The sequence below is a fragment of the Rhinopithecus roxellana genome, chromosome 13 (assembly GCF_007565055.1).
Source record: "Rhinopithecus roxellana isolate Shanxi Qingling chromosome 13, ASM756505v1, whole genome shotgun sequence".
In the NCBI taxonomy this organism is placed as follows: Eukaryota; Metazoa; Chordata; class Mammalia; order Primates; family Cercopithecidae; genus Rhinopithecus; species Rhinopithecus roxellana.
The window spans coordinates 28,127,975-28,635,512 of NC_044561.1; the positions used below are offsets into that span (position 1 = coordinate 28,127,975).

General features: G+C 53.9%; 8 protein-coding genes, 1 long non-coding RNA gene and 3 pseudogenes across 22 annotated transcripts; 8 read left to right on the plus strand and 4 right to left on the minus strand.

Moving 5' to 3' along the window:
- Nucleotides 1-742: 742 nt before the first annotated feature.
- CERK (ceramide kinase) lies at nt 743-56,243 on the plus strand. Of its 3 annotated transcripts, XM_030914102.1 has the most exons (14): nt 743-1,349; nt 17,798-17,911; nt 18,612-18,734; nt 26,373-26,498; nt 28,863-28,926; nt 32,373-32,518; nt 38,944-39,018; nt 41,172-41,324; nt 45,674-45,779; nt 47,477-47,553; nt 48,282-48,470; nt 48,709-48,914; nt 50,213-50,421; nt 53,429-56,243. In XM_030914102.1, exons 1-14 carry the CDS (start codon nt 1,208-1,210, stop codon nt 53,499-53,501), a joined length of 1,803 nt encoding a protein of 600 aa, XP_030769962.1. In that variant the 5' UTR covers nt 743-1,207; the 3' UTR covers nt 53,502-56,243. The 3 variants fall into 3 exon arrangements, with proteins under 3 accessions (XP_030769962.1, XP_030769963.1, XP_030769964.1); XM_030914103.1 differs by lacking the exon at nt 48,282-48,470 and having other exon boundaries at nt 751-1,349; XM_030914104.1 differs by lacking the exons at nt 743-1,349; nt 17,798-17,911; nt 18,612-18,734 and adding an exon at nt 28,615-28,763.
- On the plus strand, nt 54,006-56,243 carry LOC104663648 (annotated as a pseudogene). The gene has a single exon (XR_748166.2). The product of XR_748166.2 is annotated as an uncharacterized LOC104663648 (transcript).
- Nucleotides 56,244-57,907: 1,664 nt separating this feature from the next.
- Nucleotides 57,908-160,245, minus strand: GRAMD4 (GRAM domain containing 4). 8 transcript variants are annotated; one of them, XR_004052717.1, is made up of 20 exons: nt 160,091-160,245; nt 113,185-113,395; nt 103,094-103,214; nt 83,453-83,573; nt 80,307-80,368; nt 78,596-78,728; nt 77,910-77,935; nt 77,656-77,747; nt 76,064-76,155; nt 74,920-74,968; nt 73,587-73,658; nt 72,946-72,989; nt 72,770-72,879; nt 68,182-68,336; nt 67,375-67,519; nt 66,448-66,541; nt 65,022-65,106; nt 63,943-64,011; nt 62,606-63,470; nt 57,908-59,183 (listed from the first exon to the last, which is right to left on the minus strand). XR_004052717.1 is itself a non-coding variant. In XM_030915137.1 (20 exons), exons 3-20 carry the CDS (start codon nt 113,344-113,346, stop codon nt 63,366-63,368), a joined length of 1,737 nt encoding a protein of 578 aa, XP_030770997.1. In that variant the 5' UTR covers nt 113,347-113,395; nt 148,645-148,737; nt 149,633-149,731; the 3' UTR covers nt 60,878-63,365. The 8 variants fall into 8 exon arrangements, 7 of the variants coding, with proteins under 7 accessions (XP_030770997.1, XP_030770996.1, XP_030770995.1 ...); XM_030915137.1 differs by lacking the exons at nt 57,908-59,183; nt 160,091-160,245 and adding exons at nt 148,645-148,737; nt 149,633-149,731 and having other exon boundaries at nt 60,878-63,470; XM_030915136.1 differs by lacking the exon at nt 57,908-59,183 and having other exon boundaries at nt 60,878-63,009.
- A 38,943-nt stretch (nt 160,246-199,188) lies between these two features.
- On the plus strand, nt 199,189-385,719 carry CELSR1 (cadherin EGF LAG seven-pass G-type receptor 1). Its single transcript, XM_030914895.1, is given in 37 exon segments — nt 199,189-203,056; nt 277,171-277,226; nt 277,228-277,515; nt 277,517-277,811; nt 302,579-302,801; nt 306,332-306,447; nt 309,486-309,574; nt 333,090-333,247; nt 334,829-334,992; nt 335,503-335,628; nt 336,207-336,373; nt 344,781-344,966; nt 346,050-346,163; nt 346,888-347,062; nt 347,967-348,108; nt 350,429-350,549; nt 352,920-353,103; nt 353,452-353,553; nt 354,263-354,357; nt 355,536-355,745; nt 358,451-358,634; nt 360,067-360,210; nt 362,372-362,576; nt 363,442-363,609; nt 365,674-365,800; nt 369,454-369,654; nt 374,119-374,293; nt 377,115-377,227; nt 377,674-377,753; nt 379,446-379,572; nt 380,156-380,281; nt 380,791-380,885; nt 381,218-381,321; nt 381,526-381,675; nt 382,214-382,438; nt 382,693-382,948; nt 383,678-385,719. Coding segments are annotated over 37 exon segments (9,063 nt in total). The 5' UTR covers nt 199,189-199,509; the 3' UTR covers nt 383,703-385,719.
- On the plus strand, nt 258,967-259,383 carry LOC104663938 (annotated as a pseudogene).
- Nucleotides 385,720-389,522: 3,803 nt separating the features above from the next.
- On the minus strand, nt 389,523-411,445 carry TRMU (tRNA 5-methylaminomethyl-2-thiouridylate methyltransferase). 3 transcript variants are annotated; one of them, XM_010365585.2, is made up of 11 exons: nt 410,921-411,445; nt 408,799-408,964; nt 403,310-403,416; nt 400,176-400,298; nt 396,392-396,564; nt 394,754-394,807; nt 394,598-394,664; nt 393,068-393,168; nt 391,441-391,585; nt 390,998-391,080; nt 389,523-390,011 (listed from the first exon to the last, which is right to left on the minus strand). In XM_010365585.2, exons 1-11 carry the CDS (start codon nt 411,000-411,002, stop codon nt 389,847-389,849), a joined length of 1,266 nt encoding a protein of 421 aa, XP_010363887.2. In that variant the 5' UTR covers nt 411,003-411,445; the 3' UTR covers nt 389,523-389,846. The 3 variants fall into 3 exon arrangements, 2 of the variants coding, with proteins under 2 accessions (XP_010363887.2, XP_010364135.2); XM_010365833.2 differs by having other exon boundaries at nt 396,392-396,505; nt 410,921-411,062; XR_004052677.1 differs by having other exon boundaries at nt 389,887-390,011; nt 390,235-391,080.
- Nucleotides 411,446-416,500: 5,055 nt separating this feature from the next.
- GTSE1 (G2 and S-phase expressed 1) lies at nt 416,501-448,654 on the minus strand. The gene is made up of 12 exons (XM_010366217.2): nt 448,529-448,654; nt 447,981-448,080; nt 443,081-443,138; nt 442,345-442,969; nt 438,892-439,056; nt 437,183-437,306; nt 434,773-435,153; nt 427,297-427,369; nt 423,559-423,777; nt 418,438-418,636; nt 417,746-417,955; nt 416,501-417,267 (listed from the first exon to the last, which is right to left on the minus strand). Exons 2-12 carry the CDS (start codon nt 448,057-448,059, stop codon nt 417,184-417,186), a joined length of 2,217 nt encoding a protein of 738 aa, XP_010364519.1. The 5' UTR covers nt 448,060-448,080; nt 448,529-448,654; the 3' UTR covers nt 416,501-417,183.
- On the plus strand, nt 420,786-420,877 carry LOC115893122 (annotated as a pseudogene).
- On the plus strand, nt 425,875-426,158 carry LOC115892767 (40S ribosomal protein S27-like). The gene has a single exon (XM_030914830.1). It carries the CDS (start codon nt 425,892-425,894, stop codon nt 426,141-426,143), a length of 252 nt encoding a protein of 83 aa, XP_030770690.1. The 5' UTR covers nt 425,875-425,891; the 3' UTR covers nt 426,144-426,158.
- An 86-nt stretch (nt 448,655-448,740) lies between the features above and the next one.
- LOC115892768 lies at nt 448,741-450,340 on the plus strand. Its single transcript, XR_004052673.1, has 2 exons — nt 448,741-449,325; nt 449,414-450,340. It is a non-coding gene; the product is annotated as an uncharacterized LOC115892768 (long non-coding RNA).
- An 817-nt stretch (nt 450,341-451,157) lies between these two features.
- On the minus strand, nt 451,158-481,959 carry TTC38 (tetratricopeptide repeat domain 38). Of its 2 annotated transcripts, none has more exons than XM_010366314.2 (14): nt 481,859-481,959; nt 481,340-481,417; nt 477,809-477,890; nt 476,105-476,276; nt 474,439-474,612; nt 471,413-471,488; nt 468,403-468,522; nt 465,786-465,845; nt 464,546-464,584; nt 462,688-462,769; nt 461,267-461,432; nt 460,276-460,435; nt 459,938-460,011; nt 451,158-452,345 (listed from the first exon to the last, which is right to left on the minus strand). In XM_010366314.2, the coding sequence occupies exons 1-14, from the start codon at nt 481,889-481,891 to the stop codon at nt 452,252-452,254; spliced, it is 1,410 nt and encodes a 469-aa protein (XP_010364616.1). In that variant the 5' UTR covers nt 481,892-481,959; the 3' UTR covers nt 451,158-452,251. The 2 variants fall into 2 exon arrangements, with proteins under 2 accessions (XP_010364616.1, XP_030770691.1); XM_030914831.1 differs by having other exon boundaries at nt 459,938-460,046.
- A 13,330-nt stretch (nt 481,960-495,289) lies between these two features.
- PKDREJ (polycystin family receptor for egg jelly) lies at nt 495,290-503,041 on the plus strand. Its single transcript, XM_010366434.2, has one exon. The coding sequence runs from the start codon at nt 495,382-495,384 to the stop codon at nt 502,135-502,137; it is 6,756 nt and encodes a 2,251-aa protein (XP_010364736.2). The 5' UTR covers nt 495,290-495,381; the 3' UTR covers nt 502,138-503,041.
- The last annotated feature ends 4,497 nt before the right edge of the window (nt 503,042-507,538 follow it).

A 507,538-nucleotide genomic window follows, 5' to 3' on the forward strand; every position in this document is an offset into this window, starting at 1 on the left:
ATGGCTGCTTCCTGCCCTATAGACAGTCATAAGGAGCTGGCAGGATAAGACCTGTACATGCAGCCACCTGGTGCCAGACACAGCAGCAAGGCCACCTGGACCTGGCCCACCCCACCTCTGTCTGCAGCAGCAGGGCTGGGCAGGGGAGCTGAGGGGAGGGGCAGGCCTCAGACCTCAGTGTCAGAACCAGACCTCAGTGTGAGCCTAGGCTCTGCCACACTGGAGCCCCGTGCTCTTGGGCAAGTGACTTAATCTCTGTGAGCACAGTCTTCACTGATAAATGAGGGAGGGATGTGCCCTCTGAACCAGGTTGTGGCTGCTTCCTATGGGGCTGTGTTAGGCACTGTGGGCACAGAGACTGGGGCTTGCATGAAGGGGCAGTGTGCTCTGAAGGCAGGGCTGGAGTCCCTGCAGGCTGGTGATTCCTTCAGCTGGGGAGTCAAGGGGGCCTTCCTGGAAAGGGGGTGAATTGGGGCCACAGGGGCCATGTCTCCCCAAGTCTGGGACCCAGGCTCCAGTTCGTAGGGCCAGCTCAGGGGCGGGTGCTCAGCTGTCTGCTCTGTGGCTTCAGGCCCCAGAGAGTTCAAAGGGCCAGCGCCCCCGCCCCCTAGGAAGACCTCCGCCCCCTGAAAGGCTTCCCTGACTGCCGGGGCCCAGCTGCAGGTCCCCTCCCAGGCCGGCAGGAGGCCAGGCTCGAAGAGGGCACCCGCCGCCCAAGGTCGCGCCGCCCGTGGCGCCCCCATCCAGGCCCGCCCTGCGCCCGATCGCCAGGATTGCATTTCCGCGCCGCCGGGACCCCGCCTGATCCGCGGCCCGCGCGGAAGGCGCCACTGAGTCCCGGCCGCGGGAGCGCCAGACTCAGCACCCAGCACCCGCCGGCGACGAGAGGAGAGAAAGGCAGCCGCCTCCCGGCCCCAGCGCCCTGGCTGCGGCCCGCCCCATCTCGGCGCCCTCCTCCGCCCCCTTCTCCCCTTCTCGGGTACCCCCCGCCTCTGCCCCGGCTCCCGGCCCCTCCTCTACCCACCCCTCCTCCTCGCCCCCGCCCCGCCTCGCCCGGCCCCTCCGCGGTCCCCGCCGCCCGCGTACGGGGTGACGCAGCGCCGCCTCCCGCCGCCTGCCGCCGGGGCCACTGCAGGGGCCGCTAAACGGTCCGGCGCCCCTCGGCGTCCGCGCGCCCCCCGCCTGGCGGACAAGCCCGCCGGCGGCGATGGGGGCGACGGGGACGGCGGAGCCGCTGCACTCAGTGCTGTGGGTGAAGCAGCAGCGCTGCGCGGTGAGCCTGGAGCCCGCGCGGGCGGTACTGCGCTGGTGGCGGAGCCCGGGGCCCGGAGCCGGCGCCCCCGGCGCGGGTGAGTGTCGCCGCCGCCCGGGTTCGACCGGACCGGGCCAGGGAGCGGGGGCGGCGTGGGGGACCCGGCTAGCGGGACCGGGTGCGGGGAGCGGGCGACCGTGTTGAGGCTGGGGGCCCTGGGAGCGCAGGCGCCGGGGAGGGTCGGGGCTGGCGGGAGGGAGGCCGGGGCCAGGGTCCGGCTGGGCGCTACCGTCTGCTCCGGGAACCGGAGGACAAAGCGCCGCGCAGTGGAGGGGAGGCCGGCGCCCCATCCCCGCGGGGAGGTGGGACCTGGGGCGCGTTCACGGGGTCGTGGCCCCCGGTGCGGTCTGTCCGCAGGGCATCTCTGTACAGGACGGACTGTGGATGGATCCTGAGGGGGGTGCCAGGCGCTCCCCACCCCGCGCATTGCAGTTTAATCCAAGAACAGATGCTTTTTTTAAGCAGGGATCCGAAACCTGAGAGGCGCCCTTGCAGGATGAGGACTTCCTGTTAAGTTAAAGAAAGAGCCCCTGACCTTCTGTGGGGTGTGCTCCCTACTCGGGATGGGGGAATTGATTTCGGTGCCACGAGTTGACCACTTGCCCCGCAGAGGCCCTCCAGATGAGGAGAAGAGTGACTTTGGTAAACATGGAGGACGCACAGCCCACCCTGGAGGGCCGCGGTGCAGCGGCAGGACGGCCTCCTCAAGGCTCTAGGGCAGAGCTGTCTGGTGGCAGAGAGGTTGGCAGAGGCTTATAAAGAGGTGCCCTTCTGCACTCCGGGGCAGCGGGAGGATTGCAGCAGTTCAGGTCTGGACAGTGAGAAGGGGGAGGTGTTGGCGGCACAGGAGACCCAGGCTGGGTGGTAGCGGTGTGTTCCATTTCATTCATGCCCTCTTTGGCAAATGTTTATTGTATGCCTGCTAGGGACGGACGGGGGCCAGCATGTGTGACACAGTCGCTGCTGCAGCAGAGCTTTTTTCCTTAAAGGGAGAGACAGGGCGCACAGAGACAAGTGTCTGATGGAGTTGGGCACTGAAGACAGAGCTTGCAGGGTAGGGGGCAGGGTTGTCCAGGTGGGGCAGGTCACTGTGTGGTAGCTGGTGGTCTCAGCAGTCCTCACTCACACGGTGGCTTTGACCAGTGACCTGGAGAGACTGAGGGTTCTGCATTCCAGGGACAGATCCATCCAGGCAGAAAGAGCGGCGAGTGTAAGGCCCTGAGACCACCAGGAGGCCAGTGTCACAGGAGTGAAGGGAGATGGGGGAGGGAGAGTGGGGCCCAGGTCTCCTGAAGCCTTACAGGCTGAGAGGGCGACTTGCTTTTCACAGTGAGTGGAGTGGGAGCCCCTGGAGGGCCTTATCCAACTTAGCATTTCCAGGGATCTCATGTCCTCTGCGTGGAGGACCCAGAAGAGGGATGGGTCCTGCAATGGGGAGGCTTTGGCCCAGTGCAGATGGGAGATGGTGGTGGTCAGGGTTGGATGTGGAGGGACTGAGTACGGGAAGGAGGTCTGTTGGAGCTGCTGTTTGCTAGAAGAGAGAGCCCTGCAGGAGGACAGAGGGTTTGTTTTTGTTTTTGTTGTTTTTCTTTTTCTTTTTCTTTTTTTTTTTTTTTTGAGACGGAGCGTTGCTCTGTTGCCCAGACTGGAGTTCAGTGGCGCGATGTTGGCTCACAGCAACCTCTGCCTGCCGGGTTCAAGCAATTCTCCCTGCCTCAGCCTCAGAGTAGCTGGGATTACAGGAGCCTGCCACCATGCCTGGCTAATTTTTGTATTTTTAGTAGAGACGGCGTTTCACCATGTTGGCCAGGCTGGTCTCAAACTCCTGACCTCAGGTGATCCGCCCACCTCGGCCTCCCAAAGTGCTGGGATTACAGGTGTGAGCCACGGTGCCCAGGCTTTTTTCTTTTTAATTATTGGGGTGAGTGTGGTGGAAGCCAGGATTCACGGTGGATGTGCAGAGCTGGGGTGACACCGTTAGACCTTGTGCGCAGTCAAGGTCAGGAGTTCTGGGCGGTTTCTGGTGCTGAGCTGTGAGGATCTGCGGGTTGGGTGCTGGTGGGGACAGAGCTGAACGTTAGGTGGGGCCAAGGTCGAGGGGTGGTCTCAGACCCATGACCAACACTTGGTTTCCAGCCCTGGGGTCACCTGTCTGTGGCTGGGCATCCGAGACTTGACTTTTCTAAGGTCTTTCTCATGTCTCCTTTGGGAGAAATGTCACACCTCAAATATTACCTACCAGGGCCCACACACAAGGAGAACAGATGCCTGGCCTGGGCCCAAAGGGTTTGTGCTTTGTTGTAAATCCCTAGGCTTCAGGAAGATGACTGCCTTCCCAAGGGCTTCCTAAGTGCGGGCCCTGGGCTTCAAACCGGATGGGTTCCTGAGTGGCAGCTGCTCCCATCCTAGGGATGAAGGGGCTGATCTGCAGGGACTGGAAGTGACTGGCCCAATCCTGTGCTTGTAGCCACTGGGCTGTAAGGCCTCCCACGGGCTCCAGCGGCCGAGGAGACACCAGATCCCACCTTACAGGGTGTCTGTGTGGGAGGTCAGTCATCACTGCTTTCTGCCTTGGCGTCCCTGGCCAGCTCCCATTATGGCTTCTAGTTGCCTGGGTCAGGGCTTGATGCAGTGCAGCATCTGCTTTTGTCCAGCGTGCTGGGGTTTGCCTCTCGGCATGCTTATTGCTTCACTCTCTTTTTTTTTTTTTTTTTTTGAGACGGAGTCTCGCTCTGTCGCCCAGGCTGGAGTGCAGTGGCCGGATCTCCGCTCACTGCAAGCTCCGCCTCCCAGGTTCACGCCATTCCCCTGCCTCAGCCTCCCGAGTAGCTGGGACTACAGGCGCCCACCACCTCGCCTGGCTAGTTTTTTGTATTTTTTAGTAGAGACAGGGTTTCACTGGGTTATCCAGGATGGTCTTGATCTCCTGACCTCGTGATCCGCCCGTCTCGGCCTCCCAAAGCCAAGGCATTTTTGTGCAGGTTCATCCTGAGCTGCCTGACTGGCCTGCTGGGAGCTTGGTCCCTCTTGGAGAGGGAGGGCCCTGGTTGGTGGGGCCATGGTTGGTGGGGCCCTGGCTGGTGGCCCTGGCTGGTGGCCCTGGCTGGTGGGCTCCCTCCGGGAAGCAGCCTGCCCTCTCCACCCAGGAGTGCTCTCCCACGTGATGGAAAAATCTCAGCAAGTTGGGAAACGCTAAGTTGTGAATGAGTTCGGAAATACAGCCACATTGTCTCTTGGTTTTTTCTCATAACTTTACAGTCCTCAGAAGGAATCAGGCCCAGGTTCGATTCTTATATGCTTGAGGTCAGTAGGGCCATAGTAGGGCAGAAGAATGTGAACCAGCTCACAGGATACTTAATTTGGTCAGCAAGGTGGCATTGCCCAGCCCTTGCCACTCCCCCAGGTGTATCTGGGCACACTGGGATTGACTAGGTTAAGGAATGATGAGAGGTGGAGAATTGTTCTAAAACTGGCCCTAGGAGACCTGTGAGATGAGGCAGGAACAGCCCTGGAGCTCCAGGTGACTAATGGGCTAAGGACAAAGGCAAGGCCACTGTGTGTGCCCTGCTGGGGTGGCCACTTAGTTATTCCGACTCCTTTGTTTTCTCTGTAGCATCACCCCTGTTTCAAATGTGGACAGTAGGAGTGGGAATTGACTGGGCCCAGAGGCAGTGATGTACAGAGGGAGCTGGCTTTGAACCCAGGCACATGCACTTTCCTCTGTGGATCATCATGCTGGGACAGTGACTGACCTGTACAGGAGCAAAGACAAGGACTAGCAATTCGGATCGCTGCAGCTTCCTGGGCCAGCACCTCACCCAGGCACCTGAGGAAGCCGCGACAGCCGTCCCCTGGGCCACCAGCCTGGTGGGAAGTAGGGCAGGACAAAAACAGGAACTGGAAGTGGGTCATGCTCGTTGAACTGGAAACACTGCGTTGATATCTGGGTTATTTCCCCTGGCTGTCGCAAAACACACTTAGATAAACGCTGGGCCTGGGAAGAGTGTGTGTGTGTGTGTGTGTGTGTTGGTGGGTGAGGGGGCTGCTGCCCAGGCTCTACCTTTGTGGGAGGATCCTCCCCTTCCTTGCACTAACCCCACTTGGGATGTCCCAGGCTGGTGGTGAACTCACTGGGCAGGTCAGTGCTGTCGTGTCCTCAGCACACCCTGCAAAGTGCCTGGCAAAACATAGGCATGCCACAGATACTTTAAAATTTTTTTTTCCCACTTACAAAAGTAAGTCATGTTGATTTAATAATATCTACAAAACACAGAAAAGCATACACAAAAAGTCATTCTTCAACTTAGATGTGATTAATATTTGGTATTTGTGTATATGTAAATAAATATGCATGAAAGAAAAGTTGAGAAAACATACTGCAGAGTGTTTTCCACGCTACTAATTCCCCTCCGAAAACATGATTTTAAAAAATTGACTTTATCAAGGTCTAATTTGCTGCAATAAAACTCAGACATTTTAAGGCACATAGTTGGATAAATTTTGATAATTGTGTGCACCTGTGTAAACATCACCCGGATAGCAGCAGCCCAGAACCTTCTCCTGGGCCCTGGACTGCTTTCTCGCCAGGGACGGGTGCGATGCTAATAGAGTTTCATATAAATGGAATCATGCCATGTGCACTTCTTTGTGCCCGGCTGCTTTATCTCATTTTTTTTTTTTTTTTTAAGATTCATCATGTCAGCAGTTCCATCTTTCTGGTTACTAGTCGTATTGCATTGTGTGGGTACACTAGTGTATCCGTTTACCTGCTGATGGGCTTCTGGACAGTTTCCAGTCCATTCACCTTGACTATGTGGACAAAGACACCCTGATCCTTTGGGGGCTATGCTTTTGCTCCTCTTGGATGCGTATTTAAGAGTAGAAAGGTGAATCATAGGAAAATATGTATATATATATGTATGTATGTATGTATTTTTGAGTGTATATAATATATTTTATTATATTTTTGGAGTCTTCTTCTGTTCACCAGGCTGGAGTGAAGTGGCGAGATCTCAGCTCACTGCAACCTCCACCTCCTGGATTCAAGTGATTCTCCTGCCTTAGCCTCCTGAGTAGCTGGGATTACGGGCACCTGCCACCACGCCTGGCTAATTTTTGTATTTTTAGTACAGACAGGGTTTCACCACGTTGGCCAGGCTGGTCTCAAACTCCTGACCTCAGATGATCTGCCTGCCTCGGACTCCCCAAGTGCTCGGATTACAGGCGTGAGCCACTGCACCCAGCTGTGAATTCTTACAAGAAAATAGAGGACACTTTATAATATTGGAATGGGAAAAGGCTCTCCTAACCAAGATGAAATCTAGAAAGAATAAAGAAAAAGCTGGATTATTTGACTCAATAATTTTAAAATGTCTTTTGTAAGATATCATAAATTTTTTAAAAAATGATGGGGGCCGGGTGCTGTGGCTCACACCTGCAATCCCAGCACTTTGAGAGGCTAAGGTGGGCAGATTACTTGAGGTCAGGAGTTCGTGACCAACCTGGCCAACATGGTGAAACCCCATCTCTACTAAAAATACAAAAATTAGCTGGGTGTGTTGGCATGCGCCTGTAATCCCAGCCACTCAGGAGGCTGAGGCAGAAGAATCGCTTGAACCCGGGAGGCGGAGGTTGCAGTGAGCTGAGATTGTGTCACGGTACTCCAGTCTGGCAACAGAGCGAGACTCCATCTCAAATAATAATAACAATAATAATAATAACATAAAAATTAAAAATGATGGGGTACTATTTGCAACAAATAGGATAGAGAAAGGGTTAACTTTTTTTTTTTTTTTGAGATGGAGTCTCACTCTGTCACCCAGGCTGGAGTGCAGTGGTGGCAATCTCGGCTCACTTCAAGCTCCGCCTCCCAGGTTCACGCCATTCTCCTGGAAGTACAGGCGCAGCTGGAAGTACAGGCGCCCACCACACCTGGCTAATTTTTTGTGTTTTTTTGTGTTTTGTTTTGTTTTGTTTTGTTTTCTGTTTTGTTTTGTTTTGTTTTTTGAGACGGAGTCTTCCTCTGTCACCTGCGCTGGAGTGCAGGGGCGTGATCTCGGCTCACGCCTGTAATCCCAGCACTTTGGGAGGCGTGAGCCACCGCACCTGGCCATCAATTTTTATATCAGTTTAAAATGTTTAAAAAATGTTAACCCAGCCAGGAGTGGTGGCTCATGCCTGTAATCCCAGCACTTTGGGAGGCCAAGGCGGGCGGATTACAAGGTCAGGAGATAGAGACCATCCTGGCTAACACGGTGAAACCCTGTCTCGGCCTTACAAAATAATGTTCCAAATATCCAGGAAATAACCCACAATTACATTATTTTGTAAGGCCGAGTCCTGTTAATGTTTTTTGGAGGCTGGGTGTTGCGCATGCCTGTAGTCCCAGCTACTCAGGAGGCTGAGGCAGGAGGAGCATTTGACGCCAGGAATTCAAGGTTACAGTGTTCCATGATTGCACCACTGCACTCCATCCTGAGTGACAGAGCAAGACCCTGTCTCTTAAAAAAATAAATAAATAAATAATAAAGTCCTTTGGACAATTTTTCTATTTAATTACATTAATTTATTAATTTATTTACAGTCTCACTGTTTCGCAGGCCGGAGTGCAGTGGCTCAGTTTCGGCTCACTACAGCCTCAACCTCTTGGGTGCAGGCCGTCCTCCTACCTCAGCCTCTCAAGTAGTTGGGACTACAGGCATGTACTGTCATTCTGGCTAATTTTTAAAATTTATTTTGTAGAGACAGGGCCTCACTATGTTGTCCAGGTTGGTCTCAATCTTCTGGCCTCAAGCAGTCTTCCTGCTTCAGCCTCCCAAAGTGCTGGACTTACAGGCATGAGACACCAGACCTAGCCAATGTTTATTTTCAAAAGCAGGTACTCAGTCTGGCTAGGCACAGATGGCAGGTCTGTCTCACGTGGCGAGGGAGGTGGGCCCTGGCTGCCCAGCCTCCGAGGCCCTGGCTGCCCTGGTTTGGTCCCTCAGGAGCGAGGCTGGACTCATCTGGTCATTCTCAGAGGCAAGTATTCCTGCTCCAGCCCCCTCTGCTCTGAGCGCCCCTCTGCCCCCAGCACACCCTAGCTCCTCTGGGACAGGGCCTGCACCCACCCTGCTGCCCCATAGCTCAGACATCCCCGAGGCCAGAGCTGGAGGTAAACCTGGCTCCCAGCCGTTGACTCTGCACGCCAGCCTCTCCAACCAGCAGGCCTGCCTCTGTGGATCTCTGGTGTCCTCGGTTCATTGCCTGTTTCTTCTGTCTTGTCCAGAGTTTTTAGTTGTAGTGGGTAGGAGAGACAGGCAGTCGGGCTTGCTTCATCCTGGCCAGAACCAGACGTCTGAATGCTGCTTTCCATTTAGGCCCATGTGTGCTGTGCCCTGCGGTGCTGTGGGCGTCACACCCAATGGGATCCTCACAGCCCTCTGAGACGCCCCTTGTTGTCTTCTTGGAGGTGGAGACGTGGGACTTAGAGCTCAGCTCACAGGTGGGGAGTGGGGACTCAGAGCGAGGCTGCTCCAGAATCTGGGGTGAGCTCCCTCTTCAAAGGCGGGGACTCTGGGATCTAAGTAGCCCCCATGGTCTTTCATAGCAAGGTGCACGGCGGGAGGAGCAGGGTTCCTGGAGCAAAAATCAGTCCAGTTCCCATGACAAAGTTCCCTGAGGCACTGTATGGTCCCTGGAACCCTCGGACCCCCCCGTCTCGTCCCTAGGATGGGAGGCGGACGCAGGTTTCCTGCGGCCTGACAGTGGGCGTGGAGTGGGGACGGCGGGTGTTCCGTGTTGAGACGCCACCTGGTCGGGCGTGGAGTGGGGACGGCGGGTGTTCCGTGTTGAGACGCCACCTGGTCGGGCGTGGAGTGGGGACGGCGGGTGTTCCGTGTTGAGACGCCACCTGGTCGGGCGTGGAGTGGGGACGGCGGGTGTTCCGTGTTGAGACGCCACCTGGTCGGGCGTGGAGTGGGGACGGCGGGTGTTCCGTGTTGAGACGCCACCTGGTCAGGCGTGGAGTGGGGACGGCGGGTGTTCTGTGTTGAGAGGCCACCTGGTACGGACTTCAGTTCTGCGGGTGTCATCTGAGCAGGTCTAGGATTAGCTGGTTCATTTCCTGAACCCACAGACGGGCTGCCCAGGTGTGTGATTCGGACCTGCCCTCCAGAACCCTCCTGGCTTAACAGGAAAAATACAGTCCTGTGTGTTGGCTGCCACGTGGGCTGTGCAGGTGACATGCCCGTCCCCATGCCACAGTCCTGTTTCCTGAGAGGAATGATTTGGCATCTTCGGGTCCAGGCCTCTTGTGCATGCCAACGGAGCATCCATGCTAAGGAGTGGCAGGGCTGGCAGGGCCGGGGGGCGGGGGTTGGGGCATGCACAGGACATTCAGAAGCCCTTGGACCTTGGGTGGTCACTGGGTGGTCCTGTGGGGTGCTGACCAGGCCCCTGCCTGAGAGTGGGGCAGGCGGACCACAGCACCTTCAGGCTGGTATCAGGGGACGTTAGGACGGGGAAGGATTTCTGGGGTGGGTTCCACAGGGAGTGGACACTGTTTACTTGAGTTGTGTCCCTAGAACTAAAAAGGCTGGGCACAGTGGCTCATGCCTGTAATCCCAACACTTTGGGAGGCTGAGCGGGTGGATCGCTTGAGCTCAGGAGTTAGAGAGACCAACCAGGGTAACATAGAGAGACCCTATCTCTCCAAAAAAAAAAAAAAAAGATAGCTGGGCATGGTGGCACACACCTGTGGTCCCAACTACTTGTGAGGCTGAGGTGGGAGGATTGCATGAGCCTGGGAGGTTGAGGCTGCAGTGATATGAGACTGCACCCATGTACTCCAGCCTGGGTGACAGAGCAAGACCTGTCTTAAAAAAAAAAGAGAGAGAGAGAGACATTGGTGGCTACTAATGGTGTGCTGACAAGGGTCAAAGGTCACATTTTATGGCATGAAATGTGACGGGAGGCCACTGTGCATGGCTCAGTTTGATCCAGGAACTTTTAGTGTAAGCAGTAAGTTATAATTGGCAGGTACCTTATCCCAGCATCATGAACTTTGGGGGCTTGCTATGAGATTTTCTTTATCATCCGCATGGTCAGAATAACCATGGCTCAGCCTCACTGGGTTGCAGAGCAGAGGTCTTTGGGCTAAATTTGCCACGTATTTTTTTCTTTGTTTGATTTGCATGGTGAGTTTTTCTTTTCCTTTTAAAATTGTAACTAATGTTCTACAATCAGAAGGTTTCCCATAAAAATCCAAACTTGGGCACATCCCTGTGTGACAGCAGCACCTGCAGCGGAGACAAGGGCTGGGGACACAGACGTGCAATCGTGTCTGGATAAGTCGCAGCTCAGGGCTGACCCACCACATGGGTTCTGGCTTCTCCCACCTTCAGTCTGTGTATCAGACCCATCAAGGGCTGTGTTGGGGTAGACGTAGTGGGCGGGGAGGGAAGGGGGACAGTTTGACCACACTCTGAGTTTGCTGCACGTGGGATTTCTGGACTCTCCCTGGCAGTGGTGGTCAGGGCTGGTTTTTGGTCTTCCTTGGCATAGGCAAGCACTCACCTTGAATTTTTATTGAAGATCAGATGTTCACACGGCTCGTGTTTATTGAGTGGCGGGTTGCCAGGGAAATGCGTTTGCGTTGCGTGTAATTGCAGGGGAATCAGGCCACCCGGATCTCCTGGGTGTTCTTCCTCTGGGGTGACCCTTACTGCTTGGACCCTAAGTGGGCCGGGCATGCGGAGGTCAGTGTGGCCTGTGCCACTTCTCCTGGACCTTAGCATCCCCTGCACTGTGTGTGGGTATGATCCACAGACTTCCACACTGGACTGGGCACTGCTCCAGTGAGCACAGTGGGCAGCGGCCTGCTCTCTCACCCACTTCCTTCTGCCGGCTCTCACGTGGCAGCTTGCTTTAGTGGAGAGTCCCAGGGACAGCTGCGCCCTTGGCTGTGAACTTGCTTTTGTCTCATTGCATATCCCCGAGAGGCGAAAGCCATCTGGGGCCTCCCGTCGACTGCGTGAGGTCTGGAGTGGCGTATTCCACTACCTTGCCCCTGCCCTGCCATGAGCATGCTCACACATGTGTACCCATGTCACTGGCAGACACTCAGTGCTCCTGTGACACACGGGAAACCTGTGCGCCCTCCTGCTGGACGGGAGGCCACTGTGCATGGCTCAGTTTGATCCAGGAACTTCTAGTGTCAAAACTGATTGACAGCAGGCACTGTTTTCATCTGTGAGTCACCAGCGTGAAATAAATTTGATTTTAGTGGATCACTACAAGCACTAAAAAACACAGAGAACAGAATGGAAAAAGAAGCAACTGGAAACCAGCGTGCTCTCAGCTGCCCCTAGCAGGCATCCCCCGGGCTGTGGCAAATGCTGCAGCGGTCTGCAGAGAGGGAGCCAGCAAACACGTGAGCCGCCCAAGAACCAGGAGGCCAGGCTCACTCGCTGACGTGGCATTTGATTTCTCTGGAATGTGATGGCCATTTGATCATTACCTTTATTGGAGAGCTCGCTGCATGTCAGTATGGTCACCGTGGTGTCTCATGGGCAGGAGAATTTATCTCTGTCAGCAAAAGAATATGAAGGTGCCCCAAATTCCCACCTTCCGCCCTTTGCAAGATGTTCCCACAGCGTCTGTCCAGCCGGATCAGGTGTGTTTTCTCCCGCGGGTGCTGTGGCGTGTCCACACACTACATGCTGTGCGGGGATGCCGCTTGGAGCCGGTACATTGAGACTCACCCTCGGAGGGCAGTTCCTTCTGCTTCTGGAGAACCGTCTGCATTCTCCTGTGTGCCAGCCCTCGGTGGCCCCACTGCCGTCCGCATGACCTGCCCTCAGATGAGCAGGCGACAGCTCTCCACCCGGCGGACGCTGGCGAGCATTTCCTGAGCCCCCGCAGGGAGCTGCTCTCCGTTTGTTCAGATTCTTGGCCTGGTTCTTTGTTTCCTAATTAGAAATGAGAGTTTTGAAGACTCGGGTGTAATGCCCGGGACACACCGAGGTGAGGAGAGCGGGAGAAGGGGTGAGTGCTGCCCGGCCGGAGGCGTCGTACTGTGGAGTCCTCCGCTTAACACAGGGACAACGGCCTGAAGGAGGCAGAGCCTCCATCTCGAGCCCAGCCTTTTTTTGTTTTGTTTTGTTTTTGAGACGGAGTCTCGCTCTGTCGCCCAGGCTGGAGTGCAGTGGTGCGATCTCGGCTCACTGCAAGCTCTGCCTCCTGGATTCATGCCATTCTCCTGCCTCAGCCTCCCGAGTAGCTGGGACTACAAGTGCCCGCTGCCACGCCTGGCTAATTTTTTGTATATTTTTAGTAGAAACGGGGTTTCGCCGTGGTAGCCAGGATGGTCTCGATCTTCTGACCTCGTGATCTGCCCACCTCAGCCTCCCAAAGTGTTGGATTACAGGCGTGAGCCACCCCGCCCAGCCGAGCCCAGCCTTTTTGACAAGAAAGGAAGCCATCATTTATCAGACATTTTTGTGCTTGAAACTTTTTCACCCTTTATCTTACTACAGTTTCTTTTTTTTTTTTTTTTTTTTTTTTTTTTTTTTTTTTTTTTGAGACGGAGTCTCACTCTGTCGCCCGGGCTGTAGTGCAGTAGGCGGATCTCAGCTCACTGCAAGCTCTGCCTCCTGGGTTTACGCCATTCTCCTGCCTCAGCCTCCCGAGTAGCTGGGACTACAGGCGCCCGCCACCACGCCCGGCTAGTTTTTGTTTTTGTGTTTTTTTTAGTAGAGACGGGGTTTCACCGTGTTAGCCAGGATGGTCTTGTGATCCACCTCGTGATCCACCCGTCTCGGCCTCCCAATTTACTACAGATTCTAAAACCCCTGTGGGGTTCATCATTCCACCCCCTTTACAGCCATGCTCCAGGCTTAGCCGCTTACCCGCAGTAAGACAGCAGCCGCATGCAGGCCAAAGCCACGCCAAGTCCAGCCACTCGTCGCCGCCTGGGGAATGTGTTCCCACCCTGGCCGCACCACTTCAGGTCTCCTGAGTCAGCAAGGAAGCCCTTGTCCTGAGCCGTACCCAGTGCAGTTGACCCCCAAACAACATGGGAGTCAGTGCCCCAGCCCCGTGCAGTTGAAAACTTTTGACTCCCCAGCACTTAACTACTAACAGCCTACTGTTGACTGGATGCCTTGCGATAACATAAATAGCCGATGAACACATATTTCCTATGTGGCCTGAATTATATGCTGTATTATTACAATAAAGTAAGCTAGAGAAAAGAAAACGTGGTTAAGAAAACCCTAAGGAAGAGAAAATATGTTTACTATCCGGCAAGTGGAAGTGGATCGTTACAAAGGTCTCCATCCTGGTGGTCTTCATGTTGAGTGGGCTGAGGAGGAAGAGAAGAGGAGGGATCGGTCATGCTGTCTCAGGGGTGGTGGAGGCGGACGAGATGGAGGAGGTGGAAGGGGAGGCAAGAGAGGCAGCTGAGCTCAGTGCCACTTTTATTGAAAAATCCAGCTGGGCGCGGTGGCTCATGCTTGTAATCCCAGCACTTTGGGAGGCCGAGGCGGGCGGATCACCTGAGATCAGAAGTTCGAGACCATCCTGGCCAACATGGTGAAACCCCCATCTCTACTGAGAGTACAAAAGTTAGCTGGGTGTGGTGGCAGGCTCCTATAATCCCAGCTACTCAGGAGGCTGAGGCAGGAGAATCGCTTGAAACCAGGAAGCGGAAGTTGCAGTGAGCCGAGATCACGCCACTGCACTCCAGCCTGGGCGACAAGAGCAAGACTCCGTCTCAAAAAAAAAAAAAAAAGAGAAATGAAAACTCCCCACGTCAGTGGACCCTCGAAGGTTAAGCCCATGTTGTTCAGAGGTCAGCTATATTCTTCTTTTTTTTTTTTTTTTCCTGAGACTGAGTCTCACTCTGTTGCCCAGGCCGGAATGCACTGGTGTAATCTCGGCTCACTGCAACCTCTGCCTCCTGGGTTCAAGCAAGTAATGCCTCAGGCTCCGAGCCTCCGGGGTAGCTGGGATTACGGGAACACACCACCATACCTGGCTAACTTTTGTATTTTTAGTAGAGATGGGGTTTCACCACGTTGGCCAGGCTGGTCTCGAACTCCTGACCTCAAGTGATCCGTCTGCCTCGGCCTCCCAAAGTGCTGGGATTACAGGCGTGAGCCACAGTGTCCACCCTGTGTTCTTATTCTTGACATTCCTCAAGCTGTGCAGACAAGATTGAATTTTATTCCTCTATTAACTTTCCTGTCCCTTTTTAGAGACAATAATTCCATTTATTAATCTGTGTAAAAGGAACGTGTGTAAACGAATGACCCCCGCTGGCATCTGTTTCTTTTTCTCACACCAGAGGAGCAGGCACACCTTGCTGCAGGTCCAGTGTGGCAGAAGGTACCTGGACTCACCCCACAGTGTCCTTGGTTCAGTCTCTTGTCCTGTCCTGAACACTTGTAGTTATTCAGTCATACTCAAGTGGGATCATCATCACTCCACCCAGAGTGGCCACCCTCTCACAGCCGCTCGCCCTCTCCCTCCCAGCAGCCTCTGCCTCTTCCCAGCTCCTGCCCCTGCATCGCCTTCCTCCACCCACAGGGAATCCTCTGAACCCTGACCCTGACGTTGACACTGGCCCCGCCCCCGGGCCTGCGTCACTCCTTCCGGCAGGACCTGTGTGGACCACCTGGCCTCATGCTGGCACCCCTGGCACGGCATGGCCTGCAGCCTGGTCCGCATGGCAAGTCCCTTCCTGGGCTCTTGGAGTCTGTGGGACTGAATGTGCAAGGCTGAAAGTTAGTAACCTGTGGACTCAGGTGACTGTCCTGGAGTCACTCGTAACTTACTGTGCTATCTGTTGTGCAGTTTCCTAAACCAGTCCATCAGATGTTGGAGAACTGACCTGACTGCTGATTCTCAGACCATGGCTTGTTCCCACTGCCTGTCACCGCTTCTTATCAGACAGCCATGGTTGTGGTTATCCACAGGCACTAGCAGGTCCCGAAGCCTGTGCTCAGCGGTCCAGGAAGATCGCAGTGTGCATTGTCATATCCATAGGTGGTGAATTCCTGACTCACTGTCTGTGTCATTGAACCCTGCCCCGAGCGTGGCCCGTGCTGGGTCCCGGAGCTGCAGAGGCCTGGCATTAGCTCGGTCTCATAGGACGAGGATGCCATGGCGTCAGGTGCACTCACAGGGTTTCAGTGCCATGGTCACGTCCCTGCACGACTGGGGGGGCAAGGCCAGCACCTCAAGAAATAGGGGGTGGTTAAGGAGGCGAGCCGTGCCAGACGAGAAGAGCCACATTCGAAGGCTGGTGGCGGAGACAGGGAAGCTGATTCACGTGCGGGTGTCTGAGATGCCCTGAGATCCCGCGTGGCTGCCCTGTATGGACGCCAACCCGCAGAGCGGAGAGGGGCCTGGAGCATCAGGGGTCAGGGTTCTAAGGGAGAGGAGAATAAGAAATGGGTGGAAATTGTGTTCTAGAGTCACAGCCTCGAGGGCAAGATGGGAAGCCAGGACCTGGTGTGGTAGTTCATGTCTGTAATCCCAGCACTTTGGGAGGCTGAGGTAGGCGGATCATCTGAGATCAGGAGTTCGAGACCAGCCTGGCTAACATGGCGAAACCCCGTCTCTACTAAAAATACAAAAATTAACAGGGCGTGGTGGTGGGCACCTGTAATCCCAGCTACTTGGGAGGCTGAGGAGGGAGAATCACTTGAACTAGGAGGTGGAGGTTGCAGTGAGCCGAGATTGCGCCACTGCATTCCAGCCTGGGCAGCAAGAGCAAAACTCCATCTCAAAAAAAAAAAAGGTGGGAGGCCAGGAGGGAGGCCCAGGTGGGGTGCACTGGAGGGTGGGGTCCCTAAGAGTCTCTCTGGACCCCACATTCTATACCCAGGAGCAGGATGCACACGGACACCTCCTGGGACCTTGAAACCTCCATTCTCCAGCCGGACTTCTTCCTCTGTAACCCTCTCCCCAGCAAGTCTGCTCCCCTGGGGCTGGCTTCACTTCAGAGGGAATCAGGAGGTCCCACTACTGACTTTTCAAGGGTTTCTGCCGTGGTCAAAGGCCCAGTTCAGTCACTACCCTCTTAGATTCCTAGAACTTAATTTCCATGGGCAGCAACTTTAAAAATGATGCAAAATTACTACAAATGTTATAGCATTTCTTTTTGCATTTAGCTACAGCAAAAATATAGTATTTTAGCTATATTGCAGGTTTTATAGCCAACCTAGGGAGCTAACCACAAATTATAACGTTCTTCTGTATAAAAATATATCATACATGCCTAATAGTAATTCCAGAATAAGCTTTTAGAAGCCAGCTTGCTCAAACTTGGCTTTGCTGTCTTCAATCCCATGCTCTCCTGGACAAGTTCTTTCAGGCCTTGGACTTCAGTTAGCCGTCACCTCCCATGGCTCTGCTCCCAGCCCAGAACTTTCTTTGATGTGCAGGCCTGTAATTGCAGCTGCCCACCAGATGAACATGCCCCAGGTGGCTTCGGTGGAATTGGCCCTTCCTGGTTCCCAGGGTGGAGCATGTCCGGTACTGTCATCCCCTGGGTCCCTGGAAGTCCCCCCGCACTCCAGTCCCGCCACACTTGGGCGCGGCCTCACTTGCACGCTCCGTGGTTCCAGCTGTCCCGGGTCCTGCCACGTGTCTCCCTCCCACTTGGATTTCCGAACCAGACACAGTCCTGCAGACAGAGGCCATGTCTTGAGCATGTTTCCCCAAATTTAAGATGGTAGCTGGCCCAGAATGGTCAGCATTGGCTGCTTGAATGGCTGAGCAAGTTGTGTGAAAAATCGCAGTCTCCATCTGGTGACTCGGCTGAATAAAACATCACGCCGTCTGGTAACATTGAGCTGCCCGCAGTTATTTAGCTCTGAGTTTAAAAGTGACCTATAACCATCCTTTTTATTTTTTGATTAAAAAAAAATTTTTTTTTTGAGACAGAGTCTCGCTCTGTCGCCCAGGCTGGAGTGCAGTGGCTACATCTCAGCTCACTGCAAGCTCCGCCTCCCGGGTTTACGCCATTCTCCTGCCTCAGCCTCCCGAGTAGCTGGGACTACAGGCGCCCACCACCTCGCCCGGCTAGTTTTTTGTATTTTTTAGTAGAGACGGGGTTTCACCGTGTTAGCCAGGATGGTCTCGATTTCCTGACCTCGTGGTCCACCTGCCTCGGCCTCCCAAAGTGCTGGGATTACAGGCTTGAGCCACCGCGCCCAGCCAAAAATTTTTTTTTTTAGTATTTGGAAATGGGGCCTTGCGCTGTTGCTGGGACTGGAGTGCAGTGGCACCATCACAGCTCACTGAACTCCTGAGCTCAAGCGATCCTCCCTCCTCAGCCTCCCAAAGTACTGGGATTACAGGTGCACACCACCATACCCAACCTGAATATCTAATGAGAATATTAAAGCAGAATATTCTCAGCTTCTTAGAGTTGGACTGATTTTACCTGTGTTGATTCTGTTGAATTTATTGACAGAAGGATGTGGTGTTTTACAGATGCCTGCTCTGTGCCTGTATCTGAGATCATCGCTGTTGAGGAAACAGACGTTCACGGGAAACATCACAGCAGTGGAAAATGGCAGAAAATGGAAAAGCCTTATGCTTTTACAGGTGAGAGAGCCTAAATGTCTTCTCCCAGTCTTCGTTAATTCTATGTAGATTACATGAGAGGGAACTTTTTTGTTACTAGTTTAACAAGCTCAATGCGTTGGTTTATCTTTATGAAATCTTCCTATTATTTTTTTTCCCAAATGCTACCTTTAGTTAATGTTTTAGTTAATGGTCATTTTTCCCGTATTTTTATTTATTTATTTATATTTTGAGATGGAGTTTCGCTCTTGTTGCCCAAGCTGAAGTGCAATGGTGTGGTCTCGGCTCACTGCAATCTCCACTTCTTGGGTTCAAGCGATTCTCCTCCCTCAGCCTCCTGAGTAGCTGGAATTACAGGCGCCTACCACCAGACCTGGCTAATTTTTTGTATTTTAAGTAGAGACGGGGTTTCACCATGTTGGCCAGGCTGGTCTTGAACTCCTGACTCAGTTGATCTGCCCACCTCAGCCTCCCAAAGTGCTGGGATTACAGGTGTGAGTCATCACATCGGCCCTTTTCCCTTATGTGACTTAAAAGGTTTGAAAGATAGGATGTTTTTTCTAATACACCTTGGAAGTTACTAACTCATTAGACGGTAAGAGAACCCCTGGGGAATTTCAGTTAGGAACCTATAATTAGCTGCATTTGGTGCATATTCACTTGAGGTTTTGTCAGGGACGCTGCAAACCTTGCACTAATGAGCGTGTTTGCTTCTGTGCAGTTCACTGTGTAAAGAGAGCACGACGGCACCGCTGGAAGTGGGCGCAGGTGACTTTCTGGTGCCCAGAGGAGCAGCTGTGTCACTTGTGGCTGCAGACCCTGCGGGAGATGCTGGAGAAGCTGAGTACGTGTGTGTTTGGACTGAGAGGCAGGATGGCCGTGGTGGCACGTGCGTGCCTGATTGGGTGATCTTCCGGACGTGTCTCCCCCTTTCATGGCCATACTTCAGGTGGACATGATGAGTCAGGCTGACTTAATTTCTCATTAGCTGACGAGCCCAGTGAGTGCAAAGGGCATGGGCTCCACAGCCTGGAACCTGGCATAGAGTCCAGCCCCCTGCTCACTAGCCAAGAGGCCTGGGTGCGGGTCACTTACCCTTCTGAGCCTCAGTTCCTCTTTCTGGAAGTGAGGATGGTAATAGCTTTAACATTCGAGGTGAATGTGAGAATTAAACTGGACCCATGGGGGAATACAACTCATATCTGTCTGGGATGTGTCCATATCTTTTTTTTCTCTTTTCTTTTCTTTTTCAAGATGGAGTCTTACTCTGTTGCTTAGGCTGGAGTACAGTGGCGTGACCTCAGCTCGCTCCAACCTCCACCTCCTGGGTTCAAGTGATTCTTCTGCCTCAGCCTCCCGCATAGCTGGGACTACAGGCACGCGCCACCATGCCTGGCTAATTTTTGTAGTTTTAGTAAAGACGGGGTTTCGCCAAGTTGGCCAGGCTGGTCTTGAACTCCTGACCTCGAGTGATCTGCCCACCTTGGCCCCCCAGAGTGCTGGGATTACAGGCACGAGCTACCATGCCCAGCCAGGGATGTGTCCACATCTGAAATGTAGTAGGAGCCTGGAGCCTGGTGGGTTATTGCATGCTGAGTAACAAGACTTTGTCACCCTTAAAAAGTAGTAGGATGAGTAGAGACATAATCTGTACACCAAACCCCCATGACATGCACTTTACCTATATAACAAACCTGCACATGTACTCGTGAACTTAAAAGTTTAAAAAGAGGAACATATGGTTCACACACACACACACACACGCAAAGTGGTAGGTGTTCATTCATTTTGTATTCATAACACTATTTCATGTTGTTTGCTTATAACCTTAATACACACTTTTTTTTGAGACAGGGTCTCGCTCTGTTGCCCAGGCTGGAGTGCAGTGGTATGATCTTAGCTCACTGCAACCTCCACCTTCCAGGCTCAAGTGATCCTCCCACCTCAGCCTCCTGAGTAGCTGGGACTACAGGTGTGTGCCACCACGCCTGGCTAATTTTTTTGTATTTTTTTGTAGAGACAGGGTTTTGCCGTATTGTTCCGTCTGATTACATACTCCTGGGCTCAAGCGATCTTCCCACCTCAGCCTCCCAAAGTGCTGGGATTACAGGTGTGAGGCCCAGCCAATACAGCCTATACTGAGTCTTGACAACTCAGTATAGGCTTCACCCGTAGAATAGAAATGGCATGTATTTAGGTTAGTTTTATGTATCTTTGAATGAATTTAGCATCTACATCAAGAAAGTGAATTTCAGTTTATTAAAAGGAGGCATTCCCATATATCCACTTCAGAGCAGCATCCTTGCTTGAAAGAACCCTCCTCTTGATTACAACTGGGGCGGGAGGACCTGTGTTTCCACACTTCCCTGTTTAATCCTGGAGGACTTGGCCTCCACCACCTGCTGTCGTGACAAGCGCATCCTGACCATCCTCACATCTCAAACCACCACAAGCCCTGTTCCTGTGCGTGTCGTTGCACACTAGGCTGTTCAGAAAAGCGCGTCCATTTCTCCCGCCTTCCCCTCCTCTTTTTGTCTCTTGACTCCCCTCTTTCTGTCCGTCCTGCTTTCTCTTTCCCTTTCCTCCCATCAAACCTGTTTTCATAAGACTTTGGGTGATTGGATTCCAGACCTGATCCTACAGGTGCAGACTCCAAGAGAAAGTTCTCTGAACCCTGCCTTCCACTGGAGAATGTTCATTTTCATCTTTATAATTGTGCATTTGGTATAGTCTACTTGTATCTAAAAATTGTATGTGATTCTATTGTTTCAGCTATTCTGCAGTTTTAACTTCTAACCCTGTTATCTGTTTCAGTGGGTTTTTTTCTTTGTTTTGTTTTTGTTTTTTGAGACGTTCTCACTCCGTCTTCCAGGCTGGAGTGCAGTGGTGCAATCTCGGCTCACTGCAAACTCCTCCCAGGTTCAAGCAATTCTCCTGCCTGAGCCTCCTAAGTAGCTGAGATTATAGGCGCCCACTACCACACCTGGCTAATTTTTATATTTGTTGTAGAGATAGAGTTTCACCACGTTGGCCGGGCTGGTTTCCAACCTCTGACCTCAAGTGATCCGCCTACTTCGGCCTCCCAAAGTGCTGGAATTTCAGGCTGTTTCAGTGTTTGATTATCATGTCGCAGACACAGAGGATCTCACTCTGAGTGTGCGCTGGGTGAATTTTCTTGCTGAGCACACTTGTGTAACCAGCACCCAGATAAAGGAGCAGAATATTGCCAGCTCCAGGGTCCCCCACCGTGCCCCTCTGGTCATGACTCCCCAAAGGGGAACCACTGCCACAACTTCTAAACAACTAAGTTCATTGTTGTACTTGATAGAAATCAGATCATACGGTATGAACCCTTTTGTGCCTGGCTCTTGGCTCAACGTGACACTTGTGAAGTTTTCCACGCTGTTTTCCACCATGGTGGCGAGTGTTAGTACTGTTGTGTAAGTTTTCCACGCTGTTGCGTGGGGCTGCCGTTTGTTCATTCTCTAGGCTGTATGGTATTCCGTGATGTGAATGTTACGGCCATTTATTCACCCATGGTACTGCGGCTGGTCATCTGGACAGCTTCCTGATGCAGGCTGTCATGAACAGTAGCATTGTGAACATTCTAGAGCATGTCTTTTGCACCCATTTGCATTTCTCCTGGGTGCATACCTGGGAATGGAGTTGCTGGGTTGCATGAGTTTTTTGCATGTGTTGACTTCAGCAGACGCTGCCAGCCTGCATTCCACCCTCAGGGTGCGGGAGTTCTGGTTGCCCCACATCTTAGCCACACCTTTACATCTTAGCTGTGGTGGGGAGTGTTAGTAGTCTTGCACTGTGGTTGTAGTTTGCATTCCCTAATGGTTAATTAGAAACACATTCATTTGTTCATGGGCCATTCGGATATCCCTTTTTGTGAGGTTCTGTTCAAGTCTTTTGTGCATTTTTCCATTTGGTTGTATCTTTTTCTTTCTTTCTTTTTTCTTTTTTTTTTAGACAGAGTCTTGCTTTGTTGCCCAGGCTGGAGTGCAGTTGCGCGATCCTGGCTCACTGCAACCTCTGCCTCCTGGGTTCAAGCGATCCTCAGCCTCCTGAGTAGCTGGGACTACAGGCCACAGGCGTGCACCACCACGCCTGGCTAGTTTTTTGTATTTTTTAGTAGAGACAGGGTTTCACCATGTTGGCCAGGCTGGTCTTGAACTCCTGGCCTCAAGTGATCCACTTGCCTTGGCCTCCCAAAGTGCTGGGATTATAGGCGTGAACCACTATGCCTGGCTGGTTGTATCTTTTTCTTAATGATGTATAGAAACTGTTTACATATTGTGGATCTGAATCTTTTATTGAATTTATGAATTACATAAATTTATGTAATTCATAAGAATTACCCATTCTGTAACTTGCCTTTCAATCTCGTATTTTTTTTTTTTTTTTTTTTTTTAAGAAATAGAGTCTTGGTTGGGTATGGTGGCTCATGCCTGTAATCCTAGCACTTTGGGAGGCTGCAGCGGGTGGATCACCTGAGGTCAAGAGTTCAGGACCAGCCTGGCCAACATGATGAAACCCCATTTCTACTAAAAATACAAAACTGAGCCAGGCACATGCCTGCCATCCCAGCCACTCCAGAGGCTGAAGCAGGAGAATCACTTGAACCCTGGGGGCGGAGGTTGCAGTGAGCTGAGATCATGCCACTTCCCTCCAGCCAGGGTGAAAGAGCAAACGTCTGTCTCAAAAGAAAAAAAAAAGGGGGAGATGAGGTCTTGTTCTGTCACCCAGGCCAGAGTGCAATGGCATGATCACGGTTCACTGCAGCTTTGAACTCCTGAACTCAAGCAATGCTTCTGCCTCAGCCTCCCAAGTAGCTGGGACTACAGGCGCACGTCACCATGCCTGGCTAATTTTTTGAAAGTGTTTTCATAGATCTGGGGTCTTGCTGTGTTGCCAGGCTGGTCTCAAACTCCTAGGTTCAAGGAGTCTTCCCACCTCAGCCTCCCAAAGCATTGACATTACCAGGGTGAGCTACTATGCTCGGCCTATTTGTATGATTTCAAAAACTTTCTGGTAAGCTTGTGTCCTACTGAAGACATCTTTGTCTACTCCAAAGTCATGAAGACGTTGTATTCTCCGAGCTGTATTGTTTTCCGCTTCACATTTAGATCTACATAACCCATTTGGAATTCATCTTTCTGTACAGTGTGAGGTGAGCAGTCAAGGTTCATTTTCCTCTTCCTTTTTATGTATTCATTTTTTCAAGACAGGGTCTCACTCCGTCACCCAGGCTAGAGTGCAGCCGTGCGATCATAGCTCACTCTGGCCTTGAAATACTGGGCTCAAGCGATCCTCCTGCCTCAGCCTCCCAAGTAGCTGGGACTACAGGCACGAACCACTGTGCCCAACCTAGTATTTTCATTAAATATATACATCTGCTTGACCCTGTAGCATTTATGGGAAAGTCTCCTTTTTCCCTACTGCACTGTTGTTGTTTTTTTTATTGTTTGTGTATAGAAATGTGATTGAATTGTGTATTTCACCTTGCATTCAATGACCTTGCAAAGTTCACTTATGGGTGCTAATAGTTTGATGATTATTTTAAATTTTTGTCAAACACAATCATGTCAGCTGTGCATAATAACAGTTCTGTTTCTTCCATTTTAATTCTTCTCTCTTTTATTTCTTTTCCTTACGTTTTTGCCCTGGCTTGGACCAACACAGGGGTGCTAGCAGCATCCTTGTCTCAGTTCTGATCTCAGGGGAAGGGTTTTAGTGCTTCACCATTAATAATGATGTTTCTTAGGTTTTTAATAGATTTTAAAAATCAGATTAAGACAGAATTTCCTTTTAATCCAACTTTTCTGAGAGTTTTGTTTTTTTTAAGTGGAGAATAGGTATTTAATTTGATAAATGTCTTTTCTGCATCAATTGAGATGATTGTATGACTTTCTTCCAGTTAATTTGTTGAGTTATATTAATTTCTCATTATTGCATTCCTGGAGTAAACAAACCTCTCTTGGTTGTGATATAGTACTCTGTTTATGTATCACTGGATTTGACTTGTGGATATTGTGTTTAGTTTCTGCACGTAGGTTCAGGGGAGGGATGTCTGAATGTGAGCCCCCTTCTGATAACATCCTTGTCTGGTTTTGTTCCCAAGGCCACAGTGGCACCATACAAAGAGTTCATATATGTTTGTTCTTTTCTGTTCTCTGGAAGAGTTCCTATAATCTTGAGTCTATTTTTTCCTTAAATGTTTGGAAGAATTCAGTTGTGAAATCATCGGGGTGTGGAGTTTTCTTCATGGGAAGTTGTCATTAATAGCTTCGGTGTCTTTATTAGCTGTCAGACTATTCAGATTTTCTTTCTTCTGGTATTTCTGACAAATTTTGCTTTTTGAGAAGTTTAACCATTTCATCCAAATTCGTGAGTTTATTGACATGAACTTAGTAGTAAATTCTTTCATTTTCTTTGTAATATTGGTAGAATCTGGAGTGATGTCTCACTCTGTAACCCAGGCTGGAATGCAATGTCACGACCATAGCTCACTGCAGCCTCAACCTCCCAGGGTCAAGTGATTTTCCCACCTCAGCCTCCAAAGTAGCTAGAACTACAAGTGCACACCACCACACCCAGCTAATTTATTTATTTATTTATTTTTATTATTATTATTTTTTGACTTGGAGTCTCACTCACTCTGTCACCCAGACTGGAGTGCAATGGCGTAATCTTGGCTCACTGCAACCTCCACTTCCTGGGTTCAAGTGATTCTCCTGCTTCAGCCTCCTGAGCAGCTGGGATTATAGGCGCTTGCCACCATTTCTGGCTAATTTTTGTATTATTAGTAGAGACAGGGTTTTACCATGTTGCCCAGGCCGGTCTCAAACTCTAGACCTCAAGTGGTCCGCCTACCTCGCCCTTCCAAAGTGCTGGGATTAGAGGCGTGAGCCACTGAGCCTAGCCTAATTTTTTTGATTGTTTGTCGAGACAGGATCTCACTGTATTGCCCTGGCTGGTCTTGAACTCCTGTGCTCATATGATCCTCCTGCCTTGGCCTCCCAAAATGTTGGGATTACAGGCGTCAGCCACTGTGCCTGGCCAGAATCCTGAGTGTCAGTCGGTGACTTCTGAAAGACACAAAGCTTTGTAACTCGAACCCATCCAGGCCGCTGTCCCGCCAGAAGTGTTCTCATGCTGTTTCCCAGTCAGGTAGGGAGCCCAGGCTGGTGTCGCCTTGTGGTTGTGATTGTGGTTGCTTTGCCTTCTCTCGAACTTCACGTGCGTGGGACTGTGTGACGTGTGCTCCGGGGTGGAAGGCTTCAGTCTCTCTGCGTACTGTTTTCACATTGAGTCATGTTGGTCGCGCCCCAGTAGTTTGCTTATTTCATGACTGAAAGATGTTCCATGAATGTGTGGACTGTATCTCGTTGATCTTTTCTTTAGGTGATGGGCGTTTGGGCTGTTCCCACTGCTTGGCTGTTGTGTAGAGTGCTGTGATGAACATTTGTGTCTGGGTTTTTTTGTTTTGTTTTATTTTGTTTTTTTTGAGACAGAGTCTCGCTCTGTCACCCAGGCTGGAGTGCAGTGGCATGATCTCAGCTCACTGCCAGCTCCGCCTCCCAGGTTCATGCCATTCTCCTGCCTTAGCCTCCCAAGTAGCTGGGACTACAGGTGCCCGCCACCACGCCCGGCTAAATTTTTGGATTTCTTTTTAGTAGAGATGGGGTTTCACCATGTTAGCCAGGATGATCTCGATCTCCTGACCTCGTGACCCGCCCGCGTTGGCCTCCCAAAGTGCTGGGATTACAGGCGTGAGCCACCGCACCTGGCCCTGTATCTGAGTTTTTGTATGGACTTAGGTTTTCAGTTTTCTTGGGCAGATACTGTCTTGTTGCTTGTATTGATTTGTTAGTTAAATGTGTTCTTTTAAGTAGCAGAGTTACATGAACCCACCAAAACAGAAATGTGGGTTCTGAGAAATGTGGGGGTGACTGAGGAAACCCAAGCATGGGAGTTTGGTGGGGTCCCTGGAGAGACGGAAATGAGGTCATTGGCTTCTGTCCTTCCATCTCCACGAGCATCTCCCTGTGTGGCTTCTTCTTTCCATGCCCGCCTGTCTGCTTCTCCTCAGACTCTTCCCGACGTCTCCTTCCTTCTTCCTGCTGTCCGCACACTCGCCTCCTTCACCTGCAGAAGAACGGGGCTGCCACCCCCAGCATGTACACCCGACAGCACCCTTCAGAGCAGGGAGAGTCCTTCTCAGTCGGAATTCTGAGTTCTGGGCCTTTCATGGTGTCCGACACAGCCTTTGCCCAGTTGGACAAGCTGTTAATTCTCTTGTTTCACAGATCAGGAAACTCTTTGTCGTTGTTCTTTCACATTTAAAAATACTTTCCTGCGGATAATACTAAGCAGAACCCTAAAACCCCCCTGGTTTGATTTTGTCCAGTAGCAGAGCTCTTCATTTTGATCTTGTGATTTTCATTGCTGTTTACATGTTGTTGTCTTGCAGCATCCAGACCAAAGCATTTACTGGTATTTATCAACCCGTTTGGAGGAAAAGGTCAAGGCAAGCGGATATATGAAAGAAAAGTGGCACCACTGTTCACCTTAGCCTCCATCACAACTGACATCATCGGTAAGGTACAAATTCTGTGTTAACTATGTAGAAGTAAGTTTGAAAAATGATTCAAGTATAGTCACTAGAAAAGTTTGTTTTTTCTAGACGGTGTCTCACTGTGTTGCCCAAGCTGGAGTGCAGTGGAGCAATCGTGGCTCACTGTAACCTCAGCCTCCCTGGCTCAGACAGTCCTCCTGCTTCAGCCTCCCAAGTAGCTGGGACCACACCATGTGCCAGCATGCCTGGCTAATTTTTGTATTTTTTGTACAGGTGGGGTTTTGCCATATTGCTCAGGCTGATCTCGAACCCCTGGGCTCAAGCGGTCTTACCCACCTCAGCCTCCCAAAGTGCTGGGATTATAGGCATGAGCCACTGTGCCCCAGCCCAAGATTTTTATCCTGTAAGATTATTTTAAACAAAATAGAACTTTTTTTTTACATACCAGAATGGGAAGAATGCAAAGTAAATAACTTAGTATTTTCCAGCCAAGTCTCGGTGTAGAAGGCATCAAGAAAAACACTGAGACGATAAAAGGGCAACAAGTATAGTCAGAAAATTATCAAAAGAGGAGACGCAAAGGATTAATAAGTCTTAGAAATAATCTCACCAATAAATGACATTCAGACGAGATCGGGCGCGTTCAGGGTGGTATGGCCATAGACATAAATGACATTCAGAATGCATAATACAGTACCACAGTGCAAGTGCTGGATGTGGAAAGGCGGGGAGAGACCGTGTTTTGTGAAACGATGTTAAAAAGTCCCTTGGTGGCCGGGCGCGGTGGCTCAAGCCTGTAATCCCAGCACTTTGGGAGGCCGAGACGGGCGGATCACGAGGTCAGGAGATCGAGACCATCCTGGCTAACACGGTGAAACCCCATCTCTACCAAAAATACAAAAACTAGCCGGGCGAGGTGGCGGGCGCCTGTAGTCCCAGCTACTCAGGAGGCTGAGGCAGGAGAATGGCGTAAACCCAGGAGGCGGAGCTTGCAGTGAGCTGAGATCTGGCCACTGCACTCCAGTCCGGGTGACAGAGCGAGACTCCGCCTCAAAAAAAAAAAAAAAAAAAAAAGTCCCTTGGTAATGTGGGTTGAGAGCCTGAAAAATGAGAGCATTTTTGCCCAGTATTTTATGTTTTCTAAATCTCTCCTAGGACACAGTCAAGTTCACAGAGATGGATGCACACAACAGCCCATTGCACTCTTTGTATTATAGCAAAGCGTTGGAAACAACTTATTCATTTTTATTTTTGTTTTTAGATGGAATCTCACTCTGTTGCCCAGGCTGGACAGGCTAGAGTGCAGTGCCATGATCTCGGCTCACTGCAACCTCCACCTCCCAGGTTGAAGCAATTCTCCTGCCTCAGCTTCCCGAGTAGCTGGGATTACAGGCATGCGCCACCACACCCGGCTAATTTTTTTCATTTTTAGTAGTGATGGGGTTTCACCAGTGTTAGCCAGGATGGTCTCAATCTCCTGACCTCGTGATCCGCCCGTCTCGGTCTCCCCAAGTGCTGGGATGACAGGCATGAGCCACTGTGCCTGGCAATGTAGCGTTTCTAAAGGGTCTTTACAAGGGATTTTTTTTTTTTTTTTTTTTTTTGAGATGGAGTCTCACTGTGTCGCCCAGGCTGGAAAGCAGTGGCGCGGTCTCGACTCACTGCAAGCTCTGCCTCCCAGGTTCACGCCATTCTCCTGCCTCAGCCTCTCGAGTAGCTGGGACTACAGGCGGCCGCCACCACACCCGGCTAATTTTTTTTGTATTTTTAGTAGAGACGGGGTTTCACCGTGTTAGCCAGGATGGTCTCGATCTCCTGACCTCGTGATCCGCCCGTCTCGGCCTCGCAAAGTGCTAGGATGACAGGCTTGAGTCACCATGCACGGCCTACAAGGGATTTTTAATGATAGCAAGGTGATTGGGATATAACAGGAAAACAAGGGTACAAAACTGTGTGTGCAGTAGAATCGCAATTGAAGTTTACATCGGGTATAGAGACTAACATCTTACTACATTTTGGTATAGAGTACAATTTTGAAAGTTGTAAAATAAGGAACTAGTATAATAAGGAAACTTGTATAATAAGGAAAAATTATAAAACAGATGTAATCTCTTTAAAAGAAATTATTATTTGCCAGCAATTAAATGCCAGGAATGTTGCATCTCATCCGGCAGACTGTGGCCCAAGAGAGGGCCATATTCGTGTTCCCTGAGGTCAGCTTGATCCCGTCCCATAAGAGCCACGTAGGATTGAAGAAGGAATTTTATCTGGGACACCCACCTGAAGGTGTTACAGGAACTCATTTTAAAAGAATGGATGATTTGCCTTTTACAAGAGGACTCCCACATGTGAATATAAACTGCGTGACGTAATTTTTCCCCACAGTTACTGAACATGCTAATCAAGCCAAGGAGACACTGTATGAGATTAACATAGATAAATACGATGGGTGAGTAAGTCGTCTTGTCTTTCATCGGGATTGAGTCCATTGTTAATGAAAAAGGTTCTGCCCACCTCTCTTAGTTTTGAGAGCTCCCTTTCCTAAGTCTGCGCCCCACCCCCATCCCTACGCCCACAACCAATTGTAAAAGTAAACATGCTTCTTACAGAAAGGCCAGAAAGAAAAGGCAGCAAAGTGCAGAGTCACACGCTCCTCCCTGGCTGGGCTGGGCGAGAATGGTTGTTTGCTGGTTCTGTTTCCGTTCAGTCTTTCACAAGACGTGCTTATGCGGCGCTGTGTAGACAGAGAAGCCAGTCAACAAAGCACGTTATCAAGAAAGTTTAGATGCTGTCGTTTTTACAGTTTGGGATTCTTCTTTTCCCCAAAAGTCCCAAACATTTCCCAGAGGTACTATTTTTAATGCCCATATCATGGCCCATTATGTGGGCATGCCATATTTATTTAGCCTCTCACTTGTAGATGTTTAGGCTCTTTCCAATTTTTGCTCTTAGAATAGGATAGCATTCTTGTACATAAATCTCTCTGCATACATCTACATTTTTAAAGGTAAATTCCTAGAAATGAAATTAGTCATAGGAGATTAACATTTTAAAATCTCTGCTGTGTACTGCCATATTGCTTTCGAAAGAGATTCTATTAACTTCATTCTTTTTTTTTTCTTTTTTGAGGCGGAGTTTCGCTCTTGTTGCCCAGGCTGGAGTGCAGTGGTGTGACCTCGGCTCGCTGCAGCTTCCACCTCCCAAGTTCAAACGATTCTCCTGCCTCAACCTCCGGAGTAGCGGGGATTACAGGCGCCCACCACCATTCCCAGCTAATTTTTGTGTTTTTAGTAGAGACAGGATTTCGCCCTGTTGGCCAGGCTGGTCTCAAACTTCTGACCTCAGGGGATCCACCCGACCTGCCTCGGCCTCCCAAAGTGCTGGGATGACAGGCACGAGCCACTGTGCCCGGCCAGCTTACATTCTGTCTTATAGTACATTATTTACTATCTTTGTCAACATGTTTGGTATTATCAGTATAAAATTTCTCTGCTGATTTGACATGTGCAAGTCTCTAATCTTTTCAGGAATGTGTTTATTGTCTAGCTGGCTTCTTGGAATTGATTTTTATGTCTTTGGCCCATTTTCTTGTGTTGGCCATAATTTTAGTCATTTGTTCTTTTATCCAACAAATATTAGGCATTTCATATGTACATTCATATTTTTGCAAATATTTTGGCTAGTTTTGAAACTGTCTTTTAATTTTGCTTATGGCATTAATTCTTGCCAGTAGAAGTTTTCAAATTCATGTATTCAAGTCTGTCCAGCTCTTTTTATGCTGTTCTTTACGCTTAAAATTGCACTCTTCCTCTTGAGTCGAGCTCTTCCCCTGCGGTTAACGGCCTTGTCATTGGTTGGCTTCTTGTTTTCTTCTCTCTGTTCCATCTGGAATCTGTGAGCAATGTGTTATCGATTGCAGCGAGTATTTATTGAAATCATTATTCGTTCCACAAACATTATCGGGTGTCCGCCAGGTCCCAGCACTCTGCTGGTGCTGAGGTTAGAAAGGGAAATGAAAGGAGCCCCTGCCCCCAGGTGCTGACAGGGATACCCCTTTGCCCCACTCCTGATACGGGAGTGTTCTGTTCAATGAGCTCCAGGAAGCAGGCGGCTCTACCACACACGTCTCCCCAACTCCACCCGACAGCGGCTCCTCCATGCACTTCCCCCGGACCAACTCCACCCGACGATGGCTCCTCTAAGCACGTCCCCCCACCCACTCCACCTGACGGCAGCTACTCCACGCACCTCCCCCCACCCACTCCACCCGACAGCAGCTCCTCCACGCACTTCCCCCCCAACCAACTCTGCCGATGGCAGCTCCTCCACACACCTCCCCCCAACTCCACCCGACAGCAGCTTGGCAGGAAGACAGTCGTCTTTACTTTTCAGCAGAGATGGGGCTGGTACCTTATTGAACCCACCCTAGCCAAGGGATCAGCCAGTCATGCCGTGGGCCTCGCCTCCTGAGGGCACGCCTCCTCCCTAAACCCAGGGACATGCCCTGCAGGAGGCCGGGAGGCCTGGCCGGTGAGGGCTGCTCTTCCTGCGGCTGAGCTGCCTGTCTGAGTGATCTGTGAACGCACAGGGGCTACACTGCATCTTCAAGGATGCCCTGTCCTCGAAACCACAGCCCCACTGGGAAGGCAGCCCCAGCGCAAGGTGTAGGCTACGGGGAAGGGCAAGGAGCCTTCCCACAGGAGCGGGGCCCGAAGCAGGTGGCCTGCGTGGTGGGTGGTGGGCAGAGATCCCAGCCCTAGAGACTGGGCACGCCCGCACAGCCAGACCCACTGGGGAATGGGCAGGCACCTTGATGCTGTCATGTTTGAGGGAGGACTCTCAGGCTGCACCCCCAGTCGACTCACGCTGTTCGTCTACGGGCAGCCCTTCCACATGCAACCCTCTCTTCCCGGGTGGTGGGAGCTCTTAGGTTGCTGTAGGCTACGGAGATGTCCAGGAAACCTGAGCCCTGTCCTCTGCCTTCCCTCTGGGCTGCAGTGACATGTCTGTCTCCATGCCGGCACCTCTCATTCTGCCGCCTCGGTGTTGGTTCCCTGTGGGGTCACCCTCAGCATAGGACAGCACACCCTAAAACCTGCACCTCTTATTCTGCCACCTCGGTGTTGGTTTCCTGTGGGTCACCCTCAGCATAGGACAGCACACCCTAAAACCTGCACCTCTCTTTCTGCCATCTCAGTGTTGGTTCCATGAGGGTCACCCCCAGCATAGGACATCATGCCCTAAGACCAACCCATCCTTTCTCCCTTCAGCACTGCCCCCTTTCTCCATCTCCTCTCCTTAGGTTGTCTCGTGACCCATTTTGTCCAGCATTTATTCTGTCCCCTCTGCTCTTGCCTTGGGTCCTCAAGACCACCCACACGGCTGGTGATTTGCTGCCTGAGCTAGAGTCGTGCTCTCGGCTGAGATTTCTGACAGGACACAGCAAGGCTGCACAGCGGGCTCAGCAAAGGAGAAACATCTCCGTGCAGGTTGCTGTGCCTCTCCTGCAGCGCGGGTCGCCTGGAGTGTACCCTCTCTGCTCCCACAAATGCAGCAGCACAGGCCTGCGGTTCCTGCCCCTCAGACTTGAGTCCTGAGACCCACAGTGCAGTGTTTTTGATGCGGTACAGGCATTCTCTGCCTGGCAACCTGAATTCCAGACTCACAGAAGGAAAGCCAGTATTTGCCATAAATCTTGTTATTTGTACACGTGGTCTAGGCCAACTGGTACGGAGGCATGACCTTATCACTTAGGGACATTTCAGGAGCCACGGTCCCAGACATCTGCCAAGGGCCAGGCACGCAGGCTGCCCCTCCTGAAGCTGGATGCCCGGGCCTGCTGTGCTCAGAGGGCCGCACCTACAGGAGCCCTGACCAGCTGTGTTCCTCCTGCAGCATCGTCTGTGTCGGCGGAGACGGCATGTTCAGCGAGGTGCTGCACGGTCTGATTGGGAGGACACAGAGGAGCGCCGGGGTCGACCAGAACCACCCCCGGGCCGTGCTGGTCCCCAGCAGCCTCCGGATTGGAATCATCCCTGCGGGTATGGAGCTGGCCTGCGTTCTCTGTTCTCTTCATTCCCGTCCTTAGGAATTGTTCTGCACAAGCAGCCACCTCGGACACTTAATAACCCAATTATACCAGTGTAGTTCGTACAGATTTCCTACCATTAGGGCCACTCTTGGGGTGACATCATTGAGAGTATGACCCCAATGAAATAGACACTTGTGGAAAGTTGCCTGACTCCCCCGAAGGCTGCTTCTCGCAAGGCAGGAGAATCCTGCCGCCGGGGGCGCATCCTGGAGTGGGGAAGCCCCCGGTGCCCAGAGCAGGTAGGTAGGTTGGCAGGGGTGCGTTCTGGAAGAAGTGACTTCTGGACCTGAAGGAACTGGGAGTTAGGGGTGGGTGTGGGCAGAAGGAGTCAGACTGGGGAGTTGGGAGGAGACTGAGCACGAAAGGTGGGGGCAGAACCAAGGGCAGGTGCTGGTGAAGCCTGGGAGCAGCTGGGCTGTGTCCTGAAGTGCTGGTTTGGCTTGGTCCATTCAACATCCTTCTGGGAAGCACATCCTTCTGTGATTGTTCTTTGAAAAATCATGGTGTTAAGCTAAGTCGAGGTGAGGGCCTGAGTGTGGTGAGTCGCAGGCTTTGCGAATGACCTGCCAGGGGACGAGGTGCCTCTGTCCTCTCTGGCCTTGTGTCTGGCCCCGAGGGTGGCGGCACAGTGCATACTTTCAGTCTGGTTACAGCTCTGGGACGTGAGCACCGCAGTCACTCCCATTTTATGAATGAAAACAGGAGGCCCTGGGGGTGAGGTCACAAGGTCACCAGATGGGAGCAAGAGTTGGAGGCTTAGAGCCTACTTTGCTGCAAAGCAAGGGAAAGGCCAGCCCTCACGAGGGACAGAGTCCCCGAGCCACCTTCTCTGTGGGTGCTGCTCTCAACTCTAACCTGCCTCCGACAGGTGACATTGTGGGCCAGTGTTTACCTGAAGGAGTCATCCTTTAAACTTAAGCGGTTACTCCTTCTTGATGACAGAGCGTGTGAGTAATGGTGTGAGGCAAAGTGTTGCCCATAGATGGTGATACTGCGGATGTTTTCAATATCAAGACTCATTTTTAGGGGGATTTGTGTTAGCATAATATCTCATGAATTGCTAATAATTGTTAGCAACAAGTTGACGAAGGTCACGGTTTTAAACATACAGGAAAGGATGATTGTCTGGTGAGGACCCCTTCCCTTTGGCTTTTGGGGAAGGTGGGATGCGGTTATTTATAGAGAGGAATTTTTCGTAATATCGCCTGATGAGTTTTAGGAGAATGCCGCTCGCCTGAGAAGAGTCCTGTCTGATAAGAACAGCCCGGCTCCTGGCTGGGAGACACGAAGGGGAGAAATCGTTCTTTAGAAATAGCTCAATACATAGGAGGCTGAGGCAGGAGAATCGCTTGAACCCGAGAGGCGGAGGTTGCAATGAACCAAGATCGTGCCACTGCACTCCAGCCTGGGTGACAGACCTAGACTCTGTCTCAAAAAAAAGAAATAGCTCAATAGAGAAAAAGCTCTCAGCACCCCTTCTCATAGCAAGTCTCTCAGTTAAACCAAAGCATTATAGAAATGTCCCGCTGGATCTCGGCGGAGCCTCTGCTGGATTTCGTCGCATCCTTCTCAGGCCTCCTGTGTGCCACTGACCTCGGTTCCTGCCAGGCAGTAAGGAGTAGGGAGAGCAGAAGAGCTGGCCAGAGCGGACGGCTCGGGAGGGCTCCTGGGCCCTGGCTGATGTCTGTCTTCCCCGAAGGCGGGGCGCTTGCTTTCAGTGGTGTGTCCTCAGTGGGGCACCCAGCCCTGGCACCGAGAGGCTCTCTTAGATGTCTGTTGAAAGACTGAGGCCGGACGCGGTGGTTCAAGCCTGTAATCCCAGCACTTTGGGAGGCCAAGACGGGCGGATCACGAGGTCAGGAGATCGAGACCATCCTGGCTAACACTGTGAAACCCCATCTCTACTAAAAAATACAAAAATCTAGCCGGGCGAGGTGGCGGGCGCCTGTAGTCCCAGCTACTCGGGAGGCTGAGGCAGGAGAATGGCGTGAACCTGGGAGGCGGAGCTTGCAGTGAGCTGAGATCCGGCCACTGCACTCCAGCCCTGGCGACAGAGCGAGACTCTGTCTCAAAAAAAAAAAAAAGACTGAGCACAGCTGTGTCAGGTTGAGCTCTATATTCACACACACGCTCCAGGCTCCCGGGCCCTGAAGGTGCAGAGATCGCTGCTTGTCTTTTTGTTTGAGACTGGGTCTCACTCTGTCACCTAGTTTGGAGTGCACTGGCATGATCGTGGCTCACTGCAGCCTAGACTGCCCCAGGCTCAAGTGATTCTCTTGCCTCAGCCTCCCAAGTAGCCGGGACCACAGGTGTACACCACCACACTCGGCTCATTTTTTTTCACATTTTTGTAGAGATAGGGTTTCGCCATGTTGCCCAGGCTGGTTTCCAACTCCTGGACTCAAATGATCCACCAGCCTCTGCCTCCCAAAGTGCTGGGATTACAGGCGTGAGCCACCATGCCTGGCCAGTCACCGCTTGTCTTGCTGGCTGGTTCCAGTTCTCTGTGTTTGTTTGTGTGTTTGTTTGTTTGTTTGAGTCAGTCTCACCCTGTCACCCCGGCTGGAGTGCAGTGGGGCGAACTCGGCTCACTGCAACCTCTGCCTCCTGGGCTTAAGCGATTCTCCTGCCTCAGCCTCCTGAGTAGCTGAGACTACAAGTGTGTGCCACCATGCCTGGCTAATTTTGTATATTTAGTAGAGACAGGGTTTTGCTATATTGGCCAGGGTGGTCTCAAACTCCTGACCTCAAGTGATCTGCCTGCCTTGGCCTCCCAAGGTGCTGGGATTACAGGCATGAGCCACTGCACCCAGCCCGTTCCGATTCTTTGAATGACCCAGACAACCAAAGTTGGCGGCCTTGCACTGTGTCTCCCTAAGGCCACACGTGCCTGAGTGAGATCAAGGCTCTGTCTCCTGCCATCTTCACCCCAGACCCTCACTCCCATCCTTCTTTCCGTACTCTCTCTGCATCTTCCACCCTCATGAAGGACCCTGGCCCCTTCACATGTGTGGCTCTCAGAGACTCCAGCTCATGATTTCCTTGTGGACATCCCTTCACGTGGAGTCTCTGGGCCCACTTAATTCTCCCATGAAGGCCACCCATGGGGCTGGGAGGGGAGTTTCCCCGAGCCTGACGCAGCCTGGAGGTTTGTCTGTGGTGTAACTTTTATCCCATCTGGTAGGCTGAGTATGCCACCTTATTCACTGTCTTTATTTACTCTCTTTATTTGTCTTTCTGTCATTATGCCTGAGGCCACGCTGTTTTCACAGGTCCTCTTGCTGTTTGCACTGTGTGCTTTTGTAAACTTCCTTTCCCTTGCTTGCTTCCACGGGGAAGCAGGAGGGCATTGTCACTTTTTTTTTTTTTTCTTTTTGAGCTAGAGTCTTACTCTTTTACCCAGGCTGGAGTGCAGTGGCATGATCTCAGCTCACGGCAACCTCCGCCTCCCAGGTTCAAGCAATTCTTCTGCCTCAGCCTCCCCAGTAGCTGCGATTACAGGCGCCTGCCGTTGTGCCCGGCTAATTTTTATATTTTTAGTAGAGACAGGGCTTCACCACGTTGGCCAGGCTAGTCGTGAACTCCTGACCTCGTGATCGGCCCACATTGGCCTCCCAAAGAGCTGGAATTACAGGCGTGAGCCACCGCGCCCGGCCTGTCACTTTCTAATTGACCATAACATTGTTCATATGTTATTTACCCTTCATTGGTTTTTGTGTCTTACAACTCTTTTCCAGATTAGGTTTTGGTCTTTTAACTTTGTATGTGGTGCACTCTGGATTCCGTGAATTCTGTTTTTCTGCATTCTCATCTATGCTGTATGGTTCTTACCTTGTTTGCAAGAAACCTGTCTTTGGTCACCATTTGCCAGTGGCAGCACTAAGCCCTAAAACCCTCAGCTCTTAAAATCCAAAACGACCTCAGGAGCTGAGACCTGCAGCTCAGGAGTGCTCGTGGGGATGCAGGCTGCACTCCACCATGGTCAGGGTGGAGGTACTGCTGTTTGCCCTGCCCTGTGGTCAGGGTGGGGGTACTGCTGTGTGCCCTGCCCTCCTCTAGACCTTGGCTGTGGCCTCTGCCCCAGGAGAGGATGGCAGGCACTCTACCAAATGTGGGCATAAAAGCCTTTCCCAGGGTGGGTGCACAGTGTAGCAAACGCCACTAGGGGGAGGGTCTCTTTGTGGCCCCTTTCCATGGGTGCCCAGGAGGCCTTTCTGAGAGGTGACAGGTGAGGGGCCTAGGCCTGGAGTCAGCTGGTGCAGAGGACAGCAGGTGGGAGGAGCTGGGGGTGTTCGGGACAAGGAAGCCAGTGTGGCTGGGGGTGGCGGGGGACGGGCATCCCCGAGGGAGATGCCGAGTTCCACTCTGCCATGCAGCAGGAGGTCTTGGAGGCGGTGGTTCAGCAGCGGGTGACATCTGACTCTGCTCTGATACTGCTCTCTGCATTTGGTCCTAAGAGCACGTGGGCCCTGGTGAGAATGCTGGTGGCTTGGATGGCAGGGGGGTCTAAGTCTCTGGGGTGTAGCTGGTGGGGGACTGTGTGGAGTCTCTGAGCCGCAGCATCGCCTTGAGTGGAGGAGTAAGGATGAGGGAGGCACCCAAGGGTGTAACGGTCGCCATGGCAACCCGAAGACTAGCCTGGGGGCACAAGAGTTGTGAGACCTGACAACCACAGACCCTGTGGGGGAGGCCGCCTGGACGTGCACGGCCAGTGGTGGCAGCAGGTACCTGAACTCACTCATGCTCCAGGGTTCCAGCCCCTAGAAGGTGCAGAGGTCACTGCTTGTCTTGCTGGCTGGGGGCAGGAGGGGCAGGTGGGGGTTGGGGTCCTGGGATCTAGAGGGTGTTGAGCTGCCTCTGGGACAGATGTCACTGGAGCATCTGAAGGGCATGGCTCCAACTGCTTTGCGAACTGATCTAGCATGTTCTATCTTCCAAGTCTCTTCCACATACGTATTAATATAGGTGCATTAGCACATCTGTAGGAAGAAGAGACCGCCATTCATTCGGTCCTGTTAACCTGTGACTGCATCTGCTGCTCGTAACTTCAGCCAGCATTGCCTGCTAATGACCTGAGGCACAGAGAGGCTCAAGGAGATGATGCGCGTGTGCTGGGAGCAACCTCTCTGGAGCCCGGTCCTTCCCGTGTGAATGGGAGCATGTGGTTAGTTGTTACTCGGGTGGCAGCAGTGCTGGCCGGGTGGATGAGGAACTGCCGTACTCAGCTGTGTGGGGAATGCTGAGGGCCAGCGTAGCTACTCCCACAGGCGTGGGTGGTCATTGTGAATGCAGATCATTCTTTTGAGCTTGGTCCTCAGAGGGAAGGCCATGTGATCAGCTGGGGCAGCTGCAACTTGCCTTTCATCTGAGCCAGTGAAGCCCAGGATAAAAAGACGCGTAAGCCGCAGCCAGCCCTGTCCACGGTGAACGTCAGACTGAAGGAGGGACCCGAGCTGCCTGTCCTAGGATTAAGATCTCAAGTGATGGCCGTATGTGACCGTCGCCACATCCAGCCACTTCAAAAGTTTACGAGGGCCAGGTGCAGTGGGTGGCTCACGCCTGTAATCCCAGCACTTTGGGAGGCCAAGGCAGGCGGATCACAAGGTCAAGAGTTTGAGACCAGCCTGGCCATCATGGTGAAACCCCGTCTCTAATAAGAATACAAAAATTATCCGGGCGTGGTGGTGGGCGCCTGTAGTCCCAGCTCCTCAGGAGGCTGAGGCAGGAGAATTGCTTGAACCTGGGAGGCGGAGGTTGCAGTGAGCCAAGATTGCACCACTGTACTCCAGCCTGGGCCACAGAGTGACTCTGTCTCGAAAAAAAAAAAAAAAAGTTATGCCTATAATCTTAAACGTTCATTTATACTTTTTGTTTGTTTGTTTACTTTTTGGCTCCTTTTTTTTGAGACAAAGTCTCACTCTGTCGCCCAGGCTGGAGTGCAGTGGTGTGATCTTGACTCACTGCAACCTTCGCCTCCCAAGATCAAACAATTCTCCTGCCTCAGCCTCCCGAGGAGCTGGGATTACAGATGCATGCTACCACGCCTGGCTAATTTTTGCATTTTTAGTAGAGTCAGAGTTTCACTATGTTGGCCAGGCTGGTCTCGATCTCCTGACCTCAAGTCATCCGCCCACCTCGGCCTCTCAAAGTGCTGGGATTACAGGCGTGAGCCACCGCCCAGCCCAATCTCAATATTCTTGAGGAATCAACGCTAGTATTTTCCACATTCATTTTGTAGGTAAATTCTATTTATTCGTTAGTGTTGACTCTAGGGCCATGGAAGGAATGGAGTGAGGTACCACTCACTGAATTGGGAGGCGATTACAATTCTCAGTTATTCTGATGATATTCAAGACCTTCTTTTTCCCTTTACAGGGTCAACAGACTGCGTGTGTTACTCCACGGTGGGCACCAGCGATGCAGAAACCTCAGCATTGCACATTGTTGTTGGTAAGCCCCTCCTCTGCACGTGCGCACGGTGGCAGCCGGGCCTCCTGTGCCCCAGGCCTGTCCCCGTCGCGTGTTCCAGCCGCTGCCGTCCTGTGCTGGAACGTGGGTCATGCTGTGTCCCCTGCTCTGCTCGCTGCGCTGTGATCCCACTCAGCACCCAGCTCTGAGGCCACCTTGTCAGGACGGCCATCCTGGGGGCAGGCCCAGTGTGGGCCGAGTTCTTTCCCACAGAATCCACCGCATGTGCGATGCCCTCACTCAGCTCACCTGACTCTTGCTCAGTTCCTCTTCCAGAGGCTGCTGCCCTGAGGCTCGGAAGCCGCCCACATCCTGCAGTGGTGCCCATGGCAGTGGGCATGGGCAGCTGTGCCTGGGCTGCCAGATGTGGAACACATGCCTTTGTGAGGCCTGGAGGGTTCAGTCCAGGATGCAGAGCCCTGGTGAGGAAGAGCAAAAGGGGCTTCCCATGGCACTCACCACTCAGGCGGGCTCTGGCAGGACAGATCTTTAGTGCCCTTGCCTGTTCCTCATCCCAGTAGACAGGGTTACTGTATCTCACCTGAAGTCACAGAAATTGTGTATTTTAAAATAGCCAGTTAGATTTTTTTTTTTTTTTTTTTTTTTTTGGTGAGACGGAGTTTCCCAGTTGTCACCCAGGCTGGAGTGCAATGGCGCTATCTTGGCTCACTGCACCTTCTGCTTCCCAGGTTCAAGCAATTCTCCTGCGTCAGCCTCTCGAGTAGCTGGGATTACAGGCTCCCACCACCACATTCAGCTCATTTTGTACTTTTAGTAGGGATGGGGTTTCGCCATATTGGTCAGGCTGGTCTCGAACTCCTGACCTCAGGTGATCCACCCACCTCGGCCTTCCAAAGTGCTGGGATTACAGGCGTGAGCCTGTAATCAGAATTTTTTTTTCTTTGAGACAGGGTCTTACTCTGTCACCCAGGCTGGAGTACAGTGGCATGATTTTGACTCACTGCAGCCTCGACCTCCAGAACTCAAGCGATCCTCCCACCTCAGTCTCCTAAGTAGCTGGGGTGACAGAAGTGCATTACTACACCTGGCTAATTTTTGTGGTTTTTTGTAGAGACGGGTTCTCCCTGTGTCTCAAACTCCTGGGGTCAAGTGAGCCTCTCACCTCGGCCTCCCAAAGTGCTGGGATTATAGGCGTGAGTCACTGTGCCCGGCCTACTTCTGATTTTACGTTTTATTTTATTCTATTTTACTTTATTTTACTTTGAGACAGAGTTTCGCTCTTGTTGCCCAGGCTAGAGTGCAGTGGCGTGATCTTGGCTCACTGCAACCTCTACCTCCCGGGTTCAAGCGATTCTCCTGCCTCAGCCTCCCAAGTAGCTGGGACCACAGGCGCCTGCCAGCACGCCCAGCTCGTTTTGTATTTTTAGTAGAGACAGGGTTTCACCATGTTGGCCAGGCTGGTCTCGAACTCCTGACCTCAGGTGATCCACCCACCTCAGTCTCCCAAAGTACTAGGATTACAGGCGCGAGCCACCGCACCTGGCCTATTTTATTTATTTTTTGACACAGAGTCTCACTCCGTGGCCCAGGCTGGAGTGCAGTGGTGTGATCTCGGCTCACTGCAACCTCCGCCTCCCAGGTTCAAGTGATTCTCCTGCCTCAGCCTCCCCACTAGCTGGGATTACAGGCACAAGCCACCATGCCTGGCTAATTTTTGTATTTTTAGTAGAGACAAGGTTTCACCATTTTGGCCAGGCTGGTCTGGAACTCCTGACCTCAGGTGATCCACCCACCTCGGCCTCCCCAAGTGCTGGGATTACGGGTGTGAACCACTGCGCTTGGCTTGATTTTGTGTTTTAAAATGCCATGTGCTTTTTCTTCATCCTCAAACCACCATCCTTTCAGTTAATGACATTTCATGAGCCTCATGGATATGCTCCTGTTCAGTCCCCACAGGACAGCTCCCCAAGCCTGTTTTAGAAATTTGAGTGAAGTTCAGCCATTTGAATAAAAAATATGGCATCCAACACCCCAAGAGAGAGAATCCCTGCATTGAATGCCTTGTGTTTGCGTCACACTTTTTAAACATAACTCCCATGTTTGCAAAGTGCTATTGAAGGGGATGGAGTGGATGGGGCGGGGCTGTCTTCCCTCACGGCTGTTCTCTCCCGCAGGGGACTCGCTGGCCATGGATGTGTCCTCCGTCCACCACAACAGCACACTCCTCCGCTACTCCGTGTCCCTGCTGGGCTACGGCTTCTACGGGGACATCATCAAGGACAGTGAGAAGAAACGATGGTTGGGTCTTGCCAGATACGACTTTTCAGGTAACTCAGAATAATGCAGACTCGCCCCCCACTGGTCGTGCCTCCACTGCCTTCACAGATGTTACCTGACTGAATCCACGAAGCACCGTCAGAGGTGGGCCCCCACCTGCTTATAGACGGGAAGCTCAGGGCCTCGTGAACTGTGCCGTGGCCAGAACGTGGCGGGGTCTGGACTGGAACCTGGATTGCTCTGAACCAGATCCTGCCTACTGGACCCAAGCATAAGCCACAGAATAGACACCATGACAGACGCAGTTCACTCCAGAACCCCAGGTGCTGGCACCCCGCGATGCCAGGCCACCGGCCTCTCACATCTGGTAGGCAGGTGACAGAGGCCCCCCCACACAGGTCAAGTGGAAGTGTTAACTGGAAAAAAATAGTTTATTAAATATATTTTTAAAATTTTTTGAGACACGGCCTCCCTCTGTCACTCCCGCTGGAGTGCAGTGGCATGATCACGCTTCACTGCAGCCTTAATCTCCCGGGCTTAAGCGATTCTCCCACCTCAGCCTCCCGAGTAGTTGGGACTACAGGCACACGCCACCTTGACCAGCTAATTTTTTTTTTTTTTTTTTTTGTATATTTTTGTAGAGACAGGGTTTTGCCCTCTTGTCCAGGCTGGTCTCAAACTCCTGAGCTCAAGCAATCTGTCCACCTCGGCCTCCCAAAGTGCTGGGATTATAACCGTGAGCCACCACGCCCGACCTGGAAAACAATAGTTTTTTTTGTTTTTTTTTTGTTTTTTTTTTTTTTTTTTTTTTGAGGCGGAGTCTCGCTCTGTCGCCTGGGCTGGAGTACTGTGGCCGGATCTCAGCTCACTGCAAGCTCCGCCTCCCGGGTTCACGCCATTCTCCTGCCTCAGCCTCCCGAGAAGCTGGGACTACAGGCGCCCACCACCTCACCCGGCTAGTTTTTTGTATTTTTTAGTAGAGACGGGGTTTCACCGTGTTAGCCAGGATGGTCTCGATCTCCTGACCTCGTGATCCGCCCGTCTCGGCCTCCCAAAGTGCTGGGATTACAGGCTTGAGCCACCGCGCCCGGCCAAAAACAATAGTTTTATAATCACTCTGAGCTTATTAGTCAAAGTGGCAAGAACTTTGTGCAGAAATTCAGCCTGGGATGTCTGCAGAAGCTTGTCCGTAACTTCAGGCGCAAGTATCCTTTACTTCATTCCATGAGGTTTCGTGGTTTTGTTGGAGTTACACCGTAGCTAGCCATGTAAGTGAAATACACTCACTCAGCACGTATTTACTGAGCCCCTGCTTTATGCCGGGCCTGGTTTTTGATGCAGGGACGTGTCCATGAAAAAACCAGGCAAGATTCTGCCTTCCTACGGCTAGGCCGCGGCGGGCACAGAGAAGGACGAGCGTGAGCGAATGCCGCACCGCGCTCCCCAAAGCCCAAAAGCTTTCATTCTGCACAGTGCTCTTCTCGCCCCAGCAGGTACTCCTGCGTCGCTGAGAAAACAGGCACAGAGAGGTTGCCCTTACCCTGCCTCACTCTTCCTTGAGCCCAGGGGTCCTCAGACTGTGGTGGGCACCAGCATCCTCTGGAGGGCTTGGAAGAACCCAGGCTGCAGGGAAGAACCCAGAGCATCCAACATGGCAGGTCTGGGTGGGCCTCGGAACCCACAGGTCCCCCAGGCTCCCGGCGCTGCTGCTGGGGCCTCGGGCCAGATGGTGGTAACCTGTTGCCCAACCACAGAGCTTAGAATGAACCAGAAATGAAGGCTGGTTCGAGCTCAGACACAAGAGTTGCAGTCTGCACGCATCAGGCAGTGGATGCAACATCAGCAGCTTTTAAATGCTGGAAAAGGAGAACTTTAAAAATACATGGAATTGGCCAGGGGCAGTGGCACACGCCTGTAATCCCAGCACTTTGGGAGGTTGAGGCAGGTGGATCACCTGAGGTCAGGAGTTCAAGACCAGCCTGGCCAACATGGTGAAACCCCGTCTCTACTAAAAATACAAAACAAGCCAGGCATGGTGGTGCGCGCCTATAGTCCCAGCTCCTCGGGGCTGAGGCAGGAGAATCGCTTGAACCCGGGAGGCAGAGGCTGCAGTGAGCCGAGATCGTGCCACTATACTTTAGCCTGGGCAACAGAGCGAGACTCTGTCTCAGAAAAAAGGAAAGTAGAATTTTAGCCTGGGTGACATGGGGAGACCCCCATCTCCACAGAAATTAAAAACAGAATTAGCCGGGCACCCCAGTTACTCAGGATGCTGAGGCAGGAGGAGCCCTTGAGCACAGATGGTGGAGGCTGCAGTGAGCAGAGATGGAGCCACTACACTCCAGCTGAGGCGACAGAGCCAGACTCAGTCTCAAAAGAAAAGAAAAAAAGAAAAGAGAAGAGAAAAGAAAAGAAGAATATGTAGACCGTGAGGTGTGCCATTCTCGCTGCCCAGTCGACTTTCCCGGCTCTTTGCAGTTCGCTTTCAGATACATCTGTATCAAATTAAATCGAGTAATTCCTAATACTGAAATCTTAACCCTTTTCTTATGAGAGAAAGAAATAGTAATTTGGCAAACTTTACAAAGCTTAAAAAGATCTAACGAAATTAAAAAACTAGTGTGGCTTGAAAATTAAAACCTAGGAAATGGAAAAGTTAGGTATTTATCTAAGGCTTGTTAACAAAGGGAATACTGAGAAAATTAGAGAAGCCGTGAGGATTTTAGGAAGCAGTTTGGGTTGTGCCATTCGCCCAACTGCCCTTTGTTGAGCCCAGTGTGGCTCTGCCCAGCAAGGCCTCTGAGACGCCCCCTCCCTGTCCCTGCCTGCTGGGGTGGGGTGGCAGGCAGCCCCCTGCATGCCTGGCCCTCCCTTGGCCCTCAGCCCATCGCCGCAGACAGTGGCTGCAGCTCTGTCCCTCCCACCAGGATGAGAGCCCCAAGGCAGGAGGTGCCTTCCGGGTCTCGGGATCCCCGTCCTGGCCACAGGGCCTGAGATGCTTTCAAGAAGATGGGTTTGGGTTCGGTGGCTGTGAGGCAGAAAGCGTCCGGCTGTTCTGGGGCAGTACAGAGGGCACTGAAGGAGAATGAGCGTGTGGAAGTGACGCATTCTGGTGAGCCAAGTGGAGTTTTAGGTGCCGGAAGGACATCTGGGGACCCATCTGGGGGCAGACAGAAACCGGGACGTCAGAAGTCAGTGAGGCGCCACCCTGGAGGCTGCATGTGGGTGATGAGGCAGCTGCCCCCCAGCTCCCTGCACTTGAGCGGGGAGCTGGCTTGGAAGGTTGCTGACCGGTGGGTCGGCCTCCTCCCGGGACCGTGGACACGATGTCCTCGTGGGACCCCCATGGGAGGAGCAGGGAGAGAGGCCAGAGCCACCATGCAGGGAGGCGGAGCTGCAGCCTGGAAGGGCCCACCTACTGAGTGCGTTCCAGGCACCTGGCCCATGCCAGGTCCAAGACCCACAGGCAGGGCTGTCCTGGGGACAGTTGGGAGCTGAGTTTCAGGCACACAGATGTCCTGGGAGCCAGACCGCTCTTGCCGGCAGCTTCCCCCACCCTGGACGGTGAACACTGGCTGCGGGCTTGCCGTCTGCAGGCAGGGATGTGTGGGGAGGATGGAGGCCTCTGTGTGTCGGGGTAAGGTTGGGGGCGGGCTCCCTGCAGGCTGTCACTGCCAGATGTCATACAGGGCAGCACCAGCCCCAGCATCAGACACGGAGGAATGATGTCGCCCTGAGACACTCAGGACATGGCCTGGTTCCTGGTGTGGCCTACGGCACCCCAGGGCCCCCCTCCTGCCTCCTGCCCAGTCCCTGCTATCCTGCTGGGTGGTGTTTCCCGGACAGCCCCGGGTGCCAGGCTGCAGGCAGCCCATAGACAGCACACACATTTGCCTGGAGGGCAGCCCCAGACTTTGGGTGGCAGCGGCCCTGGCCTCTGTCCTGAGCTCTTTAGGACGTCACAGGGGCTGTGGTTGACCCCAGTGGGGGCCACGCCGTGGGGCAGGTGGGTGCATCGCCAACCCTCATGAAGGGGTGGAGGGGATGACCCTGAGCCACTGGAGCCCACAGGCCACGTCATCGAGGCTACGCAGGGTGGCTGATGGCAAAGGCCCCGCTTTGCTGGCGTTGACAGTGGCCAGAGCCCTGACTGTCCCAGCATCAGTGGGTGTCAGAAGGCACCAGCACCATGACTAGACGTGCTGTTGTCCTGCGGGAGGGTAGAGATCCTGCCACTGCCCTCAATGGTGACATTGCCTGAAGCAGGCCTGGCCTCTCCCTCCCGCAGACAGTTTAGGCAGATGCACTCTCAGCAACGTTTCTGACACTGCCCAGCACAGCACCCTAACCAAGCAGTGACCCTTGTGGATGTTCTGTCTTCGCTGCACTCTGTTTCCAGGTTTGAAGACCTTTCTCTCCCACCACTGCTATGAAGGGACCGTGTCCTTCCTCCCTGCACAACACACGGTGGGATCTCCCAGGGATGGGAAACCCTGCCGGGCAGGGTAAGTACATTTTTTTGTGTGTTTCTCTTGCAAATGACAGGAAATAAAGCAGAACGATTAGGAAGATGAATGCGGAAGTATTTTCCAAATGTGGTGGAGGGTGCTGGATGCAGCGTGCCCAGAGACACGATGCCTATTGATGCCCATGATGGCCTAGGCGTGCGTGGGCCTTGCTGTCCCCATCTCTGTCCTCATGGCCTGCGCAGGCAGCCTCTTCTGTGCCAGGGATACGGACTCTGGGGGAGGGTCCCACACCCACTGTTGGAGTGGGGGCCGAGCACAGGGTCTGCCCCTGCTGGGGTTCCCTTTGCACCCTGTGGGGGCCTGATGGAGGAAAAATGCAGGCAGGAAAGGATGGCAGATGCCTTGTCGGTGACCGTGCGCGTGCAGGGCGCTGGTGGCAGGACTGTTGGTAGAGCTGGCTGGAGTGTGTGCTCTCAGCAGCGACCCTCCTGTCCGCACCCCTGGCTGAGACCCTCACCCGTGTTAGCCCCGTGCTCCAAGGCAGGAGCCCACTCTACAGTAAGCAGAGCCCCCGCCAGCCACGCCCTCAACCCCACAGGAAGGCAGAGGACCCTCAGCAAGAAGGCTTGGGCTGGCAACAAGGGCTGGTGCCAGGGGTTGGGGGGCAGAGCCAGGGCAGCCGCCCAGGGAGAGGCGATGCAAAGGGAAAGAGGCGTCCCGCCAGGGAGGGGAGGCTGAGTGGAGTCAACCACAGCTGAGAACGCTGTGCTCTCCTGGTTTGGCCAGTACAGGCTCTGCAATGGTGTATACATGAATGAACAAGCAGTGACTCCTCGGTGGTGTATCCCCGCCCCCCACCCCCACACAGTGTACTCAGTAATATCCAACCCGTGTAAATAGAACCTTAAATAAATCTAAACGTCGTTGCCCCAGGCCGCATGACCTCACTAGTGGCGCCATGGAGGGCGCCTGAATGGTCATCCTGTCTCTGCTCTGCCTGGGGCTGAGGACACGGGGCTGTGGAGACAGCTGCGCCTTTGTGAAGGACACTCACTTTGTCCTTTCCCTTTAAGTCATGCAGACTTCAGAACCTCCTTCTCCTAGCTCCTTTCCTTTTTTAAGTGAAGAATTTGAGACCGTAAAATGAGAATATTTAGAGGCAGATGCTGTTTGCGTCACTGCATTCAAGAACTCGGCGGCTGATAGCGATTTCCACCCGTGCACACACTTGTCCTGCTTGACAGCGTGAAGCCAGCAGCCCCCCAAGACCAGCAGGATGTGCCAGGCGAATGACTAAGTTCTAAGCCGATGGTTCTGAGTTATTTGCTTGTTATTGACTGGAACAGATAAGCCCTGTATGATTTGTTATCTGACAGGAAATGAGTCCTCATCCCAGGAGTCCGCAGGAGGAACCAGTGCCTTGGTCGTTTCTCCCAGCCAGGCTATGTTAGCTGCAGGGCCAGGCAGACACAGTCTCTGGGTGGCACCTCAGCGTCCTCATGCTGTGCTTCTCCTCATGTCCAAACCTTTTAGAGAAGGACATGTTGAATGTGTCATTTTAAAAGTAGGTCTCATTCTGAAACCTCTAATATGCCAAAAAATATTTTTAGTTAAGCCTTTGAAATGGAACTTTTTTGTATGTGTAAAGAATGTAAATACATCTGTATGTGTCAAGCATACGCATTGCACCTGCAGCTCCATATTTAAAAGGTGATGATATTCTTGTCTTTCAGATGCTTTGTTTGCAGGCAAAGCAGGCAGCAGCTGGAGGAGGAGCAGAAGAAAGCGCTGTACGGTTTGGAAGCTGCGGGTAATTCCTAAGACACAGGCTCAGTGTTGTCACTGTGTGTGCTGGAGTGTTGGTTTCTGTCCTCTCTCAAGGCACTGCCTCTTCTCCCCGCCCACCTTTGCTTTTCCTTTTTCCTGTCTGGCACCAGGAATCCATTTCTCCGTAGCCCCAGGCATCATCAGGTCACTGCCACTTGCTGTGTGCGACTGTGTAGGCAGCAGGCTTTGTGAAAGGCCCCGTTGCCCTTTCTGAATTGCTGTAGTGGTGCTAAGTCTGGACTCCTGTCCTGGGTGCTCTAGAATGTGGGGCAGCAGACTTCCCATTGAGGGCTTGCTGGTGACCACCTCAGGCCCTGGCAACCACACAGTCTCTGTCCAGCAGAGGCACCCTAGGCAGTGGACAGTGAGTGGGTGTGGCCATCTGCCAATGAAACTTTATTTATGGACACTGAAATTTAAGTTTCATAGAATTTCCACATGTCACAAAATACTATTCTTTTGATTTTTTTCTCTTTCTCTCTTTTTTTTTTTGGATGGAGTTTCACTCTTGTCGCCCAGGCTAGAGTGCAGGGGCACAATCTCAGCTCACTGCAACCTCCACTTCCCGAGTTCAAGCCATTCTCCTGCCTCAGCCTCCCTAGTAGCTGGGACTACAGGCACGCGCCACCACGCCCGGCTAAATTTTTGTATTTTTAGTAGAGACGGGTTTTCACCATGTTGGCCATGCTGGTCTCTAACTCCTGACTGCAGGTGATCCACCCACCTCAGCCTCCCGAAGTGCTGGGATGACAGGCGTGGCCACCGCGCCAGACCTTTTTCAACTATTTAGAAACGTGAAGAGCATTCTTAGCGCTCAGGCCACACACAGACGGGCGGCGGCCGAATGTGACGCACAGCCGTGGTTTGCTGACCCTTGTTCTAAATTGTCCAAGTCACCAAGTAAGGAGAGGGACAACAGTCCTGTCTTCCGGGAGGTGACCCGTGGGGTACCCCTTCCTGTGGGGAGCGGGCAGTTCCGTGGTGGGTGTTTTTGGTGTTGAGCTGAAGAGGCGGTTGCATGAAGTGTCTGCTCAATGCGTGACCAGGTGAGAGCCCGGATGGCCTCTCACCATCCCAGTGCAGGACGCTGCCTGGTGCCACTGGAACGGTGACGTCTCCATGGTTCTTTCTGCTTCAGAGGACGTGGAGGAGTGGCAGGTCGTCTGTGGGAAGTTTCTGGCCATCAACGCCACAAACATGTCCTGTGCTTGTCGCCGGAGCCCTGGGGGCCTCTCCCCAGCTGCCCACTTGGGAGACGGGTCTTCTGACCTGATCCTCATCCGGAAATGCTCCAGGTTCAATTTTCTGAGATTTCTCATCAGGCACACCAACCAGCAGGACCAGGTACGTGGGGTGCTTTTGCGTGGAACCTCCATTGGCGAGTAATGTATGTTCCGGCAATCCCTGGTTTATGTGTTGTAGGAATTCATTATTTAATTCAAGGGAAGGAAGGGCAATTTTTTTTTTTTATTTCACAAACTTTAAACTCCTGGTTACAACGACTCCTTGTAAAATTTCATTTAAAAAGATAAATTTTTGAGGCCAGGTGCGGTGGCTCACGCCTGTCATCCCAGCACTTTGGGAGGTTGAGGCAGGTGGATCACCTGAGGTCAGGAGTTTGAAACCATCCTGGGTAACATGGTGAAACCCATCTCTACTAAAAATACAAAAATGAGCCGGGTGTGGTGGCGCACGCCTGTAATCCCAGCTACTCGGGAGGCTGAAGCATGAGAATCGCTTGAACTCAGGAGGTGGAGGCTACAGTGAGCTGAGATTGCACCACTGCCCTCCAGCCTGGGTGACTGAGATTCCATCTCATACACACACACACACACACACACACACATATACACACACATATATACGCACATATGTACACACACATATACATATATACATACATATATATACATATATACACACACACATATATTTGAGCACAGAAACTAAGGGGTATGAATGTTTATAATACAACTTCTTGTCTGTTGTTTCTCTTCCTGTTAAAAACAGAACAAAGCGATACAGTAAAGATGTAAGTGGCCCTTGAAGGCCACTTAAAATAGACTCTTTAGGTTCCCAGAAATGGGTTCTGTTCGGGACCTCCTGCCACACCTTTCTGTAGCCCGCACAGAGGAAGACCTAAGTCTAGTCATGTTGGGAGAAGCAGAACTTTTGGCCACAGTCTCCAAATTTAGTCACATTTCTTTTTTTACTTAAGTTCTATTTAAGATCTAGTCTAATGCTATTTTTATGTGGCTTTTTAAGTAGTGCTTGTTAAAAAGAGAATACAAAATTCTATAAATCACTGCTAATTAACTATCAGAATTCTGTTAAAAGCGTTTGTCATTGTAGATAAGCTGTGGTTTCTAAAAGCATTAGAAGTCATTTTGACAAGTGCCGGGGAAGGTGGGCGCCGGGGAAGGTGGGCGCCGGGGAAGGTGGGTGCCAGGTTTCCCTTCATCTCTGAGCCGTCAGGTCACCCAGAAAGGGAACCCCAGGGGCCCGCACAAGCGGCTGCATCCTCCAAGAAGGGCCGTGTGTGCACCAAGGCCCGAGAGAACTCGCTGTTGGCCTGGGGTTTTCTGCTGCCCCACCCGGATGACGTTTAGAGCTGAATCATCCCTCTCACTGTTTCTTGGTAGTTTGACTTCACTTTTGTTGAAGTTTATCGTGTCAAGAAATTCCAGTTTACATCGAAGCACGTGGAGGACGAGGACAGTGACCTCAAGGAGGGGGGGAAGAAGCGCTTTGGGCACATCTGCAGCAGCCACCCCTCCTGCTGCTGTGCCGTCTCCAACAGCTCCTGGAACTGCGACGGGGAGGTGCTGCACAGCCCCGCCATTGAGGTCAGGTGCGTGCAGGAGTCCTCCAGCCACCAGCAGCCCCGTGAGCCCTGAGGTGTCTGTCACAGGCTGCCCCACCCGGGGTGGGGGGTTCCCCGGGACTTTATAACACAAAACGTAAGAATGTTTTGTAAATGATTTTTCTTTTCCTACGTCAAATATCAAATGAGATGTCATTACCCACGTTCCGGAAAGCTGCCAGGGCGCCGAGTCCGCAGCGCTTTGTTTTGCAGATAATTTTCATGGGTGTTTGAAGCCCCTCCGTTTCATCTTTTCCTCTTCCACACCCTGTGCTCCAGGCTGGGACTGGCTCTTTGCCCTGGCATTCTCTCTCTTCTCCTGAATAATTCAAAAGGTGGGAGGCCGAGGTGGGCAGATCACTTGAGATCAGGAGTTCAAAACCAGCCTGGCCAACATGGTGAAACCCCGTCTCTACTAAAAATACAAAAAAAAAAAAAATTAGCCGGATGTGATGGTGCGCGCCTGTAGTCCCAGCTACTCGGGAGGCTGAGGCAGGAGAATCGCTTGAACCCAGGAGGCAGAGGTTGCAGTGAGCTGAGACCCTGCCATTGCACTCCAGCCTGGGTGAGAGAGCTCCCTCACTCAAAGCTGGCCTGAGCCCCACTCCTGGACAGGGGCTGCGGTAAACCCTATGTGTCCCTCACTCAAAGCTGGCCCTGAGCCCCACTCAGGGCCACAAGGGCTACAGTGGGGGCCCTCAAAAAAATTTAAAAAGGCAAACAAAGGAAACTGCCTTTACGGGCAGTCCTTTGTCCACTGAATCCACCAGGGAACCGTTAGCCTAAAGGGCCACGGTCAGTCACCAAGTGCACGTGCTCTGTCCATGAAGGGGCAGGAGGCAGCAGGGCTGGGAAGGTCACCCCGAGGATGGGAAGGAGGGGAGGAGCCCCAGAGGGATGCCGTGTGCTGGAGGCCACGCAGCCTGGGGGAGGCAGGTGTGGCCAGACACGGATGTTCAGTCTCCCTGGGGCAGGTGCCACGCCCCTCCTCTGGCTGGCTGGGCGGAGGGTGAGAAGCCGTGTCCTCCTCACACCCACTGGGACCCACTGTATTTGGAAATCTGTAATATATCACATTACCAGATGAAATTTGAGTGCAAAGAAAATTGTTTCTCCGTGGAAAGACAGTAACAAGCAAGCTGATTTTTTCAAAAGGCCATTGAATTAGGTGTGGGCGTGCAAATTACATGAGACTGGGGTACTGTACAGCTCTAGGCGGATTCTGAACTGTTGGCAGATGTTGGTAAGAGCTCGGTCTCCTTCAAGAAAGCCCAGCTGGACACTTGTTAACAGAGTGTGGCTCGCGTGAGAACGATGGCAGGCTGGTCAGCAGGCCCATGCTCGTCTGCACCGAAAGCTGGGTGTCAGATGGCCCTTGGGTGCTTTAAGTCACAGCATGTAAGAGGATGCAGGCATCTCTGTGGACAGCTCCCCACTTTCAGTGACTCCCCAGCCAGCCAGCTGCGGCTCTAAGAAAGCTTCTCCCATTCGCATCCAAACAAACCTAAGGGAGAAGGAGGCCTCTGCCCCTCCCCAGGCCCAGGTCCGCGCGCCCCCTTTCTTTCTGGCAGGGTGGCGATGGCAGGAGGCCGTCGGAAAGTCCCAGGAACACCCACCACCCTAGGCAGCCATGCACAGGGACTTTCCTCTGTCAACTCATTTTACAAGTTTAGGAAGTGGAATTATTTTTAATATTGGTATATGTATTTGTTAAAGAAATAATTTGAAAATTAGGACAGGCATTCTTGAAATACGTCCTGTCTATCTCGATAAATATTGTTATGCCTTGAGCAGCACGCCACTTTTAAAAATATAATTTGTGTATGTGTGAGCTCAGCTCCATGGAAACAGCCTGTCATTTATTTATTTATTTTTATTTTTTTGAGACAAGAGTTTTGCTCTTGTTGCCAAAGCTGGAGTGCAGTGGCGAGGTCTCAGCTCACTGCAACCTCCACCTCCCAGGTTCAAGCAATTCTCCTGCCTCAGCCTCCCAAGTAGCTGGGATTACAGGCGCCCGCCACCACACCCGGCTAATTTTTATATTTTTAGTAGAGACAGGGTTTCACCATGGTGGCCAGGCTGGTCTCAAACTCCTGACCTCAGGTGATCTGCCCGCCTGGACCTCCCAAAGTGCTGGGATTACAGGCATGAGCCACCACGCCCTGCCCCAGCCTGTCACTTAATGAAGGGGTTTAGGTTACTGAAATATGTCTGAGGAGGCTGTGATATCATTAATAAAAGAAATAAACAGAGCTGTCCTGTGTGGGAAGATGGAACTCACCCAAGGACTCACTGTGGCCACTGAGCCCCTGGGCAGGGGACCTCCAGGGACCCCCGACTGGCTTCTCAAGCCCAAAGGCTCTTGCTGGCGTTGGGCCACCTGTCTTTCTTAACTGACCATTCCTCATACATCTCGTACACACACGGAGTTGCCCCACACAGACTCCTCACACACCCTGCACGCTCAGAACTGTGGAGGAAGTGGAGGTGGGTGGGTGGGTAGAGTGGGCACACACTGGAGCGGGCGCTCTGCTTTCCATGGGGGCGCTGGAGTCCAAGTCAGGTCTACTAACGCCCAGATTTCCCACCTGGCCACCGGCACCCCTGTACAAACTCGGCATCCTGGGAGTCTAAGTGAATTACTGAACTCCCAGGACCCGTCATTGTGGGCTAGACTCCCGCAGCCCACGGTAACGTCTGACCGTTCCATGGGGGGTGGGCCCCCACTGCACCCCTTGTCCAGGAGTGGGGCTCAGGCTAGCTTTGAGTGAGGGACACATGTGGTCCAGGAGTGGGGCTCAGGCCAGCTTTGAGTGAGGGACACATGTGGTCCAGGAGTGGGGCTCAGGCCAGCTTTGAGTGAGGGATACATGTGGTCCAGGAGTGGGGCTCAGGCCAGCTTTGAGTGAGGGACACATGTGGTCCAGGAGTGGGGCTCAGGCCAGCTTTGAGTGAGGGACACCTGGGGTTTACACGTGGCCGCTTGTCTCTGCAGAGTCCACTGCCAGCTGGTTCGACTCTTTGCACGAGGAATTGAAGAGAATCTGAAGCCCGACTTGCATAGCTGAGAAGCTGGCGTTCTGCTCTCGAACTGGGAAAGTGTGGAAACTATTTAAGAGAATTATTACAGACCAATTATGTTGATATATACATTTAAATGTAGAAATTTATTTTTGATAGTTAAATCTTGATTTTAGAAAAAAACCCTTTTGTCAACAATTTTGTGTACATATTTGGCATTTTCAGTTCTGCACGCATCTGCGGGTTGCAGCCCGTGCCAGTTACTCTCAGCGGATGCAGCTGCTGACTTGGGGGCACTGGCCTCTTAGGTTTTAACAATGTCAACAGTGTAGTTTAGAAAATGGCCCGTGAGTGGCTCTGTTGCAATAATTTTAGGGACATTATATGATTTCCACGCAGGTCACACCATCTGGGCCTGAGGTAGCAGTGGGTCACTTTGATCCACTTTGCGGGACTTATTCTGTAATGGTTTGTGGCCAAGTTTTGGGAAGTGGTTGATTCTCTTTGCCTTCATTTCACCTTCCTCTTAGTTTACGGTTAGGACATCGCTGCTTGATCCTTACAATACTGTGCAACTGCAATGCAAAGTGGCCCTGCTTCAGGTGATCCGCGGGAGGGGCCTCCACACCAGCGCCGGGAAGGCTGCTGGGGCCTCCACACCTGCCTCATCACGGCGGCATGGCTAAGACAATCCAGCTGGGAGCACAACCTTGGCGTCTGTTCTGGGAGCACAGATGATACGCTCTGGAAGCTGGCAGTGTGTAAAGTACTGGCAAGATTGTTACTGTTAAAATGTCAAATACCCATGCTTCATATCATCGCGAAGCGCTTAACACAGCCGGCCTTGGGGGGCAGTCAGGACGAAGCTGGCCGTCCGTGGAGGAGGGGCCGTTCCTGGACTCCGGCGGGATTCCTCTGATGCAGGCCCTGAAGTCTGTACACGTGGTCCAGATTTGTTCTTGTCTTTCCTTCACGCTGAGTTCTCTATATTTATTGAACATCTTGTCTTTTTAAGCCGGAATAGTGTAAACTGCCTCGGATGTCTGTCTTTTGTCTCAAAGCCTTGATAGGTTGCGGGTTTCCTCTGAAGCGTGAGGGCTCCGGCGACCAGAGGATTCTTCCTGGAAGGCATTCCCGCCCCACTCCCCGGGGCACCCCTCGATTGTGTGCTACGTCCTTGTTTAGTGTGTATCCATGCCTGTGTAGATGATGTCTGTAACTTAGTTTTGTTTGAAATGTGAGAATATGCGGCTTAAACTTTGATCTGTAAGGAGCGGGGCCGTGGCCGTTGGGAGCACGCTATAGACACCGTTCCTCATGCTGCCGGCTGGGTTTTGCAGAGGTTCCCTTAGTGATTTCACATTTCACAGGCAGCATCCATTTTCAGAATGTTGTGGCATTGATTTATATTTTGAAGCATACAGGAAACTTCTCATTTCCTCGTTCAGCCCCACCCAGGTCAGGTGAAAGGGCAGCTTTAATGGTGATTTTTATGGACCGTATTATCAGAGATCACTGTGCAAGCCGAATGGTTTAATAATGAATGGTTGAATGAGAAATCTGGGTGTAAAGAGTAAATATGCCCTGGCTCTTTCTACCAATGTTTGCTCCTGGTTGGAAGGAAACCAAAGATTTAAGACGGGCTACTCTTCCAGACTGGCTGTGCCTGCCTGTGCCCAGCAGCCTGTGCCGCCGGCAGTGTGCCTGGTGTCACGCCAGGAGGCTGTGGCTGCTGTGGGCCCTCTGGAATTATGCTCCTCACAAAGTTTCCCCAAAAGGTTCTTCTGAGCCTTTACTGTCCCTGGTAAATGTTTCCTGGCCGGGCACGGTGGCTCACACCTGTAATCCCAGCACTTTGGGAGGCCGAGGCAGGTGGATCACCTAAAGTCAGGAGTTCGAGACCAGCCTGGCCAACATGGTGACACCCCGTCTCTACTAAAAATACAAAACTTAGCAGGATATGTTGGCGCATGCCTGTAATCCCGGCTACTAGGGACACTGAGGCAGGAGAATCGCTTGAACCCAGGAGGTGGAGGTTGCAGTGAGCCAAGATTAAGCCACTGCACTCCAGCCTGGGCAACGGAGTGAGACTCCATCCCAAAAAAAAAAAGTTTCCCATACACTGGCCTGCCCTAAAACCCACTAACAATTTTAGCAAAACAGTCCAGGCCAAAGAGGAAGCGTTTTATGTTTGATAAGAAACCCAGCCATTCCGTATGGCCGGTTCCTGAGTGGCTTTGGTGATATTCGCCAGCCACCTGCTGACATTCAGAATCTCAGACCTCGGGACTGCTGTTGCGGTACCGTGTGTCTGACACCCGCCAAGAGCCCTTTGCTGTCTGCGCACAGGATAGGGTGACTGCCCAGACATTCCCGCTTGATAGGCTCTGATTTCTGGGGAGCCTTTCAGATGCAGCAGACATACAACACCTGTACTTTGGAGTTTTAAGGAAAAAAAAAATCAGAAGTGCTGGTTAGATAGTGAAAACTTAGGATAACTTAGGAAGGTTAGTTTTAGCTTCCTTTGTGGCTCCCTGGTGCAAAACAATTAGCAGTTACGCAATGGACCTGATTCTAGTTTATTCTAATTAAGAAGTGAGGCCGGGCCAAGCCTGCCGCCGAGGGCAGGGCTTGACTTTGTTCCTGAATATACAATCCTGAGTAAGTGCGAAAGTCTGAGTGAAATGATGGCCTCATTCTCTTTCCAATCTTGCTGGTTTCAAGATTAGAAAATGGCATTATTTGATCTGAACTGTTTGAGAAGACACAAATAAAGTTCCTTGTGCAGACTTGGCCTGCTTGCTTTCCTTTACACATACCTGTTATTTTCAAAGCAGAGTATTTTTCATGAAAGCACACACAATTTAAAGAACAAGAATAAAATCAACCAAGGTGTCACCACCGCCTATGCCAGGAAACTGAACGCCGCCCCAAAGCTTTCTGTGCCCTGCTCTGGAGTCCCCCGCCCCTCCTCGGAGGGCGCTCCCATTTCACACTAAGCCTTCCTGCCTCTGTCCGTGGCTGTATCCCCAACAGCAAGTTTAGTTTTGCAGGTTTGGCTCTTTAGCCAAAGGAAACGTGTTGTCTTCTGTAACTTACTTCTTTCACTCCACGTTTATTGTTTGTTTATTTATTTATTTATTTTTTGAGACGGAGTCTCGCTCTGTCGCCCGGGCTAGAGTGCAGTGGCGTGAACTCAGCTCACTGCAAGCTCCGCCTCCCGGGTTCACGCCATTCTCCTGCCTCAGCCTCCCGAGTAGCTGGGATTACAGGCGCCTGCCACCTCGCCCGGCTAGTTTTTTTGTATTTTTTAGTAGAGACGGGGTTTCACCGTGTTAGCCAGGATGGTCTCGATCTCCTGACCTCGTGATCCGCCCACCTCGGCCTCCCAAAGTTCTGGGATTACAGGCGTGCGCCACCGTGCCTGGCCCTCTCCACATGTTTGAGAGGGCATTTGCATTTGTATTTGAGGACCTTTGAAAAGACATTTGCATTGTGAAACTAACTTTTCCAGTCCACGAACATGACATTATTTCCATTTATATAGATCCTCATTCATGTCTTTCAATTATTTTATAGTTTTTCCATGAAAGTCTTTAAATTTTTAGATTTATTCCTAAAACTTGTTTTTCATTTTTGTAAACAACGTCTTGTTCAGTTGCTCAGGCTGGAGTGCAGTGGCATGATCACGGCTCACTGTAACCTCAGTCTCTCGGACTGAAGCGATCCCACCTCAGCCTCCTGAGTAGCTGGGACTACAGATGTGCAACACCATGCCTGGCTATTTTTTTTTTAATTTTTTCTAGAGACGGGGTCTCACTCTGTTGCCCAGACTGGTCTCGAATTCCTGGGCTCAAGCAATCCTCCTGCCTCAGCCTTCGAAACTGCTGGCATTACAGGAGTGAGCTACTGCGCCCAGCCAAAAGTTCATATTTTGAGACTTTTTTTTTTTTTTCATTAATGTTTTGTAGAGGCAGGGTCTCACCATGTTGCCCAGCCTGGTCTCAAACTCCTGGCCTCAAGAGATCCTCCCGTCTTGGCCTCCAAAGCACTGGGATTACAGGTGTGAGCCACCACACCTGGCCTTTGAGGCTATGTTAAAATATGTTTTGCACAGAAATGCAATTTTTTATTTGTTTGTTTGTTTTGAGATGGAGTCTCGCCCTGTCACCCAGGCTGGAGTGCAATGGTGCGATCTCAGCTCACTGCAACCTCCGCCTCTGGGGTTCAAGCGATTATCCTGCCTCAGCCTCCCGAGTAGCTGGCATTATAGGTGCGTGCCACCACACCCAGCTAGTTTTTTGTATCTTCAGTAGAGATGGGGTTTCCCCATGTTGTCCAAGCTGGTCTCAAACTTCTGACCTCATGATCTGCCCGCCACAATTGTTTTTTATGTGTTGGGTTATATCCAGAAACCTTGCCTCCCGTCAACCTAAAGTGACATCAGAGAGCGCTCCTAAGAAAGAGTTTATTCAGGAACAGCAAAGGGATTGCAGTCGGGATATGCATGCTACGCCGGTAGGCATTTTGGGGGGTGTTCGGGATAAAGGCGACACTTTAAAAGGCAAAGAAAAAGTCCACGTAAGCTGCTCTAGAACAAAGTTCACAGGTCGCAGCAGCTCCTGGCAGGAGGCAGTACTGTTCACTGCGGAAGTGGCCGTCGCTGGGTGGGCGCCCTCGTCGCAGTCCCGAGGGTCCTGGGGTGAGTTGTGCTACAGGCAGGCCTGCGAGAGCTTCTTCACGGCCTCCCCTGACTCATTTTGTACCAGCAACTTCCACACTCCTATTATGATAATTTACCTGGGAATTTGGGGGTCTTCTGTCATCATATCATTTACAAATAGTAACAGCCGAGTGTCTTCTTTACAATCGTGCATGGTCCAGCTATTTCCCCTCGCTTGCGATGCCAGCCGTGACATCTGGTACCGAGTTAAACAGAGATGATGGCAGGGGCCTGGGCCAGCTTCTGTCTGAGGGAGTGGGTCAGCTGTCCATCACTGCCTCTTGGCTCCAGCCCCACCCCAGCTGCCCCTCTGTGATCCCAAGTGTCTCCCTTCCAGCTGACGTGGACCCGAGGGCCCCTGGAGGATGACAGAGCTGGGCTTCCCGGTTCCAGGGGTTTTGAGGGCAGATTTCGGATTTCAGTGGCGCCGGGTGGCTGCAGCGGACAGTCCTTTCCCGGGTGACTTTCCCAGCTCACGCCCATACATGACGGGGTCTTGGGGTCCTTCCTTGGCTGTGCCCTTAGTCTGTGGCTCCTGTAGTCTCTGGCCAACCCTGTCCTCCAACCGCTGCTGGAGCTCATAAGCCCATGGAGTGCTGCCTCCTGGCGTTCCGCAGGGCGAGCAGAATGGACCACAACCCTGGCTTGCCAGCGTTGCTCACTTTGGTCCACGTGTGGTCCTTTCGGATTGGTTTATTCATTCATTCATTACATTCATCCACTAACTATTTAAAAACACAGAGCAAGTACCTATGAAGAGAACCCCTGGTTCAATAATAAAATCATTAACAATTTCATTCCCCTCTGGACTCTCCCTGATGCACCCCCACCCTGGGTTACCCCTCTTCTGATTGGCAGCCAGAGTGCCAGCTTCTGCTGGAAGCTCTGCAGCACCCTGTCACCCCAGAATAAAAGTCCTAGAGAGCACCAGGCCTGCCCCACAGGTTTGTGACCTTTCCTTCGTTCCACAGCCCCTCTGGTAGCCAGGTAGAGCCGAGAGATGAGCCTGAGCAATGTAAAACGCATGCATTAAAACACGTAGGATTGCCAAGGAAACCAACCGTACTGAAATAGTTATCACAATCACCCGTGAATGGCGACAGAGGTATATATGGGCACCTTTATTGACATTAAATGATGAAATATGTGCAGAACAGGCAAGCTGTCGGTTTTAGGCACAGAGTCTGTGGGCCGAGGGTGGGTGGTCTCCCACAAGGTTGGCCTTCCTGAGCACTCAGAAGCCCCTGGGAGGCCCCTCCGCCTCCTCCATGGCCCAGCTCCCGTGACACCTGCCATGGGCCCGCACTGCCCCGTCTGCATGGAGGGGTCAGTGTGGGCTGCCGACGGGTTAGGTAGGTCTGAGCCTTGTTCCGAGTTAGAAGTGCGGGGAGGCCCTGTTGCAAAGAGGACAGAGGGGTGGGTGGAAGGGGTCGGTGGGTTCCACAGCATGGATGTGTTCTTGGGAAGAATGTCAGGGTGTGTTTGGCAGGTTCCTAGCCCATCACTGCTGTGTCTCAGCACCAAGGACAGGGCCTGCTATGCAAGGCTGGCTGGCTGGGTGGGTAAATGGGTGGGTGGGTGGATGGATGGATGGATGGACGGATGGATGGATGAATAGGTGAGTGGGTGGATACATGGATGAACGAGTGGGTGGGTGGATGGATGGATGGATGGGTGGGTGGATGAGTGGATGGATGGATGGATGGATGGATGGATGGATGGATGGATGGATGGGTGGGTGGATGAATGCATGGGTGGATGGACTGATGGGTGGGTAGGTGGATGGATGAATGAATGGATGGATGAATGGGTGGATGGATGGATGGATGGATGGATGGATGGATGGATGGATGAATAGGTGGGTGGGTGGATACATGGATGAACGAGTGGGTGGGTGGATGGATGGATGAATGGACAGACAGACGGATGGATGGATGGACGGACAGATGGATGGATCAGTGGATGAATGGATGGCTCAGTGGCTGGCTGGCTATGTCAATGGAGTATGCATATGTCCTACTTTCTGAAGCTGTGCCCCTTAGGGTGGCGTGGCCCACTAGACCTGGTTTCCTCCTGGCTCCAGCTCCCTCGCTGTGTAACCTGGGGAGGTCTCTGCCTCCTAGGGGGCTCCTGTGGGCTTGAGGTGCAGGAGGCTAGGCAGCACCAGGTGCACCTGACACAGGCCTATGCCCAACTCCAGGGGTTTCAAAAGCCAGACAGGTCCTTGTACCCTTCTGTGTCTGGTATCAGCATCTGGATGCACCAAGCCCCAAGTGTTGCTGGAAACCCCTCTGTCCAGGAGCCCCAGGAAGCCAGGACACCGCAGTGGAGAGGGGCCAAAGCCCACACGCACCCTGACCCCAAGGCACTGCCTGCCTCCCCCTCCCCCACTTCGTCCTGTGCCAGCCCTGGGTACCCTCCCTGCAGGCCGCGTCCCTCGCCACCTGGCCTCCTGTCTTCTGGAACTCAGGCCCTGCCTCCTGCTCCCAGCCTCCAATGCCCACATCCAACAGGACTGCTTCTCAGCCCCACCTCACCCCACAGACGTCACTCAGGCTGCATCAGTACCCGAACGCCCTGCCGCCAGCAGCCGTGGGGCCCCAGGGAGCAGCGGGCACTGAGGGCCTGGGGTTGGTGGCCTAGGTGGCTCAGGCCACCGGCAATGCGTGTGGCCCTGCCAAGGAGGCAGACAGCCCTGAGCCTTAGCACAAAGCATTTTAGGTTTATTTAAATAAAAATTATAATTTATACAAGGCTTTTTCTTTAAACAAACAAAGTTTTCTTAAAAAAATGTTACAGGATAATTTTTTTCATCAGTTCTTAATACAGTACAATCCTTTTGTTGAACAAAAGTCACACTGGCAATGATTATTTACAGATCCAAAATAGACTCAGGCTTCAGACATAAAAAATTTAACATTCATCTAGTTCAGGGATTAGTCATAGAAATTAAACATCTGCCCAGATGTACACAATTTGGTAAAAACTACAGCTTCTCTCCATGGGGAGCCCGGAGCCTGTGCCGGTCTGCGCTCCCGAGGACTTCCAGGAAGGACCTGTGCTGGCAGCGGAGCCAACTGGTGGCCCTCCCCCTCCCCCCGCTCCCCGAACGCGGCCCTCCCTGGGGGGCTGCGGCCACACCTGGCATGTGGTCAGTTTTCATCTCCCTTTCTCCACAAAAGGGACTCGAACTAAACCACCCGACTCTGGTAAAGAAGCCTCATCTGCCCCAGGGACCCCTCCCGCTGTGTTTGGGGACCGAATCCCAGCACCTGAGAAGAGGCGCTCACTGGCCCCGAGGCCCCAGACCCACCCTTGGGGACGGCCGGGCCCTGGGGAGAGAGGGGTGACCATGGTCTGTGGGCATGGCCTCTGCAGCCGTCCCTGGGGTGGGTCGGTGCCCACCCTGTGTTGCCCCAGGCGCTGAGGGGGGGTTCACTGGGGCGTGTCCCCCGCCCCTGGTGCACCAAGACAGCTGGTCCCCTACAGGGCCAGACCCCCGGCTCAGAGCAGGTTCTGCCCCATTTGGGAAAGGCCGCCGTGCAGTCATCCTGCCGCCGACATCCACGCGGCCCACAGCCAAGAGGGCTCCACTCCACCGCCTGGGATAGGATATGTGCTTAATCTGGTGATCGCCGTGGCTCCCCCAAAAGCACCCCCGGCACCAGCGTGTGACCCTGCAGCCCCTCGTGAAGGGGGTGAAACCAGCCCGTGCCGCCAGATCCCTCACCCACACCAGCAAATGAGGATCAGAGCAAAGGTAAAAATTACACCTGAAAAATGATACAAAAATAAGAAAAACAGCTTGCTCTCTGTAAAAAATATAATCTTCTGTTTCTTCAAAAAACAACAATCTCAGCAACACCCAAGGGACTCAGGACAAGCTGAGGGAGCTGAGGGATCTGCCCCAGCAGACGCACAGGCCCGCGGGGCAGCCACCTCCTCCAGGAGGCCCAGGCCGCCTTTCCCTCCCTTCGTCCAGTGCAGGCGGCCCCAGCAAACCAGGCCTGCGGGTGCTCCCTCCACAAATGCCACCTTGTTCCCGGGAAGCCCAGACTTCCCTGGGGCGGGGCAGGGGCTGGGAGGGTCTGTGCCCGGACTGGCACTTGCTAGGCACGCAGGGGAGGGAACACTGTCACATGTCGGCTGCAGGCAGTGCAGGCCCGAGCCTCTCGGCTCGGCTCACGGTTGTTCCCTGAAGCACAGCGGCTGCCACAGAGCCTCTGGCATGGCCCAAAAGCGGCTGCAGCCTGGGCCACCATGGACCCAGAACACTCCTGCCCACTCCCTTCCCCAACCAACCCAGGCAACTGCAGCCTAGAGACCACTTGCCAGACACGCCACAGTGCTCAGAGCACCTCCAACGCCCTTCACAGATGTTCTCCTGGGCCTTCCAAAGAGCAAGGTATGAGAAAGATGTGCTTTTACCTGCACCATCCCGTGCCCTTACTGGTCACAGACGACGGACCTCCTGGCTGGCGTGTCAGGCTGAGAGCGGCAGGCGGGCCCTTACAGACGCGGTGCTGAGCGCCCTGGAGGCCGGCAAGGACGGCACCACCAAAGACACTGAGGGGAAGTGCGGGGTGGGCCCTTCTCACCCTCGCTGCTCCCGTGGAGCACAGGCAGGGACAGGGACAGGCTCCCGGCTCCAGCCCCGCGCCGACAAATGCCTCAAGAGGGCCTCATGTAAGAGGAAGGAGGACTGCCAGGCCTGCTTCTCGGTGGTTGGTGAAAGGTCCCCATGTCCCTCCTTGTTGACATCTTCCTGTCCCCAGGAGGAAGGGCCCCGCACTCTTCAGCTATGGCTTTGGTGGTGGATGAGCTTCCGGCCTCTGGAGAGCGGGACACAAGGTTGCGAGAGGTTTCTCTGTCCAGGCTGGCACGGAGAAGGGCGGGGCCCGGGGTCCTGTGCGTCCTCTCCACGGGCCCCCGAGGGCCTCTGCCCCCTCCCCGTCTGCAGGTGGCCCTCAGAGGCGCCTGACGCGCCCTGTGGGAGAGACGCGCCCCCAGCCCTGTGAGCCCCGGCCCCTTCGTGGTCGATAAAATGCAGAGGCCAACACAATAGAACCGCAGGTCCAGGAGAATTATTGCAAAAGCTCATGAGGATGTCCAATTGCTTCCACTACCAAATCGTTAAAAAAAAAAAAAAAAAAAAAAAAATTCCAGCAACGTCCCAGGCAAGTCAATACTAGCTGTCCCCGCCAGACGCTGCCGCTGAGGTGATCTTGATGTACTGGCTGAGAATGGTCTCAAAGGCCTCATCCCTGTGCACCATGGCACCAAACACGAGCGGCTGGCAGGGAAGAAATGCCACCAATGAGCATGGCACAGCCAGACTGGCGCCAGGACCAGGACCAAGACGAAGTCCAAGACCAGCCCCAGGCCAGCACACAGTCACTTGGGTCTGGGTGCAAAAGACAGGTGTCCCCCCACTACCCGGAGCCAGGCTCCAGCCTTCAGGGGAACAGAGCCAAGAGACAGGAGAGCCAGGCTTCAGCCCCGTGCCTCTCTCCTCCCGAGTCTCTGAGGCAGGGGCCGCCCATGCCCAGCATCCCTGTCTGTCCCATGACTCGATGGCCCCAGCAAGATTTCCAACTCAATCTGGACGCAGCCCCAGGCTCTGGCTGCTGCGAGGGAGGGGGTGGCTTTCTGACCCCGCTGCCCAAACGAACCTCTGGCTGTCTGCCCCACGCTGGTCCCAGGGTTGCTCAGAGCCAGGCCCCTGGGCCCACACTGACCCCGGGCGGCCCCCGCCCGGCACTTACTTTCTGAGTGGATGGCGTTGACACGGCGATCCCCATGCCTGAGCCCGGGAGGACAGATAGGACCTTGTACTGAAAGGGCAAGCATGGCTGTCACCACAGGCCTCCGCAGGCCCAGGGCATCCTCCTCCACTGTGCATACAGGCGGCAGGGCCCACGGGCACCCAGGACTTCCAAGCAACAGAGGATAAGGACCTGTGGGCACCTCCTCACTTTGTGAGCCAGACACCAGACCTGGAAAGGGTCCGTCCCACCCCATCCCAGACCGCCAGGCAGCTGGCCTGAGGAAGGTCGGAGACAAGCAGGCCCGAGGAGGCTGATGGTGGGCACTGGGCCCCAGAACTTGCTCTCAGGGCCTGGCACCAGAGGGCCATCTGTCAGCACTGCCAAACCCAACAGGCAGGCTGAGAGGACCCCAGCCCTGAACTCACCCCTTCTGGTCACCTGACTGCACACTTTTTTCCAGAGCCGGATGGGAGAGACCACCCACAGCTGCCATGGGGCGAGAGTGCCCCCGTGCCGGTGCAGACACGCCCAGGACGCTCGGAGCTAGGAGGGAGCTGCGGGCCCTGACCACCCTGGCCGAATGTGCCTGCCAGTCCCTCACTGAGCCTCCCCTGTCCCAGAGAACAAGGCACCACAGGCACCTGTGGCCACGCCCACCTGCTCATTCCATGTGACAGTCAAATGCTGAGAAAACGCCCAGAGCGGGTGCGACCATCTGAGCTCTCACCTGAAAACCTGTGTCCGAGGCACGAGCTCAGGGCCCCTGTGCTTTTCCTTGTGAGGAGGGTCCCAGATAACGGGGCGGGGGGAACACAGTAGCCAGAGCAGGGCGTGGGCGCCTGACCTCATGGGCTCCAACCCAGCCCCTCCACTTTGAGACACAGGTCCAGGCAAGCGGACCCAGGCAGGTGCTGTCCCACAGGACGCGGGGACTCAAGTCAAGGACACGGACCATGGCCGGCCAGCGTGGCCACGGTGTCCAGATGCTGACAGAGGCTGGCAGAGGTCTACATGGAAAGCCTCGCCAGCCTCTGTCAGGTGATGAAGAAAACACGGGGGTGGGTGGGTTCACCAACCTTCTGGATGTCCGTGATGTCCACCAGCTTGATGACTTTGTTCCTCTTTGAGGACCCAGATTTGGAGCTTTCGAAGCACAAGTAACTGGAAGGGAAACAGACAGAGGCGTCGCCTGGCTCTTGAGCCAGAGCGTGCTCCCACCAGGTGGGGGTCTCCCGCAGCTGCCCCTCAGCCCCCAGTGGGATGAACAGAGATGCTCCCTTCCCACCAGACACAGCACGTGTGACACACACGGCCACCACTCTGTGTGAGACACTCGTGGCCACTGGTCTGTGTGAGACACTCATGGCCACCGCTCTGAGACACGGCCACCGTTCTGTGTGAGACACTCAAGGCCACCACTCTATGAGACACTCATGGCCACCGCTCTGTGTGACACACTCGTGGCCACCGCTCTGTGAGACATGGCCACCGCTCTGTGTGAGACACTCGTGGCCACCGCTCTGTGTGAGACACTCACGGCCACTGCTCTGTGTGAGACACTCGTGGCCACCGCTCTGTGAGACACTCACGGCCACTGCTCTGTGTGACACACTCGTGGCCACCGCTCTGTGAGACACGGCCACTGCTCTGTGTGACACACTCGTGGCCACCGCTCTGTGAGACACGGCCACCACTCTGTGTGAGACACTCGTGGCCACCGCTCTGTGTGAGACACTCACGGCCACTGCTCTGAGACACTCGTGGCCACCGCTCTGTGAGACACTCACGGCCACTGCTCTGTGTGACACACTCGTGGCCACCGCTCTGTGAGACACTCACGGCCACTGCTCTGTGTAAAACCTAAGACTGCCGTTCCCAGGATGCTAGGAATGAGATTCCCATTCCCCTGGGATTCCCAGCGAGCGACACAGGCGTCCCGGAGTCCTAGCTGGGAGTGTCCAGGTCACCTCCTCTGCAAGAAGCAGAGGGGAGGCGGGGCCTTGGCCACTGCTACAGGTGTGGGGGACGGGGTGGCCGAGGGCCAGGCAAGACCAAGAGTAGACCCCATCCCCAGGCCAGCTCTCGCACTCCCACATCTGGGGTTTCGGGGGTTTGGAGTGTAGCAAGAGAAGAGTCAAAGTCCTCTTCTGGCTACTGTGTCGCAGACAGAAACACTGATCCAGGGCCTCAGTACTAGCTAGGGGCCTCGGTCCCCTCCTTGGATGACTCTGCCCCTGTTCCCCATGAACTGCTTGGGCCCCAGAGGAGACAGCATCCCTGGCGGCCTGAGGGAGGACAGCAGTGCGGCACAGGCCGCGTCCGGCTTGGAGGCAACACTTTTCCCCTGGGAGCCCAGACAGTCAGCAAGAGCGGAGCATGGGAGAGGCCAGGGCCGCCACTCGGGAAAACCTGCACTGGGCCAGCCGCGCCATCCCAGGGCCCAGGCAACCCCTCCTGTGCCCCCTCCCCTGCAGCCACACAGGGCCCCGCGGCCGCACTCACTTCTCCGTGACGTAGAGCACCCCGTTCCTGATGTAGTCCGTGGGCATCTTCCGGTCCCTGTTGATCAGGCAGCAGCGCCAGCCGTTCTCGCACACTAATGGGAGAAGGCCTGCCCGTCACGCTTTCCACTGGAAATAGCCAGCCTCTGACCTGACGCTGGGACCCGGGAGTCCCGACTCTCAGATCCTGACATCCACCCACTGCGCTCACATCACACCCACCGCGAGAGGAAGGCATGCTGGCAAGAGTGAGGTGGCCCCGGAGGGTGGAAAACAGATGTTTCCTCTTCACCAGGCACTGGCAGCGTTTTTAAAGTGAAAGCAGCCAGGCAGAGCAGGGAGCAACAGAAGTGACAGTGTGGCCAGGACGCCACCTCCACGAAGACTGGCAGGGCCAGGGCTTAGCAGAGGACGAAACTCAGTTCTCCACAGCTGCCTCTGCAGCCACTCAGCACACACCTTGGGCTGCCCGGTTTAGTTTAACAGGAATTCCCTTTGGGAAGGCTGACCTGTCCCCAGGAAGGGTGACATATCCCCAGGCTCCTGAGTCACCTCTCCCTTGGTGGCTCTTGTTTCTCCAGACACGATGGAACCAGGGGCAGATCCCCTGCCAGCGCCCCGCAGGCCCTGACGCCTCACCCTGGAGTCTGTCCCCAGCGGGCCACCTGCATGCCTGCTCTCAGGGGAGTGCTACAGTGTGGGTGGCTCTCCCCACAGACACGCCCTTCTCCTCTGGAGCCCACAGAGTCCTCATGACCCCCGGCTCCTGTACTGCCTCCTGGCGTCCTGGGGCAGTGAGATGTGAACGCCGTCCTGAGGGCTCCTCTGGCCTGTCATAGGGCAACCCCCTCCTGGACCCACAGCACCCCCAACGGGCCTTCCGTCTGTGCCTGTGCTGGGCCCGGCCTCAGGCTCACGGCACACACACCCGCCAGCGGCCGCTCGTTTTCTGTCAGGTTGAAGATTTCGTGGAAATTGCCCTTCTTGGTGCTGTGGAAGCGGCCGGCGTCCTCCTCTTTACCCAGGCCGGCCGGCGCGCTGGGCACATAGCTCCGTGATGAGGTCGTCTGCAGCTGCCAATGGCAAACGGCGTCAAGGTCAGGCCCACTGCCCACGCCCGCAGCACCCAGAGGCGCTGGCCGCACGCACAACCCCCCACAAGCTGGAATCCGAATTCGGGAAGACATTCCCCAGGCCCCTTCTGGCCCAGCACGCTCCTTCCAGGCAGGGCCACCTCACCTCGGCGGGGAGAGCCCAGCAACCCTCCCGAATCATCTGGAACACCGGGAGGAGAGCACCGAGGCCCACTCATTCCCCATGGTCCTGGCTGGGACACTGTGCGGGACATCTGGAGGGCCTGTGACTGAATGAATATGGCCCAGTGCCAGCCTGTGGCTCCAAGGGGGCCCTTCTCCAGCTGCCTGGCCTCAGTGCCAGAGCCTCACCTGTCAGGGAGGGCAGGGGCCGCGCCCCCATGGAGGGGCCACTCCCAGGCCCGCTGGCTCTCAGTCGTCATGGCCAGTCCCCAAGTGTTGCCTTGGGCTTGGGAGGGGCTGGATGGGCCTCAGAAACCGCAGTGGTAATGGGAAAAAAAAACCCTCACATTTTAAGAACTCCATAAAATTGAATAAACAGCCTCTAAATGAGCCAGAGGTGAACACAGCACTGTGGGCCTGGGGATACCCGGCTTCGTGGCCCCCCATCCCCCTACCCCGCAGCTGGGGGCCGGGCTCACCCTGCGCGAGACGGCAGCACTGGAGCGCTCCTTGAGCTGCGGGTCGGTGGGGAGGCTCCTCCAGATGATATAGGGCGTGTCGTACTTGGCCCGCAGCCTCGGGCAGCGTTTAAAGATGAAATCGATGAGGAAGAACTTGATACCAGCATAGAGTCCTGAGAGCAGGGGACACAGGCTGTTCAACAGAGCCCTGAGGGCAGGGGACACAGGCTGTTCAACATCGAGCCCTGAGGGCGGGGGACACAGCCCGCTCCATCTAGAGCCCTGCAGCTGTGCCAGTCTACTCAGGGTGATGGTTCCACCACCTCCCACCTCCCAGATTGGCACCCTCTGCTCTGAGCCTGGATGTGAGAGTCCAGCTCCTCGCTCAGTCCTCACCCTGGACGCCCCCAGCCTCACTCCCCTGGGGCCCCATCCAGCTGCAGCCTCAAACACAAGCAAGAGCTGCGCCATGCACGTTCAGACCTACGGCCAGCCTTCCCCTGCACTGCACACACCTTCCCGCCCCAGAATCACGCAACGACTATGCCCCTCCCCAGTGGGCTCCTCCCCACCTTCCGCTTGGCACTGAAGGGCACCATCACCTGCCCAGCAGTTCAGGGAATGTTCCCAGCATCCCTTCAAGGCCCTCCCTGACCCCCGTCCTGCCCACCTGCAAACTGGTGGTTCTGCCCTCCGAACAGGCCAGATCCACTAAAGACTCACTTAAGACCTACTCAGGGTGATGGTCCAGCACCTCGCATCTCCTAGATTGGCACCCTTCACCCTGAGTCTGGATGTGAGAGTCCAGCGGCTCGCTCAGTCCTCACCCTGGACGCCCCCAGCCTCGCTCCCCTCGGGCCCATTCCAGCTGCAGTCTCCACCCCAGTCAAGGGCCCCACTGCCAGCGCCCCACCCGCTCCCACTAAGACCCCTCAGCTCTGCTAGGACCCCCCCATCCCATGCCCCTCACTTCTCTCTCCAACTCTGCCCAGCTCCGGGCAGTTCTCAACCCACCTAAAACACTTCAGGACTGTGCCTCCTCTGCCCCAATTCCCCACACCAGGCACCCAATCTGAGGTCCCTCCATGGCAATCCCTCCCAAACCCCCCTCCCACCTGCCCTCCTTCACCTGGGTGCCCCCCCAGGCCCAGCCCAGCCCTGCTCAGACCGCCTCCCACAACCACCTGCTCAAATGGCTCCCAGCCACGCCCTCACAGGCTCCCCTCCACCAGCTCCATTTTCTTTCTGGCACTGTCACCTGACACAATCACGGTCAGTCCCCCTACAAAGCATGACCTCAGAAGAGCAGGGCCTGGCTGCGCCCCAGGACCCCACCCGGCAACAGACGCAGGGATGGGAGGTGGGGCCGGTCCCCACACACCTCCTAACGCACCCCTCTGGGCAGCGAAAGCTGTCAGGAGTTCCGGTCTCTGCAGGTGCCCCTCCCAGTGCTGAGGGCTGTCTCGCTGCCCACAGTGCCCGGCCCACCAGACCAGACCAGACGTGGCAGGCCCTCCCTGCAAGGGCCCCAGGGTCAGGGTTCCATGTACTAGCTGTGCCAAAAGGGGACTGAATAAAAGCAGGGGCCCCAGGGTCAGAGTTCCATGTACTAGCTGTGCCAAAAGGGGATTGATTAAAAGGTGCCTTGTTTCGTTTTTTGCCTTTGTAGGACATTTTCACATAAATTCATCAATCAAGTCAGACTTTTTGACCCCAATTCTCAACTTGTTGATTCTTTTTTTTGAGACGGAGTCTTTGTTCTGTTGCCCAGGCTGGAGTGCAGTGGCTCGATCTCAGCTCACTGCAACCTCTTGGGTTCAAGCGATTCTCCTGCCCCAGTCTCTCAAGTAGCTGGGCGCCTACCACCACACCTGGCTAAAAATTTTGTATTTTTGGTCGAGACGGGGTTTCACCATGTTGGCCGAGCTGGTCTCGAATTCTTGACCTCAAGTGATTCACCCGCCTCGGCCTCCCAAAGTGCTGGGACTACAGGCATGAGCCACCGTGGCCGGACAACTTGTTGATTCTTGAAAGATGCTAGGTGTAGGGGGGGCAGGGCCAGGACCACCCTCTTGGCTGACTGGCCTGAGCTCCCCGGTCTCCCTCCACGTGGTGCCCGACCCGTGAGGGACAGCTCAGCTCAAGAGAGCCCAAGTCCCAGCTGGGGCCATCCTTGCTTGGGGCAGGCAGCCTCTGCCCCTCTAAGCTGAGGTCTCTTGTCAGCACTGCAAAAGTACACGTGGGCACTGAGGAGCCAGGAATGCCACCTTGGTCCACATCTGGCAGGGTCAGCACTGCCCAGTGGCAGTGGTGATCTCAGTGTGGTTGCAAGAACCCAAACCACACTGGTTGTCACAAAAAAGGAAAGTAGGGGCCGGGTGGGGTGGCCCACGCCTGTAATCCCAACACTATGGGAGGCCAAGGCGGGCGGATCACGAGGTCAGAGGTTCGAGACCAGCCTGGCCAACATGGTGAAACCATTAAAAATACAAAAATTAGCTGAGTGTGGTGGTGCGCCCCTATAATCCCAGCTACTCCTGAGGCTGAGGCAGGAGAATCACTTAAACTCCAGGGACAGAGGTTGTAGTGAGCCGAGATCGTGCCACTGCACTCCAGCCGGGTGAGACAGAGTGAGACTCCATCTCGGAAAAAAAAGGACAGCAAGGCAAATCCAGGACACCAAGACCCAGGTGCACACCCCAGGCTCCCCGTGGAGGGCAGCCTGCCCCAGAGCTGCCCAGGGCTCCAAGTGCACTGCAGCTCTGGAGCCTCGGCACCTGGACCCAGGCCCAGGGATCTAACAGGAGGTCACGGCGGTCACCTACCCACTCATGAGCCTGGAGTCCTGGGTGCTAGCCAGAGGGGCTCCAGGGCATTGTCGGGGGAAGGGTCTGATCAAATCTGGCTCTGCCCACTCCTGGTGATGCCACGTGATGGCCACAGTGAGCTGCCGCTGGAGAGCTCAGCCCTGCTGCGTCCAGAAGCCTGTCCTCCCACCAGCAGTTACGCTGGGTCAGGGCTAGGGTCAGGCTGGCATTACGGCAAAGGCATTCAGAAAAGCGGCAGAGGAGCGGCACGGGGGCGGCGGGGGAGCGGCACGGAGGCGGCAGGGGCGGCGGGGGCATCTCCTCTTCCACACAGACACAGTCCCCCACTGCTCCTCTAAGTGGCATGCCAAGCCCAGACTGCTGAGGGACCAGGGTCTGACTCCCAACTCCAGCACGGAGCTCTCCCCACCCCTGGCTTTGCAGCTCCCACAACCGCGCAGACTGTCCTGCTTGGGCCCACCTGCCCCCTCAAGAACAGGACCCTGGCGGCCTCGCTCCCACATGCCAGTGTGCGGCCCATGTCAGACACTGGATCGCTGTTATTGAGGAAAACAGAGGGAAGGGAAAGGGAAGAGGAAGGGAAAGGGAAGGGAAGAGGAAGGGGTAGGGAAGGGGTAGGGGTAGGGGAAGGGGAGGGGAAGGGAAGGGAAGGGGAAGGGGAAGGGGAAGGGGAAGGGGAAGAGGAAGGGAAGGGAAGGGAAGGGAAGGGAAGGGAAGGGAAGGGAAGGGAAGGGAAGGGAAGGGAAGGGAAGGGAAGGGAAGGGAAGGGAAGGGAAAGGAAGGGAAGGGAGACCAGGCACAGTGTCTCACGCCTATAATCCCAGCACTTTGGGAGGCCGAGGTGGGCAGATCGCCTGAGGTCAGGAGTTCAAGACCAGCCTGGCCAATAAGGTGAAACCCCGTTTCTACTAAAAATACAAAAAAAATTAGCTGGGTGTGGTGGCAGGCGCCTATAGTCCCAGCTACTTGGGAGGCTGAGGCAGGAGAATCACTTGAACCCAGGAGGCAGAGGTTGCAGTGAGCCAAGATCGTGCCACTGCACTCCAGCCTGGGCAACAGAGCGACACTCTGTCTCAAAAAAAAAAAAAAAAGAAAAGAAAAGAAAAGAAAAAAAAAGAGAAACAGAAAGAGAAAAGAGGGAAGCAAGAAAAAAAAAAAGAGAAAGGAGGGAAGAAAGCACACTGGGCAGCAGTGGACGGGTGCCTCCCGGGGTGAGGAGGGGCCGCCACACCCCACCCACCTCCCGGCATAGCCTGGTCCTCGCCACCAGCTGCCCTCCTTCCCCACAGCCAGCTCTGCAGATGAGTGTTTTAGTGGATGAGATGAGTGTTTTGGTGGATGTGACCCTTGGCTTCATGTGATGTTACCAAACTCATCAGCTACAACCAACCTCCCCGCACATCAAACCAGGCTCTCAGCCTCCCCGACTGTCACCCCTGAGCCCACAGGCGCCCCCCAGAGATGTGTCCTGTCCAGGGCAACTCCCTGACACCCCCAGGGCCTGCTATCCTGGGTCTTGGGTCTTCCAACTCCTCCCACTTGGCAGGAGACACGGGGGCCTTGGAATCGCAGAGTTTCTTGATTTAAGAAACAATCACCGTGTCCCTCGATCTCGGATGGGCTTCACTTCTCCCAAATTGAAACGTTTGTGACAAAAAGCAGAGGAAGGATCACCAGGTGAGTTTAACAGTTCTTGCAGACACCTGGCAGACACTGGTGGCACACAGACACTTGTGTCCCCCCTCCTGAAGCTACAGGCCACAGGTACATCTCCTTACCCACGGTGAGCCCCACCAGGCGGTAAGGGAAGAAGCAGGAGGCCAGGAAGGCAGCCCAGAGCGCCACATACAGCTTCTGTGTGATCTCCGGCTGGACCCACATGAACAAGCTGGAAGGAGAGGGGAGGCTCAGGCCGGGCGGGCGCTGCCGGGCCGGGGTGGGGGGCGGGACTTACTTCTTGATCTTCTCCAGGATGTCAGCCATCTTGCCGAAAAGGTTCTGCGTGAAGGAGAAACAGCGATTACAGCAGCCACCGTGCCTGGGCTGTCAGTCACACTGCGACGCCAGGAGGGCCTCCAGGTTGGGCAGCCCTGAGGTCACCCAGAGCCCTGTGGTCCTGCCCAGCTGCTCCGAGGCCGGGGAAGGCGCAGCTCTGGTCTAGGGCAGAGGTGACCATGCTCACAGCAACAGCAGACCCAGGCCTGAATCCTTCCCAGGGGCACTCAACCCTGGCCAGGGACTCCCCTAGGGGGATGGAGGGGGGCTCCACCTAGACCCTGGCCCACCATCTGCAGAGGCTGAATCAGGAGGCCCCTTCCCCACCCACCAGAGCTGCTGTAATGACCAACCAAGGGCAGGGTGACTACAGGTCAGCTGACAGCAGGCAAACCGGGCCTGCAGTGTCACGCACAGCCCTCCCTGGGCAGCAGCTGAGGCCGGCAGAGACACACCCCTGGCCAGCATAGGCACATCCCTGGCCAGCACAGAGACACCCCTGGCTGGTGCAGAGACACCCCTGGACGGTGCAGAGACACCCCTGGCTGGCGCCCATGGCCAACACAGACACACACCCCTGGCTGGTGCCCGTGGCAGTACCTGGGCTTTCTGAGCAACATCCAGCACCAGCTGGAACTTCTCAGACACAGTCAGGTCTTCCTTTGGAGGTTCCTTCAGTCAAAGGGGAAAGAGAATTTTCCACTGAAATTTAACAGTTCAGAAAAACTACTGACAAAACAGTGTGGAGCCCTCCCAGCCCCAGGGACTCTGCTGTCCCCACACAGCCAGAGGGGATGGGACATCCCTTAGGGACCCGGCACCAGGAGGACACCCCTCTGGGCTGATGGTGACATCTCACCCTGTGCCCCTCACTCTGGGCGCACAACAGGAGTGGGGCAGAGCTGCCCCTGCAATGGCTGAGCAGAGGCTCTGCCTCACAGTTCACCTTCACAGCTGTCCTCCCTCACTTACAGGCAGGGAAACTGAGGCCCAGCCAATGGGAGCCCTGGTCCCGCTTGTCTCCCATTCATTAAGAGCCTCCTAAGGTTTCCCGGGTCCCAGTGCTGGGCGAGCAACAGCCCGCCTCCTCCAGGCACTTCTCCTGACCCCTGCTGCTCCATGTAAGAAACAGGCACTGAGATATCCAACTAGGCCCATGGAGGCGCCGAGGCCTCCCTTCTGCCCATGCCCAGTGGTCTTGCCCCATGGGCCGAGGTCTCCCTCTAGAGCAAACTTCTGTAAAGGCCAGGTAGTAAATACTTTTGGCTTCCAGGGCCATGTGGTCTGTCGGCTACTCGACCGTCGTGCAGAAGCAGCCGCAGCAGTGTGTAAATGAATGGGTGTGTCTATGGCCAATAAAACTTTATTTACAAAGTTAGGCAGTGGGCCAGAGGTGGGTGTTTTGTTGTCGTTGTTTTGTTTTGTTGAGACAGAGCCTTGCTCTGTCGCCCAGGCAGGAGTGCAGTGGCGGGATCTCGGCTCGCTGCAAGCTCCGAGAGGCAGCCTCTTGCATCTCAGATGGGAACAGGTCCGCTTGTCCAGCCCACTGTTCACCGCCCTACCTGGGGAGGTTGTGGGGGCTACAGCAGCCCCTCAATGTCCCCCACCCCTGCCACATCACATCCTAGCTGGGAAGCCTCAGCTGGGACAGGCCAGGGCCAGGCAGTCTGCTTCTTGCACAGCCAAGCCTGGCCTAGCAAGTGGGGCCGGGCATGCACCCTCCCAGGGCTTGGGGCTAGGGAGGGGCTGGCGTCCTCCTCCCCTCCTCTTTGGGGTTGGCCTCCTCCTCCCCTCCTCTTCAGGGCCAGGGCAGGGCTCCCGGGGGATGATCACATGGCCTCATCCAGAGGCTTCCCCGGGAGGTGCCCACAGGCTGAGAGGCCTGGTGTGATGGAGACGGTCGGAGGAGACTGTGCGCCCTCCAGGGACTTACCATGGGCTCAGACACTTCCGGCACGATGCTCCACTGTATCCGCCAGCCCCTGGTGAACAAAAAACACACACACCTTTATGACAGTGCCACCTGAGTCAGGGGATGGCATCGAATCGCCAGCCCTACACGCCCAGCTGGACTTGGAGGGGGCCCTTCTTTGTCTTTCTAGGTCCTTCTTTGCTGCCTAATGGAGAGAAAAGGGCCCCCAGAAGCCCCTGCTGTAAGAGCAGACAACTCCTATCAGCCTCACCAACCCCTGCCTTAGGGCCCTTCTGGGCAGAGGGGACATATTTAATAGTGGCCAGAGGTGTCGGGAAGGGCGGCCCTTCAACATCCACCAGCCAAAGGGGTCCCGCCCCAATGCTGAGTGCCAATGACACCTTCCAGAGTATTTAAGCGATTTCTACAAAAAACGTTTTCAAATGAGCCAACTGGGGCAGGCACAGAGAACCATCTGGAAACACTGCTGCATAAAAGTGCAAACGTTTGAATGGCCAAGTCAAAGAACGGAATCGCAGCTGCTCCCTCAGCCCCAGCACAAGGCTGAAGTTCACTCCTGGGGGTAACCGTAGGCTAAGAAGGAACCAGGAGTGCCAGGACTAGGGGTCTGCCCCAGGGCGTGGGCTTCCCAGAGCCCCCTTCAGCCTCCACAGGGAGGGAGTGCTCAGAGGGGGTAGAAGGAGTGATGTGAGGGCCCTGACTCAGGCTGGGGCTAACGTGTCGGTCACACGGGCGGGCTGCCTGCAGGCGACTGTTTAACTCATTCCCAGTCCAGCTCCTCCCCAGCAGGCTCATCTCCAACAGGCAGGAACCTTCTGGGCTGTGGAGCCTTGCTTGCTTCGCCCACCCACCCACTGAGGTTGCGAAGGCGTCCCCTGCAATGCTCAGGTAGGTGCAGGAACGGCTTTGGCTCTGCTGACCGCCCACGGAAAGAGGTGCTGGGGGATTTGGGAACTTCCCACCACCATCTCTAGCAAACCAGGGAGCCACCCTGTCTGGGGGTCTCTCTAGCCTGTCAGGGGCCACCCCTGAAACGTCAGTGCATGACATACCCAGCTGGGGTCACGGTTGTGTGAGACGCAGGGAGACAGCACAGCCACACACGTAGTGGGATAAAGCGGCCACGACAAACCAGCTCACCTACCTGGCGATGAGGTAATTGAGGGATAACCTCAGAATTGCTAGAAATAAGAACAGCGGGATGGCCCAGCCATGCCACACGGCATTCATGTACACCTGCGGGTGAGAGATGGGACGTCAGACCTCCTGACGGCTTGGATCAGGACAAGCCCCATCCCTCCCACCTCCCGCAACCAGGCGGCCCCAGTGGGGAGACCAGACCACCCCCCCGGCTCTCCAGACACTCAGGGACGAGGGCACGTCTGATGGGGAAGCCGGAGGAAGGGCTGCTTCCCTAGTTTAAGAGCTGCCAGCGGAAGCGAGGAGCCACCCAGGGAGAAGCGTGTCCTGGGGACAGAAGAGGGTGGCTGATTCCACACGGGGATCCCGCTCGCCCCGATGTGGCTCCCACGCTCCAGACTTGGGGCATCACCAGGACTCAGCCTGGCTGGGCAAGGCGGCCAAGCACTGCTGAGGGCGAGCCAGGTGCATGCCCAGGGCCACCTTCATGCCAGGCACTATCTGTACCCAGTACAGAGCCCGGAACAAAGAGCAGATGTGCAGACAGGGCAAAGGACGGAGGTGAGGCCTGGAAGGCAGGTCCAAAGCTTGGGCTCATCTCTTAGTGACAACAGACACGGCACAGGGGTGTGTGGGACCCCGGGCAGCAAAGGCCTCCCGTCGCAAAGTATTTGTGAGGGGTGGCAGGAGAAGAGGCCTTCCAGGGCCAGGGTGGAGCCAGTGGCCCCAGCATCCAGCCTTCATCTGTGAGTGTACAAAGTGCCCATGTCCCAGGTGGGCGGTAAGTGCCTGGGGCAGGCACAGGGCCATGGACTTCAGGGACTTTCCCAGAGAGCCTGCCCCAGGCTGAGGCCATCTGGGGACCTCTCCCAAGGGGCCCGCTCGGCAGCGCAGTGCTGCCTTCGGGAGCCCTGGACAGTGCCAGGCTGTGGAGGCCTCCTCTCTGGCCTGGAGGCCCCAGCAAGCGGGTGGGCTGCCTGCATATCCTCCTTGTGCTGGAGGCACAGCCTCCACCCCGGGTCAGGGGCATCCCCCGGAGGACCAAGTACTGAGACACAGGTGGCAAGTCTCTGCAGGGCAGGCGGCAGCCGCTGCAGGGCAGTTCCAGGCAGGGTGGCTGGGCCCCTTTCCCCAAGACCCCGGCAATGAGGGCCCCGGCGTCCTCCAATCCCTCAGGACTCATGGCTCACAGGGGACGGGGCTGGGCCCCTTGCGCTGCTGTGCCCTTGTGAGGTGCCCCTGGCCCCAGCAACAAGTACTCTGGACCTCAGCAGTGTGGCCACTGCACCGCATGGTGAGTGCCAAGAGGCCTTTCCCGAGGGCACCCTGGGGCACGAGGCTGCACCACAGCCTTGTCCAGGGAGCTGTGCAGGCTAGTCCCGGGCCACGCCCATCGTCTTTGATCCTTGAAGCCACCCCCTGGCTGGCGCCGGCATCACTGAACCCACTTTACAGAAGGAGAAATGAGCATGTCCCTGGGGCCCGAAGAAGTGCCACCTGGGGGCTATCTCCCACCCCAGAAGGTGCCTGATCACGTGATGAATGCTGGCACGCACGTCCCACCCACCCTGCTCGGCCACTGGAGGACCCACTCACGGTGAAGGCGATGGCAGACGTGTAGACGGAGTACCAGTCGGATAAGGCAGAGAGGTTCTTCACAAAGTTAGTGACAGGCTTGGCACCACGCTCTGGGGACAGAGCAGACCGCAGTGGTCAGCACTGTGGGCAGGAGGCCCCTTAACCGCATCTCCCTGGAGAGTCAGTTTGGCTCAGAATCCCAGAGTCCCCACTGCCATGGGCCCCACCCACACTGGGCACCGTGGGTGCCACACAGAGCCGCGGGTACTCACTGAGCCGTCTCATATTCTCAGTTAACCTAAGAGAGAAGGGGAGAGATGGGAGCCCAGGGTTAACGCATCCACCGGCTCTGCAGTCCCCACTGCCCAGTTCCGCTGGCTCTGCAGGGGCCAAGGAGGGCATCTCAACAGCCTGGGGCCCCTTGAGTGCACAGAACGGCCCTGCACAGTGGCTCAGCACAGCAGGGGGCACCGGGATGGCCCTCAGTGCCACTCCCCAAGTTAGGAAGGTGGGGGCGACTCGCCAACAAAATCATCCCCTCGTCTCCTGCCTGTATCCCCAGAACAGAAGTCCTCAAGGGCAGGGCCTTCGCTGGCCTCGCTCCGTCGGGATCCCCAGGGCCCATGGCAGCGCCTGACGGGGAGCCAAGGTTTACTGAAAGGACTCAAGAGCCAAGGAAGGCCCCAGGCAGTGGGCTGAGCCCCCCGAGTGCCCATATAACTGTCACAAGTGACAGCTGAGAGCAGAGTGGGCGCACGCAGCTCTGCTGCCCGAGCGGGCCTCGAGAGCCCCTGCCAGGCGTGGCCTCCAGAAGACGGGACACAGTGGAGCCTCCAGCTGCTCTGCCTCACGGACAGCTTCGGCCCATGGTGATAAAGGCTGGCCCACCCGCTGAAGCCTCAGCCCAGGGACTGGGGCCCCTAATGCACAGGCAGCCCCAGGCTCGGCGAACCCCTACCTGCGGGCGCTCAGGGGTTCCTCCGTCTCTACGGTGTTCTCCTCGGGCTGGAACCGGAAGTCCTCCACGTACTCCCCGAACCGCTCGTAGAACCACTTCTGCAGGCGCGAGGACAGCCCCTGGCTCCGGCGCTCTGCAGGGGGCAGGGGCCTGGTGAGGGCACGGCAGGGCTGCACAGCCTGTTCTGGGGTCGGTCCTGGGATCTCAGGGCAGGCAGGGGCCTCACTGCAAGGGCGCGGCCAGCAGGGGCACAAGGAATGCTCGGGGGTGGGGCAGGGAAATGAAGGGGCCCTGTACAAGGGACTCTGAAGGGCTCAGTCCTCTGAAGACACAAGTGCAAACCAACCGGCACAGAGCAGAGCTGCCCCGGCCATGAAGACCTCAGTGCGGGCTCTCTCTGCTTTCCATGCCCTGTCCCCAGCTCTCTGCCTGCCCCGGGCTCTCATCAGAGGGAAGCCCGTCCATCCAGGCTGCTCGGCCCACCTCAGCGGTCTGCATCAAACCCCCTTTCTACCTCCAGGTTGTCAGAAAGTAGCTGGAGGGGTCACTGCCCCAGCCCTGCCTATCCTGGGCATCAGCCAATGGATGGCAAGGCAGGAGGCTGTTCTGGGCTGGGGGTGCCCGGCGAGCGCAGCCAGCCCAGGGTGAGCGCATGGTGATGTTGTGCTGATGACCAGCACTGTTTGCAAAAAGCTAAGACCTCTAAAAAGCAGCCTCCATCGTGGAAAACCAGAAGAATCCCTCGGAACAGGGGTTCAGGGGTACAGGCCAGTCCCTCCCTTCAGAAGGCCAGTGAGGAGCCACCTGCAGTGGGTGTTGCCTTGCCACAGTTTTGGGCCCTGGGACCAGAGGGCCTGTGGTCACCATATCCGGGGGCTGCGGGCTCAGGGCAGAGGTTCAAGAGCCACAGGCCAAGGGGGCTGAGGTCTGTGCACCCCAAGGCCACCCAGGCAGGGAGGATGCAGAAGCTACGGCTTCTTCCAACCCCCACTGCAGCCTGGCAGAGATTTTAAGGGGAGGGTCCAGGCGAGATCAGCACACTCGTCCCAGCCGTCAGCGAACCGGCCCAGCTGTATTCCCGTGGACTTTATTTATGGACTGAAATTTCAGGTTTACATAATGTTCTCATGTGACGAAATGAAACCATTTAAATCTGTGAAGACAGGCGGGGGCTGGAGTTTGCTGACCCCCAGGTACAGGGAACTGTGCCAGCTGCCTGCAGGGTGTGGGGCAAGATAAAGAACAGGCACTGAGGGATGGAGGACGAGGAGCGAGAAAAAAGGGCACGTGGCCCCTCACTCCCCACTCGCAGCCAACCATGGCCCCACTGCCCACTTGGTCCCCTTCGGGGAGGCACCAGGGCAGCAGCAGTGACCAGTGCGGCTCTCACATCACTGTTCCGTGGGGCAAGGCTGAAACAGAGAACGAGCGTATTCCCCGAAGAACACATAATCACGCTTTAGTTGAGTGACTAGAAATTTGCCATGATGACTATGGTGACTCACCACTTGGCCTCAGAGACACTAACCCAGTTCTGACAGGAGGAGATTCCCGGATGCCAGCAGGTGCCTGGGCATAGAACCAGCACCTGCCTGCCCGCCCGCCCGCCTGCTAGGGGTACCTGCTCCATTGTTAACCTGGGCCTGCAGAACCATCAGGTGACGCGCACGCACCTGCCCGCCCGCCTGTCCACCTGCCCACCAGGGTGTACCTGCTCCATTGCTGGCCTGGGCCTGCCCTTTTGGGGGCTGCTGAGCCGTCTGCTCCTCGGTTCTTAAAAAGCAGGGGGAGAAGAGACAAGAGGTCTGTTAGTTCCAAACTCCATGCCAAGTCAGGCATCCCCCACGGTTCTCGCGGCCATGTACTGCACAGGAGGGCTCAGGGACAGCGGGACTCTCTGCGGAATCCCCACCGCTCAAATGCTGGTTCCGAGCGTACACAGGCAAGCGCAGAGCTGCCTTCCTAACAGGCACACGTTCTGTTTTTAAACAACCAAACAATGGTTCTCACCACTCTTTCCTATTCATTTTAGCACACTTGTTTCTTTCTTCATCATTAAGCTCAGAATACTCTCCTATCACCAACCTGCCTGCTAATGAAAAGATACTGGTCGACACACATGTAATTATCAGGTACCATGCTAGGCAACAGGCTGGGTGCCGCCTGTCAGCAGCCTGTGCCCAGCTCCCAGCTCAGCCTACTCCAGCGACCTGCCTGGTCTGGGCAGAGTCACTAGACGGCCACTAGGGTCTGCTTCCGTCCCACACCCAGCCCCTGAAGCCAAGGCCCATGAGCAGGTGCAGCACAGAACGGGGTCAAGTGCTGTGTGGTCGCCCCTAACCTTCCTAACTCGGGCTCTTGGGGAGCGGGAGTGGGGAGGGAGGAAGCTGGGGGAGGAGTAAACCCTGAGAAGAGAACAGAGGGCGGAGCACAGGGCAGGGCCAGGTAAGCGGCAGGCAGGAAGCAGACGGCGAGGTTTTCAGTGGGCTTTGGACCCACAATGGAGAGAACCTCTGCCCACCAACAAGTAGCCTTAAACCAAGGTGACTTTCTGAGAATTTTCTTAAAAACCAATATAGAGGTTTGCATAAACAGAATTGCTGTGCTTTAACCCTGCAGTTTCAGAGGGTGTGGTGTGTGTGTTTGTGCAGTGTGTGCGCACATGTGTCTGTGTGTTTGTCGTGTGCCCTCACACACCTACCCACCCTGGACAGACCACAGCCACCCAGACCCACCCCAGATCTGTACCAGGATGACAAGGAAAGAGGAGGTCACTCTGGGACTGCTCTTCCTTCACCCCTCCTCCTCCAGGCTTCCAGAAGGTTCCTAAGCACCGCCCCCATGTAAAGCAGGGGAGGGCCCTTAATGCTCTCAGGACCTTCAGCTTCCACTTCCTGGGTCACAGCCTGGATGTTCCCTTACTGCCCGCTCCCCACCCATTCCCAAGGCAGAGACTGTGTGAGATGGGGCTCCCTGAGTCCTCACAGCGGACCCAGGCTGTGCACACCGGCCACCAAGGGGCTTTGGTAAAAGAGGAGGACCAGATCCCAGAGTGGGGCTGGCGGGGGTGAGAGGACAGGAAACAGAACACAGGGAGCAGGGCCACAGGGACAGCCTCAGGCCACCTTAGCCACCTGGGAGAAGCAGCGTCCCGTGGGGGGGATGGCACTGTGGCCAAATGCCTAGGGACCGCACCTGGCCCTGGGACCCCTCAGCGTGGCAGGTCAGGTCTCTGTCGCACCTCTACATAATTAAATGTAATTTAAGCTTTGGGCTTCTGTGGATTTTCACAGCAGGTTCAGCATCAGGTAAAGCGCCTGCTGAGGCCCATGCACCCATTTCTGGCCAGGGCGGAATAGGAAAGTGAGGCCTCTCCCTCCCCCACACTAGCTGGATGCCCCCACGTGAGCCCCCCAGGGCACTCCACAAGGTCATGGTGACCTGCAGAAGGCAGGCAAGGAAGAAGTGGGAGCCAGCCCAGCAGACCCCCCGGCTTCCCACACACTAAACCTGAGGATGCTGAAGGGAGCCGCTTCCTCAGGGCTGGCTAAGCAGCGACACGTGGAGGCCTCACAATGACACACGGCCCCTGGAGGGCCCGGAGCGGGCAGTCCGTGCTCAGCTGGGGTGTCCCAGAGACGCCATGTGCATCCCTAACTGGTGAGAGCCACCCATGTGGGTCATGGGGGCCATGGACAAAGGTGTGGCCAGTGGTGGTGGGAAGCTGGAGGAGGGGGCTGTGGGGGAGGCTGAGATGGGAGACCCGGTGGGAGGCTGAGTGGGAAAGCTAAGGGGGAGGCTGAGTGAGTGGAGGCTGGAGGGAGGCTGAAAGTGGAGGCTGGGTAGCACCTGAGTGGGGAGGCTGAGCAAGTGGAGTCTGAGGAGCAAGGCTAAAGATGATGCTGGAAGGGAGGCTGAGCGGAAACAGGGTGGAGACCGAGGGGGGAGGCTGAGGGAGTGGAGGCTGAGAGGGAGGCCGAAGCAGGAGGCTGCTGGAGTGGAGGCTGAGCGGGAGGCCTGGGAGCCAGAGGTGAGGCCTGAGCTCCTTGGCCTCATCCACCAGGCACCAGTTTGAACGTGTGCAGGACACAGAGCCTCGTGGTGTTAGTGAGACAGGAGGGGACTGGCTTTGTAACTTGCGCTGGGGTCCTGAATGACCTGTTTCCTGCTGGCGGCACTGTGAGGCACAGGGCAGGGTGAGGGAGGAGGCTGTGATCACTCAGGGCCCCGCATGGGACCCACAGCCAAGAGCAAAGACGTCAGCTGCAGACACGCCCTCTAGGAGCCAGGGCGGCACTGGCACCCAGGACATGATCCTGCCGGGATGGGGGCGGGGGCCACAGGGCACCCTGAGGGGCTGCAGTGCGGCTGGGGCAGATAGGGCGGATGGGAACACACACAGGCAGTGCTGGGAGGGCAGGTCCTGGGAAGATCCTAAGAGGCCGGGCCGGCCCTCAGGATGGGGCACTGGGTGGACGCACAGAACGGGGTCACCTGCAGGCCACGATCAGGGCCACATGGTGGCTCTGGGGCTCTGCAGGTCCCATCCCAAGCCTCTCTTCAGTCGGCCTGGCCCCAGGCCTGAGGGCTGGCAGGAACACCTGCGCCAAGATCTCCCTTTTCCAGACTGCCAGAGGCACAGGAAGATGCCACGTTCCCAGGACCACGGCTCATGCAGGCATAGGCAGGACCTGTACCTGGGCAGTCGGAGCCGGGCCCACCCTCACCCTCAGGCCTCTCCAGGGCCAAGAACGATGCAGCCAAGACGCTATGGGTGCAGCAGAGGCCGGCGGGGCAGGTGGGGTGGGGGGTTGGGGCAGCCGCACACAGGCCAGGGCCCCGAGGAAGGCAGTGTACCTGGCCTTCAGCACCTCCTGCACCTTCTGCTCCAGCTCCATCCGCCGCTGCCGCTCCCGGTCCAGCTCCTGCCGCAGCATCTCCGCGTTGGTTTCTTCTCGCAGCTTCCGGAGCTCTTCCTCTGTGGGAAGAGAACGGCCAGGTGACCATCGCTCATGTCCCCGTGGCCCTCTGACTGTGGGATGCTGGGGCAGGGGTGCCTGACTCAGAAACAGCAGAAAGGTCTCTGTTCCATAAGCAGACCCGAGCACCTGACCTTCCTCCAGGGTACAGGGTGCTCACACAGCGGGACACACATGGTCCCCATCCGGTCCCTCCTCCTGGGCAGGAGCTATTAAGGGGGCTCCTCTTGCATGACTAGGGCCAGAATGAAGCAGGGATGTGAATTTCTTCACTATGTTCATAACAGTGCAACACAGAACACAAAAGTCACTTCACCGAGCACCGCCACGCTGAGGACACCTGCGGAGAGGACACTGACCGCACCCGGCCAGCCCACCACACCCACCCAGTGCCTCCACGCGCTGGGCGAGGTTCTGGGACGCATCGGTGGCAGAGCAAAGGCCCTGGGCCAGCAGGGACAGCCCACAGCTCAAGCTGGCCAGGGGGCCTCAGAAGAGCACAGGGCAGGCTGGACACAGGGCTGCTCTGGGAAAGCCTCGGGAGAACGTGAGGTCTGAGCTAAGACCTGGAGGGAACACAGTAAGGCCACAGACTCTGGGAAAGAGCATCCAGGCAGAGGGAGGAGGCGGGGTCAGAGACTGGAAGACCGAGGATGGAAGGGGCCAGGAGCCAGAGAGGGCAGGCAGCCTCTGGGAGTCAGGACACTTCCACCAATTGAAGATAGGGGACAGGGGACTCGGCCTCTCTCACACTTCCCCTGCCCCATCCCTGCCTCCTCCTCCTCAAACCAACAGTGCTGGGTCACCTAAGGGCAAGCCTGAGGCCCTCGCTTCTCCCCCACTGCCCTCCCAGGGCCTGGCACAGGCTCCACGCATGAAAGAAGAGAGCAATAGACCAATGAGAGCAGAGAGCCGGCACCTGTGGACACCCCCAGGTCCTTAGTCCTTCCCAGAGGCCTGGGCCACTGACTGGACCCTGCCCAGATGCTCCCCTCCCCAGCCCACCCACCCTCCTCTGTGTGGTGTCCCCTGCCCAGCCCAACCCTGTCCCCTTGACAGGCTCAGGCAAGGTCACGGGTAAGCCCAGGTGGAACAACGCTGGTTGACGGGGCAGCAGTGGCTTGCAGAACCCAGCTGAGGGTCACCTAAGTGCTGTCTGTACCCAGAAGGCTGCCCTGGCTGTGGCCTATGGTGGCTGAGGGTCCAGATTGGTCAGCCTTGACTTCAACTGCACAGATCACACCAACCATGGGGTGGACACGCTGAGACCTTATAAAATGGCAGCGGCAGCAGGAGAAGAGCATTTGCTGGAGTCCCACAAGATATTCCGGAGACAAAGGAACGTGGCCAGTGAATTCACCCAGGTTCGTGGGCAGGGCCAGCAGCCAGACCCCACCAGTGTGAGGCAGGAACCCTTGGGGGTCTGGCCAGCAGTCAAGGTTTGAAAGCAGGTTTCCAAGCCTGGAAGCTTCTTTCTGGGTAGGGTGGGGAGATGTTCAGAGTGACCCCAGTAGCTTCCTTTCCTGTCCTAGATAGCTCACCACATGACTTGGGGCCACAGGGCCATACCTAAGACTCTAACATTGAGGCCAAGGGCAGTAAGACAGCCTCAGGCCCCAGTCCCAGGCCAATGTCCAGGAGTAGCCATGCAGAAACAGCAGGGGGCGGTGCCCAGGCAGGCAGCAGCTGCAGATGGACTGGGGTCAGTAAACCCAGAAGCCAAAGGTCAGCACACCTTCCTGCCCGGCAGCCACAGGCTCATGGTACCCAAGAGGGAAGAGACAGGCGCCAGCATCTCATCAGCTCCACCCCCACTGGGGATGCTGGTGGCTCGGTGGACGCTGTTACTAACCAGTGAGACAGTATTCGGATTTGCCAAGGGCCAGGATCCATTTGTTCACTGTGGGTGTCTGGAGCTCTGCCTCGCTCCCCTGCCTTCTGGGATCGGCTCTTCTCCAAGCATGGTTTCAGGGTCCTTCAGCATCCTGGACTCCCGAGAGCCCCCCACCAGGGCAGCCGAGCTGGCCTGGAGAAGACCCTCCCCGTGGAAGGTGGGGTGGGGGGCACTGGGCCTGTCCCTGCCGGCTGCCTGGTCTCATCAGGCTGGTTCGCTTCAGAGCTCACCCTCCCCGCCCTGCCTCCGTTCTGTGGAGAAGCGTCTGGCCCTGGCACAGCTACTTTTCTCCGCGGACAGAGGTCCCCAACCCACTGACATGGCCAGGTTCCACCACCTGGCAGAGCATTAGCTGAAGCCGGTGCCTCCCCAGGGCTCGGGACAGGCTGCAAGGTACCAAGTGTCCAGTCCGGGGGCTGAGCAAAGGCAGGGTCAGAATGGAGGCAGGTGGCCTCTGCCCAGGGCCTTGGGAGGCTTCCGGGTCACAATCAGGGGCAGGGTCCAGCCCGGCCTGAGGTTCCAGTTCAGAGCAGCAGGAAGGAGGCGGCAGGAGCAGCAGGCCCTGACCCGGGGCTGTGAGGGGCACGTCTCCAGGGCTGAGGGAGCTGTACCCAAGCCCTCCCTGGGCGGCCGGCTGGAACAGCAGGCCCTGACCCGGGGCTGTGAGGGGCATGTCTCCAGGGCTGAGGGAGCTGTACCCAAGCCCTCCCTGGGCAGCCGGCAGGAGCAGCAGGCCCTGACCCGGGGCTGTGAGGGGCACGTCTCCAGGGCTGAGGGAGCTGTACCCAAGCCCTCCCTGGGCGGCCAGCTGGCTCCTTTACAGCAGAGGGGAGCAGTGCCAGCCACACTCAGGCGGGAGCCCTTCACCCCCACACGTCTGGGGTTCTTTCTTCCAAGATCCCAGATCCATCCGCTCTGCTGGTCTCTCAGCTGCCCCAGCCCCATCCCCAAGTTCTTAACTGGCCTCCCAGCTCCTCGCACACCCTCCCATCTGGCTCCAAGCTGAGGTCCGAGGCTGCTTTTAAAGCACAAGCCAGAACTTGTTGCTTTCCCGCTTAGAACTCACCGGGCTGGCAACGAATCCAACTTCCCAGCTTGAAGCTCCCTCCCGAGGCCCCCACCCACCCACTCCCAGCCTCAGCGCCCTCCACACCACCCCTCATCTTTGCTTTTTGGGCTCAAGCCACAGAGACTTGCTTTTAGGTCCCCAAATGTCCAGAAAATATTCAGATTTACCCAGGGTAGGGCCTGCCCCAGGACCTTTGCATGTGCTGGCCCTGGTCCCGAGGAAGCTTCTCTTCCACCCTCCGGGGTAAGGTGTCCCTCAGCCTCAGTCCTGACCCCAGTACCACTTCCCCAGGGGAATTCCCCAATAGCCCCCCCATCTAGTGTAGCCTTCTGTCATTTTCCTTCACGGGTCCTGCTCTTTCCTCTTGGGGACAACGTGAGTCCCACTCTGGGTGCTAGGTGGGGATTCCCAGAGATGACACACAACCTCCTGGTAACGTGCAACGTTTCCAGCCCTCCATTACTTGTAGGCCTCCTGACTTGTGCCCAACGCACTCCACAGATTCTGGAGAAGGGACCACCGCGGTGTCACCATCTGTTCCAGCCCCAAGACCCAGCCTAGCCCAAGGAGAAGCCAGCAAGATGTGGGGAAGGGAGAGTGGCTGGGAGGGGATCTTGGCCGGTTCTCACATAGCGTGTCTAGCAGGGAGGGCAGATGTGCTGACCAGCAGGCCGTGCACAGAGTGGAGGCAGCCGGGGACTTAGGCATTTGGGGTCACAGCCCTAACGTGGTGATGAGTCCACAAACCCCACCCCCTGCAGGGACCTCCACCCAGTCCCTTGCCAACCTTGCAAGGGGCTTGCCAGCCCTCCGCCCTCCCGGCACCACTTGAGGGCCAGCTCTTGCACGCTTTCGTCAGAAATACTCAGGTAATCGTTACATGCCGGATTCTGCCACAGCGCCGGGACACCACCATGAACAGAGGGGACACCACCCTGCCCTGAGAGGGTGGCCTGGGTGGGTCCCCAAGAGCAGCATGGAGCAGGTGAACCCACGGCGTGGGCCCGCCTGGCCCTGGAGCCCTTGGTGGGCAGGTCCATGCCCCGAGGCAAGAGGAGCCTGGGGACCCTTCCTCCGAGAGGGTCACATGCCCACCGACAGCCAGGAGAGCCTGGGCATCTCAGCCCACCTGAGATGGACGCTGCCCTCCCACCCCACCCCCAGCCACCTCCAAGGGATCCAATTCTCAGCCTCCTGGCCCCTCTTCTGATGTGCCTAGCATACAGTAGGGGCTTAATCAAGTCTCATTGGATGAGCAAAGGAAAGAACTGAGTGCCCCATCAGCCGGTGTTTCTCCCCAAAGGGAGCGTCCGCCTGGCTCAGTCCCGAATTCGGAGCCAGCTGCGGAGGGTTCAGCGACAGCCACGGGGCGTTTTCATCTCGTGCCTCTGTCTTCATGTTGTGGCAGTGACTCTTACCGCGTGGGAACACAGAGGTGAGACAAGTCACACTGGGCAGTCTTGCTCCCAGCGGGGCTCTTGGGTGGAGCAGGCCAAGGTAGGAAGGCTCGGATACTTTCCCGGGTTAACTCCTAGCACCCACACGTCGCCTCCTCTGATCTTGGCCCTGTCAAGGTCAAGGCAGCCCATATGTCTCTCCACCCATAGGTCAGCCCCTCCCTGCACGGGTAACAGGAAACCACATTTTCCTAAATGGGGCTCCCCTCTACACCCCTTTCCGGAATCACTAAGCTGTGAAAGGGTAGCAGCCAGCCAGGTTCCACCACGCGGCAGAGCACTGGCCAAAGGTAGCCAGTCCCAGCCCAGGGATGGATGTGGATGGATGCGGACACGGGTCCCTCCTGGAGCCTGGGATGCAGCGTCGTGCCTGCCTGTGTGAAAAGGCACACTCACAAGCCTGGGTTCAGAGGTCAAAGGGGCCTCAGGCAGCCGCCCCTCTTTCCACCCTGGACCTCCTGGGGTCAGGCTCTCTGAAGAGCACAAACAAATGTGAATGCCAGAGCCCTGCCATCCACGCTGCTCAGAGCCCAGAGGACGCCTGGCTCCCAGGTCGGCCAGCGGCACGGTCCCCTCAGCCTGGCAGACAGGGCTCCTCGGACAGCCTGTCCCAGCTTCCGGAAGAGCCACGAGGCTTCCCACCTTTGCCCAGTGTCATTCCTGACAGTACAAAGACAGCTAAGTAAACAAAACCGGCCAGAGCATCTGACCGTTGATCTCCTATCTCCGAGTACACGGCTCCCTGCAAGGCCAAGCTGCTGTCTCTCCAGAGACTGAAATGATGATCACACGCCCCACGACTCCATCTCACAGGCCGGCCTCCCGCCCAGGAGCGACACATTCAGGTCAATTGCAGTGTGCCGAGCACAGCTGTATCTTTCCACAGGACAAAAGCGATGCAAATTCCCCATCATCAATTTTTCTTTCTCTTCCCCGAGTAAGAAAAGAAACAGGAGGGCCAATTTCCTGCCCAGAGCAAACGACTGAGCTGGTATTCACGTGGCAGACTCCTCTCGTCCAGCCCCGGCCCCCATCCAGGCCCCGAAAACCTGTGGCTGCTGCCAAGGCTCTGGGTTCCCTCGGCTTCCGGAGTCGGCCTCCTCAAGCTGCTCACAGACACCAAGGACGCCGGGCTGCCCCACCCACAGGCCTCCCTGCCCCGCAGGTCAGGGCTGAGGTGTCCTGCAGGGTAGGGGTGGGAGCAAGGCCACACACAGGGCAGGCCACGGAGCCCCTTGGTGACCTTTGCATTTGTGTCCATGGCTCGCCACCAACACAGCGGCTTAAAACAACACAAATGTATTCTCTTATAGTTCTGGAGTCAGAAGTCCAACCTGGGTCTCCCTGGGCTGAGGTCACGACGTGGGCAGGGCTATTCCTTCTGGAGGCTCCTGGTAGGGGGAGACCCATTTCCTGCCCTTCCAGCTTCCTGAGGCCCCGGTGCTCCTTGGCTGGTGGCCCCCAGGGAGCAATGACATCAGTGTGACCTCTGACCCTACTCTCACACGGCCTCCTCTGACCTTCCTGCCGCCTCCTTCTCAGAACCTCTGTGGTGACTGTGCCCCCCCGGATAATCCAGAACCATCTCCACCAAAGGTCTGCAACTCAATAGTCCAGAACCATCTCTGCCAAAGGTCTGCAACTCGTCCACATCTACAAAGTCCCTTCTGCCAGGGGAGACCACATTCATAGGCTGGGGGGACATGGTCACTCTGTGGGGCCATGATTGTGCCAACCATCCTCTCCCTTGAGATGATCATGTCAGGTAAAGGAACCAAGTGCCTCGGCAGGCTGAGCGAATCCTCATCCCTCCACCCGGCCCGGCGTGGACTTTCCTGCCCCTGGTAGTCCTTGGGTCTCAAAACCACTGGAAGCCCTCCTTTGGTGGGTCCAGGAGCCCTCCAGGAGTACGGGGTCCCTGGTGGCCCCAGCTCTATCTCTCTCCTTCCCACTTCCAGCTGTGCCCCCAAAGGCACCTGAAGCAGGATTCCCCGGTGCCACCACCGAGACGGCCCCACCAGAAAACCGCACACTGAGCCTCTCTAAAGCTCCACAGTGAACCGCAGGGATGGAGGGGATGTTCCAGAGTCACCCATGCGGCCCAGAAATGCACGACCTGCCACAGCGCATCCTAATGGCAGCACCGGGCACCTTCTCTCCCAAGACCCCCTGCACTTGTCTCAGGCACAGACATGTGCAAGACATGTGTGAGTGTCCAGGCGGCAGCCATACACGCCACACAGGGATGGGAGGCTGCCCGGGTGCACCCGGATGCATGTGATATCACACCTGCCGGGGCCAAGTCACAGGTGGAGACCCGGGGGTAGGAGCCGTGGCCCGCGACATCAGACCAGAAAGTCACGGCCCTGCAGGAGCAGAGGAGCTACCACATCAGAGGCCACGGCTTGTGCGGATCCCGTGGCACTGTTTCCAGCCCAGTGAGCTGTGCCTCTTCCAGGGTCGAGTGCCGGCCGAAATGGGCTGAGTGCACAACGGACCTGGTCACAGCAGCCACCGAATGGCAAGGAACCCAGTGGGAGGCCAGGGACCCAAAATGCCTGGCCAAGGAGTGAGTTGGACCCCTAGAACCTAAGTCCCAAGGGAGCACCTGAAACGAGCAATCTGTGCCTGCCTCGTGAGTTCTCATCCAGGGGTCTGCTCCCCCAATGCCCAGGAAGGCACGTTGGCCGTCTCACTGTCAGGAAAGAAAGTGAGGCAGCCCAAGTGCATGGCACATGAGGAAACCAGCATGGCTACCCAGTGGGCCAGGGCCTGCTCCCACTCCAACCTATCACAAGAACCATTGGGCAGCAAAATATGTCGGGGTGGAGGGGAAGATGGAAGGAGGCCCAGGGGACACTCTGTGTGCCTACAAGGACCCTCAGACCCACAGGCGTCTTGCAGTCGGGGGTCAAGCTCTAGCACAAGGTTTAGAGATGCTCACGAGGAAGAGTGGCTCTGGTCCTGCAGGCAGCCCCACCCACTCCAGATAGCACCAGCCACCACTCTCCAAGGAATGAAGCAGATCAGGCACAGACTAGGAGCCCCCGGGACAGGACAAGAGCCTGGCGTGGCAACACATTGCACATACAAATCACCCCACAGAGGCTAAAGGAAGCCCCGGGACAGCCAGGCTGGTTGTGCACCCACCCACTCCAGCCTTCACACCTCCCCAGCGTCTGGGAGAAGGGCAGGGATGACCACCTCACCGGTCACTCCGGGGCACCCCCCACAACGTTCTCTGATGAGTGAACAGCCACCCTGATTTGAGGGGAGGCAAAGGAGATGCGTCGGCTCAGGCCTACGCACGCCCAGACGGTGAGGCCGAGGCCCGGCCTCCACCCAGCCTCGACGCCCAGCCCACAGGGAAGTTACTGGGAGGAAGAAAAGCAGCTCTGCGGCTATTTTTAAACCTGTAAAAGTAGATCTCTCAGGCAGGAGTCCTCTTGGCACACGACTGATTCAACAGGCCTTGCCTCACCCAAAAATAAAAATCAAGTGATAATCTTTAAATAAAACTCCTTCCCACCAGACCAGGGGCGCGAACTCAGGATCCACCCAAAAAGCTGCTCCTGGCCAGGCAGAGGCCTGTACCCCCAGAGGCCCGCACCCCCAGAGGCCTGCACCCCTAGAGGCCCGCACCCCCAGAGGCCTGCACCCCCAGAGGTCCCACCTGGCCACCTCCCCTGGACTTTCACCTGAACTCTCCCAGCCCAATTCAGCCCTCCCGCCATCACCGCAGGATCTTTCTAAAAGACAGGCATTCCCTCCATCGAATTACCCAGCTGCAAGTCACACTGCGGAGTCCAGAATACAGCTTCAGCTACAGTCGCCACACAGGCAGCCCCTTCAACCCCTTCCTCCCGTGGCCCTACCTGCTCAGGGAAAACAGAAAATTCCAAGAAATGCCTTGCTTTTATGGTCAAGTTTTGCCTGCATTTTCTCCCTAACATTTATTTATTGCGGTGTCATTTACTGCTATGTGCAGAGGTAATGTTTACTGAACAATCAACTGTCAACACCGTCTTGGTCAGTACCTAGGAAGAAGCAACCTTCCAAGCACATCACACCCTAATGTCGTAGGCTGCTACGCGCAGAGCTGGCCGACCACCGCTTTAGGTACATTTCAGGACACCAATGCAGGATCTAGGGTGGACAAATAATGCACTGACATTTTTACCATGTCAACTAAGAAGAACCAGGATCCCAGCCAGGGTTTTCACCTGGAGAGCTGGTTTTCAGAAACCGATGCCTAGCTCTCCCTGTGAGAGGCACGTGGCATCTGACAGCCTGTGGGCTGGACTCTGGGGCTCCGGCCCAGCACAGAGCCAGGAGAGGCGTGTGCTTGACAGCACGTGCCATCCCTCGCCCCCGCAACCTCCCTTTCCAACCAAGCACTTGGCACCCAGCAGCCAAGCCCTCCGGGCCCCCAGTCCCTTCCCACAGCAACAGGCTCTCTGCCAAGCACCTGCTCCCTGCTGAGTGTGGGCTAGGGGCAATCAGGGACACTCCCCAACTCCACTTCCAGCTGGTGACTCTAGGCCCCAAGGCACTAGGAAGCAAAGGTGGCACAGATAAAACCGTGCCTGGGACCAAACACCAGACAGAATGGGAGGAAGGAGGTACATCCGGAGCTCTGGGAGGTGGCCAGTGAGGCCTTAAAGTATGTGCAAAAGGGCATGCCTAGCGGAGGAAACAGCGTATTAGTTAATTTGTCTACCTATCCATCCATCCATCCATGCATCCATCTACTCATCTGTCTGCTCATTCACCCATCCATCCATTCATCCATCATTTACCCACCCATTACCTAATCTACCCATTTGTTTGCCTTCTCATTGATGCATCCATCCATCCAATCACCCATCCATCCACCCACATGTCCATCCATCCACATATCCACTCACCCACCCATCTAACCATCCCTTCTCCCATTCACCCACCCATATATCTATCTACTCACCCATCCATCCATTCATCCATCCATCCACTTACCCATTCATCCATCTATCCACTCACTTGTCTGTTCATCCACCCATCCATCCATCCATCCACGATTTATCCACCCATTTACCTCATCTACCTATTTGTTTGCCTACTCACTGATCCATCCATCCATCCACTCACCCATCCATCCATCTACATGTCCACTCTTCCATCCATTCATCCATCCACCCATCCATCTATCCAGCAATGCATCCATCCACCCATCCACCCACCTGTCTACCCATCTACCTATCCACTCACCCACAGCCATCCATCCATCCATATGTACATACACGCAGATGTGGGCTGAGCATCCAATAGCTGTCAGGCTCTGGGCTCAAGCCTTTGGAAGTCACAGATAAGGCAGCAGCTACCTTTACTCCCTCCCACATGAGTCTAGGTGGTAGATGAATGTGACAAATAAGGGTCTCCTTACAGAGCTGGGACACTAGGACACACCAGGTGCTGCACCAGTACTCTGCATGTGCCACTAGAGAGCCTGTCTCTGCTATGCAGCCTCATCTACAGATGAGGTGCAGAGGACGGGAAGGCTTGCTGGCCTGGGGAGTGTCTCACCCACTGCACACAGGACCTCGGCTGTGAGGCCAGGGAGCTGGGATGTGTTCATCAGGGCAGGATGCAGTTGACTAGAGAGGTCACAGAGGTGGGCAGTGGTTCCTGACTTAACACTTCCCATGGAATTCAACACAGGCATCATCCAAAACACCTGTCAGATGACGATGCTGAACCCAGGACCTGCAGCCATCGCAAAACACACAGGCAGGCGTGTTCAGGCTCCCTCTCTGACTTCACCCCAGCCCCTGGGGGCAGCAGGGAGGAGGCCCCCCGCTGGCAGGATCAGGGGTTTCTCCTCTGAGGTGTGAGCTCCAGGGACGGGGCCGGGAACTCAGTGTGGCGGGTCAGCTCACCCCGTACTCAAAGATCTGTCCTGGGCAACGAAGGATCCCAGGGCCGAACATCCACAATGTGTAATTAAAAAGCAGGCGGGTGTTCATGGGGCAATGCAAGTGATGGAGAAACACGGATTGGGGGCCAACTTCGTTTTTTCCTAGGGAAATTCCATATAATACAGACACGTCGCTGTCTCAGTGCCACCTGTCTTCATCTTCTGCCTGTCTGCTCCCTTCTGTAGGTCTGGGTCAGCCGCTCACAGTCATCACTTATTAAACAGGTCACTCTAGAGCAGACCAGACCAACCGGGTGTCTGGCCCTGGAAGTCTGATACGGTGTGGCTGTGTCCCCACCCAAATCTCATCTTGAATTCCCGCATATTGTGGGGGGGACCCGGTGGGAGGTAATTAAAACACAGGGGCAGGTCTCTCCTGTGCTGTTCTTGTGATCGTGAAGGAGTCTCATGAGATCTGACGGTTTTATAAGGAGGAGTTTCCCTGCACAAGCTCTCTCTTTGTCTGCTGCCATCCGGGTAAGATGTGACTTGCTCCTCCTTGCCTTTCACCATGATTGTGAGGCCTCCCCAGCCATGTGGAACTGTAAGTCCATGAAACCTCTTTTGTTTGTAAAGTGCCCAGTCTCAGGTATGTCTTTATCAGCAGCGTGAAAACAGACTAATGCAGAGTTTATCTTTTCACCACTGGAGAAACCGTAAAAGCGGAGTTTAAAAGGCCTGAGTCAAGAACCACACCCACAGGCCCAGGTCCGAAGAGGCAAGTCCAGAGACTTCGAGTCAACCCCACACCTAAGCCTGTCTCCATCTGCCTTCAAAAGGACACCCTCACCAGCAGGCAGCTGGCAGCTCCCCAGACCCCTCTGCTTGCAGAAGACTTCAATGGTAAGGAAGGTGTTCCTCACTCTGAATCACCCAGGACAGCCACCTAGAAACTTCCCTTCTCCTCCAGGACCCCTCCATTAAAGCTATGCATTCAGAGGAAGCCCTGCAGGCCTCAGGAAGCAGATGGCTGGCCCCTCCTGCCAGCTTCTTCGAGAAGACCTCCCATGGCCTAAGGGCCGGCCACCCTGATCCCTGTATGTGACAGCAGGAAAGGGAGCTTCCAGGAGCATCAGGGGCTCAGGAGGAAAAGGCACCTTCTCCCCAAGTCCCACTCTTGGGGAACCACTGCCACTGCCTGTCTGAGTGCATCTGTCAGGAATCCACCCGTGTCTGGCGCTATGAGGGTACCCATGCCCAGAGATGGGGCGTGGTAGCCTAGGGGAGCACCCTCCAGCTCAGCCAGGAGGCATCTGCAGCCCTCCCCAGCAACACAGGAAGAAGAAAGGCAGTCACGAGGCCCCCCACACAGTCTAGCAACCGGCAAGCCTCCAGGAGGAGGAGCTCCCTGGCCCCGCGGGTCCTCAGAAGCACGTCCCCCCCAAAATCCAAATTCCGCATCACATTGCCCTTGGGTAGAGGCTGTGTGTGCACCTTACAGCCCTGGGGAATCTCACCTCCCAGAGCCTGCGCGCGGCAGGTGACAAGTGACCAACAGATGCACACGCGTGCACGGCAACCGCTGCTCAAAAAGCACTAGCAACCGAAATGCATTTGGGGCTACATAAAAATGCATGATGCTTTTAATTTATTTATGTGCTTCTTTAACAAATTTAGGCTCCTGCCTTCAGCCATGAGCCAAAATCCATTTCAACTTCACAGTCTTCATCCTGTGTCATTTTCTTGAAGGAAAATGTACTCTTCAGGATGTAATCATCAGAGAAGGCTGCGGCATACTTGGGCCATTTCCTCTCCTCCGTGAGGAATAATACCCTGCTTTCTGAGAGAAGGTACTAATGGAGTGGAATTTTAACACTGACCACTTAGCTGTTTTACAGGTGGGGGAGCTGAGGCCCCAAACGGGTAAATGTTCACAGCCACCTGCTAACCAGTGCCTGAGTCAAGAACTAGAATTGGGTCCTGACTCCTAACACAGCTCTCTACGCCAGCACTCCCTCCTACAGGTCAGGAGAGGCAGGGATAGCCACAGCAGCACACAGATGTTGGCTTAGTGACAACCAAAATACGCCTGTGGGTCCCCAGATTACATAATGTCCTTTCTTACATTCTATATCCTTCTGGGGACTAAGATGGGTGTGAGAATGGGACAGGGCACAGGTTCTGCTGGGCAAACTCCAACTAATCTGCAATTAATCCCTCCATTCACCAAGCTCCCACTATACCCAAGACATCATGCTTGGGGTATAAAAACAAGCTCATCCCGTATCCTCCAGGTGCAGACAGCCCGCTAAGAACTACCTGCAACTACTAACATCCTGTACTCCTGGAGACAGTACAGCTGTCCATCAACAGGGAATAAGCAAGGCCAGGAACAGTGGCTCACACCTGTAATAAACTTTGAGAGGCTGAGGCGGATGGATGGCTTGAGTCCAGGAGTTCAAGATCAGCCTGGGCAACATGGTGAAGCCCCGTCTCCACACACATACACACAAAAAGCCAGGTGCGGTGGCATGTGCCTACAGTCCTTGCTACTCAGAAGGCTGAGGTGGGAGGATTGCTTGAGCCTGGGAGGACGAGGCTGCAGTGAGCCAGGATAGTGCTACTGCACTCCAGCCTGAGTGACAGAATGAGCCTGTCTCAAAAATAAAACAAAGTAAAAAAAAAAAAAAAAAAAAAAAAAAAACAGGGAACAAGTAGACAAGTGGATGAAGCCACGCCACAGTCACACTGTGGACATAAATGTAACCCGGAACAGGGACAGGTGTAACCTGGAACAGGGACAGGTAGAACACAGAGCAGGGACAGGTGTAACCCGAGACAGGGACAGGTGTAACATGGGACAGGTGTAACCCAGAAAAGGGATGCGTGTAACCCAGGACAGGGACAAGTGTAACCCAGGACAGGGACAAGTGTGACCCAGAACCAGACCACGTGTAACCCGGGATAGGGACAGGTGTAACATGGGACAGGTGTAACCCAGAAAAGGGATGGGTATAACATGGAACAGGGACAGATGTAACATGGAACAGGGACAGGTGCGACTGGGGACAGGGACAGGTATAACACGGAACAGGTGTGACTGGGGACAGGGACAGGTGTAACTGGGGACAGGGGCAGGTGTAACATGGAACAGGGACAGGTGTAACCTGGAACAGGGACAGGTGTAACATGGAACAGGGGCAGGTGTAACCTGGAACAGGAGCAGGTGTAACACGGAACAGGGACAGGTGTAACACGGAACAGGGGCAGGTGTAACCTGGAACAGGGACAAGTGTAACCCGGAACAGGGACAGATGTAACATGGAACAGAAACAGGTGTAACCTGGAACAGGGGCAGGTCCAGAACAGGGACAGATATAACATGGAACAGGGACAGCTGTAACACGGAACAGGGGCAGGTGTAACCTGGAACAGGGATTATCTCTGTGTACCATTTTGGAGTGACCTACAGGATATAATGTGAGTGTGCAGAAAGTGTGAGCACCCTAACACTTATCTAAGCAGGAAGGTAAGAATCAATATAGATGCTCATGCTTATAAAAAATTTCAGTTGGAAGAATACAGTGTAAAATTAGAAGGAAACTGGTTATCTACGAAGAAAGGAAATGGGGGCGGGGTGCAAGAAGAGAAACTCGACTTCTCTGAATATACCTTGACTTTGGAACCATGGAAACGATTTTAGATAGCTGTACGAATAAATTTAATTTAAAAAAGAATTCTCTACATCATGCATCATGGGACAAAATGGCATCATGTACCCGCCGATGTGACATAAGGACACACCATCATGTCTGTGGCACCCGGACACAATCGCATGAACTGAGTCTCTTCATGAGGAAACAGGGCCAACCCAAATTGAGGACAGCCTGCAAAATAACTGACCTGTTCTCTTCAAAAATGTCAATATCAGGAAACAAAGAAAGAACTGCTCCAGGTGAAAGGAGACAAAAGAGGCATGAAACTATCGCAACTCAGAACTGTCTTTTGCTACAAAGGACATTACTAGACAATAGTGAGGTAGGAATAAGATCTCAGCCAGATAATAGCATTGTATCAGTGTTAATTTCGTGATTTTGATAACTGACCTGCAGAGTGAGACTCCGTCTCAAAAAAAAAAAAAAAGTCCGATGAGGTTAAACAGGCACTTAGGAGTCCTAGATGTGAATTCCCATAGAATTATCTGTATGAAATCCTAAGGCCCATGCCCTGTCCACTGAGAAGGTCCAGACAACAGGTCACCAGCGGCCATCAATGCCCTAGGATCCCCATGGAGTGTGTCAACATCTGCTGCCACCAAAAGGAACCAGGGCTTTATTTCAGAAATGGTCAATTCCAGGACTGGTGATGAGCCTGGGGTATCTGGTCACACCAAAAAGCAAGGAATCACTCAGACAACTGAGTTGTGTCAAAAGGACTCTCAGAAGCCAACTGAAAGAGGCCCAGAAGCAGAACCATTTGAGCATTAATCAGATACGAATCAGAATTATCAAAACACGCCAAATATGTTTACATTCACTGTCCCATGAGAATCCCAAAAACCCCAGGAGAGCCCAACACCCTCACTGGTGGCTGTTCTCAGAAGAGAATGCAACTCATTATTCTGAAAACTGGAAAACGAGGGGGGACTCCAACCATGCACTCCGCCCCTCGTCTATGAACTACTCCTCGGCGGAGCCAAACGGCAGACAAAGGCAAGTTTGTTTTCAGAAATGTGTCAGCTAACAAATGGAAAGGGAATGGCGGAAGTAGAAAATGACCATTCTGCAACCTCTAATGAAATGATGGCTCTGAGCAATAATCATCAAAGCTGTGACACTGAACAGAGACCGCCTCATGGAAGCACACAGCACCACCACCAGAGGGATCGTCCCCGGAGGGTCACCCAACCCCGTCGCGACCGGGAAGCACAGGGTATGGACCATGTTAGGCCACCTTCAGCAGAGTCCACAGCAGAGACTGTCCAGCAGGTGACCTGGTCTACCAAGGACAAAAAGTGTGATGCGAGAACCTGCAGGGTCAAGACTGGAGAGAGACACCACCAAGCACAACACACCAACCTCATCTGACTCTTCATTCAGAGAGAGCTGCAAAGCAATCTGAGACCTCATCAGGGAAATTTATTTATTTCCTTCCTTCCTTCCTTCCTTCCTTCCTTCCTTCCTTCCTTCCTTCCTTCCTATTTATTTATTTATTTATTTAGAAATGGGGTCAGATGCAGTGGCTCACGCCTGTAATTCTGACACTTTGGGAGGCCAAGGCAGGTGGATCACCTGAGGTCAACAGTTCGAGACCAGCCCGGCCAACACGGTGAAACCCCGTCTCCATTAAAAATACAAAAATTACCCAGGCATGGTGGCGGGCGCCTGTAATCCCAGCTACTCAGGAGGCTGAGGCCAGAGAATCGCCTGAACCTGGCAGGCAGAGGCTACAGTGAGCCGAGATCGCACCACTGCACTCCGAACTGAGTGACAGTGAGACTCCATCTCTAAATAAATAAATAAATAATATAATAAAATAAAATAAAAATATTAAGAGATGGGGTCTCACTCTGTCATCCAGGCTGGAGTGCAACGGCTCATTCCCTATCAGGGAAATTTGAGCCTAAGTTGGACAGCTGATGGTATTAACGAAAAGCTGTTTGCTTTTTTCAGTTGTGATATTAGACTTGTGGCTTTTGTTTTTAAAACACATTGAGCTACCCACTGAAATATTTACAGCTGAAATGAGAGGATGCTGGCTGGGATTTGCTCCAAAACATCAGCAGGAGGGGGAGGGGACGGGGAGCGCGTAGTGGGCAGGGAGAGGGCGTGTCAGGGAAGCTGCCTGGTCTGGAATCTTGCTGCGGCTAATGGTGGGTTTCAACCAGGGAGGCCCATGACACTCTGCTCCATTTCTGGATACATTTGAAATTTTCTGTAATTAAAAAAGAATCCCTGTGCTCACCACCCCACAGGCTGTCAGAGTTGAACCCAACACTTTTACTTCATGAGCTACCAAGGGGTAAAAGAAGATGCTCCTTTGGCAAATGCTGAGGACACAGTCACAAGTGCTGGTCCATGGACGCCAGCAGCTCTGTTCGTGACAGGTAGCCCTGTGGGTTCTGCTGTCTCCATTTTGCAACTTTGTATCAACAAAGTCTCAAAGTGAATGTGCGTGGACAGGCGTCCCTCCATCCCTCCACCCCACATGCCAGCTCGCCCCTTCTCCTGGAGCTTCCCGGGCCCCAGCAGAGGGTCCCTGTTGATGCTCACAGATCCTTCCTCTGCGCCAAGAGCACCTGCTCCCTGAAAGTGAAACGTCGACCCCCTGCCCCGTGACTGAAAAACCACCAATATTCAACCCCTTTGACTCACAGAAAGGCAGTTCGCCAGGTTCAGCGGACAAGGCAGCCTCTGGGGGTTAACGACTTAACTAGGGTCTGCCGAGCGATGCTCTCCGGGCCACACAGCACACCCTCCATGCACAGGCCCTGCTGGACAGTCAACCAAGGGCCAGCTCCCTGCTGCCACCACCCAGGGGGAGCCCGGCTTCTCCATTCTCAGAGTTCCATCAACTCCAGCAGAGCCACCACTGCAAACTGGCGAGGCTGCAGGCGGCAGGTCGCCAGGATGGTCATCGGGAGGACCGAACCCTGTCAGCAGCCCACGGGGCCCAGCCCCTCTCTGCCCAGGCTGGCTCTATACAACCTAAGACTCGTGAGTAGACTGAGTCACTCCACGGCACAGCCACAACCTGTCACCAGAGCTGTCCTCAGAACGACCAATGTCCAGTCCTCAGGGGCCTGAAAAAGCTGTCAAGAGTACAGATGGACATACACATGTGCACACACATGGTTAATACTGCCGCACATGGGCATGCACACGCACACACGGTTAATACTGCCGCACACGGGCATGCACACGCACACACGGTTAATACCACCACACATGGACATACACATGTGCACACACACGGTTAATACTGCCACACATGGGCATGCACACGCACACACGGTTAATACTGCCGCACACGGGCACACACATTCACACATGGTTAACCACAACTGTACACGGGCATGCGCGCGTGCACACACAGGGTTAACCACAACTGTACACAGGCCCATGCACACACACACAGGATTAACCACCGCTGCACATGTGCACACAGACACAGGGTTTACTGCTGCACATGCACACACAGAGTTAACTACCACAGCACATGCACACACAAGGTTAACCACTGCCACACACGCGCACACACACACAGGGTTAAATACCGCCACACATGCACACGCACACACAGGGTTAAATACTGCCGCACACGCACACACAGGGTTAACTACTGCTGTACATGCACACACAGGGTTAACCACTGCCACACACGCGCACACACACACAGCGTTAAATACCACCACACACGCACATACAGGGTTAAATACTGCCACACACGCACACACAGCGTTAACTACTGCTGCACACGCACACACAGGGTTAACCACTGCCACACACGCACACACACACACAGGGTTAAATACCGCCACACACGCACATACAGGGTTAAATACCGCCACACACGCACACACAGGGTTAACTACTGCTGCACACGCACACACAGGGTTAACCACTGCCACACATGCGCACACACACACAGGGTTAAATACCGCCACACACGCACACACAGGGTTAACTACTGCACACACGTGCACACACACACAGGGTTAACCACCGCCGCACATGGGCACACACACACACAGGGTTAACTATCACTGCACACGCGCGCATAGGGTTAACTACCACTGCACACGTGCACACAGGGTTAATCACTGCCACACATGTGCATGCACGCACAGGGTTAACCACCACTGCACACACGCACATGCACGCACACACGCACATGCACGCACACATAGGGTTAACTACCACTGTCTGTATACATACGGTTAACTACTACCATGGTTAACTACTCATACACACGCATACGCCGAGTTAACCACTGCTGTACATAGAGACACACATACACACACACTCATGCACACACCATTAACCATGGCCACGCAAACACGAGCACACAGAGCTCATTCCACCGTCTAAGCACACACACGGTCCAGTGCCATACACACACAGGCTCACTATCATGCTCTGGCCTGTTGCCAGGTGAACCCACAAGGCCCTGTGGACCGACCTTGACATGACAGCACTGGTAACCACGGACGGGGCACCCAGACGACAGCCCTTCTGGCAAAGGCACCGACTGTCTGGTCTAGAGCATGGAAGAGACCCTTGCTGGGCACGACACCCACACAGGAGTGACCTACCCCCTCGGGTCCTAAGCCCCTGCCTCTCACAATTGGGGGCTCCATGTGGTTTACAAGTGACCGGCTCTGGACACACAGGAGCGTAATAACAAGAATTCCACCATAGTGTCAGCTGTGAAAACCACACACAGCAGGGTAGCTGGCAGGAACTTTGGGACTCATCTGCCTGGCGCTGTCTTACTGGTAAGTGGCCCCTTACTAGTGAGATGTCACCTCATGGCAGGGTGACTTCAGTGAATCCTCTGTGCCTCAGTTTCCACATCTGGACAACAGGGAGGACACAGGTGGGGAGAAAGGCTCAAGAGCGATACATCAAGTGGGGCCCAGCCTGCGAGCCCCTCCTATAAGAATCTCTGCCATTCTCACTGCTGCAGAGCCCAAAGCCCAGCAAGCCGGGCACGCCTAGCCAAGGCCAGGGGACACGAGAGCCCACTGCCCACCTCCCTCCTGGACACACAAACCAACCAGAACAAACGCAAGATTTCAGAATCCTTCCAAAAGCTCTGAAAAAGTCTGAGCTACCCATTGGGAATGCAAGGGACCAGTTCACTGAAATAATTACAATTTTCTCAGAACATTTCACTCCTCTTCCCCTGAGACTCTCCTTTACCCCACGGGGGAAAGGCCCCCATGCCCCCAGCCCCTGCAGAGCAACCTTGAGTGCCAGCTTAGCAGGGCCACAAGGGAGGCTCAAACGCAGGGGCCGAGGCTGTGCCGGGACCACACAGCCCAAAGAGCCACGCCAGAGCCACAGCTGCCCAGGGCTCTTGTCCAGCAATGGAGCCAGCACGGGTCTCCATCAGACCCAGCTCCTGGGCAAGACAACATCCCTCATCTCAGCCACCCCTGACCCAGCGTGTCCCATCCCCTCCAAGCGCTTTCTGGTACTCACGTAAGAAGTGTTTTTCCAGTAAGGCAATTTCCAGGTGACCTTTGATCTCATTTAGTCGATCAAACTCTGTCCGGTTAAAGTCCTGGACTCCTGTGGCCATGATGAGGGTCCCTGGACCAGCCTAGAAGAAAAACACCAAAAGCTCAGAGTGGCCACCTGTGGCACCCTGGGTCTGTACCACTCGGTTCCCCCAGAGGTGCCCGGGACCCCAGGATGGCAGCAGTGGCATGGGAAAGGGACCAGCAGCTGCAGTCTCTGGACATGGGGATGACGCAACAGTCAGATGGGGCGATGGAGCCCCCAGCATAAGACCCGTGTCTGTCCACCCAGCCGACTCTGCTGGGGGCAGGGATAGCTCAGACAATGTGGATGTCCTCAGAGCCCTTGTAAGGCTGACTTTAAGAAACATCTTAAAAATGTAAACTGGAGGAGTGGTGCTTCGTCTCTTGATGGTAGTGATTCTGATCTCCTAGGGCTGCAGACAGAAGAAAATCCTGGAACTGTGCTGGCCCCGTGTGTCCAGCTGGCCATGCCAGAGCCAGGCCCTCACATCTGAGTGAAGGCTGGGGGTGCCTCCAAGAGCCACATCGAGTAGATCGGAGAGACTGGCCCCCGGGCAGAAGGGTCTGCTGGAACCGAGGTGAGCAACTCCAAACAGTGGCCTTGTCATCCTGTCTGCTCCACGAAAACCGCACCTCGCAGCCCCAGCGAGCCACAGCAAACTCCAAACAGCGGCCTTGTCGTCCTGTCTGCTCCACGAAAACCCCAGCTCACAGCCCCAGTGAGCCAGGACAGGCTCGAGTTACAGGCCACCGCTGCCGGATTCCTGGAGCCCAGGGGCTGGGCACAGGCGGCTGCTCCACATCCTGCTGATGGGACAGAAAGCAGGGACCACGCCCGGCACAGCCAGGCCTGCCTGGGCCCCACACTGGATGCCACACAGTCACCCTCCATGTTGCATCCTGCCAGGGACCTGGTGAGAGACAGCACACGAGTGAGTGCCCCACCACAGGACGGCAGGGACCCGATTTCTCCACCTGGGTCCCCAGACCTCCTCCTCCAGAGCCAGGTAATGGACGTGAGGCTTTGACGGGGCCGCCCGGAGCAGCACTGCAGTGGCTCCTTACACATGTATCACCCACGCTGTGGCCATAGCCCAGGAAGAAGGCGCTGGCTTCAGAAACCAGCAGCTTCTGGGTGGGGCACTCTGGTTGTGGCTGCCCTGTTCTGGGTGCCCGACCTCCCACACTTTCAGCTACTCGGCTGCTGGGCAAGAGTTCCCAGGGGGTGAGCAGAGGCAGGGTGATTCTATCTGTCCTGCCCTCTGGAGGGACCCTGTGGGTGCTGCTTGGGGTCTATCCCAGCACTGACAGATGAGGAACATGGGACGCCTGTTCCGGGAGGCCAGCAGAGCCCAGGTGCTGGGAGCTGGGATCCCCCAAGCACCCGTCCAGGAGAGAAACTCTAAAAGAGTCCCGAGGAGGTCACACAAACCCACCTGTGCTCCAGCTGACGCAGCAGCGGACATGGGTCTGGGGCTCCAAGCTGACCTGGGAAGCTCACGACGCAGGTGCCAACAGACTAGGACCCCAGCTGGGGCCCCAGGACAGACACCAGGGGCTAAACATCCCCATGAAGGTGGCTCTGACATTGGCAGCCTGGAAAAGGTTCACCTCAGTGGGCAGGGGCCTGGGTGCCCCCACACGCAGCCAGGAGGAGGCACATTGCAAAGCCTGCAGCCAGACCCCCTGCACTGCCCTGGGCGGTTTCTCTCCAGTCCTCACCTTTCAGACACAGACCCTGGTGTGTTTCAGACAGAATGAGAACATGCCTAGGACCTGCTCCAGAGTCATCCAGTGGCCGGGGGCGGGGCCAGGGAGAACACGGCTCCCCAGGACAGGAGTGGCCGGGGGGGGCAGGGAGGACACGGCTCCCCAGGACAGGAGTGGCCGGGGGGGGCAGGGAGGACACGGCTCCCCAGGACAGGAGTGGCCGGGGTGGTACCAACCATGAAGGGACAAAGGACGCTTGGGCTCCCAGCCGCTGCTCTCTAGTTCAAGTGTGTGGGATGTTTTGAATGTTTTCTATTATGATTTCTCTCTTTTTTGGGGGGGGGGACAGTGAAGTCTCACTCTGTCACCCAGGCTGGAGTGCAGTGACGTGATCTCGGTTCACTGCAACCTCCACCTCCCAGATTCAAGCGATTCTCCTGCCTCAGCCTCCCAAGTAGCTGGGATTACAGGCGCCTGCCACTATACCCGGTTAATTTTATTTTGTATTTTTGGTAGAGACGGGGTTTCACCATGTTGCCCAGGCTGGTCTTGAACTCCTAGCCTCAGGTGATCCACCTGCCTTGGCCTCCCAAAGTGCTGGGATTTCAGGTGTGAGTCACTGTGCCCAGCCCATTATGAATATTTTTAAAGATCTTAAACACAGAAACTGCGGGCCACGCGCTACGTGCTTGCCCCGACCCACTTGCCCCCACGTGCCTCGGGCAGTTCCGGGACCCCTGACCGAGGACCGAGGACCAGGCTGGCACCTGGCGCCTGCCTTTGCCCCTTCTCCTGCCATTCGTCCACCCTCGCTCCTGCACAGCTGGGCACACCCTCTGCCCCTTCGCTGAGTCTGCCTTGGACTGGCTTTTGGACATGCACACCTACGGCTTCCTCTCCTCTGTCTCCCCTTCCTTAGGTTTCTTATCGACGTAGCTTCCAGAAGTTTCTCGCCATTTTCCTTGCATTTGAGTCAAACCTAGCCACCCTGCCCCCAGCAGTTGCAAGGCAAGGTCAGAGACAGGAACGTGCCTGTCGCAAGAAGGAGGTCACAAACTCTGAGCTGAAATGAGACCCAGCAGCCGGAAACCTCTGCAGCCTCGCTCCCCACCGAGGGAACCCCCACACTCCCCCTGCCCTCGGCAGGGCCCACCTTCAAGAGACATTTTCCAAATACTCTGCTTACTCTTTCTGCTGACAACGCCTCCCTGCAGGTGCAGAGGACAGGTGTGTGCCTGGGGCCAGCGGGCCTATTCCCCCTCAACTGTGCTGAGAACATGGGCACCCAAGGGTGAGCCTGGCCAGAGGGTGGCCCAGGAGTAACGTGGCCCATGCAGGATGATGGAGGCCTGGCCTGGGAGACCTCAGTGCTTATCATGAATTTTCTAACCAGGAAGGTGGCCTAAACAACCACCAAGGACCCCAGGTCCCAGCCCCACGCTGAGGACAGAAAACACCCCCTGTACAGCCGGGACCCCCGGAGCCCACCCAGCCCGCCTCCTGCCCACACCCCATGGACACCCTGCTCGGAACCAGGGGTGGCCTTTCCCATAACGGATTCCTCCTGGGATTCTCTCAGGTGATGCTGGAGAGAGAGGACTCCTTTCCTCTTGGTGACAAGGCAGGCTGGGGTCCCCAGGAAGCCAGTGGCCTTGGCCTCCTCCACCTGGGGACTCCTGTTGGCAGCAGTGGCAAGGACATCGACCCGTGGAGAAAGCAGAGCCGGCCAGAGCCCCCAGCTGCTGGGCTCCCGGGCCAGGAGCAGCCTTCATCACGCAGCCCCTGAAACAGCCCCACGCAGCCAGCCCTTCCCTAGGAGAGACGTGAGCAAAGGCTGCCTGGAAGTCAGGGACGAAGACAGGGCGGGCATCCATGTCGCCTCATCCAAGTCCCCACCTTCACTAGATGGGGGGCTCCCCAGGGAGGGCAGGACAGGGAGCCATACTTTAAACAGCTCTACTGCCACGGGAAACGTCCCAGCGCCCCAACTCCAAACAGTACCCACCTGGGACAAGGAGGACAGACAATGCTGGCACTGGGGGCAGGGGAGGAAGGCCCACGGGCGGGCAGAGGGATGGAACCAGAGTAGCTGGGGCCCCCTGGCTTCTGAGGAGCCTGGGCTGTGGCACGCTTTCAGGGAGGCCTGGGGAAAACAGTTGGACCATGCCACCCTTTTCTAGCACGTCAGCCTGGGCAGGGCTGCTTCCCGGAGGCTGAGGAGTTGGAGAGGAGCTTGGAGGCTCCCATCTGCCTCTGCCCACTCAGCCCTGCAAATAAGTGTGCTCTTCCCTCCCCATCCCCATCCCCATCCCCATCCCCACCGGGTGGGGGACTGTGTGGGGCTCCACAACGGACATGTGGCAAGGGGCCAGAGGCCTGCGTGAAAAAGCTCTGCCCAGTGCAGAGGCGGAAAATTCAGCTCTGCCACGCCCAGCACCCTCCCCAGCAAGCACAGGCAGCGTTGTGCGGGTGACCTGGCTCCATCCACATGCACCAACCCTGTCTCCAACAGCTGCTCCAGGTCCACGAAGGCTGGGCCCCATGGTCTCCACCCAGTCCTGGGATTCCGCAGCCCAGCTGGGAGCCACCTGGACACCAGGGTGGTGAGGACTGGCTCTGTGGGACTCACCAATGGACAAGGGGCCCACTATCGGGACACAAGGCCCTGGGGTGCTGCCCTGAAATGCTGGGGTCTGAATCCTTCTGCAAGCCCTGTGGGGCCCTCCAGCTGATCCCTTCTCAGACCTCCAGAGGAGCCACCCTGAGCTGGAGTCAGAGGCCTGGACTCGGAACCCCAAGGGTGCAGGACACCAAGGCTGTGGCGCTGACACCATAAAACCAGAGTGCCGGGCCCGGCCATTTCTCAATTCTTCGGCTTTTCTGGAACTGTTTTCTCCAACTGTTGCCTCAACTGAAACCTGCAGCCCTCTCAAGATGGGGCATGGGTCTTCTGGGGACGTCTCCCATCTCCTGCCTCCTGGTCGGGGGTCACCCCAGACGCTGCCCCAGCCCTAAGCGTGCCCACCTCCTCCTCGCCACCTCTCCTTCCAGCCAGCACTGGCCACACAGTCACCCGTCTCTTCCGCCTTTACCTCCCCTTCCCAGCCCAGCCTCGTGGGCCCCCCAGGCCCATCCAGGGCCCCTCCAACCTTCCCCGCCGAAGCAGGTCTGGGTTCTACTCTCAGCCGCTTTGTCCCAGGACACAAACAGCCCACAACAAAAGGAAGCAGGAATGAAGGTGAGCACACCTGGAGGACATGGTGCTCGGTGACAGCAGCCAGAGACAAAAAGACACGGGCTGTGAGGTTCCACCCATCCCCAGTCCCCAGGAGTCACAATCAGAGACAGGAGGCAGAATGCAGGCTGGCAGACTGCCAGGGTGGGGCAGGGAGGAATTCCCCCCAGGGAGCTGGCGTGTGACAAGTCCTGGGCCTCAGTCTGGAATGAGGAAAGGTTCTGGAGGTGGAGGTGGAGGTGGAGGTGGAGGTGGAGGTGGTGATGGCAGCACAACAGAGGGTATGTGCTCCATGCCCCTGAACTACATGCTGACAGTGAAAACGAAAACGGTGCATTCTAAGCTTTGTATGTTACCACAACAAATAAAAAGAATGAAGCCTACATGTGTGCAAAGATGACCAACTTCCTGCATAAAAAAAGCCATGCAACCTACAGACTCGGCACTGCCGTCTCGCCCCTCAGGGCGGTGGAGAGAAAAGCCTGAGAACACCACGGAGGCCGGGGTGGGGGCACACGGCCCTCGTGGGGCTATGGAGGGTACACTGCAGAGGCCGGGGTGGGGGCACACGGCCCTCGTGGGGCTATGGAGGGTACACTGCAGAGGCCGGGGTGGGGGCACACGGCCCTCGTGGGGCTATGGAGGGTACACTGCAGAGGCCGAGGTGGGGGCACATGGCCATCAAGGGGGCTATGGAGTGCACACCACGGAGGACAGGGTGGGGGCACATAGCCCTCATGGGGTTATGGAGGGCACGCTGCGGAGGCCGGGGTGGGGGCACACAGCCCTCATGGGGCTCTGGAGCATACACCACGGAGGCACACGACCCTCACGGGGCTATGGAGTGTACACCGCACAGCTGCCAGGACCACCACACAGGCACACTCGGTCCAGCACTTCCACCAAGGGTGTCGCAGCCCACATGGGCACCAGGCTGCCAGGAGTGATGGACGCTAAGAGCCACAAGCACCTGCGATCCCTGAGTGGGGACAGATGAGCTGAAGAGACAACATCCCAGGGTGAAATCCTGAGCCGCTGCCAAGAGTGAGGCTGTTTGGGGCCCCCCACGGAAGAGCTCCTGGAGCATTGGGAGAGGCGGTCAGAGCACCCCAGGCTGCAGGGCGGGCTCCTGTCTGAACCTGCCCCTCCAGGGAAACCCTCAGACCCTACCGGTGGGCACAGAGGATGGCACAGCTGCACGGGAGAATACGGTGGATCATGGGAAAGGGAAACCTCGGGTCTCTGCATGGCCCAGCGAGACCGTATGGAAACACGTGCACACAAAAACTCGATCACAGGCGTTCAGCCTTAATCATCACAGTCCAAGAGTGGGAACCGCCCAGGTGCCCACAACAGATCAATGAATAAAGACAACAGGCAGGGCATGGTGGCTCATGCCTGTAATCCCAGCACTTTAGGAGGCCGAGGCGGGTGGATTGCCTGAGCTCAGGAGTTCAAGATCAGCCTGGGCAACATGGCGAAATCCCATCTCTACTAAAAATACAAAATATTAGCTGGATGTGGTGGTGTGTGCCTGTAGTCTCAGCTACTTGGGAGGCTGAGGCACGAGAATCGCTTGAACCTGGGAGGTGGAGGTTGCAGTGAGCCGAGATCACACCACTGCACTCCAGCCTGAGCAACAGAGACTGTCTCAAAAAAAAAAAAAAAAAAGAAAAAAAAGAAAAAGAAAATGTGGCCTGACCATATGACAAAACAGGTTAAGCCATAAAAAAAACAGGCGGCACCAATGCACACTGCAGCATGGATGAACCTCAAGTCCCTTATGCAAGCAAAGGAGAGTCACCCGAGGCCACGTGTTATCTGAGATGTCCCAAATGGGCAAATCCACAGACAGAAAGCAGGCTGGCGGCTGGCGGGGCTGGGGGCCGAGGGAAATGGGAGTGACTGCTGAAGGAATGGGGTCTCTCTCAGGTGCTAAAAACCTTCTAAAACTGTAGTAATTTAGGTCGCACAGCATTGTGAATACACTACTAATAGAAATTCCTGAATCGCACACTTTTAGTGGGTGAACTGTATACTGGGTGGGAACATCTCGATCAAGCTGTTATAAAACCAACCCCCAAGGTCTCTGTGCCTGAGCCCAGATCTCAGGATGTTTCTGGGAGGCTGCATGTCTGAAGAAGGCTGATGAGAGGGGGCTCGGAAGGAGCAGGGCAATGCTGCACAGCCCCCCACCCGGGGAGCCTCGTGAGCCTGGCCGGGAGCAGCGTCTACATGCTACAGGAATGAGGCCTCGCAAAGGAGCCCTGGAACCGGGAGGAGGGTTTAGCGAATCAATATTTCACGGTCATTAATAATTACAGCTCCCTGCAAGCTAACCACAAGCAAGATGCCAGCCACGCACGTTTCACTTAGTATCTCACTGAATCCTTAGAGCAGGCCTGGGGGTGGACGAGACTGCCGTCCTCCTTAAAAGCTGAGGACACCGAGGCTCAGGTCCAGGTTAAACAGCTAAGGGGCTCAGCCTGGTCTCTGCAGTCAGTGCCTGACCTCCATTCAGCACGATGCCCCAAGCAAGGCCCTGCTCGCCCACACTGGGAATCTCCTGGGATTCCGGACGTCCGAGTCCCTGCGGTGGTTTCTCCCTGCAGCCCCTCATAGCCTTGAGGAAGGGGAGCCCCAGTCCACAGGTTGACCTTGCCCTGGCCTCTGCAGCATTTGACCCTCCTCGGCGGGCTCCCTCTCAACTCAACATGCCCCCTCAAGCCCCCTTATGCCTCATGGACCACCACCTGCCCACCAGAGCTGGTCGAGACCACAGCCTGCCTCTCCTGTGACCCCAGCAACTCCACCAGCACCATACCCTCTGCCACCCCCCGGAGTCACATTCTCCAAGCTACTCCCTAGACAATCACCCTGGAACAGCCAGTTCTGACAGTGACCCTCCCCTGCAGGGGCTCCCTGGTGCCCCCCAAATCCAGATATTCTGCCCCAGGTGAAGACCCTCACAATCCTGCAGCCCTACCTCCTGCTGATCCAACCAGACCAACACCTGCAACCCTGCACCTGCCCCCTCACTCCAGCCCTCCAGCTCACCCACCATGGCATGTCCAGGACCACGGCAACCCCAGGGAAAGGCTCTCCCCCGATAACAGCCTTGGCAAGCAAAGCCATCCAAACACAGGACACTAAATCACAGTCCCAGAATAAACACCCACGAGCTCTCCTAATTCCTCACCTCAACAGGCGCCCCAGGGCTGGACCGATGTTCCCCTGATAGCCACAGAAGCCAGGCCTGGTCCTGGAGGCACTGAGCCTCCAGAGTCACCTCCTGCGCAAACCTCGCCTTCCACCAACACCAAAGCCCCGACCTGCCACACAGCACAAGGCCCCAGCACTGGTATCAGAACCTTCCGGCAGCCCAGTCCCACTATGCCAGCAGCTCTATGCAGAGACCACCCCTGGCAGGAGGCCCTTGGCCAGGCTGGTTGTTGGACCATCCCAGGGAGGGGCAGCACCAGGTGCCAGTTCCCATGTTCTTCCATGACAGCAGCTGTGACCTGCACCAAAACGCCATGGGCAGGTACTGCTGGACTGTGTGGCCTGCCAAGGCCTCGTGGCTGGTCAACGGCTGGGGAGGATCCCCGGAGGCCAGGCCCTGGAGACCCTCTGCACCACCCACTCCTCCCATGCCAGCCCCATCCGCCCCTCAGACACCACGCACACACTCAGTCCGTCTCTGACCAGCCTGGGCAGGACACAAATCTGCCTGAGTCCACACTTGGCCCGGCCAGAGGACAGAGATGAAACCCCAGCCCACACCAGGGGATGAGGACAGGTACTCACAGGGTCCCTCAGGCGGGAGGGCTGCTACCTAGACAGCACCTGGAGCAGGAAAGACCGACGGCGGATAGGGAGCTGGGGAAACAGCCCCACTCCGGCCTTTGCGTGGGATCCCTGTCACCCCTCCCTGTTGAGCTTGGAACCATGTGTGTGTGGGGAGGGAGATTTTTGTTTCCGAGACACCCACCACTCAGCACAAAGACCACCATCGGAGAATCGTGGCCCACACCCTCCGTGCCAGCCCCAGCCAGAGGCGGATAAACACAGCTCTCTGGTGAGAGCAGGCCCCTGCCGTTCTGCCACATAACCCGCACAAGGGCAGACACCCCGCCAGGGTCACGGTCCACTCCCAGGACCATCCACGACCTTTGCCTGGGGACGGCCAATCCCGCAGGCTGGGCGCTCCGTGCTCTGTGGTGACGCCCCAGGAAGCCAAGCGGCCCCCTCTGCCTGATTGGGCAGCGTCGAGAGAGCAGCAGCAGCGGTAAATTATTAATTCCTGCTGAGAGCAACGCACAGTCACTGTCCTGCTATAAAGCATTAGCAACGCGAGGAGCCAGGGGAGGCCAGTGCTCCCAAGCCACACCGGGATAAGACCTGGCTCAGGGGATGGGAGAGGAAACCAGCTGGACATGGTGGGTGCACACTGGGAGGTGCTAGAGGCCATGCTGGGCCAGAGGAGGGGCCGCAGGGAACCCAGCCCACCATGCTATGGGACCCGCCCCGCCCCCCACCAAATGCAAGTTTCCGCAAGGCAGGGCCTGATCCCACCTGGCTCCCACCCAGGCCCCAGGGCCTAACTGAGGTGCTCCATGGGTATTTGCTGTCCCCCCAGCTGGCCACAGGCCCAGCCCTGACTCCGCGTGGCTGACGAGGGCCCAGGCTGGGCTCAGCCAGCTTTGGGGGCTGGAACGTGCACCTCGGCTTGACCAGAAGACAAGCCAGGCACCAGCGGCTTCCAGACAGTGCGCGCCCTGCTCCGTCTGCATGTCAGGCTTCTGCGCCACACGTGTGTGAAAAATCTGCCACCCACCCAGAAAAGCCAGTGAGGAAACCAGTCCAGTCGCTGGTCAGACCTGGGCACACAGAAGGCTGGGCCTGGCAGCACCCCGGCCCCAAAGGTCTGCAGGGTCGGGGGCAGGTGAGATGGAGAGTCAGGCCCAGTCCGTCTCTGACCAGCATGGGCAGGACACGAATCTGCCTGAGTTCACGCGCGGCCCGGCCACAGAGGATGGGGACAACACCCCAGCCCACACCAGGGAACGAGGACAGGTACTCACAGGGTCCCTCAGCTCCTCGCTGTCCCGGGGCGAGGTCCGCGGCACCTTCAGGGGGATCTCGTCGCTGCATTCGGTGTCCGAGGCATTTGGAGACTCCGCTAGATCGAGGAAGTCATCTCTCTTGTGACCTCTGAACCTGATTTTGTCCAACCTCCTTAGCATGTTCAGCACTGAGCTCCTCTGCTTCACCCTAACATGACGCTCGGGCTCCCTGCAAGAGAGGGGCATGGTCACTCTCCGCTCACCACCGTCCCTCTCACACACACCTCCAAGCCCCACGACCCAGCTCCCACATGCAGGGCACGACTAGTCCAGCTTTCCAAAGAAAACCCCCACCCAGAGACCCCCGCCCTGCACCCACCAGGTGGGGTCCTTGGCCACCCCACCCAGCCCAGCCTGGTCAGCACTGAGCTGCGTCCTTGCCTCCCACCAAGTAAGACCTCCGGCTTCCAGCAGGCAGAAGGAAGCCAGGGTTCTCAGCCTGGCTCAGCGGGGTGGTGTGCAGGCACAAGGGAAGAATGCTGCTCTGGAACTGGGAAGGAGGGCCAGCCATGCTGAAAAGTTGCCTAACAAACCATCAAGAACGTGGTTAACGCGACAGCCACACACACCACCAGGATGACAGCCACACACACCGCCAGGACGGCAGCCGCGCCTGGAAACCAGCAGATGCGTGTGCTAGGGATGCCTGGGTTGACTCTCTGCTGGACCGAGGGGACCTGGCCTCATGTCCCTCCCACCTGCTGCACCTGGCCCCAGCTCCCAGGACTCTGCCCACACTGCTTCCTCTGCCTAAAGCATGTTCCTATTCGCCACGCAACCAGGTTTGTACTCTGAGACACATTCCGATCGCACCACCTCCCAGAAGCCCTCCCAGAGACAGCAGCCTCAGGCACCCGCAGCCAGCTGTGCCTCCTGCCCCAGCCCCCATGCCTGCCTCCCACTCCAATCAACACAAAGGCCAGGTCACACTGAGGTGCGAGTCACTGTGCTGCATGAGGACACCTGTAATTCACACACAGGGTGCCAAAGGGCGGCTATGCCATGGGATGTTGCTCCCCAAATCGCTGCCCCAACTGGCCAGCAACACCAAGGCACCCCCTAAAACCTGGGGGCCAGGATCAGTGGCCCACAGGAGGGGCCAGCTAGGCAGGCAGAGGACGGCACGCAGCTCCACGGCCTGGATGCCTCTCCCAAAACCCCGTCCCCAACTTGTGCAAGACGCCTGGGTCCCCGTGGGAGGACTGCTCTGCGCACGCCTGGGCTGAAAGCCTGTCCTGCCACTGACCAGTTTTCTGAGCTGAAATTTTTGCCTCTGAAAAGGGAACGATACCAGTAAGGCAAAGGTATCCGGCAATTCAAGAAGACAGGGCGACTGGGCCAGGCGCCAGGAGAGAGGGGCAGGGAGTGATCCCTGGCGGGGGTATTTCCCGAACTTCCTGCTTGGGGTGGGCAGCATGGCAGGGAAGCACTGACAGCAGGGTCAGGTCCAGCCCCGATGTGCCCGCCCTGCCTCCCAAGCCTCCTCCGCTCTACTTGGCATCACAGTTTGTGGCAAGAAGTCTCACTAACAGTGAGGACCGAAGACGTAGAACGCACCAGAATCTGCTCTGAGCCACAGAGCCGCGGAGGCTCCCAGCATGTGAGGGGAAGGGAAGCACTTCTGGGATGCTTGAGTATCCCTGCTGCAAAACCCACAGGACACAGGCTCTACAGGGAACTGTCCTGTTGCCCAGTGCCCCTTGGAAGCTGGGAGGACCCCAGGAGGGGGCTGTGGGTGACGGGGAGGTAGCAACCGCTTCTCATAGCCTGGGTTGGGGGGGCAAAAGTCAGCCATTTGGAAAAATTTCCAATATAGGAGCTACAAATTGCAGAAGGACTAAAGGTTCAGTAAACTTAAAAACACACAAACCAAAAGAAAAGAGAACAGCTGGGCGCAGTGGCTCATGCCTGTCATCACAGTACTTTTGGAGGCTGAGGTAGGTGGATCACGAGGTCAGGAGATCGAGACCATCTGGCCAATATGGTGAAACCCCGTGTCTGCTAAAAATACAAACATTAGCCAGGCGTGGTGGTGGGCGCCTGTAGTCCCAGCTACTCAGGAGGCTGAGGCAGAGGGATTGCTTGAACCCAGGAGGTGGAGGCTGCAGTGAGCCAAGATCGCACCATTGTACTCCAGCCTGGGCAACACAGTGAGACTCCGTCACAAAAACAAAAAAGAAAAAAGAAAAGGAACTTAATAGCTATCAAATCCCTAGAGAGAAGAAGATGGTAGTCTACACTAAGAGACTGAGAAAAAAGCCACAAAGTAAAAAAGTCTAGCAGGCAACCAGACAAAAGTAAAAAGCTCTCATTTGTAAAAAAGTAAAAAATTTCAAAATATGCTATAAAACAAGGAATATAGGTAGCAAATATGATAGATGAAGGATTAATATCCATGTTACAGGACTGCTTGACTAGGCCAGGTGCAGTGGCTCGCACCTGTAATCCCAGCATTTTGTGAGGCCGAGGCGAGTGGATCACTTGAGGTCAGGAGTTCGAAACCAGCCTGGTCAACATGGTGAAACCCCGTCTCTGCTAGAAATACAAAAATTAGGCCGGGCGCGGTGGCTCAAGCCTGTAATCCCAGCACTTTGGGAGGCCGAGGCGGGCAGATCACGAGGTCAGGAGATCGAGACCATCCTGGCTAACACGGTGAAACCCCGTCTCTACTAAAAAAATACAAAAAAAATTAGCCGGGCGAGATGGTGGGCGCCTGTAGTCCTAGCTACTTGGGAGGCTGAGGCGAGAGTATGGCGTAAACCTGGGAGGCGGAGCTTGCAGTGAGCTGAGATCCACCCACTGCACTCCAGCCTGGGCGACAGAGCGAGACTCCGTCTCAAAAAAAAAAAAAAAAAAAAAGAAATACAAAAATTAGCTAGGCGAGGTGATGTGCGCCTATAATCCCAGCTACTCAGGAGGATGAGACAGGAGAATGGCTTGAACCCAGGAGGTGGAGGTTGCAGTGAGCCGAGATCGCGCCACTGTGCTCCAGCCTGGGTGACAGAGCAAGACTCCATTAAAAAAAAGGGGGGGGCAGCCTGACAATGTAGTCAATGTAGGAAAAATGACAAGACCATCTCCTAATGTGTGAAAACCTTCAAGCTCACTAGAAAGGAAACTGGACCGGTGATGGCTCACGCCTGTAATCCCAGCACTTTGGGAGGCCGAGATGGGCGGATCATGAGGTCAGGTGATCGAGATCATCCTGGTTAACACAGCAAAACCCTGTCTCTACTAAAAATACAAAAAAATTAGTTGGGCCTGGTGGTGGGCGCCTGTAGTCCCAGCTACTGGGGAGGCTGAGGCAGGAGAATTGCTTGAACCTGGGAGGCGGAGCTTGCAGTGAGGAAAGATCGTGCCACTGCACTCCAGCCTGGGCGACAGAGTAAGACTCTGTCTCAAAAAAAAAAAAAAAAAGAAAGGAAACTAAAGCTAACCTGGGCTGCAGAATGTGACAGAGCAAGCACACAGACGCCCCCTGAACCGGCGACTCCGCAGATCAGTACCGGACCAAGCTCGAGAAGCGGAGGCCTGGCGGGGGAAGCGCGTCACACACCATCCATCAAGACCAGCAGGGCAGGGGGTCCTGGAACACCCTGGCAGACCCACACAGGACCCCGTCCTTGTGAAGGGACGAAGGTAACTAAAAACGGGACCCTCCTGTGGCCGCTGTTACAGCAAACAGGTGTGTGAAGAGACTGGGGCGCTATGGGGCCAGGCGTCAGGAGTATGGGCTTATGGTGGTCGTTAACAATTCTCTCTCCAAATCTCCTAAAATGCCCATTACTTCTTTTCCCACAATATTTTTAAATTATGGTAAAACACACATAAAATATATCTTACCAACTTCACCAGTTTTTGTTTTTGTTTTTTTTTTTTTTTTAGAGACAGAGTCTCGCTCTGTCGCCCAGGCTGGAGTGCAGTGGCACGATCTCGGCTCACTGTAAGCTCCGCCTCCCGGGTTCATGCCATTCTCCTGCCTCAGCCTCCTGAGCAGCTGGGACCACAGGCGCCTGCCACCACTCCCGGCTAATTTTTTGTATTTAGTAGAGACGGAGTTTCACCGTGTTAGCCAGAATGGTCTTGATTTCCTGACCTCGTGATCCACCCGCCTCAGCCTCCCAAAGTGCTGGGATTACAGGCGTGAGCCACCGCGCCCGGCCCAACTTCACCAGTTTTTAGTGTGCAGTTCCGTGGCATAAATTCCATCTGTCATGCTGCGCAGCTGCCTCCAGACTCATCTTGTCTAACTGAAACTCTGCTCACTGAACAGGAACTCCCATGCCCTCCCCAAGTCCCTGGTAACCACCATTTTTACTGCTTTTTAATGTTTAAAAGGGAAGGATGAACATGCCAGGGGAAATGTAACAATGTAAAACTTACTTCCTTCCATTTTCAAAAAGCCCGGTGAGTCCCCCTCCTGGGAGCACAGCTGAGAGGGAGGAGGAGGGGGCAACCTGGGCGCTGGGGCCCGCAGGCCCTGGGTAAGGCACCAAGCTAGCCTCCACCCAAGGAAAACGGGGGCCACGCTCGGACACGCACAGAGCTCTTGGCTGCCTGCAGAGCTCTGGGCAGAGGACGGCCCCCTTGTCTGGGAGGCTCTAATTCCAGCCTTCCCAATCACCTCAGGCAAGCAAATGAGGCACTGAGAGAGGGGACAAAAGCCCTGAGTGTCCCGCCTGTCACCATCAGAATGCAATGCGTGTCCGGCTACTCTTCAGTCCGCTCTCCCAAACCTAGGATCCTCCGGCTGGATGGCTCACAGCAGCCCTTGGGGAGGGCATCCACACATTAGGGTCCTAGAGGACTCTGCCTCTCAGACCCACTGACCTCACCACCCTCCTCACCCAACTCCCTGGGTCCACCAAAAGACAGACTTTTCAAGCTTCAGTCAGTTAAGAATCAAACTCCATGTCATGACACATGTCACGACACACCACCAGGGACAGGCCTTCCAGCCTACACCACCAGGGATGGGCCCTCCATGACACACCGCCAGGGATGGGCCCAGGCTACGCTTCCAGCCTGCGCCTGTGCCGGGCTGGGGGTGTCCTCCACAGCCACACAGGAAGCCCCTGCACTGTGCTGAAGAGTGCTCCACTCTACACCAGGGTGACTTCATCTCAATGACATCTGCAAAGAGCCATTTCCAAGTAAGGTTGGGTCCAAAGGTACCAGGGGGACATGAATTTTGGGGGAGGATACTGTTACCCAGCACACCCCCAACTTACAGATGCAGAAACCAAGGCCTGTCTACACACTGACCATAACTCCAGGCTGCAGGCTGCACCTCAGGCCACACCCGGGTCTCCCCATGCTGCCCACCTGCATCTCACCTGCACCTTTCATCCCGCGCGCTGCAACTGCACATCCCCCACCAGACGGCCCCTGCCCTCCCTACTTCCAGCTGCCCATCCCCACCCCCTCCACAGTCCCTGGAGGAAGCCCAGCTCCTCAGCCTGCAGCCCAGCCACTCTCCCCAGAACCGGCCACTCCACCTGCACCTACAGGCCCACCCCCGGCAGCCCAGGGCCCCTGCGACTCTGAGCCATGCGGCCCTCTCAGACTGGCCTTCTTTCCCCTCGTCCTATATCAGGTTCTGAGAGGCTCCTTCTCTTGCCGCCCCCTTGACGACGCCAGGTTCTCAGGAGGCCTCCGCCCTTCCTCACTGGACCCTCCACCCCGGGCTGCGCAGGTGCTCTCCCAGTGGGTCTGGCCTGCACCGGCCTTGGGAGAGGGCCTGCACCGGCCTTGGGAGAGAGCCTGCCTTTCAAGATCGAGATGGCTCCGAAGAGCACACAGTACCCGGGACCACTGCCCCAGAGAGTAGCAGCTTTTCCCAGGGCTGGGTCTTCCACTAAGATGAGACCTACCATGTCCCCCGGCCCCTGCCCCCTGCCCCCTGCCCCTACCTCCATCCGTCTCAGATACATCCAGAAACACTCTTGCACTGTGGCTCCTCCAGATCCTGGCCCAGAACCAGGATGTACTGTGAGGACCAGGAACCAGAGCCTCCAAGCCGCCTAACACCAGCAGGCACAGAGAGGGTAGTGCCTGCTGCCCTGGAGCCTGAAGGACCCCAATCCTGTGCACCAGAGCAGAGCAGCAGGGCTCCCCATGGCTGTCCAGGTTCTCCCAGGATCCCCCAGGCTCAGGGCAGTGTCCGGCCAGGCTCCTGGACCTCTCTGCAAGCAGGACAGAATTGGGCCAGCCAGCCCTGGGACACAAAAGCATGCTGCTCTGGAAACCGCTGAATTGCTTCTGGGCACACAAAGGCGACAGTGTCTAGGGAACACTGGACTTGGAAACCGCAAAGGACTTTATTTCCCCCTCCCCAGCCCAACATAGAAAAAAAAAAAAAGTGGTTCCTGGTCTCTGGCGCTTGCCCTGAGCTGCGTCTCCCTCACACCATCTCCCCTGCTAAAGCTCCTCTCCGAGTTCTGGGTCCCTGGATCACAGTGACCTCCACATCAGGGCCCAGCTGCCAGCGCGCCCTTCATCCCCTTATTATCTGGCGGCTGTCCCGCTGATCCCGGGATAAACAGCATCCGCTTTCCCACAGCCGCCAGCCCTCCTAAGCAATGTCCCTGAAGGACTCGCAGATGTTGAACAAAACAGGCACACCACCCCCGCCCCCACTGCATGGGCTCCAGCCCCCGCCTGGCCCTCCTTCAAGTCTCAGTCCCCTAGGGAAGGTAGCCCCTAAACCTCACTGTCAGAAAAGCCTGGGATGGAGGTTAGACCAGCAGCTGGATAGTCAACCTGGACGGTTGGAGAGGATGTGAGGATGAGGCAGCCGGCAGATGCCAAGGCTTTGCAGAGTGAACAGGAGGACCGGGGACGGGGGCCAGCAAAGAAGGCCTGGTTCTACCAATACCCCAACGCCAGCCAGGCACTGGGACTCAGGCCTGCAATCCCAGCACTTTGAGAGGCTCAGGTGGGCAACACAGTGGCACAAAAAGTGAAATAAGGACACCGGCCAGCGCAGTGGTGCGTGTCTATAGTCCCAGTTGCTCAGAAGGCTGAGGCAGGAGGATCGCCTGGGAACCTGGGAGTTTGAGGCTGCGGTGAACCACGATCGTACCACTGCACTCCAGCCTGGGTGAGAGCCAGACCTTGTCTCTAAGAACAAAACAGAAACATCCACCCCAGTGTCCCCATGCTTACAGCCACACACTTGCACCTCCCTAACTCCTGATGCAAAGAGAGGCCCAAGGACCCAAGCGCACACGCGGCTCCCTGGGCCCCTCCGGGGTCCTGAGACTGCAGATCCTGCGCTTCCGGCCCCTGCCCGGCCTCGGCCACTGGGGTTCCAACATCAGCCTCAAGTGGTCAGCTGACATCGGGTGACGTGTGCTGCCCCAAACTCAAGGCTTGCCCATGAGGCTCATCCCTCCCTGGATTCAGGCCTCAGTCCTGCCCGCTGGGCACAATCAGGCAGCCTCGAATGCTGACATACATATCTGGGTGTTCAGCTGCTCTCAACCCTCTGCCCCCTGACCTGGCCTCCCTGCAGGCTCCGAGCTGGATAGCTCACCAGTATCTCAACTACGCCACACCTGGCACAGGCTCGGGTCTCAAGGGGCACTCTGATTGGATGGCACCGTGTTCACCAGCTGCCAGGTGAAACCCTCAAGAGCCCTTGACAGCCTCTTCCTCACTTCACTGCCAACCTGCAGCGCGTGCCGGCCGCCCACCTCCAGACAGGGCTGCACATCTGTCCACCTCTCCCCATCCCTCCAGCCTGGTCCAGGCAGCCGCGTGCCTCTCATCTCCCGACCACCCCAGCCTGGTCCAGGCAGCCACGTGCCTCTCATCTCCCGACCACCCCAGCCTGGTCCAGGCAGCCGTGTGCCTCCTGAAGCCTTCTCCACACGGCAAACATGGTGACGCCTTCAAAGGGGAAATCAGCCCCTGCAGCACCCCTGCCAAACCTCTCCAGGGGCTTCCGTGCACCCGGGTCCATGTGGCTGCTCCACCGACACCCTCATCAGCCCTGGCTCCTCGAGGCTTGGCTGCAGCTCTGCTGAGCCCCTGTGGAACCCTCCGACCTCCGCCTCTGTCCCCACTGCAGGGCCGGACATGTTTGACTCTGACCCCATTCCCCAGGCACTGCCCGCTGTCACTCCACCCTCCTGTTTGGTTTGACGTGGGGTCCTTGGAGTGTCCTGATGGCTTCCTTGTTGAGCGCTTGTGACTCCAGCCCTGCTTGGTTGGAACCCGCCTGGTGCTCCCCCAGGGCAGGGGCTGTGTCTGGCTAAGCCTCCGGGAGCTCGGTTCTGCCGGGGATGCTCAGGTGGACTCGAGCTGCAGGTGCCCGAGTCTCCCTCTGCAGAGCTTGGCACGTGGTGGGCAGTGACAGACACTTGTTCAGAGAGTGAGGGACCGACGCACGAAGGCGGCCCAGATGCCACAGCTGGGGGGTCCCACCAGCCTGGGCCCCCAGTCACCAGCTAAAGCTCAGCTTCTTTCCTCTGCCAGAGGCTTCAAGAGAAAGGGACACCCATGGACTCTGCCTTGGGCGCTGCCAAAGCACAGCATCCCCGAACACATAAAAACTTTGACTCTAAGCCTTCAGTGATCTGGGATGTTTCTCCAGGAAGAAACTTGAATTCCTTCCTTTGGGGCCGGGCGCGGTGGCTCAAGCCTGTAATCCCAGCACTTTGGGAGGCCGAGACGGGCGGATCACGAGGTCAGGAGATCGAGACCATCCTGGCTAACACGGTGAAACCCCGTCTCTACTAAAAATACAAAAAAAAACTAGCCGGGCGAGGTGGCGGCGCCTGTAGTCCCAGCTACTCGGGAGGCTGAGGCAGGAGAATGGCGTGAACCCGGGAGGCGGAGCTTGCAGTGAGCTGAGATCCGGCCACTGCACTCCAGCCTGGGTGACAGAGCGAGACTCCGTCTCAAAAAAAAAAAAAAAAAAGAATTCCTTCCTTTGGCAAAATATCTTCAGACTTGAGTCATACGAGGGTCAGGCTGGAACCCCGTGTGGGGAGCTGAGCCTTCTGCACTGTGACAGGAAAGCCACCCGGGGAGCCAGGGAGCAGGCCCAAGGCTAAGCACACCCTGGGGTGCTAATGCCAGCACAGTGTATGGCCTGCTCTGGGGCCCCTTGCCAGCGTGACCCAGGAGACATAGTCAGGAAGACTGGGAGGGCTAGGAGAGGACTACGTGAGCCTCCACTTCCTCCTCTGTGCGATGGGATCCTGCCTAGGCTTGGGGAGGAAGGAGCTGGTTAATGCTTGAGGACCCAACACAGGGGAACCTATACACACAGGAGAACCCACATGCACAAGGGAACCTACATGCACAGGGGAACCTACACGCAGGGGAACCTACACACACAGGAGAACCCACACGCACAAGGGAACCTACACGTACAGGGGAACCTACAGACAGGGGAGCCTACGTGCACAGGGGAACCTACACACGGGGGAACCTACACACACAGGGGAATCCACACACAGGGGAACCTACACGCACAAAAGAACCTACACACAGGGGAACCTACAAACACAGGGGAACCCACACACAGGGGAACCTACACGCACAGGGGAACCTACACGCACAAGGGAACCTACAAGCACAGGGGAACCCACACACAGGGAACCTACACACAGGGGAACCTACACGCACAGGGGAACCTACACACGGGGGAACCTACAAACACAGGGGAACCTACACGCACAGGGGAACCTACACACCGGGGAACCTACACGCACAGGGGAACCTACACACGGGGGAACCTACACACGGGGGAACCTACACGCACGGGGAACCTACACGCACAGGGGAACCTACACACGGGGGAACCTACACGCACAGGGGAACCTACACGCACAAGGGAACCTACACACGGGGGAACCTACACGCACAAGGGAACCTACATGCACAGGGGAACCTACAGGCACAGGGGAACCTACACATGGGGGAACCTACACGCACAGGGGAACCTACACGCACAAGGGAACCTACACACAGGGGAACCTACATGCACAGGGGAACCTACATGCACAGGGGAACCTACACACGGGTGAACCTACATGCACAGGGGAACCTACACACGGGGGACCCTTCCCACGGGGGAACCTACACGCACAGGCACATGCCCCATGTTGACTACCTGCGGCACGTATCTGCAAATAATCATGAAATGTGCGCTACTCATAAAGTGTAAATTCTGGACAGACAACTGACTCTCACAGAATGCTTTCATGAATTTGTGCTGAAATCTTATCTCCACGGTTGGCCCCTGGCAGCCACCGCCAATGAGCACCACACGGATGCTGGCTGGTATTTCTGTTTCCGTTTACAAACCACAACAAAGGTGGAAAGGAGACATGCAGGGGAATGTCACCTATTAGTCTACGACACAGGAAATGTCCTTGCTGAACGAGGTAGCTGCTTTCCAACGGCAGCATATTTTCACAAGGCTTTTACGCCATTCATAATGAATGGTTACAGGTATCACACAATTTTTAGCTTCATCTGCACGTTAACACTTTCCTCATCACTCTGGCAAGTCTAGACAACCAACACAAGGAGAAGCAAGGCCCTGAGCGGCGGCAGCGCCCCGCCCTTGGTGCACACACTCCCGCCCTACCAGCGGCCATCATCGCCCAGAGTTTCCGCCACGCACGCGGCAGGCCCAGGGAACCTCGGCAGCACACGCAATAGTAAAATGCAATCAAATAATTCAGAAGCGATGGGGTTTGAGTATTCAATGCCTTTGCTTTCAACATAATTAATCTAACTGCAAGTTTATATACTTTCATTATTAATGGCCAACTCACAGAATTCCTGAAAACCCAGCAATCAGCTCCTGGGAACTTGTGTGAGCTGCCTCTAGATCCCTCCTCTCACACTGCTGCGGCCGCGGCCCTGATGGCCATGAGGGCACAGGGCTCTGTGAATAGCCGCAGCCTCCCCTCACCCACCTCCCTCCCAGCAGGCTTGGGACAGATGCGTGAAATAGAAGGTGAGGTCTAAATGCAAAATGAGAGTTCCTGAGAGGCCCCAAGGGGTCAAAGAGCCTGGGAAGCAGGAAGCAGCAAGTCGGGCACGCCGCCTCCGAGGCAGGAGGGGGTGTGTATGGCAGCACTGAAGCCTCGGGGTGGGGTGGGTCCATCTCTGACTCAGGGCCAGCAGACTGCCCTCTAGCCCCATCCTGGCACCCTGCCCTCCACACCATGGAGGCCCCTCCCTGGCCTCCAGGATGCTGCCCAAGCGATGCCCTCTGTCCGAGACGGCCTTCCCAGCCATTGGGTAACCCGCCACCCAGCCCAAGTCACTCTCTACTTTCAGTCACATCAACCTGCCTGGGGAACCCACAGCCACCACATACCACAGCGACAGCGGCTCGGGGACACAGGGAACACTCGCCTGTGCGGGGCTGGGGGTTGCCTCCTGGCCCTCTGTGCCTCCAGCACCGGCTGGGGTTGATCCACATCTGCTCCAGTCGCCTGAAGTACCACCGGGGCTGGAGAGCCTGGAGGAGTGGGCACGTGTCCCACTATCCAATGGATCATCTCAAGCACAGTCATGCAGTGGGTCACGGCAGCCGGAAGCCAGGCCCAAGCTGGCCACAGCTGTATGACCTCAGACAGGGGCCCCTGCTCAGGGCTGTTAGAGGACGACTTGAAACAGTGCCGGAAGGATTCAGCAACCTGCCCAGCCAGCAGCAATAACAACAGCAAAATCACAGCCCTACTCCAAAAAAGTGTTCCACAAATGCTGCTCTCACGCCCCACACATCACCACTGCGTAACCACGGGCGCTGGGGAGGCAGCGCTGTCTTGTGGGTGTGGGAGCCAGGGCAAGAAGTTCTGAGACCATCCCAAGACCCCGCTAGTCACTACGAGCTCCCGAGCAGGGACCTAAGCCCGGAGTCCACGGGCGGGGCAGGAAGGGCCTGTGGGTGAGCAGGGGCTGTGCGCAGCCACAAGAGAGGACCACGGCACCCAGAACACAAACAGCGGTTCAGCCTGAGGGCCCCGGGAAGCAGGAGACCGCGTCAGGGAAGGCGCAGCAGCCTTCGGCCGCCCATTGGCCACCACGGCTTGTCCTTGCCCCAGCTGTAGACAAAGCAGGCCCACACCCTCTGCTCCCATCCCTGCATCAGCCCCAAAGGATTGAGAGTAAGGTTCCTTGCGCCAGGCTGCCCAGGTCAAGCCAGTCCTAACCCTCAGTTTCCAGGTCTTTAGGTGGAAGTTAGCAGGGGCCTTTGAGCACAGGTGTGAGCTCAGGAGACCCATCTTCAGGGGACCCGGGCCACAGTCCAGGCTTACACCAGCTTGGGCCTTAAGAGGAAGCCCCAGGCAGATGAGGGCTGGCAGCACCTGCTACAGGCTGTTCTCAGGACTCAGCACTGTGCCCTCACTTCCCCCAGACCTCCCACACACCCGAGCCTGCTCAATACCACCAACTCCTGACACCAAGGAGAAAGGGCCTTCCTCCAACAAGCCAAGGACATCATCCAAATCTAGGTCCGCAGCACAGCATCCATGGTGAGGAAAGCACAATAACAGTAACAATGACAACAGTACCATCAGCCAGCCTCCGTGGCTCACGCCTGAAAGCCCAGTACTCTGGGAGTCCAATGCAGGAGAATCGCTGAGCCCAGGAGTTCAAGACCAACCTGGACAATAAAGCAAGACCCCACCTCTACAAAAAATAAAAGATAAATTAGCCAGCTGTGGTGGTGTACACCTGTAGTCTCAGCTTCTCAGAAGGCTGAGGCAGGAGGGTCGCTTGAGCCACGAGTTCAAGGCTGCAATGAGCTACAACTGCACCACTGCACTCCAGCCTGGGCAACAGATCGAGACCCTGTCTCCTCTTCTTCGTCTTTTTCTTTTTTTTTTTTTTTTTTTTTCTTTTTGAGATGGAATCTCACTCTGTCTCCTAGGCTGGAGTGTGCAGTGGCGCGATCTTGGCTCACTGCAAGCTCCGCCTCCCGGGTTCATGCCATTCTCCTGCCTCAGCCTCCTGAGTAGCTGGGACTACAGGCACCCGCCGCTACGCCCGGCTAACTTTTTTTTTTTTTTTTTTTTGTATTTTTAGTAAAGATGGAGTTTCACCATGTTGACGAGGATGGTCTCGATCTCCTGACCTCGTGATCCGCCCACCTCGGCATCCCAAAGTGCTGGGATTATAGGCATGAGCCACCGCACCCGGCTGAGACCCTGTCTCTAAAAATAAATAAATAAGAATAATGCCACCAGTAGTTCCATCCACACCTCAGAAGGGCAGACTCTGCCCAGTAAGCCTTTCTCAGAGGGTACGAAGCAGGATGAAAGGACGAGAGTGACAAGCTCCCAGCAGTGTTCATCTCCCCCACGCCAGTCACAATGTTGAAAGGAAGAAGCATTTACTAAACCAACTGACAAACGGGTAAAGTGAGGTTCAGGGAGGCAGGGTGAGAGAGAAGTAGCACAACAGGAACACAAACTGACTCCACTGGGATCCACGGCCTGAGCTTGCTTGAACCCCAGGACAGCCCCAGAAGCAGCTCAGCACCAGTCACCCCACCCTCCCCAGCATATGCCTCTATTAATCCATCCATCACATCGTATGACAGCTCACAGGCCCCTCTGCCTAGAAGCCTGAATGGGGACCCTGGCAGAGTGACTGCACGGATGTTTATTTTTTACTTAATTTTTTTTTTTGAGATGGAGTTTCACTCTCGTTGCCCAGGCTGGAGTGCAATGGCGTGATCCTGGCTCACTGCAACCGCTTCCTCCCGGGTTCAAATGATTCTCCTGCCTCAGCCTCCCGAGTAGCTGGGACTACAGGCGCCTGCCACTACACCCGGCTAATTTTTTGTATTTTTAGTAGAGTCAAGGTTTCACCATGTTGGTCGGGCTGGTCTCGAACTCCTGACCTCAATTGATCCCCCCACCTCTGCCACCCAAAGTGCTGGGATTACAGGTGTGAGCCACCGCGCCCGGCCTGCACAGATGTTTATTTAAAGAAAACAAAGCTGGCAAGGAAACCTAAGTTTAGGCGTAGGTAGGCAAGCAAAAACCACTGTGTTGTAGAAGCAGATAAACTCAGCCACAGGAAACACATTGAGGGATGCGTTTCTAGTGGAAACATTCTTTTTCCAACTCTCTCCATCCCTCTTAGCAACCAGGGCTTGGGAATATCCAGCCAATGAGACGGCCGAAAGGAAGCCCCTTCTGGGTTCCCCGGATTCGCCTTCCTGCCACTGCCCTTGCCTAATTTCCCACAAGCCAAAAGCTATCTGAAAGCAAGCTGTTCCCCAGACGTGTTTCCGCATCAAAAGCTGCAACATCACGAAAGCACAGGGAGCAGCTCCTAGGCGAGGTTCAACAAGCCCCATCTGGGAGAGGCCGGGCGGTGAACGCCTTCAGCCCAGCAGGCCACACGGCCTCTATAACTTCCCGACTCTGCTGTGGTGCAAACAGGCACGGCTGTGTGCAAATCAGACCTCATTTACAAAACAGGCAGAAACTGGGCAGTGGGTGGTGTGTGGTCCATGGGCTGTCGCTGACCGTCTCTGTCTGGGGTCCACAGATGCCTGGCAGAACGAGAATGCTCACAGAAGCCCCCGTCCCCACTAACCCACGTCAGGGACAGGGCAGACCAGAAGGAACCGCAGCCCTCACCAGGCACGCAGGTGCTCCTTGAAGTGGCCCACGCATCACACATTCGTGCCTTGCCACCATCCAGTCCTCTTAAAGGAAGGGTGAGGAACGAGGTGTGGTCCCTGGCCAAGCCAGGGCAGCCTGGACAGTCTCCAAGTTCCTGGGGGCAGAAGAAGCTTGGTGAAGGATCCCACGTGCCACCATCCACCCTCTTATCCAACCTGGGCGGTAGCCCGGGGACTTCTCCGCACCGTCCCAGGTCCCACCCAAGGCAGAGGAGCCAGCAAGGAGGGCGCCACATTCATGGGTTCTGGAAGGCAAACCAACTCACAATAGCCACCAGTGTAGGCCCCGTCCACACCTAACAGCAACCGGGAGGCCCCTCCGGTTTCCGAGAGGTGCCTCTTACTGTCCAACGACAAACAACAACACAGTGAAGAAGACTGTGAAGCCAGCCCCAAGCACCGCCTCCTGCCTGGGGCACCATGGCCCTCCCCGTGGGGTGCTCTGCAGGCCCTGCTCTGCTGTTCCACGTCCCCAAAGCACTCCCACTCCACAGTGTGGGATCCAGTGTGTGCATGGGCCTCTCTGACCATCCGTGTGCCGTGTCCCTGAGGCCCAGCACATGGCCTGGCACCAAAGAACTAGCAGCAAATGAACGGGTGAGTCAGATGGATTTGAAAGAAGTTCCTGGGTCCCGGGGTAACTCTAGTACGGAAGTAAACCCAGGTGGCCTTCAATAGCTCCTCCAGTGAAAAGAGCCTTTGTGTACCTCCAAAACGCTACCTTCCCTTCTGTCAGCTTCTATTGTTTAAATGTGGCCCAGCTGAGGTCAAAGGGCTCCGCCAGGCCTACCAAGACTCTCTCACATAGACCAAGCCCTGGGATATGTACAAGCCCAACACAGGACTACCCCACACAGCAGGAAGCACACAGCCAGGAGGAGAGCCCAGGCTCCTGCTCGGAGGGCAACAGGTTCGCCTGAGGCCAAGCCGGCCCAGACAGGAACCAACGTCACTCAGCGGTCTGCAATATACCTGTGCTGCAAAACCCAAGGGCCAAGAAACAAAAATAAAAATGTTTTGGGCTTTTTGGTTTTTTTTTTTTTAGAGATAAGGTCTTATTCTTTCACCCAGGATGGAGTGCAATGGCACAATCCTAGGTCACTGTGGCCTCCCAACTCAGCTTCTGGGGTAGCTGGTACCACAGGCACGTGCCACTGCCCAGCTAATTTTTTTTTTTTTTTGTGATGGAGTCTCGCGCTGTGGCCCAGGCTGGAGTACAGTGGCACCATCTTGGCTCACTGCAAGCTCGGCCTCCCGGGTTCACGCCATTCTCCTGCCTCAGCCTCCTGAGTAGCTGGGACTATGGGTGCCGCCACCACACTTGGCTCATTTTTTGTATTTTTAGTAGAGATGGTTTCACCATGTTAGCCAGGATGGTCTTGATCTCCTGACATCATGATCTGCCCGCCTCAGCCTCCCAAAGTGCTGGGATTACAGGCATGAGCCACTGCGCCCAATCCTGCCCAGCTAATATTTTTAAAATTTTTAGTAAAGATGGAGTTTCACTATGTTACTCAGGCTGGTCTCAAACTCCTGATTTCAAGCTATCCTTTCAGCTCAGCCTCCCAAAGTGCTGGGATTATAGGCATGAACCACCACAGCTGGCCAAGAAAAAAAAATAATAATACACACACACACACATTTTGAGACAGAGTTTTGGTCTTGTCGCCCAGGCTGCAGTGCAGTGGTGCGATCTTGGCTCACTGCAACTTCCACCTCCCGGGTTCAAGCAATTCTTCTGCCTCCACCTCCCAAATAGCTGGGATTACAGGCACCCGCCACCACACACAGATAATTTTTGTATTTTTAGTAGAGACGGGGTTTCGCCATGTTGGCCAAACTGGTCTCCAACTCCCGACCTCAGGTGATCCACCCACCTCAGCCTTCCAAAGTACTAGAATTACAGGTGTGAGCCACCATGCCCGGCCCAAAATATTTTAGAAGCAAGATCAAAATCCGGCAAGGTCCACTTCACACCTATTGCCCAGGTAACCACCTGCCAGCTGGGGTGCTCTGATAGTCCAGTCTCACAGAAGAGTCTCCTGACAGGCCTGAGAGCACGGGCAGCCCTAATAGAAAACCAGAGAAGCATGTGTTTCCGCTGCAGGCTGCAGGCTGGATGGGCTTGCCAAGGGGCAGCTTGCCATCTAGTAGGGACTAGGGAATAAGAACAAGGAGCAGGCAGTGCACCTTAGAGCTGCAGTACTGCACGTCCAGGAACCACAATGACCAAGCCAGGCACCAAGTGTTTAATGAGCACCTACTGCGCGCCCGACAGGACCCTCAGTGCAAGGATACAGAGGAGGCGAGGCCAACAAACCCATGGAGCTGGAAGTGCTGCCCTAACTGTGGAGAAGACACCCCACGGCCCCTGGCGGGGCAGCCGGCACCAGCCCAGGAAGGTGCCCAGAGGAGCAGCCGTGGCATCGCAGGCTGAGGGCATGAAGGACGGGTCGCGGGCTGCAGAGGAAGGGCACTCTGGGACAAAGGAGCAGCACGTGCAAGGCGCTTTTGCCAAAACCAGAAAGGAGCTGGTGGGAGCAGAGAGGCTGTGGTAAGGCAGGTGGTCCCATTCCAAGCACAGCGTGGGGCACCCTGGCCAATGGCCTGGAAGAGGCCTGAAGTGGAAATACCAGTTAGGAAACCGTGGCCAGGCAGAGGAGAGAGGGCGGCGGCTGGAACTGGTGTGGGCAGCAGAGATGGGAGCCAAGCAGGCATGTCAGGATTCATCCAGGGAGGAGCAAGGGCAGAGAGTGTCGGGCGAATTCCCTGGCACCCCCATGTTAATGGTGGCCATAGCCACACTTTATAAGGAACAGTAACCTGCCCGGTGCCTCCTGGCCACACCTGACTCAATCCCTACACACCAGCCTGTGGAGGGCTGGTTCCTGGCTCCCCTACACCTATCTCCAGTCTGGCAGGTACTAAGAACCCATAACTATTGGTGACTATTATTATGATCCCTCCTTTTTCTTTTTTATTATACTTTAAGTTCTAGGGTACATGTGCACAACGTGCAGGTTTGTTACACATGTATACATATGCCATGTTGATTTGCTGCATCTATCAACTCGTCATTTACATTAGTCCCCCGGCTGGGGGACCAGGGGCACCGGGCTGTCGGAGTGAGGTGGGGTCAGCAGCAGAGCTCTGGACTCACTGGATTCTCAGGCAAATGCTCTGGCCTGGTTTCAGTGCCCACAGCTGGGGAAGGTAAACCACAGCCACATAGGGGGCCAGGGAAAACAGTGCAACAGCGCCTCAAAAAATTCAAAACAGAACTACCACATGACCCAGCAAACCCACTTCTGGGTATATATCCCAACAGCTGAAAGCAGGAACCCAAACAGATGCTTGCACACCCATGTCCACAGCAGCACCATTCACCCAAGCCAAAAGGTGGCAATAACCCAAGTGCCCGTCCAATCGGCCAATAAGCCCAAGCAAAGACGTGATGTCAGCCCCGGTCAATAAGCCCATGAAGAGATGCCCAGCCCCGGTCAACAAGCCCACGCAGAGATGCTCAGTGCTGGTCAGTAAGTCTATGCAGAGATGCTCAGCGCCGGCCATAAGCCCACGCAGAGATGTGATGTCAGCCCTGGTCAATAAGCCCATGAAGAGATGCTCAGCCCCAGTCAATAAGCCCACGCAGACATGCTCAGCCTCGGTCAATAAGCCCAGGCAGAGATGCTCAGCGCCAGTCAGTAAGTCCACGCAGAGATGTCAGCCCTGGTCAGTAAGCCCACGCAGAGATGCTCAGCACCGGTCAATAAGCCTACACAGACGTGCTCAGCCCCGGCCATAAGCCCATGTGGAGATGTTCAGCCCCAGTCATCACCAAGGGAAATGCAAACCAAACCATAAGAGGAGACCCCTTCACACCCATTAGGACGGCCATGATCAAAAACTCAGAAAACAACAAGTGTTGGCGAGGATGGGGAGAAACTGAACCTTTGTACACTGTTGGTGGGGTGTAAAATGGTGCCGCTGCTGTAGAACACAGTATGGAGGTTCCGCAAACTATGAAAAATAGAACTACCATATGATCCAGCAATCCCACTTCTGGGGATACTTAAAAGAACTAAAAGCAAGGTCTCCAAGAGATATTTGCACACGCAGAGGACAATATGACACCACAACCCGAGCGAACCCAGAGGACACTATGGCGCCAGAACCCGGGCGAACCCAGAGGACACTATGGCGCCAGAACCCGAGGGAACCCAGAGGACACTATGGCGCCAGAACCCGGGCAAACCCGGAGGACGCTATGGCGCCAGAAACTGGGAGAACCTACAGGATATTCTGCTTTGTGAAAGGAGGAAGTCATAAATAGACAGACACTGTGAGATTCCACTTATCTGCAGTCCCCAAAGGAGTGAAAGGCACAGAGACAGGAAGTGGACTGGGGGGTGTCAGGGGTGAAGAGAGGCTCTGGAGAGTCAGTGCTCCGTGGGTGTGGACTTTCGGTTGCAGAAGATCAAACGTTCCGGGGATGAATGGTAGTGACGGTTGCAGAACAGTGTGAGTGTGTTTAATGCCACTAAATGACACACTCAGAAATGGTTAAGATGGTACATTGTGTTTTGTCTATTTTACCACGATTTATACAGAGAGAGAGAGAAAACCAATTCTCTCTTTGAAAATCTACAAATTGAATGTAATTTCCCTCAAAAGAAAAACAACAGATTTTAGAAGAACCAAGACAATCTGGATCTAAGGTTTATAGGGAAAAATAAACAAGCCAAATAGCCAGGAAAATCCTGAAAAGCCAGATTGATGGGGGGAGGCCAGCCCGCCAGCCCTGCCACGCAAACGCAACGGGGCAGCAGCCATGTTCGAAGCATGTTAATGGTGCATGAACAGACAACAGAGCGACGAGAAGGTACAAAAACAGACTCAGACCCAGTCGTGATAAGAGGCATTTTAACAGGAGGGCATGAGATAAATCACTCCACCAACCACGTTGGGACATCTAGGAAGCTACCTAGAAAAAGAGAAGGCTGGCTCCATACCTCACACCTTCCCAAAATAAATTCAAATTAGACCAAAGATTTGAATGCAGAACAGGGAAAGCACGAATGTAGCAAAGGTGGCCCTGGAGGGGCACTCATAACCTTGGCACCGACAAGGTCTGTCCCAGCGAGACATGGAACACAATAAAAGAGAAGCTACATTATGTTAAAAACAAATGTTTGCAAGGCAAACACCTCCGTAAGCAGTCAGATATAAATGATAACGTGGGGAAAAAACGTTTCAACACACATCACGAAGGATTCATTTGCCTGCCATGGATAAACATTCCGATAGAGAAATGGACATAGACCAGGTATGGCGGCTCACGCCTGTCATCCCAGCACTTCGGTAGGCCAGGGCAGGCAGAGAGCGAGGTCAGGAGTTCGAGACCAGTCTGGCCAACATGGTGAAACCCCATCTCTACTAAAAATACAAAAAGTAGCCAGGCGTGGTGATGCGTGCCTGTAGGCCCAGCTACTCAGGAGGCTGAGGCAGAAGAATTGCTTGAACCAGGAGGTTGCAGTGAGTCGAGATTGCGCCACTGCACTCCAGCCTGGAAGACAGAGACTCTGTCTCAAAAAAAAAAACAAAAGAGAGAGAAAATGGATAAAAGATAAAGGAAAAACAAACAGCTCTTAAACATATGAAAAGATGATTAACCTTCACTTATAATGAGAGAAATACAATTTTTTTTTTTTGAGACAGAGTCTCGCTCTGTCACCCAGGCTGGAGTGCAGTGGTACGATCACAGCTAACCACAATCTCGATCTCCCAGGCTCAGTGATCCTCCTGTCTCAGCCTCCCGAGTTGCTGAGACTACAGGTGCACGCCACCATGCTCAGCTACTTTTTGTTCTTTTTGTGAAGACAGGGTTTTGCCATGTTACCTAGGCTGGTCCCGAACTCCTGGACAACAAGGTCTCCCAAAGTGTTGGGGTTACAGGTATCAGTCACCATGTCCAGCCGATAAATACAAACTAAATTGCTTTGAGAAACCACTTCCCCAAAAGACTGGCAAAGAGGCACAGCATGTGGGTGTGGGGTCAGGGGACACAGGCTCTGTCCTACGTGGAGTGGCATGGAGGGAAATTTTGCAATATCCAACGAAACGGCGCTTTAACTTCCAGAAAGCTTTCCTAGTCTCTCACACACACGATGGTGGCAGGGCAAGGCCATCTCCCAGCAGCATCGTTTTCATGACAGCAAAAAGGCTGGATCCACCCATGTGGGGACAGTCCACAGTGCAGCCCCACAGCCTAGCAAGGAGCGAGGACCCGTGTGCACCACCATGGAGAGTGCACCGCCGACGCAGTCCCTCGCCAGCACGTGCCTGGCCATGTGTCTATGGAAACAAGGAGGAGGAGAGGAGAAAAAAGACAAAGATGGAAGTATGCCCAAGAGCTGCCCAGGAAAGGCTGGCGTGGAAGCAGGACCGACAGAGGCCTCTGGAGGCAGGAACTGGAGGCTGAAGCCTTGACCCATGGTGAGTTTGGAATCCTGAAAGCATCAACTATTCTATAGTAAACTAAATTTTTTAACTTGAATAAAAGTTTTTTTTAGAGACAAGGTCTTACTCTGTCACCCAGGCTGGAGTGCAGTGGCATAATCACAGCTCACTGCAACCTTGAACTCCTGGGCTTAAGGAATCCTCCCACTTCAGTCACCCAAGTAGCCAGGGCTACAGGTGTGAGCCACCACGCTTGGCGAATTTTTTTTTTTTTTTTTCTGAGACAGAGTCTCGCTCTTATTGCCCAGGCTGGAGTGCAGTGGTGCGATCTCACCTCACTGTAACCTCCGCCTCCCAGGTTCAAGCGATTCTCCTGCCTCAGCCTCCTGAGTGGCTGAGATCACAGGCACGCACCACCATGCCTGGCTAATTTTTGTATTTTTAGTAGAGATGGGGTTTCACTGTGTTGGTCAGGCTGGTCTTGAACTCCTGACCTCAGGTGATCCCCCAACCTTGGCCTCCCAAAGTGCTGGGATTACAGGCGTGAACCACCACACCTGGTCTAATTTTTTAATTAAATTTAAATTTTTAATAAGAAAAATTAAAATAAAAACAAAACCCAAAACACCCTAATTCATATGGCAGAGAATCTTACCTAAGACCTAAACCAGAGGTTCTCAAAGTGTGGCCCAGGAACCCTAGGGATTCCTTTCGGGGGACCCACAAGATCAAAACTATTCCAGTGATAACCCGAAAATGCCTTTCCCACACTTGCCCCCTGGCAGCTGCGTGGCGTGACGCGGCGGCCAACAGGTCACAGAAGACAAGGCAAGCCAGCCGTCTCCTGACAAATGAGACCCCGAGGAGAGCTGCAAAATGTCGGCACCCCTCTTCGCTAATTCTTTTTTCAAGCAGTGATTTTTTTTTTTTTTTTTTTGAGACGGTGTCTCGCTCTGTAAGCCAAGCTGGAGTGCAGTGGTACAATCTCGGCTCACTGCAACCTCCACCTCCCAGATTCAAGTGATTCTCCTGCCTCAGCCTCCCGAGTAGCTGGGACTATAGGCACCTGCCACCACATCTGGCTAATTTTTGTATTTTTAGTAGAGACAGGGTTTCACCATATTGGCCAAGCTGGTCTTGAACTCCTGACCTTGTGATCCGCCCGCCTTGGCCTCCCAAAGTGCTGGGATTACAGGTGTGAGCCACTGCACCTGGCCCCAAGTAGTGATTTTTTTAAAAAGAAAAATATGCTATTTATGTTAACATGTAATAGATTTATAGTTGCATATTTCAGTAAATTAATAAATCTTTTCAAATGTCTTAGTTTTGACTTCTAATAGCGAGTAGCAATGAATACACCCCAGAGGCACAAAGACTCGCCAGTGTCCTCCATCACTTGAGGCTGTAAGGGGCTCCGGGACCTGGGCTTAGCACCTGAGTGTACAGGATGCACCTGCAGCCTTGCTCCACTGTCTCCTCCATGCCTGCCTGTGCACTGTCTGTGCTTCCCCCACTCAGCATTCCCGACCCTCTTTTGGTAAGGACCCTGCTCTCCACTGGAAATGACCCATCCCGTGGTGAGAGGCTGCCAGTCACATGCTCTGTCTCATCACGGGAATGAAGCCACAAGGGAAGTAGGAGGAGGTGTGGAGGGTGAAAAAGCACCATGTGAAAGGAGGGGGAGACCAGCGACCCAGCCAGAGCACCCCAAGCAGCTCCACACCGCAGGCCCCTGGCCCCAAGCTGGCAAAGCCCCCCTCTGCTTAAGCAAATCTGTGGGGGGGCCTTTCTATTTTGCATGCTCTCTCTGCTGGGGCTTTGGGAGACCCTCAGCAGTGGCCCACGTCCCACCACTGGAACAGGGTGACAGCTCCAGGTGACAGCTGCGGGCACTGGTCACAGGCAGGTGATTCTCTCACAGCAGGGCACAGGTGTCACCAGCCTTTAAAAGTCAAGGCATAAAACAGTTGATTCCCAAGACAGACACCTCGGGAAGAATACTTTTATGACTAAAAGACTCTTCCACTCTCCACAGGACCCTTTGACAAATAACCAGCAAGCTTCCTGGTGGCTTTAAGGTAAGATCAGATTCACAGTCATCGACTTTACAGACAATCCTATGGGGAGAAAGTGCCGCTGGTGGCAAGACACACATGAGATTCTCACTGACTCGTGACTAAGGAGTCCCCACGCGGGGAAAGCCTTCCGACGGTCACTTTTCTGCAAAAGCAGTCACACCTCACAACACGCCTTTGCTCCAGCGACAGCAAACATGGAACTGAACTCGTGGGCACGTGGGGCCATCGTGCTCCATGGTGCTGACTTGTGGAAACATTTCAATCTCCATCTTCCGGACAGAACCAAGATGCTCATTTCAGAGAATGGAGCTAATACATTAAATGCAGGTTGCTAGGTAATTTTTCACCAGGTAATTTTAATTCTCAAAAAAGTTAGTATCAGCCGGGCACGGTGGCTCACGCCTGTAATCCCAGCACTTTGGTAGGCCGAGGCGGGTGGGTCACCTGAGGTCAGGAGTTCGAGATCAGCCCAGCCAACAGGGTGAAATCCCATTTCTACTAGAAATACAACAACACAAAAATTAGCCCGGCGTGGTGGCAGGAGCCTGTAATCCCAGCTACTCAGGAGGCTGAGGCAGGAGAATCACTTGAACCTGGGAGGCAGAGGTTGCAGTGAGCCAAGATCATGACACTGTACTCTAGCCTGGGGGACAAGAGTAAGACTCTGTCTAAAAAAAAAGAAAAAAAAAAAATAGTATCTAAAAGCACAACTATGAAACGACCAGCTCAAGGCCTGAAGAGCCACAAGCCACCTGCCAATTGCGTAACTGACAACGCAAGCAATCTCACACACAGGCCCTGCCTGTGCCTAGGACGGCCCAACGGCAGAAATATCTGGGCCCCCCATTGGTCCCATCTGTTGACAAAGGTTCCAAAAATCTACTTCTTGTGTGCCAGGGATTCTGTCAAGGTCTTAGGATGTCCTGATCCAATCCTCCATCTCTGTCACTGCCTCTGTGTCAGACAGTTTCCTGGGACCCAATCCTCCTCTGGGGGTGCTGCACGGCACTGAGCTGGTGGGCACCAGAGGCCACCAGAAGAGCTCACAGCCCCACCACCCGCAACCCTGGCCCTCTGGGTGTGGGGCGGCTCCTGTCTCTCGCGTTACCCTTTTCCCTTGCATCTCCCCTCCTGGTTCCCCTTCTTTCAGCCCCAGCCTGAAACCCACCACGTAGCTGCTAAGGGTGCTCTCCAGACAAGGCCAGCTCCGCCCTTCCCCGCTGGCCCGCACGGGTTTGAGGACTTGACTTACAGCTTCAGCTCCTAGTTCTGATTTCAGATACGTTTGCCCCTCGAGGAGCCTGGAGCTGCACCACAGGCTCTGTCTGACCTCAGGGTCTCCCCACCTTCTCAACAAGCTCCTTCCCCCAAGCAGACCCCCACATACCTCAACTAACCAGAAGTTACCACCTAGACCCACGGGTGAGCTAGGAGCCGGCAGTCAGCAAATCACAGCAAATCAAGCCAGTAACCAACCAGCACTGCTTTTCTCCAAAGTGGGAGAGAAAGCAACTTAGGGGCCTCCAGGCCAGGACTCATCCTGGACAAGGTCTTACGGCTTGCACAATTAGAATCCTCTGGCAACAAACACCGAAGTGCAAATGACAAGTCCATCCACCCTTCCCTCTTGCTCTCCATTTCACAGACACTCCCTCACTCCACTTATCAGAGCAGCAAAAGACACCCAAACATGTCACTCGAATTCTCATTAAATTTTCACCAAAACAACGCCACCCGGCCAGGTGCAGTGGCTCACACCTGTAATCTTATCCCTTTGGGAGGCTGAGGTGGGCGGATCACTTGAGGCCACCAGTTTGAGACCAGCCTGGCCAACATGGAGAAACCCCATCTCTACTAAAAATACAAAGAATTAGCCAGGCGTGGTGGTATGCACCTGTAATCCCAGCTACTCAGGAGGCTGAGGCACAGCAATCACTTAAACCCAGGAGGTAGAGGTTGCAGTGAGCTGGGATTGTGCGACTGCACTCCAGCTTGGGCAACAGAGCAAGACTGTCTCAAGGCCACCAATGCCAAAACCTAATGGACTAAAAAACGCAACCAGAACATGCTACCTTGTACGGTGTTCTAAAGGCAAGTTCTACCAGCAGATAATGGGAAAAACAAAACAAAACCAAACCTACATGTCACCTAAACTTGCCCCGAGAAGGTAACTTGCAAATCAAACTGTACCTGTTTTTTTCCTAATTAAAACCATGCCTGAGGCCATTACAGGCTCACGCCTGTAATCCCAGCACTTTGGGAGGCTGAGACGGGCGGATCACGAGGCCAGGAGATCAAGACTATCCTGGCTAACACGGTGAAACCCCGTCTCTACTAAAAATACAAAAAATTAGCCGTGCACGGTGGCGGGCGCCTGTGGTCCCACCTGCTCGGGAGGCTGAGGTAGGAGAATGGCGGGAACCCGGGAGGCGGAGCTTGCAGTGAGCCAAGATGGCGCCACTGCACTCCAACCTGGGCGACAGAGCGAGACTCCATGTCAAAAAATAAAATAAAATAAAATAAATAAAACCATGCCAGAAAATCCCCTGAAACTTGAGCAAGAGAGACAGAAGGAGAGGGAACTACCACCCAATGAAGTTTCTCTGGATCTAAAGAAGATTCCAACTCACCACATCATCTCGTCCCCATACGCCTTTGGGGGCTTCATAGCATTTTCTCCTTGGGGAAATCTTACCTCCTAAATGTCAAACTTAAACAAACCCTCTTTAAAACAGCCTTGCTCAGCAGCATGCCTCCTGCCAGGAGGGACACAGGGCACTGAGCAGGAGCTGGTCTGTATGCCACCTCCAGGGCCCACACTTGGCACCTGCAAGGCTCCAGCAGCCAAGGAAACTTCTCACTCCTGCTGAGCCACTTTACAACCCTCCACGTCAAGGGACCCAAAGGTCTGGCTGCAGATTCCCAGGGGAGGGCAGGACTTATTGAAAGCAGGCGTGGAGACCTGGCTTAACCAGTCGAGCAGGTTGATGGATGGATGGACGCTGAGAAGGGTGGCTCCCGATTCCACCTGGAGGCAGCAGCTGAGCCAGCCCTGCAGCCATCCAAGCTCCGCAAAGGAGTGGAGGTCTCAGTGACAGGTGGAAAAAAGGCCCCAAGAGGACAAAAGAATGCTGCTTTTAAAGCCTAATCTCGGTGGGGCATGGTGGCTCACACCTGTAATCCCAGCACTTTGGGAAACTGAGGCCAGTGGATTACCTGAGGTCAGGAATTCAAGACCAGCTTGGCCAACATGGTGAAATCCCATCTGTACTAAAAATACAAAAATTAACTGGGGGCCGGGCGCAGTGGCTCAAGCCTGTAATCCCAGCACTTTGGGAGGCCGAGACGGGTGGATCACGAGGTCAGGAGATCGAGACCATCCTGGCTAACACGGTGAAACCCCATCTCTACTAAAAATACAAAAAACTAGCCGGGCGAGGTGGCGGGCGCCTGTAGTCCCAGCTACTCTGGAGGCTGAGGCCGGAGAATGGCATAAACCCGGGAGGCGGAGCTTGCAGTGAGCTGAGATCTGGCCACTGCACTCCAGCCCGGGCGACAGAGCAAGACTCCGTCTCAAAAAAACAACAACAACAAAAAAATTAACTGGGTGTGGTGGCATGCGCCTGTAGTCCCACGTACTCAGGAGGCTGAGGCAGGAGAATCATTTGAACTCGGGGGTGGAGACTGCAGTGAGCTGAGATTGTGAGATCGCGCCACTGCACTCCAGCCTGGGCAACAGAGCACATGAGACTTCGTCTCAAAAAAAGAAAAAAAGAAAAAAAAGGCTAATCTCTAAATTCCAAAAGGAAACATGATTCTATCAACTGGTTCAGCTGAGAAGAGAAAGACCACTCCAGCCCCTGCCAAGCACTCAACCACCCAGGAGGCACCGGCACCCACCCACAGAGGGTTGGTGACAAAGACTTCGGGCCTGTGGCCAGATGGCCCTGGAGTCCCTGCAGGACCCTGCAGAAAGGGCCGCCGGTGACATCTGTCATCCTGGCCACACTTATGTCTGTGGAAACTGATGGCTATCAGCCTCATAAATGTGATTTCACCAGGTGAGACTCCAGCCCCGGAAGGCACAAGCCAGCAGCCAGAGTCCCTATCCACGGGAAGCAGGGGGCTGGGCCCAGCTAGTCCTTGTCCTCATGGTCAATCCAGGCAGCAGAGAAACTGCGCCAGGCAGCCCTCTGACCTCCCATCACGGTGCTGATCCAGAACAATGCACAATGATTCCAACAATGTGTCCACAGAGTGAATTATGAGAAAGTGAACCCATCCTAATACACTGAAGCAACACTTCCAGCACAGAGAGCGTCCAGGGTCTGGCTGCCCGTCCCACCAGGATAGCAGATTCTTTCTCATCCTCTGCAAGCCCCTCGGCCAGCACCCACTCCTCAGCCTCCCTGGGTGAACTAGGAAGGTGGCCAGGGTACAGAAACAGCATTGGGTGTTAAGGCCAGGGACCTGGAGGACCTCGCTTAGTGGCTGGCTCTGAGACCTGGACAAGTCACGTAGCACCCTGGTACCTGTCAGACGGGGTGCCCACCTGCCCGTGCCATCACCTGCCCATGCCATCACCTGCCCGTGCCATCACCTGCCCATGCCATCACCTGCCCGTGCCATCACCTGCCCGTGCCATCACCTGCCCGTGCCATCACCCGCCTGTGTGACCTGAGCTTATGATTCTCTGGGTGTTTGAATCTTGGCCTCCTGACCGGCTGCAGGGGTCCCTGCGATGATTTGGTGGGGCAACTGGAAAGGGCTGTTCTGGTGGCTGTGGGGGGCGGGGTCAGGTGCTCAGACGGTTCAGGGCAGGAAGAGGGGACTCCCATGGGTGTGCCCAAAGCCAACCTCACCTAGGGCTGAGCTGCCTTGAGGGGAGCCTGTTTTTCTCTCAAAACGCGTAATCCTCTCACCTCTGCACCCCCGTGTCCCTACTAACCACCAGGCCCAGAACATCAGGGCACCACCTCCCCTTTCCAGACACAGGGCCAGGCCTATGGGCTGCAGGATGAGAGTCCTTTGGGTGGGGGACCTTTGTGGCATTACAGGGAGATTCACAACCCAGGAAAATAAAGTTGGAAGAGGCACTATGTCCAGGGGCAGCCAAGTTAAACAACAGTCCCGGCAGCCCATCTCCCCCACGTCCCCACCTGGATTGTTTCAGAACCCTGTGGCGTGGACACCTGCTGTGTCGCATGGTCTCTATCTGTAGTTAGCTCCCACACCCGCCCTGGGATTGAAAACGTGCCCCTGGCTGGGCATGGTGGCTCACGCCTGTAATCCCAGAACTCTGGGAGGCCAAGGAGGGCAGATCACGGGGTCAGGAGACCGAGACCATCCTGGCTAACACGGTGAAACCCCATCTCTACTAAAAATACAAAAAATTAGCCAGGCGTGGTGGCGGGCGCCTGTAGTCTCAGCTACTCAGGAAGCTGAGGCAGGAGAATGGCGTGAACCCATGAGGCGGAGCTTGCAGTGAGCTGAGATGGCACCACTGCATTCCAGCCTGGGTGACAGAGCGAGACTCCGTCTCAAAAAAAAAAAAAAAGAAAGAAAACGTGCCCCTCTTGGGCACCTGCCACTGACTTCACTTCCCCACCCTGCGTCTCCAGGGGAAGGGCACATTCTCCCCCGGACCACATGTGGGGCTGGGGTGCAGACCCAACTTCCCTACTGCTTTGCCTCGAGGCCAGACCACACAGTCCGTAGGAGTCAGGCACGGCAGGTACCTTGGTGACGGAGCACTGCACTCAGAGCAGCAGAAACAAATCTGGTGCAGTCAGAAGGCCCAGGTCCCGATGCACTGGTTACCAGCAGCAGACACAGGCATGGCAAACCACAGACAGCAAAAGAGTGCTGGCTGGGCCGGAGCCACTCCAAAGCGCTTCAGAACATGTGGGGCGCCCTTCCCGACTCCCGGCCCCAGCTCGCCATGCTGCCCCCTCCCCACTGGGCTTGCAGGGCACCAACCCTCCCCTCCCTCCTAGGAGATGCCAACTCGCCCGGGACCAGGACAGCCCCAGCCTCCATCTCCAGTCCGGCCCCCCTAGCTCCCCAGGGCAGGACAGATGCCAGGGCCAACTGTCCTGAAACCAAGCTCCGCTTTACCCCTGGACATCTCTGTACCCAAAGCCTCCTGAAACACCTGCCCCCCCACGACCAGAGGTCCCTCACCACCCACACAGGCAATGCTCCTTCCTCTACCAAGGGCCCCCCAGAAGGCCAGAAGCCTCCCCCTACCCCAGCCCTCCTCTGGCCGCTGCCCCCGCCACTGCACAAATGCCAAGGATCCCTGAGCACACCTGGCCCTTCACACCCGTGTGCTTGCATTCCTGCCCTGGCATAGAATGCTCTTTATCATCACCCACCCCAACCCCCCACCCGCCCACTTCCACCTTTCCTTCCACAAAAACAGGGGCAGGGAGGAAGGGCCTGCCAGGCAGGTATGGCCTGTGGGCAGAGCTACGGCAGGTGACAGTGTGGACTCAGGCAGGGAAGGGAGCGCACAGGACACACAGAGCTGGGGCAGGAGCCGGGCCTGGGGCAGCTGGGGAGGGGCTGGTGGGATGCTGGGTATCAAGGCTGGCTCTGCTTGATGGTTATCCCAGAGGTTCCCACTACCTTATTAAAAATAATGAAAATATGGCCGGGTGAGGTGGCTCACGCTTGTAATCCCAGAACTTTGGGAGGCCGAGGCGGGCGGATCACCTGAGGTCAGGAGTTCAAGACCAGTCTGGCCAACATGGTGAAACCCCGTCTCTACTAAAAAAAAATACAAAAATTAGCCCAGCGTGGAGATGCACACCTGTAATCCTAGCTACTCGGGAGGCTGAAGCAGGAGAATCACTTGAACCCAGGAGGCAGAGGCTGCAGTAAGCTGAGATCCCACCACTGCACTCCAGCCTGGATGACTGAGCGAGACTCCATCTTAAAATAATAAATAAAAATAATGAAAATAGACAAGAGAGGCGGATGCACAGACCCCCAACAGCAGCACAGACCCCAGGCCAAGGACGCATCCCATTCTATGCCCCGGAAGCCCAAATGATGACAAGGGGAAGAGGACTTGGCCCACAAGGCTCCTCCCTTAGAAGGCTGCCCCAACACTGAACGTCACTATGGGAAGGACACTGAACGTAGCGCTGGCCCACCCCTGCCCGCCCGCCAGGGGACTGCTGGTAGGCCCTGCGGCAGGAGTTGGGGGGTCCCACCTGCCCTCCCTGTGCGGCAGGCCCAGTGGAGAAGAGGCACTCAGAGACCACCTGCCAAATGGTCAAGAACAACGTCCCTTTCCCTGTCCAGCTGCAGAAACTGGGATGTCTCTCAGAGAGACTGCCTGCAACAAGGGCCACCCGCAAGGAATCTTCTGCTTAACGCGAGGCTCTGGGGAGAAGGAACCAGGCAGGGGAGAATCCCGTGATGGTTCATCAGGCCTCAAAATCAGAACTTACGACTTTTTAAACGTTTCAGAACGACTTACCTTTCTGCTACTGGTAAAGGGGAAAGGTCTGCAAATCAAATAACAGTAAACAAGGATTCGATGTTACTTAAGCAAACACGTTATTCTCAAGTATTTGAGAATGGTGTGGATAAAACCAATTCCTTTTATGTTTTTGTTCAAATGCTTTCTTTTTTGAAAGCCTGCATGGAGAGTTCTAATTTAGGTTATGTTGGTGAACAAAAATAATCACAATGTGGGGTTTGTATCTTCTAATTATACAGAATTTAGGACAAAATATTCATGTAAGTGATTCTGGAATACTTTATAAATAGGTCATATAGGCTCTTTTCATTGCCAAAATTCTTGAAACTCAGTGCAGCAGAGTCATTGTCTCCATGTGGAACTGAAAGCAAGGCAGGCAGCCAGCAGCCCCTCCACGATGCCGGCCACAAATCAGCCGACACCGGGGTTTTTAAAGCCCCTTGCGGAGCTGGTCACCACACAGGTGGGCCACAGAGTTCCGAGACTCTCGGGAGAGAAATCCTGCTTCTGCAGGCACAGAGGATGTGGTTCCTCCCTGATGCAGTCGGAACAGTGAAAACATTCAGGAGAGAAACTGAATCAAGCCCCTCCCAGCTGCGAATGACTGAGTTCACCACACAGCCACAGCAGGGCTTCCTCACCTTCCTCACCATGACTCAGTGCGAACAACTCACTTCATTCTTTCTTTTTTTTTTTTTTTCGAAACAGGGTCTCCTCCCTCTGTTTTCCCAGGCTGGCTCCAAACGCCTGGGCTCCATGGATCCTTCCTCCTTAGCCTCACAAGAAGCTGGGACCACAGGCACGCGCCACTGCACCCAGCTCTGCTGTTTTTAATCATACAATTAAGTAGTCAATTATTTAAAAATACACACTTGCGCAACTTAAAAGAACCACACTTATTTGTCAATTAAGTCAGCTGGGCTGGTGGCAGTGGCAGTGGGCCTCATTCCCTGGGGCACTCTGGGGGTGTAACCCTATGGGGACTGTGCCCCATCTGTGGCATGACCTAACCCGAGCCCCGGTGGCCCTGCTGAGCTGGGCCTCAGGATGGGGTCTCAACTCCGGTGACATCAACCAACTCTCCTGGAACGTGCCGTGATGCCCTTGACAAGTGTGGGGACCTGGGGGTGAGAGGGAGGGCCTTGCTGCATACAGCTTGCAGGCACAGGAGGGGACACACCAGTCCTGGGCTAGGCCCCAACGTCCCATTGATGCCATGGATGCTTTCTGACTGTCCCTGGGCACGGCTGGGCACAGCTAACTGAGGGGTGCGGGGGGTAGCCTTTCTGGGCTTTTTTTTTTTTTTTTTTTTTGAGACAGAGTCTTGCTCTATCACCCAGGCTGGAGTGCAGTGGCTTAATCTCAGCTCACTGCAACCTCCACCCCCCGAGTTCAAGCGATTCTCGTGCCTCAACCTCCGGAGTAGCTGGGATTACCGGTGCCCGCCACCACGCCCGGCTAATTTTTATTTTCATTAGAGATGAGGTTTTGCCATGTTGGCCAGGCTGGTCTCCAACTCCTGACCTCAGGTGATCCACCTGCCTCGGCCTCCCAAAGTGCTGGGATTCCAGGCGTGAGCCACTGCACCCGGCCCGGGGGTGGCCTTTCTGAGGGGTGCAACCTAGGACTTCAGCAATGTCTGTTGGCCTCTGCCTCACAGAGCTTCAGTAAATTAGTCCAAATGAATTCGGTAAATCTGTCCAAACCAACAAACCCCAATTTTCTGATGCAGCCGTAATGTAACTTTTTTGAGACAAGGTCTCACTCTGTCACCCAGGCTGGAGTGCAGGGGTGATCACAGCTCACTGTAGCCTCAATCTCCCAGGCTCAAGCGATCCTCCCACCTCAGCCTCCCAAGGAGCTGGGACTACGACATGCACCACCACACCCAGCTAATGTTTTTTATTTTTAGTAGAGATGGAGTCTCACTATGTTGCCCAGGCTGCTCTCAAACTCCTGAGCTCACGCAGTCCTCCCCCACTCAGCCTCCCAAAGTGCTGGGATTACAGGCATGAGCCTCACTGCACCCAGCCCTGTTAATTTCTGTTAAGTCCCTGATGAGAGAATTTAAGATAAAGAGAGATTTCACTATCACACACTGGACCCCGTGGCTGAGAGGGGAGCGGTTTCCCACCTTAGGCCATTCCAGGGCTCTTGCCTTCTCTGGCTGTTTTTCGGGGTGTGTTTTTTTTTCTTTCTTTTTTTTCTTTTGAGACAGAGTCTCGCTCTATCACCCAGGCTGCAGTTGGGTGGTGCCATCTTGGCTTACTGCAATCTCCGCCTCCCAGGTTCGTGCGATTCTCGACCCACAGCCTCCTGAGTAGCTGGGATGACAGCTGCCACCACCATGCTGCTAATTTTTGTATTTTTAGTAGAAACGGGGTTTCACCATGTTGGCCAGGCTGGTCTCGAACTCCTGACCACAGACAATCCACCTGCCTTGGCCTCCCAAAGTGTTGGGATTACAGGTGTGAGCCAGCACGCCTGGCCTCTGGCTGTTTTTAAAAACTAGTAATGTCCATCATCCTTAGCTGTCCTCAGACAACACTGTGGACTCTCCCCCAGTCTCTCTGAGCTCCTCCTCCTCTCACCCATCACGCCCTGGTGGGACCTCTGCTGCTCTCTCCCTCCCCTGTTGACACTCACCTGGGCCCAGCCCAGGTTTCTCCCCTCCCATTCCCCTCCACCAGGCCACCAAACCAGGCCAGTCACGAGCAACCGGCAGACACTAGCTGACCGAGCGTCCACAGCAGCAGCCCAGGCCTGGTCACACACACAGCGGCCCAGGTCACCTCCTCCCTGGGACAGAGCTCCTGGCCAACCCCACCCTCGGGGTTAGTGGAATGCTCACCCATCCCCGGCACCTTCTCAGCTTTCTACCAAGGATCGGCTGGAGGAAGGGCACCGGGAGAGGTACCCAGCACTCCTGAACCCCAGCCACCAGCCATCTTCCCCCAGCTTCCCAATCAAAACCTCCCACCAAGAGGAGTCAGGCCGAGGGCCATCCATGTGGCCCCAGAGCTGTCACGGCCAACTCCCAGCTCGGCCCCTCTGGATGCAGGAGGCATGCAGGGCACAGGGCTGTCCAGGCAGCCCAGCAGCTGGTGTAGATGTGGGGGCAGGGCTCTGGACCCCGCAAGGCCAAGGCTTTCCTGACTGTCAGGGCTCTGCTCACCCGGGCCAACAGTGGGCAGGAATCATCCAGACTCAGGGATCCCAACCAGGCCAGGACCCATCCTCTAAGGCTATCGTAGGAGTTACAGGAGACGACAGGTCCTCCCCACCAACACACGCCGCAGGAACTAGGCAGCAAGGAGGGCCAGGTGGGGAGCTGGCTGAAGGGGTAGGGAGAAAGCTGCAGAAAGGGTGTTGACAGGAGGCCTCTCTGAGGGGCTGAGGGAGGGGAGGCAGGCAGGCTGCTACAGAGCAGGGCGGGGGCCGGGGCCAAGGTCCAGGCAGCACAGCAGGCCTAAGGGTGCACACAAAGCAGGTGGGTCACTTAGAAACCTCAGGAGTGGGCTGGGCCGGAAGAGTTAAGGATCCACCCCATGAGGCAGATGAGTGATCTTCTAAAATACTTAAATGAAGCAAACAGAGTGAGACTGGGGGTAGCCACAGGGCATGGGCCCTGCAGGCAGAGCTGGGAACTCGCAGACACCCGCTTACTCATCTGCAGAGCAGGGGCAGCATCGGCCCTTCCAGGGTCACTGCAGGGGTGGCAGCCACCCCCCACATCCCCTGGCCCCAGCAGGTCTTCAGATAATAGGGCCACCCACTCACCTTCTCCCTGGGCAGCCCTCCCCAACCCCACAGACAGCCCAGCCCCACACTGGGCCATCTGCCCTTGGGCCACTGAGGCGCAGCCCTCACACCCAGCACTCCCCCGTATCAGAGCTGCCCCGACGACACCCAGGACTCCCCCCAGGATCCAGAGCTCCCTCTTTAACAAGGCTCCAAGGCTTTTGGGAAGGCAGCAGCAACCGGAGGGACAAGGACACTGGGCCAGGGTCTCCCAACTCCGAAAAGGTCCTCCCTGGAGCACCAGCAGGCTGGGGAGTGTCGCCCACCCAGGTCCCCCCGCCGCCCCTGCTTCTCCCATCGGTACTGACGGAGAACCTGCTGCGTACCCAGCCCTCTGCCCAGTGCCACAGTGACGAGCTGTGGTTGCACTGCCAGGGGCCAGCACTTTACACAGGACCTCTCAAATGTTTACAAGAACTTTGCTATCACCAACCTTACCGTGGGAGGGGGTGGGGGGACGCTGGCAGAGGCCGGGTCACCAGCCCCAGGCCCCACAGCTATGACAGGACCTGGGAAGAAAGGCTTCGGCTCCAGCCCAGCCTGGGCCACATCCAGGCTCTTCCCAGCCCGGACTGATGCCAGTGTCACATGCCCTCCCGAGACCTGCGTCAGGAGAGCCTGAAGACCCCGGGGATGGAGAGGCGAGGCTGGGGCTCCTGGATCAGGCCAGGGAAGGAGGACGGAGGAAAGGGTGGGCACCCCTCAGCTCCAGGAACACTGGTCACCCCTGCCCCCCAACCAGGAACATCTTCAGATCGCTCATGCTCCAAAGGCAGCTGATGGCTAAGACTGTGAGGGACCGGGGTGGGGCCTTTTGAAAGCTTAGAAGGTGGCTGGCCAGAGGCCACAGCTCCCCTTTTGCCCTCTAGAGTGGTTTGACCCACTTCGCAGATCCCAATACGAACGGCACTCACCCGGGGCGGGTGCTCCAACAAGCCAGCCGGGTCTGCCCCGCATCCGCAGAGCTCAGCAGGCCTGCCACCTCCCTGTCCTTGCTGTGGCGCTGCCTGGAGGGACGTAAGAGGGACAGGCAGACAGGGACGGAGTTGTGCTGACCTCAGCTCTGCCCCTGCTGCCCTACCGGCTCCTCAGCCATTGGGTTGTGGGGGACACTGGGCAGTCACCAGGGTTACTTGGCTTCTCCCACGCTCCTAGAGTCTGACAGCAGATGGGGTGGCTGGGGGTAAGCCCCCAGGGCCCTCCCAGCCTGAGTCACAGCTCTAGATGTCAGGTTTACAGAGAGACTCTGGGACAGAGCCCCTGAAGGCAGCTCCATGTGGCGCCATCAGGGCTGGGGCTGTCCCAGAGTCTCTCTCTAATCCTGACATCTAGAGCCAAGTAGATACCACCTACTCCCGCCCCGCCTGTGCCCCTCCTGACCAGGCCCTGGCCCCCTGAACCCTCAGGCCTTTTGCCATCCTGTGATGTCAGTGCATCTGCCCAGACAGGGAGAATCAGGAGCCCTGTACCATCTTCCTGCGGCCCTGACCCAACACCTAGGCTTCTGGCGCACACACCTGTTTCACTTCCTCTCCACCAAACATCTGCCACCTCCACTGCTGGGCAGGTCAGGCTCCAGGGGCCAGCAACGACCACCAGTCAATTCCACCTGTTTCAACCCTACCTCAGTCCGGTGCCTCTGGGTCCCTCCCTCCTGTGCTGGGGTTGGCTGAGTGTGCCTGCCTAGGCTCCTCCCACAGGACAGGACAGGACAGGACAGGACAGGACAGGACGGAGCCTCGCCCACTGACCCCCATCCAGCCCACTGGCCCTCTGCCCCGGCCTGGGCCGCCTGCCAGGCACGCTGCTGGGGGAGGCCCTCCCCCTCAAGCCTTTGTCAGACTCTGACTATGCCCCTAGTTGGAAGAGAAGGGCTACAGAAAGCAAGCAGTGGACACGAACCTGGGCACTGAAGCTGGAACAGGACCCCAAAGGGCCTCCACCTCCCACAGCTGATGGCCCGGTGTCCACCTCCCACAGCTGATGGCCCGGTGTCACTCCAGATGGCCGGGCTTTTGGAACAGTCTTCCCCTTCCCATCCCCACACACTTAAACCTGACAGTTTCACTTCTTGGGTGGAGAACTTGTGAAATGACTCACACACCTTGCTGCGGTCCAGCAGCGGTTGGGGACACAACGTCACCTTCTACTCTGGGGCCCCAGATCACTGGCTCATCACAGCCTAGCGGGCACACATGCTCCACAGACCATAGGGCCTCCAGTCTTGTGGGGTCCACTCCCGCTGTCAGTTGAGCATTCCCTCCGGGCAGGGCATAATCCACTTTGCCAGGGTTCTGTGGCAAACAAGAGCCATGAGGCACAGAGCGGGCTGAGAAAGCATGCAAGGAAGTACGCGATCATCAGCACGGGCTTTGTCCAGCACCATGGGCTAGTCACGGTCCGGTTCTTCCTGGGTGAGAGGCTGGGTTCTGGGACACTGACAGGGTGTGGGGGTTGCTTCAGACTTTTAAACGCCAAACTCCCCACCCAGGGGCCAAGGTCTACACACACCTTCCTACCTCTGCCCATCCAGGTCCAAGTGCCCCCGGAGCTGCAGGGCCTCAGCTCCCTCTTTATCAGCTGCAGGGCAGGAAGACAGAGGACCCTGTAGGCCGTCACTGCTCAGGCCAGGCTCACCCTAGGGCCGCTTTCCCCAGCAGACAGGTAGGGGTTCCCCCCAGCTCATGTCCCAGCAGGGGCAGCAGCCAGTTGCCCTGAGAAGCTGAGACCCCCCCAGCAATTCAGCCACGCCAGAGCTCTGGGTGCAGTGGGATACCTGGCTCCTTTGTCTGACCCCTGAAGGCCCTCATCTCTGTGCTATGGGGCTAGGCCTGCCTGTGACCCCCACGTTTCCCCAACTCTATGGAATGTGTCTAAGGAAGCAGGTGGAATTGGCCTGGCTCCCTCAGTCTGAGGCCTAGAGCAGAGCCTGGGGAGCCAGGGCTGCCCTGGGCTGGGGAGGGGAGGGGAAACAGAGGAGGGGACAGAGCTCCACTGGGCCAGCGTCACCCAGCAAATGCCTCTGACCATTGCACCAGACTGAGCCAGCCCACAAATCTCAACCTGGAAAGCAGGAAAGAACCAATGGGACCCAGCGAGTACAGGAGTAGGGCACGCAGGGCAGTGGGGAGGAGCCAGGGCGAGTAGGGAGACAAGGTCAGCGGGAAGGCAGGCGGCTGGCCCCAGGCAGGAGCATAGGCAGGCGAGTGGACCACCCCCTAAGCTGCATTCCCGGGAATACCAGCATCCCCCGCCCAGGGCAGCCCTGGCTCCTCGGGCTCTGCTCTAGGCCCCAGACTCAGGGAGCCAGGCCAATTCCACCTGCTTCCTTAGACACACTCCATAGGGTTGGGGAAATGTGGGGGTCACGGGCAGGCCTAGCCCCATAGCACAGAGATGAGGGCCTTCAGGGGGCGGACAGAGGAGCCAGGTATCCCACTGCACCCAACACGTGGCTGGAACCCCAGTCCTGGCCCCAAAAGAGCTGCAGGGACATGCTGGTTGGGTCTCCGGGAGCCCTGCACAGAGGCTGGCCTTTAACAAGCTGACCTGAGAGGCCGGTCCCAAGCCGTCCTCACTCCTATGTCCTCAAACTCCTGTGCCCCTCCCTCATTGCTCCAGGGAACCCTCCTTGTCGCTCCCTCCCCGGCAGAGGCTCTCTTTACCTTTCCACCTCGCAGAGGCTCCCTCCCACCACGTGTGCCCTGAAGGTAGAAGCATCACTCAGATGCCCAGGACAGGTGATAAGAAGCCAGAACTCCTCGTGGGACCACGAACACAAGGGTAAAAGTCTTGTATTCCAGGCAAGGGCCTTGGGGTGCTGCGACTGGAGGCTTCCTGGATCTAGGGCCGAAGTTGACCCAACATCAAGAAAACAAGACAGGCAGCTGGGCACGGTGGCTCATGCCTGCAATCCCAGCACTTTGGGAGGCCAAGTCAGGTGGATCACCTGAGGCCGGGAGTTTGAGACCAGCCTAACCAACATGGAGAAACCCCATCTCTACTAAAAATACAGAATTACCTGGGCGTTGTGGTGCGTGCCTATAATCCCAGCTACTTGGGAGGCTGAGGCAGGAGAATCACCTGAACCTGGCAGGTGGAGGTTGCAATAAGCTGCGATCGCACCATTGCACTCCAGCCTGGGTAACAAGAGCGAAACTCCATCTCAAAAAAAAAAAAAAGACAGGCTCCACTCAGATCCCAAAAATGCTGCCTGGAAAACACCACCGACAAACCAGCAGACGGGGAGTGACTGCCTGATTCTCTGTCTTCCCAAAACTTCTGCAAGAGACCGACGCAGTCCTGCATGAAAGACGCTTAACAGAAAGGCCAGCAAATGCGACTCTGTAGATCTTTTCAAAGGCCATCCCCTGCCAGGGTGGCAAGTTCAGAGGCGGAGAGGGGACAGACCTGGCCAGGATGGAGTCGGAGATTTGTCTGAGCTCTAAAGCATCCCGCCGGCAGCCTTTCTCCTCCTTGCCCGAGGAGGCCAGACTCCGGGATGCATTCTAAGTCAGTCCCACTTTCACGTCTCAAAGCAATGCCAAGCCAGTGCCTGTCCCTGCAGGGCCGGGCTGACTAAGCACAGCAGGGAAGTCCCTGGTTCTTCTGCAGCCTCCCTCCCCTCTTCCCTCTAAGTCATGGAACCAGGTTGGGGAGGCGGCGGCCCCTCCCCAGCCCCAGCCAGCCAGCTGTGCTGCGACAGCCAAGGGATAGGAAACTGTTTTCCAAGAGGTCCCACTAACAACTCCAGTCCCACTATGCAGCCACACCGGGATAAAGCAGATGGGTGGCAAGCGGTGGGAGTCTGGCTTCCTGCTGCTTGAATAGACACGAATGGATCAGCAAGAAAGGAGACGAGAAAGATCCACGCAGGAAACGGATCAGAGTTCATCAGCAGCGCGAACTCACGCTTCACTCAATACAGGTACAGGAGGCTACATGCGGACACAGGCAGAGGCATGTACATACCTGTGCGTCAGCTCACGCATGCTTTTCCTTGCTGTCAGCCGAGAGGGCCTAGAAGCAATGACACCCCAGTACTGACAAGTGCACCTGCTACCTGGATCCTGGTTTCCGATTTCCCCCTCCAACAAAAGGAACCCGGGCTCCCTGGAGAAGGAGCTGACTCTAAGCCTGGGCAGGGAATGGACAAGCTGAGCCTGGAGCATCTCGTAGGGCCAGAAAGTGAGGAAGGACTCACACCACCCACCGTGAAGGGGTACGTCCAGGGAGTCCGACAGCCAGCACTGGAACAAGTCAGCAAACAAAATAACGGCATTCCACAGAGACCCAGCGGATTAAATGAGTATCCACGAACCCACACGGATAAGTAAACAGCTGCATAAACTGATAAATGAGGAGAAGAGACAGACCCCCCTGCAGAAGAAGGCCACATCAGTGACACAGTCACTCCGCCCTCAAGGAGGCGGGCGTGACTCCTCAGACCTTAATTGTGGCTGGCTGTAGTGACCTCCTCCCAAAGGCAACAGTCCTGGAGGAAGGAAATCCAAGAACTGCTATGAAGATGCCTGAGAAGCACACCTCAGCCGAGTGGCCAAGCCAGCACCAGCAGCCGCGGGCCACATCGACGCTGTGCGCCTGGCGTGATTTGGTAAGAGGGCACCGCGCCTCTGCGGCCTTACTCCCGCTAAGCCGGCGCCCCAGTCTCACCACGAGAAACGCATCCAAATTCCAACAGAGGAATTCCAATTGTCCAAACAGACAAATTCCAATGGATGGAGATCCCACAACTTACCTACTATTTCTTAAGACTGTCAGAGTTATCAAAACTAAGAAAACTCTGAGAAGCCGTCACAGCAAAGAGGAGCTTACAGAGACACGACAGCTAGATGTCATCTGGGACCCGAGATGCAGTCTTGGAACAGAAAAAGGACATTAGGTAAAAGCTAATGAATCTGAACAAACTATGTACTTTGGCTACTGATAATGTATCAATATCAGTCCCTGGATGGTAAAAAACCTATCACACTAATGTGAGATGCTAATCACCAAACAAACTGCAATGGTTGGTAGGGATAATTTAGAAACTCTGGATTATCTCTGCAATTTTTCTTTTTTTTTTTTTTTGAGACGGAGTCTCGCTCTGTCACCCAGGCTGGAGTGCAGTGGCCAGATCTCAGCTCACTGCAAGCTCCGCCTCCCGGGTTCACGCCATTCTCCTGCCTCAGCCTCCCGAGTAGCTGGGACTACAGGCGCCGCCACCTCGCCCGGCTAGTTTTTTGTATTTTTAGTAGAGACGGGGTTTCACCGTGTTAGCCAGGATGGTTTCGATCTCCTGACCTCGTGATCCGCCCGTCTCGGCCTCCCAAAGTGCTGGGATTACAGGCTTGAGCCACCGCGCCCGGCCTGCAATTTTTCTATAAGTCTAAAACAGTTTTTAAAAAATAGAGTTGGCTGGGTGTGCGGTGGCTCACACCTATAATCCCAGCACTTTGGGAGGCCAAGGCAGGTGGATCACCTGAGATCGTGAATTTGAGACCAGCCTGACCAACATGGTGAAATCCCGTCTCTACTAAAAATACAAAATTAGCCAGGCATGGTGGTGCACGCCTGTAATCCCAGCTAGTCAGGAGGCTGAGGCAGGAGAATCACTTGAACCTGGGAGGCAGAGGTTGCAGTGAGTTGAGATCATGCCATTGCACTCCAGCCTGGGCAACAAGAGCGAAACTCCATCTCAAAAAAAAAAAAGAAGAGAGAGAGAAAGGTGGTGGCCAGGGGTGGGGAGGAAGGGTCCAGGGAGTGCCTAAAGTATCTAGAAGGCCCAGGTTCCTGTTTGGGTTTCGACTGCGGTGATGGTTGCACAATTTGCTGAATGTACTAAAAGTCCGTGAACTGTGCACTTTAAATGAGTGTGTTGTATGGTGCGTGAATTACACCTCAATAAAGATGCTGGCAAACACACCTCAGCCAGGTGGCCAAGGTCAACACCAAGAGTGGAGAACAAACAACTTCATTCCCAGCCTGGCCCCTGGCCCTACCTCACTCCACAGCCCAGCTCAGCCCCAAGCCAGGGTCCCAGGATACCAGGCACCATGAAGTACCACTCCAGGTCGCTGGACATGAGCAGAGACCCCTAACTTCAGGAGCCCACCTTCTAGAAGGGAAGCATGGTAAACAGTAGACAAACCAGAACCTCCAGAAGAGGAGAGCAGTGACAGCAGACGCATGGCTGGGGCATCCACAGGAGGCCTCCCTGGCGAGGGGACATGGAGCAGAGAGGTCCCAGGAATGGCCCGCAGGGGAACCGACCAAGAGAGGCTGAGTCACTTCCTGGGGACTCCTAACTGATGGCTGCCCAGCATTCAGCTTCTCCCACTACAGCTTCGCGGGAGTTTGGTAGCATGGGCTCCCGAGCAGAGTTTCTTGTCCCCCCTGTTCCCCAGGGACAAGTAACAATTCACGCAGCACAGAGCTTCACAGTTTTCCAGCACCCCCACGCTCTGCCTCTCAGACCTCACTTCACAGAGGGCACTGACTCAGCCACTACCAAGTGCATCCCAGAAGCCCTCGCTGCTCGACCACCCATGGCCTCCCCACCCAGCCCCACCCAGCCCCAGCCAAGGCCCTACCCAGCCCCAGCCAAGGCTCCAGCCTGTTCCTCAGCAGACCTGCTTCCTCTAGAGAAGTGGCAGCCAGGTCTCTCCACCCACCTGGGCCTCCCTGTGGGAGGCGGTGCAGACACAGCCACCTCAGGCCAGAGCCAGCTCTCAAGCTCTGGCTTCTATACCCTAGGCCAAGGCCCTCGTTTACAAGTGACCAAACTGAGGCCCAGAGAGGTTAGGTGTCTTGCCCAAGAACACACAGCAGCAAGATCAAGCATGCTCTCCACCCAATCCCTGTGCATATAGGGCTTGGGTTAAAAGCACCTCCCATCGGTCCAAACCCACCTCTACCACACAGCAACCTGTGGCCCTGGGCAAGTTGCTGAACAGTTCTGTGCCAGGGCTTCCTCCTGTGTGAAATGCAGCTAACAAGAGCACCTACTGCCAGTTGTTACGAAAATAAATCGTGTATGACGCTTAGAGGGCTATCTGGCCGCGAGGAGGACATGCTATCCACATGTTGCTATTTATTGCATGTTTGACAGCAAAGAGAGAAGTCTCATCACGACTTTAAGTTTATTGCTGATATTTCTCTCACAAAATCCCTCTTAGAAAAGGATTATTCGGAAGGCAGAAAGGCTGCAATGTTTATGAGCATAGCCTTCAGAGCAAATCCCAGCCCTGCTCGGGAACAAACTGGGGACTTAGGCAAGCTGCACTGCCTCCCCGTGCCTCAGTTTCCTCATCTGTAAAATGGGGTGAAGTTGTATGCTCTGAGGACTTTGTTGAGACAATTCGTGTAAAACACTCGGCGCAGGCCTGCTGTGCAGAATGAGTGATTTCTATTACTATTACGAATGTTTTCGATACTTCTTGCCTTTCCTGTGTAACCACAGGGGACTTGAATCACAGGGTTGAAACATAATCACAACCCTAGCTTACAACTCAAACGCCAAACAATCGGAACAGTAGCCCTGCAGAGGGGACTGTCATTAGTGGCGAATTACCAGCCCAAAGTGTCCGCCCAGGCCTCTGCCACATGCCGAGACACCAAAGGCAAAACAACAGGGCTTTCTCCAATTAGGGAAACACGCATTTTCTTTTCTCTCTTTTTTTTTTTTGAGATGTAGTTTCGCTCTTGTTGCCCAGGCTGGACTGCAATGGAGAGATCTCAGCTCACCACAACCTCCGCCTCCCAGGTTCAAGCAATTCTCCTGCCTCAGCCTCCAGAGTAGCTGGGATGACAGACATGTGTCAACACACCCGGCTAATTTTTTGTATTTTTAGTAAACGCAGGGGCTTCTCCATGTTGGTCAGGCTGGTCTCGAATTCCCGACCTCAGGTGATCCGCCCGCCTCAGACTCCCAAAGTGCTGGGATTACAGGTGGGAGCCACTGCGCCCGTCAAAACCCATATTCTCTTGCGCCATCTCCGTCTCTAAGAGAGTCTGAGTGACCTGCCTTTAAGTTCTCAAGTTAAACTATTACATTTCCCCAGCAGCCAAGGGCTCCAAGCAGGTGACAGGCTGGCCTGGGCCCCACCCGCTGGGCTGGGTTAGGCCTGTGACACTCTGTTCGCATAACTGTCCCCTTGGGAGATCCAGGCCTCCTCCCAGACCCCCCAGCCACACCTGATGGTGGAGGACTTGAACTTTTACTTCTTTACAAGCAGTATTTTCAGACCATTGCTGTGCCACCAAAAGCCAAAGAAAAGGCTTCTAAACCCACCATGGTGCCAAAGAGACCCCAAGCCAGCCTGCGGGATGCCCAAACCAGAGGACTTTGAAAGCACTGTGAGTGGTCCACTCGGCCTCGGAGGCGCCCAGCAGATGACCATCTCCAAGCCAGGCAAGAGATGCCGCTTCCCAGCGAGCACCTCTGCCTTCCGCCTGTTACTTACTAAGCCCGGCCACAGCTTCTCTCCCTCAATTCACTGCCAATTTCTGTCAGAGCAGGGATGCTCTGCCACACACCCCAACACTGTCCCTGCTGCCCCGGGCTTTCTGCAGAGACGGTCTCCTTTCCCCTAAAGAGGCCAGGCAGCAGCCTCTTGGGCCGCCTTGCAGGGGAGGAGGCAGGAACTTAGGCAAGGGGTGACCAGGCCACCCAGCCAGCTCCTGGCGTCTTCCCTCCCAGCCAGCACACACCCACACCAACAGGAGTTCCGTAAATACCCCCACTGTGGCCACTAGGCAAGGCAGGAGCCCCCAAACCTGACACACAGAGGCCCACATACGGGGAAGCCTCCCCAGCTCCCTGAGAAGGGGCAGCCTCCTAAAATGAGCCCCTGACCGGAGCCCCATCATGACAGGACTGGAGCCCCACTGTCAAACAACGCCCAGTAGATTTGGCTACCGGAGAGAAATACCCAAACAGAGAAACATGGGGAGCTGGAAGCAGGCTTCATGTGGCCCCCAGGGAGGGGAGGGGGTACACGGATGGCACAGTCACTAACACGGATCACACCACGGGACCATCGGGGCCCCAGGTTCTCCCATAAAAGGGTTGTCACCAGGAGCCATCAGGTGGGGTGCTGCTGTTTCTGTAACATCTATAACATTACTCTGACACTCTTTCCAAAGAGAAAACAGGCTTCAGGCTGGCAGCCCTCCCTGACAGCAAAGGCTCACTGGACTCCAAAAACACTTGGTTTTCATTGAGCCTGAACCACTGTTCTATTCCACAGCAGAAACGGTGATTCAGGAAAACCGGCTCTGATTCTCCTCCCTCGTTTTCTAGTTAGTGAAGGTGAAGCCCCAGACAGCAGAGAGCGAGGATTACCCGACGCCGACGCAGGGCTCCACAGATAAGAGGAGGGTACCAAGGGGAAGCCCTGGAAGGCCAGTGGCTTGGAGAGAGACCACCTGGTTCTTTCCCGGTGAAGGGTCCTCCACCTCCCTCAGCAGGAGACCCAGAACAAACAGCCTCCCAGGGCCATATGGAAGCACACCACAACTCTGACACTTTCCCGTGCAGTCTCCAGGAAATGGCTCTCCAGAGTGCAAGACAGATCACAGGACAGGCCCAACCTGCCCCCAGGCTGCACGGCTGGGACAGCCGCACTCCACACATCAGCCACAGGGGCAGCTGAGAAGAAAGAGCAACCGAGCAGAGAGCTGGTGGCCCACTGAGACCCCAGGAGCCTAACTTCCCAGGCTCCAGGACCAAGCTGCATCTCCCTGTGAGCCCAGCATTGTGAGGACTATGCGGCTTGGAGGTCCCTGCCCTGGGACCACAAAGTGCTGCAGACGGGTCCACACCGCCACCAAGGCAGGAGGAAGGCGAGACAGGCAGGGCCCCTTTCCTGGGCCAGGCAGGGGTCTTCGGAGGGGTCTGCAGCAGGAAGGAGGGTCAGGGTTACTGAGGTAACTCATCTGGGGAGTCCCAGCTAAGAAGAGGGGAACGTAGTTTCACCCTAGTACAGGGCAGGGGCAGCCACTGAACACGCTCCCTGGCCAGACTGTGTATCCCCAAATGGGCCGACACAAAAGTCAGGCAAACAGACCAGACTTCAGGCTCAGCCACAGCGCCCGGGACAGAGGCCATGACTGACCTCCTAAACCCATTCTGAACCCCAACCCAGGGCGAGCCCAGCCTGAGGGAGGCCCACGTCACCTCATTCAATCCTCTTACCTGCCCCTGCCCACTTGCTAGTGAGGAAACTGAGGTCCAGGAGGCTCACTACCTTGCCCAAGGTCACAGAGCAGGAGGGTGAGGGAGGCAAGTCCCAGACTCCTCTCTGGAGCACTGCCCTCGACTTCTGAGGCAACAGAGCCCTGACCCTGACCTCCCTCCCAGGCCCAGCCCCAAAGCCAGCACCAGGGCAGGGCTGCACTGGGCTGGGACTCAGGCACCTCCTTTTTGGCGTGTAGGAGAGACACCTCTGGATTTTCTCCCTAACCCACACAAGGCAGGCAAGAAGGGAACCCCCATACTGCAAAAAGGTCTCCCCCAAGCCGAACCTTTCCTACCTCAGGAGATGCAGGGTTGGCAACAGTCGAAAAAGTGGACTTGGTTCTGGGGGGTCACACTCAGGTCCCAGGCCCCGGGGCACTGCTGCACCTTCTGCCACACAGCCAACAGGGTAGGGGCACCAGCCCACCCAGCTGGGGACAAACTGGCTCTCCTCCCTCCCTTGTCCAGGGCCTGGCAGGGGTGCACGCCCTGCTCTGGACCTGTACTCAGGCCTGAGTTGCCACACTGCATCCCACGTTCTGGTAGGCGCACGGGCCTGGGCTCCAGCCAAGGTGGCAGCCCGCCCCAGCAGAGCCCCATGAACTCAACATCCCGAACAAAGAGAGAGGAGACAGCAGAAAGTGGGGTGCACGGAGGGGGCAAGCGCCCACAACTTTTTGGCGAGGTCGTCTGTAGGGAAGCAGGGGCTGGGGCGCCCTCCTCCTCTCCGGTCCCACCCGGGAGCGGGTCGGCAGGACGACATTGGCGGGCCCGGGCCGATCCCGTCCCCTCCAGTGGCCCAGCGTCAGTGACACCGGTCCGGCGACCCCCACCCCAGTCCGGGTCCCGCAACCCCAGGATGCCCTCATCTCCCCCGGCCGACGGGCAGAACCCGGACCTGCCGCCGCCGGTGCCCACGGGGGTCTGCCGTGACGCGCGGGACCCGGGGGCGTGTGCGGGGCGCGCCCGCGCAGGGCCCTGCTCGGAGGGTCTCAGGCTCGGCCCCGGCGGCGGCAGGGAGAGCACGGCCGAGTGCGCCGGGTAGCGGGCTGCCCGCCCAGAAGGGAGCGTGGCCGCGGGGCAACCAGGTCGGGATGGGTGGGTGTCCGCGCGCCGCTTACCCTGAGCGGAGATCGGGGCCAACTCTCATCCACCCGCCGCGGCGCCCCCCTCGCCGGCCGCCCGGCCGCGCTACACCTACCGCCCGCCCGGGAGCCCAGCGGCGCCGGGTAGCCGGGAGGAGGCGGCCCCGCGGGTCCCGGCCACGAGCGCGGAGGCGGCGGCGGCGCCAGGTCGCGCGCTCGCGTCCCGCTACGCGGAGTCTGCGCGCCCCCGGCCCCGTTGCGCAGCCGCCGCCCCGCCCCGCGCCGCGCCTTAAAGGGGCCGCGCCCCGCGCACCGCCCCCGCCCCGCGGCCGAGTCGGGGTCCGCGGGGGCGCGCCTGCCCTGGTGGGTCCGCGCGCGCGAGCTCGGTCACGAGGCGCTGCCTTTGTTTGGGTGGCCACGTGCGCCCCCCCGCTCGCACCCACGCGCACGCGCGGCCACCGCCGGCCACGGCCACGCCGTCCCCGCGCTTGCCACGGCGGACGCCACGGGCTCACCCGCGCACGAGCACGCACGCTGCTGTGGCCTCGCCCGAGCCCCGCGGGACCGCCCGCCGCTCCGGAGCTAGGTCAGGGACTGCGCTGCCACGGGAGACCCGCGTCCCGGGAGGAAGTGCCTTTCCCCGACCGCCACGCGGGGCCGGGCCTGGGCCTGTAGCCCGCGCTGGACAGGACGCAGTACGAACCCCGCTAAACTCGCGCCAGTACCTGGTGCGCCCACCCCAGGGTGCCCGGGGTGCTGTTTGTCCCCAGGATCCGGACCTCTGGGCCCACCCTTTCTCCGAATCTCACCCACACCCCTCCATCTCCCCAGGCACTACCTGCGGGGCAGAACATCCCTAGAGGGGACCCACTCTAAGCACACCTGTCTCCGGGTTCCGGACCCTCCAGAAGAAACCAGCCACCACGAGGCTTTAAGGCTGTCTAGCTCACAGGAGAGTGCTCAGTGAAGGGGCAGAGGGGATGGCCCTGCAGAACCCTAGGTTTAGGGGACCCGCTTTAGCGTCTTACCCAGGAGGATGGTTGCGGGGAGCTGGGGTGGGAGGGTGGAGGAGAACCATAGTGGAGAAAATACACAAGGCCTGGAGGCTGTTTTTGCCCAGCCCTCTCTGCCTCCCCCTCCCCAGGCTGGGTCCTCTGTGCTCTGCCCTGCCCTTCCTGTGTCTCTTGCCTGCCCCAGTGCCCTGCCCTCAACTCACTGACCTTGGGAGTCCTACAGGCATCTCCAACCTTTCAATCCAAAGACTCCAGACCTGGATCCGCCCTCCCCACTTCCTCAAAGGGCCCCAGCTCAAGTGAACCTGAAGCTCCTTGGGGCCAGATTCAGGGTCTCTCTTTGATCCTCCTCCAGGTCCAGCCCTGGTGGACCTGGGTTAGAGGCGGGCACTCAGGTGAGCTGTACTTTTCCAATGCTCAGGTTCCCGGCTGCAGAACTGCAGGACCCAGTGACTTCAGGGTAAAGGATCCAGCACTTCCGCAAGGCTGCCTGTGCAGCCTCGGAAGGCAGCATGGGGTGCAATGGCGCGCTGTCTGCAGGACCGTCTCTTCCTAGGATGGCGGAGATGACTAATTTGTGCCTAGAGCCCCCATCCAGCACAGGGCCTGACCGCCTGACTTCTCTGGCTCCCCCTCCCCGCTGCCCAAACCCTCCAGGCTTTCCTGCCTTATCTCTGTCCTCCAGGGAAACAGGACTTGTTTTTCCCAAACACAAGCTCTACTTTCCTGCCTCCGCTCCCTGCTCTGGTCATATCCTCCCAGGGGTACCTGCCCTACACTAACTCTACCCAGCCTCCCAGGCCTAGCTCCAGAGCTACCCACTCCAGGAAGCTCTCCTGAGCCAACCTGTTCAGAAATGATCCCAGACTCCCACCTGCCAAGGCTCTGGGGTAGGGCGGGGACCCTTAGGGCACCTCCTGCCTCAGCACCGAGACCATATTTTAATCATTTCCATTGTTGACTGTGCTCCTTCCTGCCTCCTCTCTCCCCCGACAGCCCAGGTGAGCTGCTCCTGGGAGCAAAGGCCCAGAGCTTTCCTGTGCGAGTCTCTCGCTGCTGTCCCCACATCTCAAGACCTTGGCCAGGCTATGTGTCATCGTCAGGGTCATTTTGTACACAAATGACTCAGTCAAGCCCCAAAGGCAACCTGTTTGTGCAGGTGCAGCAGTGGCAGTCTCTCTGCCAGCAGGACACCTGCTCCTCATCACTTCTCATCTCTGAACCTCTCTGCTTCTCCTTGTGGAGACAAAGCCTCCGTCCTCAGAGCAGCAATCCCAAAGAGAGACCCCCTCCGGCCCCGCACCCTTCCAGCAAGTCTCCTGGAAGGATTCTCATCAGCCCCACTTGGTCGTGTGTCACGTTTGAGCCAAGGGGACTGCAGGAGCGGAGGCAAGGGTGCTGTGACCAGCAGTGCCATCTGAACCACTGGGGCTGGGGCAGGCAGTGCCCCAACAGAAAAGGGGCTGCAGCAGACAGCATGGCGCAGAGCAAGCGCCCGAGGAATGTTCATTTCGTGAACAGCCAGGATTAGGAGTGAGCAGGCAGGAGCCGAAGGGAACCAGACGAGAGCGCCCAGCATGCCTAGCCCCTCATATCCAGCCCACACTCCAGACATTTGCTGGGTGCCCAGTCCCTGCTCGGTAGGGGTGCAAAACTGGTGCGGTGCAGAGAGTCAGACAGAGCCCCTGCCTGGTGGACAGGCATGGACCACACACCCCACAAAGGTCGACACTTGATATTGCGTGGTGCCCACCACCCTGCTCCGTGGCTCTTCACAGCCATCCTATTAGCCCATTTACAGAGCAGCATTTATGGCTGAATTGTGTCCCCCCAAAAATTCATCTGTTGAAGTCCTGACTCCCATACCTCCCAATGTGACTGCATTTGGAGATAGCGTCCTTAAAGAGGCGATGAAGGTAAATGAGGCCCTCAGGGTGGGCCCTAACCCAACAGCACATGTGTCCTCATAAAAGGAGAAGATGGGGACATGGACACACACAGAGGGGAGATCGCGTGAGGACACGGAGAGAAGGCAGCATCTACACTCCCAGGAGTGAGGCCTCAGGAGGAACCAGCCCTGCAGACGCATTGATCTCAGACTTTCAGCCTCTGGAAGAATGAGGAAATGAATCTCTGTTGTGTAAGTCGCCTGTCTGTGGTGTTGGTTACACCAGCTCTAGCAAACTCATACAAGGGCACAGGATCAGAGTGGCTGCCAGACCCTGAGGGTCACGTAGCTGGGGATGGCAAAGCCCACTCCCCCCTCCTTTGCTCAAAGCAGAACCGGACACAGGGATGGTGGGGCAGGACTGCCCCGAGTGGGCACGGCAGAGCCCTGAGCTTGATGGGTGCCGTGGGAAGGAGGCTTGGAGCCTGCTCACACCAGGGGCCAGTGGGGCCCTCAGACCCCTGCCTCCCGGCCTCAGAGCCTTGAGTGGAATCAGAGGCAAGGTGACAGGACTCAAGAGGAACCAATGACAAGTGGAAGCAGGGGTCTCCATATAGCCTGACACCCCCGCACCGTCCACTGGCTCTTCAAGGCCATCCTGTTACGTTTGTCTGTGGCCAAAAAAAGGCATGGAAATAAGTCGGTGAGTGGCAGGGGCGTGGCAGGGGCAGGCCAACCTGAGTTCACATCCCAGCCCCTCCTCACATTCTGAGATGGGACCTGGCACCAAGCAAGTGCACCTGGAAGGTTCGTACCTTGGCGTGTAGAATCCAGGCTGTCATTCCACACACACACACAACCACATATTTTATTACACGGGACGCCAAGGCACAGAGGGTTCAGGAACCTGCCTGGGGCCACCAAGGAGAGACAGGAAGAAAGCACTCCAAGCCCTGGGGTGCACAGACTCTGGGTTCCAGGCCATTCCCCACGTCACCTCGTCACCACCCCCGACAGATGGCAGCACCTGGCACCAAATGGCACTGGGAAGTGCCGGCGGTTGCTATTTTCATCCTGATTAGGGGAGAAGGGGTGGGGCCAGGGCTAGGGAGGAAGGCCCCTGGATCTGGAGTGGTGAGAGGTTTGGGCGAAGAGTCCCAGGCTGGGAGTCAGGGTTCCTGTAGGAGACCGAACAGAGCAGCAGCTGGTGGCTCTCAGCTCTGGCCCAGAGATGGCGGTGTCCCAGCCAGACAGCTGAGGGGCCAGTCCCACTCCTCAACAGTCAGGGCTCCCAGGAGGCGGCCTCACCCTTACCTTTGCTGGCACCACTCCTGGCACCGGCTTGCTGCCAGGAGTCGTGGGAAGGTGGTGCTTCCTTAACCCCTCCTGAGCTGACACCTGCCTCCCACCCCTGAAAATTCCAGGAGCTAAAAGAGTTTTCGCTCTCAGATGCATCTGAGTCCTTGTGCCCTGGCATGGGAGGGTCAGCGGGCAGTACACCCCCCAGTCTCCCCTGCTACAGGCATGTGGGAGACACCCCATAAGGGTCATGACTGGGAGAAGGGATCCAGGACAACCTCATCTTTTCTTTTTTTTTTTTTTTTTTTTTTTTTGAGACAAAATCTTGCTCTGTCACCGAAGCTGGAGTGCAGTGGCTCAATCTTGGCTCACTGCAACCTCTGCCTTTGAGCAATTCTCCTGCCTCAGCCTTCCCAGTAGCTGGGACCACAGGCATGTGCCGCCATGCCTGACTAATTTTTGTATTTTTAGTAAAGAGGGGGTTTCACCATATTGGGCAGGCTGGTCTTGAACTCCTGACCTCAGGTGATCCACCTGCCTCAGCCTCCCGAAGTGCTGGGATTACAGGCCTGAGCCACTGTGTCCAGCCAACCTCATCTTTTTTAGAGAATCGAACTGAGGCTGAGAGCACCCCAAGGACAAACTTATCCTGACCTTTCCTTGGTGCCAGGCCCTATGCTGTTGACATGTGGCAGGGAGGAACACTCAAGATGGTCTCTGGCCTCAGGGAGCTTCTTATCCAACAGAGAGACAGAGGCAGGCAGGCAATGAAGTCACAGTGTGGTCAATGATGAGACAGAGAGCCGCAGAAGGCTGGGGAGGGCTTCTTGGAGGTGGTGATACTCCAAGAGAGGCCAAGGAGTGACCAGAGGTTAACTAGGATAAGATAGTAGGAAGAGGATTCCAGGCAGAGGGAAGAGCATATGCAAAGGCCTGGTGGGAAGAGAGAGCTCCACTTGCTCTGTTTAGCTGGGAAAAGGACAGCCCATATCCCAGGGCAGGAAGGAGCCATGGCCGGGTTTCAAGCAGAAACAACAGGATCCCATCAGTGCTTCAGGTAGAGAAAGGCTTCTGGGTGTAGACTGGAGGCCTCTGGGTAATAAGCAGGTGGGAGGGGGTGCTATGCTTTGAATATTTGTGTTATATGTAAAATGTTTAGAAACAGAATGCTTGTTCCCTGGTGCTGCAAAGAACATAAAGCACTCAACAGAAATTTAATTATCTCAGCAAGGTCATTTTTACTTTGTGCAGAAAGGGTGCTCATTGCAGATGGAACAATGGCGAGAGCACACCTGAACAAAGGAGGGAAGCAATTTTTATCCTTTATGTAGTTTGTCCCTGCTCCTGTGTCCTGTCTCTATTGGCTGGAGCCAGATCTCACAATCTACACTACAACCCGATTGGCTAACAGTTTAAAACTTTTCGCCGGGCGCGGTGGCTCAAGCCTGTAATCCCAGCACTTTGGGAGGCCGAGACGGGCGGATCACGAGGTCAGGAGATCGAGACCATCCTGGCTAACACGGTGAAACCCCGTCGCTACTAAAAATACAAAAAACTAGCCGGGCGAGGTGGCGGCGCCTGTAGTCCCAGCTAATGTAGTCCCAGCTACTTGGGAGGCTGAGGCAGGAGAATGGCGTGAACCCGGGAGGCGGAGCTTGCAGTGAGCTGAGAACCGGCCACTGCACTCCAGCCTGGGGGACAGAGCGAGACTCCGTCTCAAAAAAAAAAAAAAAAAAAAAAAAAACTTTTCTAAAAAGGTAAAAGTAACGGCAAAACAAAGGCAAAGAGGAAGTTGCTTATGCTAAACAGGGAAGGCACATAGGCTGCAATCTGGAGCGCGCCCGTGAGCAGGTCCAGCACAAATATCTTGGTTAAGGTACAAGGACATAGAGTGTAGTACGTGCCTGTGAGCATGTTTAACATCATCTACATAGGATGGGGCTTAACAAAGACTTATTAGCACTTTGAAGGAAGTTTTCAGAGAAACTTATTTTTAATAAGTGATTTATTCTTTAACAAGAAGGGACACTTTGAAGAGGAACTTTTACTTTCTACTTTTGTCCCCTCCAAAATTCGTGTTGAAATTTAGTCCTCGGCCGGGTGAGGTGGCTCATGCCTGTAATCCTCATGCTTTGGGAGGCTGAGATGGGAGGATCGCTTGAGGCCAAGAGTTGAAGGCTGCAATGAGCCAAGATTGTGCCACTGCACTCCAGCCTGGGCAGCAGAGTGAGACCCTGTCTTAAAAAAAAAAAAAATTTATCTCCAACGTGGGGAGTATTGAGAGGTGGGGCCATAAAGAGGTGATTGGATCATGTGGGCTCTGCCCTCATAGATGGACTAATCCATTCATGGCTTAATGGATTCATGGGTTAAGGGATTAATGGGTTATCACGGTGGGGAACTGGTGGCTTAATAAGAAGGGGGAGAGACACTTGAGCTAGCACGATAGGTCTCTGAGGCCCCTTGCCGTGTGCTGCCCTCCGCTGCCTCAGGACTCTGCAGAGGCCTCCCACTCCCCAGCCAACAGGAAGGCCCTCCCCAGAGTTGCCCCTCGGCCTTGCACTTCTCAGCCTTCATAACTGTAATAAATAAATTCCTTTTCTTTATAAACTACTCAGTTTCAGGAATTCTGTTATAAGCAACAGAAAACCTACTGAGACGGGGATCTGAGCAGCTCTTACAAAGCCCTTCCCACCCCCGGAGATGTGGGGGTGTGTGGAAAGCAAGCCCCTCCCAAAGCCCTTCCCACTGCCAGAGATATGCGGGGTGAGAAGCAAGCCCCTCCTCACACTGTGGCTGTTGCTCCCGGGAGAAAGGCCATTCGTGGGCTGTGGCAGGGCAGGGTGAGGCCCTGAAGAGCAGCTGAGCTGGGGGAGGGAGCTGTGGGCGCAGGGCAGGCGGGCGTGGGCAGGCCAGGAGGGCCCTGGATTCTCTGCCTGCCACAGAGATCACACAACCCCCATGTGGGCAATGAGGGCTCCCCAGGAGCTGGCACACTGACCTCGGAACCCAGCTCTGGAGAGATGGAGAAGATTCAGGAACAGAGAAGGGAGCCCAGGGGCCCGGGACTGCTTGGGGCCTGGGCTCCGGGCCATGCCATGGAGCAGCACCCTGGATCCCCTTCCGTGAGAATGGCACTGGAACCTTCTAAGTAAGGCCCCAGGGCCAAACCCAGGCCTTTGGCAGAACCCAGTTTCCCAGGCTTTGGGATAAAGCACAGACCCCCTCTGCGAGGCCTGCACCATCAAGCCTGATGGACATCCAGCCTCAATCCCAGTGTTCCCTGCCAGGCTCTAAGCTAGGGGAGCACTGGTGCAGGCCCAACCCCACCCCAGTAAGCCCAGAATGTGGAACTGGGAGTTAAAGGAGATTTTGCCCGGGCTTCAGGGCTTCCTGTTGTTTTCCCTGTTGGGTTTTGGACTTACTTGGGACCAGCTGCTCTTTTCTTCTTGCCTATTTGTCCCTTTTGGCATGGAAATGCCTGTCCTATGCCTATCCCACCTCTGCACGTTGGAAGCACGAAGCCTGTGAATTTCACATGCTCGAAGCTGGAAAGGGATTTGCCTTGGAATGAATCACACCAGTAACAGCCAGATCAGATTCTCACAGGAGACTCTGGACTTTAAACTTTTGAGTTACTGCTGGAATGAAATAAGACTTTGGGGCCGGGCGCGGTGACTCAAGCCTGTAATCCCAGCACTTTGGGAGGCCGAGACGGGCGGATCACGAGGTCAGGAGATCGAGACCATCCTGGCTAACACGGTGAAACCCCGTGTCTACTAAAAAATACAAAAAAACTAGCCGGGCGTTGTGACGGGCGCCTGTAGTCCCAGCTACTCGGGAGGCTGAGGCAGGAGAATGGCGTGAACCCGGGAGGCGGAGCTTGCAGTGAGCTGAGATCTGGCCACTGCACTCCAGCCCTGGCGACAGAGCGAGACTCCGTCTCAAAAAAAAAAAAAAAAAAAAAAAAAAAAAGACTTCGGGAACATTGGGCTAGAATAAGTGTATTTTACATATGAAAAGGCATTAATTTGGGAGGCCAGGGACAGAATCCCATGGCTTGAATGTGTCCGCTGATGTTCCTGTGCTGGAAACTTAATCCCTGAGGGAACAGCGTTGAGAGGTGGGATCTTGAAGAGTTGATTAGGGCCTGGTGCAGTGGCTCGCGCCTGTAATCCCTTTAGGGGGCCAAGGTGGGTGGATCACCTGAGGAGTTCGAGATCAGGCTGACCAACATGGTGAAACCCCTGTCTCTACTAAAAATACAAAAAAGCGAGCCGGGTGTGGTGGCACGCACCTGTCATCCCAGCTACTCAGGTGGCTGAGGCAGGAGAATCACTTGAACTCGGGAAGTGGAGGTTGCAGTGAGCCAAGATTGCACCATTGCACTCCAGTCTGGGTGACAGAGCAAGACTCTGTCCCCCCTCTGCCAAAAAAAAAAGTTGATTAGGCCATGAGAGCTCTTCCCTCTTGAGTGGATTAACGCTGTTATCTCTGCAGTGAGTTAGTTATCATGGGAGTGAGTTAGTTACCATGGCAGTGGGTTCATTATCTTGGGAGTGGGTTAGTTATCTTGGGAGTGGGTCAGTTATCATGAGAGTGGGTTAGTTATCATGGGAGTGGGTTAGTTATCATGGGCATGGGTTATCTTGGGAGTGAGTTAGTTATCCTGAGAGAGGGTTAGTTATCATGAGAGTGGGTTAGTTATCATGGGTGTGGGTTAACTATCTTGGGAGTGGATTAGTTATCATGGATGTGGGTTATCTTGGGAGTGGGTTAGTCATCTTTGGAGCGGGTTAGTTATGGGAGTGGGTTAGTTATCATGAGAGACTGTTAGTTATTATGAGAGTGGGTTAGTTACCTGGGAGTGGGTTAGTTATCATGGGAGTGGGTTACTTATCATGCAAGTGGGTTATCTTGGGAGTGGGTTAGTTACAAGAGAAGGTTAGTTATCATGAGAGTGGGTTAGTTATCATGGGTGTGGGTTAACCATCTTGGGGTGGGTTAGTTATCATGAGAGTAGGTTAGTTATGGACGTGGGTTAGTTATCTTGGGAGTGGGTTAGTCATCTTTGAAGTGGGTTAGTTATGGAAGTGGGTTAGTTATCATGAGAGAAGGTTAGTTATTATGAGAGTGGATAAGTTACCTGGGAGTGGGTTAGTTATCATGGGAGTGGGTTATCATGGGAGTGGGTTAGTTATCATGCGAGTGGGTTAGTTATGGAAATGGGTTAGTTATCATAAGAGTGGGTTATGGGAGTGGGTTACTTATCATGGGAGTGGGTTAGTTATCTTGGGAGTGGGTTAGTTATCATGGGAGTGGGTTCATTATCATGGCAGTGGATTAGTTACCATGGGAGTGCGTTACTTATCATGGGAGGGGCTAGTTATCTTGGGAGTGGGTTAGTTATCATGGGTGTGAGTTAGTTAAGGGAGTGGATTGATTATCATAAGAGTGAGTTAGTTATCTTGGGAGTGGGTTAGTTATCATGGGAGAGGGTTAGTTATCATGGGTGTGGGTTAGTTATCTTGGGAGTGGGTTAGTTATGAGAGTGGGCTAGTTATCATGAGAGTGGGTTAGTTATCATGGGAGTGGGTTAGTTATCTTGGGAGTGGATTAGTTATGAGAGTGAGTTATCATGAGAGGGGTTAGTTATGGGAGTGGGTTAGTTATTTTGGGAATGGGTTAGTTATCATGGGCATGGGTTGTTATCTTGGGAGTGGGTTAGTTATCATAAGAGCGAGTTAGTTATCATGGGAGTGGGTTAGTTATCATGAGAGTGGGTTAGTTATGATGGGAGTGGGTTAGTTATCATGGGAGTGGGTTAGTTATCTTGGGAGTGGGTTAGTTATGAGAGTGGGTTAGTTATCTTGGGAATGGGTTAGTTATCATGAGAGTGGGTTAGTTATCTTAGGAGTGGGTTAGTTATCATGGGAGTGGGCTCATTATTACGGGAGTGGGTTAATTATCTTGGGAGTGGGTTAGTTATGGCAGTGGGTTAGTTATAGGCGTGGGTTAATTATCTTTGCAGTGGGTTAGTTATCATGAGAGTGGGTTAGTTATCTTGGGAGTGGGTTAGTTATCTTGGAAGTGGGTTCCTGATAAAAGACTGGGTTCAGTGCACACTCTCTTGCCCTTCTGCCTTCTTCCATGGGGTGTCACACAAAGAAGTCTCTCCCTAGATCCTGGCACCTTGCTATTGGACTTCCAGCCTCCAGAACTATGAGCCGAATAAACTTCCATTGTTTACAAAATACCCAGTCTCAGGTACTCTGTGATAACAGCACAAAATAGACTAAGACATCACCTAATGTACTTTATTTATTTATTAAGACGGAGTCTGGCTCTGTCCCCCAGGCTGGAGTGCAGTGGCGTGATCTTGGCTCACTGCAACCTCCACCTCCCAGGTTCAAGCGATTCTCCGGCCTCAGCCTCCCGAATAGCTGGGACTACAGGTGCGTGCCACCACGCCCGGCTAATTTTTGTATTTTTAGTAGAGACAGGATTTCACCATGTTGGCCAGGCTGGTCTCGAACTCCTAACCTCAAATGATCTGCCCACCTCGGTCTCCCAAAGTGCTGGGATTACAGGCGTCAGCCACTGCACCCGGCCACTAATGTACTTTAACAAACACAACAAAAAATAGATATAGTCTTGCCATGTTATCCAGGCTCGAATGCAGTGACTACTCATGGGTGCAATCATAGCTCACTGCAGCCTCGAACTCCTGGGCTCAAATGATCCTCCTGCCTCAGCCTCCCAAGTAGCTGGGACTACAGGTGTGTGCTAACACACCCAGCTACCTAATATGCTTTTGCTGTCTTAGATCCCATGCAGGATCCCACAGGACACGGAGTCATCGAGTCTCCTCAGGCTGCTCCTGGCTGTGAGAGTTTCTTAGGCTTTCCTTATGTTTGATGACCTGGACAGTTTAAGGAGGATTGGTCAGGAATTTTGTAGATGTCCCTTGATTGCAATGTCTGATGTTTTTCTCAGAGATAGACTGAGGTTTTGTGGAGGAAGATTGTAGAAGTAAGGGCCCTTCTCATCCCATCTTACAAGGCGATATGCCATCAACATGACTCCTCACTGCTGGTGTTGACCTTGGTCATCTGGCTGAGTTGTGCTTGTCAGTTTCTCCACTGCAGTGTTTCCCTTCCCATTCTGTATGTACAATTCGATGGAAGTCAGAGCCACCTTTGTCTATTAAAATTTTTTTCTTTTTTTTTAGATAGAGTCTCGCTCTATCACCCAGGCTGGAATGCAGTGGCTTGATCTCAGCTCACTGCAACCTCCACCTCCCAGGTTCAAGCGATTCTCCTGCCTCAGCCTCCCGAATAGCTGGGACTACAAGTGCTTGCCACCATGCCCGGCTAATTTTTGTATTTTTAATAGAGACAGGGTTTCACCGTGTTGGGCCAGGCTGGTCTTGATCTCCTGACCTCGTGATTCACCCGCCTCAGCCTCCTAAAGTGCTGCGGGCATGAGCCACCACGCCCAGCCTATACCGTTCCCGGCCTATATAGGCAGGATAATCGCTTGAACCCTGGAGGTGGAGGTTGCAGTGAGCTGAGATCTCACCACTGCAGTCCAGCCTGGGTGATAGAGCGATACTCTGTCTCAATAAATAAATAAAATTTTTATCTATATAAAACACCATGAAAAATTAATGTTATTCTATGCAGCCAATAGTTACTTAGATTTACCCACATATTTAAACATTTACTATCTTAGCCATTTTGAGGTAACATGAAGTACATTCTCATTGCTGGATGCTGATACAGTTTGGATGTTGTCCTCTTCAAATCTGAGGTTGAAATTTGATCCCCAGTGTTGGAGGTGGGGCCTGGTGGGAGGTGTTTGTATCATGAGGGTGGACCCCTCATGAATGGCTTGGTGCTTAACAGCGAGTTCTGCCTTTATTAGTTCCCGTGAAAGCTGGTTGTTAAGGACAGCCTGGCACCTCCTTCCCCCACTCCTCCCTCCTTCCTCTCTCCATGGGATGCCTGCTCCCTTTCCCCTTCTGCTATGAATGGAAGCTTCCTGAGGCCTCACCAGAAGCAAATGCTGGTGCCATGTTTCTTTGTAACAGCCTGAAGAACTCTGAGCCAAATAACCATCTTTTCTTTTCTTTTTGAGATGGAGTTTCGCTCTTGTCGCCCAGGCTGGCATGCAACGGCATGATCTCGGCTTACCGCAACCTCTGCCTTCCGGGTTCAAGTGATTCTCCTGCCTCAGCCTCCCGAGTAGCCGGGATTACAGGCATGCACCACCCAGCCTGGCTAATTTTGTATGTTTAGTAGAGACAGGGTTTCTCCATGTTGGTCAGACTGGTCTTGAACTCCTGACCTCAGGTGATCTGCCCGCCTCAGTCTCCCAAAGTGCTGGGATTACAGGTGTGAGCCACTGCGCCTGGCTACGATCTTTTCCTTATAAATTGTCCAACCTCTGGTATTCCTTTCTAGCAATGCAGCAAATTAAGACAGGCACCAGCCCCACCATCCATCTCCAGAACTGTCTTGGGCAGGACCTGTGGTCACCTCCACTGGCCTTTGTCATCAGCACCTACACGGTGGGCCTGGGATTGATGTCACTCTCTCCCTTTAGCTTCCCCTCTTGGAAGGAAAGGCATCAAGGGCGTGCCCCCCTCTCTGCTCAGGATCCTCCAGACAGCTGGCCTCCAGGTCATCTGCCCGAGGCTGACCTCCGGCCACCTGGCGTCCTGCTGTGCCCCCAGGTTCCTCCTCTGTGGTCAGATGGTTTTCACTTCTCTGGCCTGAGTCAGGGGCTGGTGGGTGGGGCAGTGGCTCGCACTGGGTTCACCTGTTAGAGTGCAGGGGTAGGGGTAGCTCCCCAGAAGGAGGGGCAACAAAGATGGACGACACACAGCAAAGCTGTGGGCGTGTCTGCCACAGGCCAGTGTCCCTGGATGCCTTGGGTGGGGTGGGGCTGAGGCAGGCAGCCTGGCAGGTCAGAATTTCTGAGGCCCTGGCCCTGGGCTTCTGTCCCTAGAGATGCAGTGAGCACAGGCCTTCCTAGAAGGGGGGCTGGCCCACCAGAAGCCCAGACCTGGCCCCTGCCACCAACTTGTCCTTCCTCAGCCCCTAGCTCCAGCCAGATCCCCAGAGATGAGTGACCCTGGTGACCTGCAAGGCTAGCCCCACCGTCCTTCATCTCCCTCCTCTCGCCCGGCCCAGCCTAGAGGAGAAGTGTGGTGTAAGCATAGCTGTGAACAGTCAGCTCCCCTGGGCTGAAGACCCAGAAATGCTGCTCCAGGGCCCACGCAGCCCTGGGCTGCCCCATGTGGCTTCCAGGGGCACAGCCCTCAGCACAGAAGGCTGTAGGTGTGGCCTGCAGCAGGGGGTGGAGGCTGGGAAGGGCTTGGGGGGTCCAGGGGATGGGTCAAGGCCTGTTCAGAGCCAGCCTGCAACCACCTGCTCCCCAGCCAGCCCTCGGGCCCTGCTCTGCAATAGGTTCAGTTGCCCTGTGTTTGCCTTCCTGGCCCCAACCCAGGTAGGAGGATCCTGGCACACCTGCTGGCTGCAGGCTGCCCTTCCTCCTCCTCGGGTGAAGAGATGCCCACTCTGAGCTGTGCAGCCGGGAGCCAGGGTGAGCTGAGCCCCCACCTGCTGCCCCAGGGGACCCTGCCACGTCTCTCTTAGCCTAACTTAGCTGTGCATCAACCTCCCACCTGCCCTGCATTGGCTGGCCCCTGGGCTCACTGGGGCCACCTTGTGGCTGCTCACGGCCTCAGCCCCACAAGTTGAGGCCTGATTTCCACACCAGCTGCATTTGTCCTCTGTGGACTTTTGTCCTCTGTGCCACCTTCATGGGTGGCACCTTCTAGAAGTACTTCTAAACCCCATGGGGGGCCAGGCACGCTGGCTCATGCATGTAATCCCAGCACTTTGGGAGACCGAGGCAGGCGGATCACCTGAGGTCAGGAGTTCGAGACCAGCCTGGCCAACATGGTGAAACTCCGTCTCTACTAAAAATACAAAAAATTAGCCGGGCGTGGTGGCTCATGCCTGTAATCCCAGCTACTCGGGAGGCTGAGGCAGGAGAATCACTTGAACTTGGGGGGTGGGAGGTTACAGTGAGCCGAGATCGCGCCACTGCACTCTAGCCTGGGCGACAGAGCGAGACTCGGTTCCCCCCCCAAAACAACTAAACCCTATGGGGGAAGATGCACGTTTTCGTTTATAGGCTCTTCCTGTTTCACATGAGGAGCATCGCAGGACGCATCTGTTCCGACACGAAGGGCACCAGGTCGCTGGGAGCAAAAAGAGGGATCCTGAGAGGCCGTCTGGGAAAGAGAGAACCGAAAGACAGTGACAGCAGTGACGATGGCTCACAACTCCTGTGTGCCGGGCACCATTCTGGGCACTTTATACGAACCCGTGAAGAGAGTGGCTGTCAGCATGAGAGGAGCTCTGGGGACACGAGATGGCTCGCAATGGGGCTCCTTCCTCTACCTCCCCACAAAGCCTTTGGTAGACTCCACGGCCTCATATGCCTTCAGATGAGTTTGTGTGGAAGTGGAGTGTGGGGCGTGCAGGCCTGAGAGCAGGGGCAAGGCCTGTCCCCTTGGGGTCACTTCACCCTCACAGGGATGCTGGAGCAGGCCTGGGATCCCCACATCACGTGGAGGGAATAACCAGGGCTCCCAGAGCTGGAGCACAGTGCCCAGGCTGTGGCCGCAGCATGACCCAGGCCTTCAGGGGGCATTTCTCCACCCACCATGGCCCTCCCAGCCCCCCTTGCTTTCCAAGGCCGGCCCAGAGCCCCAGGCCTCTCAAGTCTCCTACATCCCCAGTCCCCCAAGGTCCCAAAGATTTCCCAAGGTCGCTTAGGCCTCTGGAGGTCCCCCAAGGCTCCCCAGGCCCCCAAGGCCCAAAAGATCCTCCAGAGACCCCTCAAAGCCTTCCCAGGCCCCTCAACGATCCCAAGGCCCCCCAGGCCCCTTAGGCCTTCCTAAAGCCCCACAAGGTCTCCTAGGTCCTCCAAATTCCCAAGACTCCCCAAGGCCCTATGTGGCCCTCAAGACCCCCAGACCTCCCTGCATCCTCAGCCCTCCAGGAGACCCTGTCAGTAGCTGCCTCTTCTGGGATGGCCAGGCTGAAGTCCCCAGGGGAAATCCACCTGTTCAGCTCCTTACTTCCTGACACCAGCTATTGGTCCTGGGCTGACCTATGGTATGGTGCCTTGGGATCACATGACCACCAGGCATTGTCACATGGTGTCAAACATGGCTGCCTACAGCACCACCATAGGAGAGATGGAAGTGAGTTCTTCTGCAGCACCCCAGAGCCGGCCTGCAGTCATGGAGGTCTCCCCAGAGGCGTCCACGAAGCTGCCTGCCAACCTGGGTGCCCCAGGCATGGGCCCCATAAGCCTGCCCTAGGAGGAGAACAGTTTGTGTGACACAGGGAGCTGAGGCTGGGTCTGAATCTTTTTTTTTTTTTTTTTTTTTTTTTGAGACTGAGTCTTGCTCTGTCACCCAGGCTGGAGTGCAGTGGTGCAATCTCACCTCACTGCAACCTCCACCTCCCGGGTTCAAGCGATTCTCCTGCCTCAGCCTCCCTAGTAGCTGGGATTACAGGTGTGCACCATCACACCTGGCTAATTTTTGTATTTGTAGCAGAGATGGGGTTTCTCCATATTGGGCAGGCTGGTCTGAACTCCTGACCTCAGGTGATTCACCTACCTCAGCCTCTCAAAGTGCTGGGATTACAAGTGTGAGCCACCATGCCTGGCTGGGTTTGAATCTTTAACACTTCCCCTCTGCTCCTGGAGCCCCTCCCATAGCCAGCCCTTGCTCACCAGCGGGGGAACCAGCAGCCCCTTCCTCACCCCTACATACCCCTCCTGGGGGTTGGGGTCTCTCTCAGCAATACCAGTGCCATGACGCATCCCTCGTCCTCTCTGCTCCTTTCCCTCATCTGGAGGCCTAGGCCCAGTCATCCAGCCAGCCTCCACCCAGCTCCTCTCTCTGCACACAAAGACTGACCCCATCAAGCTGCACTCCCTGAAACACACCAACAAACCAGAAACTCAGCCTCCCCTTTGCCCACAGGATGCCCACGGGCAAAACTGTCACCAAGAGGAGGAAGGAGGGGCCCAAACCGGCTCTGTCTCTGTGGAGAAAGAGCCTGCCTGGGGCTGGACCCTGGTTGTGTGGCTTCAGGTATGAGTCCCTTCCCCTTCTTGGGCCCTAGTCCCCTCACTGCACACCTAGGGTGATAGCATGTCATGGCCCAGGGTTAAGAGCACAGACTGGAGAGGGACTCCCTGGGCTTGACTTCTGGCTCTGCTGCACACTGGCTGTGTGACTCTGAACAAGTAACCTAGCCTCTCTGTGCCTGAATTTCCTTGTCTGTTAATAGGGATCAAACAGAATATACCATTGAGGTCGTTAAGAGTCAGTAAATTAATGTTTATAAAGTATTTATTATTATTATTATTAAGTATTTTTACATAGAGTCTCACTCTGTCACCCAGACTGGAGTGCAGTGGTGCAATCTTGGCTCACTGCAACCTTTGCCTCTCGGATTCAAGTTGAGTCTCATGCGCCTTAGCCTACTGAGTAGCTAGGATTATGGGCCCTGCCACCACACCCGGCTGATTTTTTATGTTTTTGGTAGAGACAGGGTTTCACCATGTTGGCCAGGCTGATCTCAAACCCCTGACCTCAAGTCATCCGCATGCCTTGCCCTCCCAAAGTGCTGGGATTACAGGTATGAGCCACTGCGGCCAGCCAGGATTATTATGATTTGTTTCTTGCTGATTTGAGTTCCTTGTAGATTCTGGGTATTAGTCCTTTGTCAGATGCATAGTTTGCAAAGATTTTCTCCCATTCTCTAAGCTGTCTGTTTACTTCTGCTGTGTAGAAGCTTTCTAGTTTAAGTAGGTCCTGAATATTTACTTTTGTTTTTGTTACATTTGCCTTTGGAGCCTTCGTCATAAATATTTAGCCTAGGCCAATGTTCGTAAGAGTTTTTCCTAGCGTTCCTTCTAGAAGTTTTATGATTTCAGGACTTAGATTTAAGTATTTAACCCATTATGAATTAATTTTTGTATATGGTAAGAAATAGGGATCCAGTTCCATTCTTCTACATGTGGCTATCCAATTTTCCCAGCACCATTTATTGAATAGAATGTCATTTTCCCAGTTTATGTTTTTGTATACTTTGTGGAAGATCAGTTGGCTATAAGTATTTGGCTTTATTTCTGGATTCTCTATTCTGTTCTATTGGTCTATATATCTACCCTGATGCTAGTACATGATACCAGTAGACACTTTCTTGGTACTGTCTTGATTACTACATCCTTATAGTATAATTTGAAGTTGGGTAATGTGATGCCTCCAGATTTGTTTTTTGCTTAGGATTGGTTTGGCTATTCAGGTTCTTTTTTGATGCCATATGAATTTTAAGACTGCTTTTTCTAATTCTGTGAAGAATGACGTTGGTATTTTGGTTGGAATTGCGGTGACTCTGTAGATTGCTTTGGGTGGTATGGTCACTTTCAAAATATTGACTGTTCTAATCCATGAACATGGGATATATTTCCATGTGTTTTTGTCATCTATGATTTCTTTCAGCAGTGTTTTATAGTTCTCTTTGTGGAGATCTCTCACCTCCTTGATTAAGTATATTCCTAAGCATTTTACTTTTTGTGTCTAGGTACTGTAAAAGGGACTGAGTTAAAACTCCTGACCTCAGATGATCCATCTGCCTTGGCCTCCCAAAATACTAGGATTACAGGCATGGACCAACCTGATGAAACTCCATCTCTACTAAAAATACAAAAATTAGTCAGGCATGGTGGCAGGTGCCTATAATCCTAGCTACTCAGGAGGCAGAGGCAGGAGAACTGCTGACCCTGGGAGGCAGAGGATGTAGTGAGCCGAGATCGTGCCATTGCACTCCAGCCTGGGCAACAAGAGTGAGACTCCACCTCAAAGAAAAAAAAAAGGGGATTGAATTCTTGTGATTCTCAGCTTGATCATTGTTGGTGTGTGGCAATGCTACTGATTTGTATACATTGATTTTGTAACTTGAGACTTTACTGAATTTATTTATCAAATCCAGGAGTCTTTTGGAGATCAGTCATATCGTTGGCAAACAGAGATAGTTTAACTTCCTCTTTTCCAATTTGGATGCCCCTTCTTTTTTTCTCTGGCCTGATTTCTCTGGCTAGGACTACCAGGCGTTCCTGCCAGGTCCTCGCCAGGCCCTGAGTAGACAGTGATGAACCAAAGGAAAATACAACATACCTACAAGTAACCACATCCCACGGCAGCCTGGGGTCCTGGTTCAAAGGGTTCTTAGAGGCAGGATGGAACATTTATGCCTTGGGTGATCAGGGAAGGGTTCTTGAAGGAGAGGGCATTTAAGCTGGGCATGGGAGCCTGGGCTGGTAGTGACAGAGGCACAGCGCACAGAGACCCATGCAGCCCACTGATCAGCTGATTAATCTGCAAGAGACTGAACATGGGTGGGTGCCAAGTCAGCTGGCATCAAGAAGCTGAAACAACTTTATTATAGAGCTAAGAGCAGATTATTGAGCCCACTTGGTTTGGTGCCCTGCACATTGCACCTGCCTTGGCAACACGACCTAGGTATGGCCATGGCACTGGCCATGCTGGGGGCCAGGGAGGGACGGGATGGGCTGGTGACCTCCCGACACAGCTCCTCTCACAAACCTCAGTGGATCCTGAGGTTGGGGGTCCTGACACCGACATGACTCATGAAATAAGACCCTTGGAGGCTGGCCTTTCCCATCCTATGCAGTGCTTCTGAGTTGTACCCTCTTTAGGCCTCCTGTTCCTGCTAGACCCTGAGGCCCTCAGAAGCCCCTGCTGAGAGCTGACCTGGGAGCCCAGGGCCTGCCTGGGCAGAGACTGTGCCCAGGAGCCAGTGAGCTGCACTGACTCCTGGGAAGGCAACCAGCACCTGCACCAGCCTGCCCGGGCGCACCTCTTCCCTCCAGCTAACTCTGGTGCAGCTATCAAGACCCAGCCTGGCTATCACCTCCCATAAAAAGCCTCACTGACCCCTAGACTGGGCCAGGTCCTCCCATAGGGTCTCCAGCCTCGGGATCTCCCTCTGTTTCAGGGACAGAGCAAGGAGTTATACATAACAGAAAAAAAAACAGGTCAGACCAGCTCAAACAGAAAAGGAAATCTATTAACTTCTGTAACCATTACGTCCAGGGTATCTTCAGGAAACTTGGATCCAGGGCTCAAAGGGGGGCTTTCTTTATGTTGGTTCCATCTCATAGTGGTTCCAGACTAACATTCTCCCCTGTCAGCACCCCTGGGCGAACCAGAGATTTCCTCTGCCCAATGGTTCTAACAGAAGTTTCAGAACTGGACCTCATTGGCTGTGATTAACCTGGTCGAGGTCCCATGTCCATCCCTGAAGTGTGAAGGACTGGGGCTAGCTCTACCTGGGCAATGTGGCCTGAGAGCTGGGGAGGAGAAGCGGTATAGTTAGCAGTTGAAGGGGAAATGGAGTTGGCCAGGCAGTAGCATGGCTGTCCACCTCACTGTGGCTGGCTCTCCACCAGACTGCCTACTGCTCAGGCAGCGACAATGTTTAAGCCCCATCCGTGCCCTAGCATTGCCCTGCATAAGGCAGCACAGAGGAAGGGCTCTAGCAGAGCAGCTTTGGTTAGGTTCCTCAGGGCCTTGCACATGCTCTTCCCTCTACATAGAACAGCCCTGCACTGCACGCCCACCCATTGCCTCCACTTAGTACCACCTCGTCCAGGGATCTGGAATTCTAGGAATTCTGATTCGATGTACATTAGACTCACTCATTCTCTCTTCCCAGCCTTCTTACCTTTCTTTCATATTTTCTCTCTTCTCATCTTTCTGTGTTGCATCCTAGGAAATTTCTTCATATCTGTGCTCCAATTCATTGATTCTCTCTTCAACTGTTTAATTCATAGTTTCAACATTTGTATTTTTTCACTTGTAAAAGTATATTTGGTTCGTTTTCAAATCTCTCTGGCCTTTTTTTCTTCAATAGACTCTTTTGCCTTTTTGATCACCTTCCTTACTCCATTAAATCTTCCTTAATCAGCCAGGTGTGGTGGCTCATGCCTGTAATCCCAGCACTTTGGGAGGCCGAGGCAGGCAGATCACCTGAGGTTGGGAGTTTGAGACCAGCCTGACCAACATGGAGAAACCCCATCTCTGCTAAAAATACAAAATTAGCTGGGAGTGGTGGTGCATGCCTGTAATCCCAGCTACTTGGGAGGCTGAGGCAGGTGAATCACTTGAACCCAGGAGGCAGAGGTTGCAGTGAGCCAAGATCGTGCCATTGCACTCCAGCCTGGGCAACGAGAGCGAAACTCTGTCTCAAAAACAAACAAACAAAAACAAAAAACTTCCTTAATCTGCAGGCAGATTTAGCTGGAATTCTTTGATGGAATAAGGAAGATGATAAAAAGGAAAAAGTTGATAGATGAATAGACTTCATCTATTTCTTTTCTTTTTCCTCCCTCCCTCCCTCCCTTCCTTTTTTTTTTTTTTTGACAAGATCTTTCTTACTCTGTCACCCAGGCTAGAGTGCAGTGGCACTATCACAGCTCACTGCCGCCCAGACTTCCTGAGCTCAAGTGATCCTCCTACCTCAGCCTCCCAAGTAGCTGGGACTATAGGCATGCTCCACCACATCCACTAGTTTTTTTTTTTTTTTTTTTTTTTTGAGGCGGAGTCTCGCTCTGTTGCCCGGACTGGAGTGCAGTGGCCGGATCTCAGCTCACTGCAAGCTCCGCCTCCCGGGTTTACGCCATTCTCCTGCCTCAGCCTCCCGAGTAGCTGGGACTACAGGCGCCCGCCACCTCGCCCGGCTAGTTTTTTGTATTTTTAGTAGAGATGGGGTTTCACTGTGTTAGCCAGGATGGTCTCGATCTCCTGACCTCGTGATCCGCCCGTCTTGGCCTCCCAAAGTGCTGGGATTACAGGCTTGAGCCACCACGCCCGGCCCATCCACTAGTTTTTGCACATTTTTGTAGAGATGGGGTTTTGCCATGTTGCCCAGGCTAGTTATGAACTCCTGGGCTCAAGCAATCTGCCATGTCGGCCTCCCAAAGTGCTGGGATTACAGGCATGAGCCGCTGCACCCGGCTGGCACTTCATTTATTTCAAGCAGTTCTCAGAGGTCTAAATCTATTTGTTATTTCTATTGAGTCTCACCTTATGGTGACTTGTCTCCTTGGGTCTGATTGTGTGTGTGTGTGTGTGTGTGTGTGTGAGTTCGTATTTGGTTGTGCTTCATCTGTAGGAACCCTGAAGGCCTAAATTGGAATGCTTTCCTCCAGAAAGAATTTCTGATTGCTTCTACCAGTTTATCACTGACCAGAACAAATTTAATTTAATTTCTTGAGTAGGGATTTTCCTGTCTATGAGGATAGTGTAAATTTAACTTCAGCATTGCAGGAGAGCAAATGGTTGCAAATCCTCCAGGGACATTATTGTTCTTCTTAAATGTTTTCACCTGGAGCTCTGAAGCAGACACTCAGGTTTCCCAGAGGGATCCCTGTCCTGGCAGGCAGATTTGTTGGAAACACTCTCTCCTTAGTGGGGTAGCCAGCTCTGAGGGTCTCAAGTCAGTGTAGGAGTCTTAGGTTCACTCCCCCCATCCACCACTCTGCATTTGGCATTACCTAAGGAAAATGCTTGTTGCTCATCTCTGGTTCCAGATAGTTTGCTTTATTTATTGTTTCTTTCTTTTGTGGAAGGAGGGCTTCCTTGTGATCTTGGCAGTGCAATCATGTTATGTCTGTAGACATTTACTTGCAATCAGATAGCGGATGGCATTTTAGGGTATCTGGTCACTATGCTGCCAGAAGTCAAGTTGACTCAGCTCATTCTGGGAGTTACATCCTTGGCTGCCAACATGGCTCTCATCTTGCTCCAGGGTAGTAATTTGGAGAGAATCAGACTGTACATTTTCTGGGTAGGCCATGGAATGGGGCCTGGCCCCTGCTGCTTACTCCTCAGCTCTCATGCCTGTTTCCAGGCTTCGGGGCCCTGCAGCAGTCTCCCTTCCTGGTGACCTCAGAGGTTCCTCTGAGGGGAGCCAGTGAGATGCTGCGACTCAGTGCAGCTGGAATGCATAGCAGAAACAATGAAGGGGCACCTGTGTGTGTGTGTGTGTGTGTGTGTGTGTGTGTGTGTGTGTGTGTGTGCTGGGGTGCACTGGGGTGTGTTGAGGGTGTTGGTGGTGGGAAAAGCCCTAGAATTGTTCAAGCCAGTCATCTGGATTGGATGTTAACTAGAAAACTCCCAGATTTCCTCTCCATTTTAGGCACCACAGATACAACCTAATGGGATGCTTTGCACATGGCCAAAGTGAACAGAAACGTCTGAGTGCACCAGAAAGCAATCCCACAACCCCTCGGAGACAGGCCTAAGCTCTGCTCATCCTAAGGGCTCTCCAGCCCTCACATCCTCCTCCTCTCCTCTCAGGCACATTCAGACCCATGCTGTCCACATTCACTCATCCCCAGTCCAACCTTGATACCTTGTGTCCCTGGTTGGGGGATCTGTCTCCCTAGGAGATGCCGCCCCTCTGAAGGCAGCCCTGGAGTATTCACCCAGGAGTATTTATTGATCTTCCCTCTGTACCCGGCCCTCTGCTCAGTGCCACACAGTGGAAGGAGCTGGTCTTGGCCCTCTGGGGTCATCATTAGGGAGACAGTGATACAGGACAGTGACAGCTGTAATGCACAATGCAGTGGTTGTGGGAACAGAGGAGGAGCACCCTAGCCTGCCCAGAGGACAGGGAAGGTGTCAGAGGAGGCAGCATTTGAGCTGCGACTAGAACACCAAATCACACATTGCCAAATGTACAAACTGGGGATGGGGCAGGTGGGGGATGGGGGATGAGGCTGACTGGTGGGCAGGGCAGACTCGGAAAGGTCCAGAGATGAGGAGCTGCCCACGACTCTTCAAGAGGGGAGCAACCCTCTCAGATGTGTATTTGGAAGATAGATTACTGGGTTCTCTGAGACTGAACCCCACATTTCTGAAACCTTTATGGCTTCGTAAGAGGGAACTAAAGTATCGTTCTGAAGCTGTTCTTCATGATACCCAGGGTGAGGGTATCTGGCTTAGATTAGTGAGAATCACCCCCATTTGCAAAGTGCAGCAGAGTTCACGTAAATGATTTGCACAAGAACCCTTGACTGCTAAGTGGAGTGTACCAGCTACCGACTGCCGTGTAACAAACCACCCCACAACCTCATGCCTTGAAAAAACACTTTGTTATTATTTCTTAGGGTTCTGTGGGTTGGCTGGGCTCAGCTGGGTAGTTCTTCTGCTTGTGGTCTCTCATGCAACTGCTGTCAGATGGCAGCAGAACGCTGAAGATGACTTATCGCTCACCTCTCTGCACTCTCAATGTCCTCTGGGTAGCCTCTCTCCATCAGGCTGGTCAGACTTCCTAGGTGGCAGCAGTCTCCTGAGAATGCAAAGGCCAAAGCTGCTGGGTCTTGTTAAGGCTCGCTCAGGCCTGGAACTGGCACAGTGGCACTTCACTGCATTCTGTTAGTTAATGTGAGGGTTAGGGCCAATCCAGATGCTGTGTGGGAGGGGACTAAACAAGGGTGGAAACACCAGGAGGCATAGTTCCTTGGGGCCATATTTGGAGATTGGCTGCCACACAGCAAACCTTGCCTTCAGGCTCTGTCTATGCATCTTAATCACTATGACTCTTCTCCTCTGGAGAGGCCGTAGCCACAGCTGGGAGTCTCTGTTTGAGTTATGGTGAGACCCTGCTTCTCTGATAACTGCTCCTGCAGTCACATTTTTAGTATGCGATGCTCAGAGATAGTCCATGGGATGTCTGTATCAGTTTTCTATTGCTGTCTAACAAAACTCCCCCAAATGTAATAGCTTCAAACACAACCATTTATTCTTTCTCATGAGCCTCCAAGCCCATGGGGTGGCTCTGCTGATCTGAGATGGGCTCACTTCTGAGGTCACTAAGGGTTGGCAACATGGCTCTGCTATCTTAGCTGGGCTCACATTTCTGGGACCTCAGCTGGGACAGCTGCTCTCGGCTCCATGCCGTCTCTCATCCTGTAGCACAGGGCTCCCGCAGGGCACAAGAGTACTTAAGGCCTAGGTTCAGAACTGACATCACCTCCACCTCACTGTATGGTCAAAACAAATCATAAGGCCATCTGCCAGATGGCAGGGGTGGTGAAATAGCTCCCACCTTCCCATGAGCTGAAATGTTACCTCGCAGAAGGCATGAAGGCAGGAAGGAGTGGAGCCATTTGTACATCAGCTGCCATTGTGCCTGTGTCCATTTGAGAGGTGCCCTTCCCGGCAGCAGCCAGCCCATGCCAGGTAGCCAGGCTGGGTGAGCCAGGCCGGGCTGGGTTTCGGGCCCGGTGCAGCACTCGGTAGACACCTTTGTGTGTACTCTCATGACCCTGTCCGCAGCTGATGACGACCATGTGGCTGCTTCACACAGACCGGGCCAGCTTGGGAACTGGGAATTAGAAACAGGATTCTCGGCCAGGCGCGGCGGCTCAAGCCTGTAATCCCAGCACTTTGGGAGGCCGAGATGGGCGGATCACAAGGTCAGGAGTTCGAGACCATCCTGGCTAACATGGTGAAACCCCGTCTCTACTAAAAAATACAAAAAACTAGCCGGGCGAGGTGGCGGGCGCCTGTAGTCCCAGCTACTCGGGAGGCTGAGGCAGGAGAATGGCGGGAACCCGGGAGGCGGAGCTTGCAGTGAGCTGAGATCCGGCCACTGCACTCCAGCCTGGGCGACAGAGCGAGACTCCGTCTCAAAAAAAAAAAAAAAAAAAAAAAGAAACAGGATTCTCCTTCACCAGGAGCCGTTCATTTGAACTGGAGAGAGAGCTGAGCCCAGGAGCTCTGGCCGATGACAGGGTGCCTGGAGAAGCAGAGAAAGCAGCTCAGAGAGAGGAAGAAGAAGAAAGGCAGGGGCTGAGGGAGGCCATTTTGGGGGAGAGAGGGAGAAAGCTCCCCACGACCCCACAGGAGGACTGCCCTGGGTCTGGGGGGCTTCCAGGTGCTGGGCCCACCCTCGCCTGTCCTGGCCGTGTAGCATTTCCTCAGCTCTGCCCATCTAGTGGCATTATTGCTTTAAACTTGAGATGCTTCCTGGGCCATCAACTCTGTAGAGAGCCACAAAGCTCCTTTTGGGTCCATGTCAGAATTCTGCTCCTCAGATGGAGATGGCCTCATGGGCTGCTCCAGCACCAGCCTGTGCAATGCGGTCCGTGTGGCCAGAGAGCTAGAGGCTGGGGGTTTGGCATTCCTGGGACCCGGAAGCAGCTGGGAGACTGTCAGGGCCTGCAGGGGCATGGGAGTGGGGGTAGCAGATTGAGGGTCCAAGTTCTAGGGCAAGAGGCCAGGAGACCTATCCCTAGTCCCCCACCTGCCAATGCCAGCGGGAGCCAGGACAGCCGGACATGAGTCCTCCAGGGGACAGCAGGCTGGAGGATGAGGAGGCAGAGACTTAGGCTGGAGGCCCTGAGAACCCCTGTCACCAGGTGGCCACATAAGCCACATTGTCCCCTCAAGCACCCAGAAACTGGGGAGATGGCAGTGGAGAAGGGGAGGGACCTGGGGTGTGATGTCATGGGCTGGCCTCGTTTTTTTTTTTTTTTTGGACGGAGTCTCACTCTGTTGTCTAGGCTGGAGTGCAATGGCGTGATCTTGGCTCACTGCAAACTCTGCCTCCCAGGTTCAAGTGATTCTTCTGCCTCAGCCTCTGAGTAGCTGGGATTACAGGCACCTGCCACCACACCTGGAGAATTTTTGTATTTTTAGTAGAGACGGGGTTTCATCATGTTGACCAGGCTGGTCTCAAACTCCTGACCCTGTGATCCGCCCACCTCTGCCTCTTATTTGTTACTATGTCCACAGCCCATGCGGAAGTAGAGGGGAGATTCTGGTTTACGCTAAAGCCAAAGCTCTGTCCTGTTGGGCCATGACCAGGGCATTCACCAAACACCCCGTCAGCAGCCAGGCTCCCAACACCAGGGATGTCCGGCCTCTCTCTGGGGAGATCCCACATTCCCTGTAGTCCACCTCCCATCTAGAAGCTTCTGGAATCCCTCCCTCCTTTCCCAGGTCCGCCTTCCCCTCCGCAAGCCTCACCTCCAGTCCTCTCCTTGGAGATTCCGTCCCCACCTACAGCAGCCCACTCAGACGGACCCGGTGAGAAAGGCTGCCTGGCTCTGGGCCTGTCCCATGAGCCAGAACCTGACGCATGGACTGGCCCCGACTGCCCTGCTCCACGGTGAAGGCAGGTAGGACAGGGTAGGCCTCCCCACCCCTCCCCTCTGGCCTTTGCCTCACTGGCTGGAGAAGAGCCCCTCGCAGGAGGGAACAGCGTGGGAGATGGGGAGAAACCCGGCCTGAAGGAGTGGGTGCTGGTGCCTGCCCCACTGCTCTAATTCCTGCTGCTGTCCCCACATTGATCACAAAAGGACACGGTCATATTCACCTGACTGGGGTGCGGCAGCAGGGGCCTCTCGGAGCCCCTTCTCCATATGGGTTGGGGGGCCTCACCCGGCAGTATTGCCACAGTAAAGGAGCCGGGCGTCCACATTTACAGAGGCAGAAACAAAGAGATTCAACTCCCCTCATCACTGTGGGTGGGTGAGCAGGTCACAGTCAAAGGAGTGACTCGCAAATGTTGGAATTGCTGACTATGAGAAAGACAAGAACTCTCTTATCCCTGAGACTGGCAGCCTGGGGACAGTAGCCCCCTGCTCCACCAAAGCAGCTCCTGGGTGAGACTTTGGGGTGACCCACCTCTTGGCTGTCCAGAGTCACTGTGGGTGGGTTCTGGTGCCCTGTGTGTTGTTCTGGGCAGACATCCTTTCAGGATGGAAAGCCGCCTTTTCCCGTGTCCTCCGTGGGCATCTGGTTCTGTGCTCAGCTGGTCTTCTCCCCAACCCCTGCTCCTCCCCAGCCACCCATGCTCGCAGATGCACAGCTGACCTTGTCCCTCCACAGCTGAAAATCCCCAGTGCCTGCAGTACAAAGGCCAGACCCCTTAACCCACCCCTGCCTACCTCTGGCCTCATCTCCCACCCCCCGTCCACCCCTGCGATTTCACCCCTCAGTATTATTAAATTGCTTCTAGTCCCAAACCCTCCCCTGCCACACACACTCTGTCTGATTCCTCTAGGTCTTTGTATACGTTTTTCCCCTTGGCTGGAATTCCACATTCTTATCTGCCTGGTGAATCTTCAAAACCCAGTTACCCTGGACAGCTTTCACAGACAGCCCCCTTCACTGTCTGTCTAGCGTGACCTGTCCCTTGGTTTTGCTCCACAGTACTTGACCGAGTATGTGTGTACGTCTGTCTCCCCAGCACAGCAGACGGGACTGACCAAGGGCGGGCCACACATCTCAAAAATGAGGTGCCGAGTCCAGCACAGGGCTGGGCACAGGCAGGCCCCCAACAATGGAGCATGACCCAGATGAAATGAAGCAGCTTCCCCCCGTCTTGGCGGCCCCAGGAAGCATCTCTGAAGTGTGATGATTTGGGGGTCACAGTGGGTACCCTCAAAGGCCAGCCTCGGGAATGCTCCTGGCTTCCACTCGAACAAATCTCCCCCTTCTCCTCCCAGAACACCCTGGCCAGGTGTGACACTGATGGACCACTCACCCTCCTGCTGACTGTACAGCCCCTTCCTGGGCTCTGGCAGACCGTGAGCACTGCCTTCCCAGCAGAACCTGGCTTGACCCCAACATGGCAGACATTGTGATGTCAGCCCATGAAGAGAGAGCCATCTCAGACCGCTGACCTCCGCAACCAGCAGATAATCAGCGTCTTGTTTAAGACTAAGTTAACTTTAAGATTAAGTTTGTGTGGCCTGGCGCGGTGGCTCATACCTGTAATCCCGGCACTTTGGGAGGCCAAGGTGGGTGGATCACCTGAGGTCAGGAGTTCAAGACCAGCCTGACCAACATGGTGAAACCTCATCTCTACTAAAAACACAAAAATTAGCCGGGCATGGTGGCATATGCCTGTAATCCCAGCTACTCGGGAGGCTGAGGCAGGAGAATCGCTTGAACCTGGGAGGTGAAAGTTGCAGTGAGCTGAGATCATGCCACTGCACTCCAGCCTGGGTGAGAGAGTGAGACTGTCTCAAAAAAAAAAAAAAAAAAAAAAAAAAATTACTAACTTTGTAGGATTTTATTACATCAACCAGAGGGGAAGACTGAGGCCCAGAGAGGAAAACAGACTTGCCCAAGCTCCACCGGGACTCCTGACTCATTGCCCAGTGCTCCCTGCCTATCCTGCCTGACCTCCTCACATGACAGGCACAGAGGCCCCAGCTCACATGTCCACTGCTGATTCTGCAGAGGCAAAAGGTTGCAAAGAGCAAGCCAAGTCCATTTATCTGGGTGGGCGAGTGAGCAAATTCTGTGGTCAGCCCGTGTGCCCTGAATCATGCAAAAGAACCAATGAATCAATTTTAGCAGAAGTTAGAACTTGCAGGAATCAAATGCTCTGCCAATAGCTCCTCCTTGTCCCCTGCGTCCCCCGAAGCAGGTGGCGGTGTGCCACAATGTCAAACTGGATTGAGAGTTTGTTAGCTTTGTGAGAACCCAGAACACACACCGCCTGCATCCCCGAGGCCAGCTGGGTGGCTCTGGTCTATTTATAGTGTCCTCATCCATCTTCTTTTCTTTTGATCAGGGCAGGACCTGATCTCGGAGGAGCTGCAAATCTCGGCATGCTCGACAAATTCCAGCAGGGCATGAATCATGGGCTCCTGCCTCGTGAGGGCCCTCCACTGCCAATGGGACTGGTGGAGCTCCGGGGCTCGCCTGCTGCCCAGCTTGGAGCCAGAGCCAGGCCTGACGGAGTCCTCCCTGCACATTCCAGAGGAGCTCAAACTAGTTTTCCCTCCCGGGGATCTCACCTGACACTGCAAGGCAGAGTGCCCCATGAAGGGAGGGTTTCCTTCGCTTGCCTTTTTGCCCTGGCAAGCCTGGCAACCAGGAGTCCATGAGCACTGGTGCCTCCTCAGGGGTGGCACCTCTTTCTGGGAAGCCACACGAGTCTCGGACAGCTGTGCCCTTCCTGCTCCCCTCCAGCTGCCAGATGGCCAGAGTTCCCATGTGCCCTGGAATGTGGGACTCTCTTTGAGACGTCCACTTGGGGACCTGTCCTCAGGCCCTGGGGTCAGCACACAGGTGGCCAGTTTCTTTGGGCTCAGGGTCAGGCTTCCACTGGTGGGTAGAGGCAGCCCTTTGTCCCACGTCCTGCCCCAGCGTTTCTGAGTAGCGGGCTCCCTCCCCCATCCTCTTGGCAGCTGTCCCTCCCTGCTCCCTCCCGGTGACTACAGCCAAGCCAAGAGGCCTGTGCTCTGTTCCCCACACGTCCACGTAGAGCGGCTGGACACCGGTGTTGAGTGCTGTGGAGGTGGCTGGGGGGAGTGGACATTCCATTGTAATGATGGCAAAAATAGCCATGGTCTTTCAGCCACTGCTGAAACTGCTGGAGTCGGGCCCTTCCCAGGTATGATTTGCCCTCCCCGATGGTGCCTTTGTCTCCCAGATGTGCAGATGTGGAAGCCAAGGTCCTAGGGATCAGGGGAACCTCATGAGGGAGGAGGCAGGGGGCCAGGCCTGGCTTCTGAGCTCGGCAATCCCAGTGTTACGGTCTGTCTTTTAATGTTTAAAAAGAAGATACAATGATATAATTAGGATGCCGCAATCCCAGCACTTTGGGAGGCCAAGGCGGGCAGATCACTTGAGGTCAGGAGTTTGAGACCAGCCTGGCCAACATGGTGAAATCCTGTCTCTACTAAAAATACAATAAAATTAGCCGGGTGTGATCTCAGCTACTCAGGAGGCTGAGGCAGGAAGATCGCTTGAACCGGGGAGGCAGAAGTTGCTGCACTCCTGCCTGGGTGACAGAGCAAAATTCCGTCTCAAAAAACAAAACCAGGTCGGGCGCGGTGGCTCAAGCCTGTAATCCCAGCACTTTGGGAGGCCGAGGCAGGCGGATCACGAGGTCAGGAGATCGAGACCATCCTGGCTAACACGGTGAAACCCCGTCTCTACTAAAAATACAAAAAACTAGCCGGGCGAGGTGGCGGGCGCCTGTAGTCCCAGCTACTCGGGGAGGCTGAGGCAGGAGAATGGCATGAACCCGGGAGGCGGAGCTTGCAGTGAGCTGAGATCTGGCCACTGCACTCCAGCCCGGGCGACAGAGTGAGACTCTGTCTCAAAAAAAAAAAAAAAAAAAAAAAAAAAAAAAAAACCAAACAATAATAATAATTAGGATGCTGACACTGTCGCTACCTTTTCTGGGTCTCTCCCATTCCTGTAGAATTGTTCTTGCCCACAATCACCTGCCCATCTCTCTTGCACCCCAGAAAAGTTTTGCAAGTTGAGGAAGAGAAAAAAATAATCTGATATGTACTGTCTGTATTCTCCCATGACAATAATCTCTCTCTGCGGGGAGGGGTGTCCATGTGTCTGTGTCCACCATGGTATTGAATGAATATTGAACAAATGGCTGAATGTGCACGAAGGAAAGGAGATGGTGGGTGGTTCAAGTATGGTTCTTGCTTCCCCATTCCAGGCAGGACATAAGCGGGGGGCCAGGGAGGACAGGGCCAGGCTGGAAGAGTGTCATCAACTCATGGTTACTGGGGTGAGTGGCCCTCCTGTCCAGTCACAGCATCAGGGGGTGGGTGAAGGTGTTCGGAGGGGACAGAAAAGCAGGGGCCACTGGCTTCCCCCACCCCCCACTCTGCCAATCCTACCTCAGGGCAGTTTTTTTTTTTTTTTTGAGACAGAATCTCGCTCTGTCACCCAGGCTGGAGTGCAGTGGCTTGATCTTGGCTCACTGAAACCTCTGCCTCCCTGATTCAAGCAATTCTCTTGCCTCAGCTTCCTGAGTAGCAGGACTACAGGTGCGCACCACCATGCCCAGCTAATTTTTGTATTTTTAGTAGAGATGGGGGTTTCACCATGGTGGCCAGGTTGGTCTCGAACTCCTGACCTTAGGTCAGGAGTTCACCTACCTTGGTCTCCCAAAGTGCTGGGATTATGGGCATGAATTACCACACCCGGCCCCCAAGGTAACTTTAGTGCTCCTCCCTGTATCCAGCAGGGGCAGAGGAAAGTCCCCAGGGAAAGTCTTCTATGAGCCATTGATGACAGCATGGTTAGTAGTAGTTACAATGCCAAAATATAAAAAATAAAATAGAAAGATTTCGTGTGCAATTTTGCAGAGGGAATGTCTTGCCCTTTTTTCTCCACTCAAAAGGAAGGGAGGTTATTCAAAATAGTCAAAAAGTGGGAACAGTCCAAATCCCCACTGGCTGGTGAGAAGATAAACAAACTGTAGTGTATCCATAACGTTACTCGGCCTTCAAAAGGAAGGAAGCACTAATTTATGCTCCAATGTATTAAGCACTAATTTATGCAGGAACCATGAAACGTGGCGCTAAGAAAGAGGCCAGGCGCAAGAGGCCACAAAGTGTGTGATTCTGCTGACACAAACCACCCAGGACAGGCAAATCCATAGAGTCAGGAAGCCAGTTATCAGTTGCTGGGGGCTGCAGGGGATTGATGATGACTTGGGGGCTTCTTTTTGGGGTGATTCAATGTTTTGGAATTAGAGAGTGGTGATGACTGCACAACTCTGTGAATATACTAAAAGCATTGCATTGTACACTTTAAAGTGGGTAATTTTTAAGGCATGTGAAATGTGTCTCATTTTTTTTTTCTTTTTTTTTTTTTTTGAGGCGGAGTCTCGCACTGTCGCCCAGGCTGGAGTGCAGTGGCCGGATCTCGGCTCACTGCAAGCTCCGCTTCCCGGGTTCACGCCATTCTCCTGCCTCAGCCTCCCGAGTAGCTGGGACTAGAGGCGCCCGCCACCTCGCCCGGCTAGTTTTTTGTATTTTTTAGTAGAGACGGGGTTTCACTGTGTTAGCCAGGATGGTCTCGATCTCCTGACCTCGTGATCCGCCCGTCTCGGCCTCCCAAAGTGCTGGGATTACAGGCTTGAGCCACCGCGCCCGGCCTTTTTTTTTTCTTTTTAAATTTATTTTTTGGGCCAGGTGCAGTGGCTCATGCCTGTCATCCCAGCACTTTGGGAGGTCAAGGCGGGAGGATCACGAGGTCAAGAGATTGAGACCATCCTGGCCAACAGGGTGAAACTCCGTCTCCACTAAAAATACAAAAATGAGCTGGGCATGGTGGTGCACGCTTGTAGTCCCAGTCACTCAGGAGGCTGAGGCAGGAGAATCGCTTGAACCTGGGAGGTGGAGGTTGCAGTGAGCTGAGATTGCGCCATTGCACTCCAGTCTGGGGACAGGGTGGACTACGTCTCAAAAAAAAAAAAAAATTTTTTTTTTAGAGACGAGGTTTCATTATGTTACCCAGGCTGGTCCTGAACTCCTGGGCTCAAGTGATCCACCTACCTTGGCCTCCCAAAGTGTTGGGATTGCAGGCATGTGCCACCGTACCTGGCCCTTGCATCTTATTTTTATTTTTATTTGTTTTGAGACGGAGTCTCGCTCTGTGGCCCAGGCTGGAGTGCAGTGGCCGAATCTCAGCTCACTGCAAGCTCCACCTCCCGGGTTCACACCATTCTCCTGCCTCAGCCTTCTGAATAGCTGGGGCTACAGGCACCCGCCACCACGCCCGGCTAATGTTTTTGTATTTTTTAGTAGAGACAGCATTTCACCATGTTAGCCAGGATGGTCTTGATCTCCTGACCTCTTGATCCACCCGTCTCGGCCTCCCAACGTACTGGGATTATAGGCGTGAGCCACTGTGCCCGGCCTCATCTCATTTTTAAAAGAAGACCAAGAATGGTAGCACGTGCCTATAATCCCAGCTACAAGGCAGGCTAAGGCAGGAGAATCGCTTGAACCCGGGAAGCAGTAGTTGCAGGGAAATGTAATAGTTTAACTTGAGAACTTAAAGGTAGGTCACTCAGACTTCTTTTAGAGATGGAGATGGCACACGAAAATGCAGGTTTTGCTGATCGCAGTGGCTCATGCCTGTAATCCTAGTGCTTTGGGAGGCTGAGGCAGGTGGATCACCTGAGGTCAGGAGTTTGAGACTGGCCTGACCAATATGGAGACACACTGTCTCTACTAAAAATACAAAAAATTAGCTGGGCGGGATGGAGCATGCCTGTAATCTCAACTACTCAGGAGGCTGAGGCAGGAGAATCGCTTGAACTCGGGAGTTGGAGGTTGTGGTGAGCCAAGATCATACCATTGCACTCCAGCCTGGGTGACAAGAGTGAAACTCTGTCTCAAAAATAAATAAATAAGGCCCGGCATAGAGGCTTACGCCTGTAATCCCAGCACTCTAGGAAGGCAGAGGAGGGAAGATAGCTTGAGGTTGGGAGTTTGAGACCAGTCTGGGCAATGTAGCAAGACCCTGTCACTACAAACATTAAAAAGAAAAAGTTAGCCAAGCATAGTGGTATGTGCCTATAGTCCCAGCTACTCAGGAGGCTGAGGCAGGAGGATCACTTGGGCCCAGGGGTTTGAGGCTGCAGTGAGCTATGGTCACGCCACTGCCCTCCAGCCTGGGTGACAGAGTGAGCCCCAGTTTCAGGGAAATAAAAAGGGAGGGAGGTATGTAAAGAAGAACAGTAATCAAGTGAGACAACATTCCCCCGTGTCGGCTCCATGATAACGTTTATGTGCATCAGGTGTGGGGCCAGGAAACAAGCTGGACCACGACCATGATAGTAATAGTGTTAGGAGCAAGGATATCCAGCAGCGTGAACTCAGCAGGTGTGAACCCTCTTCCGGGAGCACTTGCATCCCCCTTCCCTGAGCCTGGAGTTAGCAGCCCTCCCAGTCACTGCCCCCAAATGCAGCTCCCGTGCCCTCCTGGGGCTTGTGTGCTCATCTGGGCCCTTCATTCTCGTTCCCTGGGACTAGATGGAGGTGCCGTGTGCGGGGGGAGCCCCACCTCCGTGCTGTGCATTCCTCCGTTTGCTGTGTGTCTTGCAGAGCTGGGCATCTTCACCCTGTAGAGAGTGAGGGGCTCGGGAGTCCCAGGAGCAGCGGACAGTATGACCAGTAGCCTATGTGGCCGGCCACTGCTCGGGGCCAGCAGCATCCTACGTGTGGGTGTGCGCACAGGGTTCACTCTCAGCATGGTAGCCACGGAGCCTGGGGCTCAGGCTGGTCTCTGCTCTGCTCAGGGACAGTGTGGTGGGCACCTGCACAGGGAGCCAGGCAGGCGCAGTGGGGTAGAGCCTGTGCTTGGCCACTAGGGGCCAGTGCAGCCCTGAGATGGGCCCAGCGGGCACAGGCAAGGTGGGTGAGCATGGGGCAAGGGCATGGCCACGGGACCCTGTTGTTCCTCCCCACCTAGGCTGCCCAGGGAGATGCAAGAGCAGCTCTGGACACAAGACCTGAGCCCATCGCCCTGAGCCCACAGCATTTCCAGGCAGGCTAGAGATTCGTCTCGGGCTTTCGTGCATGCCAGCTAACCTTCCTGGAGCTTTCCAGAACCTTCTCGGAGCTAAAGCCTCCCTGGAGCAGGTTGTTCAGGTGCTGGCATCTCAGGGAGCACCTGAGGGCACCGAGCTCCCAGGAGGAGCCTTCACAAGGGGGCCTGGGTAGCTGAACGCGACAGCCCACGGGCAAGAAATCCCAGCATTTGTATTAGACAAGTTCTGGCAACTTCCAAGCAGGAAAACATTTTTTCTTTGTAGTCATAACGTTATCCTGGCCTTCCAGGGAAGTGCTAGTACATAAGACGTGCTTGATTAGGGTCTAAATTCCCTGTAGCCCCTTGTCTCTATTAACTCTATGTCGAGGCTTCATTTTTGTTCTGTTTTAACTTTCACAATTTTCCATATATCAAACCCCACCAACTGTAAGGCACTCGGGGGGAGGCAGGGGGTGCAATGGGCCTGTTCCCAAGAAGCTTCCCCCTGAATTCCAAAAATAGGGCAAAATGGACCTTGGTCTGGACTCACTCGGTTTTTGCCTGTGGGTGATTTCTTGTGGCTCCTTGCTGTTTAACGACTGGCCCAGGAATTATTGTGTAAGGAGCAGATTCCAGAAGTCATGTAGCTTCTGGTTCCAGCCCCTGGCAAAAAGCATTTTGAAGAGCTTTCTACACTATGTACAACACTAGAAATCCATCGTGTCTGCCTTCTTTTTTTTTTTTTTTTCTAAATTATATTTTTGTTTTAAAAAATGCTCACTTCCCGTGAAACACCTCTGGGCAAGTGCAAAATACAAACATCAATTACAATCCACTGAGCCCAAGAAAGGCCGCAAGTAGCAATTCCAGGCACAGAAAACTGGTCAGTGGCTCTCAGGGTGACAGGTGCAAGAATGACCCAGTTCGCTGTTACTCAACTCCAAGCCCCCTCCCCACCCTGACAGTCATGAGTGGGCCACTGACCCCCAGAGATGGTGGGCACATGGGGGTCAGGGAGGAGAGACCCTGCTCCAAGCCAACCCCAAAGGGGAATGACATGAGCCGGGCAGCAACCTGTGGGAGCCACAGACTCAGGCAGTGGACAAGCCCACCACATAGGTAGCTGCCCTTTACAAAGCCCCACGTATATCCCTTCCGCTCTCCAGGAACCAGTTCCACTTTCTGCAAACACTGGGTGGACTGGATCAGTGCGCGAGTACGGACCCCTTGGGAAATCAGCTGAAAGCTGCCGCCCCTGCCTCTGCTCCAACACAGAGGTGTGACCACATTCAATTCACATAATGAAGACAGAGAGGAGGCAGCCTTGAACTCATGCTAGGAAACAGCAACTGTGATAGCAGTAAATGCTATTCCTGGCAGATCCACGCCTGAGCCAGGCCCTATGCCAACTGCTCCGTGCAGATTATCTTGTTAATCCTTCAGCAACGCTAGCAGTCTAGGACTATTGTGTCCAGTTAGAACGAGGAGTTAGGCCCTGGCGAAGGTCACACAACTAGTTAGTGGCAGAATTAAAGCTCAACCCCTTGAAGGTGCCAGTCATTCTAAACTTGTGATTTCTGATGTGGCCGGACCACTAGGCCATCTCAGCACAAGCTGCAGCCTCTGTCTTTTTAGTCTCTCTCCCCTCCCCACTTATTTAAAATTGTGGATTCTAGGCCGGGTGTGGTGGCTCATGCCTGTAATCCCAGCACTTTGGGAGGCTGAAGTGGGCAGATCACCTGAGGTCAGGAGTTCCAGACCAGCCTGGCCAACATGGTGAAACCCTGTCTCTACTAAAAATACACAAATTAGCCAGGACTGGTGGTGTGTGCCTATAATCCCAGCTACTCCACAGGCTGAGGCAGGAGAACTGCTTAAACCCAGGACCGGATGTTGCAGTAAGCCGAGATCATGCCACTGTCCTCCAAGCCTGGGTGAGAGAGCAAAACTCCATCTAAAAAATAAATAAAATAAAATAAAATAAAAACTGTGGACTCTAAATAGGGTGCGGTGGCTCATACCTAGCACTTTGAGAGGCTGAAGTGGGAGGATCTCTTGAGCCCAGAAGTTTGAGACCAACCTGGGCAACATAGCAAAACCCCATCTATATTTAAAAGTAAATAAAAATAAAACTGCGTACTCTAGATGCAGGCGTAGGGGAAAGTACACAAATCGTGTGTGGAGTTCAATGTATGATCATGAAGCCCACAATCCGGTAACCCTCAGGTCCAGAGGGGACGCCCCCGCCCCCCAGAGCCCTCCTGAATGTGCGCATAGTCACCTCATTGCTTTTCTTCATCTTTCCTATTTGTGCACACCCCTAAACCTTATGGTGGAGTTAGGCTTGCTGTCGGTCTAAGTGTGAATGGAATGATCTTTTGTCTTTGCTGGACGTCCTGTTAGTGAGATTCATCCATCCTCCCCTGTCCCTAGGACCTGGAAATGGTGCTGGGCAGTCCCTGTGGTTACCTCGCAGCCTGCAGGTGTCTTATTCCAGAAAAACAGGCCCACACCTGAACCCACTGGCTGCAGCTGAGTTTTGTTTATCTAAACCCAACCCACTCTGCTTAAAGCCTTATTGCAAAATATGCGCTCCTGGGGTTCTCTGGCTTTCCTGCTGCCTGGGTCCCCTTCAGGTCCGCCCAGCAGCCTTTTACTGGGAGGCTCCAGGCTCAGGGACCCGCCCTGCCTTCCTGTCCCAGAACTGTCCTTTCATCCTTCCCCGGACAATTCCAGTGGAAGGGTATATGGGGGGTGGGGAGGTCCTGGACCAGTCACATTAAGGGATGAACTTTTCTCCTTCCTCCTCTCCCTCCACACACACATTTCCCAACAGGACTCTCCAGTGGAAACCCCGAATTAAAAGGTTCCAAAGCAACTCCACCTTTTAGATCAATATAACCTCTTCAAAGCTTTGCTACTGGGAAGAAAATGCTCACGTTGGGCTTCAGCCCAAAGACATTGTTTCAGCAGCTTTGAGCGAAGTTGGCTGAGTGTGCGTGTGACACACACACAGACACATCGCTCCGGGGGAGAAACTCCTCCGGATCTCCACAGCCGCCCACGGTCCTCGTCGAGACTGGACTCATCTGAGCTCAGCTCAGAGATTTGGCTGCAGGATCCGACCCTCCCTTGCCAAAAAGACCCGATCTAGGGGTGACTGCGCATTACTTCCACCCCCACCGCTCCGACCGGCCCCAGGAGAAGCCCTTCTAGGAGAGGCGCCCCCCACCTACCATCCCCGACCACTAAGGGCTGCAATGGATTCCCGCGCCCCGAGTGCCACGGAGGGAGAGTGCGCGCCCTTCCCAGGCTCTGGTTGCACAGTCCCAAAGCCCCGCCCATGCGAGGGTCGCGAAGTCCTAAGCCTACACCCCCTCTATGGCTCTGCACCATCCGCAGGCAGGTGTACCCATTACGCAGACCTAAAGCTGCCCCCGGGCCCCCGTGGTTCCCCGCAGGAGGCAGGGGTGTGTGTGGCTTTTCTGAAAGCTCTAAGGTCTCTGCCCCCCGCCCCCCGCTGTCCTCTGTAGGAGGCTGAGCAGGGGCTGTGGCACAGCTCTAAATCCCTGCGGGTGCTTGCTAGCCCCAGGCGGTTTCCAGGGCCCCTGGTTCCCGCTCCCCCGCAACACGCTTCGGGAGGAGCCGGACGCTCTGGGACTCCGCTACGCGTCCGCGAACGCTCGGGCCGGGCCGCAAGCGGGAGATGAGCGCGCCTCCGTCGTCCTCTCCAAATCCCTTATGTCAACCGGGGTTTTCTTCTTTCATTTAAAAGTTGCGCTTTAAACCAAGTGGGACGCAGATCCGGTAGCTGCCTATTGGGTTTCAAAGTCCAGGGAGTTTTAGTTGGGGTGAAGCATTTTAGCCTCCGTGCGTCTTGGTGTAAAATGGGTAACCCCCTCGACAGCCTCCGCAGTCCTTAATGGGGGGGCTCCCTGGCCCCCTCGGCCCCAGTCCTCCGCCCCCGGGTCCTACCCGCGCAGCACTCTTCGCGGCGGCCTCAGTGGATCTTTCTGCCGGGGTGAGGAGCCATGCTCTGAGCCTCGGCCCCGGGCCTGAGGTGCAGAGCCACCGCCCCATGGGTAGCGGCCACAGGGAACCTCAGCCCCACCTTTCCCGGCCCTGTTCCCTCAGCCCCGCCCCCCCGGGAGGTTGGGTGGGGAGGCCTCCGGGGACTAGGCCCCCAGCCCCCGTCCTGGCCGCGCCCTCGCGTCTCCATAGCGATCCTCTCGGCGCTCACCTCCGAGCCGGCTCCCCCGCGGGCCGAACAATACGCGGCTGGGCCGGGGGCGGGGCGGGGCCGGGCCGGGGGCGGGGAGAGTGCGGGCGGAGGGGGCGCGGGCCAAGCGCACCGCCCAGGCAGCAGCCGGCCGCCGGGGTCTGCGCGGCGCGGAGCTGCCCAGCCCGCTCCGGGAACTCGGCCCCCGCCCCGCGCCGGGCCCGCCCCGCTTCCCACGCCCGTCCGGCCGAGCCCGCGCCGGAGCCACCTGGAGCTGCCTGGAGCCGCCGCCGCCGCCGCCGCAGGTTGATGCGCGGCGCCCTCCCGGGACGCGCGGAGGAGCCATCTTGAAACCAACTTCGCAAACTTTCGCAAAGTGCTCTCGAAGTGGAAGCTGCGGGGGAGGCCAGGCGCGCGGTCCCCACAGTCCCTGCCAGGGCCCCCGGGGAGGCGGGACGCGGACCGCCCCGAGGGCCGGGCGCCAGGCGCCCGCAAGCCGCTCCCCGGCCGCGCCGGGTGGATGCGGAGGCGCGCCGGGTGCATGGATTGTGTTTGGGCGCCCGGCTCGGGCTCGGGCTCCGGGCCATGGCGCCGCCGCCGCCCGTGCTGCCCATGCTGCTGCTCCTGGCCGCCGCCGCCGCCCTGCCGGCGCTGGGGCTGCGAGCGGCCGCCTGGGAGCCGCGCGTACCCGGAGGGGCCCGCGCCTTCGCCCTCGGGCCAGGCTGTACCTACGCGGTGGGAGCCGCGCGCACGTCCGGGGCGCCGCGGGAGCTGCTGGACGTGGGCCGCGATGGGCGGCTGGCAGGACGGCGGCGCGTCTCGGGCGCCGGGCCCCGGGGCTGCGTGCGCCTGGCTGGGCGCCCGCTGCCGCTGCAAGTCCGCTTGGCGGCCCGCGGTGTCCCGACGGCGCTGAGCCGCCGCCTGCGGGCGCGCGCGCACCATCCCGACTGCGGAGCCCGTGCCCGGCTCTGCGGGGCGTTCTGCGTCCCGGTCCACGGCGACGGCGCGGCCGCGCAGCATTCGGCGCTCGCAGGTCCGACCACCTTACCCGCCTGCAGCTGCCCGCCGCGCCCCGGGCCCCGCTGTCCCGGCCGCCCCATCTGCCTGCCGCCGGGCAGTTCGGTCCGCTTGCGTCTGCTGTGCGCCCTTTGGCGCGCGGCTGGCTCTGTACGGGTGGGACTGGCGCTGGAGGCAGCCACCGCGGGGACGCCCTCTGCGTCGCCATCCCCATCGCCGCCGCTGCCGCCGAACTTGCCCCAAGTTCGGGCGGGGCCGGCGCGACGGGCCCGGCGGGGCACGAGTGGCAGAGGGAGCCTGAAGTTCCCGATGCCCAACTACCAGGTGGCGTTGTTTGAGAACGAGCCGGCGGGCACCCTCATCCTCCAGCTGCACGCGCACTACACCATCGAGGGCGAGGAGGAGCGAGTGAGCTATTACATGGAGGGGCTGTTCGACGAGCGCTCCCGGGACTACTTCCGCATCGACTCCGCCACGGGTGCGGTGAGCACGGACAGCGTGCTGGACCGCGAGACCAAGGAGACGCACGTCCTCAGGGTGAAGGCCGTCGACTACAGCACGCCGCCGCGCTCGGCCACCACCTACATCACTGTCTTGGTCAAAGACACCAACGACCACAGCCCGGTCTTCGAGCAGTCGGAGTACCGCGAGCGCGTGCGGGAGAACCTGGAGGTGGGCTACGAGGTGCTGACCATCCGCGCCAGCGACCGCGACTCACCTGTCAACGCCAACGTGCGCTACCGTGTGCTGGGGGGCGCGTGGGACGTCTTCCAGCTCAACGAGAGCTCCGGCGTGGTGAGCACGAGGGCGGTGCTGGACCGGGAGGAGGCGGCCGAGTACCAGCTGCTGGTGGAGGCCAACGACCAGGGGCGCAACCCAGGCCCGCTCAGCGCCACGGCCACCGTGTACATCGAGGTGGAGGACGAGAACGACAACTACCCCCAGTTCAGTGAGCAGAACTACGTGGTCCAGGTGCCCGAGGACGTAGGGCTCAACACCGCTGTGCTGCGAGTGCAGGCCACGGACCGGGACCAGGGCCAGAACGCGGCCATTCACTACAGCATCCTCAGCGGGAACGTGGCCGGCCAGTTCTACCTGCACTCACTGAGCGGGATCCTGGATGTGATCAACCCCCTGGATTTTGAGGATGTCCAGAAGTACTCGCTGAGCATCAAGGCCCAGGATGGGGGCCGGCCCCCGCTCATCAATTCTTCCGGGGTGGTGTCTGTGCAGGTGCTGGATGTCAACGACAACGAGCCTATCTTTGTGAGCAGCCCATTCCAGGCCACGGTGCTGGAGAATGTGCCCCTGGGCTACCCCGTGGTGCACATTCAGGCGGTGGACGCGGACTCAGGGGAGAATGCCCGGCTGCACTATCGCCTGGTGGACACAGCCTCCGCCTTTCTGGGGGGCGGCAGTGCTGGGCCTAAGAACCCTGCCCCCACCCCTGACTTCCCCTTTCAGATCCACAACAGCTCCGGTTGGATCACAGTGTGTGCCGAGCTGGACCGCGAGGAGGTGGAGCACTACAGCTTCGGGGTGGAGGCGGTGGACCACGGCTCGCCCCCCATGAGCTCCTCCACCAGCGTGTCCATCACGGTGCTGGATGTGAATGACAACGACCCGGTGTTCACGCAGCCCACCTACGAGCTTCGTCTGAATGAGGATGCGGCTGTGGGGAGCAGCGTGCTGACCCTGCAGGCCCGCGACCGTGACGCTAACAGTGTGATTACCTACCAGCTCACGGGGGGCAACACCCGGAACCGCTTTGCACTCAGCAGCCAGAGAGGGGGAGGCCTCATCACACTCGCACTACCTCTGGACTACAAGCAGGAGCAGCAGTACGTGCTGGCAGTGACGGCCTCCGACGGCACACGGTCACACACTGCACATGTCCTAATCAATGTCACCGACGCCAACACCCACCGGCCCGTCTTTCAGAGCTCCCATTACACAGTGAGTGTCAGTGAGGACAGGCCTGTGGGCACCTCCATTGCTACCCTCAGTGCCAACGATGAGGACACAGGAGAGAATGCCCGCATCACCTATGTGATTCAGGACCCTGTTCCGCAGTTCCGCATCGACCCCGACAGTGGCACCATGTACACTATGATGGAGTTGGACTATGAGAACCAGGTCGCCTACACACTGACCATTATGGCCCAGGACAACGGCATCCCGCAGAAGTCAGACACCACCACCCTGGAGATCCTCATCCTCGATGCCAATGACAATGCGCCCCAGTTCCTGTGGGATTTCTACCAGGGTTCCATCTTTGAGGATGCTCCACCCTCAACCAGCATCCTCCAGGTCTCTGCCACGGACCGGGACTCAGGTCCCAATGGACGTCTGCTGTACACCTTCCAGGGTGGGGATGACGGCGATGGGGACTTCTACATCGAGCCCACGTCTGGTGTGATCCGCACCCAGCGCCGGCTGGACCGGGAGAATGTGGCGGTGTACAACCTTTGGGCTCTGGCTGTGGATCGGGGCAGTCCCACTCCCCTTAGCGCCTCGGTGGAAATCCAGGTGACCATCTTGGACATTAATGACAATGCCCCCATGTTTGAGAAGGACGAGCTGGAGCTGTTTGTTGAGGAGAACAACCCAGTGGGGTCGGTGGTGGCAAAGATCCGTGCTAACGACCCCGATGAAGGCCCCAATGCCCAGATCATGTATCAGATCGTGGAAGGGGACATGCGGCATTTCTTCCAGCTGGACCTGCTCAATGGGGACCTGCGTGCCATGGTGGAGCTGGACTTTGAGGTCCGGCGGGAGTATGTGCTGGTGGTGCAGGCCACATCGGCTCCGCTGGTGAGCCGAGCCACGGTCCACATCCTTCTCGTGGACCAGAATGACAACCCGCCCGTGCTGCCCGACTTCCAGATCCTCTTCAACAACTATGTCACCAACAAGTCCAACAACTTCCCCACCGGGGTGATCGGCCGCATCCCGGCCCATGACCCCGACGTGTCAGACAGCCTCAACTACACCTTCCTGCAGGGCAATGAGCTGCGCCTGTTGCTGTTGGACCCCGCCACGGGTGAGCTGCAGCTCAGCCGCGACCTGGACAACAACCGGCCGCTGGAGGCGCTCATGGAGGTGTCTGTGTCTGGTGAGTGGCCGTCGGGGTGGGAGGAGCGGCTCCGGATGGGCCTCCTGGAGAGCCTCAGGAACCCGCCAAGGGCCCCGCCTGGCATGCCGGGGCGCATTTGGGCCGGGCCCGGGCAGCTCTGCAAGGATTTGTTGCCGCTGGTTGGATGCTGGGGGTGAGCACCCCACCTAGGCCCAGCGAGGGGGAGAGGCACCACGCCGCTTCCGTCAGCATGCTGGGAGCAGGCCTGCAGTTCTCCAAGTTCAAGACCGGGGCTCAGCACCTTTCTCAGCAGGCTAGTGACTCCTGAGTACAGCTATTAAAATGTGGCCTCCAGGTGATCTGGGTCACAGGGTTTGCTTGAGGGTGCTCTTTCATCAGCCAGCCACAGGGGTCTCTGGGAAGATCAGAGGTCACTGCCCCTTCCATGTGCCAATTAAATCCAGGGTGGGACCGTTGGAAATTGTCAGATGGGTCCCTGAGTCACCCTATAATGCAGCCGGTGTTCCCTTGGTCTGGTTTTTCTGTCTCCTGCAGATAATAACAGTCGGCCTTACGTGTGTAGGGCTTTGTGCAAGCTCTTTGAAAAGCATAGCCTCATTTGATCTTGGCTTCTGCCCCTGAACGCGGGCTTGTAATTTGGGTGCTCTTGAAGAGGCCTGCCCAGTTAGTGGTGGAGCCAGTGTGGGAACCTTGCTCGCCTGCTCTGGGGCTGGAGGTGAACAGAAGGGAGGGGAAGCCTGGGCTCAGCTGTCGGAAGTTTGGCTGGTCCTCCACGCCTCTGACCCTGTGTGCCAGGGCTGGCCTGCGGGACTGGGGAGGTGTTGGAATTGGGAGACACAGAAGAGACAGAAGAACTTCGCGGGGGTTGGGGGAACAATAAAGGTCCCCTAGTGGCTCTTTGAGGTTTGCCTGACATCCAAGGATGCTGGTGCAGGCAGATGACCTTATTTGTAAACCCAAACTACTGCCAAGAAGACCTCAGATTGGCGGGCTGTTTGAGTCAGTGTTTCAGAGGAATTGTTTAAACAGTGAGTTATTAGGATACAACATTGCCACAGGAGCCCTGGAAGAATTAAAATGTTAACTTTGTGATTTGTTTCGTTTCTGAAGTTGGCTGTCATTCTGTAATATAGGAAGGGTTGGATAGCTAACAGCTTCCAGTTACAGTTGTTTGCTTATAAGATGTGAAACTTACAGATTCAGTTTTGATACGATACAAACTTTCAGCACAATTTTGGCAGTACAATCTATTTGTTGGTGGATATTTTAGGTTTTGTGAGACTGTGAAAATGTGTGGAGAATGTGGAATAGGCCCTTAAGGGCGAATTAACCGGGGCTATGGATATTCTTAGGAAGTTCTTCTTCTGTACCACTTTATCTGATAGATAAAGCGGGATGGGAAATTTGGCCTGTTTAAAAACGACTTGGCCCGATAATAGGGTTTAGATTTAACAAGGGACGAGATAGTGGGAACAGATCCATGCTGGGGGCAGGGATGTTTTATATGTCTGTGGTATCAGTAATGTGGGTACCCCCACTGTTAGCCAGACAGCAGGGTTTAGGATGGATTCCCTTCCAGGGAGGTTGGTTCCTGAGGGCTGTCTCACCTGGGGCGCACAGCTTGGACCACAGCTGAAGATGGGTTGGGGGCTCCATGCTATGTAGTCACTGTCTCAACCATCCAGTTATTGGCTCTGCTCTTTTGCAGACACGCTCATACTCTCGTGTAAATCACACACTGGGTCCTCATGCATCCACACCACGCCTCCCCCACCCACCCAACCGCCCCAACACACACCCAGATATGACAGTGGTTACCTTTGACTGGGTTCCAGCAAGTGGTTTTCTTTACTCTTTTATTTGCACTGTCATGTGTTTCCCTGGTAATTGGGAGCCGACTGGTGTCATGCTGCTGCTCATTTTACAGATGCAGACACTGAGGCCCAGGGGTGTTGAGAGACCTTCTCAGGGCTGCACAGCCAGTGGGCAGGGGCACTTGGTGTTAAACCACGATCTACAGAAAAAGCCCGCCCTTCACATTCCCCTCTCTTTCTTCGGAGAACATTTTTGACGAATTAGTTGCTGAACTGAATTACTCCAGGGTCAAATGGGTACTCTGCTTTAAAGTAGGCATACAACCGGGTGCCGTGGCTCACGCCTGTAATCCCAGCACTGTGGGAGGCCGAGGTGGGCGGATCACCTGAGGTCGGGAGTTCGAGACCAGCCTGGCCAACATGGTGAAACTCTGTCTCTACCAAAAATAGATAAATTAGACAGGTGTGGTGGTGAGCACCTGCAGTTCCAGCTGCTTGGGAGGCTGAGGCAGGAAAATCGCTTGGATCTGGGAGGCGGAGTTTGCAGTGAGCCGAGCTCCCACTGCTGCACTGTAGCCTGGGCGACAGAGTGAGATTGTCTCAAAATAAATAAACACATAAAAGGACGTGCGGAAATCTCAGACCGTTTGACTAGGATTTAATGCTCCAAATAAGCAAATCACTATTGACTAGAAGATCTATGGTTCCAGACGGCAAAGCACTGGGTAGAAAACAGACCAGACAGAAAGATCAGCCCTTGAATTAAGCGGAGGTTTTATTAAGGAACAATACAGGGAAGCGGTGGTTTCAAACTCATCCACTGTTTTCAGGTGAGTGTTGTTGGTTCCTTAGGATTTACAGCCATGCCCTAAAGCCTTTGATGCAGTATGACTGGCCTGGAAATGCTGTATGGAACAGGCCAGCCATCAACTGGGTTTAGTGGGAGCCATTCCAGGAAGGGCTGCCAGCTTTCCGCAGAGGAGCCCAGGAGGGATGGGCGCACTGAGGGCAGGGCCTGGGAAGGCACGCATGGTGGAGGCAGTTCATTTAGTCTGGCGTGGGGTTGAACACAATCACTGTGACTGTGACTAGATAGTCGTTGATGGTTTTATATAGCCCACCAAGAACGGAACATTTTTTGAAAATTTTTTGACGTCAGAATATAGTGAAATTCAAATAGCTGCCAGTTTTGAATGACAGCCAGCGATACAAGATGTTCATTTTTTGCGATGGTTTTTGAATGAGATTTTAAATTCTGTGATAGGGACTTTTTATTATGAGCTTGTATAAAAGCTGTGTTTGCATTTTTCAGAGCAATGTGGCTGATGAGCCAATGGACAACTCAAGCCTTGAGTATGCTTTGTGTTCTTTCTGGACAGTGGTCTTTCAGAAATATTGACATTCTTAATTTTATTTTTATTTTTATTTTTAATTAAAAAAACAATTTATATATAATGAATTATATACATTATAATGAATTATGTGTAAGTTATATACACAAACTTATGTGTGTGTATGTGTATATATGGGTGTGTGTGTATGAGACAGGGTCTTGCCCTGTTGCCCCAGCTGGAGTGCAGTGGGGCATGATCACGACTCATGTCAGCCTTGATCTCAGCTCATTCCACCACCACACCTGGCTGATTTTTTTTTTAAATTTGTAGTAGAGACAAGGGCTCACTATGTTATTCAGTCTGGTCTCCAGCTCTTGAGCTCAAGTGATCCATCTGCCTTGGCCTCCCAGAGTGCTGAAATTATAGGCATGAGCCACTGTGCCTGGCCAGGTGTATATATTTATGAGGTACGTGAGATATTTTGGCACCGGTATGCAATGTATAATGATCACATCATGGAGAATGGGGTCTCCACCCCCTCAAGCATTTATCCTTTGTATTATGAACAGTCCAGTTATACTCTTTTAGTTATTTTTGAATGTACAGTTAAATTATTATTGACTATAGTCTTGCTGTTGGGCTAAATACTAGGTCTTATTCTTTTTTTTTGAGACGGAGTCTTACTCTGTCTTCCAGCCAGGAGTGCAGTGGCATGATCTCGGCTCACTGCAACCTCTACCTCCGGGGTTCAAGTGATTCTCCTACCTCAGCCTTCTGAGTAGGTGGGATTACAGGTGCACACCACCACACCCAGCTCATTTTTGTATGTTTAGTAGAGACAACGTTTCACCATGTTGGCCAGGCTGGTCTCCAACTTCTGACCTCAAGTGATCTGCCTGCCTCGGCCTCCTAAAGTGCTGGGATTACAGGCGTGAGCCACCGTGCCCAGCCCAGGATCTCGTTCTTTTTTATAGTGGAATAGTACACCACGGTGTATATGTGCCACATTTCTTTTATCCAGTCATCTGTTGCCGGGCCGTGTTATTTCTAATTCACTTTGAGTGTGTGTCCGTGGGTACAGGGCTGTAGGCCTCTCGTTGCAGAATGAGGTGCTTGGGAGAAAGACGATGTCCCCGCCTCTCCCGCTGTGTGTGTTGTAGATCCATGGATGTGGGAAAGTGGCGTTTGTGGGTGAGAATGATTGGCGGATGAGTCATTCAGGCATGTCAGAAAATACTGAAACTCGGTGAAATAACAGGATTGAGTAACCTTCTTGCCATTGACTTTGGTGGGGAGTGGATGGTATAAAGTCGTCTAGGCTTGATAAGCTTCCCTAAGTGTTTGCCTGGTTAAATACAGGATATCGCAGTGACTCTTAGACGATTGCAAAGAAGGAAGTAGGGGCGGGCTGCTGTTCAGGCATTGTCTGGATGCACAGCATCGTGCTTTTCTGGAACTCACAGGGTAGAGAAGGATTGGACCTTTTATTTTTTGAGACAGAGTTTTGCTCTGTCTCCCAGGCTGGAGTGCAATGGCATGATTTGGCTCACTGCAACCTCCGCCTCCCGGGTTCAAGTGATTCTCCTGCCTCAGCTGCCTCGGCTTCCCAAGTACCTGGGATTACAGGCACCTGCCATCATGCTTGGGTAATTTTTGTATTTTTGTGGAGATGGGGTTTCACCGTGCTGGCCAGGCTGGTCTCCAACTCCTGACCTCAGGCGATCCGCCCGCCTCAGCCTCCCAAAATGCTGGGATTACAGGCGTGAGCCACCGCACCCAGCCTGGGTCGGACCATCTTAAATTGCTTCAGTGGCCAAGCAGGATTCTGCTAGTGTCACACCTTCCCAGGAGAGTTCAGTGCTTTTGGCAATGAGTTAACCGTTTCAGAGCTCTGATAAGTCTGCAGATAGTGGCTTGCTCACACCTTGAGAAACACTGCCTCAGAAATGAGGAGTGTGGATTCATTTATCGAACACCTGCTGTGTGCGAAAGCTTGGAGAGCCATTGCGATCATGACTTCTGCAGCTGGGTGGAGATGGACCATCGGATGAGCGAGGGGGCTGAGCTCAGGGGCAGGGTGGTGACGCCAGGTGCAGGCAAGGATGGGCTGGGACCCTTCTGTACCCCCCAGGCATGTGCAGTGTGTGCCGGGCAGGGAGACCAGGAGTGGGGGGGATCCCCTGGGTCGGGAGAGGGCTGACTGTGGAGGGTTTGGTGGGCCTCCTCGGGAGGATTTGGGCAAGAGCTGGGGCCCGTGTCCCAGCTGCTGGGCGGTGAGAGTGGAGGGGAGGGAAACTGGGAACATCATGCTTGCTCCAGCATGGGGGTGGCTGAGGAGGGATTTGCCAGCTTAGATGGTCAGACATATCCCAGCCGACATGCTGCATGTGCCAGGAACCCTCCCAGGCTCTGCTGGCCCCATCACTTGCAGTTGTCCCGCTGCCACCCTACGGCGTGCAAAGTACTGTTGCCACCTCCATCCCAGAGATGAGCAGACCGAGGACAGGGCTCCCAGGGCACCAGCTTGTGGTGGCAACAGCGGGATTTGAACCTGGACCAAGCAGCTCCTGAGGCATGTTCCGTGTCTGTGCCTTCCAGAAAAAACTGGCTCTGGGAAGATGAGAGTGAAACTGAGAGAGGCACGTTCCCTGAGCCAGAGTCCTTACTGGGAATCGACTCTGGGGAGAAGACATGAGGCCATTTTTGGCCCCGTGTGGCTGGGTGTCTTTGAGACTGTCCTGAAGTTGATTGTGTGTGCCAGTCCGGACTGGGGAGACCAGCTCAGATTATGGACACAGAAGTGAGGGCGCCGGCAGTTAGGAGGGGACCCAGGCCCAGTCTTGAGGAGCTATGGCCTGAGTAGCCTGCTGGGTGGGGAATGGTCTGCTTGGGAGCTGGAGCAGGAATAACCACGTGCAGGGGAGGTCCCACGGGTGAAGGCCCTGGAGGCTGAGGGAGGGTGAGGGTCTCTGAGGGGGTCATCCGTGATGGATGCCATCTGGCGGTTGGAGAGCCTGGGGACAGAGATGTGATGGGTTAGCCAAGGGCAGGTCCTTGGTGGCCTCTGTGAGATCTGAGTGGAGTGGTTTGGGGGTGCCTCTGAGGAGCAGATGACAAGGTCGCTGGCATGAGTGGGGTGGGAACGGGATCCAGCCTCAGAGGGAAGGCGGGGTGTCATGGGGACGGGGCCCGCACAAGGCCGAGCTAAAGGCCCAGCAGAATTGGCAGGTTACGGACAGCATCTAGCTGTCCTGCAACCTAGTGTGGGCACCGGCCCCTCGCAGGGGCATTGGGAGTGGGCAGTGTCAGGTCTTCCTCAGTGTCTCCCAAAGGGCTGCTGTGGCCAAGCTTCATAGATGGGTTTGCCAGGATAGTAACTTCTGCCTCAATCTCTGAGTCATCAGACCTGGAGGGGATGGAACAGCAAGAGGCAGATAGGAAAAGGGGGCCTGGGAGAATGCAAGGGGCCACAGCCCCATGGGACATGGACTCACCAGGGCAGGGCACCCCCTCAGCACCAGCTGCCTGGGGACAAGAGGTCTATGACTGGCCCCATGTACCAACCGGGGTGTTGAGAGACCATTTGTAAAAGTCCAGGTGAAGCAGCAGGCAGGTGAAACTCCGGGCGAGTTCCTGGAGCCCTGGGCAGGAGCCGGCAGGAGGGGTGGTGCTGGCCATGCCTGGAACGGGCCCATGTTGCTGGGCATGCCAGAACTCCATGCCGGCCCCAGTGTCACTGCTGACAGTCCCCTTGGGTTTGGGCTGGTGCCTATGCCTGCACATTTTGAAACCCGATAGCAGAACCTGTTTAGGAACGGGATAGGTGGGTAGATGGGGGCTGGGACCCCTGGCAGGGGCCACCTTAGCTGGGGTGTGGCCTGTGGCCTGGTGCCACGGGGCTCATCCCTGCCAGCACTTGGATACAAACAGAAGTAGATTTTATCGTGCGGGTGCAGCATGTAGAAAATAATCCTGAGTTTGGCGTGATTTCTTCAGTTCACAGCCTTGGGGGAAATCGTTTTCTAAGTTTTTTCTTCTTTTCCTGTAACCTGAACGCACAGGTTCATATAAATGCCCCAAATTCCCTAGAATGAAATTCCTGAATGCTGGGAGGGACTGTAGTAAACGACCCCCCGCCTTTTTTTTTTTGAGACGGAGTTTCACTCTTGTTGCCCAGGCTGGAGTGCAATGGCGCGATCTCAGCTCACTGCAACCTCTGTCCCCCGAGTTCAAGTGATTCTCCTGCCTGAGCCTCCTGAGTAGCTGAGATGACAGGCATGCGCCAACACGCCCAGCTAATTTTGTATTTTTGGTAGAGATGGGGTTTCTCCATGTTGATCAGGCTGGTCTTGAACTCCCGACCTCAGGTGATCCACCCGCTTTGGCCTCCCAAAGTGTTGGGATTATAGGCATGAGCCACCGTGGCTGGTCATAAACGACCCTTTTTAATTCAGCGACCCAGCCTTCCTCTTGCTTGTTTTGGGAGGAAATGCAGGCGGAAGTTCAAGCTGTGAGGGTCCAGAGGCCAGTCTTGCATTAGTGGCTGCTCCTCGTGGAGGCCCCTGGGCTTCCCTCTCGTGTGGCCTGTGAGCCTGGGGCCTGGTAGGAGGTGTGGATTGTTTCTGGAATGAGCCAGAGAGGACCCTCGGAGGGGTGACGGGAGGGGGCTGCCTGCCAGGTGGAGGGCCCGGTGCCTTTACTTGGGGTACAAAGGGAGCCACGCAGAAGCACGGACAGCCCCCAGGAGCCGTTTTCGGTTCCTCCCGTACGTGCTAAGGGACTTAGCCCCGGGTGAAGGGATGGGCGTTTTTCAGGAAAACACCAGTGGCTGAATTCTTACGCTTTTGCTTCAGGTAAGGACTTGTGGATATCTTAGCAATCAGGTCCCCTTTTTGGGCGTGAACATTCCATAGCTGGGAAAAGCCCCACACCAGCCTTTTAGTGGTGTCATCCCTCTAGCGCCTGTTCTCTTGTCCTGGATAAAGGCCAGGGGCTCTTAAAAAACAAACAAAACACACACACACACACACACAGCGGGGGTGGGGGCCACTTTCAAGGTCATTGTGTGAGGTAACACCTTTCCTTCCAGCCGCCCAACACACCAACTTCACCCCTTCCAGTTGTCATGGGAAATGTGCAGGGCACAGGGGGTGTCCCTCAGAGCTGCGGGCCTTGTCTGGGGGCTTGAGCGTGTCCCAGGCACAAGGGGCTGGCCTGTAAGAGGGGAATCAGGTAGGCAAGGAAGCTGGCCCTGCTCTGATTGAGAAGTGGGCGCGGGGCGAGAGCACTGTTCCTGGCCCTCCTGAGTCTGTGTGCTTCCCACCACCCCAGTGCCTGTTTGGGCTGTGCCTGCATCATCTCAGTGAGATATTACAGGATCCCCATGGTAAGGGCAGAGAAACTGAGGCTAGAGAGCTTGTAGCAGCAGGAAGAGCCAGGCGCAGACTCTGGGGTCTGAGTGCTCTAATCGTGGTATTGACTACCACCTTCGGTCCCCTCTGTCTGCCAGTGGTGAGGCCCTGGGACACAAAGTTGGGGATTTCTGAGGACGGAAGCTCAGTGCAAGTGGCTGCATTGCCTGAAACAGGATGGCTGAGAGTTGCCTGCACATGGTGCCTGATTGCAGGGGTGGGCGACGGTAGCAGCCTGCTACAGGATTGTGGGAGGGGCTAAGGCTGAAGAAGGGGCTCCTGGGAGCCTTCTCTGGGTCCCTGTGGGGTCTCTTGTGGTAGAGCTGTCACAAGAAGCTGTGGAGTGCAGGACTGGTGGACACCAGGTGCAGGGAGGCAGGCATGTCGCTGGTCAGAGCTGGAGGCTCTATTTGGGGAGCCTGGGGAGGGAGATACCAGATAAGGAGCCTGCTGGGAGCAGGGGCTGACGCAAGCCTGTTGAGGGGCCTTCCGGCGCAGAGAAGCGGGATTCTACTGGCCAGGGAGCTGCCTTTCTCCTGCCCTCTCTTTTTCCCTCCCTCCCTCCCTCCCTCCCTCAAACTGTCCATCCACCCATCAAGATTTTTCTTTCTTTTAATTTAATTAATTTATTTATTTGAGACAGAGTCGCTCTGGAACGCAGGCTGGAGGGCAGTCGTGCGATCTCAACTCACTGCAAACACAGCCAGCTGATTTTTGTATTTTTAGTAGAGACAGGGTTTCACCACTTTGGCCAGGCTGGTCTCGAACTCCTGACCTCAGCTGATCCGCCTGCCTTGGCCTCCCAAAGCGCTGGGATTACAGGCATGAGCCACTGCACCAGGCTAAGATTTTTCTTTCTTAAAAGTCTGTTTTTATTCTCAGTTTTGTATCGTCTTTTAAATATTTTTTAGGATTTTTTTTTTCGTATCTAATCTAAATGACACTTGGTTAAAGTAAACTAACAGCAACTAATTCAAATAAAATCACATGCCCTGTTAGCATTCGGAGATAAGAATGCTCTTGCAGGGCAATAACCATTTGTCAGTGAGTTGATTGTTGCAGGGCGGTTTTCATCATCAGAATGAAGTTGTTCAGCTGCCCTGCAGTTCCACCGTCGGCCAAGGCCCCAGCGGCTGTCCTGTGATGTGTGGTGATGCCCAGCATGCGATGCAGGCCTGCTGAGCGAGTGTTCTCCTGGCATTGGAGACGGCCTGAGATTTCACCAGAGGTGAGGCCTGGGCTGTGCCCCACTCGCTGCCCTGTGCAGATTACCTGACACTAGGTCAGCCTGGCCCCTCTGGACCTCAGAAGGTAGAAGGCCATTGCCTGGGGCCCGTTCCCTGCTGCCTCTCACCCTTCTGTAGATTAGGGATTGGAAAAGCAGAGATCCAGCCTGGAGATCTGACTGTGATTTGGGAAACCTCCCTTTTCTTTTCCATGTGTGTCACAAGGAAAAAATGAGATATTATCCCATTTAAAAACTGTTATAAAAGATTTGCAAATTATATATATGATGAGGCATTAATATCCGGACCATATAAAGAACTCCTACAATTTAGCAACAAGAAAACAATGGAATTAAAAAATGAGCAAAGGGCTGGGCGCGGTGGCTCAAGCCTGTAATCCCAGCACTTTGGGAGGCCGAGACGGGCGGATCACGAGGTCAGGAGATCGAGACCATCCTGGCTAACACGGTGAAACCCCGTCTCTACTAAAAAATACAAAAAACTAGCCGGGCGACGTGGCGGGCGCCTGTAGTCCCAGCTACTCGGGAGGCTGAGGCAGGAGAATGGCATAAACCCAGCAGGCGGAGCTTGCAGTGAGCTGAGATCGTGCCACTGCACTCCAGCCTGGGCGACAGAACGAGACTCCGTCTCAAAAAAAAAAAATGAGCAAAGAACTTGAGTAGACATTTCTTCCAAAGATACAAATGGCCAATAAGCACCAAAAAAGATGCTCAGCATCATTAGTCAACAGGGAAATTCAAATCAAAACCGCAGGCATGGGGACTCCAGCTTATAATCCTGGCACTTTCGGAATCTGAGGCAGGAGGATTGCTTGAGCCCAGGAATTGGCAATTTCTACCAAAAGAATATACAAAATATAAAAAAATTAGCTGGGCTTGGTAGCATGGGCCTCTAGTCTCAGCTACACAAGAGGCTGAGGTGGGAGGTTCTCCTCAGCCTGTGAGGTGGAGGTTGCAGTGAGCTGAGATTGCATCACTGCACTCCAGTCTGGGCAACAGAGTCAGACCCTGTCTCACACATACACGCTCTTGCAGGGAAATAACCATTTGCCAGTGAGTTGACTGACACACACACAAAAAAACCCCAAACCTGCAAGGAGATACTACTGCATACCCATTAGGATGACTGTGGTCAAAAAAAAACTCAGAAAACACGTGTTGAAGGATGCATGGAAACTGGAACGCTTTTGCTCTTTTGGCGGGGTATAAAATGGTGCAGCTGCTAGGGAACACAGTATGGAGGTTCTGCAAAATATGAAAAATAGAACTACCATATGCTCCAGCGATCCCACTTCTGGGTATAACCTAATTGAAAACAAGATCTTTATTTTTATTTTTGTTTTTGAGATGGAGTCTCACTCTGTTGCCCAGGCTGGAGTGCAATGGTGCGATCTCGGCTCACTGCAGCCTCCACCTCCTGGGTTTAAGCAATTCTCCTGCCTCTGCCTCCCAAGCAGCTGGGATTACAGGCGTGTGCCGCCACACCTGGCTAATTATTATATTTTTAGTAGAGACGGGGTTTCTCCATGTTGGCCAGGATGGTCCCAAATTTCTGACCTCAGGTGACCTGCCTGCCTCAAGCCTCCCAAAGTGTTGGGATTACAGGCGTGAGCCACCACGCCCAGCCTGGCTGAAAATAAGATCTTTAAAGAGGTATTTGTACACCCATGTTCATAGCAGTGTTACTCACAGTAACCAAAAGGTGGAAGCACCCCAGATGTCCGTGGACAGATGAATGGATAAGCAACATGTGTGGTTCATTTGCACGGTGGAATACTACTCAGCCTGGAAAAGGACAGAAGTTCTGACACTTGCTTCAATGTGGATGAACCTTGAGGATATTAGGACATTATGCTAAGTGAAATGAGCAAGATGCGAAAGCACAAATTCTGTATGATTCCACTGAGGTTCCTAGAGGAGTCAAATTCATAGAGACAGGAAGTGGGTGCCAGGGGGTGGCGAGGGGACAGGAGTTGGTGTTTAATGGCGACAGAGTTTCACTTTGGGAATGTGAAAGGCTCTGGAGATGGAGGGTGGTGATGGTTGTATAACAGTGTGAACGTACTTCATGCCCCTAAACTGTGGGTGCATTTAAAAATGGTTACAGTGGGCCAGGTACCGTGGCTCATGCCTGTAATCCCAGCACTTTGGGAGGCCGAGGCAGGTGGATCACATGAGGTCAGGAGCTCGAGATCAGCCTGGCCAACCTGGTGAAACCCTGTCTCTACTAAAAATACAAAAAATTAGCCGGGCCTGATGACGGGTGCCTGTAATCCCGGCTACTCGGGAGGCTGAGGTAGGAGAATTGCTTGAACTGGGGAGGTGGAGGTTGCAGTGAGCTGAGATCGTGCCATTTTACTCTAGCCTGGGTGACAAGAGCAAGACTGTGTCTCAAAAAAAAAAAAAAAAAAAAAAAAAGTGGTTACCGTGTTAAGTTCCGTGTTATGTACATTTTATTACAAGAAAAAAATGCTAGAAGAACTAACGCAAACTGTTGCAGACACTCAGGTGTGGGAGGTGTGGGAGCAGGTGCCTGTGTCTGTAGTTCGGGGTGTGATTTCCCTGAGAGCTTGAGCACTGAGCGGGTTCCTTTGGTCCTGTCCTGGGGGTTGAGGCCATCCAGAGCCTCCTGCCGGGCTTGGGGCTCTTCTTCCTTCTGTGCCTTTTCTTGTGCTCTCAGCCTGTGTCTTGCCATCATAAATGGCAATAGGGGGCTGGGTGCAGTGGCCCATGCCTGGAATCCTAGCACTTTAGGAAGCTGAGGCGCGTGGATCACCTGAGGTCAGGAGTTGGAGACCAGCCTGGCCAACCTGATGAAACCCCATCTCTACTAAAAAAATACAAAAATTAGCTGGGTGTGGTAGCGGGCACCTATAATCCCACCTACTCGGGTGGGTAAGGCAGGAGAATCGCTTGAACCCAGGAGGTGGAGGTTGCCGGGAGCCGAGATTACGCCATTGCACTCCAGCCTGGGTGACAAGAGCGAAACTCTGTCTCAAAAAAAAAAAAGCAATGGGGTAGGTACTGAAATACAAATCTTGCACCTGGTATGTGGATGAAATCTCTGGTTATTTGACTGCATATTGACAGCCACACACACGAACATGTTCCCTGTTTTAGGAGCCCTGAGTGCAAGGAAGGCTCCGTGTTTCTGGAGGCACCTCTGCAGGGTCCAGTGTTTCCTGGTTTTTCTGCAGGTTCTGGGACCTTGCATCTCAGGGGCATGGGAGGGGGTCCCTGGGTATGTGGGTGTCTCAGGCATCTCCCAGCCCCGCCCGGGAAGGGAGACCAGCTGGGCATTCAGGCCTGATGCCCAGCCTCCACCTGGTTCCACCAACTCGGACAAGAGGTGAGCTGTGGTGGGCAACTGAGACCGATGCTCCCCGGGCCAACCCAGGGACTCCCAAATCCTAGCCCTGTGCTCTGTGCGGCCCAGTGCTGGCCCTCAGCCCCCTCTCTTCATGACCAAGCCTTGGGTCCAAAACCACCAGTACACGTGCTGGTTCAAGTGTGTTTGTATCGGCATTTGGATACATTGAAGCAATTTGGCTGGATCTCTGTCCTTGTTTGTTTCTACGGAGGTGAAATTCACAGAAAGTGAAGTTAACGGCCGGGCGCGGTGGCTCAAGCCTGTAATCCCAGCACTTTGGGAGGCCGAGACGGGCGGATCACGAGGTCAGGAGATCGAGACCATCCTGGCTAATACGGTGAAACCCCGTCTCTACTAAAAAATACAAAAAAAAAACTAGCCGGGCGAGGTGGCGGGCGCCTGTAGTCCCAGCTACTCGGGAGGCTGAGGCAGGAAAATGGCGTGAACCCGGGAGGCGGAGCTTGCAGTGAGCTGAGAACCGGCCACTGCACTCCAGCCTGGGCGGCAGAGCAAGACTCCGTCTCAGAAAAAAAAAAAAAAAAAAAAAAGAAAGTGAAGTTAACCATTTTAATGTGAGCCATTTTGTGGCATTTAGAACATCACTGTGGTGTGCAACACCCCCACCCGTCCAGTTCCAAAACATTTTCATTCCCCCCAAAGGAAAGCCCATACCCTCTGGCAGCCCCAACCCGTGAGCTTCTGTTTTGCGTCTGTCTTCTCCCCGGCCAACGTCATGCTTTCCGAGTCATGCGCAGTGCAGCATGTGTCAGTATTTTCTTGTCTTTATGTTGGTGGTTTTTTTTGTTTGTTTGTTTTTAATTTTTTGATATGGAGTCTCACTCTGTCACCCAGGCTGGAACCTAGGAGGCGGAAGTTGCAGTGAGCCGAGGTCCTGCCATTACACTCTGGCCTGGGCAATAAGAGTGAAACTCTGTCTCAATTAAAAAAAAAAAAAAAAAAAAAAAAAAAGGGACACCGTGGGAAGTGTGTAGTAAACAGAATATGGGGACACAGGGGATGGTGGGTGCTTTCAGATGACAGCACGCCCTCCCTTTCCCTCTGGGTCTCGATGCCAAGTGCCATAGCCATGGGAGTCGCCTCTTCAATGCAGCCCTTGCTTCTAAGCATGGAAAATTCTAACGTGTCATCACAAGTTTTCCAATTCTTCAAAGAGAAGAGAATGGAAAATATGAAGGTTTATTGTTCTGTGAGACTTCCTGTCCATCCTGCACGTGGCCGTCAGAGGTCAGGGGTGTGTCTGTGTGTGCAGGACAGGAAGCTCAGGGGCACCTCACTGTGGACAGAGGTACCAAGAGAAGATCTGGCCTGGGGCGCCGGGACGGTGCATACCAGCCACTGTGGTTCTGCCCTCCAGACACCGCCTTGTGCCCTGTGGAAGATGACAAGTACCAGATGGAGTCTGTTTTGGGGGGAAACCAGGCCGGGATGACCCCGTAGGCAGGAAACCGGTTGCTTTGGTGTTGGACGGCCGTCTGAGTCTCCAGTTTGGCCTGGGAAACCCATTGCGTTTACGGCAGGAATTCTCCGTTCCCTCCTGTTTTTCCTGTGGCTCCTCGGCCCAGCATTTTTTGCCAGAGCAAAGGCGAAGCAGTGGGAAAATGGGCCAAGCCTCTTCACGGACCATACTTGCCCCTGGCAACTCCGTGCTCTGCAGCTGGGGAAACTGAGGCAGTGGGGGATGGGGAGGTGGTTTTTATACCTCTGGGGAATGATCCATTGGGGCGAGAACCTGCCCCAGCCAGAGCCAGACCCTCTGGATTCTGCTCCAGAGTCACGAGCCTCAGGAAGTGGATGAGCCCAGCTCATCCCTTATAGGTGATAAGGGTCCCCTTGCTTTAAAACACAAAAAGGACGTCCCATGGCTTTGCCAACTGTGACATGGGTTTTGGTGGGGTTCTGGGCATGGGTCAGTGGGGGTCAGCTGCAGTGGGAAACGGGGAGGGAGTGTGAGGGGACAGCCCTCGGCCGTCTGCCTTCCTGCCAGTCCCCACCCCACAGTTTCCTGCCTGGCCCAACACAGGGTGTTGCTTGTGTCCTGAGAGAGTTGTGTGCCTGGGTGAGAAGTGGAGGGAATGGATTTTGTGGTCCGTTGGGCTGGAGGAGCAACATAACATGAGCTGGTCGAGGAAATTACCCAGGAGGTGTCAAGGTGGCAGAAAATGAGCTTTGAAAAGCATCTGGCTGGGTGTGGTGGCTCATGCTTCTAATCCCAGCACTTTGGGAGTCTGAGGCAGGAGGCTTGCTTGAGGCCAGGAGTTCAAGACCAGCCTGGGCAACATGGCGAGACCCTGTCTCTACAAAAAGTAATTAATTAAAAAAAAAAACAAAACCAAAAACTGGTGTGGTGGCAAGTGCCTGTAGTCCCAGTGACTCAGGAGGCTGAGGCGGGAGGATCACTTGAGCCCGGAAGTTTGAGGCTGAGTGAGCCATGATCACACCATTGCACGCCAGCCTGGGCGACAGAGTGAGGCCCCGTCTCAATAAAATAAGTTAAAAGCGTGTTCTTTCCTTCTGTTTACTTACAAGACAGCACCTGCATCATCATTGTCAGAGGGTGCGACCTCCCCGGGCTCTCTTGGCAGGGTTGGCCTATTCTTCTAGGGAGGGTGACCTTGGTGCCATCAGCAGCTGGTGACAGGTTACCCCGATTCACACTGCCAGGATTTCTGATTTCTGAGGGAAGCCTTGGTTACCTTTTGTTCTGAATTGTGGTACAGTTCACTGAACCTGAAATTCACTGTCTGAGGCATACGATTTAGTGGCATTTAGTACATTCACATGTTGTGCAGCCATCACCACTGTTTATTGCAGAATGTTTTCGTCATCCTGAAACTGTATACTGCTTTCTTTTGTTGTTGAGACACAGTCTCACTCTGTCGCCCAGGCTGGAATGCAGTGGCACAATCTTGGCTCACTACAACCTCTACTTCCCGGGTTCAAGCGATTTTCTTGCCTCAGCCTCCTGAGTAGCTGGAATTACAGGTGTGCGCCACCATGCCTGGCTAATTTTTGTATTTTCAGTAGAGACAGGGTTTCGCCATGTTGGCCAGGCTGCTCTCGAACTCCTGACCTCAGGTGATCTACCTGCTTCGGCCTCCCAAAATGCTGAGATTACAGGTCTGAGCCACTGTGCCTGGACTGTTTTTTGTATTTTTAGTAGAGATGGGGTTTCACCATATTGGCCAGGCTGGCCTTGAACTCCTGACCTCGGGTGATCTGCCTGCCTCAGCCTCCCAAAGTGCTGGGATGACAGGCATGAGCCACTGCGTCTAGCCTGAAATTATACACTTATTTTTTTTATTTTTTATTTTTTTTGAGACAGAGTCTCACTCTGTCACCCAGGCTGGAGTGCAGTGGTGCAATCTCGGCTCACTGCAAGCTCCGCCTCCCGGGTTCACACCATTCTGCTGCCTCAGCCTCTCGAGTAGCTGGGACTACAGGCACCCGCCACCACGCCCGGTTAATTTGTTTGTATTTTTAGTAGAGACGGGGTTTCACCTTCTTAGCCAGGATGGTCTCGATCTCCTGACCTCGTGATCCGCCCGCCTTGTCCTCCGAAAGTGCTGGGATTACAGGTGTGAGCCACTGCACCTGTCCTGAAATTGTACACTTCTAAAAGAACATTTTAAAATCAGATGATATTATTCAAACAGAATATTCAATATCATTTTGGGTTTCTTGTATTGATTTTTGGAAAGGTACTGTCAACTCACAAGACTTATCTGTGTCACTGAATGGTGGTTGGTAGTTTTCAGTGGAGAGGTGCTGGCAGGGAGGGAGACACCTGGCAGTGTGAGGAAGGGACTGAGGGGCAGGCTGCAGCCCAGGGTCCAGTACCTGCCTGTCTGCATGGGGACAGAGTGGGGATTCTGCCCAGTGGTGGTTCCCAGTGGCTTCAGGGTCTTGCCTTAATCCTTTCCCTCCCACCTGTAGGCTGGGACTAAAGTCACCAACTGGCCCAGTTTGCCTGGGACTGAGGGGTTTTGGGACATGGGACTTTCAGTTATAAAATGGGAAAGTCCTGGCTAAACCAGGCCAAGTTGGTCACCTCGGTGTCACCCCTGACTGTCCCTCTCCCATGATGCCTCTCACATGGCCGCCCTGGACTGCCCCTGAGCCCTGGGCCTGTGCCACTTCCACTGGGGCCTGTGGTTGGAGCCCTGAGGTTCTCCTGCCTCTGGAGGGGGTGCTGTCTTATCCATGAGTGTCCTCAGCCGCACTGACCAGGTGGTATTTCAGTATTTATTTAGCCTGCACTCCTGGCTCCTGACTGCAGTTCTGCTCCCCACTCCCCACCCTAGTCTCCCTGCCTCCCAGAGCTTCAGCCACAGCCCTGATAGCACCTGCTGTCAGACACCTGGCCCAGCCATGCGTTATGTCCTGAGAGCTTCTTCTGGGTTACCTGGGACTGCTGGGACTTACTTGCTCGTGAGATAAATGCTGTGTGGTGGAATCGACCTCAGTGTGTGGCCCCTGTGGCCTCGCTGCTTCTGCTTTGAGGATGTTTGTTGTTCATCCTGCCATGTGCTTGCCAGGTCAGCTCTGTGTATACCCCACCGCCTTCCCCAGCAGCCATCCGAGTGATATGTCCTCCTGTGAGCTGCTGGTACTGTCACCACACTGCTGGCTGGCTGCACACACCTGTGTTCTTGGGAGGTACTGGGACCCCATCAAATTGTGAGTGTGTTTCCAGAGAAGCAGGATTTAATACTTGACACAGAAAAATCTCATGCTCTGAGATTTTCTCTACACTTCCCTGCTTTTAAAACAAGGAATTTTGGCTGGATGTGGTGGCTCACACCTGTAATTCCAGCACTTAGGGAGGCCGAGGCGGGCAGATCACGAGGTCAGGAGTTCGAGACTAGACTGGCCAATATGGTGAAATCCTGTCTCTACTAAAAATACAAAAATTAGCTGCGTGTGTTAGTGCATGCCTGTAGTCCCAGCTGCTCGGGAGGCTGAGGCAGGAGAATGGCTTGAACCCAGGAGGCGGAGGTTGCAGTGAACCAAGATCGTGCCACGGCACTCCAGCCTGGGGGACAGAGTGAGACTCCATCTCTAAAGAAAGAAAGAAAGAAAGAATTTTATTAATCAGATGAACCAGTCAGTGTCCAGTCAGGAAAACAGAAGCCACTCTAGGTATTTCAAGCAGAAAGGGATTTAATACAGGGAATTGGAGCTGGAGGCACAAAAGGGGCCATTGGTTCCCTGCTGCCTCCCACCCACTACAGGGGCCTACTGAGAACCCACCCTCCTCCGATCCCAGGCAACTCCTCCATGAGTCCTGTGCACCTCACCAGCATGACAGGACCCTGAGAGGCTGTTCTCACTTCTGTCCCACTGCCACTGCCCAGCGCAGCATGGGTTCCTCCCTCCTTCTCATGAGCACAAATGCCTCCCTCTGTTAAGACCCCACAGATCAGGGCTTCCAGCCCCCTGCTTTGCAAAGAAGGGCACTGAAGGGCAACAATGGGACTGAGTACCAAGATAGTGTCTGGTGTCATTAATAACATCTGTACTAACCTGTCTGCTCAACGTGGCAAGGTAAAAAGAAAGACCCTAAAATCTTACCACCCAGGAATAATCATTTTTTTTTTTTTTTCTTTTGAGGCAGTGTTTCACCCTGTCACCAGACTGGAGTGCAATGGTGCGATCTCAGCCCACTGCAACCTCTGCTTCCTGGTTTCAAGCGATTCTCCTGCCTCAGCCTCCTAAGTAGCTGGGTTATAGGTACGTGCCACCACGCCTGGCTAATTTTTGTATTTTTAGTAGAGATGGGGTTTCACCATGCTGGCCAGGCCGGTCTTGAACTCCTGACTTCATAATCTGCCCGCCTTGGCCTCCCAAGAGTGCTAGGATTACAGGCGTGAACCACCGGGCCCAGCCTAATAATTTTGAATGTAGACTATCTTACCAGATATTTTCGTGTACCTGCTGTGGTTTGAATGTGTCCCCTGAAGTTCATGTATTAGAACCTTAATCCCCAGTGCAACAGTGTTGGGAGGTGAGGCCTAATGAGAGGGGATTAGATCATCAAGCTCTGCCCTCACGAATGGATTAGTGCTGTTATCTTGGGAGCGAGCTTGTTATAAAGCAAATTTGGGGCTGGGTGAGGTGGCTCATGCCTGTAAGCCCAGAACTTTGGGAAGCCTATGTGGGCAGATCGCTTGAGGTCAGGAATTTGAGACCAGCCTGGCCAACATGGTGAAACCCTGTCTCTACAAAAAGTACAAAAATTAGCCAGGTGTGGTGGCACGTGCCTGTAATCCCGGCTACTCGGGAGGGTGAGGCAGGAGAATCACTTGAACCCGGGAGGCGGAGGTTGTGGTGAGCTGAGATCGTGCCACTGCACTCCAGCCTGGGCAACAAGAGCGAAATTCCATCTCAAAAAAAAAAGAGGGAATCTGTCCCCTCTTGCTGGCTTGTTCTCTTGCCCTTTGCCTTCTGCCTGGGGGTAATACACAAAGCCCTCACCAGCTCCTTGACCTTGGAGTTCCCAGCCTCCAGAACTGTAAAAAACTTCCTTCCTTCCTTCCTTCCTTCCTTCCTTCCTTCCTTCCTTCCTTCCTTCCTTCCTTCCTTCCTTCCTTCCTTCCTTCCTCCCTCCCTCCCTCCCTCCCTCCCTCCCTCCCTCCCTCCCTCCCTCCCTCCCTCCCTCCTTCCTGTTTTTTAAAAATAAGTTACCCAGTCTATGGTATTCTGTTATAGCACCACAAAATGAACTAAGACAGTGTGTATTCACATGTTCATTTTTCCAAAACATCACTGTAGAAACATGGTTTGATGACTTGCTATTTTCAGTAAACTCTATTGTAGGCATATTAATGAATATGTGGCTCCATTATCCTTTTGAGTGACTGGATAGCATGTTTCTGTATGAGTGTGCTGAGATTTATTTAACTGTGTGCTGGGGTCAGTATTTTCTTTTTTTTTTTTGGAATGGAGTCTCACTCTGTTGCCAGGCTGGAGTGCAGTGGCATGATCTTGGCTCACTGCAACCTCCACCTACCCTAGGCAGGGTTCAAGTGTTTCTCCTGCCTCAGCCTCCCAAGTAGCTGAGACTACAGGCACGCACCACTACACCCAGCTAATTTTTGTATTTTTAGTAGAGATGGGGTTTCACCATATTGGCCGGGATGGTCTTGATCTCCTGACCTTGTGATTTGCCCGCCTTGGCCTCCCAAGGTGCTGGGATTACAGGATTGAGCCACTGCGCCCAGCCGTATTTTCTTTTTCTTTTTTTTTCTCTTGAGACAGAATCTCGCTGTGTCACCCAGACTGGAGTGCAGTGGCGCGATCTTGGGTCACTGCAACCCCTGCCACCTGGGCTCAAGCAATTCTTCTGTCTCAGCTTTCTGAGTAGCTGGGACTGCAGTCACCTGTCACCACGCTCGGTGTAGCTGGTACTACAGGCATCCACCACCATGCCTGGCTAATTTTTGTATTTTTAGTAGAGATGGATTTGGCATGTTGGCCAAGCTGGTCTGGAACTCCTGACCTCAGGTCATCCACCTGTCTCAGCCTCCCAAAGTGCTGGGATTACAGGCATCAGCCACTGTGCCTGGCCCTTGGTTTTTCTTTTCTTTCTTTTCTTTCTTTTTTTTTTTTTTTTTGAGACAGTCTCGCACTGTCTCCTGGGCTGGAGTGCAGCAGTAGGATCTCAGCTCACTGCAACCTTTGCCTCCCGGGTTCAAGTGATTCTTCTGCCTCAGCCTCCTGAGTAGCTGGGATTACAGGTGTGTGCCACCACGTCCAGCTAATTTTTTGTATTTTTAGTAGAGATGGGGTTTCAATATGTTAGCCAGGCTGGTCTCAAACTCCTGACCTCATGATCTGTCTCAGCCTCCCAAAGTGCTGGGATTACAGGCGTGAGCCACCACACCTGGCTGATTTTTCTGGAGTAACATTCTAGGAGTGGACCAGAGGGTGGGTGGGACCATTCTGAAGGTTTTTCATTCCTCCTTCTTTTTTTTGAGACAGAGTCCCACTCTGTCACCAGGCTGGAGTGCAGCAGTGTGATCTTGGCTCACTGCAACCTCCGCCTCCTGGGTTCAAGCGAATCCACTGTCTCAGCCTCCCGAGTAGCTGGGACTACAGGCACGCGCCACCTTGCCCGGCTAATTTTTTGTGTTTTAGCAGGGTGGGGTTTCACCATGTTGGCCAGGGTGGGCTGAATCTCCTGACCTCGTGATTCACCTGCCTCGGCCTCCCAAAGTGCTGGGATTACAGACGTGAGCTACCACACCTGACTCATTCCTACTTTCTTAACCCCAGTTGACTGTGCTGTGGATGCTGGTCAGTGCTGGAGATCTGCAGGACGGGCGGAATGTCCTAGTGTATCCTCCTGCCGGGGCTGCCATCCTACACTGGCTGCTGGGAGCTTGTTACACAGATAGGAGACTGCCAGGCTGGGAAGGCCCCAGTGACTTAGTCATCCCCCAGCCCTCCAGCAGTACTTACAAAGCCTCAGCCTCTGTGCCTTTGAGTCCCCAGCCCTGAGCACTGTGTGACTGAGGCCCATCCTATTGGCTGTGTCCTCCACCTGCAGCCCCGGGTGCCCTGCAGCTTGTGCACACCCACTCTGCATCAGGCTCAGCCCTCCCAGAACTGACCTCACCATGGAGACACAGACTGTCATGCTTTCCTGTTTTCTGTCTAAAGCCTTCATAGAGTTTAAGGTGAGCTTCTTTCCCTTTATCCTGATGAAACATGCGCAAACCTTCCTACCTGGGGGTCATGTGACTTGGAGCATCCACTCACAAGCTGGCCATTGTGATATGCACTGAGACTGCTGGGCTGTGGTCCCAGCTGTGCTGCTGACGGCTGTGCAGCTCTCTCCAGGAGGGCCCAGGTCGGGGGCCACGTGCCTGGCTGTGGGCTGGGAGTGATGGGCAGGACCGTGAGGTACCAGAGTCTGGCCAGAGGGCTCATCCACGGGTGGAATGGCTCCTGCCACCCATGCTGTGTCCCATGAGTGTCCCCGGGGGGTTGGCTCTGCTGGGACCCTGAGGGGGGTCCATGCTGCCACACAGCCTTTTCTCAGCCCAGGCCGAAGCTGAAGGGGTGATGTCTAGAAGGGGCTGGCCAGAGCTAGGCTGGTTGCCAGGGCCCAAGAGGACTGGGGTTTGGACAGAGCCACTTTTGTGGGGAGGCGTGGAGTTTGGAGCAGATGCCAGCAGCAAAGAGCACGTCTGGGGTGCTCATCCCCCAGGCCTGAGGGCTGGATTGACAGCGGGTGTGGACAGGCATCCCTGAGGGTGGGGAGGGGTGGGAGCGCCAGAGCTTTTCCCGCAGTGGCTTGTGCTTGCTGACTTGGGAATGACTCAGCGAGGCAGGACAGGGCTGGGCAGTTCCTTCAGAAACACCCCTCTTATTCCAGAGCCCAGCCATGAGCCTCGGCCCTGCAGCCCTGCCTCCCTCCGAGGAGGGACTCTTCTCTTTGATGCTGGGAGGAGGGACCACAGAGTCTGGAGAGGTCTGGGGAGGTGCCGAGAGTGGCCGTTGCGTTATCCCTGACTTTCAGATGCTGTTGAGGTGTCCTCAGGCCACGTCCTTCATAGCCCCACTTCCCACCTCACCAGGACTGGTTCTGACTGACTGGCGGCCAGAGGTGTGTGGCCTTGGGCCTCCGGGGATCAGAGTGCGGGGTGGACCTCAGACTCCAGCCTCGACCTGGGTGGACTGTCGGGGCCTGGTTAAACGTCTGGGTGGAAGAGCTTTAGCATCACATAGACCCGCAGTTGAGGCGTGGCTTAAATAATCACCTTTCAGAAATGCCGGCCTCCTTGTGGGTAGTCTCGCACACGGGGTTTTTGACACTGTCATCCTGAGGGCTGGGTGGGATTCCCCTGGGGTTGGGACCCTCCTGGGTGGGAAAGAGCCACAGTCAAGGTTAGATGATTCTGACCTCAGAAACCTTTCCCCCGTGGGTGCTGGGATGTGAGAAAAGTGTAGACATGACAAGTAAAGAGCTGTGAAAAATTACAAATGAGGGCTGGGCGCCGTGGCTCACGCCTGTAATCCCAGCACTTTGGGAGGCCGAGATGGGTGGACCACGAGGTCAGGAGATCGAGACCATCCTGGCTAACACGGTGAAACCCCGTCTCTACTAAAAAAAAAATACAAAAAAACTAGCCGGGCGAGGTGGCAGGCGCCTGTAGTCCCAGTTACTCGGGAGGCTGAGGCAGGAGAATGGCGTGAACCCGGGAGGCGGAGCTTGCAGTGAGCTGAGATCCGGCCACTGCACTCCAGCCCGGGCGACAGAGCGAGACTCCGTCTCAAAAAAAAAAAAAAAAAGAATGTGTTGATAAACTTATCTATGGCTTTGAGCTTCTGGGCCATGTTCCAACCAGTATTTATTGGGAGGCTGTCTGCGCAGGTGACTGTTGGCTCTGGGGATGTAGTGGTGAACTAGACAGAAGTATTGCTGCCCATAGTAAGTGCACACTGCGGGGCTGTGACTCCTTTCCCTGGCGGATGAGATAAGGGTCAATTGTAACCGTCTACAGGCAGTGTCTCATTATGGTAAACCTAAAGGCCTCCCCAAATTGATCTTGGCTCCTAAGATTTTATAGTTGAGAATATTGCTTGAAATACTCAAGTCGCAACTTGAAGTGTGTTGGATTGCCTCCCTTTTAGTGTACATGTTTTTGTGTAACTGCATTGGACTTCTTGGTATGGTCAGGTATGTGGCCTGGTTTAAGTGTCCTATAAAACTCAGGACCCCATGTGGGGAATGCTTTTGAACTTGCATTTTTAATCCTCTTGCAGACTTAGAGACCGTGTTGCCTCACGTGATCATGAACGCTCTTCCCCGTGTTACCTGATAGTAGAGGAATAAAGGCAATAGTTGGATACCACCTTTCCTGGAGTGTTTCCTTCATGCGTTCTGGCTCACTGCAGCAGCGTCGAGCCCACATGGCCTGGTCCCCAGGTGTACTGTCCCCAGCCACGTGATTTTGAGAGGCACCTGTGATGGTGGTCGCGGGTTTGAATGTCGCCCCGGAAGTCACTCACTGGTTAAATGGCCTCCTGTTTCACTCCACTGGGGAGGGACGGATTCCCGTGTTAGGAGGGGGATTGCTGAGCACCTGACACTGGACAGATGAGGTCAGCAGCAGGGCATGAGTATCACAGAGGCACAGCCTGGAGGGCACCGCCTGCCATGCAGGGCCACACGGGGCAGCACTCAGGAGCAGAGGACAGCCAGGTGCTATGGGGGGCAGACCCAGTAGGAACAAGAGGGTGGGGGCCTCTGGTTCCTGCAGGGCCACATGGGTGGCTTGTCTGAATAATTCCTCTGGATGGCAGGGAATGGAAACCCGCTACCCTCTATAAGCAGGAACTACGCCTGATCCCCGTGATGAGAAGGGGTGACTGTGGAGAGATCTTATCTGAAGGAGCAGAGTGGGGTGGGGGACCTGTGGCGAGGCCATTTGAGGCCTCCTGGTTTCAGCAGATGTCAAGGCAATACATAGTATTGGGCCTTGACTTTTTTGTTTTTTTGAGATGGAGTCTCACTCTGTCGCCCAGGCTGGAGTGCGGTGGCGTGATCTCGGCTCACTGAAACCTCCACCTCCTGGGTTCAAGCAATTCTTGTGCCTCAGCCTTCTGAGTAGCTGGGATTACAGGTGTACATCACGACATCAGGCTAATTTTTTGTATTTTACCAGAGATGGGATTTCACCATGTTGGCCAGGATGGTCTCAATCTCCTGACCTCATGGGATCCACTTGCCTTGGCCTCCCAACGTGCTGGGATTACAGGCATGTGCCACCACACCTGGCCAGTATTGGGCCTTGATTTGGGGGCTGACATCTCAGTCCCTGAGTGCTTCTTGGTCCTCTTCTGTAAATCTGGAACACCTGCCCCTAGCTGTGAGCCCTCGAGGGCAGCACGCTTAGTAAGGGGTTGTGAGCACCGCCATCACTCTCACTGACTGCTGTGGTTGCCACACCCAGAGCGCCTGGCAGCATGGGGGCCACTGGGCTGGGATCTGGGGGCGGGCTCGGGGCACTTCAGGACCCCAGGACCTAAATGACTTGCTGCATTTCTTGGAGGCAGCGTGAAGGACATCCTGGCAGAATAGTAAGAGCTGACACCAGGAGGAAAGTAAGAGGTGACTGTCATGTCATCTGGGCAGGGGATGCTCTTACCTAGTCCCTGGGCTGAGCCATGAGCAGAGAGGCGGGGTCATTGTGTCTGATGACCCAGGGATGTTTACAGAGCTGGTGGCTCCTGTCAGTGGGAAAGGTGGCTTTTCCTGGGGCTGCCCCATACCGGGGGGCAGCCCCTTCCCTCCTCACCCTCTTACCCTTCGTCTGCCCCCTGCTCTCCCTGCCTTCCCCACTGTTGGCCTTCAGCGCATCACCCTGTGGGGTGTCTCATGATGCCTGCTGCCCCCGGGGGAGTGTGGCACTGGGGGAAACATGGCACTGGGGGGGAGTGTGGCACTGGGGGGGAGCGTGGCACTGGGGGGGAGCATGGCACGGGGGAGCGTGGCACGGGGGAGCGTGGCACTGGGGGGAGCGTGGCACTGGGGGAGTGTGGCACTGGGGGGAGCGTGGCACTGGGGGAAGTGTGGCACTGGGGGAGTGTGGCACTGGGGGAAGTGTGGCACTGGGGGGTAGTGTGGCACTGGGGGGGAGTGTTTCACTGGGGGGAGGGTGTCGGCTCTGTCAGCCCCACTGACTGCCCTGAGCTTCTCAAGTCCTGGGATCCACAGCTCTCTGAGCTTTGGGTGCCTGGCCCGAAGTCAAGGCATAGTCAGCGTTTGTTGAAGGAATGAACGACAGCATGCCAAAGAAACTCAGCACAGTCACGGTTGTGTTATGAAATAGAGCAGAAGGAAAGTGTACTCCATGCCACGCTCTGTTTTGGAGTGATGTTTGACACGTGTTGGTCCCGGTGGGGATTCCCGGCCGGGAGGTTGTGGTGGGGACCCTGGGCTGTGGTGAGCGGCCAGCTGTGTAGACTGGAAGAGCTGGGGGCACCGGGAGAGGCGGCTTTGCGTGTGGTCCTCAGGGAGTCTCCAGCTGTGCCCTTGTTGCCTGTGTTTTTTCTCTGTGTTAATCATATTTCTGTCCCACCTTTGGTGTCCGTCTTCTACGTAAAAACAAAACTGGAAAAACTGCCCAAGATCTATAACGGGAAGAAAACCAGCACTTTGTGTGTGTGGCATTTTTTCTTTTTTTGAAATGGAGTCTTGCTCTGCCACCCAGGCTGGAGTGTGATGGCGCGATCTCGGCTCACTGCAACCTCCACCTCCCGGGTTCAAGCGATTCTCCCCCCTCAGCCTCCTGGTAGCTGGGATGACAGGTGCCCACCACCATGCCCGGCTAATTTTTCTATTTTTAGTAGAGACAGGGTTTCGTCATGTTGGCCAGGCGGGTCTCGAGCTCCTGACCTCAGGTGATCCACCCGTCTCGGCCTCCCAAAGTGCTGGGATTGCAGGCGTGAGCCACCACGCCCAGCCAGCACTTTGTGTTTTTAAATCTTTAAAGCTTTATCAGGAGCGCTAGAAGTTGCTTTTTGGAATAGGAATCTTTTTGGTTTGTTCACAGAGATACGCACGCCCACTCTAGAACATTTTGGCTGTACCAAAAGGCATAAAGGAGAAAACACTCCGAAGCCAAGCCCAGGGGCTTTTTCTTTATGTCTTAATTTTTCTTCCCCTGTGCTCTGACTTTCTGGGCTGTGTGTGAGCCGAGATGGAGGCGGCTCTTGTCCCCCCAGCAGTTACCGCAGCACCTCTCCTGTTGGCAGGGGTTGTCATGGCGATGCGCCCTCCCTGAGCCAAGGGGGCACCTTGTGGGGCCCTTATGGGGCCCTTACATTGAAGAGCGGACCCTTTGTCCAGGGACAATGGGGCCCTGACGGGCTATTTGTGTGTCTGGCTCACTTTAATTCCCTCCAAGGGGAAGCCCGGAAAGGGGGTGCGTGCCGGCCTCCGTGGCATGAGCCAGCAACTAGATGTTTCCTTTCCTGAAAATGCTTGAGCCTGGATCCCTCGTTTTTAAGAAATCATTTTTGTTTTTTTTAATTTCACACCAGAAGACCGTAGCTGTTACGGCTTCACCTAAATGGGTCAGAGACAGACTCAGAGGGTGCCACATGGGCCATCCTCGTCTGCTGGATGCAGAGGGTTCAGAGCTAGCCCAGTTCACTGGTTTTCGAGCCAGCCTTCTGAGCATGTTCTTGTCTCCTGCCCTGGAAAGGGACATGGTCCGTCCCCCTGCACGGCCTCCAGCCCTGTGGCCAGATGCAGCATGAAGTCCCCAGCCTTGTCACCTGCACCCTGTGAGTGGAGCTGGGCGGGGGGCACTTCACGTCTCTCGTTCCTCACTGGATATCATCATGACGTCTTGGAGAAGGACCCACCTGTGTGCCGGGTCCCTGGGCTGAGCCCCTGCGTTGTGCATGGGTACTGCCCTGCCTCTGCTGCTACCCTGTTTACCCCACCAGCCACCCCCTCATCAGACCCCTCTTCCCAGTTCCCTGAGGCCAGCCATCCTCAGGAGCCCCACAGACCCTGCCACCTCACTCTTGTACTCACTACTTACCTGAGCTGACAGCAGGGTCTCCCCCCGCACCCCTGGCACTGCTAATGTTCAGGACGGGCAGGGCCTCTGACGGGACGTCCTGAGCACTGCCGGGTACAGAGCAGCGACCTGGCCTTTACCTACCACGTCATGGGAGCCAGTAGCACCCACCGTCCAGTTAAGATGACCCAAAATGTTTCAGACCTTGCCAGATGTCCCCTGGTCCCTCTCCCCCACTGAGACAACTGCCATGGAACTGGGCTGCCCTCTGGATGGCCAGTGGCGTGGACTCAGGGCTCCTTACACTGTGGTAGTGCAGTGACCAATGCCGACAGAACAGTAGCCTGTGGGTCTCGGGTAGAGAGGAGGCTGGCTTGGCCCAACCCTGCCCTGCTCAGTGGTTTGGGGTGCCCATCACCCCCTCTGTACCCCATCTCCTCATCTGTAGAAGGCCGTGATGAGAGCTGCCTTGCAGGTGTCATGGCACACAGGGTCATTGGAGCCCCCACTTTGCAGGTCTCACCCCCTCGTCCAGCCCCTGTGGTGCCTGTGTGCCTGGCCATCTTGGGGACTCCCTAGGACTTGGCCATGGGAGCAGAGAAGTGTCCTCACAGCACCCCAGCCCCTCGCTCAGTGCAGGCCCTGGGCACTGGAGGGGTGCCAGATACAGGGACAGGATGTCTAGGAGGTGTTGTGTTATGATGATGCCTTTAAAATCTAGCAGAGAAAACGGCTGAGTGCTGGGTTGTCCTGGCCAGGTGGAGGCCACTGGTTGGAAAGAGGTGAGGGTCGCAGCTATCCTGGAGCCTTACGGGAGCTCGGGGTTGCTTTGACCATGGTAGCTGCTGGCCTTGGCAGAGAGAACAGCAGGGTCTGACTGCATGGTGGTCCCTGGGGCTCAGTTTCCCAGGTTCACAGACACAGGGAGCGTCTCAGGGCCTCAGAGACCATTCTCCCGCGGCAGGCTTGTCTCAACAATCCCATGGGGATTGTGTTATTTATAAACTGTTTAACATATTCATTCTTAGAAATCTGACATTTCTAAATTCCAGCCAAACTGAGACTCACACAGCCTTGGAAGGCGACGAGCCATGGGGTGGGGGTGGCTGTGGAGAGGCCCCTCGCTGAGCCCTGGACGCCCCAGGCGGTGAGAGGGTGGGAGGCCACTGTGAAGGGGGCTGAGGGACAGCTGGAATTTGGCAAGTAAGTGAGGCTCTTTGGTAGGGAGGGGGCCCAGGCTGTGAGAAATGCCCAGCAACAATGGGCTCTGGCAGGAGGACAGAGAGGGGACAGCGAGGGGCCAGGGGGGCCCACAGGGTGGGGATGACGACCATGCAGAGGACCAGAGGACAGCCGGGGAAACAGGGAGGAAGCAGAGCCCATGTGCCCCTCCCATCCCACCCTCCACCCCCATCACCCCCACCTTCCTCCCGGGGCAGATCTTCCCACACACCTGCTGGGTGTGTGGACGAGCAGGGCCGGTTTCTGTCCTGTGGGGGCCAGTCAGCGCCCAGGGTCTGTTCACCTCTGTGGCCGTGGCAGGGCAGCGAGTGGCAAGAGTGGGTGGGAGGGGGTCAGTTGGTGTCCCAGGAGCCATGGGTGGGGGGGGGTCTGTGCCTGCAGGGCTGAGTCACAAAGGGACATGTACAGGCTGTGCTGGTTTATGGAAGGCCCATGGGCCAGGACCAGAGCCGGGCAGTGACGGTGACAGTGTTGCTGGCAGCCAGGGCTATTCCAGCGGCACCAAGCTGTCCCCAGCATGGTTATCCCACCTAGGAGCCTGCGGCCTGGGAATAGCCAGATGGGTGGCCTCGGCACAGGACAGCTGAGGTGGGGGGAGGTTGGGGCATGTGAGGAGGTGGCCATGCCCTTTCTCCATCCAGCCCCCCAGTGCCTCCTTTGAGTGCCCACTGTACTCTGGGCTGTGTTAGGTTCTGGGAGAGAGGCAGGCTCACTGGCTTCACAGTGCTCACCTGTAGTGGGGCCCCTGCCCCACAGAACAGGCTCCCCAGTACTCTAGGGGCCTGGCTCCGGGCAGCAGAGCCAGCCAGTTTCAGGGATGGGAGAGGGGGTTCAGACTGCAGCCTCTGAGCCCGGACTGCGGGCGAGGCAGGAGGAGGAGGTGGGTCACAGCGGGGACCCTGGGCTGAGGGGTGTTTGTGGCCTGGTGAGAGGTTGGGGAGGAGTGTTGGGGCTGGGTCTCCACTCACACCGCAGGCTGTTGGGGCCTGGGGCACACCCAGTAGAGCCCACCTGAGCCAGGGCAGGACAGAGGATGGGGAGGGAGGGAGGCGCTGGGGCAGCTGGAGTGTGCTCTGCTGCTCAGGGTGCTGTGGGGGTCGTCATGGGCACCCTGCCGCGGCTGCTGAAGGGGAGGCAGTGATGGTGGTCTTCTTGGAAGTCCAGCAGCTCCCTGGTCCCCCCCGACTTCAGCAGGCATTTGGCGCTGGACGGAGGCCCCCCAGCTCTGGCCTTTCACCTGTGGCCTCTGTGCTCTCTCTGGGGTGCTCGGGGCTGCTGCTCCGGTGGCTCCATTGGAATCGGTTTGTTTTTTATCTGTTTTATTTGTTTTTTATCTGTTTTATTTGTTTTTTTTTTTTTTTTGGAGACGCAGTTTCAGTCTTGTTGCCCAGGCTGGAGTGCAGTGGCGCAGTCTCAGCTCACTGCATCCTCCGCCTCCTGGGTTCAAGCGATTCTCCTACCTCAGCCTCCTGAGTAGCTGAGACAACAGGCACACGCCACCACGCCCGGCTAATTTTTGTATTTTTAGTAGAGACGGGTTTCCCCATGTTGGCCAGGCTCCTGACCTCAGGTGATCCGCCCCACCTCAGCCTCCCAAAGTGCTGGGATTACAAACATGAGCCGCCACGCCTGGCCTGGAATCGGTTTTTATGTGTTGGAATAGAGGACTTCCTGTGTGTGCAGGCTGTGTCCTGGCAGTGCGGGTGACAGACCATGGAGAAGACGCCCCCGGGCTTGACCTCAGCTTCCTGTTATTGGCCATCTTTCCAGAGAGATCTCAGCATCTGTCCACATTTGGATGGTGGCACAGAGATCTTAAAATTAGGACGTAACTCTCGATTCGGTTTGTCTCAGCGGCTGTGTGTCACTGCGGGTAGGGAGGGTGTGCCCTGAAAACTGTTCTAGAATTTAGATGTTGAAAGTCCTAGAAACATCACCCAGGCCGGGCGTGGTGGCTCAAGCCTGTAATCCCAGCACTTTGGGAGGCCGAGACGGGCGGATCACGAGGTCAGGAGATCGAGACCATCCTGGCTAACATGGTGAAACCCCGTCTCTACTAAAAAAATACAAAAACTAGCCGGGCGAGGTGGCGGGCGCCTGTAGTCCCAGCTACTCGGGAGGCTGAGGCAGGAGAATGGCGTAAACCCGGGAGGCAGAGCTTGCAGTGAGCTGAGATCCGGCCACTGCACTCCAGCCTGGGTAACAGAGCAAGACTCCGTCTCAAAAAAAAAAAAAAGTAAACATCACCCTAAGGAAGTGGTCTTGGAAATGGGTGACAATTCCAGGAGGTGAGACAGCTCTCTGGACTTGTGAGACTTGGGGGGCTGGGGCTGAGGGGGGCAGAAGGGAGACCTGGGGCAGGGCCAGGTGGGCTGGACTCTTGCTGGACTTTGATACATAAAGGGAGGCCTAGTCTGAGGCCTGCGGGGGTTGAGTCCAGGTCTGAGATCTGGGAAACTGAGGGGCTCAGGATGTCTGAGGAGGAAGGAGGGGCCTGCCCAACCCCCCACAGGGCCTGCGGGGCTCTGCTGCTCCCCCACACCAGGCACGGTGGAGGTGCCAGGCTTGGAGGGATCATGGCGAGTGCTCTGCACGTCCATCCGGAACCCAGCAGTCCGTCAATAGTTTCTTTCCTTTTCTTTTCTTTTTTTTTTTTTTTGACATAGTCTCAGTTGCCCAGGCTGGAGTGTAGTGCCGTGATCTCAGCTCACTGCAACCTCTTCCTCCTGGGTTCAAGTGATTCTCTTGCCTCAGCCTCCCGAGTAGCTGGGATTATAGGTGCCCGCCACTGTGCCTGGCTCATTTTTGTATTTTTGGTAGAGACAGGGTTTCACCACGTTGGCCAGGCTGGTCTTAAACTCCTGACCTCAAGTGATCCACCTGCCTTGGCCTCCCTAGGTGCTGGGATTACAGGTGTGAGCCACCGCGCCTGGCCAGCCATTCCTGTTTTCTCTGTGAATTGCCAGTCTACGGTTTCAGTTAGATTGCTTATCTTTTATCGATTTACATTTCTTTAACTATTTTGAATTTTTAACTTCCTGCAAGTATCTTTCATAATTTTGATTTTTTTTTTTTTTTTTTGAGACGGAGTCTTGCTCTGTGGCCCAGGCTGGAGTGCAGTGGCCGGATCTCAGCTCACTGCAAGCTCCGCCTCCCGGGTTTACGCCATTCTCCTGCCTCAGCCTCCCGAGTAGCTGGGACTACAGGCGCCCGCCACCTTGCCCGGCAATTTTTTTGTATTTTTTAGTAGAGACGGGTTTCACCATGTTAGCCAGGATGGTCTCGATCTCCTGACCTCGTGATCCTCCCGTCTCGGCCTCCCAAAGTGCTGGGATTACAAGCTTGAGCCACTGCGCCCGGCCTGAATTTTTTTTTAACTCAGTGATATCATTTTGCCATGTAGGTTTTAAATGTTTATGTTTTTCTTTTTCTTTTCTTGAGATAAGGTCTTGCTCTGTCACCCAGGCCAGAGTGCAGTGGTACTGTCATAGCTCACTGTAACCTCAAATCCTGGGCTGAAGCCATCCTCCTGCCTCAGCCTCCTAAGTAGCTGGGACTACAGATGCACATCGCCACACCTGGCTACTTTTTACATCTTTTAGTTTTTGTACGAGGTCTTGCTGTGTTGCCAGGGCTGGTCTCAAACTCCTGGCCTTAAGCAGTTCTCCCGCCTCAGCCTCCCAAAGTGCTAGAATCGCCCAGCCTTAAATATTTTTCATTGTGGGATCTCCGTCTTCTTCATTAGTGGCTTCTGTGTGCCGTTGGACAACTTGCTTAACTTCTTTGGGCCCCGTTTTCTGTTTTTTAAAATAGGGACAGTAATACTGACCCCGTAGGGTTGTGTGAGGCGTCATTGAAGGAACAGGCGGTGCAAGAAGTGCCTGGTCTGACCTCTGGCCTCTTGGCTTCCTCTTGCTGGGATGCAGTTGGTTGAGTTCATAGTGAATTTGGTTCTTTCTGTATCTCAGTAGTTTCCCGTGGTCACAGTAGGGACGGCTGTAGGGGCCTCCCCTGTGCCCTCACCACCACGAGGCATGACTGGGAGGGGAGATCGGTGCCCCCAGGTTGGGAACCAGAAGGAAGTACAAGTGGGCTCCCGTCTTGCGTGCTCAGCACCCTCTCAACTGCCCTGGTAGCGTCTGCCACGAAAGGGTCGCTGGAAGCAGATACTGAGTCTCCCAGCAAAGGGTCTGCTGCCCTCCTGGCTGGAGCGAGGCAGGTGGGATTGCTGGGGGCTGGCCTCTATTCCAAGGACTCCGAGTCTACTTGGTTCTTAGGTCCTGTCCCTGTCCTGGGATTATAGCTAAGCTGAGTCTTGTCCATCTGAGGCCATCTGAGGCCACTTACCTCATCAGGAGAGAGCCTTCCCTGACTGTTAAGGGACAAAGCTGCTGCAGAGGGTGGGCACGGAGAAGGGGGGATGTCCTGGAGTTGCCCTTGGAGTGGGCGCTTCCAACTCGAGCCTTTGATCTGCTCTGCAAGTACTCTGGCCTGGGGGGACCTGCTCCCAGGGTGCACACTCTTGTGCAGCTTGCTGTCTCCCGGGAATTATGTTAAAGTCAGCAGTGGCTGTACCACCTCTTACGGAGCGTGCTTCTTTAAAAACGCCTTGCTGCTGATTTTGGCCAGGGTAGTTTAATAGTTAAGGTTAAGGGGGAACAGTCAGAGAGAGGCAGGAGAGTGTGGGGCTGTGATCGTGGGGTTCATATGTCACTTGCCTGGTGACCTCAGGTTTGTCACTCAGCTTCTGAGAACCTCGATTTCCTCATGTGACAGCGAGGTGGTGAGACCAGTTTCACAGGGATTTGCAAAGCAGAGAACAAAGTATTGGCCATGCCACTGGGGCTTCGGAAGAGTCACCTTTGTCACTAGTGACTTTGATCACCAATTTATCAATAACGTCCGTCCCTCCCTCCATTCTTCCCTCCCTCCCTTTCTTCCTCCTTCCCTCCCTCTCCCTTCCTCCCCTCCCCCACCTTCCTCCCCTCCCCCTCCCTCCCCTCCCCCTCCCTCCTCCCACCTTCCTTCCCTCCCCCTCCTTCCCCTTTCCCTTGCCTTCCCTTTCTTTTCTTGAGATGAGGTCTCACTCTGTCACCCAGACTGGAGTGCAGTGGCACGATCATAGCTCACTGCAACCTTGACCTCCTAGGCTCAAGCGATCCTCCCACCTCAGCCTCCTGAGTAGCTGGGACTGCAGACTTGTGTGCCACTGTGCCCAGCTAATTTATTTTTTCTAGAGATGAGTTCTTGCTGCCTTGCGCAGACTGGTCTCAAAATCCTGGGCTCAAGGGATCCTCCTACTTTGGCCTCCCAAGGTGCTGGGGTTACAGACCTGAACCACCACGCCCAGCCGTTTTCTATACGGCAGTTTTCTGAGTAGTTTGTAAGAATGTAGTGAACCTCCTCTGCTCCTTCAGAATGAAGTGAGTCACATATCACTCCCTAGAGGGTACAGATCAGATGATTTTTCTTTGTTTTCTCTTCAAGACAAGGAAGCTCATGACTGTGCCAGAGGGGGAGATCTTTGGGATTTCTTTTTGGGGAATTACTCTTGGAGTTCATGGAAAGATCCATTCTGTTATTTCTTATCTGAGATGTCAATGTTGAAGGGAGTGATGTTTGGCATTTAGAGAAAACATAACATTTCAGGTCCTTGTTGCACTGACTGAAGGAAAAAGGGCACATCATTCAGTGTTTTGGTTCACAGCTTGTTTTCAGCTTTCAGGGCTGGATATTTGCTGTTTCTGTAGGTTCCTAGGAGATCCTGCTTCACAGGAAAGGTCTCCTATTGGCTTCTTTAAATGTCCGTTTAAAACTTTTCTTAGTGGGGACGGGCGCGGTGGCTCACGCCTGTCATCCCAGCACTCTGGGAGGCCAAGGTGGGCGGATCACCTGAGGTCAGGAGTTCGAGACCAGCATGGCCAACATGGTGAAACCCCGTCTCTACTAAAAATACAAAAGTTAGCCCAGTGTGGTGGTGTGTGCCTGTAATCCCAGCTACTTGGGAGAGGCTAAGGCAGGAGAATGGCTTGAACTGGGAGGCGGAAGTAACAGTGAGCTGAGATCACACCACTGCACTCCAGCCCAGGCAACAGAGCAAGACTCTGTCTCAAAAAAAAAAAAAAAAAAAAAAAAAATTAACCGGGCATGGTGGCAGTGCCTGTAATCCCAGCTACTTGGGAGGCCAAGGCAGGAGAATTGCTTGGACCTGGGAGGCAGAGGTTGCAGTGAGCCAAGATCGTGCCATTGCACTCTAACCTGGGTGACAGAGCAAGAGTCCGTCTCAAAATAAAATAAATAAATAAATAAATAAACAAACTTTTCTTAGTGGAAACATCTTATTTCAGATCTTTGGATCTTCGGAGGGGCGTTAGAAACAGGATTCTCAGCACTTGGCATGTAAATGGACAGATTTTCAAGTCCTGTCGACCATGCCTGCTCAAAAGGACAGCTCTGCCCGCAGATGGGGGATGTTCTGGGCCTGAGGGACGCAGTGTAGTGGCCTGACCTGCCGCTGGCCTCCTGGGCAGCTCCAGTGGTGGGGACACGATGGTGAGCTTCATTCTGACACTGCAGTCGGAGGCTCCCAGGTCACCCAGAAAACAGACCAGATAATTATAATAAAGTCAGAAAAATGGCATCTGACAAAAGGCCTGCGGAGTCATTGTTGTAAACTCCCCCAGAGATCAAAAAACACAGGTGTGGGCTAGCTCAGGCCTCTGTTCTTTTGTGACAAGTTATGAGTGTCATTTACGCCCCCTTTGGAAGCTCCCAGAGCTCCCAGTGGCCTTTGTGCTCGGAGCCCGTTCAACGCGCCCCAGTCATCTGAATAAGCCCAGAGCCCTGTCATTGTCCCCATGGTTGCCCATCAACCATTCGCCCTCCTGCACTGGCTGCCAGTTTCCATGGTTACCGCCACCGCTGTAAATGTGATCTCTGCACCGTGGGGGAGGGGCTGTCAGCGGCTGCATATAAAAGGTCATCTCCAGCAGGCGGTTAAAACCCAGGGCAGTGCTGAAAACCGGGCGCCAGGGTTTTGCCGCCGTTATGCCCCTTCCTTGAGTCCTGCAGACGCCGTGAGCCCGGCTTTCCTGCTGAGCCATGCTGGGAGGACCGGGGGCTGGGGTGGGATCAGAGCAGAGAGTCCGGACTCACAGAAAACAACCTGTTCGGGAAGATAAGCGGGAGAGGTTCCTGCTGAGCCCTGAGCCAGGCGTGGGGTGGAAATGGACGTTCAGGGTGGTGGGGGTGGCCGCTGGATGATGATGGTCACTCCTGGAGTCTGGTGTGTTCTGGAGGAGAGGAAGAGGCACTGTTCTAGTTTTCGGGAGGGGGGTTTGCAGATGGTGGAGGGGTTTTAAGTCTGACAGGTGAGAAGGATCCAGAAGAGGGCCATCCCGGGCCAGCACCTAATGGCTTGGGGTTCTGAGGGACGAGAGCTGAGGGTGCTGGGAGATGGTGCCCCAAGGGTGGGGACAGGAGCACACGGGAAGCTGCCTTGATATAGTTTGAGAAAATTCCCGCAAAATCTCCCATGGTGGGACAGATGGGGGTGTGAGTCATGTTCCATTTCTTGCTCTTGTGACGCAGTGGTGACCGTCCTTGGGACAAGTCTTTGCATACCTGTGCCAGGGCTTCCTGAAAATAGATAGATACGATTGGATGGATTTATCATGTTTAAAGCTTGATCACATTACCAAGTTGTCCAAAAAAAGTGCTTTGCTGATTGATATTCTCGCCACTGGCATCTAAGCCTGTTTGTCTATGTCCTCGCAGGCCTGATGTTATCCTTGTCTAAGATTTTTGCCAATCTGATGGGTATGAAGTAGCCTGTGATTTTCCCCTTCCTCTGATTCCTTGGCCGGGAAACTGCTTTTCAGATGTTGACTGGTTGTCTGTATTTCCTCTGTGGTCTGCCAATTCCTATCCTGTCTCACTTTTCCTCTGTGGTTTCTGTGTGGGGGTTAGCATTGCTGAGCCCAGGAGAGTAAAACTCTCCCATGTTTTACTTTTTTTTTTTTTTTTCCCACATTTGAGACAGAGTCTTACTCTATCACCCAGACTGGAATGCAGTGGCGCGATCTCGGCTCACTGCAACCTCCATCTTCCGGGCTCAAGCAATTTTCCTGTCTCAGTCTCCCGAATAGCTGGGATTACAGGTGTGTGCCACCATGCCCGGCTAATTTTTGTATTTTTAGTAGAGACGAGGTTTCACCGTGTTGGCCAGGCTGATCTTGAACTTCTGACCTCAGGTAATCCGCCCACCTCAGTCTCCCAAAGTGCTGGGATTACTGAGCCCAGGCCCATGTTTTACTTTAATGGTTTATAGGCTTATCTTCCCATCATGGGTTGTCTTTAATTTATTGAGTTAATTTTGGGGTAATAGTAGGGGACAGAGGCTTAGTTTTCCCAGTTGTCTCAATATCTTTTGTTTGAAGAGTCTCTTCCACCATCCCTGAAATGCCACCTTTATCATAAACCTCATTCCATAGCCACACAAGAGGGAGCGTCTGTCCCCTCTCTGTCCGTGTTTGTTCCAATCCCATACCACCGGACTCTCTGTTTTTTTTTTTTTTTTTGAGTCTCGCTCTGTCCCCAGGGTACAGTAGAGTGGCACAATCACAGCTCACTGCAACCTCCACCTCTCGGATTCAAGCGAGTCTCCTGCCTCAGCCTCCTGAGTACCTGGAATTACGGTCACCCCACCACCATGCCCGGCTAATATTTTGTATTTTTAGTAGAGGTGGAGTTTCACTATGTTGGCCATGCTAGTCTTGAACTCCTGACCTCAGGTGATCCACCTGCCTCGGCCTCCCAAAGTGCTGAGATTACAGGCATGAGCCACTGTGCCTGGCCTCACTGGACTATCTTTTTTTCTTTTCGAGACAGACTTTCGCTCTTGTTGCCCTGGCTGGAGTGCAATGGCACGATCTCGGCTCTTTGCAACCTCCACCTCCTGGGTTCAAGCAATTGTCCTGCCTCAGCCTCCCAAGTAGCTGGGACTACAGGCATGCGCCACCACACCCAGATAATTTTGTATTTTTGTTAGATATGGGGTTTCTCCATGTTGGTCAGGCTGGTCTCCAACTCCTGACCTCAGGCTGTACACCCACCTTGGCCTCCCAAAGTGCTGGGATTACAGGCATGAGCCACTGCACCTGGCCCCATCGGACTATCTTAATCACAGTTACATTCTAGCATATTCTGAGAGCCGGAGCACATTTTCTTCCATTGTTGTTTTACATAGTTTTCTTAAGTTATTCTAATGAGTACTGTCTTCTGTGTGAGCTCAATAAATACATTATGAAGGTCTGTTGAAGTAGAAAAGAAAACCCCATAGGAATTCTGGTAAGAATGACATTGTGTTTAAGGGTTACTTCATGTAGTAGATTGAACAGTGCACCCCACCCCAAAGGTGGGGGTCGATTGTGCAGAACATGTAACATGCGACTTATTTGGAAAAAGGGTCTTTGTAGATATAACTAAACTAAGGATTTTTGAGATGGGATCATCCTGGATTAGGGGCCCTAAATCCAATGGCAAGTCCTTCTAAAAGAAGAGAGGAGAAGACACAGACATAGAGCAAAGAGAATGTGTGAAGACCAGAGATTAGGATGATGTAGCCCCAACCCAAGGAACTCCTCTGGCTGCTACTAGAGGCCTGGGACAGATTCTCCCTGGGAAAGAGATTCTCCCTGCCAGACTTTGTATTAAGTCCCAGTATACAACATTGTAATGGAAGTCTCAGCCAATGCAGTAAGACAAGAAAAAGAATTGCTATAAACGTTGAAAAAGATGATATAACATTACCATTATTCACAGATGATATAGTTACATATAAAGAAAATCAAATAAAACATGCAAATAAAGAGTGAATAATAAGTGCTTTCAGCAGGATTGCTGGATACTCATAGTCAAGCGAGGCATAACCATGTTTCTGTCAAGGACGGGCTGCATATAGGATGGTGGTGTCATGTGATTGTAATGGAGATGAAAAATTCTTACTACCTTCTTACAGTCACAGCCATGGTAATGTTGTAGCGAAACACACTTACTCACGTGTTTGTGGTGATGCTGGTGTAAGCAAACCTGTGCTACCAGTCGTATAAAATTCTAGCACACATGGTTATGTATACTACATGATAGTTGATCATTATAATAAATGATTATGTTACTGGCCATTTACTGTGTATATTTACTGTACTAGACTCTTTATTATTTCAGTGTGTACTCCTTCTGCTTATGTTTTTAAAAAGTTAACTGTAAAACAGCCTCAGGCTGGACCTTCAGGTTTTCCAGAAGAAGGTATGAGTATTATAGATGGTGACAGCTCCCTGTGTGCTATTGCCTCAGAAGACTTCCCAGTGGGACAAGATGTGGAGGTGGAAGACAGTGATATTGATGATCCTGACCCTGCGTAGGCCTAGGCTAAGGTGTGTGTTTATGTCTTGGTTTTTAATACAAAGTAAAGAAAATTTAATAGATAAAAGCTCATAGAATAAGGATATAAAGAAAGAAAAAAATATACATTTTTTGAGATAGCGTTTTACTCTGTTACCCAGGCTGGAGTGCAGTGGCGTGATCTTGGCTCACTGTAATCTCCATCTCCTGGGCTCAAATGATTCTCCTGCCTCAGCCTCCTGAGTAGCTGGGATTACAGATGCCTGTCACCACACCCGGCTAGTTTTTGTATTTTTAGTAGAGACAGGGTTTCACCATGTTGGCCAGGCTGGACTCAAACTCCTGACCTCAGGTGATCCACCTGCCTCGCCTCCCAAAGTGCTGGGATTACAGGTGTGAGCCACTGTGCCTGGCCCAAGAAAATATTTTTGTACAATGTGCGTTTTAAGCTAAGTATTGTTACAAAAGAGTCAATTTTTTTTTTTTCCTGAAACAGAGTCTCATTCTGTTGCCCAGGCTGGAGTGCAGAGTGCAGTGGTGCCATCTTGGCTCAATGCAACCTCCACCTCCAGAGTTGAAGTGATTCTCTTGCCTCAGCCTCCCGAGTACCTAGGATTACAAGCATGCACCACCACGTCCAGCTAATTTTTATATTTTTAGTAGGGACAGGGTTTCACCATGTTGGTCAGGCTGGTCTTGAACTCCTGACCTCAGGTGATCCGCCCGCCTCGGCCTCCCAAAGTGCTGGGATTACAGGCATGAGTCACCATGCCCAGTCAATAAATTTTTTAAATTAAAAACTTTGTTAAGTAAAAATGTTATGGTAAGCTGAGGTTAATTCATTATCAAATAAAGAAAAAAATATGTATTTTTTGAGATGGAGTTTCACTCATGTTGCCCGAGCTGGAGTACAATGGCATGATCTCGGCTCACTGCAACCTCCGCCTCCCAGGTTCAAGCGATTCTCCTGCCTCAGCCTCCAAGTAGCTGGGACTGCAGGCGCCCACCACCATGCCCGGCTAAATGGGATTTCATCATGTTAGCCAGGCTGGTCTTGAACTCCTGACCTCAGGTGATCTACCTACCTCAGCCTCCCAAAGTGCTGGGATTACAGGCGTGAGCCACCACGCCCGGCCAAGAAAACTCTTCTGAATAAATGTCGTGCAGCCTGAGTGTTCGGTGTTGCGGAAGTCCACAGCAGTGGCCTGAGTGTTCAGTGTTGATGAAGTCTACGGGAGTGTACAGTCATGTGCTAGGCCTTCACAGTCACTCACCATCACCCGCTTACCCAGGGCAGCTTCCAGTCTTGAAAGCTTCATTCGTGGCAAGTACCCTATATAGGTGTACTGTTCTTAATTTTATACCGTGTTCTCACTGTGCCTTTTCTATATTTACATATGTTTAGATGTACAAATATTTACCATTGTGTTACAGTTGCTTGCAGTACTCAGTACAGTAACATGCTGTACAGGTGTGTAGCCTAGAAGCAGTCAGTTATACCACAACCTAGGTGTGTAGTGGGCTGTACCAGCAGGGTCTAAACCTAGAAGCAGTCGATTATACCACAGCCTAGGTGTGTAGTGGGCTGTACCAGCTGGGTCTAAACCTAGAAGCAGTCGGTTATACCACAGCTTAGGTGTGTAGTGGGCTGTACCAGCTGGATCTAAGCCTAGAAGCAGTCAGTTATACCACAGCCTAGGTGTGTAGTGGGCTGTACCAGCTGGGTCTAGCTGGGTTTGTCTAAGGACACTCTGTGATGTTCACCCAATGGTGAAGTCATCTAACAACGCATTTCTCAGGATGTTTTCCCCAGTCTTTAAGTGATGCATGATTGTACTATTTTTAAAAATGTGTTTCTGTGTGCTGGCAATAAATGAAAAGTGAAATATATAACCTACAATAGTATAAAAAGATAACATACCTAAGAATAAATCTAATGAAGGATGAGCAGAACACCATAAAATGTTACTCAGAGAGATTCAGGGCTGGGCACAGTGGCTCATGTCTGTAATCCCAATACTTTGGGGAGGCTGAGGCTGGTGGATCACTTGAGGTCAGTAGTTCAAGACCAGCCTGGCCAACATGGTGAAACCTCCGTCTCTACTAAAAATACAAAAATTAGCCAGGTATGGTGATATGTGCCTGTAATCCTGGCTACTCTGGAAGCTGAGGCACAAGAGTCGCTTGAGCCTGGGAGGCAGAGGTTGCAGTGAGCTTAGATCATACCGCTGCGTTCCAGCCTGGGCGACGGAATGAAACTACATCTCAAAAAAATAAAGTAAATTAAGAGGGACTTAAATAAATGGAGGGCTTAACCATGTTTATGGATTAGAAGACTCAGTGTTATAAAGATATCATTTCTCCCCAGATTGGTCTGTAGATTCAGTACAGTACTAATCAAATTGGTATGGAATCATTTAGAGGAAGTTGAAAAAAACTGGCAATCTGATTCTAAAATTTATCTGTAAATAAAATTGGCTGAGAATAGCGAAGGCCATTTTGAGGAAGAGCCGAGGTAGGAGGACTTGGTTGGCCGGATGTCAAGACTTGTTATAGAGCCGCTGTAACTAGGAGAGTGTGTCGTTAAGAGTGGCCAAGGAGGCCGGGCGCGCTGGCTCAAGCCTGTCATCCCAGCACTTTGGGAGGCCGAGGCGGGCGGATCGCGAGGTCAGGAGATCGAGACCATCCTGGCCTACACGGTGAAACCCCGTCTTTACTAAAAAAAAAAATAAGGCCGGGCGCGGTGGCTCAAGCCTGTCATCCCAGCACTTTGGGAGGCCGAGGCGGGCGGATCACGAGGTCAGGAGATCGAGACCATCCTGGCTAACACGGTGAAACCCCGTCTCTACTAAAAAATACAAAAAACTAGCCGGGCGAGGTGGCGGGCGCCTGTAGTCCCAGCTACTCGGGAGGCTGAGGCAGGAGAATGGCGTGAGCCCGGGAGGCGGAGCTTGCAGTGAGCTGAGATCCGGTCACCTGCACTCCAGCCTGGGCGACAGAGCGAGACTCCGTCTCAAAAAAAAAAAAAAAAGAGTGGCCAAGAACAGCCAGATAGGCCAGCAGAATGGAAGAGAGAGCTCAGAAAACAGATTCAACATATTTAACAGTGTAGCCAGTCAAGTCACAAGGAATAAAGAAATCAAAGAGCTGAACTGTCCTCCAGGAGGGTAGATTCTGGGTCTGCCTTTTTTTCTGAATGTTTCATTCTTAATATTCTTTTTTGACCTGTTTTCCAGTTTACTAGCTTTCTTAGCTGGGCACATTCTCATCTGTTGAGTTTTTCTTTTTGATTATTGTGTTATTTGGTTCTAGATGGACTCTGACCTGCCATGCTCTTTTCTGTGGTTACCTGGTTGCTAATTGTTCTAGTCTGTTCTGAGACATACCTGAGACTGGGTAATTTATAAAGAACAATGATTTCATTAACTCACAGTTCCACATGGTTGGGGAGGCCTCATAATCATGGTGAAAAGCAAAGGAGGAGCAAAGTCAGTCTTACATGGTGGCAGGCAAGAGAGAGCTTGTGCAAGGGAACTCCTCTCTGAAAACATCAGATCTCGCGAGACTTCTTCACTATCATGAGAATGGCACAGAAAAGACCTGCCCCCATAATTCAGTTACCTCCCACTGGGTCCCTGCCACGACATGTGGGAATCATAGGAGCTACAATTCAAGATGAGATTTGGGTGGGGACACAGCCAAACCATATCACTAATGAAATTTTAGTCTTTTTTTTTTTTTTTTTTTTTTTTGAGATGGAGTCTCGTTCTGTCCCCCAGGTTGGAGTGCAATGGCATGATGTTGGCTCACTGCAACCTCTGCCTCCCAGGTTCAAGCGATTCTCCTACCTCAGCCACCCAGGTAGCCACCACACCCAGCTAATTTTTGTGTTTTTAGTAGAGACGGGGTTTCACCATGTTTGGCAGGCTGGTCTTGGACTCCTGATCTCAGGTGATCCACCTGCCTCGGCCTCCCAAAGTGCTGGGATTACAGGCGTGAGCCACCCCAGGCCAAAATTTTCAATCTTATCTTTTATTTGTCTGAACATAGTGAGAGCAGCTCTGTGTTTTTATAATGTCTTTGTTTTTATAACTCTTCCGTGGTTTGTTTCCTGTTCTCGCAGTGTCTGTTGATTTTCATTCAGGTTGTCTTGTTGACTTGTATGCCTGGTTATTTTTTATGTACTGGACACTGCATTATCATAATTGTAGGAGGAACATGGGGCCTAGGATGCTGTCGTCTTCCTCTAGAGAGATTTGTGTTGGGTTCTGTCGGGTCAGAGCTCCTAGCTATCTGAGGTCACCATCATCTATCAGGAATTGACTGCTTGACCAGCAGTGGCTAGCAAATACCAGATCCAGCATGAGCTGTGGTCAGGGGTGCATCCATGCCTGGTCCTTGGTGGGTGCCCCTCCTGTGGGTGAGCCAGGGACATGGAAGTTCTGTGTGTACTGCTGCTCCTCACTCCTCACAAGAATGTGCTGTTTCTTAGCTGGTGGATGTAACCGTCATTGATCATGTTGCTTCCATGGGAAATGTGATCTGAGTTGCAGAATTTTACAACATGTTTGTGAATGGGAGCTTCCTGCAGGCTTGTTCTGGGGACGTGGATGCAGAATATTTGCTGAGTTACACGTATCGATAGCCTGTTAGCCAATGAAATAGCCTGTGGGCCTAGGAACTTTCCAGCCAAATAGGATCTTTTCTCTTCCTAACATACTTAGAAGAGATTTGCTAGGAGTGTTAGAGCCTGTGTCACTGTGTAGAATCAGAAAACAGAAATAGACTCACTGTGATGCCATCCATGACTTCCCCCCCTTTTTTTTTGAGACAGGAGGTCACTCTGCCACCCAGGCTGAAGTGCAGTGACGTGAGCATGGTTCACTGCAGCCTCGACCTCCAGTGCTTAAGTGATCCTCCCACCTCAGCCTTCCAAGTAGCTAGGACTACGGGTGTGCGCCACCACGCCTGGCTCATTATATTTATACTACTGTTTCACCATGTTGGCCAGGCTTGTCTTGAACTCCGACCTCAGGTGATCTGCCCTCCTTGGCCTCCCAAAGGATTGCAGGCGTGAGCCACCGTGCCCAGCTGGGTCACTGCTCCTTTCTATGGGGGCTCAGTGGCGCCTCCCCGACCCATGGAGCCCTGCACCCAATGGGTGAGGGCCCTGAACGGTGTTCGCTTGTGGTTCCTGCAGACACCTGGGCACCTAGATGTCAGAGATCACCTCCCTGCCCATTTGTCACCGTCCCTGAACAGGCACTGGGGACCAATAAACTTCTAGCAGAGCAGCCACCAGGACCTCACACTCCCTGTGGGCGAGAGAGAAACTCACAGAAAAGAGGTGAGGACAGTGCTTCACAGGCCCCCACTGGCTTCAAGCAGAGTTTGGCTTCCTCTAGCCGTTTTTGTTTTTATTTTTTGAGTTAGGGTCTTTTTCTGTTGCCCAGGCTGGAGTCCAGTGGTGCCATCATGGCTCACTGCAGCCTCCAACTCCTGGGCTCGACTGGTCTTCCTGCCTCAGCCTCCCAAGTAGCTGGGTCCACAAGTGTGAGCCAGCATGCCTGGCTAATTTTTTAACTTTTATTTTTTGTAGAAATAGGATCTGGCTATGTTGCCCAGGCTTGTCTGGAATTCCCAGCCTCAAGCGATCTTCCCATCTCGGTTTCCCAAAGCACTGGGATTATAGACACGTGCTTGGCTTAGTCTGTTCTCTTACATACTTTTTCTCTCCCAGAGAAATATTAAACGTTTTCCATGCTCTTTTTGTCTACCTTCTGATATTTTGTCCTGTTACCAAGAGCCTGTTTTATTTTTTGAGATGGAGAGTCACTGTCGCCCAGGCTGGAGTACAGTGGCGTGATCTTGGCTCATTGCAACCTCCACCTTCCTCCTGGGTTTTGGCTGGGCACGGTGGATCTTGCCTCAAGTGATTCTCCTGCCTCAGCCTCCCAAGTAGCTGGGATCACTTACACACCCAGCTAATTTTTGTTATTTTTAGTAGAGACGAGGTTTCACCATGTTGGGCAGACGAGTCTTGAACTCCTGACTTCAGGTGATCTGCCTGCCTCAGCCTCCCAAAGTGCTGGGTTTACAGGTATGAACCACTGCGCCTGGCCCCAAGAGCCTGTTTCTAATCTGGAAGAATATATATCCAGGTGAGAATAACACAAGTTATCAGTTTTTAAAATGAAGGGGTACATTTTTATGGAAAAGAAAAAGGAGGTAATTTTTGTCCCTGGTTGAAATTAGGCCAGAAAGACTTTGTGCTGGGAATTAAAGCAGGACAGTGTATCAGTGTGCCCCATGTTGTTAGCGTACATAGATAAGAAACACGTGACTGAGACCATTGAGGGCTGACATGTTTTAACGGAGAATTTTACAGTGAGACGTGGAACTTGCGTTTTGAAATGAGACTAGCCTGTGAATGTGGAGATCTTCTGTCTGGTAGCATCTGGCATGTTGGCTGGCTCCATCCCTGGAGGAATGACTGAGCCTGCAGACCTGCTGGAGCCTGGGAAGCAGCCCCGAGGGAACGTCCTGCTTCTGCTGTTGCAGGTCGCAGCACCCTGACCGTTGCCTTCTTGTGACAGTTGGTTCTTTGTGTGTCTTAGCTCAGCCTCGCCTAGCCTTTTGCTGGGCACATGTGAGGTACTGGTGAAACAGACATCACTTACCTGAAAATATTAAAAAGAATAGAGAGGTGGGGCATGGTGGCTCACGCTTGTAATCCCCGCACTTCGGGAGGCTGAGGCAGGTGGATCACCCGAGGTCAGGAGTTCGAGACCAGCCTGGCCAACATGGTGAAACCCCATCTCTACCAAAACTACAAAAATTAGCTGGGCATGGTGGCGCATGCCTGTAATCCCAGCTACCTGGGAGGCTGAGGCAGGAGAATTGCTTGAACCCGGGAGGTGGATGTTGCAGTAAGCTGAGATTGCGCCACTGCACTCCAGCCTGGGTGACAGAGCGAGACCCTGTCAAAAAAAAAAAAAAAAAAAAAAAGGGAAAGAATAGAGACTTTAAATGTATGTTTCCTTTCTGCTAGTTCACAAGAAAAACTTTTAAAAAGTTAGTTTCTGGCTAGATGTCTTTAGTACAGTGGCACTCACATGGGGCTGCTTTTCCCCCTAGGAGACATGTGGCCATGTCTGTAGATGTTTCGGTTGTCACAGTATGGAGGGCAGTGCTACTGGTGTCTGGTAGGTGGAGGTGCGGGGGATGCTCCTCCGTGCCCGGTGTGCATGGGACAGCCCCACACAGGAGAGAATGATCCCATACGCCATGTCCAAGGGCCCGGGGTGGAGAAGCTGCCTCAGGAGACCTGGCGAGCATGGATGTTGCGGGGCCCTCCCTGTGCGGGCGTCTCCTGACTCCCGAGGTGCTGAACTTGTAGGGGAACACAATCCCCTGCCTGTGGGTGCAGAGGCAGCCCTCAAGTGGCCTTGGGCAAGTCGCTGGACCTCCGGATCCTCTGAGGCCTGGTCTGTAGAGCAGGGAAAGTGACACCTGGCCATTGGGACTGCCTGGAGGATCAGGGTGCGGCACTTGCAGCAGCCCCAGGCCAGCTGGGTGCCTGATGGTGGGTGCGGTTGTTCACAAGAGTGGCAAAACCAGAAACTCACTCTGTGCCTCAGGACGGGTCACTGTGGTGGCTGCAGGAGTTGGTTTTGTAGATTTTTCTGGGATTTTTAAGTGTCTCTCCGCACCCAGCACCTTCCTAGGTCTGCAGCTGTGGCGCTCGCAGCCATGCCTGAGGGAGACTCTGCGATGCTCACTGTGCTTAGAACATTTCCCTCCCAGGTCCTGCTTGAAAAGTGGGTTTTGGTCGTCTCATCTCAACACTTTGGGAGGCCGAGGTGGATGGATCGCCTAAGGTCAGGAGTTCGAGACCAGCCTGACCAACGTGGTAAAACCCCGTCTCTACTAAAAATACAAAAATTAGCCGGATGAGTTGGTGGGCGCCTGTAGTCCCAGCTACTCAGGAGGCTGAGGGAGGAGAATTGGTGAACTCAGGAGGCGGAAGTTGGAGTGAGCCAAGATTGTGCCACTGCACTCCAGCCTCGGTGACAGAGCGAGACTGTCTCAAAAATAAAAATAAAGTAAAATAAAATAAAATAAAAATAAAACCTCTCCAGGTGACCCTGGGGAATCCCTCTCTTGGCTCCTGTCTCATGAGATGGAAATTAGAGGGCAGGACCCTGTGTGTCTGAGTGTGTCTTGTGGCTGGAGGAGACCAGGACCCACACACTCCAGGTCGATGTGCCATGTCAACATATGTGCACTTTGCCCTTGGGAACGCTGGCTCTCAGAGGGCGGCTCCCTGGGTCTCTGTGCAGCCCTGTGGGGTGGTCACGGTAGGTGTTTCCACTGCGGGGGTAGATGCTGAGATGGCCAGGAGGATGCTTTCTCACTAACCAGGCTGGGCAGCACATCCGGACCCGGGAGTTTACTGTCCTTGGAACCTGGAGGCCACAGAGTGCAAGAAAGATGGGCTTTTTTTTTTTTTTTTTGAGACGGAGTCTCGCTCTGTCGCCCAGGCTGGAGTGCAGTGGCCAGATCTCAGTTCACTGCAAGCTCCGCCTCCCGGTTTCCCTGCCATTCTCCTGCCTCAGCCTCCCGAGTAGCTGGGACTACAGGCGCCCGCCACCACGCCCGGCTAGTTTTTTGTATTTTTTTTAGTAGAGACGGGGTTTCACCGTGTTAGCCAGGATGGTCTCGATCTCCTGACCTCGTGAGCCGCCCGTCTTGGCCTCCCAAAGTGCTGGGATTACAGGCTTGAGCCACTGCACCCGGCCTGGGCTTTTTGTTTTTGGGAAGGAGTCTTGATCTGTCGCCAGGCTGGTGGTGACGGGTTAATAGTCAAAAGCACCCTCGTCAGAGAGCATGGCATCCACCTGCCCCGCTGAGCCAGCGGGAAGGTGCCCCAGGACAGTGACCGGGGGCAGTTTTGGTTGTGATGAGGGATTGGGGATGAGAGCAGCTGGCTGGCTTAGCATTGCAAGCAGAGGAAGCGCACTTCCCTCTCCCCAAGCCGGGTTCCAAACGGGAAATAATCATGCATTTGGAAGAGCTGAATTGCAGTTATTCTCTAGGTTAGTCTGGGTGACCAACAGGAAGGTGGCCCTGCCCTGCCGTGGGGTGTGGGTGCGTCTGGGGGTCTGAGCTGACATGTCCCTTCCTGCCACAGTGACCCCAACTGCTGCATGCTCAAAAGGGCAAGGCTGTGGTACGGGAGTGGTCACTGCTGTGCGATAGAAACTGATGCTTCTGGGGACTTTCCACTGTGGCGCCAGGGATACGTTTGTTCTTTTTGTGTCCCTCAGCCAGGCCTGTGTGACTTCTCTCTGGCCTGTGCCGAGTCCTGCCTTGATGGGGGTTCAAGCCATGTTCCCGCTGAACCATCCCACTGAGCTCACCGGCATGCATGCCTGGGTACATGCTTCATGGCACTATGGTGGCCTCCTGTGCCTCACTCGCTGGCTGTAGGCGAACAGGACAGCTGCGGGCTTAGGAGCAGGAAGGGCTCAGCTCCTTAGCGGGACTCTCATCCCCCAAGACCATCCCCCTGTCCCCAAGAGGGCGGGGCTTCCCATGTAGCACTGGCTCCGGGGACTATCCAGGGGGCACCTGTACCTCCCACTGTCATGAGTTTCAGTGAGACAATAGGATGAATGCCAGCCCTGAGCAGGTGCTGAGCACAGCTGCTTCCTGCTGTCACCCCACTGCTGTCCGCCTGCAGAGACCTCCCCTGAAACTGAGGTGCAGGGCAGGCTCCTCCCTGTGCCTCCATTGGCACTTGACACTCCTCCCCCATGCCCCCATCAGCTGGTCCTGTCAGCACCCCGGACACCCCTCCCCACACCCCCGTCAGCTGGGTGCCCCTCCCATATACCCCCAGTAACTGGACACCCCTCCCCCACCAGCTGGACACCCCTCCCATATATACCCCCATTAGCTGGACACCCCTCCCCACACCCCCATCAGCTGGACGCCCCTCCCCCACAACCTCATCGGCTGGATACCCCTCCCCCACAATCCCCAGTAGCACCCTGGACTCTCCTATTCCCAACCCCTTCAGAACCTTGGATACCCTTCCCTCTACTCCTGTCAGTATCCTGGACTCCGCGCCCCAGACACCCTCCGTCTGCACCCTGGATTCCCTTCACTCACACCCCCCACCTGCACCCTAGACTCCCCTCCCCCACACCTCCCACCTGCACTCTGGACTCCCCTCCCACGCACTCCCCACCTGCACCCTGGACTCCCCTCCCCCACACCCCCCACCTGCACCCTGGACTCCCCTCCCCTGCACTCCCCACCTGCACCCTGGACTCCCCTCCCCCGCACCCCCCCACCTGCACCCTGGACTCCCCTCCCCCATACCCCCACCTGTACCCTGGACTCCCCTCCCCCATACCCCCACCTGCACCCTGGACTCCCCTCCCCCACACCTCCCACCTGCACTCTGGACTCCCCTCCCCCACACCTCCCACCTGCACCCTGGACTCCCCTCCCACGCACTCCCCACCTGCACCCTGGACTCCCCTCCCCCACACCCCCCACCTGCACCCTGGACTCCCCTCCCCTGCACTCCCCACCTGCACCCTGGACTCCCCTCCCCCGCACCCCCCACCTGCACCCTGGACTCCCCTCCCCCATACCCCCACCTGCACCCTGGACTCCCCTCCCCCATACCCCCACCTGCACCCTGGACTCCCCTCCCCCACACCTCCCACCTGCACTCTGGACTCCCCTCCCCCGCACTCCCCACCTGTACTCTGGACTCCCCTCCCCCACACCCCCCACCTGCACCCTGGACTCCCCTCACCCACACCCCCCACCTGCACCCTGGACTCCCCTCCCCCACACCTCCCACCTGCACTCTGGACTCCCCTCCCCCGCACCCCCCACCTGCACCCTGGACTCCCCTCCCCCACACCCTCCACCAGCACCCTGGACTCCCCTCCCCCGCACCCCACACCTGCACCCTGGACTTCCCTCCCCTGCACCCCCCACCTGGACTCCCCTCCCCCATAGGGCTTACCATGCTAATTGGCCCCATTTGTCTTTTCCACCAGGCCAAGGACACTGAGGGCAGGACTGTGGTTTTTCCCTCTTGGCATCCCTAGATCTCAGCCTTGCACACACAGGGCCCACAAACATTTGTTGAATTAATGAGTGACGGCAATTTTAATTAGAGTTTCTTTGAGTTTAGGTTGCAGATTAGAATCTTTAAAAAGATATTATACCAAATAATTTTTGACTATGAATGAATTGCAAACATCGTCAGCTGCAGTAATTAGTGTGAGAACTGAAATCCTCTTTCAGGACCCTTGGGGTCCTCTAAGAGGGAAATCCAGTTTGTTACTTGTAAGTCATCTCTTAATCATGTAATAGCAGGATATGTGATATTAGCGTCAGCTCTTCCATCTGTCCAGACCTGAGCCAAAGGTGCCATGGGAAGAATTTGGAGCTGCGGTTCTTGAGACCTTGGGTATGTGGGAGTGGGAGTGGGAGTGAGGGCAGGAAGTGGAGGGGGGCAGGGGGCGGGACCAGACAAACAGTAGGTGCTCAGTAAACTTGTAATGAGTGGGGAGCAGGGGCCAGAACAGAAACTGTTGGAGAGAGGTGGGGGAATATGGGCCTGGAGGCATCTCAGAAGACATTCCGTGTGGATGTGTCCTGATGCATGACTTTATTTTTATTTTTTTGTTTTGAGATGGAGTCGTGCTCTGTCGCCCAGGCTGGAGTGCAGTGGCACGATCTCTGCTCACTGCAACCTCCACCTACCAGGTTCAAGGATGCTAACACACACCCTTTCTCCTGCTGCAGCCTCCCGAGTAGCTGGGATTACAGGTGCGTGCCACCACGCCTGGCTAATTTTTGTATTTTTAGTAGAGAGGGAGTTTCACTATGTTGGCCAGGCTGGTCTCAAACTCCTGACCTCAGGTGATCCACCTGCCTTGCTCCCAAAGTGCTGGGATTACAGGCATGAGCCCCTGCATCCAGCCTTTATTTTTTTGAGACAGAGTCTCAGTCTGTCGCGCAGGCCGGAGTACAGGGGCATGATCTTGGCTCACTGCAGCCTCTGCCTTCTAGACTCAAACAATTCTCATGCCTCAGTCTCCCAAGTAGCTGGGATTACAGGCACCCACCACCACGCCTGGCTAATTTTTGTGTTTTTAGTAGAGATGGGATTTCACCATGTTGACCAAGCTGGTCTCAAATTACTGGCCTCAAGTGATCCGCCCGCTTCACCTCCCAAAGTGCTGAGATTCCAGGCATGAGCTGCCGCACCCAGCCTTGATGCGTACCTGAAAGGTTAGAGCATATTAAGAGTAGATTAGTTTGGACCATGACACGTGTCATTGTCATAGACAAACGACAGAAGCAAGACATGCTGACCAAAACTGGTTCACGTTTGCAGAACAGGTTCTCTTTCTCCCTCTGCGGGCTCTGATAGGTCCAGGGCACCCATTTCCCCAGACTGTGGGAGGCACTGTGCAGAACCTGAGTGTCAGCGGTCCCTGCCACACAAGCTCCACAGGGCGCAGACAGTGCATGTATGGATGGAGAGGTGCATGGAGCCTGCTGGCCACCTGTCTTGGAGATGAGCTTTTTGCTCCTCGGCAATTTGGAGATGCTCAGGCATGGGATGTGTGATGAACGGGGAGGTGTCAGCCAGCTAGATTTTATTTTCAGCTTTACTTGCAACGTGCACTTCTTTCTCAGCTCCTCCATAATGAGCCAGACATAAGCTGCCTGGCGGCCCCGCGTGCACCTCCCGGCACATGGGCCTCCTTCCGTCCAAGTGGAGCTTTGGGTCTTTGCTTGAATCTTACTCACTGGCTTCAGAATAGGCATCCGACTCATTAGCTTCAGGGAGAGGGAGTTGGGCGGGGGCCACTCACAAAGGCCTTGGAAGAGGAACCAGAGCCAGGGTCAGGATGGAGGGCTTGTTTTCCAGCAGAACCCAATGTGAGGTGAGAGTTTTTATTCCAGTCTTTGAATACTGGAAACGAATCTCACCATCTGGAGGTGGCAGGGGAGAGGCGCCTGAAAGAAGTAAATTAAAATACTCAACTACAGGAAAACATTGAAGAAAAAAATCAAGACAAAAGCAAGGATGCTAACACACACACTTTCTCCGTTGGCTAAAACAGCGTTTTTATGGGGAGGCCTGCATCGTGTTTCTCTCAGGTTTCTTCCACGAGAGCCTCTAGTTAATCATCTAAAACCACCCTTCTAATGTCATGCTGAATCAGTCTCTTGAAATTTAGGACTGGAATTTTCTCAGCAAATATTTAACTAGAAAAACGAAATCCCGGCTTTTCTGTTCTCAGCAGTTTCGATGCAAGTTGCAAATTAATAGACGTCTGGGCCAATATTTGATCTTTTCCCCCAAAGAGAATGATTTGCTTGCCATTCACTAAATTGGAGGGAGGGATCCCTGGAAGTAACAAGGATGGTCTTCTTGCTCTTGGAGGGGACTTCGGTAGTGTTTGGAGACCTCAGGCAGCAGCCAGACCTCCCCAGCACCTGGGCGGGATCCCTGTGAGCGCTGACTCCAGCAACTCTGATGGCCACGGGGTCTCTGGGGCAGAAGCCCCATGCCCAGCCAAAACAGGTGCTGCAGTGAGTGGGCCAGGTAGCCCTCATGGTATGTGAGCACAGCTGCCCCTTGCCAGGCTGTCCCGGGCTGCCCCCAGTTCTAACTTGAGGCCCTAATCCCACCAGGGGTCAGTGGCTTAATATAGCCTCTCCATGGTATTTGCATTTCAAAAGAGGTCTCTGTGAAATTATTCTGGAAGGGATTTCAGGGCCCCTGAGTGGGGATACATTTCAGGGCTAGCAGGGGTGGCTCCTCCAAGTTCCTGGCAGATGCTGCACCCTGCATTTCTGGGGAGGGCTGGGCCTGAGGCAGCTGCCGCCAGGGGCGGGGCTGGGCTGGGCTGGTGGAAGGTGGGAATCTGTCCCCTGCAGGACCCTCCCAGTGGTCTTGCTTGGGACTGAACAGCTGGGGCTGGTGGGCCCTGTGTATGCCACGGTTTACTGGTGCCCAGTTCAGACCTCGGACCTGTCCCCACCGTTGTAACGGCTTTCCCCAGCAGCTCCCCTTCTCTTGCCCTGTACCCCTGGATTTCTGGGCGGAAGGCCTGGGGCGTTCCTCCCTACAGGTGAGTCTGAGAGCCAGGGCAGATTGTGGGAGCTCGTGGGAGCCGGGAATGTTCTGTGCTCAGTGAAACTGACAGTTGTGCTCCTTTACCTGGGGGCAAGGGATATGGTATCTGAGCCTGTTGGTGCCAGTGCCTTTGTTGTTACACCTTTGCTCTTAAATAGGTACAAATTATTGGTATTAGAGAGCCTTGCAGCTCCATATCCTCATTAAGCCTCTGCAGTTAATAATTATTTTTCTCTCTGAAAGTGTTGGTGTGAAAGAGCTGAATAGACATGTGGAGACTGCAGGCCTCACTCTACCTTGGCAGGAAGATGGCAACCTGCATCCCCAACAGACAGCTGTGTGTCCTGGGCACAGTTCCTGAGCCTCTCTGGGCCCCACGTCTCTTGTCACTGGGGTAGCAGAATCTGCTCTGCCTCCCTGGGTAGTTGGAGAGGCAGTAGCAGATACTGAGAGCAAAGACTTACGTAGCTCTTGCAATCCCCAGTGGTCTCCAGGAGGCAGGAAATCCAGTTACCCGGTTTTAATGATGAAGAAACCAAAGCACATTGAGGTTAAGTGACTTGCCCAAGGTCACAGAGGAAGTGGATGGCAGAGTGGGATTGTCAGGGAAAGCACCTTGAATGGAAAACCTGTGGGCTGCCACTGCACTCCAGCCTGGGTGACAGAGCGAGACTCCGTCTCAAAAAAAAAAAAAAAAAAGTCAGGAAGAGCATGTTTCCATAAAGAGGGTGTGCTCAACTGTGAGGACCACGCCCTAGACACCCAGTGAGGCGGGTCTCATAGTTTGTGGCTTATGTTAATGTCTCATCATTAATTTTCTAATAAGGTTCTTTTTAAAGTCCTTGTTTTTAATGTAATCAAAATCGTAGTTTTTTTCCTTTATGATCGTGTTTTGTATGTCATATTTAAGAATTGCTTACCCATCTCAAGATCATAAACATGATTTTGAATGGTCTTTGCTAAAATAGGCTTTGCCTTTTCTGTGTAAGTCCTTAGTTCACCTGGAATTGATGTTTGTACTTGGTGTGAGGTAGGGATCTAGTTTCACTTTGTCTGCCATGTAGACAGCTGAGTGGCTTGGGACTATGTGTGGGAATGCTCCTCTTTCCCGGTTGCCAACTCTGTTGTGTATGTGTGGACCTGTTTCTGGGCTCCATCTTCTGTCCATTGGTCTGTTGGTCTGCTCCATGCCAGCACTCCTTTGTCTATATGTTATAAGTCCTGACATCAGATTAGAGCTTGTTCCCCTCCCCTGTTCTCCAGGGATGCCTTGGCTATTCTTGACCTATTGGTTTTCTGTAGAGATTAGAGAATCATCTTGTGAGTTCCCTATGAAGGACCCTGTAGATTATTATTATTATTTTTTTTTTGAGATGGGATCTTGTTCTGTCACCCAGGCTGGAGTGCAGTGGCACAAGCTTAGCTCACTGCAACTGCTGCCTCCTGGGTTCAAGTGATTCTTGTGCCTCAGCCTTTTAAGTAGCTGAGTTTACAGGCATGTGCAATCCTGCTCTGCCACCCACTTCCTCTGTGACCTTGGGCAAGTCACTTAACCTCTATGTGCTTTGGTTTCCCCATCAGTAAAACTGGGTGATTGGATTTCCTGCCTCCTGGAGTCCCCTGAGGATTGCAAGAGCTACGTAAGTCTTTGCTCTCATTATCTGCTATTGCCTCTCCAACTACCTAGGGAGGCAGAGCAGATTCTGCTGTGGCTCGTGGCCCTTCCTCTGTCTTCAGGGCCAGCAGCGTAGAATCTGCTGACTTCCTCTGTCCCCATAAGCTCTTTCTTCCACTCTTCCTCCCTTCTCTGCTTTTAAGGATCCTGTGGCCACACTGGGCCCACCCAGATCCTCCAGGATACTCTCTTGGGTTAAGGTCGCTGGTGAGCCAGTGTACCCCTGTGCCATGTGGCATAACACAGGCACAGCTTCTGGGGATTGAGACATGGACCTCTTCTTGGGAGGTGAGAGGGAAACATTATTTTGTCTACCACACATGGCCATGGCCAAGATTTATAAAAGTCAGCCAGGTGCAGTAGCTCATGTCTATAATCCCAACACTTTGGGAGGCTGAGGCTTGTGGATCACCTGAGCTCAGGAGTTTGAGACCAGCCTGTCCAACGTGGCGAAACCCCATCTCTACTAAAAATACAAAAATTAGCCGGGGGTGGTGGCACATGCCTGTAATCCCAGCTACTTGAGAGGCTGAGGTAGGAGAATCGCTTGAACCCAGGAGGCGGAGGCTGCAGTGAGTTGCGATCATGCCACTGCACTCCAGCCTAGGCAAGAGTGAGACTCCGTCTCAAAAAAAAAAAAAAAAGATTTATAAAAGTCCAAGTAACTGGGGCAGCGTGGGGTCGCCATGGTGGAGCTGCAGCAGCTGCAGGTGCAGGAGGCAGTGGACTCCATGGTGAAGAGTCTGGAGGGAGAGAACATCTGGAAGATACAGGGTTTCATGTTCTAGTGCAGCACCAGCTGTTGTGAGGGCAGTCAGGCCTCCATGCAGCAGGTGCACCAGTGCATTAAGTGCTGCCATGTGCCCCTGGCTCAAGCCCAGGCTTTGGTCACCAGTGAGTTGGAGAAGTTCTAGGACCGCCTGGTCTGGTGAACCATGCGTTGCAACGACAAAGCCAAATATTCAATTGATGCTGGGAGTAAGGAGCTTCAGGTGAAGCAGAAGCTGGAGAGTTGTGTGACCAAGTGTGTAGATGACCACATGCACCTCATCCCAACTATGACCGAGAAGATGAAGGAGGCTCTCTCATCCATTGGGAAATAAAAGTTTTTGCCAGTGGCCATCGGGGCCGAGGACAAGAATATATTTTTTATAAGGAATTGGGAATTTTAGTCTTTTTTTTTTTTTGGAGACATGGTCTTGCTCTTTTGCCCAGGCTGGAGTGCAATGGTGTGATCTCAGCTCACTGCAACCTCTGCCTCCCAGTTTCAAGCTGTTCTTCTGCCTCAGCCTTCTGAGTAGTTGGGACTACAGGCGCGCACCACCACGCCCAACTGATTTTTTAATTTTTAGTAGAGATGGGGTTTCACCATGTTGGTCAGGCTGGTCTCAAACTGCTGACCTCGTGATCCATCTGCCTCGGCCTCCCAAAGTGCTGGGATTACAGGCATGAGCCACTGGACCTGGCCGGAATTTTAGTCTTTTAAGCAAAGTTTATGAATGAAGAAATGAAGGAAAGGCCAGGCGCGGTGGCTCAAGCCTGTAATCCCAGCACTTTGGGAGGCCGAGATGGGCGGATCACGAGGTCAGGAGATCGAGACCATCCTGGCTAACACGGTGAAACCCTGTCTCTACTAAAAAATACAAAAAACTAGCCGGGTGAGGTGGTGGGCACCTGTAGTCCCAGCTACTCGGGAGGCTAAGGCAGGAGAATGGCATAAACCCGGGAGGCGGAGCTTGCAGTGAGCTGAGATCCGGCCACTGCACTCCAGCCTGGGCGACAGAACGAGACTCTGTCTCAAAAAAAAAAAAAAAACAAAAAACAAAAAACAACAAAAAAAAATGAAGGATGGCCGTAAGTATAAGGCATATGTCACTTGCCTCTGGACACTGGTTTTTTTATGTTTTAGTCCTAAAAAATGAAATGGAAAAAAGTGGTGCTAAATTGGGTCAGAGATATTACAGGAGAGTTTTAGAGCTTGTATTTCCTGGGCCAGTGCTTGTCCTGGAAATAAGGATCTCCCCTGTAACAAGCCAGAGCCCTCCAAGGTACCAGACTCTTCTTACTACACAGGTACCAACAGGCTGGCAGGTTAGAGTTGGTGGAGTTTGAGGAGAGATATTTCCTCTTCGTTGCCAACATCCTGTTTACCAGGAGTGTCTCCACATCATTTTCCATAAGCTGTGAAACAAAATCCATGAGGTCATTCACTTAGAAGGAAAAAAAGTTTTCTGTGTCTTTGTTTTCCTAGTTTTGTGTAATTTATACAAGGTCATACAAGTTGATTTTAAGATGTGGAATTGGGAGGGAGACTCGTTTGGATACGAACTTTGAAAGGTTCCCACTGGGCGTGGTGGCTCATGCCTATAATCCCAGCACTTTGGGAGGCCAAGATGGGCAAATCACGAGGTCAGGAGATCGAGACCATCCTGGCTAACACAACGAAACCCCGTTTCTATTAAAAATACGAAAAGAAATTAGCCAGGCGTGGTGGCGGGCGCCTGTAGTCCAGCTACTCGGGAGCCTGAGGCAGGAGAATGGCGTGAACCGGAAGGTGGAGCTTGCAGTGAGCCGAGATGGCACCACTGCACTCTAGCCTGGGTGACAGAGTGAGACTCCGTCTCAAAAAAAAAAAAAAAAGAAGTTTGAAAGGTTCAGGCCGGGCGCGGTGGCTCAAGCCTGTAATCCCAGCACTTTGGGAGGCCGAGACGGGCGGATCACGAGGTCAGAAGATCAAGACCATCCTGGCTAACACGGTGAAACCCTGTCTCTACTAAAACATACAAAAAACTAGCCGGGCGAGGTGGCGGGCGCCTGTAGTCCCAGCTACTCGGGAGGCTGAGGCTGGAGAATGGCGTGAACCCGGGAGGTGGAGCTTGCAGTGAGCCGAGATTGCGCCACTGCACTCCAGCCTGGGCGACAGAGCGAGACTCCGTCTCAAAAAAAAAGAAAAAAAAAGAAAAAAGAAAGGTTCCTTGTGGATCCCCATTTCTGGTCATCAGGATATGGATGTACATTTCTTAAAATTACGATATCTGCATCTTTCAGCCTGGAGACCATGCAAAAACATGAGAGGCGATGACACACTAATTACGGGAAGCAGGATTACTGGCTGATGGGCCCTGAGGCTGTGTGTAGCAAAATGACAGGACAGTCTTTGCAGTAACACTTTGCCCATGAAGAGAAGGGGGTTTTGATTGTGGTATATACTAGTATATAGGAGTGAACAGTAAAGGAGGAGCATTTGGCTACTTGATTATAACAGAGTTATGAAGTACTGGATTTGGAAAAACCTGGTTTTTATAGAACAGATGGAATGAAGACCTAAACCTAGCATTGCCTACTTAGCCCTCTGAATTAACAGAGTCCAGTCAAGACAAACCCCTGCAACAGGAAATTCAAGGGAGAAAAAGGAAGCAACTTGGGCTAGGATGAGCTGACTCCCTGAGAGCAAAGGAGAGGCAGCCCCCATTACCAAATGCCATTTCTGCCTGGGGCTTTCGTAGCTTGCAGTGCTCCTGCCCCAGCATGGCACCTTATTGTTTTGATAGCAACCTCGTTGTGTTTTCACCAGCTTATTACTTGAAATGATCAGGCAACCTGTCCATTTGCTGCTTCCCGGCTGTGATATATTTTCCTAGTGGTTTGGCTTTAAAAATAAATAAGATGTAATTTTCTATGCCCCCCCCCCAAAAAAAAGTCCAGATAACCACAGAAAGTCTCAGCTCACTATCCGTGGCCCCTGGAACCCGGCATCTCCTGCCCAGTTGTGATCTCTGGCTCCGTGATGACCTCACGGGGGACATGGCTGCAGTGCCGGTTCAGCCACCATGGGAAGCTTTTTCCCAAAGACGAGGCGTCTGCTTGAGGCACATGTGGAGTGGCAGGGGCCAGGGCAGGGTCCAGACAATTTTCGCCTGGCAGCCACTGCAGCCTTTCTGCACAGGAGGGCCTTCGGGCTCAGGGATAGGAGCGGCTTGACGCCAAAAAAACAAAAAAACCAAAACAGGCTTGTTGGTCACTCGGCATCTCCCCACGGGAGTTCCTGGCACTCCCCAACAAGGGGTTCCTGAACAAGGGTTCAGACATTTGGATTCTTGTTCAGCAAACAAATGCCTTCAGATTGTTCTGTGAGGACTTGAAGCAAAGCAGAGACAACGTAAGGTCCCTGATAAACTCCAGGTGTTTGATCCCTGTCCCTAGAGATGAGTCAGCATTTCAGAGGCACTGCTGACAAGCATGGGGGTCGGTACAGACCTGAGTCCAGCAGGTCATGTTGGAGAGAGAGAAGCTCCCAGGATTCAGCAAAACTCTGGGAGCATCTGTCGGCAGATGCTGCACCAGCCGCAGGTATGAGCATGCGGGAGTCCGGGCAACGAGAGGAGGAAGATGGAGAGAATGGCACAGGGACATGCAGAGGGAGGCCGAGGGTCACCTGCTGCTCTGGCCACTGAGGTGGCTGGATGAGGAGTGTAGCTGGGTGCTGGATGGCACTTTTAGACCTGGAGCCTGGAATGTTCCAGACTGGCCCTGGTCATTCCTGTCTCCCTGGGCCTGCGGTGAGCAGTGGCTGAAACACCTGAGAGCTCTGAGCAGGACCTGCTACAGGGCTGGGTTGGGCTGGTTGCTGTGTTTGCTAAAACATCTCATCTTCAGCTGGGCGCAGTGGCTCACACCTATAATCCCAGCGCTTTGGGAGGCCGAGGTGGGTAGATCACAAGGTCAGGAGTTCAAGACCAGTCTGGCTCTACTAAAAATACAAAACACAACAACAACAACAACAAAATGAGCTGGGCATGGTGGCGTGCGCCTGTAGTCCCAGTTACTAGGGAGGCTAAGGCAGGAGAATCGCTTGAGCCTGGGAGGCGGAGGTTGCAGTGAGCCGAGATTACGCCACCGCACTCCAGCCTGGGTTACAGTGCGAGACTCTATCTCAAAAAAAAAAAAAAAAAAAAAAAAGTTCTCATCTTTATTGGCCACAGCTCTCTTCGGCTGGCAGTGGCTCGTGGACACATTGGGCCTGGGAACATATGGTTGTCCCCTGGCAGGTGCTCAGGGCCACGTTGTCATGCTGGAAGGTGTCATTCGGCTCAGAACCAGGCGCCCACTTATTCTTTTAAATTTGCTTTGTCGTTTAATCTTTGCCTTGGGGAACTTGGCCCGTTTTTCCAGGACGAGGGCAGAGAGGTGGCTTTCTGGTTCTGGCAGGGAAGAGCGAGGCTGGAATGGCTCCCCGTTGGCCCAGCCCGTGTCGCTCTCGGGGCCCAGCTGGCAGGGGAATGCCCCAGACGGCACTGTTGGGAGGCACAAAGGCCCGAGTGGTCTGGCATAACCGGGTGCTGAGCCACAGAGCCTTGAGCTCGGTGCTTCCTGGGCTCCTGGTACCTGCTGAGAGTCTCAGGCCGGAAGGGGTCCAGAGGTTTGGATCATCATTTCCGAGGGCTGGGTTGTCAGCTGGTGCGCTGCTGCCCTGGCAGACATTGTCTGGAGACGTATGTGGTCGTCACGGCCTGAGGTGGGGGTGCTGCTGACATCCAGTGGGTGGAGGCCAGGGATGCTGCCCACCATCCTCCCGGCGGCTGGCACCCCACAGAGAGTTATCCAGCCCCCACGAGAGTCAACAGTGCTGCCCTGGGAACCTGCCCTGTAAGCTGAAGCCCAGGGGTTCCTCTTTTTCTTCTTATCTTAAAGCAGGCTTGGCCGGGCACCATGGCTCGGGCTGTAATCCCAGTACTTTGGGAGGTAGAGGCAGGTGGATCATGAGACCAGGAGATCGAGACCATCCTGTCCAACATGGTGAAACCCCATCTCTACTCTAAAATACAAAAAATTAGCCTGGTGTGGTGGCACACACCTGTAGCCCCAGTTACTCGGGAGGCTGAGGCAGGGGAATCGTTTGAACTTGGGAAGTGGAGGTTGCAGTGAGCCGATTGCGCCACCACACTCCAGCCTGGTGACACAGAGCAAGACTCCGTCTCAAAAAAAAAAAGCCAAAAAAACAAAAAAACCAAAACAGGCTTGTTGGTCACTCAGCATCTCCCCACAGGAGTTCCCAGCACTCCCCAACAAGAGGTTTCTCGTGGTCAGACATATGGATTCCTGTTCAGCAAACGAATGCCTTCAGATTGTTCTGTGAGGACTTGAAGCAAAGCAGACACAGCGCAAGGTCCCTGATAAACTCCGGGTGTTTGATCCCTGTCGAAGTCCTGGCTGGTGCCTTCACTGTGGCGTGTGGGCCTCTGTGGGCTTCTCCCATGATATTTAGCTCATGGTGTAAATGGATGGTGACTTTGGCTCTGCCCAAGCCATACTCAGCATCTTTAAGGTGGGGGAGTTTGGTGTCTCCAGGGTCAGAAAGTGGCTTCCTGCTCTTAGGAGGAGAAGCGGTTCCACGTCTTAGAACGTCTGTTCATTTCTGACTTCACTGACAGCTTGGTTTGAAGGAAATTGTTCTTGAAATACCCTTTAGAATTGCTTTTTCCTTTTGGACAATCTCACGCCAAAATGAGACAAAGTTTTACTGAGAATCAATTCTTAGCTCTTTTTTCCTTTTAAAGAAGTTGAGGTGAAACTCACATAAGATAAAATTAACCACTTTATTTATTTATTTATTTGTTTGTTTGTTTGTTTAGAGACGGTGTCTTGCTCTGTCACCCAGGCTGGAGTGCAGTGGCGCAATCTTGGCTCACTGCAAGCTCTGCCTCCCGGGTTCACGCCATTCTCCTGCCTCAGCCTCCTGAGTAGCTGGGACTACAGGCGCCCGCCACCATGCACGGGTCATTTTTTGTATTTTTAGTAGAGACGGGGTTTCACCGTGTTAGCCAGGATGGTCTCGATGTCCAGACCTCGTGATCCGCCAGCCTCGGCCACCCAAAGTGCTGGGATTCCAGGTGTGAGCCACCGTCCCAGCCAAAATTAACCAGTTTAAAATGAACACTTCAGTGGCATTTATTACATTCATGATGTTGTGCAACCTCTCCCTCTGTGCAGTTCCAGAACATTCTCATCACTTGAGAAAGCCCCATACCCAGTAAGCTTAATCACTTCCGGTCCATCTTGCCCCTTGCTCTTGGCAACCAGCATGGCTTCTGCCTCTGTGGATTCTGTGTTTTCTATCAATGAAACCATGATTATGTGGCCTTTGTGTCTGGCTTCTTTCACTTGGCAGAAGGTGCGTGAGTTTCACACACGTTGTAGCCTGGTCAGTACTTCCTCTCTTTTTCTTTTTTTGAGATGGATCTTACTCTGTTGCCCAGGCTGGAGTGAAGTGGCACCATCTCAGTTTACTGCAACCTCTGCCTCCCGGGTTCAAGCAATTCTCCCGGCCCAGCCTCCTGAGTAGCTGGGGCCACAGGTGTGCACCACCATGTCTGGCTAATTTTTTGTGTTTTGGTAGAGATGGGGTTTCACCATGTTGCCCAGGCTGGTCTCGAACTCCTGAGCTCAGCAATCAGCCCACCTTGGTCTCTCAAAGTGCTGGGATTGCAGGCATAAGCCATCACGCCCAGCCTACTTCCTCTTTATGGCTGAATAGTATTCCGTTGTATGATTGGAAGATACTGGGTTTGTCCATTCATACATTGGTGGATGTTTGGATTTCCACTTTGGGTTATTGTGAATCATGCTGTGGTGAGCATTTGTGTACAAGTTGTGTGGATGTATGTTTTCAATGTTTTTAAATTGCACCTGGGGATAGAATTCTGGGTAATGTGTTAATTCTATGTTGAACTTTCTGAGGAAGCAGTCTTTAACTCTTAAATGGAAGTTCTGCCTCCTGACAAGAATGCACTTGCTCAGCGTCTCAGCCCACAGCTTCTTTAGGCTGGGGTTGGGCTGGCCATGTTGGTGTGTGAACACACCTTCCTGGGGTACAGTGGGGCCTGTTATGATTTCAGGCTTCCAGAAGGTTCCATCAAGCAGAGACATGATGAGCTGCGTTGGAATAACATGGAACAACTTAATAGTATTAAGTCCTGAATTAGATTCTAACTTCTGCCTTGGGATATGAGCTTTATTTTAAACATGAAATCAGGAGAGAACATTTCTTAATCAGTGTTATCAAGGATTATGTGATTTTACCATAAATAATAAATGTGGGAGTGACATTGAGAAGGAGGTTTTAGGTATCTTCGTAGCTTCATTTCTCCTCCTTTCTTTCCCCCCATTCATTTGTTTATTTTTAATTGCAATAAACCTTATAAAACAACCATCTTGGCCATTTTTAAGTGTTCAGTTTAGTGGCATTAAGTGCGTTCACATTGTTGTGTAGCCGTCACCACCATCCACCTCCAGAACTTCCTCATCTTCCCAGACTAGACTCTGTCCCCATTCAACACCACCTCCCCATGGCCCTCCCCTAGTCCCTGGCTCCCACCATCCTACTTTCTGTCTCTGTGGATTTGACTATTCTCAGAACCTCTCGTAAGTGGAAGCAGACAGTATTTGTCCTTCTGTGACCGGCCTCTTTCACTCAGTGTGATGTCTTCAAGGCTCATCCGTGTTGTAGCATGTGTCAGGGTGTCCGTCCTTTTTAAGGCCTCCTTATTTTTTGTGCTACCTGAAGTTGGGTGTTTTCAGTAATAATAATGTGTAATGTGTATCCTGACTTATCTAATGCTGATGGTCTGGGCACGTGGTTCTTTCGTGCTGTCCTCCATATCTTGACGAATAATTCTTGTCATTTCTAGGATTTTATAATTTAGGAGACGAGGAAGGATGTTAAATGAAAAAATGTGCCTTGGAAACAGAATAATGCGGCAAGATAAAATGGTGTATGTATTTGAATGATTACGTATTTGAAGCTCTAGAAGCTTTTCAGAGCTTTTAACATGCTCCTAATTTGCCCGTTGATGGGCTTCCCAGGGCCTGCCTGTGCGTTTCCATTTGATCTGTGCTTGGCCATGGGAGAAGTGGTTTGCTGTTCTCAGCAGATCCCAGCAGCCTCCCCAACAAGTTGAGTGACTTGCCTGGGACTTGCAGCTTGGGTTCAGGGTGGATGACAGAGTGAGACTCTGTCTTAAAAAAAAAAAAAAAAAAAAAAGAAGTAGAGAATAGAATAATGATCATCATAATCTGGGGAGGTGAGGAGGAAGAGGGGGTTGGAGAGAGATTGGTCAAAGAGTACAAAGTTACAGTAGGATGGCAGGAATAAGTTCTGTTGCTCTATTGTACAGTAGGATAACTATGGTTAATAGTATTATCTTGTATATTTCAAAATAGCTAGAGGAAAGGATTTTGAACATTCTTACCACAAAGAAATGATAAATGTACAATTAATGGATATATTAAATACACTTATTTGAGTTTTACATGATGTCTAGGGGTCAGGACCAGGCACTGGGACCAGACACTGGGGCAGGGTCGGGATGGGTGCTGGCTGCTGGGGGTGCTTGTCTGAGGCTAAGACTAGGTGGGACCAACAGGGGAGGACGTGTGAGGACCCACCTGCAGCAACCCGAGGGGATGGCAGTGGTGGGGTTACAGGGTGCGGACTTGGATTCCAAAGAGGAGAAACCAAGGAAACCAAGGTGTGGGCTTCCTTGGGGTGTGAGAAGGGCTCCTCCTTCTCCATTGTCTAGCCAATGGCACAGATGGGGACAAGGAGGAATAGGAGGCTGGCTCTGCCCTCCCCATCCCTAACCCTGGGCAGAGCTGCGCCCTTTACCTTGACTGCAAGGCCAACACAGGACTTTGTTCCCGAGGCATCGTGAGCAGCACCTGGGCTTTTCTACAGTCCACCTTGCTGGAGACGCTCGTGCTGGGATGAGACTGCTCTCCTGGGTCCGAGGCTCACTCCTCCTCTCATGGCTTGACATCCTGACATGGGCTGAGCACCCAACCCTGAAAGCACGTGTCCCCTTGTTCCTGTGAAGCGAACCTGCATTCGTGAGACACAGGTCCTAGGTTGTTGCCCAGAAAGGAGAAAAGCCAGATGCCCTCAGGTAGCAGGATCAACACATCGCACCTGTTGTCTGTCCCCAATCTGGCCTCTAAAACAAAACAAAACAAACCCAGAAGAGGGAGAGATGTACACAGCCACTTCAAAGTTCCCTGGCTTTGAATGGGAGCCACCAGGAGCCACCAAGCAGGGCCCTCCCTGCCTGCCGTGAAGGCCTCGGGAAGGACAGGCACGTACCCTGTGTCTCTTACCGGCTGGACAGCAAACAACGCCCTGTGGATGTGACCACAGCCGGCCACGGGGGATGACTCTGGACCCTGAGGGCATCATGAGCTGCCCCAACTAGGCCTCAAGGGGCACTGGTGATGGGAGAGTGGAGGAGCCCCCCAGGCTGTGGTGCACGGGGTGGTGACAGAGACTCACAGTGAGCCAGTGGGCCCCTGCTTCCCTCCCAGCACTGGCTGCCTCTCCAGCTGCCTGTGGCTCCATCTCACAGGCTCATCCCCAAGGCCCCAGATGTTTCAGAAACTGGCCTTTCCTTCTCCATGCCCTCAGCAGACCCTCCCATGTCAGGACTAGGGTCCTCTTGGACCATCCCCTCTGTCCTCCCATCCACCATCAGTGGGGACTTGGCCTCAGGTTATTCTGGGCCCTGCCGCTCAGCCCGAGTCACCTTACCAGGCACATTCAGCTTCTTTGTGCCTTGGTGTCCTCACCTGTCAAGGGGCCAGTGATGGTTCCTCGTGGTGCGTGGGTCCTGTCCACGCTTCTGCGGACATTTCCCCTTCAGCCACCCCCACTGCCCTGCACCAAGAGCCCATGAAGCTGGCAGCAATCGGAGGTCCACCCACCCCTGCCTCCATGCCCATGTCTCCCTGCTACTCTGCGTTCCTGGGGTCGATTTATGTCCCCCCAAAATTCACATCCACCTGGAACCTCAGAGTGGGATGTTATTTGGAAATAGGCTCTTTGCAGCTGTAATTGAGGTGCTGACCTGAGGCCGTACTGGCTTCCGGTGCGGTGAACAGAAGACAGAGGCGTGACGACACAGGGAGAGCCATAGCCCCTTGACGCAGAGGCAAAGGCCAGACGGTTGCGTCTGGGAGCCAAGTAACGCCAAGGACTGCTGGACCCCCAGCCCCCAGGGAAAGGGGCCCAGAGCAGACCCTCCCCTGAGCCTCCAGGAGGAACCAGCCCTGCCAACACCTGAATTTCAGATCCCTGGCCTCCAAAACGGAGAGAGCGAATGTCCCGTATTGGTGGCGCAGTAGTGGCCCTTTACTCCCGTGGCCCCGGGAACTGACTCCCCGGCTCCCCACGCCTTGCCGGCCTTGCTGCTTTTCATGCATTGTGCTCCCAGGAGGACTGTTCCCTCCACTTGGTGTGGCAAACTCCATTCTTCCTAGGAAACCCGCTCCCCTGTCCTCTGGGGCCGTCCAGCATCGGCTGCGCTGCTCTTCACCCACAGCCGCCTGTCACCTGCCACCAAGTCTTGGAACTGTGGCACTGCCCCCTGCCCCCTGAGGGCTGCCTGCTCCTTGAAGGCCATGATATGACCTCTGCCCCCACTGCCCCACAGCATGAGCCCACCATGGGGAACACGATCGCCAATGACCATTATCCAGCTGCAAAGTCTTTCACGAAAAGTCAGGGGGACTGGACAGGTCCCAACCTCCATGAAGACCCAGAAAGTTCCTTCCCATGACGTGGTTCAGGTCCGCTTTGTGCAGCACCTGCTGAGGAGGGCCCTGCAGCCTCGCACTCTGCCATCTGCTCTGTCTCCTTCCCCCATCTCAGCCACAATGAGGTGACTCACCCTTCCCGGGAAAGCAGGGGATGGTACTTGATCGCTTTTGAGGTGCCGCGGAGCTGCTCCAGGCCTGGGAGGAATGCCCAGAGTGCGGGCAGAGGGAGTGCTGGGCGGGCTCTGTGCCTGCCAAAATCAAGCAGACCCCAAACTGTGAACCTGACCTGTACTCATGCACAGAAATAAAACCATGGGGGACAGTGTGAGGCCGAAAGTCATCATCACCTAAAGGCCACAGACTGTAGCCCCTGAAAACTGTACAGGTCCCAGACCCAGGGAAGGCTAGAAGCCATCACAGTGCAGGGGAGCTATGTGGTGTGGGGTCCTGGGACAGGAGAGGACAATGGGTGGAAGCGAGGGAAACCTGCAGAAGGAATGGCTTCAGTTAATAACGTGTCAATACCGGCTCATTCCTTATGACAAATGCTGAGGCCAGGTGCAGCGGCTCACACCCGTGAATCCCAGCACTTTGGGAGGCTGAGGTGGGAGGATCGCTTGAGGCCAGGAGTGCGAGACCAGCCTGGGCAACATCGCAAGGCCTCACCTCTAGATAAAACAAAAACAGAAAACCCAGCCAGGCATGGTGGCATGCTCCTATAGTCCTAGCTTCTCAGGAGGCTGAGGCAGGAGGACCACTTGAGCCCAGGAGCTCAAGGCTCAAGGTTGCAATAATCACACCCCTGCATTCCAGCCTGGGCAACAGAATGAGACTCTGTCTCAAAACAAACAAGCAAAACCCCCAAACCTACTGTACTAATGTAATAACATAAGTAATAGGGGCCTGGGTGTGGGATCGCTGGGAACCTTCTGTATTAGTAATTTTTTTTATAAATCTAAAACTGTTTCAAAATTAGGTTTAAAAAAAAAATCAGCAATGCAGACAGAACTTCTGTCAACAGTGCCGATAGCTCTCTGGGCTCACGTAGAAACAGTTTTTGATTTGTGTGAAAGAGTAACTCCTTCCTTTTCTATTTTTATTTATTTTTTTTTTTGAGATGGAGTCTCACTCTGTCACCCAGGCTGCAGTGGTGCCATCTTGACTTACTGCAACCTCCGACTCCCAGGTTCAAGTGATTCCCCTGCCTCAGTCTCCCAAGTAGCTGGGATTACAGATGTGCACCACAATGCCCCACTAATTTTTGTATTTTTAGTAGAGACGGGGTTTCACCATGTTGGCCAGGCTGGTCTCGAACCCCTGACCTCTGGTGATCCACGCACCTCGGCCTCCCAAAGTGCTGGGATTACAGATGTGAGCCACTGCGCCTGGCCTATTTCTTGTAACCTAACATCATGTTGTCTTGATCTATATCTCTGCCAAAAACGGAGGTTTGTGCTACTGTGTGGTTTAGCTGCGTCATATTCCATCGTGGGGCTAGGCTGTGCTTGGCTCAGCATTCCCGTATTGGTGGTGTTTAGATGTGTGTGTATGAAGGCTTAATCTCCAGGTTGGTTCAAAATCCAACCCAGGCTACTTAAGTAAAAAGCAAATTCACCGTGGCCGGGTAACCTGGGCAGGGCTGTGGTCTCGAAGGAAATTGATGTTAGGATTAATATTAAGGCACTCCTCGTGTTCTCTAGCACACTTCACGGTCGTTAATATTTAATGCTATTTTCTGTCTGTTACGTCATTGTTTTGTGCCTGAGTGAAGATAGATGTCCCTAGAATATGGATCCTTGTTCCGGGGTGTTTCTCTGTGCTCTGCCTTCCTGGGCTGCCCCCAGGAAGGCCCCAGTGCTGTAGCCTCCACCCAACGTGTGGGGGTCAGACTAGCTCAGGGCACCCCAAGAAGGCCTGGGCTTTTAGCTTAAAATCAGTACGGCCTTTACACGTTGGTCCAGAACAAACACATCCATGTGTGGTTTAAGATAAAAGTATGTTTCATAACAACTGCCGTGAGGAAGTAAACAGTACCCTATCTGTATTATTGTAATGGACATTAAAAAAAAAAAAAGTCAAACAGACACACAAAAAATAGCTTACATGAAAAAATGGAGTCTCATTATGCTGTTTGTGTAAATGTTGATGTTGGAGTTAAAGCGACACCATGCTTCTCTGGCCCCTTTGCCTCTCCCTCCCTCTCTCCCTGCTCCTCCGTCCTTCCCTTTCTTCTACAAACGTTTATCCAGTGGCTCTGAGTGCCAGGAGCTGTTCTAGAGGTGAGGGGTGCAGCAGGAACAAGACCTACAGACTCTGGGTCCTCAGGGACTCATGGGGAAAGAAACAGATGCAAACAAATAAAAAATCAGAGCCCTAGGCTGGGTGCGGTGGCTCACACCTGTAATCCCAGCACTTTGGGAGGCCGAAGTGCGTGGATCACTTGAGGTCAGGAGTTCGAGACCAGCCTGGCCAACATGGTGAAACCTCGTCTCTACTAAAAATACAAAAATTAGCTGGGCATGGTGGCATATGTCCGTAATCCCAGCTACTTGGGAGACTGAGGCAGGAGAATCACTTGAACTCGGGAGGCAGAGGTTGCGGTGAGCCGAGATCATGTCATTGCACTGCAGCCTGGGCAACAGAGTGAGACTCCATCTCAAAACAAACAAACAGAGAAAGCCCTGGCACTCCTGTGCAAGAACTGAAGTTGGGATGTGGCAGATGGGAGTGAGGGGTCAGCATGGTGGGTCCTCCAGTGAGGGACCTAGGGGTGAAGCTAGTGTCTGAGAAGGCGGGCAGTGCTCCAGCAAGGGGACGTCCAAAGGCCCCGGGGCAGGAAAAGCTGTCACAGAATGACAGGGACAGATCACGTAGACCACAGGACAGAGGGGTGTGGATTTTATGCTGGGTGCCGTTAGGGGCCACAAGGGAGCAGGGTGATGAGGTCAATATTTTAGGAAGACCACTCTGGCTGCCACATGAGGATGATGGTGGAGGGAAACTGAGGCTGGCAGACCCCAGGGGTGTTCAGCATGTGGCCAAGCAATGCCTATGGGTCATAGGCTATTTTTAAGATTTTTCTTTTTTTGGGGGGAGACAGAGCCTTGCTCTGTCCCCTAGACTGGAGTGCAGCGGCACAATCTCAGCTCACTGCAACCTCCGCCTCCCAGGTTCAAGCGATTCTCATGCCTCAGCCTCCCAAGTAGCTAAGATTACAGGCACGCACCACCACGTCCAGCTAATTTTTGTATTTTTAGTAGAGACATGGTTTCACCACATTACCCAGGCTGGTCTCGAACTCCTGACCTCGTGATCCACCCGCCTCAGCCTCCCAAAGTGTTATGATTAGAGGTGTGAGCCACTGTGCCTGGCCGGGCCGCATTTATTTTATCCATTAATCTGTGGGTGGACATGGGTCACTTCCGTGTTTTAGCTCTGGTGAATAGCGCTGCTGTGAACAAAGGTGTGGTTGACTCATCTTTTTATTTTATTACAAAAGGATTGCATTTGTAGCAACCCAAATAGTACATGCTAATTGTAAGACATCTCCATAACACAAAATGAGCAGTGAAGCAGAAAGGCCGTTCTCTCTCTGCCACCCCATCCTTGTAGGTCCTTTGTAGGAGTCGCTGCAGCATCCTTCCAGAGTTTTCTATACATATATAACATGTTCATGCATAAGTAAAGCAGCCCCTCACAAAATGGGATCACGCGGTGCATATCCCTTTCATTTTATTTGCACATATTTTAGACACACTGATGTTGATGACAGCGTAATAGTCCATTGTGTGGCCGCTCTCACTGGGTTATACGTTTCCCAGCTGATGGGTGTTTAGGTGGTTTCTTTGTCTTTGGTGTGTGTGTTTCGGCTTCCAGAAGGAATGATTGCTTAAGCTTAGGGTCGCCGAATGTTTACAATTTATTTTTGGCAAAGGAATATATAAACGGGATGTAGCAAATTAAAGTTATTTATGAGCATTGCATAAGGCAAAACTATATTAACTTAGGTTAACATTGTATAACATTGTTTAGCATGTTAATTTATTTTAATTGAATTATATTAATATATGTCAGTCTGCTAGGGCTACCATTTAAAAATACCACAGATTGGGTGGCTTAAACAACGAACATTTGTTTTCTTACAGTTCTTGAGGCTGCAAGTCCAAAATCAGGAAGGCAGCGCGGCCGAATTCCCGTGGGCTTTGTTCTCCTGGCTGGTAGACAGTGCCTTCTTGCTGCGTCCTGATGTGGAGGAGAGGAGAGAGCTCTCTGCTGTCTCTTTCTGTGAGGATGCAAATCCCCTCGTGGGGCCCCACCCTCGTAACCTCATCATTAACCCTCATTACCTCCCAGAGGCCTCATCTCCAAAACCCCTCACCTTGGGTTAGAATTTTGAGGAGACACAGTTTGGTTACCAGCAACACATTAGTATCGTATATGCTGGGCAGTGAGGTTTAATGTGTTTTTTTTTGTTTGTTTGTTTGTTTGTTTTTGAGACGGAGTCTCGCTCTGTCGCCAGGGCTGAGAGTGCAGTGACCGGATCTCAGCTCACTGCAAGCTCCGCCCCCCAGGGTTCACGCCATTCTCCTGCCTCAGCCTCCCAAGCAGCTGGGACTACAGGTGCCCGCCACCTCGCCCGGCTAGTTTTTTTGTATTTTTTAGTAGAGACGGGGTTTCACAGTGTTAGCCAGGATGGTCTCGATCTCCTGACCTCGTGATCTGCCCGTCTCGGCCTCCCAAAGTGCTGGGATTACAGGCTTGAGCCACCACACCCGGCCGAGGTTTACTGTTTTAAGTTGATGAGTGGTTTAAGTTGATGAGCGGTTGGTCTATGAGTGGACTGTATTGGTTTTGGTCATCTGGTGCTGTGTAACAAAGCATCTCAAACCTATGGCCTCTAACTCCAGGCGTATTGTCTACTCACAGTGTGGCCAGGCTCACTGAGGGGCTGGTCTCTGCTCTGTGGTGTCTGGGCCCTCCCTGGGGTGGCTCAAGTCTCAGCAGCCCGGCGGGTCACATCTGGGGTCTGGGGTTTCCGTTGGCCAGGGCCCTGGACGGGAGTGCTGCCTTCTCCGTGACATGCCCTCTCTAGTGTGGGGTCTGGGCACCAGGAGGAAAGAGCCAGAACCTTCCAGCCCTCTTGGGGCCTGGGCCAGGAACTGGAGGATGTGTTTCCTGCCACATCCTGTGGGACCCAGCCATCTCAGGGCCACCCTGCTCCAGAGCAGAGGAGTAGAGGCTCCCTTCGGAGCGGGAGCACCTGGGCTCAGGGAGGGAAGGAACGCACTCTCAGGCCGTCTCCCACCATGTCCTTTGCCTCGGACCTTTTTGCCTCGTTGTTGTTTTTCCCCACTTCTTACAGCCACCGGTCCTCTGCCTCTGGGCTCTGCGGACACCCTCTGGGCTGCTCCTTCCCGCTCGGAGGTGCTCTGTGGCAGTTGCCAACACAACTGTGTAGCCTCGAAGGGCTCTAGGTTTATGCTGGAGCCAGAGGCAACCTCCCCACACTGAGGTTGTACAAATATTAATGTCATGTTCTGAGTCCTGACTTGCCACACTGTCCTGAGGGCCACCTGGCAGAGCAACAGCACCCAGGGCACGGCTCGGGTGTCATTACTGGAATGGGAGCTGGGCATCCCCAGCCGGGTGTCGTTACTGGGGTGGGAGCTGGGCATCCCCAGCCGGGTGTCGTTACTGGAATGGGAGCTGGGCACCCCCAGCTGGGTGTCATTACTGGGGTGGGAGCTGGGCACCCCCAGCCGGGTGTCGTTACTGGGGTGGGAGCCGGGCATCCCCAGCCGGGCCCACGTTCCTGGGTGTGAAATTTGGCTTCTGCCTCTGTTTTCCTCACCTGTGAACTGGGGGTGATGCTGGTTCTGTTATAATCTCTTGGGATCTTGGGTCCACTGCACCTGGACGCATCTGTGGATTCTGGAGTGGTTGCATTTCTTTGTTGTTTAGACAAATTACATGACTCTAAGTCCCTCTCATATGTGACTGGTGGCTCCTGGTGCTGGGGAAGTGCCGGGTGTGGAGCCACCTGCTGCTCTCATTCTGTTTCCTCTCGGGCTCCCCGCGTGCCGCTGTGCTTGTCGGGCACGTTGCTGGGCTCAGGGTGACAAGGCGGCCTCAGGGCCTCATCACCCTCCAAAGGCCCAGACACTTCCTCACAGTCCCCAGAATGAGAGGGCGGAGGGCCTGGCCCTCTCTGGCTCCCTGCCCGGCTCCTGTCCTCCTGACTGGGGCAGTTACTGAGGCCTAGGACTCTGAGGGGTGACAGGGGCCCCACACTCCATGGAAACCAGGGTGGGAGCTCTCTTGGGGGCCACAGGCAGGGGCCTCATGGGGTGGGGGTTCCTGGAACACAGAATCCGAGCCAGGCCTGGAGGACCTGGACTTGGCAGGCTATTCGGCAAATCCCACCCCACATCTGAGCCCGGGCCTGGAGGTGGCAGGTGAAGGCCCCTGGGCATAGGCCGCTGCTCTGTCCCTGGGAGCCACTGGTACCCATGGTCCGCCCCTCAAATGTCTTGTCCGATTCTGGGCCTGGAACCGGTGATGCATGCGCCTTTGTAAACAAGGTGTTCCACCGTCTTGGCCTCAGACTCCTAAGTACTGCACTTGATGTGTTTACTGCTGGCTGAGAGGCCACTGCGTATCTTTGTAAAGCAGTGCTCCTCAGTGCCTCCTGTGTGCTGGGCATGTGGACTTGCATGGGGTGTAGCCGAGCTAAGTGGGACTCTCAGCACAGCATGTCGGTGAGGATATCCCCTGGGCAGGACCAGGGGGGCTTGCCAGGCACTGCAGAGTTTGAGCTGAGCTGTGAGGACAGGAAGAACTGTTGGGAGATTGGGCAGGGTAGGATCCCTGGAGGCCAGGGCAGGTGCAGAGGAGGTAAAAGAGGGCTTCAAGTCCCCATGTGGCTGGACCAAAGCGTGTGAGGAGTTTCGGCAGTGAGGGGCTGAATCCCAGTGGTCGTCAGGGTGCCCTGCTGAGCGCTTTGGGGCCCTCTGAGGGCTTTGGAGCCAGAGAAATATGTGATTGGAGCTGTGCTTTAGGAAGCCAGGGTGGGGGCCAGGGTGCTGGAGGAAGGAGGGCCAGGGTGGTGATTGTGGGGGGTGGGGGCCAGGGTGTTGGAGGAGGGAGGGTCAAGGTGGTGGTTGTGGGTGGGGAATGGGGAGTGGGGAGTGGGGATGCCCATGCTCTCTCCTTTGGCAAGCATGCCTGAGGCTGCTCCTGGGATGGGGCCTGTAGGACCTGTGACTCCGGCAGCATCTGAATGACCCTGACTTTCCTTGTGTCTGCAGACGGCATCCACAGCGTCATGGCCTTCTGCACCCTGCGTGTCACCATCATCACGGACTGACATGCTGACCAACAGCATCACTGTCCGCCTGGAGAACATGTCCCAGGAGAAGTTCCTGTCCCCGCTGCTGGCCCTCTTCGTGGAGGGGGTAGCCGCGGTGCTGTCCACCACCAAGGACGACGTCTTCGTCTTCAACGTTCAGAACGACACGGACGTCAGCTCCAACATCCTGAATGTGACCTTCTCGGCGCTGCTGCCTGGTGGCGTCCGCGGCCAGTTCTTCCCATCAGAGGACCTGCAGGAGCAGATCTACCTGAACCGGACACTGCTGACCACCATCTCCACAGCAGCGCGTGCTGCCCTTCGACGACAACATCTGCCTGCGCGAGCCCTGCGAGAACTACATGAAGTGCGTGTCCGTGCTACGCTTCGACAGCTCGGCGCCCTTCCTCAGCTCCACCACCGTGCTCTTCCGGCCCATCCATCCCATCAACGGCCTGCGCTGCCGCTGCCCGCCCGGCTTCACCGGGGACTACTGCGAGACGGAGATCGACCTCTGCTACTCCAACCCGTGTGGCGCCAACGGCCGCTGCCGCAGCCGGGAGGGCGGCTACACCTGCGAGTGCTTCCAGGACTTCACTGGTAGGTGCCTGGGGCCTGCAGGTGGCTGGGCTCACCCTGGCTTTGTGCACGCGTCCCCAGGTCGCATGGCCGAGGGTTTCGGGTGGTTTCCTGTTTACTTCCGTCCAGGGAAAACAGTTGGAGGACGGGCGCTGGGCCCAGGTGTGGGCTCCGTGAACTTTGAGATGATCTCAGTAATGGTACTTTTTTTTTTCTTTTTTGAGATGGAGTCCCACTCGGTCGCCCAGGCTGGAGTGCAGTGGCACAGTCTTGGCTCGCTGCAACCTCCGCCTGCCGGGTTCAAGCGATTCCCCTGCCTCAGCCCCTCAAGTAGCTGGGATTACAGGCACCTGCCACCACGCTCGGCTAATTTTTGTATTTTTAGTAGAGACGGGGTTTCACCACATTGGTCAGGCTGGTCTTGAACTCTTGACCTCATGTGTTCCACCCGTCTCGGCCTCCCAAAGTGCTGGGATTACAAGCGTGAGCCCCCGCGCCTGGCCAGCAATGGCACTTTCTTAGCCAGCTCGGGGCTTCCCTGACCGTAGCCCACGGCTTACTCACCTCCCCTGGCCCTGCCCGACTTAACTGCCTGCTTTAGGAGAACAGTAGGACAAGGGTGAGATACACTTATAAGAAAACCTAAACGCACGAAGTGACATGAGTTGCTTTTAAGTGGCTCTCAGGTTAAAGTACTTTATTCCAGATTGCAGGCTTAATTGATTAGCGTAAAACAGCGGAACCGGGTGGAAAGCGTTGAGCCATTAATCATTTGGGTCTTGAAATCCCGTTGTTTCATGCTCCCTGTCACCGTAGAAATTTCGTGACTCATTCCCCTGCTTCTGAAGATGTTCTTTCCTTGATACGTCCTGACTCATCACCAAGATGAATTACTCCAAATGTAGCCAACGGTGTTTTTTAAAAATAAAGAGCCACCCCGAGAGGTACAAAAACACACGTTCTCTGCATCTCAGCCACAAATCTTGCTTTGGTCTTTGATCGTCTGTTCCATAAAATGATGGCTCATTTGAAAAATGAGTTTACAGTGGTCCCAGTGGTGAATAGTCTCTTTTTTTTTTTTTCTGAAAGCTCTCTGGGATTAGGCGGGATTTGGTTCATACCGGAGATAACGTTGAGACTCTTCCATCTACTGAGTCCTGGATTAATCTGTTTAATATAAACACCTGAGCAATCGTTAGCTGCTCGTTAGCAGCACATAGCACAAGTTTATCGAGTTTATAACAAGGGTTTGAGGTATTAGCAGGTATTTATCAGGCAGGAAGAGCGCAGGGGAGCAGAGAGAGAGGAAGGATGGCTTCCAAGGTTTTCTGCATCAGAAGTGGAGGGAAAACCACCGGCGTGGGTGTTGGCAGCCCGATGCAACAGGGCTCCCGGCTCTGACCTCTTGCACCCCAGGTTGGTGGCCTTCTGGTCATACAGTGGGTGGAAGGAAGGCACTGTGGTCACCTGCCCGGTGGTGTTCCCACGCCTGCTAGTCTGTGGCTGTCTGTTGGTGCCGTCTGCATCTGGGGCTCTCGCCCCACTGTCTCTCACTGAGTGCTAATCCTAGTATTCCTGGCTATACCGGGGCTTGGCTGTGGGCAAGGCAGGCAGGCAGAGACGGCGGGAGACCCCCGCCTCCCACAGCCCACACCTGCATTGGGTTTGGGGGTGGGGATGGCTCCAGGTGTGAGCAGGCCTGAACCAGGCCCCCTCCCCTGCTCTGAGTTTCAGTGGATTCCTGTTCTGTGTCAGCTTCCCAAGGCCCCCTTCCTTCCCTTTGCCCCTCACGGCCTTGAGCGGGCTGCTCTGCCTCTCTGAAGCGTAGCTTGGATGTAGCAGCGGCCAGCATGGTAAGTGCCCCTTCCCCGAGCCAGTGCCCGCCATGTGGCCTGGGTGCAGGGCGCTTCGCCGACTTTCCTGCTTCAGATGAAGAAGCCATGGCTGCGGGTCCCTGGGAGGGGCCTGTTGCACTCCCAGGAGTTGGCAAGGGCACCATCTTTGCTCCGCAGATACTGAGTACCTACTGTATACCAGGCCAGCGCACACAGCCAGACCTCCCCCGGCCCGTTCCGGGGGGTGACCAAGTTCATTTGCGCCGTTGGCTCTTGCGTGGGTAGAGGGGACCATGTAAGCACCTCCCACCTCTGGCTTTGTCAGACGAGTCAGAAGCCTTAGGGCAACGTCTCACGTGGCTTTGAGACCCGGCATGGGCCTCCCAGGCCGCCAGTCCAGGCTGCAGTAAGCTTGGGGCCGCACTGGGCAGGGGTGGCCGAGGCCTCTGGGGATCCCTGTGCCAGCAGGTCCCCTCTGAAGATGACTGATCCATTGGGGGTAATCCACATTCTGAGCTGCTCAGGTTTTCTTTTCATCAGGAGAGTCATTTTTAGAAAACTAATGACTGGGGACGGCCAAGTCCGTCATCACCAATAAGACCCACTCACATGTAATGATTGGCATGAGACTAATTTGAATCTCTTTGGGTACCAAAATTATCATATGTATTTGCCTCGGAGATAAGGCTAATTAAGACTGATTATTTCTACTCCGTCCCTCTTCCTCCCCTTTTCCCTGTTTCCCTTTGAAGCGCTCCTTTTTCTGCATGGAGGTAATTGAGCTCATTTATTCACGATGAAAGTGGCGCTGTCGTCACAGGGGTTTTATTACTTGCTCTCTGGTAAGCTGAGCTCGGGGGCCTCACGGTTGCAAGGCTGGAATCAGCCCAAGTGGCTGCTGAAAGCCCCTGGCTTCCTGTGTTGAGGGACTGGAGACAGCAGGAGCTGGATGAAGGAAGTAGCGATTAATTTCAGGAAAAGCTCAACAAATTTGATGCCGGAGAAAATACTGACAGCTCTCCCATGTCCCTGAAATCCATTTGGGCCTTAGACAAGTCCAAGGCCCCAGGATCTGTGGATTCCCCTGATCTTTGCAGGGAAAGGAGGGCTGCCACCCGCTCCCGGCGTTGGGACTGTGGTTGGGGTCTGCCGCCATCCCACTCTCCGAAGGGACGAGGGTAGGAAGCATTGAGGCTCCGGCACCTCAGATGTGCCCGGGACGCCCTCCCAGGTTTCTCCGCTCCGCAGAGAGTTCTAATCAACCGTGAGAAGCATGGGCTTGTGTTCCTCGGTTCTCAGCCCCTTGGTCTTTTCGTAAACAGTGTAGTTCTGCTTTTAAACTGCTCAAGGACGCGGGACAGGCTCCGACCTGGCTCCTGTGGGTCCAGACACAGGGCCCTGTTCCGTCTCCCCTCTGCACCTGCTATTCCTTCATCTGAAACACGTCTCCTCCCCATCCATCTGCCCATCACGGGCCTCCCTGAAAATCTGCTTCAGCAGCTGTCCTCTGCTGAGACGGTTCTGGAAGTTTCCCGACCTCCTCGGATGGATCATAGGTTTCCTCCCTTGAAGCTTCCTGGGTGCCTTGTTGATGCTTTTGTCGGTCGACCCCCATGCTGGGTGCGGTTCACACACTTCCATGTCTCTGTCCCTCAAGATGGCAGGGACTATAGCTAATGGTCGTGTGTGTGTGTGCGCGCGCGTGGGTGCACGTGTTTTGAGACAGAATCTCACTGTGTCACCCAGGCTGGAGTTCAGTGGTGTGATCTCAGCTCACTGCAGCCTGTACCTCTCGGGTTCAAGTGATTCTCCTGCCTCAGCCTCCTGGGTAGCTGGGACTACAGGCATGCATCACCACGCCCCGCTAATATTTTGTATTTTTAGTAGAGGCTGGGTTTTGCCTTGTTGGCCAGGCTGGTCTCAAACTCCTGACCTCACGTGATTCAGTGTGCCTTGGCTTCCCAAAGTGCTGGGTTTGCAGGCGTGAGCCACCACGCCTGGCCGGACTGTAGCTAATGTTTAGTGAGTGCTCTGCTGTGCTGGTTACTGCTCTAGATGATTCTCCATGTATTTTCTCATTTAATTCTCGAGGCAGCTCTAGGACCTCATTTTATAATGGGTACAAGACATCAAAGCCTCTAGCCTGGTGGTTCTCCACTAGGGGTGATTTTGTCCCCAGGGACATTTGACAAACTCAGACATTTTTGGTTGTCACAGCTGGGGGCGGGGATGCTGGTGGGATGAAGGCAGGAATGCTGCTTGGCATGTGGAGTGCACGGGACCGCCCCACGGCAGAGAACCGGCCTCATTGCTGAGGGCAAGGACCCTGCTGCTGGCCCTGTGGAGGGTGGGGTCAGGACTCAAACCTGGGCATTCTGGCTTCTGAGCTGCAGCTGTTGACCCTCGAGGGTGGAACGGCTGGCCAGGTTTACCGGCTTAGATCCTTCCTCCTGCATCTATTTCTTTAACAACATTTTGTAAAAGGCACCTTCTGTGCTGGTTCAAAGGGCCAGTGTGATGGGCGGTCTGCAGCAGCCCAGGAGGGGCTTCGCAGCTGTTAACCTCGCTCCCGAGGGGCTGGGAGGACACGGTTCCTTCCCCACAAGAAACCTGACCTCATTAAATCAGGCCTGGCCTTAGAACTCGGTTTTGAATCCTGGTGCTGCTCTTGGTGTCTTCTCTCCCTAATTAAACAATCATGACCACTCACTCATTACTAAAATGGGAACAGGCCGGGCGCGGTGGCTCACATCTGTAATCCCAGCACTTTGGGAGGCCGAGGCACGTGGATCACGAGGTCAGGAGATTGAGACCATCCTGGCCAACATGGTGAAACCTTGTCTCTACTAAAAATACAAAAAATTAACCGGGCATGGTGGCCGGGTGCCTGTAGTCCCAGCTACTCAGGAGGCTGAAGCAGGATAATTGCTTGAACCCAGGAGGCGGAAGTTGCAGTGACCCAGTTCTGTCAACACCCAGGTGCAGCACTGGGCGGGCGGGTCGGGGATCCGACTCAGGAATCTCTTGTGAGAGGTGAGTTTCACAGCCGCCCCGGGGAGGGTCGGGTGCCCCAGGCCTCCAGCCTCTCCCTTCTGGTCCCCTGGAGGATGTCCCCAGTACCAACTCCAGATACTCCCTGCTCTGACCCTGCTTCCTCTCCCTGTCCCTCATTTCAGCCCACGGGCTCGCGGTGGATGCCCCTTGGCCCCACGTTCAGCCTCTTGCCGCAGCCTAATGACTCTGCCTCCCCAGCCCAGCTCTTCTCTCTGCTGCCTGTCCCTGTTTTCATGTTATCACCTTGGGCCTCCTCCTGCCCTCCCTGCCACCCTCATCCTGCCCTGACGATCCCCTCTTCAGAGAGTGCCCAGAATGCACGCGTTTGTCACATCAGTGTTCAAGCCTTCTTGGGGTGACCGGTGCTCCAGTATAAAGTGTAGTCACTGGGCCTGTGGCACTCAGAGGTCTAGCCTCACCCCCAGCTCCCCATGCTCAGGTCACTCTGGCCTTCGGGACACACACTGGCCCCTCTCACCGTGGCACTTGCCCCTCCAGCGCACCTTCCCCCAGGTCTTCCCTGAATGTCCCCTCCCTGTCCCCGCTCCTCTGTCCTCCATGCAGCCCTCACCCCCATGGCGGTGTTCGCTTGCCATTGTCACCTTCCTCCCTCTGCACTAGATGCAGACAGCAGCGTCCTCTGCCCAACAGAACATGCCCACGGGCCTGCAGCAGGTACCATGTGCAAATGAGACGAGGGCTGGCCATCCCACCCCTCCAGATAGGCCAGAGATAATGCCCTCGGGGCCTGAAACTCATTCTGTGTGTGGTCCAAGTGCCGCCTGTGCTGCCTCTGGTGTTGAGCTGGGAGGAACAGGACCCTCCAAGAACGCACACCTCCCTTCCCTGTCTCCTTTGCCCCTTCCTAGGGGCCGCTGAGGTATGTCTGACTTTGTCCTGCCCGTGTGGGCACCGGCTAAGCTTCCACGTGGGTCTGCCCTCGTGCTTATCACAGCCGTGAGCGGGAGCATGGGCTCCAAGCCTCTGGGCCTTCCCGGGAAGCACTTCCCTTCCTCATCTCTCTCCACGCCGTGAACAGGTGATTGGTCACCACAGTAAGGTCTTCGTCTTCCCATGGGGCGCATTCCTGAGTGGCAGCTCTGATATCACAGGAAAGGCGGGTTTCTCTGCAAGGCTGAACGTCTTGGAGGGGGACGGCAACAAGTGACCTTCACTCACCTCATGTCTGGGTAAAGGCAGACCCGGGTGCCCTCCTGTGTGCACCAGTGGGCCAGGGCTTCTTTCTTAGGGTCGACTTTATTCTTGATCTCCTGCTTTTAGGACCCCAGGGGCTGTGAGAATAATCTTCTCCCCCACTCTGCCGAGATGAGTCTCACTCTGTCACCCAGGCTGGAGTGCCGTGGCATGACCTTGGCTTCGCTGCAACATCTGCCTCCTGAGTTCAAGTAATTCTCCGGCCTCAGCCTCCCGAGTAGCTGGGATTATGGGCATGCACCACCACGCTTGGTTAATTTTTGTATTTTTAGTAGGGACAGGGTTTTACCATGTTGGCCAAACTGTTCTCGAACTCCTGATCTTCTGATCTGCCCGCCTTTGCCTCCCAAAGTGCTGGGATCACAGGCATGAGCCACCGCACTTGGCCAAGAATAGTCTTTACGAGGCTGCTGAGCTCAAAGCCTGCCAGTGGGGGCCGTCCCTGGGCCCTGTGTGCCCACACCACCTGGACTTCCAGGAATGTTGGGTGCTCCCTAGCTGGGACCTTAGCTTGGTCAGGAACCGAGTCGGTGAGTAGCCACTTGGGAGCACTTCAGTGCTGCTGGCTTTGAGCTTTGTACAAACTCCTTAGGCTGGGACAATAGCAATTGTCCTGTGTGAGGGCCCCCCACTCCTCCCCTGTCGGGGTCCTAACTGCCCCTGCGAGGGCCTCCTGGGACCAAGGACAATCTATGTAGTTTCAAGGACAGAGAAACTTTTGGTGTGAAAATATAATCACCTGTGTGCTCATGGGAAAATGTTAAAAATAAATTCTGGCCCCTCTCCGATTCTGTTGTAAAATGTGTGTGTCACTCCAGCTGTGAGTTTTATTTTGGGTTCTCTTATCAGAGTCATGGGGTTTCCATCTTCCTGTGATCTGCTGGCACACTCATCCATCCCAGCCTGCAGGTTCTGCACTTTTAAACAAGGTCCTCATTCATGGCGAGCTGTGCCATCACCCTGCGGAGTGACGTCTGCTTAGCGCAGGGTCACGCGTGGGCCAGTGCTCACTTGCGGCTTCCAGGATTAAAGCTTCACTTCCAGATATTCCTAGTAAAGTCGCAGTTAGTCCTTAAACTTGAGAGTTAATTATCATTCAAAATGAAAATCATTACATAGCCTATAATTAAAATCTCAAATAAAGCAGAAACAGAATCCTTTCTTGAGAAAACATGCTTTTCAGATAATTCAGGATTACTTCAAGGTTTTATTTGCTTGGTGCTTCTCAAGTCTTTCGCATTTGGCTTTTTCTACAGAGTCCAGGTTTTGAGATTTGCTGTGTCTCTGGTACGTTCCTGGAAAGCTGGGGCATTATTTCATTTCTGGGTAACTGTGTTTTCTATTAAAATCGTGCCGGGGGATCGGGGTGTGGGTAAATTTAGCCAGGTATCTCCTGTTCTCCTCCACACAATTTCTTCCCCCAAAGCTGGGGCTTTTAATAAACAGAATTAGTGTCCTGTGCAGGGGTGTGTAGGCACAGCCCACCAGCACTGAGGCCCAGCACGGTCCTCGCACTCACCCTGCAGTCCTCCTTGGGCTTCCATGAGCTTCCTAGGGCTGCTGTAACCAATCCTCACAAACTGAGTGGCTGAAGACAACAGAAATCTGTTGTCTCTAAGCCAAGCGCAGTGGCTCACGCCTATAATCCCAGCACTTTGGGTGGATGAGGCAGACGGATCACTTGAGGTCAGGAGTTCAAGACTAGAGCCTCTGTAATCCAAGCCCTTTGGGAGGCCGAGGCAGGTGGATCACCTGAGGTCAGGACTTCGAGACTAGCCTGACCAACATGGTGAAACACCGTCTCTACTAAAAACACAAAAACTAGCCAGGTGTGGTGGCAGGCACCTGTAATCCCAGCTACTTGGGAGGCTGAGGCAGGAGAATCACTTGAACCTGGGAGGTAGAAGTTACAGTGAGCCGAGATCCCACCACTGCACTCCACCCTGGGTGACAGAGCGAGACTCTGTCTAAAAAAGAAAAAAAACAATCTCTTGTCTCACTGTTCTGGAGGCCAGAAGTACAAAACCATGGTCTCTGCAGGGCTGTGCTCTTTCCAAAGGCCTTAGGGGAGGACCCTTCCTGGCCTCTCCCAGCTTCTGGTAGCCCCAGGTGGTGTCTGACTCACGGATGCATCACTGCAGTCTCCGCCTCCATCCTCACACTGTTCTTCCTGTGCACGTCTGTCTCTGTCCAGGTTTCCCTCTTATTGTAAGGACACGGGTCATTGGATTAGGACCCACCCTAATGACCTCATCCTAAGTTGATTACAAAGACCCTATTTCCAAACAAGGTGCACTTTCAAGGGTACTGGGAGTTAGGAACTGAGCATATCTGGGGACACAATTCAGCCTTGAGTGCTCCTTAGCTGGGGAGGAGCTCCTCAAGCTGGCAGCTTCTCACTGGCCTGCCTGTCGCGTGTCTGCTAGGGCCCCAGGCCACTCTAGGGTGGGAGGTAGGTTTCTATGGTGTGTTTACCTTTGCAAACGCTAAGCACAGGAGCAGAGGGTTCCCCACAGTTCCACCCGGACAGCCTGGAGGTGAGAGAGCTGAACTAGGTGTAGAATGTGAGTCAGTGAGAAACGAACATCTGCCCAGCAATGTCTGGCCCACAGTTAGAAAAGTGGCCCGAAGACGAGCCAGCATGCAGTAGAAACCTCACTGTGGTTTAAAGCGCACGCCGCTCCCCGTGACTTCGAAGTCCGTGCTGTTGAGGGGAGACCAGGCTGCCTGGCCGGGCTGGCTGCAGGTGGTGGGCGTCTGTGCGTGCACTGGAGGGGATGCCGCTTCTGCAGAGGGAGTACGAGCTCCATGAGAGCAGGGCTGGGCTTGCTCACTCACCCCTGCACGAGTCTTCTGCGGCTGCTGTAACATTTCCACACACGAGGGGCTTAACGCAGCCTGGATTCGTTCTTACTGTTCTGGAGGGCAGTCGGGCGTGGGCAGGGCTGCTCCGGGAGGCCCTGGGGAGGGCCTAGCAGTTCTGCCTTCCTCAGCTGCCTGGAGGTCGCCTGGTCCTCGGGCCCTAGTGCCTTCCTCACCTCACTCCGACCCCTGCTTCCACCACTGTAGCACCTTCTGCCCCTCACCCTCCCACCTCTGACAAGGAGCCTTGTGATGACTTTGGGGCCACACAGTAATCCAGGATGTCCACCCCGTCTCAAGATCCTTAGTCACGTACACAAAGTCCCTTAGGTCATGTGAGGTCGCACATTCTCGGCTTTCAGAGATGAGGATGTTGTGGACACCTTTTGGGGGCCATTATTTTACTAACCACAACCGCGGCATTCAGTCAGCACCCAGTCAATATTTGTCAGGAGGCATGCATAGCGAGCAGGCCCCACCTTCAGCGCTGTGGTGGGGGTCTGGCAGTCCCTGCTGTTTATAACCAGCCGTGACCTGGACCCAGGGCTGCCGGGAGCTGTTGGGGAGTCCGAACTGAGCCTCTGCCCTGAGAGCGGTGACCCAGATGACCTCGGGGGCAAGTGCTCTCTGCTCTCTCACCCCCTTCCGGTCACCACTGTCAAGCCCTTTCTCTGGTGTGGACAGACAAAGCTGCCTCTGTGCTGGGGGCCAAGGGACAGGTTGATCACACTCCTCTGGCCTGCCAGGGCTGGGTGTGGGGGGTGACACTTATCAGATGAAGCTGGCTGGACATAGTGGGGGTACACTTCGTATTAATGAGGGCAGTTTGTTACCCCTAACTCCAAGTGATGAATGAAGAATTCGCGCTCATTTTTTCTGGACGTTGATCTGTCCCTAGGGCACTGTCTGTCCTGGCCCGCACTGGTGTGGCCAGGGGAATTTGAACCGTTGGGGTGCTGAGCAGCCTTTTTTCGTGATGAGTGAGGTTTTGGCTGGCATTCCCGCTGAGCCCAGGCACGCTGCTGTTTGTAGTTGGCACGGTCTCCCTGCATGCTGATAACGCACTGGGCACGCCCCTTCCAGCCCTGCTATGCACAGCTGCCTGGCTCACCTTCCTCGGTTGTCTTTCCATGTCTAGCAGGAGCGTGACCAGACCCTGGCCCCACATCCAGGCCCCTCAACCCGCCTTCCACCGAGGCATGGCAGGGCCAGCCCTCTCCGTACCATCAGGAGCCAAGCGCTCAGTGGGGCGCCAGATGGCACAGTGCCCTCTCCCTGGGTGCCAGACCCAGGCCCATCCCACCCGAATGTCCCCACTCAACCCTACCTTCCCTGGACGAGGCTGTGCCCATCCCCATGGTCCCTGGAGAAAAGCAACTACCGAGGCCTGCAGGGCACAGGGGAGCCCCGCCTGCCCCACCGTGGCACTGTCTTCTTGGTGTGTGCTGGGCCCCAGGGCAGCGTGAAGGCTGCATCCCCCCACTCCAGGACCCAGAGAGTGTTGACTGTCCACCTAGGTAGGACCCTGTCCACCCTAGGTAGGACCCACCACCAGGCTCTGCCTCATGTCAGGTCCTGGAGGCCTCCTGAGCTGCCACCAATGTCCTTCTAAAGAGAGCCAAGTCCCTGGCCCACCCCTTGGCTTGGAAGGACCCTGGGTTGGTTTTGAGGGGGTAGGAATTGCCCTGCAGGGGGAGCCGAGATGGGGTTCTGTACCCCAGGGTGGTGCTGGGGCTGCAGGGACACTCAGGTCCTTGTGATCAGCAGGGATGACTGCCCCCTAAGTGCCAGCTGTGTGTACCCCCGGTGCCAGGGACCAGGTGTGGTGGTATCCAGAGACCTGTGGTTGCCCCTCTCCTACCAGTCTTGGCAACCAGGACTTTCTGAGTCCACTCGGGCCCAGGAGACGCTGTGTTTGTTCGGCGCACCGGGTCCTCATGCCGCTGTCTTCCCGGTGCCACAAGAACCCTGGGAAACAAGAGGTGTTTTATCTCCCGTGCTCCAGGTCTGTGTAGGCTCCGGGAGATGCTGGGAGGTTTCAGGGTGCTGCTTCCTCAGGGGATTGACCCCCAGAAGAGGGTTCCTGCTGACTCTGGCTGGTTTCCTCGGTGTGTTCTGGGTCTCATTCTCCTAGGACTTGTGTGATAAGTGATCACAAACGGGGCGCTGAAAACAACAGACATGCCTCCCCTCAGTTCTGCAGCTGGAAGGCTGAAATCGAGGTGTTGGCAGGGCCAGCCGCGCTTCCCGGAGGCTCTAGGAGGAGCCCCCTGCCTCCCAGTGCCTGGTGGCTGCAGGCCTTGGCTTGTAGCTGTCTGGCTCCAGGCTCTGCCTCCCTCTGCACCAGCCCTTCCTCTTGTTTCTAATCTTCCTCTGTGCTCATTTTATGATAATTCATGTTGTGATTGCATGGAGCCCACCTGCTAATCGGATCGTCTCATCTCAAGATCCTTAACTTAATTGCGCTTTTGCCATATAAGTAAAATTCCTTGTTTTGCTATATAAGGTAACATTCCTAGATTTTAGGAATTATGATGTGGACACATCCTCTTCGGGCCACTGTGTAGCCCACTGTGGGGCGGGTTATTTCCTAGTCTCCCCTCCATCGTCGGCGTCGTGGAGAGGGAGGTTGTAGGGAGCCCCTCTTCTGAAAGGCTGTGTCCCCAGGGACGATTCCAGGCTGGGGTCGCCTGGGCCTGCTGGGCCTGTGTGCTGCTGGAGCCTTCGGCTTGGAGCTGCTGCAAGCACCGGGAGACCGTCACGCGTGTACCCATCCTTCAGGTTCGGCAGGATTTCCAGCCCTCAGCGTGGAGGTGACTCCTGTAAGAAACAGCAAAGCAGTGGATCAGTGGGAACCATTTTTTTTGCTGCTGGAATGCGCTTCTTATTTTTTTCAATGGGTGTGTCTGGAGACCTGGGAATTTGCTTCAGAGACACTCATGAAGTCATGCAGAGAAGGCCAGCCCTGGACAAGCAGCTTCTGCAGTGCTGGGCTCCCCTGGCCTCCCCCTTCCCAGCTCCCTCCTAGTGGGGTGGGGATCTGGGCCCTCCCAGCTGAGGCCTTTCCTGGTCGCCTTGCCAGGTGGGGCGGGGCTGGGCCGCCTGTAGGTGTGACTCAGGAGGGATTCCAGGTGCAGAGCAAGTCACCAGGAGGTGAGAAAGTCAAACAATGCAGGAAACCCAAGGGCAGACAGGGGCGCTGACAGGAACGCAGTTCCCGGTGGGAGCTGGGGAGGAGAGGGCGTGGGGCGTGGAGGGGTGAACAGAGGGTGCCTCCAGTCTCAGGCAGGCAGTGAGGAACAGGAGGAACAGGGACCAGTAATAGTAATCTTGCCCTTGTGCAGGTGCGTAGCTCACAGCCGTAGCAAATGAGCTGTTTCCCTCACACCAGCCTGTTAGTGCTGGGGAATGCTCCTGGCCAAGATAGACAGAAATCCCTGCCTCGGGGGATGGATTTATTACAGCTGGGGAAACTGAGGCACCAGCCAGGATCTTGCTCAGGAAAGCTGTGTCCTGACAGCAGTGCCATGGGGGTTTGGAATGGAGTGCTTAGGTCCCTGCAATTCTGCCCCCTGGGCAGCCCCTCCTACCTACAGGGACATTTCAGAGGGGCACCTGTCCAGGGAAGGTGGTGAGGTGGACTTATTCTCTAGACCCATCCCTGCAAGCCTGTGTGGACACTAAGGCGGATACAGGCTTAACTCCAGCTCCCACCCATGCAGCTGTGTGACCCAGCACCAGTTACTGCCCTCTCTGGGCCTTCGTGCACTCATCTACCAGCCAGGTGCTGCAGCCTGCCTTGTAGAGAAGGTCATGTGTGGATTATGCTCACCTCTGGAGGAGGTTGCTGTGAGAGTGCTCCTCATGTCCTCGTCCCCAAATGTGGACCTGGGGATAGGCAGGCTCAGAGAGCGTCACCTGAGGTGTTGGGGCACCAGGTGGCCCTGCCCTTTGTGTCTGTCCCTCCATCTCTATGTCAGCCTGCCTTGCAGGGCCGAGTTGGTAGCATGTCCTCCCCTACAGCTCTGTTGCTGGACAAAGGCCCTGGTGGCTGGGGGCCTCTGCTGGCCTGGCTTCTGCCTGGGGCTGCATGCCACAGGGGTTCTGAGGTCCCCAGGAAGAGGCATCATCCTGACTGGCAGTGGACTGCTGTACATGACCCATTGCCCAGGCTGCAGCTGCCTGGCTTTTCTGTGCAGCTCCTGTACCTGGTGGGGCCTCGCTGGTGTGGGACTGTCATGTTGCAGAACAGGAAAGGTCTGGGGCTTTGCCTCCACTGCCCTGTGGTAGGAACCCCTGTGCGTGCCTGAGGGCATTCAGGTGAGTGTGTGTGAGCACGTGAGCCATGTATGTTGGAGACTGGAGGTACTTTCTCAGGTTTGATTGGAATCTGGTGGGGTGGAAAGGGCTTAGCCAGGAGCCCCAGCTGTGCTCACCGTTTCTGGTCCTGACCCTACTTTGATGGCTGCCCTGCCTGAATTCTGCAGCCTGACCCCTCCCCTCCCCTCCTCTCTCCTCCCCTCAGCCTCCCCTCCCCTCTCCTCCTCTCCCTTCTCCTTCTCTACCTTCCCCTCCCCTCCTCTCCTCTCCCCTCCCCTCCTCTCTCCTCCCCTCAGCCTCCCCTCCCCTCCTCTCCCCTCTCCTTCTCTACCTTCCCCTCCCCTCCCCTCATCTCCCCTCCCCTCCTCTCCCCTCCCCTCCCCTCCCTTCCCCTCCTCTCCCCTCCCCCTCAGCCTCCATGCCAGCACCCCTTCAAAGCTTCCCCCTCTGCTTTTTCCATTTGCTGGAAGATTCTTCATGTAGTTTTGCTTTTTCTGAACGTCTGACTTTTTTTTACCTAGATGGAAACTCCATGAAGGCAGGGATCTGTTTTGTTCATTCTTATAACTCCAGTGCCTAAAGAATGGCCCATGCTGGCAGTTTATTAGATGGATAAGTGGGTAGAGGGACGGGTGGGCAGGTGAGTAGGTGGAAAGGTGGATAGATGGATGAATGATGGATAGTTGGATGGGTGGGTTGATGCATGATGGGTGGTTGGATGACTAGATGGATGTGTGATGGGTGGTTGGTTGGTTGGATGGATGGATGGATGGATGTGTGATGGTGGATAGATGGATGAATGATGGATAGTTGGATGGGTGGGTTGATGCATGATGGGTGGTTGGATGACTAGATGGATGTGTGATGGGTGGTTGGTTGGTTGGATGGATGGATGGATGGATGGATGTGTGATGGTGGTTAGATGGATGAATGATGGATAGTTGGATGGGTGGGTTGATGCATGATGGGTGGTTGGATGGCTGGATGGATGTGTGATGGGTGGTTGGATGGCTGGATGGATGTGTGATAGGTGGTTGGATGGATGGATGGATGTGTGATGGGTCGTTGGATGGAAGCTGGGTGAGTGCTTGGAAGCTGGGTGGGTGGGTGGGTGGATGAACAATGGATGGGTAGACGGCTTCATGGGTGAATAAGTGGGTGGATGGAAGGGTGGAGGGGTAGGTTAATGAGTGGGGGTGGGTGTGTGGAAGGATGGATGGATGAGTGACTGGAATAACAGATGGGCAAATTTGTGCGGTGTTTTATCATTTCTGACATGCCCTTTTTCTCTTAGAAACCCTGTAGTGTTCCCCTCTTTGCCTCCTATCTGTGTGTTTTCTCTGGTAGTGAAGTTTCTGACACATGAGCCACGCTGCTGGGTTGTGTCTTTAAGACTGTGCTTTCTGCATCCTAGGATCCAGTGTTAGGACTGAGCTCTTTGATGGGGCTTTGAGTTGACTTGAGGTTTTGTGTGTTTGTGCGAAATGACCTGACTTTGAAATTGTCCTATGTTCCTGCTCCTGGGCCCTTCCATTCACTCCTTGTTCTCTGTTCTTGTGTTTCATGTTGATCATTAATTCTGCATAAACTAAGGCTTCCTCAAGTGCTTGAGTTTTACCACTGTGGCCTTTGGAAATTCTAGTTTTTCTAGTTCAAAGCTCTTACCTGTCTCTTAGGACCAGAAAGGAATTGTCTTTTTATCTGTTTAAGAACTTAAGTGGTCAATCTTTACACGCCCTTGCACTCTTGGAGCACGTTCCCAGCCCTCCCCCAGGTCCTGAGGTTCTCTGCCTGCTGTGTCCCCTCTCTGGGTGAACCCTGGGACCCTGCGTCTCTCTTCTCCCAGCTCCTAGAGCAGCCCCCCAGGGGTAAGTTCTGGAGCTCCTGAGCCAGGGGTTCACATCAGCATCCCCTGGCCTGGGCCCTCTGCACCTGTCCCCATGCCCTGTATCTTCCCTGGGCTTGTGCCCAGCCCCCTGCCAGAGTCTCCATGTAATGACGCGGAGACCCTCTGGACATCCCCTTCCTTGTTCACAGACCAGCACCTGGCCCCCGCCTGCAGCAGGTGAGCCGTTTGCTGAAGCCCTGTGCAGCTAGTGCTTTTCTGGAAGCCCCTTAGGCTGAGGGTTGATGGCTCTGGTGCTCCGGTCTCTGGGCAGGCACCAGCCCCAAGCCTGGTGTGGGACAGGTCCCCAGTAGCGGGGCAGGTGCATGAGGCCATGAGGACTGGATAGGCCTTGGCTCGTGGGAGCTTTTATTTTGCCATTAAGAATGCTTTTCTGGCCGAGTGTGGAGGCTCGCGCCTGTAATCCCGCCACTTTGGGAGGCTAAGGCGAGCAGATCACCTGAGGTCAGGAGTTTGAGACCAGCCTGGCCAACATGGTGAAACCCCGTCTCTACTAAAAATACAAAAATTAGCCAGGCGTGGTGGTGTGCACCTGTAATCCCAGCAACTCAGGAGGCTGAGGCAGGAGAATCGCTTGAACCTGGGAGGTAGAGGTTGTGAGCCGAGATCGCACCATTGCACTCCAGCCTGGGTGACAGAGTGAGACTCTGTCTCTATTAAAAACAAACAAACAAACAAAAAAAACAACACTTTTCTGTACCATAGTCAGGAAGCTGAGCCCTGCATCCCTCCTACGGGGAGAGCGAGAGCTTTTGGCGGGCTGCATGCGTGATCGAGTACAGCAGTCGGTTTGCCCAGTGGACTCTATCCTTGGCATGGGAGGCGAGGCTGCCATTGTAATGGGGGTGTGCAGAGTACGGGGGAATTTCCCCCAGGTTTGAATGACTCAGCAAGCCTTTGACTCCAAGCGGAATCCTAGGGTGTAAAGGGAACACAAATTTATTTTGAGTGAGAATTCCTGGAAAAGGAAAGATAAAGTAAATCCTGATAGTGAGCATAGTTGAACATTTATTTTATTAAAAGTGTGTCTTATAAAAGCTCTATTAGAAAATAAAAGATATAGAGCTAAAAGACACAGAGCTCACTAAATTTGACCTGAATTATTTACCTTCAGATGATTTTAGAATGAAAAACTGTCGTATCACATCTCTTTTCAACCCAGCCGTGGTGGGAACATTTACAAATGCCCCCAATTCGGGATTCTCCCTGAGGGTTGGTGAGGAACGAGCCCTCCAGCTACCTATAAACAGCACCGTAATCCACTCTCGCTTTGCTTAACGTTATCTTCTGTGCAGTGCTGTGCTGCAAATACTTAACTACCAACCCTTGCGGGGAATCCTGAATTGGCTCCGTTGTACAGGCTGGAGGTGCTGGGGGTCAGCCCTAAGGAAACCAGAGATAGGACCTTCCCCAGCTCGTCCAGTTCATCCAGGGCCCAGTTGCTGCACAGTTCTCATGGTCCTTTAGTAAAAAAAGAAAAGATGTTTTAACTGTAAAATTATTTCACCTCATCAACAGCTTTCCTGCACTGTTTGAATCAAATACATGCATGATGTGGTTTTGTAACTCATGGATTAAGTGCAGGCATTAATCATTGGCTTGGAACAGGGGAAATCCTGGTATTTTATGACTTCATTTCACAAGCGTCTGTCAGTACCTGCTATGGACCCAGCTTCCCCACACCCCCCCCACTCCCGCCAACCCTCCCTGCCAGGTGCTCAGCATATGCCCTGCACACACCAGGCATTTATTGGGCACTCACTGTGTGCCTGACAGTCTCAGACTGGCCCCCAAACAGACCCTGTCATTGCCTGCACAGAGCTGGGGAGAGAAACGCGTGGGGGAACCATCATACAAGCAGGGCTAGATGTGGAGCTGGTGGGGCGATTGCTAGAGAGGGGAGATTTGGAGTCGATGAGAGCCCCAGGGGCACCCTGAGCAGGCAGGTGGGCCGAGCTTAGGTACTGTGAGGGGATGCGGGTGGCCTCCAGGCACTGGAAAGCCAAGAGAGACCGAGAGAGGACGTGGGCTGGAGGATGGCCTGCAGTGTATGCTCTGCTCAGGGCCATCTGTGGCCGCCCCAGGAGGAAGGAGACAGTGGGGCTGGCACAGGCTCATGAGTGTGGTGTGGAGGGGGCTGGGTGTGTGGCTGGGGGCCGGGCCCTGAGACCCCTTAGGCTGGGTCTTTATGGAGCAGTGGGATTCTAGCCGTGGGACTGACACGTGGTGAGTCCAGTATCATGGAGCACTCTGCTGTTGTGATGCAAGGGACAAGTAGGTCTGGAGGCTGTGGGTGGGGCAGGAGCAGGGGCTGTGAGGCGAGGGGGCCTGTGGCTGTGCAGGGGCCTGCTGGAGGCAGGAGGGGCTGCAATGAGGACTCCACCTCTCCCTGGCTGGGTGGGGGAGGATGAGCTGGCAAAGGCCGGGAGCAACATCTCCTGCAAGCAGGGAGAGCAGCACGCGGGGAGTCCTGGACACTTCAACTTCTGAAGGGTCCGTGGGAAAGGCTCCACCAGCCAGGCGCTGCTGCTCTCGGGGCACCGGGTTTGCAGAGGCCAGAATGTACGCGATTGCAATTCCGGGACAAACGTGGAGGGCCACTGTAGTGAATTCAGCAGTGGCTTCCAAATCCGTGTCCACGCACAATCTCAGAATGAGACTTCAGTTGGAAATAGGGTCTTTCCAGATGTAAATGAGTTTGGGTCCTTGAGATTAAGCATCGTGGGTTTAGAGTGGGCCCTTAATCCAATGACTCATGTCTTTTCTTTATTGTTATTATTTTTTGAGACAGCCTTGCTCTGTCACCCAGGCTGGAGTGCAGTGGTGCAATTTTTGGCAACCTCCACCTCCTGGCTTCAAGAGATTCTCCTGCCTCAGCCTGCTGAGTAGCCGGGACTACAGGCACGTGCCACCATACCTGGCTAATTTTTTGTATTTTTAGTAGAGACAGGGTTTTGCCATGTTGGCCAGGTTGGTCTCGAACTCCTGACCTCAGGTGATCCACTCGCCTTGGCCTCCCAAAGTGCTGGAATGACAGGCGTGAGCCACTTCACTCACTCTGCCTTGTTTTTTATTTTTGAGGTGGAGTTTCGCTCTTGTCACCCAGGCTGGATTGCAGTGGTGTGACCTTGGCTCACTGCAAACTCCACCTCCTGGGTTCAAAGGATTCTCCTGCCTCAGCCTCCCAAGTAGCTGAGATTACAGGCGCTCGCCACCACGCTGGGTTAATTTTTGTATTAGAGACTGGGTTTCACCATGTTGGCCAGGCTAGCGAACTCCTGATCTCAGGTGATCCACCCGCCTCAGCCTCCCAAAGTGCTGGGATTACAGGCGTGAGCCACCGCTGCCAGCGTGGTGTCTTTAATAACAGGAAGGAGAGGGAGATTTGACAGCCTTGTGAGGACAGAGCAGAGATTGGAACGATGGTACGCTGGGATGCTGGGAGAGGCAGGAGGGATCCACCCTGGAGCCTCCAGAGGGAGCTGGGCCCTGCTGATACCTTGATTTCAGACTCCTGGCCTGTGCGACTCTGAGAGGATGAATTTCAGTTGTTTTAAGCCTCCAGTTTGGGGTCATCTGTTATGGCAGCCACGGGAAACACATACAGCTACTTTCTGAAAATGAAAACAAACAGAAAACAAAGCAAACAGAACTCTACATTAAAAAAGCAAACCAAACAATTCTCTGGAGACTAGTTTTATTTGCAACATATGTAAAGGAGCAAGACCTTTTCAGCGCAGGGCAAACACCTGTGCTTGGGTTCGCTGTGCTCTCACGGGCACGGGCGTTAGCAGCCATCTGTTGATCTCCAGTCCCTGCACGGGGGCAGGACAAGCTTGTATCCATCAGCCTCCCTTTCACAGGGAAGCCTGAGGACGTCGGGGGCCACTAGAAATCAAATTTGGAAGCAGGAATGCCAGTCTGCGAGTTCAAATTCAAACGTTCCAGATACAGGCAAAGTGCTGTCTTCACTCAGGGCTGGACCGCCTTTTCCTGGGCCTTTTAGAGGAAACCCCAGGCTGGAGGTGAGAAGTTGAGTCTTCCAGCCCTCGGATGAGTGGGGAGTGAGTTCCAGCCCGGGGCAGGTGCGACTGGGAGGCTGCGTGGGGGTCATGGGCCTGGGCTTCACCTTCCTCTGGGAGAGTTTGAGCCCCGGGCGCAGGCTGGGTTCTCAGTACCTGGAACAGACAGAGGCGGCTGTGGGAAGGGCAGAGCTGGGCCCACAGGCCCTGTTTGCCGTCTCGGTTGGGTGAGTACACCCAGCCTCTCCCCGTGGCTTTGTTATTCCAGAGTGTGCTTTGCTTGGCCACCGGCTGGAACTTAGAAAGCAAACACTCCCAAATGTCACGTATTTTAAAAGTAGAAACAAGGTAATTTGAAGTGTCCAAAGGAGGAGAAATAGACCTTAAGCTTCACACTTGCCGTGAACACAGGATTTATAAAGGCCAGCCGCCCACCTGTACAGGAAGCCACGAGCAGTGACTTGCCCATGTGAGTGTGCAGGTGGGTGTGCAGGTATGCACCTGTGTGTGACAGGATGTGAGGTGTATATGAGGGTGTGTCAATGTGTGTGTGTGTGAACAGGTGTGTATGGATGTGTGTGTAGCTGGGGGGACACTGCAAGTGTGAATACATGTGGGAGGTTATAAGCATTGTGCAAACGGGTGTGCAGGTGTGTGCGTGCACATGGCCTGCCTGCAGGGTGGCAGGGTGCGGCATCTGTGGTGGGCTCACCCCCAGTAGCGGGGAGTGGTGGGGAGGTTAGCCTCCACGGGTGCTGGGAGCCTGGATGAGGGCCTAGGACTGCCTCCTCTCCGTCTGCTTTAACTCTGAGTGGGGTGGGAAACCCCTCTGTTCCCATTTCCCTGGGGGCAGCCCCTGCCAGTGCAGAACAGGTGGGTGGGATCCTGTCCTGACTCTTGGGGAGGAGGAGGAAGCACCCCCTGGCCTGTGCCTGGCTCTGACCCTTCGTCAGCTCTGGTGCCTGCGAGCCCTTGGGGTTATTGGCGTGGAGGCTGTGCATGCTCATGAAATTCAGCAAAAGGTTAGCGATTTCAGCCCTCCTTGTATTTGAGAGGGCTCATACTGGAATCTGTTTTTTTAAAGAGACGGAGTCTAGCTCTTTCTCCCAGGCTGGAGTGCAGTGGCGCGATCTCGGCTCACTGCAAGCTCCGCCTCCCGGGTTCACGCGATTCTCCTGCCTCAGCCTCCCGAGTAGCTGGGACTACAGACGCCGCCACCTCGCCCTGCTAATTTTTTGTATTTTTAGTGTAGACGGGGTTTCACCATGTTAGCCAGGATGGTCTTGATTTCCTGACCTCGTGATCCACCCGCCTTGGCCTCCCAAAGTGCTGGGATTACAGGCGTGAGCCGCCGCACCCAGCCCAGTTACACATTCTTAGGTGTTGCAGCCTGGTCTTGGAGACTGGGAGGTGCCTGGGGGAAGTAGAGGGAGAACTCGGATTCTTCAGAGGCACCATTTACCTCTGATGATTGTTATGCTAATTATAAATCAGTTTCATTTGTTCCTCAAAAGCTCATTTGAAGCATTCTCTTGGAGGATTGACAGGATTTCCTAAAACTAACAACTGAACTCACTGAAATGAGCACGTGGTTGAGGTTGGCCTTCCTGAGAAACAGACTCCAAGCCCCAGCTTGGAGGAGCCTTCAGGAGCCACAGCTGGGGGCAGTGAGGGGCCCTGGCCTGGACAGAGGGAAGGTCGGACTGCCCTGCAGGTATACAAGGCCTTGGCCACCCCACAGCATGCTGCAGAGCTGGGATGGCCCCTCAGGGATGGCCTGCGTTGGGCAGTCTGGTCACTGTGTCCCCGCTGACCCGTTGCTGGATGGGGGCTGCCTCAGCGAGGGCAAAATCTGAGTGCAGGGTCTCAGCTATGAGCCATCAGCAACCCACACCCCAGAGCCATCCTGGAGGGGAATGGTGCGGGGTATACCTCAGCACCCACCCTTGATAGCACCTGATTTCTTTTTTTTCTTCTTGTTGTTGTTTGTTTAAGATAAGTGTCACTCTTGTTGCCCAGGCTGGAGTGCAGTGGTGCCATCTCGGCTCACTGCAGCCTCCGCTCTCTGGGTTCAAGCAATTCTGCCTCAGCCTCCCGAGTAGCTGGGATTTCAGGCATGTGCCACCACATCCAGCTACTTTTTGTATTTTTAGTAGAGATGGGGTTTCACCATGTTGGTCAGGCTAGTCTTGAACTCCTGACCTCAGGTGATCCGCCTGCCTCGGCCTCCCCAAGTGCTGGGATTACAGGTGTGAGCCACCGTGATTTCTTTATTTTTAAAAATGGGTAATAAAGTTTAATGTTCACTAGTCTTTTAAAATCGCCAGTTGTCTCATACATATCTGCTCTGGCCAGAATTGTGCCCTCATAAATTTCTACACTGAAGCCCTATGCCTCATGATGGGCGCTTTAGGAGGTGATTAGGTTTAGGCGAGGTCATGGGGTGGGGCCCCCAGACTTCGATTGGAGTCCTTGTAAGGAGAGGAAGAGACCACAGCCCTCTCCTGTATGCAGCAGGAAAGCACCGTCTGCAAGCTAGAAAGATAGACCTCCACAGGGGCCACCTCAGCAGGAACCATGGTTGGTGTTGAGCTTCCACCCTCCAGAGCTCTGAGAAATAAGTGTCTGTTGTATAAGCCCCCCTATCTGTGGTACTTGATTATGGCAGCCTAGGCAGACTGGCATTGTAAATGTGTTTTCATTCTGTTTGAGTTGGCATCAAATTAGTCCGCCGCGCACGGCAGCGGCTGTGTGAATCCCGCTGGCCATCCGGAGCGTGGTTGGAGGCCTCTTGGGAGACATTGCAAGTGCCTGTCCCAAGGGCCCATCATGGAGCCATCCCACTCTGGGGACTCCGGTGAGGTCTGGGCTCCAGTAAGATGCTGTCATTTGAAGGGTACGCTAGGTCATGCACTGAGCGTCCTCACGTTGGATGTCCCCCAAGTTCCATCTTTGTAGCAGTCTTTTTTTTTTTTTTTTTTTTTTTTTTTTTTTTTTAAATGAAGTCTTGCTCTGTCACCTAGGCTGGAGTGCAGTGGTGTGATCTTGGCTCACTACAACTTCCGCCTCCCGGGTTGAAGCAGTTCTCCTGCGTCAGCCTTCCGAGTAGATGGGATTACAGGCGCCTGCCACCATGCCTGGCTGATTTTTGTATTTTTAGTAGAGACAGGGTTTCACCATGTTGGTCAGGCTGGTCTTTAACTCCTGGCCTCAGACATCTACCCACCTCAGCCTCCCAAAGTGCTGGGATTACAGGCGTGAGCCATCGCGTCTGGCCTGTAGCAGTCTTTTAACAACCCAAGATGACCAGAGCCATGAAGGAAAAAAATGGATAAATATGATCATATACAGACAAAAAATTTCTGTGGGACTAGAAATACATAAAACCTAATGTTAAACATTAAGCTGGGGGAAATTGCCACGAAAATGACAGAATTGTTCGTTTTCATAATTTACAAGGAACTTGCATAACATGATAAAAGCAGGACCAACAACCCAGCAGAAAGACAAACCCAGGAATGATCAGGTAGCTTCCAGGAAAGAGAGTGTAAATTGCCAATAAAATAGGAAGAGATGCTGGCCTCATCAAAGATAAATGCAAATGAAAACATCGTTGAGATCCATTTGTCAGAGATGCAAAATATTTTAAAGACTGATCATACCTAGTGTTGAAGACAGAACAAAATTCTCTCCTCTGCATTGGTGGGAGTGGGTATGTGTAGCCTTTTGAAGATGGTGGTTTGGAAATATCCATCAAAATGTCGCTTGTGGCCAGGTGCAGTGGCTCATGTCTGTAATCCCAGCATTTTGGGAGGCTGAGGCAGGCTGATCCCTTGAGACCAGCCCAGCCAACATGGTGAAATGCTGTCTCTACTAAAAATACAAAAATTAGCCGGGCATGGTGGCTAATTGATTGGATCCAGGAGGCGGAGGTTGCAGTGAGCCTAGATCACAGCACTGCACTCCAGCCTGGGCGACAGAGTGAGACTCTGTCTCAAAAAAAAAAAATGTCACTTGTGTGTGACCTTTGATTCAGTAGTGTTAGGGATTTTCTCCAGAATCTTAAAGCACATCAGGGTTTATACAGGAGAATGTTTACTGAAAAGTCATTTGCCATAAACGAAAACTATAAATAGCCCACATGCCCGTCGACTGGAGTGATGTAAGTTTTGACGTGGTCCTCTGATGGAATACTATGACTTGAGACGGAGTCTTGCTCTGTTGCCCAGGTTAGAGTGCAGTGGCGCAATCTCTGCTCACTGCGGCCTCCGCCTCCCGGGTTCCAGCAATTCTCCCGCCTCAGCCTCCTAAGTCGCTGGGATTACAGGTGTGCGCCACCACACCCAGCTAATTTTTGTATTTTTAGTAGAGACAGGGTTTCCCCAGTTTGGCCAGGCTGGTCTCACACTCCTGATCTCAGGTGATCCATCCACCTTGGCCTCCCAAAATGCTGGGATTACAGGCACGAGCCACCACGCCCGGCCCACGCCATACTTTTTACACTGTGTTTTTTTGTTTGTTTGTGAACATAATACTTTTATTTTAAAATGCGTTCATTTAAAATTTTGTACCTGGGAGAGAATGTTGCTGGGAATTTTCTGGTTGTTGGAAGCCTCTAAAGGTCTGTGAGGGGTCTCTGGCCAATGTCTACCCCAGGTGGTGGAGGCAGAGGAGGCAGTATGGGCTGTGCGGGTTGTGGGCCACCATCCCCGTCTGGGGGCGGGAGTGTCACCAGCCATACACCTGGCTGCTGGAGGATGCAGTGGCCAGTGCAGGAACAACTTGTTCAAAGCGTGGCGAATGCTGAGCCCCTCCGAGCAGATGAGGTTCTGAGTACTCCTAGTCTGAGGGCAGACGGGGAGAGAGGCTGTGGGCTGCCCGGCTGGTTTTCTTGGAAAGCTTCCAGAACCTTCCTGTCACAGAAGAGTTTAAACTCTGAGGAGGACATCAGAGTAGGGTGGTGCCTGCCCTTCAGGAGCTCACAGGCTGGTGGTCGAGACGGGCCAGATTAGAACTGAGTTGGAATCCAGGGGTGGCCAGTGTGAGGTGTCTGTGGGAGGGCGGACGGCAGGCAGGGCAGGCGGCCTGCTGAGAAGGTGGCCTTTGGGTCTAGTGATGACAGCATGCTCCGAATCTCTGATGAGACTTTGCCGTGTTCTGCTATGGCACAGGCATAGGTGTGGGGAGAGGGCGTGAGGCCCTCTGGTCTGTTTCTAGGCGTTCCGCTCAGAGGAGTCCAGCTCAGCCTGCAGGGTGCTCTGAACGGGGCTGGAGGCTGGGAATGGCTCATTGCTGCTGTTTCTTTGACCCCAGAGAGAGCTTTGTGGAAACCCCCCAGCCACCATCCTTAGCTCGCCCACCAGTAGCTGGGTGCAGCCAACTCTGGCACGGCTCTGGGCAAGTCCTCGGGAACTCAGGGGTTTCTGTTCATGTCACAGACCTGACCTGGAGTCAGTCAGGTTTTCTTTCAGCAGCTGACTCTGTGGCTGGGGCGTGTCCGGGGTCTGTGACAGGCTCGTTGGCTCTTCCCTGGCTGGTTGGTAACCTCTCTGGCGTCTTCCTCTCGTCCCCCAGGAGAGCACTGTGAGGTGGATGCCCGCTCAGGCCGCTGTGCCAACGGGGTGTGCAAGAACGGGGGCACCTGCGTGAACCTGCTCATCGGTGGCTTCCACTGCGTCTGTCCTCCCGGCGAGTACGAGAGGCCCTACTGTGAGGTGACCACCAGGAGCTTCCCGCCCCGGTCCTTCGTCACCTTCCGGGGCCTGAGACAGCGATTCCACTTCACCGTCTCCCTCACGTGAGTGTGTGTCCTGCCGCACCACACAGGTCTCTTCAGGAAAGGGCGGGCTTCTCTGTGCACCCCATCCCTCCAGACCGTGATGTCGGTGTCCTCCCTGTGTGGCCTTTGATAGTTCAGTAGCTCCAGGCCAGGGTGCGGTGGCTCACACCTGTCATCCCAGCACTTTGGGAGGTCGAGGCGGGCGAATCACCTGAGGTTGGGAGTTTGAGACCAGCCTGCTCAACATGGCAAAATCCCGTCTCTACTAAAAATACAAAAATTAGCTGGATGTGGTGGTTTACACCTGCAATCCCAACTACTTGGGAGGCTGAGATGTGAATCACTTGAACCAGAAGGTGGAGGTTGCATTGAGCCAAGATTGTGCCACTGCACTCCAACCTGGGCAACAGAGCGAGTACTCCATCTCACACACACACACACACACTTACTCCTTCTGTGTCTTTGTACCCCTTAACCCACTTCTCTTCAGCCCCTTCCCTGCTCCCTCCCCAGCCTCTGGTGACCACCACTCTCCTCTCCACCTCTGATCATGTTTGATTAAATGTCTGCACAAGGGAATGATCCTGCTGCTGCTTGTCAGATTCTGAATTTCTTTTTTTTTTTTTTTTTTTTTGAGACGGAGTCTTGCTCTGTCGCCCAGGTTGGAGTGCAGTGGCCGGATCTCAGCTCACTGCAGGCTCCGCCTCCCGGGTTCACGACATTCTCCTGCCTCAGCCTCCCGTGTAGCTGGGACTACAGGCGCCGTCACCTCGCCCGGCTAGTTTTTGTATTTTTTGTAGAGACGGGGTTTCACCGTGTTCACCAGGATGGTCTCGAACTCCTGACCTCGTGATCCGCCCGTCTCGGCCTCCCAAAGTGCTGGGATTACAGGCTTGAGCCATCGCGCCCGGCCTGAATTTCTGAGATTATTGCACTGGACAATTAGGAAGGATTTCCCTTATGTGTGATGTTGGCTAAACAATCAGAGCTGACACTAAATCACTGAGGGTCTTGTAGGGAATGCCTTTAAAAGTAAAATCGTAAGGTCCCTCCCCAAGCTTCCAGGGCAGTTACACTTTGGGAGTGGTGGGGGCTGTGGGCAGAACCCTCCTGAGCCTCTGAGAGCCGCTGTGAGGGGCCAGGTTGGGGGCGCCTAGCTGCTTTTGTTTCAGGTGGGTGCTTTCATGCTCCTTCTCCTCTTTCTAGTTTCTCTTTGCCAAGTGTCCAGGCTCCCCAGTGGGCTCCGGGCTCTGTTCCCAGCTGCCTCTCATCCGCCCGGCCCTTTGTTCTTTCCTCCTCCTTCCCCGGCCCCCTCTCCGGGCCTCGGTTTCTGTTTTCTGGCCTTTCCTCTTTTTGCTTGCATTCTTCCAACCCTCCCCTCGGCTTTGGGTCCCTTCTTTATTGCTCCGTCGCCAGTGGTGTATGTGTGCTTGCCAGGGGAGCCGTGCAGGACTGTTGGACGCTGACACCGCCCAACAGCCCCCACCTGGGTCCAAAGGGAACAGCACAGAAGTGAAACCAACCAAAGGGCATCAGGTGTGACCCAGGGGCTGAGTCTCGGGTGTGACCCAGGGGCTGAGTCTCGGGAAACAAACCTGCACTGAGTTGGCCCCATTGTCATTAAGATCCCTTCTCCCTGCTCATTCCCTGCCCAAGCATCAGTGTGCTGTGTGGGTGTTTTTCTTTAGTGTTGGTCGTCAGTTCTTGCTGGCATTCTAAGTAGAGGGGGTTCGAGGGACAGTTGGGAACCGTCAGTTTTTTGTTTGTTTTTTGGTTTTTGAGACGGAGTCTCGCTTTGTTGCCAGGCTGGAGTGCAGTGGCGGTGGGATCTCGGCTCACTGCAACTTCCGCCTCCCAGGTTCAAGGAATTCTCCTGCCTCAGCCTCCCAAGTTGCTGGGATTATAGGCGCTCACCACCATGCTGGCTAATTTTGTATTTTTAGTAGAGACGAGGTTTCACCATGTTGGCCGGGCAGGTCAACCTGACCTCAGGTGATCCACCCACCTCGGCTTCCCACAGTGCTGGGATTACAGGTGTGAGCCACCGGCTAGCCGAAACCATCAATTTTAACTCAAGAAAAAGGCTGAGGTCAGATGCTCCAGGCTGGCTCAGGCCGACTCCTGCAGGAAAATGGATAAACCAACCTTAAGTCAAAAGGAGTTCCTGCCACAGATCTCTGATGGTGGAGACACCCAGCTAGTTCAGGAACCCGTCCCAAGCTCACTCAGAAGGTTTGCCAAGTTCTCTGAAACCAGGGAGGTGGGGGAGGTGTTGTGGTGATTTGGGTCTGAAGACCCCCTGCCTGGGCCCCTGGGTGGGAGAAGGATTTCTGAGAATTCGATGATCTCCTGCCAGAGCAGGTGGTTTTTTGCTCTGCATGCTCTGAGTTCTGACAGGCCTGTTCATGTTCAGGCGTCTGTTCATGCCCCTTCCTTTCATTTATTCACACAGCCCATATTAAGCGCTGATATGGACCAGATCCTCTTTGGGCTCTGGAATGCAGCAGGGAATGAGAGCTGCAGTTCCTCCCCTTACGGATCATGCATTCTTATAAACCAGTGAGTCAGCAGCATGATTTCAGAAACTGAGTGATGTCATAGGCTGATGGGAGTTGAGGGCAACTTGGAGTAAAATGAGTCAGGGCAGGTACAGCTGAGTTGACCCCTGAGCGATCTGCAAAGCCTGGGAAGATTGTTTCTGGTGTAGGGGGCAGCTGGTGCAAAGGCCCTGGGGTCTTTTTGACCCATGTTTGGGCACCAAAAGATGCTATTGTGGCTGACTACGGGCGGGGGGGGGGCGGGGCTAAGAGGGGTCCTTCCAACAGCATCATCCCCTCCTGGGAAGGTACCAGGTCCCCATGCCCTGGCGCACACACGAGGGGATCTGTTCACAGCAGCAGTGCTGTGTCCAAACATCTGTAACAGGTGTCCTGGCTCCTGGTCATACTTGTAGCATGTTGTGCAAATGGGATATTTTTTGCATTCTACAGGCCATAGTAACCAGATTCTCCATGGATTCTGGTTTGCTACTTCCAGAAAAGAACACTGCTTATCAAGCTTGATGGGCTGTCTGCTCCTATGAGAAGGATGCATGCCTGACACCATTCTTTCCTGAATTGTAGCCCCACGTGCTTGCCCTCCTCTGACTGGGCTTTTCATTCCTAGGCAGCCATTTTTTTTGTTTGTTTTCCCGAGATGGAGTCTCACTCTGTTGCCCAGGCTGGAGTGCAGTGGCGCAATCTCGGCTCACTGCAAGCTCTGCCTCCGGGGTTCACGCCATTCTCCTGCCTCAGCCTCCTGAGTAGCTGGGACTACAGGCGCCCGCCACCACGCCCGGCTCATTTTTTGTATTTTTTTTTTTTTTTTTTAGTAGAGACAGGGTTTCACCATGTTAGCCAGAATGGTCTTGATCTCCTGACCTCGTGATCTGCCCTCCTCGGCCTCCCAAAGTGCTGGGATTACAGGCGTGAGCCTCCGCACCCGGCCCCTAGGCAGCCTTTTGACCCTGGAGTCTTCATCCCATGATATGCCTCTGCTTGGCTCTGCAGGTTTGCCACCCAAGAAAGGAATGGCTTGCTGCTCTACAATGGACGCTTCAATGAGAAGCACGACTTCATCGCTCTGGAGATCGTGGACGAGCAGGTGCAGCTCACCTTCTCTGCAGGTGGGGCCTTCTCCCTAGGAAGGGCAGCTCTGAGCAATTCACAGATACTTTGTGGGTTAAAACGACCCTCGCCCTGTGCAGCACCTCCAAGCTGCTTATCCTTTCATCCCTCAATTGTAGGTCTAGGAACCTGTCTTATTGAAGAAATCCAAAGTGCAAAAAGATGTTCATAACAGGCCTGGCGCGGTGGCTTATGCCTGTAATCCCAGCACTTTGGGAGGTCAAGGCAGGTGAATCACGAGGTCACGAGATAGAGACCAGCCTGACCAACATGGTGAAACCCTGTCTCTGCTAAAAATAAAAAAATTAGCTGGGCAAAGTGATGTGTGCCTATAATCCCAGCTACTTGGGAGGGTGAGACAGGAGAATTGCTTGAACCCAGGAGGTCGAGGTTGCAGTGAGCCGAGACCGCACCACTGCACTCCAGCCTGGGCGACAAAGCAAGACTCTGTTTTTTTTTTTAAAAAAAAAAAAAAAAAAAGGCAGCCTGACAATGTAGTCAATGTAGGAAAAATGATAAGGCCATCTCCTAATGTGCGAAAACCTTCAAACTCACTAGAAACGAAACTAGGCCAGGCACGGTGGCTCACACCTGTAATCCCAGCACTTTGGGAGGCCAAGGCGGGTGAATCACGAGGTCATGAGATGAAGACCAGCCTGACCAACATAGTGAAACCCCATCTGTACTAAAAATACAAAAATTAGCTGGGCATGGTGGTGGACACCTGTAATCTCAGCTACCCAGGAGGCTGAGGCAGGAGAATTGCTTGAACCCAGGAAGCAGAGATTGCAGTGAGCCGAGATTGCGCCACTGCACCCCAGCCTGGTGATGGAGCGAGACCCCGTCTCAAAAAATAATAATAATAAAAGATGTTCATAACAGTGTTATTTATAATGCTGGAAATGTGGATGATCTGGTTCATGTTTTCAGAAACCAAGGAATCATTACATTGTGGTACATCTCTAGATTAAAAATATTGATGCTGGCTGGGTGCAGTGGCTCATACCTGTAATCCCCAGCACTTTGGGAGGCTGAGGTGGGCAGATCACCTGAGGTCAGGAGTTAAGAGACCAGCCTGGCCAACATGGTGAAACCCTGTCTCTACTAAAAATACAAAAATTAGCCGGGTGTGGTGGCACATGCCTCTAATCCCAGCTACTCAGGAGGCTGAGGCAGGAGAATCGCTTGAACCTGGGAGGTGGAGGTTGCAGCGAGCCGAGATCATGCCATTGCTCTCCAACCTGGGTGACAGAGACTCCATGAAAAGGTTGGCCAGGCAAGGTGGCTCATGCCTGTAATCCTAGCATTTTGAGAGGCTAAGGAAGGCAGACTGAGCCCAGAAGTTCAAGACCAGCCTGGGCAACATAGCGAGACCCTGTCTCTTTTAAAAATATATATATATATTGACAAGGCCATTAAACATGTTATTCCAGTTGTTAGGAAAGAACATTTCTCCAGACTTCCAACAGGTATCTGTGTTTTTCTGGCACACATGACTTTTTTTTGTTTTTGTTCTTGTTTTGAGACAGTCTTACTCTTTCACCCAGGCTGGAGTACAGTGGTGCAATATTGGCTCACTGCAACCTCCACCTCCCAGGTTCAAGCGATTCCCATGCCTCAGCCTCTCAAGTAGCTGGGAATACAGGCACATTTCACCATGCCTGGCTAATTTTTGTATTTTTAGTAGAGACTGGGTTTCACTGTGTTGGCCAGGCTGGTCTTGAACTCCTGACTTCAAGTGATCCTCCCACCTTGGCCTCCCAAAGTGCCGGGATTACAGGTGTGAGCCACCAGGCTCAACCTGGCACACTTGACTTTTAGGAGTGAATTCTGCCATCTCCTCCTTCACCTGGAAGTTCACCACGATGGCTCAGAGGTGCTTCCGTCTCTGGAACCCTGGCCCGTGTTGAATGACATGTGTGTGATGGTAGAGGATGGAGCTTGGTTTTCTATACACAGTAAAGAAAGGGAGGCACCTGTAACAGCAGCCAGCCACTGTGGGAGCGATGGCCACAGCCCTCCAGGCTCTGTGAGTTGGGATTAGGCTATTCCTCTGGCCAGTGTCTCCCACACCCCTGTTTCCAGAACTCCTGCTGGTTCCCTGGAGACGGCATTCCCTGCCTGGGACCTGGTACCCACCGCACCTGTCCTTTGGTGCCCCTGAACCTCCTTCCTCCCAGCTGCTGCTGAATCAGGGTTGTGCTCCAGAATCCCCAAAGGGACTCGCCCGCCCCACTGCAGCAGGAGCTCAAGGGGTGAAAGTAACAACCACCCCGAAGCAAAGATGCACAAGAGACGCATCTGCAACCTCACGATGGGACATGTTATGTGATTTAAGAGTTGTTAAAAACCTGAGATGACATTTATTTGATTAAGTGACCTAAAGGGGAATTGGTTTTGATGATTTTGTTTACATTGATGCAATGCATAGGAAAAACAATTCGACCACTGGTGCGGTGTAGGTGTGACTGCTGTACCAACAGACAGATGGGTTTTCTGTGCTTACATTTTGTCATATTTAAAAAAGAGGAACAAGGCCAGGTGCAGTGGCTCACGCCTGTAATCTCAGCACTTTGGGAGGCCAAGGCAGGCAGATCACGAGGTCAGGAGTTCGAGACCAGCCTGGCCAACATGGCGAAACCCCATCTCTACTAAAAATACAAAAATTAGCTGGGCATGATGGCAGGCGCCTGTAATCCCCAGCTACTCAGGAGGCGGAGGCAGGAGAATCGCTTGAACCCAGGAGGCGGAGGTGACAGTAAGCCGAGATCACGCCACTGCATTCCAGCCTGGGTGACAGAGTGAGACTCCATCTCAAAACAAACAAAACCAGAAAAGAGGAACAAGAATTACTTTTGTAACCAGAAAAGAAAATGGATGGAGTGGTGGGCGCCTCCCACCATGGTGCTGTGGGGGAGGGGAGGGAGGACGTGGCCATGTGCACCTGTCTCCCCCAATGCCTCACAGCCCGATCCTCAGTCCCCAGTAGGCCCTGCCAACCTCTGCTTTCTCTCTGGATCTCCCTCCCACCGTGCAGGTGAGACGACGACGACTGTGGCACCGAAGGTTCCCGGCGGTGTAAGTGACGGGCGGTGGCATTCTGTGCAGGTGCAGTACTATAACAAGGTAAGACGGTCCCCACCACTTCCCCCCTGGCCCCAGGGTCGCTCAAGAAGGTGCCCTGGAGCAGGGCACAGTGGCTCATGCCTGTAATCCCAGCACTTTGAGAAGCCGAGGTGGGTGGATTACCTGAGGTCAGGAGTTTGAGACCAGCTTAGCCAATGTGGTGAAACCCTGTCTCTACCAAAAATACAAAAATTAAAAAATTAGCTGGGCGTGGTGGTGGGTGCCTGTAATCCCAGCTACTCAGGAGGCTGAGGCAGGAGAATCACTTGAGCCTGGGAGACGAAAGTTATGGTGAGCCGAGATTGTGCCACTGCGTTCCAGCCTAGGTAACAGAGCAAAACTCCATCTGGAAAAAAAAAAAAAAAAAAAAAAAAAAAAAAAAAAATGAAAAGAAAGGAAAAAAGGTGCCCTGGTAGATTTTCTGTCTTAAGCTTAAGACATTTGTGCTCTGAAATGTTTTTTAAATGTGCTATTGGAAAAAGTGGTTTAGGAAATGCACATTTGTGGAGGATCTGTGTAAATACACCTGAGCCCTGTGGTGGGGTCCTAGTCCTCCCGCCTGGAGCTTTGTGTCGGGGAGGGACATGGACCCTGGAGATCACCTTCACTGGGGGAAGGACACAGAAGAGGCTTATTCATTTGCAGCTACCTTGGCCAGAGTATTTACTAGTGGCTGAAATTCTGGGCCGTTGATACACGACTCTGTGGCCAAGATTGTCCACTCTCCCTGGATGTAAACTGGAAAGCCAGAACACTGTCCAAGGAAGTGCCATGAAGGCCGCCCAGGTGGTTTTGGTTTCGCTTTATTTTGCTGTTCCTTGGCTTGTCAGGAAACACATTGTTTTTTGCATCCAAATGCCATGCTGTCCACGGCTGTGATGGTGCAAACCCCTTTTCTCTTCTTGGGAAGCTCCAGGGTGTGCCCGCACGTGCTCATGGGGTCTGCGGGGGTCTTACTGGCCCCTCCTGGAGCCCAGTTGTCCCCCCTGTGCCCCACTTCCCAGACTTCCACAAGGCCGAGGCCCAAGCTTGGTTGGCAGATGAGGGATCCTCTGTCCTCCAGGAGAATTGAGCCAGTTCCTTCTGTGGAGACAGGCGTCTTCCTTCTTTCACAGCCACTGTGTCTGGCTGCGACTCGCCAGCATTTGGGGTCCAGTCACTGGGCCTGAGGTCGCAGTGCTGCGTCCACCGGCTTTCACTCTCCTTTCCGTGCTGTCCACCGGCGTCCCTCTACCTCCCTGACCCACCCCTCACATCTGCCTTGAATATCCCATCATCTCCCAGGCATGCCACACAGACTCCAAGTAGTGGTCACCTGCACAGAGACCATGGTTTTTGTCCTCTGTCCCATCAGTGCCAGCCCAGGGCAGGTGGAGCTTGAGCCTCATTTGGGAGGAGGACAGATGGGAGGTGCTGGTGGGGTTTGGGGGGATATTGAGAGAAGGCTGGCAGGTGTCTGGGCGGGGTCTGGGCTGCTGCACGTTGGATGTCACCCCTAGTGGGGCCTGGCTGATGGATGGAGAGCCGTGTGCTCGACAGAGGCGCAGGGGCTGGTGGGATGAGGGGCTCAGGGCTGAGCAAAAGGAATAGGGCAGCCCTCACAGACGCGGATCCATTTGCTGCCATTGTCCATTTCAAAGACTGAGTCTTTTCTTGATATGGTGCCGTCCTTTGGCTGTGTGGGGCAGTGCTAGCCAGTGTTAAGTGCATTCACCTGGGTGAGCTGCACGGGTGGCCCCTGCGTCCTGCTGCCTGGCGCTGCCTGCTCTGACCCTGTGACCCTTCCTGTTGTGCCCTTCCAGCCAGCTGGGGCTGGACATCAGAGCTTGATGCCCCCTGGGGTGGTGCCTCCCAAGGGCTGGGCCACAGGGGACCCTAGAGACTGTGCCCCATCGTCAGGGAAGCGTAGGGCATAGGTGGCACATTTTCCTTTCTGCGCGTGTCAGAAAACGAAGTCCAGGGATGAACGTTTTTTGCTGGGGAGGGGGTGGGCGGGGGGAGGTTGAGTCCCCCTTGGTCTCCCCATCGGTGCCCAGTACTCCAGAATCATCGTCTGCCTATGGCAGAAGCAACAGTGTGCCCGCAGTTGTGGAGGGACTCGCAGCCAGGACACCGCTGCGGTCACCTCTGTCCACACTCGGCCCTGGCTCTGAACACAGTGAGTGTTTACTGGGGCCCGCCTGCCGCCGCCCCCTTCCAGGTGCTCAGAGGAGCAAAGTCACCGTGCAGGACGCCACCTGCACTGTCCCGGAGGAGAGGGGCCTCACGTAAGAACATAAACAGAGGACGGTGGATTACCGGGATCCACGGCTTCCGTGTCTAGGGCCAGGTCCTTTCAGCGGTGCCTGAGCACAGCCCCCCGTGCGGGATTAGGCCTTTCCTGTGAGCGCTGGATGCTTCTCTGTCTTGCCTGAGGTTATTTGATGGAGGAAACCAACCAGTTTTGACTGTGTCTTTAGGCGTCCATTAGGAGGTCTGACGGGGCCACACACTAGGAATGTGTTAGCAGAGATTATGAGCATCTGCCCGAGGAGGAGACGGCACCGCTGCTCCGTGACCTTGTCTCCAAGTGGCAGCTCTGACAAACCCAGGTGCAGCGGTCTCCTCTGCAGTGTGCCTGAGCTGGGGGCAGGGCCAGTCAGGTTGTGAGCGGTATGGGGGCCTGGAGGGGTGGCAGAGCCAGCTTGAGGTCAGGAAGACAATCTTCTGGGGGCTGGTTCCTTTCCTCTCTGGGCCTCCGCTTTGTCTCCAAGGTTACCTCTGGTCCCGTCCTCCGGCAGCCACCTTGGAGGTGACCTTGGGCCACCAGGGAAGGTTTTGGGAAGAGGACAGGCTCAGGGTGGGAGGGGCCCGCACAGGAAGGAGGTGTTGGGGCTGGACAATGAGGGGTTGAGGGGCTCAAGGCTAGGGCTACAAGGGTGGTCTTGAGGGCGGTGGGTGGCGTGACCGAGGGAACCCCCCTGCACATGCGTCCCCACCTGCCTTGGCTGATGCGGAGGGTCGTCCCCCCTGCCCCACCCAGCTGTGTCCTTTCCCCAGCACGCTGCATTCACCTGCTGCGCCACCTTGCTGGTTTTGGTTTTTGTATTTTTAGGGATGATTAAGAAAACATACTTGAAAAAATTCAGCATACAACAGTGTGATGAGGATGGAAGCATTGGTGGGGGCCGCGCCGCTGCCCAGCCTCCTCTCTTCAGTCTCGTTCTCTGTCCCCCGCCCTCCAGGGCGGCTGTGTCTCTGAGGCGTGGGCCACCTGCATTTTAGGTCTGAGCGTGACCTCCTGGGTATCGCCTGTCAGTGGCTTCCTGCACTGCGTCCATGTGCAACCTGCGGGGACCCTTCCCCCACCCGCCAGTACACAGGGCCTGGGAGCTGCCAGGCTGGTGGAGCAGTCAGGGTCCTCACAGGAAGCAGATGGGGTGCTCCAGTGGGACCAGCCCTGGAAGAGTTATTTACAAAGGGCTGGGCAGGGCGTGGGGCATCCATGAGGGGCAGTGTGGAACCCACGGCTAGAGGCAGTGCCAGCAGAGCTGTGACAGCCCTTAGTCCTTGAGCATCAAGGGAAATGGCAGATTGGAGTCCAGAGAGAAGGGGTCCTGGTCAGAAGCCACAGGAGAGGGGCACAGGCCACCCCTGTGTTAGAGGCACAGCCAGCCTGGGGCCCTCCTGGTACCCCTCCCCTCCCTCACTCTATCCTCCCATGTGGCTTGCCACTGGCCAATGCCACCAGAAGCCGCGGGGTAGGGAACCCTCCCAGGCAGGGAGCAGGCAGAGTCTGTTTATTTTTCCTTTCTGCTTGATGACCTTTTAGACGAGAAGGTTTATTGGTCTAATTCACCTTCAGCAAAACCAAAGGGTGCATTGGAGTCAGACATGCTTCCAGGAAGGTCTTTTCAAAGGCAGGCACTTGTGCATTTGTGTGGAGCTCCGCCAAGCACAGATGAAACTGCATAGCCCCCACTCCCGCAACCACCCCGGGAGGTTTGGGGCCGCGTGGAGCAGTTTCAGTCATTGCTTCACCCCCAGCGTGATTGTTTGTTTGTTTTCTCCCCAAGGCTGGTTTGAAAGTGTTCCCACCACAAACTTCCAAAAGGGCGAAAGTGCCTGACGGAAAAGGAAAACCGTTCTTCCCACTTGAGAATCAGGTTTTGCCCTCATTAGCTTTAAGTGTTTGCTGCTCCCCCATTGCCCTGGGCATCCTGGGTGTTTGGGAGGTGTGGGGAGAAGCTCCCTCCCCACAGAGGCAGTGCTGGGGAGGGGCCGTCCGGGAGGACGGGGACCCTCGGGGCTGCACTGAGCGCTCATTCCCTGATGGTGCTTCCCTGAGGCTGCCTGCGGGGAATCACGTTTAGATGCTACCTTGCTCCAGGAGCTCCTGGCAGAGTCGGGGGCACAGATGTGCCAGCACGATGTTTAACGGGACCCTGGGGAAGCAAGGGTGGCTCGTGCCCACCTGGCCCTGGTGTCTTCCAAAGCCAGCTGAGCCTGCCCAGAGCTTGGAGCACAACCTCCTTGCCAGCTGTGGAGGCAAGGACATGCTGGGAAGGTAGTGCCTGACATGGACACGAGGCGGTGTGGCCTGCTGGGGACCCATGAGTGGGCTGTGAGGTGAGGCAGTGAGGTGGGGCGCCAGGAGGCCCAGAGCTGCTGGGAGATCCGCATGAAGCAGATGTGGGAGGTGGTGAGCAGCTGTGCTGGGATTTCCCACCTGGGCGCTGCTGCCCCTTGGGGACGATGATCCTTCATTGGGAGGCCTGTTCTGGGCAGCATTGCTGACCTCTGGTCGCTAGACTGCAGCTGTTCCCCTAACCCAGTTTTGACAACCAAGAGGTCTTCATCATTGTCAGGGCCCTGAGGTCATGCCCTGGATGAGAACCACTGGGCTAGTGAGACCGGAGCTCAGCTAGACGGAGTCCTGGTAGCTTCAGGTGGAGATGCAAGACCCTGGGCCGGGGCTTGAGGCAGCAGCGTCTACGTGGGCGGCAGGTGGTCTTCAAGGGGCGCTCGGCATCCATCACGTGGCCGGGGACGGTGCTGTGCTTGTCGCGATCGCCGTGCTGGCCACATGTGGCTAGACCACACGCGGTGAAGCCCCATGCCTGAGCTGGCTGCTGCAGTCCTCGAGACCCCGCCTCAGCAATTTGGCTTCCTCTGGTTCTGGTGATTCTGAGATGGCGCGGGGCTGTCTTTGGCATGCTGCGGAAAGTGCTTTTATAAAGACAGCATGAGGTCCGGTTGCAGCGAACCTCCTCTGGACGACCAGCCTCTGCTTCTGTTGAGCCAGAGGATCTAAGTGCTTTGAGATTTCCATGACCTTGAGATGACCCCTAGGTCCTGCTGTCATTAGGGATTGCTCACCTGTTGCTTGTCAGGTCATTCAAAACCTCTTGGGTCTATGCTGCACATTAAACCCCAAAGTTCCAAGGAGAGTGAGCAGTGTGCCCCCAGAGCACCCCTGGGGTCGGGGGAGCTTCTCTGTTTCTGCAAATGTTCTAAAAACTCGAGGGCTTCCACCTAGACACTTGTGTCAGGGTGCGATTTTTTGATGGGACTCTTCCTGGGCTCCGCAGATCTGCCATGGTTAGACAGTTGTGTGGTCCCCTGGGTGAGGTCACGTGGCCCTCTCTTTCCCTCCCTTCCATGTTAATTGAATGCCAACTACACGCACAGAATCCAACTTACAGAAACAAACTCGGAAGGTATTTAATAGAATAGAAGGTCCTCCAACAGTGGAACGTCAACAACCATTGCCAACAGTGCAGTGGGGTTCTGTGCAATAAGGTCCTCTGACAGTGGAATGTCAACAACCATTGCCAGCAGTGCAGTGGGGTTGTGTGCAGTAAGGTCATCCGACAGTGGAACGTCAACAGCCATTGTCAACAGTGCAGTGGGGTTCTGTGCAGCGATGAGGGGAGGAGCTCCCAGGATATTGTTACTAGATTTTAAAAGCCCTAGTTGTATGGTGTATTTTATTTTATTTTATTTTATTTTGAGATGAAGTCCCACTCTGTCGCCCAGGTGCCTCTGTCGCTATCTCGGCTCACCGCAATCTCAGCCTCCTGGGTTCAAGCAATTCTTCTGCCTCAGCCTCCTGAGTAGCTGGGATTACAGCTGCTCACCACCAGACCTGGTTAATTTTTATATTTTTAGTAGAGATTGGGGTTTCACTGTGTTGGCCAGGCTGGTCTCTAACTCCTGACCTCAAGTGATCCACCTGCCTTGGTCTCTCAAAGTGTTAGATTACAGGCGTGAGCCACTGCACCCGGGCAAGCCTGGTTCTTTTAGTGGAGTTAGGATTACAGGCGTGAGCCACTGCACCCGGCCAAGCCTGGTTCTTTTAGTGGAGTTAGGATTACAGGCGTGAGCCACTGCACCCGGGCAAGCCTGGTTCTTTTAGTGGAGTTAGGATTACAGGCGTGAGCCACTGCACCCGGGCAAGCCTGGTTCTTTTAGTGGAGTTAGGATTACAGGCGTGAGCCACTGCACCCGGGCAAGCCTGGTTCTTTTAGTGGAGTTAGGATTACAGGCGTGAGCCACTGCACCCGGGCAAGCCTGGTTCTTTTAGTGGAGTTAGGATTACAGGCGTGAGCCACTGCACCCGGGCAAGCCTGGTTCTTTTAGTGGAGTTAGGATTACAGGCGTGAGCCACTGCACCCGGGCAAGCCTGGTTCTTTTAGTGGAGTTAGGATTACAGGCGTGAGCCACTGCACCCGGGCAAGCCTGGTTCTTTTAGTGGAGTTAGGATTACAGGCGTGAGCCACTGCACCCGGGCAAGCCTGGTTCTTTTAGTGGAGTTAGGATTACAGGCGTGAGCCACTGCACCCGGGCAAGCCTGGTTCTTTTAGTGGAGTTAGGATTACAGGCGTGAGCCACTGCACCCGGGCAAGCCTGGTTCTTTTAGTGGAGTTAGGATTACAGGCGTGAGCCACTGCACCCGGGCAAGCCTGGTTCTTTTAGTGGAGTTAGGATTACAGGCGTGAGCCACTGCACCCGGGCAAGCCTGGTTCTTTTAGTGGAGTTAGGATTACAGGCGTGAGCCACTGCACCCGGGCAAGCCTGGTTCTTTTAGTGGAGTTAGGATTACAGGCGTGAGCCACTGCACCCGGGCAAGCCTGGTTCTTTTAGTGGAGTTAGGATTACAGGCGTGAGCCACTGCACCCGGGCAAGCCTGGTTCTTTTAGTGGAGTTAGGATTACAGGCGTGAGCCACTGCACCCGGGCAAGCCTGGTTCTTTTAGTGGAGTTAGGATTACAGGCGTGAGCCACTGCACCCGGGCAAGCCTGGTTCTTTTAGTGGAGTTAGGATTACAGGCGTGAGCCACTGCACCCGGGCAAGCCTGGTTCTTTTAGTGGAGTTAGGATTACAGGCGTGAGCCACTGCACCCGGCCAAGCCTGGTTCTTTTAGTGGAGTTAGGATTACAGGCGTGAGCCACTGCACCCGGGCAAGCCTGGTTCTTTTAGTGGAGTTAGGATTACAGGCGTGAGCCACTGCACCCGGCCAAGCCTGGTTCTTTTAGTGGAGTTAGGATTACAGGCGTGAGCCACTGCACCCGGCCAAGCCTGGTTCTTTTAGTGGAGTTAGGATTACAGGCGTGAGCCACTGCACCCGGGCAAGCCTGGTTCTTTTAGTGGAGTTAGGATTACAGGCGTGAGCCACTGCACCCGGGCAAGCCTGGTTCTTTTAGTGGAGTTAGGATTACAGGCGTGAGCCACTGCACCCGGCCAAGCCTGGTTCTTTTAGTGGAGTTAGGATTACAGGCGTGAGCCACTGCACCCGGCCAAGCCTGGTTCTTTTAGTGGAGGGTGGCATTTAGAACTCCAGATCTGGGTGCTTGGTGTGCTCATTGCTTTGGGTTGTCTCACTCCCAGTGTCTCTTACTGGGCAGAACTAGGACGTAGACGTCTGTGTAGGTGTGTGTGTACATATATACACGCACGCACACTGCATATTGATTCTTTTTTCCTATTTACCTATCACTCCCTATTGGAAGCCGTAAACTTCACTGCAGCACTGCCGCGTTTGCTCTGCTCTGCACGTTCACGTCCCCCTGATGCCGTCCCAATCCATTCGTGCTGCTTGGTAACAGAACACCCGAGGCTGGGTACTTACAAACCACAGAGGTTGATTTCTCTGAGTCCTGGAGGCTGGAAGCCTTGAGCACCTGCAGGTTTGGGGCCTGGCGAAGGCCCATTCCTCATAAATGGCAGCGTCCAGGTGTCCTCGCGTGGCAGAAGAATGCAAGAGGGTGGACCCACTCCCGTGGGCCCTTTTATTGAGGCCCTTATACCATCCTTGAGGGGCCCACCCTCATGACTTTACCACCTCCTAAAGGGCCCATCTCTTGATACCATCCCACTGGCCATGAAGTTTCAACACGTGAACTTTGGAGGACACTTCAGACCATAGCACCCCCAAATTCATATATTGAAATCCTCACCCCCAAGGTGATAGTATGAGGAAGTGGAGCCTTTGGGAGGTGATCGGGGTCTCCCATGAGTGGAATGAACGTCCTTGTAAAAGAGCTTCAAGACCGCTCCTCACCCCTTCTGTCATGTGAGGGTGTGGCAAGAAGGTGCTGGTCTAGGAACCAGAGGGCAGACCCTCCCCAGATGTTGAATCAGCCAGCACCTTGCTGTTGGACGCGCAACCTCCAGAGCTGCGAGAAACAGATGTGTGTTGTTTACAAGCCACTCAGTCTCTGGTATTTTGTTACAGCAGCCCAAGCAGAGTTAGAGTTCATTCTTGTTGTTTTTCCTCTTCTATATTTGTAAATCTTTATCAGTTAGGAACCTTGTTCTCATTTTCCTCAGTATAGTTACTGATTTTTCTCAACCTTCCATTATTTAAATAAACCTTCCAACCCCACCAGGCCGCAGCTTCACTCAGCCCCCTCCCCGGCTGCCCCCTCCCCAGCCTTGCTGCTCTGCCTCACTCAGCCCTGATGGTACCAGCTGACTCCAGCAACTGGAGATGGGTCTGCGTAGAAACTTGACCGAAACATTTCATTATTCAAAAAAGAAGGGAGGAAGGGAAGAAGGAAAGTTTTTAAAAAAAATTTAAAGCAAATAAAAATCCAAAATATGAAAAGCTGTGGAATGCAGCTAAAGCAGTGCTGAGAGAGAAATGTATAGCACTACATACTTACATTAGAAAAGGGGGATGTCTCAGATCAGTAATCTAAGCTTTTACTTCAAGAACCTAGAATTGGCCGGGCACGGTGGCTCAAGCCTGTAATCCCAGCACTTTGGGAGGCCGAGACGGGAGGATCACGAGGTCAGGAGATCGAGACCATCCTGGCTAACACGGTGAAACCCCGTCTCTACTAAAAAATACAAAAAAAACTAGCCGGGCGACGTGGCGGGCGCCTGTAGTCCCAGCTACTCGGGAGGCTGAGGCAGGAGAATGACGTAAACCCAGCAGGCGGAGCTTGCAGTGAGCTGAGATCTGGCCACTGCACTCCAGCCTGGGCGACAGAGCGAGACTCCGTCTCAAAAAAAAAATTAAAAAAAAAAAAACAACCTAGAATAAGAATAAAATAAACCCAAAGCCAGCAGAAAGAAGGAAATAATAAAGATAAGAATAGCAGTCAGTGAAACTGAAACAACAAAACAAGAGAAAATCAATGAAACGAGCTGATTCTTTAACAAGATTAACAAAATCTTTTCAAAGAGGGAAAAACTTCTGGTGTGACTGATAAGGAAAAAAAGAGAAGACAAATTACTAATATCAGGAATAAAATAGGCTCTGTAGACATGAAAAGGGGTAATAAGGGAATAATAAAAACAACTCTACATGTGTACATTTAAAACCCAGATGCACGGACCAACTCCTCAAAAAACTACTACTACTCACCCAAGATGAAATCGGTCATTTGAATGTATAACTATTGAGGAAATAGAATTTGTAGTTTAACATTCTCAAAAAGGAAATCTCCAGGCCCAGATGGCTTCACAAGAGAATTCTAACAAATATTTAAAGAATTACGTCAATTCTGCAACGTCTCTTCCAGACAATAGAGAACATTTCCCAGTTCAGTTCATGAAGCATTACCCTGATTCCAATACCAGACAAAGACAGACGAAACAAAACCCCAGACCACTGTTCCTCATGAATATAGATGCAATTCATGTTGACGCAGAAACATGCGCACAAGTGGTACAGCAGCTTTTCATAATATCCCCAAATGGGAAACAGCCCAGATGGCTGTCACTGGGTGAATGGTTAAACAAACTGATACGAACAGGGAATACATCTTAGCACCAAACAACTTCTCAGTCTGCTGAGTGGGAAAAGGCAACCACCAAAGGGACTCTACTGTGTGATTCCATTTGTGTGACATTGTGTTTTTTTGTCTGTGTTTTTGTTTTTTTTTTTTTTAGAGTTTTGCCTTGTATCCCAGGCTGGAGTGCGGTGGCACGATCTCAGCTCACTGCAACCTCCACATCCTGGGTTCAAGTGATTCTTCTGCCTCAGGCTCCCAAGTAGCTGGGATTACAGGCACGTACCACCACGCTCGGCTAATTTTATATTTTTAGTAAAGAAGGGGTTTCACCATGTTGGTCAGGCTGATCTCGAACTCCTGACCTCAAGTGATCCACCCACCTTGGGCTCTCAAAGTGTTGCAATTACAGGCGTAAGCCACTGCACCCGGCCTTTATGACATTCTTAATATGACAAAATAACAATGGAAAACAGAGTAGTGGTTGCCTGGTATTGGGCTGGGGACAGGAGGGAAGTGGGTGTGGCTATGACAGGACCACAGGCAGGGTCCTTGCAGTGATGGAACGTTCTGTCTCGACTGTGTCAGTGTCTGTACCTGGGTTTGATACTACACTATCTTTTTGCAGGGTGTTTCCATGGATGGAAACCGTAAGGGGTACATGGGATCTCTCTGTATTATTTTTTACAATTGCATGTACATCTCAACTTGTCTCAAAATAGAAAGTTTCATCAAAATAACTTTTAGGCCAGGCGTGGTGGCTCACGCCTGTAACCCCAGCACTTTGGGAGGCTGAGGTGGGAGGATTGCTTGAGCCCAGGAGTTCAAGATCAGCCTGGGCAACACAGGGAGAACACATTTCTTCAAAATATAAAGTAAAAAAAAAAAATTAGCCGGGTGTGTGGTTCATGTGCCTGTGGTCTTGGGAGGCTGAGGAGGATCACTTGGGCCTGGAAGGTCAAGGCTGCAGTGAGCCATAATTGTACCACTGCACTCCAACCTGGGTGAAAAAGTGAGACTCTTGTCTCAAAAAAAAATTTTTTTTTAAAAGATTTAAAATATATGCTGGTATATACATATGTTTTTTTCTGAAGGATAACTCTGTGCTCTCTAAAACAACAAACTTGTGTTTTTTTGTTTGTTTTGAGATGGAGTCTCACTCTGTCACCCAGGCTGGTGCGATCTCGGCTCACTGCAACCTCCACCTCCCGGGTTCAAGCGATTCTTCTGCCTCAGCCTCCGAATAGCTGGGATTATAGGCGCCCACCACCACGCCTGGCTGATTTTTGTATTTTTAGTAGAGATGGGATTTTACCATGTTGGCCAGGCTGGTCTCGAACTCCTGACCTCAGGTGATCCGCCCGCCTCGGCCTCCCAGAGTGCTGGGATTATAGGCATGAGCCACTGCACCCGGCCTAAACTTGTTAATAGTTCTCATCGGATAGCTGTTTCAAGGTCACAAACCGCCTAAAGCATGGAGTCTTAATCAGGTATTTATTATTCCTCGTGATGTGGTGGTTTGGCTGCTGGTTCTTCCGGTCTATGCAATTCAGCCAGGGCTGTGTGAAGGCCTCACTCATATGACCTGGCCCTTAGCCATGGCATCTGGGGCCTCTCATCTTCCAGCAGGCTAGCCTGGCTGTTCACCTGGTGGCAGGGGGGTTCCTAGCAGCCAGAGAGGGCGAGTCCCAGTGCACGGTGCTTTCCAGGACTTCTCTCATGTCCTTGTGCCCTAATGTCCTGTTGCCCAGGTCATGTGGCCAAGCCCAGCCTTTAGGGTAGAGACATGGACCATTGGTGACAAGAGCCAGGAGGTGGCATTGCAGAGGCCAGACATGCAGTGCAGGAGGCATCGTGGCGGCCCTTATGGCAAAGGTGGATACCAGTGGGAAGAAGGATGCAAAGCGAGGTGGATTTCGTGTTCCTTTTAGGCCCTTCTGTGCCTTCTTACGTGCGCTTGAGTTATTCTTTGTATTTAAAAAAATAATACAGCAGTTCTCTGGGTCATGGGATTATGAACCATTTTTGTTTTTCTCTTTTAAATATTCTGTTTAAAAAAATCATTGGAGGGCCAGGCACGGTGGCTCATGCCTATAATCCTAACACTTTGGGTGGCCAAGGCAGGCAGATCACTTGAAGTCAGGAGTTCAAAACTAGCCTGGCCAACATGGTAAAACCCCAGTCTCTACTAAAAAATACAAAAAAATTAGCCGGACGTGGTGGCAGGTGCCTGTAATCTCAGCTACTTGGGAGGCTGAGGCAGGAGAATCGCTTGAACCTGGGAGGTGGAGATTGCAGTGAGCCAAGACCGCACTGCTGCACACTCCAGCCTGGGTGACAGAGTGAGACTCCGTCTCAAATATAAAACAAAAAATAATAAAAAGATAATTGGATTTATAGAATATGTAAGATAAAGAAGCTAAACTTTTACAGAGTTAATTAAGCCTCGCAAAGTCTATAAAACCCTTATGATAAAGGAGGCAGCCACGCAGGCTCGTGATTTTGCCCCCCTGTGGCCTTGTCGGCTTTGCTTCTGTCTCATAGGAAGTTGCATGTTTAAGAGGAGGGGATGGGGATACTCCCCAGGTGTTCCGTGGCTGCGTGAAAGGTCACGCCCTCCCTGGCTCCCCCAGCCCCAGCAGGTGTTCCTTACATCCAGTAGTGGGGCCTCTGCGAAGGCAGTCGGCACATGGTCCCGTCGGGTGGTGAAATCTGCGACCACTGCCTTTACTTACCCTGCATCTCGGACTCAGGATGTTCCTGCCTCTTTGAGCCCAAGTAATGGGGGCATAGAAGCCGACAGAGGGGCCTTCGGGTGGCCAGTGAGCCCTGCCAGAAAGGTGGTGCGGGGCCCTGCCTGCAGGCGCTGTGGCAGGTGGGGGTGCCCCGCTGCTGGTGTACGATGTGACAGAAATAGATAAGTCACTTGGTTTCCGTTCCCAAACACGGGCCTGGTCAGGTGGTAGAAAGTCACTTGTTACGGAAACAGGGTGATTCCCGGGGGCAAGCGCCACCCCACCCTGGGCCTTTGTATTACAGAACCCTGTTATGGAAAGTCGCTCCAGGGCTGGGGCAGCCCTCAGTTTCACGCCCTGTTGAGGTTGCTTCCTGTCTGGCATCATAGCCACTGTCCTCCAGCCTCTGTCTCACCTGCATGCTTCCCACCCCACCCGGCCCCTCGCTGCTGGGGCTCTGAGATGCCCTGCCCCGTGGCTGCCTCCCTCCCCTCTCTGGGCTCCCGGCCCTTCCTGCCTCTGCCCCCCAGCACCTCGGCAGGGAAGGTGGTGGTGGCTGAAGGGTACTGACTGATGTCCTGTATTGTGCCAGGCTCGCGTGTGTCCCCCACGTGATCCTCATGTCAGCTCCTGGAGGAGGTGCTGTTGTTTCACAGATGAGGAAACTGAGGCACAGAGTAGATGATGGGAGGGCCAGGGTTAGGCAGAGCCACGGACCCAGCATCTCTCACCTACCCCTGTATTCGCTCTGGGCTCCATCCAGCTGTCGGTTTTCCTGCCAGCCATCGGCCACCTTCTCCCGTTTTTTTTTTTTTTTTTTTTTTTTGAGCATTCTCGCTCTGTGTCTTGCAGTCCAGATCTCAGCTCATGCACTCCCCTGTTTTATCCATCTCCGCCCGCCCCGAGTGCTCTACAGGCGCCACAACCTCCCGCAGTTTTGTATTTTTAGTCAGGGTTCTTACCAGTCTGTCTCGTCTCCTTCCTCTCCGCCCGTCGGCCCCACTACCCTCTGGGCCCACCTTCTCCCTGTCTTTTCCAAGCACTTCCATGTTCTCTTCCCCAACTCAGCCCTCTCCCCACCTTCATCTTATCACATGGATTCTGAGGATGTCACCCCTTAGTGGCTTGCAGACCAGGAGGGAGGGGAGGCTGGTCAGAAAGGTCGTCAGGGCAAAAGGAGGCAGGGGGACTGACCATAGAAGGAAGGGGGTCCTGTGGGCCCAGATCAAGGACAGAGAGGGGACTATCAGGTCTTAACAGGAGCAGGCCATGGCTTTGTATGAGCATGTGTTAGTGTGCAAGCTGCATGTATACACAAAGTGTGCACAGTGAGTATATTGTACAAGCAAGCTTGAGCATGAGTGTGGGTGAGCATGTGTGCACACAAGTGTGTGCTAGTATGAGTATGAACATGTGACTGCACGTGTGTGTGCACATGCAAGTATGAATGATGTGAGTGGGTGTCCACATGTGAGTGTGCACGTGTGTGAGTGCACCTGGGCGAGTGGGCACCTGGGTGAGTATGCATGTGAGTGCGGATGTGTGCATGTGTGAATAAGCACACGTGTAAATGTGGGTGCGTGCACATTTGAGTGTGGGTGAGCATGGGGTAAATATGCATGTGTGCATGAGTAGGTGAGTGCTTGAGTGCACCCGTGAGTGAGTGCACATGAGTGGCTAGGTGTGCATATATGAATGCACCTGTGTGAGTGGGTGAGTGCACATGTGTGGGTGAATGTATATGTGAGTGAATGTGGATGAGTATGCACGAGTGTGGGTAAGTGTGCACATATGAGTATGTGGAAGGGCACATTTGAGTGGGTGAGTGTATATGTGAGTGAATGTGGATGAGTATGCACGAGTGTGGGTAAGTGTGCGCATGTATGAGTGCACGTGTGGGGGCACATTTGAGTTTGTGGGTGAGGTATATGTCAGTGTGAATGTGGATGAGTATGCACGAGTGTGCGTAAGTGCACATGTATGAGTGTGCATGTGGGTGAGGGCACATTTGAGTGTGTGGGTAAGTGCACGTGGGTTTGAGTATGCATGATTGAGTACACACGAGGGTGAGTGCATGTGTTCCTGGGTGAGTGTGTGTGAGTATGGGTAAGTGTGCATGTGTGAGCGTATGAGTAAGTGCACATGAATGTGAGTGACAGCACGTGTATGGGAGTGTGCATGTGGGTGTGTGTGGGTGTGCACGTGAGCGTGGGTAAATGTGCACGAGTATAAGTGCATGTGCGTGGGTGAGGGCACTTGAGTGTGAGTGAATGTGCACATGTGGGTTTGAGTATGCACGAGTGTGGGTGAGTGAACACACGAGTATGAGTGGGCAGGTGGGCACGTGGGTTTGAGTATGCACGAGTGTGGGTGAATGAACAGGAGTGTGAGTGGGCGAGTGTGCACATTTCTGGTAAGCGTTTTCTCCTTGCTCAGAAAAGTCGTTTTGGCGGGAACTGTAGCCCACCTGCCATCCTTCCTGCAGCTTTGTCCTGTTTTTCCCGGGACACTCAGGCTACTGTGTTGTGGGGGTTAAGCTCAGAGGCCCCATCCCAGGGACTCTGTCCCCGTGCCCATGTGGAGGAGGCCCCAGGAGGCTGCAGCTCAGAAGCCTGCGCGCCCCTTGTCTCGCTTGTCAGGATTTCTGCAGCTGGGAGTAGCAGTAGGATTTAGATGCCTCCCGCCCGTAGATGAATATGAGTTAGACGAACGTGAATGAGCTGCTCACTGGGTGCTTGTGGGTCGCTCAGTTTGTACCAAGCAAGTTTTTGTCTATAAAACCCCCAAGAGAGGGAACGTGTTGCTTTCCAGTAAGGCTCTGTATCTCACTGCATGTTGGCCCTTCATTTGTCATTGGCAAGCAGACCCCCCTCTGAGCAAATCCCCGTACATTCCCAGGCTCCCAGAACACCTGGGGGAGCAGCCTGGCTGCAGAGGGGACCTGGTCCCGATGGATGAGCCCCAAAGGGGCAGGGCTGAGATGCCCCTGGCTTCCTCCCGCGGAACTGGAGGCTTTGGTCAAGGGTCTGGCTCAGTGGGGGCTGGCACAGTGCCCTGCTGGATCATTTCCAGAACAAAATTAACTGCCTCGGGGGTCGTGGAGCCCTGGAGGAGGAGCTTATCTCCGTCCGGCGCTGAGCACGCATGCGCAGGGACTCCTGCCTCCGGACCCACGGTTCTCGCGTTTCCAAATGCACCGTACGTCCATCAGGAAAGCAGAGAACTCCTCACTTTTGTCTTTGGCCAGAATCGTCAGGGAAACTGGGGTTAGACCCCCTTGCCTGAGAAATAAAAGGCTTTGGTGTGATTTTTTAAGAATCTGCAGGTGACCAGTTGGTTCTGACCTTTGTCGAAAACTTTTCTAATGCTCCACAATAAGCCTAACAGCACTCTGCATCACTTTCTTGGGTAGTTGAATAAATGGAGGAAATGGCATGCCAGTGACAGAACTCCGAGCTGCAGGTGACTTGGTGTCTCAGCTCCTAGGGAAGACCCTGCGGGTTCAGCGGAGAGGCTAATTGCACGAACTGCTGAATTGCTTCTTTTTCCTTTAAAAATGTAAAAATCAACTTTATTATTGTATTATTTTTATTTATTTATTTATTTTGAGACGGAATCTTGTTCTGTCACCCAGGCTGGAGTGCAGTGACATGATCTCGGCTCACTGCAACCTCTGCCTCCCGGGTTCAAGCGATTCTCCATCTCAGCCACCCAAGTAGCTGGGATTATAGGCCCCCACCACCATGCCTGGCTAATTTTTTTGTATTTTTTTTTAGTAGAGATGGGGTTTCACCTTGTTGGCCAGGCTGGTTTCAAACTCCTGACTGCAAGCGATCCGCCCACCTCGGCCTCCCGAAGTGCTAGGATTACAGGCGTGAGCCACTGCGTTCAGCCCCTTTATTATGTTATTTTAATATAGGGAAGTATTCAAACAGCAAAACTTGAGAGAACCGCTTGAATGTCATCTTTTTTGAGAAATAACAATAGCAGCAGACATGGCTGCAAGCACTTCACACATATTCATTTCATCCCACGAGGAAGATGTTATTTTTACCCCCAGTTGTACAACCAAGTCCTGGCATGCAGGGAAGTCTTGTGACTTTCTCAAGTGGGGGCAGGATATGAACCCTTGGCTTTAAGGAGGTGATGTTCATTGGAAGCTGTGGCCACTGCTGTCCTGTGAGCCCCTGCCGGCCTTGGGTCCGCCCAGCTGGACCCTGAGTTGAGAATGAGGATGATAGTAACATCAGCCACGCCAGCTCAGACAGTGCAAAGAGTTTCAGATCTGTCCTTTCGTTTCATTTCTAAACAGCCCTAGAGATAGCAGCTATGCACTTACACACTTTCTAGAAGAGCCTGCCTAGGCTCATAGAGTATGTCTTCTGCCCCGAGTCCCTGGCAGGTGAGGGATTCAGGAGCACCTGCCCCACTCAGCCGGAGCTGGGCAGAGTAACTCAAGGTCCCCTTACAACGTGGGATAGTGTGGAGCCGCCCTCCCCACTGGGTGGCCCAGTGGCTCAGTTGGGCTTCCAGATGGTTTGCTGCTCGCAGCCCTGGGGGGATGCCGCACCCTTTGAGCCAGGTCATCAAAGGCAGCCGGCAGTCTCTGTGTAGAGGGTGGCTACCCGGCGGAACACGGTCCTGTTACCTGCCTGGGGGTATTGGGACCCCCCAGGAAGTAGCAGCTCTGTCCGAGGTTTGCGTTCTGGCAAAGTCCTGTCCGAGGCTCCTGGGAGTCCGGCTTGAATTCTGGAAGGTTGCGTGCATCTGCATGAATTTGCTCCTCGTGACGCTTCCCACCACTTTCCCAAGCAGCTTCAGAGAACTGCGGTGACTGCCTCCGAGGGAGGGCTTGTCGTCTCCGTGCCAGAACTGGCACAGGGTCTTGCCCACATTTCCTGGGGCATTTGTCGGCCAGTCAGGCCTGAACCTTGTCATCTTGAGAAATGACAGCATGGAACGTTCAGCGCTGCAGTTTGACTCTGTACAGACATTCCTGAGGTCTAGCCATCTGTGAATTCTTTGATATGAACGTTGGTTAATCATTTCTGACACAGAGCATGAATTCATTCATTTCCTAAGACGTGCCCCTCCCACCCCCACACTGCCTTCCCCTGCCACTTTCCCCAGTGTTGAAACCGTACCCCCACCGGCCTCCCAATGCAGAATCGTCTGCAGCAGGTTAAAAGGCTGGAGAAATGTGAGCTCTTCGTAAGGACCAAACGCTTTTGTGCGCACACAAAAACTCCCTGCACTGCGTAGAGCGGCTGAGTGGAAGCCAAGGGGGAGGGCCTGCACGCAGGGAAGAAAATACCTTGAAGGAAAAAAAGAAGGTGGACCCTAGGGATGACTCCTGGAGCAGGAATCCAGATCTGCACAGCTTGGTGCCTCTGGGCCACTCCTTGCAGTGCTCAGCGGCACCATAAGTTTTTTCTCAGGTGGTGACAGGAGTGAGATGTGGTCTTTCCTCACTGGCTGTTTCTGCCTGCCCCAGGGAGCCTGTGCCGGCCAGGGTTGCCCGCTGAAGGGTGTAGAGGCACCATGGGCAGCCCCTGCTTTCTCCAGTTGCTGTGCGCACTGCCTGCCTTGCTCTGCCTGAGTGACCAGGTCCAGCTACTGAGCTTTACGTCCTGGAAGCGAGGCCTGGGAATTGAGGCCTTTCCCACAAGGGGTGTTGGTGCAGGGGTTAGGGGGGTCCTCTGGGTCTGGCCGGCTGCTGCGCAGTACCCAGCTGAGCCCTGGGAGGGCGGGTGCCGGGGCGCTGGTGCCTCCACCATGCTGCCCTTGGCCTATCCTGTGCCTGGAACCTTCCAACACAAGAATTAAGGAAGAACTCAGATACGGCCATGTGGCCCCCTTCATTCCCACACTGTCTTTTTCTTTTGTATAAATATGTAGCAGACTTTAAAAATTCCTCTTAGAAATGTGAGGGGGCGGTTCGTCTGTCTTATTGCTTATCCCCCCCGACCTGTATCACTCATCATCGGCTGTGACCCAGCCAAGCCACCGAGTGCTTTTCCTGGCCAGATGCTGCCACACCAGTGCCCTGCGGAAGCTGCTTGAGCTGCTTTCTCCGTGTAAAACTCAGAGGCGGATGTGCCGCCCCACATTCTGGAGCTATTACCACCACATAGTCTCCTCTGTGCTGCCGCCTCGTGCTCCACGCCAGCCTTTCAGCGGAGATGCGCTTTGTCTTCCTTTGACAAAAATGGAGGACCTGAGCTCACACACACCTGCTGTTGTCTTCACCTATCCCCATTCAAGCCGCCTGTGTAATTGTCTACGCACCTCTCCACCCCTCCCGGAGATTGTTCACCTCTCTGACTGCGTTTTATCACTCATAGCTGCCAGGAAGGTCAAATAATGCATTTTCTCTCCATGTCAGAGGGAAAAATTGGAAGGATCTTCCCAAAAGTTCTTCAGGTGGAGAGTGGCAGGTGGCTGGGGAGGGGAGGATGCCAACCCAGGATTTTTTTTTTTTTTTTTTTTGGCCTTATTGAGGTGAAGTTCACATAGCATAAAAGTAAGTTTTAAAGGGGCGTTTAGTATATTCACAGTATTGTGCCATACCGCCTCTATTGGGGTCTAAAATATTTTCATGCCATCACTTGACCAATAGTAACTTTTAAAAAAAGAATAAAATATTTTCATCACCCAGGCCGGGTGTGGTGACTCACACCTGTAATCCCAGCACTTTGGGAGGCCAAGGCGGGTGGATCGCTTGAGGTCAGGAGTTCGAGACCAGCCTGGCCAACATGGAAAACCCCGTCTCTACTAAAAATTCAAAAATTAGCCAGGTGTGGTGGTGCATACCTATAGTCCCAGTTACTTGGGAGGCTGAGGCGGGAGAATCGCTTGAACCTGGGAGGTGGAGGTTGCAGTGAGCCGAGATCTCGCCATGGCACTCCAGCCTGGGTGACAGAGTGAGATGCCACCTCAAAAGTATTTTCATCACCCCATACCATTAGCAGTCACCCCCCATCCTCCTCCCCGAGCCCCTGGCAATACCTGTCTGCTCTGTGTCTGTGGATGTGCCTGTCCTGGACATTGTGTAGAAATGGAGTTGCGCGGTGTGTTGGCTTTCGTGTCTGGCTGCTTTCACCGAGTGCGATGTGTTCTGGGACCCCTGCGCCGTCCTGTGTCAGCGCTTTGTACCTTTTGGTGGCTGGGATTCCGGTGCAGGGATGGGCCACAGTTTGCCCACTCATCTACTGATGGACATCTAGGTGGTTTCCACTTTTTCTGAATTGTAAATAGCAATGCCATCAACACTCATGAACTGCTCTTTGAGTTCCTGTTTTCAGTTCTGTTGGGTATACGCCTGGGGGAGGTGGTGCTGGGTCATGTAGTACTTCTGCGTTCAATGCTTTGGTCTGAACGCCTGTGCATCTCAAGTCACCCACAGCACCATGTCCATGCACTCGCTGCCTCCCTGTCACTTGCTGGCCTCAACTGCAGAGTGGATGGTCAGCCTGTGTGTTAAACCCACACTCACTGAGAGGCGGGAGAGTGGACGGTCAGCCTGTGCGTTAAACCCACACTCACTGAGAGGCGGGAGAGTGGATGGTCAGCCTGTGCGTTAAACCCACACTCACTGAGAGGCGGGAGAGTGGACGGTCAGCCTGTGCGTTAAACCCACACTCACTGAGAGGCGGGAGAGTGGACGGTCAGCCTGTGCGTTAAACCCACACTCACTGAGAGGCGGGAGAGTGGACGGTCAGCCTGTGCGTTAAACCCACACTCACTGAGAGGCGGGAGAGTGGACGGTCAGCCTGTGCGTTAAACCCACACTCACTGAGAGGTGGGCATCTTAAACCAGTGCCCCACTCAGCACCTATTCTGGGGCGGCAGGAGAGGGATGGGCCATCGGGAGTCTGCGATTGCTTCTCCGAGCATCAGGGACCTCAGACCCCACAAGCCCCCCCGCTCCTCCGTGCAGCCCTCCTGCTGGTTGTTCCAGCTCTCCACCTGAGAACATTCCGCTCTTCCGTCAAAAGTGCTGTTACTTTTGACCCAGTGGCTGCCGGTGGATCTCTCTGGGAGTCAGAACCGAGCAGCACATGCTGGGTGCTGTCTATCAGAGACCATTTCCTAAACGCCCTCTGCCTGCTGCTCTGAGTCACGAAGGCCAGACTGAACTCGGGAGTCCTAGCAGTGGGCGTCTCACATGAGTCCGTGCCACTCGAAAAACAAGCATGGACTGTAGTGGTTTTGTCTTTTGCCTCCAACTTTCTTTATCGTGCTGTTTTTGCTTGAATCCGTAGCTCTGAGCCGTTGATTACTAGCAGCAGTTTACAACAACTGCAGTTTTGTAAACAGCAGCTTAGATTCATGAAAGCCTTCCCAGTGTAAATGCTACTTAACACCCTTCCTCCAGAAGTCTCATGCCCAGGCCCACAAATGTAAATTATAAGTTGTAAAGATAATGCGGGGCTCACACAGTGAGGGGAGGTTCTTCTTTCCCTGGGACCGCACCTCACATGTAAGCATCCCATAATGGGCACTTCCACGCATTTTCCAAAGTGGGCTGAGTTACAGAGCGAGAAAACAGATGATTTTTAATGCTCTCACCTACCTGTTGCTTAACCAAAAGTGAAATCTTTAAGGAGACAGCTTATCAGACCTTGTGATTTCATCACCTGATGTAAAAGAAAAATGAAAAAGGTGATCCATGCACTCAAATACCAGGGGTCATGGTAGAAGCCTCGCTTGGTTTTACAGAGAAGGGTGTGTGGGAAACTCACGTATCTCTGTTGCTATCACCCTCAATTCCCTGTAACACAGAAGGGATGTGTGTTCTAATAGTCATTATCTTGCACAAAAAGAAATTGAGGTGCGGTGGTGGGTCTCATCCGCCTTAGATGATTGGATAAGAGGGAGTAGAAACCTCAGCTGGGGTGGCCACGTACAGTCGTGCAGGCTGCCCACTGCACAACTCCAGGCAGGGCGTGCTGCCTGGGTGTCCAGGGTCCCCTGAAGTCATGCACCTTGGCCATCCGGCTGAGCTCCTGTTTCCAGTTCTGTGTCCTGCCTTTCTGCCTAGTTTCCCTGATCAAATAGATACTTTGTTCCTATTAAAAACTGAAGATTTATTTTTGAGTGAACTATATGGTGGTTATTTTCCTATTAAAAGGCACTGAGGATGATTTAATTAAATTCTACGTTTTTACAACGATCTATTTCCAAGTTTTATAAAGAAGCATGAGATTGTATCATGCTATAAACTCAAACTGACCCCAGAACTATCAAGAGGAGGCATTGAACCCATCCTTTATAGGGATGGTGGGAGGGACCCTGCTGGGACTGGAAGAAAAGGTTCTCTCTCTGGGGTGGAGGGGGAGGCTCTGCTGCGCATTGTGTGCCGATTGCGGGACATGGTGGTGCTTCCCTGGCGATCTCCTGGCTCATCGTCGTGGCCACCCGTGGGATGTAGGTTTTGCTATCCAGGTTATGCAGGTGAAGGACATTCTGTTGCCTGTTCCGGTTGGAGCTGGCACCAACTGGGCTTCTGGAACTTTGAGACCCACATGAGATCTTTGAGATCCATCCATGGCCGCATGGATCGTGCAGGGCTGGTGCTGCTTTTCCTGCTGGAAGGGCATCTGAGCTGGCTGGGTGGATATGCTCCATGTCCCGGGAGGGGCTGACCAGGAGGTGAGACCTGTGAGGGCTGCCTGGGGAAAGTGGGCTCGTCCCCAGATGGTGAACCACAGTCTCTTTGAGAAAGGAAAAGTGTCACCTGAGGTCACTGATTCAGAAGAACTCTTGTACCCAGCCCTGAAACGTGCTCCTGGCCCAGAGAGGGAGCTCCACGCCTTAGAGGGGAGATGTGGGGCCGTCTGTGGGCCGGGCAGCAGCCTCCTGTTATCTGTACTCCAGGAGCATGAGCCTGGCCAGGCGCCATGGTCAGGAGGACACCCCCGGAAGAGCAGAAGCGGGTGTTCACAGGAGGGGCCCCGGGGCTTGGGTGTTGGCTGCTATCTTCATTTTCTGGGGCCACTGTCACAAAGTACCATGGATAGGGTGGCTCAAACAACAGACACGATTCTCTCTCAGTCTGGCGCTTAGAAGTCAAGGCGTGGGCAGGGCTGTGCCTCCTCCGAAGGCTCAAGGGGTGTACCCTTCCTGACTTTTCCTAGGTGTTGGTGGCCTAGGTGGCCCTTGGCTTATTAACAGCTGCTCCAGCAGCTGCTTCCACAGTCACGCGGCTTCTCCCCTGCGTGCCTTTGCATCCCAGCATCTGTCCTCTTAAGAGGACACCAGTCATCTTGGATCAGGACCTGCCTACTCCAGGACGTCTGCATCTTAGTTAATTCCATCGGCACCAGCTCTTTGTCCAGACCAGGCCACATTCTGAGATTCTGGGAAACAGAACTTGAGGGGGCACCAAGCAGCCCAGCACAGCTAGTTTAGGGAACTAACAGCCAGGGGCTCCTCGTCCCTTGTCCACGTGCTGCCCACCCAGTGCCGTGTCCTCCCCACTCTGTGAGTGACAGGGGCGCCTGCTGAGGGCCCTGGCCGGGAAAATGCTGATGCCTTCTGTGCTTTCTCTTCTTACAGCCCAACATCGGCCACCTGGGCCTGCCCCACGGGCCGTCCGGGGAGAAGATGGCCGTGGTGACGGTGGATGATTGTGACACAACCATGGCTGTGCGCTTTGGAAAGGACATCGGGAACTACAGTTGCGCTGCCCAGGGCACTCAGACCGGCTCCAAGAAGTGAGCATCCCAGGAGGGGAGGCCCTGGGGGTCTGCACCCCCAAACATGCTCACCCTGCAGCCTTCCCAGGGCAGGGCCCCATGCAGACACTCTGGGTGCAGTACCCTGGCGACCTCAGTCAAGGCTGGAGTCAGACTCCCTCTGCATGGTTGGGGCACCTTCCCTCTGACATGTTAGAACCTTCTAGAATAAGTCTCCCTAAGTATGTGTCAAGATTGGCCAGGCCGACCCCAGGGTTGTGATGGCCAGCTTACAGACCCAGAGACAGTCTCCGGCCCTGTCTGCATGGATCACTGACTTTGTCCCTGCAAATTCTGGTACCTGGGACTCCAGGAGTCTGTTAAGTGAAGCACTGTGTCAGCCAGCTGGTCCCAGAGGCTTATGTGTTTTTTTTTTTTTTGTCATTTTGTTTTTTTTCTGAGATGGGGTCTTGCTCTGTTGCCCAGGCTGGAGTGCAGTGGCACAATCCTAGCTCACTGAAGCTTTGATCTCCTGGGCTCAAACCATCCTCCTGCCACAGCCTCCCGAGTAGCTGGGACCACAGGCACACACCACCACACCCAGCTAAGTTTTTAAATTTTTTACAGAGACGAGGTCTCCCTGTGTTGCTCAGGCTGGTCTCTGACCCTGGCCTCCTGAAGTGCTGGGATTACATGAACAAGCCACTAAATAACCACAGAATAACGAATCACCTTTTTGAAGATCATATAGATAGCCCTGATACATCGTGAGCACCTGATGGGGGCCTGCGGGCAGTCCCTTACCTGTTCTGTCTGATCCCACCCACCTGGGATGGAGGCGGGATGGTGCTCTTTTGCTGAGAAGCAAACTGTGCCCTGGAGAGGTCACAGCCCTTGCCTGAGTTTGCACCACCCAGGGTTCTTACTTTCTTTTTCTTTTTTTTTTTAATTTTTATTTTTTTGAGATGGAGTCTCACTGTCGCCAGGCTAGAGTGCAGTGGCGTGATCTCGGCTCACTGCAACCTCCACCTCCCGGGTTCAAGCGATTCTACTGCCTCAGCCTACCAAGTAGCTGCAAGTAAAAGGTGTGCGCCACCACGCCCAGCTAATTTTTGTATTTTTAGTAGAGACCATCCTGTTGGCCAGGATGGTATCAATCTCTTGACCTCGTGATCTGCCCACCTCAGCCTCCCAAAGTGCTGGGATTACAGGTGTGAGCCACCACGCCCAGCCAGGGTTCTCATTTTCTTCTGGCCTCCCTTCAAGTCCCTTCCTTTTCCTGGAAAGTCTCAGAGGCCAAAGTAAAGTATAGTCCCTGCTGGCCTTGACCTGTGCTCCCTGCACTCACATCCTGTCTAGGTGTGGACCAACCTGGGTGGGCGGGGCTTGGTGGTCACTGGTGAGTGTGAAACACCCAGATCGTCAGGACCGAACGCAAGTGTGAGCAAATGCGGCACCAGACACAGGAGCCCCCTCTGATTCTGGCCTCTGCCCGCCTGCCTGCTTGGTTTCTGAAGTAGTTATGGTGGCAGAGGCTACACAGAGGCAACTGCAGAGCCCAGCCCGCTGTGGCCACCTCTCGCCGCCCGGACGTCACAGAAGACGGCTTTACCTCCCCAGGTCCCTGGATCTGACCGGTCCTCTGCTCCTGGGTGGCATCCCCAACCTGCCAGAAGACTTCCCAGTGCACAACCGGCAGTTTGTGGGCTGCATGCGGAACCTGTCAGTCGACGGCAAAAATGTGGACATGGCTGGATTCATCGCCAACAATGGCACCAGGGAAGGTACGGGTGGCCATCAGGACGTTGGGGCCACCGCAGTGGCATCTGGCTGCATGTCGGCAGCCACACAGAGGTCACCACTTGCAGATCCCTGGGGAGCCGTCTTTTTCTTAGAAATGTCTGTGTCCAGCTGTGGGAAGCTCCTGGGATGGAACCTGGAGTCCAGGCTTGCCAGATGTGCCTCTCCGCAGTTTCTGCAGTTTGGGGTTGCCTTGGCTCTGCTGGCCCAGCCAGCTAACCCGAGGCACACATGATCCTAGGGTCTTGCATGTGTCACCAGGTGACCGGGCCAGCTGCCATGATGGCCTGGAGCCCTTGCGTCTCAAAATGTGGTCATTGCGTTCAGCACCTTCTCAGTTCCCATGTTCCTGCCGTTGCCAGGGGCGTTCAGACCTAGTCTGACTTCTGTCCAGCCCTGTGTCTATTCCATCCTGGTTTCCCACACCACGTCTGGCACTGGGGACCCCTGGCGGTTCCTCGAGTCAGGCCCTGCCGCACGCTCTGTGTTGCCAGGCTGCGCCGCTCGGAGGAACTTCTGCGACGGGAGGCGCTGTCAGAACGGAGGCACCTGTGTCAACAGATGGAACATGTATCTGTGTGAGTGTCCGCTCCGATTTGGCGGGAAGAACTGCGAGCAAGGTGAGTGGCTGGCATCGTCCGTCCCCCCGCTCGTGGCGGCCTGGGAGGCATTGCTCCTTGATGTGCCCAGGACCACTGTGAGGCGGTTTCATGTCCAGCTCCGGCAGCCTCTGGCAGCATATGCTGGGTTTACTGTGGACTCACTGCCCTCTCCAAGAGACTGTCCCCTGCAGAGACCCTGTCCCCAGTCCCTCAGGTGTGGGGTGGGACAGGTAGGCTGGGCCAGCAGGGCCCAGCCCTAGCACCCCCAGGCACTGAGCCCAGGGATCCTGAACCCACTCCCATCTGCCTCCTGTCAAGCCTGAGAGCCCCTTGCCGCGCCCATCTGTGGCTGGGAGCCTGTAGGTCTTCATGCTTCCCAGGAAGGAGGGTTATGTCCCGGGGTTGGCTTCTGTGTAGCCCACGTGGCTGACTGCAAGGGCTGGATGCGTCATAGAGGGGAGGCTCAGACCAGCCTTCGTGTTAAAGTGAGAAAGGTCCAGGCCCATCCTGCAGGCCCATCCCCCACCCATGCAGCCAAGAGTCTGCGGCCGCGTGATTTCAGGAGACACCTGAGGTCCCTCGGCCTGTGTCCGCAGCCATGCCCCACCCCCAGCTCTTCAGCGGTGAGAGTGTCGTGTCCTGGAGCGACCTGAATGTCATCATCTCTGTGCCCTGGTACCTGGGGCTCATGTTCCGGACCCGGAAGGGGGACAGCGTTCTGATGGAGGCCACCAGCGGTGGGCCCACCAGCTTTCGCCTCCAGGTGACTGGGGCCCTGTGCCACAAGGCACCTGTTAGGTGGGTGCCCGAGGGAGGGACCCAGGCGCTGGGCTTCCTGGTGCACACTGGGGCACTTGCTGCTCGCCCTTCCTCTGGCGCCTACTCCTGGGGTTCTCCGAAGAGGAGGAGGGGGAACATGGGCTCTTTCTTTCCTCCGGGAGGCGGAGATGGAGTGAGTGAGTATGGGACTGGACCAACCTCGGGGACTAGCAGAGCTCAGATGAGGTGCGTGGCCGCTCTGGTCTCCCTCTAGCCTGAGGGTTTGGCTGGAGCGTGGGCACTGCAGAGCTGAGGGAGGTGCCGAACCTTCAGGTGGAAACAGTGGGCCTTGCCAGTTAAAGTGGCAGCCAGGTGCAGGCCGGGGTGGTGGCTCATGCCTGTAATCCCAACACTTTGGGAGGCCGAAGCAGGAGGATCACCTGAGGTCAGGAGTTTGAGACCAGCCTGGCCAACATGGTGAAACCCCGTCTCTACTAAAACTACAAAAAAATTAGCCAGGCGTGGTGGTGGCGCTTTCTGATCAGGGTCTAACTTGAAAACTACCCGGGAGGCTGAGGCAGGGGAATCGCTTGAATCTGGGAGGTGGAGGTTGCGGTGACCAGAGAACGCGCCACTGCACTCCAGCCTGGGCGACAAGACTGAGACTCCGTCTCAAAAAGCAAAAAAAGAGCTGCGGCCAGGTGGTGGTTGGCACCAGTGCATGTCCACTGTCTCCCGGAGCTTGGTTCAGCCCGGAGATGCCTAAAGCCCCGCGTGGTCGCTGTCTGCATGTTTTCTCTGTGTTGTTGGTCTTTACTGTTTTGTTTGTTTGAAACAAGTTTATTTGCTAGATAATTCTGAACAGCTTTTAGAAGGTGATTTAAATGCGTTCTTTCCTCCGGTTTCCTGCGCTACACAGTTTCCGCTTGCATCTTCCATGCTCCGTAGACACTTTGTTTGGGAAACAGTTATGAACCCTGTCTTCTCTCATGCGCTGTCCTTTTGCCACACCCTGCAGACTCCACTGCATGAGGCAGCCACGGGGACCCTCTCCGGGAGGGCGCCCGGCCCTCGGCTTGCCCTCTTGCCCTTCTGCCTGTGCATCTCAAGGTCATTCCCGTCTGTAGTGATGGAGGGCACGGGCACTCTCCAGCTGCTGTTGACCGTTTCTGATCAGAGTCTAGCTCTGAAAATTCACTGGGCAATTCTGCCTCCTAAAAAGCTCCCTTTATGTCTCTCCTTAGACCTAATTCTCATACCCTGGCATGGGAGTGGCCCGTGGGAGTCGGGCCTGAGCAGGGCACTCCTGTCTTAATTTGACAGATTTGTAACTGGGTTATTCCTTCCTTCTTCCTAGGTTTTTTTTTTTGAGATGGAGTTTTGCTCTTGTTGCCCAGGCTGGAGTGCAGTGGTGCAACCTCGGCTCACTGCAACTTCTGCCTCCCAGGTTCAAGCGATTCTCCTGCCTCAGCCTCCAGAGTAGCTGGGGTTACAGGAGCTTACCACCACACCCGGCTAAATTTGTTGTGTTTTTAGTAGAGATGGGGGTTTTCCCATGTTGCTCAGGCTGGTCTTGAACTCCTGACCTCAGGTGATCCACCCACCTCAGCCTCCTACAGTGCTGGGATTACAGGCGTGACTCCTAGGCTTTTTTCCAAGTTTGTATACATGTGTGTGCGCGTGTATCTCTGTGCAAGTGTGTGTGTGTGTGTCAGTGTGTATGTGCATGTGTGCACATCTATATGTGCGTCTCTCCATGCATGCACATTTGTGCATGTCTCAGTGCATGTGGCTGTATATGTATGCATGTGCCTGCATGTGATGAGGCCTGGGTGCACACGGTCTCAGAGCAGCACTGACTTCCTGCTGGTTGTTCATTATCTCTGACCAGAGTGAGCCTGGGGCGCCCTCCTGCCCTCCCTTCAGCGCACAGAAATGCTGCCCTTAGGTTAGCCTCCTCTCCTGCCTTGGAGTTGGCCACATGGGAACACTCACCCTGTCCTCCCAGGATGACCCCCCCCCAGGCTCCTGCGGTCAGGAAGTCCCTCCCAAAGCGGGGTTTGCACCAGCTGCGTGTCCTCTGCCGTCAGCTGTGTGCCGTGCGGAACCATGCCTTGTTGCCTTTCCTCCACTGGACTCTGGGCCTTCTTATGCTGCCCGGTGTGTCCTGGACGCCATCCCCCATCAGGGGAGGCTGGGCTGGGGTCAGATGTTGAGAGGTGAGATAGATTTTATGGAGTGCCTGCTCCAAGGTCTCGTTCCACACAGGGGAAACTGAGGCGTAGAGGCTCTTTACTCTGGACCCCGTGGTTCTTTTACTGCTCAGGTTCCTGGGACGGCCACAGGCCCCTCTCTGTCACCCCTATGGACAGCCCATCTAGAAACAGTTCTGTATGGCCAAGATTGGCATGAGGGTTGGCGGGGAGACAGAGGGGCTGCCTGGCACTTGCCCTCCCTGCCGTGAGTGCCTGGTTGGAGGGCGGCGGGGGCAGGACCGAGAGTGCTCCCAGCAGGCTGGTGGAGGTCAGTCCCTCAGCAGATCAGTGAGGGCTCAGGAGTCGGGTCGGGGCTGGGGCAGGGGCTCAGGCCTGGATAGGGAGCCTCCTGTTCCTCCTGGTCACAGCTCGGGAGCATTTTCCAGCACAGATCGCTCGGATTACCTGGAAGGTACGGCCTGCACCAGGGATGATTATAGCTGGCCTGTGGGCTCTTGTTAAACTTGTCATTTCATGAGTCTCCCAGGCAGCCCCAGAAGCTTCCTTCAGGCCAAAACTTGGCAAGCGCGGTGCTGGCCGGGGATGGTATTTTCTATGTGGTGGTTTCACTGTCAGAACAAATTAAATTGGCTGTTTGGATGCAGGTGATGAATTGGAACTTGCAAGCTGTCATTTGGCAGTGGGGTCTCTGTAGGAAAAACATGCGCTTTCAGTAGGAACGGCACTGGAAGCCACAGACTCTGTGCTGTTTGCATAATTACATCATGGAGAGCTCATCCAAAAATTAGGAAATCGGCCAGGGACTACAGCCAGCCCTCCCTGTGGAAGTCTGGGTGGCTGGAAGGATGTTACAGACCCAGTGGGCACCCAGAAGGCCCACAGGGCAGCTCCCAGAGGCCGGTCAGCCGCGTGTTACCGAAGGTTCTGGGGGATTTCTCCTTGCCACCGTCAGCTTGCAGGCCTCCTGTGGGCCTGTGAGCTCTGTAAAGCAGCGGTTTTGGTGTTCCTCAAAGGATGTGCCCTGCTCCCCTGCCACTGTGGTGGGACAAGTAAGACTCCATTGTCATCCCACAGCCCAAGCAATTTGGATAATTGCTCTCGGGCACCCAGAATCCACCCACCTTGTCAGGTGGGTTAACCTTGTGATTGCTGAATGCCTCTCGGAATAAGAGCTGGGGACACGCCTAAGAGCAGAGGCAGTTACCACCCATGAAACAGGTTCATTCTGTGGATATCACTTTTGTTTGTAGACATAACGTCACTTTTATCGCTGATCTGCTCACTTTGGAGTTTTTAAAGCAGGAACAATGCAAGAGAATGGCAAAGGAAATTAATAAGCTGACTTCTGTAGAACAAAAGAAAACAAAATGGAGGCCAGGCGTGGTGGCTCACCTGAGGTCAGGAGTTCGAGACCAGCCCGGCCAACATGGGAACCCTGTCTCTACTAAAAATACAAAAATTAGCTGGGCATGGTGGTGCACACCTGTAATCCCAGCTACTCGGGAGGCTGAAGCAGGAGAATCACTTGAACACAGGAGGCAGAGGTTGCAGTGAGCCAAGATTGAGCCACGGCACTCCAGCCTGGGTGAAACTCTGTCTCAAAAAAAAAAAAAAAAAAAATAGAAAAAGGTGAAAAGTTATCTTCTTAACTATCAGGCCAGGCACAGTGGCTCTTGGATGTAATCCCACTATTTTGGGAGGCCAAGGCAGGTGGATCACCTGAGGTCGGGAGTTCAAGACCAGCCTGGCCGTCATGGAGAAACCTCGTTTCTACTAAAAATACAAAAATTAGCCAGGTGTGCGGCTAATGTTTTTTTTTTGTGTGTGTGTGTGTCCCCAAACAAAAAACCCCCAAACTATCAATAGAGACCAAAAAATGAAATACAGTTTTAGTTACACAACCTTTACAACCGGTTAAAACCTGTATCCCATTTTCTCTCATGAATTTATCTTAGACTGATGTGATATTTAGAAGTAGATTTCTGGGTTAGCAAGCATGTAGCATGTTCTTTTCTTTTTTCTTTTGAGTTGGAGTCTCGCTCTGTCTCTCAGGCTGGAGTGCAGTGGTGCGATCTTTGCTCACTGCAACCTCTGCCTCCCAGTTTCAAGTGATTCTCCTGCCTCAGCCTCCCGAGTAGCTGGGATTACAGGTGTGTGCCACCACGCCCAGCTAATTTTTGTATTTTTAGTAGAGACAGGTTTTCACCATATTGGCCAGGCTGGTCTCCAACTCCTGACCTCAGGTGATCTACCCGCCTCGATCTCCCAAAGTGCTGGGATTTCAGGCATGAGCCACTGCGCCCAGCCTCATGTAGCATTTTCTAGTAAATCATTTTGGTATTGTTTTTAGCATAATGGCAGGTCAAAGAACTTATACCATGTGGTTTCAGAGCTTCGAAATGTGGTTTACAGCCCAGATCTAGTCATCTTTTTTTTTTTTTCTTTTCGAGACGGAGTTTCATTCTGTCACCAGGCTGGAGTGCAGTGGTGCAATCTCAGCTCACTGCAGCCTCCACCTCCCAGGTTCAATGGTTTTCCTGCCTCAACCTCTTGAATAGCTGGAATTATAGGTGCCTGCCACCACATCCAGACAAATTTTGTATTTTTAGTAGAGACGGGGTTTCACCACGTAGGCCGTGCTGGTCTTGATCCCCTGACCTCAGGTGATCTGTCCACCTTGGCCTCCCAAAGTGTTGGGATTAGAGTCTGGAGCCACTGTGCCGGGCCTCTAGCCAGTTTCGTACACATACCACTATGTACTCTGCAGTTGTTATCCATAATATTCTGTTTATGTCAAGTAGGTAAAGTTTGTTGACTGTGGTGTTCAAATATTCTTGATCATTTTGGTTTTAATTTTTTTTGTCTTTGTCTCTCACTTATTGAGAGAAGTTAGTTACAGATCTCCTACCTTGACTGTAGATTTGTCTATTACTTCTCTTAGTAATCTTGATTTTTGCTATATAGATTTTGAGGCCAGGTTATTAGGTGCATACAAATTTAGAGTTGATTTATCTTCAAATCAAATTGACTCGGTTATCATTATGAAATTCCTCTTCCTTCTGTAGTAAGGATTTCTGCCTTAAATCTACTTTGTCTCATATTAACATAGCTATACCATTTTTCTTTTGGTTGGTGTTTATGTGATGTATTTTCTTCTATCCTTTTACTGTCAACATTTTCTGTATCCTTATATTTCAGGTAGAATATAAGCAGTGTGCTAATAGTTGTTTTTCTAAAATCTAGGCTATTTTTTTTCAGTTATCTTGAAGTATGAGCATCTTAGTTACAGCCTTGTTTTCTGATTCTCCTTACATGTATTTAAACATGCCCATTTGACCCTTATCTCTCTAACACCTACACCCAGAAGTAAGTCTAATGATCTCACTGAGTCTGTTTGCTTGGAAGTTTTGTGGTTCCCAGTGTTATTTTTGAGTCTGTGTCTGATGATTCAGTGATCTGTTGCCACTCTTCCTTGCTTCTCTTGGTTTTCAAGTGTATTACCTTATATCCTCATATACTTGGCTGCTTTTTATTGAGTGCTAGACATTTTATTTAAAAACTAGAGAGCATTTGAAACTAGAATGGGGGCCAGGTGCAGTGGCTCATGCGTGTAATCCCAGCACTTTGGGAGGCCAAGGCAGGCAGATCACCTGGGGTCAGGAGTTTGAGACCAACCTGACCAACATGGAGAAGCCCCGTCTCTACTAAAAATATAAACAAATTAGCTGGGTGTGGTAGTGGGCGCCTGTAATCCCAGCTACTCGGGAGGCTGAGGCAGGAGAATCACTTGAACCTGGGAGGTGGAGTTTACAGTGAGCTGAGATTGTGCCATTGCACTACAGCCCGGGCAACAGGAATGGAACTCTGTCTCACAACAAACAAAAACAAACACACACAAAAAATCACACACACAAAGAAAAAGAGAAACTAGAATGGGGATTTCATTATCTTCCATGTTTGCTTCTGGCAACCACTGGGAGCACTTGCCCTCCCAGAGCACTTGAATGAAGTCAGACTTTTTTTTTTTTTTTTTTTTTTTTTTTTTTTTTTTTTTTGAGACACAGTCTGGCTCCGTCACCCAGGATGGAGTGCAGTGGCATGATCTCTGCTCACTGCAACCCCCGCCTCCCGGGTTCAAGCAATTCTCCTGTCTCAGCCTCCCAAGTAGCTGGAACTACAGGCGCCTGCCACCACACCCAGCTAAATTTTGTATTTTCAGTAGAGATGGGATTTCACCTTGTTGGTCAGGCTGGTCTCGAACTCCTGACCTCAGGTGATCCACCTGCCTCGGCCTCCCAAAGTCACAGACTTTAATGCAGTCACAGACTGAGATGGTTCAAAGCTGGGCTTCCAGTCCTGCAAGGGTGGGTCTTTTTCAACCAGAAGCCAAGGAACAACCCTTGGCAGTCCGTGAACCTGTTTTTAATCCTCCAGCCCCATGAACCTAGAAAGCTTTGAGGCATCCTGAGACTCCAGGTCACAGGTGACTGATGAGGCATGGCACCACCTGCTGACCGGGCTGAAGCGTGCCAAGGAGGGCAAGGTTTCAGGTACCTGGCAGCCGTGACCTGACTGCACGCTCAGCCTCCGCTGTGTCTTCCAGAACCAGTTGACGGCCTTGCAGGGAAACACGCCACGCTGTTTTGCAGATTCTGTCTTTTCCTTGGTCATGAGCCTGAAACTCTGTTTTGCCTGGAGCCACTTCAGTACCTTCAAACAGACATTCTTTAATATTTTGTCTCATGTTCGTAGGTGATTTCAAGAGGAGAGTTGGTCCAAATTGCCGAGTCCTTTCTTAGGAGAACTAAGATTTTGACACTGTCCTTGGCCTACCTTATTTTACAATATGAGCATCTTAGACCAGTGGCAATGCTGATTTTTGTTTTTTTCATGCATGTAATTAAACACAGAGGATTAAATCTTGTCTTATAAAGTATAATGTTTGCATCCAAAAATAGGAGCCCAGTCGTTCCCTGAATCGAGCTGGTTCCCAATACTTAAAAGCCTAATGGGGCTTGGCCTCGGCCTTTCCCTTACTTGACCTCCATGAAGCGATGGATGCTTTTTCCCATAGAATAAGACAAGCAGTTCTGATGAGTGTTAGCGGCAGCAGCAACAAAGAACAACTTTGCCTACTTTTTTTTTTTTTTTGAGACAAGGTCTCGCTCTGTCACCCAAACTGAAGCGTACAGTAGTGCTATCTTGGCTCACAGCAACCTCCACCTCTGGGCTTGAGTGATCCTCACACCTCAGCCTCCCAAGTAACTGGGATTACAGGAACACACCACCATGCCCGGCTAATTTTTGAATTTTTAGTAGACACGAGGTTTTGCCATGTTTGCCAGGCTGGCCTTGACTTCCTGGCCTCAAGCAATCCGCCCGCCTTGACTTGCCAAAGTGCTGAAATTACAGGTGTGAGCCACCACACCCAGCCAGCTTTGTCTAATTATTATTATTTTGAGACAGTCTCGTTCTCGTCGCCCAGGCTGGAGTGCAGTGATGCAATCTCGGCTCACTGCAACCTCTGCCTCCCAGGTTCAAGCGATTCTGCTGCCTCAGCCTCCCGAGTAGCTGGACTTACAGGTGCCCCGCCACCATGCCTGGCTAATTTTAGTATTTTTAGTAGAGATGGGGTGTCACCATGTTGGCTAGGCTGGTCTTGAACTCTTGATCTCAGGTGATCCGCCTGCTGCGGTCTCCCAAAGTGCTGGGATTAAAGGCCTGAGCCACCACAGACAGCCAACTTTGCCTTTTTTTTCTTTTTCTTTTTCTTTATACCAAGTCTCATTCTGTCACCCAGGCTGGAGTGCAATGACACAATCTCAGCTCACTGCACCCTCCACCTCCCAGGTTCAAGCAGTTCTCCTGCCTCAGCCTCTGAGTAGCTAGGATTACAGGCACCCACCAGCACACCTAGCTAATTTCTGTATTTTTAGTAAAGATGGGGTTTCACCATGTTGGCCAAGCTGGTCACGAACTTTTGACTTCAGGTGATCCACCCGCCTCAGCCTCCCAGAGTGCTGAGATTACAGGCCTGAACCACCGTACCCGGCCAACTTGGCCTAATTTTTAAACCCATCTTGTATCTGGTACCACAGCATCAGTCTCCCTTCACAGCTTCCTTAAGTGACTGCAAAGCATTGTCTCGTTCATTGTCATTGTACCAATCAGTTGGTGTGGCTCTCCCTGCTCCAGATCCTGAACAACTACCTCCAGTTTGAGGTGTCCCATGGCCCCTCCGATGTGGAGTTTGTGATGCTGTCCGGGCTGCGGGTGACCGACGGGGAGTGGCACCACCTGCTCATCGAGCTGAAGAATGTTAAGGAGGACAGTGAGATGAAGCACCTGGTCACCATGACTTTGGATTATGGGATGGACCAGGTGAGCTGGTACCTGCACCTCCTCTGGGGATAGACCGCCTGGCCCAGGGAAAAACAGAATGACCCCTTGATGTGCCAGGACCCGCCAGAGACCTTGTGGATTTGGGGAGGCACTTTCTGGGCCCCCGCAAGTGGGCTTCTGTTCTGCCCTGTACTGAGGTCACTGGCATCTTCCTCACCTCCTTTACCCAGATGCCCCGCCCCCGGCAGTCAGCAGCTGACTTCCTCCAGCTGCATTTCTTAGCATGGTGCTGTTAGTGCCTTCAGCAGTGGTTTCTTTTAGCAAAGCCATCTTGAGCAACACCTGCAGGCTCAGTACCGTGTCTTTAGGGTACTGAAGTAGCAATGCCAGGGCCCGTGCCCTCAGAGCATGGATGGGGAGCAAAACTGGGAGAGCAGTGAGACCCAGGCCCTGGACAGGCCTGTGAGACACCAGGGAGCCACACCTGTCCTAGCAGGCAGATGGCGTTATCCCAGACAATGTTCAGAACACAAGAACCAAACTGGGTTTCCACAGTTTGCAGGCGGGTGACTCAACATGTTGTCTGTGAAATGCCCACACACTTAAGGGGCTACCTGGGATTTCCAAGAGCTCTTGGAGCCAAGGCTCATCTTACAACACAGACCTGGGAGTAAATAGGTGTGTTCCAGGCACCTGCTTTTCTGGGACTGGATCTCAGCCAAGACCCTCTTGGGTTCCCACAGTGTTAATGGGTGAACGAATTTCCGTTCACTGCTGTCTTCCTGATTTGCCATACTCTCTGTCACAGTGTCTGTCACAGCGGGGCTGGTTTAGCGTTGTGCCCTTGACAGAGGCGGGACAGTTGCCCACGTTGACCCCACTGGCTGCTTCGGCTAGGCTGGGACATGGACACCCATCCTCTGGCCTGGTCCCCTCGCCCTGATCATCACAGCCAGCCACGCTGTCCACCTGGGCCCAGCTCTCTTTGGAGGCCCAGATGTCCTCAGGCTCTGGGGAGCTTGTTGAAGCGACTGTTTAGGCTTCCAGCACATTCTTCAGGCTGGAAGACGTTTCTAGGGTGGTGGACTCTGCCCCCAGAGCTCCGCCCCTCTCTCCACACAGAACAGGGCAGATATCGGGGGCATGCTTCCCGGGCTGACAGTCAGGAGCGTGGTGGTCGGGGGCACCTCTGAAGACAAGGTCTCCGTGCGCCGTGGATTCCGAGGCTGCATGCAGGTAGGTGGGGCTGGTGGCGGTGGAGTGGGTGGGGGGGCCTGTCCCTCACAGGTGGCTCCGAGGCTGCCAGCACCACTGTTGGTGCCGTTGGTCACCCTGTTAGCTTTCAATGAGTGAAGAATTTGTCTGGTAGACATCCCCACTTGAACAGCTCCTGTTTCTTCTTTAGACCCATCCTTCCCTGTGGTTCCCTTGGCACCCTGGCTGTCCCTGGCCCCCACAGCTCCCCACTGCCCCCCACTGCCATGCCAGCCACCTGCCCCTCTGCCTTTGTGAAGCATCCTGAATCGAGCCCCTCCCTGCCGCCCCCACCCAGTCCGACCACAGACGTCACCCAAGTAGGCCCTGTGCCTGTGCCCTGGAGCCAGGGGTTCCAGCTACAGCCGAGGGAGCTGCTCTCAGAGTCGCTCAGCTCTCAGCCCCCTCGGCTCTCAGCCCCCTCGGCTCTCAGCCCTCTCGGCAGGGATGTCCACTCCTCACACTCCCACCACGCACCCCAGGAGATCGGGCCGGCGTGCCCTCTGAGCTCCTCACCCAGCTCTCCACTACACTCCGGCCACTAGGCCATGGGGCGAGAGGAGCAGCCCTGCCCACCCCAGCTCTGCAGATAAATGAGGCGTCACAAATGAATGCCTCGCGAGGGACCAGAGAGGTCTCAGGGTTCCCTTAACCCCTACTTACCTTTCCGGGCTCCTGCAGCCCCAATGCCCTTTCCTTAATGCAGGGAGTGAGGATGGGGGGGACGCCCACCAACGTCGCCACCCTGAACATGAACAATGCGCTCAAGGTCAGGGTGAAGGACGGCTGTGATGTGGGGGACCCGTGTACCTCGAGCCCCTGTCCCCCCCACAGCCGCTGCCATGACACCTGGGAGGACTACAGCTGCATCTGTGACAAAGGTGGGACCGCCCTCCCGGGGCCCTTCAGTGACAGGGAGGCCTCTCGTGACTGAAACACAGGAGGGGGTCTCAGTTTGGACGTTGGTGTCCCCAGCCGACTCCCTGTGGTTCCGTGGAGCCCTGAGCTTTATAACAAGTGGGTCTGCCTAGAGAGAGACTCTGAGCCTCTTCCTTACTCGAGGCACAGAGTGCCCCAGGTGCTCTCCTCAGCACATGGGGTGATCAGCAAAGAAATAATGAAAAGTAAGGCTGGGCGCAGTGGATCGCACCTGTAATCCCAGCACATTGGGGGGCCAAAGTGGGTGGGTCACTTGAGACCAGGAGTTCAAGACCAGTCAGGCAACATGATGAAACCCCATCTCTACCAAAAAAAAAGTTAGCCAGGCATGGTGGCATGCACCTGTGGTCCCAGCTACGTGGGAGACTGAGGTGGGAGGATCACTTGAGCCTGTTAGGCAAAGGTTGCCGTGAGCTGAGATCATGCCACTGCACTTCAGCCTGGGCAACAGAGCAAGACTCGGTCTCAATGAATGAATGAATGAATGAATGAATGAATGAGTGAAAAGTACACATTAAGGAAATCCTCCCTTCAGGGTGGCCTCTGAGTTTTGAGGTGCTGAAGTCATCTGCTGGTGACCATTTCCCATGTGTCCTGGGGCGGACCTGGGCCCTGTGTTCCAAGGCTCTCAGCCTCCTTGGGGCAGCCAGGAAGGCCTTCCTCTCTGCATTCACCGAGTCTAACCCGCCTAACGCTGTGTTTCTGGGGACTCTGTGGCAGCCTTTCTCTTCCCTCTGCTGAGTACCAGGGAAAGTCAGATCTCGGGGAGACAGGCTGCTCCAGATAGTTGAACGTGGAAGGTCTTATGGATTCTGGGTGGAGGTAATGCTGGCTCTGTCCTTGCAGGGTACCTTGGAATAAACTGTGTGGATGCCTGTCACCTGAACCCCTGCGAGAACATGGGGGCCTGCGTACGCTCCCCCGGCTCCCCGCAGGGCTACGTGTGCGAGTGCGGGCCCAGCCACTACGGGCCGTACTGCGAGAACAAGTAAGAGCAGCCCCGGGGACCTCCCTGTGCCTTCAGAGTCCACGTGGCTGTGTTCTCTAAGTCAGTGTCTTCTCTTTCTTACTTTGACCCGAAGATGTGTGTAATTCTGGATAACAGGGACATTTTTTTTTTTTCAAAATTGGCATGAATTAAATGATAATTTTTTTTTTTTTTGAGACGGAGTCTTACTCTGTCATCCAGGCTGGAGGGCAATGGTGCGATCTTGGCTCCCTGCAACCTCCGCCTCCTGGGCTCAAGCGATTCTCCTGCCTCAGCCTCCCGAGTAGCTGGTCCTACAGGTGCCTGCCACCATGCCCAGCTAATATTTTGTATTTTTAGTAGAGATGGGATTTCACCATATTGGTCAGGCTGGTCTCGAACTCCTGACCTCAGGAGATCCACCTGTCTCAGCCTTCTAAAGTACTGGGATTATGGGTGTGAGCCACCACGCCTGAGCAGTGAGAATCGATTTGGACATCTCAAACTAACTCCATTGGATCATGTGTCCACGCCAGAAACGTGCAATATGACTCACCTGGAGTCTTCGCTGTGCCCAGAGCGAACAGAACCCATGAGATGCAGCGAGACATGTGCGATTTATAGAGAATGCTTTCTCTCTCGAGTCAGTGGGGTTGAGGTCGTGTCTGATGAGCGTGGAGATCCTGGTGTGGTTAGGACAGGCAGCAGCATGCTCTCTGGGCTCCCAGAGTGCCCTTTGCACAGATATCGCTGGGCGCAGTGTGTAGTCATTACAAGCGTCACTTTGTCTAAGGTGGAGCTGCTTGGTTCTTCATAAACCAAGGTTCTGGGCCGCCGTGGAGGTGATGCCCCCATGGCTCATTGTCCTCAGCTGCTGCTGGCCCTCAGGTGTGGGGACACCTGCTACGCTCTGTTCTTTGTCCACCTGAGCCTAGAGCAGGTGCTGTGATCCCGGCTGTGACCCCATGAGCGGGAAGCAGCCTGTGTCCTGGAGCTGGTGACCTCACGAGAAGATGGCACCACGTCATTCTTGGATACCAGCAAGATCTAATGGAAGGGAGAGCTTAGAGGAGGTGCCCTGCGAGTAGAGAGGGAGGTGGGAGCCAGTGAGGCTGAAGCCAGAGGGCTTTCTGGGAACGAAAGCAACAGAGCCAAGCTGGAGAGGAATAAGGGGATGAGGCTGGTCTAGGGAGGCCTGGGTGGGGACGGGGGTGGGCCCACAAGCCAGGAATAGAGCTTGGCTCTGTGGAGGCCCTGGGGGCCCAGCACTAAAGTGGCAGAACCAGGTCTGGTCTTAAGGAACCCCCAGCTGCCGCATGGAGCACAACTTGGAGCAGGGGGATTGCGAAGAGGCTGATCCAGCGTCTCCATGCCCGGTGCCGCAGTCACCAGGGCTGCAGGGAGATGAAGGCTCTGGGGCCCCCACACTGCACACACACATCCATAAACACCACACTCTATCTCTGGCCGGTTGTCTTTGTGACCCTGCTTTGTACACAGTCCTTAATACTTGCTCATCAAGTGAGTGAATGCTAGAGGCTGGCAGCTGAGTAGAGGGAACTCGGTTAGCCAGGATGGGGAATGCAGGAGCCTGCAGGACACTCGGGCACCGTTGCAAGCAGGTGGGCCTCCAGGTGACTGCGCAGGTGCAGCCCCCATCAGGGACAGGTAGGACAACTCAGGCACAGCAGCGACCGGCACCTCCGAGGCCTGGCTCTGTCCCTGCAGTGTTGCTCATCTTCAGTGTCTGTTGCTGTCCGCCGGGGGAGGCTCGGGGAGGCAGGACTGGCTTCCACTGGGTTCTGAGTGCGTGGACGTGTGCTGCTGACCTAAGGGGCACGCTACACCAGGGCACGGCTGCCCTGAGCATCTGTGGGGCTGGTAGCCAGGGGACCTGGGGGACAACAGAAGCTGCCAAACTCCCTGTTTAGGAGCTTCCCGCGGGCATCTCATGCTGGCACTCACCCCAAGCGCACTTTGAGAAGTTGTGCCAGGCAGCTGAGCTCAGTCTGCCTGTGTGGGGCTGCATCGGGAAAGACCAGCCCTTGCAGTAGGGTTCACTGTCATTAAGCCCTAGTAAGCCAGGCATCGTGGACATGGGGCACACAGCGGACACCGATGCCGTCCCAGTCACTTTGGGCGTGGCGGATCTGTGGGTGAGGGGTGAGGTTGGGAGCCAGTAGAGGGGAGACTGAGGCCACATAACGCGAAAGGGAAGCTCCCAGAGCTGGACCCAGCCAGGCCTCCTGGGCAGCCATCTCCACACTGCCAGCGGGCCTTTTCTCGTTCCAGAAAGCACAGTTGCATAAACCTTCCAGCTGCTCTCTTATTTTCCCCACAGGCTCGACCTTCCGTGCCCCAGAGGCTGGTGGGGGAACCCTGTCTGTGGACCCTGCCACTGTGCTGTCAGCAAAGGCTTTGATCCTGATTGTAATAAGACCAACGGCCAGTGCCAATGCAAGGTGAGGCCCAGCCCCCATGGTCCCTGCACGTCCACCCCAGGCCCTGAGCCCAGGGAGATGGCTGTGTGTGCTAACACACATGCACAGATGCCCTTACATACACACACGCCTACACACCCTGCCTGTACACACCCCCTACATACACACATGCCTACACACACCCTGCCTGTACACACACCTGCACACACACCTGTGCCCACTCACACATTTGTGTCCAGATGTGGTTTTTGGTTTCCTTGCTGTTCCCCCGTGCTCTGTGACTACTCCATGGCTGTTTTCTACATGTAAACTATGGGTTCAGCCCCGCCAGCCCCCGCCCGTGGAACAGGAATCCCTTCCTGCTCCCGGCCCACTGCCTATGGCTGTGGGCAGCCCAGCCATTTCTGAGGGCTGGCTCATCTCTGGCACCACCCCAGCCCTCCTGGCCTCCTGGTTGGCCATTTTCCTGGTCTTTTTTTTTTGAGACGGAGTCTTGCTGTGTCGCCCAGACTGGAGTGCAGTGGTACAATCTCGGCTCACTGCAGTCTCTGCCTCCCGGGTTCCAGCGATTCTTCTGCCTCAGCCTCCTGAGTAGCTGGGATTACAGGTGCCCACCACCATGCCCAGCTAATTTTTATATTTTTAGCAGAGACAGGATTTTACCATGTTGGCCAGGCTGGTCTTGAACTCTTGACCTCAGGTGATCCACCCGCCTCAGCCTTCCAAAGTGCTGGGATTACAGGTGTGAGCCACCGTGCCCGGCCATTTTCCTGGTCTTTACCAAGCTGATGTTCCATGACAACAGCAGTTTTAAAATAGAAAGCGTCACTAAGTGCGTTATGCCCCACCCCCGTCCAGGGCTGTCCGTCCTGACCTGCGTGCAGCACAGAACTCACGTCTCACGTCTCCAGATATGCACACGTGTTCTCAGTGCAGACTCTAGGGACCCCTCCCCACCCCTCTCAGGATACATCACCTCCTTCAGGATCTTCGTGTGCACCACAGCCATAACACTCACAGTAACCTGAAATCCAGATGTTAGGTCTGAGGGTAACAGGAACCTGGGCGAGGGACATGAGCTTCCTGCAGATGCGGCCAGCCCTAGGAGGGAAGCTGGCATCAGGGCACCTGTGGATGCCATCCCGTGATGTCAGTAGTGTCCTGAGTGCCCGCAGTGGTTCCAACAGCAAGTGGGACTTGTGTCCTAAAAGGCTCAAATTAAACAGCTCTCCTGGGTCCAGGTTGGTCCACACACGTCACCAGATGGTGGTGGTGGCACAGTGGGTGGCAGAGCAGAGGGGACGTTGGAAGTGAATTGGCAAAAACCTGCCTATGATTTTTTTCTCATCCAAAGTTATAGGCAGGGTGTGGTGGCTCATGCTTGCAATCGCAGCTACTCTGGAGGCCAAAGCAGGAGGGATTACTTGAGCCCAGGAATTCAAGACTACCCTGGGCAACATAGTGAGACTCCCATTTCTACAAAAAAATAAAAACATTAGCTGAGCGTGCTGGTGCATGCCTGTGATCCCAGCTACTCGGGAGGCTGAGGTGGGAGGATCACTTGAGCCCTGGAGGTTGAGGCTGCGGTGAGCTGTGATTGTACCACTGCATTCCAGCCTGGGCAACAGAGTGAGACCCCTCTCCAAAAAATAGAAAAACAAAGTTACAGAAAATGTAATAAAAAAACATAAAGATCGCAGTCACCCCATGTCGCCTCCCAGCTGTGATTGTTAGTGTTTTAGCATGTCTTCTGGGCCTGCCGCTTACCACCATTTTACACACAGTTGGAGTCCCCCTCTGTCACACAAGTCTGAACATTGCTCATGAGTCTCCCCATGTCATGGCCTGCCCCATTTTCTGGGGCGGTGTTGAGGGGTTGCTACTTGGGCCTGGGGAGGTCCAGTGACCAGCCCAGGCAGTGTAGCCAGTAAATGGCAAGGGTCAGGCATGAACCCAGGACTTTCTGAACCCAAAGTACAAGCTCTTGATTGTCACCCTGACCCACCCAATGGTGGACGTTCAGGTGGCTTCTAATTTTTCCAAACAACTTTAAAAAAACACCCAAGGGCTATCCCCACGCGTAAGCCTCCGTTTGGATCTCTGATTCTTTTTAGGACAAATACGAAGGTGCTCACTGCTGAGATTTGCTAAGACATGAGGGAGGGCATGCTTCCCGGAAGAACTGCTCTCCTGGGTCTGGCCTTGTGGGGCCCTGGGAGGCAGCCCTCGTTGGGTGTGGGATGTGGGCAGAAGGTAGCCATGAGGGGTGAGATGGCTGGCGGCTGACACACGCACCCAGGTGGGAGTCTGGACGTTGCTCGGGAAATGCGCTGCAAGGTAGGGCCTCTCCTGGGCATCTGAAGTCACAGGCCCTGCCTCTGGCTTTTGCAGGAGAATTACTATAAACCCCCAGCCCAGGATACCTGTCTGCCCTGCGACTGCTTCCCCCATGGCTCCCACAGCCGCACTTGCGACATGGCCACCGGGCAGTGTGCCTGCAAGTCCGGCGTCATCGGCCGCCAGTGCAACCGCTGTGACAACCCGTTTGCTGAGGTCACCACATTCGGCTGTGAAGGTCTGCATTGCCCCTTGACACCCTGCAGGTTACAGCGCAGGGACAGGCTGCTGCCCTGGCGTGCACGTGTGTGCATGCACGTCGGCTGTTTGGGGGAACTCTGGGCTCCCTTGTGTTCTGCTTTCTCTTGACCTTCTAGAAACCTGGTTCTGCGTGAGGGGGTGTGGGTCAGAGCCTGGTCACCCCCTCTCCAGCTCTGACGTGGATGGGGGCAGGGGAGATGCTAGGGTTCGGTTTTTGGTGGGAGCAGGGCCTCCTGCAGGGAGGCACACGCAGACAGTGGTGCCTGTTTGTGGTGGTGGGCACGGCATGCCCCTGCTGAGCAGCCTTCTCTCCTCTCTACCCCAGTGGTCTACAACGGCTGTCCCAAAGCGTTTGAGGCCGGCATCTGGTGGCCACAGACCAAGTTCGGGCAGCCGGCTGCGGTGCCGTGCCCCAAGGGATCCGTTGGTGAGTCCCTGGGGCCTGTGGCATCCACGGGTAGGGAACTGAGGCACGCATCCTTGTGGGAGAGCCGGTCGAGATGTGGGGACTCACGGAATGTTTCGTGCTGAAGAAACATCAGCGGGCAAAGTGCTGGGGAGAAATCAGATCACCTTTTCCCTACCCGTAAATACACAAAGCAGGCAGAGGATGTAACAGAAACATGAACAGCGTAGTGCCTGTGGGGACGCCCGCCAGTCAGACCCAGCCAGTCCCTGCTCTGCCACTCAGGCTGGGGCACCTGGACAAATGGCTTCACTGTTTGTAGCATTGGATTTCCTCTGTGAAATGGGGACAGTGACTTTGTCCACTGCTGTGAGGGGCGTCTGGGGAGTGCAGTGAGGCAAAGAAAGGCCTGGCCGAGACACATTCCTGGCACGTGGGATCATGGCCGCCCGGCAGGTGGTGTTGCTGATTTCTTTCCTTGCGGACTTGCTCGGAGGCGCTGGCTCCTGTTGGCTGGGCGCCTGAAACACCTGGTTGTCAGTGTCAGAGCAGCTTCGGCCGTGGCCCTGACATGAAAGAGGGGCGCTGGTGTTGGCCTTCCAGCCCCCCTGGGGTTCTCACCGCCATGTGGTGTTCTGGGTTTAAGTACATTCGGATTGGGGATTGAAATACACAAGCATTGATCAACAATTTAAGTTTCAGGCTTTGCACACCTGCTCTGCTTCCCTAGGAAATGCGGTCCGACACTGCAGCGGGGAGAAGGGCTGGCTGCCCCCAGAGCTCTTTAACTGCACTACCATCTCCTTCGTGGACCTCAGGGCCATGGTAGGGGCGCCTCGAGGATGCGTGTTCAGCCGGGGCACGTGTGTGTTCATGTGTGCATGCAAGGGTTTGTGTGGGCCGAGGCTCCTGGGCTGGGGAGGGTTGGGGCAGCTGTGGTGCCGCAGGGACAGCCCCATGGGCCCGCAGCCTGGAGCCAGCAGGTTCCTGTGGACCTGGGGGCACTGGCACCTGAGCCGGGCACCCCCACGTGCACTTCTGTCCCCCAGAGGACCCAGCTCTGTGTATTTCGTTCTGAAAACGCAGGGTCCCTGCATTTGACTCCATTTGTCCCCTGATCCCGCCCTATTTCATAGCGTTTGTTCCCATGTCTCCCGCTTGCTGTCTTTCTCCGAGCCCTCTTTGGCTCACCAGACCCTTATTTCCACATTTTCCATGTTCTAGCTGTCAGCGGTGCTCATTTTTTGGGCTTCTGTTTTTTTTTTTTTTTTTTTTTTGAAGACGGAGTCTCACTCTATCTCCCAAGCTGGAGGGCAGTGTCACGGTCTCAGCTCACTGCAACCTCTGCTTCCCGGATTCAAGCAATTCTCCTGCCTGAGCCTCCCCAGTAGTTGGGATTTACAGATGCCCACCACCACACCCTGCTAAATTTTTTACTTTTAAAATAGAGACATAGAGTATTTTTTTTTCTTTTTTGAGACGGAGTCTTGCTCAGTTGGCCAGGCTGGAGTGCGGTAGCGCGATCTTGGCTCACTGCAAGCTCCGCCTCCCAGGTTCACACCATTCTCCTGCCTCAGCCTTCCAAGTAGCTGGGACTACAGGTGCCCGCCACTATGCCCGGCTAGTTTTTTTTGTATTTTTGAGAGACGGGATTTCACCATGTTAGCCAGGATGGTCTCGATCTCCTGACCTCGTGATCCGCCCATCTCGGCCTCCCAAAGCGCGACGTAGAGTATTTTTAAAATAGAGAGTAGAGACGGGTTTTCACCATGTTGGCCAGGCTGGTCTTGAACTCCTGACCTCAAATGATCTACCTGCCTCGGCCTCCCATAGTGCTGGGATTACAGGCAGGAGCCACCGTGCCCAGCCAGGCTTTTGGATTTTTTTAAGTTCTTTTCTGACAAGGAAACTTGCACCGGACAGTAGTGAGTTGCTGAGTAACCGCAGGAACCGAAAGCAACCAAAGTGGATTTGCACACATCGCGACCACCTCCCTGTTGCAGAATGAGAAGCTGAGCCGCAACGAGACGCAGGTGGATGGTGCCGGGGCCCTGCGGCTGGTGAGGGCACTGCGCAACGCTACACAGCACACGGGCACGCTCTTTGGCAATGACGTGCGCACGGCCTACCAGCTGCTGAGCCGCGTCCTTCAGCACGAGAGCTGGCAGCAGGGCTTCGACCTGGCAGCCACACAGGATGCTGACTTCCACGAGGTAGGAGGGTGGCCGCTGCCCTGGCTCAGGGACACTCGGGGATACCCGTGGGCGGACGCTGTGGGGCTGGGCATCCACCTCAGCTCGTGGAAGATGGTTGTGTCTGGGATCCCCAAGGCAACCCCTTATTTCTCAAATGTGAGCCGTGGCGGGTGCAGCACCTGGCTCAACCGACGAGCTCTACAGAGTGTTCCGGAAGGAAACGGGCAGGTCACAGCCTTGCTGGTGATCCCAGTAGGGCCTGTAGTGTGATCTAAGTGGCTTCTGAGGGGTTCTAAGTGGCCCACCTGAATCAGCCCCTCTCCCTTCCACGCAGCCTGTGATGTAGTATCGTCCACCCATTTGACAGGCAAGGAAACAGGCACGGAGAGCTAAGGAGTTTGCCCAAAGGCGCAGCTCGTAAGGCGCAGGGCCCGGCAGTGGGCCTCCGTGTCCACTCCCACCTGCAGCTCTGAGGTCCTGCTTTCAGAGGGCCATGCCTCCACCTCAACCCTCCAGCTCTGTGTGTGGAACTTGTCAGCCCCTGAGCAGTGTCTTTTTAGGGTGAATGCAGAGGAGACTCATGCAGCCTGATATTTGGAAACTGCCCTTGGGGACTCCAGTAGTTTCCTTATGGCTCCACTGCAGGCCTCTTCAGACAGGACCCCCAGTGGAGCGCCTGTCCACACAGAGCCAATGGGGAACTCCCTGTCCCTCCCACCCATCCACACGGAGCCCTCAGGGACCTCCTCATCCACAAAGGGCCTCCAGTCCATGCAGGGCCCCCACGGAACCTTCCGGTCTGCATAAGGACGCCAGAGACCAGGCAGGGTCCCCTTGCTGGGATTTGAGTTCCAGCCTGAGAGTCGGGCCAGTGGCGTTTATTCTCCACGCGTGACTCCGCAAACAAGTGTCCTTCCTGGTTTCTGTTTCTTTTTTTTTTTTTTTTTTTTTTTTGAGATGGGGTCTTGGATCTTGTTCTGTTGTCCAGGCTGGAGTGCAGTGGTGCGATCTTAGCTCACTGCAACCTCCACCTCCCGGGTTCCAGCAATTCTTCTGCCGCAGCCTGCCAAGTAGCTGGGATTACAGGCGCCCACCACCACGCCTGGCTAATTTTTTGTATTTTTGGTAGAGTTAGGGTTTCACCGTGTTGGCCAGGCTGGTCTCGAACTCCTGACTTCAGGTGATCCACCCGCCTCAGCCACCCAAAGTGTCGGGATTACAGGCATGAGCAACGTGCCCAGCCCTGGTTTCTGTCTTGGGTGTGGTCCCCAGGCCCCTGAGCACAGCCTCATGCCTGCACCCAGTTGTTCACATAGACCCTGGGGTGCGCAGAGGCTGAGGGTAACCCTTGGAGGAGCTGCCCACGTGTCCACAGTGGCCTCAGTGTGGGTCCTCTGCTCAGCCCAGGTTGTGGTGGTTCCATCACTGCTTTACGTGGTGGGGTTCAGGAGGACTTCTGATATAACCAGGGGCGTCTCCACGTGTCTTCCCTGCCTTAGCGTCTTGGGGTGTACATGGAAAAAATCCTGGCAGGGCTCACTCTGACAGAGTCCCATCCTCTGACATTGAATCCCCCACAGTCCCTGTGGTTTATGTGATGGGATTCAGGATTTATAAAAATCACACATTAAAAAATGACTCGTGGCTAGGCGTGGTGGCTCACACCTGTAATCCCAGCACTTTGGGAGGCCGAGATGGGCAGATTGCCTGAGTCCAGGAGTTTGAGACCAGCCTGGGCAACATGGTGAAACCCCGTCTCTTCTAAAATACAAAAAAAATCTGCCGGGCAGGGTGGTGGGCACCTGTAATCCCAGCTACATGGGAGGCTGAGGCATGAGAATTGCTGGAACCTGGGAGGCAGAGGTTGCAGTGAGCCAAGACCGTGCCACTGTACTCCAGCCTGGGCAACAAAGTGAAACTCTGTCTCAAAAAACAAAAACAAAACAAGCAAACAGACTTCCTTATCTATTTGAATTCAACTTTGATTAATGTTTGATCCTATTTATAAACTTAGACCATGAAATTCCCCTAAGTATTTTAAATGGAATTAATATATGTTATATATTCGATTTTTCTTTTTGTATTTCAGTTGTTCGGCTAGCAAACAGACCTTCCAAGCATTTAAACAGTGCTTGTAAATCTAGTAAATTAAGCTAAAAATATGAAGCATCTTTAATTCTCTGGATTTTAATATACTTTATGAGCTTAGTAATGTTTTTCTATTCCTCCTAAGATAAACTTTTTGAAAAAAAAAATTGGGAACTAGGCCAGGCGCAGTGGCTCACGCTTGTAATCCCAGCACTTTGGGAGGCCGAGGCAGGTGAATCACCTGAAGTCAGGAGTTCAAGACCAGCCTGGCCAACATGGTGAAACCCCGTCTCTACTAAAATACAAAAATTAGCCGGGTGTGGTGGCACATGTGTGCCTGTAATCCCAGCTACTCAGGAGGCTGAAGCAAGAGAATTGCTTGAACCCAGGAGGCAGAGGTTGCAGTGAGGCGAGATCGCGCCACTGTACTCCAGCCTGGGCAACAAGAGCGGAAGTCTGTCTCAAAAAAAAATAAATAAATAAAAATAAACACTAATATTAAAGAGGACAATCTGAAGTGTAGGGCTGGAATGAGTGAGCCCATCAGGCAAGCAAAGGCTTTCAGGGCTGGTGTCCCTCAGTCCCGCGAGCCAGGCCCCTTCAGGCTGAGTACTGAGCGCTGTCTATCTGACCAGGACGTCATCCGCTCGGGCAGTGCCCTCCTGGCCCCGGCCACCAGGGCGGCATGGGAGCAGATCCAGCGGAGTGAGGGTGGCACAGCACAGCTGCTCCAGCGCCTCGAGGGCTACTTCAGCAACGTGGCACGCAACGTGCGACGGACCTACCTGCGTCCCTTTGTCATCGTCACCACCAACATGAGTAAAGCCCCGGCTGCGTGGGGGGTGGAACCCTGCTACCATCAGGGGTGTTCCCCAAAGCTAGGCCCCCATGGGGTGAAGCAGGTGGGCTCCTGGTCCCCCCTTGGCCATGCTCTTAGAAAAATGATTCCGAGGCCAGGCGCAGTGGCTCATACCTGTAATCCTAGCACTTCGGGAGGCCGAGACAGGCAGATCACGTGAGGTCAGGAGTTGGAGACCAACCTGAGCAAAATGGTGAAACCCCGTCTCTACTAAAAATATAAAAAGTAGCCAGGCGTGGTGGTACATGCCTGTAATCCCAGCTACTCGGGAGGCTGAGGCAGGAGAATCACCTGAACCTGGGAGGCAGAGGTTGCAGTGAACCAAGGTTGTGTCATTGCGCTCCAGCCTGGGCGACAGAGCAAGACTCCATCTCAAAAAAAAAAAAAAAAGATTCAGCAGCTAGGCCTCTGTTTCGTCGTCTGTAAATGGAGCCTTTGGGAAGACAGTCTGCGATGACACACCCATGGCTCCCATGGGACAGGTCCTGGGCTTGGAAAATGTTGGGCCATGATCTTGGGGGTCCAGCAGGCCTTCCAGACCCTCAAGTGTGAGACTCTAGAAGGATGGGTGTCGAGAGCCCTGCCTCACTCCAGGCTCGCTGCAGACAGGTGCAGGTACAGGTGGGATGCAGGAAGTTGGAAGTCAATTCTGTTCTAAAGATGGTCAGTCAGCTGGGTGTAGTAGTTCACACCCTGTAATCCCAGCACTGTGGGAGGCCGAGGTGGGCAGATTGCTTGAGCCCAGGAGTTTGAGACCAGCAGAGCGCCATAGTGAGACCCTGTCTCTATTAAAAAAGTAAAATAAAAATTAGCCAGGTGTGGTAGCATGCTCTTGTATTCCCAGCTACTCAGGAGGCAGAGATGGGAGGATCGCTTGAGCCCAGGAGGATGAGGCTACAGTGAGCTGAGATTCTGCTACTGCACTCCAGCCTGGGTGACAGAGTGAGGCCCTGTCTCAAAAAATAAATATAAGTAAATAGTCTGAGTGTGGTGGTTCATGCCTGTAATCCCAGCACTTTGGGAAGCCAGAGCATGCAAATCACTTGAGGTCAGGAGTTTGAGACCAGCCTGGCCAACATGATGAAACCCCATCTACCAAAAATACAAAAAGCCAGGCGTGGTCGTGCCTGCCTGTAGTCCCAGCTACTTGGGAGACTGAGGCAGGAGAGTTGCTTGAACCTGGGAGGCAGAGGTTGCAGTGAGCTGAGATCGCACCACTGCGCTCCAGCCTGGGAGACACTGCGAGACTCTGCCTCAAAAAAAAAAATAATAAAATATAAATAATAAATATGGCCAGCCAGTGTCAGTGTGACAGTTGTGGTCATTTTGAAAACACCAAGGGTTCAAGAAAGCCCTGGGAGTTATGTCTGATTAAAGGAACTGTCCCCCCAGTTCTGGCTGTCGACATCTTTGACAAGTTCAACTTTACGGGAGCCAGGGTCCCGCAGTTCGACGCCATCCACGAAGAGTTCCCCAGGGAGCTGGAGTCCTCCGTCTCCTTCCCAGCTGACTTCTTCAAACCACCTGAAGAAAAAGGTAGAACCATTTAGAAACCTGCTGCTTCCCTCGGAGTCCCCAGCGTTCAGGGAGGGGAGGCCCCCCGCTGCGGGAATCCCAGGACTGCGCACTGAAGCTCTGGGCTGGAGTGTTCCGAGTGCTCGCTGGTGCCAGGTCCTACTGGTGACAGCAGGGTTGTTTTGTGCAAGTGCTTAGGTACAGGCTGAGCATCCTCATCCTGAAACCTGAAATGCTCCAGAACCTGAACCTTCTTGAGCACTTAAAGGAAGTGCTCATTGGAACATAAGTATGAAACGATAAAAAAATCAAAATCCAGGCCGGGTGCGGTGGCTCACACCTGTAATCCCAGCACTGTGAGAGACCAAGGTGGGCAGATGACCTGAGGTCAGCAGTTCGAGACCAGCCTGACCAACGTGGTGTAAAACCGCATGTCTAAAATACAAAAAAAAGGGCCAGCTGTGGTGGCGGGCCCCTGTAATCCCAGCTACTCAGGAGGCTGAGGCATGAGAATTGCTTGAGCCCAGGAGGCAGAGGTTGCAGTGAGCTGAGGTGCACCAGCCTGGGCTGCACAGTAAGACTCCCTCTCAAAAAAAAAAAAAAAAAAAAATTCCAAAATGTTCCCAAGCATTTCAGCTAAGGGATACTCAGCCGTGTAATTGATAGTGTGAGAAAAAGAACTGAAATTTTTATGTGAGCTGGTTATCTTTGATGTGCAGTGAAAAGCTGCTTCTAGGCGGGCGTGATGGCTCACGCCTGTAAACCCAACACTTTGGGAGGCCGACACCCAGAATTTCAAGACCAGAAATTCAAGACCAACCTGGACAACATAGAGAAACCCCATCTCTACCAAAAAAGTTTTGTTTAATTACCTGGGCATGGTGGCGCATGCCTGTAGTCCCACCTACTTAGGAGGCTAAGGCAGGAGGATTGCTTGAGTCCAGGAGATAGAGGCTGCAGTGAGCTGTGATTATGCCACTACAGCCCAGCCTGGGCAGCAGAGCAAGAACCTGTCTGGTGGGGGGAAAGCTGCTTCTAAATAGAAATAGACATTTTAGAATCACCTTCCCCTCCCCGCAAAGAACAACACAAACAAAAAAAGCCAGAATGCTGTCTGTGTATGAACAAATCTTCAATCCTGGGTTGAGATTATAATTCAAAACAGTTGGAACATTTTGAATTTTCTTAAGGTGCTTTACAGATCCATGACAATTACTAGAAACTTCCCCAAATAAAAAGGACGTGAAAAGGTAAACTCCATAATGGACAGTTTAAAATTGGAAACCTTGTTAGTAAATGGATTTGTCAGGTATATGATGTTATCTCGTGTCTTAAAAAGAGGGGTGACTCTGATGTGGGGTCATGCTTGAAACTGAGAGGACGAGGTCCCCGACTCTCCATTGCAGCCAGCTCTCTCTGGAACTAATAGAGTGAGAACTCGCTTATTACCAAGGGCTGGGCACCAAGCCATTCCTGGGAGATCCACACCCATGACCCAAACACCCCCTACCAGGCCCGTTTTCAACTCTGATCACATTTTCACGTGAGATTTGGAGGGCCACACATCCAGACTGCATCGGATACCTTCATGTTCAAGGGGTCCATCTCTACAACTCTTCATCCTGCAGATCTGAAACTCCAGCCCACAAAACACTCACTCCCCTCCCCAGCCCCTGGTGCCCACCTGTCTTTCTGTCTTTGAATTTGACTCCTCTAGGGACCTCCTATAAGAGGAATCACACACTATTTGTCCTTTTGTGATTGGCTTATTTCACTGAGCGGAACGTCCTGTAGGTTCACCCGCGTTGTAGCAAGTGTCAGACTTTCCCTCCTTTTGAAGGCTGAGTAACATTCCGTTGTGTGGATGGACCACTCTTAGTTTATCCACTCACCAGTTGGTGCATGCCTGGGCTGTTTCCACCTTTTGGCCTGTGTGGATGGTGCTGCTGTGAAGGTGGGCGTGGAAGTATCTGGGTCCCTGCCCGCAGTTCTTTGGGGTGTATACTCGGAAGTGGGCTTGCTGGGTCGTGTGGTAAATCCTGTTTTTGATTTTTTGAGGATGCGCTGTACTGTTTTCTGTGGAACATCTGTTGGTTTTTGAGAAGCACCTGCTAGCACTGACAGCCGTCTTGGGGAACGCAGATGCTCCTGCTGGGGTCCTCATGCTCTGCTCACGTTGCAGAAGGCCCCCTGGTGAGGCCGGCCGGCCGGAGGACCAGCCCGCAGACCCCGCGCCCGGAGCCTGGCACCGAGAGGGAGGCCCCGATGAGCAGGCGGAGGCGCCACCCTGATGACGCTGGCCAGTTCGCCGTCGCTCTGGTCATCATCTACCGCACCCTGGGGCAGCTCTTGCCCGAGCGCTATGACCCCGACCGTCGCAGCCTCCGGTAAGACCTGGGCACGGGGCACATGGGGAGGGCCCATTCGGAGGGCCCTGAGGCTTCCACAAGTCAAAATCCTGATCCTGATCAAGCACAGGTCTTCACAGTGACATTTCCCCGTGATCTGGCCCAGAGACAGAGACCGTTGCTTTGTGGTGTTCCTTGGAGGGAGGTTCTGGGGCTGCTACGGCACGCTACACCCTAGAACATTACACACCCTTTGCCTGGGCTTATCCCAGTGTTTCCGCCAGAAATGCCCCCTCCCTGGCATATGCCCCATCTTGTGCCTAGAGGGACCCCATTCTTTCCCCACACACCTGACCGAGGCTGTCGTGGGTAGTGCATGCTGCTGGCCCCAGGGTTAGGGCTGCTCAGCTAGTCCTGGCTGGAAAGGATGAATGTCCCAGAAGCAGCTTTGTGACCTGCTCGGTGGGAGCAGCCCGAGGCTCTACCTTCTTCCTGCTGTTTCCCAGATACTTCCCTGGTTCTGGGGTCTTAGTGACCCGGTGATTCATCCCCATGAGCTGCCATTATTTTGGTGTCTTTTGCTGGACACTGAAGCCATCCCCTGTGTTTCTGCCATTAGCTGTTATGGGCTGTGACATCTTTGCACCTGTGCCTTCTCTTGCTTTGTAAATTTCTGAAGTCCCAATTTGACCCAGAGGGGACACATCTCTCTGTGTGCCCCGTCCGTGATAAAACCTGCTGTAGGGACGAAGATGCGGTGGGGCCCGTGGATCCGAGCTCTCGGAGTGTGATTCTGTCTCCCCTAGAAACACGACGTGGCGTGTCCTCAGGGCATTTGTGCTCGTGATTTAAGCAAATGTTTCCTAACCGTGTTTGTCCCTGTGCTCTGGCTTCTTGACCTCAGGCTGCCTCACCGGCCCGTCATTAATACCCCGATGGTGAGCGCACTGGTGTACAGCGAGGGGGCTCCGCTCCCGAGACCCCTGGAGAAGCCCGTCCTGGTGGAGTTCGCCCTGCTGGAGGTGGAGGAGCGAACCAAGCCGGTCTGCGTGTTCTGGAACCACTCCCTGGCGTAAGTGTGACTCTGGGAGCCCCGCATCTCCACGTGAGGACTTTGCCGCGACAGAGTGCACCCACAGGGTTGGGGGCTCAGTGGCAGAGCGCCCCAAGAGGACGGTCTCTTGTGGTCTGTGTTTCCCCTTTTAGCCCCCCCGTGGGGCAGTGAGCCTCCTGCTCTGCTTCTGTGGGAACATCAGAGTCGCCCCGCAGATGCCCACACACAGATGCACACAGACCTGCACACAGACCTGCACATGGAGACACAGAGGTGCAGGCACACAGAGAGATCCCTCAAGGCTGACAGCCAGGAAGGGGCCCCTCGCCTGCGGGACTCCCAGGATGCAGCCGCCAACACCAGCGTAGCGCCCAGTTCACCGCCGTATAAGACAGAGGCCTGTTCCGCTCACACACGGGAGACAGAACCCAGAGACTGGCCTAGGAGCCTATCTGCTGACGGTCTTGCCCGCAAGGCCGACACAGTCCAGCTTTGGGGACCGGCTTTACCCCCAAGAGGCCACACCTGGCCACAGCACGGTTTATCTGGCCTGTTTCAGAAGCAGCATCGGAGAGTCAGCCGGTAGAGTGGCGCAGGCAGGAGGTGGTGCACAAGAGTCTGTGTTCTAGCATCCGTTCAAGCGAGGGAAAGGCGTTTCGTAGTTAGAAAAATGCAAAATTAGTGATTGTCACCCACACGTGAGACTGTGGATTCGGCGCCGCGGTGTGGCTCCCGTCTGCTGGAGCCAGTAGTGTGTGTGTCTTGGTTTTGCTTTTTAGCGGCAGAGTTGACGTGAGGTGTGGACATTTGAGTTGCTGTGTTTTTACAGGGAGCTTGCATTTTCTCTGCTGGTCGGTTTTCACTTTTGCTGTCTCTGTTTAGAAGAAAACACTGGAACTGGGGTGTGGTAGGAAAGGGTCTGTTGCCGGGACGGGAGCACAGCCAGGGAGGGGAAGACCCACTGCCTTTCCACACACCAGGAGGGAGTGCCAGGAAGGGGAGATGCCATGCGGGACTCAGTGAGTCAGGCTCGAATCTGCTGAACGTTGTTCATCTAGGGGCGTCTGTGCAGCAGGAACACGCACCCCATCACAGTTCCCCTGGGCACGGTGGAGAGCCATGAGTGGGGGCGGCGCTGGGGTGAGCGAGCCCGTTGAGCCCAGCCTCATTCTTATCCTGCTTCTGTGCTTTCCAAGTTCTGGTTAATAAGCAACCAGCATGGCACCTGGAATGTAATAGGCACTTGTGGCTTATACAAGAGAGAAGAAAGGAGCCCCTTTCACGACGAGGGGACGTCAGGCCCAGCTGTCTGTGCCGGGCATTCATCTGCGTCCTGCCAATTAGCTGCAGCTCTAATGACCTGCTCTCTGCTTTAAGTTGCACCTATTATTCCCACATTGTAAAGTTGGTGCCAGACGTATTCACATTCACATCCCATTTTACAGATCAGCAAAGTAAGGATCTGAGAGGTTATGTGATTTTCCCAGCGTGTGCGAGGGCAGGGCCCTGTCGGAAGCCGAGGCACACCTTGTAACAGCTTGTTATTTGGACCTTCCCATCAGTGAGGCGGGAGTCATAATGGGGCCCTGGCTTCTGGGCAGTTCCCATTAAACATTGTGCAACCTGAAGATGAAAGTGTTAGAGGAAGGTGAGATGTTATTTCTGAAAGCTCTACCCTCAGAGACAGGAGTGCATCACAGCTGTGTGAACCCCGGTAGTTTCAGTGGCGGGGTGTGTGGTGGACGCGAGACAGCCCCATTTGAGTTTTGCTGCTAGATGACACGTAGAACTTGAACTTCAGAGGGTGCTCCTTGGAGGCCCTGACCAGACACAGAAGGGAAGGGAGACTGTTCCCATGGTCCTGCCTCCGCGGCAGCAAGGCTGCTATTCTTACAGCCAGGTGGCTCTTGTCTTCGGTGCAGGGGGCTGGTGTGGAACACAGCGGAGAGCCGCCTGCGAGGGTACCAGGCTTTCGGCACAGGATGGCCTGGGAGCCCCCAGGGCTGGGCAAAGGCTGCCCCCTACAGACTCACGGGTAGAGGGAACCATCTTACCCCTGCCCCTTCTCTCTTCTCTCCACAGCGTCAGTGGGACGGGAGGGTGGTCTGCCCGGGGCTGCGAGCTCCTGTCCAGGAACCGGACACACGTCGCCTGCCAGTGTAGCCACACAGCCAGCTTTGCGGTGCTCATGGACATCTCCAGGCGTGAGGTGGGCATCCTCCTGTGGCCACTGTGCCTGCTGAGCCTACCGAGCCTACTCCCAAACCTGCCCCTCACTGCGGCAAACCTGCCCCTCCTCAAACCTGCTGAGCCTACCCCCAAACCTGCCCCTCCTCACACTAAATCTTCCATTCTAAGCGCTTTGAACAAAACAAATCAACCGATTAAAACACATATTCCAGGATTGGCCAGAGTCTGCGAGGATTTCCATAACAAAGCCCCACTCTAAGGGTTTTCAGAGAGTCCTGGTGAGGCATTAAATCCCGGAATGGCAGACCCAAAGCTCAGGCTCCAAGGAGCTCTCGGAACCTGCCCCTCACTTCAGAGCGGGTCTGTTGGACGGTGCCGCTCCCCACTCACTTTGATCCTAAGGGACGTGACAGCTGCTGGGCACTCTCCCTCAGGGCCACACGCAGGGCCGCAGGACAAAAGGCTGGGCGGCTAATGTTTAACCTCTGGCATTTTAAGCGGCCTGGGAATGTGAGCCGGACATTGTGGGCCTGCAGATGAATTGGGGAGTGTTCTGAGGGCTGTCCTGGCCTCCCGTTACCCAGACAGGAAGGACGTGGGAGCCAGCCTGGCCTCGGCCTGTGTGGGACCCTGGTGTCTTGGAGTCAGAACCAGAGGCCTGGGTGACCTCCCCCAGCCCCTCCCCAGGGCTGCACTGTGGCTCAAGGGCTCAGGCCACTGTCCCTCCCGAGGGCTTTCTGATGCGAAGTGGCCCTGGTTTCTGTCACATTCTTGGAAGGGTGAGTCAGTCCTCAGGCTGGGCTGGAGGAGGGCAGAGGCCTTCTGTGCAATGTGCAGGTGAAGCTGCCCTGCCACTGCTCCCATCTCATGGGCAAATGGCACTCCCCAGCAGGACCCAGCCTGGAGAGGGGGTCAGTGATTAGTGGACTTCGTCCATATAAGGGCAGGGTTGGGGCTTGTCTCATGGCCAGGACACCGGGTGACATGTGGGCCAAGGAAACTGAAATGGAGGCAGAAGAAAGGAGGCTGGAGTGAGAGTCCAAGGCTCCCATGGCCTGGGTGCCCCCAAAGCCAGAGGTCTCTGAGCCCCCAAGCCAGTGGAGGGAGCCTGGGGTGCTGCTGCAGGCCCCAGGGATGCCCAGGGGCCCAGGGCATTGAAGGAGCCTCAGGAGGGGCAGTTCCAGACCCAGGGCCATGAGCACTCAGCCTCCCCAGCCCAGCCTGATCCTAGCTTCCCGGCTCATAGCTCCACTTGGTAAACATCTTCAGAAGTTACTAGAGAACCAGAGCTTGTTGTTCCCCAAATGCAGAAACTCCCCAGGGACCTGGGTCTTAGACAGGTGTCTTGGTTTGTAAAAGCACAGAAAACAGCAATGTGAACATACACACTGCTGAACTGCACACTTCAAAGTGGCCAAGATGGTAACGTTTTATGGCACGTATATTTTAGCACCATTTTCCTTTTTTGTTTTTTGTTTTTTGAGACGGTGTTTGCTGTTGTCTCCCATGCTGAAGTGCAGTGGTGCAACCTTAGCTCACTGCAACCTCCGCCTCCTAGATTCAAGCGATTCTCCTGTCCCAGCCTCCCAAGTAGCTCAGATTACAGGCTCCCGCCACCACGCCTGGCTAATTTTTTTATTTTTAGTAGAGATGGAGTTCCACCATGTTGGCCAGGCTGGTCTTGAACTCCTGACCCCAGCCTTTTTTTTTTTTTTTTTTTTTTAAAGTGTACTACCTGTAAGAAATGCATAATAAGGTTGCGTGCGGTGGCTCACACTTATAATCCCAGCACTTTGGGAGGCTGAGGCGGGCAGATCACTTGAGCTTACAAGTTCGAGACCACCCTGAGCAACACTGTGAAATCCTGTCTCTACCAAAAATACAAAAATTAGCCCAGCATAGTGGCGCCTGCCTATAGTCCCAGCTACTGGGCAGACTGAGGTAGGAGGATGGCTTGAGCCTAGGAGGCGGAGGCTGCAGTGAGCCTAGATTGTGCCTCTTCACTCCGGCCTGGGCAACAGAGTCAGACCCTGTCTCAGAAAGAAAAAAAGAAATGCATAATAAGGGATCTGGAAGTTTAAAAAGTAATTCCATATAGCGAGCTATGATAGAGACATGTGCAGCTGGGACAGGACATCCATCCGCTGATAGAACACGTCATATTGAGGGATAAGTAGGTAAAACAGAACAGATAGGAAGGGTACAGGTGTCCAGCGCCATGGCAGTCTGAAGCATCGAGCCTGCCAGTCCACATAACCGAAACCTCAAGTTCTGCCCCTGCCCAGCTGTGTGACTTCCGGCAGGTTGTTTAGCTTCTTTAAGCATTGGTTTTCTCACCTGGAAGATGAGGGTTGCATTTCACACCCTCCTCATAGCTGTGATCTAAGGATGATATGAAATGATGCCCTTGGAGGCCAGGCGCAGTGGGTTACTCCTGTAATCCCAGCACTTTGGAAGGCCAAGGCGGGCAGATCACCTGAGGTCAGGAGTTAAAGACCAGCCTGGCCAACATGGTGAAACCCTGTCTCTACTAAAAATAGAAAAATAGCTGGGCGTGGTGGTGCACACCTGTAGTCCCAGATACTCAGGAGGCTGAGGCACGAGAACTGCTTGAACCCGGGAGGCAGAGCTTGCAGTGAGCCGAGATCAGGACACTGCACTCCAGCCTGGGCAACAGAGCAAGACTCCATCTCCAAAAAAAAGAAATGGTGCCCTTAGCAGGTCTGTCAGAACCTCTGCCACACAATAAGTGCTCAGTAAAAGCTTTTGCTGAACAAAGGAAATGACATTCTTGGTATTACCACAGTTACCCATTTTTCTTTGTAAAGCAGGCATTAAGTCTTTCAGCCAAAAGAATAAGTCCATGATAGGATTAAATGAAAGTCCAAGAGGTACTGTGTGCACCTGCGGCGGAGACGCCTTTATCTTTTGCTTAAGCTGAGGATCTCTTTGGAAGGTTTCTGCCAGCCCAGAATTTTGGGTGGACAGGCTGAGCCCCTTCCGACAGCAGGATTTACTTGTGGGGTTGGTTTTGTTTTTTGCTTTTTGTTTTGTTATTTTTTGAGATGGAGTCTTGCTCTGTCACCCAGGCTGGAGTGCAGTGGTGCCATCTCAGCTCATTGCAACCTCTGCCTCCTGGGTTCAAGCGATTCTCCTGCCTCAGCCTCCTGGGTAGCTGAGATTACAGGCACACATGCCACCACGCCTGGCTAATTTTTGTATTTTTAGTGAAGACAGGGTTTCACCATGTTGGGCAGGCTGGTCTCAAACTCCTGACCTCAGGTGATCTGCCCGCCTCAGCCTCCCAAAGTGCTGGGATTACAGGCATAAGCCACCATACCTGGCCAGTATGGTTGTTTTGTAATGTGGCAAAATATACATAACACAATTTCCCATTGAAATGTACAGCCAGTGGCATTAAGCCGGTGGCACAGCCTGTTGCTGTGCTGCCATCACCACCATCCGCCTCCAGAACCTGTTGTCACCCCACACTGTTCATTGCCACTTTGTGCTTGTTTTGTGCCGCCCTGAGAACCATGTCCCAGTCACGCTGGTTCCTGCCAACCTTTGATCATTTAATAAGCAAGTGTGTAATTTGTCTCTATTACGCAACGACCAGATCTGAGTCTTGGCCCTTACCTTCTCTCCTGCCTTTAACCCTCCTGCCCACAGAACGGGGAGGTCCTGCCCCTGAAGATCGTCACCTATGCTGCCGTGTCCTTGTCGCTAGCGGCCCTGCTGCTGGCCTTCGTCCTCCTGAGCCTGGTCCGCACGCTGCACTCCAACCTGCACAGCATTCACAAGCATCTCGCCGCAGCGCTGTTCCTCTCTCAGCTGGTGTTCGTGATTGGGATCAACCAGACGGAAAACCCGGTACGGCCACTCTGCTCCCTTCCCCACTGTCTGGGCTGCACCTTGGTGCGGCTACCGTAGTCTTTTCCTGGCCATTCCAAGCACCCTGGCTGGCTCCTCACCACCCCCACCTCCGCTTCACAGATGCCCTTTGAGGAATGTGCCGTGTCACAGGCTGTGGGTGGAGACGTGGGATTCACTGGCAGGTCCAAGCACTTTACCACCTTGACTCTGTTGGGAGATGGGGGCCCTTTCTTCTCTTTTCTTTCTTTTTTTTTTTTAATGAGATAGAGTCTTGCTCTGTCAACCCAGGCTGGAGTGCAATGGCGTGGTCTCAGCTCACTGCAGCCTCCACCTTCTGGGTTCAAGCGATTCTTGTGTATATCCCCAGGAAAATACAACTCTTGCCAAAACTGATTTAAGGGCCGGGTGCAGTGGCTCACACCTGTAATCCCACCAGGATTCCTTTGGGAGGCTGAGGCAGGCAGATCACTTGAGGTCAGGAAGACCTGGCCAACATGGTAAAACCCCATCTCTGCTAAAAATACAAAAATCAGCTGGGCATGGTGCCAGGCACCTGTAATCCCAGCTACTCAGGAGGCTGAGGCAGGAGAATTGCTTGAGCCTGGGAGGCAGAGGTTGCAGTGAGCAGAGATGGAACCACTGCACTCCAGCCTGAGCAATAGAGCGAGACTGTCTCAAAACAAAACAAAATGATTTAAGAGGTAGAAAGCCTGAATAGTCCTATCACCATTAGATAATTTGCATTGCAGTATAAAAACCATGGCCAGGCTGAGTTTATCTTAGGAATGCAAGGATAGTTTAATACTTTAAAAATCTGTGAATGCTATTTACCTCACCAGTACATTTAAGGGAAAAATATTTTTCTCAGAAATGAATGTACAAAATAATTTTGATTAATGTTATGCTCATTAATGAACAGAAAGAGAAACCTTTGAACAGACTGGGACTAGGGGAAACTTTAACCTAATAAAGACAACTGCAGGCCAGGCGCGGTGGCTCAAGCCTGTAATCCTAGCACTTTGGGAGGCCGAGACGGGCGGATCGCGAGGTCAGGAGATCGAGACCATCCTGGCTAACACGGTGAAACCCCGTCTCTACTAAAAAAAATACAAAAAAAAAAACTAGCCGGGCGAGGTGGCGGCGCCTGTAGTCCCAGCTACCTGAGAGGCTGAGGCAGGAGAATGGCGTGAACCCGGGAGGCGGAGCTTGCAGTGAGCTGAGATCCGGCCACTGCACTCCAGCCTGGGTGACAGAGCGAGACTCCGTCTCAAAAAAAAAAAAAAAAAAAAAAAAGACAACTGCAGAAAACCTACAGTTGACATAAATAACAATGGGTAGATACTGGAGGCATCCCCTGTAACGTCAGGAGCCCACTCACCGCTCTGTTAATCACTGTGGTGCAGGGCGGCCTTGCCAGTGCGATGAGCAAGGAAAACAAAAACATAGAGGTCAGAAAGGAAGAAACAAAGCTGTCCTTACTAGGTAACATGAAGGATCTCACGGAAAAATCTAAAATAGTCTATAGGCATGTTATGAGAAACAATTAGGCTGGCATGTTGGCTCACACCTATTATCCTAGCACTTTGGGAGGCCGAGGCAGGCAGATCACTTGAGGTCAAGGAGTTCGAGGCCTACCTGGCCAACATGGTGAAACCCTGTCTTTACTAAAAATACAAAGATTAGCTGGGCATAGTGGTGCGCACCTGTAATCCCAGCTACTTGGGAGGCTGAAACACCAGAATCGCTTGAAACTGGGAGGCAGAGTTTGCAGTGAGCCAAGATGGCACCACTGCACTACAGCCTGGGCAATAGAGTGAGACCCTGTCTCAAAAAAAAAAAAAGAAAAGAAAAAGAAACAGGAGCCTGGCAGCCGTGGACGACAGGCAGAAGATCAGAGCAGTCTGATGGTAAGGCACAGGCCTGGAAGGGTGGGGTGGAGGCACAGGGAGAAAGGAGGGACAGGACCAACCCATTATGGAGCAGGCAGGAAGGGAGGAGTCAGGGGACTTTGACGTCTCCAGAAGGGAGAATGAGTAGATGAAGATACCACCTTTGAGAGGCAAGGTCCGGGTGAGATGGGGCACCTGTGGAGGCCAAGGAAGCTGTGCCGCGTGAGCCGGGGAGGCCGCCTCCAAATCATGGGTGGAGAGGGTGTCTGTGGGGGTGGACAGGCCCTGGGAAGGGAAGTGGAATAAAAAGACCAAGCTGGAACTTTCCAGCAAGCTGCTCAGGGCCATGTGCAGACCAGAGCTGCCCCTCCTTTTTTATGGCAAGCAGTGGGAGCAGACCCCTCTCACCTCAAGAGGGAAGGCGGGCACCCCCACCTCGCAGGTCACCCTTGAGAAGGCTCCATGGCTTCCCAGCAGCGGTAGGTGGAACACCAGGCCTGGCCCACAAAGGACGAGCTCCGAGGTGTGTGTCCGACCAGCCAGGGCCAACCTTCCCCACTGCCTCCCAGGTGTTCCCCGAGGCTGAGACCCTGGACTGGCGGGGGCTCTGGGTGCGGGGCCCATATGGCAGAGTTGCTGCTGCTGCGGAGGGAGGTCTTGACACCCGCAGCCAGGCACATCCGCGCAATGGGCATGTTCTCATCCGCGCATTGGACCGGGAAGGCTCTGGAGAAGTGTGCAATTCATCTCAAAACCCCTCCAGTGTGCTTTTGAGTGGCGTGAACGGGGGAGAGGGGAGTCTGTGCAGGCCACTCCCTGCAACTCACCACCACCAGCAAAACCGAGGCGGTCCCTGGGTTCCAGCACTGACTCTTCTCCCGCCGGAGTGAGCCCTGTCCCGGCAGCCACGCACGGCTGAGCACGGAGAAGGAAAGGGCGCCCCGGCCGCGTTCTGGGGGCTTGGCAGCGTGCCTGGGCTTTATGGTTTTTTTGTAAACCTGCAATCCTATCTCTGGGCGAGGTTTTTCATCTCTCAGAGCGCTGGCAGGCTGAAATGATTTATTACTCATCCGCTTTTGTCTTTGTTGTATTTCTGGAAAAGGTGGTACGTTGGTTAGGGAAGCAGGTACAACCCTGCTGCAGCCAGGATGGCACAGTCCTCGCAGTTTCTGTTTCCAGAAGGTGGTTTTGTGGATTTACTTTTCACATTATTTAAAGCAGCCATCCAGCCAACCAACCTTCTCGCCCCCTTCCTTTTCCTAAGCCAGCGTGATTTCCATTCAGGAAACTGGGGTGTTTGGTGTAGGGCTCACCAGCCACACGCTGGCACCTTGTTTCCTGACGTCGAGCGTGTGGTCTGAGGCCAAGGGCCTGCCTCTGGCATAGCTTGAGCCTGGGTTCTCTGCTTTGGTTCCCGCTCTGTTCCGTATCTGACAGATGTGATGCTGACCTGGGCCCTTCCCACCTCGGAGCATTGTTTCTGGAGGGTGGCTGGCCCTTCGAGGCTGATGTGGCAACAGGGGCGCCCTTGGGGTGCCATGATCCGGTGTCTGAGCAAAGTGGCCTTCAGCCTGGGGTTGAGGTGGGGGCCCTCCTTCTCCTCCTAAGCTTTTTGTCTGTTAAAGGCTGTCTCCCTGGGACCCCCTGGTAGAGTGGACTGATGGGATGGTTACTGAGGATTAGACAGTGTGTCCAGAGCAGGCCGGCTGGGAGTGGGGTCGGAGTGGAGTTGGGGTGGAACCCTCCCAGTGCTCCCATCTCCCTCTCCCCCATCTCCCTCTCTCCCCCATCTCCTTCTCTCCCCCATCTCCCTCTCTCCCCCATCTCCCTCTCTCCCCCATCTCCCATTTGGCTGGTTCAGCCTCTGGGGACCCGGAGGGGAGCCTGCCATCCTCTCCCAGCTGGCGGCAGCTTTGGCGGCAGCACTGACTGGGGCAGCCTCTCCCAGAGCACTGAGTGCGAAGCTGCCCCCACCCCTCCCTGAGTGCTGGGTGTGAGGCTGCCCCTCCCAGAGCGCTGGGTGTGAAGCTGCCCCTCCCTGAGCGCTGGGTGTGAAGCTGCCCCTCCCTGAGCGCTGGGTGTGAAGCTGCCCCTCCCCAGAGCCGCTGGGTGTGAAGCTGCCCCTCCCCTGAGAGCTGGGTGTGAAGCTGCCCCTCCCTGAGTGCTGGGTGTGAAGCTGCCCCTCCCCAGAGCCGCTGGGTGTGAAGCTGCCCCTCCCAGAGCGCTGGGTGTGAAGCTGCCCCAAGGCCACATCTTCAAGTGCAGTTCCGGGGTGTGTGGGACGAGGTTTGTGTTTGTGGCCTCGGAGCTGGTCTCGCTGTCATTCTCATGCCTCTGTCTGTGTCCGGACAGGCAGGGCTCGCTCAGCTGCTGGCTCAGCTGCCCTGTGGATATTGATTTTCAATTCCTGGCTCTCAGCCATTGGCCAGACACGTAGCCCTGCTCAGCTGAGGACAGACACGCAGAGTGGTCCGAATTGTTAGCTCTCCCACCCCCCACCCCTCACTCATGCCTGTTCGGCCTCAGCCTGGGATGCAGGGGCCCTCGCTGAGTCCGGCCCCTCCCTGCGCAGTTCCTGTGCACGGTGGTCGCCATCCTCCTCCACTACATCTACATGAGCACCTTTGCCTGGACCCTCGTGGAGAGCCTGCATGTCTACCGCATGCTGACTGAGGCACGCAACATCGACACGGGGCCCATGCGGTTCTACTACGTCGTGGGCTGGGGCATCCCGGCCATTGTCACAGGTGAGGATGCACAGAGTGGCCCTGCATAAAAACACAGATTTCCAAAAGACCCAGCTGTGCAGGAGAGCTGTCCTCCTTTCTCTTCCCTGCCCAGCCCCAATGCTTGTCCAGCCCCCAGCAGAGGAGGCCCCGGCCCTGCATACTTGTCTGCACGCACAGGGGCAATTGCAGACACCTGGGGCAACATCTTCTGTAAGGTGTGAGCTCCTTGAGAGCTGGGTCCAGGTCTGTTCAGGGTTATTTCTGCGGCACCTAACAGACAAAAGTTCCACGTCTATGCACGGGAGAGATGGAGGGAAGAGCAAGTGAGTGAATGAGTAGGCAGGTGGATGGATGGGGGGGTGAGTGAGAGGATGAATGGATAGATGGGGGGTGAGTAGATGGATGGATGGATGGGGGTAAGTGAGTGGATGGATGGATGGATGGATGGGGGGGTAAGTGAGTGGCTGGATGGATGAGGGGTGAATGGATGAATGGATCGGGGGTAAGTGAGTGAATGGATCGGGGGTAAGTGAGTGGATGGATGGGTGAGTCAGTGGATGGATGGATGGAGGGTGAGTGGATGGATAGATGGGGTGAGTGAGTGGATGAATGGATGGGGGGGTGAGCGAGTTGACGGATGGATGGATGGGTGAGTGGATGGATGGGTAGAGGGGTGAGTCAGGATGGATGGATGAGGAGTGAGTGGATGGATAGATAGATGGGGGTGAGAGGATGGATGGATGGGTGGAGGGGTGAGTGAGTGGATGGATGGGTAGAGGGGTGAGTGAGTGGATAGGGTGGGTGGATGATGGGTAGGGGTGAGTGGGTGGATGGAGGAATGAGTGAGTAAGCGGATGGATGGATGGGTGGGTGGGTGGGTGGATGGAGGGATGGAGAAATAGGTGGATGGATGGATTGCATAAGTGAGTGAATAGGTGGATGGATGGAGGGATGGAGAGATGAGTGAGTAGATGGATGGATGGGTGGATGGATGGATGGGATAAGTGAGTGGATGAATAGGATGGATGGAGGGATGGAGAGATGAGTGGATGGATGGAGGGATGGATGAAATGGGTGGGTGGATGGATTGGTAGCTAATGGATGACAGTGAAATTAAGTGGCTGGGTGGGTGCAATGCGTGGATGTGATGAGTGGATGAATGAATAAATAGTGAATCAGTGAGTAGAACAAACAGTACTTCCTCAGCACACGTTTTGCTAAAAATCAAAGTCAGTTTGCTCCCTACTGAGAAAGATCCACCTTTATTCACAAGAAGAAGAACCCCTTTTCCTGGGTAATCCCTGGGTTCTGGGGATTAGACGTAGTCTGAGGCCAGAGTCACTGGGGTGGAGGGGGGGAGTTGCCCCCAGGGCAGCACCCAGCAGCCACCCTGGGGCCAGTGTCATGGTCACTTGCTGGACTGTCCTGGTCTGCACAGCGACGTCACTGACCAGCCTCCAACTAGGCAGGCTTCTGGCTAGGGTGTTCTGATGTGACTGATCTCCCTTACTCCAAGGGACCCTGAAGAAGCTTTTCACCTCCCCCCAGGGCCGCTGACGTGGGGGCAGGGTGGGCGGGGTAGCAGTCGCCACTTCCTGACGTGACAGGCCATACCTTGCCTAGATTAGGTGCTTACAGTGAGAGACGCTGAGATGAAGAATGTGGGTTAGAAAGGGCCTCGTATGGCTTTGTGTAAAAGCTACCTCGATGCCCAGGCAGAGCAGGTCTCTGCGATGCCTCTGCCCTTTCGATTCTAAGTCCAGATAGCTCACGTTTCCTACTTGCTTTAAAAACAGGTCTTGTTTTGTTTTGTTTTGTTTTGTTTAACACTTAGATCTGTCTCACACAAGATCTTAAAATAACTCCCGGGGAGCCTCAGACTGAGCTGCAGACACTGGTCAGTGGCCGCTGCCTCGCCCGGCCATCTGGGGCTTCCCTGACTGTCCTCGGTGGTCCTGGTTAACTGGCTCCTCCAAAGGGCAGTGGGAAGTCCTGGAGGGTGTTAAGCAGCAGGGAGCCGGGATCTTTTAAATATTTAAGGAGAATGGGGAGGAGCATAGCCTAGGCCAAGGTGGGGCGAGGGGCACAGAAAGACCAGGTCACACCTGCTGGTTGCTTCTGTCCCAAGTGTCACGTTGATGCTCTGCATGGACAGGCGGATCTGGCTTGTCACACGATGGTTAGGAGTGGCGACTGCTTCAGAGTGTTTATTCCCCTATCTAAACAGGCAGCTCACATAGCAAGCCCAGTGCTGAGGCAGTTTCGGGGGTATGTGTAGTGTACACGTGTATGGTATGTATATCTGTGATGCGTGTCTGCACACGTGTGTGTGCATGCATGTGTATAGGGTATGTACGTGTGTATGGCATGTGCACATGGTTGGATGTGGTATGGGGGTGTATGTGTCCCCCACCCGCTCACATATGGCCCTCGTATGTGACGCCGTCCTCCATCTGTTTCGGGGCCTCATTCCTTGCACCTTGGGTCCATCACAGCCTTTTCTGACCTCTACATGGCCCAGCTGGCAGGGCCCTCCCAAGCACCGTCTGCCTTCATGATCCCTCCTGCACCATGTCATTGCCACCGTCCAGGGTCTCTGGTCTTCCTCAGCAGCCCCTGGCCCAGATAGGCCTCTGCCACCTGGGCCGGTGAGCCTGAGACCCCACACGGAGAGACTGTGCCCAGAGGGTCCCCGGGCTGGCTCCCCAAATTCCTTGCTCTTTCCTCCAAGAAGGGACATGCTGAGTCCCCCATTTCACCCCACCCTGGTTGGTCCTTGTCATGGGGTGGCCACTGGGCACGTGGCCCTCACCCTTCCCTTCCTGCCCGCTGTGTTCAGGACTGGCGGTCGGCCTGGACCCCCAGGGCTACGGAAACCCGGACTTCTGCTGGCTGTCCCTGCAAGACACGCTGATTTGGAGCTTTGTGGGGCCCATCGGAGCTGTTATCATTGTGAGTGTGGGGCCTTCACGGGAGTCCGGGTGCTCCAAGCATGCGTCAGCTGGAAGGACTGTTCTGGGCTGCCTGGGGCCACCAACTCCTCTGAGCAGCCAAAGCAGGGCAGGAAGGGCCATGTTGTGACAGCAAAGCCGCCAGGCCCCTCCCCGACCTCACCCTCTGATTGTGGATTCGGGTCTCACGTCGTGTCCGCATGAGACCGTCTGCGTCTAGCACCCAGGAGGGTCCCGCACGGGCAGGCTGGGTGTGGTGGGCCCTGTGGGGCAGTGGGTGGACAGGTGTGCTTGGCCCCACAGGCCAAGGCTCGGGTCCTCCTCACCCAGCCACCCCTCCCTGAGATGCAGGGCAAAGGGCTTCAGGTGCTTTTGGCAGTTGGAGGTCTGCAGTGACAAGACTGAAGAGTCCGCCACCTGACGTCGATCGGCTTGTTTTGTTTTCAGATCAACACAGTCACTTCTGTCCTATCTGCAAAGGTTTCCTGCCAAAGAAAACACCATTATTATGGGAAAAAAGGGATCGTGTAAGTGGGGCTGAACCTGACTGACCAGCCATGTCAGCTGGGCCCTGAGACCCCGATGTCCAGTCTCTGTGGGCTGGGGCCCCACGAGGGCATGTGGGCCTCATGGGGGAGGGCTGGGGGCAGCCTGAGTGAGCACCAGGGCTCGAGAGAGGTTTCCCACATTGCATCTGCAGGGGCTGGGGGAGGTTAGCTGAGGGGAGGGGGGATTAGGGGAAGTTAGCTGAAGGGAGGGGGGTTGGGGGAGGTTAGCTGAGGGGAGAAGGGTTGGGGGAGGTTAGCTGAGGGGAGAGGGGTTGGGGGAGGTTAGCTGAGGGGAGGGGGTTGGGGGAGGTTAGCTGAGGGGAGGGGGTTGGGGGAGGTTAGCTGAGGGGAGGGGAGTTGGGGGAGGTTAGCTGAGGGGAGAGGGGTTGGGGGAGGTTAGCTGAGGGGAGAGGGGTTGGGGGAGGTTAGCTGAGGGGAGGGGGTTGGGGGAGGTTAGCTGAGGGGAGGGGAGTTGGGGGAGGTTAGCTGAGGGGAGGGGAGGAGAGTTGGGGGAGGTTAGCTGAGGGGAGGGGAGGGGAGTTGGGGGAGGTTAGCTGAGGGGAGGGGGCTGGGGAAAGTTAGCTGAGGAGAAGGGGCCGGCAGCCAACCCTGGGTCTTAGTCCCTTCCGCCTGGCATGGAAGCATTGGGCTGCCTGGAATCACCAGGGTGGAGATGGGTAGGGTGGGAGAGATGGAACTTTCTGATGGTTGATGAGGGTGTTGCACGTGTTGCTGGGGCCACTGGAGTGGAGGAGACCCCCCAGCCCCACCATCGGAGGGTGCAGCGGAACAGGGGCCCAGCACGGAGGGAACCTCCAGTGTTCTAGGGAGGAGAGGGAACCTACGAGGCCCCCAGAGGAGCAGGTAGCACTGTGGGAGGACTCAGCACAGCGTTCAGGAGCCATGACAGGGTCAGGAGGGGATGACAGGGGCATCTGTCAGACAACCAGGTGGCCCCTGGTGACCTGGCAGCTGCTGGTGACCTGACAGAGATGGGACTGAGCCAGGGATGGGCGAAGGGAGAATGCTTGCACAGGGGCTGGGTTGCCAGGAGGAGTGTGAGGCTCCCGGCCCAGGAGGGTGGAGAGGGAGGGGTGATGAGTGGCCTGGAAGGCCGGATGTGGGGGTTACACGGGGGGTCTGGGCCCTTGTCAGCTCCTTATCTTTAGTGCCATCCCTGACCTGTGGACCTGCAGGCTCTGTCGCCCTGATTCACTCCACCCCCTCTGAACCCTGGGAGGGGATGCGCCTTTGTCTTCCCCTTTTACAGATGGGGAGACTGAGGCAGAGCTCAGGAAGCTGCTTGCAGGGTCACCGCTCGTCAAGGGCAGGCCCTGGGCTCTTCCTCTCGCCTCTCCACAGGTGTGTCACAGGAGCTAGCACAGCCATGGGCGTGGTTCAGGCCCCCTGGCCTAGTGTAGTCGTCTCGGCTCCTGTTTTCTCATTTATTTACTTCCTAATTTATTCCACCACCATCCCCACTAACACGAGCTCTGTCTGGTTCCCGGATGAGTCCGTTCCTGGCTAGGAGGGGAGGAAGGGAGCAAGGTGGATGATGGCTGGATGGACAAGTGGACGGACAGATAGACGGGTGGACGTGCAGAGAGGGAGGGAGGGAGGAAGGGAGCAGGTGGTAACGGTGGGCACAGGCCTGATCCTGCCCTCCCGCAGCTTCCTGCTGAGGACCGCCTTCCTCCTGCTGCTGCTCATCAGCACCACCTGGCTGCTGGGGCTGCTGGCTGTGAACCGCGATGCATTGAGCTTCCACTACCTCTTCGCCATCTTCAGTGGCTTACAGGTAGGTGGCGGCTGAGTTGCCTGCGGCACCCCCGCCTGGCCGCCATGGCACCGTTGCTGTGATGCAAGGCAGTGGAGGCCTGCGGTCTCAAACGAGCCCTGCCTGGGCCTCGCGTGGGATCCTCCTGTGGCTGCAAGGACTCAGTCCCTTTTGCAGCCAGCACAGGGCTTGGTGCCTTCTCCCCACTGTGTTTGGGGACGATGACCCCAGTGCCAGGCCAGCACAAGTCCACTTGTGTCTCCAGGGATCAGAAGTGGCCATTTCGGGTCATACTGAGGGCTGACCAGCGAGTGGACTTACGACACAGCGGGGACACCAGAGGGCCCCGAGGGCTGTGGAAGGAGTGCCCAGAAGACTCTGGTCTGAGCTGGGGCCCTCAATGCCTCCAGCACGCCGGGGGCCCAGCCCAGGCATCTCAGTTTCTGAGCTCCTCAACCTGCCCCCGAGAAAGCAGCAGTCCCTAAGGAGGGGAGGCCTGGCCGTGTCCTGGGCCCCGCGGCCTGGCGGTGTGCACTCAAGGCTGTGTGTGCATCTGTGCTGGGGCACCTAAAGGCAGGTGCTGACCCCGCCTTTCTCCCTCCAGGGCCCCTTCGTCCTCCTCTTCCACTGCGTGCTTAACCAGGAGGTCCGGAAGCACCTGAAGGGTGTGCTCGGCGGGAGGAAGCTACACCTGGAGGACTCCACCACCACCAGGGCCACCCTGCTGACGGTACGAGGCACCAGGGACACCGCGGGACTGGGAGCTGGGCAGCATCTTGAGTGGTGGGGGAGGAGTATTGCGCGTGAGCCCCAGCCCTGCGGCCTGTGTGCCCCTCATGGTGGGGATGGCAGAGCCGCCCATGGAGCACGGTATGGCTGCTGGCATCAGAACCAGAAAGTGATAGAATCGGCCAGATGGGGCCTCGGTTGCGTCCTAGCCCTGCTTTCCCAGGCCTTAGAAAGAGGGGGCCAGGACCCCCGAGGACCCTGACCAGAAGCAGTGGCTGTGGGGAGGGCAGCAACCCCTGACCACAGCATGGGCCAGGATGTGCTCCCTTCCACTGCCAGGAGGCTCTTGTCTGCAGTGAGGGTTGACTGCAGTGAGCTCCTCCTGTGTGCTGGAGAGGGGCCCAGCCAGGATGTGGGTGTGGGGGGGTTGCCGTGGGGACAGAGTCATCCCCCGTGGTGGTCACGTGGTGGCCTCCACCTGGCAGTGACCAGCCCTTCCCCTCCCCCCAGCGCTCCCTCAACTGCAACACCACCTTCGGCGATGGGCCCGACATGCTGCGCACGGACCTGGGCGAGTCCACTGCCTCGCTGGACAGCACCGTCAGGTCAGGCTGCAGCTCCAGGTTCGGGGAGGTAGCTCTCGAGCTCCCTCAGGCTTTGCCGCCACCTCCATCTATGTCCTGCCATTCAACCAACATCACCTTTTCCCCCACCACCTTCCCCCCACCACCTTCCCCCCCGCCGACTTCTCCCCCCACAGACTTTCCCCCGACCACCTTCCCCCACCACCTTTCCCCCACACACTGGGAGGCTCTTTCGTCTCTGCTCTTCATGGTAACACAGAAGGGTGGGGGCAGAGAATCTTCTGGAGAACTTTCCAGCACTTCCTGTCCCCTGAGGGATGATACTGAGCCCCACGTTTCCCCGGCCTCTCTAGGGATGAAGGGGTCCCGAAGCTCAGCGTGTCCTCTGGGCTGGTGCGGGGCAGCCACGGAGAGCCAGACGCATCCTTCGTGCCCAGGAGCTCCAAGGAACCCCCCGGTACGGCCTCTCTGGAGGGGGAGCACCCCGCGGGTTGTTTTTCCCACGTCCCTTCAGTCACTGGAGACTCTGCCCTTGAAGAAGCACTAGCAGCCTCGCCATGCTTAGTGTCAGCATGCCAGGGGCCCAGTGGCTCTGCCTGGCCTTGGTGGGACCCCCGCACCTCCCAGGGCCTGAGCCTCCCTGTTCCCCGCTCATCCACAGGCCATGATTCCGACTCAGATAGCGAGCTGTCCCTGGATGAGCAGAGCAGCTCTTACGCCTCCTCACACTCGTCAGACAGTGAGGACGACAGGGTAGGGGCTGAGGAAAAATGGGACCCGGCCAGGGGCGCCATCCATAGCACCCCCAAAGGTGAGCGTGTGGGGAACATTGGGCCAGGCTGGGCTGTGGACAGCAGGCTCGGGGCAGGTCTTGGCCATGGCTGGGTCCCTTCCTCCTAAGATAACGCCCAGCAGCACTGCAGCCACATGAAAGGACAGCCAGGGGTGGGGGGACTCTGGCTGGGTTCCCCCACAGCCTCTGCTCCTCCATGCCAATCCCTGGAGCAGAGGCAGGAAATCTCGGGGGGTTCTCTGTGGACCGTCACCGCAAGGTCCAGGTGAGGCTGCCGGGGGTGGATAGCCATGTGTGGTCACCGGAGGCTGCTGGGGGTGGGTAGCCATGTGTGGTTACTGGTACAGATGCAGCGGGGGACACCAGCAAGGGCCCTGCTGCCAGGACTGTCCCTCCTGGGCCTCAGTTTCCCCACCTTTAGGGTTCAGCCCTACCAGGCCTACAGGTTGGGGAGAGGTGCGTCAGAGCCACCCGGGACCTGCCAGAGCCATGGCTCTCAGGGGCGCAGCTCGAGCGGCAGTGCCGCTGCCTGCTGAGCACCGCTCTCGTGCCTCAGGGGATGCCGTGGCCAACCACGTTCCGGCCGCCTGGCCTGACCAGAGCCTGGCTGAGAGTGACAGTGAGGACCCAGGCGGCCAGCCCCGCCTGAAGGTGGAGACCAAGGTCAGCGTGGAGCTGCACCGCGAGGAGCAGGGCAGTCACCGTGGAGAGAATTCCCCGGACCGGGAGAGCGGGGGCGCGGCCAGGCCTGCTAGCTGCCAGCCCCCAGAGCAGAGGAAAGGTGCCTGGGGAAGCTGGGGCTGCCGTGAAAGGCTGGAGGACCCGGGAGGGCCAGTCTCTGGTCCAGAGGTGGGGGTGGGGCTGGTGGGGCAGGTCAGGGCCTGGGCAGAACAGACGTGGCCTTCCAGCCTAGCCCTGGGACCCGGGGAACCAGAAGGAAGGACAGGGGCTGAGGCTGGCTCTGATGCACGTGGCCCAGCAGCTGCCCCCGGCAGCATCACCCGGATGTGACCTTGTTGTGCCTCCTCCTCCCAGGCATCTTGAAAAATAAAGTCACCTACCCGCCGCCGCTGACGCTGACAGAGCAGACGCTGAAGGGCCGGCTCCGGGAGCAGCTGGCTGACTGTGAGCAGAGCCCCACATCCTCGCGCACATCCTCCCTGGGCTCTGGTGGCCCCGACTGCACCATCACTGTCAAGAACCCCGGGAGGGAGCTGGGGCGTGAGCACCTCAACGGGGTGGCCATGAACGTGCGTACTGGGAGCGTCCAGGCCGACGGCTCAGACTCTGAGTGAGTAGCCCGGGCCTCCAGAGCGGGGATCACTCACTTCCCCCTTGTCCTGAGTCAAGAGAGAAAGGGGGCAGTGGTCAGGGACCTGGCGCCCATCTCACCTGGAGCCCTGAGTGCAGAAGCAGCCCAGGCAGGGATGCGAGGTTGTTGGGGGGCGTGCTACAGTTGAGGTCAGGGGGATCGCCTGGAGACGGGCAGATCCCCTATCTTGGGTGCACGTCTCAGGCCTCTGGGACTCTGAAGCCCTGGCCAGCCCCGAAATGCTAGGACCTAAGGTGCTGGGCTCTGCATTTGATCAGCACTGCCTCCGCCTGGGACCACTGCCACCCACCTTGCAGCTGAGGATACTGAGGGTCCCGGAATGCCCAGTGTGAAGGGGGCGGGGTGGAGCTGGATTCCTGGACCCTCCTCCCTCCCTCCAAACTCACAAGGGAGAAGCCAGGTCTTCAGGATGCCCTCCCAAAAGTCACCGTAGAGATGGCCAGTTTCTAACGTGGATTTCTCGTGCTCTGCTGAGAGACCAGCAGCAGAGAAGCCCACAGGCTAGTCCTGGTCCCCTCTCCTGCCTCCCAAAGGCAGCAACATCCAACATGAGCTTGCCCTCCCTGGAGCCCCCAGACGCCCCCTCTACCCTGATGGGGAGATCCTGCCCCTGTGTGACCTTGGGCCCCACCCAGCCACTACCCTCACTGACCCTTCACCTGCTTGATGGCTTCTTCCCACGCGCAGAGGCAGTAATGAAACTTCAATTTGAACCATCAGGAAACCGTGAGGCAAGCCCGTCACCCCCACACAGGCTGCAGCATCACCGAGCCCTCAGACCTTGGAGCCCGAGGGGCCACTGCCCTTGGAGTGGAGTGGGCCCAGAGTGTGGCGGTCCCCACGGTGGCAGCCCCCCGACTGGTCATCCAGACACAAAGGTCTTGGCTCTCCCAGGAGCTCAGGGCCTGTCAGACCTGGTGACGAGTGCCAAAGGCCACAGGCATGAGGGAGGCGCAGCCCACTGGGCCAGCACTGCTGGATCCTAAGACTGCAGCCAGAGCCAGATCTGAGAGGGGACCCCACACAGGGCCCAGAGGCTGCCCAGAGTTCAGGGACGCCAGGCACAGACCAAAGACTGTGGTCCAGCCCCGCCCAGGTGGGCATCTCATGGCAGTGCAGACCCGTGGCTGGAAGCCCGGCAGCCCTTTGCAAAGGCACCCCTCGTCTTAAAATCACTTCACTATGTGGGAAAGCTGTAGATACTTTTATATATTTGTATTGGACTCTGAGGAGGTGAAACCTGTATATATTTTGCATTCGTGCTGACTTTGTCATCCCAGGAGATCCATGCAATGATCCCTTGCTGTCTTCCGTGTAAAGAAGATTGCACAGTTGTACTTGAATCTGGCATGTGTTGACGAAACTGGTACCCCAGCAGATCAAAGGTGGAAAATACGTCAGCAGTGGGGCTGAAACCAAGCAGTTAGAAGCCCTATAGCTGCCTTTGGCCAGGAAGCAAGGATGGCATGGGCCCTCCCCGCCGGCCCCCTGGGTCCCTGGTGTTCGCTGTGCGTGCGTTTGCCCTCTGCCCCGGCTGTGTGAATTTAAGACGGGGCAGTGCAGGACTAGGCAGGTGTGAGGAGCCCTGCTGAGGTCACTGTGGGGCATGGTTGCCACACGGCTGTCATTTTTCACCTGGTCATTCCCTGACCACCACCCCCTCCCAGGTGGCCTGGGAGCTGCAGGTGGGGATGGATTTGTTCTTTCCTCCTGCTCCCTGTGGGACCTGGGACCTTCAAGTCTTGCAGGTTCCTGATTTGGACAGAGGTGTGGGGCCTTCCAGGCCGTTACATCCCTGCTGCCAGTTCTCTAGCTCTTTGAGACTCCGAGGATCTCCAGGGACAGGGGTTCCCACCCCACCCCCGGCCCCAGAGTCTGACCAGTGACTTCCTTTGGCTTCAAATGGCCAATTGTGCAGAGGGACAAAGCCACAGCCTTCAACGGTTACCAAACTGTTTTTGGCAATTCACACCAAGGTCGGGCCCGCTGCAGGCAGGCAGCTGGCACAGTGCGGCCCGAGGGGCTGTGGAACAGGCTGGAACTGTCAGACGTGTTTGATTTTAGCGTTTCCTTTGTTCTTCAAATCAGGCGCCCAAATAAGTGATCAGCACAGCTGCTTCCAAATAGGAGAAATCATAAAATAGGATGAACATCAAGTAAAATGCAAAGATGTCCACACTAAGTTTTAAACTTGACCCTGATGAAAATGTGAGCACTGTTAGCAGATGCCTGTGAGAGGAAAAGCGTATCTGAAAATGGTCCAGACAGGAGGATGAAATGAGATCCCAAAGTCCTCACACCTGAATGAATTATACATGTGCCTTACCAGGTGAGTGGTCTTTCGAAGATACAAAACTCGAGTCCCTTTAAACGTTTGCCACTGGTGTTTCCTAAGTACGAAAAGGTCTTTAAGTCCTCGAACAGTCTGCTTTCATGACTTTAACAGGATTCCACCCCCTGAGGTGTAATTTTTTGTTTTGTTCTATTTTATTTTTTTCACATACTCCACAGCCAACATCATGAGGTGTACTTTTTAATTTGGTCAGAACTGTTACCAAAAAACAACTGTCAGTTTTATTAAGACAGGAAAAATGTAAACTTATTTTTATTAAGATTTTATGGGAGAGATTAGACACTGGAGGTTTTTAACATGTGTATTTATTAATGTTCAAAACACTGGAATTACAAATGAGAAGAGTCTACAATAAATTAAGGGTTTTGAATTTGTACTTCTGCGGTGCTGGTTTTTCTCCACAAACACCCCTGCCCCTCCCCGCGCCCAAGGTGGCCGTGGAAGGGATGGTTTACGGATGTGCAGCTGAGCTATCCACGTCCCATGCTCCCTCAGCCAGTGGAATGTTGTGCTGGAACTTTCTGTCCATTCCCTGGTAGGCCTGCCACAGCCTAGATGGGCAGTTTTTCTTTCACCAAATTTCAGGCATTTTTTGCTATTTCTTCGATTTTCTTTTCTTGTCCTGATCTTTCTCCTCTCCTTCTGTGACTCCAGTGACTCCGACGTTAGACCGCTTGATGTTTTCCCACTGGTCCCTGAGGCTCTGTTCATCTTTCTTCGTCCTTTTCTATCTGTCCTTCAGATTTGGTTCTTTCTGGTGCTCCATCTTCAAGTTCACTTATTTTTTTCCTCCGTCAGCTTAATTCTGCTACTGAACTCACCCAGTGAATTTATTTCAAATACTCTTGAGTTTTAAATTTTCCATTAGGTTCCTTTTTATTTCTCTGCCGGGCATTTCGTTTTCCACTCATTCCGAGTGTTCATCTTTACTTCATGAAGCATGGTTGTAACTAGGGCTGCTGTGGATTCTGGGATAATCTGAACATTTGGGCATCTTGGGGCTGAAATCTCTTTTCTGTTTGCATTTTCTTGGTTCTGTGTGTGCTGAGTAACTGCAGGCTGAACCCTCACTCGTCATGTGGAATGCCAGGTTAGACTCTGCATTGTTCACACCCTTGCTGTAAGTGTCATTTCATGTGTTTCAGCAGCAGGCAACCCGGTTAGGTTCGGACCACTGGTTCTCTCTTTCCACGAGCAGCAGGTCCACCCCCAGGTCAGCCCTTGGCCTTGGCTTTGCTGTTTTGGGTTGTTGCCTGCACTCACAGGTGGGGTGGGGCAGGGGTGTGTTTCAACACATGTGGAGAATTTGGGGGTCCCCCTTCTCCAGCTCTCTCCTTGCTGGAACTTGCCTTGCATTTTCTCACTTACGGGGTCCTTTTCTTGTTTTCTCTGTCCAGAAAGATGGGTTTCTCCCAGCGCTCTAGCCAGCTGCACTGTCTCACGCTTCCACCCAACAGAGCCCACCTTAAGGAAAAGTAGTGACAGCAAAGAGAAAAATGGGAACCCCAACCCTCTCTGGTCCACAGTACCCCCATTTCCCAGGCCCCTCTCGAGTTGTTGCCCTGGTGCTGGCTGCACAGCACCGCAGATTAGGGCCACCCCAGGTCAAATCTGGGACAGAAAAAGCAACCCATGAATGCCCCCACGCCTGAGGTCATTTTTCAAGTTGCTTTCTCCTCAGTTCACCTGCTAATGTTTACATCCCAGAATGCTTGGTGGCTAACGTGATAGAATATTTCTACCTCAGCCCCAAAGCCACGATTAACAGGAAAATACTAGAAGCATCTGAGAGAGAAAGCAGTCCAGGCAGCCCAGAGCAGGCCTGTCAGCCAAGCCAGGATGTCCACGTGAGGACCACGAAGTGCTGCGTAGAGCCTCCGCAGCAGACCGCGATGGACGAGGGCAGAACAAGCCCCTCTGTGATCGTGTCTGAACAGATAACAGCACAAACACCGTTCGAGCCACGGGGACGTCAACTCCCCCAGCCCAGGTAACGGGTGACTACAGCTGCTTCAATCACAGCTTCAGCCTCGCCCTGGGCTCCCCAGCCTGGAGACAAGGCTTGTTAAGATCTCCTAGGCAGTGGTTCATGTCTGTAATCCCAACATTGGCTGGCTGAGGCAGGAGTTCAAGACCAGACTGGGCAACACAGCAGGACCCCATCTCTACAATTTTTAAAAATTAGCTGCTAAAAATTAGCACAGTGGCTCATGCCTGTAGTCCCAGTGCTTTGGGAGGCTGAGGCAAGATCACCTGAGGCCAGGAGTTCAAGACTAGCCTAGACAACATAGCAAGACTGTTTCTAAAACAAAATTAAAATTAGCCGGGTGTGGTGGTGTATGCCTGTTGTCCCAGCTACTTGGGAGGTCAGGGCAGGAGTGCTTGGGCCCAGGTCAAGGCTGCAGTGAGCTGTGATCACACCACTGCGCTCCAGACTGGGTAACAGAGCAAGACCTTTTCTCTTGAAAAGAAAACAAAAGAAACATCCCCAAGAAGGGGCTTGGGCCCAGGCAAGGTTCCGGCACAGGACAACATGGGAGCCAGGGACTAGGGAGAAGGCAGGCTCAAGGTGTTTGAAACCAGCTCAGGGCCTCGGGAAGGAGCCTCCCAGGTGTGAGGTGAAGGGACACTGTCCTAGGACCTGTGTGTCACAGATTATCCTGGAACAACATGGAGAGGAGAGCGAGGGCTTTGCTTTCATTTGTATTACAAGCAGGGAGCAGGTATACAAGCATCCAGCTCTTGGCCCGGAAGATGTTCCCCCACCATCTTCATGGACAGGTGTGGCAAGTGGCTAAGGCCAGGCCACTGGGGGTGCCTGTGCTGGCAGGAGGGGCTACCTGCCTGCCTGTGCGCCTGGGGACCCCCAGGTCTTCAAAAGGTCATCTGAGGGGCACAGCCTCTGGAGTGTGCCAGCCTTGGGTGCTGGGGAGGGTAAGAAAGAGGCCAGAAGAGCAGCCTGGAGACTTGGCCCCCTGGCCAACAGTTTCTGCTGAATCTCTGAGGCATTGCACCAAAGCCCTCCAGAGTTGGCCAGTGGCCTTATTGGGGGCGCAGGGCAAGCAACTGTGCATGCTACAGAGAGGGGAGCACTGCCAGTCAGGAAATTGTCGCCATGGAACCTGGGGGCCCAAGGGGCAGAGGCAGGTTTGTGCCCCTGCTTCCTCCACTGGCTGACGCACAGGCCCTGAGGCTGGCAGGACCGCAGAGCCCGCTAGAGACTGGAAAGGGCAGCCTTACCCCTGCTGGCCTGGTGCCCGTACCACCTTCTGCTTGGCTGCCCCTCCTCCCTCCTGCTCATGTTTCTGTGACCTGGGAGGGTTCGCCTAGGGCAGAGCAGTAGGCCCCGCAGGGGCTCTCCCACCCTCAGTTCCCAGGATGGAGGCCCAGCCATAGCCATAAATCAGGGAAACCCTGAGCCCAGGGAGGCTCTGTGCCAGGCTGAGCCAGCAGAACAAAGGCGGCGCTTTAGCTCAGCCTCCGTGCCCAGCTGGGCCAAGGATCCCCAGGACCTGTCTGGTCCCACCAGCCAGCGTTCTGCCTGCCTGGCAGAGCTGGGGCCTGCCCCTGGCCAGGGCAGCACTGACCCCGCGCCCCCTGCCTCCCTGCCCCAGCCCAGCAAGGGCCGCCGCTCCACCTCAGGCCCCGTTTCCTCACCTGGCCTGTGGGGTTCTGGCCCACTCCTCACCCTCAGGACACTCCGCTGCGTGGGGGCCTAAGCTAGAAGGAAGGGTGCCCCAGGTCAGGGGACACCCAGTGGGGAGATGGGAGGAGGGGTCAGGATGGACAGTGGGGTCCCATGGCAGCCCCCACCCTGACGCACTAGCAAGAACTCTGGGCATCTGGGCAAGGCCCTCAAGACGCACCACCTGGCTGCCTCTGGAACCTTCCCACCCAGAGAAGGGGAATGCACCTCTGGTCCCCGCAGGGACCCGTCTCGAGGCACCAGCAACACGCGAAGGCTCCAGCCCAGCAAGAGGAAGGGGAGCCGAGGACACTGGTCAGTGTCCAGGACCAGGGACCCCAGCCTTAGATACAGGGGCAGAGGATGGAGCAGCTGGGACCTCAGGGAGAGGAGCGCAGGTTGCCATGGCAGCGTCTGCAGTCCACCTGTCTTTCCACACCAGGGGTCAGTGATGTGGAGCCCCCGGGCCCAGCAGAGGCAGCGCTCAGACTCGGTGTCCTTGAAAGAAGGTTTATTCCACGCTGTCCCTGCAGCTCCCCCTGCAGGTCCCCTCAGTGTGCTCTGAGGTGGGAAACCCTCCCTGGGGGTGGTGAAGGGGAACTCGGGCCACCCCACCAGCCAGCAGATGCTCTGGCAGCCAGAGCCCCAGCCTGAAGGTGAGGCTCTTCTGGGGCTCGCCTAGGCCCCTGCAGGCTTTTCGGACCCTTAACCAGCCCGGCTTCCTCTGCTTTGGGCAGCAGTAAGCTGGGCCAGCTTACTGCTCACCAGCCACCCAGCCCTGGGCCTGCTCTCCAGGTTCCTTCTAGCAGCTCCGTCTGTCAGGGCAAGGGACGCAGGCCTGGGCCATCTTCTGGGCCATCACTGGGGTTCTCGATGGCCACCCCACCTCTGTGCTGGCTCTTCCGGAGTGTGTAGGCGGACGGCCCCAGCCGCACGATCTTCCCGCTGCCCAGGCACTCGTCCCCTTTGTAGAACACAGCAAACTGTAGGGAAGAGAGACCCTGGCATTAGGGGTGCCACAGGGAGCCAGCCCAGGGCAGGCAGGGGCAGAGTGGTCCCCTCTGGGCCTTGGCCCGTGCTCGGAACGCCAGGCGGCTGAGCTGCCAGGAGAGCAGGGTTTTGCTGCTGCTGCTGCTGCTGAACAGGAGAGGAGAGGCCTGGGGCACCCAGCAGCTTCACTAGGGAGGGTCTTCAGGGTCAGGGTACCTCTCCCGAGTGGGACAGTCACAGGGGCCACTCCAGGAACTGGCAGGTCTCTGAAGCCCTTGGGAATGTGGAGCTGTGACAAGAGGGAGCATGGTGGCAGCCAGAGGATGCTTCCGCTCCCTCACCCCAGGTTCTCTCCCGCTACCTGCCCCTGGAGAGCCCTCAGGCCTGCATACGCCAGGCGCCCATCCTCAGAACCCCTACACACTCAGCCCACAGGGGCCCCAACCCTCAGGCCTGCATACGCCAGGCGCCCATCCTCAGAACCCCTACACACTCAGCCCACAGGGGCCCCAACCCTCAGGCCTGCATACGCCAGGCGCCCATCCTCAAAACCCCTACACACTCAGCCCACAGGGGCCCCAACCCTCAGGCCTGCATATGCCAGGCGCCCATCAGAGCTCCTATACACTCAACCCACAGGGGCCCCAACCCGCTGCCTCTTTGAGCGCAGTCCTCATGCCCCTTCCATTTTCTGTCCTTGCTTCTAGGGCCCGGGCAGCAGCCGAGCCTCTCAGGGCCCGAGCAGGAACTGGCTGGTTGGTGACATCAGTGGAAATCCTCTCACAGTTGTCACTGCGGGAGGAGCCCCCAGGGCACGTCTGGTCGCACTCTGCCGTCACCAGCTGTGTGACCCGAGCACACCCTACTTCTGGGCCTCAGCCCCCTCCTCTGTAACCCAGGTGCCCTGGTAGGGTGAAGAGCAGTGCAGTCCTCCTGGAGCACAATGAGAGCTGGGCTCACCCCCCACACCCCCACTCACCTGTCCTGTGGCAAGGGCACGCACAGCCTGCACAGCTGTCACCCACACGGTGCCATCTTGATTGAGGGTCAGCACGCAGGGCACTGGGTAGAAGAGAGGGGCCCTTGGAGGGGGCACAGGCCTTGCCTGGTCGACCTCAGGCCTCGGGGCCCCAGGGAAAAAGGAGCACCAGCCTGGACTCTGGGCGCAGCAGGACACTGCGGGGCAGTGTACACTCTTGCTTCAGCCCCACACACTGGGGCCTGCCTGCATCCGCTCCCAGCACCCTGAGGCCTCGCTCAGGGCAGGCACAGAACACGGGAGTTCTGAATATTTTAGGTCATCTCCAAATAATCTCCACAACGGGACTTTCCTACTCCAGGGTCTCCCATCCCTGGCCCAAATCTGGCCTCAGGAAGCTCAGCTTCAAGGGGCCCATCCTCAGGAGCCCTCCCATCAGTCACCTAGTGCCATCTGGTGGCGGAATCGGAAGTGGCACTCCATCATCTTGTCCCGGACCAGCCCTGCAGGCGGCTCCTCAGTGATCCAGTGCACACGGCTGGTCCTCAGCAGGTCCCTGTACAGGGCTGGGTGGTCTTTCCGGGGGGCCTGTAGAGTGGGATGCGAAGGTGGGGATGCAGAGGGGCACCTTGCCCCAAGGCCGGCCTCGGTGTGGTCCCTGGGAGGTAACGGTGCCGCCACCACTCGCAGCGCTCCACCCACAGAAACTCATCTCATCACCGGCTGGGCCTTTGAATCCCCATTTCACAGATGAGAGACTAAGAGGCAGGGGTGAGATCCGAGCCCATGACAGTGAACACTGCAGGTTCAAGTCTGACTCAGGCCCTCCATCTGCAACCACCTGTGGGGCACTACCACGGCCACCCTCGAGGACTGGATTTTCTATTCACAGGGCCACAGGGGCCAGCCACACCATGGGCTTTTCTCTCAAGAAGGCCACCCCAGGAATCCCACCACACCCCAAATGGCTGAGAAAGGAGGGACTGGTAGGTGCGGGCTTCCCGCGGCTGCCCTGGGACTGGCCCTGGTATGGGGGGTCCCAGCCACCCTAGGTTGGCTCTGAGGCCCCTGTTCCCTGTCACCTCCTGGGATTGTACCAAGCCCCGCCCCTGTAGCAGGACAAGGAGCATGAAGTTAAGGGCTTTGGGTTCTAAGCAGGCACTGAGACCTGTCTAGGAACAGGAAGGCCACTGGTAACCTTTCTGGTCTTCTCATAGCAAACTGAAATCTAGATCATTTAATTCACTCGCAGCCAGGCTTTTCACCCCAGTCTTCCTAGAAGGAAATGTCTTGGAATCGGCGGGTTGGGCCTACTGGCCCCCGCCTGCATCTAAGAGAAGGCGCCCCAGCATTTGTGTCAGAACATGAGCCAGCAGCCAGGGCGCTGAGAGTGGGCCTTCTCAGCTCTGCACGCCAAGGTGGAGGCTGGGTCATTCAGGGAAGAGGCTGTGCGCAACACGGCCAGCAGCGTCCCTGGCCTAACCCACAGATGCAGCAGCACCCGTGCCCTTGCCTTTCCACCCAAGCTGTGACAACCAAAAATGCCTCCAGACACTGGCAAGGTCCCCTGCAGGTGGGGTGAGCTTGCCCCTGCTGAGCGGCTCTGCTTTGAGGCCAGGGTCACAGTGGTGAGGGCCCCGCCATGGTGGAAGGCTCCATTTGATCCTGGCTTGGCCATCTGCACCTGGCTCACGACAACTCACTGGATCCTACCACGGCGGGCACTGTCCTTGGCACTGAGGCCATGCCCTCTCCACCAGATGAGCCACCCAAGCTCCGGGTCTCGCTGTCCTCTTTTGTAAAATTGGATAAACTTTGTGTACAGGGGTTCAGTGATGACTAAGAGGCCAGCACACAACAGGGCCTAATGAGTATCTTAAAACTCTCCTGCCACCATGGCCAGTCCCAGGAGGATGCAGCAGGAAGGCAGGGGACCAAGGACAGGAACAGAGTTAGTCACAGGCTCCATGAAGCCACGGCTGCTGGAGGCCTTCCCAAGCCCTGGTCCGTAAGCACTGCTGGCCCTGCCAGAACCAGCCCCAGTGCTGTCTCAAAGGCTGGCCCACTCACCACAAACACATTGCCCTTGACGCCATCCTTCTCTACCACGTACCAGGGCTCTCTCAGGCCACCGATGTTTGCTCTCTGGCCCAAGGTATAGAGGAACCAACCTACAGAAAGACAGTTTCTCCGTGAGGCTGGGCAACAAGTTCCATCCCACATGTCATGCCTCTCATCATGAAGGCAGATGCTGGGAGGGCAGCCCAGAGCAGGCCCAGCAATGGTGTAGCTCACTGGGAAGCTATGATCCTCCAGCCACCAAGGCCAGCCCTGACCAAGCACCTGGGCACATCTCATCACTGTCCAGGCCTGGGCTGGACACAGGAGCCAGTGGCCACGGAGCAGGTCCTTTGTACCCTAGAAGGTGCAGGTTCCAGCTGTAGGAGCCCCTGACTCTAGGCCCAGGATGTGGCTGGGTGCCCTGTGTGACGCCAGGGGCCCTTCTTGCTGAGCCCATGACACAGCTGCACGTCTAACAGTGTCCATCTCATATTAGCAGTAACTGCATCAGGGCTACCCCCAGCCCCTCTGTGCACCCTCACAATGTCACAGAGCAGATGGCAAACTCACTGCCTCCCTCCCCTGCCGTGGTGCACACAGGCAGAGAGAACCTCATGGGATTTACCACGTGGCCTAGGCCGGCAGCCTTCTTCAGTGAACTGAGCTGCAGGTGGAAACCATGACTCATCCAACTGGCTCCTGCTGGGGCCAGGGCTGGCAGATACATGGGCAGTTCTGCCTGGCAGTCCTGTCCCAAGCAAGGCTGTTACCTCAACCTGTCTCAGGAACGCCTAGCCCCGGCTCAGCTTGCCCTCTCCCTTCCACAAGAGGTGGACGATCTCCAGGTGCAATGTGCCGCAAGGCACCACCTACACCCGCTCCCCTGGCCGGTCCCACAGCCCAGGCCTGCGCTGCGTCAAGACTTGCCTGATCATCACGCCGGCTGACACATCCCCGCCACTGTACTAACCCAACAATGGCTGTACTCTGTCCCCACAGCAGGACTGCACACTGGTGACTAACTCAGAGTCTGTCCCGACACCAGGCACAGCATAAGCTCATGCAGGCCTCACCGCAGTAAGGGTCTGCATGTGAGCCAGCAGCACCCCAGCCAGCGCGGTCCCTGATCCCATCACTGCATGTGGTCCTTAATCATTCAGACCATGCCGTGACGTCCACCTTACTCCCTCACTCAGAGTGGAGTTTTGTGTAGTTTAACATTTTCCTTACACAGTAAGGAAATCATTCTTTTTACAGGGATTTGATACGTAACTCACAGAGTACAGTCCTTCGAAGTCAGAGGTGCACTTTTCATGAACTCCAGCATTTCAGCTGAGGCCACATCTTGAAAGGCAAGCCCTCATCAAGGCAACTGTTCCACCCTAGGCCATGCCTGCCTACCCCCAGCCCCCCAACCGCGCCTTCTACGATTCACCAGCCAAGTGAAAGGGACGACGGGCACCCTGGTCTAATCTCCCAGAGCTGAAACCCCACAGCTCCAGGCATTTCAGTTGACAAGTGGCAGAGTCTGCACCTCACCTTTATGTGTTCCCAGAACCTTATTGTCTTCTATGGAAATAAAGTGACCAGGTCGAGGCTGCAAATACTGGAAAACAAACATTTCATTACCGACGGAGATCCAGGCCCAGGGCAGACACGCAGCCCCATCGCTTTGTGTCAAAGACCAGCACTGACCTGAAGAAGGAAATGTTCAAAATTCCTCTTCCCGACGAAACACATGCCCATGCTCTGAAATGAGAAGGGGCAGCCGTGCGAGGACCCGGAAGGCGGCCCACACTGCACCCAGACGTCCTGAGCAGGCCCCGGGGCTTCCCGGCCTCACCCCACCCCTTGCTTCCAGGGTAGGGGCCCAGCTGCCCACCAGCACCCTTGGCCGCCAGTCACAGCCGGCGCACACAAGGCCAGGACCTTAGAGGACGCCTCACGGTCTCAGCCTGCAGGGTCTGACCCTGCACGGCAGAACCTCACACCAGCTGCCCCGGGGAAGAAAGAAGGACCTGGGGAGAGACAGGGACCAGAGGAGGGGCAGGAAGCAGAAAAGCCAGGCCTGAAGCTAAGGCCTCGGGGTAGGGCTCCAGGGGAGTCAGAGAGGTGCCTTCCTCAAGTACATCTACCCCAGCTGGGGAGCCTGGGCGGCGTGCACTCGCCACCGTGGCCCCAGCAGGGGCTGCACCGTTTACTCTCGGTTTGTGTCTCTCAAGACTGCCCCTCCATCCCTGTAGCTCCCACCACAGAGCAACGCTAGAAACAGAAGACTAGAGAGGAGGACGGGGGTGGGCGTGCTCTTCAGGGAAGACGGCTCTGATGAAAGGTATGGCCGTTCCATTACCAGGAAGAGATAAGAAGGAGCGACAGCTCCCACCGCATCAGCCCCTGAAGAGGGGAGGCTCATCCCACAGCGCCTTCGCCCTCCAAGTTTCTCCCACGGACTTCATCCTAGTTCCGCCAACGCTCTCTTTTTGAGACAAGTTTCGCTATGTTGCCCAGGCTGTCCTCACGCTCCTGGGTGCACTCGGAGCTGGGGCCACACGCAGGAACCCCCATGCCATCTTCCTGGCTTCTCCTCGCCTCAAGGCCTTTGTACTGCCATTCTCTCATCTGGACTTTCCCAGCCCTCTCTGGGACACCAGATCCTCTCATCCTTCAGGTCTCAGGTTCCATGTAACTTCTTTTGAGGCCGTTTTTGGCATCTCCATTCCCTACTCTCAGACCCCACTGGTGCTTCCCGCCCAGGGTCCTACACCTCCCTCCGTAGACATTTTCTAGGTTTACACTGATTGGCCTCCTGTCTGTGTCCCCCCACTCGCAGGTGAGCTCCATGGAGGCAAAGATGGAACTCTGTGCATGTCACCATATCCTCGAGGCCCAGCAGCACAGCGCCTGGAACAGATGGCACCGAACGAGTCTGTGCCGGGCGAGTGGATGACAGGGCACATCAGCGTGCAGACAGTGGCAAAGCACCTGCCCCTCCAGGGGTCTCGGTGCTGCGTCACACTGCCTGGCACTCACCTGGCAGGCAGGCCATCCCAAGAGCACCCCACCAGCTGCGAAGGCTGCAGGGAAAGCTGCCTATCACAAGGGTCAGAGAAGAGGAAAAAAGCAAGGAGTCTCCTGTAGGCTGCTCCTGGATGTCAGCAGAGCCCTGTACCGTGCACCTGAGCAAACTCCTCCATCTATTGCTCCAAGGTCGGCCTTTGATGTTAGGTCCTGGAGAAGGGGAAGTGGTGCTGGACCCACAGGCCCAGCTGCTCCGCGGCCGTGCAGTCGGGAAAGGGAAACAGGCACTAATCAAAGGAAACTGCTCACTCGTACCTCTTTCTTCTGAAGCACATGATGAAGTCTGTTCTCAGCAGCGATTTTCTTTACAAACTGTTTTGTTAATCCCCCCAGAGGGAAGATGGTTCTCCTCAGGGCATCCTGGGAAACCTGGCTGAGAAAGAAGGTCTGGTCTTTAAAGCTGTCAGCTGCCTGGAGGAGTTTTACCGCTGCCAAGAATAAAGAACAAAAGACGTTGCAGCAATAAAAATAATGATACTTCACTTTCAACAATGTCCTTCTGTTCCCTTAGACTATCCCTAGCCTGTCAGAAGCAGACAACAACATTCAATAGCAACTACTGGGGAAAAGACTGCCACTGGGGTTAATGTAAGAAAAATCTGTACCTCCAAAAAAAACAAGGATTTTATATGACAAAGAAATTATTCCAGCTCATACTTCAGATTATAATATTTCACATGAAAAAATGTTCTGAAGTGATAAAAAAAAAAAAAAAAACACCTAAAATAAATTCAGCCACATCTTGGAAAATGGAGTAAGCTAGCCGCTTGCAGAAAATTCCACCGACAGGGTCAGCTGTGGTTTCTTCCAACAACCACAGGATGTGTTCGTGCCACGGTGGTTTCAAGAACTCTCCACTTTCCAGGTTCACTGCTGGGCGGCCAGCACCAGCAGCGTTCTACCTGTGAACGCATTAGCTTTCCTGGTAAAAACATTTTTTGCTTAGAGTCTCAGCTGACATCTGTTAGGTGCCCCTGCAGTTCCTCCGACATTCCCTACGTGATTGTAAAGAACCATTTCTGGCTTTAAGGCAAAGGAGCAGAGGTGTGAGTAAACCTGGCTTAGAACTGTCCAGTTCTCCACTTTCAAGTTCAATGATCAATGGCAAAAAACTAAGACGAATGTCAGTTTTCTGGCTTCTTTCAATCTTTCTCATAAACTTCTCCTTTCGAGTTCCACTCAGAGCACGCCACATGCCATAACGGTCAGACAGCACACGTACCCTTCCTGGCTTGGCAGAGCCACGCGTACAGCACACACACTGTGTAGCTAGGGTTTTCCATCTGCTGATTCCCACGTTAGCCATGAGAGGGAGAATTCTCCTCACGTTACAGAGGGGAAACTGGAACCGGCCCAGTTCATTATACATGACTCGCCCAAAGTGATGCAGGTGGAGGCGGCGGGAATGGAGGCTACCCAGCCTCCCAAGCCCCACTCCCTTACTTGGCAGGTACAAACAGCAGAACTGAGCGACAAGTGAGACTAAGTTCAGCCAACCAGTCGCCACGGAAGCAGGGCACTTTCCAGAGTCCACTTTTTCTTTTCTTTCTTGAGATGGAGTCTCACTCTGTCGCCCAGGCTGGCGTGCAGTGGTACATCTTGCTCACCGCAATCTCCGCCTCCCGGGTTCAAGTGATTCTCCTGTCTCAGCCTCCAGAGTAGCTGGGACTACAGGCACGTGCCACCACACCCGGCTCATTATTTTTTGGTATTTGTAGTAGAGACGCGGTTTCACCATGTTGGCCAGGCTGGTCGAACTCCTGACCTCGTGATCTCCGCCTGTCTTGGCTTCCCAAAGTGCTGGGATTACACGCATGAGCCACCGCAACTGGCCTCAGAGTCCACTTTCAATCCCAAACTAACTGCAGTCAAACACTGCATGTGTGTAAAAGCCTCAGAAAACTAGGAGCCATTTGCATTTTCTTCTAGTTCTGAGTCATTTTAAAACAAACTAAAAATCTATGATTTTCAAAAAAGCAAGCTGGTGACCCTAACTGAACTACTGTAGGGGAAAAGCACAGAAAGGAATGAACAACATTTGGAGGAGGCTGCCTGTGCTCGAGCCTCACTGACAAGCCGGCTCCCGTGCTGGCTCTGCCAGGCCGGTGGTAGCATGCTGTGCGGGGGAAAATCGGTCTAGTCACAGGCCGGGCCTAGAGGCGCCAGTCTCAGGTGCTGACCAACCCTGAGCTCAAGCCCTCCACTGCCCCTGCAGGTGCCCTCCCCAGAGACCCAGGCCAAGCCAGGGCAACTGAAGAGGAATGAAACAGAAACCTGGAGTGTGCCTACCAAACCAAGTGAAGGCCAAGACATCGTGGCATCATCAGATCTCCCACACGCCAGACGCACTCAACAAAATGCACCCATCAGTACTATCAGACATTTCCTAGGGCACGTGGTCTATAATCAAGGTCGAAGGCTCTGCAAGGCACACAGCTGTGTGTTCTAGGAGGTAAGCAGGCATATCTATTCAACATGGAAATTCACCCTCCATCTCCTCAGGTCCCATAAATGCACAATTACTTGGTGAATTCCACCCTGGAGTTCCCAAGTGGCAGGACTCTGCATTCAACCCCATGTCTTCCTGAAATGGGGGGCTGTCTTAGGGGAGTGGGCTGCTGTTCTCTGGGCTCAAGTTAGTACAGTTACCTGATCACCCTCTGGCATGAGGAAGGAAGGAGAGGAGGGAACAGAGGGTGGCAGACGACTGTTGGCACACTCAGGGCTCCCTTGACCAAGCACAGCCCTGCCCCATCGCTGCAGCCTTCAGGATAGGCTCAGCAACGCTGAGGAAAGAACTCAGCTGGGGCCGGACCCAGCAGAAACAGCAGGGGCTGGGGAGTGAGCAGAAGTGCACTGCAATCCAGCTCCGCCGCCTGAGGTACCTAGGTCAGGTGGCTTCATCCAGGCCTTGGTTTCCTCATCTGTGAAACGGGACGAGAGCACACACCTCATGGACTGCTAAGAGGGGCGATGTGAAATGTGTGAGGCCAGGCTTGGTGGCTCACACCTGTAATCCCAACACTGTGAGAGGCCAACGTGGGAGGATCGCTTAAGCCCAGGAGTTCAAGACCAGCATGGACAACATAGCGAGACCTCATCTCTACAAAAAAATGAAAAAGTTAGCCAAGCGTGGTGGGGTACACCTCTGGTCCCCGGTACTTGGTGGGACTGAGGTGGGAGGATCACTTGAGCCCAGGAGGTGGAGGCTGCAGTGAGCCAAGATTGGGCCACTGTCCTCCAGCCTTGTTGACAGAGACCTTATCTCAAAAAAAATAAAAATTTAAAAAAGAAATGTGTGCATGTAAAGCCCTGCCCCAGCCCCAGATACCCCTGTTCCCCAGATGGCAGGACAAGGCTCCCTCCAACATCTGAATTTCTGGACAGAGCAATGCTGCCCTACAGGGGCCCTACCCTGATGGACGCTCCCTGCAGAAACACAGCTCTGAGCTCCACTTGGCTTTTCACTCCACAATGCAGGGAATTCCTCTTTTCTACATACACATGTACACCAGGACAAACCAGCAGCTTCCCAGCTCACGGTCTGCTATTGACTTTTTTCTAGAAAGGTGAAACCTGGCTTCCTAACACACATACGGCTACAAAGCCTGACTGCTGAGCCTTTGTGATCCACAGCAGGTCCCGTGCTCACAGCACATTAAAAGTCTGCCTGAACCGCATGCCCTTGAGAACTTATTGCTAAGTACAGGGCCTTGGCTAGACTGACAGCACCCCAATGATCACTGTCAAATATTTACCCAAATATATTTGGAACATTCAAATCACCAACGCACAGTGTCTAGAGCTGGGTTATCAATATCTGATGTCACTTTCCACCAGCTCTCGCCATAGCCAGCAGGGACATCTCTTACTACCCAATCACGGGCCCTGCACCTTTTCAAATGTGAATCCCATACAAGCTACTCTGGAGCACAGAGGGAGGGGTGGCCGTGATCCTCAGGCACAACCCACTGTCATTCCTCAAAAGATTTCACTCTATTCACAAGAATTCAGCTCTGATCTGGGCACTTTAACTTACCATTTCTAACTTCAAACCGATTTCGGAAAAGCCCTTCTGGCCTCTTAATGTGCTTCTGCTGAAAGACTTCTTCATCTTCCAGTGAAGTTCTTGCGTAGTGGCCTGTGGCAATGGCGTCTGCCCCTGTGAGGTTTTTAGAACACAAGGATCAGGTTTTAGACTCAAACTTGCAGGCCTTGATCAGCATAAACCAAGGCACAAAAGGAGAGTACAGACTCCACGTCTTTAGGCTGACGGGCTGCGCAATCCACCTTGCCCCCAAACATGAGATCCCAGGGAACACAGGCACACATCCAGTTCCATCAAACAAGCAGCCTTAGACTCTGGAGCTGACACAATCTTGCTACTTCAAGTGTTACTGCACTTTTAAGAGCCTTTCCAAAGTTAACTTCTAGCTTAAGGAAACAGTCTGAAATGCACAGAAAGATTTAAATACAAAATACTCGTTTCAGAGTTTGTTATAATACTAAGGGAGGCCAGGCGCAGTGGCTCATGCCTGTAATCCTAGCACTCTGGGAAGCCAAGGTTGGCAGATGATTGCTTGTGCTCAGGAGTTCAAGACCAGCCTGGGCAACATGGTGAAATCCCATCTTTGCAAAAAAATACAAAAATTAGCCGGGCGTGGTGGTGCACACCTGTAGTCCCAGCCTCTTGGGAGGCTGAGGTGGGAGGATTGCTTCAACCTGGGAGGTCGAGGCTGCAGGAAGCCGAGATTGCACCACAACACTCTAGTCTGGGCAACAGAGCAAGATGCTGTCTCAGAAAATAAATAAAATAAAATAAATAAATAAATAAGCACCAAAATGGACCAAAATGTTCACCACTGGGAGAATGTGAGGTAAATGACAATGCACTGCCGTAACAACGGGGGTCCTTACAGAGAATGTTTACTAACACAGGAAAACGCCTGGCACTGTTCAGCAGGGGGAGGACGTAACACCATGATTCCACTGTTTTTACTGTAGAGAAACAAGTGAAGAAAAATCTCAGGTCTATTCCTTTGATTCTGAGAGTGAAATTGTAGGTGTCATTTCTCCTCTTTTAAATTTTCTGTAATAACTATGTACTATTTTCATCAGAGTGAAGAGCCATATGCATACTGTTTCTTCTTTTCATATTACACAAAGCCAAAGAGCCTAACAAGGTACACACGAGTCCAGAACCTTTTCATTGCGTAAAAATTCCAGATATTCGGGCCAGGCGCGGTGGCTCAGGCCTGTCATCCCAGCACTTTTAGGAGGCCGATGTGGGTGGATCACTTGAGATCAGGAGTTTGAGACCAGCCTGGCCAATATGATGAAACCCCATCTCTACAAAAAAAGTACAAAAATCAGCTAGACATGTTGGTGGGCACCTGTAATCCCAGTTACTTGGGAGCCTGAGGCAGGAGAATTGCTTGAACTCAGGAGGTGGAGGTTGCAGTGAGCTGAGATCGCACCACTGCACTCCAGCCTGGATGACAGAGTGAGACTCCATCTCAAAAAAAGAAAAAATTACAGATACTTAGTTTGGGAGAGACTTTTACGAAAGGTGCAGCAAAATGGATTCCATCCTTAACCAACCACACTAGCTCATTGTAAACAGAAGACACAGCAAGAATTAACTGCTGCATCTTAACGACCTGAAAAAGGCACTTTAGAAACACATGATCTCATCTTGACTGAGTTTCTCATAGAGAAAACAATCCACTTTAAATCTGTGTCCTTAAAGAACAGCACTTATACCAGAAAAAGTGCAGGATGCCCCTGAGAAGTGCGGTGAGTTCAGAAGTCCGGGTGTCATGTCCCGTCATCCTGTGTTGCATGGTTCATGCCTTTCATCCAGGTGTGGAAATACTCACTGTAGCAGTTCCTTCCACAGCGTGCCTGACAGCCAGTCACCTAGGGGCTCCCCAAAAAGCTTTTGTGACAGAGAGCTCAGTGCTTCCTTTCCTGAACAGCTGCCTGTGCCTCCACCCCAGGGAACTCTTTCTCCTGCCAGTCCTAACTCTGTCCTCTGGTCACACAAAGAATGTCATCCTAACTCACACACTTGACCACTGCCACTATGACCCAAAGTAATCTCAACAGTTCAGGGAGAATATATTTCCGGATACCCTGAAACTAAAAATCAATTCACATTCTATCTGTCTGTCACTCTTTTCCTGAATAACTGATAACGGTCTAACCGGGACAGACCACAGTGGACGCGTCACCCCTTCCCAGACATTCTCTGATCATCAGGGTGAGCTCAGTCTGTGCTGACTTTGACAAAAGACATCACACTACTGGCTCAGTCAGCCTGGGGGCACCCAAATCCCCCAGATTTTCTGCACATTCAATGGCAACCAAGCTAGGTCTTTCCAATCTTGTACTAGGAGAATTAGTGAACCTAGTTAGCAAACTGCATTTATCTATTAAGTTTCATGTTTTGGTGTTAGCCCAGTGTTGCAATTTAAGATTTTTCTTTTTGATGTTTTTGTTTTTGTAGGGCATTTGTTTATTCCTAACTCCACAAACTTTCAGCATCATCAACTCAGCTTTAGGTTGCTCATATACTGAGTCTGCAAGCCTCATCTACGTCATTGCTAAAAGCGCCGACGCTACTGGGCCCCTGGCTTACAATGGTGTCTCGTAGCCACACACAGCAGAGTGAGCTGCAGTGGGACACAGCAAACCAAGAAGCCCGAGCCAGAATGTCAGAAACTCGTTATGGTGACTCCAATGGCAGGGGACAGGAAAAAGAACCTAAAATTCATAAAGCATAGCCACAGACATCAAGAGGTGGTCTACACAAGCAATTCAGTATCAGGAGGTTCCACAAGAAGAAACTGGCTAGGCACAGGGGCTCACGCCTGGAATCCCAGCACTTTGGGAGGCCAAGTCAGGAGGATTGCTTGAGGCCAGGAATCTGAGAACAGCCTGGGCAATACAGTTGCGACACCATCTCCACAAAAAATTAGCCACCATGGTGGCACGCCTGTGATGCAAGCAACTCAGGAGCCTGGGGTGGGAGAATCTCTTGAGCCCAGGAGGTCGAGGCTGCAGTGAGTCATGATCGCACCACTATAATCCAGCCTGGGTGACAGGGTGACAGAGTGAGACCCTGTCTCTAAAAAAAAAAAAAAAAAGAAGTTTTAAACCCAAATTACTTACCAAGATTATCCACAGCGTAATGAAAAAAGCAACTGAATTTGATGTGCTTGTTGCAAACTATGTCAGGATTGGGAGTCCTTCCTTTTTCATACTCATTCAAAAAATCACTAGAATAAAAGAAAATGACTTCAGTTCCAAGTGTGAAACATTCCTCAAAAAAAAAGTCACTAAATTGCTTAATGTAGAATTTCTCCTTGTCATACCTAAAACTATAATTTTCTGCAAAACAGGAGAGCTTCAGTATAAAGCCACTGTCTTCGAACATTTGTTTATAACCTGCTGCACGGGCCACCTGACAAGGTGTTATTCTCTGCCGGCTCAAGAGCCACCGTCTCCGTGCAGGCTCACCGCGCCTATGGGGTCAGGAGTGGGGAGTGCCCCTGCCTCTGGGACTCCTCCAACACAGCAAGGCTTAGGTGAGGAAGAGAAGATGCCTGAGTGACAGTAGAAATGAAATCCTCTAGACTTTCGCTGCAGGGCTGTGGTGCTATGCTATGCATTGGCTTTCATCCACAGTTCCTGGCTTGCATCTCCCTTAGCCTGTTATTGTTTTGTTGTCATGCTAGGTGCGGTGGGCCTCAGGGACGGGCCTCAGACCTCACCCGTTAGTCCTTTGCTGTCATGCTGGGTGTGGTGGGCCTCAGGGACGGGCCTCACCGACAGGCCTCTGACCTCCTGCCCTCCTTTCACTGCATCTTTCTTTTCTTTCTTTTTTTTTTTTGAGACGGAGTCTTGCTCTGTCATCCAGGCTGAAGCGCAGTGGTGTGATCTCAGCTCACTGCAACCTTCGCCTCCCGGGTTCAAGCGATTCTCCCACCTCAGCCTCCAGAGTAGCTGGGATTACAGGCATGCAGCACCATGCCTGGCTAATTTTTGTATTTTTAGTAGAGACGGGGTTTCACCATGTTGGACAGTCTGGTCTCCAACTCCTGGCCTCAAGTGATCTGCCCTCCTCAGCCTCCCAAAATGCTGGAATTAGAGGCACGAGCCACCGCGCCCGGCCCACTGCATCCTTTTCTTTTTTTGTAGAGATGAGGTCTTGCCATGGTGCCCAGGCTGATACTGAACTCCAAGCCTCAAGCAATTCTCCTGCCCCAGCCTCCTAAAGTGCTAGAATTACAAGCACCTACCTTTCTGACTGTGGGTCTTAACCCTCCCCAGAGACAGTCCCACTCTGTATCCCGGGAGAAGGAATGGCAATGTCATGAAGCCTCCATAAAAACCCAAGAGTACTGGGTTCAGAGAGCTTCTGCACAGCTGCACTTGCGGAGGCTCCTGGAGGGTGGACACCCTTTCCCCATACCTCACCCGGCCTGACTCTTCATCTGTATCCTTTGCAACATCCTTTATAATAAACTGGTAAATGTGTTTTTCTTAGTTCTGTGAACCACTCCAGCAAATTATTAATAATTGAACCCAGAGAGGAAGTTATGCGAATCCCAACGGGAATTCTTCTTCTGTGAGGATGGCTGCCATGGTGAGAGCAGAGGAGAAACCCAGTCAGAGGTTTCCCCACACCAGGGCTGCATGAGCCATTCCGCAATCTCAGCCTGGGATGCTGCGCCACTGGGCAAATACACCAAAAATACTTTCCTCGCGTGACAAACACACTTCTGAGAACGAGCAACCTCTTGGGTGCTTAAAGTGGATCAGGCCATCCTAATTCAGTGAATTTCTGCTCTAACAGACCGACTGAACGTGGGAAAAAGATGCCATGATACCAGCAAGACTTACATAGTCTTCGAGGATTCACTTCAAGAGGGTTATGACGCCTATTTCGGGAATTTAAAAATGGGTGTATTTTTGGGATAAGTGATTTTTTTCATTTAACCTAAAACTCTCTATTAATCAACAAGGATTAAAAAAAACCAAAGTTGATCAAGAGGGTTGCGTTATGCAGACAGATCATGGATCTGCACAGGGCCAGAGGTTCCTTGGAGATTTCCCCTTCAGCAGGCACCAAACTGTTTTCCTACTTCTCGCTCCCCCTAGAAGTTTATAAAAGCTCATGTTGCTCCACGTTTGCAACAACACTTGATATTACTACACGCTTTCCATTTTGCTTTAATTATTAGAAAGTTGTCAGGAAGCTCATTAAACTATAAACTACTTAAGGCGCAATCTGTGTCTCTCTAGGTCCTAGACCCAACAAGCTTTCTATGTGACAGTCACCAGTAAATATTGAAGAGGTCAACATTTAAATCCGTTTCTGAAAAGACATACTGTTAACCCTTTCCTAAACAGCGGACGGGAAGGTGTGTCATTTGGCATTAGCAAAAACAATGGAGTAACCTGGCCTCTTCTCTCTCTGGAAAGAAGAGAAGCCTTTCCTGCACTTTGGGAGGGAGACAGCAATTTAAAAGACTCAGCAGCTAAAACATATCTGGACTCTGATCCATGAAGGCCAGTGGGTCTTGAATGAAAGAATACGAAAGAAATTTCTGAGCTAGAGAGCCCTACTGGAGGAGTGAGTGTTCGGCAGGAAGACAGTGCCTCCACGGGCAGCCGGTACTGGGCGAGGACAGAGGGCAGGCTGGCTGGAGCCAGGGGCGAGCTTGGGGGCAGCCCCAGAGATGGGAAAAGAATCAGCCTCCTCCTTTCAGTCTCTATCAAGCAGCGCCAGAAGGCGGCAGCAAGCACTGGCCTGGAAAGCTGGGTTTTAATCCCAGCACTGCTCCTAATTTGCCATAGTATTCAAGTCACTCTTCCTATCTGGCCTCAGCTGAGCTGAACTTCAAAAACCACATCCACTCGTACACTTTGAAAAAGCGGTGCTAGCAGGTGAAGTGTAAGCTCACTTGCATTCCCTGTTGTCACCTCAAACTCTACAGTACTCATGAGGAATCCCCTAAACCAGCTTTCCCCAGCCACCCAGCCTTGATCTTGAAACTACTGCTGACTCCTCTCGTCTCTGGTCTCCCACACACATCAGTCCCCAAGCCTCATCACACCTTTTCTCAAAGAAAGACCCTGACAGCACCCCACCACCAGCACAGCTGAAGTACTTATTAAAGCAGATCCCAGGGCCACACCCAGACCTCGGTCCAGGTCTGTGTTTAACAAGCACCTCAGATCTACTGCCCGGTGGACTTGTCCTCTGGGTCCAACAAGCCAGCCCTCAACTTCCACTCCCACAATCCCTCCCCATGAAGTCCAAATCTGCAGCAACAGCACTTCCTGAGACTCTCTGCCTTTGGTCTTCTCCCATATTTATCCTATATTTGGCTGCCACACTTTTTTTTCTTATGTCCCCGAGAAAACTGCAGAAGTTTTTAATGCATTTATCATGCATTCTACAGATAACTTCCCCCAGGAAAATTCAGCCATCAGTTTTGTCCATGTTGTTAACATACACGGCACCCATATGTTATAGCATAGAGTCACAGACGGTTCATGTTCAAGCTCTTCCGTTGATTCTTTAGGTGACCATAGTCAATTTACTGAATCTAAATTTCTTTTTATTGTTATTTGAATAGTTTTGGGGGAACAAGTAGAGTTTGGTTACATGGATAAGTTCTTTAGTGGTGATTTCTGAGATTTTGGTGCATCCGTCACCCAGGCAGTGGACACCGTACCCAATGTGTAGTCTTTTATCCCTCACCCCCAGAGTCCATTATATCATTTTTATGCCTTTGTGTCCTCACAGCTTAGCTCCCGACTCATCTTTCTAATAATGAAAATAAAAACAGCAGGCTGGCATGGTGGCTTACACCTGTAATCCCAGCCCTTTGGGAGGCTGAGACAAGTGGATCTTCTGAGGTCAGGAGTTTGAGACTAACCTGGCCAACAAGGGGAAACCCTGTCTCTACTAAAAATACAAAAATTATCTGGGCGTGGTGGTGCACGCCTATAATCCCAGCTACTTGGGAGGCTGAGGCATGAGAATTGCTTGAACCTGGGAGGCAGAGGTTGCAGTGAGCCAAGATCGCACCACTGCACGCTAGCCTGAGTGACAGAGCAAAACTTCATCTCAAAAAAAAAAAAAAAAAGAAAAGAAAAACAGCTATGTTTATTGACTGCTTACTAATATACCAGGCATACGTACTATAACCTAATCTCAATTCTTACATAACCCTGTGAGGCATCAGTGTTATCCTCATTTTAAAGGTGAGAAAATTGGGAGGCCGAGACGGGCGGATCACGAGGTCAGAAGATCGAGACCATCCTGGCTAACATGGTGAAACCCCAGTCTCTACTAAAAAATACAAAAAACTAGCCGGGTGAGGTGGCGGGCGCCTGTAGTCCCAGCTACTCGGGAGGCTGAGGCAGGAGAATGGCGTAAACCCGGGAGGCGGAGCTTGCAGTGAGCTGAGATCCGGCCACTGCACTCCAGCCCGGGCGACAGAGCGAGACTCCGTCTCAAAAAAAAAAAAAAAAAAAAAAAAAAGGTGAGAAAATTGAGGCTTAGAAAAGTCAAGAATCTCTTCTGGGTCTTTGTTAGCAGGAGAGAAAAAGAATTTTTTTCAATTAAAAAAACAAAGTCAAGTAAATTGCCCAAGGTCATATAATAAACTACAGTCAGGACTCAACCCAAGGCTTTTCTGCCCCTAAAGGCCACTGAGGCAGGGGCAGCCTGTCCTGCACACATGGCCTGCTATGTCAGACGCCTTTGACAACTGCCCGACATTTATCGCAGTCAGGGCTCACCAGAGGACAAGTCCTCCACTCCTTCCACCGCAGGAACAAAAGTCCAGCCAAACTTTACAACGGTCCTGAAATACACAATCGGCATTTCTTCTCCTCTTCATGCTGCTCTCACTACCCCATTTGGAGTGTCTTCTCTACTCCTTTGTTTCCAACCCCTCCACTGCCATGAAGCCTTCCTGATTACTGCACTCTGCAAATTTCTCCCTCCTCTGGGTTCAGTGATTGACAGCATCACTGGTACTTCCTGCGTGCCACGCATCACTATCACCTCTTGTGAAGATAATGTCCTCCCAACTAGACCGCAAACTCCTACAGAACCAGGTCACAGTGCAGACATCTTAATGTTCCTAGATGTGGCACACACCTAGCACATAGCACTTAATTATTGGGATTGTATTAGGTTTTATAAAAGTTTTTGTTTGTTTTTTGTTTTCACAGGCACAGGCCATGTATCACCTAACTCTTTCTCAGAACCCCCTTAATCGCTGACCCACATAGCACGCAGGCATTGGTGCTCACCTTCCAGGGGAGCCCTCAGCCTTAGCTCCCCTACCCTACCCTAACTGGGCAACAGAAACAGCTCAAGGCCCAAGAAAGCATTAAAGAGACTTCAGGCAAGTGGCAAAATGACAGGAGTGAGACAGCTGGGTGTGCTGTGGGGTCCAGGCCTCGCCGCTAACACAGAGCCCCTAGAGTGGCTGAGGCCTCCTGCAGTCTTCAGCACCACCGTGGAGGGAGAGCGCTGGGCTGCACAGGCGTCTGGCTGGCTGACTACCGCGACCCTTCCATTGCAAGCATCCACAGTGTGAGGAAGCCTTCTTTGTGCTGTGACCTGCACTCACCTGAACACGTCGTTCCAATACTCCTTTATGTAGGACACTTGATGGAAAGGGATGTCTAAGATCTGGCAAACTCTGTAAGCATCTTCACAGTCTTTGTCGGCAGTACACACTCCATGTTCATCCAGTGAGTCCCAGTTCTTCATAAACACCCCTGTCACCTGGTAACCTGGGGGCAGGAAGAAGGTCAATTAAAGAGAATACATTCATCAACCTTTGGTAAAACAGCAGTGATTTCTGAGCTCTGAGAAGTTCCCCCTACGCTGTGCTCCTGTGCCTTTGTGCCTGGCCTGCCTGGCAGTCCCTGCTTTGCCATGCGGCTTCAGGGATCCGGTTTCCGTCTTGGTGCTTGTGTCCCCAAGATGAGCAAGGTGGTATTTTCTCATCTTTGTGTCCCCATCGATGTATCACCACAATGCCTAGCAGGAGGGGCTTAGCCAGTGTGTGTGGAATACACGAAGGAATAGTCAAAAGTCAACAGAATTTTTCAAAGCACCATTCGGTTATCAGAAAAGGAAACTCTTTTCAAAAGTTATTTCTAGTTACCATCTAAGACTTAGATTCTAAGTCATCAGATATAAAGAAAATTAAAATTTTCCATATTTTGTAAGAGCTGTACCACCTAGTTTATGACCTATTTTCTACCTTTTCAATTGTAACAAAATATTCACCCAAATATTGGAAAGGCTAACTTTAGCCTTACACCACCTTAGCAAACTACACAGGTGCCGACCCTGTATGAGAAAGCTGGTTCTCTTCGGCAGGCTGAATGTAATGAAAGGGCAAATGACTGCTGAAAGAGGCTTTATACAGTACCCAAAACAACAGAAACTTGATGACAAAGCTTTGCCAGAAACGCAGCATCACACGCAAAAGACCACCCCCATCCCAGATCAACCGGACCAATGTTGTCTACCTAACAGTCCAAAGCCCCTGGTATAGCATCTTCCATAATCAGGGCTAAACGTGCTCCAGGCTCCTCTCCTTCCATCTCCATGTGGCCAGAACCAGCCAACACTTGCAGGCCTCTGTGATTCTGTTTGCACTGCTGACTCTGCCGGGAGGGCCGCCTCCACCTCCAAGTCTCTGCTTAGTGACATCCTATTCCTTCGACTTAGCTGAACACCTCCACCTCTAGGATGCTTTCCTCCACTCTCCCTTCCTCACAACTAGTTCTGCTTGTGGTCTGCCTACCCTTCTCTTTGGCACTTACTGTACCTACGATAATAACCATGGTTATTAACAACATAAACTAATAGCCACTTCTGTCTTCTGAGTACCTCGTATGTGCTGGGCATGTACTCATCAATATGTATTATGTCATCTAATCCCTCCAGTCACCCCGTGAGGCGGGTGTTAGCCGAATTTTACAGGGGACGGCTTAATTCACTTGCCCAAGGTCAGGAACCAAAGATGGCGCAAAGCAGATCCACAAACGTCACTAAGTGAATGAGGCCTCCCGCGGGGAGCCACACAGGTGAAGTTAAATAAGCGCTCATTTCAGAGCTGGGCCCGAGTAATCCTAAGCACCTGTGGGGCTCCGGTTAGATGCCGGAAGAAATGGAAATACTTCTGGAGAAAACTTTGTCCTCCAGCGAGCGGAGAACACAGGAGACACTGAACAAGCAGACCCGCCGCGCGGCAGTTGTCCGTCTGCTGACTGGGCAGGACAAGGACCTCCCACCCGGCGGCCACAGCGTGTGCAGAGGTCAGGCCTCCGGCCCGGCGATCCCAGCTCCCCTAACCAGTCTCCCCGGCCTCACAGGTGAATGTAGACGCCGCAGACCCGTGAGAAGCCCTCCCCTCCCCTGCCCACTCCACCCCGGCCGCCGGCTTCTCACTGGGGGTGGGCGCGGGTGGGGGTGGGCGCGGGTGGAGAGGGGCGCTGAACTGCTCCCAGGTAGTCGGAGCTGCAGTCGCGCACACCCTCGCGCACACCTCCGACTACACAGCTGGAGGGCGAGGGGCCTCGGAACCGAAGTCAGAGGACGGGGTGTCCTCCTGCTGACCCGCGCGCAACCAGGGGCCCAGAGAGGGAGGCGACCTGCCCAACGCCACGAGGGACGGGGACAGGTTTTCGCGGACACATTCGCTCGGGGGCGGGCGGGGGTCTCGGCCGCCTCACCTCTTCGCCTCAGCAGCAGCGCGGCCACGGCGCTGTCCACGCCGCCGGACAGGGCACACACGACGTGCCGCACCGCCTGCATCCGTCAGCCACGCAACTTCTCCACTTGCCACTACCGCCGCTTCCGCGCCTTGCCGGAAGTCCCGCCCCGGTCGTAGGGTCCGCGCTAGTGTCCCGGCCGGAAGCCGCGGCCACGCGCTCGCGTTCCTTCCGGCCCTCCCCTGCCCGGCGGCGGTGTTTCCCGAGCACGGGGCTGCGCTCGTCACTGAGGCTCCACCGACCCGCGGGGTGCGGAGACTCTGTCGGTCCGCGAGGGGCTGACTTTTCTTGGAGCCGCCGCCTTGCACCCCCCACCCGCGCCCTGTCCTCACTGCTCTTCTTCTGCGCTGTAAACCAAAAATAAAATTCTAAGCCCTGCAGCCAGCCGTTGGAGCCCTCCTCTCGGCCAGGGGCGTCCTAAAGGGAACCTGAACCGCGAGTTCGGGCTCTGATGGGAAAAGCCCGGTGGGACCCGCCTCAGTAGACCCTCCTCCCTTTGGAATTCGGACCAGCGTTAACGTCAAATCAGACTTAAGACTGTCTAGGCGGACTCTCCGTAGCAATAGGATACCGACATGACAGATGGCAGGCCCTGAAAGATATCGAAGTATGGTGTGATCTCGGCTCACTGCAACCTCCACCTCCAAGATTCAAGCGATTCTCCTGCCTCAGCCTCCCTAGTAGCTGGGATTACAGGCGCCCGCCACCATGCCCAGCGAATTTTTGTATTTTTAGTACAGACGGGGTTTCACCATATTGGCCAGGCTGGTCTCGCACTCCTGACCTCAAGGGATATGCCCACCTCCGCCTCCCAAAGTGGCGGGATTACAGGCGTGAGTCACTGCCCCAGGCCCAGAAAATCTTTGAATTCACCTATGACCTGGAAGCCCCACCCCACCTTCGAGTTGTCCCACCTTTCGGGAACCAATGTTACATCTTACATGTACTGGTTTATGGCTTATGTCTCCCTAAAATGTACGAAACCAAAAGCTGTAGCACGACCACTTTAAGCACGTGTTCTCAGAATCTCCTGGGACTATGTCATGGGCCACCGGCACTCATATTTGGTTCAGAATAAATATCTTCAAATCTTTTACAGTTTCACTTCAAGCATACTCAGCACTCAATCCTTTAATATCTGTGAGCTGCGTGGGCAGGGGTTTTGTGTTCTGTCCACTTCTACTTCATACCCAGAAGAGCCCCTGGCCCAGGGCAGCTGCTTCATAAACTCACTGAATAAAGGAAGGAGGAGAGAACAGAGGTCATCCCCCAGGGGTGATACTGAAGCTGAGTTCTCTAAGAGCATCTAGACACGCTCTACCTAAAGCACAGGGAGACTCTCTGAACGAAAAAGATGTTCATTTGTGAATAGGGCATTGCAATGGGAATATGCATGCCACATTAAGCTGTGTGTGTATTCAGGGAAGTAAAGGAAGACAAATTTTTATTTTATTTTATTTATTTGTTTATCTATTTATATTTTTTAGATAGTCTTGCTCTGTTGCCCAGGCTGGAGTGCAGTGGCGTGATCTTGGCTCACTGCAAGTTCTGCCTCCTGGGTTCACTCTATTCTCCTGCCTCAGCCTCCTGAGTAGCTGGGACTAGAGGCGCCTGCCACCACACCTAGCTAATTTTTTGTATTTTTTTTTAGTAGAGATGGGGTTTTACCATGTTAGCCAGGATGGTCTCGATCTCCTGACTGCGTGATCTGCCCGCCTTGGCCTCCCAAAGTGCTGGGATTACAGGCGTGAGCCACCATGCCCGGCCTATTTATTTATTTTTTTGAGACGGAGTCTCACTCGGTCACCAGGCTGGAGTGCAGTGGCACGATCTCGGCTCACTGCAACCTCCGCCTCCCAGGTTTAAGCGATTCTCCTCCCTCAGCCTCCTGAGTAGCTGGGATTACAGGCACATGCCACCATGCCCAGCTAATTTTTGTATTTTTAGTAGAGACGGCATTTCACCATGTTGGCCACGATGGTCTCGATCTCTTGACCTTGTGATCTGCCCACCTCGGCCTCTCAAAGTGGTAGGATTACAGGCGTGAGCCACTGCACCCAGCCTAGCAAGACAAAGGTTTTTAAAGGGAAAATGAGGATCACATAATTGTTTTGAGATAATTCTTTGGCTACAAGGATCATTAAGGGTGACAGCAGTCCAGGGTTGGACAGGCAGTTGCTGGGCAGATGTCTTTGCAACAGAAGTTTTTTTTTTTTTTTTTTTTTGAGTAAGGTTGTGATAGCCTTTGTGTAAAGGTTGTGGTTTTTGCAGTCCTCTGTGATAGCTGTTATTATTAGGCACATACGCATGAGAACCCTTCCTTGTGGTACGAACCCAAAGTACCTGAGACACGTCTTAATTTAGTTTATTTTGCCAAGGTTAAGGACGTGCCTGTGACACAGCCTCATGATGATGTCCTGAGGACATGTGCCCAAGGGGGTCGAGGCACAGCTTGCTTTGATATTAGGGAGACACAAGACATCAATTAATACATGTAAGATGTACACTGGTTCTGTCTGGAAAAGCGGAACAACTGGGGGCAGTGGGCAGCTCCCAGGTCATAGGTAGATAAGAGATAAACTGTTGCATTATTTTGGGTCTTTGATCAGCCTTTCACTGAATACACAATTTCCATGTGGGAGGCAGGTAGAGGAACAGTCATTTATGCCTTAGTCTGGCTCAGTGAATCTGCATTTTTACATAAATAGGGCAGACATGCATTTGTCTCAGGTGAGCAGATGGTTGATGGTGAGACCTGTCCTTTGTCTGGCATCTGGGAAGATAAGCTATCAATTTACATTGCCAGGGTGAAATTCAACAGAACTGTTATAAGGTAAAGATCTCGAGGCCCATGAGGAATTTCCAAGAAGAAAAGCAGGAACTACCAACAGGAGAGCCTGGGCACTGGTGCCAGGAGGAGGTACACAGTGAGCTGCAAGACAGGAGGAAGAGGTCACAGGGCCTGTGGGAAAAGGATGACCACTTTTTCGGAATAAAGGATCAGGAAAATACCCAGCAGGAAGGCAATTTCATCTTGCATTTCCCGGAAGAGATAAGGAAATCCAGTATCTGGGCACCTGAGCTCGTGCAGATTTAGAGGTACACGTTTAGGCTGTGTCTAAACTTGAGTCTGGGTGTAGGGGCAGGCCCTCCTTGGGTGTGGCAGGCTGATCTAAGGTTATGGCAGGTTGAGTCCCAGTTGCAGCCAACCCAGAAAGTGGCTGAGATCCATGCTCACATATTTTCTGCTTTCTGGTGAACTGTATGGTATTTTAGTTACTCTGTAGCTCCAAGAGGCCCCTGTGTATCACCCAGGTCCACTACAGGCCAGCTATGGGCAGGACGACGATATCTCAGGTGCCGCCTGCCAACAGCAATGTCAGACACGTGGATTTCAGAGATATAAAATGGGAAGACATTTGCGCCACAAAATTAATGAAATGTGGTAAAAATCCCATGAAGTTGAACCTCTTGAACCTGAAAGGGTGGCCCTCCAGCAGCAGCCGAGGTGGAAAAAGGGGTTAGCTCTCCTGGGGCCGCGGAGTCCTTCAGTCTCCAGCTAACTGTGCATCTTCCCACCCGGAGCCCTCAGAGGGGTGAACCAAGGGCCCGCGTACCAGGTGAGGGAGTGGGGGTGCTCAGACTGGGCGGCTTCAGCAGGAAGAGCCTAGTGGAAAGACCCAGACAGAAAGGAACAGGCCTGGAGCTTCAGGACAGAAGCAGCTCTGCTCTGTCCAGCTCCTGCTCATAGGGCCCTCCTCCCGTCCGTCTGAAGAGAGTTAAAGTCAGATCACTCTGTCCGGCCTGGGGGTACCAAGGAGAGCCTGGCTGCACCGAGGTCTAGGCGGGGAGGGGAAGGGCACAGTGGGGAGGAGCCCCAGCAGCAGGATTGGGGCCACAAGCCAAAGGCTCAGCTCACCCCCAGGGCCTGAATGGAGACAACCGAGGCACAGCTTGGTTACAGATGGGCTGGGAGCTGAACATCTCCCTCCTCTACCAAGTGGGAAGCCCCAAGAGGGAAGGGGTACCTGAGCGCTGCACCCCAGCAGAAAACAGCCTGACCCATAGCAGAGCCTCAGTAAATATTTGCTGCATGGTTTAATCCGATTTCAGATTTCCTTTTCTTTTTTTTTTTTTTTTTTTTTTGAGACGGAGTCTCACTCTGTTGCCCAGGCTGGAGTGCAGTGGCCGGATCTCAGCTCGCTGCAAGCTCTGCATCCCGGGTTTACGCCATTCTCCTGCCTCAGCCTCCCGAGTAGCTGGGACTACAGGTGCCCGACACCTCGCCTGGCTAGTTTTTTGTATTTTTTAGTAGAGACGGGGTTTCACTGTGTTAGCCAGGATGGTCTCGATCTCCTGACCTCGTGATCCGCCCGTCTCGGCCTCCCAAAGTGCTGGGATTACAGGCTTGAGCCACTGTGCCCGGCCCAGATTTCCTTTTCTACCCCTGGGAAATGAGGGCCAGACCAGAGGTTCCCTGAGGACCTTGCTGTGTCACTACCGGGCCCTTGGGATTCCCTGCTGCACTGGAGACGTGGAGCCGCCGAGATTCCTCCAGGCCCTGTGGCTCTGGCCAGCGAAGGACTGGCTGCAAGTCTTGCCTGGGGAGTCACTGATCGTGGAGCAGGGCTTCCCTGGCTTCATGACTCACGCGTCCCAGCAGTCCTGCCTGTGGAGGGCTTCTGTCTGCAGGCGCGGCAACTCAGCCGTGACAAGAGCGCCACCTTCCCACCACGGCGGTTTCTACCGAGCCGTCTTTCCATGGCATCGCCTGGCCACCCGACCCCTTCCTGCTCCCGACGCCACAGGACTCGCTGTTCCGAGTGGCAGCTTTAGCCTCACGTGGTAACCACAGGAACTAGAGAGCACAGCCCAGTCATCATTTTCCCTCGTCTTTGCGGACAGAGGCAGATCCTGGTATGATCCAGGGAGCACCGGAGCGGGGTCTGAAATACAGAGTCCGACTGCTGGCTCGCTGTGTCAGCCGTGAAGCCGCTCAACCAAGATGGTGAGAAGTTTCCTCAGGAGAAATGGACACAAAGTAGTGGCTTCCTGGCCAGCTCATTTTTTAAGTAAAGGGAATGGGCTTTCCAGTGGCACTCAGTTCCTGCCACTGCCCACCGAGCCTGTCCGGCCCCTGCTGAGAGCAAAGCTGAGGGGTCCTCCCCCTCCCCGAGGCCTGCCCAGCAGACGCCACCCATCACCTTAGTGTCCGGGTAAGCCCGGCCTCTTCGCCTATCCTCTTGCCACTCATACCCTCGTCTCCCCCAGAGCAGCCTCTTCTCAAGGTGTGCATCTCAGGCCATCGAGTCAGAATCACCTGTGTGCCTAGTAACAGTGCCATTTCCAAGGCTGGCCCCAGACCTAGCGACCAAGTGTATCTGGGGGCGGGCCTGGGTCTGCACTGACACCAATTTTTATTGACTAATTTTTGAAACTCACTTGTATGAAAGCATTCGAGTCTAGACAGTAGCCTTACTGATTAGAGTGATAAAAATAGCCATGCATGCTTGAAAATCACGATAAGCTTAAAAATCAAGATATGCTTCAATAAATCCATTTATTTTACAATCTAATGTAAATCTAGAATATTTAACTTTTTATACAAACTTAACTTTAAAAATAGCCACTTGCTATTTTACATACAAAACATTCAAAAGAAAATTCTTCATTTAGAGTGACTGAGGCTTCACATTGCAGCCCAGAGAGTGGCAGCGAGAAGGGCAGAGGTGGCAGCAGAGGCCCTGGGTGGTCAGTGCTGGCCCCAGTTCCTCAGCCCACTCTCTCCAGCACTGGGAATATCTTTCGGCTTATTTTTCTTTTTCAAATACAATTTCTACTAAAACATGTTTCTTTTTTTTTTTTTTTTCCCCAAGACAGGTTCTCACATTGTTGCCCAGGCTGGAGTGCAGTGGCACAATCAGAGCTCACTGCAGCCTCCACCTCCTTGAGCTCAGGCCATCCTCCCACTTCAGCCTCCTAAGTAGTTGGGACTACACGCATGCACTACCACACCTGGCTAATTTTTTATTTTTTGTAGAGACAGGGGTCTCACTATATGGCCCAGGCTGGTCTCGAACTCCTGGGCTCAAGAAATCCGCCCACCTCGGCCTCAAAAGTTCTAGGATTACAAGTGTAAGTCACTGTGACCAGCCTAAAGTTTGTTTCTGAGGGTTGAAAACCACTTTAGGGCTGTTCTTTCAAGGCAAAGGATTTGGTTCTGCTTAGAACTTGAGGAGTGGGGAATCCACGTTCTCCTTGTCAGCCTCAGGGCTCAGCTGGATCAGAGGGGAGCTCAGGTCTATGAGCTGGAAGAGAGCAGAGGGGAGGAGGTGAGTGCGGATCCGGCCGGGGCCTCCCGTCTCCTCCCCGCACAGAGGACTGGCTGCCTGGGCCATCACCACAGCTCGGTCATCCTGGCTTGGGTGCACTGAAAAGCACTCTGGGCCACCACGTCTAAGACGCTGGAAGGAGACAGGACACACGCGGAGAAACCCAAGCCCCACCATGCACACTCCTCTGTCCCACGTCTGGCCCTGGGGTCTGTGGGCAGGAGAGAGACGGTCCCTGCCCAACAAGAGCTGGCAGGGTCCTGGCAGGGCACCTCAGAGGCAGCTGATCTTTGAGAAGCTCAGGCTGCCAAAGGTGAGTCCTGCCCTGAGGTGAGTAGCTGAGAAGACTCAACAGCCACTCTCAAGGGTCCCACGATGGCCCTGGGAGGATGAACAAACCCAGAACTGAGGACAGTGAGCGCTGAGTCAACACAAAGCACCTGCCACTTCTCACCTGTCCCACCACCGGTGAAGGTTTGGCCACATTTTTATTCATGTCTGGAGTGTTTATCATGAGGTCGATCAGAGGCCTGCTTTCAGATCCCACAGCCACGTTTGCTTCTGGGGTATTGCAGAAGTCAATGAGAGGGGGGTCAACGAGGGGCTGGCTTGCAGCATCTGGAGTGACTGCGAGTGGGTCCAGTTTGATATCTACAAGAAGAGCCTGGGTACAAAACCAAGGTTAAGAGCAGAGTCCAGCATCTTGCTGGCAACCATCTTGGGAGAACGTGTGCTTTGCTCATGCTCCAGGTGGGCTGGCGGTTTGGAAAGCCAAGGAATCAGGTGGGGCCTTGGTCGAAGGAGGCCCTGTATGGGGCAGGCCGTGCCTCTCTGACTGCCACCCACCTCCCTGTCCATACCCGCCCACCAGCAGCTACCAGCTCCTGCCACCCTGCTTCCCGCTTCCTCAGCTTCGATCCCTGACCCTTGCCTTAGTCAAATAGAGGGCAAAGGTGTCACTTTTTCCTCCCCTGGAGGCCTGGAAGTCCTGACTGCCTCCCTTTGGGTTGGTTGGCACAGAGGCACTGGCCCCAGGATGAAGCATGGCAGGGAACTCCGCCAGCCACAGCCCTGGGTTCCAGGGGCTTCCCAAGTGGCCTCCAGGAATCTCAGCTAATAGAACCAAGCTGTGCCTGCTCTGCCCACCTCACTAGGGGCTGCATCTCCACCCGGCTTGGTTTCCTCCCGAGCTGCTTCTGTGGCGGTGCTTTTGGAGAAAACAGTGTCGCTTTCCTCTGGAGAAAAGTTAAGTGCCTGAGGCACACGGGAAGGAGAACCCCCGTCAGGGGACACGTCCACCGGCCTAGAATCTGCCTTTCTATTGCTCTCCCTTGTTGGTTCAGTTCTGTGGGAAGGAAAAAAATCTTATGAGGAAATTTCTCTAAAATGCTCGTTCACTTGGCTGATCCGGGAATCGGGTCACTCTGGAGGAACAGTGTCCTGGGTGGAGTGCGTTCCCGCTCTAGGGCCTTCACCCTCCAGACCCCGAGTTTCCTGTGTATGTTAGGGGTTCAGTGATCTGTCCAGTTCCTCTCAGCTCACAAATCTTACCTGTCCAGCATCACCAGGGGCTGCTGTTAGCCGTTTTCTTTCCAGTTACTAAACACGAGGTAATGCGCATGCCCGTCACCTCCTGAAGGGAGCCCAGACCACACACAGGGACCCCTCCTTGAGCCACGGCAGCTCCTTCTCACATGCAGCCAGTGGGGGGCTCCTCCTAGGCCTAGGTGGGTATGCAGCCGGCTCCTCCTGCCCCAGATGCCCCCCCACCTGCTGCCCAGTGCCCTGATCAGGGCTGAGGCCCCGGGTGCAGGCTGCCCACGCCTGCTCTCCAATGCTGTCTCCTGCAGGACCCCGCGTGGGCACTGCTGGGCTTGCCCGCTGCCCACAGGTCCTTGAGTACCTGCCACACAAAACTGAATTCCTTCCGGAAACCCAGCAAAGTAGCAGGTCCATCAACTAACAGAGAGTACCTTCTTTTTTAATACTTCAGAGGTTTCATGAGAGTCCAAAACAAGCACAAGTTTGTTTCTACATTTACACTTACAAACATACAAGACAGTTAAACACATATTCCTAGTTACAGATCAGATCTGGTGTTTTTAGTGAGGCCTTGTTTCTCATTTTCTCTTGGGTATTCCATGCCTTTCCATCTCCCTCTGTAACACACACACATGCCAGCATTTTTTCTTCTCGAGTCTTCTGCATTCTCATAGAACTACATAGATACACACAGGGTCAACACTACTGTTTGTGTATAAATACATGGATATTATATATGGTGTTGTTTTTTTTTGGAGACAGGGTCTCTGTCGCACAGGCTGGAGTGCAGTGGCGCGATCTTGGTTCACCCCAACCTCTGCCTCCCAGGATCAAGCGATTCTCCTGCCTCAGCCTCCCGAGTAACTGGGACTACAGGCACCTGCCACCACGCCCAGCTAATTTTTGTATTTTTAGTAGAGACGGTCTCACCGTGTTGGCCAGGCTGCTCTCAAACTCCTGATCTCGTGATCCGCCTGCCTCGGCCTCCCAAAGTGGTGGGATTACAGGCGTGAGCCACCGCACTCGGCCTATATGTATATTTTTAACAGACAAAGGGCTTTTATTCTCAGCCACAGTTTCGTTTGTAAAGTGGAATTGTACTTACGAAACTCTCTTTTCTGCATCCTTTCTCAAGAATTCTTCCTGGAAATGCGTCCACATCAGCTAATGCATGCCCCAAAGGCTACCTGGTCATTTACTTCCAGACTTTGTTTTCTCTTGAGATGGAGTCTCACCCTGTCACCCAGGCTGGAGTGCAATGGCGTGATCCCGGCTCACTGCAACCTCTGCCTCCTGGGTTCAAATGACTCTCCTGCCTCACCCTCCCGAGTAGCTGAGATTACAGGTGCCTGCCACCACGCCAGCCATGTATTTTTAGTAAAGATGGGGTTTCATCATGTTGGCCAGGCTGGTCTCGAACTCCTGACCTCATGATCCGCCCACCTTGGCCTACCAAAGTGCTGGGATTACAGGCATGAGCCACTGCGCCCAGCCGACTTCCAGTCTTTGTCACCATGAACATCTCTGCACGTGAACTGTAGTCTCCAACCTATGGCAGCTCAGAGGTATGTGTAATTAACAAAGGTATAGGCCGGGCGTGGTGGCTCATGCCTGTCATCCCAGCACTTTGGGAGGCCGAAGTGGATGGATCACAAAGTCAGGAGATCAAGACCATTCTGGCTAACATGGTGAAACCCCATCTGTACTAAAAATACAATAAATTAGCCAGGCGTGATGGCGGGCGCCTGTAGTCCCAGCTACTGAGGAGGCTGAGGTGGCAGAATGGCGCGAACCTGGGAGGTGGAGCTTGTAGTGAGCCAAGATCGTGCCACTGCACTCCAGCCTGGGCGACAGAGTGAGACTCCGTCTCAAAAACAAACAAACAAACAAACAAAAAAACAGAAAACAAACAAAAAAAAAGAGGTATACATGTAGTTAAATTTTGACATGTTAAGACTATACTGTCAGGGTTCATTTCTCTATAGTTTGTTACTAGAGCAGTTTCTCTGAACATGTAAAGCAAAAAAAAAAAAAAGAAAAATTTCACATATTAGCCAATGGCTTTTTTTTGAAACGGAGTCTTGCTCTGTCTTCCAAGTTGGAGTACAGTGGCGTGATCTTGGCTCACTGCAACCTCCACCTCCCAGTTTTAAGCAATTCTCCTGCCTCAGCCTCCCTTGTAGCTGGGATTACAGGCACCCACCAGCATGCCTGGCTAATTTTTGTATTTTTAGTAGAGACAGGGTTTCACCAAGTTGGCCAGGCTGGTCTTCAACTCCTGACCTCAGGTGATCCGCCACCCTCGGCCTCCCAAAGTGCTGGGATTACAGGTATGAGCCACCACGCCTGGCCAACAAATGCCTTTCTACAAAATACGATCACAATGCACGTTTCTACTAGCAATGTTCAGGTTCCCCCTCCCGCCTCCTGCCCGGACAGTGTGAACGTGTATGCGTCTATCAAGACCTTTGCACAGTTACTATAAACTGCATTTCCCTGACACTAGTGAATTTGGGTCTCTCCCCAGGCGTTGTTGACCATTTGAGCTTATTCATGTCCTTTGCCTGGGATGTTGTTTCATAGTCGACCGTTTGTCTATTGACTTCATTTATGGTCATTTTAGCCATAAATAAAAACAGGGGATTTCAGTGTCAACACTCTTGGCGGTGGCAGGCGGCTCTTCACTCCCTGGCTTTTAGCAGTGACAAAGGTCTCCTGCACTTAGCGTGTTCACACAGTCTCCCAGTGTTTAACTTTTTTCTTCTTTTGTTTGTTATATTTAAGTATCTAAGTCATTTGAATTTTTTTTCCATGATGTAAGTTAGGTCACATTTAATTTTCTTCCAGATAGATAACAATTTATTTGTGTGTGTTTTTTGTGGTTTTTTTTTTTGAGACGGAATCTTGCTCTGTCACCAGGCTGGAACGCAGGGGTGCGATCTCAGTTCACTGCAAGCTCTGCCTCCCGGGTTCACGCCATTCTCCTGCCTCAGCCTCCTGAGTAGCTGGGACTACAGGCACCTGCCACCACACTCAGCTAATTTTTTTGTATTTTTAGTAGAGATGGGCTTTCACCATCTTGGCCCAGCTGGTCTTGAACTCCTGACCTCGTGATCTACCCACTTCGGCCTCCCAAAGTGCTGGGATTATAGGCATGAGCCACCGCGCTCAGCCTATTTGTGTTTTTAAAATATATCTTTCTTAGAAATAAAAACTTCATAAAAATAAATCTATATTCATGAGTGAAATCAGTCTACAATTTCCTCTTATAGGTATTATCGTTACTTACTATGTTTGGCTATTAAAATGAACTGAGAAACTTTCCATCTTTATTTATGTGTAGCCTGAGGTAGTTAACTTGTGTTTTTTTTTATTTTTTTTTTGAGACGGAGTCTCGCTCTGTCGCCCAGGCTGGAGTGCAGTGGCCGGATCTCAGCTCACTGCAAGCTCCGCCTCCCAGGTTCACGCCATTCTCCTGCCTCAGCCTCCCGAGTAGCTGGGACTACAGGCGCCCGCCACCTCGCCCGGCTAGTTTTTTGTATTTTTAGTAGAGACGGGGTTTCACCATGTTAGCCAGGATGGTCTTGATCTCCTGACCTCGTGATCCGCCCGTCTCGGCCTCCCAAAGTGCTGGGATTACAGGCTTGAGCCACCGCGCCCGGCTGTGTTTTTTTTTTTTTTTTTTTTTTTTTTTGAGGCAGAGTCTTGCTCTGTCACCCAGGCTGGAGTGCGATGGCGCGATCTCAGCTCACTGCAAGCTCTGCCTCCTGGGTTCACGCCATTCTCCAGCCTCAGCCTCCTGAGTAGCTGGGACTATAAGCGCCCACCACCACACCTGGCTAATTTTTTATATTTTTAGTAAAGATGGGGTTTCACCATATTAGTCAGGATGGTCTCGATCTCCTGACCTCATGATCCGCCCGCCCCGGCCTCCCAAAGTGCTGGGATTACAGGCGTGAGCCACCGTGCCCGGCTGAGATATTTAACTTTACACACCAGCATGATCTGTTTCAAAAGTTATACACGACTGAGGTGTGACTTCATCAGTCAGGTGCCTTTTTCAATCTTTAATCATTTCTGAGCTGCAGCTATGGCTTACTTCATGTGTCCTTGGGTTAATTTAGATAAATTTTATTTTATTTTATTCTATTTTATTTTATTTTACTTTACTTTATTTTTTTAGAGATGGGGTCTCACTCTGTCCCCCAAGCTGGAGTGCAACAGGGCAATCTCAGCTCACTGCAGCCTCAACCTCCTGGGCTCAAGTGATCCTCCCACCTGAGCCCCCTAAACAGCTGGGACTACAGTGCATGCCACCACACCTGGCTAATTTTGTATTTTTTGTAGAGATGGGGTTTTGCCATGTTACCCAGGTTGATCTCAAACTCCTGAGCTCAGGCAATTTGCCTGCCTCGGCCTCCCAAAGTGCTGGGATGACCGGCGTGAGTCACCACACCCAGCCAATAATTTGCAAATTTTAGAAAAGCATTAGGTTTTCAGATTGATTATCAGAGAATTACAGGCAGTATTTCCTTGTAATACCTTTAATTTTCCTCTTGCTCATGTCTATTGCATTTTCTCTTTGCAATTAAAAAAAAACAAAAAACTTTCCAAATATTATTTACTTCACTAAAACCTGGAGCAAGGCAAGAAAAAGATATGTCAATGTCTAGCACACCAAGCCTAGGAATTTGAGACCAACTTATTATCACCTTCATCTCTTACCTCATCGCAGAGCTCTTGCGGGGCTCAGAGGAAAGTCTCCGGGACGGCACACACAGGGGAGAGGCCACGGCCCTGGGCATCATTTTGGGGGTCATCGGTGGAAGGCCAGAGAAGCGCCGGCTGGCGGGTGTGGGCAAGGCTGACGCACGCCGTGCACTCAACAGGCTTTGTGGTGCTGGCCCAGATGAGCGTCTAACTGGGGTGCTGTGGATGGGGACCCTGGCAAACACAACATCAATGTCATAAGCTGAGATGACATAAAAAAAGTGAAACCTAATCATTCAGCCGGTGCCAATGCAGTGCTTCGGTTCCAGCCGAGAAGAGCTGAGCCCGCGAGCCTGTATGAGCTCTGCTCTCCCGGGACGCGCCCCAAGGTGGGCAGGGCTCCGAGCTGCTACCAACCTGCCCTGGCGTGGGCTTCGGGCTCCCAGTGGGAATGCCTTCACTGCCCTTCCTCACAGGCAACTCAAAGAAAATTGATCAAATGTGACTGCACTTTACGGATGCTACCATTAAATGTCACTTCACAGGAAGTTCTGAAGAGACTGAGCAAATCATCTTTTGGTGGTGTCATAGATATTGCCATAAGGAAGTCAGCCGCAGCCTGTCTGGTGGGCCAGCGAATGGGGGAGCAGGTCTCGCTGCAGGCCCACTCATTCCCAGGCTTAAGGTTGCCTGAATCCAATGTGAACACAAATGAGCGAAGAGGGAGCTGGGCACTTGGTCCTCACACCCCTCACATCCCTGGCAGTACCTGTGGCTCGGGCTACCCATGGGTCTTGCCTAACTGTTGCTTTCTTGTGTTGCTGTTGATGAAGAGGAGGCTGAGTCAACTGTCATTTGCTGTGGACTCAATGTCTGTGTCCCCAGATCCATGTGCTGAAATCCTAGTCCCTAAGGTAATGGCATTAGAAGGTGGGGTCTTTAGGAGGAGATCAGGTCATGGAGCCAGAGCCCTCAGGAATGGGATCTGTGCCCTTAGAAAAGAGGGCACACTCGTGCATACCTGTGGTCCCACCTACTCAGGAGGCTGGGGCGTGAGGATCACTTGAACCCAGGAGGTGGAGGCTACAGTGAGCCATGATTGCACTACTGCACTCCAGCCTGGGCAACAGAGCAAGACCCTGTCTCAAAAAAATAAACAAACACAGGCCAGGCGCAGTGGCTCACGCCTGTTATCCCAGCACTTTGAGAGGCTGAGGCAGGTGGATCACGAGGTCAGGAGATAGAGACCATCCTGGCTAACATGGTGAAACCCCGTCTCTACTAAAAATACAAAAAATTAGCCGTGTGTGGTGGTATGTGCCTGTGGTCCCAGCTACTCGGGAAGTTGAGGCAGGAGAATCATTTGAACCTAGGAGGTGGAGGTTGCAGTGAGCTGAGATCGCGCCACTGCACTCCAGCCCAGGTGACAGAGCGAGACTCCATCCAAAATAAACAAATAAATAAACATAAAAGAAACTTGTTCACCCCTACTCCAGTGAGGACAGAGAGAAGGCGGCATCTGTCAATCAAGAAACAGGCCCTCACCCGACACCAAATCTGCAGGTGCCTTGATCTTGGATTTCTAGCCTCCAGAACTGTGAGAAACAAATGTTTGTTGTTCAAGCTACGCAGTCGATAGAACGTTTGTTATAGTAACCCAAAAAGGACAAAGACATTATTTTAAAATAAAATGAGTCAAGGACATCCCACCACATGGCCCCCACGGGAGGCCAGGGAGACCTGTCTGTTGCTCTATTCTGGGCAATTGTCAACATACTTCAAAAGGAGCCTGAAAACAGACTGACTGTAGCCTATTTAAATGGAAAAAAAGCAAAGAGGCTGAAATCAAGAGAGAAACAGAATCACTCCAGAGAACAACTGCTGTCACCCCCAGCTGCTGCTCTCTGCCAAGTTCTGGGATTCCCCACCCTCCTCCCTTTATTGCTAAGTTCTGGAAGCCCCACCACAAATTCCAGTGAAAATAAAAATTCCAGCCGGGTGCGGTGGCTCACACCTGTAATCCAGCACTTTGGGAGGCCGAGGCGGGTGGATCATGAGGCCAGGGGATGGAGACCATCCTGGCCAATACAGTGAAGCCCTGTCTCTACTAAAAACACAAAAAATTAGCCAGGCGTGGTGGTGGGCACCTGTAGTCCCAGCTACTTGGGAGGCTGAGGCAGGAGAATGGCGTGAACCCGGGAGGCGGAGCTTGCAGTGAGCTGAGATGGCGCCACTGCACTCCAGCCTGGGCGACAGAGCGAGACTCTGTCTCAAAAAAAAAAAAAAAAAAAAAAAAAGAAAGAAAAATTGGCTCCTTTCCGGCAGTGACGACCTACCCATACGAGAACATGCCTCTCGCAAAGGATCTCCTTCATCTCTTCCCAGAAGAGAAGAGGAAACACAAGAAGAAACGCCTGGTGCAGAGCCCCAATTCCTACTTCATGGATGTGAAATGCCCAGGATGCTATAAAATCACCACGGTCTTTGGCCATGCACAAACGGTAGTTTTGTGTGTTGGCTGCTCCACTGTCCTCTGCCAGCCTACAGGAGGAAAAGCAAGGCTTACAGAAGGATGTTCCTTTAGAAGGAAGCAGCACTAAAAGCACTCTGAATCAAGATGAGTGGGAAACCATCTCAATAAACACATTTTGGATCAAAAAGAAAAGAAAAGAAAAATTCTGACAAATGTAATCCTCAAAGTAATCCTGGGTGAGGTGAGGAAACTGAGGCACAGAGAGGCAAGTGAGGTGACCAGTGGCTGCCTGGGTCTGGTCTTTGCTCTTCACCACCATGCGTGGGAGGGACAGCAGCTTAGCACCGCACCACACGCAGCACGTGAGGGACTGGCTGGTTCGACCTTGCAAAGCGTGTCCTGAGCTCACACAGGAGGAAACTAAAGCCCAGAGTCCTCAAAAGACTTGCAAGCGGCCCCAGGCTGGTCCGTGGCAGAGCCAGCAGCACCCTCTCCGGTGTCCTAGCCCAGGCTTACTCTGCCCACTCCACCTCAGCAAGGTCCAGAGCAGTGCCCGCCTGGTCACACACTGGCACCAGGACCCCATGCTGGTCTGGGGGGTCTGAGTGTCCTTCCTGCTGCCCACACCCCAGCTCCACACAGGAGACTCTGAGGTGCACACAGGCTAAAGGGCACCAGTGCGAGCTCTCCTGTGCTGTGCCAGGGTCCACAGAGCTGCACTGGGGCTCAGGGGACGGTGGGGGTGGGGCCGCTACCCGAGCAACTCCTGCGCGCGCATCTGCACATTTTCTTACTGTCTGCGGCACCTGCTCTGCTGAGCCTGGGCCATCCCTACTCGACATGAGGAAAAAGGTCAGCAACATTTGGGAACTTATACTGGATCAAAGACCAGGAAGTGGTGGAGCTGGGATTCAAAGCCAAGTCAGAATCAAGGTGCCACGCCAGTGCTCTTCGACTGCGGGACAAGTCACAGTCACTCAGGAGCTTCAGGAAATCCAGCTGCTGGCCTCCAGGCTAGATGAACTGAATCAGAACCACAGCAGTTCAGGGCTGGGAAGTGCCGTACTGCATCATACTGCATCGCGGAAGTCTCAGGTGTCTTAAACCTGCAGTAGATCTAAAAGGGGCTGGTACAGGTCGGGAGCTCAGCCTGCGCCCAAGAGACTGGCACTGAAGCCAGATGTGCAGGCCAGGCTGCAGGGTTACCGAATGCTTGAGGGTAGCGGATGCATGAGTCACTCTACAGCCATAAAGAGAGGAAGCGGACCAACGTCACTCACCTGCCAACTGACGTGCACGATTGCGGCCGCTGCGCCCGCGAGAGCTTTGGTGTTGCGCCGTCCGGGGAGTCACCTAAGACCAAGAAAGGAAGTGTGAAGTCAGGCAAAGCGATCAAGGACGAGAACTACTGTTGGGGGATCTTCACCAAATAGGCAATTCTCCGAGTATCTCCACTGTCCCAACTTGTAGTGTAGGTGGCACTGGTCCACAAAGGGCCACCCTGCCGCAGGCAGGAGCATGAGAGGCACTCACCCCTACACAGGGACCCCAGCCCAGGCAAAGGCTGCAGTCTGACAGATGGACGTGGGGGAGAAAGGTAAGAGCCCTCTTCACTGCGCCACCCCACCCTGGCCATTGATCCCATCAGGGCAGAGCACGACTTTCATAGAGTGAAGTCGACTTGTCAGACGGCACCTGCACGCGCTAGACACTTGCCCACAGGAACGACACTGCAGGGGTTTAGGTTCCCAGGCACGCCCAACAGAGCCCACATACCTCATTTCCTGAACCATGACATTAATGGGATAATAATAATTCATTACATTGTGTTTGTGCTGTTTTAGTTGACAAGTATTTCCATGTGTATGATCTCATCTGATATTCACAATGGGATGAAAAGCAGGCTCAGAGGGCAAAAGGGTCACCAGTTACTGAGCTAAGGCCCACCACAGGCCCCAGAGGTCCAGTCCCGCCACCACCCCCTCCAAACACTGGCTCCGTGGTTCCTCCTCCACTATATTGGCTCCTTGAAAATCCCAGTATGCACTTGAGTATCAGCACATGTGCTCTGGGGCCTCCAAAGCTTCAGGCACCAGGACTCCCTTGGAACACCATGCTATGTCTGGGAAGCCATGGGGAAAGAGGCTGTCCCTCAGAGCCCCTTACCCCAGCACTAAGAGGGAAGGGTGGGGCCCGGAGCTGAGACCTCTTCTCTTCAGGTGCTTCCAGGAGGCCAGGCAAGGGTCCAGGCTGCTGCCCCCACAGATAGCCCCACTCTCTGGCAATATCACAGCTGCTGCTGGGCCCTCCATCTTAACAAGCTCACACCCACCCTCCTGCCCCTGCACCCAAGCTCCTGTCCCATGTCCCTGTCCCTCTTTAAAGTCAGATATCCTCAAAAAGGCTGCCTGCACTTACATTTCCTCTCTCCTGTTCTTTTTTTTTTTTGAGACAGAGTCTCACTCTGTCACCCAGGCTGGAGTGCAGTGGCGTGATCTTGGCTCACTGTAACCTCCGACCCCTGGGTTCAAGTGATGCTCGTGCCTCAGCCTCCCGAGTAGCTGGAATGACAGGTGCCTGCTACCACGCCCGGCTCATTTCTGTATTGTTAGTAGAGACAGCGTTTTGCCACGTTGGCCAGGTTGGTCTTGATCTCCTAATCTCGTGATCTGCCTGCCTCGGCCTCCCAAAGTGCTGGGATTATAGGCGTGAGCCACAGCGCCCGGCCTAAGTTTTGTATTTTTAATAGAGGCGGGGTTTCACCACGTTGACCAGGCTGGTCTTGAACTCCTGACTTCAGGTGATCTGCCCACCTCGGCCTCCCAAAGTGCTGGGATTACAGGTATGAGCCACCGCCCCAGCCTCTCCTATTCTTTTAAAAATCACCTCCATCAAAGTGATTCATGCACAGAGTTTTTAAAAATGAAGGTTAAAATTTTATGAGACAAACAAGTCTCCCACCACACCCAGCTCTGCTTCCAACTTGCTGGCAGCTTATGATGTCTACCTTCACACATTTCTAAATCACACACCCACATTGCTACCTCCACATTCTTCAAAAACTCCATTTGTTACAAGAGTTAAAAATCTGGCCGGGCGCGGTGGCTCACGCCTGTAATCCCAGCACTTTGGGAGGCCGAGGCAGGCGGATCACCTCAGGTCGGGAGTTCAAGACCAGCCTGGCCAACATGGTGAAACCTTGTCTCTACTGATAAAAAAAATTAGCCGAGAGTGGTGGCGCGTGCCACCATGAGACTGAGGCATTAGAATCGCTTGAACCCGTGAGACAGAGGTTGCTGTGAGCCAAGACCGCACCACTGCACTCCAGCTTGGGCGACAGAGTGAGACTCTGTCTCAAAAAAAAAAAAAAAAAAAAAAATCTGCCCCTCACACCTTCCTACCACCCCCACCTGTGAGTTCACCAGGCCTCCAGTGTTCACCCCAGCACTGGAGAGGTGTGCAGCTTGCACACAGCTGAGCCAAACGTGCTCCCATCCTCTCTCCACCTCCGTTTTTGGTTTGTTTGTTTCTTTTCTTTCTTACAAGAAACAAGGTCTTGCTCTGTCACCCAGGCTGGAGTGCAGTGGCGTGATCACAGCTCACTGCAGCCTTGAACTCCTGGGCTCAAGTGATCTTCCTGCCTCAGCCTCCCAAGTAGCTGGGACTACAGGTGCCCAGCACCATGCCTGGCTAAATATTTTTGAAAATTTTTTCAAAATTTGAATTGGGGTCTCACTGTGTTGCCCAGCCTAGTGTCTGTTTTCTTTTATGGAGTGGGGTGGTCTGTGACTGAATCATCCTATCATCCCTGTCTTTTGGGAACATTCTTGAGTCACTGACCCTGCACCATTCACAGAGGTCTTTGTGAGACCCAAGGTGGTCACACCTGGCGGGTGCGGAGGCAAGCCTGCCTCCCTCTCCCTCGCTGCCTGCCTCCCTCTCCCTCGCCGCCTGCCTCTCCCTCGCCGCCTGCCTCTCCCTCGCCGCCTGCCTCTCCCTCGCCGCCTGCCTCTCCCTCGCCGCCTCCCTCTCCCTCACCGCCTCCCTCTCCCTCGCCGCCTGCCTCTCCCTCGCTGCCTCCCGCGTTGGCTCCCTCTCCCGGGATCCCTTCCTCTTGGTTGTCCTCTCCCTCAGCTGGGTGGAGTGCACTCTTCATCAGCTTCCACGGTGGCACAGGAAGGTCATTCTTCTTATGAAACAGAACATGAACAAGCCATCTCCTGACACCCTCAAGAGTGCCTGAGGGCCGCATGTGCACACGCGCCTCCCAGGCCCACATCAGTTCTTCCCTAAACCAGGACAGCGCAGCTCCACTGCAGCTCCCAGTACCCAGAATTCCAAGTCTCAATCCTCTGGGTGACCCGGCAGCGTGGACTCAGAGTGAATAGCAACATTTGTCACTGGACTGTTTTACAAAGAAGGCTGCTTGTCTCGAGTATTTTGAGAAAGTGCACGTATGAGAGGCTCCACTATAGGGCACTGCTCATGTGGTCCCACGCTACGAGTGCCCTCAGCCCTCACCTCTCCTCCACAGTGACAGCTGGTGTCACAGCCAACGAGCAACACCACCAGTGCTCTTAGCCAAAGAGTGCGCACCACCACGTGCCTCCCAGAGCTGTGTGTTCCCAACAGCGTGGCCATTCCCTTGGGGCCTCTTTTCTGGCCAGTGCTGAGTTTGTGGGACCAGTTTTGACCCTGATGAATGACCAAAGGCGTGCAAGAGACAGCCCTGTTCCCAGCATCATGGAGAGAGGAGGAACTGCCTGCTGAAGGTGAAATGCACATCTGAGAGGTGCCTAAGGAGCCCCCAGAGGCACGGTCTGGGAAACGGCAAAGTCAACAGGGAATTTGGGATTAGCAGAAGTCCTGTGGCATCAAGCAGCCCGACAGCCAGCCGACGTTTGTGGAGGCCAGCCGGCGTTTGTGGAGGCCAGCCGGCGTTTGTGGAGGCCAGCCGGCGTTTGTGGAGGCCAGCCGGCGTTTGTGGAGGCCAGCCGGCGTTTGTGGAGGCCAGCCGGCGTTTGTGGAGACCAGCCGGCGTTTGTGGAGACCAGCCGGCGTTTGTGCCAATGTGGTCAGGAGGAACACGGCAGACACATGTCCCGGCTCCAGGCATTCAGGCAGAAGAGAAGCAAGCACTACTGAACAAACCTCCACGTGACCTGGGCCGTAGGGTGTCCCTGAAGAACCCACCCAATCATAGCTCCCATTTCTTTTCTTTTCTTTCTTTCTTTTTTTTTTTGAGACAGTCTCGTTCTGTCACCCAGGCTGGAGTGCAGTGGCGCCATCTCGGCTCACTACAACCTCCGCCTCCTGGCTCAAGTGATTCTCCTGCCTCAGCTTCCCAAGTAGCTGGGATTACAGGCATGTGCCACCATGCCTGGCTAATTTTTGTATTTTCAGTAGAGACAGGGTTTCACCATGTTGATCAGGCTGATCTGGAACTCCTGACCTCAGGTGATCCACTCACTTTGGCCTCCCAAAGTGCTAGGATTACAGGCGTGAGCTACCATGCCCAGCCCACAGCTCCCATCTCTACAAACTCAGCTCTCTGCTGTTGAAACCTACACTGAGGTCTCAGCTGTGGCCTCTCTGAGTTCTCAGCCTGCTCCACCCCTCAGCGGCAGCTCAAGTGGCCTCTCACCCTCACTACTTCCAAAATGGGGCCGTGGAGTCTGCCTGCTGCCTCTTCCAGCCCTCCTGTCACATGAGCGGCAGCACCCAGGTTCCGCCAGAACCTCAGGGCCACTGGAGTCCCTCTCTACACTGCCACATGGGCCCTAAGCTACCAGAATGTCAGGCAGACCACAGCACCCCAGCCTCCTTCCCCAGCACTAGCCTCCTCCCCAACACAGTGAGGGCGAGGTCTCCATTACCCTCCCCACCTCGCTCCCGCCCAGAGACTCTGCTCTTCCCTCTATGGAGGGATCTTCTGAAGGTCAAGTCGCTCTGCTCTAATCTCTTGCATGCACATCCTCTGGAACTGACGGTACTCCAGGGCCCGCTCTGGTCACGCGGCGCTCTGCGAGCTGGCCTCGGGCTGCCCCTCTGTCTTCATCTCTTCTTACCCTGCCCCTTGGTCACCGACTGGCTGAGGTTGCTAGTTTTTGTTCAACAGCTACTTTCCTCTTCTTCTCAGTAAGACATTTCAGCTGTGTGCAGAATAAAGACAACGTGTCCTAGCATCCTGTGCAGGGAAGCGTGGTGACCAACGGGACACAAATGGAGTGACAGAGACAACTTGCAGTGAGAGTCCTTGAAAGGTGGGGATTTGCTCTTCTTCACCTAAACAGGCTTCCTGCCGGGAGGTGTGAGGGCCAGAGTCGGTGCAGCCACACTAGACCACGAGGACAAGAAGCTCATCACAGCAACACAGGATGGAAGAAGCCTGGGTCCCTCACACCAAGGAGTACCGACCAGCTGTCGCACGTCTATGCAGAATCCAGACCACAGTGGCTGCGCTCCTATCCTCAGCCCCTGAGCTGCTCCCGGAGCGCGCCCCGTGACTTCCTGCTCCAGGACCTCTGTACTCGCCATTGCCTCTGCGTGGAGTGCTCCCCCTTGTGCTTTCCTACCAGTTGCCTCAGTGTCCTGGTTCAGATCTCAGTCCCGTGTCGCCTCCTGATCATCTCTGCCAAAGAACCACCTGATGCAAATTCCTCCCCAAACACACCAGCCCCAGGACACCATCTTCTCTTAGTCCCTTCGTTATGCTAGGATCTGAAGGCCTGCTCATCTGATAACATTTCGTGTCTTTTCCTATTAAACAGAAATTCCGTGAGAGTAGGTCTGTCTTATCATGATGTCCCTTGTCCCCCAAAGCATTCCAGCACAGAGAAGACACTCAGCAGAACAGCTTGTTCCTACAGCAGGACTCAGAGTGTGGTTTCTGGGAGTTACAGGCTGCCTGTGCTGGCTGGCACTGCCAGAACTTAAAATCCTCAAGCACCCAGAGGGCAGATAGATCTACCTGACAGAGGAGGCCAGGACGCTCCTCTCACCTTAAGTCAGCTCTGAGAACTTTCTGCATTGCACACAATTGTTCGAGTAATTCATGGAAACTTTACAAACACCTACCCACTACTGGCCAGACACCTGCTGGGGTTGGTGGCCTCAGTGACTGGAGAGGGCAGTGGCTGGGGCTTAGGAGGCTGAGGTGGCTGCAATGTGAGGGCCAGAAACTACAGAGGAGGGGGATACTCTGACAGAAAGAGTTCTAGGAACCCAAGGGGAATCTCGAGTCTCTGGCTGAGCACCAGGCAGTGCACAGGCGCAGGGCAGGAGTCCTCAAGGTCAAGAGAAGAGCAACTACCGGGCAGCAACGAGCGGAACTCACAGGGCCGTGAAGCCGCCATCTTGCAGCAGCCGGAGTGCAGGGGCCTCGCGGGACACACGGGCGTGCAGCAGAGGCCTTGGGCAGGGCGCCGGTGGCAGGAGGCGGAAAGACAATTCTAGACCCACCACTTCAAAGCATAAAAAGCCTCAGAAGGATGATCTGCACCTTCACTGCCTGCCAAGCCCAACCCAACTCCTCAGAGAAAGACAACAAAATCCAGACATTCAAACGTCTACACCTGACAATATCCAACAACCAAGAAAAACCTGTAAAAAACGTAGAGGCAGGAAAATGAGGCCAAAACCCGGAAACAAAATTAGTCAACAGAAACAGACCCCAAAATGATGCGGAAGATGCTATAAGAAGAATCGTAGACCTTAAAACCATTATCAATTTGCTCATGAGGATGTAAAAGAAAACGCAAGTACCATGAGGAGAAATAAGGGGAAACTATTATTTTAGAAACGGAAAGTTAACTGGATGGGCGTCATAGCTATTAGGCACTGCAGAAGAAATGATATCTGACAACAGAAACGACCCAAACCGCAGCTCAAGGGAAAAGGCTGGGCCGGGCGTGGCAGCTCACGCCTGTAATCCCAACAGTTTGGGAGGCCGAGGTGGGTGGGTCAGGAGTTAGAGACCAGCCTGGCCAACATGGCGAAACCCCGTCTCTACCAAAAATACAAAAAAAATTACCAGGGCATGGTGGTGGGCAGCTGTAATCCCAACTACTCGGGAGGCTGAGGAAGGAGAATTGCTTGAACTCAGTAGGTGGAGGTTGCAGTGAGCCAAGATCATGCCAGTGCATTCCAGCCTGGGTGACAGAGCGAGACTCCGTCTCAAAAAACAAAAAATAAAAAAAAAATAAAAAAAAAAATAAAAAAAATAAAAAAAAAAAAGAAAGAAAGAAAAGAAAAAGAAAAAAGGCTGAAATTAAAAAAAAAGAACAGAGCTTCGGTGTCCTGTAAGACAACGTCAAGAGGCCTGTAATAGATGTGATGAGAGGCCTAGGAAAGATGCAAAGACAGCTGAAGGAATAATGGCCAAGTTTTCCAAATTTGATGGGAAAAAACCAACCTACAGATCAAAGAAGCTTAAGAAACCCCAAGCAGGATAAAGGCAAAGGAAGCCGCCTCAAAGCACATAATAATCGAATTGCTGACAGTAACAGTAAAGAGAAAACCTTACAAGCAGCCTAAGAGTTCCGGGGTGTCACACTCACAAGAACGAACGTAAGACATTCTGGGGGCCTCCACTGACTCCCCAAAACAAAGTAGGTGAGAAGACAGCGGGTCACACCTGAAAGCACTGTTGGAGGAAAGCACTAAAAACACGGTCACTGCCATCAATAATTGTTTAAAACTTTAAATGGAATTTCTTCAATATTTTAAAGATACATTAAAATGTATCTATTACTCACCAATAGAAAACTTAGGAATTTTAAATTGATTTGTAGGAGTAGGCATAACCTTTGTCTTGGAATTTAGATAGGAATCTCGCCGTCTGATACTTCTAGTCTTATTCAATTGAGAAGATTCTGACCAAGTGGAACTGGAGTTCGGCCACTGGCCTCCACCTTCCGGAGTCTGGGGTTGGGTGGGGGACGCTGAGGGGGGCGCTGTGGGCTGCTCCACTGCCAGCCCAGAAACATCGACCTGCTTGGCTTGCCGGGAGGATGCCCCCACAGGGCCTGCAGGCAGAGCTGGCCGCAGCAGGGTGGGTCCTATTCCGCCTGACTTGCTGATGTTTGACAGAGGCCGGGAGCTGTTTGCAGGAATACTTGCAAATTCACTTGATTTAGCTAGAAGGGTATACACACAAACATCACATTATAAAATTATGCAGCTGTTTAACAAACACACAGAAGTTATGCTGTCTTTAGCTCATCTACCTTAAACATATGACACATTAAAAATATTCTATAAGCCCATCAGGCAACATCATCAAACACAGGACGGCCCAGGCAGCTTTTAGCTTAGCTGAGTGAATTCTAAGGTACTTATTCTCAAAATATTACTAACATGTACACAAGCATGCATAAATTCAAGCTCTCCTATCTTCGTTGATTATGTTGGCAGGAGAAATCTACATTAGTTGAGCAGATGGAAGGGGACAGTCTAGTCACATATCTCATCTGTCTGGTCACAGAGGTGGACAGGGAACAGGGAAAAAAGACGCAATTGCTACTGGTTGATTCCTTTAAAATTACAAGGAGTCTGGGTCATATTAACCATAAGCACTATTTAAAATAGAAGACCAGATAAACTAGAATAATAAATACTGAGCTACCAATATACACAGATGATCTGATAAAGGATTCTTAAATAAAAACTTTAGAACAGGAGTGGTGGCTCATGCCTATAATCCAAACACTTTGGGAGGCCAAGGCAGGAGATCACTCGAGGCCAGGAGTTCGAGATCAGCCTGGCTAATATAGTGAGACCATCCTCTCTACAAAAAACACAAAAATGTGGGCCAGGCGCAGTGGCTCACGTCTGTAATCCCAGCACTTTGGGAGATCGAAGCGGGCGGGTCATGAGGTCAAGAGATCGAGACCATCTTGGCCAACATGGTGAAACCCAATCTCTACTAAAAATACAAAAATTAGTCAGGCGTGGTGGCAGGCGCCTGTAGTCCCAGTTACTTGGGAGGTTGAGGCGGGAGAATCACTTGAACCTGGGAGGCAGAGGTTGCAGTGAGCCAAGATTGCGCCACTGCATTCCAACCTGGCAATAGAGGGATACTCCATCTCAAAAACAAAAAAAAAACCACACACACAAAAATTAGCTGGGTGTGGTGGCATGTGGCTGTAGTCCCAGCTATTCAGGAGGCTGAGGTGCGAGGATTGCTTGAGCTCGGGAGGTCGTCACCTCAGTCTGTAAAGGACACAAACCTCTCTTAATCACAGAATGGCAGAGTCAGGATTCCAGATCAGATCAATCTGATTAGAGTTCACACTTTTCATCTTTTTTTTTTTTGAGACGGAGTCTCGCTGTCGCCCAGGCTGGAGTGCAGTGACGCAGTCTCAGCTTACCGCAACCTCACGGGTTCAAGCGATTCTCGTGCCCCAGTCTCCCCAGTAGCTGGGACTACAGGCACCCACCACCATGCCCGGCTAGTTTTTGTGCTTTCAGTAGTGACAGGGTTTCACCATGTTGGCCAGGCTGGTCTCAAACTCCAGGACTCAAGCGATCCACCCATCTCAGCCTCCCAAAGTGCTGGGATCACAGGTGTGAGCCACTGCGCCAGGCCCACTTTTTTCATTTTGTGAACACAATCCACACCGTGCTGCCCTGAACCACCCCGAGACTCCACACCGCCAATGCACCGTCAAGAGGATTTCGCTCTGAAGAGCAGAAAGGCGAAGGCTTTCCCTTACCACTAGATGGCAGCCGCGGCTTGGCAAGGTTGAAATGTGGCTTGACCTCAAACAGGTGTGGGAGCATGAATTTAAACAGGCACCCAGGAGTTATGGGGGCCATATGCCCTAAATTATCTGGAATAGTCCTATTTTAAAACTGGTGTCTCATGGCATTGACATGAGCCTGATTCCTTCTGTGTTCTCAGGCACGGGGTATCATACACGCTTTCTGGCTGTGTGTAACACCTAGACTGAAGCCACCCATCTGACTGTGCCCTCCTCATGGGACAGATGCACTGAGGGCAAGCACAGCGACTCAGCCGACAGCCTGGTCCACCGCACACAGCACGCCCTCCGGGACGTCCTGCTGAGCCTAAGTGGTTCTGTAGAAACAGTCTCCGAGGCCTCAGCAGCACTCCAGGCCTCACCTGGCCAGATGTGGGTCCAGGCACGATGCCAGCTGCCTCACCTTTGCCCGCTGCTGGGGATGTGCACACACTGGATGGCCCGCTCCAAACAGGCCCTGAGGAGGACTTCCTTGCGAGATTGCTGGTAGAGCCGGGTGCTTTTAACAGGGTCTTCTTCAGCCCCAACTGGGGCAAAATATGAAAAAACAGAATCAGCAAAGATCTCATTATTTACCTGTAACTTATGTCTGCAAAAGTAAGGGGTTTTTGGCCAGGCGCGGTGGCTCACGCCTGCAATCCCAGCATTTTGGGAGGCCGAAGCGGGCGGATCACAAGGTCAGGAGTTTGAGACCAGCCTGGCCAATATAGTGAAACCCCGTCTCTACTAAAAATATAAAAATTAGCCTGGCATGGTGGTAGGCACCTGTAGTCCCAGCTACTTGGGAGGCTGAGGCAGGAGAATTGCTTGAACCCAGGTGGTGGAGGTTGCAGTGAGCTGAACTCATGCCGTTGCACTCCAGCCTGGGCGACAAAAAAAAAAAAAAAAAAAAAATAGGGGTTTTAATATTTTAAAATAATCTAATATTATCATCTTGAATTTAAAGAAGAAAAAAGTCAAGCAGCACTTCTCAAAGCATAGTCTTCAAGCTCCTGCGTGAGGATCACATTAGGGAGCTATAGCGGAAATGCAGATTTGGGGCCCCAGCCCAGACCCCATGAGTCAGCAGCTGTAGGGCCCAGCTTTGGGCACTTTTAACAAGAACTGCCAGTACTCTTACGCCCAGCTCGGTTTACCGCCAGTGCCAGAAAATAAGTGGCCAAGATGTGGCTGATAGGTATCCACGCCTATGAGGAACTGCAGTTTTTTTCTTTCAGACAGGGTCTCACTCTGTTGCCCAGGCTGGAATGGAATGCGATGGCATGATCACAGCTCACTGCAGCCTTGACCTCCTGGGTTCAAGCAATCCTCCCACCTCAGCCTCTCAAATAGCTGGGACCACAGGCATGCACCACCATGCCTGGCTATTTTTATTTTTTAGTAGAGATGGGGTCTCACTACATTGCCCAGGCTGGTCTCAAACTCCTGGGCTCAAGTGATCCTCCCGCCTCAGCCTCCCAAAGTGCTGAGATTACATGTGTGAGCCACCACACCCAGCCGCTGTTTTCAAAACATCAACATCTCATGTCATCTGTTCAAGGACCCTACATGAGGGAAACAGAATATCCCCACCTACGAACTAGGGCTCTGAGACGCTGACTTTTCCCCACCCACACAGCTCCCAGGGCAGAGGCCAGCCATCAGTGCACACTGCGAAGCCAGTATTCTTTGCATGTATTTTGCAGGCTGCCTCTTGTGGGTGTATTTTCAACTTTTCCACCTCTATTTTTTTTTTTTTTTTTTTGAGACAGGGTCTCGTTCTGTCACCCAACCTGGAGTGCAGTGCATGATTATGACTCACTGCAGCCTCCACCTCCTGGGCTCAAGCAATCATCCCACCTCAGCCTCCCGAGTAGCTGGAACTACAGGTGCGTACCACCATGCCCAGCTAATTTTTGTATTTTTTGGAGAGACGGGTTTTATCATGTTGCTCAGGATGGTCTTGAACTCTCGGGCTCAAGTGATCCTCCCATCTTGGCCTCCCAAAATGCTGGGATTATAGGTATAATCCCACTGATTTTAATCCCACTGATTTTAATCCAAAGCACTTGTACACACAGCTGCCACCTCATTCCCAGCAACCACAAGTCTGGGCCCCAGCAGCCAACTCACCTTATTTGGAACAGGGATCGCCCGCTTGCCCTGGCCCAAGTGGCTTCCAGCGGCCAGCACACTGACAGCACCCGGGGCATGTTTCTCAGGGAGAACATCCTGGTGGAACTCCTTCTCGGCTGGGATTTTTGTCCTGGAAGGACTAGCTGGAATCTCTTTCTTGGGCTGAAAAAATTTAATTTGAACTGTGAGAACTGTCTAGTCCTTAACAATGTACAGAGATACTCAGGCTTCCATTTAAAGCAAGCCCAGGCACTATCTTCCCCAATACTACACGTGCTCCTCCATTCATCAGCTAGATTGAAGGGAATAGAGCAAGCAGTTCACATCCTCCACCAAATCACTGTGGACAAAAGTGATGATGGATTTTGCTTCCTCATTAAAAACAGCATCAAATGATACCGACACAGGTCATTAATAGGAGAGCGGTCCTCTAAAGCCGTTCCCCAGTCAGGATCCTTATTTAAGAATAATAATGAGAAAGCTGGTCTAGTTACACAAATTTCAAAATGCTGTACAGAAAAGACTCATCCATTAAATGGTCATCTCTACCAGAGAAGCTGCACAATTGCAATAAATCTTCTTGGTCTAGTATTGAAAGCCATTTTCTTTGGCCAGAAGAGTCAAAAAATAAGTTCCTGACATATTTAGGGACAAGGGCATTCATGGAACTAATTCATACTTACATAAATAGCCCCTTATAACAGGAGGGGTAATAAGGTAACAGCAATAGAAGCTCAGAGTGGTAAAGACACAGCAGTAACTTTTTCCCTTTATAGCATTTCTAAAAACTGAGATACTTCTCATAACGTAAAATTCACTATTTTAAACAGTATACTTCAGTGGTTTTTAGATCTGTTATGTTGTACAACCAGCACAAGCTAATCTTAAAATATGGTAGTGTTCCTAAAAAGAATCTGTTCCTGGGCGGGCACGGTGGCTCACACCTGTAATCCCAGCACTTTGGGAGGCTGAGGCAGGCAGATCACCTGAGGTCAGGAGTTCGAGACCTGCCTGACTAATAGGATGAAACCCTGTCTCTACTAAAAATACAAAAATTAGCCAGGCATGGTGGCATGCGCCTGTAATCCCAGCTACTCGGGAGGCTGAGACAGAACTGCTTGAACCGGAGAGGCAGAGGATGCAGTGAGCCAAGATCGCACCATTGCACTCCAGCCTGGGCAACAAGACCAGAACTCTCAGAAGAAAAAAAAAAAAAACCCGTACCCATTAGCAGTTACTCCCCATTCCCTCATCCTCCCCAGCCCCATCTAGGGAAGCACTCAACCACACCTCTGTCATTGGCCTGTCATGGTCATTTCATATAAATGGAACCATATGACATGGGACCTTTTGTTATGGCCTCTTTCACTGGGCAAAATGTTTTCAAGGGTTGTCTGTGTTAAGCATGTATCAGCACAGTGTTTCTTTTTTTTTTTTTTTTTGAGACAGAGTCTCGCTCTGTTGCCCAGGCTAGAGTGCAGTGGTGCCATCTTGGCTCACTGCAACCTCCACCTCCTGGCTTCAAGTGATTCTCCTGCCTCAGCCTCCCAAGTAGTTGAGATTGCAGGTGTGCACCACCATACATGGCTAATTTTTGTATTTTTTGTACGACGGGTTTTCACCATGTTGGCCAGGCTGGGCTCAAACTCCTGACCTCAGGTGATTCGCCCACCTTGGCTTCCCAAAGTGGTGATTACAGGGGTGAGCTACCACACCTGGCAGTGCTCCTTCTTGTTGCCAAAAGTAAACCATTGTCTGGAGAGACCCCATTTTCTTTACCCATTCATCATTCGCTGGATGCCTGGGTTGGTCCTACTTTTTTGGCTGTTATGAATAATGCTGCTTTGAACATCTGCATGTGGATTTTTCTGTGGATATGGCTTCAATTCTCTCAGGTCTGTGTACTAAGGAGTGGAGCTGCTGGGTCCCATGGGACCTCTACATTTAGTTTTTTGAGGAGCTGCCAAACTGTTTCCACAACAGCTGCACCGTTTCACGGTCCCACCAGCAGTGCGTGAGCTTCCAACTTCTCCACATCCTCAACCTTCTCCTCATCCTCCACATCCTCATCCTCAAAATAACACTGGTTATTTCCTTTTTCGTCTTCCTTTAGGCATCCTAGCAGTTGTCTGTGAAGCGCACTTTTAAGTAGGTGTTACAATCAAGCGGTCCACCCATTGCTAATGACTCCTCACAGGAGTGAGCATGTGCTGTGAGCCACTCTAGGAGTGACTTCTCCCAGAGAAGCATGCAGGAAGTGGTGGGGCTCCCATGTGTACGTGAGTGCATCTCAGTTGTGCGCACAGAGCCCTGTCCACTGGGAACAAGCTCTCTGGACCCCAGCCCACCACGGAGGACCAGGAGGTCAAAGGAGATGCTTCAGTGGGTCTGGAGCACCCCAAATCACACCACCTCTCTCCCCGAGTCCACGCATGCTGCATGCACAATCCCTGTCCCGAGTCCACGTGTGCTCCACACAGCAAGACCCATCCCACTCTCATTCTAGAAACATCACGGTAGGAATTTACATCCAAATGGGCTCCAATAAAAGGAGTTTGCAGGACCAAGGGACAGGCCCCAGCTATTCGGGGTGGCAGTGCCGGACATACGTCCTTGTCAAGGGCAGTGCGTGGCAGCTGCACCTCGGCTGGCTTCCATTCTTGGCTCTCACCACAGGGAGTCACGTGGCTCAGGAGATGGACTTGGTGGGGGTAAAGGAATTTCTGGGCCCTTACTGAGCATTCTGCATTTGCCTGTACCTCCTAGTGGCCCCACCCAGGGTCTTCCTCTGTAAGTGCTGCCCAGGGGAGGGGGCAGAGTTGGGAACGGGCTGCAGGGTGGGCCCCGGGGCTCCCACCCGCCCTGTCCTCCTCTCTGCAGCCTCTCCCACAGGAGGAGCAGCCTCCCTCTCCCAAGCAAGAGCCAGATCGGGCAGCCCTGGCAGCAAGCCCTGTGCTCACACCCACCTTTCCCCCAGACCTCCAGGACCCTCAGTGTCCCAGAGTTGGCAGACTGCACCCAAAGGCACCCGTCAACTGCCACCTCCCAGGAAAGCTCACCTCACTTAATGCCCAGGAGGAATGCAATATAAACTGAGGCACAGTCAAGGAGGCTGACTAGCAGCTATCACAGAGGAGGGGAGTTTTTGGAAGAGGTTGCTTGTTAAAGCAAATGAAATCCGTACTGTGTGGCATATCCAGCATTGTAACAAAACAAAAGGAACAACTTCAGACAGAATTTGGGAGGAAGTATTAAATCACCCCAGCCCTACTCAAGCCACCTCCGTATCAGCTCCCTATTGGCGACTGCTTTTCCTGGACTCCCCATTCCTGTGCTTCGGAGGCCTCAGAGCCTCGCCACCTCCGCGGCTTTCCCCATGTGGCTTCTGTGAGAGGGCTGAGGGGGAAGGAGTGGCGGCTCCCCAGACGGGTGCTCTGCTGTGGCATTTACCTTCTCTGCAGCCCCAGAGATGCTTCTTCCTCTAACAGAGGCCACTCGAGGCAGCAGCAATTTGCTCCCGGGCTTCCTCTGAGTCACTGCCTGACTTGGAGCAGGAGCAATGCATGACTCCCTGGGCAAAGCATGAGCAGAGTGCGGAGGCCCCGGCACCCGGGTGAGGCTGGCCTGGGCACCAGAGCTGGGCAGGGCCGGGGAGGAGGCCAAGAGCCAAGGCTTGCCCACAGAGGGCCCCAGCAAGGGGCTGTCTGACAGGTAGTATGTCTCCCTTTTAAGAGACGTGGGGCTTTTCTTCATTTCCTTTTCTCTCTCGAAGAGGTTTATTTTTAATTTTGACTCCTGTATGAATCTTTCCACGCCCTGGCTCTGAGGGTCTTCAGGCTTGGCAGCCTGGGCCGCCTGGTTCCGGCTGCTGCTCTCAATCTGTAAAGCCAGTAAGTGAGCTTCTTTGTACACTTCCACGAACTTCTCCCCGGCCAGAGGGCTCCAGGCAAAGGGACTCTCAGACGCGGGCAACGAAGGCTGTTCGGGAACCGGATTATTTAATTCCAAGCTGGCAGCAATACATCTTTCTTTATGTCCAATGGGTCCGAAGAAGACTTCATCATCTTCATTTGCACTATTTTGAAAAAAAAACAATTATTAATAACTCATAACATTGGCATTTAAAGGAAAGACTTTGCTGAATGTGGTTATGCCCAAGGCAAGGGAAGAAAACTCATTTGTTTACCTTGAAGAAGACAATGAAAGATCGAAGTCAAATTTTTCATCGGCCAAAAGAAGAATGTCTAGGGGGAAAAAATCCACTGTTATTTTAGTGCCACAGCTGATAAAGAGAAAAATATTACCAGGCTCTATAGCTTAGAACTAATAAAGGTACTGTGAAATTTCACTCCCCAAAGTGTATGCTGTCATTATGTTAACTTAGTTTTTCATAGGAGGCTCTAAGTTAGATTTTTTCCTTTTTAAAACAATTTTTAGGCCGGGCACGGCGGCTCACACCTGTAATCCCAGCACTTTGGGAGGCTGAGGCGGGTGGATCACGAGGTCAGGAGATCGAGACCGTCCTGGCTAACACAGTGAAACGCCGTCTCTACTAAAAATACAAAAAAATTAGTCGGGTGTGGTGGCGGGCACCTGTACTCCCAGCTACTCCAGAGGCTGAGGCAAGAGAATGGTGTGAACCTGGGAGGTGGAGCTTGCAGTGAGCCGAGATTGCACTACTGCACTGTAGCCTGGGCGACAGAGCGAGACTCCATCTCAAAAAAGAAAAAAAAAATTTTTTTAATTTTTTCTAGTGACGAAGTCTCGCTATGTTGACCAGGCTGGTCTCGAACTCCTGGCCTCAAGTGATCCTCCTGGCATGGCCTCCGAAAGTGTTGGGGTTACAGGTGTGAGCCACCATGCCTGGACAATTTTTTTTTTTTTAATTGCATCAGCTGGCTGGGCGCGGTGGCTTATGCCTGTAACCTCAGCACTTTGGGAGGTTGAGGCGGGCAGATCACGAGTTCAAGAGATTGAGAGCAGCCTGGTCAACATGGTGAAACCCTGTCTCTACTAAAAATACAAAAATTAGCTGGGCATGACAGTACACACCTATAGTCCCAGCTACTTGGAGGCTGAGGCAGGAAAATCACTTGAACCCAGGAGGCGGAAGTTGCAGTGAGCCGAGATGGCACCACTGCATTCCAGCCTGGGTGAGAGAGAGACTCCGTCTCAAAAAAAAAAAAGAAAAAGAAATTGCATCAGCCATTCTATGTTCGCTAAGCCACCCAAAAGCTTAGGTCCTTACTTTTAAGATATAATCTAAAATGCATTCACTGACTCATTCAACTAGCTTTTCAAGAAGAGATAAGTCATTTCCAGGTATAGAACATTTTCAAAAGACCACCCGCCTCAGCTCCCCTAGAATTAAATTCCCCTCTTACGAGATACAAAACATCTATTCATAGTTCAACAATGAATTTAATATCACTCAAATGCACAGAGTAGGGACTCGATAAGAATGCATTGACCACCACTGCTTCTTGGGGTCCTTCCTGAACCCTCAGATAAAATGTACTCTGTACCCTACCCCATCCATAATTCTATTATCACAGCTGGCATGGCCCTGTCTGTCCAGGTCCTTCTAAAACAGATCACAGGCTCCAGGTTAGTGGGTCCCTCTGCAGGGGCACCTGCTCCCTGCTCCAGCTCCCCGCAAGGCTCCCGCAGTGCCTGGACCTCCCTTCTACCACTGCACTAGCCTCTGTGAGTGCCTCTTGACCCTTCTCCGGCCCCAACTAGACTATAAGCTCCTCCAAGATAACAATGTTGAACACTAACCCAAATTCCTAAATGTCCAGCTAAGGGCCTGGACACTTAGCAAATATTTATCAAAATGCACTGAAATACAGTATGTACTCAATACTGTAAAGCTTATAAAGCTCTCTCACAAATATTTTTATCTTAATAAACACTGCAGGCTGGTCAAGGTGGCTCACGCCTATAATCCCAGCACTTTGGGAGGCTAAGGCGGGTGGATCACTTGTGGTCAGGAGTTCGAGACCAGCCTGGCCAACGTGGCAAAATCCCATCTCTACTAAAAATAAAGAAAAAAAATTAGCCAGGCGTGGTGGTGGGCACCTGTAATCCCAGCTACTGGGGAGGCTGAGGCAGGAGAATCGCTTGAACCTGGGAGGCAGAGGTTGCAGTGAGCCAAGATCGTGCCATTGCACACCAGCCTGGGTGACAGAGCGAGACCCTGTCTCAAAAAACAAAACAAAACTGGCCGGGTGCGGTGGCTCACACCTGTAATCCCAGCACTTTGGGAGGCTGAAGCAGATAGATAAGGAGGTCAGGAGACGGAGACCATCCTGGCCAACATGGTGAATCCCCGTCTCTACTAAAAAATACAAAAAATTAGCCAGGCGTGGTGGCGGGTGCCTGTAGTCCCAGGTACTTGGGAGGCTGAGGCAGGAGAATCGCTTGAATCCAAGAGGTGGAGGTTGTAGTAAGCCAAGATGGCGCCATTGCACTTCCGCCTGGCCGACAGTGAAACTGTCTCAAAAAAAAAAAAAAGGAAGAAAAAAAGAAAAGAGAAGAGCTTTATAATCTAACTTGTGTTTTTAAATGGTAACGTTTCTGTGTAGAAAGTGTATCCGAAAGGAAGCATTACAAATGAACATACTAGCCAATGGGAATCATATACAAGTAGGAGTGGGTGAGACAGCATGGCTGAGACCCAGAGAGCAGCATCTGGAGGTAGATGGAGAGTCTGTAGAAGGATCCAGGATATATTCTGAAGGTGGAGATGATGGTAGCTGGTGATGGCATGAATGTAGGAGGTTCTCAGTTTGGACAGCTGGGTGAAATGGAGAAATAAAATAGGTGATGGGAAAGACAAAAAGAACAGGTTAAGAACAGGGCATGCGGATGCAGACGGGGTATGCCGAGTCTGAGATGAGACGTGCGTGTGAAGACGCCAAATAGGCAGGTGAATATACAAGCCCAGAGCTCAGAGGAGAGGCTGCGCTCAACACAAAACTTGGGCGCCGCAGACAGCAGATGCGCTGTGCAGCCATGGGAATGCTGACCGCCCTGAGGACGAAAGCACAAAGCTGTCCCAGAGCAGGTCTTGGGGAAATCAGCCTCAGAAGATGGCAGAAGAGGAGGAGCCCACGCAGAGACAAGATACACCAGCCATAGAGGCAGGAGGAAAACCAAGAGCGCCTTGGACTCCAAGCCAGGCAAGTTTCCAGAAGGACGAATGTTACTGAAAAGCTGACTGAAGATAGAAAAATGACAAGAGATTTGGCAATGTGAAAGTTGCCAGCGACTGATGAAAGCAGCTTGAATGGAGTGGTAAGGATGGAAGCCGGAACGGGAGGAGGGATTGAGAGGTGGAAAAAAATGGCAGAACAAAAGTGAGAAAGCTCTCCAAGTGTGGCTTGGAAGGAGAAACACGGCAATGGAGAGGCAATGGAGGAGACGTGGCAACAAGTGAGACAAGGGAACATATCTGTATGTGGATGAGAATGATCCAGTGGACAGGGGAAAAGTAAGGAAATGAAGCCAGGTCAACGGAAGTGGGGAAGGCCTCAAGAAGGAGCAGGGGGTGCAGCATGCACGTGGAAGGGACATATTTGAAAGGAAGGGCATGACAGGAAGGAGTAGAGGGGTGCAGAGGCAAGCGCCTTTCTAGATATGAAGAAAATGCAACACTGATTTGTAAAGTCTCTAGCAGAGTTCCTGCAAAATGGAGGCGTTGAGGATGTTTGGGGCCGGGAGCGGTAGTTCACACCTGTAATCCCAGTACTTTGCGAGGCCCAGGAGGGTGGATCACCTGATGTCAGGAGTTTGAGACCAGCCTGGCCAACATGGTAAAACCCCATCTCTACTAAAAAAACAAAAATCAGCCAGGCATGGTGGCAGGTGCCTGTAATCCCAGCTACTCCGGAGGCTGAGGCAGGAGAATCACTTGAACCTGAGAGGCAGAGGTTGCAGTGAGCCAAGATCATGCCATTGCACTCCAGCCTCGTAGGCAGAGTGAGACTCGGTCTCAAAAAGAAAGGATCCTTGGGTAGTGTGAGAACCGAAGGATACAGCGATGTCAAAATGCTTTGTGAGGCTGGGTGAGGTGGCTCATACCTATAATCCTAGCACTTTGGGAGGCTGAGGCAGGCAGATTGCCTGAGCTCAGGAGTTCAAGACCAGCCTGGGCAACATGGCAAAACCCCGTCTCTGCTAAAATTACAAAAACTAGCCAGGTGTGGCAGTGGGTGCCTGTAATCCCAGTTACTAGGGAGGCCGAGGCAGGAGAATCCCTTCAACTCAGGAGGCAGAGGTTGCAGTGAGTATAGATCACGCCTTTGCACTCCAGCCTGGGTGACAGAGTGAGACTCCATCAATAAATAAATAAATCCAGCCGGGCGCGGTGGCTCAAGCCTGTAATCCCAGCACTTTGGGAGGCCGAGACGGGCGGATCACGAGGTCAGGAGATCAAGACCATCCTGGCTAACACGGCGAAACCCCGTCTCTACTGAAAAAAAAAAATACAAAAAACGAGCCGGGCGAGATGGCGGGCGCCTGTAGTCCCAGCTACTCCGGAGGCTGAGGCAGGAGAATGGCGTAAAACCCGGGAGGCGGAGCTCGCAGTGAGCTGAGATCCGGCCACTGCACTCCAGCCTGGGCGACAGAGCGAGACTCCGTCTCAAAAAAATATAAATAAATAAATAAATAAATAAATCCAGACAAACACACAAGAAGAAAGGAGTTTTGGGCCAGGCTCACTCATTAACATGGTCTTAAAGATCCTAAAGTCTCAGCAAACAGAAACCAGCGACAAACAAACAAGGAAACATCCAATTCAATACAATAAACATTTGAGCGTCCACAAAGCGTCACGTACTGTTCAGGGGATGGGGGCACTGCGCTAAATACAACTGATGAGAATCCTGACGGTGATGAAACTTAAAATGGGGAGGAGGTGAAAGAAAACCAGAAAATAGAAGCAAATGTCATGTGTCTCACAGGTGCAGAGTACAGACGAGCACTTGAGAAAGAAAGAATGTCTCAAGGAAACATTAAATCAACCTCCATCGCTACTGAACGTCCTGAACAGCGACAGCGCTGCAGCAGCTAGGACTTGCCTTCCTTCTTAGGGTTATCCATGTTCGCGTCCCCTGCCCGGCAGGCTGAAGGCTCATCGCGGCCGCCGCCTCCTTCCATGGAGAGAGTTGTCAGAAGTCACTGCAGGGTGGAACGGGGCCAGAAGGTGAGTGCGTGTCAGGGCCCAGGGCTCCTGGTTCCTTCAGCCCTCGGCTCACAGGGGCAGAGAGAGCTGAAGGCCGCGGCCAGGTCTGGGAGAGGCGGCGCGGGGGCCGCTCTGAAATGATCGCATCCCAGGGGACCCCAGGGGTCGAGTGCCGCCAGGCCGGGAGTCAGCCCGAACGCTATCGGACGAGATAACGGAATTCTCGGCTCCTGGGCCAGAGTGTTGAGGGCTCTGGTTGCCTGGGGGGCAGCCCTGAACCTCCTGGCATCACCGACCACAGCGCGAGGGGCCCCGGTGACCCCTGCTCGAGCCCAGGCCCGGCTCCTGGCGGCGCGCGGCCCCTTCCCGTCCAGAGAACAGCGGGTACCGCGCCGCACCTGGCCCACCGCGAAAGCCTCGCCCCCGACTCTGACCCCACCTTACCCAAAGCGGCCAACGATGCAGGACGCGCCTCCGGCACGGATTTAAACGCGCCGCCGGGCGACGCGGGCTGCCGATTGGTCGGTTTGAAAAGGGCCTCTCGGGCCCGGTGCATCCCGGGTATTGTAGTCTGGACGCTGGTAAGAAGCGTCCAGGCGCATGCGCACTACTTCAGCACAGCGATTGGCTCCGCACGGCACCAGGGCGCACCCACCCGGAATTCTGGCCGGCCTGGCCGCTACGTGTTACCTGGCTATCCGCGTCCAGTCGGAACCATGTATAGCAGTTCCTTGTGTGTAGGGAGAAAGTTAAAACTGCCACCTAAGGGTTTCGATGGGAAGACTAAAAGTAGGCTCACCCACCTGCTGTGAAGCAGCGCGCGCCAGCTGTTACAGTAGTGAAAAGGCGGGGGTCCCTGCCCGAGGCGCGCACGGGGGCGCCGGCTGACCCAGAGACCAGACGGAGACTCATGGCCGGAGCTGCACAGCCTGTGGGGCCGGAGGGGAACCGTCGCCCTTGGCGGGCTTCCCCAACTGCCAAGGCCTGAGGACGGCCGAGGACGTGACGGGAGCCTGTCCTGGGTTTTACAGGCCGGTTGGGGAGCTGCGCTGGAGGAGAGAGTGTCAGGGGCTGGGGCCCGGTGATGGAGCCTGCCTTGGGGAATCCATGTGTTGGAGAGGGTGGGAAGCAGATGGGATAACCCTGACCTGAGCCATGGAGACACAAGGACAGAACTGGTAGACGGGTCAGTGGGCAGCAACTTAAGGCTGACCTCGCTTGAGACTTTGCCTGCGAACGAGGTATAATACCCACCTCGGGGGCTTGAGGATCAAATTAGGGGCTCCACCCACGGCAAAGTGTCACTAAGCGGGAGCTCTGATTATCCAGGACTGATGGCTGGAGGAGGATGCAGGAAGAGGAGCCTGGGAGGACCCGCTCTGGAAAGGATGGAAATTGAGAGCACCATTCTCAGGGACGAAGATAAGCTGTTTACTTGGGGCAGGCTGCGGGGAGAGCTGTCTAGCAAGCAGCCCCCCCGCGGGGGGGACCCAAGGTAGAGGCCTTCTAGGCTGGCTGGCGCCACTTCTGGGTCCCATGTCCCTGGTTTTGCATCATCCACACCAATCACTCCATGTTGCTGTGTTCCTTCACTAGAAGACTGTGGGCTCATAAAGGGCAGGGCAGTCCTCACTCACCAGTCTCCCCAGCCTCACCCAGCCCGGCACAGGGCACCAGGCAGGGACAGAGAGTGCTGGGGTAGGTGGGTGTGGTCAAACAGCTTGGAAAGAGTTTGGCCTGCTCATTGCATTCCCCTCAGCTCATCCTGGGGATGTCTGCTGGGAGAATGGCAGAGGGATCCCCAATATTCATTCCTGATACTCCTCCTCTCCTTGTATCATATCAGCACACAGTAGGTGTGGCCTATCTATGGCAGATTCATTTCTGCCCCCGATAGGATTTGCTGTAGTTTGGATGTGTGTCCCCTCCAAATCTCATGTTGAAATGTGTTCCCAATGTTGGAAGTGGGGCCTGGTGGGAAGTAATTGGGTCGTGAGGGCAGATCCCTTACGAATGGTTTAGCACCATCCCCTTGGTGATGAGTTCTTGCTTAGTTCACACAAGATCTGGTTATTTAAGAGTCCAAGACCTCCCCTTCTCTCTCTTACTCCTGCTCTCACTATGGGATACACTGGCTCCCCGTCACCCTATGTCATGATCTTAAGTTTCCTGAGGTTGCACCAGAAGCAGATGCCAGCACCATGCTTCCTGAAAAGCCCATGGAACTGTGAGCCAATTAAACCTCTTTATAAATTACCTAGCCTCAGGTATTTCTCCATAGCAATGCAAGAAGGCCTAATACAGAGTTCGACTTCATTTATTTATGCATTCCTTCACCAACTTTCACTGACAGCTACTCAGTGCAGGCCATGTGCCAGGTGATGCTGGGGACAGATGCTGTCCCTGACCTTGAGAGGTCACGGCAGGGGTGCAATAGCAAGGACACGTGCCAAGGGCTGAGGGGCACAGAGGCAGCACCCTCACCAGCCTGCAGTGGGGGTTGGGGGGTAGAAGGCTTCCTGGAGGACGGACCAGGGTTCCCAATTGCACAGCTAAGTCATGTCTTGCTTGGAACCAGGAGAGGGGAGGGAGGCTCCCCTTAGGACGTGTCCCTAGTTCCTGGGTAGAGAAGGCGACTCTCTGGAAATCCTACTATAATTACCCATTTTCTTGACTAGATGCCCCACCTACTTTTTTTTTTTTCCCCCTTGAGATGGGAGTCTCGCTGTTGCCCAGACTGCAGTGCAATGGCATGATCTTGGCTCACTGCAATCGCTGCCTCCCAGGTTCAAGCGATTCTCCTGCCTCAGCCTCCCAAGCAGCTGGGATTAGATGTGCGCCACCATGCTCAGCTAATTTTTGTATTTTTAGTAGAGACAGGGTTTCACCATGTTGGCCAGGCTGGTCTCGAACTCCTGACATCAGGGGATCCACCCGCCTCGGCCTCCCAAAGTGCTGGGATTACAGGCATGAGCCACTGCGCCTGGCCTGCCCCACCTACCTTAAGTTCAGGGAGAAGCCATCTCCCCAGGACCCAGCCCCAGGCCTGCACCATAGATGCTCAAAGACTTGAAGGAACCGATTAATAATTGATTTTAATCACAGAAATCTGCCTGGGCTTGAGCACACTGAGGGGACTCCATAGATTTGGAGGTCCTCCTCTTCCGGGAGGCCTGCTTCCTGCCCTGATGAATCCCTACCTCATTTCAGTACAAACTGAGGAACTTGAAAAACATCTGTGCACTGGGACCTCCCCTCACAGGAAGGTTGAAAGCAGCACAACTGAGTCAGCAGCACATTCAGGAGGTGCTCAGTGGGGAAGCAGGAGACAGAGGCAGCACTAACAGGGCCCGCTCCAGGCATGTCACAGCCACACATCACAGCACTTTGCGTTTTGCCACAACACAGCAGCTCTGAGCTCAATCCTTGCATCTCAAAAGTGCATTTATGATTAAAATCATGCTCGACATGAAGCCTTATGATGTGCAGTTTAAAAAGAGAAACGGGTCCAAATCAGCACCAACAGAGCCCTGCAGGAGGCTCCAAGACTTGCCCCAGAGATAGCAGGAGGACCTCATGTGCATGTTCATCTGTAAGGAGGGCGGTGGATGCAGCAGCAGGGGGCTGAGCCCAAAGGCAGCAGGTGGGGGCCTCTCGTAGTGTGATCCTAGGCAGGCCACTCCCTTACCCCTGGTACCCTCACCTGAAAAATGGGATACCACCACGAGACAACAGAGCCTGTGTAGAATATAAGCGAAAGGGCAGCCTGGAAGGGGACAGGCGGTGGTGGGAGGCTGGCTGCCTCTGGAAGACCTGTCCTAGTGGAATCAGCCCCCACCCCCGCCCTGCCTTCCAACCCTTGAACCACCAGGCAGTAGACACATTCCCCTGGGAAACAGAATTTGCAAGGCAGGTGGAAAGAGCAGCACTCGCACTGGCTGTGACTGCTGAAAAATGCACATTGGCCCTTCTCAAGGACTGAAAGGAGATTTAGAATCACATTTAAAATTAACCTTTGACCCCCTTCCTGTAAAACTGAAGATCACCCTCCAACAGCCCTAACAAACAGGCTCCAGCCGTCTCCTGATCCTAACCCGGTGCAGCAAGCTGACTGGACGCAGCAAGGCCATCACCGAGGTTCCACAGGGTGGAGGCGGCCAGGCTGGCTCACTGCATGAGGTGGACAGTTGCCGCCTTGCGGATGAGCCGCTCGGTCAGGGGCGAGTTGGGCTTCAAGGCATCACGCTCCATCAGAAGGCTCCTGTGGAAACAGATATGGAGGTTCTGTTGCAGAACCTTCTAGAGGGATGTGGGGCCTGGCGGTCCCTTGGTCCCAAGGCAGAACACAGGCAGGCTGGACTGCGGCACTGAGGGAATAGCAAGGGCCAAGGCCCAGGGGCAGGAGGCCTGGCCTCAGTTTGGAGAGAGGTAAGGATGGGAGGGCACAGACCTCCAGTGCAGGAAGCCACACCCAAGATGGGGCAGAACAGGTATGAGTGGGGAAAACCCAGGTTGGAAGAGAGGAAGTCCAGGTACACTTTGAGGTAAAGACCCTGCTGTGGACTGAATGTCTGTGTCCAGGCTGAATGTATATGTTGAAGCCCAAATGCCCAAGGTGATGGTATTAGGAACAAGGCCTCATGGAGGTGATTAAGTCATGAGGGTGGGGCCCTTGTGAATGGGATTAGTGCCCTTATAAGAAGAGGTGAATGTGGTGGCTCACCCCTGTAATCCCAGCACTATGGAAGGATGAGGCAGGAAGATTCCTTGAGCCCAGGAGTTTGAGTTTACAGTGAACTGTGATCACGCCACTGCATTCCAACCTGGGTGACCGAGTGAGACCTTGCCTCTAAAAATATAAAAAAATTTAGAAAGAAAGAAGAGACGTGAAAGAACTGGCACTCAAAGGAAAGGTCATGTGAGGACACAACAAGAAAATGGCTGTCCACAAGCCAGGAAGAGAGGCCTCAGCAGCAACTGAACCCAGCCAGGCCTTGATCCTGGACATTCCAGCCTCCAGAACTGTGAGACAATGCATGCCCACCGTGCAAGTCGCCCAGTCCGTGGCACTTTTTTTTTCTGAGATGGAGTCTCCCTCTGACATTCAGGCTAGAGTGCAGTGGTGTGATCTCAGCTCACTGCAACCTCCACCTCCCAGGTTCAAGTGATTCTCCTGCCCCAGGCTCCTGATTACCTGGGATTACAGGCACCCACCACCATGCCCGGCTAATTTTTTGTATTTTTAGTAGAGGCAGGGTTTCACCATATTAGCCAGGCTGGTCTTGAACTCCTGACCTCAGGTGATCCTCCCACCTTGGCCTCCCAAAGTGCTGGGATTACACGCATGAGCCACCACGCCCGGCCTGTCTGTGGCACTTTTAAAGTAACAGCCCAAACTGACTAAGACAGTCCCCAAACATCTGACAACAGTGGTTCTGTAGGGCATGGGTGGTGTGAAAGGGCTGGGGCGAGGCACTCAGTGTGTGGGGGCACCATGGCTGGGGGTGGAAGGTTTCCCACCCTGGGGGCTGGTGACCTGTGCTGATGGCCCCATGGATGCTGCCTGGTGGCAGGACAGGACTTGGAGAGAAGGTACCCCCACACCTCCTACGGCGGTCAGCTCCCCGTGCGGCCTGCTCTCCCCCACTGGGCCTTGGGGAAGGCCACATCAGCACCGCCATATTGCCCCCCAGATGCTCACCCCAGCTCCACCCTCAGTCCTCCTGTCCACACAGCCACTTTCCCCACTGCTGCTGCCAGAGGCACCAACTCCCACCCACACCACAGCCTGAGCTCCCCAAAGGGCTTAACCACTAAAGAAACATGCATGGTTTTGTCTATGGCCATGTAAGGGCAAAGCGAGGAGCATGCGTCCAAGACATTTTACAGTTTTAGGCGGTTCAAGTGCTGCCAGCTAGACCTGTTTCATCAGTACCACAGAACCTGCACAGCTCAGTTTGGGTAACCCTGCCTGGGGGGAGCTGCGCTGGTGCACCTGCGCCTAAACCACTGGGCTTGTCACCAGCCAAGGGCCTCCTGTGGCCCCGGGCTGCCACCTGCTCTCACAGCACACCTTCCCCACCAGGCACCCCATGGCTCCTCTATTCTTCCTTTCACCTATGTCTGAGGGTCATGGGGGACCTGGGCAAGGAGAGGTGTCAAAGTCGCCCGTCAGGCATACAGGGGCTATGCAGCCGCTGGCCAAGGGCTCAGCAGCCTGAGTGGAGGGAGGCCAGCCGGGCCATGGAGGCACCAAGGCTGCTGGCAATGGTGGGGGCTCCTTGGAGTTCCCCTACCCTCTCATCTGCCAGCTGTGCCGCCCTCATGACACTCACCTGCCAGCCACACCACCCCAACACTCAACCGCCAGCCACACCACCCCAACACTCAACCGCCAGCCACACCACCCTAACACTCACCCTCCAGCCACACCACCCCAACACTCAACCGCCAGCCACACCACCCCAACACTCAACCGCCAGCCACACCACCCCAACACTCAACCGCCAGCCACACCACCCCAACACTCAACCGCCAGCCACACCACCCCAACACTCAACCGCCAGCCACACCACCCCAACACTCAACCACTAGCCACACCACTTCCTAACGCTCACCCTCCAGCCACACCACCCTCCTAACGCTCACCCTCCAGCCACACCACCCAAACACTCACCCTCCGGCCACACCACCCCAAACACTAAACCGCTAGCCACACCACCTTCCTAACGCTCACCCTCCAGCACACCACCCTCCTAACGCTCACCCTCCAGCCACACCACCCTAACACTCACCCTCCGGCCACACCACCCCAAACACTCAACCGCTAGCCACACCACCTTCCTAACGCTCATCCTCCAGGCCACACCACCCTCTACGCTCACCCTCCAGCCACACCACCCCAACACTCACCTCCAGCCACACCACCCCAACACTCACCCTCCAGCCACACACCCCAACACTCACCCTCCAGCCACACCACCCAACACTCACCCTCCAGCCACACCACCCCAACACTCACCCTCCAGCCACACCACCCCAAACACTCACCCTCAGCCACACCACCCTAACACTCACCCTCCAGCCACACCACCCCAACACTCACCCTCCAGCCACACCACCCCAACACACTCACCCTTCCAGCCACACCACCCAACACTCACCCTCCAGCCACACCACCCTCCTAACGCTCACCCTCCAGCCACACCACCCCCAAAACTAACCACCAGCCACACCACCCCAACACTCACCCTCCAGCCACACCACCCAACACACTCGTCCTCCAGCCACACCACCCCCAACACTCAACCGCTAGCCACACCACCCTAACACTCAACCGCTAGCCACACCACCCTAACACTCACCCTCCAGCCACACCACCCCAACCACTCAACCGCAGCCACACCCACCCCAACATTCAACCGCCAGCCACACCCACCCCAACACTCACCCTCCAGCCACACCACCCCAACACTCAACCGCCAGCCACACCACCCCAACACTCAACCGCCAGCCACACCACCCTAACCACTCAACCGCCAGCCACACCACCCCAAACACTCAACCGCCAGCCACACCACCTAACACTCACCCTCCAGCCACACCACCCCAACACACTCGTCCTCCAGCCACACCACCCTAACACTCACCCTCCAGCCACACCACCCTAACACTCACCCTCCAGCCACAACACCCCAACACTCAACCGCCAGCCACACCACCCCAACACTCAACCGCCAGCCACACCACCCTAACACTCACCCTCCAGCCACACCACCCTAACACTCAACCGCCAGCCACACCACCCCAACACTCAACGCCAGCCACACCACCCCAACACTCACCCTCCAGCCACACCACCCTAACACTCACCTGCCAGCCACGCCACCCCAACACTCAACACCGCCAGCCACGCCACCCCAACACTCAACCGCCAGCCCATGCCACCCCAACACTCAACCGCCAGCCAACGCCACCCTAACACACTCAACCGCCAGCCACGCCACCCTAACACACTCAACCGCCAGCCCACACCACCCCAACACTCAACCGCCAGCCACACCACCCTAACACACTCAAACGCCAGCCACACCACCCTAACACACTCAACCGCCAGCCACACCACCCCAACACTCAACCGCCAGCCCACACCCCAACACTCAACCGCCAGCCACACCACCCTAACACACTCAACCGCCAGCCACACCACCCCAACACTCAACCGCCAGCCACACCACCCCAACACTCAACCGCCAGCCACACCACCCCAACACTCAACCACTAGCCACACCACCTTCCTAACGCTCACCCTCCAGCCACACCACCCTCCTAACGCTCACCCTCCAGCCACACCACCCTAACACTCACCCTCCGGCCACACCACCCCAACACTCAACCGCTAGCCACACCACCTTCCTAACGCTCACCCTCCAGCCACACCACCCTCCTAACGCTCACCCTCCAGCCACACCACCCTAACACTCACCCTCCGGCCACACCAACACTCAACCGCAGCCACACCACCTCCAACGCTCTCCTCCAGCCACACCACCCTCCTAACGCTCACCCTCCAGCCACACCACCCCAACACTCACCCTCCAGCCACACCACCCCAACACTCACCCTCCAGCCACACCACCCCCAACACTCACCCTCCAGCCACACCACCCCAACACTCACCCTCCAGCCACACCACCCCAACACTCACCCTCCAGCCACACCACCCCAACACTCACCCTCCAGCCACACCACCCTAACACTCACCCTCCAGCCACACCACCCCAACACTCACCCTCCAGCCACACCACCCCAACACACTCACCCTCCAGCCACACCACCCCAACACTCACCCTCCAGCCACACCACCCTCCTAACGCTCACCCTCCAGCCACACCACCCCAACACTCAACCACCAGCCACACCACCCCAACACTCACCCTCCAGCCACACCACCCCAACACACTCGTCCTCCAGCCACACCACCCCAACACTCAACCGCTAGCCACACCACCCTAACACTCAACCGCTAGCCACACCACCCTAACACTCACCCTCCAGCCACACCACCCCAACACTCAACCGCCAGCCACACCACCCCAACATTCAACCGCCAGCCACACCACCCCAACACTCACCCTCCAGCCACACCACCCCAACACTCAACCGCCAGCCACACCACCCCAACACTCAACCGCCAGCCACACCACCCTAACACTCAACCGCCAGCCACACCACCCCAACACTCAACCGCCAGCCACACCACCCTAACACTCACCCTCCAGCCACACCACCCCAACACACTCGTCCTCCAGCCACACCACCCTAACACTCACCCTCCAGCCACACCACCCTAACACTCACCCTCCAGCCACACCACCCCAACACTCAACCGCCAGCCACACCACCCCAACACTCAACCGCCAGCCACACCACCCTAACACTCACCCTCCAGCCACACCACCCTAACACTCAACCGCCAGCCACACCACCCCAACACTCAACCGCCAGCCACACCACCCCAACACTCACCCTCCAGCCACACCACCCTAACACTCACCTGCCAGCCACGCCACCCCAACACTCAACCGCCAGCCACGCCACCCCAACACTCAACCGCCAGCCATGCCACCCCAACACTCAACCGCCAGCCACGCCACCCTAACACACTCAACCGCCAGCCACGCCACCCTAACACACTCAACCGCCAGCCACACCACCCCAACACTCAACCGCCAGCCACACCACCCTAACACACTCAACCGCCAGCCACACCACCCTAACACACTCAACCGCCAGCCACACCACCCCAACACTCAACCGCCAGCCACACCACCCTAACACACTCAACCGCTAGCCACACCACCCTAACACACTCACCCTCCAGCCACACCACCCCAACACTCACCCTCCAGCCACACCACCCTAACACTCAACCGCCAGCCACACCACCCTAACACTCAACCGCTAGCCACACCACCCTAACACACTCACCCTCCAGCCACACCACCCCAACACTCACCCTCCAGCCACACCACCCCAACACTCACCCTCCAGCCACCACCCAACACTCACCCTCCAGCCACGCCACCCCAACACTCACCCTCCAGCCACGCCACCCCAACACTCACCCTCCAGCCACGCCACCCCAACACTCACCCTCCAGCCACGCCACCCCAACACACTCACCCTCCAGCCACGCCACCCCAACACACTCACCCTCCAGCCACGCCACCCCGACACACTCACCCTCCAGCCACGCCACTCCGACACACTTACCCTCCAGCCACGCCACCCTGACACACTCACCCTCCAGCCACGCCACCCTCCTAACGCTCCCCCTCCAGCCACACCACCCTCCTAACGCTCACCCTCCAGCCACACCACCCCAACACACTCACCCTCCAGCCACACCACCCTCCTAACGCTCACCCTCCAGCCACACCACCCCAACACTCACCCTCCAGCCACGCCACCCTAACACACTCACCCTCCAGCCACGCCACCCTAACACACTCACCCTCCAGCCACGCCACCCTAACACACTCACCCTCCAGCCACGCCACCCTAACACACTCGTCCTCCAGTCACGCCACCCTCCTAACACTCACCCTCCAGCCACGCCACCCTAACACACTCGTCCTCCAGTCACGCCACCCTCCTAACACTCACCGTCCAGCCACGCCACCCGAACATACTCACCCTTCAGCCACGCCACCCTCCAGCCACGCCACTCTCCTAACACACCCTCCAGCCACGCCACCCCAACACACTCACCCTCCAGCCACACCACGCTCCTAACATTCACCCTCCAGCCACGCCACCCTCCTAACACTCATCCTCCAGCCACGCCACCCCAACACACTCACCCTCCAGCCACACCACCCTCCAGCCACGCCACCCTCCTAACATTCATCCTCCAGCCACGCCATTCTCCTAACGCTCACCCTCCAGCCACGCCACCCTAACGCACTCACCCTCCAGCCACGCCACCCTCCTCACACACCCTCCAGCCACGCCACCCTCCTAACACACTCACCCTCCAGCCATACCACCCTCCAGCCACACCACCCTCCTAACACTCACCCTCCAGCCACGCCACCCTCCTAACATTCACCCTTCAGCCACGCCACCCTCCTAACATTCACCCTCCAGCCACGCCACCCTAACACACTCACCCTCCAGCCACGCCACCCTCCTAACACTCACCCTCCAGCCACGCCACCCTCCTAACACTCACCCTCCAGCCACACCACCCTCCTAACACTCACCCTCCAGCTATGCCACCCTCCTACCAGCCCCATGCCTGGCCTGGCTAAACCCACTGCACTTTCGGGTGTGCCCTCAGCTGCTGCTCCCTCAGTGTGAGTTTACGTGTGTCTGTGGGACTTACTGCTCCCTGTCGCTCCCCCAACTACAGATGGGCTCCTGGTAGCCAGTGCCTGGTGTGCCTGTTCACTGCTACCTCTCGGCACCCAGCGCAGGCAGGCAAGAGAAATGAGCTGAGGTCTGAGCATTAGGTGTCAGCCAGGTGCGAAAGGAGAAAGGGTGTTCCAAGCGTGCAAAGGCCCAGGAACCTGAAAGAGCAGGACGTATTTGCGTACTCGGGTCGCTTAGCATGGCTAAAAGGGAGTGGGCTGGGGAGGGTGGGAGGTTGGACCTGGGGTCGAGCTGGCTCCACTTGGTCAAATTGAGCCCGCTAACAAAGGAGAACCAAATTCCCCGCAGCTTCCCAACCTCACAGCCTCAGAAGCAGGAGCATCTCAGGCTAAGGGTGGTGGGGCTTCCAGGCACTCCCGAGGTCTGCAGGGAGAGCCTGTGAAAGTCAGGAGTGCTGGGCAGGGGCCAGGAGCTCACCGGGCCACGTTCTTATGGACGCTGGAGGTGCAGTTTAAGGCCGCATGAATCAGCAGCTGGTTGAAGACGTCTCTCTGAAATACCAGTTGGGCATGTGAGGCTCCGGCACCTGGGGAAGGGGGAGGTGAGCCCCCGCCCACCGTGGGCTGCCTGCTCTCCAGGGGGACAGTGGTGTTGATGCCACACCCTCTATGACCAGCTTACAGGGCGGGAGCGTGAAAGACACAGTCACATCCACATTGTGGGCACCAACACCACGGGAGAGACTTGGGGGCTGCAGGGTGCCCAGACTCCCTGGCCCAGTCCCCAGGCACCCCGGCTGGCAGCCATCGGCTCACCTGGGCATTGCTCCCACCGAGCTGGACGATCCGGTAGCGGATGGGCAGAAGCAGCTCCAGGACGCGGTCAGGGTTCCCGTCCTCAGCCTCCACCAGGGCCTGGCACAGGGGCAGCCCCACATCTCGGGCCAGGAGGTGCTGGCAGTTCTCCCCTGGAGATCTGCGAACCCGAGACAGTGCCCTCAGCTGCCTGCCCATCACAGAACATCCGGGAGGGGCAGGGCCATTTCTTCCTCAGCAAGGTGTCCCTGGCCCAGTGCCTGACACATGCCACGCTGATGAGGTGAGGTGACAGGCGGGGCAGCCCATCAAGGGGACGGCACAGGGCACTAAGCTCAGACCTGGGTTGGAGTTCGCCCATTTCCAGCTACCTGATCCCCCACCTTCTGGACTCAGTTTGCTCATCTGTGAAGCAGGCATAACAGTGCCAGTCTAACAGAACTGTCATGATTGCTGACAAGACAGGCAAAGGCCTGGCACTGCAAGTCAAGGCAATCACCACCCCAAGAAGGGAATGGGCAGGGCAGCCCAGGTCCCCCAGGTCAGCCCTCACCAGCTCTTGACAGGCACCATCCCTGATTTAGATGGGGAAACTGAGGTTCAGACCAGAGGAGCACCCCGTCCAGGACCTCAGGGCCTTTAAGCAGCAGGTGTCTCTGGTTTCAGGGCTTCACTGTGTCCTCTCCCACAGGAGGCAGCCCTGTGACCCTGAGGATCTCATACCCACAATGGGGATGGAGGCAGCTCTGTGTCTTGGGGCAACCAGTTGTACAGCTGTGGGCCACACACCTGTGGGTGCACACACCTCGGGGGTCTGCACAAGAGGACGCATATCTATAGGGGTGCACACCTGGGAGCAGCCTCCATGGGCATCCCCCTGCTGCACTCACAGGCAGGGCAGGCACTGAACAGGTCTCGGCATGGCCCTAGCACCCCGTCACCCTCTCGGCAGGGTGAGGACCCCCACCCCAAGAAGGTCCCCTCTGCATACTCGCTGGCGTCCCGCAGGGTGGTCAGCAGCTCCTGTGTGGTCTGGTGGTCGTGTGCACCCAGGGATGCCATCAGGAAGTGTGCGTCATTGAACAGCAGGATGTGGTCTCGGCTGTGCTTCCGGGTCACAGGCAGGACATCCTGCCACCGCTGGCCCACAGACACCCCTGAGGACATGAGGAGGAGACCCAGGGCCTGGAATGAGGCTCTGGGGTGTGTCCTGTGCAAAGGCCTCCCCCACAGCGCTTCCCTTGGAGGCCCTGATGACCTTGTCCCAGGTGAGAGGCCGGGAAGGTAGGCAGGGCCATAGGCAGCGTCTGGCCTTGTGCTTAGGCCTCTGTTAGGACTGTTTAATTATAGAAGCCATGGACACGTTAAGTAGGAAGCATATTTTAAAAAGTGTCAAAGATTATTAAACAAAACCTCTGTCTGCTTTGACAAACCCCAGGCCTCTTGGATCCCTAGGCCTTCCCACACAACCCCAGCTTCCCCATGGATGCCCCGGGCTCCCCACTTTTCTCTGGGTCTCCAGCCTCAGCCTGCCCTTCCCACGGGTGGGCTCCCTGGTTCTTGCACCCCTCAGCCTGCTGTTGCCTGATCTGACCACATCGAGCCTGCCCTCTGGCCTCTTGTTCTGCAGCAGGCTGCTGGCTTCTATGTCCCGGTAGCTTTGGATGGTCTGCTTTCTCTGAGTGTAACTCTTTCCCTTGTCTCTGCCCAGCAAGCCCCACACATGCTTCTGTGGCTCACATTTCACCTCCATTAGGAAGCCTTCTGAATCTCTAAAACAGCCTGCCTTGTACTCCCTCCGGTTCCTGAATTGCTCAGCCCAGGCCTGCACCCCTCATTGTACTGCTGACCCAGGGCCTAGCCCAGGCCTCTGTGGTTCCAGATGGCTCTGCTGAGCCTGAGGTAAGGGGAGAACCATCTGGCACCCCAGTGGTTGGCTGGAGCCCTCGACAGCCCCCAGAGCTGTGGCTGATCCCTCCAGGCTACCTGCAGAACATGACAAGGTTGAGAAACCTGTCTACAATCCCAGGGAGTTGAGAAACTCTCTCATATTTTAGGAAAGGAGGTGGCACCGAGACAGGTGGCCAGGTGCCACCAGTGCCCCGAAGGCTTGGCAGGCCGGCAATGGGAACAGCACAGCAGGTGCCGCCCTGGGTGCAGAGCTGGAGGCTTCCACATCGAGGAGCGGTAGGAACTGTTAGAAAGGGCAGTGTGGCCTGGGCATCCCCTTCAGCTTGGGCCAGCTGGGAGGCAGTTGCAGAGCGGTACCCAAGGCAGTGGCCAGGTCTGAAGAGGAGTCTGGAGCGGCTCACCCATGAGCTCTTGCCCAGCCCTGGGCCTAGGCCACAGCACCCTCTTCCTCATGATGTGAGAGGAAGAGGCAGAAGCCAGTGGGGCTGCAGGGGTGGCTACCTTCCATCTGCAGGCGGTAGAGCATGGAGCAGCTGTCCACCATGTCCAGCATGGTACCACTGGCCTGCAGGCTGGGAAGGATCTGGAAGACAGGGTGCCAAGGCGGGCTCAGCCGGTGGGCCAGATGAGGGGGCTACAGGCACAGCTAGGGTCAGCCTGTCTAGGTGGGGTGGGGCCCGTATAGAGCAAGCCCTCTGCCACTGTCCCCATCACCTCAACTGACAGGCCCATCACCCTTGCCTGGGGTGTAGACTGCTCCAAGCACTAGAGGGGTCACCAGGCAGACCTGAAGAGAGTCCACTGCATTGCATACCCAGGGCCCGGACCAGGCCCAAAGCATCTGCCACCTCCCACCCCCGGGCCTCAGAGCACACTGGTGTGAGGGTTGTCTGCCTGATCACGTTTCTAGACTCAGCTTTGCTGAGCAGGCCACCTCGAGTTCTTGGAGTATGTCACCCATCACTTCTCTTTTTTTTTTTTTTTTTTTTAGACAGAGTCTCCCTCTGTCGCCCAGGCTGGAGTGCAAATGGTGCAATCTCGGCTCACTGCAACCTCCACCTCCTGGGTTCAAGTAATTCTCCTGCCTCAGCCTCCTAAGTAGCTGGGATTGCAGGCACCCACCACCACACCCAGCTAGTTTCTGTATTTTTAGTAGAAACGGGTTTCACCATGTTGGCCAGGCTGGTCTCCAACTCCTGACCTCAGGTGATTCACCAGCCTCAGCCTCCCGAAGTGCTTGGGATTACAGGCGTGAGCCACCACGCCCGGCCCACCCTTCATTTCTTACTATAACTTCCTGACCAAGGGAAATTACTGTGTGCTTTTCTCTGATGTTTAGATCCCCAGATCACAAGCATTTCTGTGGTTCCAGGCTTTTATGATGAAGCCATCCCTGGGGTCCTTGGAGCTGGGAGTCAGGCTTTCTTTTTCCCCCTCTCAAAAGAATGTCTGGGCCCGGGGAGGAGGAATGGGGAGTTAGTGTTTAATGGGTATAGGGTTTCAGTTTGGGAAGATGAAGAATGTTCTGAAAATGGAGGGTGGTGATGGTTGCACAATGTGAATGCACTTAATGCCACAGAGCTGTACCCTTCTTTTTTTTTTTTTTTTTTTTTTGAGATAGGGTCTCGCTCTGTCACCCAGGCTGGAGTGCAGTAGCGTGATCTTGGCTCACTATAACCTCTGTCTCCTGGGTTCAAGTGATTCTCGTGCCTCATCCTCCTGAGTAGCTGGGATTACAGGCGCCCACCACCATGCCCAGCTCATTCCTTGTATTTTTAGTAGAGACAGGGTTTCACCACGTTGGCCAGGCTGGTCTTGAATTCCTGACCTCAAATGATCCACCCGCCTCAGCCTCCCAAAGTACTAGGATTACAGGCGTGAGCCACCACACCCAGCCTTGTACACGTAATTTTATGTTATTTTTATTTTATTATAGTGAAGAAAAAAAATTCCGGCCGATTGCCCCATTGCACTCCAGCCTGGACAGCAAGAGCGAAACTCTGTCTCAAAAAAAAAAAAAAAAAAAAAAAAATTCCTATGGGTAGACTAGTTGTCTTACCAAAGAAAAGTGATCTGAAAGGGCTGGAGGAGAGTCCACAATTGCAGAGGTGAGGCCCTTACATGTGTAAATCTACCAGCACCCTTGGGGTGAGCAGGGCCAACCACTGTCCCCAGCATAGGCAGGGTTACAACATTGCTCGTGGCAAAATTAATCCCATGAGGCCTTACACAAGAAACATGTTCTTGCTCCAGCTGTTTTTCTGGCTGGGACAATCCTGAAGAACTCAAAGATCTGGTCTCTTTGAGACTCAAAGGCAAAACGCTACAACAAATTGAACACGGTGTGAGTGCAACTTACGTGACTATCAAAGATGGTCAGCGCGGCCTCATATTCGCCCTGGAAGAATAAAGTTCTCCTGATTAAACTCTGGAGACAGCAAAGTGTAATACTGGGACGTGAACTGAAAATGGCCAGGCCAAAGCCCCCTGAGCACATGGCCTCAGGCCTCCACCTCCTCTCAGAGGGGGACGGGCAGTGTCTTGGTGGCATTGGGATGGGAGAAGGTGAACCCGCTTTCAACCGGACCTTTGGTTCCCAGTGTAGAAAGGACAGCAGTGCCTGTGCCGCCACCACTGAAGAAACAGTTGCTGTGGAAGCATTCTCTCTCCTAGTGGAAAAGTTAATATAGGTATTGCTCATACTAACTGCTGTAAGCTTTTTCATGTATTCCTTTCTAGTCTTTTTCTTTTTTTTTCTTTGTTTTTGAGATGGGGTCTCACTCTGTCACCCAGGCTGGAGTGCAGTGGCACAATCTGGGCTAACTGTAACCTCCGTGTCCCAGGTTCAAGCGAGTCTCATGCCTCAGCCTCAGGACTACAGGGAGGCGCCACCACGCCCAGCTAATTTTTGTATTTTTAGTAGAGACCAGGTTTTACCATGTTGCCCAGGCTGGTCTCAAACTCTTGACCTCAGGTGATTTGCCTGCCTGGGCCTCTCAAAGTGCTGGGATTACAGGCGTGAGCACTGCGCCCAGCCGCCTTTCTCTTTTCTGCGTATGTTTCCTCTCCTGTACATTTAGCTGGGTTCTGTGCTGTCTTCCAGACACGATATCATCACATTCTTATGTCCTGACAGGGCCCTCATGTTCTCAGCATTTCTCACTTTTTGGACATTCAGGGAGCTTCTAGCTTTTGTGCAGGATAAAGAGCACTGGAAGTGACAGTATGGCACATGGAACCCTGCAGCGGAATCACTGGGGTCAAGGGTGTCATGAGCAGATGCCCCATACCCTAGCTCCCGCTGGAAGATCTCATGGCTCAGGCAGGTACACCCTGCGGGGTGGGGGTCTGGCTCTCGGCTCCAGCCACAGGCACTTGCTCTGAATGGTCTCTACAAGTTATACACCACAGACGTGATTTCCCGGCCTCTACAGTGAAAACTCCCTACAACAGGTCAAGCCTGGAATGCTCTTTGGAAACATTAATGCTCCATTGCATCAGGGCTCCACGGGATGTGAATATACAACAAAAGCCAGAAAAATCGTTCTCCCTCTGGAATTTCTACAGGATAAGACAGTGCAAACAGGCGGCCACCTTACCTTCTCAATCAGATATAAAGCCCAGTGCCAATAGTTATGACAAGCCAACATATCAGAGTCCTGGAGGAAAAAAAAGAATTTATGAAAAGTCTGAAGGCCTATGGGAAAAAAAAAAATGTTGTTTTGTGCTAATGCAGAAACCATCATTTTTTTTTTTTTGAGACAAAGTCTGGCTCTGTCCCCCAGGCTGGAGTGCAGTGGCACCATGTTGGCTCACTGCAACCTCTGCCTCCTGGGTTCAAGTGATTCTCCTGCCTCAGCCTCCTGAGTAGCTGGGATTACAAGTGTGCACCACCACACCTAGGTAATTTTTGTATCTTTGGTGGAGACAGGGTTTCACCATCTTGGCCAGGGTGGTCTCAAACCTCTGATCTCAGGTGATCCGCCCGTCTCAGCCTCCCAAAGTGCCGGGATTACAGGTGTGAGCCACCACACCCGGCCACAGAAACCATCATCTTTGAGTGCAGGAAACAATATTCTGTGTCTGTGCTGGGTGCCTCCGGCCACATAATCTCTTCCACTTGGAAGGGCAGTGACTATTATGCTGCATTTACCAAGGAGGAAACGGAGGCTAGGGGAGGTTCCCAACCTGCTTGCCTGAGCTGGGGAGCAGCAGCCCCAGGACCGGCGCAGAGGAAGTTACTTCAGCAAGTCCAGTTGTGCCTTCCTTACATGTGAAGTTGAGAAAAGGAATCACAGAGCCACTCCACAGGGAGTGGCCCAAGGCCCATGGGTGCCCAAACAGCTCAGGGCACTTGGATAAACTCCAGGCACGGTGGCTCATGCCTCCCAAAAGTAATCCCAGCACTTTTGGGAGGCTGAGGCAGAAGGATCAGTTGAGGCCAAGAGTCCAAGACCCACCTGGGCAACACAGGGACGAGACCTTGTCTCTCTAAAAAAAAAAAAAAAATTTAAATTAGCCAGGTGTGGTGGCACACGCCAGTAGTCCCAGCTATTTAGGAGGCCAAGGTGGGAGGATTGCTTAAGCCCAGAAGGTCGAGCCTGCAGTGAGCCCTGATTGTGCTATTGCACTCCAGCTTGGATGACAGAGAGAGAACCTGTCTCAAAAAAAAAAAAAAAACCAAACCAAACCAAAAAAACCTGCAGAGATCAGCAGGCCCAGGGCCAAACTCCAACAGGTGCTGGCAAAGCCCCGAGAGCCAGGGGGGTGGGTGGCACGTCAGTGACTCCCTTAGGCCGCCCTCAGTATGAAGCAGTGTTAAAGCAGGGCCTAGCCGGGCGCGGTGGCTCAAGCCTGTAATCCCAGCACTTTGGGAGGCCGAGACGGGCGGATCATGAGGTCAGGAGATCGAGACCATCCTGGCTAATACGGTGAAACCCCGTCTCTACTAAAAAAAATACAAAAAACTAGCCGGGCGACGAGGCGGGCGCCTGTAGTCCCAGCTACTCAGGAGGCTGAGACAGGAGAATGGCGTGAACCCGGGAGGCGGAGCTTGCAGTGAGCTGAGAGCCGGCCACTGCACTCCAGCCTGGGTGGCAGAGCAAGACTCCGTCTCAAAAAAAAAAAAAAAAAAAAAAAAAAAAAAAAGCAGGGCCTGTGCTGGGCTCAGAGCTGGCCCCTGCTAGGGTATTTCCAAGCTCGGGAGACTGGACTCATAATCCTCAACAAGGGACAGTGCCCAGCACTCAAAAACCTCAAACAAACCTCACTGTCCCTGAGAAGGGAACCTGACAGCTGCCCCCTTGACAGAGCTGAATCTGGAGGCCCGAGGGTCCTCCACTGTGTGGCTCAGACCGCAGAGCCCCTGCTTGGGAGCCAAGTGCTCACCCGTCCCTGATTTCTTGCTGACCCCAAATACAAAGCGGGTATTCTAATTAACGCTGAGTGAGCGACCCTGTGTCCCGTCCCGGGGAGGTCCCATCTCCCTTGAGCCCAACAGGCTCTCCTGACGCAGCCCTGTCTGTCCAGAGGGCCCACCTCCACCATGGCGCTAGCCTTTCCTTCTCTGAGTCCTCTGCAGGCGTTTCCGCCTCTGCCTGGACACCATTTTGTGTCCCCTGGAAAGAGGGACTGACAAAGCCTTCTGCACGGCCCATGTCTGCCTTGTACCCGGGCTCTAGGACACCAAACTGTGCAGCTCTCCTCTCCCTCACAGGCCACTGTAGGCTTTGGAAGCCTTGCTCAAGCTGGTGACGGTTGGGATGCTCTCCATCTTCCCCCTCTGTGTGACACACACCTGCTCATCCTTCAGTAGCCAACTCAGAGGTTGCCTCCTCCAGGACACCTTCCCTGGCCACTGTCTCCCCAAGTCCAGTTGAGTTTAATGCTTCCTCTGGGTTTCCACATCCCACAGAGGGTCCCTGTCATGGTGTAGCTCATGCGCTTCTAGGAGGCTAATCGTTCCTCTTGACCAGGCCCTATGAGGACAGAAGAGTCTGGGCTGGACCCTCAGTGGAGTTGCTAGGGCAAGGTATAGGCCTGGGGTGGGGACTAGAATCTTGACTGTGCTCTGCTCAGCAGCCAAACACCTGAGGCATGTGCAGGAGAAGGAGGAGAGGGAACCATGCCCCGTAACTCTTGTCCATAAAGCCTCAGCCTAACTCAAGAGGACGCACTGCATTTCCCAGGGAGGTGAGCCACCGACAAGCATCTTACCTTCCAGTGGGTCTCTGAGTGCTGCATGAATTCCAACCCATCCTTGATCTCTGCTTTCATCTCGTGGATGTGAGCGATGGTGTGCACCGACCATGCATCTGTCGGGTTAATAGATAAAGCCTACACAGGGTGCGGGGAAGAGGATTCCAGATAAAGCAGATCAGTCAGGCTGCCAGGGCAGGCGATGACAGGTCTCTAAGGGGCAAGAGGGGCCTGGGTTGAATGGGGTGGAGCAAGTGGGGGGACAGGGCTCTGACTCAAAACACTGACAATCAGCACTGCTTCCCGCCTGCCCAGGCACACCAGCTCACAGGCCTCACTGCCCGGTTCACAGATGAGGAAGCTGAGACTTAGGGAGGCTATGCGACTTCACCCAGCGGGACAGCAGCAGGATCTTTCCAAAGCCAGGGCTCAGACCCAAGCCCACAGCATTCTGCACACAGCCGAGGTGCCTGCAAAACATGCCCGCCCTCTCTGGGCCTCAGTTGCTGCCAGGAAGGCCACGGATGCTGCCTTCCTCTTAGAGAAGCGGTTACTGCCCATGTGAATGCGGTGTGAACTGTCAAGTCCTCCAGTGGCTGTGGCTGTCTCTTCCCACTACCACATATGTGAGGACACGTGGCTTTCTGCGTGCAGAAACAGCTGGCTTTAAGGTTATCACAGTTCATGACAACAGCCGCTCCCATGACCTGTGAGCTTGACAGCGACCAGCGAGGCGGCTGGACTCATGGAAGGATCCTCCCCGCCTAGCTGTTTCTTTCTTCTACTTATGCGTTCAGCTCATGTTTGCTAAGCATCTACTCAGTCCCAGGCGGAGCTTGGAAAATGGAGCAGTAAACTGAGGCTGACAGAAGTCCTACTGCCTGGCTTGCGCCCAGGTCCCCCATGCCAAATCATGAGTTCCCTCCAGCCCCACTGCCTCAGTCTCCCCACGCCTTTCACAGGGGTCCAGAAGCCCCACGTTCCTCTGCCCTGGCCCAGCACCTGCTGAGAGGCTTTTGGCAGGAGGTCGGCCCCAGCAAGCCCTGCCTCTCTGCCCACCACTCAGCTTTCGTGGGCCCAGTCCACTCTATGTGGAAACGGAGGGAAAGGAAGCGTGTCTGTAGGGGACTGTGGGCACCCCCGGGGCAGGGGCTCTGAGCACAGGACACTTGGGCACAGTCTAAGCAGGCTGGGCGCGGGGTCCTGAGATGAGACCCTGCTATTCTGCTTTCATGCATGGAAGGAGTGAAGGGTGGTGGCTGTCACCAGCTCTGATGGGCTGACTGGCTTCCTCCCTCTCTTGGAGCCCCACCACGGTTCCCTGGGAAGGAGTCCAAACTGCACTCCCAGGCTACAAGGCCCAGCAGAATCCAGTCCTCCCCTGCCCTCTACAGTCCTGGCTCCTGGCTCCCCGGCTTGCTGCCTCCTCCCTAAGCCTCCACCCATCGAGCCACTTGGAGCTCCAGGTCCCCAAGCTCTGTGGCTGTGCCTGTGGCTGCTGCCTGCCTGCTCCTGCCCTGGCTCCTCCTGCCCTCACTGGCCTGGGGCTGCAGACACATGGCCCATGTGTTACCACCCCTGGCCCCATCACAGCCCCCTTTTCCTGCCCAGTAGTTGCCTGTGGGGTGCTGGTGTTGAAGTCAAAGAGCTGGTGCCTGCAAGACAAGGGACAGGAGGCGAAAGGGGATCAACGGAGCAGGAATGGACCCTATCCACCACTTCTTGCTCCTTGCAAGGCATGGGGGGGACTTGCCACATCTGGTTTGCCACAGCTACTCTTGTCCAGAGCTTCTCCAACTGTCTCAGGAGCTCTCAGGTGCCCAGATGGATGCCATCCATAGGAGGGCCCAGCTGCCATGGTCTCCAAGGGACTTTCCTACAGCTGATCCCTGGATGTGGTGTCTGGTCACCTTAGGCCATAGAACCAAGACTGCCAGAAAGCCACTCGGGTCCCCCACCAGCCCTGACTCAGAGTTAAAGCCAAGAACGTATCACTCAAGACACAAGTCTCAGATTCTATAATCAGAGCAGTCTTCAGAGAGCCCAGGAACCATTGGGCCCCAGTGCTGTCTCCTGGGGAGGGTGCTGCAGGCCGACTAGGGTAACTACTGGGGGAAGAACCCCAGCCAGGATGTTGGGAGGCACGGCCTGGAGCAGGCAGCTGAAAGGACAGCCGTTGCCAGGTCGCCTGGGTGGAATCCGGCTCTGCCATCTCCGAGCCATGTGGCCTTAGGCAGGCTCTAGCCTTGGCCTCTGAGCCTCGGGCCCCTCATCTGGGCAACAAGGAGTTGAACATCACGTGGGCAGAGCTGTGTGGACACAAGCAGACACATATAAAGTGCCACACAGAGCTGGGCACAGGAGCAGCTGTCACTCCCTTGTGCATGGCAGCCCCTCCATGGGCCTCAGTTTCCAATCTTGCAAGAAGAGAAGTACAGGAGAGGGACCCCCAGAGCATGAGACCACCCGCGCCCCATGCCTGACAGCTTAAGCCTGCCATCTGGCCCTGGGACCAGTTATGCATGGGCGCCCAGCAATCGTCATGATTGGCCATCATCACTCAGCTCCCTGAACCTCTGGTGCCGTGAGTGATGCTTAGAAATGCAAAGTTCAGGAAGGAAGAGGCAACGTTTATTTACACTTTGCCTCCTACAAACTCCTGTCCCTGCAAAGCAATGTGGGCGCTGGAGCCAGGCAGAGCTGGTGGGAGCCCAGACCTGCCACTCAGTGCAACCCCAAGTGAGTGGGCTGACCCCGACTCCCTGTACCCCATCAACCTCATCTGTAGACGTGGAACCAGTGTTAGCTAAGGAACGTGGCTCTGGGGACCTCGGGGGGCCACAGGTGAATGACAGCCCCTGGCAGGCAGCAGCTGCTCACACTAACTTGAGCTCCCCAATCTCTCTGAGGAAGTGAGAGCGGGGATGGGGTTCACCAGGGTCACACATGAATGGTGCCCCTCACATGCCCTGGTCCACCCGACAGCTGTTCCCCGAGGGGTCAGGCACCTTGGGAAGGACCCACTTACCTCTTTGGCGAGTTTTTCTGCCCGGTCGTAGAAGTTGGTTTCCATCAAGCCAAAAGAGTAGATGCCTTTCACATAGCTAAACACAGAAAAAATATCTCAGAATACAAAATGATGGACAAGTAGCAGTTTAAATTGTGTCCCCACAAAGATACACTGAGGTCCTAACCACCAGTACTGGGAATGTGACCTTTTTTGGAAATAGGGTCTTTGCAGAGGTAATCACGTTTAGAGGAGGTCATACGGGATTAGGGTGGGTCCTAACACAACGACTGGCGTCCTTAGAAGAGGGCTGTGTGAAGACACAGATGCAGAGGGAAGGAGGTAGGTAAAGACCAAGGCAGAGTGATGCAGCTGCAAGCCAAGGGACTTCAAGGCAACTCCGGGCACCGCCAGGCACTGGAAGAGGCAGGAAGGACCCGCTCCTGAGGCTTTGAGGGCGTTGGCCCTGCTGACACCTTGGATGGGACTCTTGGCCCTCAAAGCTGTACCTATGTGCTGCTCCAAACCACCTAGTTTGCAGCCCTTTGCTATAGCAGCCACAGGAGACGGACACAACCTCCAACTTCCATGCCAAGCTCTGTGCTTTTCAGCAATTCCGTCCTTCAGACTGGTGAGGGGCAAGATGAACATTATATCCGCACAATAATCCCCAAACCCAGCACAGAGAGCGGCCCTGCTCCTCAATTAGCATCCCACCTTCTAAGAATCAACACGGGTCTCCACTGAGAATAACAAGGGTTCTTTCCCTCCTGTCTGCATGGTGACATCCACCCAGAGGCATGACCCAGGGGCACCGCCCTGGGAAGCCTCCGTGACCTGTGGCTGTCAGCAGCTCCTCCTTGGCTTCCTCAGTGCTGTACACGGTCCCCTGCCTGGCCTGGAATGCACTCAGTGGACAGCTGGGTCCTCCTCAGACCCGGAGCTCCTACAGGCTGGGACCTGTCTGTCCAATTCACCCTCAGCGCAGGCCCAGCCCAGGATGGGCTGGAAGACACTACTGAATAATTGCACACTTCCAATCTCTCTCTCTTTTTTTTTTGGAGACAGAATCTCGCTCTGTCGCCCAGGCTGGAGTGCAGTGGCACAATCTCAGTTCACTGCAACCTGCGTCTCCTGGGTTCAAGCGATTCTCCTTCCTCAGCCTCTTGAGTAGCTGGGATTACAGGCACATGTCACCCACACCCAGCTGATTTTGTTATTTTTAGTAGAGACGAGGTTTCACCATGTTGGCCAGGCTGGCCTCAAACTCCTGACCTCAGGTGATCCACCTGCCTCGGCCTCCCAAAGTGCTGGCATTACAGGCGTGAGCCACCGCGCCCAGCCCACACTTCCAATCTCATCTGCAACTGCACACCCGAGTATCTAGGGTGGTCACACATGAAACAGATTTCTTTCCTGTGATTTCTTGGGGTTAAGTTAAAACAAAATAGAGCAATGGGGCTTCTGTTTGAGACGAAGATGTTAGCCTCACTACTGTGCAAGGAGATTGATTCTAGTTTTTGTTATTCATTGAAGCAATGTTCTTAAGCACTGGCTTCCAGAGTTATCTTTAAAATAATATACATATGTATCGTGTGTTTACTGGGGTCATTTAATCCTCAAGACTTAAGCTATTTCTTGTATGCTTACTGTGTGACAAGTACTACTAGGTTCTTATGATGGTTAATTTTTTACGTGTCAATTTGGCTGGGCCATGGTGCCAGTTGTTTGGTCAAACACCAGTCTAGATGTTGCTGTGAAATACATATTCTTTTAGAGACGAAGTCTTGTTCTGCTGCCCAGGCCGAGTGCAGTGGCATGAATGCCAGCTCACTGCAGCCTCAAACTCCTGGGCTCAAGAGATCCTCCCATCACAGCCTCCTGAGTAGCTGGAACTACAGGGACACGCCACCGTGCCTGGCTAACTTTTTTCATTTATTTTTTCTTTTTGTAGAGACAGGGTCTTGCCATGTTGACCAAGCTTATCTCGAACTCCTGGGCTTAAGCAATCCTACAGCCTCAGCTTCCCAAAGAGCTGGGATTACAGGCATAAGCCACTGTGTCCAGTCCTGTGAAGCTATTTCTAGATGTGATTTGAGTAAAGCAGATTACCCGCCATGTGGGTGGGCCTCATCCTATCAGTTAAAGGTCTTAAGAGAAAGACTGAGGCCCCTAGAAGAAGAAATTCTGCCTGCAGACTGCCTCCAGATGCGAGGCTAATGCTGACTCCTGCAGAAATTCCAGCTTGCTGCCCTGCCCTACAGATTTTGAACTTGCCAGCCCTCACACTCACATGAGTCAATTCCTTCAAATAAATCTCTATCTCTCTGTCTCAGAGCTCTCTGGGCTTCTCTGGAGGGTGCTGACTAAATAATACAGCTTATTAACCTCTCTGAACCTCACAACTATCCTGTAATGAAGCTGCAGTGAAGTCATTCCTGTGTGGTGGTCACTGGGGCTGTTCATGCACATTCCAGGCCTCCTTCTCTTCCCAAGCACAAGGTAGAACTGTACTTCCTGGTCTCCTGTGGGTGGGCGAGGTCATGTGATCAGTTCTGGCCAATGACTTGGGAGTGGCAGGGTATCCTTTTCATTCTAAACCTTTAATTGCCACTGTAAGCCCCCCCAGGAAAGCTTGCTTTTCCCTCTTAGTGACAGGTGTGTCCAGAGGGCAGCTGCTTCATCAGCTGGGATCCTGGATGCAGACAAGGACATGGCGGCAGAGCCCTCATCCCTCCTAAGGTGCCATGTAGTATGAGTAAAAAATAAACCTTTGCTATAATAAGCTTTGGGGAAGAAGAACCAGGGGATGTTTGTTACTGCAGCAAAAACAATCCCATACTGACCAATACATAATGGTACTACCTCATTCACAGGTGGGATGAAAATCAAATGAAGAAAGTGAAGCCTTTGAACTTTAAGGAACTAGGAGAATAGCAACAATGGTCCCATTATTTTTAGGACAGGCCCAAGAGAGTCACCATATTTTTAGGGCAGAACAGAGAGATTAAGAAACAGAAACAATGTGATTTCCAGCTGGCACATACCTGCTTAGGGGGATGTCAGGTGTCCAGAAGGGGTAAACTCGAGCAACAGAATCTCGCATCTGTTCCTGACAGCCCAGGTAAAAATAAGCATCATGGGAAAATTTCAGGGCCAACATGTCTGATGGGTGGTCCCGGAGAATCTGTTCCCATAGTTCACAGGCTTTCAGAAAGTTCCTGGAAACCGAGAAAGATTTCTCACCAACACTGAACACATAGTCCACCCACACAGGGAATGTAAGAGGCATCGTTTCTCACCAATGCCATGGTCTACATGGACGTGTTTTTTTAAAAACCAGTTTCTGGCCGGGCGTGGTGGCTCCTGCCTGTAATCCCAGCACTTTCGGAGGCCAAGGCAGGTGGATCATGAGGTCAGGAGTTCAAGACCAGCCTGGCCAAGATGGTGTAACCCCGTCTCTACTAAAAATATAAAAATGAGCCAGGTGTGGTGATATGTGCCTGTAATCCCAGCTACCTGGTAGGCTGAGGCAGGAGAATCGCTTGAACCCAGCAGGCAGAGGTTGCAGTGAGCCGAGATCGTGCCATTGCACTCCAGCCTGGGTGACAAGAGCAAAACTCTGTCTAAATAAATAAATAAATAAGTATCAATTTCTGTGTTAGGTTATGAATCAGAAAACTGAAAACCCAGTGGGAAATTTTACTGTTTAGTTCAACTGGAAAAAAAAAAAACTGGTTTAACAAATTGCCGAGGATAATCCCACCGGAGACGGTCAGACACATGCAGGAAGTCTCCGAGGTGGAATGACACCTGGGATGACTCACCAGGAAGACCAGGCAGCACCTCCCCAGTCTCTGGGTTCGGAATCCCTGAGCCCCTGCACAATCGGCTAAGGTCATGTAACTCTGCAGGGCATCTCACCTGCCTGAGCAGATATGGGGGCTGTCCCAGAGAACGAGGGAACCAGCGTGGGAACAGTGGGGGGATGACGTGAAAACCAGTGCAAGAGCAAGGAACATATGGGTGAAGATTTGATTTGACTGTTTATTTCCCACCAGAAGAAGCATGTTTTCTTCTGTCTTCCCTAACCTAGTAATTTCTGTAGTGTGACCCTATTATTTTTGTAAGGAAAATAATACACAATTTACTTAATGAAACAAAGTAAGTTACTTTCTTTTTTTTTTATTTGAGATGGAGTTTCGCTCTGTCGCCCGGGCTGGATTGCAGTGGCCGGATCTCAGCTCACTGCAAGCTCCGCCCCACGGGTTTACGCCATTCTCCTGCCTCAGCCTCCCGAGTAGCTGGGACTACAGGCGCCCGCCACCTCGCCCGGCTCGTTTTTTGTATTTTTTTAGTAGAGACGGGGTTTCTCCGTGTTAGCCAGGATGGTCTCGATCTCCTGACCTCGTGATCCGCCCGTCTCGGCCTCCCAAAGTGCTGGGATTACAGGCTTGAGCCACCGCGCCCGGCCAAAGTAAGTTACTTTCAACACTAAGTTGGGAATCTTCACCAACTGCTTCCTCACTCAGCACTCCACCAAGGATGGGGAAGCAAAGAGGATGTGATTTTCCAGTGAGAGCATCTCAAGAGGCAAGGAGAGAATCGCTCTCCCATCCCGCCCTGCTCCCAGGGGCGTCAGGAAAGGGATACCCTGCCAGTCCCCCAGCACAGCCTCAGGGTGCCAGCTCCCGGCTCAGGGAGGCCCCTCACCCCTTGGCAAATGTCTCTACTGCAGACACGTGCAACTGCTCCCGCCTTGTCAGCGGCTGGGTTCTTGAAATCTCCACCATTGTCTTCACAGCCAGGTCCAGTTCTTTGTCCAGCTTCACGGAGCTTCCAGTGCCAATCAGTACAAGGCCAGTAGAGATGGCGTGGCCCATCGCTGGTGGGAGGTTAGAGAATGGCTGGTGGTTCAGCCCAGCCCAGCCCAGACTCCATATGTTACAGAGACACCCCATGTCCCAGGAGGGGCCAGCCAGGCAGCAGTAGGCTGTGCACTGTGGCCCTGATGACTGCAGAACTCAGCCTCGGTGCTTGTCAAGCACAGAGGGAATGGCAAGCCTAAAGGCACCCTTGAATATTTGTCTAGTGAGGGCACTGTGCTGAGTGCCAGTGTCTAAAGCACCTTCCCCTTCACTGGATGAGCCACTTAGCATCTGCCTGCAGGCTCATCAGTGGCCACTATCACACAGCCAGCACACGGCTCCCAGGAGGCATCAGTGGATGCTGCTCATGACGGTCTGGACCAAGGAGGCCCCGGAGCACAGAAGTCATGATCCCATCTGTGCTGCTCACACATGCTAAAAGTTAGGGTGGGGGTGTGTGCCTTGTGGCCCTCGCAGCAGCCTTGTTGGCAGGAGTACAGGCCCCCAGGCCACACTCTGGGAGGGCCAGGGTGTCCACTGGCATTTAGAACTTGATCACTGGCTCAGGCCTGGGACCTAAGACCCAACCATAGTGCGAGGACCACCCATGTGGCCCCTGGAAAACAGCTGGTGATTCCGATAGTCGAGCCCAGTCGAGCCCAGCCCAGCCCAGCCCAGCCCAGCCCAGCCCAGCCCAGCTCAGCCCAGCCCAGCTCAGCCCAGCCCAGCCCAGCTGATGATTCAGGTGGTTGAAGGCCCCTGATCAGGGCTCAAGGTCTGCTCAGAGTCCGAGCCCACCCCTGGCGCCTGGCTCCCCACGACTGGGTTTGGCTCTCCGTTCTCCCCCAGTTATTTCCTTGTATTACCTCTCCAGGGCAGTACAAGCCCCTGCCTTAAATCTGACCAGGCTGCAGCAGGGTGAGAAGGGGGTCCCTGCCACCGTGACAAGACCCTGTCCCCTCATCAGCCCTTCCCCCAGGCCTGGAACCTTGCTGCACCCTGGAACCACCCACCTTCAATGCACTGTGCTGGCTTCCCATGCCCGCTGTACACATGGCTTGCCTGGATGCCAGCCTCTGTCACCCATCAGTGACCACCTCACCCTGGCCACTTAGATGAGGTCTCACTGGTCCCCTGATGGAGGCTGCAGCAGCCACCTCTCATGTTCCAGGGATCTGGGCCTTGGATTCAGGAAGCTTATCTAATCCCAGTTGTCAACCACCAGCTGGGTGGCTTTAAGTACGGTCTTACTCTTGCCAACCCTCAGTTTCGTCATCTGAGAAATGAGATCAGCATCTTTATTCAATAATTGATGGTAATCAGAGAAAAGGCAAGAAAAATGCCTATTAGAACCTGGCATCTTTATGGAAGTGACTGTTTTTCCAAACACAAAGGCGCTGCCATCTTCTCTCCCTCTGTGCAAACGCCACCCTGGTTACTGCCACCCAACCTGCCTTCCCCATCCCAACCGTGTGCCTGTGATAAAGGAAAGAGAGAGGGGCTGGTTGCGTCAAGCGGGGTCCCTCCACCCAGGGAAGGTGTTACTCACCGAAGGTCGGATCTGCTGCTTTGAGCTTTGACAGGCAGCCCTCGATGCCACCGAGACTCTTGTCATTGGTCCATTTTACATACTAAAATGGGAAAAGGCAAAATAAGTCCTCACGGAGCCCTTGGATCATTCTAGCAAAGGTGTGGCTCTAAATCCAGGTTCACACTCTGGGAGGCCAAGGCGGGCAGATCGTTTGAGGTCAGGAGTTCAAGACCAGCCTGACCAACATGCTGAAACTCCATCTCTACTCAAAATACAAAAATTAGTGGGGCATGGTGGTGCACACCTGTTGTCCCAGCCACTTGGTAGGCAGAGGCATGAGAATCACTTGAACCCGGGGGGCCAAGGCTGCAGTGAGCCAAGATCACGCCACTGCACTCCAGCCTGGATGACAGAGACTCTGTCTCAAAAAACAAAAAATAAAAATGAATCCAGATTTGTTTTTCTTTGTAGAACACTGAGTGTTTTCTGGACTCTAACCCAAAGAAGGCATAACCTGGCTGATAACTTTCTTTATATGAAGAAATGAAATACGCATCACCCGAGGCACACTTTCTAAGGCTAGGGATGCTGCATTTCCAAAAAAGAAACATCAAAAGGCAGGTTCTGGCCAGGTGCGATGGCTCACGCCTGCAATTCCAGCACTCTGGAAGACCGAGGTGGGTGGATCACTCGAGGGTAGGAGTTTGAGACCAGCCTGGCCAACATGGCGAAACTCTGTCTCTACAAATAATACAAAAATTAGTCAGGCATGGTGGCACATGTCTGTAGTCCTAGCGACTTGGGCAGCTGAGACTTGGGAAGTTGAGGCAAGAGAATCGCCTGAACCTGGGAGGTTGCAGTGAGCCAAGATAGCGCCACTGCACTCCAGCCTGCGTGACAGAGAAAAGAAAAGAAAAGGGCAAGTTCCTCCTGACAGGTGACCTGCTACACATCGGCTTCTTCCGCCCTAAGAGGAGCCTTGAAGTTGGTCACGACAGGAACATTCCTGCTTCTTATTCATTCGTTTTAAAAATAGTCACAGTAAACATTCATTTTAGAGAGTCAGAAAGACACAAAAGCTGAAAGATAAAACTTATCTTTTTTTTTTTTTTTTAAATTGAGACATAATCTTGCCCTGTCGCCCAGGCTGGGGTGCAGTGGCACAATCTTAGCTCACTGCAACCTCTGCCTCTAGGGTTCAAGCAATTCTCCTGCCTCAGCCTCCTTAGTAGCCAGGATTACAGGTGTGCACACTGCACCTGGCTAATTTTTTTTTTTTTTTTTGAGACAGAGTCTCGCTCTGTTGCCCAGGCTGGAGGGCAGTGGTGCTATCTTGGCTCACTGCAACCTCCACCTCCCTGGTTCAAACAATTCCCCTGCCTCAGCCTCCCAAGTAGCTGGGATTACAGGTGCACACCACCATGCCTGGCTAATTTTTTTGTATCTTTAGTACAGATGGGGTTTCACCATGTTGGCCAGAATGGTTTCAAACTCCTGACCTCAGATGATCCACCTGCCTCAGCCTCCCAAAGTCCTGGGATTATAGGCGTGAGTCACCGCGCCCAGCCCATCGTCATTTTAAACAATTTGGTGTATTGGTACCTGGTCCTTTATTCAAATGCCTCTTTTTTAAAAAAGTCCTAGACCTATAATCATGCATTGGATTTTAAAATATGCCCTTTCAGTTATCTAACCTACATCTACACAGAATTAGTACATGTATGTATGTGTGTGTGTGTGTGTGTGTGTGTATATATATATATTTTTTAAGACAGGGTTCACTCTGTTGCCCAGGCTGGAGTACAGTGGCACAATCACAGCTCACTTCAGCCTCAACCTCCTGGGCTCAAGCAATCCTTCTGCCTCAGCCTCCCAAGTAGCTGGGACTATAGGCTACACAAGCATTTTGACAAGATAGAGGAGGGTTGGCACAGAGATTTAAAGAATTGAAGTTCTAACACAGGACAGCACAGAGACACCAATACACAGGACAAAATATGCACAGGCTGGGAGGATGAGCTACCACTGATTGGGGATGCGGTGTGTAACAAATCGAGTACTAGGGGCCGGGCGTGGTGGCTCACGCCTGTAATCCCAGCACTTTGGGAGGCCAAGGCCAGGGGATCACAAGGTCAGGAGTTTGTGACCAGCCCGACCAACATGGTGAAACCCCGTCTCTACTAAATATACAAAAAATTAGCCAGGCGTGGTGGCGCGTGCCTGTAATCCCAGCTACTCCGGAAGCTGAGACAGGTCAGTCACTTGAACCCGGGAGGCGGAAGTTGCAGTGAGCCAAGATTGAGCCATTGTACTCCAGCCTGGGCAAGAGGGCAAGAGTCCATCTCAAACAAAAAACAAATCGAGTACTCTAAAGAGGCCAGCGAGGTACAGGAAGGGCAAGTGAGCCAGGTGAAACAGAAATAAACAACTCAGATGCCCACAGCAGAGTCCCTTGGCAGGGCAGGCTGGGAACAGCAGGGCAGGCTGGGAACAGGAGGGGCACCCATGGCACAGCTCACAGCATTCCATCAGTCCTCTCTTGTTCAGCCAGTAGGCTTCTAAGAGCTCCCTGGGTCCTCATGTTATGTGGATGAAGTCAGTATGCAGGGGCCTCACCGCCCATGCCAACGCCAGCTTTAGTTTTCTATCAGTGTAGTTAGGCCCAGGTTCACCCTGGTTCTGCCTCTAATTCATGGACTACCTTCAAGTCAAGTAGGTTCAACTCTCTGAGCCTCAGTTCCCCTACCTGTCAAACAAACTAGTTGGATCTTCTGAGACTTCTCCTAGTTCTAAAACTATAGGACCCTTCATGGGTAGAGAAACAACTGGTAATGTGGCAGAAGGTGTTGGCACAGTCTAGGTGAAGACAGTATATTCACAGATGCATCCCAGGACAGGATACCATGTCCTAAGTAGCCGAGCCCTGCATCAGACCCTCAGCAGGCCACAAGGGGAGGCCCAAGGAGGCCAGCACCCTCAAAAAACATCCCCATGGCACCCACTGCTGTCCACCCACCACTCAGAGTCCTGGGGAAGGAGGGTGAGTGCAGAGGCCCTCTCAGGACGCTGTGGGCGGCAGAGATATGTCCCCACGCTCCCACGTCCTCCAGTACAGAGTGCACAGATGTACTGCCATCTATTGCTAAGGTCATGGTGCAATTTAAAAAGCATTCCCCAATTTAAAAACCTTCCCAGGCCGGGCACGGTGGCTTACGCCTGTAATCCCAGCACTTTGGGAGGCAGAGGCGGGCGGATCACAAGGTTAGGAGAACGAGACCATCCTGTCAACGGTGAAATCCCGTTTCTACTAAAAATACAAAAAATTAGCCGGGCGCGGTGGCGGGCGCCTGTAGTCCCAGCTGCTCGGGAGGCTGAGGCAGGAGAATGGGGTAAACCCGGGAGGCAGAGCTTGCAGTGAGCTGAGATTGCGCCACTGAAGTCCAGCCTGGGCGACAGAGTGAGAGTCCGTCTCAAAAACAAAAGCAAACAAACAAAAACCTTCTCGTAGACCTCCACAGAAGGGGCCAGGGCCTCTCTAGGCAGGCATACCTGGGTCAGCGTGGCATCAAACAGCTTGCAAGCTTCATTGCTTGTGGTGGAGAGCGGGAGCCTCGCATCCTTCCAGGCCTACAGACAGGAAGGAGGGAATGGCAGGGCTTTCTTCCCAGGAGCCCTTCAAACTTCCACACACACAAGTCACCTGGCCCCTCTGACCTCCACCTTCCTCATCTGCAAGATGGGCTCAAGCTCCCTGTCCCGGGCTGATTCCAAGGAGCCCCTCACCTTTGCGGGCTTCCCTGCGTCCCACGCCACGCCCAGTGAGCTACGATTTTTAGGAGGTCTTGGGGTCTCCCTAATACCCTGACAGGCGCCTCTTATTTCCCTCAGTGGGGACTCCACAAGAAGGGCCTCGGGTCCCTTCCAGGTGTTGCCGCGGACGCGCCCGTGCGCCCAGGGCTCACCCTACGCCCGGCGCCCAGGCCATGTCTCCCGCCATTCCGCTAGCACCAGGCCACTCCCAACACCCGGGGCCCGAGGGGCACCTGGCCGGGGGCAGCCTCCGTGTACCTGGCAGTCGCGCAGAGGTGAGAACGCGGCCATGTTGCCCCGGGTCGGAGTCCACGGGGAGCTGCGGACACCCGGGCCTTCCGGGGAGGGGCGGGGCGGGCGCGGAAGGGGCGGGGCGGGGCGGGGCGGCCGCGCTCTCCCGCTTGCTCACTGGTGGGTTTCGGACAGACCCGCCGTGGTCCAAGATCCGGGCCCGGCCGGACCACTCTGTAACGCGACGGGTCCGCGGACTCCCCTGCCATTGGGCTGCAGGAATCCGGGCCGGCTGGAGGGGCGCGTTGGCGTGAGCCCCCAGTGCACGCGCCTGCCCCCAAAGGACTGGAGCCTGGGGCAAGAGGGCGGGGACGCGGACCTGGGGATGCGCGCACCGCGGTCCAACCCCCTCCCCTCGCCAGGGGCTTCTCCCTGCAGGGGACCCTCCCGGGGAGGCGGCTGCTGTCAGGGTCCCTTGAGAGCAGAGAGCCCCGGGACAGCGGTCACTTTCAAGATTATGTCGTCGCGGTCGGCAGCCACACGCGCGCGCATGCACACACTCATTTGGCGTTCCGGACAGGCTTCACTGAGTCGTCCCCGCCGCCTCCCATCCTCCCTTCTCAAGGATTTGCCGCGGAAAAACCGCTGTCTCCTGCAGTAGCGGTTTCTGCCTCTGGGCTAGCCCGGCCCGGCCCGAACTCTGCCATCAGCCACACACCAGCCCCAGCCTAATGGGCTCCCCTAGTTTAATCTGCCCCCGCCCCAGGGTGCACGAATGAAGGACGTAGACCAAGTGCAGGGGCAGATCTGGCCTTTATTTAAAATGTTGATATTTTGTTCATCATGGACTTTTTGCATTAGTTTTGATTTTTGAAATATTTCATTGAAATATTTGTTTTATGTGAGAGCTGAAAAGATAAAACTCTTAGAAGAAAACAGAAGTAAATCTTCATGGCCTTGGATTTAGCAATGGATTCTTAGATGTAACATCAAAAGAACAAGCAACAACAACAAAATAGATAAGTTGGACTTTGTCAAAATTAAAAACTTTTCTGTATCCAAGGACACTACTCAGGAAACTGAAAAGATTAACACAATGGGAATAAGTATTTGTAAATCATATATTGGATAAGAGTCTAGAATCCCGAATATATAAAGAATTCTTGGCCGGGCACAGTGGCTCACGCTTGTAATCCCAGCACTTTGGGACGCTGAGGTAGGAGGGTCACCTGAAGTCAGGAGTTCAAGACTGGCCTGGCCAACATGGAGAAACTTCATCTCTATTAAAAGTACAAAAATAGGCCGGGCACGGTGGCTCACGCTTGTAATTTCAGCACTTTGGGAGGCCAAGGTGGGCGGATCACGAGGTCAGGAGATTGAGACCATCCTGGCTAACATGGTGAAACCCTGTCCCTACTAAAAATACAAAAAATTAGCTGGGCATAGCGGTGGGCACCTGTCATCCCAGCTCCTTGGGCGGCTGAGGCAGGAGAATGGCATGAACCCGGGGGGCAAAGTTTGCAGTGAGCCAAGATCGCGCCACTGCACTCCAGCCTGGGCCACACAGCCAGACTCCATCTCAAAAAAAATAAAAAGTACAAAAATAGCCAGGCATGGTGGCGCATGCCTATAATCCCAACTACTTGGGTGGCTGAGGCAGGAGAATTGCTTGAACCCGGAAGGTGGGGAGGTTGGAGTGAGCCGAGATTGTGCCACTGCACTCCAGTCTGGGCAACAGAGCCAGACTCCGTCTCAAAAAACCAAAAAACAAAAATAATTCTTACAACTCAACAGCGAAATGACAAACAGCCCAAATTTAAAGTGGGCAAAGAATTTGAGGTGACAGTTCTCCAAAGAAGACACACCTTTCACCTTTCACAGTGTTTTCAAGGTTCATTCATGCTGAAGGAAGGCAGACACAAAAGGTCACACCTGTATGACTGCACTTACATGCATGTCCAGAATAGGCAAGCATAGAGACAGAAAGAAGACTGGTGGTGACCAGGGACTGGGCGGATGGGGATGGTAACTCACCGAAGCCTTGAACTCCTGGCTCCGGCAATCGTCCTGCCTCAGCCTCCCATAAATGGTTACTTTTATGTGAACTTTACCTCAATAAAAGAGAATTTGTCTTATTGAGTTTTTGGTGCCCCTCCACCCTTAAATTTTGCACTTGAGTACCTCCCTGCTCCCCCACCTGGTTGGTGAAAGTGAAGATGGCCAATCCTCAAGCCTCTGATATTTCACTCCTGCAAAAACAAGGGGCCTCTGGCCCCCAGGCTGGAAGTGGTAGAGGAAGGGGGTGGGGGCGAGGAGAGATCTGACCTGGCTGACACTTGTGTTGCTGCTGGCGTCTGGCTGCACTCACCTGCAGGACTGACCCTTCCCTGGAGGGCGTGTTAGGCTCTTCAGAGGGCCACTCTGAGGGTCTCACTGAAGGCCTCTCATCTGTGGTCTCTCATTTAGGGGCTTCCCAGACATCCTTCAGCCTAGGGTTTGCAGATCTTTGGCCCACCTGCGACAGCCCACCACCCCCCAGACAACCCTTTTGGGCAAAGGGAGAGGGCAAAGGCCCTGGCTGAGGAGGGGAGAAGTTAATAAGCAATGAGGTATTCACTTCACTGTGTATTCGTCAATAGAATTCTGACTAGTACATGGGTTCAACTAGTATATGGGCTGAAGAAAACTTTATTTATTTTTATTTTTTGAGACGGAGTCTCACTTTGTCACCCAGGCTGGAGTGCAGTGGTGCAATCTCGGCTCACTGCAAGCTCCGCCTCCCGGGTTCCCGCCATTCTCCTGCCTCAGCCTCCGAGTAGCTGGGACTACAGGCGCCGCCACCGCGCCCGGCTAGTTTTTTGTATTTTTAGTAGAGACAGGGTTTCACCGTGTTAGCCAGGAGGGTCTCAATCTCCTGACCTCGTGATCCACCCGCCTCGGCCTCCCAAAGTGCTGGGATTACAGGCTTGAGCCACCGCGCCCAGCAAACCAAGAACTTTTTAGCCAAGGAGTGGGAAAGAACTAGGCTCAGGCAATGCATGTGCCTGAGCAGGGGTTTGTGGGGGGATATATAAATTCTTTTTATTAAAATATAAGATCTGTTTACCCAACATACTGGTTACAATAGTGAGAAAACCAGTCCCAGGGTGCTTAGCACCATTATTTGTAATGGAAAAATACAGACAGCAACCTTGACAACCACCAGTAGGAGAACAGATGAACTCTAGTATGCAGCCTTAGTAAAATACTCAACAGTCATGAAAATGAATAAACCAAAGCTACATGAATCAATGTGGTCTTTATAGCCTGTAGAAGAATATATGCAATATGATGGCATTATGGAAAGTCTAGTAACAGGCAAAACAGTATATTGCTAATAAACTTGTCCCTACGTAATAAAACAATAAAGAAATGCAAGAGAATAAAAACTAGACCTAGGTTAATAGTTACCCCTGGGAGGAGGCTGGGGATCCTTCCTTGAAGGATACACTGAGGCTTACAGTCCTATTGGGATTGTTTTATTTCTCTAGCTGGGGTATGGGCATATGAGTGGTCTTTATTCTTTTTTATATCTTTTTGTAAATCTTAGTTTATCATCAGTAAGAAGTACCCTTTGCCCCTCCCATTTCTCCCTGGCTACTGCCGCACCATGTCGGCAGAACTTACCCAAAGTTCTGTGCAGCCAGACGCCAGCAGCAACACAAGTGTCAGCCAGGTCAGATCTCTCCTCGCCCCCACCCCCTTCCTCTACCACTGTGATGACTGTGGTCATCTCCACCTCCCTATCTTCTTCCCATTTCCCCCTCAGTCCACTCCACTCAAACTTTTGCCCCACCACACCACTGACACTGCTCTTGTCCAGGACACCAAAGATGCCCTGTTCCCAAATTCAGTGGCCATTCATCTCTCTGACCTCAGCCATGTCGGACATGGCTGGCCACGCCCTCTTTCTTGAAACCCTCTGGCCCTGGCTTCCAGGACTGCCCCCCACCACCTCCCTGCTCTCCTGCCTTACTGCCCTCCTCCTCCAGCTCCACTCTGGCTGGAGCTTTACATATAGGACTCCAGGGTCTGTCCGCTTCTCCATAGTGCCTCCTCCCTATGTGACCACTGAGAACCCTAATCTGTCTTCAGTCCTGGCATTTATTTCCCCTACCCTAGTCTGCTCTGGCTGCCATTACAAAATATCACAGACTGAGTGGCTTAAACAATTTATTTCTTAGGCTCTGGAAGCTGGAATCCAAGATCAGGGTGACAGCACGGTCCAGTTCTTGGAGAAGGCCTTCTTCCTGGTTTGCTGACTGCTGCCATTTTATTTATTTATTTATTTTATTATTATTATTATTATTTTGAGACTGGAGTCTTGCTCTGTCACCAGGCTGGAGTGCAATGGCACGATCTTGGCTCACTGCAACCTCTGCTTCCTGGATTCAAGCAATTCTCCTGCCTCAGCCTCCTGAGTAGCTGGGACTACAGGCGCACACCACGAGGCCCAGCTAATTGTTTGTATTTTTAGCAGAGACGGGGTTTCACCATGTTGGCCAGGATGGTCTTGATCTCTTGACCTCTTGATCCACCCACCTCGGCCTCCCAAAGTGCTGGGATTACAGGCGTGAGCCACTGTGCCTGGCCAGACTGCTGCCGCCTTATGTTTTCACATGGTCTTTGTCTGGCATGTGCATGTGCATGGTGGTAGAGGGGGGATGTTTCTCCTCTTCTAAGGCTGCTGATATGGTTTGGCTGTGTCCCTACCCAAATCTCTTCTTGAATTCCCAGGTATTGTGAGAGGGACCCAGTAGGAGGTAATTGAATCATGGGGGCAGGTCTTTCCCATGCTGTTCCTGTGATCATGCATAGGTCTCATGAGATCTGATGGTTTTTAAAAGGGGAGTTTCCCTGCACAAGCTCTCTTCTCTTGTCTACTGCCATGTGAGACATGCCTTCCACCTTCCACCATGATTGTGAGACCTTTCCAGCCACGCGGAACTATGAGTCCAATAAACCTCTTTCTTTTGTAAATTGCCCAGTCTCAGGAATGTCTTCATCAGCAGTGTGAAAATGGACTAATACACTCACCATAAGTGCCCCACCCTCATGACCTAATTAACTCTAATTATTATACCACCCAAAGGGTACACCTCCAAATACCATCACGTTGGCAATTAGAGCTTCGGTATATTAATTCGGGGGGACACATTCACTCCACGGCACCCCTAAATACCAGACTTGGATCAGAATGACCAACAGGAAACTGCTGACATGTGACCATGTTTGATCTATCAAAGCAGCAACTTCCTGAGATCACACCTAATAAAGACCTCTTCCTGACAGGCACAGGGAGTCGTCCTCATTTGCTCTTTTTCACTCACATCTGATGTGCAGGGCCGGTTTCATGGGTGTGCACCTGGGCAGTCACATTCGGTCTCACACATAAAAGGGCCCTGTGCTTGCTTTAATGCTCTGCTGTAGCTGTCCAGATATTCCAAATAACGCTTGAATGAGGAACAATGCATTTTCCATTGGCAGAGGGCCCCCAAAATTACATAGCTGGTCCCTCTGACATCTAATCCATTAACCAGTGCTGTCTTTTCCACACACAAACCCAAACCAAGCCAAGATCAGCTCATGTACGCACCAGCTGACCCTCCAACACCCAGGCCTGCCCCTTCCACTTCACTGGGCCCTCCTCATTGGCCTACCTTCTTCCCCTCTTGCTTACCTTCAGTCTGTTTCCCGACAGCAGGGTGATGCTTGCAAGATGGAAATCAGGTCAGGCCCCTTTGCTGCTCAAAACCCTCCAAAGGCTTCCCAGCCCACGTGAGACAAAATGCAACCGTGTTAGTTACCGTGTCCTACAAGCCCCTGCCTGCTTTGTCTTTGGCCATCTCTCCAATTACATTTCCCCCACTCACTATCCTCCCCCTTACCCCAGACACACTACTAACCTCTCTCCTGCCTGTCTCAATGCTTTTGCACATACAATTCCCCCTGCTAGTGAGAGGTGACAACGTGGTAGCAGCCCTCCATCGCTCTCGGCGCCTCCTCGGCCTCTGCGTCCACTCTGGCCGGGCTTGAGGAACCCTTCAGCCCGCCGCTGCACTGTGACAGCCCCTCTCTGGGCCGGCCGAGGCCGGAGCCGACTCCCTCTGCTAGCGGGGAGGTGTGGAGGGAGAGGCCGAGCGGTAACCGGTGCTGCGCTCGGCGCTCGCGGGCCAGCGCGAGTTCCGGGTGGGCGCGGGCTCGGCGGGTTCTGCGCTGGGAGCCGCCGGCCCGGGCAGAGGGGCTTAGCACCCGGGCCAGCAGCTGCAGAGGGTGCGCCGTGTCCCCCAGCACTGCCGGCCCGCCCGCGCCACGCTCAAATTCTGGCCGGGCCTCAACCGCCTCCCCGCGGGGCAGGGCTTGGGACCTGCAGCCGCCATGCCCGAACCCCGCTCCCCGCGCCGTGGGCTCCCGCGCGGCCCAAGCCTCCCCGACGGGCGCCGCCCCCTGCTCCAGGGCGCCAGGTCCCATCGACCACCCAAGGGCTGAGGAGTGCTGGCGCGCGCTGCGGGACTGACAGGCACCTCCGCCCGCGGCCCTGGTGCGGGATCCACTAGACGAAGCCAGCTGGGCTCTTGAGTAGGGTGGGGACTTGGAGAACTCCTAGGTCTAGCTGAAGGATTGTATATGCACCAATCAGCACTCTGTGTCTAGCGCAGAGTTCGTGGATGCACCAATCAGCACTCGGTATCTAGCTAATCTAGTGGGAACTTGGAGAACTTTTATGTCTAGCTGTAGAACTGTAAAGGCACCAATCAGCACTTTGTATCTAGCTCAAGGTTTGTAAATGCACCAATCAGCCCTCTGTGTCTAGCTCAAGGTTTGTAAACACACCAATCAGCACCCTGTCAAAACAGACCAATCAGTTCTCTGTAAAATGGGCCAATCAGCTCTCTGCAAAGTGGACCAATCAGCAGGATGTGGGTGGGGTCCGATAAGGGAATAAAAGCAGGCTGTCCCCACCACCACCACCACCAGCAGCAGCAACCGTTGGGGGCGACCTGACTGGGTTAGCTTCCATGGAAGGGTTTGTTCCTTTGCTCTGGGTCTGTGCTGTGTTTATGAGCTGTAACACAGCAAAGATCTGCAGCTTCACTGCAGAAGTCGGTGAGACTACGAACAACTCCAAACCAGGAATGAATAACTTTGGATGTGCCACCTTTATGAACTGTAACACTCACTGCGAAGGTCTGCAGCTTTACTCCTGAAGTCAGGGAGACCATGAGCCCACTGGAAGGAATTAACTCTGGATACGTCCAAACATCAGAAGGAACAAACTGGGACACACCATCTTTAAGAACTGTAACACTCACTGTGAGCATCTGCGGCTTCATTCTTGAAGTCAGCATAGACCAAGAACCCACCAACTGACCAATTCTGGACACGCTAGGAATGCTATTCCTTATTTCTTTTCACGGCTTGCTCCTTCACTTCATGCAGATCTGTGGGCTTAGACAGCATCTCCCCAGAGGCCTATCTTGACTCTCATAGCTCATTCTTATTTCTTACCCTGCCTTACTTTTCTTCATACCACATTTCACAGCTGAAATCACACATATTATGTCTTGGCCTAATTACTTCTGATCACTCCCACTATAATAGAAAACTCTGTAAGAACTGGGACTGGGGCCAATGCCTAGAAAAATGTGTAGCATGTAATAGGTGCTGAAGAAATGTATGGAATAGGCTGGGCACGGTAGGCTCACACCTGTAATTTGGCACTTTAGGTGGCTGAGGGGGGAGGATTACTTGAAGCCAAGAGTTCAAGACCAGCCTGGACAACATAGGAAGACTATCTCTACCAAAATAAATAAAGTTAGCTGGAAGTAGTGGTGTGTACCTGTAGTCCTAGCTACTCAAGAGGTTGAGGCAGGAGAATCACTTGAGCTCAGGAATTGGCAGCTGCTGCAGTGAGCTGTGATGGTGCCACTGAACTCCAAACTGGATGATAGAGGAAGACCCTGTCTCAAAAAAAAAAAAAAAAAAAAAAAAAAAAGAGGGTACACTAAGAAAACAAAAAAGTGGTAGACCTAAATCCAACCATATCAATAATCATGTTAAATGGTGATGGTACCAATACTTCAACTAAAAGGCAGAGATTGACTAGATGAAAAAAAAAGCTCTATTACATGTTGCCTACAAAAGACCACTTTAAATATAAAGAAATGAGTAAGTTGAAAGTAAATGAAAAAAAAATATGCCACATAGGCAGTAAGCAAAAGAAGGTTAGTGTGGCTATTTTAACTAATATCAGGTAAATTAGACTCTGAAACAAAGATTACTGCCAGAGATAATGAGAGAAATTTCATGCCCAGATACGGTGGCTTATGCCTGTAATCCCAGCACTTTGGGAGGCTGAGGTGGGTGGATCACTTGAGCTCAGGAGTTCGAGACCAGAGTGAGTAACATGGCAAAACCTCATCTCTACAAAAAATACAAAAATCAGCCAGGCATGGTGGCACACACCTGTAGTACCAGCTACTTGGGAAACTGAGGTGGATCACCTAAGCCCAGGGAGGTCCAGGCTGCAGTGAGCTGTGATCACATCATTGCATTCCAGCCTGGGCAGCAGAGTGAGACTCTGTCTCAAAATAAACAAAAAACAAAACAACAAAAAGATATTTCATAATGATAAAAGGAGCAACTCATAAAAAAGACAACCACGAATGTGTATATATTTAATAAACAGAAGGCCAGGTGAGATGGCTCATGTCTGCAAACCCAGTACTTTGGAAGGTGGAGGGGGATGATATGGTTTGGTTCTGTGTCCCCACCCAGATCTCATCTTGAATAGTACTCCCATAATTCCCATGTGTTGTGTGGGGGGGATTCAGTGGGAGATACTGAATCATAGGGTTAGTTTTCCCCATATTGTTCTCATGGCAGTGAATAAGTCTCAGAAGATCTGATGGTTTTATCAGGGGTTTCTGCTTTTGCATCGTCCTCATTTTCTCTTGCCACTGCCATGTAAGAAGTACCTTTCGGCCGGGCGCAATGGCTCACGCCTGTAATCCTGGCACTTTGGGAGGCCGAGGCAGGCAGATCACAAGGTTAGGAGATCGAGATCATCCTGGCTAACATGGTGAAACCCCATCTCTACTAAAAATACAAAAAATTAGCCGGGCATGGTGGTGGGCGCCTGTAGTCCCAGCTACTCAGGATGCTGAGGCAGAAGAATGCCGTAAACCTGGGAGGCGAGCTTGCAGTGAGCTGAGATCGTGCCACTGCACTCCATCCTGGGTAACAGAGTGAGACTCCATCTCAAAAAAAAAAAAAAAAAAGAAGTGCCTTTTGCCTCCTGCCATGATTCTGAGGCCTCCCTAGCCATATGGAACTGTAAGTCCAATTAAACATCTTTTTCTTCCCAGTCCTGGGTATGTCCTTCCAGTCCTGGGTATGTCTTTATCAGCAGCATGAAAACAGACTAATACAGTAAATTGGTACCATTAGACTGGGGCATTGCAAAAACATACCTGAAAATGTGGAAGCAATTTTGGAACTGGGTAACAGGCAGAGGTTGGAACAGTTTGGAGGGCTCAGAAGAAGACAGGAAAATGTCGGAAAGTTTGGAACTTCCTAGAGACTTGTCGACTGGCTTTGCCCAAAATGCTGATAGCGATATGGACAATAAGGTCCAGGCTGAGGTGGTCTCAGATGGAGATGAGGAACTTGTTGGGAACTGGAGCAAAGGTGACTCTTGTTATGTTTTAGCAAAGAGACTGGCAGCATTTTGCCCCTGCCCTAGAGATTTGTGGGACTTTAAACTTGAGAGAGATGATTTAGGGTATCTAGTGGGAAGAAATTTCTTTTTTTTTGTTTTTTTTTTTTTTTTTTTTTGCGACGGAGTCTCGCGACTGTCGCCCAGGCTGGAGTGCGTGGCCGGTATCTCAGCCACTGCAGCTCCGCCTCTCGGTTTACACCTTATCCTTGCCGCCTCCCAAGTAGCTGGGACTACAGGCGCCGGCCAACGCGCCCGGCTAGTTTTTTTTTTTTTGTATTTTTTAGTAGAGACGGGGTTTCGCCGTGTTAGCTAGGTTGGTCTCGATCTCCTGACCTCGCGATCCACCCGTCTCGGCCTCCCAAAGTGCTGGGATTACAGGCTTGAGCCACCGCGCCCGGCCATGGAAGAAATTTCTAAGCAGCAAAACATTCAATAAGTAACTTAGGTGCTGTTAAAAGCATTCAGTTTTAAAAGGCAAACAGCATAGAAGTTTGAAAAATTTGCAGCCCGATAATGTGATAGAAAATTTCATTTTCTGAGAATTCAAACCAGCTGTAAAAATTTGTATAAGTAACAAGGAGCCAAATGTTAATCCCCAAGACAATGGGGAAAAGGTCTCCAGGGCATGTCAGAGGTCTTCATGGCAGCCCCTCCCATCACAGGCCTGGAGGCCTAGGAGGAAAAAGCAGTTTTGTGGGCCGGGCCCAGGGTCCCCAAGCTGTGTGCAGCCTAGGGACTTGGTGCCCTGTGTCCCAGCTGCTCCAGCTGTGGCTGAAAAAGGCCAATGTAGAGCTCGGGCTGTGGCTTCAGATGATGCAAGCCCCAAGCCTTGGAAGCTTCCCCGTGGTGTTGAGCCTGTGGTTGCACAGAAGTCAAGAATTGAGGTTTGGGCACCTCTGCCTAGATTTCAGAAGATGTATGGAAACACCTGGATGCCAGGCAGAAGTTTACTGTAGGGGGAGGGTTCTCATGGAGAACCTGTGCCAGCGCAGTGCAGAAGGGAAATGTGGGGTCAGAGCCCCCACACAGAGCCCCTACTGGGGCACCGCCTAGTGGAGCTGTGAGAAGAGGGCCACCATCCTCCAGACCCCAGAATGGTAGATTCACCAACAGCTTGCACCATGAGTCTAGAAAAGCTGTAGACACTCAACACCAGCCCATAAAGGCAACCAGGAGGGAGGCTGTACCCTGCAAAGTCATGGGGGTGGAGCTGCCCAAGACCATGGGAACCCACCTCTTGCATCAGCATGACCTGGATGTGAGGTATGAAGTCAAAGGAGATAATTTTGGAGCTTAGAATTTGACTGCCCCACTGGATTTCGGTCTTGCATGGGCCCTATAGCCCCTTTGTTTTGGCCAATTTCTCCCATTTGGAACGGTTGTATTTACCCAATGTCTGTACCGCATTGTATCTAGGAAATAACTAACTTGTTTTTGATTTTTTTTTTCTTTTTTTTGAGACAGTTTCATTCTTGTTGCCCAGGCTGGAGTGCAATGGCGTGATCTTGACTCACTGCAACCTCCACTTCCTGGGTTCAAGCGATTCTTCCGCCTCAGCCTCCCGAGTAGCTGGGATTACAGGCATGCACCACCATGCCTGGATAATTTTGTATTTTTAGTAGAGATGGAGTTTCTCTATGTTGGTCAGGCTGGTCTCAAACTCCCAACCTCAGGTGATCTGCCCGCCTCAGCCTCCCAAAGTGCTGGGATTACAGCCGTGAGCCACCGTGCCTGGCCAGTTGCTTTTGATTTTACAGGCTCATAAGCATAAGTGGCTTCCTTTGTCTTCGATGGGACTTTGGACTGTGGACTTTTGAGTTACTGTGAAATGAGTTAAGACTTGGCCGGGCGCGGTGGCTCAAGCCTGTAATCCCAGCACTTTGGGAGGCTGAGGCGGGCGGATCACGAGGTCAGGAGATCGAGACCATCCTGGCTAACACGGTGAAACCCCGTCTCTACTAAAAAATACAAAAAACTAGCCGGGCGACATGGCGGGCGCCTGTAGTCCCAGCTACTCAGGAGGCTGAGGCAGGAGAATGGCCTAAACCCAGGAGGCGGAGCTTGCAGTGAGCTGAGATCCGGCCACTGCACTCCAGCCTGGGCGGCAGAGCGAGACTCCGTCTCAAAAAAAAAAAAAAAAAAAAAAAAAAAGACTTTAGGGGACTGTTGGGAAGGCATGATTGGTTTTGAAATGTGAGATGAGATTTGGCAGGGGTGGAATGATATGGTTTGGCTCTGTGTCCCCACCCAAATCTCATCTTGAATTGTACTCCCATAATTCCCACATGTTGTGGGAGGGACTTGGTGGGAGATAATTGAGTCATCGGGGCAGTTTCCCCTATATTGTTTTGTGGCAGTGAATAAGTCTCAGGAGATCTGATGGTTTTATCAGGGGTTTCCACTTTTGCGTCTTCCTCATTTTCTCTTGCCACCACCAGGTAAGACGTGCCTTTTGTCTCCTGCCCTGATTCTGAGGCCTCCCCAGCCATATGGAACTGTAAGTCCAATTAAACCTCTTTTTCTTCCCAGTCTTGGGTATGCCTTTATCAGCAGCATGAAAATGGACTAACACAGGGGAGGGCCAATTAAGACCATGAGTTTGTGACTAGCCTGTGAAATACAGCAAGACACACCATCTCTACAAAAATAAAAAATTTAAAAAAATCAATCAGGGGTAGTGGTGTAGACCTATAGTCTGGGAGGCTAAGGCAGGAGGATTCCTTGAGCCCAGGAGTTCAAGGTTACAGTGAGCTATGATTGCACCATTGCACTCCAGCCTGGGCAACAGAGCAAGACCCTGTCTCTAAAATCATTCAATCAATCAATCAATCAATCAAGTCCCAAAATATACAGCAAAAATGGAGTTAAAGAATGAGGCCGGGTGCGGTGGCTCAAGCCTGTAATCCCAGCACTTTGGGAGGCCGAGACGGGCGGATCACGAGGTCAGGAGATCGAGACCATCCTGGCTAACACGGTGAAACCCCGTCACTACTAAAAATACAAAAAACTAGCCAGGCGAGGTGGCGGGCACCTGTAGTCCCAGCTACTCCGGAGGCTGAGGCAGGAGAATGGCCTAAACCCGGGAGGCGGAGCTTCCAGTGAGCTGAGATCCGGCCACTGCACTCCAGCCTGGGCGACAGAGCGAGACTCCGTCTCAAAAAAAAAAAAAAAAAAAAAAAAAAAAAGAATGAGGCCAGGCACAGTGGCTCACGCCTGTAATCCCAGCATTTTGGGAGGCCAAGGTGGGTGGATCACTTGAGGTCATGACACTGCACTCCAGCCTGGGTGACAGAGAGAGACTCCATCTCAAAAAACAAGCAAGCAAACAAAACAAAACAAAACAAAACAAAACAAAACAAAACACTCCAAGCCAGCTAGAAAGAAAAGAGCAAAGCGAACCCAAAAAAAGAAACCGAAAGTCAGACCTTCCTGTGCACCCAGGGATCTCAGTTTCCTCCTGATCTCCCACGCTATGACTGGCTTTCCCAAGGGTTCCTGCTGAAGCTCCTTGTCTGTGGTCTGCACGGGGCTGAACCGCCCTCCAGAGCCATCCTGACCCTGGGCCTGTACACACTTGGCGACGGAGAGGGGAGGGGTACCCGCAAAGCCCCCAGTGCCGACTGACCCCCAGCTCCGAGGTCACAGCTGCTCTCTGGGACTCTCTGTACCTGGGACCCCTCTGCCCGTGGCCTCCGACGCCCGAGACCCCCACTGTCCCCGCGACCCCCGCGGCAGTTGGGCGCGCCTCGCGGCCTCCACGGCGCCTCCCAGCTTCTCCTGGGTCGGCGCCATGAGGCCTGGGCCCGCTCTCCTCCTTCTGGGCCTGGGCCTGGGCCTGAGCCTCGGCCGCCTCCCGCTGCCGCCGGCTCCTCGCGAGGCACAAGCCGCCGTCCCCGGGGCGCCCAGAGGCCTCCTCAGGGGCGCCCAGGGCCTCGGGGTGCGCGGCGGCCGCGCCCTCCTCAGTTTGCGGCCCAGCGCGGTGCGGGCGGGCGGCGTGGTCCTGAGCGGCCGCGGCAGCCTCTGCTTCCCCCGTGGAGGGGCCAGGTGGCGCTGGTACTGCCTTGTGTTGCGCGTCCTGCTCAGCGCCCAACGCCTGTCCCGGCCCGCCGTGCCCACGCTCGTCGATCTGCAGCTCACGGCGCGCGGCGGTCGCCTCTCCCTGACGTGGTTCGCGCCGCTACCGCGCTGGCCCCGGCGCTTGGCCTGGGCTTTCCGCCTGCGGCTGCTCGGACCCGGCGCCGCCCGCCCGGCCTCCCCCGCGGCCCGCGTCTTCCCGCGCTCCGCCGCGCCGGACCCGCGGCCCCAACCGGGCTTCGTGGCCCGCACCGAGTGCCCCACAGACGGTCCCGCGCGCCTGATGTTGCAGGTCGTCAACTCATCCCGCCACAGAGCCGTCGAGTCGTCCGTCTCCTGTCAGATAAACGCCTGCGTCATCCAGCGCGTGAGGATCAACACGGACCAGAGGGGCGCCCCCGTGCGCCTGAGCATGAAGGCGGAGGCCACCATCAACGCCTCGGTGCAGCTGGACTGCCCGGCTGCGCTTGCCATCTCCCAGTACTGGCAGGTGTTCTCAGTACCCGCCGTGGGCCACGCGCCCGACTGGACGCAGCCCTTGGATCTGCCCCAGCTCGAGATCAGGAAGAGCCCCTTGTTCATTCACATCCCCAGCAATTCGTTACAGTGGGGAGTGTATGTGTTTAATTTCACGGTGTCCATCACCACAAGGAACCCCAAGATGCCCGAGGTGAAAGATTCGGACGCCGTCTATGTCTGGATTGTCAGGAGTTCCCTGCAGGCGGTGATGCTTGGCGATGTCAACATAACAGCTAATTTCACAGAGCAGCTGATTCTGGACGGGTCCACATCCTCGGACCCAGATGCGGACAGCCCGTTACAGGGACTCCAATTCTTTTGGTACTGTACCACAGATCCCAGAAACTACCGTGGGGATCGAATAATCCTGGGGAGCAAGGAAGTCTGTCACCCCGAGCAAGCTAATCTGAAGTGGCCCTGGGCCACGGGCCCTGTACTGACACTTTTGCCGGAAACACTTAAAGGCGACCACGTGTATTTCTTCAGAATGGTGATTCAGAAGGACTCTAGGACAGCTTTTTCTGATAAGAGGGTCCACCTGCTCCAAGGACCAAAAGCCATAGCCCACATCACATGTATCGAAAATTGTGAGAGAACCTTCATTGTCTCTGATAGATTTTCTTTGTTCCTAAATTGCACAAATTGTGCAAGCCGTGATTTCTATACATGGTCAATTTTGTCTTCTTCAGGTGGTGAGATGCTATTTGATTGGATGGGGGAAACTGTAACAGGAAGGAATGGTGCTTATCTGTCTATAAAAGCTTTTGCTTTTCAGCATTTTTTGGAAGCTGAGTTTTCAATTTCTCTACATCTAGCAAGTTGGAGTGGAGCTACCTCAGTCTTCAGGCATTCCTTTATTATTAACCATGGCCCTCAAATCGGAGAATGCAAAATTAATCCAGCTAAAGGAGTTGCACTTATTACTAAATTTGTTGTACAGTGTAGTAATTTTAGGGATAAGCACGTCCCTCTTACATATAAAATAATTGTTTCTGATTTGCACAGTGTTGGTGAAATAAGTTCAGTAAAAGAGAACACCCTGGGGACCATCCTGTACTTGGGGCCTCAGTCCACATCACCCCCTTCCTTTCTCCCTGTTGGTATGGTGGCTAATCAATATGCCTTGAAGATATATGTCCAAGTCTATGACTCTCTAGGAGCTTTTTCTCAGGTGACTTTGCATGCCACTGCACAAGCTCCCACTGACAAAAATTCATCAAAGACTGTGTTGAATCAGTTACTCAGTTTCACCATGGGACCAAGTTCATTGCTGTCTACTTTGATTCAAAAGCAGGATTTTTTACCTGCAGGTTACTTACTGTATATAGTAGCTTCCGTTTTGAATAACATGAAAACTGAATTACCTCTCCAAAATGACAGAGTCAATCTCCGAAAACACCTCATCAATAAGTCTTTCCTTCTTCCTGTAAGCACTTTGGTGGAAATTGGCCAGGTAGTCATGACTATTACCAAATTAACCCAGAAACCCTCTGAATTCATTTGGGATGCTCAGAAACGTGCCACCATGAGGATATGGCAGGCAAATCAAGCCCTACAAGAATATCAACAAAAAGATAAACGCTTTCAATCTGAACAAATAGAAATCGTGAGCACTGGAATATTAATTAGTTTGTCTAATATTCTTAAAATGACTTCTCCTCACCAAGTGGTTAAAGATCCTTTCTATGTAATAGAATCTTTATCAGACACAATACTGGCTAATAAAGTGCCAGGGAACAAAACCACCTCAATGAGAACCCCCAATTTCAACATGTATGTCAAGAAAGTTGAAAAGTGGGATGTTACCCAGGTCTTCGGAAATGAGAAACACTGCAGAAATTGTTTTTATCCAACACTCAATGCGAGCAGTGTTCCTGGTCTGTCTGCAAATGCTCCCATTTCCACAATGTTTTGTGATTTCACAAATGACCCCTTTCCTTGGTTAAATGATCAGGAAAACACTTCGGTACAGGTGTTTGGATTCAGAATGACAGGAGTTGCAGATAATGGTAGCGTGCTAGAGATCACACCTGATGTAGCGGAAGTGTACCTCATCAGGAAAAACTTGACCTTTGCAGCTTTTAATCTCACAGTGGGACCCAACGGAGATGTTGATGGGTCCTCAAAGAAGACAACAGGTGGGTTTAGTTTTCAAGTGGACAGCAGAGTGCTTAGGGAGGTGCTGGTCCACATAGTGACAGAAGTGATGGTGCTGTTCACAGTGTTGGTGTACAGAGGCAGTCAGATCACTCCCACAGCACTGGTCGCCACCTTCCTAGTGCCTCATGACATCCCTCCAGTTGCCAGCCAGAGCGCCCTGTTTGACTCGGCCTGCACAGTGAAGAAGGCCCGTGTAGTCTGTCTCCCCGTGTCCCTGCTGCAACTCATAGCTCAGCACAGCCACTCTCCCCACTGTACTGTATCCATAGTTCTGCAGGCACCTCATTTTGTCATGAAGCCTAATGACGAGCTAGTGAGAATTTCTATTTTCAGCATCCAGTGCTTGGACATGTATGGGATCCAGAGTGAATGGAGAGAGGGTTACTGCGTTCTTGGTGAGAAGACCAGCTGGCATGACGTGCACTGCATCTGCAAGAACATAGTGAGGGCCAGACGACAGCTGGGCGCAGTCGGACTCACCAACATTCACCTGCGTACCCACTATGTGATGGCCAAGATGATTGTGATCCCTAATCCTGTGGATCTACGGTTAAACATCATCAAGAGCCTTCACCAAAACCCTGTGACTCTCTTCACTGTGCTTTCCATTATTCTCTTATACGTGATCCTAGCTTTTTGGGCCTTATACAGGGATGAAATTGACCAGCATCTTCGGGGGCATGTGATAGTTCTACCAGATAATGATCCTTATGATAATTTATGCTACTTGGTGACTATTTTTACAGGAAGTCGTTGGGGGTCTGGGACCAGGGCCAATGTCTTTGTGCAACTTAGAGGAAATGTGAGTACCAGTGATGTGCATTGTTTAAGCCATCCACATTTTACAACTCTCTACCGAGGTAGCATCAACACTTTCCTCCTAACGACAAAAAGTGACTTGGGGGACATCCATTCCATCCGTGTGTGGCACAACAACGAGGGTCATTCGCCTAGCTGGTATTTAAGTAGAATCAAAGTGGAAAATCTGTTTAGCAGGCACATTTGGCTGTTCATATGCCAGAAATGGCTTTCTATTGATACCACTTTGGACAGAACATTTCACGTTACCCATCCAGATGAGCCTCTGACTAGAAAAGACTTTTTCTTTATAGATGTGAGTAGTAATCTCCAGAAAAACCACATGTGGTTCTCTATTTTTGCTAGTGTTGTTGCTAAAACATTCAATAGGCTCCAGAGATTGTCCTGTTGTTTAGCAATGTTGCTAAGCTCTCTTCTTTGTAACATTATGTTCTTTAATCTAAATAGACAAGAACAAACTGAGTCAAGAGAGAGGAGGTACATGAGATCAATGATGATAGGAATTGAAAGTGTCTTAATTACAATCCCTGTGCAATTATTAATAACTTTTTTGTTCACCTATTCCCAGAGGAAACCTCAAGCGGATCTAGAGGAGGTATCTCCTCAAAATCATCCTCTAATGTCAGAAGCAAGTGAGCACTGGGAAGAATGCTTAAGAAAATGGCATGCTTATGAAACTGCTAAGGCACACCCCAGGGAGGTTGCAAAACCTGCATCTAAAGGAAAGCCCAGGCTTCCAAAGCCTTCTCCTAAGGCAACCTCCAAACCCAAGCACAGGCATAGGAAAGCACAAATCAAGACCCCAGAGACCCCCAGGCCAAATACAAATTCCAATAACAACATAGAAGACAATCAGGATGTCCACTCCAAAGAGCATCCTTCCCAACAGGATCTCCAGCAGCTTAAGAAAAAACCCCAGATCATCCTGCCTTGGTGGTGTGTTTATGTTGCATGGTTTTTGGTTTTTGCTACTTCTAGCATATCCTCATTCTTCATCGTATTTTACGGACTGACTTACGGCTATGACAAGTCAATAGAATGGCTCTTTGCATCTTTTTGTTCATTCTGTCAGTCAGTTTTTCTGGTGCAGCCATCTAAAATTATACTCTTGTCAGGCTTCAGAACAAATAAACCCAAGTATTGCAAAAACCTTTCGTGGTCAACCAAGTATAAATATACTGAGATCAGGTTGGATGGAATGAGAATGCATCCAGAAGAAATGCAGAGGATACATGACCAGATTGTCCGAATCCGAGGCACGAGGATGTACCAACCCCTTACAGAAGATGAAATCAGAATATTCAAAAGAAAGAAGAGGATCAAGAGAAGAGCACTCCTGTTTCTGAGTTACATTCTAACTCACTTTATCTTTCTAGCCCTTCTGTTGATCCTTATCGTCCTACTACGTCACATTGACAGCTTTTACTATAACCAGTTTATTCGTGATCGGTTCTCTATGGATCTTGCTAACGTGACTAAGCTAGAAGACATCTATAGATGGCTAAAGAGCGTGCTGTTGCCTTTGTTGCACAATGACCTGAATCCAACATTTCTTCCTGGAAGCTCATCTAAAATCCTTGGCCTTCCATTGATGAGGCAAGTGAGAGCAAAATCTAGTGAAAAAATGTGTCTACCTGCCGAAAAGTTTGTGCAAAACAGCATCAGAAGAGAAACTCATTGTCATCCCAAATATGGCATTGACCCAGAAGACACAAAAAACTACTCTGGCTTTTGGAATGAAGTTGATAAGCAGGCTATAGATGAGAGTACCAATGGATTTACTTATAAGCCTCAAGGAAAGCAATGGTTGTATTATTCCTATGGAGTACTACACACCTATGGATCTGGAGGATATGCACTCTATTTTTTTCCAAAACAGCAGCAGTTTAATTCCACACTGAGGCTCAAAGAACTTCAAGAAAGCAATTGGCTGGATGAGAAGACATGGGCTGTGGTTTTGGAATTAACGACTTTTAATCCAGATGTAAATCTGTTCTGTAGCATTTCAGTCATATTTGAGGTCTCTCAGTTAGGAGTTGTCAACACAAGCATATCTCTGTACTCTTTTTCACTTGCTGATTTTGACAGAAAAACTTCAGCAGAAATCTACTTGTATGTGGCCATTCTCATTTTTTTCTTAGCCTACGTTGTGGATGAGGGTTGTATCATTATGCAAGAAAGAGCTTCCTATGTGAGAAGTGTGTATAATTTGCTCAACTTTGCTTTAAAATGCATATTTACTGTGTTGATTGTGCTCTTTCTCAGGAAACATTTCCTGGCCACTGGCATAATTCAGTTTTACTTGTCGAACCCTGAAGACTTCATTCCCTTTCATGCAGTTTCTCAGGCAGATCACATCATGAGGATAATTTTGGGTTTCCTGTTATTTCTGACAATTTTGAAGACCCTCAGGTATTCCAGATTCTTCTACGATGTGCGCCTGGCTCAGAGGGCCATCCAGGCTGCCCTCCCTGGCATCTGCCACATGGCATTTGTTGTGTCCGTGTATTTCTTTGTATATATGGCTTTTGGTTACCTGGTGTTTGGTCAGCATGAATGGAACTACAGTAACTTGATTCATTCCACTCAGACAGTATTTTCCTATTGTGTCTCAGCTTTCCAGAACACTGAATTTTCCAATAACAGGATTCTGGGGGTCCTGTTCCTCTCATCTTTCATGCTGGTGATGATCTGTGTCTTGATCAACTTATTTCAGGCTGTAATTCTGTCTGCATACGAGGAAATGAAGCAGCCTGTGTATGAGGAGCCATCAGATGAAGTGGAAGCAATGACCTATTTGTGCCGTAAGCTGAGAACCATGTTCAGCTTTCTGACCTCACGATCTAAGGCCAAAGATGAGCCTGAGTTCTTTATTGACATGCTGTATGGGCAGCCAGAGAAGAACAGCCGCCGTTATCTGGGGCTGAAGACCAGAAACATCAACGGGAAGAAAATGGTTTACCTTGTTGTTTGATGGATGATCGTTTCATGAGTCACAAGCAAGTGTTCCCCCAAATGCTGAGTCTGTGGGATTAAGGGGATTAGGGAGTGTCAGTGGCTTAGTCATGCTTTCTACTCATGTCCTTCACAAGGCGCATCCCCTACATTTGGAAGAATCCCCAATCTTGGCCTCTGCTCTTGGGAATGTAAAAGTTGGTGTGGTATAGCATCTGGGGAGACAGCAGGATCACAGTGTGCAATTCCTGGACTGATTTCCTTTTAGAGGGGAGTTATATGACTCCCTGTACAAGGGCAATCCTGTTTCTTTGGTGCCTGCAATTTAGAGAAGGCAGAGCCACTGGTTTCGAGAACCAGATTTGAGAGAGGGACCTGGCTAGGGTGGAGCATTGTCTAGGTGTTTCTGTGCTTGACCCACGCTGGAAGCCGATGGCCTGTTGCTCCTGACAGAGCCCCAAACTCCTTGGCCTTGCTGGGAGGCCCCTTTGTAGATCAGGGCTGCTGAGCCTCCCCTCCTCTTGGTCCATCTGGGCTTAGGGCCTCGTGGGGAGTTCCAGGACTTGCTTCATGCTTGGGAATGCAGAAGTGGTGCTTCTCATTTATTCTTAAAGCTACTGGTAGTTAAAGTAAAATTCAGTAACATTTTCTGACCAAGACACGTGTTTTGTTAAACAACAAAAAGGTGTATATGGGTTCATATTGAAATATGTCTATGTGTTGAATATAGCAACATATGCATCTAGGATTTGGGCATTTGGTTATTTATGGTGTGCCGGACTATTTAGGAATAAGGAAAATGTGGTTTATCACTTCAGGGAAACAAGGGCCGGTAGCTGTACTATTTTCACTCAGAAACATGTTCATTTATGTAGATGCCACTTTAAGCTTTATCAGAATTAAATGTGAGATTTCTTCTTTGAGCCTTGCAGTGATTTCTGTGTGAGGGGCATATACACATACAGCTCCTGCCCTCAAAGTGGAGGCCTAGAAAAGGGGGACAACCAAATGAGATGGGTGGCTGCTTTGTACCCACTTCGGTGTCCCTGTCATCTTCAGCTGCACTGAAATGGCCATACCACACTAGGCCCCTGCAGACACACATAGACTCCTTTCGTCGTTTTCTTCGAGGAGACGCCTAGACCTGGGCAGAATGTAGTTCTGTCTCACTTGTTGCCAGGTGGGAAGATGAAAAGGTCTCATGATTCACCCAAGGCCTCACACAGTTAAAAAGGGTCAGAAGGTTACATGGTGGCTGGGCGCAGTGGCTCACACCTGTAATCCTAGCACTTTGGGAGGCTGAGGTGGGTGGATCACTTGAGGTCAGGAGTTCAAGACCAACCTGGCCAACATGGCGAAACCCCATATCTACTAAATATACAAATATTAGCCGGGCATGGTGGTGGGCACCTGTAGTCCCAGGTACTCAAGAGACTGAGGTAGGAGAATCACCTGAACCCAGGAGGCAGAGGCTGCAGTGAGCCGAGATCTGCACTCCAGCCTGGGCAACAGAGCAAGACTCTATCTCAAAAGAAGCAACAAAAAAGGAGGTCAGATGGGGATTTTCTAACTTCCCTGGTGGGAAGGCCATGGGAGTGGCCTGGCCCACACTGGCTCACTGCTTCCGACTGGGGCACATGTTCTTGAGACAGTGCCTCTCTTAACCACCTGACTTCTGAATGGATTGAGGAAAAGGGTCAGCAGGTGTCCACATGATTACTTTTTACTGATAGAGGCTGGTTGCAGTCAGGTCAAATGCACTTGCCCACTGAACTACAGAATGAGGGAGCTCGAGACCCAGTTGCAGGCAAACTGCAGAGGCCTGCCCTTCAAGGCAGCAGTGACTGCTGGCAGAAGGGCAAGGCAGAGACACATGCTGTCTGTGGGTGGGCCTTCTCCTCCAATTTGGTAATCCGCTGAAGTCCCTGCCGCTTCTCAGGGGCTGAGTGGGATCAGGGTAGGCTAGTTGGCCTCCCTTCCCAGGAAGCAAGCACCAGGCGTGGAGAAAGGTTTCCCACCAACACAGCCTGAGCTGTGCAGTGGGAGAATGAGTTACTAATGAGTCAGGAGGGCCACAGTTGTAACCACAGGGGCCACATGGGCAGAGGCCGTAGGGAGTCATTGGAGGCCCAGGAACAACCACTGGAGGTGGTTTGAGTGACGACCAGGGACAGCTGCTGTGGGACCTGCCAAATGAGACAAGAATCTCAATTTCTTGGTGAAAGTGAGAAAACCAACAGTCACAGGACTCTTTCCAGGCATGTTGGGAAAGAGAGTACGAGGGGTTTTCTTCTAACCTGATAAGAGTGATGACAGGTATTTATACAGTTTAGAAACAAGGAGATGCCAATTATACCATTATCAGGAGGACAAGGTATCAAGTAACAAATAAAAATTCAGGTTTCTTTTGAAGGCCATTTTCACAGGACATAGCAACAATTTGTGTGTGTTGGGGAAGTGGGGAGTGTCCTTGTTTTTTTTTTTTTTTCCCCCCTTTTTTTCTTTTTTTGAGACGGAGTCTTGCTTTGTTGCCCAGGCTGGAGTGCAGTGACTTGATCTCAGCTCACTGCAACCTCTGCCTCCTGGGTTCAAGCAATTCTTCTGCCTCAGACTCTCAAGTAGCTGGGACTACAGGTGCACACCACCATGCTCAGCTAATTTTTGTATTTTTTTTTTTTTTTTTTTTTTAGTAGAGATGGGGTTTCGCCATGTTGGCCAGGCTGGTCTCAAAATCCTGACCTCAGGTGATCCACTTGCCTCGGCCTCCCAGTGCTGGGATTACAGCGTGAGCCACTGCGCCCGGCCTATAGCAACAATTTCTAAAGGAGTCTTTTTTTTCTTTTTGAGATGGAGTCTTGCTCTGTTGCGCGGGCTGGAAGATCTGAGCTCACTGCAACCTCTGCCCACCGGGTTCGAGCAATTCTGGTGCCTCAGTCTCCCGAGTAGGTGGGACTACAAGCATGCCCCCACCAATGCCTGGCTAATTTTTGTATTTTTTTTTTTACTAGAGATGGGGTTTCACCATGTTGGCCAGACTGGTCTCAAACTCCTGGCCTCAAGTGATCTGCCTGCCTTGGCCTCCCAAAGTGCTGGGATTACAGGCGTGAGCCACCGCACCCAGGCTAAAGGAGTCTTTTAAGACTCTTGTTCTCATTATACTTCCAGGGATAGGGTAGGACTATTCCAGAATAATTGGCTATAGTCATGAATACCCTCCCACTGTCTCTGTTGCACGGAACAAGAAGATGGATATTCCTGGTTTTGTTCTCAATTTAGCCCCTTATTAAATACTCAGAGTAGTTGAACAAGTTTTATATGCAGAGAAAGCTCCATTGCTGTAGCTACAGAGAAGGGGATATATGCCCTTCATCTATCTCAACACTTACTGTTAATTATGAAGACTTTGCATTTTAAGGCCTGCTTCTGGAATTTCATTAGTTAGCACTAAAAACAAAATGCAAGCCTTTAGACTTCCATGTTACTGGCAGAAACGGAGAATAGAACAAATAGAATGATATTTAGTGAAGTGGGGTACATAAGAAGTTATTCTTCCACAGTACCCCCTTTTGCTGCTATTAGCAATATTTTAGCTCTAGATTTCATCTGCATTCAATTCCTTCTGATTTTCAGATTTTCTTTCACAGTCTTCACCTAAATACACAATGTACAATATTTGATATTGTGATAATCTTTTTTTTTTTTGAGACGGAGTCTCGCTCTGTCACCCAGGCTGGAGTACAGTGGCGCGATCTCGGCTCCCTGCAAGCTCCGCCTCCCGGGTTCCCGCCATTCTCCTGCCTCAGCCTCTCGAGTAGCTGGGACTACAGGCGCCCGCCACCTCGCCCGGCTAGTTTTTTGTATTTTTTAGTAGAGACGGGGTTTCACCGTGTTAGCCAGGATGGTCTCGATCTCCTGACCTAGTGATCCCTCCGTCTCGGCCTCCCAAAGTGCTGGGATTACAGGCTTGAGCCACCGCGCCCGGCCGATAATCTTTTAAGATTACATCCATACAACATTTTATAAGTATTGCCACAACATATATGCATTTTTCCCAGCAAGCCCACCCCTAGCATCTGTGGGGCCTAAGGCAGGACTACAAATCTCTGTATGTCCAAATATTTAAAAGCTTACAAACCGTTACATAAAACATTTATATCCACTTACCTGAACAAATACACCTTCATAAAACAGAATTCAAAATTATGTGTAAAACTATGGTTTTAATATAGCTGAAAATTGGCAAAATATTAAAGATAGCTAATGTTTACTGTATACCTCTGGGTATTCTGTTGATGGGCCGCTAATGCTTGGATGGGTAATAAATACATACATAATCCACAAATTATGTTATTTCTTTCATAAATGTTTTTCTTGTCTTTATTTCAGAAGAATGACTAATGAAGATTTTCACGCAATTGCCTTTTTTTGACAGTAGTGCCAAATTAGACAACCTTTCCTGAGTCAGTGTACTTTCAGATAGTTTTTAGTTATTTCAACTGGGAGAAACTTGACTTTGCTGAGAGCGGTAACGAATTATGAATAAGATTCTTAAAGCTGTATATGCAGAAATGAACCATCACTATTGACAATCATGTTTAAACACTGTAGAAAGGGCGCATTTGAAAAATTATCGGGATTGCAGAAAATATTACACAATATTTTCATTATATAAAATGTTATTATTTCACCATTATCATCGTTTCTTACATTTAGATCCATATAGGATTTCTGACGTTTTTATGTTGCTGGGGTATTATAAAGAAAACTGAAAACTGTGGTAGGTTACTCACTTTGTTCGAATCTCTCTCTTCAGTAGAATTTATACCTTGATCTACTGTGGCCGGAAAATAGTCTCTCTAGAAGTTAGTTTCAGAATCATTCGTACATAAATCTTTTTCTTCCGACTCCAGCAAATGCTTCTAGTTCTGATTTTCTTACATTGTACTTGAATGTCATTTTAGTGCTTATTTCATATGCAGTTACTTTTGGGAAACCATTTTCTCCTAAAACTTAATGCAATATTTTAAATCCTTTTGGATTCTTTGAAGTTTTTTCTAATTGTAATAACTGGACAGCTCAAATACAAAATTAACTATTTTCTGCCAAAGACCACGATTTGCTCTTTGAATGCTGCCTATTATTTCACTTAACTCTTCTAATGCATCTAATGTTAACCTGTCTAACGTAAGTCAAATTGCTTTAACGGCACTTATGGGGTTACCATCATTGTATCTGAGGGTAGTCACAGGTCAAATTCAAAATGCTTCAAGATGTTCCATCTTTAGACACCTCTAGAAACAAAAACAAAAACAACCCAGTATGTCATCTTTGAAACGATCTAACGAATCAAATGCCATTGCACTAAGCACAGTGGAGGTCATCGAAATCCAGCTGCTTGCTAATTGCTTGCTAATTCCTGG

Coding starts and splice junctions, on each gene's coding strand:
- CERK (XM_030914102.1), top strand. CDS start 1,208: ATGGGGGCGACGGGGACGGCGGAGCCGCTGCACTCAGTGCTGTGGGTG. Junction 17,912..18,611: donor AAAGCCTTATGCTTTTACAG/GTGAGAGAGCCT, acceptor GCTTCTGTGCAG/TTCACTGTGTAAAGAGAGCA. Junction 45,780..47,476: donor GGGAAACCCTGCCGGGCAGG/GTAAGTACATTT, acceptor CTTGTCTTTCAG/ATGCTTTGTTTGCAGGCAAA.
- GRAMD4 (XM_030915135.1), bottom strand. CDS start 160,119: ATGAGAGTTGGCCCCGATCTCCGCTCAGG. Junction 113,396..160,090: donor GGCCCCGATCTCCGCTCAGG/GTAAGCGGCGCG, acceptor CCTCTCTTGCAG/GGAGCCCGAGCGTCATGTTA. Junction 68,337..72,769: donor CCTGGTGGGGCTCACCGTGG/GTAAGGAGATGT, acceptor CCCTGCTCTCAG/GACTCTATGCTGGTATCAAG.
- TRMU (XM_010365585.2), bottom strand. CDS start 411,002: ATGCAGGCGGTGCGGCACGTCGTGTGTGCCCTGTCCGGCGGCGTGGAC. Junction 408,965..410,920: donor GCTGCTGCTGAGGCGAAGAG/GTGAGGCGGCCG, acceptor TCCTGCCCCCAG/GTTACCAGGTGACAGGGGTG. Junction 394,808..396,391: donor ATGTGCTTCAGAAGAAAGAG/GTACGAGTGAGC, acceptor TTCTCATTTCAG/AGCATGGGCATGTGTTTCGT.
- LOC115892767 (XM_030914830.1), top strand. CDS start 425,892: ATGCCTCTCGCAAAGGATCTCCTTCATCTCTTCCCAGAAGAGAAGAGG.
- GTSE1 (XM_010366217.2), bottom strand. CDS start 448,059: ATGGAAGGAGGCGGCGGCCGCGATGAGCCTTCAGCCTGCCGGGCAGGG. Junction 427,370..434,772: donor AATTCCTAAGTTTTCTATTG/GTGAGTAATAGA, acceptor TCTTGGTCTTAG/GTGACTCCCCGGACGGCGCA. Junction 423,778..427,296: donor TCGTGCACGTCAGTTGGCAG/GTGAGTGACGTT, acceptor TGTGTTTGCCAG/GGTCCCCATCCACAGCACCC.
- TTC38 (XM_010366314.2), bottom strand. CDS start 481,891: ATGGCCGCGTTCTCACCTCTGCGCGACTGCCAG. Junction 468,523..471,412: donor CAGAAAAACTCGCCAAAGAG/GTAAGTGGGTCC, acceptor CACCCTGTGTAG/GCTTTATCTATTAACCCGAC. Junction 460,012..460,275: donor TCGGTGGGAGCAATGCCCAG/GTGAGCCGATGG, acceptor CTGGTATTTCAG/AGAGACGTCTTCAACCAGCT.
- PKDREJ (XM_010366434.2), top strand. CDS start 495,382: ATGAGGCCTGGGCCCGCTCTCCTCCTTCTGGGCCTGGGCCTGGGCCTG.